Raw genomic sequence first — 576,716 nt, 5'->3', positions numbered from 1 at the left:
GGAACGTACTGGGGTGTACATAGACGGTGGTACGACACGTACAGGGGTGGGGGGGTGTACATTGACGGTGGTACGACACGTACAGGGGTGGGGGGGTGTACATTGACGGTGGTACGACACGTACTGGGGTGGGGGTACGACTGGAACGTACTGGGGTGTAGGTAGACGGGGCTGTGACATGTACTGGGGTGGGGGTGTGGCTCGAACGTACTGGGGTGTAGGTACACGGGGGGTACGACACGTACTGGGGTGGGGGTGCGACTGGAACGTACTGGGGTGTACATAGACGGTGGTACGACACGTACAGGGGTGGGGGGGTTTACATTGACGGTGGTACGACACGTACTGGGGTGGGGGTACGACTGGAACGTACTGGGGTGTACATAGACGGGTGGGGGTATACATATACGGGGGGTACGTGTCGGACGTACGGGGGCTGGGGGGAGTGTTGGGCGCGTATGCGGGCACATGTCTCCATGGTTGCTATTGGTGTTCGGTGCGGACGGTGTTTTTTCCATACGGTTGTAGGCTCGGACGCACGGGATGGATCGTGATTCCTCGGTCGGACTTGGATTTTTACGTTTGTAAGGTAAATCGTCCGAGGACGTGTCGGACACATTTTCCGACCCGAGGACGTGTGGGGAATGATTCCCGGTGCGGGTCGTATGGACTTTTTACCATGCGAATCGTGATTGCCAGTTCGTACGGCACTTGTACGATTCGTACGGTAAAAAGACCCGATACGAGTCGCACGGGGGAATTTTTTACCGGATCGTGATCGGCACCTTAGTATGTGTAACTTTCTGTAGAAATAAGTGTGGTGGTGTGTGTATAACTGTATATGCAAGTAAATGGATGTTTGATTCTTTATTAGCACGAGCGGCTATGTGTGTGAGTAACTCTATGGATGAGTGGCGTCGTGTAACAGGATGTATAGGTGTATGAGTACATATGATGAGTGAGTACATGTATGAGTGACTGTATAGGACTGTTGGTGAATGAGTGGATGTGTATGTGGATCTTAGAATTACTGAATAGGTTGTTGTAACTGGTATTGGTATGTCTATTGAAAATTTTAGTTTCTATTTTTGAATGTGAGTATCAAAGGTTATATTAGGGGGAGAGGAGGTCTGCCACTCTATCACAAGGATGATGTCATCAGTCATGTCATCAGTGATGTCATTTGAGATGTCATCAGTGATGTCATGAGTGATGTCACTGACCATGTCATGAGTGATGTAATATGTGACGTCATCAGCAGTGCATTGCGGGCGCGCGAGTTATAGTTAGCTGAACTAACTATAACGGGGGAATTTCAATGGTTTTGTACGAGTGAAAAGTCCAGCTAATTATAACGCCAATGAAACCTATGTTTTTTTCAGTGAATAAATATTATCATTAATTACATTTTTTATAGAATAAAGACATATAACACATTTGTCTAATTTTACATGTTTTCAAAGTTTATTTAATGTATATGTTTTACATTTTAAAAAATATATTACAATTTAAAAAGAAAAACTCATGTATGGCTATGTAAATCAATCCTTTTTTAATACCTTTTTATTATTACATATAAATGTAAATCATATTTAAATTGTATTGTTTTTTGTACATTGTCTACTTTTTCCCATGCTTTATCTTATTTAAACATTTCTTAAATTGTATTATACGGATCACTGACAGCATATCGACTACACAAATATCATGTTCCAAAAAATATCGGGGCATCAATATCGTGGTCACAAATATTTTTTTTTTAAATGTATAAAAAAGAATGCAAAATAAATTAAATAATACATATAATAAAAAAACATATTTAGAATTATTAGAAAATGTTAAACATTATAAGTAATAAATATTATGTTAAAATAAATTAAACGTACATTTATAAATTATAATATATAAATGTACTTAATATTAATAATAAATAATTATTCAATAAATTATAAAATGTTAGAAAATGTAAAAAATTATATATATATATATATATATATATATATATATATATATATATATATATATATACACCTGTAAAATAAAAAACATATATATATATGTAATATATTAAAATATATATTTTTTAAATTACATTTTACACTACATTAAGTGCAACAATAGGAAAAATGTTAGATGGCGGAGGGGATGAAATTGCTATTCCCACTCCAACGAGTGCAACAGCAGGGAAAGTGTTGGATAGCGGAGGGGAATAATTTAGTATTGCCACTCCAGCAAATACAACAGTAGGGAGAGTGTTGGGTGGCGGAGGGGAATAATTTACTATTCCCACTCCAGAGAGTGCAACAGTAGAAAAAGTGTTGGATAGAGGAGGGGTAAAAATTACTATTCCCACTCCAGGGATAGCAACAGAAGGGAAAGTGTTGGATAGCGTAGGGATAAAAATTACTATTCCCACTCCAGCAAGAGCAACAGTAGGGAAAGTGTTGGATAGCGTAGGGGAATCATTTACTATTCCCACTCCAGGGAGTGCAACAGTATGGAAATTGTTAGATAGCGTGGGGGAATAATTTACTATTCCCACTCCAGCAAGTGCAACAGTAGGGAAAATTTTGGATAGCGGAGGGGATAAAAATTACTATTCCCACTCCAGAGATTTCAACAGTAGTGAAAGCGTTGGATAGCCGAGGAGATAAAAATTACTATTCCCACTCCAGCAAGTGCAACAGTAGGGAAAGTGTTGGATAGCGGAGGGTAATAATTTACTATTCCCACTCCAGCAAGTGCAACAGTAGGGAAAGTGTTGAATAGCGGAAAGGAATAATGTATTATTCCCACTCCAGCAAGTGCAACAGTAGGGAAAGTGTTGGATAGCAAAGGGGATAAAACCAAATATAACAGCTATTGAACCTAAATCCCCAAACAAAATAAAAACAAAACAATTTCCAAAAATATTTATCAATTAATAAATGAATATTAATGATCAACTAATGATTAATTTATTTAAACTAAATTACTTTCCACCCTCTACCCCAATAAACACCAAAACATACACCTAAAAATTAACAACGAATCAATAATTAATTTTTTTAAAATTTCTACTCATCATTTACAACTATAAATCCCACAACTCACACACCACAATTATTCCAAAATTAGCATGTTTACTATTTAATTATTTAAATAGCATTAATTAACAAATAATTAATTAATTAAAAAATATTTACCTCCCACTATATTGCCCTATAAATGACACCACCAATTTCGTGAAACATGACACAATTAACATAATTAATTAACAATTGATTAGTTAATAACAATTAACAAACAAATTAAAAACAATTAATAATAAATGTTTTCACCCAATTAACACTATAAAATAACATTAAATAAATAGTATATTACAAATATATTAAAATATATTAAAATTAAATTACTTCCCACCCTTGTCCCCTATAAACCCACAAACCGCTCTTAAACACAATTACCATAATTACTAATTAACTATTAATAATTAACAGCCAATTAATAAATAATAAATTAATTACCAGAATTAACAATATAAATATTAATTAATATAAAATATCAATAATTAATTATAATTAAATTACTTCCCACGGGGGACGTGGCCAGGGTTCATGGCAGAGCGAACGTGACTCCACAGAGGGAGGCAGCTACCCCTTTGTGGTTCCTGCGGGAGAAGGTCTGAGCACCCCCGTTTGGAATACAGGGAGTAGAGAAGCAGCGAGCAGCCAGCGGGAGGTCCCCTGCGACTCCACGCTAATAGAAAATGGCAGATAGATCGGACTGCGTCCCCTCGAGGGTGAGGTGCTGACGAGCGGGGAGGTAGCTGCTGTTCTCTGGCCGCGGCCGAGGGTTTGAATCTGACCCTGGTGCCCCCGTCATCCTGAAGGCTGTGAATTAGCGGGGGACTCCTCGCCAGGCAGGAGGCCCTCAGAGAAACACCAGAAGCTGAGGAGGGCTCGGTGTACGCGGCGGGTGTCTCTGCGAGGGGGCCCACCTTCTGTGGCCTGAAAGAGCGAGCATCGGCTGAGGGGCCCACCAGACAATTTAAAATCACCGGATCGGTGGGGGCCAAGAGGAGAACTGAGCAAGGCCCACCTGGCACTCTAACCCACGAGGTGCCTGTCCCTGCAATGGCCGCCAAGAAGTGAAGGCTGCGTGGTGCTGCCCCCAACAGCTGAGGAACAAGAGGAAGGCGGCCCAATCTTCACAACAAGGCACTGTGAGTACCAGGCATACGCGGAGTGGGGCCCTGGGGCCACTGCTTGCGCTGGGCTGAGGATGGTGGCTGCCTGACCCTAACATGGCCGCCAGCAACTTAAGACATTGAGTGGGGAGGTCAGACATCAACATCAATGCAAGCTGCGGAACCCCTCAATTTTACTTAGAAAACGAAGCAAGGGCTAGCAGTGGGCACAGGCTAAGGTGAGAGCCCGCCTACAAGGCTCCTCCAGTGAAACCAAATGCTGCCCTCACCGAGGTAATACATTGACCCAGCCGCTGTGGTCAGGGCAGTTGGCCCCTGGGATATATTGGCATGGCCTGGCAGCGCAAAACGAAAGCCGTTGAGAGTCTGAGGAACACAAGGCCTGGCCCTGAGCGAAAACTGGAGGTGGCCAGGTGCTGGCTCGGAGCAGCTTCCACCTATGCCACCGCAAAAGAACCACAATAACAAAGTCTCCAACTACTTTCTTGCAGCAGGAGCAGGCCGTTCACAAAAGATACGGCGCAACCCACGGGCGCAATGGCTTTCACCAGGGAAGACCTGTTCGCCACTCTCCGAGAATTTAAAAAGGAGCTCTGAGGAGACATAAAATCCGACATGGACGCCTCCTTCGATGCATTTCGGACTGAAATGAGGGAGAGGATGACGTCCCTGCAGGTAGACATGGACTCAGTGGGCACCAGAACGATGGAGCTGGAGGTGAACATACAGGACCGCGTGCAGCCCCTGGAAGCAGAGCCCGCTAACATGAGGGGCAGTTGCGCACCACATTGCTTAAATGCGAGGACTTAGAGAACAGGTGATGGAGCGGGTAGTACAAAATTTTGTATAGCCCCCCATTCTGCATGTTTTTATTAATCCAAATAATCAATTAATTGTAAAATTATTAATTTGTTCGAAGTGATAACTTACCCAACTAAATTAACAAAAGAATTACACGTGGGAATTGCACTTGCATGGCTATATTAATTGTGAATTAACTAGTGTACGCATATTAATAGTAGAAAATTAGAATATTATATGTTATATGTTGCTTTAAGTGATGTATTTGTGATTTGTGCTTTATTCAGTGAGTATAAACCGCTCTGAGTGTTGCTTCAGCTAGATAAATACACACACATATGGGTATTAGTAAGGGGATAACATTTTATTAGTCATTTCTATCTTTTAATTGCGTTTTTTGTGTTTCTTTTGCTTAAGTTGACCATTTCGGCCTAAACAAGATGGCTGAACGAGACGTTAAACGTGACTGCCCTGACAACACGAGGTTTTGGGTGAAGTGCGCATGCGTCACCGCCAGCAACAGTGGCCTGGACCTGACCCCGGGAGAACATGTACACTCCAAGGTCGTTCCGGGAACTCATCCAAAAGAAAGGACAATGCTTGATTTAATAAGCCGGAACAAGCAAGTTTGACGACTTCATCATTCGACACCCTGAGAACTGTACCCCGCAAGTCAAAGTTGACCAATAAGAACTCTCTAAACCTGATCTTGTTACATTTTTGTTATTATTTTCATTATAAAAGTAGGTAGGGAATTAGGGTAGGAACACCGCTACGACACACATGCTACGACGTCGCGCTCTTCTTTGACGAACTCGATTTCCTGACATTATGCTGACAGAGAGGACGGTGACACTGCTGGACAGCTGTTATCCTGAATCTATCAGAGACTGAATTGCGGCCTAACTTGCTGAATAAACTCTCTTTGACTGACTGACTTAGAGGACGACTTTAGCCAGAATAGGTAAATATGATGCTCTGAAATGCTAATGATGATTTCTAACATTTCTTTCGATATTTCTTAGATAAAGAATAATTGATTAATTGACAAATGTGTTGTGTCGAATATTTGAAGAAAAAGATTAAGAGAAAAGTAATAGAGCAAAGGTAGACGAGTTAATCATCAATTACCAATCCAACTAAAGGATCTATCTCTGTATGGGAGGGATATCTTAGGTTTAATGTCAATGTGTTTAGGGTAAAGTAAAAGTATTCCTCTCATGTCAGCGTTGTATAACGTATTTTTCCCTCAGAAAACAGGTCAACCGAGTATAAGTACATTGGTGTTATGGGCCCCACCAATGAATGTATGTGAGTTAATTGGATGCCGAGGTAGTTGGTCTGTGCCAAAAAGGGGGAATTTGATGTTCAGCGCTGCATCAGTTTTCTGGTAGCAAGACAATTGTTTTTATTGTTTTGGTTTGGTGAATATTGCTTGTAAATAGCTTATTGAATATTGGTTATTGATATTGGTTTATGTACTAACACTCTCTTGTGAGTTGTGTTGAGTTTTATGTTGTTTGCACGACTTCTGGGATGTAGGAAGTCGGAAGTTTGGAACGGTTCCGTAGTAGAGCAGAGGTAAGCGCTGTTCTCGGGAAAGACGGAATTGTTGTTATCCTGTAGGTACACAGGAGAAAATGTGTGACGATTGAAGTTGCACGACGCATTGTCTGGGTTCGATTCGGTGACATCGCCATGTGTTGCCATTAGAGACATTTTTCTGTGTGAGAGAAGTGTGTATGATAGCGAAGGTTATCTGTGAAATTGTGGTCTTAGGTACCAGGGATCCAACTGGCATTCCGATAACACTTATCACTGGAAAGGTAATCGGTATTCACTGAGCTTGTTAGAAGGACAAAGGAGAGGTAAGCGCTGCTTTGTTAACGTATGTCATAATTCTGTAGTAGAACAGACTGTTCGCTGTTCTCGGGAAAGACAGGATTCTGTGTGAATGTACTACATTTTCTAGTGTGAAAGTGCGTGAACGAGGTACATTTGGGTTAATTGCGAAACTCTGGGTTTATTTCTCAGGAGCATTGGGTCTCCAACTATGGTGCCGATTAGGATCCTGGAAAAAATTTCCCCAACCGAATTGAATCTGGACTTTTTTCCATACAAATGGTAAAAGCGCCGTACAAACTGCCAAGTACGATTCGTATGGGAAAAAGTCCATACAAATCGCATTGGGAAAATTCCCCCACACGTCCTCGGGTCGGGAAAAGTCTCCGACACGTCCCCGGACATTTTTACGTACAAATGGGAAAACTGAAGTCCAAATGCGCAATTACGATCCGTCCCATCCGTCCGATTGTACAACTGTATGGAAAAAAGACCGTCCAGAGCGAACTCCCATAGCAACCATGGAGATGTCCAAACAAGTGCCCGGTACGCGCCGTACCCCCCCCCGCCCCCCGTATGTTTGCGCCGTACCCCCAGCCCCCCCGCGGATGGACGCGCCGTACCCCCCAGCCCCCGTATGTATGGGGCATACCCCTGTACCCCCCAGCCCCCCGTATGTACGGAGTGTACCCCCCAGCCCCTGTATGTACGGGGTGTACCCCTGTACCCCCCAGCTCCCCGTATGTACGGAGCGTACCCCCCAGCCCCCATATGTACGGGGCGTACCCCTGTACCCCCCAGCCCCCCATATGTACAGAGCATACCCCCCAGCCCCCCGTATGTACGGGGCGTACCCCTGTACCCCCCAGCCCCCCGTATGTACGGAGCGTACCCCCTGGGGGTCCGCACTGTACATACGGGGGGCTGGGGGGTACGCCCTGTACATACAGGGGCGGGGGGGGTACGGCACGTACCGGGCCCCCTAATCAGCTCGCATCGCCGCGTACTTAGCTTTTCCGGCACTTTTTGGGTGCCGTAAAAATATTCCCATCCGGACTGCAGTCGGTGCGAATTGTAATTGCTGGTACGTAAAAACATGCCTAACTCCGTCCGGACGTCACGTCCGCGGTGTCCCGGATCACATTTGTATGTATTTTTCTGTTGGTTGGTCTTTTTTCCGATTTGTACGGAAATGGTGTTTCCGTACGAATCGTAATTGCATATTTGTAAAGTTTTACAACCCGGTACGAGTCGGACGGAGAAAACGCTCCGACCCACGGTTTGTACCGGGTTTTTCCAGGATCGTAATCGGCCCCTATGTGTCTTAAATACTAGAGAAACAGTTAGCTAATGCTTGTTAGAAGGGTGAAGTAGAGGGATGTGCTACTTTATCAACGGAAGTAACGATTCCGTAGTAGGGCAGAGGTAAGCGCTGCTCTCGGGAAAAAAGGAATTCTCGTGAGAAAGGTCTATTGCTATTCTTTGGTTAGCGAAGCGGACAATGGAGACGTTTTTATGTTGTTACTAACAGAATTGTAGAAAAACTTACTGAGCAGATTTGTAAAGGAGGGGTAGACAGGAGCAGAAGCTGCCGCAGCGGCGGCTGACGTCAGAACGACCGCGCTGGGATTGGACAGTCGGTCAGAAACTTAAAACGCTCCGGATTGGTGCGTTAGTGTGCGCCGCGCTAGGAGTGGAGAAATACAGGGTGACGTAAAACGTTTCCTATTGGTGCGTTAGTGTGAATCGGGCTGGGATTTGAGGATTGTGACAGTGACGTAGACGCTCCGGATTGGTGCGTTAGTGTGAGTCGCGCTGCGATTGGACAGAGTAGTGGTACAGTTGTAGGGAGGAACTAGTGAGACACGAAAAGAAAGGAAAATGTATTACGATCCACCAGAAAAAGAGAAAAAGTCATGGTTTGGTAAAATTAAGAAGTGGTTTAAGAAGCACAAACCGGTCAAAACTAGGGAAGGACAGTTACTTCCTCCACCGAAAACCCCTGCATCCTTAATGATTGCGAAGTATGGCTATCACACCTGTATTTAGTTAGATAACTGGGTTAAGTATGCAGAGAAGGACGGAGCATTGGCTTTTCCAGAGCATGGTTCATTTAATTTGGCTGTTGTGAGAAATTTAAGAGAGAAAATGATGAATTTAGAACTGAGACCTAGACCGACTCAATTCAAGGCTTTGACGGAATGGGAAGACGAAATGCATGACCGAGAAAGACAGAGAAATGGTAGAGGATATAGGTACTTGTTTGGCAGATCGTACGGACATCAGACGCATGATGATCGAATGAGAAGGTGGCGGAATGCGAGTATGACTGAGGGTTTGTTTCCCATAAGAACTGCAGGAGAGAATGAAGGACGAAAATGTGTAGAAAAGAGGCATTATGTGGAAACGAAAGGGTATGGAGGGAATGAGTCCGAGGATGATGTTCATGATGATATGTTCTATAAGAATCCACCACCATACCGACCTGAACCAGAAATATTAACTCAGAGTGCCCCAGTGAAAGAAACAGTATGAATCATAAAATCGGAACCAGAGTTCCAAGATTTGGGGAGAAACAATCCTATTAGAGAGGTAGAAAAGAAGTCTGGAGGAAAATTGGATGGAGAAAATTCTGCAGAATTAGCCAAAACAACCCTAGAATTAACGGAGAAAATAGGAGAATTGACTAAGAATCTGGAAGCAGTAACTGTACCAGTAACAATAGGTCCAGTAATGCCTATTTTTGACAAGCAAAAAGACAGTGAACATTGTTTGACAGTCCCTTATAAAAGTAATAAACCGGTTGAACAACCAAGAGTGAGAATCCATGGCGACAGACTATGAGTACGAGTATTATTATTATTATTGACAGACTATGAGTATGAATGAACTGAATTTTTCAAACAACCCGTTTGTAGGTCAGAACTGTGCAGAGAAACGTATGACAATGATAGAGACCATGACAGAAAAACAAAAAGATTTTGGACAAGGTAATGTAGAGAAGCCAGTAGGGCCATCTACCGAGGAGTTGAGTGAATGGTTGAGAAGCTTGCAAAAGAAAAACAAAGAATCTAAGTCAATAGATGTAGCAAAATTACGAATGGTATTGGAAGAATTAATAGTAGGTACTATCCTGACAGAGAAGTTAAAAACGTACCAACATGAGGAATTGTTATTTCTGTGCAAAAGCGTAACATGGAGAGCGAAAAATCTTCATGAAAGATTAGAAGAAGTGGCAAATGAAATGGGTATTGATATTGAAAAGGTAAAAACCTTACAGAAACCCTATTGAGTAGATTTCACTGAAAAAGACATTGAAAACATGAATACCACAGGACGAAAAGGTCAGATTAGGGATATAATTATTTTATTGAGAAAATGGGCAGATGTGGACAAATGGAAGAGCAGATGGTATCGTAAGCGAGACGAAGTTTCAGACAAAATGTTTTCAGCCTATCCTATGAGAGAAAAGGAGAAGGTTGTGACAGAATACCCTATGAGAGAGATTCCAGGAGGAGGATATGTGCATGTCCCATGGACTAGACAGGATATTTTGTCATTTACAAATGACTTCCCTCGACTGCGTGAAAAGCCCGTCGAGTGGTATTGACAGGTGGACAGATTTGTGAAATTATCCAAAGTATTGTGGATTGATTTGAATAGCCTGTTTGATATAATTTTACCAGCAGATCTATGGACAGAATGTAAAATAGTAATAGATTGGCCAACACAGGAATACCCAAGGGATCCTAAGACAGGAGCTCCAGACCCTGAGGTAATGAAGAAATACGAACAGGTTATGGCATTTTTGAAGAACAAAGTACCCCCTAAGGAGACAGATTGGATGAAAATTGACAGAACACATCAAGAAAGCAAAGAATCAGTACATGCCTATTATGAGAGGTTAATTTTAGCCTTTAAACAATTCAGAGGAGATGAAAATTTGAGTGACAAGGATTTGAGTCATTTCGTATAAAGGTTTGTATATGGTCTTCGTCCAGAAATTAGTGAAATGATAAAACAGCATACGGTAGATTGGCAAAATAAGAAAATAGACGAAGTATTGAGACATGCTAAATATTTCAGAGATGAAATTGAAGCAAAACAGCGAAAGCTGAAAGAGAAGGCAATGTGGGCGCAGGTAAAAGTAGCAGAGAGACAGGAAGCACAATTAGTGGAACAAGCAGGGTCAAAAACAAGATTTAATCCTGGGAAAAATAAAGGGAATATTGAGGAAGCTAAAAAGAAATTTCCGTGTCATAATTGCGGTAGGATAGGGCATTGGAAATCCGAGTGTAAGAATCCACCAAATACTAATAATGAAAATTCATCCTTGAATCCACAGGTGCAGAATGAGGTGAGTGGTCACCAGCAACGACAGCAGCAGGGTGTAACACAACAGAATCTGGTGCCAAAACCACCTTTTCCACAGAACAAAAATTGCCAGAAGTATAGTAAGGAGAATGGATTCTACAACGAAGAACAGGTAAATAAGCCGCAATGCGCTAGCGCTGCTTCGCAGTATTGGCTGCAACGCGATGAAAGCGATTCAGAAGAAGGTTATTGACGATGCCGAAGGGAGGAAGAAGAGTGCGTACTTGGCGCAACTCTAGAAGTAGACCAGACAGGCCCATTTGTAGATGGAAAAGTTAATAATGAAAATATTACTTTCCTAGTTGATACTGGTGCTACACGATCGACTGTTAGATCAGCTGATGTTAAGAATCTTCCTCTCTCGGATGAAACCATCCAAGTAGTTGGTGTCTCCAACAGACACATTAAAATTTATCTTACAGAACCAGTGAAAGTCAGTATAGGGAAATTTTCTGAAATGCACAGATTCGTAGTGTGTGACACTAGTCCTGTGAACTTGTTAGGTAGGGATTTATTGTGCAAGATGAATTGCACTATGTTTTGTACTCCAGATGGAATAGCCTTTGAAACGCCAGATGATGATGTGTTGTATAAAATGACATTGGCAAACAGAGAGAAAGAGGTTACAGGAACATATGCTGTATTCAACCCTGACGAACTACCAAAAGAATTGAAACAATCAGTAAAAGCAGAAGTTTGGGACTTCACAGGAGAAGATGTAGGCTTGATGAGGAATGTAGATCCAGTAAAGATAACCGTAAAAGAAGGAGTATGTTATCCAAATGTCCCACAATATAAATTGCCCCCTGAAATAATTGAAGGAGTTACTCAAAATAAAACAAGGAATTTTGAGAGAAATAATGAGTAGCCCATGTAATTCACCAATAATGGGACTGAAAAAGCCTAGTGGGAAGTTCAGAATAGTGCAAGATCTGAGAAAGATAAACAAAATTGTTGTACCATGTTGTCCCATTGTACAGAATCCATCTGTGATTGTATATCAGATTCCTCATGACGCAGATTGGTACACAGTGATTGATTTGTGCCATGCATTCTTTTCCATCCCATTGCACCATGACAGTCAGCAGATTTTTGCATTTCATTTCGGCGAGCGTATTTTGGCGTGGTGCCGAATTCCACAGGGATATGCAGAAAGTCCCTCAATATTCAATCAGCTATTGAAAAAGTCTTTGGAGAGTCTAGAAATGCCTGAAAATTCAGTACTAGTCCAGTATATCGATGACCTACTTGTGGCATCGAAAACTCGTGAAGCTTATGAGGTAGACACGGTAGCTTTATTAAATCATTTGGCAGATGGAGGACTAAAAGTGTCACCATCAAAATTACAATTTTGTAAAAGAGAAGTCCAATATTTGGGACACAACATTGAGAAAGGACACAGGAAAATAACCTTAGATAGAATCAGGATCATAAAAAGAATGAGTCCACCAATGACCCAAAGAGAAGTGAGAATGTTTCTGGGAATGGTTGGATATTGTCGTCAATGGATAGGAAATTTTTCCTTGATTGCCAAACCTTTGGTACATCTGACAAGAAGTGATGTGAGAGATCCAATTGATTTGAACAAAGAGGAGTTGGCAGCATTTAAGAAATTGAGAGAAGGATTGTGTGAAGCGCCTCCATTAGGGATGCCTGACTATGACAAGGAGTTTGAGTTGTATTGCAGTGAGAGAAATGGATGTGCACTCTCTGTTCTAGTACAGAAGCATGGGAAACTGAGGAAACCAATTGCATATTTTTCATCCATGTTGGACCCAGTAGCTGTAGCCCTTCCTGGGTGTCTGAAAGCAGTAGCTGCTACATGTCGGAGTTTGGAACAGAGTGAAGGAATTGTGATGGGGTATCCTGTGAAAGTGTTTGTGCCTCATGATGTGGCGATTCTTTTAACAAGGAGTCGTACTCAGTATATGACGCTCAGCCGACTGACTAAGTATGAAAATGTCATTTTGGGCACAACAAATGTGAGTCTTGTGAGATGCGTGAATGTGAATCCTTCAACACTGTTGCCTGATGTAGAGCATGTGGAGGTAAGAGAGGAAGCAGATCATGATTGTTTAGATGTACTTGATTTTTGTACAAAACCAAGGCCTGACATAAAAGATGATCCTTTACCAGAAAGTGATTATGTCATGTTTGTTGATGGATCCTGTATGAGAACAGATGATGGAGTGCTAAGTGCAGCATATGCAGTATGTACAGTTGCAGCAGTGATGGAAGCATCCTATTTGAAAGGAGTAAGGTCGGCCCAAGTAGCTGAACTTGTTGCCCTGACCAGAGCATGTAAGATTGGGAAAAGTGTGAGAGTGACTGTGATAACTGATAGCCAGTATTGCTACGGGGTGGTCCATGATTTCGGCCAAATTTGTCTGCAAAGAGGTTTCCTGACCTCAAGTGGGACTCCCATGAAGAATGCTGAAGTGGTTGGAAAGTTGCTGGAGGCAATACAGTTGCCCATGCAATTGGCTGTGGTAAAATGTGCTGCTCATAGTCGCAGTGGTGATTATATTGCCACTGGAAATAAGTTTGCCAATGACATGGCACAATATTGTGCACAAAATCAGAATTCAATAAATCGGGCAAAGGAAAAGGAATTGATTTCTTGTTTCCCAATGTTTACTAACACTGTGGGAACATGGGATGAGGTAAGACAATTGCAGGAAGAAGCAGGAGAGGAAGAAGTAAAACAGTGGGTAAAAGCAGGATGCGCACCAAGAGAGAAAGATCATGTGTGGGTCTATCGAGACGGAAGACCAGTTATGCCTGATAGCATGATGTCTGCCATGGCACGGATGTATCATGGGCAGGAACATATAGGGAGAGACGCCATGATTAGGTCTTTTAAACAAACTTGGTATAATGCCAAGTTCAGGCTTGTGGCGGAGAGTATTTGTCAAAGATGTCTAATTTGTCGGCAATACAATCCAGGAAGAAAGACACTGGTGAGTCTAGGAACAATAGGTCGAGAGGGAGGGCCTTTCACCAGAATGCAAGTAGATTTCATTGAAATGCCTCCTTGTAACAGATTGAGGTATGTTTTGGTGATGGTGTGCCTATTCTCCAGGTGGGTAGAGGCGTTCCCAACAAGAAGAAATGATGGAATGACAGTGACAAAATTATTGTTGACGGAAGTTATACCTAGGTTTGGGTTCCCAGTAACAATTGAATCAGACAGAGGAGGACATTTTCATAATGAGATTATAAAGCTGATTTGTGAAGCACTGAATGTACGACAAAAGTTGCGTTGTGCCTACCGACCAGAGGCTTCTGGTGTAGTAGAACAAATGAATGGTACCATCAAAAACAGAATAGGGAAAATGTGTTTAGCCACAGGTATGAAATGGCCCGATGTCTTGCCTCTAGTACTCATGACTATTAGATCAATACCAGACAGAACTACTGGTTTGAGTCCTCATGAGATCCTCATGGGACGTGCAATGAGACATGTATTTATACCAGTCAACAAGCTGATGACAATAACTGATGACATGGTATTGGAATACTGTAAAAGCCTGGCTGACGCAGTTCATTCTGTGTTTCATCAGGTTGGAGCTGATGCCACCACTCTTGAAAAGAAGCCAGCTCATGATCTAAGCCCAGGGGACTGGGTAAGGATAAAAGTACACAGAAGAAGAAACTGTTTGGTTCCCAGGTGGGGAAAACTAAGGCAAGTCATCTTAACTACAACAACAGCTGTGAAGTGTGCTGGACTGAAGAACTGGATCCATGCAAGTCATACTTTGAGAATTCCAAATCCAGTGGATTGTAAAGAGAAAGAGTATTTTGATGAATCAGAATCCAGTACTGAGTCAGATGACAGAGAGCCAAAGGATAAAGAAGGAGAAAACTCTGAAAGGGGGGAGACAGAGCCACGGTTAATTTTGATCCCCAGAAGTAACTCCCTAAGGAAAAGATTGCAGATTTCTGAATCCAGTTCAGACTCAGAGACAGAACAAAGAGCCCATTCATCCAGGAAAGAACAAAGGAAGAACAAAGAAAAGGACAGTGGAGAGACAATAAAGGAAATCTGTGAGAAGGAAGTACCAGACGAAAGATTGAGAGAAATTCCACCTGAAACAACACCTTTAGATGGACAGGTGCCAGATACAGAGAGAGAGGGAAAGATTATTGCGGAAGACCCCCGAGGAGGTGTAGGGAACTCCAACATCCAGTTAAAAGCAGGGACAAGTAGTCAGCAGGAATATTGCGTGACGGAGATTCGAGGAGGGACAGAAGTAGGGAACACAAAAGAGGTGGAAAAAGAACTCGTTGAAGTTAAAAAGCAAGTTGAAACAGAATCTGAAGAAAGCGAAGATGAGATACCAGAAGGCCGAGTTCTGAGAAAGAGAGCTTGGAGAACTGAAAAGAATGATAAAGGGAGTAAATTGAAGAGAGCGGCCAAAGACGAGGTGTGGCCAAACAAAATAAAGAGACTGAGATATCGGCTGACACGTGTAAATTCGCCAAGACCTGAACAGGTGAATGAAGTAACGAAAAGTCAGGAAAAATCAAAAGAAGAAGAACAGACAGTAGTCAAAGAAAGTAAAAGAACAAGAAAACCTAACCAGAAGTATAAATCACTGGAATGGACATATGTGGCCCTGCCTGAAGTGAAGGAAGAGGCGGATAGCCAAGGAAATCCAGAGGTGGTTGTACCGGAAGTGGTTGAGGAAGACGAAGAATAGGAAATCCTGAGAGTTATCTTGTCTGATATTGGAGAAGAAGCAGATATTTAGGACAACCTGTATGTTGAAAATGAAGGGAATGTGAAAGATGATGAGATGCCAAACTGAATGAGACAAGAAAATTACTGAGGGAAAAACAATAAAATACTGAAAAAGACAAAAACTGGTAGAACCACGTAGGTGCTTAGAAGCCTAGGGTTAGAAACTAGTTGTGAAGTAGAAGAGGCTAATTCATAAGACACGGCTCATTTTAGAAAGATGGCAAACATAGAAAGTAAATAAATAAGAACAACAAGAGAGCGAGGAAAAGACAGACTTGTCCTCTTCCCCAAAACAATATGGTCAAACAAAATGGACAAGTTTCATGAGCGCTCGGACAAGCGGATCCGAGCGCCGCCCTAGGTACTTCAGACCTGTTCTCCCTTCAAACTGCAAACGGAGAATCATACGGCGTTCTAACTCCAGAGGATTCACTGCCTCTCTACTCATGTAACCTCGAACGAAGTTACTGTGAGTATTTCTTCACCACACTCACAGCACACTTTAGGGTGTGTGCTGATAATTACACTTGGCCTACATATATTTTTGACGGCCATACACTTAAATTTATTTTTATTTCAATTGGTCCTGACGAAAGCCTCTAGAACTATAACGAAGGCTGAAACTAGTTGACCTCAGTTTCTAAGGATACCAGGAAAATTACATTCCTAACGATATCCTCTTCTATCCTTTTACACTAGTCCTGGGACCCTTAAAATTAAAGTTTTTTCAAAAGGGCATCTCCCTGAGACTTTTTTAACTCTTATTTCACTTCACATAGCACCTCACTCACTGCTCATAACCCTGCTCCGCTGTATCTCAGGCGTTGTAGCACAACTGGATTGTGCTAGACAATCCAGTTGGGCCCCGATGATGAAGCATGCCACCTACTAGGTAGGTGGGTGAGGGGTTTCCTACACAGCAGTTGTGCTCTCTCTCCTTTCTAATTTGTTTCCCACAATGACAGCCAAAAAGATTTGCTTTAAGTCATGAAACTTGTCCATTTTGTTTGACCAAACATAGAAAGTAGCAAAAGTAGATGTACCTTTCTTAGAAGATGGTGCCAAATGTGTTGTTGTTGTACAGGATTATTAATGCTTCTTTCATTTAAAGTTACTGTAGATACATTAGAAGGACATAGTGATAACATAACTAATATAGGGAAAGTTCAAAAGGTAGTTCCAACTAGAATAGATAAAAACTATTTACATAAAGACAGGTCAATAACAGATTTTTCTAACAATGTGTTTTCAAAATTGTTGTATGAATATGTAAAAACTATGGACGGAAGGGATTGCTACGTTTGTATGCAATTACCTGCATCTGTATCTGAAGGAGTGACTTATCATCATCTTCCTGTAACATATGAAATAACATGTAGTGTACTAGCTAGTTTATTTTACCAAACAGGTATATTAGAGTATTATTTTTCAGATGTAGATACTATATTTTCACAAGTACCCGCAATTAACAAACTAAACAAGGTAAAACCTGCAAAGGTATTAGGTGAATTTTTCTTAGAGACAAATGAACTAACCTTAGAATATATATTTAGAAATAACTTGACTTGCAGTTTAAAGAAAGAGGAGAAGACATTTTTGGATATGGTTGAAGAAATGAGATTGAAAATGCAAAGGAAGGTTTCAGAAGCGGAAGTGGAGAAAACGGTTTGGGATGTAGAAACGGAGAAACATTTAAGAGGAGAATCGAGTCCAACAATGGCTTTAGATTGGCCTCAGAAAGGGAAATTGTGTATAAGAAGGAATCAGACGGGGTATGACAATTATTTTCTAGGGAATAGTGAGTGTGATGATACATACCGAATCATGAGAGGATGGGGATTTAAAGGTGGAAGAGATACAGTCTTTCCAGGACTGTATTTCATTTGTGGGAACAGGGCATATTATCGTTTGCCAGACCATTGGTATGGCACATGTTATGTTGGCCTGGTTTTTCCAAAGATTTTTCACATGGATAGAGGAGAAGATGGTGTACATAGTTTAGGTAGTTATTTAGCGCGTAGTAAGAGAGAATCTTGGGCTGAAATTGTAGGTGACATTTTTGGAGCACTGATACCCGCAGTGGGAATATCTCTGAATGCGAACAAAATTAGAAAACTTTCAACAGTAGTGGATCGCTTGTCAACAAGCACCGCTGGAGGATTCTTATTGGTAAATACTGAAATGGTTGCCATGCGTGCTATGGTAATGCAAAATCGACTTGCCCTTGATGTTTTATTGGCAAAAGAGGGTGGAGTCTGTGGAATGCTGAAAGTTCAACATTGCTGTACTTACATTCCTGATGAAAGTAAAGATTTGAAAATTTATATTAAGAATATTACAGAATTGCATGACGAAATTGTACCACTGGAGGTTGAAGGTGTTTAGGAGAAGATTGGTAAGAAAATATCAGCTATTAAAGACTTTGTAGTAAAACTAGGTAGTACATTTATAGGTAAGACTTTATTTCCATTAACTTGTGTGATTTCCTTAATACTAATAATTAGACTAGGTTGTATTTGTTGTAGAAAGAATAAAAACCATAAAAGAATAAAAAGAGAAAACTTAAGGAGAAAGGATAAGAAACAAGAAAGAGAATTTGATGAAATAGAACTGGAAGAGTTAAAGGATAGCATGTATACAACAGCAAAAAGAGAGGAAACTGAAATATGAATGAAACAAGAAATCAATTTGAAATTTACATAAAAGGGTTACAAAATGTTATATTAGTGTGGTGATATAATCACCAAAGGGGGGATTGATGGAGCGGGTAGTACAGCATTTTGTATCCCCCCCCATTCTGCATGTTTATATTAATCTGAATAATCAATTAATTGTAATATTATTAATTTGTTTGAAGTGATAACTTACCAACTATATTAACAAAAGAATTACACGTGGGAATTGCACTTGCATAGCTATATTAATTGTGAATTAACTAGTGTACGCATATTAATAGTAGAAAATTAGAATATTATATGTTGCTTTAAGTGATGTATTTGTGATTTGTGCTTTATTCAGTGAGTATAAACCGCTCTGAGTGTTGTTTCTGCTAGATAAATACACACACATATGGGTATTAGTATAACATTTTATTACTCATTTCTATTTTGTGTTTCTTTTGCTTAAGTTGACCATTTCGGCCTAAGCAAGATGGCTGAACGAGACGTTAAACGTGACTGCCCTGACAACACGAGGTTTTGGGTGAAGTGCGCATGCCTCACCAACAGTAGCAGTGGCCTGGACCTGACCCCGGGAGAACATGCACCCTCCAAGGTAATTCTGGGAACTTATCCAAAAGAAAGGACAATGCTTGATTTAAAAGCTGGAACAAGCAAGTTTGATGACTTCATCATTCGATACCCTGAGAACTGTACCCCGCAAGTCAAAGTTGACCAATAAGAACTCTCTAAACCCTGATCTTGTTATATTTTTGTTATTATTTTCATTATAAAAGTAGGTAGGGAATTAGGGTAGGAACACCGCTACGACACACATGCTACAACTATGCGCTCTTCTTTGACGAACTCGATTTCCTGACATTATTCTGACAGAGAGGACGGTGACACTGCTGGACAGCTGTTATCCTGAATTTATCAGAGACTGAATTGCGGCCTAACTTGCTGAATAAACTCTCTTTGACTGACTGACTTTGAGGACGACTTTAGCCAGAATAGGTAAATATGATGCTCTGAAATGCTAATGATGATTTCTAACATTTCTTTCGATATTTCTTAGATAAAGAATAATTGATTAATTGACAAATGTGCTGTGTCGATTATTTGAAGAAAAAGATTAAGAGAAAAGTAATAGAGCAAAGGTAGACGAGTTAATCATCAATTACCAATCCAACTAGATGATCTATCTCCATATGGGAGGGATATCTTAGGTTTAATGTCAATGTGTTTAGGGTAAAGTAAAGGTATTCCTCTCATGTCAGCATTGTGAAACGTATTTTTCCCTCAGAAAACAGGTCAACTGAGTGTAAGTACATTGGTGTTATGGGCCCCACCAATGAATGTATGAGAGTGAATTGGATGCCGAGGTAGTTGGTCTGTGCCAAAAAGGGGGAATTTGATGTTCAGCGCTGCATCACAGGTCCCATCGGGATAACATTCGGGTCCGACGCCGGGTCCAGATCTGGAGGCTTTCATGGTGGGCCTCTTTTCCTCGGTGGTGGGAGACGGTGGCCCAGACATCCAGCTGGAAATAGTGCATCGTGTGGGACCGAGGCTACCTGGAGAGGGTAGGAGACTGAGAGATGTTTTGGCGAAATTCAGCTCCTTTAAAACCAAAGAACTGGTCCTACAAAAAGCCAGAAACATGGATAAAGTATCAATCCAAAATGCCACGTGCCTGCTCTACCAAGATGTGGCTCAGGCCACGCTTACCCGTCGTCAGCAGTTCCGCCCGATTACCGACTGCCTGAGGGAAAAGAAGGTCAAGTACAGATGGACTTATCCGTTTGGTATGGCCTTCCAATGGGAAAACAAGCAGGTACACTGAGTTTGCAGAAGCAGCAGACAACCTGGGGATCGAAATTCCAGTACCTGATGGCGCATCAACTTCGTGAGCCACCGAAGGAGAAAAGCAGCGTGCACGAGGGATGGGCGGTCAGTGAAGAGTGGGCCGCAGGTCCAACACAACCCTGGAAGGAGCTTCGTGATTGGTGGACCCTGGGATCAAGCTTTCTCCTCTGAACAGGATGCACTACCCCCCTTCACACTTAGCGGGGGAGACCAGATTCTTTCAGTAAGAGAGCTGGATGGAGCGAAAGACTTGCATCCTACGCGTCAGTGAGACAGCTTTAGAATCGGCCATTGAAGGTGGCACCCATGGGGCAGACTGTTCCCCGGAGAACGCTCCGAGTGCTGACAATGGACAATGAGGTGACTCGCCTCTGAGGGGGTGAGGAGCAGAAGATGGGAAGATGGCTGGAGCGGAGGAATTGCACATTTCTGAATTCATGTGATGCGGTTGGAACTCACATTCTTGATCACTCCATCCAGGGGTGGTAAGACATGGGACACTCACTAGAGGGCTGGCCAGTATGGTAAATTATACGCATCACTAGATAGATAGAATGGGGTGGCGCTACTCTTCCACATGGGAGTCCCGTTTAAGGCACAGGACACAAAGGCTGACAAAGCGGGGAGATACGTAATGGTACGGGCTGAACTAAGGGGCCGGCAATGTACATTTGCAGCTCTCTGTGCACCAAACACGGGTCAATAGGACTTTATCCTTTCCTTCCTTATGGCCTTAGAGACATTTGCGCAAGTGGAAATACTGCGTTTTGGAGATTTTAACTTCATCTGTGATCAGGGTCTAGCCATGACTCACACACACAGGGCAGAGGAGGGGTATTTGGTAAGGCACTCAAGTCACAACTTCAGCGAATGGGACTGACTGACGGTGGCGGGACAGCAATTCTAATGTGCGGGACAACTCTTTCTTCTCCCACTCCCACAGATCATACTCCCACATCGATCATATATTCCTGAGTCAGGCTTTGCTCCCCTCACTGCTGCAAACAGATTTCCACCCGATATGTCTGTCGGACCATGCTCCCCTAGAGTTGACATTCACCTGGCTGAATCCACAGTCAAAACATGAGCGCTGGTACTTCGCCAACTTCATCTGCAGGGCTAGGCTATGACTTGATGACCTTAGGAACTCTATTAAAGATTTATTTGAGCAGAACGACCCGGAAGCTACTTCTTATGCTAATACCTGGGATGCACTGAAAGCGGTAGTCCGGGGTAAATGCATTGAGCTAGCCACGACCCTGAGAACACCGCAGTGAGAGGAGCACCTCATGCTCGAACGAGAATTACAATCTGCAGAGCAGGCAGATAAGACTAGCCACTCTGCCCAGGCATTGAGAAAAGTCACAGTTCTCAAGGGAAAATTACAGACAATATATTCTAATAGGGCAGAAAAAAACCATCTTACGCCTACAATCCAAGGGGTAAGAGGGTGGACACAAAGTGGGATCCCTGCTAGCGCGTCAGCTCAGGGCCAAGCAGGAAAGAGAGTACATAAAAATTATAGTAGATGACGCGGGCATCTCACACAAGACAGAAATGGGGAAGGCACAGGCCTTCGAGAAGTTCTATCGCACTCTGTATACTTCCGAACTCCCAAGGGAGCAGGATCAGCGGGAGTACTTGGCTCCCCTAGACCTCCCCCAGGTCCCGGCTAACACCAATGCAGAATTGGCGAATCCTATAACCTCGGAGGAAGGGCACAAAGCAATTGATGCGCTTAAGCTTCAGAAAGTACCAGGGCCAGATGGCTTTTCGGCACACTTCTATCTTACCTTTGCGCCGGAGCTGGTCCCTTTTTTAACAACTCTATTTAACATCATTGCCACGACGCAGCAGGTAACTCCTTCTGTGGGAGAAGCGATTGTGGCAGTGATTCCCAAGCCGGGGAAGGACCCCACAGTATGTTCCTCTTATTGCCCAATTGCCCTCCTAAATCTAGATGCCAAGATCTACTCCAAGATTCTGGCCACTCACCTCGAATCTGTGCTCCCTGGCCTTATTGACCCAGACCAGTCAGGCTTTATTAAGGGGCGACAGACTCATGATAATTTGCGGTGCATCATCCACATAATAGAAAAATATTCCAGCAGCTCTTCTCTCGTTAAATGCCGAAAAAGTGGTCCTTTTTATTGCAAGTGCTTCGGGGCTTTGGTTTTAATGAGACCTTTATAGGGATGATTCGTTCCAATTATCACTCTCTGGTCAATAGATCTGCTTTCCCCTCTTTCAGCTTAGCGCGCGGAACGTGACAAGGCTGCCCATTGTCCCCACTTCTCTTTGCTTTGAGTATAGAACCCCTGGCACATAAAGTTATGGGAAACACGGACATCCGGGGGATACGGTTTGGTACGGATGACCACAAGATAACACTTTTTGCCGACGATGTGCCTCTCCTGGTCACAGAGCCGCTGACCTCTCTCCCGGCTATCCAAAAGGAGCTTGGGTTGTTTGAAAAGGCAGCGAGGTTTAAGATCAACCTGGCCAAGGCCTCCTTACTTAATCTGTCCCTATCCACAGAAGAATGGCGACAATTGGAAGGAGCGTCACCCTTTAGTTGCACGATTAGGGAGATTACCTATCTGGGTGTTAAGCTCACTCTTAGTATATCAGACCTCTACAAGACCAACTTCCCTCCCCTTTTACGCCAGCTAAAAATGGATTTGGACAAATGGAGCGCTGCCTATATTTCCTGGCTAGGCAGGAGTAATGTCATAAAGATGAATGCAGTTCCCCGCTTGCCCTACCTTTTTCAGGGGTTGCTGATTCCTGTGGAAGAAGGGCTCTTCCGAGAATTGCGACAAATGCTTACTAAATTTATATGGTTGGGGAAGAGGGATTGCCTGTCACATCGCCTGCTCACACGCCCACGTAGGGAGGGAGCCTGGCACTCCCAGAGTTAAAAGGGTATTACAGAGCGGCGCAACTACGCGTAATTACAGAATGGTCAATGAGGGCTTCCGAGAAGGACTGGCTCCACATGGACAGACAGATAGTTGGCTGAACACTTTGGGACCTGTTGTGGAAGCCTAAACATGTCAGGCCGCCTAACGCTTACATCAGCACTCCCACCTCCACCACACTTTAGGTATGGGATAAGCTTACTAAGAGACTGCAACTCACCACCTTTCCCTCCCCCTACAAGCCCATACATTTTAATACTGCATCCCCCCACACTTCATGAGGGACCCTTCGAGGCCTGGCAGGAGGGGAGGGTGTCGCGTGATTTCCCATTTATATGACAAAGGCAAGGTTCTCCCCTTTCAAGAATGCAAGAAACAGTTTGGGCTAACTGCCAAGGAGGAGTACCATTATCTACAGCTTAAACATTGGGTACAGCAACCCCTGGTGTGGCTGGCCGCCACCAGGGACTTGCTCCCCATAGAGAAGCTTGCCCAATTGGGGACCACCTCTAAGGGCTGCATCTCCTTCCTGTATGCTCTCATACAGGCCCTGAGCCCCAGGTCGACTCTGCATCACAAACGCTTTTGGGATGCACTTTTGGACACCCCTTTAGCGGAAAAGCAGTGGAAGCACTTAAGCTGAGATGTAGTGAAATTTAACCGCTCAATGCACATTAGGGAGGCCAACTATAAGCTGATATATGATTGGTACCTTTATCCTCAAAAATTAGATAGGATCTTTCCCAGTACTTCAGAAAGATGCTGGAGGGGTTGCGGGCTGCTGGGAGACTTCTGCCACATTTGGTGGGATCGTCCCTCTGTACAGGCGTTCTGGAAGGAAATTTTATCCCAAATCAAACTCATCCTTGGTTACCCGATTCCTCTGTCCCTGGAACATACTCTACAGGGGGTGCGAGACTCAATCCTGAAACGCCAGACACAGAGCAATAGGGCTGTCATTTGGCTCTGCCTGGGGGCGGCAAAAATGCCAGTAGCCCCAGCATGGAAAAAACAAGAGGCACCATCTCTGACGCAGTGGCATGCGAGACTATGGAGGGCGCTGGTGTTGGAGCGCATGGCAGATATTGTGGACGACGCCAGAAAAGGCTTCATGTATATTTGGTCCCCGCTGGTGAGCTACATATCGGAGGGGCTCTCACTGACGGCTTGTGCCCCAAGACTGAGGGCCCTCAATCTATTCCATATTTAATTCTACAGCAGCGCAATACGCAATTTTCATTATGAGTTGCACCATGACATCACAGTTTTGTTAGGATTTTTATTTGTTTTCTCTCTTTTTTAGGTAGGATAAGTTTCCTTTTTTCTAGTTACTCCCCCCAGAGGGCGGAGGGGGCGATAGACAGATACGGGACACTTTATGCAACAAAATGTGATTGTATCAATTGAATGTGCTTTAAGCCATGGACCATGTGACCAAGCTGAAACCTAAATGTGAAATCTGTGACTTTGGGCTTATTCTGATAATGGTTGCATATGTATTGTATCCCTGTATTATTTGCTAAGAAAAATCCAAATAAATAAAATTTGACATAAATTATTCCCCACCCTATTCCCCTATAAACCCACAACCGGCTACGGAACTAAAATGCAAAATTTACTTTTAAAAAACGTATTAACTTCTAAAAATGTACCACATATATTAAAAAACAAATGCAATAGAACACATACATTTAAAATACATATTAAAATACATAACACTAACTAAAACAACAATATTTTTAACAACTATATTTTTGCAAACGTTATTAATGACTTCGATAGCGTTGAAAACGATATTACTTTCCTTAGACTCAGTATTCTTGACCACGATATTCTGACAGTCGATATTTTTGTATCACGGTATTTTGCCCTCGATATTAGGGTAAGTCGACATAAACAACTTGATATTCTGTCTGTTTACCGTATTATATACATTTTTTTGACATCATTTTAACATACGTTTTTTCATGTATATTTTAAGTAATTGTACATATTTTATACTATTATTTAATGTATATTTTTGCAATTATTTAACTATTTATTTTTGCAACATTTCTTTACATATTTTCCATGTTAAATATTGCTGACATTTTGTAATAAATGTATTCAACAATTTTACATTTTCCCATTCATTTCTATGGGTAGATAGTCTTTTTCTAATTCCATTTAGGAGGCATTTTCTTTTCCACTGCTACCTTCTATTTTGTAGTCCATGTGTGCCATTTTTAGACTCTTTTCCAGGAGCCAGGTTGCAGTAAGTTGCAACTGTTCATCAGAATAGATACATTCTTTTTTAAGGTATTTTTAAGGGTTTTGAGAGTAGGGGGAGTGTAGGGGGACGATTTATAGGTTAGTTATAGTGTTGTTTGTGGGTTTTTTGAACAGTTAGTTATATTGATAGTGGTGTTTTTCAATACTGTGTAGTTTGAAGTTTTTGTACAATGTTTTACATATTTATTATTATACTTATTTTATGATGATTAAGTGTAATGTGTACGTATTTTTGGAACTGTAATGTGTTTTATGGGAGGTTTTTCTTGTTTAATTTACAGATTTTTGTTAATGAATGTGTCCTGTGGGCACTGGGAGTTACCTTTAAGGAATCTCTTATGGTTTATAATAATCTAATATTTTTAACTGTGATTTTATTTTTTTGTGTTTCCAGGAGTATTTGATATTTTTCAAACACTTTTTCAGATTTGTATGGTTCCTAGATACTTGGATTGCTTTGGGAATGTTTCTTAGATTTGATTTAGTTTTGCATTTTTTTGGGTGGGTTTTTTGAAAATATTTTTAACGTTTTTGGTGGATTACTATTTATTGACTACTCGGACACAGAGGAAGATTTGCAGCTACACAACAGTAAGTTATATTTACTTGATTTAATTTGCTTGGGAAATGTTATATTTTATTGCTTGTGTAAATATTAAGAGGGTAATTAGGATGGCGGGTGGACTTTAGTCCGCCCGCCACCCTAGCGGTAATGGGACCGCCCGCCTGCCGTGCGGCGGTCCTGACACCCCCATCATCTTGTGACCGCCACTACAGCGGTTGCATCTGGGATTCTAACATTGCGGCAGGTGCTGCTGACTACAGCACCCACCGCAATGTTAAAATGGCATGTTGTGCATTGCCATGCACAATGTGGCAGGCACCGCAAGGTGCCTGCCACCTTGTACATGGCAATGTAGGTGGGTACCATAGGTACCCCCCAAGTGCAGACCCCCACCCCTCATCCCCCCGGGGGCCCGCAACAGGCCACCAAAGCAAATCCCCTCCAGCCTTTCCATGGCGGCATCGCCGCCATGGAAAGCCCTTTAAAACCATACATCCTAATGTGGATGGCGGTGCCTACTAGGCACCGCCACCATATTGTGCCCCAGCTCCACTGGGCCGGCAATCGGAACGATTGCCGACCGGTGGAAAAGCGGCAGATGCACTTTGCGTCCGCCACGATGCCCCCGCCATTATAATATGGCAGGTGGTAAATTGGATTACGATGGCGGGCGGATCACCACCGGCGGGCCGGTGGTGGCTATCCGCCTGCCATCCTAATCAACCCCTAAGTGTTTGCTATTTGAAATGTATGTTATGTTTTTACTTTACATGATGTGTTTAGTTTTTTCTTTGTGCTTTTTGGTTGGTGAAGTTCGCATTTTTTATGTGAATAATCGATATATTATTTTATTATATCAGTCTTATTGAATATTGAAGTTTTAGTTGATGTTTAGATTGGTGTAATAAAATATTATGTTTATTATTTACATCAAAATGATTTGTCATGTTGCCTTAGATTTTGAGCGTTTTTTAGGTTATTATTTATTTTGAAATTTGCTTTTGGCTATGAATTCTAAGTAATCTACTTCTTTGTTGCTTATGAAGATTTTGACTTTACATTCTAGCATGTCGTACATTCTTTTGTTTTTTTGCTAAGTTTAGGTACAATTTGGGTTACAGATTGCTCCATTTGTAGTTGTTGGTAGCTTTACCCTTTTTGTAATGCTTCTATAAATTTGTAGAGTGTAAGTTGGGTTCTGGCTAGTGTGGATTGGAAGGCAATGTGCCATTCTTCCACTCCACTCTTTCTTTAGCTTCCTGTGCCAATGTGCTGTCATAGACACTCTACCATGATATTTGGCACATACCATTAAAAAGGACTAGTTGGAGCTAGTTGGGCGGTAACTCAACACTGGAACTGAGTTACCGCCCGTGTGTAAAGCTACATGACGCAGGCACTAGCAACGGTCGTGCTTTGCTGAACAGGGAGGCGAAAGTAAACAGATTATAACGCCCCTGTGACTGGTTGGTGGCTGGTATGTGGGCCCATAGCTCCAACTAGTCCTTTTTAATGGTATGTGTCCAGGGAGGTGATCTTTGACCTCTTCTCGTCCTGATGAATTTGCCACAAAATAATTGGCAATGAAACATGTTGGCCGTCATTAACAAGGTATTCAACATGCTGTGTTTTTAAACAGCGGGATAGACTCCTAACAAGAATAAATACATATTTGAGAGTCTAACCCCTTCTCTGTCTTTGTTGGCACAGTTTTTGTGTTCTTGTCTTCACAATACACATTGTTTTGTTATGTGTGTTTTTTCTTTGCACTGGACACTGTACATTCTTCCTAAGAGAAAGTTACCAATGATGAAATAGACGTGGGCAAGCTGGTGAGAACCAACCAGTAGCTCCTCTGGTGGTGCGCACTTGAGGTACTTTCTCTTTCTTTACACATTTTTTCACCTCCTTTTTCCATTACTGAGGGTGTGTGTAGAGCTAATTAAGTTGTTTAATTAACCTGTGGACTGACTTCACACCCCCTTGTTTTCCCTTTCTTTGTTGACTAAATTTTTTTTAAAATACTTGTAGCATACTGGATGGGGTTATACTATATGATACAATGGGTACTGGAGGTTTTTGAAAAAGTATTCTTTCTTCCACTCATTCCAGATCAAATAAATTTGTGCTACTTGGTGCCAGTTCTTTTGTGTTGAAATTATAGTTGATTGGAGGGTGTTCTGGCACGTCTTCGCTCTGTAGCTCCTCTTTTCGATTCAAAAACCACAATGGGAATTCCAAAGAAAGTTCCTGCATGGCATGGACTGTCAAATCTATGCTGTGTAGGAACTGGGCATGCATGAGGACAGGGGGCACACCATGTGACCCACTGCAAGCATCCCCATGGCCCTGAGGCACCAGGAGTTTCATCACCGCCACAGTTTTCATGGCAGGCTCATCTTGGCGGTGAGGAAACTCGTAATATGCTTGGTGGTGCCACAGCAGCACCTCCAGCATATTGTGGGCCTCAGACTACTACAAGAGCTCCAGGGATCATGGATCCCTGGTGGTAGATGCGGTCCTATGATGGTTCGACTGCCAAACTTGTAGTAGGGTGGTCTTACCGCCAGTGCAGCGGTGGCCACACCACCACTGTGGCTTCGGCGGTACATCGGACTGCCATAGTTATAATGAAGCCCTTCGTTTTAATAATTTATCTGCTGTAGAGAATGTTAGAATTTGCTTATCATAGTTTAGGTTGTGATACAAAAGGAAAGATTCCGCATTATGTGCCATTTTTAAATGTTCAGGTATTTCTGTGCCTGGTATTGTCAGGAGGAGTATTGCTGATGGCTTTTTAGTTTATGCAATTAAATATTTTAAAGTAAGTATAGATGGTAGTTGTCTTGTGATGTGCTCGTAGACTTTAGGGAGTATGTGGCAAATTAAGTACGCTGTACAGACGAATAGGACAACAGCTGTTTTGCCAAAATTAATTCCTTTTTTCAGAGGAAAGAATCCCATCCAACATGGACCACAGTAGATGACAGCAACTGTCAAACCTTCAAACAACTCACATTCAATCACCTGAGCACTACTCCCCGAGTGACGTCGGAGAGTTCCATGCTCAGGCTTGACAGACAGATCTCTTTAACTCTAGTTTTCGCCCCTTTTGATTAACAAACAGTGGCCAAATGACCTTTCTTATTACATTTAGAACATGTCTTCTTAAGCACTGGACACTTCTTATCATTGACAAGATGACCAGTTGAATCAAAGCAGTAACATTTATGCACAGCTGCAGACATGGTTTGAGTCCATTCACTTCAGGTTTAACAGTGACCATCTTTGCTTTTTCTTTAATAACATTAACCACCTGATCTTTTTCTTTTTCAATGACTCTGATACACTCTCTTAGGGGTTTATTAGGATGGCGGGTGGACCTGAGTCTGCCCGCCATCCCCGCGGTGTCGGGACTGGCTGCTAGACATGCGGCCGTCCCGCACCGTGAATCAGGATGCGACCACAACCCTGGCAGTCATATTCTGCATTTCAACATTGCCACGGGTGCTGCTTACAGCAGCACCTGCTGCGATGCTGAAGTCGCCCATAGTGCATGTCACTGCACCACATGGCAGGCACCACATAGTGCCTGCCACTTGGTGCAGTGACATGTTGGGGGTACCATGGGTACCCCCCAAGTGCACTCTGCCTCCCCCAACACAAGGGGGCCCGCAACGGGCCCCCGTAGCAAAACTCAGCATGCCTCTCCATGGCGGCATGGCCGCTATGGAAAGGCCGGTTTTTGCATGTATGTAATCTGTTGGAAGGTACCTGCTAGGCACCGCCACCATTTTGGGTACACTGCACCGTCCACCAGGCATTCGGAACAATTGCTGGCGGTGGACGGTCTTTGCGTCCGCTCGGGAAGCAGTCAAGTTCCCACCGCCATCCTAATCTGGCGGTAGGGAAAATCTGTTTAATGGAGGTCCTTTCGCCATCCTAATCACCCCCTTAGTGTACTAGACATTTTGCTACAAGAACGTCTTCTAATGTTGGCTCATCCTTCAACCAGAGTTCCTTCTTTATCTTTTCTATGCAACAACCCACAATAAACTGATCCCTAAAACGTTTATCAGTTAAGTTGCCAATTTTACATGTAGAAGCAAGTTTGTGTAAACCTGTAACATAGTTTCAACAGACTCCTCAGTGCTCTGAAATCTCCTGACATATTGGTAGCATTCAGGAACAGAGCTTACTTTTGGTAAAAAATGAGTGTCAAGTTTTTTTAAGCATAACTCATATTCATTCAAATCTTCCAAGTCTGCTTGTGAAGGTTGATGAAGATGATCAAATATTTGTTCGCCTTCAGCCCACAAACAGTGTATCAGTAAAGACGCTTTCTTCTTTGCACTCAATGTTGCACAACAAACTCTGATGTACCTTTCAATAACCTTTTTCTATTTCTGCCACCTGATTAAAGGAGTACCTGGAGTTGCTCGAAAAAATTGGCAGATGAATTATATTCTGCATTTTGAAGACTAGTAAAGCACCAGCCAACTAGCTAAACACAAAGTAAGAAAGATCTTGTAATATTGTGAAAAGTGAAGGTAGTTGGAGAATGATTGACAAGAAGAGAAGGCAGTTTCTGTGTAGAATCCAAGTATAAGACTGTGATGTAATTCACAACAGAAACATGGTTAAGGGAAATACATGTGGAATTGAAACCATCAAGCACAAAAGAACACAAACCAGATAGGAGAATGGTCTGTCAGACCTTAAGCACTAAGCTGGGTAAAACAAGGTATGCATGCTATTAAAACAGTACACAGTAGAGTAAAGTAAGAAGAAAGTTAAGCATACTAGAGTGCATACCACTGATGCAGAACAGTTGACGTCAAACAGACTACAAATTCAACAGAATAAAGACTGATCAGGACATACAGTGGCCTAACAGGAAGAGGAGAACCTGTAATGTGTGCACGCCACTGAAACGGTGTGCAGAAGTGCAGAAAGAAAGGCCAGCTCACTAGTGTGTGCACCACTGAGACGGAACGCTGATGTCCAAACCAGAAGAGGAGATTCTGCACCAGTGTGTGCACCACTGAAACAGTGCGCAGAAGTGCAGAAAGTGAGATCAGCTCACAAGTTTGCGGACCACTGAGACTGCACGACGATGTCCAAACTGGAGGAGGAAGTTCTCCACCATTGTGCGCACCACTGAAATGGTGCGCGGAGGTAAACTGCTGCAATGAGGGGAAAGCACTGCTCGAGAAGGTGTGCCAGAAGGTACCCACAACAGAGGTATGTGCACTGAAGGGTTGAGGTATCGCAGTTACACTGTTGCCATAGTCACGCTGCAACTCTCAGTTCAATAATAGCAAAGCTGAGTTGCCTTAGTTCACTTGTGTGTGTAGGTAATACTGGAAATTCACACACAACATGGCTCACTTAATCGACGGTAAAGGCTGGGAGGAAATCCGACAACGCCATGACAGGGAGACCCAATGAGGTACATCACACTGAAGACACACACCAACAATTCACTTTGGGGAGGTCCGAGGGGGTGAATTCTGGTGCGTGCATGATCAGGTCATCGTTAGCTTATATCTTGTTCAGTTGCCAAAGCGATATAGGAACTGATTGGAAAATTCAGCATTAGAACATGGTTAGAAACACCCAGAGACAAGAAATGGAGTCTCAAGGATGATGTATGTTTCTTCGTAACAGCAAGGGAGAGTGTGAAAGTGGAATATTAGAAGCTATTTGCTATGCTCTGAAAAAATACCTACAGTTGATGGGACATACACCAGAAATAGAAGTTAACACTCCTACAGAGAGAAATCTCACTGACATCTTCAATGTCCAGATCCAGGTGTGGTCTCATGGGCAGCTGGGTTGGGATTCTCTCTCTCTCTCGTCATCCTGCCGACTAAGCCAGTGTGTCAAATTAAGTACACTGTACAGACAAGTGTTACAACAGCTGTTGTGCCAAAATAGATTCCTTCATTCAGAGGAGACAATCCGATACAACATGAGGCAGCAGTGGATGACAGCCACTGCCAAACCTTCAACCATGACGTCACGGAGTTCCATGCTCAGGCTTGACAGGCTATCACAGAGTTGCTAGGCAGAACAACCTAGCAACCTTGCTTGGTTACCATGGAGTATATATTTTAGGATTTTGGGTGTGGGCTCTTGAGAGCTAGTGCTTGCTACTCTTATATCCTGCAATACCTCCCTTACTTCTATTTCTGTCACCTACATGGGGTGGCTATGGTCTTTTATATTAATCACATCATTATTTAGTTGTTCCCTCCCATAGCATACATGAGAATAATATTTGGTACATTTCCAATTCACATTTTCTTTTGATGCGTTTCTTGGTTGTAGGTGTAACCCATGTGTGTTATTAATTGCTTTCCTTTCAGGGATGTTATGTATTTGATTATCTCTGTCATTGTTTCTGAAAGTAATGTAATAGTATGTATATATAAATAACATTTTTAAAAGTTTATGCTTGTTATTTTATAAAATGATGTAACTAGTTCAATTTTTTTTATACATACATATATGTTCCCTTCATATGTTTCACACTGTTTTTGCAGCTTTACCATTGGGTGTACCCTAATGTGGAGTGGGTGATTTATTTTCTGTTTGAAAGAAAAAAGTCACCAATTTCATAGAAAGGGGCCTATTACGATGGAGGTCATTAAGCCTCCGACCTTAGTTCAGAGGCTTTCCGTCCCTCATAGTTTTTTTTTTTTTTAAACCCTTTATTACAAGTCTTAAAAGTATACAAGTATGGGCCCACAACCTTCCGGCCGGCCGCTAGCAATGGTAGGAACATACGACATACATTTATGGAACACGTGGTATTACAGGAGGAGCATTTCTCAGTAGGTAACAGTGTCAAAAGCCACATCATCCAGGCCCCATTATGCGGTTTCATTTTAAATTAAGAACAACAAAAATTAAAACCACACCCACAAGGCAACCCACAATCAAAAATAGCAGCACGTGCTCCCCAAGAGGGGGGATCCCAACTATACACAGAAGTGTGAGGAGGGGGAAGAGAACAAAGCGAGGACTGGGGGAACCCGATGCCCGGCTGCGGGGGAATGAGTCAGCTAAGGAGATGGGGCTGGCGAGGCATCAGGCAGCAGCGGTGGTGCGCAGATACCCCCTCGGTAGGCGTTCCAGGGGCCCCATACTTTCACCCATGTCCCAGGCTTACCCCTCGCCACATACACCACCTTTTCGCGAAACATGCACCAGTCCATGTGTTCTTTCCAGGCCGAGACCGTCGGGGGCCTCTGGGATCCCCACGGTTGAGCAATATCCCGCTTGGCTATCATATATCCCAGAGTCACCCACCACGTCTGCGGCGCCGAGTAATCAGTCGGTTTCCACACGTTCAACAGGCATCTCCTCGCTTCAAGCAACAGCGCCACATGCGTAACCCGTCGCAGCACCTCATGTACACCACGCCAGAACCCCTCCACATCCGGGCACTCCCACAAAATATGCATAAAGGTCCCCAAAGCACCACACCCACGCCTACACAACCCATCTCCAGCATAGCCCATACGCAGAAGCTTTGGCCCCGTCATGTAGACCCGGTGGAGTATCTTGAGCTGGACGAAGCGAAGGCGAGCCGGTATGGCCACCTCCTTCGGGGAGGCCACCGCGGAGGTCCAGTCCTCGTCGTCCAACTCCAGCCCATCGGCAACCCAAGCCGCACGAAGGGCAGTCAACAGGCCCGAGCGGTCGTTTATGAGCTTTTTGTATATGAGTGAGATCGTGCTGTCCGGGACGTGCCCATCCAGCATTCTATCCTCCAGGGGGGAATATTCCGGAATGGAGGCAACGTCCGAGAAGACGGAGCCCAGCGCATGACGGACCTGCAAATACCGAAAGTATTCACTGCCCTGCAACTGAAATTCCGTCTGCAGCATATCGAACGTTTTAAATCCTCCCCTCGTCCAAAGATCCCCCACTTTACTGATACCTATGATGTCCCACTTCTCGAAGCCCTTAGAGGTCCACAGGGAACCTAACCGCTCGGACGCGTATAGTGGTGATGCCCGGGTCAAACGGTCCTTCCACCCCATAGCTGCATTGGCCGCGCGCCAGACTTGCACCATGACACGCGTGGGGCCCGTCAGACGAGCGTCGGGCGCGCTAGAGTAGAGCGCTCGATTGTAGTCGCCACCTGGCAGGAGCATCTTGTCCATTTCAAATGCCGGGTTTAAGGCGGGCCCGTAGAGGCCATGGTTAATGGCAGCGAGCTGGGAGGCCCAATAGTACCGTTTAATATCCGGGAGGGCAATCCCCCCGTCAAACCATGGGAGCGTCAGCTTGGCCAGAGCAATGCGCGGCCTCCCGTCCCAGAACAGGCGGCGTTGCAGACTCTCCAACTCACGGAAGTAGCGCGCCGGGACCAAGTCCATAGTGTTCTGCAAAGCGTACAAAAAACGCGGCAGAGACATCATCTTGAACAATGCCGCCCGGCCGAGCGGCGAAAGCGGCAGGCGCCGCCAGCGTGCGACATCTACCCGCAGACGCTGGAGGGGGGGAAGCAGATTCCGTTCATACCGGGCCTCCGGGTCCAGAGTAATGAAGACACCCAGGTACCGAAATCCCTGCGGGGCGATCTGGATCGGACAGCCCCGCGGGAGAATAGGGGCCTCCCCAGAGAGAACATACACACACGATTTAGCCCAGTTGATGACAAGACCGGAGTTACGACCAAACGAGTGTAAAACATCAACTAGCACTCTAAGTGATTTACGTGGGGAGGCTAGGTAGAGAAGGATGTCATCAGCGTATAGGGATACGCGGTCCTCATACTCGGGCGTCCAACGGAGACCACGGATGGAAGGCTCCCACCGCAGCCACTCCGCCAGGGGCTCCAAGGCAAGCGCAAAAAGAAGCGGCGACAAGGGACAGCCCTGTCGCGTGCCCCGGCCCAGCTCAAACGGGGCCGATACTCTTCCGTTCACGACCACCTGCGCCAATGGGCCCGCATACAACAATTTGACCCAACTGATGAATCCTGGGCCAAATCCGAACTTCGCAAGCATCGCCCAGATGTATGGCCACTCAAGCGTGTCAAACGCCATGGTGGCGTCTAAGGACGCCAAAATGGCCGGTTCCCGTATAAATGGGACGCGCGCAAGCACCCCATGCAAACGCTGCAGATTAAGGGCTGTATTGCGATGGGGAATAAAGCCAGACTGGTCCTGATGAACCAGATCTCCCACCACACCTACCAGCCGATTGGCGAGTACCTTAGCGAGAATTTTGGGCTCCGCATTCAGTAATGAGATAGGCCGGTAAGAAGTAACCGGATCCCGAGGTCTCCCCTCCTTGTGGATCACCACGATTGTAGCCAGACGCTGGTCAAGCGGGAGGGAGCCCAGCGAGTGGGCCGCGAGGAACATTGCGCGGAGGTGAGGCGCCAATGTATCCGGTCGCAGCTTATAGAGCTCGATAGGGATACCGTTCGGGCCCATGGCCTTGCCAGAGGCGACCGAGCGTATGGCGAGGGCGATTTCGTCGGAGGTGGGGGCGGCGTCCAGCGAGACCCTGTCCTCCCCGGACAGGGAAGGCAGCGCGATATCCCTGAGCAGGGCACGGGAATCCTCTTCCGAGCAAGAAGAGACCGGGGAATACACCTCGCGGAAATACTCCGCGAAACAGGAGACAATTTCTTCTGGCTCAGTTACACACACACCATTCGTTTTCTCAATCAGCGGGACCACACGATTCGCTCTCTCCTTTTTATCCAACCACGCTATCAATTTACCAGCCTTATCACCCACATCATACAGCCGCCCCTGTTGCTCTCTACTAAGGCCCCTGGCCGCCTCCGTAACGAGGGCCCTATAAGCCGCCTGCTTGAGCTGGAGGACATGTAGTGCAGCATCCGTCACCCCATCTTCTAGATTACCCTCCAGCTCAGCTATTTCAGCCTCCACCCGGGTCACCTCCTCCCGCTCGCACCTCCGGGCGTGGGAAATAAGGGATAGGGCCTCCCCTCTAAGTACTGCTTTGAAGGCCTCCCACAGGGAGATAGCTGAAGGCACTGACCCCACATTCTCCTCAAAATAGCGCTGGAGGGATTTAATCAAGTCAGCGCGAATGGTGGGGTCGGGCAGGTACCAGGAATTGATTGGGACCACCCTGCTCTCAGCCCTCGGAAAGACATCAAAATGCAACAATAGCGGGGAGTGGTCCGAGATACCCCGTGCCAAATGGCGCACCTCCCCCACCCTCCCAACATGGGCCGCCGGGACAAGGACATAATCAAGCCGTGAGAGACTACCATGGGCCCCCGAGAGGAAAGTGTATTGCAGCTGCGTGGGATGTTTTAAGCGCCAGCAGTCCACCAATCCTAGTGTATCCAAGAGGCCGGATAGCCACGCCTGTGCCCGGGGGAGGTCCCTAGGGGGGTGACGATCCACAGTCCCGGAAACCACCGCGTTGAAATCCCCCCCACCACCAGAAGCCCCCCCGGAAGGCCAAGGAGGAGGCGCCCCAGATCTGCAAAGGTGGTCGACTGCAACCCCGGTGGGACGTACACTGACACAAAGACAACCACTTTGCCCTCCATTCTCCCCACCAAGACAGTGTAACGTCCCCTGTCATCGTGGAGCACCTCATCAATTTCTAACGGGAGCGAGTTCTTTACCATGATACCCACACCCCTCGAGCCTGACGTGAAGCCCGAGTGGGCCACGAGGCGGTAGCCACGCCGATTCATGGCACAGAAGGAATTGCCAATAAGGTGTGTCTCCTGCAGGAAGACCACATCAGGCGAGAGTCGCTTCAGATACTGTAGGACCACACCTCGTTTGATCCTATCCCCCAGTCCATTGACGTTCCAAGACAACAAAGTTAATTCCCTACCCCCCATCATACACAGAAACCATCATTCGTCCCCCCGAGAGCACAGTAGAACCAACACAAAAAAAGGGTTGCCTTGTGATAATAACGAACAACACCCCATCCCCGCCCACCCACCCCAACAAAACTCCCCCCTCCCTGCACCCCTGCATGAGCCCAGACAGCCCCCCCAACGTGCAGTGTGCCTGTCGCCCCATAGATAGTTAAACTAACTAGACCCCCAGAGGAGGAGGGAGAACCCCCAAGAGACCCCACACAACCTCCATAGGAGGGGAACTTAAGCAATCCGACGTATAGTCAAAAGTGGTATCCTTTTTGTCCCGAGCGAGGCCTAATATTAATCCCTCAGTCTTGATCCGGCGAGCCCTCTCCCCCGGCCGCTCCCCCCCCGCCAACCCGATCCCGATCTCCAGACAGAGTATCCAGCCAGTCCCCGGCCGCTTCGGGACGATCAAAAAAGTGTGTGCGACCTTCCACCTCCACTCGCAGCTTAGCTGGGAAAAGCATGGCGTATTTGAGATTTAGGTCCCGAAGACGGCGCTTGACACCAAGGAAGCTCAATCTCTGCTTCTGGACCGCAGGGGTGAAATCAGGATAGAAATTAATGTCCATATTGTCAAGTCTAATCGGTCCCTGTAGTCTGGAGGATTGCAGGATAGCGTCTCTGTCCCGAAAATTAAAAATCCGGGCGATGAGAGGTCTCGGAGCGGCTCCGACCTTAGGCCTTCCCCCGGGAACCCTGTGGGCCCTCTCCACAGCAAAGAATTTACTCAGCCCCCGTGGCTGGAGATGGGTAACAATCAGGTCTTCCACGAAAAGGTCCGCCGCCGCTTCCTCACGTCCCTCAGGCACCCCGATGATACGGATGTTGTTCCGCCGGGCCCGACTCTCGGAGTCCTCCAGGCGACGATCCATCAGCGCACTCGCCCGAGCAAGCCGGCGCACCTCCGTTTGCAGGGCCGCCACATCTGTCGTAAGGCCCGATGCGGTGTGGGCCAAAGAATCGACTCGGTCGTTGGTCTTGGAGAGATCAGCCCTTATCAGGCCAACATCTACGAGGACCGAGTCGATCTTCTGCGCCAGTGTGTCAAAACGCTGGCCCACAGAGGCCTTCATCTCGGCGATGGCGCCCATGACATCCCGCAGAGTCAGATCCGTGGGCAGATCGGGGGCATCAGTAGGACCCTCAGGGGACCTGCGTGGCACCTCAGGAGATCCCTTCTGGAGGGTATAGCGATCCATGCTGTTGGACTGATGGGCTGCGCCACGCCGGGTCGATTTTACCTTTGCCCGATCGCCATCTTGTTTCGTGGCCATGGTCCCAGTCTCCCGATCGCACCAGCCACGTCGTGAAGGGCGGGCAAGCCGGTCCACGGGCTCCGGGGGGGTGCCACCCCAGATCTGCAGGGCGGATCACAGCCGGCGGGCAGGCAGGGCCCCCCAGCGAGGCCACACCAACACACGAAGCCCCGCGACCCAACCTCGCATAGACAGCAAGGAGGGTGCGAAAGCGAAAGTGAAAGTGCGGGTTACGCGAGTCACCAAGCCCCGTCCGCCGTTGTTATTCACTTCGTCACTGGATCGCCCCACAACGCAAATCCGGGGTTCGGCTAGGAGAAGGCCGCAAACCTCAATCAATGCTAAAGTCGGTGTCCGAGGTCCGATTTGGAAGCGGAAAACGGGCGCCACCTCAGCTCGGGCTCACCAACACAGTCCCCTCATCTGGGACAGGATATGTTCAGGATAGTCATAGGAGGTTGCGGAGGTCCTCGGGAGCCTCGCACCTACGCGGCCATCTTGGTTGCGCGCTAGGCTCCTCGCCGTCCCTCATAGTTGGTTTCAATTCTGACGAGCTGATTATGTATAAGCCGGTCAGAACTGAAACCAAATGATCTTACCGGCTCACTTCCGAAGGGCTCAAGGACCCTGTGCTCCAGTTGGAACCGGCTTGTAATCCCAAAGGCCAGGCATGTCAGAAGCGTGTTTTGGGGCCCCATCAGGGCCCCCTTGTGTAAGCTGCCTCTGGTTGGTGGCAGAGAGGGCACCTGTGGTTCCCCCTGTTGATCCCTGAACCCCGTGTTAGGCACCTGGAGGTGCCTGCCATTTGGTGTAGGGATTAACAACACCTTCCATTCCCAGATGGGAGCAAGAATTACGGCCCGTCTATGGCCGTAATGCATAGGGAAATGTCAGAATGCAACGGAACAGTGTTCGGTCGCATCCCAATTAGGAGGGTGGGACTATTAACTGGAGGTCAGTCGGTCCCGTTTACCAGTAATTTCTTGAGGCTGAGGTTGTTAGGTTTATTTTAATTTGCTAATGGGTTGAGTTTATATTTTTTAACTATTTATATATACTTTGTTATATCACTTTCCTGGTTTGTGATAGGGGTTTTTTGTGTGGTAGCTTATCACTTTTTGAAGTCGTAGTGTTTTCTATTAGGAGGTACATGTAAAGAGCTGGAAGTTCGAGAGTGTTTTGTTAATTATTTGCTGTTTTACTTTTTAAAGTTTTAGTTTAAATACAAGTTTTACTTACTTGGTTAGGCAGTTGTCAAGATGTATAATTGTTCTTTAGGTTTCTGGTCAGAGAATCTGGCAGAGTTTCCCCATCTTGGAGCATTTGTCCTGTTTAAAGTATTTACTTCATAGAATTAGTGTGCCTTTAATAGTGCCTCTTATCTTGTTGATTTATTTGTTTGTATGAATTTATTGGTTACAGGTGTTTATAGCTTGATTTCATTGATTTAGGTTGTTAACGGTTTGATTTTATTGATCTGTTTAGTTTTAGTTTGATTTTCTTTATCAGTTGTCCTTCTGTGGTACACTCTAATTTAGATTGTATTTATAATGCTTGATGTATAGTTTTATATAGTTTTAAAAATAATTAGTATTTAAGTTGTGGTTTGTACTCAATACAATGTTGTTTTGTTCTGTTGTTATGAATTTAGTCACATGTTTTATTGGGGTGAATTGTAAAAAAAATTGGTGACATAAATATATTTATTTTTAATTAAAACATGTGTATAACATCTTTTATGTTTATTTTAAATAATTGATTTTTGCAAAAAGTTATTTTTTATATGTATTAATGATATTGTCATTATTTTGGTGATTTTATTGTAGTCAATATTTTGTGAATCAATATTTTGACATATGTTTATTGAAAGGTAACAATATTTTTGTTTCTGATATTTGTGTTTGCGATATAAGTAAAAATCAATATTATTAACAACAATACTTGTTTTCTCTGTATTTGTGTTTTTATTAGTTAAGTATAGGAAGGTGATACTTTTGTTAACAATGTTTCTTTTCTGATATTTGTGGGTTTCAGTACTGTAGGGATCAATATTATGTCAGTGATCCTGTAGTCCATATGTGTTACTAAAAACATCCAATGGGGTGTTCCTCAGGATTAGACCAAAGTAAAAACCCATTCAGAATTGATCCTGATAGATATATGCCCCAGCAGATAGCATCACTGATTCAATTATTAGATCTTTTAAACATACTGTAAAGATGCTTTGAAGTGTCATGTAGCGGCCCCTAATGGAAGAGCCCGATGTAGATCACAAACCACATATCCCAATTCAAGGCCTCATGAATTGTGTGCAAAATGGCTGGGGCAATTCCTCATGTCAGCTAAGTCAGTAAAGTATTGCCCTCTATGCAATGCAATTTGGCCCGAGAGGTTGTCACATGAAGGAGTCTGCCGTACTCAAATAGGTCACCTAGTATGTTGAGAATGCAGTGGTGTCAATATGTCAAATTACTGTGTGTGAGGAGGGTGCAGACGTTAGGGAAACCTCGAAGAGAAATGGCTGGAGCGTAATCAGGGGTGCCATTGGTACGACACAGGGCTGGAGCATAGGACCACATGACAATGGAAAGCAGGTGGGGGAGGGCCCAAAGGTGATCGGGCCAGAAACAGGATCCTGTTTAGGATTGCTAGGTCGAAGTGAGAAAAAAGAAAGCATTTGCTTCCAAAGTTAGCTGTTACATGCAAGTATTGGAGTAATAATGTCTAATATTTGCTAGCCCCTTGCATTCATTTGTATCCCATTAGCCTCACGCTGTAGTACCTAAAAGAAATTTCCCAATACATAGTCTTCATCAATTGTTTCACTCTCCAAAAGTCTTCAATGGTATCTAAGCCAAAATTCAGGGCAACACTAATAAAGTCAGGGGTAAGTAAATAAAAGTCAAATTTACTGAACTTTCAATTTCTTCCCAGTTACACTGTGAATCCTGTAAAGGCCCCTAGTCTTGCACCACCATGAGCCAAGAATAATAATTTCTTAAATTATGTTATTACTGATATAGGCTAAGTGGAATTTCTTCTTTTTTAAATATGATTTTGATGGAAATTGATTTTTGTGCATGACACTGTAATCGAAGAGCGTGTTTGCAAAGGTCCCTAGTTATAAATGTGATGCATTAGAATTATTTTTTTTCATAAACACCCTCTTAAAACACTAGAAGTCTCCATGTAATTGTTGTTCAGGTTTAATTTGCTAAACACTTACATTTTCATAATGCCTCTGTCTGCTGATACCAAGTCAATTTTAGTGAGTTGAAGCCGAACCTCAATAAAGACACCTGCATTATGGTTTATCAGTGGTCCATTAGTACAATTAATGATAATAGAAAAGTGAAGAAAATGCAATAAAATTTGGTCTAATTCCAGCTTCATCATACATATTGGGGTACTTCAGCCTAAACTGTAACCGAGTTGTAAAAATCCATTTTGGAAAGACCCTATTTTACTGAATTGAGCGTATTCACAATACACAAGTTTTGCTCCTATACATTATGATGCTCCGACTATTGCCTAAAAATGAAGATAGGACTGCAGTCCAAATTTCTATTGTACTCTTTTGTGAGCAAATCGATTATGTTCCTGACTGGGCTAAAAATATGATTTTCTACTTTGAGCATAGGCTGCGAAAAGGTTTGCTGGGACTTGCATCCGAAAGTGTGTGAAGTATTTAGAATATTTTTTCATTAGTATACTAATACTAGAATGTGTATTAAAATAAAAAAGATGTTTATAACATTTTTTCAACATTGAAGCTATATTTCAACAAAGGATATACTGTGTCATCCAAGATCATGAAGACATTGCCCTCTTTCACACAGGGATATAAGAACCGAAGCACACTGCAGACCCAAATGCAGAATATTACACTAAAGAACTGCATATTGTTTCAGTGACTCTTACTGAGAGCACTGTAAAAAATATTTTGTTTTCATAGCAAAAAGATTTCAAAAAGATAAAAGTCCCTGGATATGGGTGATTCAAAATTGTGAAAGAATGAAGACATACATCTGTGACTTAAAATCGAAATTTCAAATTTTACTGTCAGAGGCTGCTAAAAGGTCTTACAAATGACCCTAAAATAATGAAACAAATTGCTAGTTGAAAGGTCCAACCATGTATTTCAAACTTTCTCAAGAGCAAATAGAGGAATTGTAATCCTTGTTAGAAAGAACATTATACTTTTAGCAGAAGCGGTCCGTGGAGGGAGTTTGGTGGGGCAGTGAGGTGGGGCAGGGGAAGGGCAGAGTGGGGAAATGTAAACACCGGAAAATGGATGAACGGAGGTAAGTACACATTTAAATAAATAAAACGAATTCCTTTGCGCGCGCTGTATCGCAAAATGCGATTCAGCACGCGTAGCGAAATTCGTTTTATTTATTTAAATGTGTACTTACCTCCGTTCATCCATATTCCGGTGTTTACATTTCCCCACTCTGCCCCTCCCCGCCTCACTGCCTCACTGAACTCCCTCCAAGGACCGCTACTGACTTTTAGGCAGATTAAGGACTTCTCATGGAAGAACAAACTATTCTTGTTAACTTTAGACCTTGATTTGCTACATTTTAATTCTTACTAAAGATTCATTAGGATAATAAACAATGATTTGTTAAACATGTTGTGTCAGGCATAGGAAATCTCACTTAAATCCTTGTGAAATATTTCAACACTTTCTGTTACTGTATGTTAATAACGTAACATTTTATGATGAAGACACCAACAATGTACTTGCAAAACTAGAGAATATTTAATGGGAAAAATACAGGTGATTTGCAAATGTAAATGTCACTAGATTGTATACATAAATGAGCCACTGCATAGAACTTAAATCAATGAACGATTTTCTTAAACAGAGAAGAACAAGTGTTACAAACCAAAAAGGGAAATTGGCAGACTTAGTGAATTTTTCCCTAACCCACAATTATTTTGTGTTTAATTTTGATTTCTCTCTACATTTACACAGGACTGCAGTCAGCTGACATATGCCTAATCATTTGCCAATGTAACAATGAGGTGATGGGTGGGATCAGGCATGGAGAAGAACTTCAAATGCTTAGAATTATTTTTATGTGGACTCACTTGATGGTTGGTATTCTAATTGTGTACTTACTAGAAATTGCCAACACTTCAAACCAAATTTTCAATACCCTCTTCGTTAGGAGTGCTAGGCAGGAAAGTATTGTTTTTCTAGGCATTATATTAACATGCAAAATTGGCACTGATCTAAAGTGACCCTCGAAAAGTGACCCAATTTTCTTTTCTCAGTCAGTCAGTCAAAGTTGGCTTTATTTCGATATAAAACATATCTTTTCTTACTTCATGCGTCTTCCTCTCAATCGAAAGCATTAACATTCTGCTTTGTATATGGAGAATTATTAAACAGCCATGTGTAATTGCAGGGAACAATAAAGGTTATATTTCTCACCTTCTTAAGGATGCACAACGAGCACAGCTGCTCACAATAGAATGCTTTCTTGTTGATAAAAACCCACAAGAATGATTAAAAAACCTTCAGCAAGATTAGAAGCATATAGATTACTTCTATGATATAACAACCAGCATCACCAAGTTACAACATGTGAATAAACCCTGGAGCTATTACGCTCAGACATTAAAGGCCAAACATTCAGAATTGGTACTCAGTGCCCTGAATTCCTCATGTTTTGCCTCGTTTGCTTACATTTTCACGGAACAAACCAGCAGTTTAACCAGTCAAAATCAGTATGGGAAAACAGAGGGGTGTGATCATTATCGTACATCTTGAAATTTCAAATACTAAGGAAATAAGGAGTGGTATTAGGAAAGTGCAAGCCTTATAAAACAAAAACCCAATTTAACACCACAACCCTATCAACGGGGCATCTATCCTGACACAGGGACCCTGAGGCACTAACATCAGACAATCACTCAGGGACACTAATACTAGGTCATGAGATACAGAGACACTGGTGTGGGGCATGGACACTAATATGGGGACAGGGATGCAGATACATCCATTCTGGCATGGGGACCCTGACTCACTTGGACATAGACACAGGAAATGGGAATATAGTTAGTGATACCATCACTGGGGATTCTGCTATGGGGACACTAACACTGACATGAAGACATTGAAAATCAGGCACTGAAACTAATAACTGGCTCTGCTTGGGATTAGGCCTGGGCCAAAATTCCGTTCCGTTCGCGGAAATTGCGATAATTTGGCATTTTCGCGTTCCGCGGAAAGCGCGAAAATGTCAAAATTTCCGCATTCCGCAGCTTAGCGATAATTTGTTTCTTGCTCGCGCTGTAAAAAAATACATTCTTGCGTTTGCGTGATCGCCTTACCTGAATCCCCGCGTTCGCTGACAAGTTTTCCCGACCCGGTCGCGTTCTCCACGAGATATTGGATTGTTGGTAGCCATTTTGCACTGTCTCGCAACAGTTTGCGCTCGCATTGTCGCGCGATTACGTCATTTGTTGCGCAAACACGTCATTCTTCTCGCGATCATGCACCGCATGAGTATGAGAAGATTTAGATCTAGAACACGTCATTCTACATCGCGAGCGAGAGGGTGAGGACGCGGGCACGTCTAATCGAACGCGAACAGGAGAAAGAGACCCCGAACACATCATATCCAACGCGACAGGGACGAAGAGAACGCGATCATGTCATTTTCGACACGCCGGCGGAAGTAATGTGGAGCTCGGGAACTCGAACATGTAAAATTTTCTTCTGCAAATGCTGATTTTGGATGAAAACAACTCCTTACATTGACATTTGGCTGTCCATTTTTGTGCAAGGAGTCCTTTTTTAAAAAGGTGGAGAGAGGGAGGAAGTGACACAGAATCTCCAACTTCCTGTTCCTGTCCAGCAGGCTCCTTCCAGTGCTTTGTCCATCTCCTGCTCATTCTGCCTTTGGATTTGGAGCTGGAAAGATCACTCTTTTTGTCTGCTGCAATTGGATTTGAGGATTTTTGGAATAGGATGTTTTACAAGTAAGTGGTTGTTGTGGCTGTTTGATTGTGGGCATTGCAGTTGTTGTACTTGTAACTACAATTTATTTTTGATAATTATCATCATTCCTTTTTAAAAAAAACAATTGTGGGTAGTAGTAGTAGGCCCGAGCTAGCCATGGGCATGGCCTCATGGGTGTGTGCATGATGAAGCAACTGTTCCTTTTGGTGTTTTTTGAATGTATTTCATTTTCAAGCACATTTAGGGCATGGATGGCATTGGATTGAGTTGGGGGAAGTGTGCTTTTTGGGGGTGGCCTTTCTGATGTTGTTGGGCCTGGCCATGTGGCTTGTGGCCATTTTGAAGCCTAGGCCTGCAAGCTTGCCTGGCCTTGTCTGCCAAAAGGCCTGCTTTCTCATCCACTAGGATCAGAGCAGGTAGCCACAGCTTTATTAATCAAGTGTTTTCTGTGTGGTCTGTTGAATTTAGACATCATTTAGGGCATGGATGGCAGTGGATTGAGTTGGGGAAGTGTGTTTTTTGGGGTGGCGTTTCTGATGTTGTTGTGCCTGGCCATGTGGATGGTGGCCATTTTGAAGCCTAGGCCTGCAAGCTTGCCTGGCCTTGTCCGCCAACAGGCCTGCTTTCATCCACTAGGATCAGAGCAGGTAGCCACAGCTTTAATAATTTAGTGTTTTCTGTGTGATCTGTTGCATTTAGACTTCATTTAGGGCATGGATGGCATTGGATTGAGTTGGGGAAGTGTGCTTTTTGGGGGTGGCCTTTCTGATGTTGTTGGGCCTGGCCATGTGGCTGGTGGCCATTTTGAAGCCTAGGCCTGCAAGCTTGCCTGGCCTTGTCCGCCAACAGGCCTGCTTTCATCCACTAGGATCAGAGCAGGTAGCCACAGCTTTAATAATTTAGTGTTTTCTGTGTGATCTGTTGAATTTAGACTTCATTTAGGGCATGGATGGCATTGGATTGAGTTGGGGAAGTGTGCTTTTTGGGGGTGGCCTTTCTGATGTTGGGCCTGGCCATGTGGCTGGTGGCCATTTTGAAGCCTAGGCCTGCAAGCTTGCCTGGCCTTGTCCGCCAACAGGCCTGCTTTCATCCACTAGGATCAGAGCAGGTAGCCACAGCTTTATTAATTTAGTGTTTTCTCTGTGGTCTGTTGAATTTAGACTTCATTTAGGGCATGGATGGCATTGGATTGAGTTGGGGAAGTGTGCTTTTTGGGGGTGGCCTTTCTGATGTTGGTTGTCTTAAAGACATGCTTTTGTTGTATGTGTCTGGTCACTGGTGTGTTGTTGGTGTGCAATGCATGCACCCTGCAGACCTTTTTGGGGCCTGTGAATGTTCGTATTTACATTTTGTTGCATTAAAAAGGCAGAGCAGTGTGCTTTAGCATGCATCCTTTACCTGGCTTTTATAGGCCTTTTGTCAGCTCCTGGTGTTCTGTTCTCCAGGCCCCCGGCTTGTTTGTGATTTGTGAGTGTCCATGTGGGTGGTGGCCTGTTTTGGTGTTTGGACTGGGAGTTATTAGTGTCCTGCTTTTGCCATAGGCCTGCATGGTTTTCCTATTGGCTATTTGGCTTACTGCTTCCATCCATCCACCCCCTTTGCCAGCAGCAGCTCCATGGATGCTGAGATGCTCAAATAATTTAATGGCAAATAGGGTCCACCCTACTTCCATTCCATGTGTATTTTGGTGGTTATTATTAACTTTCTTATCCTTACTGAGAGTGTAGTGTGTGGCTGTACAAAGTAGTATAACATAGCCCTAGTTCCAAAAAAAAAGTCATAAATGGCTAGACTATCTTTTGTTTGCACTAGTACAGTACTAAGTAACTGAACCACAACAACAAATGCAACATTTCACTGATGTTCTTCTCATGGCTTATTTGCTTTTAGGTGCACAAAAGACAGAGTAGGAGGTGTCATCAGCATCACCCGGCTACCCGTTGTACTGCCAGCCAGACAGAAGTCCTGCTGCGCATCACGTCCACGTGTGACCAGCTCTTGTTGTGCATCTGCATCCTGCCTGACATCTGAAGAATATGGCCCCAAAGAAAGGTACCAGGTCCAGTACCAAGAAAGTTGCCGGTGAGAAGAAGGAACAGAAAAAGGAAGTGCCATTAACCACGACTGGTGGTGTGCCGGCCAATGTTTTTTTTGGCACCCAAAAAGTTACGCCTGCAGCAGCGTTGTCCGGGAACCAAGCTGGGAGCAGCACAGCGGTCCAACCACACCAACCTAGGCACAAGGGCTTTAGTGTCGCAGAGGTAGCCAGTCTACTAACGAGCAGTGATGTTGAAGAAATGTCATTACCGCAAAGTAGTACACAATCAAGTTCAACGCAGGCGCAAACTCAGCAGATCAGTGTGCAGCCGCAACAAGAACAGCAGCAGCCGCCGCAACAAGAACAGCAGCAGCCGCCGCAACAAGAACAGCAGCGGATGCCGCAACAAGAACAGCAGCGGCCGCCGCAACAAAAACAGCAGCGGCCGCCGCAGCCCACCACAGTAGTTGTTGCTCCTGACGTAGGGGCATTTCAGGAAATCGAGCTTCCTGCAGACAAAGTGGAGCAAAGTGAAACCACTGTTTCAGAAGATCTATTGTCTTCCAGACCACCAGCAAGGAAAAGGAGGTTTAGTCCATCATCTTCTTCTTCAAGCCCCGCTTCTGATGATCGTGATGCCACTTGGCTCCCACCAGCTCAGTCTGAGAGTGATATACGCCACAAGACAATGCTTCTGAAAAGGAAGGTCCCAGAAAAACTTAGAGTTATGGAGGTAGATGTAGAAAAGGGGGGTGATGATGTTGATGAAGACGAGCCAGTCATCACGCACATTACTCCCGCCCCAAAGGGATTGGAGACCAACATTCTCACCCTATCCAGAAAGGCTGCTACTGAGAGGGATGTAGCACGGATATCACCAACACAGGTTACACCACAACTACCTCTAGCTGCCATATTTTCCAAGGCCCGGCAGGGACCTACATCCAGCTCAACCATCTCAGTAGGTAGTGGTAGTAAAAGTCACAGTCTAGGTGCACAGGGTCACATTTTAAGCACCCTCTCCAGTTAATCTGGTGTTGGAAGTGGCACATCCAGCAGTGCCAGAAAGTTCTCCTCCCCAGTTTGGGACTTCTTTTCTGTTAGTGCCAAGGAGGAGAACATTGCTATATGCTCAATTTGTCGGCAAGGTGTTCGGCGTGGTAAGCTTGGTACAAGGTACCGGAGGACAAGCAAGTCATCTAAGAATACACCACACTATCGTGTGGGATGATCACCTACTTAAGTTAAAAGAAAGTAGAAAAACTCAACCCATTGAAGTTGGTCAGAGAGCGATATTATTGCGGTGGCAGGTGAAGAAGAGGGAGGCATTTCTAGCCCTGTCCCAAGTAGTGCAGTGGTAACGCCCACATCCTCCTCAGTAACATCAGAGTGGCACCGCAGTAAGAGCCATACTCAGAGTCTGGGTGAGACACCAAGGCGACCGGCGGCGAGTACCTCAATGAGACAATCTGTGTCGTTGAGCCTTAGTGGGTTAATGAAAACAGCACCACTAAGGAAAGTAAGCCAGCCTACCATTGAGAGCATGTTTAGGTTGGAGGGGCAGTTCCAACGCAACCACCCAACGGCACGATTGTACAATGCGAAGCTGGCTAAAATGTTAGCGCTGGACCTTCTTCCTTTTTCATTTGTGGAAGGGGTGGGTTTCCTTGAATTTGTGTCTGCCATCTGCCCGAAATGGAAAGTTCCCAGCCGGTCCTATTTCGCAAGAATTGCTGTTCCGGCACTACATCATGATGTGCTGGAATTGGTTGGACAAGCTTTGCAGCAGAGTGCTGTGCACAATATCCACCTGACAACAGACATGTGGACCAGTTGCCAAGCCACAGATTACATGTGCATCACTGCACACTGGATCTCTTTTGTGGGGGTTAGAGATAAACTATCTGCACGAGGTGTTGTTGACACAGCTGCGATTTTTGAAGGTACTCGGAAACATGCAACTGTAGCCATGTTCGCCATAGAGAAATCTCATACGGCTGAAAACATTTTACACGAGTTTCGCAGCAAGGTTTTGGAATGGCTGCGGCCCAGAGGGCTTGCTATTGGTTTTGTTGCCACAGACAAGGGCAGTAATGTACTTAAGGCCATGGAATTTGGTTCCTCTTTCAGGGTTCCGTGTTTGGCGCACTGCATTAACATTATAGTTCAAGACTTCTGAAAAAAGAACCCATAGTCAGCAATTTACTGGCCTTTTACTGGAGTGACGGGGCTGGCCCGTGATTTGCTGGTCTCTTATCTAGGGGACAGACGTCAGGTAGTAGCCTTGCCACCGTTTCAGTCTAACATCAAGGTCGTCGGGCAGGGTGTCCCTCAAGGGTCTGCCATCAGCCCTATTTTGTTCAATCTTTATCTTCGGCCTCTGGTGAACCTGATTAAATCATTTGGCATTGCGGTCATTAATTACGCTGACGACACGCAGCTTATTTTTTCTATTGAGGGTAAGGATGCGGTGCCTCTGGAGATTTTCCATCGGTGCATGGCAGCAACCGCAGATTGGTTGAGGCAAAACTCCCTGCAATTTAATAGCTCCAAAACAGAGGTACTGCATTGCTCGATGGATCGTGTCTCTCGTCCGCTGCCACCTGATTTTTGGCCTACCTCCCTCCAGGATGCTCCCTTGGCAGCAGTCTCCGCCCGGAACTTGGGTGTAATGTTCGGGCCCAATCTTCAGCTTGATGTTTTTGTAAATAAGACTGTGGCCACTTGCATGGCGCTGCTCTGCATGTTATGGAAAATCCTTCCGTTGCTACCGGTCCATGCTCGGCCAGAGGTGGTGCGTGGCATCATACTGAGTAGGTTGGATTATTGCAACGCACTGCTGTTAGGAGCACCCGCCAACCTGGTGGGCAAACTGCAACGAGTGCAGAATATGGCTGCTAAGCTGGCCCTTTCTCGGCGCCGTTCTGATTCTTCCATTAGGACGCTGGTGGACCTTCATTGGTTGCCTCTCTCGCAGCGGATTGTGTTTAAAGCACTGTGCTTGGTGTTTAAAGCGCTTCACGGGCAAGGGCCTGTTCCGCTGCAGGAAACGTTCGCGTGGTATGTACCCGCACGCTCTCTTTGATCATTGTCAGCGTACTTAGTGGTGGTTCTGAAGGTTTTGAGGGCTCGGATGGGCGGACGGTCCTTTAGATTTGCGGCAGCCAAATGTTGGAATTCCTTACCCCTGTTGCTGAGAAGTATGGGGGATCTTCCCTCTTTTAGGAAAGGATTAAAAACTTATCTTTTTCCTAGGTTAGATTAAATCATCTGGTTACTGTATTATCGCGTGCTATTGGTAAAAAGTCAAAGCGCCAGGATACCCTTCGGGTGACAGTTTTGCGCTATATAAATACGCGATACATACATACATACATCTGCCGAAGAATATGCACTCATTTCAGCCATTCTTTTAAAGCTCGGAAGCAGCTGAGGATCATCCAACGTGAACATAGGATGCCAGTCAAGGCACTCATCCAGGAGGTGGCAACACGTTGGAACTCAACGTATTACATGCTTGATCGTCTGTATGAGCAGTACAGGTCACTCCGTGAATATGTCTGGAACAGAAGAGGGGATGCTACTGTTAAAGGCATGAACCTTGACATGGAGCAATGGAGCCTAATTAAATGCCTGACTGAGATTCTGTCTCCTTTTGAGGTCTTCACACGTGAAGTCAGCAAGGAGGACTGTACAATAGGCCAAGCTATCCCATTATTGCAAATGCTAGAGCATGAGCTGAATAATGTGTCTGAATCATACAAAGGTGTAGAGGACAGAAGGCAAGCCCATGACTTGGTGGAGAGCTTATCCCGGCGCTTAGCTGAAAATGTAAGGATACAAAATAAAATTTTGTCACAAGAACATTACATTTGTGCCACAATTCTGGATCCACGTGCAAAATTAGGACTACTGAAGACATTCCTTGCTTTTTCCGACATTGATGTTGCCCGCTACAAAAGTTGTACAGCTGAAGCAGCCAGTAAGTTGGAAAACGAAGGGCTGCTACTTAAAAGCCCGCAAGATCAACCCACAACAAGTACTGAAGCAGGCCATGCAGAATCAAATGCAACTTCGTCGGCTGAGGGCAGTGCGTTTGGCTCACAATCACAACACTCACCATCACTATCGACTACAGAAACAATAACTGGATCATTAGGCCGAGTACAATCATTCTCATTACAGGATTGGTATGTAAAGATGGGCCTTTGTAAGCACAGTGCTGATGCACAGAAAAAACAGCACAAAAGCTTACCAGCAGCAACCCTGAACATTGAGCGGATGGTCCAGGCCTATCTGGACGACCCAACAGAGGTGTACGTTGATCAAAACCCATTGCAGTATTGGTATAGGAAAAGGTCTGAATGGCCACAGCTCAGCAGGCTGGCGATAAGCTATCTGGCTTGCCCTGTCGCAAGTGTCTCTTGCGAACGTTTTTTCAGTGCTGCTGGTTCCATTGTAACATTGAGAAGGACCAGTCTATCTCCAAAAAACATGGAGAGGTTAACAATGATCAAAATTAATCAGCACTTCATACCACCGAATTACACAATACATGAATCAACGGAGGAAGATGAGGGCAGCGGCTCAGGTGACGGAAGTATTGTGTCAGATGATTACCTACTGCTGGCTGAACCCCCAGAGTTTGAGGATGAGCTGTACTTCCCTGACAATTAGGCTCGCACTTACTGTCTTCCTCCCTTTTTTCCCCCTTTGTTTATGTGTCTGTCGTTCCGGTTATAAACTTGTGAATCACAACAAATCCATTACCACCGTCTCTACTCTTCTAATTTAATATACAAGTTTCAGGTGTCTGCTATTTGACAGTACAGTCCTCCGAATCCAGCTCCTCCGCTCCATCATACTGAATCTCCTGCTCAATTCCATTTCCCTCATGAATGATGATTGGATGATGGTAACAACAAATTCAAACTTTCCTAGTCCTTCCAAAAGAAGTGGAGCATGAATCAGATGACTACTATAGCTATCCTCCTTTCAGAGCCGAGAGAGACTGGCCATTAACTGAAAATACGATGGAACAGGTAATGATTGATGCCATGCATTGGACGCAGAGTCGCAGACTGAATGATTTAGATTTTGTTGTGTTTGTTGTGCATGAATTTATGTAATTGTGCACTGCCACTAATCAACTTTCTACAGAACACACTAAACTTAACTCAAGGTGAATTCAATTTTCCCCTTCTCGCAAATAAGAAATTTGTACTTCTCTTGCAGCTTGGTGATACATTGCTTTTAATTCAATACAGGAAGGGGACTCACTCAATCTGCGCAATGAGTATGATTGACACAACAGCACCGTCCATCATGATGATGGCGAAATAGACGGCCCGTTAACTTAAGATGAGAAGGAACAGGTAATGATGACAATTAATGGCATGCATTGGACACCTGACTCTGAGCGATTGGTCTTTGTGTTTCTGTTGTTTGTTTGTTGTGCACAAAGTGATGTCAAAGTGTACTAGTAATCTATCTTTCTGTACACAATAAAGAATGACTCAGTATATTTATATTTTTGCTCTTGTTGTGTCATAAAAATTTTACTTATACTGCAGGCCGATCTTCACAGTCAGTCAGTAAAAGTATCAGAGATGATGATGAAGTCAGGAGGACGTTTCATGAGTGGCATAAAACGGAAAAGCCTAAAGGTAAACACGTTAACAACAACCACAGCAGACCCAAATGTCTGTGTAGAAGTTGAATAGAGTGTAGCGGTGGGATGACTGCAGTGCATTGATTTTACTAACTTAACCCCTTCGCTGCGGCGCAAATTCCGCCGCAGCGCTGGGGGGGTTTGGGGGGTTTGCGGCGCTGCCATACTCATGACGGAACCACACCGTCATGAGTCACGGGCGAGCTGTGCTCATGACGGCATGGTTCCGTCATGACTCCACCCACTTGCGCTGATCGCCCGCACCGGCGGGGAAACAGCGCCGCATGGGAGGAGCGGCCGCCAACGGCCGCAGCATGACAGAACCACTCCGTCATGAGCACACGGCGCCCGTGGCTCATGACGGAGTGGTTCCGTCAGAAGCATGCAAGGGGTTAAACTGTAAAATGCTATGTTTGGAATGGATAATGTGCTTTGCGTTTGTCCAACTCTTTGAGAGAAAAAAAAGGACTCTAAATTGTTAACGTAGGATGTGCTACTGCTAAGCAATGTGGGCCTGCTCTCTCCTGTTACTGTTGAAGGTCAATGCTGGAAACAGACTAGAGTAGAGATGATGCATACATGCCACCTCGGAAAGTGTTCTTGTTGCACTACACCATAACTTGTGCATTTGTTTCAACTTTGTTTCTCAATGTCCCCTTTGGTTTTCCCATCTACAATTACAGGCCGGGCCTTGCCCTATACTTTGGAAAACATTACAATGCATTCTTACCTTACCAATAAATCAAAAAAAAATTTCCAGCCGGGCAGTGGTGAGTGGCGAGGCGACACACCCAAGATTGATGGATGAGAGGAGCAAGAGGAATGCCGAGATACAAATCCAGTCCACATTTTTTACCAGGATAACACAGTAACAGTATCCACTTTAATCTTCTTTTAAATAATTTGATTAATATTTTGTATACAATCTTTACAACAGTGTGTTCTTGGAGTTGTTATTATCATCAATCATCATTAGGTTTGCTCTGTGTTTACGTTTCTTCCCTACCAATATTTAAAATTTCTATTTGCTATCTGTAAAAGTATTAAGGCCGGAACAACAGAACAAGAACTAGAAGTGTATGTAATCCGGGTCTCTCATCATCATGCATGCATTGCCTTTTTCTCCCTTAACATATGGATATGGTAGTCTTCAATGATTGTCGTTTGTTTGTCTATGTATGCATACTGTTTTTCTATGTCAAACCTTTCCCAAAAACCCCCTTCCCATCCATTCAACAAACCCTAACCCTCTTCCCCCGGGCTGTGTGACTTATTGTCGAGGTGTAACTAAATTAAATGTACACCAATACTTAATCACACACTTGCTGGGGCGGATGTGGTGAAAGCAACACTACTTCAATTTCAAGGCAGAGCGATGATCTTCTTCTGCTTGGCCACCCATGAGAAGGATATTTCAGAGGTTATTTTTTTTAACAAAGGAACATATACCTCAGCATGAATTGCCGGCATTGATTGGATTTGTTTGTTGTCATTCCTCATATACAGCACTAACTGTTAGGCTGTAGGCCTAGTCAAGTGACTCAACACAACTATAGTTTGTAACTCTGTCTAGTAGGCTATCCTAACTACCATTCTGTTTTTTTGTCAAATATTTGAGCATATTATTGTTGCTCGGTAAGTTCTGTACTGTACTTCATTCAACTACTCCTCTAACAGTCTCTCAAAGGCGATTGACTGCCTCCTTTAGTTTTTTTGCAAATGCTGCCGCCCTGCCAGTGTCTACTACTACTACTATGCTACCACCACCCCCACCACCACCCCAATCATGGCATGTATGAAAAAGGAAACCATCTTCACCATGCAGCCAGTGCTGTGTCACAGTTGGACATAAACATCAAGCACCGGTAAGAGAGAAGTTTGGGGAAGGCAGAATTAATAATGGACATGTTGTCAATGATTTCATTTTCACACACCAGTACAAAAAATGCATAGACTAGAGGACAGACCGAAAGTACTAGAAGGACCAGTCAATGAGTGAGGTGTGTCGCATCTATCTGTTTGTGTCTTATACAGTCAGCCAATTATTGAAATCAAACACAGGCTATGGGCGGCCATGCACCAGCAAGGAAACAGTGTGATGTAAAACAGTTACCCCACCTACAAAACATTAACAACATTGCATATAACATAGAAAAATATATTTAATTTACCCTAACAAAAATAAACTAAACCCACAAAAGCTGACCCACCGCCTCCCTAACCCCAACCAATGTCCATAGAAGTCCGTAACGCCCAAACAAGTGCCTACCCACCCACCCAAACAAGAATTAAAAAAGGGGCAGAACAGGATGACAGGGACTAAGTGGTGGGGCGGGACTCAAGGAGGACACGCATCTGGCGCATCTCGCCCTCTAAACGGGCGACGCGGCGTCTAAGGGTGCGGCAGTTGCAGCCACAGTGGGGGGGCACCAGAGATGGCACAGTGGCGGCGGGCAGCCGCCAGACGGTGGCGCCGTACCACTGGAGGGCGGTGGCTGGGGCCCGGGCCACTGGAGGAGGCTTCAACAATTGCAGCCGCAGTCTCCTCCTCCTCGGTGAAGACCACCAGCCGCCGGTATTCTCGCTGGATTGCCTCCAGCTTCCGGCGCCGTGCCTTGGCGGCCAACTCCTTCCGATTTTGTTTCGGAGTAGCTGTGTATCAAAAAGAAAAAAACAAGACAATTGTAAAATATACTCTTAGAAAAACAGTAGGACAAGGTAATTATTTATACACAAAGTGGCATGGTAGAGTAGCACTATAAAATAAAGCACAGTAGTACATAACATTTTAAATGTCGCCCGTCCTTCTTCCTTCCACCCGTCTTTCACTTTTTAGTTGAACAGTGCACCAGGTGCTCTTCTCCATAAAACTTTCAAAGCGGAGTTGAAATCAGATAGATGAGGCCAATGGTTACTCAATACTCCCGCTCCGATGCCAATTAAAGGGAATTCTAGTCTTCTAGTTCACTCTTCAAACGTCCCCAACAACTCATACTTACTTACGACATCGGATAGCGGGCGGACTTTGTCCGCCCGCCATCCTCATTCTAAAAAGGGTTGGGGTCCCGTGGGGACAATTAATTAGGATGATGCGCCCGGCACAGTGGCAGGCGCATCCTGTTTTTTTTTACATTCTGGTTGGCTTTGCTGAAAGCAATGCTAAAATGTTGTGCTGCTTTTCCAAGCACAACATGACGGGCCCCGCACGGAGCCTGTCACGTTTTGCTTTGAAAGGCGGGGGGGTACCGTAGCATAGGTAGGTACCCTCCATGGGGGCACCCAAGCATACTCTGCAATGTCTGCATGCCTTTCCGTGGCAGACGGCAATGCCGCCATGCAAAGGCATTCCAAAATGCAGATTATATGGCTGGCGGTGTGTTCAGAGAGACACCACCGGCATATTGAACCCTTTTCCGCCTGGTCGACATGTGGGGAGTCTGAATATTTTCTACAGGGATGGCGGGAGGTTTGCCCCTGCGGTGTCGGCAGTGAATTCCAGCCGGCCTGGCGGGGGCAATACGCCCACCATCCTAATGGGGGCCTAAGTCACAACTGTACAGTATACATATACATGCAGTGAGTGTACTGTCAAGTTCAACAATAGTTAAGGATTATGAATCTAACTTACCACCGCCTGCCACTGGCTCTGCCACTCCCCCTACCACTCCATCGTTGGTATCGGCAGCAACTGCCGCATCCTCGCCCTCCGCGTCACCTTGTTCGCTGGCCCCGGCAATGGTGGTCGGTAGTGCACCTAGAAAACATTACACATTTATTAGGCGTCATCTACACCTCCCCCCTATTGATCAGTAGCAAGGTTGGAAAATGAGTTAATACTAACATACATCACTAGTACAAATCAGGTAGTACTAGAGTAGACACTAATAGTTATATATGATCATTGTAGCCTTTGCTTAATTAGCCCTAGCCATGCTACCATTTTACCTTTGTGTCTTTTATTTTTGCACATGTGACGTTACCTTGCAGCTTCTTAAGACACCTTTGAGCCCACATGACCTGCCTCACACTGCTGCGTACAAGCGGTCAACAAACATTAACAAGCCACTTTTTTAGGAAGTACTGGTGTACTACTGTTACTGTTAGTCCATATTGCTTATCCATAAATGCTACACTTTTTGGCACGGCTGAGAAATGCTTGCAAGTTGCAATATACTAACGCACACTATTTCATTTTTCGCATTAGACGCAAGATTCCCTTCTACGAACCAGAGCTTCTGAATGATTCAACAACTACCAGTACTAGGTTCTTCTAAGGTGAGGGGTCCCTTCACTCACATCTTCATTTACAAATTTATATAAACTAAATTCCTAGGGGATGGTGGTGCTGCCTTCCACCACTGTTCAGTTATCATGATTTAATTCCCAACTGTATAAGTGTAACAATGTATATTGTTTTAATGTTATTGATTTTCCGGTTGGTGCTGCATTTATAAGAAAACAGTGTACAGACCTTCTCAAATTGAAAAAAACATTTTGAACTTACATAGACTTGGTGGCATTTGGTGTGGACTAACTTACACGAGTGAGCAAATTAAAGTAAGGGTATACATGTGAATTGCTTCCACGACTGAGAGGTTGGGTGTGTTATGTTCCGGGTTGTCTACTTGTTGGGTATCTGGGGGAAGGGTTCCGAGACCTAATAGTTATGACAAGACAGTACTATAGTCAAGCAGTGGAATTGTGGTGGGTGCGGAATTTCTGATTGAGGTGTGCAAGGAAGGTCCAACCTACCATCACCAACATCCTATTTTCTGGTGGAAATGTCTGTGTATGTGCAAGATCCCTACAACAGTAGTATGTTCTATAGGGTATCATAACAAAATAGTAATAAATCTGGTAGGGCTGTTGTTGCTGTGAATTTTCAAAGCCTCAAGATCAATAAGAGTAAAAGTAGTAGAAGACGACGACCCAACGGATTGGACTCAATGGCTCGAGCTACTGGTGAATATGAGTTTTATATTACAACCTTTCACAAAGAGTGGCACTGGCCACCTGGGCAAGACTAGCTACTACAGTACAGACAGACTGATAGTATGTAGTAGTAGTAGTACTAAGAGTCATCATAGCGGAGGCAGGGATAAGATCGAAGGATAATTGGTGGTAAAAAAATAGCATTTGGAAACAAACAATAGTTCGGGAAAAATATGGGGCAGTAAAAGTTATGGAATAAGAAATATTATTAAAAACAAGAAGACTTACTGGGGCCAGCAGAGGAGCCCTCAGCGGTGTCCTCCTGGTGGTGTTATTCTGAGTGTCCCGCCGACTGCCCAGTCCCTGTCGGTCTGCCCCTGGGTGCTGATGAACAGGAAAGATATAAGAAAGAGACAAACATTGATGGATGGTGTCAAACAAATACAATATTTTTCAACAACGGTCAAAAAACACTTATGTAAACAACAATTGCAATAACTAAATTGACCAATCTCATCTGGTCAACAAGTAATATCGGGGGATTCGCAGTTCGACTACTTAAGTTACTATTTATCAACAGTAATCCAGTCTTCCATTCTGATTCCAGAATACTAAGTTACAACTAAGCCTAAGTACAACGTACCACCCAACCTAGCCCACCTATTCCAGGCATGCCAATTGTACATTAAGTATGCATTTCCACTGTATTCCTGAACAATGCATATGGTCAAATCATGGAGGACACATGAACATGACTACATTTTTTGTATACACCAAATTTGGGTTTGATTGATTGATGCTGATTTGCTAGTGCTAAGTAACTGCTAAGCCTACCACCACTCATTGAACAAACTAGAAAAGGTTCTAATAAAGACTGCCGTCCTAGCAGCACGTCACGTAACTGAGTGAGGGGGCATCACGCATAGCACTAACAAATTAGAAGCTCATACAAAGTACCTAAACCTAAGTATCAATCCGCCCCTATCTATTAGTGACAGGACAAAGTAAGGAGTGGACTAGAGTCACTGTAGCATTACGTAACTTAATTTCTCTAAAATAAACTCGTAAAGAATCACGCTAAGCAAGCGCAAACGCAAAGCTGCAAACAAGTAAGATTAGTAGTAGCGCAGAAGAGCACCTGTGTCAAAAAAAATCCCAGACTTTTAAACGTAATTAACCTGGAATGGAAGCAGCATCATTCTAGCTGGTTGGATGAAAAAAAAGATATTCGCAATATATAACACAGAGCAGAAGAACAGACACAAAGTAGTAATAATTAAATAGGTACTCACCAAGCCCCGGGACCTCCACTCCCAGCAGGTCCAGCAGGTTCTGCTCACGGTCCAAGATGTCGGACCACCGGTGTGTCAGCTGCGCCTGGGTGCGCCGGACACCAGAGAAGCGTGACACTGCCCGGCGCACCTTCCCCCGCCGCTGCCGACACTCCCGGAGGCCGTACCCGGACCCAGGCCTGCCACCTGCTGCAAGGGTTGAGGGGAGGTGGCGCTGCACAAAGAAAATTAGTGCAGCCAACTCCACCTCCCCAAATAAGGCCCGTGCCTGCACCCCTTGTGGGCGCCGCCTTCCGCAAGGAAGGCGGTCGCGGCTCTGGCTGCGCAAGCGAACAGCCCTACCCTTGGACATGGTTCTGGGGACGGGGCGGGAAAGAAAAGGTAAAATAAGTAAAGGAGTAAAGGAAATAAATAGCAGGCAATAGAAAGAGAAAAAGTAGATAAAAAACAAAAAAAAAGTAGACAAAAACAAAAAATATAGAAGCAGGAAAATAGTTAGAGAAATAATAAGTAATAAAGATAAAAAAAAAGTGGCTATAAACAAAGGATTGAAAAGATTTTGGGAGGATTCAAAATCAGGCCCCAGAACCATGCAATAGAGTGAAAAACAAGATGGCGGTGCCCACTGCGACCACGTGCGCAAGTTCGCGCGATATTTTCTCCCCGAGCAAGCAAAAAGCAACGCGATCAAGTAAAAGCGGTCGCGAACAGGAAATATCGACCACGAACGGGCGCGAACATGCAGTGCGCGACCCGGAACAGGAAGTGAGCATAGCGAGAGGGCGGGACAAGTGAAAACAATATGGCCGCGCCCGTGAGCAACCGCATGGGTAAGTTGGCGACCCGCGATCATGCAAAAAATACCGCAAACAGGCAGAAAAAAAGTTCCGCGTCTTCACGATATTTCCGGCGTGTTTGCGTAGATTTTCAGCATTTTCGCGATAATTTGCGAAAGTTAATTTTGCAAATTCCGCCCACCCCTACTTGGGATACTGACATTGTGAGATACACAGAAACTAGACTCCGGTATTGGCAAGTTGACACAGGGATAAAGACCACTGAAACTTTCACAGTAACAATGACACAGAGAATAAAACACTGCCATTGGGATATACGGGGTACAGGGACAATGGGATACTGACCAAGGCACACAGAGACTACATAGGCACAGACACTTGGAGTCACAGTGCATTGAGAGACCATATGCAAAAGGACATGCAATAGTATGACACCTGCTGATGAAAACAATTTTCTAACCTCATCACTGGGAAATATGAGATGTTCACGTCCTCCACACTACCTACCCAGTGCTGAAGTGTGAACCTCTTTTCCTCTAACTAAAACCTGAAATATGCTGCGATGCTCACCCCAGAAGGATTTTCTGTCTTTTTTAAAATCTCGATGTGCAAGGGTAGAGCTTCCTTCGCAGCTTGCAATGTTCTTTGGGTATTTGTGACATGTAGCATGACATGCACACCAACATCGCAGATACTGAAAGTGAAACTAGTAGGTGCCTTTAGGCTGTGCCTGCTTTCACTGTGATCAGTACTTGAAGGCAGATCCCTTCCCCCTCCAGGCATGGATCACCACTGTGAGATACGGATGGAAAAAGGAGAATGAGGGTGAACCCTGAGCATAAATCCACCTATTGGACCAGCAGGTCTGTGGGAGGTGGGGTGAGTGGCCGCAGAGTATGTGAAATTGCTCCTCATCCACCATAAGCTATTAAAATTGTTCTTCACCCCTGGGGAGGAAAGTTTATGTGCTTACTCTCAATTTGACCAACCAAATGGGGCTGAAAGGCCACTAGATTACAGTTTTTTGTCTGTAATGGAGTGAAGGCTGTCTTGTACTGGGATTGTGCCATATCACCATCCTGCCCCCACAGTTTTTCTCACCTTAGATACTTATAACCTTATATTCCCTCCATGAGGAGGAGGGGTTGAAAGACCACTGGATGCCAAATATAGGGGCTCATTAGGATGGCAGATGGACTGGAGTCCGTCCGCCATCCTGTTGTAAACAGGGGCTGTCTGCCATGCATGTGGTGGTCCCGCACACCTGATCAGGAGGTGTCCGCCACCATGGTGGTCAGATCCTTCATTTTAACATTGCGGCAGGTGCTGCCCAAGTGCACCCTCCCCTCCCCCCCACACAAGAGGGGCCTGCAACGGGCCCCCATCACTAATCCCCACCAGTCTTTCCATGGCGGCATCAATGCCATGGAAAGGCCTGCACTGGCCAGCATCTTAATTTGGTAGACAGTGACTGCTAGGCACCGCCACCATTTTAGGCTATGTGGTCCGCCCACCAAGTAATCTGCGAGATTGCTTTTGGCGGTCCCGTGGTGGATGGACTTTGCGTTCCCCACGGTCCGTGCACGATTCTCTCGGCCATCGTAATGCGGCGAGGGAATATCGCGGTCCGATTGCGGAAGGACTGCCACCGCATGGCTGGTGGTGACAGTCCTTCCGCAATCGTAATCAGGCCCATAGTTTTTCTTTATAAATGGTGAGGAGGGAAGCCCATCCTGACATTGGGCCACACCTGTTACCTCTAATGCTGCAACAGTTTTTTGCACCCCCTGGAAGGACATACTGGGAAATTCACCTCAATCTGCCACACCCCGGCGGCTGGGACAGAATGTTTATTAGACATTAAGGCCTTTAGATTAATAAATAAATAATTAGATGGAGGCTCGAACACCTAGGCATGGGGCCTTGTACTACACTACTGAAGGCACCAACAGTCATTCTCTCCCCCTGCAGGACAGGTTAGGGGATTTACACCCATTCTACCTTACCAGTGGGGTTGAGGGTTGAAAACACGCTAGACGTTAGGGTTGTTTTTAAGCTTATAAAAAACATGGTGCGAGGTTAGGCTTTTCTATTCATCATTCACCTGATTTAGGGGATGAGAAGCAAATCACCAATGGTAAAAGTAATGGGGTCAACTTAAGTCAAGACATCTTGGACTCCAACCGGTGCCTAATTTTCGGAAATGTTTGGACTTAGTTGGCACTCCTGGATGCTGTCCACCCTGCCAGAATGAGTGAATTTAAATGGGAAAATCTTAATATGTCCTTATTTCATATTGGAGAAGTTTATTTCAAACAAATATGAGGAAAATCTATGATTTTAGATCATGTTTTATGTTTGCAGGGCATTCTTTGTAAGAATATGTAGTGAGGATTTACAGACGTCATACCACCCTTGCCTCCCCTTGGTGATTAGATTTCAGAAATGTACGGGGTAGGTAGGTTTCTCAGGGTGCTATTCCGGTTCCCAAATACTGCTGCTACACACATCTCCAGAATTAGTGAATATGAAAGGAAAATCCTTGATGTTTCCTTTCCTTTCAGTGCTCTTGGACATTTGCTGTTGCAGTTGATAGGCTCTGTCACACAAGTGGGGTGCCGTATTTATTGAGAGAAGTGTGGGAATGCTGGGGGGTAAGAATTTTGTGGTTCCTTACAGATCTTGGACTTGTCTTCACAGAAATGTAATTACCTAATGTAAAGGAAAAATCTTGACACTTCCAGGTTGCATTTTGGGGGCTTTTGTGTGGAACCATGCTATCCATTGTAACGCATGCCTCTAGAACGTGCCCATTACAACGTGAATGCCATTACCATGCATAATCTTTACCACACATGCTTTTCACAATGGATATGTCTTTGCCACAAATGCCTCTACAATGAATTTTGTTGTAAAAGCATGAATGGTAAAGGCATATGCATGCTACACCAGTAAATTGAAGTATTTTACAGGTAAATATAAACCCATTATATATATATATATATATTACCTACTGGCAGTCGCCAGTAGGTAGTTATAGTTAGGACCTATTTTCCATCGGAAATCCACAACATTCTTTTTTGAATAACGTTGGCGCCGATTGACGAATCTCCGCTAAATTTCCGAAACTTTTGTCCTGCTCCGGTCCGCTCCTATCCTGAAAATTTCACTGTGATTTGTCAAGCGGGGGCCGAAAAAAAAGGGGGTTCCAAAACGCGTTTTCCCCAAGCATTTTCCCTTAGGACCTGTTGACGCAGCTACAGCCCGAACTGCTGAACGGAGTTACACCAAATTCAGCAAAGAGGTAGTCCTCAGTTCAGACTCGTGCCTTTTGCTTAAATGGTGTAAATCCGTTCAGTAGTTCCTGAGAAAATTAGAGTTAAAAAGATAGATATATCTGGGCAGAGCCTAACCAAACATCTCATCGTGAGATCTGATTGGCTGTCAGTACTTCCTCCAAGAAGTGTTGGCAGCCATCTTGGGACCAATATACATGATAGCACCTCATTAAAAAGCATTGCAGTTAATATAGAAGGGTTTAAGACTTTAGTTACATTATAAATAAGGCTCCCTGTTTTCCGTTTTTACTGATTTTTTACAGATAAAAACAGACAGAAAAACATTTATTTTCTTGTCTGTATTTATTTTTAAATGTGGCTAAAAACGGAAATTGGGTGCTTTTTGTGTGATTTTAAATACACTTTGCCATGACTGCCAGGCCAATAACTATGTGGATTGATAGGTAAGGGGGTTAAAAAAGAAAGGAATTTTAGTAAAGAGACTTAAAAAGCACTAGATATGCACAAGGCTGGTACTGAAATGTGCATATTTTCGTATAAGTGCATTGATTTCTCTTCTGTGGGTGTTCATATCACTGAAACCTGGCAGGCAATCAAGAATGACTGCATATTTATAGGTTAAATACATGAGGAAATTTACCAGTTTCAACCTTACTTTTTTCATACAACACATAATAAATATGGATAAATACAGATAATGATGACAAAAAATAAATATGGATAAATACAGACGGAAATGTCATAAAAATAAATACCATAAAAACCGGAAGCCCTAATTATAAATCATTTGTTGATGGTACCATACTTATTTTTGAAATTGTGGTGTGTTCTAAGGTGATTTTACCATGTGAGAAAGCGTTCTACTGTGATATCATGAATCATGTTTGAGAGAAAACTATTTTCTCATGCTTTTCCCACAGAGGTTTGGAAGGTGATCTATAAGCTAAACTGAGAGCATATTTTCTGTAAATTCACATTATCTTTCTCAGTCATGTGAGAATGAAGTCTGACATTCTCAGTAAAACATGTACATCCAACAAGGGCAGAGACTGTCAGTTGATTCCTTTGTGTTCTACTGCAGCTTCCCAGAGTGTTTTAAAGAACAACTAGAGCGCTAACAGTCCTACTCATGACAAACGTATTGCACACCTGAAGCCAACTTGATTGGAATAAAGTGGTAACTCTTAAAACATTTAATTTAAAAAGGAACAAAATGAGGAGGTTCATTTTGCCATAGAAATTATGATTAGTGCTGAAGAAAGAAAAATTAGGGCACAGTTCGAGTGACTTCTCAAATCCTCTTCTATTTCATTAAAACATGCAGACTGAAACATGCACTTTTAATACCAGCAGCAGACTTCCGTGGTGAGCAGTAGCTTTACTATAGTGATCTAATGAGCAACTAGAGTGCTAACATTCAGAATTTATGGCAAATGTGTGACATATCTGAATACCTTTTTGATGGAATCAAAGTAAAAAACTGAAAGCATTTCCTGCTGGGGAGACTGCAGTAAATGAGGAAATTCGGAAACTTCATAACAAATCAATCTCCCAAGATGGCCACCAGAGACAAAAGAGCCCAAATGCAGCACAAATATCACCCAGATGTAGCCCACATGTAGCCCAATGACAGAAGTGTGCAAAACACTTATTTCTTGTGTATTTGCAGTTTTATATAGTGAAGACTTGTCAGGTATTGGAGTGCTTTACATGAGCATTAGTTACATCACACAATATCAAATTCATTTTGGTTGTAGACATGGGGAGATTAAGTGATTTGAGCAGAATCACAGAATGTTGAGCTGAAGCTGAAACTCCAACCTGGTTCCCCAGTTGCAAAGTCTGCAGCTCTGGAAGTAACACCACATCCTCTCCCCTAGGTGCAACAATTAATCAAGTGGTCAACTGGATAAAAAAACATAAAGATTACAAATAATTTAAAAGTTCTTTGTCTCTATTTGAAATCTCAGAAAATATGTCCTCATTTTAGTTTTTTAGAGCACTAACCATAATTTTGATGCAAATAAGACCCTCTCATATTACAGTTTTGATTACATCAAGATGACGTCAGGCATTCCACACTTTTGTAATAAATATAGAATGTTAGCAATCTAGTTGTTCATTGGGATACTGTTGAGAGGCAGGAGCCAGGGGCACGGACTCTGAAAATTGAAGGCAGGTAGGAGAGTGCAGAGGCAACAATTTGACCACACTGGGCAGGCAGGAAGGGCAGTGGCAGCACAACAGACTATGGAGGGCAGTGGAAAGGGGGGGCAAGGGCAACAAACCAACAATACAGGACTGGCAAGAGTGGCTGTGGAAATATAATAGTCCATTGTGGGCAGAAGGAAGAGGCAGTGGTAGTACAACCATACATGCCAACAGACCCGTTTCAGCCAGGAAACGTCCAATGTTTTTAAGCTCAAATGGGCTTTATTTGATCTGTCTCCTGTCTACAATCTCCTCTTTTTCAATGTAACTCAAAGGGGAAAATCAATACCCCAGTGTTTTTTCAAACTCTCCCTCTTACCAAGTTCAAAATGTTCACAAGTATGGTACATTGGATCAATGTAGGCAGGAGGAATTGGGGTAGGGACATGGACTCGGATAACATAGGACAGGAGGGACATGGAGAGGTGCACCAAACTGACCCTACAGGGCAGGCATTAGGGTTAGCAGCAGCACAATACACTACACAGGGCATGCGGGACGGGAGTGCAGCACAACAATCCATAGAAAGCAATAGGGAGGGGACAGACACAGAACAGAGGGGAAAGAGGCAATGGTAGCTAGCTGACCATAATGGACAGAAAGGAAAGAAAGCTGCAGCATAACAGACCATAAAGGGCAGGAGGGATGGATCAGGGGCATTACAATGGAACAGACAAGCCAGGAGGGAGGGAATAGGGGTCTGCACATGGGAACAGAGGGCTGGGGGCAAGGGGGCAGGGCAGGAGCAGCAAGATGACCATGGAGGTCAGGCAGGATGGGCACTAGAAACAAGACACACCATGGAGAGCAACAGTGAGACTATGATGGCATACACACAGACCATGGAGGGAAGGTGGGAGGGGGTCAGGTGCAGCTAGCTGACCACACAGGGAAGGTGGGAGGGGCTATGGCAGCACAGAAAACCATGCATGGCCAACGGGAGGGTTAGTGGCAGCACAATGGCTATGATGGGCAAGAAGGAGGGTGCAGGGGCATGCACAAAGGACCATGGAGGATAGAAGGGAGGGTCAGGACCTGGGCACAGATAAGAGAGTTCAGGGGAAGGGGCCTCACAACAGACCACGTGGGGCAGGCAGGAGGAGCAGTTGCAGCACAACAGACCAGGGAGGGCAGATGGGTGTGGCAGTAAAATGGAACATGGAGGACAGGAGGAAGGGTATAGGGGCATGGCATGTGGACAGGCAGGGTGGAGGTGGCAGGGACAGGTTACAGTCATCTGACAATGCTAGGCAGGTGGGAGGGAGTGGCAGCTCAACAGAACACTCAGAGTAGATAGGAGTGGCAGGTCCATGGAACATGGTGGGCAAAAAAGATGGAGCAGGGGCATGCACAAAGACATCGGAGGGAAGGAGAATAGGGGCAGCAAGCTAAGCACAGAGGCTAAGCAGGAGGTCAATGATGGGCCATAGAATTGGGCAATGGAGGGCAGGAGGAGTGGACTGTTACATCATGCTAAATGAAGGGCAGTGGCAGCACATCAGACCATGCATGGCAGGAGGGAGGAGGCAAGTCCATGGATTCAGACAACAGAGGATAGGGAGGAGGTGGATGGGGCAGCAAGCTAACTGTTCAGAGAAGGTGAGTATTAGGAACTTTATTGTTTTTAAAATCTGTGTGTGTGCGAACTACTTAAAATATGAACAAGTATGCAGCATAATCTCACTTTTATTCAGGAAGAAGAGGACGTTTGTGACTGTGACTCCGGGCTCACTTGGCAGAAACACCCCCTGACCCTCCACCTCCCATTGCAAAATGTAATGCCCGTGAAAAGGGTAGGTGGACGCAGTGTTATATAGAACATAGTCCTGAGAGCACGATTGAAAATGAAAACTAGATATAGTATATGGTATAAACTATGCACCAAAAAGTGTGATATAAGATGAACTGGGGCGTGAAATATAATATGCAATACATTGTGCGCAATGACAGATTCATTGGAGAGCACGAGATAGCACAGGCACTAGCGCGTGTATGCGATATGCGCCTTGGAGTGTAATATGCACAGGGCAGTGTTGTGTAACTTAACTAGTCTCTAAAGTTGTAATATAAAATATGTGCTGGGGAGTGTAATGTTGCATATTCACTGTGACAAAGATATGGATCCCAGATTGTAATATGTATGGCATAGTGCTGTGCGTTATAACACAGGCATGGAGGAAGGCACGTTAGATGGGGCAATATAACCCATGCGAAGGCAAGTGTGGCATGACATATTCACGGGGTGGTGTTACACTGCACATGGGCTAGAGTGTCATAGCATACGCACTAGCTAGTGGAATACAACACAGAGGTGTGTGGCACTCGGCGGGCACTGGTGGGTGTAACACAGCATTGGGCTAAGCCAGGAGCACGCTGTGACGCTCATGTGAGCATCGTCTCCTTTCAAGAGAGTAAAATAAAAAGTATTACACATCCGGCGGTGGATGTGTGTTTTATTAACCGTGAGGGGGGTTTCTTGCATAGTTCGGTCGAATTTTTGTCGAATCTCCTTTGAATGGCTTGGTGTGCGTGTGTATTAAATGTGCTCGTCAAGTTGGAGAGTACCCACCGGCAGGGGTTCCGGAATTAGGCACTGTAGGGCGTCAGACACGTCAGAGCTTCACTAGCGGTGTAAATACATTCCACGTGGATTCATTGTATGCATAGTCACCTTTTAATGAATATCACGCAAATTGTCATGGTGATAGGTACATACGGTTTGTCCAGCATGTCCTAGGTGTTTCTATAAATATATATTTTTAAAAAATAATAAAAAACAAAGGCCGGCCCCGGGTGATAGGGTCCCCGTGGCCATAAGTGGCCTGAGGAGGGGCCCAACGCATCCCCCCTCCTAAAGAATTAAAATAAAAAAAAGACCATGACCCGGGGATTGGGGTCCCCGGGGTCGATTAAGGCCTTGGGAGGGCCAAATTAATTTTTTTCAGCAGAAAAAATTAGGGAGCAGGCCCTGGGGGATGGGGTCCCCAGGGCCAATAAAATAGAAAAAGAAGGGAGGCCACACAGCCCTCCTTCTTAAAAAAATAAAATAAATAAAAGACCGGCATCGCGCCGGAGGCCACGCCCCCTCCTTGCAGCACTCTGCAAACGCGCACCCTGGCCAGTTGTAAGTTGGGAAATTAATTCCCCTTCAATACTGAGGGTCTCTGAGGGCCAACTAGCCCAACAGGTATCTCCAGTATGCGCCAGGGAGGTGCGTTGCAGACAGGTTTTCTGAGGCCACGCCCATTTTTTACACCTCTATGCAACGGAGCTCTGTTGCGCCTACTGGAGATACCTAGTGGGCTAGTTTGACCATAGGGACCCTTAGGATTCAAGGGGACTTAATCTCTCAATTTAGAACGACCACATGGCGCGTTTACACAGTGGTGAAGGGAGGGGACAGGGCCTGAGGTGATATGTGCAAACACGCCCTGTGGCGGGTTTTAAGTTGGGGAAATAATTCCCTTTGAATCCTGAGGGACCCTGGGGGCCAACTAGCCCACTAGTCCACCAGGTGCTTCCAGTAAGCGCCACTGCTCTGCGTTGCAGAGAGGGGGTGAAGGCCGTGCCCCTTTTTACACCTCTCTGCAATGGTGCTTACTGGACATACCTAGTGGGCTATTTTGCCCCTAGGGACCCTCAGGATTCAAGGGGACTTAATCTCCCAACTTAAAAAACGGCCACAGGGCGTGTTTACACACTGGGGAAGGGAGGGGACGGGTCCTGAGGTGAAGTGTGCAAACACGCCCTATGGCGCGTTTTAAGTTGGGGAAATAATTCCCCTTCAATCCTGAGGGCCCCTGGGGGCTAACTAGCCCACCAGGTGCTTCCAGTATTCGCCACTGAGCTGCGTTGCAGAGAGGTGGTCCAGGCAGTGCCACTTTTTACACCTCTCTGCAACGCAGCTCTGTGGCACTTACTGGAGGTACCTAGTGGGCTAGTTGGACCCTAGGGACCCTCAGGATTCAAATGAACTTAATCTCCAAACTAAAAACATCCACAGGGCGTGTTTACACAGTGGTGAAGGGAGGGGACGGTGCCTGAGTTAACGTGTGCAAACACGCCCTGTGGCGCGTTTTAAGTTGGGGAAATAATTCCCCTTCAATCCTGAGGGACCCTGGGAGCCAACTAGCCCACCAGGTGCTTCCAGTAAGTGCCACTACGCTGCGTTGCAGAGAGGTGGTCTAGGCCATACCCCTTTTTACATCTCTCTGCAACGCAGCTCTGTGGTGCTTACTGGAGGTACCTAGTGCTCTAGTTGGACCCTAGGGACCCTCAGGATTCATGGGGACTTAATCTCCCAACTTAAAACCGCCACAGGGCGTGTTTACACAGTGGGGAAGGGAGGGGCGGGGCCTGAGGTAAGGTGTGCAAACACGCCCTGTGGCGCGTTTTAAGAAGTAGGTTTAATCCCCTGCCCTATTATATACTAGGGGATTACAGAGGAGGTCATGCTAATCACAGGGGGACCCTAACGCATAGTGTTCCATAGTGTATGTAGGTGTTTTCACTGTATTCTGAGTGTCTTTTAACATAGCAATGGCTCTAGTTAGGAATTAGCATTTAACAAACCTTAGAAATTCACTGAAAGAAACATAGGTTTCAGGGGCGTTATAGTTAGCTGGACTTTTCACTCGTACAAAACCATTGAAATTCCCCCGTTATAGTTAGTTCAGCTAACTATAACTCGCGCGCCCGCAATGCACTGCTGATGACGTCACATATTACATCACTCATAACATGGTCAGTGACATCATTCATGACATCACTGATGACATCTCAAATGACATCACTGATGACATCACTGATGACATCATCCTTGTGATAGAGTGGCAGACCTCCTCTCCCCCTAATATAACCTTTGATACACACATTCAAAAATAGAAACTAAAATTTTCATAAAAATGGACATACCAATACCAGTTACAGCAACCTATTCAGTAATTCTAAGATCCACATACACATCCACTCATTCACCAACAGTCCTATACAGTCACTCATACATGTACTCACTCATCATATTTACTCATACACCTATACATCCTGTTACACAACGCCACTCATCCATAGAGTTACTCACACACATAGTCGCTCATGCTAATAAAGAATCAAACATCCATTTACTTGCATATACAGTTATACAGACACCACCACACTTACTTCTACGGAAACATACACATACTTAGTCTTTTAAACAATCACTTATAGAAACACATACTTATTCATACAGGAACTCTTCCAATCTCTCACTCTCACATATACTGACTTATATACACCAGTAGTCACATATACTAGTTTAAAACATATGTAGTTACTCATGAAGACACTATTGAGACAGTCATTCACTCACTAACACACCCTTGCACACACTCATCCACCCATACAGTCCTGCACACATGCTGTCTTCAACACATACAAACAGTGAGTCACTCATTCATGCACCTATGCACTACGTAATACCCCCCACCGAACCATACAGACACTCAGACACTCATACTGATACTCAAAAAAACAACTAATAACCTATATAGACACTCATGTAGCTACTCACCAACCCATGCAGCCACTTATACACAAAGTGAGAGACTGATACAGATATTTACATATTTAAACATTACTCACTAAGCCATGTATTCACTAAGAAACACTTAATCACTCAGTTATACATTACATTTTTCAAAAACAAATCATCCATTTAGACACTTATATACCCATTTATTCTTCCATCAACCTTGAGATATACATATATAAAACATATGTAATTTTCAGAAAAACACACATTCACTGGATGATGTCATCAGTGATGTCATCAGTGATGTCATTTGAGATGTCATCATCAGTGAATATACATATATATATATATATTCACTGAAAAAACCATAGGTTTCACACATGTTATAGTTAGCTGGACATTTTACTGATAAAAAACCAATGAAATTCCCCCGTTATAGTTACTGTAGGCAACTATAACTCACGCGACCGCAATCCTCTGCTGATGCTAATACTGTATTTAGACACTTATTTGCCCATGTCTTCTTCCATTAAATTTTAGCTATACATATATTACAAATATTCTTTTTTCATAAAGACACATATGTCATCAGCAGAGGATTACGGTCGCGTGAGTTATAGTTGCCTACAGTAACTATAACGGGGGAATTTCATTGGTTTTTATCAGTAAAATGTCCAGCTAACTATAACATGTGTGAAACCTATGGTTTTTTCAGTGAATTAGCAAGGTTTTTTAAATGCTAATTCCTAACTATAACGTGTGTGAAACCTATGGTTTTTTCAGTGAATTTGTACGGTTTTTTAAATGCTAATTTATTTATGTATTATTTTTTATATATTTATTTTACAATAAACTACGTATTAAAAATTATTATTATTATTTTTTTTGGTTTTCACCCTGCGAATTATTTTTTTTTTTTTGCAAAAAAAAAAATTTTTTTTGTTGTGTTTTTCAGGGTGCGCGCACTGTGCGCGCACCCCCGCGATTTAAAAAAAAAAACAATTTTTTTTTTTTTGCCTTCGGGGTCCTTCAGGGACCCCCTGACAAAGGCTAGGGGGTCAGGAACTCTCTACCCTGCCCCCTTTTCACGTTCGCCACCTTCCTTTTTCACTCTCGCACTGAAAACAAACAAAATGGCGGCCGACACTTCCTGATTTCGACCGATTCGAACGTTGACTAACATGTAACCACCAATCAGAATTACGCTCGCGCACGTTAGGGTGCTCGCACGGTGCTCGCACGGTGCGCGCACCCTGCGCGCATATATATATATATATGCTTTTAAATGCTATTTTCTCCGGAAATACTGAACAGATTTACACCAGACCTACAAAAGGCACTTCCTTGACCTAGGGACTACCTCTCTGCCAAATTTTGAGTAATTCTGTTCAGCCATTCGGGCTGTAGCTCGTTCTAAAGGTCCTATGGAAAAATGCATGGGAAAAACGCGTTTTGGGACCCCCCTTTTATCTCAGCCCCCGCTTGACGGATCCCCCCGAGACTTTCAGGGTAGGAGCGGAGCGTAGCGCCCCACCTATTTTGAGAAATTCGCGAGGATTCGTCGACCGGCGCCAAAGTTATTCAAAATAGAATGTTGAGGTTTTCCTATGGAAACGTGGTCCTAACTATAACTACCTACTGGCGACCGCCAGTAGGTAATATATATATATATATATATATATATATATATATATATATATATATATATATATATATATATATTCACTTAAAAAACCATAGGTTTTAGGGAAAGCTATGGTTAGTTGGACATTTCACTCATATAAAACCATAGAAATTCCTCTGTTATAGTTAGTTCAGCTAACTATAACTCGCGCCCCCGCAATGCACTGCTGATGACGTCACATATAACATCATTCATGACATGGTCAGTGACATCACTGATGACATCACTGATGACATCTCAAATGACATCACTGATGACATCATCCATGTGATAAATTGATGCATCTTCTCACACACTAATATAACCTTTGATACACCCAGTCTAAATTACAGACTGCCATTCTCAAAACCATAGACACTCCAACACCACACATGAATGAGTGGATGTGGATCTTACAATTACTGAATAGGTTGTTGTAACTGGTATTGGTATGTCCATTGTTTTGAAAATTTTAATTTCTATTTTTGAATGTGTGTATCAAAGGTTATATTAGGGGGAGAGGAGGTCTGCCACTCTATCACAAGGATGATGTCATCAGTGATGTCACCAGTGATGTCATGAGTGATGTCACTGACCATGTCATGAGTGATGTAATATGTGACGTCATCAGCAGTGCATTGCGGGCGCGCGAGTTATCTGAACTAACTATAACGGGGGAATTTCTATGGTTTTGTACCAGTGAAAAGTCCAGCTACCTATAACGCCCCTGAAACCTATGGTTTTTACAGTGAATATATATATAGATACATATATAAAAATACACAAATGTGTTTTATATTTCCTCTGAAATACTTACATTTTCATGGTAAACACATGCATGGTAAAGGCATATGCTTAGTAAAAAATGTACAGATAGGTACCAACATTATTTTGTATGTATATTTATATGTTTTGCACAAAGTGGTCTTTAAAAAACAACCTGCTCTAGCTGCTGGTGCCAACGTGTGGGGATAACTACACACCCCACAATAAATTATTTCACAAAGGAGAAATGACGCACTTCTAGGAGGTTTCTGACTGCCAATTTTTATTACAGTTGAACATTGAGTGCCTTACGCAGGATGGCTTCCTTAATTTTTAAATCTGGGACACAGATATCGGTTGGGGCTGCTTCGCTGCCTTTGGTGGCCCCACGCGGTGGCACCTATCTAGTTTAAAAAGAACTATTGATGGACAGAATGCAGAACAATGTCATACATTCACTCCAGTACAGAGATCTGGGTCTAAATCCAGCGTTTTTTTGCTCACCATTCCATTCCAGTTTAGACCCAGCCATATGCAAATCAGTCTTGACCCTGTGCCTCATGGGAACAGTCCAGCCCGAACTGCCAGGCCAGGTCCTCCCTGGACTGGAAACAAGCATCCTAGGACCGGTTACGGGGTTTCACCCCTCTTCAGCCAGGATAGCTTGATTCCAGTGGCATGGAGAGCACAGTACTCACGTCTGAGCATACCCGTCCCACTCGGGGTGACAAATACAAAAAGAACTATTGATGGACAGAATGCAGAACAATGTCATACATTCACCCCAGTACAGAGATCAGGACCTAAATCCATTGTTTTTTTGCTCACCATGCCATTCCAGTTTAGACCCAGCCATATGCAAATCAGTCTTGACCCTTTGCCTCATGGGAACTTTCCAGCCCAAACTGCCAGGCCAGGTCCTCCCTGGACTGGAAACAAGCATCCTAGGACCAGTTTGGGGTTTCACCCCTCTTCAGCCAGGATAGCTTGAATCCAGTGGCATGGAGAGCACGGAACCCATGTCTGGGCATACCCGTCCCATTCGGGGTGACAGATGCAGGACCTGGGCACCCATGCAGGGGCTGCACTCAATGGACCATGACTGATGCAGCAACAGACTGTTGTGGTCAGCAGTGCATTAGAGCCCAGCCACTTTCTGCCACCACGATTTGTAGAACTGAGTCCCACGGCTTACTGGTCCTCGGCCTTGGGGGTTTGTGTGGCTGGGACCTAGATCCTGGAGCTTGGCTGTGTTGTCAAGGATGCCTTCTTTGTGTGGAGGTTGAGATTCCCTCCCGCTCTGGCAGGAAAAGCACCCAGAGCTCCCCACCCTGCGGTACTGGCCCTATGGCCCCTCCTGTATATAGAGGTCTTCTGCTCTGCCGAGCTCTCTGCTCCCGGCACCTGGGCCTCGGACTCGCGTTTGGCTGCTGGAAGAAGCCTCGCTTGGTGACGGGGAGTCGGGGGATCCTCAGACTTGGTGACAGCATGCCTGGTTGTTCCGGGGCCCCTGCTGGATCTACTGGGTTCTATTAGCCCTACAATGTTTATGGGGTAGCTCCGCCTTCTGAGGATTTGGACCTGCTACTCAGCAGGGTGTGAGCCTGGGGGTGGGGGTATTGGGCCTGCACCCTAGCTGGAGAAAGCCTGTGGACTGCTGCTTTGCCCTGGTAGACTGGGGCTTGGAGTGGCAGTGTACGGGGTGCAGAGGGGCTTCCCGACTGTCCGGCGGCTCAGTGAAGGGCTGAGATATGGCAATAATCTTCCAGAGTGACCCCCTGCCGAGAAGTGGCAAGGTAAAAGCGATTAGTTGCTTTTCTAAACTTCAGGCCCGAGGCTGTGGAAGTGAATGGCCCGACAGAGTCTAAGGGCAACAAGCAGTGCTTTGCAGTTCTGGGCCTCTGTGCATGCTGCAGCAGAGAGCTCAACGTCTCACAGGACTTCAGGTGGAGTTGTTCAATTAGGGAGGGCCCTCGATGTGACCATGCTTTTGAGGCAAGTGTCCGTGGCTCCTTAAGGCTCCTGTGTGGCCTGGGCCTGTCCCCCTCTGCATTGCTCACCTGTGACCCCTGGAGTATTGGGCTAGGTGGTGTTTGCAGGCTTGCTGGGGCCTGCTGCATGTCCATTTGTTGTCATGGGGACGCTTTGAGGGACTCCCTTCTGGTGATGCTTGCTGCAATAGTGTCTAGCTTCCTGCCTACCTTTTGGGGATTTTGTTGTGGGCCTCGGCAGAATTACCTCTACTTAGTCCAAAACTGACCGCAACCTCCGAGATATGGTTATCAAGACACCCTGAGAGACCCCAAGTGAGACACCGAGGGCCCCTGAGCCCGGGACAGGGGGCGGCTGTGAGACCTCTGGAAGCTCCGTTATCCCTGAGTTCTTGGAATCCCAATTTTCCTCTCTGTGTAAGGTCCCCCAGGCGGTGAAGAAAGACCTCTCCTTAGACCTTAGGGAGGTGGGCAGAGACCTGGATGAGGTGGAAGAGTGGGTGACCATATTGGAGAACGGCACCACAGTAGAGATGAAGAAATCAAAAGCCTTCAACAGGAAGTAATTCACCTCCAAGAGCAGCAGATCAACCTGCAGGCGCATGCTGAAGACCTTAAAAACAGGTCCAGGAAGAAGAATATATGCATACAGGGGGTACCGACTGCCACGGGGGCATCTGATTTGGAGGGGTATGTCCAAGCATTGTTTCATTTGGATAATTTGGTTTTGGGCTCCCTGTGGAAGAAGAGGTTACCCTAGATAGGTGATACCAAAGGGGATGATGGGCGGAGCATTTGATCAAATCAAACACTCACCCCCAGTCAACTGATCTGGGTTTAATCCATCATCATTCTTTAGCTCACTCCACCACCCCAATTCAGACATGGCCATATGCAAATCAGTCTGACCATGTGCCTCATGGGAACAGTCCAGCCCGAACTGCCAAGCCCAGTCTTCCCTGGACTGGAAACAAGCATCCTAAGAACGGTTTCGGGGTCATAACCCTCATCAGCCAGGCTATCTTGAATCCAATGGACCCACATCTGGGCATACCCTGCCAACTTAGGGCGAACAAAGTGATACCAAAGGGGATGATGACATTGTTCTGCATTCTGTCCATCAATAGTTCTTTTTGCATTTGTCACCCCGAGTGGGACGGGTATGCTCAGACGTGAGTCCCATGCTGTCCATGCCACTGGAATGAAGCAGTTCCTAGGATGCTTGTTTTCATTCAAGGGAGAACCTGGCTTGGCAGTTCAGGCTGGATTATTCCCATTGGGCACAGGGTCAAGAGTGATTTGCATATGGCTGGGTTCAAAATGGAATGGCATGGTGAGCTAAAAAACGATGGATTTAGGCCCAGATCTCTGTACTGGGTTTAATGTATGACATTGTTCTGCATTCTGTCCATCAATTGTTGTTTTTGCACAGGTCCTGCATCTAGTCACCACTGCAGGTCACGGATCACCACCACCGCCGGTGGAGCCACTTGCAGGCTCACACTCCCCTCTAGCTAGGGGCTTCAGCTTGCAGGGCCCCAAGAAAGGCCATGATAAGGTGCTATGTAGATTGCATGGGCCGTATGTCGTAGCCCTCAGCCTCCGCATGGGTGCCCAACTCTCAGACACAGTCCTTACTGGGGCTCGTGATTTCCCACTACTGCCTGGACAAGTCATCTGTGGTCTCGGTCCGATGCAGGACCTAAAGCATCAGCGGGTGAGGCTCAGCAGTAATGCTGTAAAAGCTGCAAGGATGGAGTGACACACAGACATGTCGCCACAAGTTGCCATCTTGGTCAAGCCGCCTAATACTTATATTTAAAATGCATATGCGCTTACCATTCATGCCTGTACAATGAAATTTGTTGTAAAGGCATGCGTGGTAAAGGCATGTTTGTGGTGAAGGTTATGCACAGTAATGGTAATGCGTTGTAACGGCCGCAATTTAATGGCAATGGGTGGTAACAGGTGCATTGTAATGGCTGTTTACCCTTCTGTAGCAAGTGGGAAAAAACTGACTACAGATTCAGAGCTAGTTTCTCTTCAGACCCTACACCTGTTATGATGTCATTCTGTAATGAAATGTTTTGTATTGAACTTGAAATGTAAGGGACAGTTGGTGATGGGTCTTAGGAGGTGGATTAAAGATGGCTAGAGTTTCTTTGTTAACATAAAACTGGAAGGAAATCTCATGTACTAATATCTAGAGTCTTCAATTTAAAAACAGTTTCACTCTCACAGAAGTGAGGTATTGTGGGGAGGCAGAAGTGTGTGAACACAGAAGAGTAGAACATTTAGCATTACGTTAATTTCTCTCCATTTTGGCTTCTTTGGTTTCCAAAGTAAGTCAGTGTACAAGAAAGCACACATTTTATAAATGCCTTCTGTATCACATGATACTACGGGGAAACTTCAAATGCAGCATTGTGCAATTAAACACTATTCCTAAACCTATTACCTTGGGAACATTTAAATGCATTTAAATGCAAAGGGGGGCCGATTCACTGAACTAATCTGAGATACAATCCTAAACTTTCTTCTTTTGGTATTCACAGAAGGCATTTAGTAGTAGTAAAGTTAGGACTCCTAACTTTACTACTACTAAACTGAGATAAAATCCTAAACTTACTACTTTTGGTATTCACAGAAGACATTTAGTAGTAGTAAAGTTAGGACTCCTAACTTTACTACTACTAAACTGAGATAAAATTCTAAACTTACTACTTTTGGTAATCACAGAAGGCATTTAGTAGTAGTAAAGTTAGGAGTCCTAACTTTACTATCACTAAATGCCTTCTGTGAATACCAAAAGTAGTAAGTTTAGGAATTTATACTAGTTTAGTAGTAGTAAAGTTAAGAGTCCTAACTTTACTACTACTAAATGCCTTCTGTGAATACCAAAAGAAGTAAGTTTAGTACTATATCTCAGATTAGTTCTGTGAATCAGCCCCAGGATGCCTAAATCCTTTTTATTCATTTATTAGTTTTTACAATACACATTGAGGAGGGGTTGCTACACAATGGAAAAACATAATCTGCATCTCATTGGATGACTTTGTGTAGCAAGTGCTTTTGGATACCCAACAAGAGCTACGGGCCTCATTTTGAGTTTTGTGGTCCGACAGCGTTAGTACCGCGTTGGCCAGCACGCCATGGCGCTAGTGGTCTAAAGACAGCTTTATTACGAGTTGACCACGAGGCCGGCAGTGTGGAGGAGGGGCACTTGAAATGGTGGTGAGTACTTTTCCTAGATATATCAATGCCTGTGTGTGCATTTCGAGTGCATATGTGTCGGATGACACATATGAAAAATATATGTGGAAAAATATCATACACCCATTACCGGGGTTCAGCCCATATGTGGGCAGCACTGGCAATATGTATATGGTACAAAAAGGATTTACATGTAGATTGCCACAAACTGGGTAGTAATCATAGGTGTGAAGATCCGCTGTGAAGGGGGGACCTGGAGTTAGGGATCCATGTCGGAATCTGCCTTGAAGAACAAGAAAGGGTGAGTATACACCCTAATTACTTCATCTTTACTACCTTGAAACACGGTAGGCGAACTGCCGCAGTCCGCTCATGGAACAGGGAGATCATAATACGGTTATGGATATCGGTGCAACTCTCCTGTACTGCCTAATGGCGGCTGCTTTTCCCAGGTCACAAACCTTGCAGTTGCCGGTCTGCTGGTGGTCTTCACAAAGGCAATCTGCCCAACTCGTAATACGGCAGTCAGACTGCCAAGCTCTGCACACTTAGAACACTACCGATACGGCGGTCCATGGGAATGACAAACTCGTAAAAAGGACCTAAGGTGACCAAATGAGTCTGATGGACAAAATGGTACATTGCTTTTATAAATTGGTCTTCAGGGCTAAAAAATCTGTATAGAAAACATTTTCAAACAACAAATTTTTATCAAAAGAAGGGGGGGGGGGGTCCAAGGGAAATATATTTACCGACCCTTCGGTTTCCAATCCCTTTCTACCTTATATACAACAACATCATCAAGAAACCAAGGGTCAAAAACTTTGAGCTTTACAATTTGTAAATAAGCATCCTGAAAAATTGAGGAAGAAAAAGAGAGTGAACAATATCATTTATAGTGAATCCCATCAGCCACTAAAAGTAGCATACATCATCATTTGAGATTCATTCATTCATACAACTACCTCCAAGTCATGAGGGCTGCATGATATATGAACATAAACATAGACAAGAATTCAATTAAAATGTTCATATCTTTTGTCAAGAATCCACGTGATGTCGCTAACATATGTTTAAGTGGGGTTGATGGTGTAAGCAGTGCGAGTGAACCAAAAACGTGAGTGCAAATGTTAAAATCATCTAACTGGTCAGAACAGACATTTTATTAATAACTGACCAAGTGATGAAATTAAAAACAGTGCAAGAGCAGTTTGACAAAATAACTGCTAATGTCCTAAACAGGGTCAATTTGTAAAGCTCACCGTTTTTGACCCTTGGTTTCTTGATGATGTTGTAGTACAAAACATTTTCACCTATTTTCAATTTTTTTACTACTTATTTTCATTAGTTTTTTGTTTCATGGATTCATTTATTTAGGAAAACCTTGAGCAATCTGGAAACTGGGGTAACATTACCAATAGCATGTTTGTGTACGGCACTTTATTCCACTGTTATCCACCTCTAAGTCCTATAAGCAGACAATTTAAATAGCGAATGTAATGGTAGGCAATCTGGTGACCTTGGATTGAAATGCTGAATTGGTCGGCCTTAGTGGGACTCTAACATTCAACTTTCAGGACAGAGCAGATGGCAAGAGGGAACATTTACCTCATTGACCTATCTTTCTGGCTTAGGAACAGGCAGATTGTGCAAAATAAACTGTGGAAATTGAAATATCCATTCTCTCTATGCTGCACATCTTGGATATACCTTCCCTGATGTGTTCAAAAACCTTAGATACTGCATTTTAGCAACCTCCAAAAGAGGTAAAAGTGACAGGGAGAAACCATCAGGTAAGTAAATATCTTAACCTTGTAGTGCAAAAGCTGACTTAACCTGGTAGCGTAGAATCTGACTTACTCTTTAGTGCAGAATCTGACTTACAAGGACATTTTGCTCAGCTCAGATAGTGCCTGCACCAGACGGCAAGCAAGATGGCAATGAGGGGTGAGCTTACTTCATGATCCTCCTGCTGTACAAGTAATAGAATAGTTGGAATTCCACCCTTATCTATAAACACTCACTAACTGGACTGGTAGACCTGGCATCATTGGCATGAGTCTCTCTGTTTACGATGTTTTGATGGAATATTGCTTTGGGCACTGTGCTGATCAGTGCCACAGTGCAAGTGCTCCCTATGTTAAATTGATACATTGATTGGTGTTACCATGATTGGCTTGGTTGACTTACTGTTCAGACCCTAGTCTAGTGCACTGCGTGTGCCAAGGGCATGTAAGTTAACTGCTGCTGGTGGGCTTGCAGCACCGGTTGTGCCACCCACAGAAGCAGCTTGTAAAATGTGTCCCAGGCCGGCCATCGCAGAGCCTATGTGCAGTCCCTGACTGCCATGTCGACTTGGCAAGGAAACCTACTTGCCAGTCTCTAAAACTTTCACTTTGCCACATTTCAGACACCTCTATGGTAGGCCCTAGGGCTGGGTGCATTGTTGGTAAAAGGTAGGTCATGCCCTGATGTGTGTGGCATGACCTAATAGTGAATTACAGCCAATTTCGTTTTTCACTATTGAAGGGCTACCTGCCTTCCATAGGCCAGAATGGGCAGACTGATTATTAACTCCATTATAATCTTATCTGACTCAGGGAGCATGGTAGCGGTTCGAGTTTAGTATCCCTGAACTCAGAATTTAATAACAAATCCTTTAGGATGGATGGGTTTTAAATTCTGTGTTTGAATATAGCCCTTTTAGAAAGTGGCTATTTTCTTGTCCAACTATCCACCAGTCTCTGCTGGTTTGGTGTGTGTGTCAGGGGCTGGGTGGCTCCAGAGGTCTGAATGAGTCAGTGTGGGGTGAATGAGGCATTTACCTTTAGAGGGGGGGAAGAGTAGTCCCTGGTAGCCTGCCCTGCCTGACACAATGCTGGCTCCACCTCCTACCGGGTGACTGATGGCCCTGCCCCTGCCAGTGACAATACTGGCTCCGCCTCCTGCTGGGCGGCTGATGACCCTGCCCTGCTCAGTGAATAGGCCAGGTGCCTCGGCCTGGCAACACCCACAACAAACCTGGGATGGGGGGAATTTCCCTGCTTGGACAAAGGACACAAAGCAGAAAAGGGGTATAAAAGAAGGACCCCTGAACCAAAGAACTTAGATCACTTCTGACAAGGAAACCTCTACCAAGGACAAGAAGCCTGCTGATCCAAGGACTTGCCTTCCCCTTCTGCCAGGTGTGCTGTTTGCTGGGGGGACCCTGAAGCTGCTTCTTTATTTTTACCAAGGGACCTGGAGAGAAGAACTTAGTGTGTACTCTCAAGCTTGCAAGAAAATCTCCAAGGGCTGGAACAGTGCCAGCCTCCTGTTGAAGTCACAGGGCTAAAGGACTTCACCCTCTGCTGAATTGCTTGTGCACAGAAGGAATCTGCAACCTCGACGGACGCCGCCGAATCCAGCTCGACATCGTGAGTACGGCTCCAGTGTCCCGAGCCTTCGACGCCGACCGCCAGGCCCGATCGACGCCAGTAGCGACGCCAGGGAGCAGTGAGTTCGGCTCCAGCTCCCAGTGACCCCGTCTCGACGCCGCTGCTGATTGCATCGACGCTGCGCCCTTCTCAATGCCGTGAGCGCTGCTCTGGTCCGACACCTCTCGACGCCGCTGTGGATCGCCCCGACTCCGAGGCTCGATCAACGCCGACTTCTCGACGCCGTGGAACATCGTGGTTCTTCATTCTCAAGATACTGTGTTGTGGGGTCTGTTGCAACTCCAGGCTCAATGTAGCGCTCCTCACGGTCGACGCCGAACCTTGGGAATATCGTAAACTCGACGTCGTGTGACTCCTGTGGGGTCACATTGTTGCCAAGAACTGTGCGTTACGAAGAATACTTACTTTTGTTGCAAAAGAACTATTTCCTAAAGAGAAACTTCACCTGAACTATTATTTTTCCTTCCCAAGAGTATTTATTTAGATTGTGGTATATTTTTATCGCTACTTGGTCTTGTGCTAAGCCTTATATAAAATACTTATTTTTTATAATAACTCCTGTGTTGTGTCCGTTTGTAGTGTATTCACTTTATTACTGTATGTGGTCATAAATGCTTAACACACTGCCTCTGAGATAAGCCTGTCTGCTCTGCCAAGCTACCAAGGGGGTGAGCAGGGGTTATCTGAGTGTGTAATCCCCTTGCCCTGACTAGAGGAGGTGGGTCCCTATTTGTCAGAAGTGTATACCTTTGCCAACTAGAGACCGCCGGTTCTAACATGGACCCTTTCAGGGAACTTAACATTAGCCAGTTCATTCTTCTTGAGCAAAAATCTAAATAATGAGACTGTTAGGAAAGTTGAAACTACGTGTCTAATAATGCAAAGTGTTGATGACATGAAAACCAGGACTAAATGATGATCACTCTCATTACACATGGCCTCTTGGTGCTTCTCTCTACCCCCTGGCAGAGCCATGACGCATGACATGTTTGCAGGAAAGGAGAGAGAGATGCCATTGTGACTAGTCCCGTGTGAGAAAGAGAATTATTAGGTGGGGTGGATGGTAGTCCAACACAAGAAATATTGTCACTATTCGTGGTAGATCCAATAATGGTTTCAGTAAATTAAACCTGAGCTCGACCCCTGGTAGCTGTGGCACAGACCAGACAGACTTACCTTAAAAAATTATGTAAAGCATTAAGAAATACCCAAACAGTTAAAAAGTCAAAAACTTATCACAATATAACCTCACCATAATTTAAAAGAATGGAGAATATTTTAATGAAAAAAATGATGAAAAATCAACAAAAATCTAATGGGGTGAACCTAAGATATAAACTTTGAAATTCTTACATAAAAATAGACCCAAAAAGCGCAAATCCCCAATTGTGGGCTAGTGGTTGCACTAGACCAGGACAAGGGCAAGGTTTGAGGGTGAATGTGATGCGTGCGAGTCGGATATGAGGAGCAGGCTCGTCCCAGTCAAAAAGTTACCTTCTTACTTAGAACAATTTTAAGAAGGTAGCATCCTCAGTATGGCAAGGCTGCAGTCTAGATCTGAAGGCAGGCTTGTTGACGATGGATAGATAAAGAACGAGGTCTCGGTGAAGCTGTCAGTGAATGGGGCAAGAAAGTTCAGAGCCCAAATAATCCAGAGTTCACACCAAGGAAGTCATCGATGTTGTTCAGATGATGCTCTGGAAAGGGCCTAGAGAAGAATTTCTGCCTTTAGACTAAGACTCTTTTCTAGATGTCTTATTTCCCCAGCAGGGCAAGGTTGTAGGTTGTAGGTGGAGAGGGTTCACCCATGTCAGATGCTGCTTTACATCAGGCTCCTCTGAATCAGATTTGTTACTGAAGAGAAGAATACAGCAGGAGCTGCGCCAAAGTCAGGCCCACCAATAATAAACCCTCGGCGGTGCAGGTGGCAGGTTAATCCTTGTCAAAACACACAATATATAGGGTAGCAACAATTTGAAGCCAAATGATTACAGATAGGGCACAAAATAGTTTTGGACGAAAACCCTCACTCACCCAAGGGTGACATGCTTCATCATTGGGTTCCTCCAACACATGGGGACCGCAAGGTACCCTATGTGGGCTACAACTTAACCCCTAATGGGAAGGAGCTGGAGTGCAAAGCACGTGTCAGATCTCTCAACCCAAAGGTAAGGAGGGGCAGGGTGCAAAAAAATGAGTAGTGATTAAAAACTACCTACTCAGGGGCACCAATTTTTATTCTTCCTCCCAAAAAGTGGTAGTGTTTAAAAAGCAAGTGAAGAAGGGTTAAATATATATACCCTTGTTCTAATTAGGTCGACATGTTTCAGCCATAATGACAACTAAGTTCAGGGCTTTCTTCAGGACCTATAGACCTAAGTCACTCTGCTAACCAAAAGTGCAATTTTTTTAATTTTTTATAAAGTTTCCATTGCTAAAGCCACAATACTTGACCAATCTTGTCAATCCTCTTTGGTTGATAGTCAAAGGGCCAGAGGCACACCAGAGGACCCGGTCGGATTTTTAGGAACCGACAGAGGTGAGTGACTCTGATGACGGTTGAGTGGGATGACATTGACTATATATAGAGCCCTTTGACAATCAACCAAAGAGGATTGACAAGATTGGTCAAGTATTGTGGCTTTAGCAATGGAAACTTTATAAAAATCATTTTTTTTGCACTTTTGGTTAGCAGAGTGACTTAGGTCTATAGGTCCTGAAGAAAGCCCTGAACTTAGTTGTCATTATGGCTGAAACATGTCGACCTAATTAGAACAAGGGTATATATATTTAACCATTCTTCACTTGCTTTTTAAACACTACCACTTTTTGGGAGGAAGAATAAAAATTGGTGCCCCTGAGTAGGTAGTTTTTAATCACTACTTATTTTTTTGCACTCTGCCCCTCCTTACCTTTGAGTTGAGAGATCTGACACGTGCTTTGCACACCAGCTCCTTCCCATTAGGGGTTAAGTTGTAGCCCACATGGGGTACCTTGCTGTCCCCATGTGTTAGAGGAACCCAATGATGAAGCATGTCACCTTCGGGTGAGTGAGGGTTTTCGTCCAAAACTATTTTGTGCCCTATCTGTAATCATTTGGCTTCAAATTGTTGCTACCCTATATATTGTGTGTTTTGATGATTTTCTGGTAGAAGTATTTGTTGGCATTATTCTACCTCTGACCCTCATGTGTGAGATACAGGTTAATCCTTGTCTCATGACGGTTCTCAGGCAGAAAATCTGCATCACGTTTCCATGTCCTAGGTTTTAGGGTTAGTCAGGATAAGCACACTCTGACCCCAACCAAGAGTTCCAGGACCTCAGGAACAGCACTTGTCTGTCAGGACTCACTCCAACAGAAGCCACCAGTAGGGACCAAGGCAAATCCCTTGAAACTGGTCAAACGTAAGGGTGGGCGGAGCTCACAGAGTTGCACTACGCGGAATTCCACGGAGTTGAATAAAAACTCCATGGAATTCCACGAAGTTCCGCTCCACCTAGTTACACAGTTATATTAAGCCTTCATTAACATATAGGTGCCCTGGGTAGTCACAACAACATGTGTGTGTGCTGTTTCATTCTGACAGACTGCTGTGGAGTTTACATGCACTGCTGACCAGTGAGCTTCCTAGTCCTACCCCATCAGGGCCCCTTCTCCCCTTAGACAGAAATGCGGGCTCATCTGCTTAGAGTGGAGATTACGGAAGATGAAAGGAGGAGTGCAGAGCTCCGGAATGCAGCTCATTAAGTATGCCAGCGCATGCCACCCTAAACACTGGAAGCAGTATGATGGTGTGGATTAACAGGGGATATGTGCAGATGCTCAGAGCAACAGATGGCCCCCAGAAACAGTGAGGCACCAGCTGGGATTGATACTTTAAGAACAGAACAACTGGTGGTACTGAGGAACTTCTGAACACACCACCTGGGCTCAACACCTCCGGAGTAAAACAGGTGGGTAGTTGCTAATTTCACCATTTTAAAAATACTGTTAACAAATAATTACTTTTTTGTCACACAAACACACACGCATACACACCCACACGTTCACTGGCACACACACAGACTCATGCACAAGCACATACACACTTACACGCACAAGCATACACCGACCACCCCTGCAACTCTCCTCTCTCACAATTGTGCTCCTGCCTCCCTCTCCCTCACCCTCACCCTCACCCTCCCTCACCATTCGGGTCCAGCTCCAGCCCATGCAGCGTGCTGCTCAACGATGGGAATTGCAGCTGCAGGTTGTTGTTGTTGGCCATGAAGTGGGTCAACTCAGGTCAGGTGAGGTCCCCCTCATGGCTCAAGATGCTCCAGGGCGCTGCAGATGGTGGCTCTTGCCGGCGATGCAGGCCCGGTTAATGCCGTCTAGGCTCTGGCTTTCCTGCAACTGCACCAGGCCAATGCAGGCCAGCGCAGGGACCCAGTGGTGATCCGTTAATCCCAGGGCCGCTGGGGGAGCCACTCCATCTCAGCCATGATGTACTGCCGGGGCCCCGAGGACTTCGGCCCAGAAACTAAGCAGCGTCTCCCCATAAAAACCGGCCAGCTTCACGATTTCCAAAACTAAACTACTCAGGCCGGATATTCGGTCTGAGATCAATGTGCACTGTGCACCATAGAGACGGCGAGGCTGCTCTTTTAGGCAAGACTGACACTGGCCATGATAGTAGCTGAGAGCAGCAGATGTTGAGTCACGCTTCCATTACTGGTCAGTTCATGAATGGTGCTGTCTCTCATCGATTCTGTGATCATCATGACAGAAACTAAACCTCCTAAACCTCCCGGGCTCTGGTAAAACTCCACTACGAAGAGGAATGCAGAGTTTTTAATGAACTCCTCATTCCATGTGGAGTGCAGTGTTTAAAAAAATCTCCTTCACCGCCCACGGTTAGTTAAATGCGCTCCTCCAGGAAAATGTGCTTCTTACAACTTTTGTGTCTCTGTAGCTGAATAGGAAATCAGCCAACTTACACTTGGAGTCCACTTGTTTGTCCTGGGTACAAGTGGGAGCAGGTCCATCCCTTAGGGTTCTCCTTACAGGTCTTAAGAGCAGGTGCAGTCTTTCATCTGTCTTCGACAGGTCCATTTGAGTTCTTAAAAAGGTACACAGGGATGTCACATTGAAGGCCTGGCACTAGCATGTGTGTGTGGGTGGCTTCTAGCCCCTCAATAACCTATAGGGAATAAGTTCCCAGGGGTACCCAACCCACTTTTGAAGCGGTTCCTGTGTGCCCTACTGCAAACAATCCTGGAGTGCCCACACTACATAAAACTAACATGTCAGAGCCTTTATTCTCCTGTGCAGAGTTCCTGTGACCATTCTAGAGGCGTGGCCAGGAATTATGAGCAACTCCTCCCCTGTGGTAACTCAAAACAGGCTCTGAGGGCAACTCCTCTCCCATTGGGATAGGCGCTTGCCTGGCTAGTAAGACAAAAGGAAGGAAGACCAAGGAGTGAGCCACATCTGTGAGTGACAGAGAAGGCATCCTTTGAACTTAATTAAGTTCCTAGGCAGAGCCCAGATGGTCATCTTATCAAAGGAGGAAACACCTTACCACACCCAAGGCCTTTGTTTTAGTTCTGAGAGTCAGTTCACACCTAAATAAGCAATTCAGCTCTAGGTAATAGTTCAAAGCTCATGCAAATGGGCTTCTAAAGGCTATAAGCAGATTAAAGGAGACTTTTCAAAAGTACCTGTTGCAAAAAAATCGTTACAAATATGGCTTTACTAATAAATTGGATTTGTAGTAAATATTTTTAAAAGTCCAAGATTGAGCTTGCCAGATGGTTCTTAGGCAGAAATAACTTTATTCATTTTAATAATATATCCCAATGCTTTTCTCTGGAACAGCTAACCCTTCTACACTGAAAAATGTTTTAGGGCATTGTCATTGAAGGACATGTTTAACATTAAACTGTTACATACACTACGTTTAAATATCATGCACCCTGTCTTATGGGGATTTAAGGCCTAGGTAAGGTGACATTAATATTTTAAAGAAGGGTTTAGGCCTGTCAAAAGGGGTCATTTTGAAAGGTTGAATTTGCAGTTTAAACCTGCATAGCCAGGAGACTGGTGGTAGGCCTGAAGTTATGTTTTGCATTGTAATTTTCGTTGTGGCACAATATGTGCTGCAATACACTTTGAACCATATACTATAGGTGAGTTAAAAATGCCAATTAGGAGTATAGCCAATTTCAACAGACTTTAGTGGTCAGAGCACGTGCACTGGGGACTGGTTAGCACAGTCCAAGTCACAGAGGTAGAAAAACAAGATCAGTGGGAGTGATCATGCAAAAAGAGACATTTTCTTATATTACCTCAATATATAATTATTACCCAATCAAAGAGACATTTTTTTCAGCTGACTTTGAAAGAATTTGAACCTCCAACCTGCTGGTCACACACAGCTCTCTTCAAGGATTACTTATTGCAGTCACATATCTTGCAGATCTTTCCAGATAACATAAACTCTGGAGAAATGGAGGGTTCCCAAGAGACCTTTGTCTCTCATATGCTTGTGGAGGCATGCAGACTTTCTTTGACATTTTTTGCAGCTCTTGTAAAATCAACACAAAGCTTAGATGCCCTATTGAGAAGTGTTAGTACTGTTTATGAAAGTACACCAACAACATTGTGAAGAGTTGCTACTGTTCATCCAAAGTATACCAGCAATGTTGAGAAATGCTGTATCTTTTCTCAGAAAGGCATTGTGAGATTAAAATGGTGCTCAATGAGAGTGAAAGAGAAACATGTCAGATTGCATCATATAGCAGATCAATTGCCTACATTGATTCTTTCAGATCCTTAGACACAACACTTTCTGATAACACCCCCAATTAATGACTTAGGCCTTCTTGTCACAAGCCTTATCCACATTGAAATGACAACTTAGAGGGTTAGGGGAATGCTTTAAGATTCTATTTGTCACCTTGAGGTCCAGGTTTGCATGCCCACATGGCGGACTCATCTAAATCTTTCTTAGTTTAGTCGAGGCTATGTTACAGATATTATTCTGTCAGTAGCTCTGTATTTCTCCTGTTTTTGGTCTGAGTTAATCCTGAATTTCCAGCTTGGTTTCCAAACAATTTTCTCTGAGAAGCAGTTTCCGTTTTAGACTTAGATGTGACTTATTAATGGAGTATCCTGTGTATGACATGCTGATGTATGGAACCAAAGCTTTGTTAATCAGGGCTGTGGGTAAGCAGGTCCTCCTGAATAATGTTGATTATGAGGACCTAATTGGGGTAAGAAGCAGGAGCTCTTATGTAGAGATCTAGAAAATGCTCAGTCCCCATCAAGTGGTTATCCAAAAATACTTGGGCCTCTAGTTCTCTAAAGTACTTAAATTATGATATTTCCTGTACCCATTCCTCAACTCTAAATTACTACACAGGGGTTATTATAGGTTGCACACATTTCAAATATATTATTGGTACCCCCCAAGAATATGTGTGAAATGTATGCTATCCATAAACATTTCATACACAACTCTAAAACACATGTATGCTTGGCTTCAGGAACAATTCTACTGTAGCATAATGTAAGTGCCTTTCTTGCTCTCGTAACCTGCACCAAATTCTTCCTGCTCACCACTAACACACCTTTCCAATCATGCGTGCTGGCTACAATTCATAACTATGTTGTTACACTAGTGGCAGCTAGCCTCTGTACAAAGGTCAGGTAACATAATATATCATATCAGAGTTAATACATGTCAATCTAATAACACCCAAATAAAAAACAACACTTTTCAAATACTTTGTACTCTTCTCACTTATTCCATTTCACCCTTGACCACAAGGTGTGGAAGTCATTAATCTATCAACTATTTCCATACTGATTTAGGAAGGATAATATTTAATGAGGCAAGAGTCCAGAAAAGTCTTATCAGAGTCAGTAATCTTTAACTTTCATCATAACCATAATAGTTAGTAATAAACAATATTTCCAAATAAGATAACCTTCAAACGAAATTACATTAAGCAATAGTCCATAAACAATATAGACGCTATAAGAACTGTTTAATATATCTATATATATGATATTGTCCTAAAAGCCAATGTTAATAGATTCATTTTCAGTTGAAGATCACTTCAACACAATGGGATCTATTCACAAAAGCAATTTCAGAGTACAAAAAGTAGAACTACCTTACGTACTACAAAATATAATTCATACACCTCCAGCCAGAGATCTTCACCTCCGCCTCTCCTATCTTTTCTGTCTGGAGACTCCACCCCCACAAACGGAGGAGCTCTAAAACACAAGTATAGGATTTAGCTGTAAATGTGGGGCAGACAAGGAGGGATGATGGAATATGGAAAATAATTCCCACCAAATGTGTGCTGCTAAGTGAAATTAACAGAGAGATTAGGAAGGGACAGGTTAATACAAAACACACACTCACATGTGAGTAATACAATTGTAATTCACAAAATACCAATTTACCACAGTAGTACTACTACAAAAGAGGCTTAATGTCACTCCAGACTAACCATGGAGTAAGTCAAGTCCCAAACATGGCCAATCAATGGAACAGATACACTCATATAAAAATCAATAGTCATGGAATAATAAAAACATACAGCAATATACATAAACTATTAAATTAAATAACATCTTACACAAAACTTTATTTAAAATAGTGTATGTTGTATTATAATTTTTTCAACTAAACAGTTCTAAACATTATTTTGTAAACGTAATGACATTTTAATACAACACACTGTTAAATATTTTTTATCTAAATCATGAATAAAATACATAAATTGCATCCAAGATTGTGACACATCCAACAGAAACGATACCGTATGAGATGCAAAAGGACAAATGAACATGTTGCTGAATTTAAAAAACATTTAATAGAGTAAAAATTAATAAAATAAAATAATTTAAAATATATTACTTTGCTAAATGTTAGTACAGTGTGTGTTGTCCCTTTTTACTGTGGTAATTCTAGATGAATGAGAGAAGTGGAAGTGTTGTTTAATTATTTTAATTTTTTTTAACATTTTCTATTAATTAAAGAACACTCATTATTTTTCAAAGGGAGCTCTCCACCCTGGTGAGACAGAGCTCCACAAATACGGGGAGAGTTACTAATAGTAATTATTTACCCATAAATGCAGTAATAGGAGTCTCCACTCGCTCACTTGAGGGGGTGGAGACTCCTAAGTCTTCATTTAGATATACATTTCTATATGGAAAATATGAATTTATTCCATGAGGAGATTTACACCTAGGTGAAAGTGTAGATCTGCACGAGAAGATTGTTGTGATGTAACTTACCTTCGTTATGGTGTTCTTCTTGTACCTTCCCTCATGTGGCGCGTTCATCCTTTAATGTTCTTAGAATATGAGGCTGACGGCACTCGGTCTTTGGCAGTTGCTGCTGGCCAGAAGCCCCGCCTCCGGCCCGGAAACTCCGCCTCTGGGCCGGAAGCTCCGCCTCCGGGCTGGAATTTCCGGCCTGAGTGCAAACGTAAAGTTAGTAGTCGTAAATCCATTCTGTGAATATCAAAAGTAGTAAGTGCATTCTGTGAACACCAAAAGTAGTAAGTGCATTCTGTGAATACCAAAAGTAGTAAGTTTAGGATTTTGTCTTAAGTTAATTCTGTGAATCGGGCCCGTAGACTTGGATGTTAGTGCAGTTTCTAAAAACAGCGTAAAGAATATCAATGCCTCTAGTTCTTCATCTAGAACGAAGAACATAGAATGCTTAAGATGTGGCAGTCAATATCATTTGGCTGATTATAAGAAATGTTTTGCATTGGACCAAATGTGCAGAAAGTGTGGTCGTAAGGGACATTATGCGCGTATGTGCAAATCTTCGGATACCTCGGATAAGGCTAAGTATAAAGTCAATGTGGTTCAACAATGTCCTGTTATTCAACAGACAATTAACTGTGTGTTGGTTTTAGAAGAAAACACGGATTGTTTTGGTGGGGAAGTCACTCAAGATATTCGTAGAATAACTAGACCTACTGCTGAGTTTAATGTGTGTGGAGAGAATGTAACTCTCATGGTGGACTCGGGCTCTATGTTTACTATTATACCTGAGTCTCTCTTTCTCACACTTTGGACAGGTGTCACTCTGTTGGATAAGGATATCAATCCTGTTAGTTATCAGGGCGAATCGATAGACATTCTGGGCTACATCAAATTTGGTTTAAGGAGTACTCAAGGTAAAGTGTACGTAGCTAAAGAAGGTCCACCAATCATTTGTTGGATGCATCAGTATGATTTACACATTATCATCAACCCAAGGTCCCCAAATCAAATTATGGTTGTTGATGATGATATACAGGTTGATCACATTTTACAAGATGCGCATAAAGTGTTTGAAGACAGAATGGGGTGTGTACAAGGTTACCTCCACAAAATTATCCTTAAACCTGATGCTTGTCCGGTGCAACACAAATTGAGAAAGGTACCCTTATCTGTGAGGGAGAGACTTAAAGATCTTCTTCAAGATTTGTTGAACTCAGGGGTCATAGAACCTGTAGAAGCATCGTCATGGATTTCGCCTGTAGTTTTGACACTTAAATCCGATGGCCATTTGAGGTTTTGCATTGATTTAAGATCACTCAACAGAGATATAGTTTTGGACACTTTTCCGTTACCCAACATTAATGAATTGTTACAATCTGTTGGTGGTGGAAAGTATTTTTCTAAAATAGATTTGAGGAGTGCTTATCACCAGATCAGATTACATCCGGATTCCAAGTCACTTACAGCATTTATTACCACAGAGGGAACATTTCAATTCACTCGCATGCCGTTCGGTTTAGCGTCGGCGGCAAGTGTTTTTCAGAGAATGATGTCGAACATGTTCAAGGGATTGGTGGGAGTGGTCTATTTTCAAGATGACATATTAGTCTCAGGGAAAACAGTGAAAGAGCACAATGCTCTTCTGAGACAAGTTCTTTGGAAACTTGAACGTGCAGGATTAACGGTCAACAGAGACAAATGTAAGTTCTTAACTGAACAGGTTGAATACCTAGGCTATACCATATCGAGTAGAGGGTTAGCTCCAAAACGCAACTTATTGGAAGCAATGAAAGATGCACCGTGTCCCAAAGACAAAGATCAGCTCAGATCCTTTTTAGGCCTTGTGGAATATTATTCCAAATTTGTGAGAGCTTTTGCTGATATCTCAGAGCCTTTAAGTTGTCTTCTCCGCAAAGGTGCTAAATTTGTCTGGAATGTAGAATAACAAGAAGCTTTCTCAAACATTAAACTCAAGATTTGCGATGCAGGAATTTTAGCTCCCTTTAAGCCTGAGTGTAAATCTTTTCTCACGGTAGATGCAAGTCTTACAGGGATTGGTATTGTATTTTCTCAAAACCAACGTGCAGGGGAAAGAACAATTGCCTTTGCATCTAGAACTTTAACGCAAGCGGAAAGGAACTATTCCGTAATTGAGCATGAGGCACTCGCTGCAGCGTGGGATGTGGAGTATTTTAGGGTGTACCTTTGGGGTTCAAGATTCGTTTTGAGGACGAATAAGCCCATGATGAAAATTTTGTCTGCTGGAGGCTCTGGTAAAGCGTCTGCTCGCTTGACTAGGTTTGCTGCCAAGTTGCAAGAGTATTCGTATGAGATCGAATTCATTCAGAGATGGAGGAACTTGCAAGCGGACTGTTTGTCTCGCATGTCCTTAGATTGGGAAGTTGTGGACAGAGATCTCGTAAAGCAACCGGAATCTGAAGAAGCTGTTGCAGTTTTGAGTGAAGTATGCGAGTGCAGTCTGGGTGCGTTTTCTAAAGCTCAATGGGTACATGAAATGGTGTCTGATAAGACGTTGAGGGAAGTTTTTTCTTTAATCAGGAAAGGTGCTCCCCGTGAAAATATGGTTTCAGTTGCTGTCAGACCATTTTGGAAGCTTTTAGATGAACTGTCTGTAAATGGTTCAGATGTGGTTATGAGGGGCGACAGGTTTGTGCCTCCTGATGGACTTCGCTTGCATATTTTTAAACTGGCCCATTAAGGTCACCTTGGCCAAGGCATGACTATCAGAAGAATTAAAAAAGAATATTGGTGGCCAGGAATGGATGATCAGATTTGTAGGTGGGTAGAGAATTGTGCTTTATGCAAAGAGAGCAAAAAAAGACTCAAAGTTGGAAACCAGAAGAATATGGGGCATATTACTGATCCTGGGAAGGCTTGGTATACTATTTGTCTAGATTTTATTGGCCCTCTTTCTGAACTTTCGACAGACATGCGTTTTGCTGTGGTAATTATTGATGTCCATTCCAGATGGCTTTTAGTGACATTTTTGAGAGATGTCACTACTCAGTCTACTATTGAAGTGTTAGAAAAATTGTTTCTGGATGAAGGTGTACCCCATATGCTGTTAACCGACAATGGTACGCAGTTGACTTCTGGTGAAATGCGTTGTTTCTTGGAAAAGAGCGGCGTTAAACACTCTTTCACCTCTTTGTACAATCCCATGGGCAATGGTATGGTTGAGAGGGCAAACAGATTAGTAAAAGGCACCATTCAACTAGCTTTGGCCAATGGGCAATCCCTTAGACGTCTAATTGAAGAGATGCTCTGGGCGTATCGTGTCACTGTACATAGTGTTACTCAAGTTTCTCCTTTTCAAAGTATGAGGGGACGTGTACCAGGGTATTGGTTGGTTCCAGGATGGCTCAAGGATTGGGTGTTATCGGGAGGTGAACGTCCTGAGGAGTTTTTTGACTCCAAGTTCAAAATGGGTGATTGGGTAAAGTTGAAGTATGGTAGAGTTAAAGCTGGGATAAGCAAATTTTCAAGTCCATGTAAAGTGGTCAGTGTGGGGAAGCATTTTGTTGTTGTCGGAGGTGGACAAAAATGGAATTTACGGAGGGTGGCTCTTTACCAGAGGAGGGGATCTGTTGCCAAGCAATCTTGTCACGATGAGGGGTGCTCAGGTACTATGTTCATTCATGATAAGGATCCCAACGTTGACCAAGAGAGGATGGGGCGTGGAGCTGTTGCTGGACTGAGTGTAGCTCCTGGTGGTTTTGAGGATGTAGTTAATAGCTCTGATTTCAGGTGTAGTGTGAGAGTATGCAAACTTCCTTCGTATTTACAAGACTATGTCACAGTTTGATTTCTTCCTTTTAATGATTTTTTTTTTTTTTTACATCGATTTATTCTTCTCTTTTCTTTGTTTCTTCAGTGTTCATTAAGGAGGACGATATGATATGTTGTGATGTAACTTACCTTCGTTATGGTGTTATTCTTGTACCTTACCTCATGTGGAGTGTTCATCCTTCAATGTTCTTAGAATGTGAGGCTGACGGCACTCGGTCTTTGCCAGTTGCTGCTGGATCGTCGAGGTGGTCGGATGCCAGGCTGCGTTCTTCAATAAATCTTCTTTCTCTAACATCAGTCTTTAAAGGTTCCTTGCATAAAGCATCTCAACAATGGTCTAAACATGTCAGCTTAACTTTGAAAGCAGTGCCCCATATGTTTATTCCTACTTTTCAGTTAGGTAATATGCTAAGTGTTGTACATCCATTGATTCTACTTGACTTAATGCATTTCAAGATGCCCGTCTCTTTTTCAGCAGGTTTAAGGGACCAAATGGATCATTATATAAGTCACAAAAATAGTAAAGATTTGTGAGTATTATTATTAATTTTTTGTGAAGTGACCTGGATACCAATATGTGAGTTTGTAAAATTATGAATCAGAGTCAATATGACTTACCTAAGTAATATTCATTAAATGGTTGCAGATTGTGACTCGCTCTGATTGGATAGAATCACAGGGATGATGGCCTGCAAGGGTCAACCGACCACCATGTCTTTTATTACATTGAAATATAGACACATTCTTTTTAAGTTGCCCGATTCTCTTAAAGGAAATAAGGCTGCTTTTGAAAACACCCTTTATTTTTTTTAATGTTTATCAATTCCTAAAATGGGCTTCATACATAAGTAAAGCATATTGCGCAGCTGCAAATGCTCCTATTTTGCCTAAATCAGTGTGTTTGGGGTCGCAAACTGGTTATTATATCTGACCCATGTTATGAAGGTAGAGTGGGGGGTGAAGCAAAGAAAGATTATTACTGTATACATTTACCCTTTTAATTTCTGTACTGTAAAGAATTCAAATCAAGCAATTAAATTGAAGATTTTTTTTTATATTGGAAGTGCTTTAATGCATATTTTATAAGCTGAGTACAGGCTTATAGGAAGTATATATTTCCCACAAACATAGGATAGATGTTTGGCCAGATTAAGCATCAAAAATTGATAGTTTGGTGAACAAAATTCCTTTTTAATTTGAAACAGATGTTTGATACCTTTTTCTGTTGCCAACAAGTGGGGTTCTCTTTTGTGTGGCCGTTGGCAAATGTCTTCTCACTTTCGTTCCCTAAAACAGTCCTGACTATTAAGGAAAGGTTAACAAATCAGATGTCCTTAAGACTGTCCCTTGCGTTTATTAGTGTTTTTTTAATGCGTAATTTTATAACATTTCCATTGTCCAACAATTAGATTCGATATTTAATGTCAATTCAGAAATAAATGTAAAGCACCTTAGGTTTCAAAATGAAGACTGTCAAGAATTTAAAATGAAACCATGAAGGTTTATCAAAAGATTTAAAGGAATTACAGAAGGCAAAAAAACGATTTAAAACAGTAATTAGTTAATAGCGTGAGGCTCAGTGTAAAATGCAGGGAAGAAAAAGCAGAACCTTTCAGAAATTTGGGCACTTAATACCGGCTTGCGATCTCATGGAATCACAATGAATTCAAAGAAGCTAGCGGCCTACTCCACGCGAGGACTAGGTGGACACAACACAAAGAGCTATTTGGGCATGTCAGCCTCATGGGGGAAGGGAAATGGGATTGAGAGATGAAAATGAAGTCTTCCTCTCTAGTCTTCCTAGTAGTCTGATTTGACTTGCATGAGAGGCCCCCTCGTCACTAGCGTCACTTGGCCATAGATGGGTAAGCAGTCTGGTCAACTGCATGAGTAGAAAACACTAAGGGGCATATTATCAAGCCAGGTGATAAAATTATCGCCGCTAAAATGGCGATAATGGGCTTGATAATATGCTCTATGGAATTCCAATTGAAGCCCATGTTAGATGTGAAGGACATTTAACCTGAGCTTCAATTGGAATTCCATAGAGCATATTATCAAGCCCATTATCGCCGTTTAAGCGGCAGTTTTCTGCCGCTAAAGCGGCGATAATTTTATCGCCTGGCTTGATAATATGCCCCCAAATTAGGAATGTGAAGTACTAACTCACACCATGTGCTGTTTTCTCTGTATCAGTTCTAGAAATAGGGCTTAGCTCTCCATTTCCTATTACTCACTAAATCTTCATGGTGGATGTTGGTGGTGAGTTGTGGAAACCTGGGAAGAGAGGGGAGCGTGGTTTCAAACACGCTGCATGTTTGTGTGTTACCCTTAATATAGCAAAATGGCAGTCTATTGATGAGTCTTCATTTCTGACTTTCAGGTCGTCAGGATCCTGTTCAGCTGAAGAAGGATTTACTGGAGCAGATGACGGGGGTCACTGGAGGCAGGCGTTGGGAAGAAAATTGGAACCGGCCATTGTGGAAGAACTCATCTCTCAACTGCAGATAAGTTCTAGAATATTAGGTACTGAGTTAGCAGCGGTGCGGCTTTTAAAGTTGGCTACGCCCTAAAGTAGCTCCTGTTCTCTTAAGAGTGTGAAGTCTTGTGAGAGCGGGTTCACACCTTCTCGTGAGGAAGGAGAGAAGAACAATGCAACAACGCATGGATAAGGCAAAGAGGGAGGGCGAATTCTGTTTCTTTCTTGCCTCCTAACATATTTTTGTGTGCCCCTTGGTACTGCACGGCGGCGGTAGTAATTGGACGCACCTAAAACATTTTGTGATAATGGCATTGGCATACTAGAGAGACCTATTGGATTTGCTTATGTTTGCTTCTTTAGCAGCAACCAATGGGAGAAAATAGGCTGACAATAAATTCGAGCCTGCCCTGCCCCCTCAGGGCACAAGTCAGGGCAACAAACACAACCTTGCCAATTTTGGATACAGTGCAACCGCAGATGGCTGTAGGAAACTGACATATGGTATATACTGAAAGATATTTTTAAATAATACCGTAAAAACACACGTAAAACATATTTATGTTGAAAAAATAACAGCCACGACTTCGGACCTGTTAACCCAGTAAACTTAGAACTCATTTTTGTTTTTTTTAGTTTGTTAATAGAGTTAAAATGTAAATATTTTATTATAGCTTTATTGTGTAAAGTGAAAGATGAATGGTACAATCAATATTTGCTTTACTACGGTTAGAAATATAAGTAATTATGAGGGAAGTACAACATTTCACATTAACGTCACCACAATGCAGTATTTCAGCAGTATTTCCTCCTACAAACTGTTCGGGGCGAAACGTAAAACCTTTTTCTAATCTGCTGTTGTCAGGCACCTGACCTTTAAACATATCTGCCTAATACCAAGAGAAGGAAAACGCTTGTAAATGCTGTTCTGAACATTTTGAAGTTTGGACATGTTCGTTGCTTTTCTTTTGGAAATATATACCCGTGAACCAGTCACTCTCACTAACCTATCCCTAAACAGCTGGTGACCTATTGTACAGCAGACGAGGGGTCCACCATCATATTTTGTTTAGTCCGTCCCACACAAGAGCGTAAGTGGTGTCTGCGCCACAGATGAGCTGAATTACCAGCTAACGTACTGTAAGAGTAAAAGAGTTAGCAAAAAACCGTAATCGAAAGACTTTCAGTTGCTGGTATAGATAACAATGTCCTCTTTAGAAGCTGTGTTGTGAGATGAAAGTCATTGTGCTATCTGGAGGCCACACAAGTGAACGTCGGCTGCCTTACGCAAAGTTTCCGGGTCGGCCTAAGTTCAATAGAATGAAATAAAGCCAGAAACTATTAACTTTCAAGTGTTTTAAGATTCCCACTGTTCTTAGTCGAGCACCGACCTCTTCCCCTCATTTTGTTTTGTTTTCCCTGTTCAGTTGCGGACCTGACCGTTGTGAGCTCCCTCTTAAGTTGCGGACCCCAGCGTTACTGCTGGTATTGGGAGATTAAGGGGGGCGTGGGGGGGCAAGCCAACACCAGACCACTTTATTGTGTGTGAAAAAGGCCGCTTTATTGAAACAGGTGCATATCACAATTTAAACTCCTTGGCCACTGCCTTACAAAACTAACACCTCGCTATACAATAACTTCCTGACCCCTTGTGTCTTCCCCCCACCCCTACGATCCCCACATCATTTCCCCCATCCCCCAAAATACAACATAACATTCCATAACCAACATATAACCCAAACCTACACCATGTAGCCTTTCCCAACTCCCAAACTCCCCTGACCGTAACCCCTACCTGCCTTCTGTGCAACTGTAACTATCCAACCTTTAATCTAAACTTATCCAACCTGGATACCCTTTACCTGTCCCTGGACCCAAATTACCAAACCTATAACAACAAACTCTAGCCAATCCCGGCCAACTGTCAACCACCCCGCCACCCAGAAAAAATGGGGAAGTGTCGGCGGCTACGCCTCTTCTTCCCCTATTTCTGCCCCCCCCGCCGCCGCGCGTGAAAACTTAACGCCTGCAAACCCCCAACAGCCGTGCCAATACCTCCCGCAACTCCAAAAGATACAGGTCCATCCCCATCCGTGACAAGTGCACTCCATCGTCCCTGAACATTTCCTGCGCGTCATAGCGAATGTCCCTATGTGCCAAGCGGCCGATCCCCAAATGTCGGCAAAACCTCACCATCTCCGTGTTAAGCTTTCTCCGCGCCTTGTCCACTGCACCCGGGTTGACCGCCCCCCTCCAACTCCTCCGGGGGACAAATTCCGTCCACACAATAGATCAACCGGCCCATCTCTCCTTAATCAAAACCAAGTCCTTTTTCATTGCCCGCATCAGCGCCAAACCCGTCTCCCTAACCATGTCGTTCTCTCCCAAATGGAGCACCAACACATCTGGGCACCAACCTGCCCTCAAAATCCCGTTCAACACCGGTACCAACTCCTTCCAGCGCATACCTCCTCTACCCCTCCATCCCACAGAGAACAAATCTTTATTGAACCCCCGTGGACGCGCGCCTCACCGGGCGCCTCGTCCAATTCACGTCCTGGACCAGGAGATCCATCCTCCCCGCCTCGCTCAACAAACGGATGGCCTCCAAAACCCGGTAATCGCCGCCTGCCATCTCGTCAGGTAGGCTTTCCCTCTCCACAAACTCAAGGCCTTCACCTACAGAAACAAAAACTTTTTAGCTAGCGCTCCCAGCCACCAGGTCACCAAGCCTAAAATGGTGGCTGGGCGGGCGCGCAAACTCCCTAAATACCCCTTGGGCTACTTCCCTGGATTTGGGCTACATTTGGGCTATCCCCCAAATGTAGCCCAATTATTACAAAATGGCCGTTCGGCCACTCCCCCCCCTCCCCCCTCCCAATCTGCCCGGGAGGCAGACCTCCCTGTGCTCGGCTGCCCCCCAGGCTCCCATTCCTGTAGTACGGTTGATTCCCGTTTACTTGCCAGCGTTAAGATTTTGTTCTTTCCTGTTCCTGCATGAATACGGTTGGTTTCCTGGTACCCCGCAGTTGCTTGTCATCACTGGTCTCTCCAGGCAAGAACAGGGTAAATGGATCATCTATTGCTCCATTTATTAAGGCAATGTGTGACAAGATTTTACAGCATAATTAGCTCAATCTTTCCTCTGTGTTTGTGTCAGTTCCACTGGAGAATAATAAGAAGAGAATTCCAGAGGCCGTCCTCTTTGCTTTCTCTCTGTCCTGCCACCAGGGGTATACTGGGAACACAAGCAGCCCTGGCAAAATGTTCAAATCAGCCTCTTTTCATTCTTCCGCATGGTTTCTTTTTCTTTATATCAGTCCATTTTTGTCTCTCTATGTTCTCTCACCTCTCTCTCTTTCTCTCTACCCTTTCTCTTTCCATTCTCTCTCTCTTCTTTTATGCTTCCCTCTGTGTCTATTGCAATCAAGTGACAGAGGTGCCAGCAGTGTTCCTGTACTCATCAAACCAGCCTCCAAAGGCTCCAGCCCACTAGGGAAAAGCTCTATTGTAAAAAAGGCCAGTGCAGTCCAGCCACCCACCCCACGCCAAACTGCACCTCCTCTTTGACCCAGTGTCATTCTGTAAGCACCGAAAGAGGTTCCATCTGGAATAAGGAGGGAGCAGCGCCTGAAGTCTACTTGTTTTTTAATTGTCCTTATCCTGATACACAGGAGGAGGTGGTTACATGAACTGATGCCCTTTGGGAACTGACAGCCAATCTACATGCCCTTACAACCTGAAAGCAGAGGAAGGTTTCCAGGTCATCTTGAGGGAAGGTAGGGTTTTTTTTAAATTGGCTTCATAACAAGTGTTTTTAAGGATCTGTGGAAGAGCATCAACTTCAGAGTAAAGATTTTGAATTGTCTGTAGGACAGGCAGTATCATTAGAGAGGGTGCTTTTAGCGTGTTTAAAGAACAGTGCTCTGAAATATATGTAGAAAAGATTGCTCATCTGCAGTGCTTAATTTGTGCCGGTGCTTTCCGGTGCTTAGCACCAGCACTTATTTCTCGGGACCGGGTCTATTGACATACCTGAGAGTGCTGAGTCACATGGTGGTGGCAAGGTGTATCACACAATATAAGCACTTCACAACTGTCTCCAGGAGAAGAGCCAGACGATTTCACGTGGTAAATCCATACCTTCAGCCAGTGTTGTGGTGGGCCACTGATTGGGCTGGATTTGGTCCTGTGCACTGCAGTATAGCCTTTTTAAGATTCAATGCCACCCATGTTATCATGATGCACACACGCACGAGCATGCAGCGTGTCCTCGTGTAGCAGCAGCAGGCCTCGGAATCAGATTGAAAGGCAGTAAGTAAAAGTAATGCTGCTTATCCTCGGGCAGATAAAATAACTGTCACGTAGGCTTACGTTGCTATTTTATGCTCGAAAATATCGTCGGAAGTGAGTAAAATTATCGATGGCTATGCAATGCGCGGCTCCTCCAGCACACACAGATCGGCCTGGTTATCTGCGTCAAGTAATGACATAATTCATTGAACGGCTGGGGTGGGGTTGAGAGTATCTGTCCTGGACTAGTAGAGCATTCTAAAGGCAAAGATTTAGGTGTACTGGCAGAGTGTTTTTAGGGGTCCATTGCACAGCCTTCAGCAGCAGCTGCCTGCTTGTGTGCAACCGAAACAAGCCCTAGAAGCCATAACTATTGTTCTTTTTCGCAGTTTAGCGCTATATACCAGGCGTAACTGTCTGGTTTGAGGGGTTTCAAATCTAAAATGTAGAACAATGAAACTCAACATGCTAGCCAACAAGGCTTACTTTTTAAAATAATATAACAGCGAGCTAGTTTGTAAAAATACTTCATAATCTCCGAGATGCAAATATGTGGTACAACATTCTAGAGTGAGGAGAGCGGCTGTGGCAAAGCAAGGTACCACGTTTGTAAGATGCAGCGTGGGGTTACCAAAACTGGAATGACCGGGGCTAGGGTCATGGTTGATAGATATCTATGGTCCGACTCCATGGTGCTCCGCTTTTGTGCCCGAAATCACGAAATATATCAATCCTATCTATGAAAGACTATAAGCATTTTTTGTTGAAGCACCGACCTCTGTTTGATCAAATTAGATGTAGATGAGGAGCTTGACCGTTTATATCCCGCACATTGGAAACTAAATCGCCACTCTGCCTGTTAATGATAGGTGCTGCTATTACCCCGCTCAGTCGTACTCCTATTATTAGGGTTCTAGAGCATTTAAAGGTTAAGTCAGTCTGCCATGCCCAGACGTGAATTGGACTCCATTGAATATCAGATTCCTGCATATGCACACAGACTTTTTGGCTAGAATAATGCTATGGTGCTACCCCTTCTAATGAAAGTGACCTACATCCTTAATATTTTTATTGGCAGATGGCCCTCCCCTGCCACAATCCCAGGATCAGGTAGTCAAAAGATACTTTATTTCGAATTTAGTATATAAATTCATAAAAAGTCACATACATACAAGGTAAAAATACACCGCCCAAATTTAAAACAAGAAAGTTCCTTTGACAAATTTAACAATCCATATCCGCTCTTGATTTCAACATAGATTTTAAAAAACGGACAATAAAATATATACAATCCATATGCAATAGTTGTAAGAACATTAAAGCAGGTTTAACTTGGGTATTAGTTCATTTTCTTTAGGACTGGTATCAGATAGGTTTTCCTTGGAACTAAGTAAAATTTACAAAAAAACATAAAATGTTCTAGGTTTTGTGGTGAGTGACCATCACAGCCACATACCGGTAACATCTGCCCCAAATAACCCACTTTGGGTCTGGCCACTAGGAGATGGTATGTATTGCATCTAAACCTAGTTAATAAAAAAATGTCGTGGGATGTAAGAGTAGACATTAAGGGCCATATGTAGGTAGGGACCCATTTACCACTTCATAAATACCGAATTTTACCGATTCGGTATTTATGAAGTGGTAAATGATATGTAGGTAATGAGTCGGTATTATTTACCGATTCGGTAAAAGTCGGTAATTACCGAATCGGTATTTACCGATTCGGTAATGAGGCATACCTTCCCATTGATGGGAAGGTATGCCTCATTACCGAATCGGTAAATACCGATTCGGTAATTAGGGGAACACATGCAAGGGTGGCAGGGTGTCACATTGACACCCTGTTGCACCCCTGAGACGGCCATGTGTGCACATGTGGCACACATACATGCCCTAAGGGCATGTATGTCTGCCACATTGCACACGTCTAAGCGCTTTAAAACGCTTAAACACATCCATTCATTATTTACCACCAACTAATAGTTGGTGGTAAATACCGACTCCAAAACACACACACACACTCCCCCTACATCTCATTTCTGTATTCGGAATTTACCGAATCGGTAAAATTACCGATTCGGTAATTTTACCGATTCGGTAAATTACCGAATGCAGAAATGAGCCCCCTACATCTCAAAAGCCAAAATACCGGTCGGTAACGGTATAATTACCGAAAATCGGCCATTACCGACCGGTATTCGGCTACCTACATGAGGCCCTAAATAAGGCTCAGCAGTAGGGGTAGTTATTAAGGTGAGATATGACCGGACACTGGGTTTAGTAAGCCCAATCCCTTCTCTTTCTTGCGTCCTATAGTTCAAAAAGAGGGTTTTAACCAGTGGGATATCCTTTTTAAGGATCTCTTCAGGCTTGGTAAATAGGGAACCCCTACCAATTAGTTCCAATCCCCTTTTGATGTGGGTGAACCAAGGGATTCGTGCCTTGTTCTCTAAAGCCAGGCAATCCCTAAGTATATCTTGTGTCAAGGGTATGTCCGGGTTAAGCCAGCACTGTAGCCAAAAAGTCATGGGGCTCATCGCTATCCGGTCGGCTATGTAAGGTACTCCCAGTTCTTCATGAGCCACCAAGTTTGGAGTACTCTGCGGAACACATAGAAGTCTTTTTAAAAACTTATTTTCCTCGACCTGCAAAGATTTTGTCACACCACGTCCCCACAGCTCGCTACCGTAAGATGCTATGGCAATACTCTTTGCTCTATAGACCTGAAGCATAGCCCCAGTCGGTTTCTTCCCTATTCTTGAAGCAAAATTAAAGATTGCAGCGTTTGCCCGAGCCATCTCCCCCCTTTTTTTATGTATCACGGCATCCCACTTAAGTTTATCGTCAAATAAAACTCCTAAATAAGAGAACACCTTGGTGCTGGGGATTAAATCTCCCCCTGTTTTGAATAAAAATGTCCTACTGGAGCGTTTGCCCAAGCTCATAGTATAAGACTTTGTACTATTAATTCTTAAATCTAGCTTAGACATAAATCCATAAAAAGAATTTAGCAAGGTCTGAAGCCCAATTTCAGTTCTAGCTAATAGTACGGCATCATCCGCGTATAGCAGAACGGGAATACCCCGTCCAGCTATACGCGGGAAATCTGCACCAGTCTCTAACAGGGTCCTCTCAAGATCATTAATGTAAAAATTAAATAAAAATGGAGCCATGATGCATCCCTGCCTAACACCTTTCTTGATAGAAAAGTCATTCGTGACTTTCAAATCTTTACCATACCTAACGTTTGCTCGGGTTGAAGAATGTAAGTCCCGTAGGAAGTTAATCAACCCCGCATCTACCCCACTCACCTCCATGGCCTGCCAAAGCTTTGACCTGTTGACACAATCAAAAGCTGATGAGAGGTCCATGAAGGCGAGATGAATTGAGCCAGATTGCACCACGGTGTATTTGTTGAGCAATAGGTACAGGTTAAGGCACTGTGTGATGGTGGAACGCCCTGCATGGAAACCGTACTGACAATCTGTTAAAATTTTATTATCAACTGCCCATTCCTTCAGCCTATTTAAAATAGCCCGCCCCATTACCTTCACGACCGAATCAATAAGTGGTATTGGTCTATAGCAGCTAGTGTCGTTTCTATTTCCTTTCTTGAAGACCGGCACTATAGTTGACAGTGCCCAGCTGTTCAAACAACCTTCTGTGGCAGCCGCGTTAAAAGCCGAACAGAGAATGGGTGCCCAAAATTGGGGGTCTGACTTAAAAAGATCTGGGGGAATCCCATCGGGTCCCGGGGCTTTATTGCTTGTCAGACCCTTAATTCCATCTAATATCTCCAGTTCAGTGAAGGTTATTGCTGGAACATCTCTACGACTCACTATGCTGATATTAACTTCGACCGGGCTATCGAACATTGCTTTAAAATGATGGACCCAATCATCTTCGCCAATGTGAGCCACCAAACCATCGCCTCCCGCCTGGTGGAATAAGGGACCGTTAATAACTTTCCAGAACCTAGCACTATCTTTTAGGGTGCTGCTGTCAACTAGTTCTTCCCAGGCTTCTTCTTTTAAAGAAGCCTTACGGAAGGCTAAGGCATCCCTGTACGACCTTCTCAAGGTACGTACTGCCAATGAATCTCTGTTTTTTTTGCCAGTGCTTCTCTTAGCAGTTTGGCCGCTTTTGAACATTTATTATCAAACCATTTGGGGCCCTGGTTAACAGTATGTCCTGAATTTGTTAACAATAGTTCGGTTATTTTCACGGTTAAATTGGAAAAAGCGTCCAAGACGCATTTTGCACTTGATCCCGCGGTTGTACAGGTGACTATTTCTCCCAAACAATGGGTCTTTACATTTTCATTAAAAACACTGGGTGATATTTGGGTCCACCTTAGCCTCCTTTTCCCATCAGTAGATCTTAAAACTCCTGAGGCTGGTTTATTACAGATGGGATCGGACAGTATACCTCCAAGATAAACCGACAGCGGATTATGGACGCTAAATTCATTTGTTAAAATAGAAAAGTCCCCTAAAAGGGGTACTAAGGATGATGAAATAAAAATATAATCAATAAAAGTACCATTCCCTTTTCCTATGAAAGTAGGGATAGGCAATGTGGACGAACTCATATAGGACATGACTGACCACATATCATTTTCGCACAGGAAATCATTAAGTTCCTCCCCATGCAATGTGTGTTCAAAGTGTAAACCCGATATCAACGGGCATCCTAAATTTGCTAAACAAGTGGTAGAAGGATTACCACATGGGTGGATATTAAAATCCCCTGTAATTATCAGATTGTGCAAGTTATTGGCCATATGTTTTTTTATAAATGTAGCCAAGGACTTAATATTTCCTTCTTCTGCCAGAATAGATGGGGAGTTATAAAAATGTATTATCCCCCATTCAACTTGCCCCTTCCTTAGTATAATTGCTAGGATTCCAGAGTATGTATGAGAGATCAAATGCACATCGCATTTGATATCTAGAGAGACGTATGTTACAAGGCCTCCCTTAGGCCTGCCACTGGCCGATGGGGAGGCCGGAGCAAAAAAAGCCCTGTAACCATCTAAGTAATGGTTATTATCCATGTCCCACGTTTCCTGAAGACTTATGATCATATACTGATTGACAAACGCAATCCAGCGTGGGTCACTACTTTTCCTGGCCAGCCCTGCAATGTTCCAAGATAGTATGTTATTTCTAGGGGTCAGTGGACTATCCATAGCACTATCTTTACTGAGATCCTGTATGGGGATTTGAGAACTTATTTCACTTGATACCTGGGGGGTTAGTCAGTCACACTCATCCATATCTGATAGTGGCAAAAATCTGTTCCTTAGTTCCAAACCTAAAGGGAGAAGAGGATTAACCGTATTCCTCGGGGGTTGAAAACGAGTAGGTGGTCGGTGACAAGAGTTCTGTCTCATAGTGTCCCTTGGATGTATATGATCTGTACTGCTGGTATCAATTCTATGCAACCAAGGTTTTTGGGAGTAAAAGTAACCAAGGGGCAGAATGACTATGTTAGAGCCAGAGCCCGGATAACCCTTATTAAACTCCTGTAAAATTTTCGTAGCAGTGTGTGGGTTATCAAAATTCCCAACAATACAGTCACCATTATATGATTTGGTCCTTTTTCCGATCCATTTAGTTCTACGGGCCATTATTATGAATCTATTAACATCTTGTCCCCTGTATAAATTATTGGTGAACCATTGATTCAATTTATTTTTAAGTTGACCAAAGTCCTCTGTAACCCCGTCCTTCAATTGGGGGACATTACTCTGAATTACAGTATAAGGTGTGGACTCCAATGGGAGATCAATCGAATGGGTTTCCTGAAGGTGTTGATCAAAGGAAATCCGTTCCCGATTGATCATTGGTCTATCATTAGTACTATTGGGCTTTTTAGATTCCTGTGGCCCCTGGGTGAGTGTTGTTTCAATTAATGGGAGGGGCTGAACGACTATATTAGCCGGGGCCTCTCTTCTCATTGTTGTATCATCATTATGTGCCTTAGAAATGCCACTTAGCGACATATCTACTGTATTGTGTTGTGAAGTGACTAATCTGGTGTCAGATTTCCACCCACTTTTCCCTTCTATAAGTGCTAATCTGTCTTCTATGCTTGTAAGCTTTTTCATGATCGGATCCAATAGCTTTGTTAATAAAATTTCAAACTTATCTAGATTGCACTCATGTACCTGACCCTCACCTAAAGCACTCTTAAATACCTGTCTCGCCCTGGTGCTATTAACACTATCGGTGGTATCTGGATTTTGGACATTAACTTTTATCCCAACCTCACTTTCTTGTGCACCTACTAGCTTACAATCACTTTTTCCCTTCTTTCTGGGATATGTGACCTTGGCTGTTTTATTTGTACCCTGTTTCCCCCTGGTAATCATCCCTTGGTCTGAAGTACTGGGTATTTTAAGCCCAGCGGTGCAGGGGAACACACCCTATGACTTCGGGGTTCTTCCTGTTTCAGACCTACAGAAACACAGAGTCTTCTGGGTGAAGTCAAAGATCAGTTTATTGGCTGCAGACCAATTACAGGCGTCCTAGAAGTACAACAGCGTGTATGTTCTCAGGAGACTGCTGAAAATCACAGAAACGGGCTTCTCCTTAAATACAGAATTTCCTGCCTCAGGCATACATTCTTTAGTTTATGATATGGCCATTACTTGTATACATTTCAAACGAAAAGGCAGAGTCATGATGACCATCCCACATTCCAGTTAAGCCAGCCCGCAATTATTTACACAGCAAAGCTCAGATCCCACATCAGATATCGATAGGCCCCAATAAACATGAGCATCTCCTGTTTTGGGAAACAAGCCATAAAGCAGGAACAGTCAGGTGTGAAAGAGATTAGCTGGAGGCTTGTGTAGGATGAAAAGACTTTATGGTGTGTCAAGCCCTGATGCTAATCACAGGTGGCCAGAGGACGGGGAACTCGTGAGACCAGTTTGACCTGGGGCAGCGGAGCCAAGCTGCCCAGGTCACAGAAAAGTCAAAGAAAGCCACATGTGCTCTGAAAGGCCCGTATTCGCTTTATGCTATATAGCCTATGTGAGGGCAACCATAAGATGGCCACCGATACAAAATGGAACCCACGCAGTGATGTAAAATAGCGTATACACAGTGCATTCATAGCTAAAACGTTACACAAAGCACTTGTACATACCGCATTAACCATTCGCGGTTCACTATTACCGAGATAGACAGGGGTAGGGCCCTGCCTCCTACGCGGTCCCAAATTCTAAAGTACGACAGACCCTCCTTTTGCCCTTACATAGGCAATAACTATACTCATTTCAATCCGAGTCTAGGTCAATATTCACGAAGTCATGGAGATGTTGCTGTAGCATCATCCTATTACTCAGCTCGTCCCTCGATACAGGTTTCCTTATACATAATGTAGCACAGAGGCCACATATCGCAGGAGCACACTGTATGCACAGACAGAACAGGAAAAGGATGGCTAAGATCATTCCAATGACCATCAAAACTTTCCAACCCCAGGCAGATATCAGTTCCCAGAACCACCCCACCAGTGACCAATCTCCTTTATCCACGTGTATGGACTCAGATATTTTATGCAGTTTGGAGATGGCTTGATAAACTGTTGGAGCGTTGTCTGGTATGAAAATGCAACAACTGGATTGGATAACCTTACATACCCCACCACGGTCTGCAAGTATGACGTCTAGAACCATGCGGTTCTGCAAAGTCATGAGGCGATCCGCTTGGAGCTCAGCTGTCAAATTACCAAGGGCACCAGCCGTAACATTAACAGTGGATTCAACCACATGAGTCAGTTGTCTCAGGTTCCTACTATTAACCATAGGTCCCCAAAACGGCAGGAAACCCAAAAAGAAATCTCCCGCTTCCTGACCGGCAGTATCTTCCTTACTAATCACGCCTCTCACAACTCTGGTCTTGTGGTAGTCAGAGGCGGCAGTAAATGTTGGCGGTAGCAGATTTGCAGTATAACATGTGCCCGAGAAATCAGGGGGCAACCATGTATATGCTCGGTCATTGCAGATAAAATATGTACCCTTGGCAGCCAAAAACGCAGGGGAAAACTGTGAGGGAAAAGTGTACGTTTCAGTACAGTCACTTCTTCCCAGTTGAGCTCTAGGATTCTGACCATTACCTTGCAAACAGAACCGACCTATGTGGGGTACGACCCAGATTGGAGATGAGATTTTTCGCTGTCTTTCACCTAGACTAATACTATACCCCGTCGCGTTCCACCCTACATAAGCTCTCAGCTCTTCTTTGGGAATGAATGAGTATGCATCGATATCTCTACTCATATCGGCAACTCCTTTCATTAAAGCTTTGTTATTGGTGCTAGGTCTGATGGAACGCGGTTGTCGCGGGGAGTACACATCTAGTGCATAGAGAAACATGGTCTGGAATGCCCATGACGATCCATTGTAACTATACGGCAGCACCAGATAGGGAATACCCTTATTAATGGTATGTGGCATTAAACCACACACCCAACAATTTGTTGTATTCATGATTAGTTGGTGCTGGTGCAGGAGCTGAATAAACGAGTTATTCACAAACTCTGATCGTCTAACTTGTTCATGTTCAGGCAGAGGGTGAAAAGAGTGTGAGGAGATAGTAGGAGGAGGTATAGGCTGTACAGTGGGGGCAATGGGCTCTTGGGAGGAGAAGAATACAAATCCTACAGTAAACACTATCATACTACATAATACAAACAGGCATAAAAACACAAAACGTTTGCTTTTCGTTATTTTACATATTCTTGCTTTAAAGTTCATTTCCTCAGTGAGTCTCTCCATCTTACAAAACTCCATCCTCTAATCGTGCCGCTCGCGGCGGGTGAGTTTCTTCTGCTAAGGAGTACGCCTGTCAGTCCAGGGAACGCCCTAGACCAACCAGAACCGCCGACCTAACGTCTTCGGCCTGTACCCCAAAGTCTTGGCACCGCGACCCTGCGGCTGAACCCGGATGGTGGTTCGAAAAACAAAAATCAAGAAAGTCCTTCAGATGGGAGAGCTCTGGTTATCAAAAAATAAAAAGGTAAAAGAAAAAGAATATTTATTTGTCCATAGGCCTTGGTCTCAGATTGTAGTGGAGACGGCCAGGTACTGTTTGACCTTGAAACAAGAGTTCAGGCTCGGTAGTGTCCAATCGAATTGACGGTGGCACAGCTTCCTGCAAAATATCGTCACTTTCCTGCGCTGAAGTTGTGCCTTTTATGCGTGCATCACTGAACGGCACAAAACAAGGCACAATGTCTGTTTCAGAGTCAGCGATACCCTCCTGGACCACCGGTCATACGGCAGAGGCAAAGGGATCCTTTTGATGTGGGCGCCGTGGATCCAGTTCCTTTTCCCCTTTACTCGAACAGCTGATCTTGTAGACAGTAGTACGAGGTGAGGGCCAATCCAGCGGAGCTCATCGTTGGTTTTCCGCTGGAAGTTTTTCACAAGGATCCACGTGCCTGGTTCGATAGGGTGTCCAGGAGCTTCAGAAGCCGGAGGAAGAGTATCATGCACCTGTTGGTGTAAAACCCGCAGTTTAGCTGTCAATTCGTGCAAGTAATCAAACAGTACTGGATGCTCGATTTCACTGAATTTCGTCGGCCTTGGCACACCCCATACATTGGCCGGGCGGCCAAAAACGACCTCGTAGGGACTAAGTCCCACTCGTGAGTGCACGGTCATTCTGGTGGACAGGAGTGCTAGAGGCAGAGCGTCAGGCCATTTAAGACCTGAGCTCGCTTGGATCTTGGCCAGTTTGAGTTTTAGTGCGCCGTTGTAGCGCTCTACTAATCCAGCTGATTGGGGGTGATTTGCAGCGTGAAATTTCTGCCTTATACCTAGTCCCTCACACACATTCTTCATCACTTGGCCCACAAACTCACTCCCATTATCACTCCACACCATTCTTGGCATTCCAAACCTAGGGAAAAATTATTTCACAAGGGCATTGGCTGTGGATAGAGCAGTGTTATCCTTTAGGGGATAGGCCTCTATCCATTTTGAGAAAGCGCAAACAACCACTAATACATATTTCAGGTTGTTGCACCTTTCCATGTGGATAAAATCCAGCTGCAAAACTTCAAATGGATATGATGGAGGCGCAAAATGACCAGCTGGAGTTGGGGTTCCCCTACCAGGGTTGTACTTCAAGCATACCATACAATTCTTGACCACATTCTCTGCACACTTAGGAATTCCAGCATTCTGCCATACTGGAGCCAACAACTTACAGATTCTTTTCGTACTGATGTGTGCCATTCCATGTGCCATAGTAACCACTGGAAGCACATATGCATCGGGTAACAACCATCGCCTATGTTCTGACAAATCAATCCAACAACCATTCTCATCCAACTTACCCATACTTTCTCTCCACTTGCTCAACTCTTTCTCTGTGGCTTCAGCTTGAAGGGACTTTACACTTTCTATTGTGTTTTTACACATTCCAACATCACCAACCCATCTGGCAGGGCCTGCAACATACATTCGAGTCTTTAACTTCTTTTGCTGTTTCTTTCGCGACTTCATCAGCAAACGCATTACCACGACCAACATCATCAGTGATTTTCTTGTGCGCACTGCATTTCATAATCGCAACTTGCAACGGTAGGGTCAGTGACTCAAGGAGATCATTCACCAACTTGCCATTCTGAATCTTAGCTCCATGCGAAGTCAGGAACCCACGTTCTTTCCACAATCGCCCAAAATTATGAGCCACGCCAAAGGCGTACTGGCTGTCTGTATATATGTTCACTTTCATTCCTTCAGACAACACGCATGCTCTCATAAGGGCAATCAATTCTGCTGCTTGAGCCGAATTCTGTGGCACACGCGCAGTTTCAACAATCATGTGCAAAGTCGTAATAGCATATGCAGCAGTCGTATCACCATTCGGAAGCTTGAAACACGAACCATCCACCCATAAAGTACCATCACACTCAGTTAGGGGAGTATCTTTAAGATCTACTCTCCTTTTCGTCTCTTCTTCTGTTCTGAACAGACAATCATGTTGTTCAATCTCATCTAGATCTGCTGGAATTGGTAATAGTGTAGCTGGATTCAATGTGTTGCATCTCTTTATGTGTATATGATTTGCTAACAGTGTCAGCTCATACCCAGATAATCGCGCACTAGTTAAGTGTTGTGTCTTGGTCCTGTTTAACAATGTGTCCACAGCATGTGGAACCATAACAATCAATGTATTATCCATTACTAGTCCAGCAGACTGCCGAATAGACATAGCTGCGGCGGCTGTGGCTCTCAGACAACTTGGCAATGCCCTCGCTACAGGGTCCAAGGTTGATGAAAAGTACGCGCATGGACGCGGTCTGTCGCCAAAAGGCTGTGTTAACACTGATAATGCGCAACCATCTTTCTGGTGAACATACAATGTAAAAGGCTTGCTGTAGTGTGCATCACCCCCCACCCCCCACTTCTCCACTGACACTGAGGTCGGTATCAACAGCCCGCGGCTGTCCTCCTTTAGAGCGACCTCCCTCATTGAGGTCTCCGCCACTTTAGCCAAAATGAAAAGCGGCTCTCCTCTTGACCCAGCCCCGGCCAGACTACTAAAAGCTGCTGCCCCCAGTATAGCTTCCACCATCAGGGATCTCATCAACATCTCCCTGCGCCAAGGCACTGTGCCGCCCAACTGGAAAAGTGCGGTTGTCAAAGCGCTGCTAAAGAAACCCCATCTGAATTCTGATGATATGTCTAATTATAGACCCATATCACTCCTTCCCTGCATCAGCAAGATGGCGGAGAAGCTAGTTAATTCCCAACTCTCCCAATTCCTCGAGACCAACAAAATCCTGCGCCCATCCCAAACTGGCTTTAGGCCCGGCCAGGGCACGGACACAGCCCTCCTCTCCGTCATTGAGGAATCAAGGCGCATTCTGGATTCAGGAGGATCAGTGGCAGTGATCCTCCTGGACCTCAGTGCTGCCTTTGACACGGTGGATCACCGTGTCCTTCTACATCGCCTGGCCAGAGCAGGAATTGTGGGCTCAGCACACGCCTGGATTAACTCCTTCCTATCAGGCCGTTCATTTCAGGTGTGGGACGGCAACTCTCGCTCAGACCCCCTCCCTCTGACTCGTGGAGTCCCGCAGGGGTCCTCGCTTAGTCCCACCCTGTTTAATGTTTACATGGCCCCCCTGGAAGATGTCGTGACCCCTTATGGGATCAAAATTGTCAACTATGCTGACGACACCCAACTTGTCGTCTCCCTCACCCAGCTGGACAAACACCCAGACAGCCTGCGGAACTGCCTCCAAGACATCTACTCCTGGATGTGCGAATCTTCCCTAAAATTGAACGGTTCTAAAACCGAAATTATGCTCCTGGGCAACAAATGGTCATCAATTCCCGCTTCGGTGTGGCCGGATACCTTTGGGGAGATACCCACTCCAAAGTCAGAAGTCAAAACGCTAAGCGTTTGGCTGGAACCTAGCCTCACCATGAAGACCCAGGCAACTAAGACCGCTGGATCATGCTTTGGCCTCCTGCGGTCAACCCGGAAAATTCTTCCTCTCCTTCCTCCAATATCCAGGAAATTGCTGGTTCAAGGGCTTATCCTAGCCAGACTCGACTATTGCAACGCCGTCTACCTCGGTGCACCGGAGTTTACCTTAGCCAAACTCCAACGGGCACAGAACGCCGCGGCAAGGATTATAACGGACCTCCCCCCCAGAGCCTCTGCCAAATCAGCCCTCAAGGCCCTGCACTGGCTCCCTGTCCGCCAACGAGTTGAGTTTAAGGCAATGTGCACCAGTCACAAACTCATTAATGGTGTCGGCCCTGCCGCCCTGAAAGACCTTGTCGCCCCCTACAAAGCCCCTAGGACACTGCGCTCGGACGACGAGCATTTGGCCATCGTCCCTAAATTTAAGAAGGCTCGGACCGGTGGCCGTCGCTTTTCGGTCAAAGCTTCCTTAGGCTGGAACGCACTGCCCCGTCACTTGCGTTTGGAACCCTGCCACGCCCTCTTCCGGAAAAAACTAAAAACTTTCTTATTTCCCAAATAATCCTCAGGTCCTCCCTCCTCTTGAGATTTCACAGCTCTATAGCGCGGGGATGCCTCCGGGTCACCAGGCGCTCTATAAATTTATAAATAAATAAATAAATAAGTAGTCAGGGGTACCCAACATAGGAGCTGAACATAACGCATTACGCAATTCCAAAAAACTCTTCTGACACTCTTCAGACCATGGGATAGGATTCGGTGTGTCTTTGCATGTCAATGCTAACAAAGGTTTTGCCAACAAGGAAAAATTAGGAATCCAATGCCTACAGTATGAAGTAATGCCCAAGAAAGCACGCACTTCTCTCTGTGTTCTTGGCACACTCAACTGTGCAATGGCTTGAATTCTTTCTGGGGTCAGTTTCCTTCCCTCCTTCGATAAGAGATGACCTAAGTAGGTCACTTCTTGTCGACAATATTGCAATTTTGAGAGAGACACTTTGTGATGGAAGGCAGACAAATGATGCAACAATGACAATGTAGCTTCTTTGCAAATCTTTTCAGTATCCGCGGCGATCAGTAAATCGTCGACGTACTGAATGAGGATAACGCCACTGGGTAAAACCAGTGCATCAAGCTGCGCTTTTAAAGCTTGGCTGTATATTGATGGACTTTCACAGTAGCCCTGAGGAGCGCGTTTAAAGCGGAAGCTTCGACCTCCTAAACTAAAGCCAAAAATGTCTCTGCTCTCCTCTGCAATTGGGATGCTAAAGAAAGCATTCTTTAGATCGATCACTGAGAACCATGCAGCGGAGGCTGGAATCATGGTTAACAAGGCAGTTATATCAGGGACAACTGGAAACTGTGGCACAACAATCTTATTAACCTCTCTAAGATCAATCACAAATCTGTAAACAGGTGGCTGTGAAGGGTCCATTCGTTTTAAGACAGGTAAAACAGGACTATTGCAAACGTTGCCTCTTGTCTCTTCAATTACACCCTTTTCAATCAAATCGCTGACAATTTCTAACAACGCTTTCTGACCTTCATTAGAGATCTTATACTGGGGAATGCGTGGCAATCTAACATTGGCTTTTAAAGTGACCACATATGGCGGTATTTCCAAAAGACCCACATCATTGGGACCAGTAGCCCAGAGGACATCCGGAAGGGATGACAATTCAGGTGGCATTGCATTTTTAGACAAATACATCGGGGAAATCACTTTCTTGCCTAATGTAAGTTGTACTCCTGAGGGAGAACAATATAGCATCGCATGCAATCTTTTTAGCAAATCTAAGCCTAGCAAATTTTCACCACAACCTGTTGTTAGAATGAGGGGTGCTTTTAGCTCACAAGGTCCAACAGAAAGTGACATAGGACTAGAAATCGGGTTCTTAACTGGGGCGCCAGAAAATCCTACTGAGACATTCATTTCGCCAGACAAAGGCGCGCCAGGGAGTTTTGAATGCATGATTGAACTCTTTGCAGCACCAGTATCCAGCAGAAAGGGCTCCGTTACATTTGCTGTAGTTACTTTAACATAAGGTCTGCTCTGATCCACTGGCACTGAAACAACTCCCTCTCTCTGTCTACGGCTGTCCTAGTAATCATCATCTTCTACATTGTCGTCTTCTGCATAATAATCATTATTATTGTACTGAGCTGTATTACCAGTCGCGTTTGCTTGCTGATCAAAGCGATTTATGGTATTTTGAGGCAGAAGAGGACGCGCGTTCTGGAGAACATTTCCACGCCCTCTGCCTCTAGGAGCTTGTTGACCACCTCTACCTCTTGCGCCATACGCATTACTGTTACGCTGCATTAATTTAGGGCAACTATATTTAAAATGACCTTCCTCTTTGCAATATGAACATTGGTTGGGACCTACAGGGATTTGTGGTTGATAATACCCATTCATTTGCTGACTATTCTGAAATTGTTGGGGTTGCTGATAGATACCTTGTGTTTGCCTATAATTATTCTGTCCTCCACGTGGCGGATAGGCCTGCTGTAAAAGGACCTTTGTCTTTAGTTCTTTCGTTTTCTTATCTGTTCTATCCTTCTCATCTTTGTCTCTATTCTCATAATACTGTGCAGTAGCCAGTATTTGCGCTGAAGAGGAAACAGCCCAAGAACTTTCTGAGTCTTTTAATTTTTTACACAACTCGGGAAGTAGATTCTGCACAAATTTATCAACAAATAACCGTTGGCCACCTTCAGTGCTCATGTCTTGACCACTGTGGTCGATAAACGTTTCTTCAAACCTGGTGAAGAAATCAGACACTGTCTCATCTTTCTTCTGCTTGCATGCGGATAGTTTGTCCCAATTTACGCGCATCGCAGGCATTATAGTTTTCATGTAGGTAATAATTCGACCAGGGAGTTCTGCCACTAAAGGCTCAGGTTTTGCACCACCAACTTGTCTAGCGTCTGCAGCAACGATATTAGCCCATGTGTCACCCAATTCTACAGCGTGATCTATATTACGAATGGATCCCCATAAAGGCTGCGGGACCACATTCCCAAACAGCATATCTATGTCAGCCAGATTCATTACACAAGATTCTGCAGTTTGCGACAACTCCTTATAATATCCTACAGGGTTTTTACGGGGATCAGGCAATGTCTGTTTAAGTGCTAACACTTCAGATCGCTTCCATGGAACATGTACCCAAACACGCTGAAAATGTGCTGGCATAGCAGCAATACCATGAGCGTCATCAGCCGCAACAGCTTCCTTCCATACCGGAGGGACTTCTCTCATAGGGTATTGTCGCGCTTTTCCCTTTCTCCCCACAGGGAAATCTTGTGTAAACAATGATTGCTGACAATCGCCATTTCTGAGGGACAGTAAAGTCGCAACTGCCTTATCTACCTTGGGGCCCACAATTACACCTGTTTCGAAATCAAATCGCACTCGACACAATTCCTGTGGGTTTGGGTTTGCACCCTTATCCTCCAATTCCTCACAGAGGAATTCACACATTTTATCAAAGACATACCTCTGTTTTGGGGCATCCCATTGGTGAAAAACGTTAACAACTGATTCCACATCATAGAGTGAAGGGAAACCAATCCACCTACGTGCCAGATGATCTAACACCTCTTTCTCGTCAGAACCAGGCAGCTGACTGCGCAATTGCTTACGCTGTAAGGCAGGAGCCGCACTAGATGACCCAAAGAGAGGCGACATTAGACTAGTAACTACATTAGATAATCGTTGTCGTGCTGAAGGAGAAGTTGAGGCGAAAACAGGGGGATAGACAGAGGGAAGAAAAACAGATTCAGATACAGGTACCGGGGTAGTGCAGGAAGGAGTGCCAGAGGAGGTTCCATGATGGAATATCGTTAACATAAATATCGTCAGAAATAAATATCGTCACTAAAATATCGCTTACATTAATATCGTCATCCTATACTTAAACAAGGATTCACACAAATATCGATTTTTTTTATCGACAACCCTAATATCGTTCACACTAATATCGACAACATAAATATCGACTACTACATGATCGACTTTATTTTAAATAACATGACCTTAGACATATATATCGACTACACTAACATCGACGACCTATCTGCTTATAGAAATATACAAAAAATATCGTCTTTTTATTACCAACTCGATATGCACTATTCTTTTATTTTACACACTTTTTTAAAACTATTTAACTTTACAAAACTATTCACACATATAATTATTTAACGGTTTTCTAATTCTAAATAACGTTCTCGACCAATGATTTTGAATTTTCACTAATTGAACCAATCAAAAGCTACCATTAATTAACTCACTAATATAAAAACAATTATACACTTAACGTAATTTACCATTTTTGGGCCAAACTTGGAGAAAAACAGTTACCTTGCTGAGAGAAGAAAATACAAACCTACGACTACAACTACAAAACGTCATACTACACTTGAAGTAAGTAAAATCCCATTGCTTTTTTCATTCGAACTTAGCATAAAGTAGATAAACTCCCTAAATTAAAAAGTGTTCTTCTTTAGAGTGAAAAAAGAACATGTTGAACTTATCAACAACGACCAGAAACTTACATGTAAAAACATTTATTAACTACCTTATCCATGTCTACTTAGATAGCTGACAAAAATTATTTAAACTTGCTAAGTAAATGTACAATTTACTTCATATATTAACAACTACTATCATCCAAATACTATAAGTAACACAATGATTAGAAAAAAAAAATGAATGCTGCACTAGGTTGCTGTCCAGTAGCACAGGCGCAAAGGAGGATAGTTCAGTTAATCCATGAATGTATAGGCAGCATACGTGGCAACTGCTTCCAACAAAAAATCGTTTGCAGGGCCACTAAAAGTCTCAGCCATCCAATTAATTAAAGAAAAGGAACATACGTGTTCTTCAACCATCGGAGCCTCTAGCACAATCAGAGGGCAACCGGAATGTTCCTCTAAATAGCTCATAGCCAAGAAGTCGTAGGCAGCCGTTGATATGTCCCAATTACCCAGGATACCATGCGCCGCACCACAAGCCATAATCCGGACACCAGAACAGGCCAACTCGTGAGACACTAAGGGCCTCATCAGTCGATCGAAATCCGGCACCGGAGACACCGTGTTGGTCAAGCACAAATCCAGAGGCCATTCAAAGGGACAATCCAGGCAGTGAAATACAGGTTGCACGCAGGTGAAGTAGGAATACCTGAAGGATAATCCATATGCCAGGCTTAAAGTCGCCAATGGCAGAGTACCATAAAAGTCAAGCATCCTATCACGAAGAAGATGCAGACGTGACAGGTGTTCGTGTGGCACAGAAACAGCAGCCATTCCGTAGTATGAAAAGTAAAAGCAGCACACCTGCCACCAGCGCCAGAAGCAGCGGAACACCTCCAAAGATGCTCGAGAAAATCGAATGAAAAAATGCCGGAATCACACCAAAAATAGTTTGGAAAGAGGTCACGAGGCCTGAGCCTACAAGTTTAAAAAAATGAGCCAGGCCGGTCGTGGACGAGGCATTGAAAATAGTTAGGATCAAAGCTCCGAAATGTAGGGGGAGGTCAGTATTCAAAACCGCCTGTACCTCAGTGCGCGTATTAGCAACGTGAAGGACAAATGTTTCACGAGAGGAAGTCAATGACACCTCTTTTTGGAACAATACAGCTCTTATTCTGCTCAACTTGTTGAACTCTGCTTTCAAGGTTGGAATCGAAGGCCAGATGGAAACATCCAGCCGCCCGTGCGGGGGTGAAAAGAGAACATTATTGCAGGAGACAACCCTCTCCGATACAGTTACTATATATGGGATTCCCACTAACATCCCGCAGCAAGCTTCATTATTCAAAATTAAATAACTACTGTTTGCAAGCAGCGTCAAAGAAGGCGTAATCACAGGCACTGGGACACCTCGTAGGACGCAGGCCAAAATCGGGGCTTGTACATTGCATGCACCGTGTAATTGAATGTGCCTACATACCAAGGAATGATCTGGTGTCGTGGTACATTCCTCACCCTCCAGATAAACCTCAGTTCCGTCCCTAGTACATCTATACGTAAAGGGGAGGGACCAAACCTCATGTATGAAAGCGGTGCCCAGCTGTTCATATCTACCCAGAGCATAATGTTTCATACAAGACGTAAACTTAAGAAGTGCGAACGGTAGAGTTATCAACCCGTATATAAGCCACGTGACTGAATTGATTTCCGCCACAGAGAAAGGTAACGGTTCTAATTTTTCAATATGTAATAATGAATATTTAGCATCTTTCATGGGCATAAATAGCTGCTTATCAGTAATGTTAAAAGGAATGAATAACGATGTAGTGCTCAAATAGTCCCAAGGGACCCTCCCTGCCTTTAACGTCTGCAATGTCCATGCAAACTGCATAACAGAACGCAACTGGTTTTGACCATTATATAACACAGACATATCATCATGCACAATATCAACAACTGACGAAACAATATTATCTAATGTATAAATTCTGGAAGAGAGAGTGCTAATGCTGTTATCTATAACGGCTAAAACCTTTTCCATGTTTGCTTGGTCAATAGCTCTCAATCTTGAAGCCGCCTCAATTTGCGAAAATTTCCACACTTCGTTGTAAATAGCATACACCCACCTTTTGGTTCTGCCACCCACAGGACCTTTAACAAAAGAATTCAAATCTATTTTGTCATGTAACTTCGATAAATGAACTTTGACAGATGCTAAGGTGGAATGTCGCAGCCAGGATTGACATAACTTTCCCACAGAATATGTAGTTACAGTATGTGACGACTCAAACCGAGGGTCTACGCGTTCCAGAGGACTAAATACCCTTTTGATCCAAAATAAATTGTAAACTCAGGGAAAGTTCTGGATAGTAAACCATAATAAATTACTATTCTAACTCCAATCCAACATAAGTCAGGGAAAGTGCTGGATAGTAAACCATAATAAATTACTATTCTAACTCCAAACATAACATAACTCAGGGAAAGTGCTGGATAGTAAACCATAATAAATGACTAATCTAACTCCAATCCAACATAAGTCATGGAAAGTTCTGGATAGTAAACCATAATAAATTACTATTCTAACTCCAATCCAACATAAGTCAGGGAAAGTGCTGGATAGTAAACCATAATAAATTACTATTCTAACTCCAAACATAACATAAGTCAGTGAAAGTGCTGGATAGTAAACCATAATAAATTACTATTCTAACTCCAATCCAACATAAGTCAGGGAAAGTGCTGGATAGTAAACCATAATAAATTACTATTCTAACTCCAATCCAACATAAGACAGGGAAAGTGCTGGATAGTAAACCATAATAAATTACTATTCTAACTCCAAACATAACATAAGTCAGGGAAAGTGCTGGATAGTAAACCATAATACATTACTATTCTAACTCCAATCCAACATAAGTCAGGGAAAGTGCTGGATAGTAAACCATAATAAATTACTATTCTAACTCCAATCCAACATAAGTCAGGGAAAGTGCTGGATAGTAAACCATAATAAATTACTATTCTAACTCCAAACATAACATAAGTCAGGGAAAGTGCTGGATAGTAAACCATAACATAAGTCAGGGAGAGTGCTGGATAGTAAACCATAATAAATGACTATTCTAACTCCAATCCAACATAAGTCATGGCAACTGCTGGATAGTCAACCATAATAAATTACTATTCTAACTCCAAACATAACATAACTCAGGGAAAGTGCTAGATAGTAAACCATAACAAATTACTATTCTAACTCCAATCCAACATAAGTCAGGGAAAGTGCTGGATAGTAAACCATAATAAATTACTATTCTAACTCCAAACATAACATAACTCAGGGAAAGTGCTGGATAGTAAACCATAATAAATTACTATTCTAACTCCAATCCAACATAAGTCAGGGAAAGTGCTGGATAGTAAACCATAATAAATTACTATTCTAACTCCAATCCAACATAAGTCAGGGAAAGTGCTGGATAGTAAACCATAATAAATTACTATTCTAACTCCAAACATAACATAACTCAGGGAAAGTGCTGGATAGTAAACTATAATAAATTACTATTCTAACTCCAATCCAACATAAGTCAGGAAATGTGCAGGTTAGTAAACAAAATAAATTTTTCTATCTAAATTATTTTTTAGACCCTATTCCCCTATAATACCAAAATAACGCTTCTTCAATATTAATTTAATATTTTTTATTAATATTAAAAAATAAATTTCGTGTAAAAATTTTAATTTCGATGTTAAATTTTGATTTCATGATACATTTCTAATTTATTAATATTTTATGCAATTTTTAAAGACTACATTTTTAAATTACTACCCACCCTAATCCCCTATATTACCAAAAACCCGCTCCTAAAATTTTTATTTGAAATTTTTAAATTTTATTACAAATTTAAATTCGTAAACAATTAGAAATTTAAATTTAAATTTTTAATTTCTGAATTATTTTCAAATTTGTTTATATTTTATAATAATTTACTATTCTAACTCCAATCCAACATAAGTCAGGAAATGTGCAGGTTAGTAAACAATATAAATTTTTCTATCTAAATTATTTTTTAGACCCTATTCCCCTATAATACCAAAATAACGCTTCTTCAATATCAATGTAATATTTTTTATTAATATTAAAATATAAATTTCGTGTAAAATTTTAAATTTCGAGGTTAAAATTTGATTTCGTTATAAATTTCTAATTTATTAATATTTTATACAATTTTTAAACACTACGGGCCTCATGTAGGTAGCGAAATACCGGTCGGTAACGGCCCAATTTCGGTAAATATTCCGTTACCGACCGGTATTCAGACAAGTGAGATGTAGGAGACCAAAAACCACTTTTCGGTAAATATGAGGCGGTAAATACTGATTCATATTTACCGAATACATAATTAACGAATCGGCAAATATGAAGTGGTAAATATGAAGTGGTAAAAAGTTAAAATGACATGTAGGAGCACTCGGTAATTAAGAAATCCAAGAAAATCGGTAAATAAGAGTCGGTAATTAACACGGATTGAAAGCAGGTGGTAACCAACAACAGTGCAGCTAAGCAATCCCAAAATGCAACAGCGTGGACACCCTGGCAGCTATGTACGTCATTGCAATGCGCCTACGTCTAGAGGCAGCAGGACTGAGGGTTTGGTGACGGAAGGAACGCATCCACAGACAGCGCATCACACTATTCCAGCTGACTGATGCAGAGATACATGAGAGGTACAGGCTACACCCCGAAACCATCATGGACTCAATCAGGGACCCGCACCCACTCCTGGACCAGCCAATGAGAAGGGCGCACGCCATACCCCCACATGTGCAGGTGCTCTGCAGCCCACATCTGCTGGCATCCGGCATTTCTCAGGTGGTGACAGCTGCGGTGGGTGGTGTATCCCAGAGTTGCCTGTCCCGTTCCTTCAGGAATTACTTCCCCCATTATATTGGCTGCATTGATGGGACACACATCCCACTCTGTCCACCAGCTGACACAGAGCACATCTACAGGATCAGGAAGTCCACCCACTCCATCAATGTGCATACCGAATGGAATGATATTGTGAATGGTCCCGTGGGTGGCAGAACCAAAAGGTGCGCGTATGCTATTTACAACGAGGTCTGAAAGTTGTCGCACAGTGAGGCGGCTTCCAGACTGAGAGCTATTGACCAAGCAAACATGGAGAAGGCCTAAGCCGTTATAGATATTAGCTCTAGCACTCTCACTTCTAGGATTCATACATGAGACAATAGGCACATGCAAGTACACGGCGCATGCAATGTACAAGCCCCGATTCTTGCGTGCGTCCTACGAGGTATCCCAGTGCCTGTGATTACACCTTCTTTCACTGTGCTTGCAAACGGTATTCATTTAATAATGATTAATGAAGTTTGCTGCGGGATGTGAGTGGTAATCCCGTACATAACTGTCTCGCATGAAGTTGTCTGCTGCAATACTGTTCTTTTTCCACCCCCGCATGGGCGGCGGGATGTTTCCATCTGGCCTTCGATTCCAACCTTGAAAGCAGAGTCCAACAAGTTGAGCAGAATAGAGCGCCATTGTCCCACAAAGAGGTGCCTTTGACTTCCTCTCGTTAAAATATTTGTCCTTCACGTTGCTACTACGCGCACTGAGGAACAGGCGCCTCTGAATACTGACCTCCCCCTGCATTTCGGCTCTTTGATCCAAAGTATTTTCAATGCCTCGTCCACGACCGGCCTGGCTCAATTTTTTCTAACATGTGGGGCTCGGGTCTCGTGACCTCTTTCCAAACAATTTGTGGTGTAATTCCGGCATTTGTTCATTCACTGTTCTCGAGCATCTTTGGAGGTGTTCCGCTGCTTCTGGCGCTGGTGGCAGGTGTGCTGCTTTTACTCTTCATACTACGGAATGGCTGCTCCTTCTGTGCCACACGAGCACCTGTCCCGTCTGCATCTTCTTCGTGATAGGATGCTTGACTTCTATGGTACTTTGCCATTGGCGACTTTGAGCCTGGCTTATGGATTATCCTTCAGGTATTCCTACTTCACCTGCGTACAACCTGTATTACACTGCCTGGATTGTCCCTTTGAATGGCCTCTGGATTTGTGCTTGACCAACATGGTGTCTCCGGTGCCGGATTTCGATCGACTGATGAGGCCCTTAGTGTCTCACGAGTTGTCCTGTTCTGGTGTCCGGATCATGGCGTGTGGAGCGGCGCATGGTATCCTGGGTAATTGGGACATCTCAGCGGCAGCCTACGACTTCTTGTCCATGAGCTATTTGGAGGAACATTCCGGGTGCCCTCTGATTGTGCTAGAGGCTCCGTTGGTTGGAGAACACGTATGTTCCTTTTCTTTACTCAATTGGATGGCTGAGACTTTTAGTGGCCCTGAAAACGATTGCTTGTTGGAAGCCGTGGCCACATATGCTGCCTATACATTCATGGATTAACTGGATTGTCGTCCATTGCGCCTGTGCTACTGGACAGCACCCTGGCGCAACATTTATTTATTTTAGTTCTCGGTTTTCTCTTCCTGATGGTCTGCTTGAGTTTTTTACTATACTTGCATTGTGTTTTTGGAATTGTATGCTGCAATTAATTGGACTGTAGGACTTTGGCGCTGCATTGGTTACGCCCTGTTCTGCTCTGACGAAACTGAACTCTGCGTTCTCTCTTTTCTTGCCTATTACATATTGCTTCGCTCAAGGGGGCGTGTAGTGAGTTCTCCCTGAATACGTACATGCATTGTTCAGTTGGCATTACCACGTTGAATGTTTTGTAGCCATATTTGTGTCTTTGCACACGACACTGCGTTTACATGTTCTTTCTTGAATAAACTGCTGACTCGAGACTTCCTTCAGACGAGTGCATTCTGTTGTTCCCATCCCAAGCTCTGCGCAGCGACCTTGGTCTGTACATGCTGTGACACACAGTCTGGAATTTTACACAATGCATGTTTTCCACTCTAGGTTGTTCGACCCACGATTTCGCCATGGCACACGCGCAGCTGCACATACCTGACAGTTGGTGCTTTTCATATCTCAGACGTCATGTTTATTATTCAGACCGAAGACGAGCCTTCCTGCGAGGAGACTCCTGATGCTCCTGTGATATGATTTCACTAAGCTGATCTTTGAGGTATGGGGTCCCCTATTCAAGCCTGAGAGACCTTCTATAATGACATGATTGTGATATTGGCTACTTAGTTAAGGGAAGGTGGTAGTGTCCTCGGTATTTTCCGATTCGCTAAATACCACCTCGGTATTTACCGATTCGGTGGATACCACCTCGGTATTTACCGATTCGGTGGATACCACCTCGGTATTTACCGATTCGGTGACTTCCGATTCGTATTTACCGAATGTTACCGAATCGGTAACTGTTACCGAATTTTTACCTACATATAACTTACCGGTTCTAATTTACCGATTCGGTACGGCTCGGTATTTATGAACCGGTAAAATTTATTTACCTACATGAGGCCCTCCATCTTTAAATTACTACCCACCCTAATCCCCTATAATACCAAAAACCCGCTCCTAAAATTTTTATTTGAAATTATAAAATTTAATTACAAATTTAATTTCGTGAAGAATTCAAAATTTCAATTTAAAATTTGGATTTCTTAAATATTTTCTAATTTGTTTATATTTTATAAATTTTTTAAAAACCAAATTTTAAATTACTACCCACCCTTATCCCCTATAATACCAATAACCCGCTACTAAAATTTTAACAATTCTTTTGTAGAAAATATTTTTTAACACATATTATTACTAGTAGGAGTTTTGTAAGTTTTTTAAAAACATAATACATATTTTTTTATAAATTTTATAACAACTTATATTTTTCTGTCGATATTATATGAAACGACATTTTCTTCAACGATATTCTGTTCATCGATATTTTTTTATGACGATATTTTTGTCATTCTCACGAAACAATATTTTTTAAAAAGATATTTTCTATAACGATATTTTTCACAGTCGATATTCTTACCACGATATTAATGCTAGTCGATATTTTCCCGTCGATATTCTATCTTTATACCCCAGAGGAGACCGCTGGAGTGCTAGGCAAAGTCGCAGAAAGCGCGGGGGTAACAGGTAGCAAAACTGGCGGTCCTTGAGAGGGCTGCACTGCAGGGATAGGAACCAGCTGAGGAGGAGCTGGCAGCTGCGGGAAGGCTTGCGGCATATTTACTAGAGGCTGCGCATTTACAAGCTGTGGAGGTGCGGTGGCATTTTGCGCATATGGGGGTGGCGAACTTAACAAATGGGACATTAGGGAATGTTTTTCTTTCTCTTTTGTCTCATCTTGCACAAGGGGTGACAAAACAGGGTAACATTTATCAATCCCTAGTTTGCGCTGTCTATGTAACTGTTCCTTCATTTGTTCCTCCTCATTATCTTTAAATTGCACAGCTGCTTGCATCACTGACATACCTCTCTCTCTCTTATCTCTTTTCGCTAGCTTAATTTCCTTCTGTTTGGCTTCCTTTCGCCATAGGCGGAAAGAATCAAACATCGCCGGCCGGGCTTTCTTTTTAAACAATTTAACTTCCAAATTATCTAAGATATCTGTATCGAAACTACCATTTTGGGGCCATTTTAGAACACCGTCCTTTCTGGTGTATCGGATCCATATATCATTATATGCAATGGGGCCCACGCCATGTTTTACATCAAGCTCATAAGTTGGAGTTCCAATTGGAGGAACCGGACATGAATCCTCCAACTGGAAATCCCTTCCACAACCCAAACAAAACAATCTACAAAATACACTAGAACCAGGCATCTTCGCTCACTAGTCTAGTTTCAAACGTCAAAGGATTATCGAATACGATAGTCTCGTGAATACACGAGTCCTCTGGCTTTGGGACTTGCAAGCACTAAATCGAAATGATCCCGAAGGATACCAAATTCAAACTGGGAGACGCTCCACTTATACTTAACTGAATATTGATGATCGATGGCGTCACCAGAAGACTCTCTCGATTGTTTCGCTCTACCAAAATCGTCAAGGGTCCAAAACAGGGCGATTAATCAGGGCAGCAGTCCTTCGTAGCCGTCGGGACGCGGAGAACCTCGCAGAAAAGACTTTCGGACCACGTCGACATGCAGGGGTCGATGAAGTGGCGGCCTTCCTCCAGAATTTCCACACGAAGCTCCTCACGAACCTCTGGCTTGGACCGGTACCGCTGAAATCGCGCCGAGTTGGGCGCCAACTGAAGTACTGGGTATTTTAAGCCCAGCGGTGCAGGGGAACACACCCTATGACTTCGGGGTTCTTCCTGTTTCAGACCTACAGAAACACAGAGTCTTCTGGGTGAAGTCAAAGATCAGTTTATTGGCTGCAGACCAATTACAGGCGTCCTAGAAGTACAACAGCGTGTATGTTCTAAGGAGACTGCTGAAAATCACAGAAACGGGCTTCTCCTTAAATACAGAATTTCCTGCCTCAGGCATACATTCTTTAGTTTATGATATGGCCATTACTTGTATACATTTCAAACGAAAAGGCAGAGTCATGATGACCATCCCACATTCCAGTTAAGCCAGCACGCAATTATTTACACAGCAAAGCTCAGATCCCACATCAGATATCGATAGGCCCCAATAAACATGAGCATCTCCTGTTTTGGGAAACAAGCCATAAAGCAGGAACAGTCAGGTGTGAAAGAGATTAGCTGGAGGCTTGTGTAGGATGAAAAGACTTTATGGTGTGTCAAGCCCTGATGCTAATCACAGGTGGCCAGAGGACGGGGAACTCGTGAGACCAGTTTGACCTGGGGCAGCGGAGCCAAGCTGCCCAGGTCACAGAAAAGTCAAAGAAAGCCACATGTGCTCTGAAAGGCCCGTATTCGCTTTATGCTATATAGCCTATGTGAGGGCAACCATAAGATGGCCACCGATACAAAATGGAACCCACGCAGTGATGTAAAATAGCGTATACACAGTGCATTCATAGCTAAAATGTTACACAAAGCACTTGTACATACCGCATTAACCATTCGCGGTTCACTATTACCGAGATAGACAGGGGTAGGGCCCTGCCTCCTACGCGGTCCCAAATTCTAAAGTACGACAGGTCCACAGCCATAGGTTCCTCAACAGTTGGAATAGTCATCTCCTCAGAGAGCTGGGAAGTTGATATGTTAATGGGAGAACCTTCAGTGACACCTGATTCTGGTAATGAGAGAAATTCTGGTGTTACTGATAGCCTATTCCTAGAGTTTTGGGGATCTAGGGAAAGTCTGCGTTCAGTGTCCAGTATCTCTTGGGTCAATACGGAGTTGGCCCTCGTTAAAAAAGCATCCAGGGTGCCCACCACCCTATTACCCAAATTACCCTTGACCTTATTCATTATCGACAGATTAAGGGAGTTGTTTCGATGAGCAGGGCTTTCTAAGTGCACAAACACTCAAGGATGTAGGCCAAGGGTTACAGCAAATCTAGTAACAGTACCTTAGTTCTTGTTAGTCCACCTCGCTGATCCTTATAGAGGAAGACACAAGCCAAATAACGTGGCCCAGCCCAGCCCACTCCGGGCTATGACGGGCAAGGACAGGCCCGCCCTTGGCCCGGGCTTCGCCCGGGCACAGCCCGGGCGCGTCCCGCACAGCGGAGCGCCTATGGGGCTTTTATCCGAGCCAGGCGCAGCCGGATGACATCAGCGGCGTGCGCCCAGCACCAAGAATTCTGGGGATTTTGGTCCTGGCCGTTCCCCTCACGGCGTCGTCAGAGCTATTGGCCAGCTGGATTGACCCCCGCGTTGGCCGTTCCCTTCACGGCAGGCAACGAAAGCAGGATAGCAGGTAAGTTCCTCTGGTAGTGCGTCCCGCGCAGCGGAGCGCCTGTGGGGCTTTTATCCGAGCTAGGCGCAGCCGGATGACATCAGCGGCGTGCGCCCAGCACCAAGAATTCTGGGGATTGTGGTCCTGGCCGTTCCCCTCACGGCGTCGTCGGAGCTATTCGCCAGCTGGATTGACCCCCGCGTTGGCCGTTCCCTTCACGGCAGGCAACGAAAGCAGGATAGCAGGTAAGTTCCTCTGGTAGTGCGTCCCGTGCAGCGGAGCGCCTGTGGGGCTTTTATCCGAGCCAGGCGCAGCCGGATGACATCAGCGGCATGCGCCCAACACCAAGAATTCTGGGGATTGTGGTCCTGGCCGTTCCCCTCACGGCGTCGTCGGAGCTATTGGCCAGCTGGATTGACCCCCGCGTTGGCCGTTCCCTTCACGGCAGGCAACGAAAGCAGGATAGCAGGTAAGTTCCTCTGGTAGTCATTATCTGTGTTTTTACACTGTTCAGGATTTAGTTTGTATCTCAAGGGTGTCCAAAATAGGTCCCAGAAGGCCGGAGCTGGGTTACAGTTTTAGGATATCAAAATAAGATACATTTGAATGCAAAGATGTTAAAAGGAACTCATTCAGATAATCACTGGTAATTCTTAGAATATGGGATGGCGCCAGTCCTTCTAGACATCCTTTGGACACTGCTACTGTACCTGCGTATGGGCATGAACACTTAGACATACAGTCGTCAGCATGCCCGGACATTCTAATCATGCCCTCAGCACCACTGCAGAGTCTACTCGAGAAATATTATCTCAGATAACAAATACTGCACTGTTAGAGTGCAAAAGTTGCTTCTCATATCTCTTATCGATCAAGCTGCTCCAGTCGTGATTAAAAACCCTTGAAAATAAGTGACTACACCAAGTCTAATATCCACCATTTTCAATTGTTGATTTGAAGAATAGAAGGTTACGCTTGTGTTTTTCTATAGTGAGAGAACCAGTGACCAGGGTTGAGTGATGTGCAGTGGCACAGCAAGGGTACCATGTGCCCTCCGGTAAAGAAGGACATTGGTCACCAAACCACTGGTTAGGTAGTAAAAAGAAACCGCCACGCTATTAATTGGGGTGCAGCGGACCCTTGCTAACCCTGGGGCCAGGATGCCACTGCACTGTGTTTTAAATGGAAATATAGAAGTGCAGGTACTCACTCGAGTGAACTTGTTTGTTCCTCAGAAGTGGCAGTTCTCTCCCAATGCAATTGCTGTAGTGCTGAGAGGTGCAGGTACTCTCCCTTTCAAATTAAAGAAGTGCAGGTACTCAATCGCAGACAGTACCTGCCCATTTAAAGCACGGCCACTGCACCTACTGGAATCGTGATAGCTGTACCAGTTTGAAGTTGTGTGGAGGGTATAAGATAAGTAGAGGGCATGCATGAACAGAAACAATTTGAGGTAGTATTGTTAAACCTACTATGTGGGATGATGGTTTGTGGTTCTGGAGTTGGTTTCTGTGAAAATGGTGCAAAGCAGAACACCATACTGTAGGGGTGAAGGTTTTTATAAAGTGGCCGATGGCTGTCATAAACCCCACACTTGCGGCTTCTTAGCATGTGCCTGCATTCACCTTATACTCTACTGAAGGATTTCGCTACAATCAAGACTGACTACAAATACAGGATCCTATTTTTTTGGGAGAGGGGCTACGATCTGGAGTAATCTGGAAAAAAACGTGCATAATTTTTTATTCAGTTTGCACATGGGGCAACCCAGATGTGTTTCTCCTCCCTCAACATCCACATAGAGTTGTGGTGGTAGATGTATTCCCAACACCAAAACATTCGGTGTGACTTCATGGAGTGGCAGCCATACAACACTGCTGGTGCCTCTAAGACCCATTATGGTGTGTTATGGGACAGCTGATTTGTGAGCCCTGCTCTCTGTGCTGCCCACTGCTGAGGACGCATGACACATACATCCTGTGCTAAATGGAATAAATATGTTAGTGTATATGTTTAAATCCATTTGAGTCCGTTCACAAAACAATATTCCCACTTTAGCTAATTCAAATTTCAATTAGACTCTGTTAAAAATGACAACACAGAGCACTTTTGTGCATATCCCAATAGTGTCCTTTCCTCAAAATCAGCACATAGAGACTGGAATATTTCACAGGTCCCTTTTCAAGGCATTTGTCATTTTAGCCACTTAATTCCAAAACTGCGCTTTAAATTGACTTTTTCAGAATGTACGTGGGGCGGGGGAACCTCCTATCAAAACCTTACTTGAGGCAGGGTCCCTTGCTGAAATTCAGTTTGGGTATTACATCTGGCTTTCACCAGTGCCCATTGAGGATGTGGGTGGAGCCAATAGAGTAAGTTGGTGCGGCCAGTGGAGGAAATGGATGGAGCTGGGGAAAGTGGGTGCGGCCTCCCACAAAAATTTGAGCACCTGTACTTAATATTTTACAAATTAAGCACTGCTCATCTGTGTATATTTTTGCGTTCCTCTGATCTTACATTCCTGAACCTTTACAAATTCTTCTTACACTAACCAGTAGCAGCAATCAGTCATGCACCTAAACCATAGCAGTGTAAGTCTATTATCCAAACACTCTAATGTCTGACTTGAAGTTTTTTGAGACACATCATCTTTTTGTTTCAACCAGTTAGTGACAGCCGAAGGTGAGTTGTCTAATTTTTATCTAAAAATGATCTAGAAATTGAGGTTCAAGTACTTGTTGTGTATAGCGATGATTCAAAAACTGTTTCCAAGTTATTCTGAACTGGATTTTTTTTTACGGGCTCAGCATGTCATATTATGTGCTCACCATGCAAGTTGCTGCTGTAGCACTGTATGTGCTTTCCAATCTTCTGTAGTTCTAAAGAGTTTGCTCTATGCAGCTTTACAAGAATGTACATATGTTTTATCCATGTCAAGTATGGTACGGCTAAGCTGTTCTGTTTTAAGTGTTTATATTTTGTGGATTTCAGTGGGGTTTTATCAGTGTTCTTCCAGCCTTTGGAAATCAGTGATCCAAAGGGTTTATTTAGCTGCCTAACCCACAGGCAAAAACAAAGTATTCCAGTGTTTACAGAACATGTTTTATTTTGCAGTGATTATTATAAAGAACATATGTAATTTAAAGGATAAGTAAAAAAAACCTTATAGCGCTACGTAGCGGGCTATTCTGGCCATTAAAGGCCCGTTCCAGCATTAAAGGCCCGAGCCAAAGACGAGGGCCTTTAACAAGGGAGCAGGACTTTAATGGCCGGTATAGCCCAGCTACGAAGGGCTATAAGGCTATTAGAACATTCTGCCACATGAGGGCAGAATGTTCTAACAAATTAAACAAAAGCCTCTCGGAGCCCGAGGGGATTGAAATCCCCTAGGGCTCCAAGAGGCCTTTGTTCAAACAACATTGGAATGTTGCTTTGTGGGCTTTAACAGGACTGTAGAAGCACGGAGAACTTCATTGTATTCAATGGAGTGCTCCACATTCCAATGTTCTAATACAGGGTGTTTGGTGGCTTCCCATTAACAGTGTGACCAAAAGCCTTATGCTACACAGTTTTAAGCATAGAAAGTGTAGATTGCACTCTCACACACACTCACATCTCACTACACTCTAACATCTCATTACCTCTCACTCATCTCATTACCTCTCAAACTCACTCTCTCTGGCTTACATGCCTATTGATGGGTTAAAAAGCAAGAGTGCTGTATTCAAAAGCTATAATAAGAAAATCCCTGGACAGAGTTATGGGTCATTTACTCACTCTTTACTAAATAATATGATATTAGAGGAGTGGTTCACACTGCCAAGCCATAAGGCCTGATTACACGTTTGGCAGTCTGACCGCCCGAAACCGCCTCCGTGGCTGCCAGTAGCCCACAGCGCTGGTGATCTTTAGACTGCCATATTACGAATTGACCGCGGGGCCCATGTTGTGAGGGTCTTGCGTCAGTGGGCAATGGCTTTCCGTATCTATCAATTCCTGTATTTACATTTTGATTTCAAATGCGCAGAATGTACAAATATGCATCATACATGTGGAAAAATACCACCTACACAATGCTGGAGTCTGGCCCATATGTGACCAGTCCAGCAATGGGTACATGTTTAAAAAAAAGACTCACCTTTAGATCGCTGCAGACAGGGTCATATTCTGTGAGGTGAAGATGCTGATGTGAAGGGGGGAACTAGACAAAGAGATCCATGTCGATCTCTCCCTGGAAGAACAGGAGAGGGATGAGTATGCACCCCAAATCCTTTGTTACCACTGATTCGAAGCTGGCGGTCAGACTGCTGTGGGCGGCTCGTCAGAAAGCCAACTCGTAAAACAGACAGTGGCGGTGGAGCTCCTCAGTATCACCCTACAACACCTGATTTTCCCTGACCGTTCCACCGGCGGTGTGCTGCCCATCTCATAATAAAGCGGTTGGACCACTGAGCTTACCATGGTGAGAACGCCACCGCTGGAACAGCAGTTCACGAACTGCCAAACACATAATAAGGCCCCTAGTACTCAATGAAAGCTTTCAAATTAAGTATTTCACCAGATTAGTTTGTTACCCCCCATTCTAAGGCACCAGAAACTTGATGCTTAAAGCATGCTAACTACTTCTTTCCTGCACTCTTGTCTGGCTAAAATAACATGGTGCTGCTGTTATGTGGACATTCATAGCTGGAAAGTGTTCCAATGGCAAATGTCTCACTTTAAGTCAATCCTGACCTTTAACAGACATCACATTGTATTCTCTGACATAAAATGTTGCTGTTAACATTGTTACTATGGGCTCAAAACCCCCAGCAGTAAAGTGCAGTTGGGTAAATAGCCAGGATTAGCTGAAGGTATCACACATAGCAATGGACACCTTGCAGGTATTAATTTTGCTGGTGTGTAGAAACTCTTGTGTCACCTTTTTACCACTATCCCATGTGAAGGTGACAGCAATCGTTTTACAGGTACCCTTTACAGGTCGTTTTACAGGTACACTTCACTACATTTTGCATTGAATGTTTGAAGCCTGAAAGTTTTGTCAGTTGACATGCTGTTAACACTAACTTGTTAGAAAAGGGACTGATGTATTCAAGGGTTTTACCCAATCTCTGTTTGTAAATATGATATTACATATAGGCCAATATTCTAAAAATCTGGCCATCAGTTAAAAAATTAAACACTGCCAAAATTTCAACAATAATCTCGATATTCCCAATTTCACTACATCGACAAAATAATTCAATCAGATCTAAAACACACTTATCAAACCTGCACCTTTAATCCATGCACACAAAATTGGAGGAAACAAAAGGAAGATTAAACAATTTTTTAATGAAATCCCTAAGCAACAAAAGTATATAAGACACATATCAGGCCAGTCATTCTTGCTACTACCTTGGATAACAAAGTTATATTGTTTTGGCTCCTTTGGGAAAAAAATTAAAAAAATTATAAAAAGGATGCATTCTCTTCACTTTCCTTTCTTTGAATGGCATTTTAGTTTGTGGTTGTGCAGGTATTTATCAGTGTTTATGTGTTTATTCTGATGAGGGTTGTTTCCCTTTCTTTTTGGTTTTTTCAGTCATTTTAGGTTTAAACCTCAAATACGATAGCCCACCTATAATCTGCTGTTACTGTCTGTGTGACCTTATCTATTTCAGCTCTCCTGCAAATACATTTTTATTTATTTATTTTTTGGTGTTGTTTAAAAGCTACATTTATAACTTCTGTCAAGCAGTCAGTACATCCAAATCTGCCCTTTTTGGATTCACCTTCTGATCTACCAATTCCATGGAGGGAGAAAATGACTTGACACTTTTCAGACATATTTGGAAGCAACAAGGTTTTGTCTAGAGAGAAGGAACTTCTTAGTACAGTACTCTTTGCATTTCAAAGGAAGAGCAGTGTTAGAAATGGGGGTCTCTAGTTGGCAGAGGTATGGACATTTGTCCAAGTATGGTCCAGGAAAGGGAGTTACACACTTTGGACAACCCCTGCTCACCCTTTGTAGCTTGGCACGAGCAGACAGGCGTATCCCAAAGGCAATGTGTAAAGTATTTGTACTTCAAACACACAGTTATACAGTGAAAACACAAATAGGCACCACAGCAGTTTAGAAAAATAAAGTATCTTTATATAAACTAAACAAGACCAAAACGACAAAAATCCAACATACATGTACCACGATATTACTTTTAGAACAGTTATTTCAAAAATAGCACTTGTAGAAACAAATAGCTTTACCTGCGGCTATTACTGTGGTGTGACATGCATAAATCCAAAGTATGATGCTGAATGTGAGGCACGTGGCGTCAAGCAAAACCTTCAAACAACAGTACCCTGGAAATTAAGTCTATGGATGATTCATGACGTTGTGAGGTGAGGCATCTGTGCCAAGGCAGATCTGTTTCCCTGGTGGCCACTGAGGAGGTGAGGCATCGAGTCCGTGAGGAGGCGAGGTGTTGAATCCAGGACAGTGGAAGTTAGTCAGCAGTGAGGCGTCAGTTCTGGTGAAGCGATGCAGCGTCCAAGAGTTCCTGAAGTCACCCGCGATGGTTATCGACTCTGCAATAACAGAATGCAGACACTGGCCACATTGGTGCGAGCGTTGGCATCGGGAAGGCCGATAACTGCAGGCGGCAGCAGGCTTCGAATGGCGTCCAAGCTGCGGTGCAGGCAGGCACGCACGTTATGAGCCGTGGCCTTGGTGCAGGTCGCGGTGTCACTGGTGGCATTGCTGATGGCTTCAGAGTTATTTTTCTTGCTTTGCAGCACCAACCACTCAATTATCAGAGTCCAGGAACTGGAAGTGGCACCCTTTTGTAAGCAGGTGTTCACAGAGGAGTCCAGGTGCTGGTCAGTAGGTTGCAGGTGAAATCTTTGTGTACCTGAGACTTTAGAAATGGAGGCCAGCACACAAAGGCCCTTGGATATTGGTCTTCAAGCAGGTCCAAAGAAAAGTTCCAGTCTTTGTCATCTCCTTTGCAGAAGCACACAGCAAAGGGGTAGTACTCCTCTTTAAAGCTCTCCAGCTCTTCTCCTTGGCAGAGGTTCCTTTTGAGACCAGAAGTGATCTAATTCTCTGGAATTTAAGGTCCAACACTTATACCCTATTCTCTCTTTGATCTCTTTGTGGCAAGGGTCTCTGAGTGCAGCTTTACAACAGGAGGTGGAGACAGCATTGTGCAGAGGAGACAATGCCTATTCAGGTGCTAGTGAAAACTCTTACCACCACTCCAAATGCAGTCAGGGTCTATTCAGCCCACCTGTGAGTCACACAGGAAAGGCAGGACACACCTCAACAGTGAAAAACAAAATACATTGTATTTCACTATCAGGACATGTAACACGCACCAGTACCGGGTCTGGTGGCTCAGTGGACTAACTGCAGGGGCCTGTGTTCGACTGTGTGTTCGACCTCATAGTCACAGGTTCAAATCCCGGTGGGTCCACTCAGCCTTTCATCTGTCTGAGTTCGATAAAATGAGTGCCATTGAGTTGGGTAACAATAAACATCTGTTATTCAGCGCCAAGAGAGCTACGGTTGAATGTGTGCTTTACAAATACACATTATGTTATGTTTACATGACCTACCTTTACATACAGTGCACCCTGCCCATGGGGGTACCATGGGCCTACCTGAGGGGTACCTTACAGGTAAGAAAAGGGAAGGTCAGGGCCTGGCAAGTGAGTGCACTTGCCAGGTCGACATGGCAGTTAAAAACTGCAGGTGCAGACACTACAGTGGTAGGTCTGAGACACATTTACAGGGCTACTCATGTAGGTGGCACAATCAGTGCTGCAGGCCCACTGGTAGCATTTGATTTAGAGCCCCTGGGAACACGCAGTGCATTGGACTAGGAACTTACCAGTAAATCAAATATTCCAATCAGGGATAACCAATCATAATAACAATTTCCCTAGGAAGAACTTGCACTTTGACACTGATCAGCAGTGGCAAAGTGCCCAAAGTATCCAAGCCAGCCAAAACGAGATCCAACATACCAACAAACATACAGGACTTAGCAGCAAAAAGTCAGGGGTAACCACGCCAAGTATGCCAAGTCTAACAAGCAGTTCTCAAAATTTTTCTAAATTTGGTTTTAAATGAATATATGGGTAAATACTCTGAGGTAGTCAAAAAGCTAGGAATCAATTTTGGCATACAATCTAGCTTGGTTGAAATTCACCACACGTTTATCAAAAGGGGACAGAGACTATTGAAGAAGAAGTTGACACATATTTCAATTTTGAGCAGACTAACTGTCAGTTTGGAAATTTCACTGATCAATTGGTGTGTGATCAGTTTATTTGCCAGTATACTGATAAAGTAATTCCCCCCCCAAAAAAAATTTAAATGGGAAATTCTCCTATCAAGGAGACAATCAGAGCTGCCTAAAGCATTGAGGCATCTCCAGGATCAGTCAGAGTTAGATGATAAACATAATTAGTTAATACATTCGATACTTAAAAGGGAAGATGAAGGTTAGAAAGATCCTCAAACGGGGTGTAAGGTCATTTTTCACAGAAACAAATGTGTGTTCCTTATAAGGAAATACCAGCCGTGTAAAAGCTGGTAGAGGTTGCCTGGCCAAAAATGTGACTTGTAGAGTGTGCAATAAGGTTGGTCACTTTGTCAATGCATGTCAGAGTAACCGGAGTAGTGTGGTGTATGTTGCTGAGGAAAGTGTGTATGGAAACACATTGCCTAACAACCTGAGATTGTGTTGATTCTTATGTGGACATCATGGTTGGAGACAACACCTTAAGGTTACCTGTCTATTCTGGAGCAGGAATAAAAATGAAATTGTAGGAGTTATTTCAAGAAACATCGCCCAACAGACCATTAGACCCTGCGGTCATTCACCAGTATCGTGACAGATGGGAAATGTAATCAGATTCTTTGAGGATAACATTGTTTTCCCAGTGAGAAACAATTTGCAGAAGCCTTTGTAGCTATCAAGGGCTTCCATATCTTAGTTTGGTTCTATCAAGGCTTGTTCCACATGGTTCTGAGACCAGGAACGAGACATCAAATCTAACAGCAACAACCTAACTGAAAATATAATTGGTAGATTTACATCTGCTTTTGCTGATGGTCTGTGAACCATCAAGGGTTAAAACACAAATGCAAATTAAATAAAGGTGTGGTATAGGTGAAACAAGTTAAGTAACGTACCATTTTGTATTAGAGATGATCTTGATAAAGAATTGATGCAACTTTGTGAGAAAGAGATCATTGAGCCAATTGAGCCTTCTCTGTGGTTTTCACCTTTATTGGTGGCACATATATATATGGAGTAACTGAGGGTTTGTATCAACCTACAGAGTCTTAGTGAGGCAATTTGGGCCAGTTCACATCCTTTGCCCCAGATCACAAAATTGTTGGCAATGATAGTTGGATCAAAGTGGTTCACAAATCTAGACTTAGCTGCTGCTTGTAATCTGGTCATGTTCGAACTTCAATCGAGACATCTAACAGCTTTTATTTTACACATTAATACTTTCCAGTATTTTAGCATGCTGTTCGGAATACCCTTGGCTGCTTCAATTTTTCAGAAGATAATGTTTCAGATGTTCAGAAGGGACCATGCTGACTCACCTGCTTGTATTGTGTGTGTGACGACTTATACATAGATCTGAATTCAATAAACACTTTTATTTTGAGCTTACCTTTTCCTGTATCTTTGAGCCTATTACAAAGATTACCAAAGAAATGGAAAGTTTGATACTGTGAAAGGAATGCCAAAAGCATGACTGTCAGGAATACAGCATAAGTGGAAGTAAAAAATCAAAGGGAGAGCGGATAAAAGATGTAAATAAAGGCAGAGAAGAGAAGGATAAAAAAATCCAGTAGAACTGAAAAGATCAGCAAGAGATGGAGGAAGAGAATTGTGAGGTTGAAAAAAGGTCAGGAGAAAGGACATATTTTGGCTTTTAAAAAAAATATTAATAACAGTTTGCAAATGTTCAATCACACACACTGCACAGATATTGCAAGAGTGCAAGCTTTTCTTAATACAACAAACAAGTACGTGTAACTGCGAAGTGGTCCCCATTCAAGTGTAACCCCTTTCATTATAACCTGAAGTCAGTTGCACTCTGGGACTTCCAATTTGCCTTTTAGCACTTAAAGTAAAAATTGTAGCAAACAAAGATTTGCTGGTTAAAACATGAGGTTTGTCCAGAGGTGTCTTACATTACATGGAGTCACTTGGCAGGGTTGGGTGCAGTATGGACAAAGAAAGTACAAGCATCCCTAGGTCACACATTAGGGTGGTTATTTGACCAGTTTTATACCAGCATGACCATCCTCACCCGGTACAAACATTAGGAAAACCACCTAAATCCCATATTGTTTTTCCCTTATCTGTACAGTATAGAATTTGGAAAGTTACTGTCAGAACTGAGTTTATGACTGGCATGAAGAACAGACATGCATTGTGTTGTATATGATTAGCGTGAACTTAGCAGAAAGGCACAGCGACACTGTGCAGGTTTCAAGACAAATATGCAGTCAATGTGTGATTCATTTATTTTTTATTTATTTTTAAACTTGGCCCTAGAGGGTTTCACAGCACTTTACAAATGGTTGTGCAAGAAGAAACAGGTAGAACAACCAACAAACATATATGCTGACAGTGTGCAGTGTAAATCAGGAAAAGGACAATAAGTAACAAATAAGGACATGGCAGGAGAGTAATAACCAGACACTACATTATTTCAGTGCCTGTAAATAAGCCCATGGTCCTAGGGTAGAAATGTGTTAATCAGAATCACTTTGACTTCTTTAATGAATAATGTAGTTGAAGGGTGCAATTTGATTTCAGGGGCCAAGGAATTCAAGATTCTCGGGACATTCCTGAGAAAGCTCGTTGTAGGTTTTTTCCCCAGAAATTACTGAGGTTTCAGAAATAGGGTGCTGGAGCTTCTAGAGGATCTGAAGCCACCAGACAGCTCCAGGTTTTCAGCTAGGTACTTTGGTGTGTTGAAGTGTAGGGCTTTATGGGTCATGCAGACAATTTTCAGGTGTATCATTGACTCATATGGAAGCTATCTTAGCGAATTCAGATTGGGAGTGATGTGGTTGCTTCTTTTGGATCTAGTGATAAGTCTTGCAGCTGAGCTAAGGGATGCTCTTAGTGGAGCCAACTCAGATCCAGGCAGACCACAGAGGGTTGCACTATCATAGTCCAACCTGGGGATCACTAAAGCTTGTAGTCATTAAGTAGTCGTCAAGTGGGAGGAAGGGCTTTATTTTTCTAATTTTGTTCATTTGAAATTTTATTCCTTTGGTGGCTAAACTGATATCTTCCTGCATGTTAAGATTCTTGTCAAGTGTTATTCCCAGAGATCTCATGGTATCTATAAAGTGTGGAAGGAATTTAAGGGCTGTTAGATGCTTCATTCATTCTTCGAAATCGAGGGATTGTCTTGGTGGGGCAATTAGGAAGAATTTGGTTTTGAGCGCATTTAGTTTGAGGTGGTTTCAGGTCAGGCAGTTCTGAGTTTTTTCCAAAGATATGTTGAGGGATCAGATATCTTCGGGTGAAGAGATTTTTAGGTAGTGTTGGGTGTCATCTGTATTCATGTGGTATTGGATGTTAGATCATTTCAGTATTTCAGTTAAAAGCTCAATTAATAGGTTAAAGACAGTAGGTGAAAGAGTGGACCCCTGTGGGAACCTTAATGTGACTGGAGTGTTATTGGCAGCTCATCGGAACCGGGGCATCACCTCAAATGTGCAGTGCATCCTTGACTCCAGACTTCACATCAAAAGCCCTATTCCACGGGATCCTTGATGATGAAACAAGACCTCGCACCGCAGCCTTGCCGCTATTTGGAACCGACGCATCACTTCGGATGTGCGGCATATCTTTGACGCGGATCCTCGCAACGCTCCGTAAACCAGGATTTAATATACTTTGTTTAGTGGGCCAAACTGGGTCAATGTAGCTGATCAGCGCCCCATCACAGTCGGCCTGACACATGTGACATTATGGTGGTCCACCACGACCAGATATCCATAGTTGGAGCTTTAAGCCTTTTGGCACTATTTTTACTAAAATTCAATATCTCTGATTCCACTGATGGGATTATTGCCGTTTTGGTCTTGGTGTTTTATTTATTGAAATTACTCAATTTTTTCTAAGTTTGTTGTCGAATCCCTTTGTTATGTGTTTTCACTGTGTTACTGTTTGATGTGTTGCACAAATAATTTACACATTGCGTAGGGTTGAGCACAAGTTAATTTCGGGTTTGCTTATGGCCTCACCATAACTAACGTTGTTGCTGCTTGAGAAGGGTTTCACCCCCTTACCAGTAGCCCAATATTTTACATCCCCTGCAGCATACCTGCAATACCTTACCACCATATATTCAGACCTTCACACCCACCAACCAGACTTTGTTACCCACAAAACTCATCAACACCAAACCAGACCTTTTCACTCTCCAACTGAGCCTTTCCCCCCACTTGCCAAATTTCCAGCCCTCATCAATTGCTAGTCACTGTGCACTCCCCAGCCAAGCTCGGCATCTATCAGCCAGACCTCTACTTCAACCAGCCAGGCCTTTCGATCTCTAGGCCAAATTACACGACACGGTATTCAGACCTCATCACATACTCGCAGACCTCAAAACTCTTCAACCAGACCTCACCATCCACTGCCTAGACCTCATCACCCAACAACTTCACTGTGAGAAACTTGGTTGTTGGTAGGCCTGGGCCGTAAAATCCGTTCCGCTCGCGGAATTTGCGGAATTTGGGTGATTTCGCGTTCCGCGGAGAACGCGAAATTGACCAAAAATCTGCGTTCCGCGAGTTCGCGAAATTTTTGGCTTGTTCGCGTTCTCAATATGCGTGTTCGCGAGATATTTCACCCCGAGCACGCACACAGCGATCGCGAACAGGAAAAAAGTATCGCGAACAAGCAATTCCGCGTGTTCGCGGAATTTCTGCGTGTTCGCGGAGATTTTTTACCGTTTCGCGGAGATTTGCGTAACGCGATTATGCAAATTTCGCCCACCCCTAGTTGTTGGTTCAGTCGTGTAAAAGCCCTGTTCAAGCAACAGGCACAATCCCTGTCAGGGTGAGGCACCAAAGTCACTAAAGTAACCTGTGCTTAACCCTCTGGTAGTTTGGCCCCAAATCAGCCAGGCATAACTTAGAGGCAATGTGTAAAGTATTTATGCAGCACACAAACAGTAATAAAGTGAAGATACAACACAAGAAAAATCCCTCACCAACTTAGAAAAATAGAGTAAATCCTAAAAAAATGATTTGACACCAAAATGACAAAAGTCCCATCCAGGGAAATGCTGATCAAAGCACCAACGTCTAGTCGCCCGTAACAGGGCCAAAGTTGAAAGTTACATCAAGTAACTAAAGTATATTTCAAATGCAAAAATGATATATGGATTCAGTACTGAAGTAGCTTTCAATGTATGTATATCTCTATGCTGCATAAGAAATTAATACATACTTTTTTTGTGGATTGACAAATGAATTCTACAACATAAGAATACAAAGGGCTTGATAAATTTCGAATACATTTTAAAACAGAGCAAAAACATTTTCACATTGTGGTACTTTGAAATTTGGGACCGCGTAGGAGTCAGGGCCCTACCCCTGCCTTTTCCGGTATTAGCAAACCGCGAATGGCCAATGCAGTATGTACAAGTGCTTTGCATAACGTCTTATCGATAAATGCACTGTGTATATGATATTATGCATTGACTTCGTGGGTTCCATCTTGGAGCGGTGGCCATCTTATGGTTGCCCTCACATAGGCTACACATTACGTACAAGCACAGGCCTTCAGATTACATGTGCTTTCTATTTGACTTCTCTGTGACCTGTGCAGCTCGGCTCCACCGTCCCCGGTCAGTCCGGTCCCACAAGCTCCCCGTCCTACGGCCACCTGTGATTAGCATCAGGGTTTGACACACCATAAAGCCTTTTCATGTCACACAAGCCTCCGGCTAATCTCTTTCACACCTGACTCTATGGCTTGTTTTACAAACAGGAGGTGCCCGTGTTTATTGGGGTCTGTTGATATCTGATGTGGGATCTGAGCCTCGCTGGGTAAATAATAGTGGGCTGGCTGAACTGGAATGTGGGATGGTCATCATGACTCTGCCTTTTCGGTTGTAATGAATACATATGAATGACCATATCGTAAAACGAGGAATGTTTGCCTGAAGCATGTTATTTTGTATATAAGGAGAAGGCTGTTTCTGTAAGTTTAAGCAGTCTCCTGAGAACATACATTGTGTTGTACTTCTCGGACACCTGTAATTGGTCTGCAGCCAATAAATCGATCTTTGACTTCACCCAGAAGACTCTGTGTTTCTATAGGTCTGAAACAGGAAGAACCCGAAGTCTTAGGGTGTGTTCCCCTGCACCGCTGGGCTTTAAAAACCCAGTACTTCAGTTGGCGCCCAACTTAGGGCGATTTAAGCGGTACCAGTCCAAGCCAGAGGTTCGTGAGGAGCTTCGTGTGGAAATTCTGGAGGAAGGCCGCCACTTCATCGACCCCTGCATGTCGACGTGGTCCGAAAGACTTTTCTGCGAGGTTCTCCGCGTCCCGATGGCTACGAAGGACTGCTGCCCTGATTAATCGCCCTGTTTTGGACCCTTGACGATTTGGTAGAGCGAAACAATCGAGAGAGTCTTCTGGTGACGCCATCGATCATCGATATTCAGTTAAGTATAAGTGGAGCGTCTCCCAGTTTGTTTGGTATCCTTCGGGAATTTGGTATCCTTCGGGATCGCTTTGATTTGGAACTTGCAAGTGCCAAAGCCAAGGGACTCGTGTATTCACGAGACTATCGTATTCGATAATACTTTGAAGTTTGAAACTAGACTAGTGAGCGAAGATGCCTGGTTCTAGTGTATTTGGAAGATTGTTTTGTTTGGGTTGTAGAAGGGATTCCCAGTTAGAGGATTCGTGTCCTGTTCCTCCAATTGGAACTCCAACTTATGAGCTTTATGTAAAACATGGCGTGGGCCCCATTGCATATAATGAAGTATGGATCCGATACACCAGAAAGGATGGTGTTTTAAAATGGCCCCAAAATGGTAGTTTCGATACAGATATCTTAGATAATTTGGAAGTTAGATTGTTTAAAAAGAAAGCCCGGCCGGCGATGTTTGATTCTTTCCGCCTATGGCGAAAGGAAGCCAAACAGAAGGAAATTAAGCTAGCGAAAAGGAATAAGAGAGAAAAAGGTATGTCAGTGATGCAAGCAGCTGTGCAATTTAAAGATAATGAGGAGGAACAAATGAATGAGCAGCTACATAGACAGCGCAAACTAGGGATGGATAAATGTTACCCTGTTTTGTCACCCCTTGTACAAGATGAGACAAAAGAGAAAGAGAAAGATTCCCTAATGTCCCATTTGCTAAGTTCGCCACCCCCGTATGTGCAAAATGCCACAGCGCCTCCACAGCTCGTAAATGTGCAGCCTCCAGTTAATATGCCGCAACCACAGCCGCCAGCTCCTCCTCAGCTGGCTCCTATCCCTACAGTGCAGCCCTCTCAAGGGCCGCCAGTTTTGTTACCTGTTGCCCCTGCGCTTCCTGCGACTTTGCCTAGTACATCAGCTGCCTCCCCTGGCGCTCTTCCTTACACTACCCAGGTACCTGTATCTGCACCCGCCTTTCTTCCCTCTGTCTATCCCCCCGTTTTCGCCTCAACTTCTCCTTCAGCACGACAACGACTAGCTAATGTAGTTACTAGTTTAATGTCGCCTCTCTTTGGGTCATCTAGTATGACCCCTGGTTTACAACGTAAGCAGTTGCGTAGTCAGCTGACTAATCCTGAAGAGAAAGAGGTATTAGATCATATGGCGCGTAGGTGGATTGCTTTCCCTTCACTCTATGATGTGGAATCAGTTGTTAACGTTTTTCACCAATGGGACGCCCCAAAACAGAGGTATGTGTTTGACAAAATGTGTGAAAGCCTCTGTGAGGAACTGGAGGATCATGGTTCAAACACAATCCCGCAGGAGTTGTGTCGAGTGCGGTTTGATTTTGGAACAGGTACAATTGTGGGTCCCGATGTAGATAGAGCAGTTGCGACTTTACTGTCCTTCAGAAATGGCGATTGTCAACAATCATTGTTCGAACAGAAATTCTCTGTGGGGAAAAAGGTAAAAGCGCGCCAATATCCGATGCGTGAGGTTCCTCCAGTGTGGAGACCTGCTGATCCAAATGCTGTTCCACCTGTCTTAGCACATTTTCAGCGTGTTTGGGTACATGTCCCACGGAAGCGTTCTGAGGTGTTAGCGCTTAAGCAGACATTGCCTGACCCCCGTAAAAACCCTGCAGGATATTATAAGGAGTTATCACAAACTGCAGACTCATGTGTCATGAATCTGGCTGACATAGATATGTTGTTCGGGAATGTGGTTCCACAGCCTTTATGGGGATCCATTCGTAATACGGATCATGCTGCAGAACTAGGGGGCACATGGGCTAATATCATTGCTGCAGACACTAGACAAGTTGGTGGCGCGAAGCCTGACCCTTTGGTAGCAGAACTCCCTGGTAGAATTATTACATACATGAAAACTTTAATGCCCGCGATGCGCGTAAATTGGGATAAACTATCCGCATGCAAGCAGAAGAAAGATGAGACAGTGTCCGATTTCTTCACTAGGTTTGAAGAAACGTTTATCGACCACAGTGGTCAAGACATGAGTACTGATAAATTTGTGCAGAATCTACTTCCCGAGTTGTGTTAGAAATTAAAAGATTCAGGGCCTCATGTAGGTAGCGAAATACCGGTCGGTAACGGCCGATTTTCGGTAAATATGCCGTTACCGACCGGTATTCAGACAAGTGAGATGTAGGAGTCCAAAAACCACTTTTCGGTAAATATGAGGCGGTAAATACCGATTCATAGTTACCGAATTCTAAAATACCGATTCATATTTACCGAATACATAATTAACGAATCGGTAAATATGAAGTGGTAAATATGAAGTGGTAAAAATTTAAAATGACATGTAGGAGCAGTCGGTAATTAAGAAATCCAGGAAAATCGGTAAATAAGAGTCGGTAATTAACACGGATTGAAAGCAGGTGGTAACCATCAACAATGCACATAAGCAATCCCAAAATGCAACAGCGTGGACAACATGGCCGCCATGTACATCATTGCAAGGCGCCTACGTCTACAGGCAGCAGGACTGAGGGTGTGGCGACGGGAGGAACAAATCTACAGACAGCGCATCACACTATTACAGCTGACTGATGCAGAGATACATGAGAGGTACAGGCTACACCCCGAAACCATCATGGACCTGATAAGGGACCTGCACCCACTCCTGGACCAGCCAACAAGAAGGGCGCACGCCATACCACCACATGTGCAGGTGCTCTGCAGCCTACATCTACTGGCATCCGGCAGTTATCAGGTGGTGATAGCTGCGGTGGGTGGTGTATCCCAGAGTTGCCTGTCCCGTTTCTTCAGGAAGTTCCTGGATGCCATGATGCAGAGAATGCACCACTACATAAGCTTCCCAAACACACAGGCTGCACTGCAGAAAACAAAAACAGACTTTTATCACATGGCACAGTTCCCCCATGTCATCGGCTGTATTGATGGTACACACATCCCAATCTGTCCACCAGCTGATACAGAGCACATCTACAGGAACAGGAAGTCCACCCACTCCATCAATGTGCAGGTGATCTGTGATGCAGGGAACATCATCACAGATATTGTTGCAAAGTTTCCTGGGAGCACCCACGACTCTTACATCTTCCAGAATAGTGGGATCTACACACGACTGAGTGCCGGCGAATTCGGAGAGGGATACCTGCTGGGTAAGTAACAGTGACGCCCCTTGAAACCTGCAAATCAGAGTGTATAGAGGCATGTAACTGATGGTTCCCTTTTACTCATCCAGGCGACAGTGCATATGCATGCCGTTCATTCATCCTCACTCCCTACCTACACCCAGCAACCCAGAGTGAGAGACGATACAACGTGGCCCACAAAACAACACGCAATGTGGTGGAGCGCACGTTTGGACTACTGAAGAGCAGGTTCCGCTGCCTCCACAAGAGCGGAGGCGCACGCCAGTACAAACCCATCACCTGCTGCAAGATTATTGCCACTTGTGCAATGCTGCACAACCTTGCCACGAAAAAAGGTACAGATGTGGAACTAACATATTTTGAGGACAACGAGGATGAGTCAGGCCAGCCAGAGGGCAGCGCAGCTAGAGTGCCAACTGCAATCGATGGGAGAGAGAGACGGGCAGAGATCACATGCAACTATTTCTGAGTAAGTGAGGGGACACAGCGAGTTGTGAGAAGTCATGACGTAGTTTAATGTGGCACCACGCCATGAACACATGAACAGGCCAATCTGGCAATATACCATCTATACAAGGAGTATGTCCAGGGTTACGTCACCCAATGGGAAGTGGCTAAGCAGGGCCACATCAATGTTTGCGCATACGCGCTGCAGTGGTGGATTGCACGGCCTGTGCATCCTCACTAGAGCCAACCCCAAGCCGCCTGCTGCTCCTGCGTGCTTCGGGGACGGGGGGTGTGATGCTGCTGCTGGTGTCGATGCTCTCCGCAGCATCCCCTGCAGCAGTTGTCGACGCCTGACTAGTCAATAGCACCCCTAGTGCACTTGTCACCTGCACCATCCCCCGAGACAGGTCGCTGCAGCACTGTGTTAGGCCCTCCTGCATCGTCACAGAGCGCCGGCAAAGTAGGGAAGTCGCAGTTGCCAGACGGTTGAGTGCCCTGCTGGTAGTGTCCCTTCTCTGGCGTTCCCGGCGCCGTGCTTCGATGTCAGCATCTAATTTGCTGCACAACTGCTGGATTGACTGGGACATGTCCCGAATGCCCGCAGCCATGCCGCCAATGTTTGTGTCCATGTTGACTAAGCTTGTCTTCATCACCCGCATGTGCCTCTGGACTGACATAACTGCCTTTGATTGCAGGCGCTGTTGCTTCAACATTTGGCCCTCGAGCTCCAAGAAGACACCATGGCCGTCAGTGGGTGCTGGTGGACTCTGGACACGCGACCTGCGGCGCCCTCTTGCTCCCGTCTGTGCTGCCTGTGAGGTGTGGGGCACAGTGGGATGGCTCCCTTCCTGGTGCCCGGTGCGGTCTTCTGGGCCCATGCTGTCGTCTGACGAGGTGTCGAAGGCTCGTAGCCTGGCTGCTGGACGCCTCCTCATTCTCACACCTGCAAGCGGAGATGTGGCCGGTGATTCGAACATGAGTGGCGATGCTGGCTGTGGTTGTGGTGATGCTGGCTCTCGGTGAGGTGATGCTGGCTCTGTGTGCGGCGAGGCTGGCTGTGTTGGTGGTGCGGCTGCCAGTGGGCCTGCTCCCTGGTCTGAACTCGTGCTGGCTAGAGGTGATTTTTGTGGCCGGTGTGCCGTCTCCCCTGCAGCATGCCCTGTACTGCATGATGTCACATCTGTGGACAGAAAAACAACATTGGCTCAGTGTCCCCGAAGGGCTGCATTGCAAGCGTCACAATAAATCATTTCACATTCCAATCTGTCCTCTGTCTCCTTGTGCCTCGAGTGCGTGACATGCCTTGTTGCCCTGTAACATTTACGTCATGGTTAGTGTTGCCCTGACTACATCTCCCGGAATGCATTGCCTGTCTGCACTGACACGTGTGGACTGCAGTGTGATTCTCGTTTCACAATGGGGGATGTGGGATAGGGGTAGGGGAGGCTACATTGCTGTGCTTTCGTCTTACCTTGGTGTGTTGCGGCTCTGGCAGAGCTGTCGGCGTCCCCAAGACCCACGACGCTCTCTTGCTCGATTGTGGCCGCCACCAGCTCCTCCAGTTCGGTGAGGGCAGGTGCCCTGTTGGTTCCACCTCCGGTCTGGCTGGCCTCCTTCTGGATGTCGCCCATCTTCCTCTTGGTCACAATCCTCAGGTCATACCAGCGCTTTTTGAGGACCTCAATGTCCCTGTGGGTCACTCCCACAGCATTGACCTGCGCCTGGATGGCCAGCCATATGTTGCGCTTTTCGGCCTCAGGCACTTGCAGGGATTGCCTCCCAAACAGCTTCTGGTGCTGCTTCACCACCTCCTCCACCAGCACCTGGAGTTCCTTGGGGCTGAATTTGAGCTTCCTCCTCCTTTCCCCTCCGTCTTTCTGTGTTCTCTGGCTGGACATGCTGTTCGTTTCCCGCTCGCACATGCAACTGCTCCCTGCCTCTCCTCTGCACTCCAAGCCTCTCCAGGGTCGGCTAATTATGTACACCTGCCTGGGTGTGGCCACGTCGGCTAATTGTGTACACCTGCCTGGGTGTGGGCAGTTCCTGGTTGGGTGGGCTGTCGTTGCACAGGATTAGCTGTTTCGTCAAGTCATGTGATGTTATTTACCGAATCCGTACATACCGATTCGGTATTTTCCGATTCGGTAGATACCACCTCGGTATTTTCCGAATCGGTAGATACCACCTCGGTATTTTCCGATTCGGTAATTATCACCTCGGTATTTACCGAATCGGTGAATTCCGATTCGTATTTACCGAATGTTACCGAATCGGTAACTGTTACCGAATTTTTACCTACATATAACTTACCGATTCTAATTTACCGATTCGGTACGGCTCGGTATTTAAGAACCGGTAAAATTTATTTACCTACATGAGGCCCTCAGAGAGTTCTTGGGCTGTTTCCTCTTCAGCGCAAATACTGGCTACTGCACAGTATTACGAAAATAGAGATAAAGACGAGAAGGATAGAACAGACAAGAAAACAAAAGAATTGAAAACGAAAGTCCTTTTACAGCAGGCTTATCCGCCACGTGGAGGACAGAATAATTATAGGCCAACCCAAGGTATCTATCAGCAGCCCCAACAGTTTCAGAATAACCAGCAAATGAATGGGTATTATCAACCACGTATCCCTGTAGGTCCCAATCAATGTTCATATTGCAGAGAGGAAGGTCATTTTAAGTATAGTTGTCCTAAATTAATGCAGCGTACTAGTAATGCGTATGGCGCAAGAGGTAGAGGTGGCCAGCAAGCTCCTAGAGGCAGAGGGCATGGAAATGTTCCCCAGAACGCGCGTCCTCTTCCGCCTCAAAATACGATAAATAGCTTTGATCAACAAGCCAACGCTACTGGCAATACAGCTCAGTACTATAATAATGATTATTATGCAGAAGACGACAATGTGGAAGGTAATGATTACTAGGACAGCCATAGACAGAGAGAGGGAGTTGTTTCAGTACCAGTGGATCAGAGTGGACCGTATGTTAAGGTGACCACAGCGGGTGTAACAGAGCCCTTTTTGCTGGACACTGGTGCTGCAAAGAGTTCAATTATGCATTCAAAACTCCCTGGCGCGCCTTTGTCTGGCGAAATGAATGTTTCAGTAGGTTTTTCTGGCGCCCCAGTTAGGAACCCGATTTCTAGTCCTATGCCACTTTCTGTTGGACCTTGCGATTTAAAAGCACCCCTCATCCTAACGACAGGTTGTGGTGAAAATCTGTTAGGATTGGATTTGTTGAAAATATTGCATGCAACACTATATTGTTCTCCTTCAGGAGTACAACTTACATTGGGTAAGGAAGTGATTTCCCCGATGTATTTGTCAAAGAATACAATGCCACCTGAATTGTCATCCCTTCCGGATGCCCTTTGGGCCGCTGGTCCCAATGATGTGGGTCTCTTGGAAATACCGCCATATGTGGTCACTTTAAAAGTCAATGTCAGATTGCCACGTATTCCCCAGTACAAGATCTCCAATGAAGGTCAGAGAGCGTTGTTAGCAATTGTCAGTGATTTGATTCAAAAGGGTGTAATTGAAGAGACAAGAGGCAACGTTTGCAATAGTCCTGTTTTACCTGTCTTAAAACGTACGGACCCTTCACAGCCACCTGTTTACAGATTTGTGATTGATCTTAGAGAGGTTAATAAGATTGTTGTGCCACAGTTTCCAGTTGTCCCTGATATAACTGCCTTATTAACTATGATTCCAGCCTCCGCTGCATGGTTCTCAGTGATCGATTTAAAGAATGCTTTCTTTAGCATCCCAATTGCAGAGGAGAGCAGGGACATTTTTGGCTTCAGTTTAGGAGGTCGAAGCTTCCGCTTTAAACGCTCTCCACAGGGCTACTGTGAAAGTCCATCAATATACAGTCAGGCTTTAAAAGCGCACCTTGATGCACTTGTTTTACCTAGTGGCGCTGTTCTTATTCAGTACGTTGACGATTTACTAATCGCCGCGGATACTGAAAGGATTTGTAAAGAAGCTACATTATCATTATTGCGCCATTTTTCTGCCTCTCATCATAAAGTGTCTCTCTCAAAACTACAATATTGTCGACAAGAAGTGACCTACTTAGGTCATCTCTAATCGAAGGAGGGAAGGAAACTGACCCCAGAAAGAATTCAAGCCATTGCACAATTAAGTGTGCCAAGAACACAGAGAGAAGTGCGTGCTTTCCTGGGCATTACTTCATACTGTAGGCACTGGATACCAAATTTTTCTTTGCTGGCAAAACCTTTGTTAGCATTAACCTGTAAAAATACACCGAATCCTGTCCCATTGTCTGAAGAGTGTCAGAAAAGTTTTTTTGAATTGCGTAGCGCATTATGTTCAGCTCATGTGTTGGGTACCCCTGACTACAGCAAGCCTTTTACATTGTATGTTCATGAAAAGGACGATTGCGCATTATCAGTGCTAACACAGCCTTTTGGCGACAGACCGCGTCCATGCGCGTATTTTTCGTCAACCTTGGACCCGGTAGCGAGGGCATTGCCAAGTTGTTTAAGAGCTACAGCAGCAGCAGCTATGTCCATTCGACAGTCTGCTGGATTGGTAATGGATAACACATTGATTGTAATGGTTCCACATGCTGTGGACACATTGTTAAACAGGACCAAGACACAGCACTTAACTAGTGCTCGATTGTCAGGGTATGAATTGACACTATTGGCAAACCATATACACATAAAGAGATGCAACACGTTGAATCCAGCTACATTATTGCCGATTCCAGCAGACCTAGATGAGATTGAGCAACATGATTGTCTGTTCAGAACAGAAGAAGAGACGAAAGGGAGAATAGATCTTAAAGATACTCCCCTGACTGAGTGTGATGGTAGCTTATGGGTGGATGGTTCGTGCTTCAAGCTTCCGAATGGTGATACGACTGCTGCATATGCTATCACGACTTTGCACACGATTGTTGAAACTGCACGTGTGCCACATAATTCAGCTCAAGCAGCAGAATTAATTGCCCTTACAAGAGCATGCGTGTTGTCTGAAGGAATGAAAGTGAACATATATACTGATAGCCAATACGCCTTTGGCGTGGCGCATAGTTTTGGGCGATTGTGGAAAGAACGTGGGTTCCTGACTTCGCATGGAGCTAAAATCCAGAATGGCAAGTTGGTGAATGATCTCCTTGAGTCACTGACCCTACCGTTACAAGTTGCGATTATGAAATGCAGTGCGCACAAGAAAGTCACTGATGATGTTGGTCGTGTTAATGCATTTGCTGACGAAATCGCGAAAGAAACGGCAAAAGATGTGAAGACTCAAATGTATGTTGCAGGCCCCGCAAGATGGGTTGGTGATGTTGGAATGTGTGAAAACATGTTAGAGAACGTGAAGTCCCTTCAAGCTGAAGCCACAGAGAAAGAGTTGAGCAAGTGGAGAGAAAGTACGGGTAAATTGGATGAGAATGGTTGTTGGGTTGATTTGTCAGAACATCGGCGATGGTTGTTACCTGATGCATATGTGCTTCCAGTGGTTACTATGGCACATGGAATGGCACATATCAGTGTGAAAGGAATCTGTAAGTTGTTGGCCCCAGTATGGCAGAACACTGGAATTCCCAAGTGTGCAGAGAATGTGGTCAAGAATTGTATGGTATGCTTGAAATACAACCCTGGTAGAGGAACCCCAACTCCAGCTGGTCATTTTGCGCCTCCATCATATCCATTTGAGGTTTTGCAGCTAGATTTTATCCACATGGAAAGGTGCAACAACTTGAAATATGTACTGGTTGTTGTTTGCGCTTTTTCAAAATGGATAGAAGCATATCCCCTGAAAGACAACACTGCTTTATCCACAGCCAAAGCCCTTGTGAAAGAATTTTTCCCTAGGTTTGGAATGCCAAGAATGGTGTGGAGTGATAATGGGAGTGAATTTGTGGGTCGAGTGATGAAGAATGTGTGTGAGGGATTAGGTATAAAGCAGAAATTTCACGCTGCAAATCACCCCCAATCAGCTGGATTAGTAGAGTGCTACAACGGCACCCTGAAGCTCAAACTGGCCAAAATCCAGGCGAGCTCCGGTCTTAAATGGCCTGACGCTCTGCCTTTAGCACTCCTATCCACCAGAATGACTGTGCATTCACGAGTGGGACAGTCCATACAAAGTGATTTTTGGCCGCCTGGCCAATGTATGAGGTGTACCAAGACCAACAAAATTCAGCGAAATCGAACACCCAGTACTGCTTGACTATCTGTATGAATTGACGGCTAAATTGCGTGTTTTACACCAACAGGTGCATGATACTCTCCCCCAGGCCTCTGAAGCTCCAGGACACCCTATCGACACTGGCACGTGGGTCCTCGTGAAAAACTTTCAGCGAAAGAACAACGATGAGCCCCGTTGGATCGGCCCTCACCTCGTACTTCTATCGACAAGATCAGCGGTTCGAGTAAAAGGGAAAAAGAATTGGATTCACGGCGCCCACTGCAAACGGATCCCTTTGCCCCTACCATATGACCGGTGGGTCCAGGAGTGTATCGCTGATTCTGAAACGGACACTGTACCACATTTTGTACCATTTAGTGATGCACGCGTGAGAGGCACAACTTCAGAACAAGAGAGTGACGATATTTTGCAAGAAGCTGTGCCACCGTCAATTCGATTGGACACCCCAGAGCCTGAACTCTTGTTTCAAGACCAGACAGTACCTGGCAGAAACCGCTACAACTTGAGACCAAGGCCTATGGACAAATAAAGATTCCCTTCCCTTACTATTTTTTGATATTTTAGCTCTCCCATCTGAAGAACTTTTTGATTTTTATTTTTCGAACCACCATCCGGGTTCAGCCGCAGGGTCGCGGTGCCAAGACTTTGGGGTACAGGCCGAAGACGTTAGGTCAACGGTTCTGGTTGGTCTAGGGCGTTCCCTGGACTGACAGGCGTACTCCTTAGCAGAAGATACTAACCCGCCGCGAGCGGCACGATTAGAGGATGGAGTTTTTCAAGATGGAGAGACCCACTGAGGAAATGAACTTTAAAATGAAAATATGTAGAATAATGAAGAGCAAATGTTTTGTATTATTATGTCTGTTTATACTATGTAGTATGATGGTGTTTACTGTAGGTTATGTATTCTTCTCCTCTCAAGTACCATTTGCACCCACTGCACAGCCTATACCTCCTCCTACTGCCTCCTTGCACTCTTTTCACCCACTGCCTGAACATGAACAAGCTAGACGATCCGAGTTCGTAAACAACTCATTTATCCAACTCCTGCACCAGCACCAGCTAGTTATGAATACAACCAATTGCTGGGTGTGTGGTTTAATGCCACATACCATTAATAAGGGTATTCCTTATCTAGTGCTGCCGTTTAGTTATAATGGATCGTCATGGGCATTCCAGACCATGTTTCTCTTTGCATTAGATGCCTACTCCCCGCGACAACTGCGTTCCATCAGACCTAGCACAAACAATAAAGCCTTAATGAGAGGAGTTGCCGATATGAGCAGAGATATCGACACATACTCATCTATTCCCAAGGATGAATTGCGAGCTTATGTAGGTTGGAACGCGACGGGGTATAGCATTAGTCTGGGTGAAAGGCAGCGAAAAATTTCATCCCCAATTTGGGTCGTATCCCACATAGGTCGGTTCTGTTTACAAGGTAATGGTCAGAATCCAAGAGCTCAACTGGGGAGAAGTGACTGTACTGAAACGTACACTTTTCCATCACAGTTTTCCCCTGCGTTTTTGGCTGCCAAGGGTACATATTTTGTTTGCAATGACCGAGCATATACATGGTTGCCCCCTGATTTCTCGGGCACATGTTATATTGCAAACTTGCTACCGCCAACATTTACTGCTGCCTCTGATTATCACAAGACCAGAGTTGTAAGAGGCGTGGTTAGTAAGGAGGATACTGCCGGTCAGGAAGCGGGAGACTTCTTTCTGGGTTTCCTGCCGTTTTGGGGACCTATGGTCAATAGTAGGAACCTGAGACAACTGACTCGTGTGGTTGAATCCACTGTTAATGTAACGGCTGGTGCCCTTGGTAATTTGACAGCTGAGCTCCAAGCGGATCGCCTCATGACTTTGCAGAACCGTATGGTTCTAGACGTCATACTTGCAGACCGCGGTGGGGTATGTAAGGTTATCCAATCTAGTTGTTGCATTTTCATACCAGATAACGCTCCAACAGTTTATCAAGCCATCTCCAAACTGCATAAAATATCTGAATCTATACACGTGGATAAAGGAGATTGGTCACTGATGGGGTGGTTCTGGGAACTGATATCTGCCTGGGGTTGGAAGATTCTGATGGTCATTGGAATGATCTTAGCCATTCTTTTCCTGTTCAGTCTGTGTATACAGTGTGCTCCTGCAATATGTGGCCTCTGTGCTACATTATGTGTAAGGAAACCTGTATCGAGGGACGAGCTGAGTAATGGGATGATGCTACAGCAACATCTCCATGACTTCATGAATATAGACCTAGACTCGGATTGAAATGAGTATAGTTATTGCCTATGTAAGGGCAAAAGGAGGGTCTGTGGTACTTTGAAATTTGGGACCGCGTAGGAGTCAGGGCCCTACCCCTGCCTATTCCGGTATTAGCAAACCGCGAATGGCCAATGCAGTATGTACCAGTGCTTTGCATAACGTCTTATCGATAAATGCACTGTGTATATGATATTATGCATTGACTTTGTGGGTTCCATCTTGGAGCGGTGGCCATCTTATGGTTGCCCTCACATAGGCTACACATTACGTACAAGCACAGGCCTTCAGATTACATGTGCTTTCTATTTGACTTCTCTGTGACCTGTGCAGCACGGCTCCACCGCCCCCGGTCAGTCCGGTCCCACGAGCTCCCCGTCCAACGGCCACCTGTGATTAGCATCAGGGTTTGACACACCATAAAGCCTTTTCATGTCACACAAGCCTCCGGCTAATCTCTTTCACACCTGACTCTTCCTGCTTTATGGCTTGTTTTACAAACAGGAGGTGCCCGTGTTTATTGGGGTCTGTTGATTTCTGATGTGGGATCTGAGCCTCGCTGGGTAAATAATAGTGGGCTGGCTGAACTGGAATGTGGGATGGTCATCATGACTCTGCCTTTTCGTTTGTAATGAATACATATGAATGACCATATCGTAAAACGAGGAATGTGTGCCTGAAGCATGTTATTTTGTATATAAGGAGAAGGCCGTTTCTGTAAGTTTAAGCAGTCTCCTGAGAACATACATTGTGTTGTACTTCTCGGACACCTGTAATTGGTCTGCAGCCAATAAATTGATCTTTGACTTCACCCAGAAGACTCTGTGTTTCTGTAGGTCTGAAACAGGAAGAACCCGAAGTCTTAGGGTGTGTTCCCCTGCACCGCTGGGCTTTAAAAACCCAGTACTTCAACATTTGAATCTGAAATATCTCAAGTAATTTCAAGTTTTTTTTTGCCATTGTGAAAATGTCCAAAATATGCTGCCTTTCACTTTAGGCATCATTCTGTACAACATCACAGTAAATTGTACATACACTGATTCATATATCATTTTTACATCAAAGATTCACATGCATTTCACCATATGCAATGGATTACTCATCAATTAATTTCTACATTTTCATAATGAGTCATGACTTGGGCCTGATTTTGTGTTTTCCAGATGGGTTACCTCAACATATATGTAATGGAACATTCCACATTGCCAAGGGATGAGCACAAGTTAATTCAGGGTTTGTTTATGGCCTCACTGTGACTAAAATTGATTGTCATTGCTGCTTGAGAAGGGTTTCACCCCCTTACCAGTAGCCCATTTTCTTACATCCCCCGCACCACGCCTGCAATACCGTAACACCATATATTCAGAACTTCACACCCACCAACCAGACTTTGTTATCCACAAAACAAAACTCGTCAACACCAAACCAGACCTTTTCACTCTCCAACCAAGCCTTTCCCCCCTTCAGCCAGCCTTTGCCTGCACCAGCAGACTTCGCTTTCCCCATCAGACATTGCTTTCAGCAGTCAGGCTTCAAGACTAACCAGCCAGGCATCAGCAGTTGTCATTCTGATGTCTGAATCTATCAGCTTCATCTTGGCCCAACATTCAAACCATATATCCTCCCATCCATCACTCAGACAATGCCAGCTAGACCTCAGTACACAGTAGCTAGTCCTCAGGATACAGCAACCAGGCCTCAGGACACACTTATCTGAACCCATTGACCTGGTCTTGGCACCCACTAGCCCTGAATTTACTCCCACTTGCCAACTTTTGTGAGTTAATTTCCAGCCCTCATCAATTGCTAGTCACTGTGCACTCCCCAGCCAAGCTCAGCATCTATCAGCCAGACCTCTACTTCAACCAGCCAGGCCTTTCGATCTCTAGGCCAAATTACAAGACACAGTACTCAGACTTCATCACATACTAGCAGACTTCAACACTCTTCAACCAGACCTCACCATCCACTGCCTAGACCTCATCACCCAACAACTTCACTGTGAGAAACTTGGTTGTTGGTTCAGTCGTGTGAAAACCCTGTTCAAGCAACAGGCACAATCCCTGTCAGGGTGAGGCACCAAAGTCACTAAACTAACCTGTGCTTAACCCTCAGGTAGTTTGGCCCAAAATCAGCCAGGCATAACTTAGAGGCAATGTGTAAAGTATTTATGCAGCACACAAACATTAAATAAGTGAAGATACAACACAAGAAAAATCCTTCACCAAATGAGAAAAATAGAGTAAATCCTAAAAAAATTATTTGACACCAGAATGACAAAAATCCAATCAGGGGAAACGCTGATCAAAGCACCAGCGTCTAGTCGCCCGTAACAGGGCCAAAGTTGAAAGTTACATCAAGTAACTAAAGTATATTTCAAATGCAAAAATGATATATGGATTCAGTACTGAAGTAGCTTTCAATGTATGTATATACCTATCCTATATAAAAAATTAATAAATATGTTTTTTTGTGGATTGACAAATGACTTCTACAACATAAGAATACATAGGGCTTGATACATTTCTAATACATTTTAAAACAGAGCAAAAACATTTTCACATTTGACTCTGAAATATCTCAAGTAATTTAAAGTTTTTTTTTTGCCATTGTGAAAATGTCCAAAATATGCTACCTTTCACTTTAGGCAACATTTTGTACAACATCACAGTAAAATGTACATACACTGATTCATATATCATTTTTACATCAAATATTCACATGCAATTCACCATATGCAATGGATTACTCATCGATTAATTTCTACATTTTCCTTATGAGTCATGAGTTGGGCCTGATTTTGTGTTTGTCCAGATGGGATACTTCAACATATATGTAATGGAACATTCCATTCGCAGAAGTCCCTTTAAGTGTACTATTTTACTCCATCTTTGATTTAACAAAGAACTTTGAAAAATGGTGTTGGTTTTGTGTTACTCTGTCACCAATGTTTACAAATTCCTATCTGTGTTTTAACCCCTTCCCCGCTCATGACGGAACCGTTCCGTCATGAGCCACGGTTGCCGTGTGCTCATGACGGAACGGTTCCGTCATGACACTCCCGTTGGCGGCCGCTCCGCCTACGCGGCGCTGTTTCCCCGCCTGTGCGAGGGGACAACGCAAATGGGCGGAGTCATGACGGAACCGTTCCGTCATGAGCACAGCTCAACTGTGGCTCATGACGGAACGGCTCCGTCATGAGCACAGGCCCACCGCGCTGCCCCCCTGCCCCCCCCAGCGCTGCAGCGGAATGTCCGCAGCAGCGAAGGGGTTAAAAACAATCGTATGCCTATCTCAATCATTTTCCAAAAAAACAGACTGGCTTATATGCACATTTGTTTTTTTATTTATTTATTTAATTATTTTTAAAAACTCTTTTTATTAACATTGCTCAAAAGACCATGGTTTACATGAATCACTTGTGTTTTTACATGGTGAGGTTTAAATATTACAGCAGTAGTGTTTACAAGAGATAGGAGACATTACATTGTTAATGGCTCTCCTGGAGTAATTTTGTAGCACAACATATTAACGAAGAAGTGTCTTAGCCCAGTTCCTTCCATCCATCCACCACTCCACCCGTTGCAATTGGTGTGCATCACTCTCCCACCAGTGCCGCTCTGTGTCGCCGCCATGGTGCCCATACTTTCTCCCCTTTTTTAACACAACCCCTTCTCTTATGCACTGTTTCTTCAACCCGCTGGCACCAGTCAAGATCCCGTTCCCACTCCTCTAATAACGGAGGCGAAGACACCCACCCCCCTCTGGCAATGTTCCTTTTTGCGATCCCAGCTGCGAGTGCCAACCATATTTCTATGTATCTGAGCTAATCAGATTACCCTTTAATCATCAAAAGAAGCCATTTTGCATCCATTGGAACCATCACTCCTGCCACCCTAGATCTAAAGTCTGTGACTTTCCACCAGTATCTGGTAATTTCTGGACATTGCCATAGAATATGTATGAAAGTTCCCTCCTGCTGGCAGCCCCTGATGCATAATGATGTTAGAGCCCTGCCCAAGGTATATAGGTGTGTACGGGGGTAATATGTACGATGTAGTATCTTAAGATGTACTAGTCTAAATCTGGAGAGAATAGCGATCTCTCTTGGGCTCTGTATCGCCTCCTGCCATTCCTCATCATCTATGCTCCCCAGGTCGTTAACCCACATCTCGCGCAGGGTCAGCAGGGGGTCTGGTATGTTGTGTATCAGCTTGCGGTATATCGTAGATGTCATTTTCTCAGGAATGGGATCAAGTAACAACTTATCCTCTAATGGGGAGTGATTCGGGACATGGGTACCACATTGGATGTGGCTCCGTAGTGCATGCATTAGTCTCAGGTAATGGTATCTCTGTGTCAGAATTAAATTATATTCCTGCTGTAGCTCCTCAAAAGTGAGGGGAGTGTCCCCCTTCCATAAGTCACCCAGGTACTACATGCCTATCAATTTCCACCCTCTGAAGCCCGTTAAGGCAGCTACGTGTTTTAGTGGATTGCCCACCCATAGTGGGGTTCGACTGGTTAGTTTCCCAGTTCAACCTAGTAATCCATTGGCCTCCTTCCAGCACTCTACCACCACCGCAGTGTGTGCCGGCCACTCAAAATGTTTTTTCCGGGAGTATAGGAGCGGCTCACAGTTCCCTCCCGGCATGACAGTTCTGTCTACTCTGTAGGCTGGCTCATTGGTGTCTGTGTACACCCAGTCATTTATGACCAGTAGTTGCGCGGCACAGTAGTTTAGTTTGATGTCTGGAACCACCAGATCTCCATCGTAAACTCCTTTTTGCAGTTTATGGAGCGTGATTCTAGGACAACCACCCTGCCACAACAGCGGAGGCGTGGTAGCGCTATCATTTTAAAGAGTTTTATCAAGGAGGGGTTGGGCCCTAAATTACACCCGGACTAGATAAAATAAAAGTCTGCATTATTCAGATGCTTTGACCAGCGCACACCCGAATGCTCTTTCTCGTGCAGGCTCCAAAAATCAGGTCTGACTAATTGAACTGTTACTGATACGCAAGGATTCTGCTGGTTACGCATTCAAGAAGGTCACCTTATTGTGAAACCTTTCAAAACGACAACTGTAATCCCCCACAGAGCCCATGATGTAAAGAAACTGACATTTACAGAGGATACATGTTCCCTCACGGGATTCATTCTTTCACAAGCGTGAAGGTGCTTGGCCTAGTCCAGGTCCTGAGGAAGAACCCTTAAAGAAAATTGGAGTTCTGAAAAGTTTTGACCCCTTTCAGCTAGTCATAACTTTAATCTGCAACTACGGAATCATATAGTATGCAAACAGGGCAATCTGCCTGTTGCCATTATTGCACAGGACTAGCTGTTGTTGGCAGGTGTAGTGTTTGAAAATATAAATTGTCTGTGCCGCCACACCTCATTATACAATCGAAGGACTGGTTACCTTCACTTGTCTGTAATATTTTGTTATTTTTTGTAATTCATTGTGCTTTTCCATATTTGTTGTTGATGTTGTGTATATCAATTTAAATGTGTTGTTTCCTTGGTCATAATATGTTAAAAACCGAATGTTCATGTTTAAATTGAATTAATTCATGAAAGTGTAATAAACACACTAAACCACTTTAGCAGCTTAGGTGGTTATTGTATGAATCTTCTCCATTTAAATAATAATCACCCTGACATCTTGTTGTTTGCAATCATTTTAAAGAGGGCAGCCCTGCCCATAAGAGATAGCGGGAGGGTACGCACATCTGTCACAAGTCGGTCCATCTGCGGTTCAAGGTTTTCTTTTAGAAACGCCTTTTGGTCTAGCGTAACATGGATGCCTAGGTACTTAAAACTCTCCGTCACGACTGGGACCACACACCTCATTGGAACCCTGGGTGGGGGACCCGACAGCGGGAAGATCACTGACTTGGACCAATTGATTGTGTATCCCGAGTAGCTTCCAAACAGCTCAAAAATGTGGACCACTCTTGCCAGTGAGTAGTATGGTTGTGCAAGATACAAGACTATGGGCCTCATGTAGGTGGCATACACTTTACCGATTCTAAAATACCGAATCATACCGATTCTGTATTTAAGAATCGGTAAAGTGTATGTAGGTAAAAATTCGGTAATTGTTACCGAATCGGAGTGAGTCGGTAATTACCGAATCGGTATTTACCGATTCGGTAATGAGGCATACCTTCCCATTGAGGGGAAGGTATGCCTCATTACCGAATCGGTAAATACCGATTCGGTAATGGGGGAGCAGATGCAAGGGTGGCAGGGTGTCACATTGACACCCTGTTGCACCCCTGATTCGGCCATGTGTGCACATGTGGCACACATACATGCCCTAAGGGCATGTATGTCTGCCACATGTGCACACTTCTAAGCGCTTTTAAATGCTTTTACTCATCTATACGTTATTTACCACCAACTATTAGTTGGTGGTAAATACCGACTCGAAGCAACACCCACACAGTCCCCCTACATCTGAATTTCTGTATTCGGAATTTACCGATTCGGTAAAATGACCGAATCGGTAATTTTACCGATTCGGTAAATTCCGAATACAGAAATTCACCCCCTACATACCAAAAGCCAAAATACCGGTCGGTAACGGTATAATTACCGAAAATCGTCCGTTACCGACCGGTATTTGGCTACCTACATGAGGCCCTATATCATCTGCATACAGCGAAATCCGCTCCTCCTGACATCGATATACCCCAGATCATTGGATCTCTCCTAATCCAATGTGCCAGTGGCTCCAGTGCAAGGGCAAAAAGTACCGGGAACAAGGAGCAACCCGGCCTGGTGCCTCTTCGCAGTTGGAAGGGTCCGGATAGCGCACCGTTGACCCAGACCTGGTGTCAGACCTCCAAAAGGTGCCTTGACAATAATGGGCACATTGTAAGACGAAAGTCATGGCCCAAGAGGAAGACTAATGACAAGGACCAATGGTTGGACTAAGCTGAACCGAAAACGGCATTCAAAGATGGCCGCCACCTTCTAATCAGCAGCGGTCTAGTTTATTTTCCCACAGGTGTTCTGAGGCTGTTTGAGTCAAACGCGCACTTCACTGAACTTTCAACTGAGTATACACGTTCAGGAAAGTCTCCACAGAATTTTAGCACCAGAGAAATATTTAGTCGGGAATTCGTCCGGATATCGACCGCTAGTCCCGTCGGGAGTAGTTTAGGTCAGCGCATAGATTTTCCAGCTTCGTACCTGGTGTTTCTCCCTCAGCAATCCTCGTCAAAGGGAGAAGGTGACCTGGCGGCTGGCAGTTCACTCGAAGTTATCCTGAGGAAAGAAAGAAGAGAACAAATAAGCTAAGTGAAAATACAGTTGAATAAAGAATGAATATTTCTTAGAGCATGACGCAAATAGAAAGACTTGTACTAAGTTAAAGGCTTAGACGGATACTTACCCACAAGGCGTATACGACCATTGTCCCTGCATAAATAAAGAGAAGGGTTTATAGAACTTGAGACAAATTGATAGACGTTGTATAAGGTTAAAGATTTAAAACAGATACTTACCAGTAACAGAGTTACACGGCAATAAACCGTACAAAGAAAGTAAGAGAAGAGTTACCTTAAAAACCTGACAGCTTAGAAAAGGACATAGACATATGTAGTCAATAAATTGAAAGAGAAATTGGAAACGGTTACTTAGAAGAATAGAAGCACCACTCAAGAAGTAAGTGAAGTAAAAGCCATTAAAATAATACTTACCAAAGGTGAGGTAGGAGGTTGAAGGGGCTAAAGGTATTATCTTGTTTGATAGGTGAATTTGTCTGGTGTTTTTTAACAAAGAAACAAGAGCAAGCAACACAACGAAGCTAGAGGAGAGGCACAGTACTTGGAACTTTGGGTAGGCATAGAATATAGGAGAGAAGGGAATGTGTGAATAGTGTAGAACAGGTGATTAACCAATCTTGTTTAATATTTAGATTCTCTCAGAGAATATACAGTCTGCAGCTCGGAAGAAGAAGCAGGCGAAGGAGAGAAGACGAGTTTCAGAACCAGTCTCTTCTTGGTTTATTATTTTATCCACTCCCCCTTCCCCCCAGAGGGTAGTCTTGGAGTCTAGATATTTCACTGGACCTCCGGAGTATGTTTGAGGGGGAGTCGGGAACCAGCATCTCTGTTCCTGTGTAAGACTCTTGGTAAGATTTTTCTCTGCACCTTGACAGAGTGAAGTGCCCACCTTTTAAAAACTTGCACCCGGACAGAGATGGCTGAAGGAATAAACTTGCAGACCTTAGGAACGGTTTTAGAGACTACACAGAAGGAGTTGGTGGGAGTAAGAGAGGAAAATCAGAGTCTTAGAGAAGAGGTAGTAAACTCAAGGAAAGAAACGGCGGAATTAGCTCAGAGACTAAGGCAACCATTTAGTACAAGACAAGAAACATTAGATCCCCCTATTGAAGGCCCAAGTAGAATAACAACACAACTAATCCATTCCTTGTCCCCAGTTATACCGTTAGCCCCCCCCAGAGCGATTTAGTGGAGACCCACAAAAGGCGCAGATATTCATCACTCAGTGCTCTTTACACTTCATGTGTCACCCTTCAATTTTCCCAGATGCGCAGTCAAGGGTGGCCTTTGTGTTGTCATATTTAAGTGGTGATGCAGCGTCTTGGTCCATGCCTCTGGTTTCCCGTGATGACCCTCTACTGCATAGTTACGAAGCATTCAAGCAAGAATTTCTTCTGATTTTTGACAGGCGAAGAATCTCTCAAGCGGTTGATAAAGAATTACTTGATTTAAGGAAAGGAAACCGAGACCTTGTGGCATATTTAGCACAGTTTAACAAACTGGTAGTGGAAACTGACTGACCCGAGAGTAAAAGAGCTGCAGTTTTTTACAGAGGGTTGAGAGACGAACTCAAAGATGTGCTGGCGCAGATACCAAATCGACCCACAGAAATCTCGGAGCTGGTAGATCTGGTCTTAGAAATAGACTTCTGTCAAGGTGAGAGAAAAGGAGAAAAAAGAAGAGATTTTAAACCAATAATTCCCAGATTTGATAGGGTTCGGTCAGAAAGCACCAGAATTACAGATGGACAGATTGGTTCGGAACCCATGCAAATAGGAACGATAAGAGGTCCTTTGACAAAAGAGGAAAAGGAGAAGAGGAGAATGGGCAATTTATGCATGTACTGTGGCTCCAGTTCACATTTCGTTAGAGGATGTCCAAAGAAACCAAAGACATCCTTTAAGCCGAAGGAAAACTTGCAGCACCACCTGTAGCGGGAGTTGGACTGGTGGATGCTAATCAAAAATCAACTCCACAGGAACATCAAGTAGCGAATACCCTGCAGTCATCTGCCCCGCACTTGGTTTTATCTATGGTAATTAAGTTTCGACAGATAACATTGACAGAGGTTTCGATAATGATAGATTCTGGAGCCACCGGAAACTTTTGTGATTTAAAATTTGCAGCCAAGGTGGGTTTGCGAGCAATACTGAAACCTAAGAGTGAACCAGTCCGGGCGGTGGACGGAACGAATCCCTCCTCCGGACCCATAGTGAGCCATACAGAGCAGGTGCAACTCGTGTCTAGTGACGGACACGAAGAAGTAATTCAATTCAACTTAATTGACGCACCCCAGTTTCAGCTAATCTTAGGTCTGCCCTGGCTTATAGAACACAACCCAACAATCAATTGGAGCTCCAGGACAATAGTAATGGATTCGGAGTATTGCAAGAAGAACTGTTTTGAAGCGAAGAAAAAAACCAATGGATGTAATCCTGCTCATTCGTTGTGTATGACGGGAGTATCTGTGTCTGTCATCAATTCCCAAGAGGTTCCGCAAGAATATCAAGATTTTGAAGATGTTTTCAATGAAACAGAGGCAGAAATATTGCCACCCCATCGGGTGTATGATTGTAAGATAGATCTTGAACCGGGCTCTGATCTGCCTTGCAGTTGAGTTTATGCTCTAACAGAAAAAGAACATCATCAATTAAAGGAATACTTAGACAAATACCTAGCAAATGGTTTTATCCGGCCATCACAATCTCCAGTATCTTCGCCTCTATTTTTCGTGCCGAAGAAGGAAGGCAATTTGAGGAACTGTATTGATTATCGTGCGATCAATAAGATCACCAAGAAAAATCGTTACCCGCTTCCACTCATTTCTGTTCTATTGGATCAGGTGAAAGGAGCACAGATATATACAAAACTCGATCTCAGAGGAGCCTACCACCTTGTTCAAATGCGCGAAGGAGATGAGTGGAAGACAGCTTTCAGAACGAGATTTGGGCTATTCGAATACCAAGTCATGCCGTATGGTCTGTGCAATGCCCCGGCTGCCTTCCAACATTTTATTAATGACATACTCCATGAATATATAGATCAATGCGCGATTGTGTACATTGATGATATTCTGATTTATTCCTCCGACAAAGATAGGCCTCGAGGGGAAGTCAGAGGAGTCTTACAGAAGCTCAGAGAAAACAAGCTGTTTGTGAAACTAGAATAATATGCATTTAATATCTCTCAGGTGGAGTTCTTAGGTTTTGTCCTTTCTCCAACTGGGATAAATATGGATGAATGAAAAATCAAGGCTGTGGTTGAGTGGAAGTCCCCTGAAAGTGTTAAGGAGATCCAGAGTTTTATAGGGTTCGCAAATTTCTACAGAAGGTTTATCAGCGAATTCTCGTGGAAAATACTTCCCCTTACATGATTACTCAGGAAAGGAGTCCACTTTGAATGGACAGAAGAAACTGAAGAAGCCTTTAAATCTCTGAAGAAAGACTTCACCACTGCTCCAATACTCTTACATGCAGATCCTTCGGAACCATTTTACGTTGAAACTGATGCCTCTGATCTAGCAGTCGGAGGAGTGTTGTCCCAGCGACACAAGGTAACTGGTCAGTTGCATCCAATCGCCTACAGGTCAAGAAAACTGACACCTGCTGAAGTGAAATACACTATTACGGAGAAAGAGTTATTGGCCATTAAAGACGCCTTTAAAGAATGGCGACACTATCTCATGGTGAGGAACTTTGATTTTCGATCATGATCGTATCGACCAGCCATTTTGTGCTCCGCCGCCATTTTGTGTTGCCATCACTCAGGCAGCATGACGATCGAAGTCTTTTTCTGCTTTTCCTGCAATAGTGTATTAAAATAACCTTGTGCCTCTGTTTACAAAAGCTGGTGTTTGAGACTGGGCGAGTACACTAATCCCTGTCTGGTTTTCCTAATCCCTGTCTCAACTATCTGTTGGTTCACACTATTCTCTTCTGATTTTATCTTACCTTATCCTTATCTACCTTCGCTGTCCTCTGCGCGTATTCTCTTGTTTCACAACTATCTTCCAAAACACACAAACGTATCTCGTCACCTGCAAGACGGCTACAAGTCAGTTAATGAATTAGTTCGTGGGGAGGAGTGACAAACACAGTTAGAGGAGAGGCTTCTTCGAGTTACTCGATACTCTATTTTCAAACCTTTCCTATTGGTTCTGTTCTGTTTTCCAACTTTCCTTATTGGCTCCTTTTATATGTTTTAGGTGTGTTCTTAGTTAATGTATATGTCACATATATACTACATAAGATTGTGCGCCACGGAGTGAAGTGGCAGTCTCCTGAGAACATACCGTGTGTACTTCTAGGACAACTGTACTAGCTGCAGCTAATAAATCTAATCTTTTACGCCGACAGAGTGTCCCCGTGTCTCTGTGTAGCTACGCAGGAGAACCCAGGAGATTAAGGCGTACCCTACACCGCCAGGTCTAAAAGGTTCTGGTTCTTCAACTGGCGGCCAACGTGTGGCGGCTTCAGTGGTACCGGTTCTGCCCGAAGGTCGTGAGGAACCCTGCAAGAAAATTCTGGAGGAATCGCGAGCCACGTCAAGCGACCCCTGTATGTCGAAAGTGGTCCGAAGGTCTTTTTCAGCGCGGTTACTCCTTCCTGACAGCTACTAATGACTGCTGCCCTGACTGCCGCCCTGCCTTGGCCCTTCCTTTGGTGATGTATGGTAAGGCGAGACGATAGACGGGCCTCTGTTGGCATAAGAAGACGTCCTTAGTTAAGGATTTTGTGGGTTGCGCCCACAATTTTGATTCTTTGTTCCTTAGTTTCTTTGGTCCTTAGATTCGACTATTGCAATTGCCGAAGCCGAGGGTAAGTGCATTTGTGCTGCGTAAACTGAGTTTTACCCCCTTGAAGTTTGTGAACAGTCAGGTGAAATCACGAGATGCCTGGTCTGACTAAGTTTGGAAAACTTTGTTGCTTTGGTTGTAATAGGGACTCCCGGCTTGAGGACTCTTGTCCGATTCCTTCGGTTAGAACTCCCACATATGAGCTCTATTCTAAACATGGTGTTGGCCCCATTACCTTTAACAAGGCATGGACCCGATACACGAAGAAAGATGGTGTTTTAAAATGGCCAGAAAATGGTAGTTTCGATTCTGATGTGCTAGATAATTTGGAAGCAGTTCTATTCAAAAGAAAAGCCCAGCCGGCAATGTTTTACTCTTTCCGCCTTTGGCGTAAGGAAGCCAAACAGAGAGAAATTAAGCAAGCCAAACGAGATAGGAAAGCACAGGGTATGACAATTATACAGGCTGTCCAACAATTGAAAGATGATGAAACTAATAATGCGATGGAAATTTCAGAAAGACAGCATCGTATGGCGATAGACAAATGTTATCCGGTGTTGCCTGTTTCCCCTTCCGATAACAAGAAAGATTTGGAAGAAGATCCCCTAATGTCCCATTTATTGAGGTTGCCTACTCCCTATGCACAAGGTACTAATGCACCCCAGTTGTTACAGCCTGTTCAGCCGCCAGCAGTACCTCTGCCTGTTCCTGCTCTTCCGCCTTTGCCCCTTTTAGTATCTCCGCCTCTACCAGTTTTTCCTTTAACTTCAACTTCTTTGCCCTCATCTCCTGATCTTCGATCTCCTTTGCCTTCTGCTCCTCCTGCAATTACCGGTTCTCCTTCCGCTAGTTCGCCTAATATCTTGTCCCCTATTCTTATGTCTAATTCTCCGTCTGTGCGTAAGCGTCTCACGGACACCGTCACTGGTATTCTATCTCCTTTCTTTGAAGCTTTAAATGTGTCTCCGCCTTTTGCTCGAAGACAATCTCATAGTCAGTTCCCAGATTCTGAAGAACGAGAAAGGTTGGACTCTTTCACACGTAAATGGATCAGGAGGGGTCCACAGTATAGTGTGTCTGATATTATGTCTACCTTCTCACAATGGAATGCGCCTACGCAAAGATATATTTTTAATGTAATGTGTGATACTCTCATTAAAGAATGGGAGGATGTGAATTCGAGTTCGATTCCACAGGATCTGTTAGATGTTCAGACTGATTCCGACAAAGGACTTGTTGTGGGTTCTAAGGATGAGAAAGCTGTAAGGACACTTATTACCTTTAGATCCTTGTTGTCCTCTCAGACTTTCCTTGATTCCGATCCGTCGGTTAGACTGACACTGAAAAATTATCCTATGAGAGAGGTTCCTCCAGTTTGGAAGGAGGAAGTTGCGGCTCAAGGTAATAATCCAGCTATTCCTGCTCATTTCCAACGTATATGGGTACATGTCCCTTGGAAACGATCCGAAGTTTTAGCTCTTAAACAGACTCAACCGGATCCTCGTAAGAACCCTGCAGGTTATTATAAAGAATTATCACAGACGGTTGATGCTTGCATCATGAATCTAGCTGATATCGATATGTTGATGGGGAATGTCGTTCCGCAAGCATTATGGGCTAAGATTCGTAGAGAAGATCATGCTCAAGCATTAGGTGGTAATTGGGCTGCTATAATTGCCGCGGATGCAGCTCAAGTGGGTGGTGCTAAGCCTGACGTTTTAATTTCAGAACTCCCTGGTAGGGTTATTAAATTAATGAAAACGATGATGCCTGCCTTGAGAGTTAACTGGGATAAATTAGCAGCATGCAAACAAAAGAAAGATGAGAGTGTCTCTGATTTCTTTACCCGTTTCGAGGAGACATTTATTGATCACAGTGGTCAAGATATGGCTACAGAGGGTGGACAGCGATTATTTGTGGGCAAATTTGTATTTAATTTGCTTCCCCAGTTGTCACTAGGCCTGGGCGGTAAATTCCGTTCCGCTCGCTAAATTTGCGCAATTTGCGGAATTTCGCGTTCCGCGGAGAACGCAAAATTGCCCAAAAGTCTGCTTTCCGCGATTTCGCGAAATTTTTTGCTTGTTCGCGTTCTCAAAATGCGTGTTCGCGAGATATTTCTCCCCGAGCACGCAAACAGCAATTGTGAACAGGAAAAAAGCATCGCGATCAAGCAATTCCGCGTGTTCGCGGAATTTCTGCGTGTTCGCGGAGATTTTTTACCGTTTCGCGGGGATTTGCGTAATGCGATTACGCAAATTCCGCCCACCCCTAGTTGTCACACAAATTGAAAGATTCTGAAAGTTCATGGGCTGTTTCTTCTTCTGCCCAGATATTGGCTACTGCACAATATTATGAAAATAGAGATAAAATAGAAAGAGAAAAGCAAGAGAAAAAGACGAAAGAATTGAAAACAAAGGTTCTCTTGCAACAAGCTTATCCTCCCCGCTATGTTCAGTCTCAGTTTCAACAGCCTCCGCAGTTTCAGAGGTTGTATCAAAAACCTGAGCCATATATTCCGCAACCTTTGTTAGGACCTAATCAATGTGCCTATTGTAGAGAAGAAGGTCATTTTAAGAGTAGTTGTCCTGTTTTATTGCAGCGCAATGGAGCATTATCTGCTCCACGAGGTCGTGGTCGCCTCCAGTCAGCAAACAGAGGTAGAGGTCGAGGTATGTCGACTCAAGAACAGCGTTCCCTTCCTCTTTCTAATTCCGTGAATTATTTTGATCAGCAAAATGTTAGGTCTACACAGTATTACAATGAGGATTGTTATGTTGAAAGCGAGAATGAAGGTCTTCATGCTAACTAGGACAGCCATGGACAAAGTAAGGGAGTTGTGTCGATTCCAGTAGATCAGAATGGACCCTATGTTAATGTCACTACAATGGGTTTTTCAGAGCCATTTCTCCTAGATACTGGTGCGATGAGAAGTTCTATCATTCATTCTAAACTCCCTGGGGCACCTTTGTCTGGCTTAACTAATGTTTCTGTAGGATTTTTTGGCGCCCCTGTTCGTAATCCGGTTTCTTGCCCTTTGCCTATTTCAGTTTGAAGCTCCACTTCTTTTGACGAACGGGTGCGGTGAAAATCTGTTGGGTTTAGACTTATTGAAAAGAATGCATGCTATGATATATTGTTCTCCTTCTGGTGCACATCTTACTTTAGGACAGAAACTGACTTCTCCAATGTATTTGTCTAAAGATCAGTTTCCACCTGAATTGCTTTCTCTTCCGGCAACGCTTTGGGCCACGGGTCCGAATGATGTGGGTTGTCTGGAGATTCCATCTTATGTTGTCACTCTTAAGCCTAATGTGAATTGCCACGTATTCCGCAGTATAGAATTTCCACTGAAGGTGAAAAAGTGCTTTTGGAAATCATTCATGATTTGATTCAGAAGGGTGTGGTTGAGGAAACGAGAGGTAACATATGCAATAGTCCTATTCTTCCTGTTCTTAAACGCACTGATCCTTCTCAGCCTCCTGTATATCGCTTCGTAATTGATCTTCGGGAGGTAAACAAAATTGTTGTACCACAATTTCCTGTAGTCCCAGATATCACTGCTTTGTTGACGATGAAACCTTCCACAGCGACTTTGTTCTCTGTTATCGATCTAAAGAATGCCTTCTTTAGTATTCCCATTGCTGAAGAGAGTAGGGATATTTTTGGCTTCTCTCTTGGAGGCCGAAGCTTCCGGTTTAAGCGCGCACCTCAGTGCTATTGTGAAAGTCCCTCTATTTACAGTCAAGCTTTAAAATGTCATCTTGATGCTTTTCATTTGCCGTCTGGTGCTGCTCTTATTCAATACATGGATGACTTGTTAATTGCTGCTGATTCAGAAGATATTTTCAAAGATGTGACTGTTGCATTGTTACATCATCTGTTTAATCTGAATCATAAGGTTTCACCTTCTAAACTACAATATGTCCGTCGAGAGGTTACCTACTTGGGTCATCTCCTATCAAAGGAGGGACGACGATTAACCCCGGAACGAATGCTTTCTGGGTATCACTTCTTATTGTAGGCAGTGGATTCCGAGCTTTTCTCTGTTGGCTAAACCTCTGTTGGCACTCACTTTGAAAGATACGCCTCAGCCCCTTCCATGGACTGACGAATGTCAGAAGAGTTTCACTGACTTGCGTACTACACTGTGTTCTGCTCCTGTATTGGGTACTCCCGATTACAGTAAGCCTTTCACGCTCTACGTTTATGAAAGAGAAGGTTGTGCGTTGTCAGTTTTAACGCAGCGATTTGGAGATAAACAGCGGCCATGTGCATATTTTTCGGCTACGTTAGATCCAGTAGCTAAAGCATTACCTAGTTGTCTTAAAGCAGCAGCAGCAATTTCTATTCGACAGTCTGCTGGAGTGGTGCTAGATAATACTCTCATTTCATGGTACCGCATGCAGTAGATACCTTATTAAACCGAACAAAAACACAACATCCTACGAGTGCTCGTTTGTCTGGATATGAGTTGACAATTTTGGCTAGTCACGTGCACATCAAACGATGTAACACTTTAAATTCAGCTACTTTGTTGCCTCTTCCAGTAGACAAAGATGACCAAGAACAACATGATTGTTTCCTACGTACAGAGGAAGAGACAAAAGGAAGAATTGACTTGAAAGATACACCGCTAGAAAATCCGGATGGAATTCTATGGGTGGATGGTTCTTGTTTCAAGCTTCCTAATGGAGATACAGTTTCAGCCTATGCTGTTACTACTTTACATACAATTGTGGAAACAGCACGTATCAGACACAATTCAGCTCAAGCAGCAGAACTGATAGCTTTGACGAGAGCATGTGTGTTGTCAAAAGGAAAAAGAGTGAATGTGTATACTGACAGTCAATACGCCTTTGGTGTGGCGTTCAATTTTGGGCGTCTTTGGAAAGAGAGGGGATTCCTTACTTCACATGGCACTAAAATACAACATGGTCAATTAGTGACTGATCTTCTTGAGTCACTTTCTTTACCTGCCCAAATAGCAATTTTGAAGTGTAGTGCGCACAAATAGATTACAGATGATGTTGGTCGAGGGAATGCATTTGCAGATGAAGCAGCGAAAAAGACAGCGAGAGATGCGACAAGTCGAATGTATGTTGCGGGTCCTGCGAATTGGGTTAGAGAGAGAGGAATGTATGAGGATACAGTAGAAAGTGTAAGATCGATTCAGAAAGAGGCTACAGAGAAAGAATTGAGCAAGTGGAAAGAAAGTACAGGAATGTTGGATGAGATGGGATGTTGGGTGGAATTGTCTGAGCACCAACGTTACCAGACACTTATGTGCTGCCAGTAGTCACTATGGTGCATGGTCCAGCCCACTTAAGTGCGAAAGGTATATGCAAGCTTCTGGCTCCAGTGTGGCAGAATGAAGGAATCCCAAAGTGTGCAGACAATGTGGTGAAACATTGTATTGTTTTTTTGATGTACAATCCGGGAAAGGGAACCCCAACTCCAGCAGGTCACTTTGCTCCTCCGACATATCCGTTTGAGGTGTTGCAGATCGATTATATTCACATGGAGCGATGCAACAACCTCAAATATGTTCTGGTGGTAGTATGCACCTTTTCTAGATGGATAGAAGCATACCCTCTAAAAGACAATACAGCCTTATCCACAGCTAAAGTTCTACTAAAAGATTTGATTTGCCGCACATTGTCTGGAGTGACAATGGGAGCGAATTTGTGGGCCAAGTCATGCAAAAAGTTTGTGCGGGTCTTGGTATCAAGCAAAAGTTCCATGCGGCAAATCATTCACAGTCAGCGGGTTTAGTAGAATGTTACAATGGAACTTTAAAACTAAAACTAGCGAAAGTCCAGGTTAGTACAGGACTTAATTGGCCCGATGCTTTACCATTGGCTCGTCTGTCCACCAGAACTGCAGTACACTCTCGGTTGGGACTTAGCCCTTACGAAGTGGTTTTTGGATGCCCAGCTAATGTATGGGGAGTCCCTCGCCCTAAGAAATACTCAGACTTACCATATCCAATGTTAATTGACTACTTGCATGACCTTACGACTAAATTGTGTGTTCTCCATCAACAGGTTCAGAGTGCTTTGCCGGAGGTTTCCACAGACCCAGGACATTCCATTCGGCCAGGTGACTGGGTCTGCACAAAGATCTTCCAAAGGCCGAAAAATTTGGAACCCAGGTGGAGAGAGCCCCGAATGGTTTTGCTCACCACGAGAACAGCAGTGAAAGCCGAGGGAAAGAAAAATTGGATTCACGGTGTGCATTGCAAGAAAGTGCCTTTGCCTCTTTCGTTCGATCAGTGGGTACGTAAAGGCATTAGAGACTCTGAGAGTGAAAAAGTTCCACGATTTGTACCTTTCAGTGATGCACGCCTGAATGGAACATTGTCTGAGAAAGAGGACGACGACATTCTTCAGGAAGCAATACCACCACATCGTCGCTTGAATACGACCAATCCGCGAACATTGTTCCAAGACCAAACTATACCTGATAAAGAACACTATAACCTGAGGCCTAGACTAAAGAACACTTAAGATTTCTCTCTCCTATGTAGTATTCTGTCCCGGTTGCAGGGTCACGGTAGGAGTCTTGGTTGCGACCTGAGTAGTGGCAATAGGCTTGCAGGACTTGCAGTGTCATAGGACGACAGACAATCGTGATTAAGTGATTGAGGAAGATTGCCGTGAGCATCCACTTAGAAAGATGGAGACTACATTAGGCAAAAGAGAAAGTAAAGATAAAATAAATCATTGTAAAGAAATGTATAGTTGTTGTGGTATTGCTTTATGTAATATTATATTACTATGTATTCTTTTGGCATGTATAAATTGGATTGTTATTGCTCTGCAGCGAAAAGTTGTCTCTCCTTCTACCTCTTCGTCTTCTTCTACTGTCTCTCCACATCTATTTCATACACTTCCTCAACATGAAATCACTAGAAGAACTGAATATTACAATAACTCATTTGTCCAGTTATTACATCAACACCAATTAGTGATCAATACAACTGACTGTTGGGTGTGTGGACTTATGCCACATACCGTAGAAAAAGGAATGCCATATTTAGTTCTTGCGTTCTCCTATGAAGGTTCTGCTTGGGCTTATTTTGTTATCTTCTCCAATGCTTATCAAAGCAAATTCAGATGATCCGTTAGTTCACATATTGGTGATCCAGATTTTAGTCATAGTTCATTGATAAAGGGAATGGTAGCTATGGCTAAAATCATGGAAAATAGTAAGATCTCCGTTGACGAAAGAAAAGCGTACACTAACTGGAACGTCACCCATTATGTCACTAGCCTTAGTGATAAAGGTAAAAAAGGAAAATCTTCACCGATTTGGACTATACCACATCAGGGCAATTTCTGTCTACAGATAAATGGTCAGTCTGCTGACACCGTACAAAGAAATAGCTGTTCCCACACATACGTCTACTCCTCTCAGAATTCATCGCCTTTAGTACCATCTCAGGGTACATATTTCATCTGTTATAATAGAGCTTACACGTGGTTGCCAACTGGTTTTTCTGGTACCTGCTATATAGCTTTCCTTCTTCCCCCTACATACACCGCTTCTACAAATCATCATCGAAACAGATATAGCAGAGGGATTATTAATTCCAAGGACACAGTAGGACAAGAGGGAGGAGATTTCCTCAAAGTATTTCTTCCTTTTTGGGGTCCAATGGCCAACAGCAGAAATATAAGGCAACTGGTTCGTGTCGTAGAAACCACCATAGACATCACTGTAGGAGCCTTAAGTAATATCACGGCAGAACTACAGGCAGATCGTCTTATGACTTTACAAAACTGAGTTGCCTTAGACTTTGTTTTTGCAGACCGTGGTGGAGTGTGTAAATTGATCGGGTCAAGTTGCTGTATTTTCATACCTAATGACGCTCCGACAGTATACCAAGCTATCTCTAAATTACATATAATCTCTGAGTCGATTCACCAGGACGAAGGAGATTGGTCATTATTGGAGTGGTTTTGGGGACTACTGTCCAAATGGGGTTGGACGATATTGACGTTCCTTGGAGTAGTTTTAGCCATCGTATTCTCTTGTTGCCTTTGTATGCACTGTGGCCCCGCCATCTGCGACCTTTGTGCTACTATGTGCATTCCTAAACCAAAGTCACAAAGAGCAGAGAATATCAGAATGATGCTACAGCAACAGCTCGAGGACCTCATGGCCATTGACATTGACTCAGATTAATGTGAGTCTGTGTATCTTGCCTGAGTTCTGGCAAAAGGAGGGTCTGAGGAACATCGATTTTCGATCATGATCGTATCAACCAGCCATTTTGTGCTCCGCCGCCATTTTGTGTTGCCCTCACTCAGGCAGCATGATGATCGAAGTATTTTTCTGCTTTTCCTGCAATAGTGTATTAAAATAACCTTGTGCCTCTGTTTACAAAAGCTGGTGTTTGAGACTGGCCGAGTACACTAATCCCTGTCTGGTTTTCCTAATCCCTGTCTCAACTATCTGTTGGTTCACACTATTCCCTTCTGATTTTATCTTATTGTCTGGCCTTCGCTGTCCTCTGCTCATATTCTATTGTTTCACAACTATCTTCCAAAACACACAAACGTATCTCGTCACCTGCAAGACAGCTACAAGTCAGTTAATGAATTAGTTCGTGGGGAGGGGTGACAAACACTGTTAGAGGAGAGGCTTCTTCGAGTTACTCGATACTCTATTTTCAAACCTTTCCTATTGGTTCTGTTCTGTTTTCCAACTTTCCTTATTGGCTCCTTTTATATGTTTTAGGTGTTTTCTTAGTTAATGTATATGTCACATATATACTATATAAGATTGTGCGCCACGGAGTGAAGTGGCAGTCTCCTGAGAACATACCGTGTGTACTTCTAGGACAACTGTACTAGCTGCAGCTAATAAATCTAATCTTTTACGCCGACAGAGTGTCCCCGTGTCTCTGTGTAGCTAAGCAGGAGAACCCAGGAGATTAAGGCGTACACTGCGCCGCCAGGTCCAAAAGGTTCTGGTTCTTCAACGGGGGCTCAACACATCTAGTAACAGTTTTCACTGATCACCGAAACTTAAAATTCCTGAAATCAGCTAGAACACTAACCCCAAGACAACTTCGATGGTCGTTATACTTTGCTGATTTTGACTTTGTAATCACTTACAGACCTGGGGCTCAAAATGGGAAGGCTGACGCCTTTTCCAGATTAGGATCTAGTAATCAGAAGAGTCAAACAGAAAATCAAACTATAATTCCAAGTACGAAAATCATCAGCACCACCACCTCAATTGACCTGAAGGAACAAATAACCAAAATCACGAGTCCAGAAGAAATGCAAGATTGGGTCAAAGGAGAAGCAGGGAGAGAAATTCAACATCAGCTATCTTACTATAAGGGGGCCTTGTACTTGCCCACCGAAGAGATACAAAATCAAGCTCTGTTCGAGTGTCACAATACTCTTTTAGCAGGACACAAGGGAGAAGCCAAGACAGAAGAATTGATTAAAAGACATTATTGGTGGCCTCACATGACCAGAGACATTGAAAGGTACGTTAAGACCTGTGAAACCTGCGCTCAGGGAAAATCAGAACTGCAGGCTCCTAAGGGATTGTTAGAACCTTTGCCTACACCACCCTTTCCATGGCACACGGTCACGCTAGACCTAATAGTAGATTTACCTGTTAGTCAAGGTTTCAACACAATTCTAGTGGTAGTAGACACATTTTCTAAAATGGCACATTTCATGGCTCTAAAAGGGGTTCCCACTGCTAAACAGCTAGCTAGACACTTCAGTACACAGATAGTGAGGATTCACAGAATCTCAAAGGTTGTTATTTCAGACAGGGGTACACAATTCGTGTCTCATTTTTGGAAGGCCATCCTGGAAGGTCTGGGAATCGAAGCCAGATATTCAACCAGCTACCACCCCGAGACAGATGGACAGACGGAGAGGGTGAACCAAGAGTTAGAGCAGTATCTAAGGTTATTCCTTTTGAAACAAGATGGCGAGTGGTCAGATTATTTATGGGCAGCCGAGTTTGCACACAATAACGCCAAAAATGTCTTCACAGGCTATTCCCCATTTTACATGAACTATTGCCGACACCCAAATTCTACAATAAGACAAACTGATATTTCGGTCCCAGCAGTAAAAGATTTAGAATCTTATCTAAAACTAGTCCACCAAACTGCTATTCAAAACTTAGAACAGGCCAAAAGGAAATATAAGACTTATGCAGATAAAAGGAGACGAGAGGGCCCTCTCTTAGAGAAAGGAGATAGTGTTTGGTTAAGTACAAAGAACCTTAGGTTAAAAGGTAACAGAAAATTTCAACTCAGATTTATAGGACCTTATCTTATTGAAGAAAAGATGTCTCAAGTTACTTATCGGTTAAGGCTACCACCCAAGTTGAAATTTCATCCAGTCTTTCATGTGTCCTTGTTGAAAAAAGCACCACCTGAACTGCGGAAAAACCTGGCTCCAAAACCCATACACTTAGAATCTGGAGTTGAGTTTGAAGTAAAAGAAATTCTCGATTCAAAGGTGACTAAAGGAAAGTTGTACTACTTGGTGGATTGGAAGGGCTATGGGCCAGAGGAGCAATCTTGGGAATTGGAGTCAGATGTTCATGCTCCAAGATTGGTGAAATCTTTTCATCAAAAATTCCCTATGAAGCCACGATTGAGAGGACCTCCTTTGTTTGGGGGTACTGTCAGACCTCCAAAAGGTGCCTTGACAATAATGGGCACATTGCAAGACGAAAGTCATGGCCCAAGAGGAAGACTAATGACAAGGACCAATGGTTGGACTAAGCTGAATCGAAAACGGCATTCAAAGATGGCCGCCGCCTTCTAATCAGCGGCGGTCTAGTTTATTTTCCCACAGGTGTTCTGAGGCTGTTTGAAGCGCGTGCGCTGAGTCAAACGCGCACTTCACTGAAGTTTCAACCGAGTATCCACGTTCAGGAGAGGCTCCACAGAATTTTAGTACCAGAGAAATATTTCGTCGGGAATTCATCCGGATATCGACCGCTAGTGAGGAACTTCGATTTCTGATCGCGATCGAATCGACCCGCCATTTTGTGCTCCACCGCCATTTTGTGTTGCCATCACTCAGGCAGCATGGCGAACAAAGTCTATTCTGCTTTTTCTGCAGCTTCGTGTTAAAATAGCCCTTCTGCCTCTATTTACAAAGCTGGTGTTAGGACTGGTCAAGTACACTAATCCCTGTCTGGTTTTCCTAATCCCCGTCTCAACTATCTGTTGGTTCACACTATTCTTTTCTGACTTTATCTTATCGTCTGGCCTTCACTGTCCTCTGCTAGCATTCTCTCATTTCACAACTGTCCTCCAACACACCCAAACGTATCTCGCCACCTGCAAGTTTATTACGAATCCGTTAATGAATTAGTTTGAGGGAGGGGTGACAAACACAGTTGGAGGAGAGGTTTCTTCGAGTCATCTGACACTTTTGTTTTCAAATCTCTCCTATTGGTTCTGTCCTGTTTTCCAACTTTCCTTATTGGCTCTTTCTTGTATGTGCTGGGTGAATACTTGGTTAATGTATATGTTACCTATATGGTATAAAAGTTTGTGCACCACAGAGTGAAGTGGCAGTCTCCTGAGAACCTACCTTATGTACTTCTGGGATAACTGTGCTAGCTGCAGCTAATAAATCTGATCTTCTAACGCCGAACAGAGTGTCCTGTGTCTCTGTGTAACTGAGCAGGAGAACCCAGGACATCAAGGCGTAACCTGCGCCGCCAGGCCCAAAAGGTTCTGGTTCTTCACTAGTCCCGTCGGGAGTACACTACTTTTGGGTGTAAAGGATATGTTGACGCTCATACAGAAGTTGCACTAAAGTTTTCCTAAAGAATAATACATTTGGTGCATCCAAAAGATAAGGGAAGAGAACACCCTACTTCCCAAACTCAATCTAGGGATTGAACAATTTTTTAACAACGTTCTTGGAGCACACAAACACTTCTACATTCAATTTTACAAATTATAAATTGAAAAGAAAAAAACACAATCGGTTGGGCTCTTGTTATTCTCTTCCTTTTAATAAGTCCCAAATCTTTCAAAAGTGAGGTCGATTCAATTGTTGGGCTTGAAGCTGCTATGTAAATATTTTAACCGCCAAACTTCAATGTCTATTTGTTCATCTCCGTTTTTTTCATTTTCAGCATTATCTTGCGTTTTCTTGAATCGTCACCTGCCACTATATAATTATGCTTCCTCCCAAGTCCTTGAACTTTCAAATCTTCTCAACCCGAGTACAGGCGAAGATTTGGATGACCTGACGATATTAAAAGGAAGAGAATAACAAGAGCCCAACCGATTGTTGTTTTTTCTTTGCAATTTATAATTCGTAAAATTGAATGTAGAAGTGTTTGTGTGCTCCAAGAACGTTGTTAAAAAATTGTTCAATCCCATCGGGAGTAGTTTAGGTCAGCGCATAGATTTTCCAGCTTCGTACCTGGTGTTTCTCCCTCAGCAATCCTCGTCAAAGGGAGAAGGTGACCTTGGCGGCTTGCAGTTCACTCGAGGTTATCCTGAGGAAAGAAAGAAGAGAACAAATAAGCTAAGTGAAAATACAGTTACATAAAGAATGAATATTTCTTAGAGCATGACGCAAATAGAAAGACTTGTACTAAGTTAAAGGCTTAGACGGATACTTACCCACAAGGCGTATACGACCATTGTCCCTGCAAAAATAAAGAGAAGGGTTTATAGAACTTGAGACAAATTGATAGACGTTGTATAAGGTTAAAGATTTAAAACAGATACTTACCAGTAACAGAGTTACACGGCAATAAACCCTACAAAGAAAGTAAGAGAAGAGTTACCTTAAAAACCTGACAGCTTAGAAAAGGACATAGACATATGTAGTCAATAAATTAAAAGAGAAATTGGAAAAGGTTACTTAGAAGAATAGAAGCACCACTCAAGAAGTAAGTGAAGTAAAAGCCATTAAAATAATACTTACCAAAGGTGAGGTAGGAAGTTGAAGGGGCTAAAGGTATTATCTTGTTTGATAGGTGAATTCGTCTGGTGTTTTTTAACAAAGAAACAAGAGCAAGCAACACAACAAAGCTAGAGGAGAGGCACAGTACTTGGAACTTTGGGTAGGCATAGAATATAGGAGAGAAGGGAATGTGTGAATAGTGTAGAACAGGTGATTAACCAATCTTGTTTAATATTTAGATTCTCTCAGATAATATACAGTCTGCAGCTCGGAAGAAGAAGCAGGCGAAGGAGAGAAGACGAGTTTCAGGACCAGTCTCTTCTTGGTTTATTATTTTATCCACTCCTCCTTCCCCCCAGAGGGTAGTCTTGGAGTCTAGATATTTCACTGGACCTCCGGAGTATGTTTGAGGGGGAGTCGGGAACCAGCATCTCTGTTCCTGTGTAAGACTCTTGGTAAGATTTTTCTCTGCACCTTGACACCTGGGCATCTAACGCCATCAATGCCGTCTGTTGGGCCGCGGGATCTCTCATCATATGGAGCACCCCGTAGAGTCTCCGCAGATTATGTCGGGTGCTTCTGTTAGGCATAAAACTCGATTGATCCAAGTGGACCAATTCTGAAATGACTGACACCAGCCTGGAAGCGAAGGCCTTGGCTAATACCTTCGCCTCCACATTGATCATGGAGATAGGACGATATGAGCTGCATTGATCCGGGGGTTTTCCTGCTTTGTGCATGACCTCGATTGTGGCCGCTCGTTGATGCAGTGGGAGTTGCCCCTTCTCTCATGCCTCTATGAGCATATTTTGTAGCAATGGTACTATTATGGAGGACTGACCTTTGAATAATTCAGCCGGGAGCCCATTGGGACCTGCTGCTTTTCCTGATTTCAGGGAACTCGGAGCGCCACTCAGCTCCTCCTCAGTGAGGTCGACTTCTAGTGCTTTAAGAGTTTCCCCTGATACTGCGGGCAAAGCGAAGCCACCTAGCAGTTCTTTGCAATTGTTTTCAGATCTAGTGCATAATGGTGCATAACCCCTTCAAAGTGCGTAGCAAAGGCTTCTGCTATTTCTGTATTTGTTGTTTTCATTGACCCAGTCATGTCTCGCACACCCCGTCATCCACGATCTTTCTATATCCAGCCTCTCCAGCCACACTAGGAGCTTTTATGCCTTGTCTCCTACATCAAGCAAGTGGTGTTGCGTCACCAGAGCATATGCCCGTGCTTCGCTATCCACCAATGCGCGCAGGTCTCGCTGTTTCAGCGTTAGCCTATGACACAAGTCCACGCTAGTTTCAATTGCAGTATACCCTTCCATCTGAGTGATTTCTTGCTCAAGCAGCCTGATTTGCATAGTTTCTTCTTTCTTCTTGGCCCCAATCAGCACCTGTGCCCGTCCCCTCAATACGGTCTTGTAGGCCTCCCATAGAGTAATATGTGAGTCCACTGTCCCCCTATTTTCTTGAAAGTAAAACTCCAAACTCTCTCAGATTTTGTCTCTGAGCGTTGGGTCTCTCGGGTGCCAAGGGTCAATTCTCTGGAATGCTGCACAGTCCAGGAGTGGCCCTTTAATGGTAACACACACCGATGAGTGATCCAAAATGCCCCTAGCCATATGCTTAGGATTTGTGAATTCTCCCACTCTGAGTCATGTCGTGCTGAATAGTATGAGTACTGCCGCGTCAGTGGATTATGTGCCCGCCACAGGTCTACAATGCCCATGCCCGTGATTAAGCCTGCCATAACCCGTTCCTCCTTCCAGCCCATATGGGAGCCAGACCTCTCCAGTTCTGGATTCATAACAGAGTTCGTGTCCCCACCAATCAAAAGAGTACCCAAGGGCAGTCCGTCAGGAACTAACTTATCTTCAGGAAGACCACTGCATGGAGTTCCAAGAGTATATAAATCGAGCACAGTACGATCAAGCACCCCTCCCATTTACCGGCTGCTGCAACGCAGCAGCCTGCATCATCTGTCCAAGTACCTGTTATCACTAGGGGCCGTGTGTTGCGGGCCAGGATTCCCACCCTGAGAGCCCAAGTCGAATATTCGGAGTGGGCCACCATCTTGTATCCTAAACGATCCAATGCCTTGCATCTACTCCCTCTTAGGTGTGAATCCTAGATTAATATTGCATCGGGGGAGTGCCTCTTAGCATGCTGAAGGACAAGTGTACATTTAATTTTGTTCCCCAGTCCAAATTACGTTCCATGTCCATACCTGCAGACCAGCTAGATCTCCCATGACGTTGAGTGAAAAAAGAAAAATGCGTGTGTACAAGTCCCCTCCTCTCCCATGTTTTCCTCGTATCAACCTCCTGCAATTTCTGACTATAGTGGTCTTGAGCGCGTACCCCAAGCCCCCCCAGAGGAACTTAACATTGTACCCAACTCCCCCCTCCGTGCAGCCCTGCTAGGTGAGTAACTAACCTCCCACCTCCTAAACACGCAGAGTTCCTGTCACCCTAACTGTGTACTAACAAACATTAGTGAGGGTCCATGAGCCAGCCTCCAGCATGAAGTAACATATATTTATGCTGTTGAATACATTCTAGATTAACTCAGAGGAAACTTTACTCTTAGGATGACCTGTGTGGCGCTTATATTGGAACATAAAGGGTCTCACACTGTGGGTGCCCATTTAACGTCACACTTCAAGTGGGCTCCTCCACTTATATCACCACTATTGGACCCCACCATAACCTCCCCGGATGTCTCTGGGAAGGAATCGTTCAGTTCCGATGACTGGAGAACATGTCTCAAGTCACTTATCTGTTCTCTGCCATTGTTCCTGACTACCGGATGTCTGCTGTGCCATGGTATGTCCAGTTTTAAACAATGTTCGACTTTTACCTCCTTTGTGACCCACTGTGCACCATCCTTCCAGCCAGTCGCTCGCCTCCGCTGGCAAGTCGAAGAAGTATGACTTTCCTTCAGCAATTACTTTGAGTTTAGCAGGGAAGAGCATCATATATTTCACATTGTGTTCATGGAGGGCCTTTTTTACAGTATCAAAAGTACACCTCTGGTGTTGGACGTGAAGTGTGAAATCCGGTAAAAAACAGATAGTAGCATTCTTGTGCTGGAGATCATCATGTAAACGAGCCTCATGTAAGATAGCGGCTCTGTCTCTGAAGTTTGGAATGTGGGCTATAATCATGCGTGCGGGTGGTCCTGGGCGAGGCCTGCCCCCCAGACCCCTGTGGGAATGCTCTATGGAGAAAAAAGTGGAAAGGCGTTTGGGCTTCAAGTAATTCAGGATTAAATATTCCAAGAAGAGGTCCATTGATGGTCCTTCCATTCGCTGCCTGCACGCCTACTACACAAATGTTGTTTCGTCAAGCCCTACCTTCATGGTCTTCAAGCCGGGCGAATATCTCGGATTGATGCTTCGTAAGCATAGAGACTTGGTCTTCAAGGTGTTCAGTTTTGGACTGCAGCCCTCCAATTCCGGCCTCTGCCATGGACACTTTTTCGGACATTTTCCAGAGATCTGTTCGCAAGAGGTTTACCTCCTCGGTGATGGAGTCCATTTTTGTTTCCAGGGTCCCACATAGTTCCCTGATTGCCTTCATGATGTCTTTCAGGGAGGGGTCTGGGGTCTGGTCTTCTTGCTCCTCCTGCGGATACCCTTTTGTCGCACCATCGTTGCGAACCATGGCCACTGTATATTTGTCAATGTGGTTGGCATGACCTGGCCCCAACATCTTGTTGCGACCCATGGCTCCTGGTCTGCAAGCTAGAAACAATGTCTCAGGTTCTAGGAGATGCTCCAGCACCAGCTGGTATATGGGACCCCAACACCAACCTTTCGGATGTATGTCACACGTGTCCCCTCACGGGTACTGCCACAGGCCCTTCTCAGTCCCTCTCTCCCATTCGTAGATGCCACTGGGAGGATGTGCCACCCCCAACTGTTTCGTCCAGTTGCCCACAGAGCAAGTGGCACTTATTTACTGCCTTCAATGTGGGCCCCCACTGAGTGGATTCACCTGGTCTGATCCCTCACTTCGCCGTGGTTTGCTCCTCTTGCAGTGCATAGGCACCTCAATTCAGGGAAGCACCGCTACAACCTCCACAGGGGGAGAGGAGTGGGTAGGGGCCCGCCTCTCCTGGCTCCCGGTCTGGCTGCCGGTTATGCTACTGAACGTGTTGGCTGTGCTTTTAATTCAGGTACCAAGACTCTTGCCCATAGTCCAACTGCCAGGTCCAAGGCCCTGATGGCTCGTGCCTCAGCCTGACCTGATCAAAGACAGTCCTCCTCTCGAGATGCAAATCTCCGAGATGCAAATATGTGGTACAACATTCTAGAGTGAGGAGAGCGGCTGGGGCAAAGGAAGGTACCACATTTGTAAGATGCAGCGTGGGGTTACCAAAACTGGAATGACAGGGGCTAGGGTCAGGGTTGATAGAGATATATGGTCCAACTCCATGGATCTCCGCTTTTGTGACCGAAATCACGCAATATATCAATCCTATCTATGAAAGTCTAGAAGCATTTTGTTGAAGCGCCGACCTCTGTTTGATCAAATTAGATGTAGATGGGGAGCTTGACCGTTTATATCCCGCACATTGGAAACTAAATCGCCACTCTGGCTGTTAATGATAGGTGCTGCTATTACCCCGCACAGTCGTACTCCTATTATTACGGCTCTAGAGCATTTAAAGGTTAAGTCAGTCTGCCATGCCCAGTCGTGATTTGGACTCCATTGAATCACAGATTCCTGTTGCAGGCGCATATGCACATGGACTATTTGGCTAGAATAATGCTATGATACTGCCCCTTCTAATGAAAGTGACCTATATCCTTAATGTTTTTATTGGCAGATGGCCCTCCCCTGCCCCAATCCCATGATCAGGTAGTCATTATATGTGTTTTTACGCTGTTCAGGATTTAGTTTGTATCTCAAGGGTGTCCAAAATAGGTCCCAGAAGGCCGGAGCTGGGTTACAGTTTTAGGATATCAAAATATGGGGCCATGATGCCACTGCATAGTGTTTTAAATGGAAATATAGAAGTGCAGGTACTCACTCGAGTGAACTTGTTTGTTCCTCAGAAGTGGCAGTTCTCTCCCATTAAAAGCAATTGCTGTAGTGCTGAGAGGTGCAGGTACTCTCCCTTTCAAATTAAAGAAGTGCAGGTACTCAATCGCAGACAGTACCTGCCCATTTAAAGCACAGCCACTGCACCTACTGGAATCGTGATAGCTGTACCAGTTTGAAGTTGTGTGGAGGGTATAAGATAAGTAGAGGGCATGCATAAACAGAAACAATTTGTGGTAGTATTGTAAAACCTACGATGTGGGATGATGGTTTGTGGTTCTGGCGTTTGTTTCTGTGAAAATGGTGCAAAGCAGAACACCATAGTGTAGGGGTGAAGGTTTTTATAAAGTGGCCGGTGGCTGTCATAAACCCCACACTTGCGGCTTCGTGGCATGTGCCTGCATTCACCTTCTACTCTACTGAAGGATTTCGCTACAATCAAGACTGACCACAAATACAGGATCCTATTTATTTGGGAGAGGGGCTACGATCTGGAGTAATCTGGAAAAAAACGTGCATAGATTTTATTCAATTTGCACATGGGGCAACCCAGATGTGTTTCTCCTTCCTCAACACCCACAAAGAGCTGTGGTGGTAGATGTATTCCCAACACCAAGACATTCGGTGTGACTTCATGGAGTGGCAGCCATACAGCACTTCTGGTGCCTCTAAAACCCATTATGGTGTGTTATGGGACAACTGATTTGTGAGCCCTGCTCTCTGTGCTGCCCACTGCTGAGGACGCATGACACATACATCCGGTGCTAAATGGAACAAATATGTTAGTGTATATGTTTAAATCCATATGAGTCAGTTCACAAAACAATATTCCCACTTTAGCTAATTCAAATTTCAATTAGACTCTGCTAAAAATGACAACACAGAGCACTTTTGTGCATATCCCAATATTGTCCTTTCCTCAAAATCGGCACGTAAAGACTGGAATATTTCACAGGTCCCTTTTCAAGGCATTAGTCATTTTAGCCACTTAATTCCAAAATTGTGCCTTAAATGGACTTTTTCAGAATGTATGTGGGGCGGTGGAACCAGGGCTGGCCTGGGCCCCAAAACCGGCCCTGGCAAAGTTCTCAGCCGCCACCCTCCCCCCCCTCGCGGGGAGTTGGGGGTGCCGCCGAGCTCTTTGCCAGGGCCAGTTTTCGGCCGATTTTGTTACAGGGCCGAAAACGGCCCTGTAACAAAAACGGCCCACAGGGGCCCAAAACTGGCCCCCACCCGTGCAGCACACCGGGGGATTGCCCGGTGCCAGCTACGGCCAGTCCGGCCCTGGGTGGAACCTCCTATCAAAACCTTACTTGAGGCAGGCTCCCTTGCTGAAATTCAGTTTGGGTATTACATCTGGCTTTCAGCAGTGCCCGTTGAGGATGTGGGTGGAGCCAATAGAGTAAGTCGGTGCGGCCAGTGGAGGAAGTGGGTGGAGCTGGGGAAAGTGAGCGTGGCCTCCTACAAAAATTTGAGCACCTGTACCTAATATTTTACAAATTAAGCACTGTATGAAACACATATATGAGCTTGGTAATTTGGTGTAAACGCACAATTACATCTTGTGAACTGTACCGGAGAGTGAAACCTGCAATCTTAATTACAACAAAATGCATTCAACCAAACAAACAAGACAAGAGAAATTATACTGATATATCTAGGTTTGTGGGCCAGATGTATTATGGATTTTTGCATGTGCAAATGGGTTTTTAGACCCGTTTGAGCACGCAAAAATCCTGTGGGCCATGAAATAACCCTATTTTGTGAGTCAAAAATAATTTGCAATTCGCAAAATAGTGTTTAGAGACTATTGGGAAGGGGCATTCCCTTCCTAATAGCGACCCCCACAGCTATGTAAGAATGTTTTGCAACTGCTATTGCGGTCGCAAAACACTCGCAGAGAAGGGTGGTATACTGAATGCACTGCCTGCCCTTAAAAAATGAAAATGAAAAGTTACATTTTCCTTTTCTTAAATGCATCCGGTTGTCCTTTAAGGAAAATGGGCTGCATTAATATTTAAAAAACTGCTTTATTTAAAAGCAGTCCCTGACATGGAGGTCTGCTGACCCCAGCAGGCCACCATCCCTGGGAGTGTGCGCCATTCCCAATGGGGTCACAAATTGCGACAGCCTCATTAATAGTCATGAGGCATGCAATTTGGGACCCCATTGGGAATCACTGACAGTGTCTCAGACACTGTTGTACATTGGAAATTGCGACTCGCAAATTGCAACTCGTAATTTGATGCAATTTGCTAGTTGCAATTTCCGATGGTCGTATATCTGGCCCTATATGTTTAACAGAGGTGCAAGACACATTAGCAACAGCTAAATAAAAATGAAAAAGTACATTTAGGTTTAGTGACACATTCCAAAGTATAACTTACCTGTCTCCATTCCACCAGGGATTCCTGTCAAGGCTTCAGGATGTAGGATCTGCAAGATTTTCTACTCCCAGGGATTAGGTTGCAAGGGGGGCTGGGAGAGCCAACTTTCCTAATTTCCTCTTGTGTGCGCATGTTGTTTGCTATGGCATTAATTCTGTCAACTATTCTGAACCACATTTGCCTTTTCTGAGATATGATTGTATTTAGAACTGGGCTCCGAACCATTGTGGCTCTACTTTAATAATTTCATATACAACGACTGACAGTTCTCTCTCTGTAAAATGAGGATTGCTCCTCCCTGCCATTATAATGTAATTACATTAAATGTATTTGTAAATGCACAAGTCAAAAAAATTACCCACAATAGTCAGACAAAATGTCTCCAGGAAGATGTTGTGCTGTGCTGGAATGGCAAAGGATCATGGTCTGAAATGGAGTGTGTTTTATAGGGTGGTATGCAGGTGCAAACAATTAGGCAAAATACATTAGCTATAAAATGCTAGCATCCATCCAATAGAGTAATGCTACATTGTTGATCATGTCCTGCGACGGAATCTCTCCATCAGGAAACCGCCGCTAGGACAGCACCAGCCCAACTCTGAAATCTAATTAGGGTCAACACAACCCCGCTGCCCTGGTGGCGACAGAGAACTATTCACCAGCAGAGGAGTCCGACAAGTCAGCAGCGGTAAGCTGTGTACGTGACAGTAAACACTGTTGACGCAGACAGAGATTCAGCCTGCATACATCTAAATAGGGCATTTGGGATTCCGTCAGCATGACAGAGTACTTGGAAACTCTGCCACAGAGTGACGAAACCAGTCCTGCCAAGATCTATATCAGGCTCTTAGGGCCACATGCATCAACGAGAAACCTGCTCGCAAATGGGCAGATTAGCAGAATCCGCCCCTTTGCGACCGGTATTTTTGCATTTGGGATGCATCATCCCAAATGCAAAAATCGCTATTTAAGGAATCTCTAAATAGCGATTCCTTAAATTGCGATTGCATTTAAGGAATCCCAAATTGAGATTCCTTAAATGCAATGCATGAAAGTTTAAAAATTAGCGATTTCGCTAATAGGGGGAGCAAATTACCATGAAGTTGAACTTCATGGTAATTTGCAAAAACTTTGAAAAATGCACTAAAGTGCATTTTTCAAAGTTCCATTTTACACACACACATGCCCTTGGGGCATGTGTGTGTGCAAGATGTATTCATATGCAGATTTCAGGGGTGCAACAGGGTGTCCTTTTTGATGCCCTGGCACCCTTGAAATAGCATGAGCAATTTGCGATTCTCTAATTGAAATTAGCAAATTGAGAAAGACCTCCCATTCATTCCTATGGGCCTCTAGGCCCATAGGAATCAATGGGGAGGTATTCCTTAATTGCTACTCGCAATTTGCGAGTAGCAATTAAGGAATGTTTAGAAATCGCTATTTTGTAAGCGATTTCTACATGCATAGCCTTTTGCTATTCCTTATTAGCGAATCCTTATTTTTCGCTATTAAGGAATCACAAATGGCATTGTTGATGCATGTGCCAATTAGTGTCTTACTGGAAGTCGAAAATATCCAGCGGCAGAAAGCTGCAGGCTGAAGCTGACAAGGGCTCCATGAGGCTTGATACCCCTTTTGCAAAGAGCAGCTGAACAGGATTTGTTGCTGCAGAGAAGAGCCTAGAAGGAGCTAACGCAAAGTGAGACTGACCAGAGATGCACCTTGGGCAGATCGACAAGCGGGTAGGTTTTAGTCACCTCTCAGTTCTCACACCACTTTTTAGGCAAAAATGTTCTAAGTCCCAACATTTTGGCTATCTTGGCACCTTTAGCACCACCGACAAGGGTCCAGGACTAAAGGCACCACTTGCAGGATCAGGACTCACTCAAGCTGGGTCCAGGTAGGGGTTCAAGATGATTGGAGCCATTTCTGTCCCTGAGGCACCAGCTCAAACAAATGAGCAGGACATCAGTGCAGACCTCAACGCACGACAGACTGAAAGTAGGACAGCCGAGCAAGGCTTTAGCGCATGCAAGCAAGACCTTATATCAAGCGAGCTAGACCTCGGGACAAACTATCTTTGTCTCCGGACCATATAACCTGGCCTCAGGACCAAACATACTCTAAAACCCCCAATCTGGTTCTTAGCATATACAAACTGGATTTTAAAGCCCATGAGCTAGCCAGACCTGGAAACTTACAAGCTGGACCTATAGACACACCTGCTAAACCTTGAAAATAACTAGTTAAACCTTGCAAATATCCTTCTAAATCAATTCTACCCTGTCCTGCTGGTGCACGGATAAAAACCGTAGGGAGTGCACTCAAGTAGAACGAATATCTTCGAGGAAAAATGGTAGGAGCGCCAAATTAGCGAGGCCAACTAACAGGTGCAGAGTGGTCCGATTGGGTCCCACTCTGGGAAGGGAAAATTGGGGAGCCATATTTGTTTTTACTGCCGCTGCCCTTCTCCTCTCTGCATAATTACTGATTGTGGCTGAAGTAGGCTGACATATTTCCCTAAAATGTATGCTGTGGTGGATGGATGCAAACTGAAAGGCACAAGCAGAACAATTATTTCTTTCGCAAAATGTCATGGCTGTTTCAAACAAATGTCATGAAATTATTCTCTTAGCTCACAAAGTGGTTATGCATACATAAGTCCTGCAAGATACCAATGAGAGACTGGTTAAGCAGAAAATCTCTCATTGTTAGGCATTTTCTCTTCCCTGGGTGAAAACTATGCAATATCATGTAATGTGAAACTTTATGAAATCTCACATGATGTGAAATTTTGGATTTTTGAAATTTTGCGGGTGTAATTTCAGCTTTGCTCAGGCCCTGGGTATCCCTTGGCCTCCCATGAGGAGTGGACGAATAGTGTGAAGCAGTGTGGAGCCATTGTGTGAAGGAGACAATACACCCGGAAGCGCCATACTGATGTCCTTCATTTGCCAACTTATACCTTACATCAGATTCAGATCCAATGCGCATTTCTACTTTGTAAAGATTGGCCAAGCAACTTCCATTTCAACATGTAGCATGTGAAATGCATTCGGCTTCACCGGCTGAACATCCAGCAATTGTGACAGCTGAAGTAGTTTTTAATGTTGTGTACAGCTTTTGACATGGCACGGAAAAGTGAGAACCAAATCGTTTCACGCTGCCCTTCAGTTTCCAGATGGTCAACGACACTCAAAAACATCAGAAGTGTGGACAAAATCTGAGCCTGTTATGTAGGAGCAGATGGCGCGTGGCCTTGTGTCCATTCTATGTCTGGTACACTTTATTTTTTATGGTCTTACATTGTGTAATTTAGTTCACACTTTTTCCTGTCTTCAAAGAATGTCTTCAAAACTTTGAAGCAGCGTAAATCGCACTGGACATCCTTGCTGCACGAATAAAGAACGAAGAGAATGCAGTGTTTAAAATATATGTTCTACTACAAGTGCTTGACAGTGTTTCAGTGCTCATTTCACAGTAAAGTGTCTAATGCACAGGCTTTTAGCACTGTGCTGATAAATTAATTTAACATTTATTTAAAATGAATATTCCCATGGCTCATGCTTACATGGAAACTCATTATCAGAAAATATCAGTCATTGTGTCCATATGCTGTCAGCACAAAAACAATTCACCTTTCATGCATAGCAACTGTTCTACATAAACGTGTGTGTGTACATAGAATAAACGCTGGCCCAAAGCTCGCTGCTGTATTGCTGCATTGCAATTTAATTGAGCTGTAAAAATTGAAACTTTTCAGCTTTGTTTATGTGTGTCTTTATGTATAAGAAAGGACTTTTATACTTGTTATAGTTCGAATACCTTTGTGAACAGCAGAAAAAGTAATTTTAAAAGTTTCTCATTAGCCTGGAGAAACAGGAGGTCAGACTCCTGAAAACCTGCATTTTCATGCTATATTCTTTTATTCGGCTTATCGTAAAATGCATACAACTGAGTTCTAGCGGTCTGATTCCTCGGGCAATAATATGCCAAGTCTGCAAATCTCTCAAGTCCTGGGAAGCCCGCATTGCGGGGTTAAAATAGAAAAGCATTATTTTTCTAAAACAGTCTTCTCTCCTCATTTCACAGGTCGGCAGACAAGGTGCTGGCTTAGGGTGGGTTTGTGTAGGTTGCTCGGTGTGTCGGACTTCAGGGTTTTGCACATAGTGAGAGCATTGCATTAGCTGAAATGTGTGGCTGCAGGGATGTGTTTGGGTGTGCCATAGTACAGCTGCAGGATGAAGGGGTCATGTCAGGAGGCAGAAAAAATCTCGCTGCTGAACCTAAGGCAGCAGAGGATGTTGGCTTAGCACTAGAAGTCACTATTTAAACTGCAGGCTGAGACAATGGTAGCTGCTTTGTTCACCCAGAACAAATTTTAGCAGTTCCATCTGTGTGGCATTGGGTGTATGTCAGATTACCCTATAAAATATAATCTGACACAAATATTGTGTCTTACATATTGTTTCCAAGTATATTGCCCCATTGGGTGCAGATCTTGTGTTATTAACTTCAATGAGGTTGTATTTTTTGTAAACCATTGTTAGGATACAATATGTTTGTCAGACCACATTTAATCTGAAAAATTAATTCAGCAAGCATACCTTGGAGTTTGATTTGATAAGGGTGATGGTAAAGATGATGACCAAGACATGGAGTGTATGCCTCCTACCCATTGCATGTGAACCCTCAGAAAGGCTTTCATAAAACAATACATACAGTTTACAGGAATTATCTCTCTGAAGCTGCACCAAACACAAAGCTAACAAATGTAACAGAAGTAGAACAAACAGGCGATAAAATTATCGCCGCTTTAGCGGCCGAAAACTGCCGCTAAAACGGCGATAATGGGCTTGATAATATGCTCTATGGAATTCCAATTGAAGCCCATGTTAGACGTCCTTCACATCTAACATGGGCTTCAATTCGAATTCCATAAAGCATATTGTCAAGCCCATTATCGCCGTTTTAGCTGCAGTTTTCTGCCGCTAAAGCGGCGATAATTTTATCGCTTGGCTTGATAATATGCCCCTACGTTTCTTATGAATACTAGGTTTGGATGTTCTCGTGGATCTCAAAGTGCAAGTGCAGCACATTAATCTAAGTTAGCCCCTCCCATATGACCACTGCAATGAGAACAAGGTATGCCTATCGCTCCTGCTCACCATACTGAATGCCAACATTTGACCACCTTCTCAACCCTGTGAAAATTCGATCTGCAGACTGAACCTCTCAACATCTTTCCACCTACCACAGAGTTGTGGTACATGAGAATCCCAGGGCATTTCTAGGATTCTCATTTCAGTTTGACCATATGAGGTAGCAGCATCAAAACTTTTGACAACATGATATGGAGTGACTATTCCACTGAACCACTAAAACTCAGCAGCAATTTATCGTTGCCCCATGTTAACACATGGAAAGTTCAAATAATCCAATTGGAATGTGGAATAGAGCACTCCTAGATTATACCCAATAACTGATTTTAATCGTAGTTTAACATGATGAGTGGTGCAGGGTTGGTATGGTAACCCTTCTGAACTCAAGGGTGTGTATTGATTAGAGAAGCGGTATTTCCCGTGGGAATAACGTCCCCAACCTTGCACTCGTAAAGTAAATTTCAATCAAGATTCTGCGTGATACTTTTCAATATATTCTTTTCTTCATTCGAACTGTTTTCAAAAGGATAATTTCATTCTCAATATTTCCGTTGTTTACATGATTTCATACTATTAATATCATAGTATCGGTGTGAGCCCAATGCATTTCGGGCATTGCCCTTCTTCAGGGAACTTTTTCTGAAAGTACAAGGATAAAAAAATGTCTAAGCACCTTTAACATATGGTCAACATGTCAAATATTAGTGATGAAACATGACTTAACAATGCGAGAACAGAAATCTCCCTGTGCTACCAACATCAGTAATGTCTATATCTGTGCGCAAACAACATGATAATGACTGTTTGTACGTTACTAGTTGTTAATAAAGTTGATTCTAGGGCGTTTAATTATAAAAAGTACTATGTTTAAAGATATGTGCTCAAAACGAACTTATAAACAGTCTAAAAAAGTGATGTTACATTCTTGAAGAAAATGTGATGTTCCGATGTTGAGAAAATAATCACATGCTATTTCTCTAACATATTGACCAATACTCGCGTGCTATTTTTTCTAACATTTCTAATGGTAATCAGCTGGTGTACTCAATGAGACATTGACATGTTGAACGATACTCGCATGCTATTTCTTGACATTTCAAATGGTAATCTGCCAGTATACTCGGTGAAACATTAACCTGTGTTTTTGACATACACCCATACTAAGAAAAAGGTAGAATACCTGATTAATGGTCATCCTCCCGATGTTACGATAACATTCGTGTTTTGCCAAAAAAGGTGCTCACGGTAATGCTGTGATTTGTTCTTCCTACAAACAAACCGTAATATGAGTTACAATGGCGCGTTATAACTACGCTGTGTTTCGTTACCGGCTATTGAAAGCTGGAGTCGCTTACCTTGAGTTTTCTCACGTTGTGCGTGTGTCTGGAGTAAACGCCGAGTGTGTGTACGCGGGTATTCATAGAATCGTTTATGAACACTGACGTGTGAGTCAGGTGGTCATAGATAGTGAAGAAATTCAGATGTGGAAAAAGGTGTTGAGGAAAAAATACTGGCTAATCGTGGTATTACCCACCCGTATATGTGACTATGATTGTACCGAAGAATGATAATGAATGGTGCCGCTAAATGTTATGAAAACGAAAGTTGTGAAAACGGAAAATTTCATTAATATGAAATTAAAACAGTGCCTTTGTATTTGCGAATATAACGTAAATGCTGCCTCTGGAAATTATATGTTGGTTTGTGCGATGAGGTGACAAGGAGTGTGGGAGCAAGACATACATTACATCCTATGGGATTAATACATGATTAACAGACAGTAAATAAACAATCAAAACTTTCGTGGCCTGTAGAATCTAAAACGTGAATATTTTTTTTGTTGTAACGTAAATGGTTGGTTACTGATCTGTTCCATGCCAGATCATAAGAAGCATCCAAATTCCAAACGTTCGTTCGTTCCTTTTGGCTAAAGTGTTGATAAATGATTTATCCAAAATGTTTCTCTCCGTAGTAAGTGTTGTTGGTTGTCTTTGCCTGGTAAAATTGGTACTTTTTCAAGGATGCAAACACGTAACTGACTCGGATTATGATGGAACTGATTAAAATGTGCCGCCACTGTTGATTTGATGTTGTTAAGTCGGATATTGCTTTTATGTTCAAATATTCTTGTTTTCAATTTCCTTTGAGTTTGTCCCACATATGCAACGCCACACGGGCATTTTAACATGTAGATTAAGTTGCTGCTGTCGCAGGTCCCTGTTACTTTGAGTTTGATAGTAGTTCCTTTTGTAGGATGTAATATCTCATTACCTTTAATTATTGCGTTACAATTTCCGCAGTTGTGGCATGGCAATGTTCCACTGTACGTTTTTTGAATGTAGACGTGTCCTCTTTTTCCTTTAGTAATTCTTTGATATTTTTAGTGCGTTGATACGCAAATCTGGGGTTTGATGAAAAGATTCTCTTGAAGTCGTCTTCCAGTGTTAATAATGACCAATGTTTGAGAATGGACTTTTTGATTTTGTGACTTCTGCTGGAATATTTGGACACAAAGACAGATCTCTGTTCATCACTTGTAGGTTTGGATGTTAGTAGTTCTTTTCTTCCCAATTTCTGGACTCTTTTTGTGGCATCCCTTAGTGTGGAATCTGGATATCGTCTGGATTTAAATTTGCTGAGGGTGAGTGCTTTTTGTTGATCGTAGATTTCATCTGTAGACGCTATTCTTTTAATTCGGAGTAATTGTGAAAATGGTAAATGCCTTTTCAGAGATGGTTGGTGAAAGCTGTGGAAGTGTAAGAGATTGTTTCTGTCTGTTGGTTTACTGTAAATACTGGTTTGTAATGTGCCTTTGTCGTTGGTTACAAGAACGTCCCAAAAAGTTATTTCTTCTTTGCTGATGTTGGATGTAAATGAAATTCTGTTATTGACTTGATTCAACTTTTGGATAGCAGTGTTTAGTGCGCTTTCTGATCCTTTCCATAGGATAAAAATATCGTCTATGTATTGTTTGTATAATATCAGATTTTGCTGCCATTCCGGTTCTTGTAATATGTGATCAAGTTCGAATCTGTGCATGAAGAGATTGGCATAGCTAGGCGTGGCACAATTTCCCATTGATGTACCTGATGATTGTACGAAAAACTGGTTATTCCATTGAAAATAACTGTGAAATAAGGTGAAGTGTAATAACTCCATCAGGAACACTTTTAGGTTGTCATCTTTGTTGCTATGTACCAGAAAGCTTTCTACAGCCATCATTCCCAGATCATGTGGAATGGAGGTGTATAACGATTTGACATCAATTGTACACATGGTCATATCTTCAAAGAATTGAGTTTTGTGGTTTTCCAAGATATTTATGAAATGTGTCGTGTCTTTTATGTACGTAGTCATATTACTGACAATAGACTGTAGATGCTTATCAATGAACTTGCCAATAGGTTCATGTATTGAATTGATTGTTGATGCTATTGGTCGAAATGGTGGTAAAGTGGCATGCTTATGAATTTTGGGAATCATATAAATGTACGGAATTGCTGGATTTATTTTGATTAAATATTCTTTTTCTTTGTTACCGATTATTCCATTATCAACTGCCGTATTAATGATTCGTGTCAAAATTTTCACAAATTCCTTGGTAGGATCCGAGTTCAATTGCATGTATGTTTCTGTATCGTTGACATGTTCATTTACATTAAATGTATCGAAGTCCGTGTCCATGATTATGAGAGCTCCACCTTTATCGGCTTGTCGTATGGTGATAAGTTTGTTGGAACCGAGTTGATTTAATGCTTGTTTCTCTTTTTGCGTCATGTTAGTATTCTTGGGTCTGGGTTGTTTGAATATGTGATCCATGTCTTTGAGTACTACTTTTTCGAAAGCGTCCAGAACTTTGTGGCTCACTGGTGGTATGTATTTACTTTTGTTTCTCAATCCCATTAGAGTGTCTTGTTTGGTTCTTCTTTTGTTTCTATGATGTTGGAAAAAAAGTGTCGAAGTCGCAAAGCTCGTAGAAATTTGAATACACATATTTGAGTTTCCAAGATGTTAGAGTGGTAGATAGGAACGAACGAAGTGCCTTTTTGTAATGTGTTTTTTTGAAACTCCGTTATATGTTGTTTTGAAATATTGATAACTAGGGTTTCTGGCTTCTCGTGTTCTTGGCAACCTGGTCTATGGTTGTCTTTCTTTTTGTTCCCAGTCCTCCTGGATCATCTGGTTGTCTTAGGCTTGGTTCTAAAAAAGAAGAAGTGGTGGGGATTCGTGTTTGTGATTGAGAGCTTCCTGACGTAGAAGCGTGTGATTGTTCTGTTTTACTATTGTTACCAGGGGTAGGTCCACGCCTTCTGGGATTAAGGATATCTCTCAAATCAACCCTCTGCAAAAACAATACAAGGTTCACTAAAAAGTGGTTTGCTATACTGAACAAATGTTCATTAGACTTAATCCTATTAATAATCGAGGAATTGGCAAAATTAATTGATGAGTTAAATAAAGAAGTCAACCAACTAAAGCAAGAACTAAGCACCAACCTAACAAAAGACGAATGGGATGAAGCTCTTAAAGGTATCAACCAACAATTGGACAATTACACAAAAGAATTAAATGATCGAAAAATCAGAAAGTTCAAAAGAGACACAACCGATTACAGATTGGGAGAAGTTTACAACTGGGCCGATATATACGCCCGACGCAGACAACAGAAAACAACATCAGAGAGATCATCTGAAGAAACATCGTCTGACGACTCACAATATAGAAGGCGTGGACCTACCCCTGGTAACAATAGAAGAACAGAACAATCAAACGCTTCTACATCAATCACAAACACCAATCCCCACCACTTCTTCTTTTTTAGAACCAAGCCGAAGACAACCAGATGATCCAGGAGGACTGGGAACAAAAACAAAGACAACCATAGACCAGGTTGCCAAGAACGCGAGAAGCCAGAAACCCTAGTTATCAATATTTCAAAACAACATAAAACTGAGTTTCAAAAAAACACATTACAAAAAGGCACTTCGTTCGTTCCTACCTACCACTCTAACATCTTGGAAACTCAAATATGTGTATTCAAATTTCTACGAGCTTTGCGACTTCGACACTTTTTTTCCAACGTCATAGAAACAAAAGAAGAAACCAAACAAGACACTCTAATGGGATTGAGAAACAAAAGTAAATACATACCACCAGTGAGCCACAAAGTTCTGGACGCTTTCGAAAAAGTAGTACTCAAAGACATGGATCACATATTCAAACAACCCAGACCCAAGAATACTAACATGACGCAAAAAGAGAAACAAGCATTAAATCAACTCGCTTCCAACAAACTTATCACAATACGACAAGCCGATAAAGGTGGAGCTCTCATAATCATGGACACTGACTTCTATACATCGAATGTAAATGAACATGTCAACGATACAGAAACATACATGCAATTGAACTCGGATCCTACCAAGGAATTTGTGAAAATTTTGACACGAATCATTAATACGGCAGTTGATAATGGAATAATCGGTAACAAAGAAAAGAATATTTAATCAAAACAAATCCAGCAATTCCGTACATTTATATGATTCCCAAAATTCATAAGCATGCCACTTTACCACCATTTCGACCAATAGCATCAACAATCAATTCAATACATGAACCTATTGGCAAGTTCATTGATAAGCATCTACAGTCTATTGTCAGTAATATGACTACGTACATAAAAGACACAACACATTTCATAAATATCTTGGAAAACCACAAAACTCAATTCTATGAAGATATGACCATGTGTACAATTGATGTCAAATCATTATACACCTCCATTCCACATGATCTGGGAATGATGGCTGTAGAAAGCTTTCTGGTACATAGGAACAAAGATGACGACCTAAAAGTGTTCCTGATGGAGTTATTACACTTCACCTTATTTCACAGTTATTTTCAATGGAATAACCAGTTTTTCGTACAATCATCAGGTACATCAATGGGAAATTGTGCCGCGCCTAGCTATGCCAATCTCTTCATGCACAGATTCGAACTTGATCACATATTACAAGAACCGGAATGGCAGCAAAATCTGATATTATACAAACGATACATAGACGATATTTTTATCCTATGGAAAGGATCAGAAAGCGCACTAAACACTGCTATCCAAAAGTTGAATCAAGTCAATAACAGAATTTAATTTACATCCAACATCAGCAAACAAGAAATATCTTTTTTGGACATTCTTGTAACCAACGACAAAGGCACATTACAAACCAGTATTTACAGTAAACCAACAGACAGAAACAATCTCTTACACTTCCACAGCTTTCACCAACCATCTCTGAAAAGGCATTTACCATTTTCACAATTACTCCGAATTAAAAGAATAGCATCTACAGATGAAATCTACGATCAACAAAAAACACTCACCCTCAGCAAATTTAAATCCAGAGGATATCCAGAATCCACACTAATGGATGCCACAAAAAGAGTCCAGAAATTGGGAAGAAAAGAACTACTAACATCCAAACCTACAAGTGATGAACAGAGATCTGTCTTTGTGTCCAAATATTCCAGCAGAAGTCACAAAATCAAAAAGTCCATTCTCAAACATTGGTCATTATTAACACTGGAAGACGACTTCAAGGGAATCTTTTCATCAAACCCCAGATTTGCGTATCAACGCACTAAAAATATCAAAGAATTACTAAAGGAAAAAGAAGACACGTCTACATTCAAAAAAACGTACAGTGGGACATTGCCATGCCACAACTGCGGAAATTGTAACGCAATATTTAAAGGTAATGAGATATTACATCCTACAAAAGGCACTACTATCAAACTCAAAGTAACAGGGACCTGCGACAGCAGCAACATAATCTACATGTTAAAATGCCCATGTGGCGTTGCATATGTGGGACAAACTCAAAGGAAATTGAACACAAGAATATTTGAACATAAAAGCAATATCCGACTTAGCAACATCAAATCAACAGTGGCGGCACATTTTAATCAGTTCCATCATAATCCGAGTCAGTTACATTTTTGCATCCTTGAAAAAGTACCGATTTTACCAGGCAAAGACAACCAACAACACTTACTACGGACATTTCTTTAAACATAGTACTTTTTATAATTAAACGCCCTAGAATCAACTTTATTAACAACTAGTAACGTACAAACAGTCATTATCATGTTGTATGCGCACAGATATAGACATTACTGATGTTGGTAGCACAGGGGGATTTCTGTTCTCGCATTGTTAAGTCATGTTTCATCACTAATATTTGACATGTTGACCATATGTTAAAGGTGCTTAGACATTTTTTTATCCTTGTACTTTCAGAAAAAGTTCCCTGAAGAAGGGCAATGCCCGAAATGCATTGGGCTCACACCGATACTATGATATTAATAGTATGAAATCATGTAAACAACGGAAATATTGAGAATGAAATTATCCTTTTGAAAACAGTTCGAATAAAGAAAAGATATTGAAAAGTATCACGCAGAATCTTGATTGAAATTTACTTTACGAGTGCAAGGTTGGGGACGTTATTCCCACGGGAAATACCGCTTCTCTAATCAACACATGGAAAGTGTCATGGAGAAAATCAGTGTACTTGTGGCCAATTGTACTCCTGAGGCCAAAAACAGAGGTGCAGTACGTTAATAAGCAGTGACACACCCATTCAACATTCATGCCTTAGTGACTCATAACATCATCTTTAGATATATGGCCACAGTCAAAATTGTGGATAAATATTCCAGTAAACATGGCGTATTCCTATTTAAACATTAAGGGTCCTATTACGATGTTGGGCTGACACAACTGTCTTGGAAACAGGACCGAACGAACTCCAGACGGAGGTCCCGACTGCCTGATTAGGATGCGACCGAACACTGTTGGGTAACATTCTGATATTTCCCTATGGGACCATGTATTACAGTCATAAACCGGCTGTAGTACATGCTACCATAGGAAAACAGGAGGTGGTGTTAAACCCTTCACCCCATGGCAGGCACCTCAAGGTGCCTGCTTCAGGTAGAAGGGATTAAGAAGGGGGCACAATAGGTGCCCCTCGGCCACCAACTGGAGGCCCCCAAGAAAAGGGAGCCCTGCTAGGGGCCCCCCATATTCGCCCTCCGACAGGCTTCCCATGTCAGAATGCCCGGCATAGAAAGCCTGCCGGAGACCGAGTATCGTAATCCCAAGGGCAGAAAGGCAACCCTTTAGGATTACTGGCCGGCCTCCGACTGGCTGATGGGATGCTTGAGCCCGTTGGAAGCCAGCTGGAATGACAGGCCAGTTTCAATTCCGACCTGCTGATTCATAATCAGCCGGTCAGAGCTGAAACCGATGATGGTGCTCAGAACGCCTCCAACCAAAGTTTGGAGGCTTTCCGACCGCCATCATAAAAGCCCTCTGATGAACTCAAGGCCGAAATGGCAGAAATTAATGCGCACAGAAGGCTGCACCTCAGTTGCAGCAGGAAGTAGTTCTTTCAGCGAGAAATGGCACAGGATTAAAATCATAGAACACTGGGACATCTCTCCTTAGTGGCAGCCAACAGGACAAGTTGTAACAGCTGAGTTTACCAAAGTTATAAAGGGGCTAAGTGCCCACATGCTAAACCTGGACATCAAGGTGTTCTCCTCTTGGAGGGACATGTTTTATCATTGACTGACATTCTGATTGTGACAAACTTGCTGTGAAGCACTCCTACTAGAATTCATTACTGTGCGTGCAGGCCTGCTAACGTGAGCAATGCACAACTGTAGCAGTTTAAGGCTACATTTACACAAACAGCTCATTAAATATCTGTTGTGTATGTCAACCCTTTGTGATGCCACAAAGAAAGTGAGCTTAGCATCTCTATCACTGTTTGATAATGGTATTGATATATGTTCTCAATACAAGCCAGCCCAGAATGAAGGCAGAACATGACAAGCATAGGGGGTTGTATATCAAACTGCTTTAGAAAAAGCTGCTTTCAATCTTTTGTGTGAATCCATGAATAAAACGAATGAAATAAACCACTGAAAATCTACTGACATTTTTTATCGAGCTAATGCTTAGAGGGGACAATGGCTGCCCTTTAGTCTATTGGCAGGGGGTTTCTGATGAATACACAGTTACAAGCACTTTAAACTAAGTTTAAAAAAATAATCTAAGAATACATCTGTCCTTGTACAAATATCAAGTGGTCTGATGAGAACAGAACATATGGTACACAGTTTTGGAGGCAAATAGCATTACATAAAGTGAATGTGATTGCTTATAAGATGTTACAGAAGTCCAAAAGGGTTAATGTGTAACCTACTAGAAATTATATATGTTCTTATTTGTGAAAATGTTTCAGCATTTTTGGGTACATATGTAGTTGCACTACTAAATAAAAATATTTTCACGTACTGTAGTAAAAAGAAAATACCAGTTCTTTGATTATGCACTCATAAAGTAATAACCTCTAAATGGTGTTTAGCTTTAGGCAGTGGCAGCTGCTAAGGAACAGGGGTGGTGGGATGGAGTGGGTGGGGGGTGTTGAAAGAAAATCACTTACCTTGTTACGGCCCCCGCCTCTCCTCCGTCCTCTTCTCTTTCTCCTGACTCCCGGAAGCATGAAGCTCACATGCCCCCCAAAGCCAATCATGACGCTGCTGTCATAAGCATGACATTAACGTCATGACTGGTATGTGCAGACTGTTTTGCCACTGAGGCAGTTCCTGGGAGCCTTGGGACACTTCTCCACCGAGCTGTGCATCATAGCCGGGTGGACAAATGCTAAGTGCGCATGACAGTTTGGCCAGCTCAAGACAGCTGGCCAAATTGTCATGCACACTTAGTAGCACCCATACCACTCCTCTTGTGAACGAGCCCAGCCCCGCCCCAACCTGGCTCCGTGCAGAAAAATAAAATGATAATAATAATGTGTTATCATTATTTTATTTTTCCTTGTTACACTGCTCTGAGAGCAGTGGGGCGATGCTCCTCCTCCTTAGCGGAGGAGCTGTCGTTGACTCTGGGGGAAAGATCTGTTCTTGGGCGGTAGCTTTTCCACTAGAGGACTGGCTCAGGAGTCCATGCGGAGGAGAGTAATTCAATGGGGGATACGGCTCAGTGGCGGTGCCTCCATATGAGCGGAGGAGCGTTGTCCCCCACACTGCTGCTAGAAAGCTTGAAAAATAGAATGGTGATAAAAATTATTTTATTAACATTTTACTTTTCCCGCTTTCTGCCGAACTTAGTATAGGGGCGGGGCCAGTGCCACATTGTTGCCAAGTGATTGGCAGCAAACAGGAGTGGCCCTTCAGTGTGAATTGTGCATGTAGATTTGGCCGGCTACTATGCTACAGCGAAACCGAGATGCATAATTCAAACTCTCCAACCCATCTGTCTTACACAGCTGGGTTGGAAAGCAGACACAGGGCTCCAGTGCCTTTTAGAGCACAGGGGTAATCTGCTCCAGACAATCCAGACACTGCTCTGAGCAGCATCTGGATTGGATAAGGTGCAGTTTGCCTTCCTACCTCACCTCATCCTCGGAAGCGCCGGAGAAACGGACTGGAGAGAGTGAGGACATACGGCAAGGTAAGTGAAACTTTTATGTGTTTTGCCTTCCTGACTCACTGTGTGATTGATTGTGTGTGTTTGTGTGGGTGTGTTTATGATTGTGACTGTATGCATGTGTGTGTTTGTGAGCTTGTTTGTGTGCCCCACCATTTTTTAATGTCGCCAACCACCACTGAAACAGCCGTTTCTGGGAAGCTTCTCCTCTACAGTAGCTTTTTCCCAAAGTAGCCGATGGGGTCTTTTACATACTGCAGGAATACATTGGAAAAATCTGGTCTTTAAGTTTAAAATATTTCTAAGATCAACATGCTGTTCGAAAATGTATTCAACATACTATAGCAGTGATTTTCGATTATTTAATGGCTTCCTTCTCCTAGTTTAACGCTTTTAATTTTGTGTTGTTTACTTTATTATGGAAAGAAGAAATAACAAACATTAAGCAGCTCATGCTTAACTTACTAAAACCTTTAATAATTGGTCATCATAGATGTATGTCTTTAGTATTTGGGGTGGCAACTTTAAACTCCTGTCTTATCACCCTGGCCAGTCCCCCAGTAACAAGCTAGGCAGACAGTGCTTAGCTGGTAGGCAGTGTTATCAACTACTAGCTCTCTGGTTCTCTATCACTCAAATCTACATGCATATTGATGGTGCTTGGGAACTGTCTTGGTCATGTATGTGCAAGCATGACAATGGCAATCAGTTTGATTATGGACATGTAAATGAAAATGGTGTGGGTGTTTTTTTATTTAAAAACAACAGGAGAGAACCAATACAGTGCTTAGCCAATCTATCTGCACCTTCTGAAGGGGTGTTAAAAGGACTCTCCACCACTGGGATTCCAAGTTGCTTTTGAATGGTGAGATGTTTGGGAAGATGAGTGAACCCTGGATCAATTCTCACTCCCTCCTTATTGGAATGTAGTGGGTGTATTGTTCTCAGAAAATTCTATTCATGTTTTATTAGAAACATTGAGCAAACAGCATGTAATATAACAGAACACTGCAGTGGAACAGTCTAAGAAATATACTATATGAAATTCACAAAAAGTAAAAGTAAAAGTTGAAGCAAAGATGGGCAGTGTGAAATTAGATGATATAAGGAATAAAGAGGATGTAGAGGGAAAATTAGAAGAGAGAAGAATGGAAAGACTAAATAGAGAAAGTCAATATATAGTCTTATAAGTATATTAGATGAAGAATTAGTAAATACAGTAGAGATAATAGCAAATATGCATTATGCAATAGTAGGGGTAGACAGACTGTAATTATACACTTCAAAGTACAAATTGTAGATTTAGGTGGGGGGGTGATCCCCCTTAGCTGTACGTGTCAGGTAGTTAGTGAGCGGCAAATAAAGCTGGTTTCTCTTGACAGATAACGGCATTGAGTCAAGCTTATAACAGTCTAGTCTATGATGATAACAAACTAGGTTCCACCAACAAAGAGGAGTAATATTTTCTGTAGATTTCCAATTGGAGGTAAGAACAGAAATAGCTTTGAAATTCAAGAGATCAACAAATTTCCCAAGCATTATTTGTGAACCACAAACCTTACGTAAGCTGCCCAGAAAGAGTAGGTCATGTGAGAAAGGTAAGTGAATCTAGGTGATGGCTTAAATGCAGTTCCAGAGCAAAAGCCAGAAGGTGAATCACACTTGACAGGAAAAGAACATGTGAAAATCCATACCCGAGTGATTGTGGCAGCACCAGCAAATATCTTGTTGAGCAAGTTTGAGCTTACAAAGACAAGCAGGGGTGTAGAAAGTCTATTGTAAAGAAATATAATGCTTGAGTGAGACTGGCCGTGGGGGCAGTGAAATATAATTTGCTTTTTAAACCATCCCACATTGAGGTTGACCAGATGAAACCCAGATCGGATTCCCACATTGATTCTGTAAGTGATTTAACCCTATCTGGATCAGGTGTTCTCAAGAATTTGTCTATACAGGCCACTTTAGGGTGGATAGATGTTGCAATCATGGGAGGAGATGATCTGCAATGAGAGGTATCAGAAGAGAAATGTTGTGTGACAGTAGTTTGAACCAAAGTTGAAAGTTTGTAAAACTGGGAATGCATATGAGGTGGAAGATTATATGTAGATGATAACTCAGAGAACGGAGTAGGGGAATCTGAATTATATAGTTGTGAGATGAGAAGTATAGCTTTATTCATCCATGCCTTCCAGTGTAAAGTCCTACCCTGCCTTTTAAGTAGATTATTATGCCAAATGGCGCTGTTAAGGAATTGATTAATGGGAGTAAGGGGTGAAACAAAAAGGGACTTTTATAATGTGCCTTCATTGGAGACAGTGCTAGGTAGCCAAAATTTGGGGTGCAGAGACAGAATATCAAGTATAAAATATCGGCTTGCACAAATATTGTGGCAAAAATATTGTGGGTCAAGAATATTGGCATACAAAATATTGTGGACAAGAATATCGATTTTGGGAAAGTCATATGGATGCCAAAAATATCAGTGTTTAATATCGTTTGCAAAAATATAGATGTTAAAAATATCAATTTTTTATTAATGTTATGTATTTTAGTATGTATTTTATATGTGTGTGACGGATGTATGATGTTACAACGCATGCTTTTACAACGCATGCTGTTACAAAGAATTTTTTACAACGCAAATGCTGTGACAACGCAAGTCTTTACAACGCAAGTCTTTACATCGACTTGCAGTAGATGGCGTGCTAACATTAAAAAAGGGTAATTTACTATTCTAACTTCAGTCCACGTTGCAGTAGGGAAGGTGTTTGGATAGTAAACTACACTATTTTTAATGTTAGCACGCCATCTAGTGCAAGTCGATGTAAAGACTTGCGTTGTAATGGCATGCGTTGTCACAGCATTTGCGTTGTTACAGTTTCGTTGTAATGGCAGTGCGTTGTAAAAGTTGCGTTGTAATGGTTGTTCCCCGTGTGTGACACGTGTATTTATTGTATTAGAATAGTTTGTATTTTTATTATATGTATTAAAATGTTAGTAGTTATTAAAAAAAAATTGTTTGAATTTTGCGTTTTTGGTGCCGTAGCGGGCTGTGCGTTTGTAGGGGAATAGGATGGGAAGTAATTTATTTATATAAAATGTATTTATTATTTTTAGTAGTTCTTATTATCTTTTTTAATTTTGCTTTTTTAGGGTATAGAGTGGGAAGTAATTTAATTATAGTAATTATAGTTCAGACTATCCAACACTGTAAGTTAGTTGATGCTTGGAGAATGCAACCCCACCTTGAGGGAATATACTTATTTCTCCCCGGTACATCAGACTCAATCATGGATAGATTATTTCTTCATTTGGCATTACATCTCCCAATCCTCAAAAGCTGCAGACATGGGCTCCATTTTAATATACGACAATGCCCCATTTCCATTCAATTAGGTGTTCTGCAGAAACCCAACCTCCCTAAATGTAGGCGTTTTAATAATTCACTCCTCTCAGATCCTATATTCACTTCGTCTTTTACCCCTTTCTGTAATGAGTATTTCTCCTTTAATCAAACAGACTGCTTGCCTTTTTCTATTATTTGGGATACGTTTAAGGTGGCTGCTCATGTTTTTTATTGGTTACATTTTAAAATAAGTAAGAACTCACACAAGCATGCCACAGAACTTTTAGCAGAGATAAAGCGATTGGAGTACTCCTATTGTTCTTCCAGGTCAAAGGAATGTCTGTCTGAGCTTGTTGAAGCTAAATTTCAATGTAATAAGGAATCAACAGACAATGCTTCACTTTATTTACTTAAGTCTGGTGCAAAGGTCTAGGGGGCCAAAATGAAGTGGGTAAACTATTGGCAAATTACCTTAGGGTCAAACAGAACAAACTTACTATTGAATCTATTATGGACGCAAAACAAACACTAAAGTTTAAAGACTCTGATATCTTAGATGAATTCCTACGATTTTACAAATCGCTATATACACCGGAGGATTCTCAATCTGACAGTCCCATTTCTCAATATCTTTCTACTATTCAAATAGTATCTCAAATCTCAAGGATCTCAAATTGATCTTACATTATTAGATTTAGATATATCACAAACAGAAATTCACACGGCATTACATACACCTAAAAAAGACAAAGCTCCGGGACCAGACGGCTTTACAGTTGAATTTTTTATACGCTTCTCACAATTATTTCCCCAAAACTTTCTTACTCTTCTCTTTTTTACACTTGGCCAATCCTTCTGGTTCCTTTCTAGAAGCCTTAATTTGTCTTATCATGAAAGAAGAGAAAGATCCGTGGTTTTGTAAAAATTACAGACCCATCTCTAGTTAATATTGACTATAAGATTTTCTCTAAAGCCTTGGCCCTAAGATTGGAGGAGCATCTTCCTAAATTATTGGGCAGAGAACAATCTGGTTTTGTTAAGGGTCATGTTATCTCTGATAATACTCGCATGTTTTTTGATATTCTGTCAAAATCCTCTCACACTTCTGAACCTATGGCTGCAATTGCCCTAGACGCGGAAAAAGCATTTGACCGGGTTTACTGGCCTTTCCTTTATCAAACACTTAAATGGTTTGGTTTTGGTCCAAAAATAATAGCCTTGATTCATATTCTATATTCCCAACCACTTCTAGCAGTCTTTGTAAATTTCCATACCTCTCCTTAATTTAGTATGGGCAGAGGTGTTTGTCAGGGTTGCCCTCTCTCCCCATTCCTTTTTAAATTAGCCTTAGAACCCTTCTTATCTAGAATACGCCAAAATCAACACAAACTTGGATTTGACTTTAATAATCAGTAAATGAAACTAGTGGCTTATGCCGATGATACTTTATTATCTCTATCACAACCTCAGACCTCTCTTCCCATTTTTTACAAGAAATAACTTCCTATGCTTCAGTTTCTGTGTACAGATTGAATAATGATAAGGAAGAGATCTTACCTTTAAGCAAATTTACTTTTAAAATGGATTTTACAATATCGAACTTTACATGGAGCCCTCAACATATAAAATATTTAGGTCTATACTCCACCTCATCAATTAAAACATCGTTCTCTGTGTATGGACAAATGTGTACAGAGAATCTCTACTTTAACAAATAAATAGCATCCTTTATATCTATCCTGGTGGGGCCGCTTAGACACCATTAAAATGATGTTAGTTCCCATTATACTTTATACTGTTTCTAACATTCCATTACCTATCCCTCAAAGATTTTTTAAAAAAAGATGAATTCTGTATTAACTCTGTTCCTGTGGAACAAGAAAGCTTATATGTCGATTTCAAGGTTAACACGTCCAAAATTGGAAGGTGAGGTGAATTTCCTAACTTTCTTAACTGTCACAAGGCGTTTTTGCTTTGCCAATCCTCTTTGTGGCTCTCACACTCTATTTTGGATTGAACACTATGGTTTTAGTTACAACTTTCTTACCTTTCCCCCTTTTCCTTTAAGGAGTACTTATCTTTTACATGCAAACTGCAAATGTTGTCTGCTCCCATCCTTAAGCATTCATGTAAAATTCTGGAATCTCTGTCATCACCTGTACCTACAAATCTTGACACTTTTATTAACTCCATGATTTGGAATAATAAATTTCTATTGAACGCGGTAAATCCTTCTATTGGAAATCCTGGAGACATAAAGGTTTAATTTGGATTTTTAAATTATTTGAACAGTATGAGATTATAACTTTTTCAAAAGCTAGTCATCTCTTCTGTCTCCTTCCCTCTTTCCAAACCAAGTATAGACTCCTTCAGCATGCTCTTATCACTGCATACGCCTAATTTTTCTCTCATACACCTCCTTCTATTAACCGTTTGCATACTATTCTTCTCACGCACTCCAAGGCCTCCACATTGTACGATCATTTACTTGTATCTCATTTAGACAGAGTGTCACGAACCACCGTGGCCTCCGTGGAACACTGACGACCCGCGCAGCTTCAGCGCGACGTTCGCGGTAACTACAAACTTCAATTCCCAGGTTTCCCGGGAACCGGACGCCAGCGCTGACGTCATGACGTTCGTCAAGGAATCCTGAAAGGCTTCCGGGTTCCCGAGGAGCGGCGCTGCTAATTCCGAGTTCGAGGACGGCAGGAAGAAGACGGCAAGAACCGGTAGGGGTGCGGTTGCACCAACAGAGATCTTGTGGTCTTCCTGTTTTCGTGTTTGAGTATATCTGGTAGTGCCTGTAACTTGGAGGCTCGTAAGATTCACGCGGCCTGACAGTTGCGCTACACCTCCGTTGTCAAAGGGAGTCCCTACTCCCTCCTATGTTTCGAACCTTCCCCTGAGACACAAGGGGAGTCGAGGTACTTTTGGAGAATAACTTAGGAAGCGACTCGCAGGCCTGTTGGACGAGCCGTATCCGGCTCTTGCAGGCTTGCTTTACGCTTCTCCTTTCATCGGACCTGAATGGTCCCAACCGCAGTGGCGGAACATTCTTTGGTTGTAAATAGAGTGTGGTCCTTGGAGTTTCAGGCTGTATGACTTCAATACCGTCTGAATCCCGAAGCTTGGCACAGTGACACGATAGGGTTGCCATTACGTTACCTTGTGGGATTAAGCACCGGTTGGTGTAATTGATTGCATTAAAACCTGAACGGCCGAGGAAGGCCTGATAACATTTGGATCAGCTCCTGGTCTAGTTGATGGCGCCAGCGTACTTCCCTCAAGAGAGGGGGAAACTCTAATGCTATTTCTGCTTCTCGCCTTGTGTGTCAGGGTCTGATAGAGCTCCGTGGAAGTTAGCTCCTTACCCCAGTTACCTGTTGCTGTGATACTTCTAGGTACGCTCTGTTTGTGACTGTCTTCCGTAACCACTCCAGTGTCCCGTGGTATAAACCTTGCAGTAATTGTGCTCTCCCCTATACAGGGCAAGACAAAGACCGTGGCTTCTCACAAGTTGCTCCCTCGCTTAAAGGAACCTCTCTATGTTATTTTTCTTTACAGGTACTAGGGGGGGCACAGAACTTATTAGTTTGCGGGACATTAACAGCAAGGAGTCACTAAGAGATTGGCTGTAGGTTATTGATCCTTGTGTGTTTTCTTTTCACAGATCTCCCTCCCTGCTGTTCCCTTCCTTTCCTTCCCTCGCCTGATCACTCGATAGAGTCTGTGTTGTAAATCAGGCCTTTTGAGCTATCAGGAGGTGGACCCCATAGAGCATCGTACGTCTCCGAGGATCTGCGGACCTGACAGAATTAGCAGCCCAAGATTGACACATCCTCCTGGACGTACGGTGCCATGACCACCTTAGAAGACGTGATGGCCGCTTCGGCCATTGTGCAGAACGAGTTAAGCGCATCTAGGGCAGAAACCGCGGCTCTTCAGGCACAAGTAGATCGGATACAGCGCAATCCTTTTAGCGTAGGAACTCCTTCTGGTCCAGCACTTCCTTCCGTGGTCGTTGAAGTCCCTACCCCGATTCCGTTAGCCTCCCCAGAGAGATACAATGGGGACCCAGGCAAGGTACAGATATTTCTTACACAAGTCATGCTGCACTTCTCGTGCAGGCCAAAGGCGTTTGGTACCAACCAGTCCCGGGTGGCCTTTTTAATATCTTACCTCGTAGGAGATGCAGCACAATGGGCAGTGCCACTAGTTAAACGGGACGATCCATTGATGTATGACTGGGATGCGTTTCTAGCAGCTTTCGAAAGAACTTTCAATCGCCGAGCGGCTACCCTCTCCGCGGATAGGGAACTGTTGAGCCTAAGGCAAGGCAATCGGGATCTGATTGCCTATCTCAATGATTTCCGACGCTTAGTTACTGAGACTGATTGGCCTGAAGACAAACAAGCGGCCATCTTTCACCAGGGGCTAAAGGAAGAAATGAAGGATGTGGTGGCCCAAATCGACCCCCAACCTCACTCCTGTGAAGACCTTATTCAGTTAGTCTTACGACTAGATCATAGGCTGAGCGAACGTAAAGGGGAACACAAGAAAAGAGACAGACCTGCCTATCGGGCAGAAACGGGCCGCCCCTCATACAGTACCCTCGGATCTAAGCCAGAACCTATGGAAATAGGAGCTGTACGTGCTCCCTTAACATCGGAGGAGCGTGATTATAGGCGAAAGAAAGGACTGTGCCTCTACTGCGGAAGGAAAGGACACTTCCTCAAAGAATGTACTCTTCGGTCCAAATCCCAGAGAGAAGATTATCGAAAATCGGCGGCTGCCATCACTGGACCACCGTCGGAAAACTACCAAGCTTGAAGAAGATGGAAGGGACACCTTCAAGCCAGGCCGTCATCCCTTCTCTTGACTACATTCCTGCTAACAACCACAACCACCTCTATATAGACATTCGCTTGGAAATACAAGACAGATGGCATTTGGTACAAGCCATGGTAGATTCAGGAGCAACCGGCTGTTTCATGGATCAACATCAGGCCGCCAAGATGGGGATCGCCTTACAGGAAAAGAACTCACCCGAAGCAGTGTTTGCCGTTGATGGGAGACCGTTAACTGCATGACCCATCAGTCGCCATACCGGAGACCTCAAGATGAGGACAGGAACTGCTCATATAGAACGCCTGGATTTCAATATCATCCAAGCCCCCCAATACAGGGTGATACTCGGCCTACCCTGGCTAAGAACTCACAATCCTATAGTAAATTGGGTGACAAAGACCCTTCGGTTCACTTCTGAATATTGCGAAAAGCATTGCAATCACCTTCAAGACAATCCAGCGACGTCTTTGGCCCACTGCCACCACATAGCCACAGCCGAAGAACATGAGGTGAGTCTCCCGGAGGAATACCAGGAATATGCAGGAGTATTCGACGAGAAAGAGGCTGAGATCCTCCCCCCGCATCGATCATACGACTGCCAGATTGACCTTGAACCTGGTGCCATAGTCCCCTCCGGTCGGGTGTATGCTCTTACCGAGCCAGTCACACAGCATCTTCGGGAGTACTTGGATAAGTACTTAAAGCTGGGATTCATCCGCGACTCAAAGTCGCCCGCGGCCTCTCCTCTATTCTTCATTCCGAAGGCCAACGGCGAGCTCCGCGCGTGTGTGGACTATCGCTCATTGAACGCAGTACCTATAAAAAACAGATACCCGTTGCCCCTTATCAATGTGCTGCTGGAACAAGTTAAGGAGGCAGTGATCTACACGCGTTTGGACTTAAAGGGGGCATATCATTTGGTCCGCATGCGCAGTGGAGATGAGTGGAAGACGGCGTTTAAGACACGATTCGGCCTATATGAATATCTGGTTATGCCCTTCGGGTTGTGCAACGCTCCCGCTGCATTTCAATACTTCTTAAACGATGTATTGAAGGAATATCTGGATAAATTCGTTGTCGTATATATAGATGACATTTTGATCTATTTATCGAGCCGAGAGACACATACACAACATGTGGAGACCATTTTGAAAACCCTCCAGAATCACAGCTTATACTGCAAGATCAGCAAGTGCGAGTTTAATGTAACATCGGTTGGATTCCTGGGAGTGATGTTGACACCAGAAGGACAGGAAATGTCGGACAGAAAGGTGAAGGCTGTACTTGAATGGCCCCGACCATTGAACATCCGGGATGTCCAATGCTTTCTCGGGTTCGCCAACTTTTATCGTCGCTTCATTGAACACTTTTCAGACTTGGCGGCCCCTTTGACACACTTACTACGAAAGAAGACAACCTTCCTGTGGACCGACTCAGCCCAAGAATGGTTTAATGCCCTAAAACATGCATTCGCGTCGGCCCCAGTCCTTATGCATGCAGATCCTGAGAAACCATATACCGTGGAAGCGGACGCTTCTGACACTGCTGTGGGAGCAGTGCTCTCCCAAAGACATAAAGAAACAGGGCAGCTGCATCCGGTTGCCTTCATGTCCAGGAAGCTGAACAGTGCAGAGAGCAATTACACAATTGCTGAAAAAGAGCTGCTTGCCATTAAGGAAGCCTTCACGGATTGGAGACACCATCTACAAGGGGCCCGACACATCGTGACGGTATACACAGATCACCGGAATCTCCAATTCATGACGGCTGCAAGACACCTCACCCCACGTCAGCTGCGATGGACTCTGTTTTTTGCCGGCTTCAATTTTGTGGTGACCTACAGACCAGGGAAGGACAATAAGAAGGCTGATGCATTGACTCGGCAAACCACTGCAATTTCCTCTACAATCGACCCCAAAAGAGCCATTATACCACCAAGTAATTTGGTAGGGGTTACCTATACCGATGCATTTCTGCGGAGTGTGGCCAAGAACATCCAGGCTAGAAAGTGGCTAGACTGGCTAAAAGAGAACCCGGATTGGAAGGTAAAAGAAGGATTACCTATTCGGGGTAGACAGTTACTGCTACCCATCGTAGCTCTTCGCAAACGTGTGTTTGAGTGGTGTCACTCCCTTCCTAGTGCAGGGCATAACGGGGTGTCCAAAACCATTGACAGAATCTCCAGGCAATTCTGGTGGCCTTCCATGCGAACTGACATCACAAAGTGGATAAGGGAATGCGAGGTCTGTAGCCAAATGAAAACCAGCCACATGAAGCAAGCCGGAATGTTACGCCCTCTTCCTACTCCTGCACTACCATGGGACAGCATTTCCATAGATTTTATCGTAGGAATGCCAGCCGATAAGGGACATACAGTGATTATGGTGGTGGTGGACTATTTGACTAAGATGGCACATTTTGTCGCCTGCAAAACGATACCCTCGGCTAGTACGCTAGCTCACTTACTATTGATACACGTAGTGAGGATACATGGATTGCCAAAACGGATAGTGTCCGACAGGGGGTCCCAGTTCACCGTGAACTTTTGGAGAACATGGTGTTCGGCACTGGGTATAGTTCCTAATATCTCGACCAGCTTCCACCCCCAGACGGATGGGCAAACAGAGAGGGTCAATCAGACCCTAAAACAGTACCTCCGCTGCTATGTAAACGTCACAACTGAAGAGTGGGTGGACAAACTATGGGTGGCAGAAGCGGCATACAATAGTGCGGTACACAGCTCCACAAAAAAATCCCCGTTTTTTTGCACCTACGGTTTCCATCCCAGATTCACCCCCCTGGTGTTGCCTGTAGGGACAACACCCGTACCCGAAGTACAGGATAGGATCTTCAGGATACAGAAAACACTGAGGGAAGTTCAAAGAGAACTAGGGGCAGCGAAAATAAAATACAAGGCATATGCGGACAAACATAGACGACTAGGTCCGGTGTACAAAAAGGGGGATTATGTCTGGTTGTCTACTAGACACATCAGATTCAAACGCTACAGTGTGTTTAACCCTAAGTATATTGGACCCTATAGAGTGATTAAATTGGTCAACCCGGTTGTGGTTAAGTTAGCACTACCCTCTTCTCTCCGTATCCATCCAGCTTTTCATGTGTCCTTACTGAAGCCTTCCCACACAGCCACTAAGAAAGGGGCGGTTCCAGAATTGGTCAATGATGAACCCGAACATGAGGTACGGGGCATTCTGGACTCCAAAATACACAGGGGTAAGCTGTGGTATTTAATTGCATGGAAGGGGTATGGCTCAGAAGAAGACTCCTGGGAACCAGCGTCAGGAGTGCACGCACCAAGGTATACAAATCTTTTTCATAAAAAGTTCCCTACGAAACCTTGCCTCTGTCAGTGTTCTTCGGGGGAGGGATGTACTGTCACGAACCACCGTGGCCTCCGTGGAACACTGACGACCCGCGCAGCTTCAGCGCGACGTTCGCGGTAACTACAAACTTCAATTCCCAGGTTTCCCGGGAACCGGACGCCAGCGCTGACGTCATGACGCTCGTCAAGGAATCCTGAAAGGCTTCCGGGTTCCCGAGGAGCGGCGCTGCTAATTCCGAGTTCGAGGACGGCAGGAAGAAGACGGCAAGAACCGGTAGGGGTGCGGTTGCACCGACAGAGATCTTGTGGTCTTCCTGTTTTCGTGTTTGAGTATATCTGGTAGTTCCGGTAATTTGGAGGCTCGTAAGGTTCACGCGGCCTGACAGTTGCGCTACACCTCCGTTGTCAAAGGGAGTCCCTACTCCCTCCTATGTTTCGAACCTTCCCCTGAGACACAAGGGGAGTCGAGGTACTTTTGGAGAATAACTTAGGAAGCGACTCGCAGGCCTGTTGGACGAGCCGTATCCGGCTCTTGCAGGCTTGCTTTACGCTTCTCCTTTCATCGGACCTGAATGGTCCCAACCGCAGTGGCGGAACATTCTTTGGTTGTAAATAGAGTGTGGTCCTTGGAGTTTCAGGCTGTATGACTTCAATACCGTCTGAATCCCAAAGCTTGGCACAGTGACACGATAGGGTTGCCATTACGTTACCTTGTGGGATTAAGCACCGGTTGGTGTAATTGATTGCATTAAAACCTGAACGGCCGAGGAAGGCCTGATAACATTTGGATCAGCTCCTGGTCTAGTTGATGGCACCAGCGTACTTCCCTCAAGAGAGGGGGAAACTCTAATGCTATTTCTGCTTCTCGCCTTGTGTGTCAGGGTCTGATAGAGCTCCTTACCCCAGTTACCTGTTGCTGTGATACTTCTAGGTACGCTCTGTTTGTGACTGTCTTCCGTAACCACTCCAGTGTCACGTGGTATAAACCTTGCAGTAATTGTGCTCTCCGCTATACAGGGCAAGACAAAGACCGTGGCTTCTCACAAGTTGCTCCCTCGCTTAAAGGAACCTCTCTATGTTATTTTTCTTTACAGGTACAAGGGGGGGGGGCACAGAACTTATTAGTTTGCGGGACATTAACAGCAAGGAGTCACTAAGAGATTGGCTGTAGGTTATTGATCCTTGTGTGTTTTCTTTTCACAGATCTCCCTCCCTGCTGTTCCCTTCCTTTCCTTCCCTCGCCTGATCACTCGATAGAGTCTGTGTTGTAAATCAGGCCTTTTGAGCTATCAGGAGGTGGACCCCATAGAGCATCGTACGTCTCCGAGGATCTGCGGACCTGATACAGAGAGAAAACTAAGGTGGAAATGTCCTGGGAACTGAACTTAGAAGTGGATTGGTATTCCCTACTCTGGAATAAGATATGGACCAAAATTAGTAAATCCTCTAGAGCAGCAAATACAATACAAACATTATTTTTCATTTACAATAGACTTCTTTCTCCTATGGCCTTACACAAAATGAATGTTGATCTTCCTGATACCTGTTGGACTTGTTTCTCTGACATGCAGATATAAATATTTGGGGGCATATTCTCAAGGACCTATCACCGAGTTAGTGGCACTTTATCTCAGCCAAAGTGGTGATAAATGTGTCTCCCTATTCACAAGCTGGTGCTAACAGCCCATACCACCAGTTTTCCCACAATAGCAGCCACAAAACACCTCGCCACAGATGACCTCGGCAACTAACGCCAATGATAGGCAGAGTAGGCGTTCCTGTGGAAAAATCTGCGACAACACCACATTGCAACATTCACAACAACCAGCCAGATCGGTGATAAGATCACAAAACAGGCAATAAGGCGCATTAGCAGCAGGGATTTAACACCTGCTCTGACCTGGTGTAAAGATGAACGACAACCTGCACCATGAAAATGGAGCCCAGCCCAGAGCCACATCTGAAGAACAACAGATGCCATCGAGCAACTGTTCATGCAGCTCGGTGCCCCAAGAGGGCCACCACACCCAGGACCCCCCCCCCGGGCCCTACCCCGGGCCCCCCCGGACAAAGGTAATGCACATCAACTTTACGAAATCATGAACAAAACAATTCGCCTGATTTTGCACAATCACAACAATTAACATCCATGTGTGGCCAGAAAAAGGAGAATCATTCATTCATCTATGATTCTCCAAATCAAATAGTAGATCCAAAGTTAACTCAAAAGAACTATGTGGAAGAGTCATGGCGGGTCTTCCATGAACAATCTGTAAGTCACAGCCTGCAAGACAGAATTCAAGATGAGAAGGTGTGTCATGCGCTCATCAAAGGACAGAGAGAGAGAGAGAAAAGGGGGAGAGAGAGAGCGGGAGAGAGAGAGTGAAAGGAAGAGAGGGAGAGAGAGAGAGAGAGAGAAAGGTCCATTGTCACACTACATAAGGGGGAAGGACATCAGTTCCTCCGACCTTGGTCTGGCCTGCGGCTGGCACCCCTGAGAGAGATACCATTGCAGATGCTGATGACTCCCACACCAGGCACAGCATCAATGAAAGACCAACGTATCCACACCCCACACACAGACGTCCTTGCTTGAGGTACTTCTGCATGGGATTCCCTTGACACTTACCTACACAAAAACCCATACTTCCAAATGTTGCACACACATACGACTCATTGCTCCAAGCTGTGGTATGTCATCCACTTAACTACCGCAGGTCAGAAGAGTGCCGGTAATACCTGAGCCACAAACGCAATGGCAGGACTTCCCGGGCACATGCACAACGCCTGTCACATGGGACTGTACCGTGACCGAATGCTGCATTTGTTGGGGGCACTGCCACTGGCAGTGTTGTGCATCAGTTACCATCTGAGCTTCTGTCTTGCGTACGTCACCTGCGTCCATCCCTGGTTTCACTGTCGATCATGTAAATTCGAGTGGCCCATGGATGTCTGCCTATCCAACACAACGGAAGCTGAACTGGATTATGACTTGTGTGTGCGCACCCTGTTGGCCCACGTCCAGGAGTGGAACTGTGATAGCCATGCTTGGGATGCCTTGATATCTGGCATATGTGCTGGCAGTTGGGCATGGGAGATTGCACAAATCCTCATGTGCAGTGACCACATCGAGGCGCTCCCCTATTGGACTGTTTTGCGGATTGGTGAAATGGCGTGGATGGAGCACACCTGTCTGGACCAGTTAATGGATTGGTTTGCACTTGTGTTCGTTGAACTCGACAACGATGTACTCTTGGAACTGATTGCACATGAAGCTGCGCTCGCATTCATAGACGAGTGACTATGTTCCTGCGGCCACAACTGATTGTAACCCAGAGCACAGGTCCCAACGCTGTGTTGCATCTTGGAGAAGTGGCCACAAATCCCACCACAACACCGGACATGGCTGCATTCGCCTGGACCCAGAATGCATGTGCGTGCACCTATGCGTGCTGACACACACATGTGCAAGGTGAGGCAGTCCCATGGGTGGAGCTGCACAGCAACGTTCCTAAATCTGACATACTGCTGAAGAGACAATACACATATGGCAATGTAGTACTACATGTGACCTTGTCGGACACCTCCACCTGCTCACTGTCAGCACTGCAGACAGTCAGCGCAGTCCGGTTGTACAGCACTATGCAGATCCCATAGGCTGTGAATCGTGTCCCCTGACACAGAGCAATGAGCATGCGCCAAACATCACATGACCCATGTAGCAAGGCAAGGTGAGCTGAGACCATTGCCATCTGTAATGATTGCTGTTCATTTCTGCCTCCCCATTTCTTGCACCTCTACATGTCCCTATGCTGTCGGTTAGTGTCGGAAGCATTGGTCTGCATGTTGTGGCCCTTGTCTTGCATGCACTGACATGCACATGCCAATAAAGACTACGCAACTTCACTAGTGTTCAACTGTGATGAGTGTTGATTAGAATGACAAATCGTGTGCCTCAATGTGCATTGTCCATACGCAGGGAGGGACTGACTGATGCATGTCACTTAGGGGTGAGTCCCCATTGCCAGCTCCACCTCTGTGAGTCAGACATTGCAGGTGGGATAGTTGTTGGTAGACCTGTGCACTTACGTGTCTTCTGCAATGTGACTATGGTGTCCGACGTCTTGCCATGTGGATCAATGTGATCCATCAAAACAGGCAGTGTCCACACAGTTGAGTGTGAGTAGGTATGCGAAGAGATGTTCTGTTGTCACATGTGATGGGGGACACTACTTCAGGCCTGCTGCCGAATGTGACATTTTTACACACAGCCCTATATAATACTTGGACGTGGGGCTCCTTGGGTGGTTGCAAGATTGTTGGTCATTAGCAATGAGGCCACAGCTAGTTCACACCTTCATAGTCATCTAATTGGCTATGTGGGTCAGGGTCAGACATGCGCATTGGTCATTCCCCAGGGTGTACATTTTTGTGCAATCAATCACCCTACATTCGTCTATACTTTTATACTTGATCCTAGACATGACACATCTGTGTGTTTTGGAATGTTTTATTCACATTCTGTGGAATGTCGGAGCGGGAGCAGTACATGGCTTGCAAACCCCACATTACATGGTGCCCAGTGTAGGATCAACCAGAGTCCTTAGTTGAATGATTAGTCAATCGGAAGAGGAAGCGTTCACTCTGCAGCCTGATTGCTGTGTCTTTGCTAACCAGAGCAGATATGGCAGTCCATATCGGGGTCAAGGTGTGTGTTGCAGAGTGTTTTGCAGGACAGTGGAATGTGTTGTTCCAGGGAATGATGCAGTGGGCTGAACCAAACAGGAATAGGCCATATGGCGGGGTTGAATGCTACAACCACGTTCCGCACACAGAGTCATTACCATCCACATCTTAGTCCTCTGATATGTCTTCTGTGTCAGGTGTGTCAAGTTTGTGTGTGGTGGTGTCATGGCTGCATCACTGTGTGCCACTGACACATCAGGGGGCGGAGGTGTAATGGATGCATCACTGTGTGCCCCTGACAAATCAGGGGGCGAAGGTGTAATGGATGCATCACTGTGTGCCACTGACACATCAGGGGGCGAAGATGTGTGTGTTGAAGTTCCTGCAGCAGTCATCTGGGACAGAATCTGTGGCAGCAATGCCATGATGAGGATCTGCAGGGCATGAAATATAAGAGCTACATCTCGCTGGTGTTCAGCCGTGACAGCCATCCTTCCAGCCTGCATCCACTCCATGTTCTCCATTGTCCTCCGCAGCTGTGCCAACTCCATGCTGTCATCTCTGGGGCCTGTCTGACTAGACAGTTCTTGTATCCGAGTAATGGCTCCAGCGAGGTGAGCCTAGGATTGTTGTAGAGCATAGAACGGACTATGGGTGTCTGTAATGGACTGTTAGTGGTCCCTGATGGGACTTAGACACCCATTTATGGCATCCAGTTTGGCTGCCATGATTTCGAACCCCAGCCGCACATGTTCAGCCAGCTCCTTCTGGCAGCCTAACACACGGCGTTGGAACGCCATGTGTTCTTCGGTGAGGTGCTGGGAGCCAGCCGTGATGGTGGGTGCTCCCTGCTGTGTGGTCTGTGCAGGGGGTGGGGTCACCTCGATGCAGCTGGGATGCACCGCTCCTGGGGGTGGGGTGGCGGAGGCTGTCCATGAGCTGTTGGAGGGTGTCTGAGCAAATGTCCAGGTTGTCCTCTTCATCATCACTGAAAAGATGTCTGGTCTGCTCTGCAGGAGGTGTTGATTGTCCCTCTGCAATGTAAAGGGGAGATGCAGGTTAACAGTGTGTCACATGTATGTTGAAGCATTGTAGATGTTTACATACAGACTGCATGACATTGTACATTGTGACTGTTTGGGAGGAGATGGCTATTTAATGTGAGACAGTGGACATTTGGACTACATGACGGATGTGAGGTTCTACTCGTACATTTTCATCTCGCTGTGTCCTGCTATGCCAGATGTGATTGGCCAGTATCTACGCACAAGCGGCACCAGTTGTGTCCTTTGTTCTGCAGTGAAAGTGTTGCACCTTGTACCACATTGTCGTCAATGTTGATGTGCTGTGATTGCTAAGTGTGTGTGCTGCATTGTGGGAGAGTCACCCCTGCAGCTCTGAGTTAGCGCCCCTTATCCCTTTGAGGAGGTGTGCCTTTGACTTGTGTGCTTTTACGGTGCAGAGATGTTGGCGACTTGGGTCATTTTCTGCTCTTGGGTGGTTTTTGTACTCTTGTGCATTGTTTGTCTGCAGATGTGTTGTTGACGTCAGGGATTGTATTTGCACATGGATGTGCCAGAGTGTGACCTGCTCCTTTGAGGATGTGATCCACACTGGGCCACCTCAGTGTTGTGGCTTGCACCATGTCATGTATTTTGACTGCAGCCATGCTATTGGTCATGCAGTGTCATTTGCATTGTCAGTGTAGCTCACAAAGCCGCTGCTTGGCTGGATTCAGCACAAGTGCATGGCTAGGTTGTAAGATTGGTGATAGGGAGGGGGGCTCCTTTGTTCACATAGTGAACGGGGGCCTACTTGATGTTTCTATGTGTGCTGCAGTGTGCCAGGGTATCAGGGACATGTTCCACACTCATTGTGGGTGTGCAGTGTGCTACACATGATTGTGCATGTGTGCCATTGTGCCCATCTCCCCCCGTCCCCCCAGTCCCTGGTCGTTACTCACCCTGTTGCTGTTGGGTCAGCGTACAGAAAATTAATTACAAAGCTGTTCCTTTACAAAGGGGATGAGACAATCCATGTACTGAGCACAGGATTTTAGTTGTCGGATATTGTGGCCCTCACACAACCATCAGGATGTCGTGAATCACGTACCCTTCAGGATGTATCGTGTCATCATCGGGCTGCTCCTGCGTCGAGTCGGCTGGTGCAATACCCGACGGGCTCTTTTTAGGGAGCTCTCTTGTGGAGATCTTTTTATCCGGTACAGCCGTTGGGTGAGGTGGGAGTGTGGGGCTAGTTTTTTATATATAATGTAGATGAAAGACAATAATTAAAATAGGGTTCGGAGTGCTTATCTCAAACTATTTATCTAGGAAGCCTCCTTGCCTAATTAAAACTGTGAGGTGAAGTGTTGGTAACTTAGAATAATGAGCTAGGTTATGTACACTGCCTCATTGGGGTCGACATGTTTCTCGCTCAAGTAGAGAAGTTCTCTGGCGATTCTTCAGGACCAAGAGTTGTTCTATCTACATGTGAATTTACACTAATAATCCTAAATAACAGTGAGCATTCTCAATATGTAATTTTACCTGCAGCTCGGTCTACCTGCGAGATTGGAAGGAAAAGACCAAGATGATTATAGAACGCGTTTCATCAATCACTGTGTATAAACATGGTGTGCCTCGTGAGTTTATTGAGTGCTACTGTAGTAATAGTGCACCCTATACGTGATAGTGAAAACATTAAAATTGCAGTGAATAGGAGCCTCGTGAAGTGATCACACTGACCAGTGGTGGTTGTTAACACTTGAAACAACTAAAGGAACTGTATTGATGGACTTACCCTAAGATTTGCATAGAATAATCCTCTGCAGTTCCTGGTAGGTTTAAGCAAGGAGTTCCTTGCTTTCTGTAAGTCATATAGTGGAAAAAGCTAGTTGTTCAGAAATGGTTATTCCATAATACTCCAGGGTAAATGTAACCCCTTCTCTTATTTATACAATCACACTTGAGAAAACACTTTAGAAAACCGTTTGTCATATGAAGTGCTGTATTCAAAATTATATCTAACCCCTAGTCTCTGTCACATATAGTCTTGTCAATATGACTGATACTTATAAGCGGTCACTGATGTTCGAGGTCGCTATGTAGTCTGGAGCCTCCATATTTTTAGAGATATTTTTAAGAACATTTCAACCGACTATTTAGCAAGATTTACTTGGAGCTGATGTACTGGTTTCATTCATTTAGATACGTAACTGTCATGCAGGTCATACTCTCGTGTAAGTGTATATCTCCTCTCGTTACTAGCCTTAGAGATATGATCTTCTACAAAGCCAACCAATTAATTTGTAGCCTGTTAGAATATGCCACAGCGGAGTAACCACCCACACGCCCCACACACCAGCAACACGGAGCCCAAGGTCCCCGCAACGAGCATCCCCAAGACCTCTCGTGCATCACCTTTGTAATGTGTTCTAAAGGCGCTCACCACAAATATCCAGAGCCCCATGCCGCCGGCGCATGGAACGCGCAGGCGACCCCCCCACCGTAGCGCGCTCAGACAGGATTGACCTGTATACTCAGGCGTCGGTTCAATTGTAGAGAAGACAGGATTAGATATAAAATACTTACAGACACGCCGAGTCCGTGTCTCTAGTTCACCTACCCCTCTCTACCAGGTCTGGGCGGTGAGATTCCCGGCACCTTGCAGTGTATAAAAGGTGTTCCGCTTTCATTAGCGGAAGTGGGTGTCGGGACACCGCTAGTCCGTTGCCGGTTAAGTTATGGTTCAGTGTGGTCGCCATGTTGGATGGGGGCAAATCTAGTACGCGGTGAATGCAAAGTATATTGATCCTTAACATATGTTAGTTCAAAAGGCCTTTATTTTCAACTGCTCGATAGTACTATTCAAACAAGTAAATTCACCATTCAAATGTTGATAATTATGGTGTTCTGAAGGACGTTATGCTCAATTTGGTGATGTCATGATCAGTTATATAGAGGTATAGACATGTGGTGGGCAATGATTTGAGGTTGCAGTATACCAAAATTAGGTCAATTGTATCGGATTTGTTCATTGCTCCAGGATGTTTTAAAGGGGAGACTACGGTTAGGGACTCGTAAAGTAATTGCCCAAACCTTAAGTTTTATCAAAATGGCTTGGTACAAATAATTACTTAATATCTGGTGAGTGAAATTCAGGGTGGTTTAAGGGAGGACCAAGGGATGGCATCGTTGAGTCCCGTGACATGGGTTCCCAATCTGTACACCCACCTCTGTTCTTTAACTAGTAAGGCTTCTTTAGTGATATTGGAGAATGACTCCAAAATAAGCCATCTAAACGATTCGGGGAGGTGTCCCATTTCTTGAAAATGTGTACACATTCTGGTGTTAATTTTTTTGCAGCGAAAATTGCTGCGATGTTCCATCATGCGTGTCTTGACTGGGCGGGTTGTCATGCCTATATATTGTAGTTTGCAGGGGCATGTAATTAAATATACGCAATTGGTTGTATTGCAATTGGTGTGACGGCGCAACTCCCATTTAAAGTTGTTCGGGAAATGGACAGTCTTGTGGATTGCGGTGAGGGGACATGCTGTGCATGATCCACATGGGAGGTGCCCTGTGACAGGTGGTAGATCCCATAGTTGTCTTTGGATTTGTTGCCCTTGTAGGCGGGGGCGCGTATGAATCAGAGTGTGCTTAAGGTTTTTTGTGCGTTTGAATGAGAACCTAGGGACCTCAAGATTCATTGTGCCTGTATTTAAAATACCCCAGTGTTTCTTTATTATCTTAGTGATCTGATTAGACACTGGTGTGAACGAGCTGACACATGTGAGGGCCTCCGTGGGGGTTTGTATTTTTGGTTCCAATAAAGCCTCTCGATGATTGTTACGGGCTCTTTTATTAGCTAAAGCTATCTGTTTAGCTGGGTACTCGCGTGCTCTAAGGTGGTTGGCTAGTCTTTCAGCCTCCGCCCTATAGTCTGTCAGGTTGCTGCAGTTTCGTCTCACCCTAAGGAATTGTCCTATAGGTAAGTTATCTCTCAAACTCCGTGGGTGATGACTGGAGTAGAGTAGCAGGCTGTTGCGATCCGTTGGTTTTTTGTATAGACTTGTTGATAGTGTACCTCTATGTAGATTTACATTTAGGTCTAGAAAAGGTATAGTTTCAGCGGAAACTGTATGGGAAAATTTAAGATGTGGATCGAGAGTATTTATCCAGTTGCAGAATTCGATACAGGCTGACATCTCTCCTTTCCATAAGATTAAGATGTTGTCTATAAATCTTTTCCAAAGGTATATATCGACATCAAATGGATTTGAGTCATGGAAAATGTAGCGAGTCTCAAAATCAGACATATATAGACACGCTAGACTTGGCGCAAATGTACTGCCCATACAAGTTCCTTGTGTTTGTTGGTAGATCTGACCTTTAAACTCAAAGAAGTTTTCTGTAAGGGCTAAGGTTGCGCAATCCATGATAAAACTAATGGGCGTGTTATGTTCCCAATGTTCGTGGTTTAGGACATTTTCTACCACATCAAGGGTGGCCCTCTGAGGTATATTGGTGTACAGGGCTTGTACATCTAGGGTCACTAGGAGTGTGATCTCATCCGTAGGTTGGAGCCCGATGAGGAGTCTCAGTAAATCTGCAGTGTCTTGGATGTAAGACGTTGTCTTTTTTACGAGTGGTTGAAGGAAGTAGTCACAAAATTGTGACAAGGGTTCGAGAACAGAATCAATGCCCGATACAATAGGCCTACCAGGAACAGGTGTAGTCCCTTTGTGTATTTTTGGAAGGGTGTAAAAATAAGGGGTGCGTGGGTCTTTCTTAACCAAAAAGTTGGCCTCTTTTTTACTTATCCAGCCTTGGCTCTCAGCCGAGAAGACCAAGGCTGTGATCATGGTGAGTAGTCGTTTGGTTGGGTTGGTAGGGACAGGAGTATAGTAGGTTCTGTCACACAGTTGTCGTCTACATTCCAATTCATAATCCACAGTATCCATTATTACCGTGGCCCCACCTTTATCTGCTTGTTTTATAGTGATCGATGTGTCATTAGCCAAGTTGTTAATCGCTTCGTTTTCTGCTTTAGACATGTTGTTGTACTGTCTAGGTTTTGTCATATTGGTTAGGTCTTTAAGCACCGCTTGTTCGAAAGTAATAACTTCTGGTGGGATCATAGATACATTAGGAGTAAATGTGGATTTCGTGTGTAGCCCACTATCTGTCCTTTGTACTGTTTCTGCATCTTGAAAGAAAGATTTCAACCTAACTTTGCCGAAGAATTGTTGGATTTCGCATTGTTGCTTGAATAGGTCAATCTTAGGTGTTGGTACAAACCCCAACCCTCTCTGTAGTACATCATGTTCTACTTTGGTAAGGGTTTTCTGTTGGGTCAGGTCATATTGAGCTGTGTCCGGACTCCCAACTCCTTGCACCGTCTCCACACTGATGGCTGTGGCCACCATCTCTTCCAGTTCATCCAGCTCCGTCTGTGGCGCAGGACTCCCACCTCCAGTCGCTGTTGCTGCCTTCATGTTGGCAGCAACTTTCTGCTTGGTTTGGCTTCTCACATCATGCCAGCGCCTCTTGACCTCCACCATTGGCCTCCTCGACACTCCGACTGAATTCACCTTGTCCAGGATGGCCTGCCATATTTCTGTTTGTGTTACCAATGGCACATTTGCGGTGCCGAACAGTTGTTGGCAGTGTCCTATCACCTCCATAACGATGATCCTGTTTTCTTGCGGACTGAACCGCGTCTTCCTCTTCCTCTTCTCCTTGGCCTTCCCTGAGCCCGGGGTTCCTTGCTGGTCATCTGTGGGGTTCGCGTTGTCCTCTGCATTCGGTCCTTGTGCATCCATGGTGCTACGCAGCTTATTTTCTTTTGCCCTTTTTTTGTTCTTCTTTTATAGTGCATTTTTCCGCATTACGCGTTTGAATTGCAGGCATGTTGCTGGTTAGCACTGATTTTTGTATTGCGATTGGCCACATCGCAACTTTTTTCGCATTTGTGTTTCATGTTTTTTCAGCATCACGTTCGATTTAACAAGGTCATTTGGCGCGTTATCGTGAGACTATCACATGGTGCCGCCGGGTTGAGAATACAACGTTGACACGGTGTTATTTTCCCGCGATAAACTGTGATGTGCAAAGTTGTGTTAAGCAAATTTTGCAATAGTTATCACACGTTCTTGAGAATATCCCCCTTACTCTTTACATGTCCTTACATATATCATTTTTGAGAAAAAAATTGGAATCGGATTAGCTTAATTTTTTGTTCTACATTTCCCTTTTCCTTTGATCACACATTTCTAGGAAGTTTATCTAAGGATTGGATTACTTGCCCTTCCAATATTAAAATCCTAGATCTATGATTAGCAGCTGCTTTTCAGCAGATCACCAAAAACTGGAAAGACTTGACTAAATTATCTTTTCAAGCCTGATTGAATGCGGTATGTCATAACCATTGGTTAGATACAGCACATACTTACCCTATCTCTCTCGCTATGAAACATTTACATTTATGGTTACCTGTTACCAATTTTCTTGATGCTAAAGCTAAATGTTCTTTTGCCCGCACTCCTATTCAACAAGAAGTTTATAAACCTTTATGACTTCACTGTTTTCGATATTATAATTAAGGCTCCCTGTTTTCCGTTTTTACAGATTTTTACAGATAAATGCAGACAGAAAACCACTTATTTTCCTGTCTGTATTTATTTTTAAATGTTGATAAAAACAGAAATTGGGTTGTTTTTGAATGATTCTAAGTGCTGTCAATCATGACTGCCAGGCCAAAAGATGTGCAGATTGACAGGCAAGGGGTTTAAAAAAAGATAGAGATTTAAACAGCAGTAGATTTGCACAACCTTGAAACAAAAATTTACATATTTTGTTACAAGTGCACATTTTACCTGCTGAGTGTATATATATAATTGAAACCTGTCAGGCGTTCAGAACGAGTGCACATAAACTGGTTAAATAAATGCAGAAATATACACATTTCAGCATCATTTTTTTCACAAAACCTAAAATAAAAATAAATATGGATAAATACAGGGACAATTATCAAAAAATAAATACAGACGGAAATTACAAAACTATAAATACCATAAAACCAATTATAATTGTTAAAATGTGACTATCATTGCTATTTTGTTTCCTTGCATTGTATTATCATTTTGACCGTTTATGTTTCCTCTTTTTAAACCTTGTACAACTAATATTTTTACCTAGATATTTCTTTTGAATTCCCTTCTCATATGTCTATGATTGCTTACTATTGTATTGTATTTTTATCCATATCTTCATTTGACTAGATAAACTTATTTTTTTAACTTTAAAAAAATCTCAGAAATAGCCTCACATCCCATGAAGTCCCATCTCGTGCCAAAAGCACCACAGAATATCAGTGTGTGACCACTCCTTGTAGAAGACTAGAAGACTACTACTTATAAATGAGTGTCCCCAGTGTTGCCAAGGTAGTAGCAGTAATGACAGGGATGACCTCAATCATTACAGGGGTAGCCTCAGTCTACAAGAGATATCATGCAAGGGATAATGAGCCAATTAATAAGCCACTGATTGGCATCATTATTCATGCAGTGGAAAACATCATGCCAGGGATGCCTAAGTGTAGGCCAAATAAATACACACAACACACTCAAATACCCACAATAACACCACAATAACATCTCATCAAACACTTGTAAATGCACATGTATACACCCACATGCACACACACATGCGTATTTAGAACACAGAGACACACACGTACCCTGCACCCATATTTAACACACATAGGATGGCCCCAGATTTAGCTTCCCTTCCCTTATTTGGCATCCTCACAAATATAGACAATCAGTCCTGCCCTTCACAAACATGTGTGTGACTCTCCTGCTGACAGCACATACACAGCTCTTTTATCTGGATCACCTCCCATAATCACATCACACACCAATGATCTCCTCAATGCATTCACTCAAATAACGCTTACAATTGGCCTGGGTCAACTCAGAGCACAGAAGCAGATTCACGGAGCACACTAGCACAAGCACCCTCAGCCCGGCTGCTCACCATCACTCTCAGCACTGTCAATAGTCTTTGTCGCGGCTCCACTCATTCTATATCCATACATATTGCTGTGTTGTTGGCATTAGTAAAATGAAGAATTTCAAAGAACCCTACACAAACTTCTTCAGCAGCTCAGTGCCCAGTTCTTTATCCTTGGAACTCTTTCTTCACCTTCCCCTCAGCCTCACGTCATAAACAAATTCAGCAGCTCGCACCCTGCTCTCAGACAGTAGTGTGACTACACAGGGCAAAGCCAATTTCAGAGGCGTGTTATGCAAAATGCCAAGTAACCCAAGGTAAATAATAATTGATTATAGCATGAAATACCAATATCACCTGTTCTGAGCATCTACTTTTATTTCCAAATGTTTGCCCAAGTGGTCTTACTTATGGGGTTCGGTGTTCGCCCAGCAGTGAAGGATTGCAATATGGGACAAGGCCTAATGAGGCCGAGAGGGAGATTAAACCAAAACATGAAATGCTTACAGGCAAGGGTTTCCTTGTGCAGTAAATTAAAAAAAAGTTTTCCGAGAAGCAAGAAAGCTCAGAAAAGCCTTGAAGAAAACCATCGACCGTTTACATTTCTTTTTCAATATGAATGAAAGACCTTGTACAATTCATACTGAAGGGGATTGTTTGGTAGTGAGTTCTTAATAAATACCATGAAGGTCAACAAACACAATAAAATAAAAAGGCATTCGAAGGGACGAAGGGACGAATTATTCAAAATCCTTAACTGTGAAGGTCAAACGGCCCTACTACAGCACAAAGTGAAAATTCTGAGAGGACGGGGTTTATTACGAGCATCCATAAATGGTCCCTTTCTCTTTGTCCCACCCGGCTTAGCTTACAACTATCATAATACTTGTGAATTGGGGGTCAAACTAGGCTTTCGGGTTGGACAGACACAACGCCTTCGGAGTCGTCATCGCTGTGATTGTTAGGGAGGCTCTCGGAAAGCGTGCAGATTTCCTCGCTGGCCAAGCGCAGGAGTAGCGACCATTTCGTTTTGCATCTGCTTCTCAGATGGCACGACAATAGTTATGCAGCCTTCTTTTCTAGGTCCTTCATCGTGGCTCTGCTTGTGCTGGATCTGCGCGTTCGCTGAAGGACCCTAGTTAGATGCTCGGCTGCCTGATTCATGCCTGATTCATGCAGCCCATTCTGGCGCATTGCTAGACCACCTGGCACCTGCACTATTAGGAATCCCCAGCCATGCACCAGTTCTGTGCGGCACCACATGTGGTATGCACAAGTTCATCTCAGTCCTACTTCTGTAGCTCAGCGTGGGGTCCTGCTGGCCTTCCCATTATTTTCCTGCTGCAATCTCCTTTTAAAGCCGTCTGCAGCAGTCAACATTTGGTTTGTCCTTTCCAGTCTATGAAGAACTATGAAGAATCAATTGTTAATTCTGTGGATGCGCCATGGTATCTGATAGCGCTGAATCCTGTTCACTGCTGGAGGACTCCGGTGGTTCTTTGAAAGCATTGTGAAGGGAGGGCTCACCTCTGTAGTGTTCGGCTGGACACGTTCCAGTGTTCCGCCTGCTTGTAACCTACACTATTCACCCACCCATCACAGGCGTCACTGGTCAGGTGACCCTGTTAATAAAAGGGGCCAGGCGCACGTGTCCAGTTCCAGTATCGCACTACCCTGTCTGTGTGGTTCTTTCAATCAGCATGTGGACCTGAGGCCCACAATACCACAATGGCGACGAGGCGGGTCTGACCCCTCGCGCCTGCAGAAAGGAGACCCTACTGTTCCTCTACAAGAACGATTAGCCTGCATGTACCCTATCCCACACGCCATGCTATTGGCGATGTCCGTCGTGGATTAAGGGGCGGCTAGCTCTGCCGGAGTACATCCGCTTTTGCCTGCATGGAGGAGGGGATCGGGGCTTCTGATGCCGGTTCAGCCTACCCTGTGGTAGCGGGCACATCGCCCCATATCGATGATGACTCGTACCCTACCTACCACTAATGCCCGCCTCCTGCCAAGTTTGGGTGGAAAATATGGCACAGTGAAGAGAACGTGCCTACTACGAAATGCCCCTGCTGGTAACGTTTTCGTAAGCATCCCTCGCCTCCTCTGCTGCCGTCTTCTGCAAAGAGCCCAGTGCCCGACTGCCATATCCAGCGGACAGAACAATGAGGCAGTGAAGACGTCATGCAGCCCTGGTGCCACCGAGTTGGCAAGGTACGGACATAGGTACACAGCAGCACGGAAGAGGGTCCCTGTGCCTCCCGTCGCACCAGCGCCACGCCAGAGTCACCCTGGTCTCAGAACCCGAGTGGAAAGGCGCTCCTCAGCAGACAACGGCACCCTCTTAGAGGTAACCCACAGCAGGGACAGCCCCCACCCCTCCCCGGTGTCAGAAGCGGCTCATACTTGGTGTGAGGCCAGCGAGTTTTTGTCAGCATGAAGATGAGAGATGCAGCCCTGCAGATAGTCCAGCGCAGTTCGTCCTCACAGCCGGTGGGCCTGAGTTGGAAAGCCCGTCCCTGCCCCTGCCAGGAGCACTACTGCATGCCCGTGCTGATGCCTCCAGGGGCCTGCCCCATCTGACGCCTGCAGCAAGTGCCTGAAGCGGTCCCTAGCATTGCGGTGCTGCACCACACCCAGAAACGCCAGTGATTCAATGGGGCAGCCTAACAGGGGATAACTTTGCAAAGAGAACCGACCTACACGTCCTCCTCACATCCTAACCAGCAAAGTTGTGATGAATAGCCAGAAAAAGGGGCTGAGTACACCAAACGCCCCTCCCCCCCCAGTGGCCACCTGCTCACACGGGCAGAAGACAGACTGTTGGACTCCCAAGACATTTGGTAGGGCCTGCAGTGCCCAGCAACCTTGTAACTCCTGCAGCCTCTGCCCCATTCCCGGTAAAGTGTAGACACGGGGCTGCCTAGTGAGTAGCACCAATTTGGACAGCAGCGACCTTGCCAACAGAGTGCTGGAGCTCACCTGGAGGACACTCCAGCACCTGAGAAAGTCCCGTTTCGGCTCTCTTACTGCCGCCAGCCCGCTCCACTATCCGGACAGCTGAAGCCTGCAAGAAAAGAAGTAACAGTGCCACCTAGTGGCCATCAAGAGGTAATGGCCGAGAAAGTCGACTGCACCTTTAAACTGCCAGCAGTGGCAGAATTAGCAAGATGAGCAATTAATTATGCCAGGAGGATGCCTAAGGCCCACACACACACTAGCATATGGTTCAGCAACCTGTATCCCAGCACAAACTGAACAAGGGTGTTCCCAGGTCCCATACTGCAGCAAAATACAGTCAATCCCTGCAAGGGCCCTGCTCCATGGGCAACCAGCCAGCAGGATAAACATGACCCCAGTACCAAAGAAACAGCTGCACGGACTTAAACAGCGTGCCACAGACCCATCACAACAGTCACTCATGGCAAGCGTAGGCCAACCAGAAACGCAAGCACCAGCAGTATCCAGCATGACAAGGTGCACATGGAGGAAGGCCTCACCAGTTCGCCATCCCTGGACTCTGTCGGCATAAGTGAAGAGCACTGCTTGCCCACCTCTGCGAAATACGATTACAGAGAGACTGACCATGTAAGGACGGCATCCCATGTTTTTCTGCCCATCAGTTACTGCCGGGGAGGGTGAGAAACCAATAACCCCACTGTTAGACTTGGCATCTTTTAGCGTGTTTCCCCTGAGTTTTTGCTTTCTGACCTCCCGGGTTTGACTCTGTTTTTGCCGGTGTAATGATTTTGCGCACTTTTCTCACTGCTGATCAGTGGTAAAGTGCAAGTGCTCCTGTGGTAAAATGTGTTATGGATTGGTGTTTCGATGATTTATGTGTCAGTCCCTAGTAAAGTGCACTGCGAGTGCTAGGGCCCATAAATCAAATGCTGTTGGTGGGCTGCAGCACTGGATTGTGCCAACCACGCAAACAGCCCGTAAAGTTTAACTCTGGCCTGCCATTGCAAAGCCGGTGTGCAGCCTGGGGCTGCCATGCCGACTTGACAAGTGCACACACTTGCCAGTCCCTAAACCTTCCCTTTTCTACATGTTAGTCACCCCTAAGGTAGGCCCAAGGTACCCCTGTGGGCAGGGTGCATTGTATGTGAAGGTAGGACATTCCCTGATGTGTGTGGCATGTCCTGATAGTGAATTACAGCCTACTTTGTTTTTCACTAATGCAAGGCTACCTGTTTCCCATAGGCCAGAACGGGCAGTTTGATTATAACATCCTATAATCCTAACTGACCCAGGGAACATGGTAGAAATTCGAGTTTAGTATGCCTGAACTCGAATGATAAAATACATCTTTTAGTGAAGATGGTTTTAATATTCTGTGTTTGAAAATACCACTTTTAGAAAGTAGATATTTTCTTACCTAACCATCCAGCCTGCCTCTGCTAGCTTGTGTATTGTCTGTCTGGTTTGTGAGTGACAGGGGCTGGGGAAAACTCCGGGAGACAGGGTGAGTCAGCACAGGGCTGAATAGACCTATCAGCATGTAGATGGCTGGGAGGAGTAGCACCTGGGTCTGAATAGGGCTGTGCCTGCCTTCCACAATGCTGGCTCCACCTCCTGTGGTACGTCTGAGGACCCTGGCCCACACTGATAAAGAAAGAAGGTGCACACTGGCAGAATGCACCCAGAACTGGTTTGAACTAGGTACAGGACCCTCTGCCTTCAGAGGACAAAGGATTTGCTAGTATAAATATTGGGGCCCAAGCCCCAAGACTTTAGAACTCTTTTGGGATCAAGAAGACTGCCAAGAAGAAGAGCCAGAGAAGCTGTGAGGAGGAACTACCACTTTGCTGTGCGCTTTGCTGTGTTGGCCTGCAGTGGCTGTTTCTGTCTTGGGCAATGAAAGGACTGGACTGAACTTTCTGCAATCTACTTTTGTGAGTTTCTCCAAGGGCTTGAGGTAGAGCCTGCCCCCTGTTCAAGAAGTCTCAGGAACAACAAAGACTTCAAGCTTGACGCTGTCTACGACGCCACTGCCGACTCCGTGTCCTGAAGGCACCACAGAGGGCACCGCCGCAACGCTGCACCGTGACCCTGGTCTCACAGAAGATGTCTGCTGATGCCGCCACCGAGCCGCTGCCTGCACCGCGACCTGTGGGCACCGCACTCCGCATCGCCTCCCTTCATGACGACGCCTTGGTATCTCCGACGACGTCGCTCCATGTCGGACTCGACGCCGCTGCCTGCACCGTGGTTTGGGGGCACCGCTCGTGGAGTTACATGACGCACCGCCTTCATTCCACACCGCAGCCTTGGCCTACCGACGCCAGTGCCATCGACTCCAGTTCGTCAGCTATCGACAGCGCTTCAGCAACAACAACGCCGCTGCTTGCACCGTGACCTGCCAGCACCATGACGAGCACCGCCTTCATCTCATACCGCGATCCTGGTCTCACCGACGCCGCCCTATGACGCCGTCACCGAGCCACATGACGCCTGCCGATGCCAGCGCTCCTGACTTCAACAAAGAGGAATTCGATCTGCAACACGTGTGACTTCGAGGGCCCCGACGACTCCTGCACCGACCTCCGGAACCGAGATGACCACCTAGAATTGTATTATTTAACCAAAACGATTTTACTTACCTGTTTACAGGAAATGTCCCAGAGTAGTATCCAGGTATACTACTCTGCGTAAGAAAGTTAATCTAAGAAGTAACTTACCTGGTATTTTACTGAAAAGCCTATTCAAGCCTATGTACTGTATTTACAAAGTATTGCATTTCTCTGCAACCATACTGGAAGTCAAAACAAAGTGCATATACAATTACAATTCAAACTGTTTACAAACTGCAGAACTAATGTAAAGTATTTATTGCGTTCCTGTGCCAGGCTTGCTTGATTCTAGAAAATAAAATAACTAAAAGAATATTTTTATGCAAAAACAATTGGTCTGAAGTTCAGTCTTTGAGTGTGTGAATTCATTTGCTGACTGATTGTGTACAACAAATGCTTAACACTGTCCTCTGATACTGCCTTACTGCTCGACCACACTACCACAAATAGAGAGTGAGGTGCTATCTAACTTTACCTCTGCCTACCTTTGGGGTTCCACTGGACTCTGTGCACACTATACCTAGCTTTGGTATAGTATATACAGAGCCAGCTTCCTACATGTGGGTCATCTGAATGAGATCAGCAGAGTTAGTTGAATTTCCAGGTCTGCAACCGGAGTTCGCATCTGCCTGACATCTAGCACCCAAGAGTTGAGGTTTACATCATCTGGAGACTGACCTGGAAGAAAGAGGCTTTGCCCTGAAGCACCTAGAATAAAAACCCCATTAGAAGAAGGAAGACCAATTTTGCAAGAGGTGCTGCCTACCAGGGCAAGCAAGAAGCATATAACCCTGGAGCTGTGGGTCCATCCATCCATAGAGACCTGAACGAAAGCAACTGGTGTCTCTCTTACCTGTTGGGGCCTGAGCTATGGCACTGACTTTAAGTGTGCTTGAAGCAGACAGGTCCACTGTAATTCTGAAGCGACAGGACATTGGCACTCCTGAAGTGTGCCTGAGTCTACTATGTCTGTGTGGTCAAGAACATTATTCCAAAAAGTTGATCAAGCTGCTGTGCCACTATAGACCGAGCACCGGACCCCCCAATGAGTCCTGACAGCGGCTATGAATTCTGACCCTGCTCAACTCCGTGCATGAAATAGGGCCTGTGACCATTCAGGAGTGTCACTGAGTCCAAAGCGTTCTGACGGTCATGCGCAGGCAGCAGCCCATAGCTGCTTCATCAAAGACTGGATCTACAGAACCTTTGCACTTGCATGGTTCTACCAGGAGAGGGGGGGATAGACCAGATATGTGCCAGGTGCCCAACCATGGCCTGCATATTACTTAAGACTCACATTGGTGACATTGATATTCCAACTAAAAACTATAAAGCTAAGTACACAAACTCTCCGTGACAAAGGGGTTGCACTGAACTTGTGGTTGAAACCCCACATTATCCTTGCAGAGTAATGTGGGAGGTGAGGTAGGAGTGGGGCCTTAAATATTGGTAACAATACTCCAGTTGGGTGGCGCGTAGTAACACATTTTTTAGTGCATTAGAGTGCTTTATTTCTTAAAACCTAAAACATAACCACTGGATTGAACAATCAGTTTTTGTGCTACTGTGTGGTTGTTGAGTTCTTAGCTTGAAATCCCAGAGAGGCCTTTGGACACTCACCATTGCTACCAGTGAGGGTCAAGTGCTGAAGGTTTTGTATTTGGCCCAGTTTGTGGAGCCATATTAGGAAGGACCTCAGGCATCAGAGGAAGATGAGCCCAGTCCCCACGGCTGTGGGACAGTAGCCCCTGCTTGCTCAATACCCCACGTGAATGGGGATTTAAGTACAGTGCTCTTTTATATTGTGCTTAGTAAAAAATAAGCTTTCTTATTAGGGTAGTTAAGTATTCACATAATTTCAGTTGCCCTGTGTATGAAGGCGAAACGTGCATCCCTAACTAACAAGCATGGGATCCATTACTACAGTAAATGGAAGCAAAACATATTTTTCTTCATAATAGGCTGAACTCTCACCTTCCAAACTCACGCACACAGAATTGACCACTGATCCCACCTATAAAGTTTTTGCCATAATTATTAAAGCTATGAATCACAGAGTTAAACTATGTTCCACCTCCTCCCTTGTAACTACTAGAAAGGCATCCTTTAACAGTAACTCTATCGCACAAAAATATTTTCAGTTTCCATCATGGACCTCTTGAGTATCGGAAGTGTGTACAAATGAGTATTTACACACTTCAGCATGCATACTTTTTTTTTTTACATTTGTGATTTTCTTATCGTTCAATTTGCCAAATGTCCAATAGAAAAATATAACCCCAGAGCATGATAGAGTTAAAGGTTGTTATAGAGTTCACCTGAAACGTTAGCCAATAAAACACCTATTTAACACATATAGGTGCCGATTCCGATCCTGTAAAACCTGGGTACGAACCGTCGTACGGAGCATTTTCTCCGTCTGACTCGTACCCGGGAAAACCACCTTACAAACCCGCAAGTACGATTCGTACAGAAATACCATTTCCGTACGATTCGTACAAAACACCGACCGGCTAAAATATACCCACAATTCCGATCCGGGACACCGCGTACGTGACGTCCGGACGGAGTCAGGCAGCGTTTTACGAACTAGCAAGTACGATTCGTGCCTACGTCACTCCGCACGTAGCATTTATTACGGGAGCCAAAAACTGCCGGGAAATTGAGGGGGAAGGAGCACCTGTATGCGACGGACAGCCATGGACCCCATCCTACGTGTCATCCCGGCCCTCATAGCCTACGAGCTGGTACACAGGAACCGACGCAGACGCCGCAGAAGGTCAGAACAACACCCAGGGGCAAAGGTGGGGGCAGGGGCAGGAAACATAACCCCCACCCAAGGCAAAATGTATACATGCCCTGTACATACCGTACCTCCAGGGACTGGTCACTCTGGGGGGGGCGTGTCCACCAAGGCCTGCGTCCCGCCACAACAGAAGTGGACGTGGACGTGTCCCGTCACCACAACAATTGTGGTACGCACCGTACCCATGCCTTAAGAGCATGGGTACGGGTCGTACCACGCCTACCCCCATGTCACCCCAACATTGGGGGTACGGCCCGTACCCAGGCCTGAACAGCTTGGGTAGGGGTCGTACCACGCCTACCCCTACGTCACCCCAACAATGGTGGTACGGCCCGTGCCCACGTTCTGTAGGCCTGGGTACGGGCCATACCCCTACGGCACCCCAACAATGGTGGTACGGCCCGTACCCAGGCCTGAAGAGCATGGGTATGGGTCGCACCAAGCGTACCCCTACGTCACCCCAAGAATGGTGGTACGAGGGGTGGGTGCAGAGGACTCCCAGCAGTGCCCAGACATATGAGGGGTGGGTGCAGAGGACTCCCAGCAGTGCCCAGACATATGAGGGGTGGGTGCCTATCACTCCCAGCAGTGCCCAGACATATGAGGGGTGGGTGCCTATCACTCCCGGCAGTGCCCAGACATATGAGGGGTGGGTGCCTATCACTCCCAGCAGTGCCCAGACATATGAGGGGTGGGTGCCTATCACTCCCAGCAGTGCCCAGACATATGAGGGGTGTGTGCCTATCACTCCCAGCAGTGCCCAGACATATGAGGGGTGGGTGCAGAGGACTCCCAGCAGTGCCCAGACTTATGAGGGGTGTGTGCCTATCACTCCCAGCAGTGCCCAGACATATGAGGGGTGGGTGCCTATCACTCCCAGCAGTGCCCAGACATATGAGGGGTGGGTGCCTATCACTCCCAGCAGTGCCCAGACATATGAGGGGTGGGGGCAGAGGACCCCCAGCAGTGCCCAGACATATGAGGGGTGGGTGCCTATCACTCCCAGCAGTGCCCAGACATATGAGGGGTGGGTGCAGAGGACCCCAAGCAGTGCCCAGACATATGAGGGGTGTGTGCCTATCACTCCCAGCAGGGCCCAGACATATGAGGGGTGGGTGCAGAGGACTCCCAGCAGTGCCCAGACATATGAGGGGTGTGTGCCTATCACTCCCAGCAGTGCCCAGACATATGAGGGGTGGGTGCCTATCACTCCCAGCAGTGCCCAGACATATGAGGGGTGGGTGCAGAGGACCCCCAGCAGTACCCAGACATATGAGGGGTGGGTGCCTTTCACTCCCAGCAGTGCCCAGACATATGAGAGGTGGGTGCAGAGGACTCCCAGCAGTGCCCAGACATATGAGGGGTGGGTGCCTATCACTCCCAGCAGTGCCCAGATATGTGAGGGGTGTGTGCCTATCACTCCCAGCAGTGCCCAGACAAATGAGAGGTGGGTGCAGAGGCCTCCCAGCAGTGGACAGAGACATGGGGGTGTGTACATCATCCTCCCATTAGCAAAACTCCATGGGTGCATGAAGGCATCCACAATGTGCGACTATGTTGATAGTGCCATGACAACACATTACTGACAGCAGTGTCCCACTCCCATGAGGATGGATGTCCTTCCCCCACTGCATGAAACACCACATGTGGGTGTGATGACAAATTACACATGCATACCCACCCCTGGCGGTGGCAGCACAATACACACACTGAGATCATGCAACAAGACTGTATCCTCATGTGAAACCCCACTAATCTAAGAGAGCCTAAGGGAACACACACTGTCACTCACGTTCCAGGACTGATAGGAATGTACAGGTGCTGGGGCAGCCAACAAGTTGTTGCCTCCCATGGAAGGAAAAGGGTGGAGTACCCACTGATACAATGCCCACAATTGTCAGTCAGGTGCCCAAATACCCTGCAGAACAAGTAACACATGTGTGCTAGGCTGGGAGTACACACATGCATAGTGCGTAAAAGGGACCATGTCCACATGAAGCCATGGCAACATACTCCATACACAAGTACAGTGACTACCAAGGATGGCACAGACGATGCAGGCGGAGACATTGCTGAGCAGGCATGGGCAAAGTTGAAGGGATCCCTCACACAGCAAGGAAATGTAGACACAGGTCAGCACAACAATTGGAAAACACCCTGCAGGGAAGAAGTCAGGTGCCACAGAGGAAGGAACACTCCTTGGGACAATGTCACCATACAGTAAGAGCTTACATGACCAAAGATTATTTGCAGAGACCTTGTGATGGCACGCAGATACCAGGGTCCTCCCCATGAGCAGCACACTACAACATTTCCCAGACACCTAACACATTATCACCACCCCAACTCAGGGAGCAGCAGCACCAACAGCAATACCAGAAAAGCATTCGTGTGCAAATGAAAAACAAAATGCTTTATTCAGCATAAAAAAAGATTGAATTTGAAATGTACACTATATACAAGGCCCATAGGCCTGTCCATATGCGAATTCTGGGGGGGGGCACATTAGGACGCGTCTCCCCTAGCTTGCCTGCACAGTTCAGAGTTCCTTTCCATCCACCGGGGGGGCATCATGTGGGGGGGAAGGACCAGGCACCGCAGGGACAGGAGGGGCAAGGGTAGGTGTTGTGGGTGCAGGGACGGACGACTCCAGCACAGGGGGTGGGGCAGCGCCAAAGGTGGTGGTTAGGATGGCGCTGCACACGGTTGCATGGTCTGCCAGTGTCTCCCCTGCACCCGAAGGAACCACAGGCCCCAAGGAGGGAGGGGTCGGAGGGATGGGTTGCAGCGCTACTGGGGGAGGGTGTAGACAGGGGGGGACTCAACTCCCCTGCCTGGGGACTTCCTCGACCGCTTGCGTGGTGGTGTCACACTGGGGCTGAGGGACAGACTGGCCATGAAGGACTCTTGGTCCGACTGTTGGGCAGGGGAGCTAAGGGGAGTGGTTTTGGAGGAAGTGGGTCGTGAGGACTGCAGACTCCCACTGTTGCTGCATGGCTGCCGTTTGCCCCCCGACCCAGTGGGTGTGCCTACTTCCCCCTGTGTGTGCGTGACTGGAGGTGTGCGCTTGGCCTTCCCTGTTGGTGTGCTGCCTGTGTCTGGTGGGGTGCGTGCATGGGGATGTCTGGGTGTGCTTGGGACAGGCAATGGAGTGGGAAGTGTGGATGGGGCAGGGGTGGGGGGGGACGGAGCGCTGCAGGAGACCCACTGCTGCCGTCAGTGACGAGTCCATGGACCTCAGCAACATCCGTTGGTCAGACATCGCTGATGACATGCCCTCCATGTACGACACCATCTGTGTCAGCAGTCTGGTGTGGCCATGGAGGACATTAAGCAGCGATGTCTGACTAACCTGCAACTGCCGCAGGATGTCCACAGACTCGGCATTGACGGCAGCAGGGGAGACAGGGGCAGGGGTTGCGGTGCCAGGCACGAAGGAGAAATGTGGTTGCCTAGCACGGACAGAAGGGACCGAGCAAGTGGGAGGGCGGTGATGGGAATGGAGGGGGCGGCGAGAGATGTACTGCTGCTTTCAGCTGTAGGAGCAGCCTCCGCCCCCTCTGGGAGCTCAGCCTCGGACCCATCAGCGTCATAGTCGGTGTTGGGACTGGACAGGTCCTCCGCCTGACTCCCCACGCCCTCCGTGCCACTTGCTGCGCCAGACTCCCCAGCACTGGTGGCACCGGTGCTGGATCCCTCCTCCACGTCCGTGCCGGTGTCTCCCTCGGTGTCCCCCGACGATGCTGTGGGCAAGGTGAAGAGACAGGAAATAATTAGACACCTGTATACATACGACACATGAGTCCAAACTACATAGGTCACAGTGCATAGCATGAAAAGCATCATGAGTAACATCTACAATACTACGCACATACACAGTTGGTTGACCCACCATGCCACTTTGATACAATGGAGAGCATGACACAACAGCAAAGAACTTGATATCGAATTATACAGAGAAGCTAGTGTCTGTGGACAGTCGAGCACAGCATCTGGACCACACACAGTTGCCAAAAATGGATGAGCAGGAACCATGTCTTTTAACTTTTGACACATGCTGCAAAGCACAAACATTAAACTCTGCACAACATGACTGGGTCAATACTTGTTGAGTGTCTGTTCTGACTATCATCACACACAGGCTAGACCTGGCAAGGAGACATAAGCTTTGGACATGTAGGCCTTGCCCGCACAAACCCCCCCTACCTGAGACAATGTGATTGAGACAGAGGAAGGACTTACACCTCTTAATCAGGGATCACAAAAATGGGCTCCATTAAATCCTAATTGCACTCTAACTACCCCTCGTGGGGCGGACCACACATAATATTGACAAACAACCATCATCAGATAGTTGTACACAGACACACAGGCACTGGCCAGTGTGAGGATGCACAAGCCACATTGGGTCACCCTGAACAGTGTACACATGTAGCACACTTTACGTAAATACAAATGTGGCCAGGGTACAATGCCACAGAGGCCAACCTATGCTGAAGACACTGAGAATGTCCACAGTGTTGGATGACACACATGATTCCTAGGAAAAGGTGTCTCAGGGGACTGTAGTGGCCACACTGCTCCATGGTCTTGGATAGATCTGACTGCAACAGGAGCAACCGTCCCCACACTATCCCCCTCATGCACATCATGTCTGAGGCCACAACATCTGTCATGCATGCTGCAAGGCAGTTCATTTTAAGCCTCACACTCCTATGTTGAGACTCTGCATCAGTGCCAACAATCATGGACCCCCAAATGACTGAACTGGACAGGGCACAAGCAAGGTCCCAACACATGTCACAGACCACCCCCACACATGATGCTGCAAGCATTGGGCACTTGGATTAACTGCCAGCCTAGATTACCTTGTGCAAGAGTGACTACACACAGACCACGGAACACATGTCAAGGAGGGGAAGGGAGGAAGAACAGGACCGGTGGACTTTGGGGAACAGGATATGCACTACACATATAAACCCTGGCAGTGTATCCAGGCGACTGAGCACCTCCAAAAGCTGGTGACACACAACAAACACACATGTACCTACCCCCTTCCTGCTGCTGCTTCTCCTGTAACCGCCTATCCACGTCAGGGAAGACCACCGCCAAGACACGCTTCATTTGGTGGGTCAGGCGCCGGCGCCCGCTGTGTTTGCGTGGAGGTGAGTCCTCCAGCAGGACCCGGGCAATCCTCCTGGTCCAGCACCGGATATCCTGCCAGCGTTTCCTCACCTGGGCCAGGCGCCGACTGCGACCCTCCACCGACCTCACGGCCCTGACGACCCGCTTCCAAATCTCCCCCTTGGCGTAGGCGGCTACCTGTGAGGATGACAAGGTGAGACAACATCAAAACACCTGCTCCATGTCACAGAGACACATATTAGAACAATTGGGCTTGTTTGAACAGGGCATAGTATGCAGCAAACTCATTGCACCTTTGTCATAGGGACATTATCCTCTGGGGAAGGCCAAATGCACTACGCGGCGTTTAAAGTACACAGGTGGCGTGAGGGGTGCGACAGAATCAATGATCATGGCTCACACTGTGCATCACAAGCAACACCAGGATAATGGACAGCACCTCAAAGCAGTCACATGCCCCAGGCCACTGACTCAACCTCAGCGGAGTACACAGACACACAGGCACAGGACAATCACCTGCCATTGGCAACTGCGGGTACAAACATCACTCTGCACATGTGCCACTTGACTGGGGGGAGTCACAGGTGTGGGCCTAGCTCAGCACGTCAGACACACAGCTAGGGGTGGGCGGAATTTGCGAAATCCACTTTCGCAAATTATCGCGAAAATTTTAAAAATTAGCGCAAACACACAGAAATATCGCGAAGATGCAGAAGTTTTTTTCCCGCATGTTCGCAAGATTTTCTGCATGGTTGCGGCTCGCCAACTTACCTATGTGGTTGCTCGCGGGCGCGGCCATCTTGTTTTCAGTTGTCTCGCGGTGCATGATCGCGATAAGAAAGACGTGATCGCGCGACGCATGACGTCACTGCAGACGCGAGACAGCGCAAATGGCTAAAAACAATACAACATCTCATGGAGAACGCGACCGGATCTAGAAAACTTGTCGGCGAACGCAGGGATTCAGGTAAGGCGATCGCGCGCGCTCGAGAATGTATTATTTTACAGCGCGAGCAAGATACAAATTATCGCCAAGCTGCGGAATGCGGAAATTTTGAAATTTTCGCGCTCTCCGCGGAACGTGAAAATGTCAAATTATCGTAATTTCAGCTAACGGAACGAAATTTTCGCCCAGGCCTACACACAGCACGGCTCCCTGCTCACATCAGATGGGTAGGGCATATGCATCCTCCATGCAGCTGGGGTGCAACACACCACATAGACACTCACCCACATGACAGGGAACTTACACACACACCAATGTCCAGGGGCCGTACACATCATTTGGACACTATCACCACAGGTACACTCAACTCACACACATCTGTGGGTACAGTCACCTGTCACACTGGGGGGACCACAGAATCACATCAGGACTATGGAAACAACATTCCCAAGGGGATTAGCCAGGCTGAATGTGGCATGCACCATGCAGTGATCGTCACAGTAAGCACAATGCAAGTGAGGAGTGCAGATATGAACCACATCAGGCTCTGCATGGGAGACATAAGGCATTCCCCCCCCGGGACCCACCATGAACAACATTGCATGTCTGTCACGCCTGGACACAATGCCAGAAGTGACAGACACAAAAAAGGGGCACAGTCACAGCTAGTGGAGTCAGCACTCACCTGCTCCCCTGGTCTCCCATACAGGCAGGGGTACTGTGGGAGTATGACATCCAGAAACGCCTCATTCTCCTCTTGGGTGAAAGGCTGGGCCCTCTCCACAGACCTGGACATGGTGCCAGAGGAATCACGAGCAGCAGCAGTGGTGTGGAACGAAAGGTTGTGCAGGCAAGTGCTCTCTCATGGGTCATGGCTGCCTTATATCTCCCTTACTGGGCTGTTTCATTTACAGGAGTACAGAGTGATAGGTCAATCTCATTTGCATCCTACGTTTCCTCCAATCCCTTTAAACCTACCCCAGTGAGGGCCTTTGTATGGTTCAAAATTTGAGCATGATGTCAATTCAACAACCACTTTGCAACATAGTATATTGTCTCCAACCGACTTTTGCTGGCCACCTGATGCAAAATCTTGAACTGGAAACTCGGGCTCGTACCCGCGTATGTACGGCCCGTATCTCTATGGCGTACGCCTGCGCCAACACTACCCTAGTGCTATGGGCCGTACCCGAGTGTGTAGGGCCCGTAGCACTATGGTAGTGTTGCCGTAGGCGTACGCCATAGAGATACGGGCCGTACATACGCGGGTACGAGCCCTATCTCTATGGCGTACGCCTACGCAAACACTACCATAGTGCTACGGGCCCTACACACGCGGGTACGGCCCGTAGCACTAGGGTAGTGTTGCTGTAGGCGTACGCCATAGAGATACGGGCCCTACACACACACGTGTACGGCCCGTATCACAATGGCGTATGCCTACGCCAACACTACCCTAGTGCTACGGGCCGTACCCGCGTGTGTAGGGCCCGTAGCACTATGGTAGTGTTGCCGTAGGCATACGCCATAGAGATACGGGCCGTACATACACGGGTACGCGCCCTATCTCTATGGCGTATGCCTACGCCAACACTTCCCTAGTGCTACGGGCCGTACCCGCATGTGTAGGGCCCGTAGCACTATGGTAGTGTTGCCGTAGGCGTACGCCATAGAGATAGGGCTCATACCCGCGTATGTGTGGCCCGTATCTCTATGGCGTACGCCTACGCCAACACTACCCTAGTGCTACAGGCCGTACCCAGGGCCGGACTGGCTACTGGGCATTTTGGCATGCTGCCGAGCTGGGGGCCAATTTCGTTGATGGGGACCTGCGTGTGCTGAACGAAATTCGTTTTGCTTTGTTTATTTCGAAGCACACGCAGGTCTCCATCAACAAAATTAGCCCCCACCGCAGTGACATCAGCCCCCAGCTCGGCAGCATGTCAAAACGCCCGGTAGCCAGTCCAGCCCTGGCCGTACCCGCGTGTTTAGGGCCTGTAGCAGTATGGTAGTGTTGCCGTAGGCGTACGCCATAGTGCTACGGGCCGTACATACGCAGGTACGAGCCGTATCTCTATGGCGTACGCCTATGCCAACACTACCATGGGGATAGGACCAGTGTGTACACTTACGTGTGTACGGTCCTTGCACACACGCGTACTCCTACCCAAACTCCATATTGTGATACGACCGTACACACGCCCTCAGAGCATGTGTACGGTGCGTTTCACAGCTTACACTGGTGATAGGAGGTGCACAGGAAAGGAATGGAGGTGTATGACTTGCACAAGGATGGACATCAAGTCATTGTCAGTGCAGTGCATCATGTGTATGGCCTAGGTGTGTCAGGCAGTGAGCTGGCACATGTCTCCTCCTGTTTTAACCCAATAGTTGTGTGATGACCTGTGTACACATGTCATGTGTGATGGGGCACCATGTGGCACACTTCCCCTTCACAACTTTTACATGTGCGCATGTATTTCAAACTTGTCAAGCACTGCATCACTGGCATGGCACAGTCCCCAACACCCGCAAATGTCCCCTGATGCCAGGTACATGGATGATGACACCTGACATCTCACTACCAGCGTGCCACGATGTGACTATGTCATGTGTGTGTCATGTGTTCCCATGATCTTGCTGTTGGTGTTCCGTCAATGGCATCTGCTGTAGCTGCATCCAACATGTGTCTGTGTGTAGATGCCCATGTCACACTATTACGCACACCAGGACACATGTGGAATAACACGTGACGTGTGTCTGTATGCATCTAACAGGGACTTGCGAGCGTAGGACATATCTGCGTAGTCTCAATGTCTGTGTGATCATATTTGGCATGTACCCCTTCATGGCAAGGTGTGTGGTCTGTCCTTTTTCCATGACATGTGACCTGTGCGTCTAGCTTGCCAGCAGCTGTCTGTATGAGATGACATCCTTCAAATGCACATATGTGGATGTATGTCACTCCTGTAATGTGTCTGGCTGTTCACTCACACTGGCCCACAGCTACTTTCATGGCATGTCATGTAGACCTTGACAATCCATGTTTGTAGCTGGCTCTTGGTAGGAGTATCACCTGGCTGGCATACGTGTGCAGGATGTATTGCACAGACCAGACTCTGTATGTGGCATATGTGTATTAGCTGTTGAACATGTGCTCAGTTCATTGACATTGGTGTATTAATGTACTCAATCTTCGTCATTCCTTCCAATTTTCTGCAGGGCACCGCCTCTCCCCCGACCAATGCCAGACTTGGCTGCCATGAGGGAAAGTGACTGCATACGCCGCTACCGATTCCCCCAACAGTTAATTGTGGACCTGACAAACAGGCTGGCACCACAATCCAACCGCGAGACAGTTATCCGACTGCGCTAACCCCAAGATGAAGGTGATGGCAGCCCTACATTTCTTTGCCACCGGTACGTTTCAATTCACCATAGTTAATGTGGGTGGCATGTCTCAGACCATGTTCAGTCATGTCCTGCATGATGTTTTAGAAGCCATGTTGGAGCACCTGGATGAATTCATCGATTTTCCAACTTGTGAGCAGTTGACAGGTATCAAGGGTGAGTTCTATGCCCTGGGAGGGATGCCCCATGTAATTGGGTCCATTGATGGGACACATGTGGCTTTGGTACCACCAAGGGCACAGGAGGTAGCCTTCCGTAACCTTAAACATTACCACTCCATTAATGCCCTTGTGGTGTGTCTTGCTAACATGGTGATTTACCATGTCTGTGCACGTTTTCCAGGGTCCGCACACGATGCCTACATCATGAGGCGTAGCAGGGTGCCAGAAATGATGCTGCAGCTGCACAACGAACGAGCATGTCTTGTTGGTGAGTAGACTCTGTTTGTCCAGTATTCTGCGGTATCTTAGTATGTGACAGCATCTCCTGACCCACTTCTTTACATGATGTTTCCATGTAGGGGACTCTGGCTATCCCAACATGCCATGGCTGGTGACGCCTCTCCGCAACCCGAGAACAGCTGCAGATCACCGTTACAACAACGCCCATGGGCAGACCAGGTGAGTGATTGAGAGGACGTTTGGCCTCCTGAAGAGCCGATTCCGGTCCCTCCCATATGCACCGGTGAAGGTCTGCAAAATCTTCCTCGTGTGCTGCATGCTGCACAACATGGCAGTGGAGAAAGCTGTGCCACTCATCCTGGATCCCGATGAGCAGGAACATCCACCCATGGAGGATGACGGCCTTGGTCACGAGGCAAGTGCGGAGGAGGAGGAGGAGGAAGACATCCGGAGCCAGCTTATACGCAACTTCTTCTCATAATGGTGAGTCCCTGGGTCTGAGTGTGCATGCTTTGAGCCTTGTGTGGCATGTGTTGCAATGTGTGTGTCCAGCTGACTGTATGCTAAGTGACTTTGAGGTGTGTGCTGATGTGTCACTCGAGTGCTGATGTCATTCCACACATTTTAGCTGACACACTCAATTGACAACTGGCATGGTGTCAACCTTATTCATGTAGAGTAGGGGTGGGCGGAATTTGCGAAAGTGACTTTCGCAAATTATCGCGAAAATGTTAAAAATCTCCGCAAACACGCGGAAATATCGCGAATATGCGGACGTTTTTTTCCCGCCTGTTCGCGGTATTTTCTGTGTGGTCGCGGCTCACCAACTTACACATGCGGTTGCTTGCGGGCGCGGCCATCTTGTTTTCACTCTTCTCGCGGTGCATGATCGCGAGAAGAAAAACGTGATCGCGCGACCAATGACATTACTGCGGGCGCGAACTGTCGCGAGACAGTGCAAATGGCTACCAACAATCCAACATCTCGTGGAGAACGCGACCGGATCGGGAAAACTTGTCGGCGAACGCGGGGATTCAGGTAAGGAGATTGCCCGCGCGCGAGAATGTATTATTTTACAGCGCGAGCAAGAAACAAATTATCGCTAAGCTACGGAATGCGGAAATTTTGACATTTTCGCGCTCTCCGCGGAACGCGAAAATGTCAAATTATCGCAATTTCCGCGAGCGGAACGGAAATGTATCCCAGGCCTAATGTAGAGTACATGACCATGCATGCAGATTACTATGTTTTTCCTGACTTCTTGTGTGGCTCTCATCCCCAGGTAGTTGTGCATGCTGTCTGCTCGTGGCATCGTTGTGCTCCTGCTATTCCTTATGAGTAATGCAACGTGTGCTGAATCAGCGTTACATGCACGGACATGGTGAAAATTCTCCTTTGGGTAAAGATTGCAGCAAGGCTTTTTGGGTGTGGTAGTTGTTTGTGATGTGTGGGCACTGCTCCTGTTCAGGTTATGTTACTATGCATACATGTCGAATCACCATGGGGCACATGACATGTGGCATGACTCACATGAATTGATAGTCACACTTCGTGACAGTCATCTGTTATGGGATTGTGGTTTGTGATGAAGGCATCAATGTGTGTACAACTTCCCTCTGAAACATACGGGAGGCTACGGGTGGACATATTGCGGGACATCCCCATATGATGCTCAATGGGGAATTGCAGCCTCTCCGTGTGCAGCAGGGGATGTTTGGCTCAACCCCTTCACTTGTGTGCCAGTACAATGGATTTACAGCATCTGTGGTGCAAAGGGAGTGTCCGGTGTAGGTCCCACATGTTAATCCAATAGACCTGTGAGTCTGTTAATGTTGATGCTTTTGCATAGGTGTGAGCCTGAGTAATAAAGGTGTTCCTCAGCCTCCAAGGTGCATCATCTCTGTCAATGCAGGTCTCTTGCCACTGTGCATGCGGCATCTCTGGCATGGTTGTCAAGGATTGTGCATATGAGTCTATGTGTAGATTAGCAACCTGCATGCTGTTCTTCATGTATTTGATTCTCTATTGTGCATGATGTCCATGGCTGTGTATGTGTTTTGGCATGTTAGTCCCCACCACGGGCTGTCAACACCTTCTGGGGTGTGTTTCCTGTGCACAGCTCGGCCTTCAGTTTCATGAGCCGGTGTCAGTCATCTTTGGTGATTGTGCATCCTTTGTCTCTGGGTGTGCCACTGAAAAGCGGTAACTCCTTCCTTGACATACACCTGTTGCAGTAGTCCTTTCTGACATCCTAGTCTTTGTGTGGATATTGTGGCATAATTCCCAGGACATGCCGCCTGCTGTTGCAGCCACTGCAGCAAGGGCACACGTAGTTTCCAGATTTGGCAACACACACACATCAAAGGTGCTTCTCCCTTCCTCCCTCAACACATTCATTTGGCTGTCTTCGGCTTGTCTGTGCCACAGTTGCGGCCACGCGGTACCAAAGGCTGGACCGTCTGCACATGCAACATGCACATTGCACGACCCTCAGGTCCTTGCATGACCCACATCACACTACAGTGTGATGTTGCAGCCAACCTCCAAGCAAGGTCCATCCACACATCTCCCTCCTGCTCTCAGGCATGCACTGAGCGCACACACAACACCTTTGCATGATGAGTGTGCAACTCCGACTGCCTACACAGTGCTGCCACGCCTTCCAGGACCTGTCACACCCACCAGGTCATGTCCCTCCTACTCCCCACCGGATCTGTACCCATGCAAGGCCATGGGAGTGGGACTCAAGGCTTCTGCATGTAGTATGCTTTCGTCGTGAGTCACATGGCACAGGTATCATCTTTCAGCGTGTCAATCTACAATGTGTCCAGGACCCCCCTATCCACCATCACATGCGCACACGACCTCATCATCAACTCGTATGCCATTGACAGCCAGGCACTCCTCACCCTCACCAAGGACCCAGACATTTCCAGTTCCGATATTCAAGATTGCAGGGGATCCATAGATGAATGGCAGAACAGCAGCCACCTGAGGCTGGACTTGTGCAGGACTGAGGTCAACATCTGAGGATTGTCCCCTTACAGCTAGCTCAACTGCTTGTGTCCCACCCACAGAAGCCCCGCACAGGCACCCAGTGTCCACGCACACAACATGTTGTGCATCATGGATTGCTTGCTCTAATTTGCCATGGTAATCACCAGCATCTGTACCTCACACTGCAACACCCTCAGCATTATGCACATGATCCCCAGATAGATCCACTCCAAGGTAAGACGGACCATCCCCCAGGTCCACGACAACATCCGTGTCAAATACTGCCCTGCCCTCTACGGAGCAGCCACATCCATAATCCAGGGACACTTGTCCACATCCAGGCTGCATCTGCACACCTCAGCGTCAACATCCCGCGCACCAGCCACATCACCGTAGAGCAGAGATAGCTGCAATGGATCACTGTGTGCTGCAGGATGACCTTCAGACTCCTCACCCACACTCAGGAGGCAGGCCACAAGCCTGACCCAAAACCAACCTTATACCACTGTCATCCGAGACCCCGTAGTGCCATCTCCGTGCATCCAACCTTGACCTGGCCACCATTCTTCTGATCCACCGTACTCCTGCATGCAGGACATAGTTCTCCCACCTGGGAGCACATACCTGGGACTCCCTCCCCGGGAACCTCCACATGAGGCATGACCTCTACGCCTTAATGTTACTCTTCCAAATAGGTGTATCCTCACAGTTTCCCTAGCACCCCCTCAGCAGCTTGAGGCCATCACAGGTGAGTATTGTGCTCCATGTCTGCATTGAATGATACATTGTGACCCATGTGTGTCCTGTACCAGACTCCGATCCCAGGGTATGGATGTGTGGAGTTGGTTCAACACTCAGGCATAGTTTGACATTTACACACACATATGTTGGTGAATAATGCCAAATGACAGCAACATCTCATGACAAAATTAAGTATTTATTTTTGGTTGGGTAAGTCTTTTGGTGGATGAAGTAAGGTGCTCTACTGGGTGCATTGAATCCAAAGTTCACAGGGGGAGATGGCATCCTTGTCAGTTGGGGTCATCAGAGTCCAGACCACAGAGTTGGTCATCATTGGTCAGACTGTGACCAGCAAGTCCATGTGGCAGAGAATGTCATTTAGTGAGGTGGTGCTGTTGCGCCAGAGGGCCAGGTGCCATGCCAGGTGACCTGGGAGATGTGGATGGTCCGCTGACTCTCACGGTCTTTTCCGTGGACGACCCACCTTCCTCCGGGGACCCTCAGATGCAGCCCTTGACGATGTCTGTGATGCTCCGTCGGACGAATTCTCCTCCTCCTCCTCCTCCTCCTCCCTCCCTGTGGCTGGTGCTGGTCTTCGCCTGGTGTCACAGGGTGGGTTGCCCATGTTGTCGGCAATCCGACGGAGTGAATGGCTCATGTCCGTTTGCACCGCCAGGAGCTCAGCCAGTCTTGCCTCCATCCGTCCTTGGTGTTGTTTTTGACTGGCATGTTGCTCAGCCTGCAGGTTCTTCATCTCGTCGAGGGTCCCCTTGATGTCTGTGAGGCTCGACACAACCTGGCTGATGCCCCTGGTGTCACGCCGGTATGTGTCCAGGATGTGGCGCATGTGTGCCATACCGGTTCCCTCAGCTGGCTGGTCAGGTTCTCGCCTCCGCCTGCCTCCACTCCCACCACCCCTGCCCACACGAGCCTGGCCTGCCGTTGTGGGCACATCGGGGCTACGGGACCCCTGAGGGATGATATTAGCGTGGTCGTCTGCCTCCTCCTGGGTGCCCGGAGAACCTTGTCCCTCCTGGTCAGACTGGCTGTGTTGTTCGGTGCGAGCAGGGCTCCTGGGTGTCTCCTGGGATGTGGCAGGAATGGGGGTGGGGGTTGGCACAGATGTACCTGACGCATGTGCTGCAGGGGCTTGGGCACCAGAGGGGCCAGGTTGGTCGGGGTCATCCACGGAGTGGTGAGAGTCGTCGCTGCCGGTGGGATCATCTTCACGCTGAGCCTGGGACTGTGATTGTTCCCCCCCATTGTTGGGGGGAGGTCGATGACGTTGCCCTGTGTGTGAGAGAGAGACAATGTTAATGCTGTTTCATGCCACATCCATGTTTCATACATGTTCAAGTAGTCACAGTTCCTCCAGGTGGTTGGATGTGCCTAGCATTCCTCTCAATGTACACTTGGGGATGGGTATGTTGCGGGGAACAGATTGGTATGTGCTCCTGAGTGTTTGCCAGGCGATTTTTGGCTGGGATGCTTATTTGGCTATGGATTGGTCTTGTTGTGTCACATGTGCATTGTGAGAGTGGGTAAATCTGTTGCCTGCCCCGGGGGTGTGTGCTTGTGTGAGGGGGGGTGTGACCAGGCCTGCTGTTGTGTGTAGTGTGATTTATCATTGGGTCTCCCAGGTGATGTGTCTGTCCCCTCATGGTGCATGGTGGCATGATAGTGTGTGTGAGTTCCTGTGCTGGGTATGTGAGCTAGTGGAGTTGTTGTTTGAGTGTACAGTGGTCACAGGAGGGCCTTGTGCTGCCTACAGCAGGGCCAAGTGTCAGCTACCTTGTCATTACTTTGCCAGTCCGTGTGCATTGGGCGTGGTGCATGGGTATGTACCTAGGCCATATGGGCTGTGGGCATTGGTGTCTGGTTCTGAGTTGCACAATGTGTTGTGTGAGGCCCACCCTCCCATCATCCCGGACATCCAGTCTTGGGTTTGTGGTTGGTGTGGCCTGGGACATGGCATTGCCTTTATTTGTGAATGGGGCATGGAGACGTTAGTGGCATGAGCGTGGTTTTTAGGGTGTGGTTGTGAGCGGTGAGGGCTTGAGGGTAGGTGAGCGCATTTGTTGTAGTTGGGGTGCGGATGCCATTTCCCCCATGTTACGTGAGTTGTTTGTGTACTCACCAGGCTCTGCGACTCCTTTGACTCCGTGTACTCCCACCGGCGGAAGCGTGGCCATCACCTTCTCCTCCCAGGGATGGTAATGTACGGGTCTGCGGGGCAGCCCGCCTCCAGTGATGTTACTCTGGGCGTATTCCTCGTTCATTTTCCTCTTGACTGCCCTGCGCAGATCGTACCACCTGGCTTGACATTCATGCCTGGTCCTTCGGATGGGCGCAACAGCATTCACCTTATCGACGATCCTCTGCCACAGGCTGGTTTTTTGGGCTATGCTGGTTTGTCTGACCAATGTTCCAAACAGCTGTGGCTCGACTCTGATGACTTCGTTGACAAGGAGCTCCAGCTCCGCCGTTGTGAACATTGGATTCTTGTCAGTGGGCATGGTGTGGGGTGTGGGTGTGGATGGTTGTGGGTGTGTGGGTGTGAATGTGACGGTGTGTGTGTGAATTGCGAAGAGGGGGTGTTTGTGAAGGAGGTTGTCTGAAGGTGTGTAAGTGAAGGTGTAGTTAAGGTGTGAGTAAGGTGCAGTTGTTTGTCTGTGGTGTCTGTGAGCAGTGGGTCTGTTGCAATGGCTCATGGGTTGTGTGTGTGTGTCCTTTTTATTGGTCCATTTGTGGGTGTGGCTGTGTTTGAATTTGTGGAGGTGTGTTATAAGAGGTGGTTGTGATTTGGTCCTCTGTTTGCCTGTTTGGATGTGGCAGGTCAGTCATAGAGATGTATTTTGTCATGTTGATGTGTTTTGGGGTGTTGTGCGAGTTGAATTGACCCTCCTTGTGCTGTTTTACAGTGTCCTGGTCCTGTACGAGTCTTTTTTGCGTAGGTACGGTCCGTACATATGCGATGCTGGGTGAGAGTGCTGTGCTATGGTGTTGGGGTATGGTGCGTACAGGTGCGGGGCTGTGCTACGGTGTTGGGGTGCAGAACGTACAGGTGCGGGCTGTGCTACGGTGTTGGGTTACAGTGCTTACAGGTACGGGGCTGGGCTACGGTGTTGGGGTGCGGCGTGTACAGGTGCGGGCTGTGCTACGGTGTTTGGGTGCGTTACAACAAACAAATGATGGACGGAATGCTGACAATGCAGACATTCTCCCCCAGTCAAGAGATCTGGGTTAAATCCATCGTTCTTTTGCCCACTACACCACCCCAGTTTAGACATGGTCATATGCAAATCAGTCTTGACCCTGTGCCTCATGGGAACAGTCCAGCCCGAACTGCCAAGCCATGTTTTCCCTGGACCGGAATCAAGCATCCTAGGACCGGTTTCTGGCTATCAGCCGTCATCAGCCAGGATAGCTTGACTCCAGTGGCGTAGTGAGCACGGGTCCCACGTCTGGGAATACCCATCCCACTTAGGGCGAAAAGCGCTACAACAAACAAATGATGGACGGAATGCTGACAATGCATACATTCTCCCCCAGTCAAGAGATCTGGGTTAAATCCATCGTTCTTTTGCCCACTACACCACCCCAGTTTAGACATGGCCATATGCAAATCAGTCTTGACCCTGTGCCTCATGGGAACAGTCCAGCCTGAACTGCCAAGCCATGTCTTCCCTTGACCGGAATCAAGCATCCTAGGACCGGTTTCTGGCTATCAGCCGTCATCAGCCAGGATAGCTTGACTCCAGAGGCGTAGTGAGCACGGGTCCCACGTCTGGAAATACCCATCCCACTTAGGGTGAAAAGCGTTACAACAAACAAATGATGGACGGAATGCTGACAATGCATACATTCTCCCCCAGTCAAGAGATCTGGGTTAAATCCATCGTTCTTTTGCCCACTACACCACCCCAGTTTAGACATGGCCATATGCAAATCAGTCTTGACCCTGTGCCTCATGGGAACAGTCCAGCCCGAACTGCCAAGCCATGTCTTCCCTGGACCGGAATCAAGCATCCTAGGACCGGTTTCTGGCTATCAGCCGTCATCAGCCGGCATGGTGAGCAAAAAAACGATGGATTTAGGGCCAGATCTCTGTACTGGGGTGAATGTATGACATTGTTCTGCATTCTGTCCATCAATTGTTGTTTTTGCATTTGTCACCCCGAGTGGGAAGGGTATGCCCAGACGTGGGTCCCTTGCTCTTCATGCCACTGGAAATCAAGCAAGCCTGGCTGAAGACGGCTGAAATGCCAGAAACCGGTGCGGAACGTACAGGTGCGGGCTGTGCAACGGTGTTGGGATGAGGCGCGTACAGGTGCGGGCTGTGCTACGGTGTTGGGGTACGGTGCGTACAGATACGGGGCTGGGCTACGGTGTTGGGGTACGGCGCGTACAGGTGCGGACTGTGCTACGGTGTTGGGGTACGGCGCGTACAGGTGCGGGGCTGTGCTACGGTGTTGGGGTGCGGCATGTACAGGTGTGGGCTGTGCTACGGTGTTGGGGTACGGCGAGTACAGGTGCGGGGCTGTGCTACGGTGTTGGGGTGTGGTGCGTACAGGTGCGGGCTGTGCTACGGTGTTGGGGTACGGTGCGGAGGGGGGGTACGGTGTTGACATACGGGGGTACGGTGCTGACATGTGCGGGGTGAGGGGGGCTGTACAACTCGTATTCGGGCACAAGTTTACCCGTGTACATGTAGGCTACAGCGTTCGCTCTGTACGGGGCCTTTTACATGCGGTTGTGTATTCGGACGGCCGGTACGGATCGTACTTGCGCGCTCGGACTTCTGTTTTACGATTTGCGCGTAAAAATGTCGGGCTCCTTATCGGACACTTTTCCCGATGCTAATCGGACGTAAAAATTTACGGCTCCCTCTCGGACCATTTACCCGACGCAATTCGTATGTATTTTTCACTTACGAATCGTACTTCGCAGTTTGTCGGGTACTTGCACGATTCGTACGTAAAAAATTACGGATACGAGTCGGACGGTAAATTTGTTTAACGGATCGGAATCAGCACCATAAAGTTAAAGAGAGCGTTTCTGCTCCAGATGCTGCAATAATTGTGCACCGAAGAGAAACTGTGGAGAAATCATCTGTCTCAAGAATATTTGGGTTAAAGATGTAGGTTTTTTGTGTCATTAGAGTATACTTTTATATATAGTAAAAATTACACATGGGGCATCATCACATGTCTGACAGTATTCTATTCTTCCACAGGACATTGCTTGTTACATTTAACAGTGGAATAATATGTAATATCAGACAAATGATGCATCGAGCCAGGTCAGGTCCTATCAAGTTGAAAATTGTTTTGATCAACAACACTGATCAGGATCTCAGATTTTTCTGTTCTAAGTGTGAATTGTATAGAATGTTCTTTTATGTATGAGTATCTGATACCTAGAGATGGAGTCTTTCCCAGTGTGAACTTTACAACAAAATGGAAGAAACTAAAATAAAATACTAAAAGCATGGACCTCTGCATCAAGAAATCCACTAAGGTATCTTGTCCCTACAAGGGACAAGGCTCTGAAATGGACCACCTCACTCCTCTCCGGCAGAACCCAGAGCGTCCGCCTCCCCCCATTCCGATCCGAAGCCTCCAAGATCATCTGCTGTACCCAGGGATCCTCCCTAAGCCTGACACTGTTCAACATTTACATGGCCCGCTCGCACATGTCGCCCGACAGCACAACCTCAACATAATATCCTACGCCGACGACACTCAACTGATCCTTTCCCTCACCAAGGACCCCATCACCACCAAAGCCAACCTCCACGAAGGTATGAAGGCCGTCGCCGACTGGATGAGGTCCAGCCGGGTGAAGCTGAACTCGGACAAGACAGAGGTCCTCATCCTCGGCTCCAACCCTTCAGCCTGGGATGACTCCTGGTGGCTGACGGCACTGAGGGCAGCCCGACACCCACCGACCACGGACGCAAACTGGGAATCATCCTTGACTCAACGCTCTCAATGACCAAGCAAGTCAACGCCGTCTCCTCCTCCTGCTTTAACACACTCCGCATGCTCTGCAAGATCTACAGGTGGATCCCAACCGATACAAGAAGAACAGTCACCCAGGCCCTCGTCAGCAGCAGACTCGACTACGGAAACACCCTTTACGCGGGAGCCCCGACTAAGCTCATCAAACGACAGCAACGCATCCAAAACGCCTCAGCACGACTGATCCTCAGCGTACCATGAAACAGCCATCACCCCCCACCTGAGAAACCTGCTCTGGCTCCCCGTCAACAAAAGGATATCCTTCAAGCTCTTCATCCACGCACACAAGGCACTCCACAAGACCGGCCCAGCCTACCTCAACAGACGACTCTCCTTCTACATCCCCAACCGCCAGCTCCGCTCCGCTGACCTCGCACTTGCCACTGTCCCTCGCATCTGAAGAACAACCACCAGGGCTAGATCCTTCTCCCACCTCACCACCAAGACATGGAACACCCTCCCACTGAGCCTATGACAGACCCAAGACCTGCTGACCTTCAGGCGGCTACTCAAGACTTGGCTGTTCGATCAGTAGCACGCCCCAAGTGCCTTGGGACCCTCGTGGGTATGTAGTGCACTTTACAAATGACTGATTGATTGATTGATTGATTGATTGATGCTGCTCCTTCAGGGAAACCTCAGGGCTCAATGAGTCCTTTGGCCTAAGAATTCATGAAAGGTGCTTCTTATCCCCTAGTCTAACTGAACTGTTGCATGCATGCCAACATAATTTACACTAGTAAATCAATACAGCATGTGTTCAAGTAATTCTCTTTGCATTAAAGTTTATCTTTCTTACTTGTAGTCTATTCACAAACTGTATTTTACAATACAGTTAGTAGTCCTCCAAAAGTACTACTTACGTACTACAAAATACTGCTCACAAAGTTACTTGAGAAGTTATACGCCTTTTACTCCCCCTCTTCCTTGCTCTCACCTACTTTTTATGTGCAGAGATCTCTGCCCCCTCTATGGGATTACCATACATGTAGGTACACGTTTTAGAATTAAATGTGAGCGGGAGAGGAAGGAGAGACTTGGACATGGGGAACACCTTTGACTAAAGAGGAGGGGTTTTGAGAGGAGTGAGTAGGGTTTAAGGGAGAATGAGGTAGAGATTTAAGGAGGGTTAGACAGCCCCACATAACAGAGTAACCCACTGGTATTCCCAAACTGCACTTCTATAGTTACTACATCCATCAAATTCCGAAACAGTTTTAAATGTACTGGAGTAATTACAGCACCACACATGGCCAACCCCTGGTACTGCAACACCCTCAGATCGAAAATAATGGTGGTAAGGACTTAAGAAAACACATAGGAAATAACGTTAGAATACATTAACTATTTTTGATTTAAAAAATATATATATATTAATGTTAAGAACATCTGTTATACATTGTAAATAAGTATTATTTTGTTTTCAAATAGGTTAATTGCCTTTTTCTTTTTAAAAATAAAACTTTTTTTACATTTTATACATACATTTAAATACGTTTTATTAAGTAATAAATAAATATCAACATTTTATTTTGAGTAACCTTAATTAAAAAAAATATTTCAAAACATAATTTCTGTCTAATATATTTACATTTATCAAAAATATAATTTAAAATGTAAATATTATTGCAATACCATTTAAAAAATATTGTATATTTAAAAACTTCTATCATAATATTTAACATTTGGCATGCACATTTAAAAAAACTTTAATGAACTTTAATTCATTTCCCTATGTTTTGCAAAACAGAAATATCTGCCACGATTGCAGACATCTCTACCAAGTTTCCTAACACAATATACAGTTGTATGGTCACTCCTATTCGTAACTTTACAGTAGTATTTGCCACTTTGAACTGACTGCACCCTCTATTACAGGACATGTAAGTCTATTAATTTGACATAAATTTACACTCATAAATGGCGAAGAGCCAAAAGTAGTAAAGTTTGACAAAAGTGTAAGAGTAATATAACATATGAAGATTTGCTCTTGTCCAAAGGTATATTTGTGAGTAGCCCGCTAAATTTGCTGGTTAGATTATGAAGGAGAAACACTGATTTGTTGTTTTTATTGTTTCTTCAATAAATGTTGCTCCGTCACACTTGAGGTTGTAGGCTCTACACATTTGTGACTAGAAAACCTGTATCTAATTTAGCTAGCAGAATCAGTTTATTTTGGATACTGTTTGTTCCTCTTTAAAAACACAGTAACGGGGGCGTGGCCAAGATGGCGGGGTGAGCGGACGCTTCCTCCCGTAGCTCCTCCGGCCCGGCCAAGCTAAAGCCTTTTTGTTATGCTTTTCTCCCCCCGCTGAGGCTCAGCGCGGGAGAGGAGCGTGGCGGAACATCAGGGGCACACATTGGTGCTGTTTTGGTCCGGATCGCCCCGGGGGAACCCCCCCAAAAGTTCGTCTGAGATCAGGGGACGACGGCGGTGAGCCCGAGGGGCGGAGCGTATTGGAGAGCTGTCCGGGCGCCTCGGTTGGGCCTGGTGCTGAAAGCTGCGGTCTGGAGGGGATCTGGCCCGCCGCTCGACGGTGACTGAGGGAGCCTGGCGGGAAGGGGCCCGACGGTGTGGAGGGCTTGGGACGGGTGCCCCGGCACTCGGACTGGTGACGGCGACACCTGGCACTGCGGAGGCCCTGACCCCTAGCCGAGGTACGGCGGACTCCTTGTTGGGGCCGGATCATCTGGCCCCCTGTGCGTGACTAACGGGGGCCGGTGGTGGAACTTATTTCACGGCGGGGCACCTCGGAGGCCCCGGGGGTGTCGCCGGGCCTAGTCGGTGTGGCTTGCTCCGCCCGGCCGCCATTTTGTCCCCGAAGGAGCAGTGGTGGCGACCTCCGCTGAGCCCTGGATGCTGGCTGCACACGACCTCCCGATATTGCTGTCTTGACTACCGGAGGGATGAGCTGTTGGGACCCCCTCGCTGCGGCCCCCTTGGTTGTCTCACGCTAGCTCTTGCGGCTGACGGTGACCGGGCTCGGCCGCCATTTTGTCACCTGTGACGCAGCGACCTCACTTGTGGGGGATCCCCCGGCCCGAGTGCTTGCCGGCGGCTGAGCATCTCTGGGGCGCCTGGATCGGGGCCCGACTGCGGAGCTGACGATGGCTGGGAAAGGAGGCCCGAAGAAAGGGGACCGTACTCTGCCGGACATGCTTGGCAGGGCCCAGCACTTGCGGGACAGGACACAGCCCTCGCCGGGGCCCTCCCGGGCTCCGGCGGATGTGACTGGAGGGGAGCCACCCGTCACGAGGGCCTTCATGGAGGAACTGTTTAGCTCCCTCAGGGAGGACTTCCAGACACTGAAGCGGGAGGTGGCCAGCGAGGTCCGAGAAGTGCGCAGAGAGGTGGAGGGCCTAGGTGAGCGTGTGGAGGCGGTGGAGACGGAGGGCCAACAGCGAGCGGAGGAGATAGTCCACCTCCAGCAGGACGTTCTTCGCCTCCGGGAACAGTGTGTGGAGCTCCAGGCCCACTCTGAGGACCTCGAGAACAGATCTCGGAGGAACAACATCCGAGTGCGTGGCGTGCCGACTGCGGATGAGGGGTCCGATCTGGGGGGCTATCTGCGGGCCCTGTTCCGAGAAATCCTGGGGGAGGCCGCGGACTTTCCCATCAGCATCGACAGGGCGCATAGGGTTGGCCGCCAGCGCCAGCCATCGGCACCCCCACCGGACATTCTGGCCTTCCTGCCCGACTTTCCACTAAAGGAGCGTATCATGGCTGAAGCCCGCAGGAAACAGCCCCTGACCTTTCGGGATCGGCCGGTGGCGCTGTACCAGGACCTCTCTGCCATCACTCTACAGAAACGCAGGTCCTTTAGGATTGCCACTGACTTTTTGCGCGAGCATGAGACGCCGTACTCTTGGGGTCACCCCTTCCGCTTGATTTTTCGGTGGAACGGGGTATTGCATCAGCTACGCTCCTTGCAAGACATTTGTGGTGTCCTGGGGCTCACGGCAGCGGAGGAAGAGGGAGCTACGCCGTCGTGGAGGTCCTCGGAGGGACGGAATCGGCGGAGGTCATCGAGGCGGCGCTCAGCGACCAGTGCAGGGCGCCCGGACTCCCCTACCATTAGGGCGGACATGGCAGACGCCCTGAGGGCGGCGGCCGGGGACTCGATCGGCTCCTCTAGCGTGGCCTTGACGGCCTAACATACACTCCGGGGGGAGATGTCTTTAGCTTCTTAACATGCTTGGCACGGGGCGGGGGGGTTGGGGGGGAGCGGGCGGAGGTGAGTGGCTGGACGTCCACTTTGCTATTTTCTACGGACTTGCCCGTTTTGGGGCTTGACTGAGACTATGGGGTGTTTGAGTTTGGGGATGGCTAGTTGCCAAGGTTGTGTTTTGGGTGGGGGAGGGGGTTGTTTTGGGGTTGGGAAGGTCCCGTCCGATGTTGTCTTTGCCCGCTTTGTCTTGGCTTGTCCCGCGCTGCGGCCCCGCGCGCCCCACCCGCTGATTCCCTACCCATTGCATGGCGCTCCCGATCCCTGCGAGGAATGCCGGGCCTAAAGGTAGTGACCCTTAATGTTCAGGGTCTGAATAACCCGGTGAAGCGCAGGGCGATCCTGTCGTTGCTGGAGGGGACGCAGGCGGACATTTGCCTTTTGCAGGAGACACACTTATTGCCCCGAGACTGCCACAGGATGCGCTCTGCTAAGTTCCCCACCCAGTTCTTTTCCTCGGCAGCGAACAAGACGGCAGGGGTAGCCATTCTCCTAGCGAGCTCCTTTCGGGGGGAGGTGTTGCATAAGTGTGCTGAACAGAAGGGGAGGCTCCTTGCGTATCGCATGAGCCTGGGAGGCATAGCATTTACGGTTGGCTCCGTTTATAGCCCAAACGAGCACCAGGAGCGCTTCCTAGACTCCGCGCTGGTGGATGTCACTGCTTCCCCGGACCGACACGTTATCTTGGGCGGAGACCTCAACATTGTCTTTGACTCTGGGATGGACAGATCGGCGCAGCGCTTCCCGCAGACGGGGGAACTGTCCCAGGCTGGGAAGGCCCGAATTGCGGACATGGACTTGCATGATCTCTGGCGCTCCCTGCACCCCACGGATAGGGACTACTCTTTCTTCTCGCACGCACACCGCACTTACTCACGGCTGGACTACCTCCTGGTGAGTGGACCGATGCGTGCCGCTGCCACGGCGGCGGACATCGGGGTCCTGACCCTGTCTGACCACTCTCCAGTTATCGGCGTTTTCCAGTGGCCGGCGGCCTCCCCCTCTCGGGGGGTGTGGCGCCTCCGGGACACACTTCTACACAAAAAATCGGTGGTGCAACGCATCGGGGAGGTCATACAGGACTATCTCACTCACAATAGCAACACTGACACCTCGCAGGCGACACAGTGGGCGGCATTGAAGGCCGTCCTACGGGGGGAATTCATCTCTATCTCTGCAGCCGAGAATAAGGAGCGACAACTGAAGAGGGATGAGTTGACGGCTCAAGTTCGGGAGCTTGAGCAGGTCCACCGCCGTACGGGAGCGCCGAGGGTCTGGAGGCAGTTGAAGGCAGCGAGGAAGCTCCTCTCGGCTCTGGATCTTGATAGGGCGGAGTACGCCGCCTTACGTTTGAAACATGCCTACTACACTGGGGGGGACAGATGTGGCAAGCTCCTAGCACACCGGCTCCGGGTCGCGCAACAGCGCAGCGTCGTGAAAGAATTGGTGGGCGCGGACGGGGGGGTTGTCTCCGGGGACGCGGAAGTAGCGGAGTCTTTCCGCGGCTTCTACGAGGCGCTGTATGCTGAGGAGCCCTCCCCGCCACGGGAGACCGATAGCTATTTGGAGTCGGTGACCCTCCCGGTACTGGACCCGGCTCAGGCTGACCACCTGGAGCGGGACATCCATGTGGAGGAAGTGATTTCAGCTATTGCGCGGCTGAAACATGGCAAGGCCCCGGGCCCGGACGGGTTCACGTCGCTATTCTACAAGACTTTTTGCACGGCCGTGGCCCCTGTCCTTACGCGGCTGTTTAACTCTTTCTCCGCACCGGGAGCCATCCCTCCGGATCTCCTGAGGGCGACGGTCGCGGTAATCCCGAAGCCTGGGAAGGACCGGGCCCTTTGCGGCTCATACCGGCCCATCTCTCTCCTAAATGTCGACCTCAAGTTGTACACGGGGATTCTCGCAGCCAGGCTGGGTCCACACCTCCCCGACCTGGTGGAGGCGGACCAGGCTGGTTTTGTGCCCGGTAGACAGACGGTTGACAACACCAAGAGGGTGACACATGTTCTGGAGAAGGCCTCAAGGATCTCGGGGGAGCGGATGTTGTTGTCCGTTGATGCAGAGAAGGCCTTCGACAGAGTTCACTGGCCGTATCTTGAGCGGGTCCTTAAGAAACTGGGAATCGGCGATAAGTTCCGCACCATGGTATTTAATTGCTATAAGCATCCTTCAGCGTCGGTGCGGGTAAACGGGTGTAGCTCTGGTAGCTTTGCCATCGAGCGCGGCACGCGGCAGGGCTGCCCTCTCTCGCCGCTCCTGTTTGCCCTCTACATGGAGCCGTTTGCTCAGAGGATTCGTGACAATCCGGATGCTGTCGGGGTCCGGATGGGCCAGTACGTCCACACCGTCAGTCTCTATGCGGACGATGTCCTGCTGACTTTGGACGACCCTAGGAGGTCGCTGCCTACTTGCCTCCGAGAGTTGGACGCCTTCGCGGGGGTGGCCGGCTTCAAAATGAATATGAGCAAGTCGATGGCACTGGACGTGTCCCTGGCTGCGGAAACCAGGAGGGATCTTCAACGGCTCTTCCCCATGCAGTGGTCCTCGTCCACGGTGCCGTATCTGGGGATTCTGCTGGCGCCTACACTGTCGGAGATGGTTACGGCCAATTATGCCTCCCTCAGCAGGAAGATCAAGGACGAGCTTGGCCGCTGGAACAAGGGCCTGCTGTCCTGGCTGGGGCGAATCGCGGCGGTCAAAATGACGGTGCTGCCCCAGATACTATATCTTTTCCGGGCCCTTCCACTCCAACCCCCGGTGGGCTGGATACGACAAATGCAGGCTGACATCTCCCGCTTTGTCTGGCAGGGCCGCAGGCCACGCATGAAGAGGGTCCTCTCCACGCTTGCTCCGGAAGCGGGGGGTCTCGGCATTCCGGACCTCCGTAAGTACTTTCAGGCGGCACAGCTCCGCTATCTGGTGGAGTGGAGCAGGTGGGAGTCCGACAAACATTGGCTCTTCCAAGACCAGGCAGTGGCGGGCCGCACCTTACAAGAGGTTCCATTCCTGCGCCGCGCGCACCGCCCCGCTAATCTTTACGCTTCCTTTGTTACGCGGGTCCCCCTGCGTGTGTGGGACGCGGTCTGTGAGGCCCGGGGCCTTACCACCTTCCCTTCGCCGCTCACGCCCATTGCGGGCAACCCGGACTTCTCCCCTGGGATGGAGCCGGGGGTTTTCTCCCACTGGGTGCAGGCGGGCTGCAGGGCACTCTTCCAGATCTATGGCCCGGAAGGAGTGGTTCCTTTTCAGCAACTCCGCCAGGAGTTCGGCCTGACGGAGCTGGACAGATTGCGCTACATGCAAGTTCGGCATTGGGCCCTCCAGCCTCAGGTGCGTGCCGCCGCTGCCCGTCCAATTACACCGTATGAGCGGTGGTTGGCTACTCGGACCTCCGACGCTAAACTGATCACTGATCTGTACAAACACCTACAACCCCCGCCGTTTCACTACTACAATCCGGGGAGGGAGCGTTGGCACAGGGAATTGGGTAGGACACTCAGCCACAAGGAATGGGACAAAATTGCGTATCGGGCGCGGCACTCTGCATACCACACGGGCCTTACGGAAACCTTCACTAAAGTGTCCACATACTGGTACTACACCCCGGAGAGACTGTATGAAATGCATAGACACACTGACAAGGGGTGCTGGCGGAGCTGCGGGCAGGAAGGTACCCTTACACACATCCTATGGGATTGCCCAGTGCTGACCGCCTACTGGAAGGAAGTTCTGGACGAGGTGGATGAGCACTTTGGCATAGAGCTGCCGCGCCTCCCGGCGTATGTCCTGCTGGGCCTCCCCAATGACCTAATGTACCCACTGAAGTCCCGCAGGGGTAGGCAGATTGCGATAGCGCTGGGGTCTGCGGTTCAGAACATTCTGATCCACTGGCGCACATCCACCGCCCCCTCCATCACCGGTTGGTTGCACAGACTCTGGCATGTGCTGGGGATGGAGAAGCTGTCGCTTACGGTTGCGGGGGAGATAGACCAATTTGAGGAGCTATGGCAACCCTTTCTAGCGCTGCTGTCCACTGAATTCCGGGAGCTCACCTGCCCGAGGTATCTTAGGCTTCTCAGGCTGCGGCCGCCGGTGACCCCGGCGGACTAGCTTACATGTGAGATGGGGACCCCCGGCGGGGGGGGGGGGGGCTGTGCGGGGCTTCCTGGTTAGGGCTGCTTTGCTGCGGGACCATAGGACGGGGGGAGGGGGGAGTGTTGTTGTTTTTGTACTGGGAGGATGGGGGATGGGAGGGGGGGGACTGTGTTCTGTTGAGGGGTTGATTGGGGGGGGTTTTATTGCTCTGCTTTTGGGTGTCGGATACGCGCGTGGGATTCCACAGCTTGTAATTCTAGCGTTCATTTACTGTGTTCTTCCCTCTGAGCCAACGCTTCACCTATTGCCAACCCTCTGGAGATGCATCCCTTCTTCTTTGACTGTATTCCACGTATCCTGCCTCCTGTCCCCCTCCCCCATGGTTTGTTTTGTCTCAATAAAAACGTTTTAAACATAAAAACACAGTAACAGCACCATAACAAGATTATTAATTTAACGATAAGTTGTATAAAGTAACCCCTGCTGTATGTTATGAGATAGTGCAAGTCACTGAGAAGTTTTGTGACCATATAGAGAAACAAGACCGACGACCAAGTTTCTTTATAAGGTCATACAACTCCAAAGTGAATTGCAATACCCTTACAGGGTAAGTAGGCTTAAAGTGCATGGCGGGTGTACTTTCTTCCCTATAATGCATGATCACACTATCGCCCTTCACACAAACCACTTAGGTCCTTGGCGTGGTGCTTCTTCTGTTGAAAGAGGTAAGATGTCTGTAAACATGAAGAATACAATGAGAAACTCTAGTGAAAAATTAAAAATTAGATATTTGATGAAAATGGGAATCAAAATCAGTTTAGTTCGAGTTAGAATATTTTTATAAAACGCTGTCATTCAGAATGTGTAGAAACATACGCAGAGATCATATCTTTCCCGTATTTACCTAAAGTGGGGGAAAATTAACATGTTGTACTAATTATATAATTTATGCTTAACACTGTTCAACTAGAAAAACAGAGTTGAAGAAGAAAAAGCCAGGTTTTGTTTTTGTTTTTTATACTGCAAGATGAATGTTGCTGTGTGGCCCGTATTTCCCCTTGTGGCATTGTGACAATAGGAACCCAACTGTGATACAGTATTACAGCAGAGTGGCCATGAAGTTCTTTTAGTATAGGTGGCTAATTGTATCGCAGGTCACCTGTAATGAGGGCATTTGAGATTTACTTTTATTCAGGAATTGCAAGCTCCCATATATTTGAAAGGCTTATTGTGTTTTTTGCATTATCTATTTCGATTAAAATACTGAGGGGATACAGCTAGGGCTCAAATTCAAAATCACAGGACCATAACACAGTCAAACGTGGGCAACATTGCTCTATGATTTAAGGTAGCTCACTTTAATTGAGATTATCTTTTTGATGCTTCCACAATTGTCAATATTTTAATAATTGAAATCTATATGTGAACTCAAAAAAGGTCGATACATACTACATGATGAGTTCCGCCATCTTGGGTCTCACCAAGGAAGTTTAGCGGTATAGTTGCGCCGCAGATCGCATGCCCCGCCGCAGGGTCACGTGTTGCGTGCATCGTCACTCGCACGCATCACGTGATTCCATAGCGGAAGAGTAAATACGGGGAGCGCGATATTCAGGCGGTCTGCACGGCACCAGGAGAGACTGAATCAGGAGGCAGCGCACCACTCTTGACGAAGTAAGAGGGGGATTAGGCCAATTATGGAGGGGGGCTGATTACATCCATGCCGGAGTCATTCGAGGATATTATCTTTGCACTCGAATGTGCGGAATATATAGAGGCCTCATTCAGGAGAGTGAAGTACTGCCCCTGCACTCTCTATATATATGGGTGAGTGAGGGGGATAGAGATACATGTATATATGGACCCATTATAGTCATCGAGGTCCCAACGGGATTTGGAAAAAGGGTAATGGCACAAAACAAGATATGAGGCTTGCCATATATATGTAATCAAGAGAATTTTAAAACACGGGTGAAATATCGTGTGTTGGTATATGCTAACCGATATGAATCAGAAGTCGAGGAATTGAATACACTTTGTCTCCCCCCCGCAGTGTTTGACTACAGAGGGTCGCTCTCTTCTCCAGTGCCTTTTTAAGCGAATTACCTAATAAACTCTGGTAAGCTATGGTGACATCGGGGTATCGCATGATCCCAGATATAATTAAGATCTTTTGTCTAAGATGAGGGTAGTAAAACCTGAACACCCTTGGAATACATGTGGAGGTGATGAGAGATATTTTATCACATGTATTTCGGCATGTTTCTCCTTGTGTGTGATGCACAAAAATTGTATATATAAGGAATTTTATTTGACTGGGTATTGACCACAAAAATGAGTGTGCACCGAAGATACCACTGCAAGGGCCAATGTTTGCCTGTTATACTATGATGGTAGAGTTAATACCACATAGACTAGAATTCTGGCTACACCAAATGGGTGATTGGCAATTTCTGTTGTTTGTCTGAGAGCACACGTGATTATGTCTTTGTTTTATGTGGATAGTTATATCCGTATTCTTTCTTTCAGTTCCTACTCTCTGAAGGAGTAAGTTATAAGAGGAACTCCAGACTCACAGGTGGAGTATAACCCACAACAGTGGGAATAACAGGGGTTTAACAAAAGGGCATGTGGATCAAATTGTCCTGAGGAATGCCGGAGATTTAGTTTTTTGAACCGGCAGAAACATGTAGACTGCTATGCAGAATGGAGGGGTGGAGAGCACCTAATGAACTCACTCCGCCACCATCCATTTGGGTATATAGTCTTTCACACATATATATACCTTTTTATTCTGACAGGGGAATCCAGGAATAAAAGTATTAGAGAGATATCCCCGGGTCAGTTTTAAGACTCATTTTTTCTGCACTTAAGGATCCAGCCTTCTTTTGTTTTTGTTTGTATCATTGTTGTACTGTCTACCCCTCCCTATTGCTCCGCCTCTAGCGTTGGTTTGCGCAGAGGCGTCAGTAGCAGCCCGATGATGAAGCATGCCACAACTTGTTGTGGGTGAGGGCAGTTTTCTAAAAACATGTGTGCTTTCTTTAAAACAATCGGCAATTGCTAGTGGATTGTAGCCGTTTTTTCACCCTACCTCCTGTTTTGTGTGGTATACATAATTATTGAGGAGGTTGAGGTAGGGTTTGTACCTTCTCCCCCTTCCCTTTATTGTGAGTAATAACTCATATTTATGCTCCATATTGGCTCATTTTGTGCATGGTTGATTTAATCAATAATATAGCTATCACATTTCTTAAGAATAAACTTTGTAATGCACCTCTTTGGCAAATTTCCTTATTGAGCCAACGTTTCTTGTCTTAACATGCACTGTACTTGCGTTGGATTTTTTATTATCCTTGAGTGCTATTAAAATTTCCCTTGTTTATGTTTGACTGCCTCTCAAATTTCACATTTAATTCCTCGATCTTGGATTAAAAGCAAAAACGAATACATTACTGGGAATTCTTTCTACCAAAAAGCGAAAGATTTCAGCCACATTGACATTCTCGCTGATGTGATGGTTGGCGTCGGGGTCACATAATCCTTACACCTTTGTCACTTGAAAATGTATTTTTCTATATTTTAAAAAATGTTATGAGAGTGGTTTTAAATATTCTGAATTGTTTGGTGGAGGGTCCGATGTGCACTTCAGTTCTGTGAAAGATGTGAGTTACAATTCAGTTCTTCTGCGTGTTTTGCCTTTCATCATAATGAAGTACAGGATGGTGTGCACATTTCTGAAGAGTCAGTGTTCTGCCACGCGGGCCTATTTTGAGTGTCACAAGTTAGAGACATATATTTCCTCAGGCACTGCCACAGTGCACCTCATACACTTTTTTTACGTCATTTTTTTATAAAGGTTTTTTACATATTGGTACAAAGTTTATATAAGTAGGCTATAACAGTGAAAGTCAGTAATACCTTTCAGTCCAGTTTAAGGCATAGGGGCTGATTTCGATGGCGGCTGGTCGGACTGCCGCCTGCTATTGCGGCAGCCAGGAGACCACTCAACCAGCAAGCGGTAGTCCAACCACTGCATTTTGATATGACTGCTGTGCTGGATGTTGGAAAGTGCTCTGTATCACGGAGGCTTGTGCTGCGGCCAAGGAAAAGGGCTGCAGCACAAGCCTCTGTGATATGGAGCTCCTCCTGCATGTCCATGGACATATGCCATATACCGTGTCATGCATGCCCGGAGGCGGAGTTTCCGGGCCGGAGGTGGGGCTTCCGGGCCGGAGGCGGGGCTTCCGGGCCAGAGGCGGAGCTTCCAGCCTGGAGGTGGAGATTTTGGCCATGGCTAAATCTCCGCCACTGGCCGGAATCCCCACCTCCGGGCCGGACGCTCTGCCTCCGGCCCAGAAGCCCCGCCTCCAGCCCGGAAACTCCGCCTCCGGCCCGGAAACTCCGCCTCCGGGCCGGAAGCTCCGCCTCCGGGCCGGAATTTCCGGCCCGAGTGCAGACGTAAAGTTAGTAGTCGTAAATCCATTCTGTGAATACCAAAAGTAGTAAGTGCATTCTGTGAATACCAAAAGTAGTAAGTTTAGGATTTTGTCTTAAGTTAATTCTGTGAATCGGGCCCTAGGTATTAAAGGTTCGGGGGTGACTTTTCATTTTCTTCCCAAGGCTCTGTCCAATTTAATCAAGACATTTTCTTTTCCTTTCGGATGCTATCAATTCGCTTTATTAACCTTACACTTTGATTTTTTGAGTGAGTTTTCTGCTTAGTTGGGATTTAAAAGAGTTCTGATTTCTGATCTTGTCCTTGTATCTGAACCTTCATGGCATTTCTACATTTCTCTGTATTGCTTATATTAAGATTTTTGTAAGAAAATGTTTACATTTTATTTGATCTAGAACATAATTATTCAGTGGTCCCAGTTACTATTTGATTTTGCTCTGCTAAATTGATGAGTCTAATGATGTGGGGGTGGGGACTCTTGCCTCAAGAACAAGTATAGTAGTTATGAACCACACCAAGAAAGCCCGCTGGTTCTCCCATGAACTCCAAGATTACAAAATGTCCTGCAGACTACTCAAAAAGATATTGAGGAACTCCAAAACCCTGATAGACCTCAACAACTTCAAAACAGCTACCGCCACTCACCACAAACTCATCAGCCACGCCAGGAAGAAAGCCCTCCAGGGCAGAATCTCCACCAATGCACACAACAGCAAAGACCTCTTTAGCATTGTCAAAGAGTTCACCCAGCCTAACAGTGAGTCTACAGACATCCCACCCTCCCAGGACCTCTGCGAAAGACTCAGCGCCTTCTTCCATCACAAAATCAAGACCATCTACGACAACTTCGATGACAAAAACCCCCAAGAGTACCTCCCTCCCACCGCTCCAAGCACCATGCAACCTACACTAAACAACTGGACCGACCTCAGCATCGAAGACACCCTGAAGATAATGAAGACCATCCACTCCAGGACCCCCATGGACCCCTGCCCCACCACGTCTACCACAGAGCTGCAGACATCATCACCACAGTGCTTCAACAAACCCTCAACCAATCCCTCGAGACCGCCTCTTTTGCCGACGACTGGAAACACGCGAAGATCAACCCTGTACTAAAAAAACCTTCAACTGACCCCTCCGACCTCAAAAACTTCAGACCAAGCTCTCTGCTCCCTTATCCAATCAAAGTCATCGAAAAATCCATCAACAGCCAACTCACCACCTGCAGAGAAGAAAACAACATCCTCACCCCATCCCAATCAGGCTATACGAAGAACCACAGCACCAAAACCACTCTCCTGGTTGCAACAGACGACATCCGCTCCCTACTTGGCAGGGGAGAGACGGTGGCCCTCATCTTCCTGGACCTCTCCCAAGCCTTCCACACCGTTTCCCACCACACCCTAGCCTGCAGACTCCGTGAAGCGGGTATCCAGAACAAGGCCCTCGACTGGCCCTCGATTGGTTCCACTCCTTTCTCTCCGGCAGAACTCAATTAGTTAGACTCCCACCATTTCATTCAGACCCGACTACAACCACCTGCGGAGTTCTACAAGGGTCCTCCCTCCACACGACACTGTTCAACATCTACATGGCCCCACTCGTATCCATCGTCAGATCACATGGACTTACTGGACTCAATATCAATATCATACGCAGTCGACTCATCCTCTCCCTCTCCAACAAGCCCAACATCACCAGATGCAACTTCCAAGATGGAATCGGAGCCGTCGCCAGATGGATGAAGAGCAGCTGCCTACAACTCAACACAGACAAAACCGAAGTGCTCATCATGGGCCCACACCCTTGGGTCCTCCCTGCCCCCACGGACCACGCACGCAACCTCAGAATAATCCTTGACTCTAGACTCAAAATGAACCGCCAGGTAAACGCCATCACCTCCTCCTGCTACCACACCCTCTGCCTACTCCGAAAGACTGGATCCCCCACGAACACAGAAAAACCATCACACACGCCGTCATTAGTAGCAGACTGGACTACGGCAACACACTCTACTCTGGGATCAACAAGAATCTCACCCGCAAACTCTAGAATGTCCAGAATGCCACCGCCAGACTGGTCCTCAGCCTACCACGCCACTGCCACATCAGCCAACACATACGGACTCTACACTGGCTCCCCATTGAGAAGAGAATCACCTTCAAACTACTCATCCACGCACACAAGGCCCTCCACTACACCCGCCCCACCCGCCTTAACTACCGCCTCACTTTCCACGCTCCACAACTTTCACTCCACTCTGCCCAGCTTGCCCTCGCAACAATACCTCAGATCAGGAAGGCCAGAGCAGGAGGACACTCCTTCTCCCTCCTCGCGACCAGGGCATGGAACTACCTTCCGCTCCACGTCCTACAGACCACATCACTCCTAAAGTCCATGAAGGACCTCAAGACCTGGCTCTTCAATGAAACTCAGTGACCCTCCAGACTGCTGCCCCCCTTTCCCCCAGCACCTTGAGACCCCACCGGGTGAGTAGTTTGCGCTATACAAGTCGATTGATTGAACCACAAGAGGTACATTTTGGGGTGTTCAAATTATTGAGGTTTAATGAAATAGTGAGGTTTGGGCTCCCTCAGTAGCGACAATGTTATAGCACACAATAATTAACTATATTGAAAAAAAGAAAAACTTTATTGTTTACATGGTGAACAATCAATGGGTAAAAGGGAACTAGGAGGCTGGATTGCTATTCTAGAGGCTATAAAGACATATTTATAATTAGGTTATTGAGTACATCAATGATGCTGTGGTCACGGGGTTGGTGGTGGTAAGATATCTTTGGTAGAGTGTATTTGGTAGGGGTCTGGAGGAGCACACCTCATGTTTAGGAGCTAGACAAGGAATGCCAGAGCCAAAAACTAAATTTAAGGCATTTGGAGAACAGGGGAGGAATGAGGGATGATTTGTTCAAGATGGCAGGGCATTGTCTCTAGTGGGTGCTACAGTGGATATCCAAAGTGTATCTCACTTGCTACTGATACAGCATTTGTGACAGCCGCCAGCCTCCTCCCTGTGTGGGTTCATGATTTCAGCCCTCACCCAGGGCATGACTTCTTGGCTCCACTTATCTGGCAGACTTCCATATAATGGCGAGGGCTAGCTTGGACATTATTAGCATCTAGAAAGCGCAATGCAGTTTTTGCTTTTTTTCAGCTGCTGAAAAGAGCCAGAGTGCAGGCCTCCCAAGATTCTATCCTTGGAAGCTCTGTTAACTTGGCTATCTTTCACAGGACATCCCTTCTTCGCACATGAAGCACCCGACATCGGTGGGCATTCGTCTCCCGAGCCCTGGTCACCCTAAAGTGACCCAGACTCTGTCGCCTTTGCTTTCAGGTTCCTCCCATCATGACTTAACCCTTGGATTCCTGCGGACACTTTCTTCCTTCCCGGCTGCAGCTCTTCTTTTAAGCCCTCCATTGAAAACGACGGCGGTTTCTGACACCACTCCAGACCTATGCACCTGGCTCCTCTGGGATAGGTAACTCAGGTACTCTGGTATCCATGGGTGGGATGGCTCTCCAACCTCCTCAGTTCCAAAGGGTTTCCTTGAAGTCCACAGTGAAGGGTCCTTAAACTTTAAAACTGTAACCGTGACTTCCCCATAGAATTGGAAGGAGTCAGCGGTCGTGTTAGCACACTGCACCCGTCCTCCACAGGGTCCCTTTCAACTCGCCTTGGGTGGTTCCTTGGGGTCCCAGCGATTCTACGTGTTCTAGACACTGTCTCAAATCCAGTCATGGTTCTTATACCATTATTTTAGTATATGGTTCGGTCTTCCCCTGGAGACCACTGTGTATTGTGCTACTTACAACTGTTTCTCTGATAAAGTATTGTGTGCTTTGTGTTGTATCCTCGTGTAAAGGATACTAGGGAGTTTTATATAAATAAATACATATTTTTATAACTACTGTGTGGGTGTCCTTCCATTTGATTAATACTTAAGGTGATATTCTGGTAAAACAAGCTGCCTTACATTCCTTCACGATTAGGCCTGAAGGGTGCTCTCCACAGCTACTACTAGGATAGCTTTCTGAAGGTCATCTTTGACCTCATACATCATATGCGTCATTTGGACTGGTTCAAGGTGCCCACTTTAATCAGTGGACAGCATATACCAGGCCAATTTCTCCCATTGGTGTGCAGTGGTTGGGATTCAAGCTTGCAATTGTTTTACCAGATAAATCTTTGTATTGATTAACTGAAAACCACTAAAGTACTAGGTACATATGATACCAGCTTTGAATAAGTAAGTGCTACTGTACTTGGGGTTGGGTAGTCAAGGATCTAGCACACCCTTTCTCCAACCCAAGAGAGTTTAGTTTCCCACTAGGTTAGGTAGGTGCATTCACCACACCACACTTAGTATGCCTTCTAAAGGAGAAGCCACCAGTGGCTTTCTGCCTTTTAGGTACAATGGGGCAGATTTACAAGCCCCTTGCGTCACTTTTGCTCCACTGTTGGGTCACTTTTGTGATGCAGCAGCGGCGTAAAAGTTGCGGCCCATTTACAACGTCGCGCATCTAGGGAGATGCGTCACATTGTAAAGCCCTGCATCACATTATACCTGCGTCAGGTATAATGTATGCAGGGTGGGCATTCCCACGCAAAAAGCCATGCAGAACTGACGCAGTGAAATTTACATTTCATGGCGTCACTCTATGCCTTCGCTGCGTCAAAATCCCTACGCCTGCTTAGACCAGGCATAAGGAATGATGCTGGGCTTTTTAAATGGGGCTCACCTCTCTTTTGTGACACATTGCTGGAGTTGCATCGCTTTCATGAGCAACTCCAGCAATGCATCACTTTTTGGTCAACAGATGCGTCAGAATTTCTGACGCATTTGTCAATCCTTGCACCATGGTGCACCGTATTGTAAATACGGCGCATCCATGGTGAGGCAAGGGTTTTGCACGGTGGCGCAGGGAAAGTGACGCATTTCTACAGATGCGTCATTTTCTTGTAAATCTGACCAAATGAGTTTATATTCCATGAATTGAAAGCCATTTTTCTAGAAAGCTGAAGACAGGGAGAAATACCAACACTCAACACCTCATTGAGGTGTTACTTTTAGATACCCTTAGGAAGACTGGGTCAGATGAACAGGAAAGAGTGGGTGGGACAGGGAATGAAGACAGGCCAGGAGGTGACACCTTCTATGAACTAGATTCAAACCCTGGCCAGGAGGATCAAGGTGATTCCCACCTGGACAACTCTGGCTTTCAGGGAAATGGTGGAGAAAGCCAAAAATGCCCTCTCTTCGCCCCTTCTGGAAGAGTGCAGAGTTTACCAAGGAGATCTAGATCTCCCTCTGCAGAGTCGCATCACTCAGAACAGTCTGTAGGGACCTCTGTATCTAGCAAGAGGGACCATTCCTTGGACAGGGAGTATCAACTGCTTGAACTTGAGAAAGCTAGATTTAGGATCAGGCAAGAGCAGTTGACCCTAGACAAGGAATACCTAGAGGTCCAGAGAGCTAGAAAGAAATTGGGACTAGAGTCCCATGGTGGCAGCAACAGTGTCCCTAAAGTTAAGGAACATTCTTTTGACAATAGGAACCTGAGAAAGATTGTCCTTCCCTGCCTTGTTGGGGATGACATCCATAAATGGATAACTGCTTTAGCCAGGGCCTGTAAAGTTCAGAGTGTCCCTCAAGAGCAGTGGGCAGCTATCTTGTGGGTCTCCTTTGCTGACAAAGGTAGAGATAAGCTCCTCACTGTTAGAGAAGACAATTACTCAGTGCTGAAGAGTGCTCTCATTGATGGGTTTGGCTTAACCACTGAACAGTATAGGATTAAGTTCAGAGACACCAGAAGGCACAGAATCAGGACTGGGTAGACTTTGTGGATAGTGCTATTAAGGCTCTGGAAGGCTGGTTGCTTGGCAGCAAAGTGAATGATTTCAAGGGATTGTACAATTTGATTATGAGGGAAAGAAGGCAGATAAGTGGGTCAGAACCAGGGTGAAGCAGAAAAACCAGAACTCTGGCGGTAACCAGAAGAAGCAAGATTCTAAAACTACAGATAAGGGTGGGGACAAGGGTAAAGATCAACAGTCTTCATCAGGGCCCCAAAAACCTGCATCTGGGGGGAAGTCACAATCCAAAAAGGGAAAAGGCAAAAGGGAAACCTTGGTGTTAGTTGTGTAAAGAAAAAAACCCATTGGACAAAATATGACAGTTGTCCAAAGGCCAAGGATTCAACTCCGACCACCACTGCCCCAAAGGCAACTGCTCCCCCTAGTACAGTTGCAGGTGGTAGTACAGGGAACAATGGATTAGTAGGGTTAACTTTGGGCTCTGAGGTGGGTTCTGGCCTAGTCAAAACTCCAGCTCAGGCTGTGCTTGTCTGTGATGGTGGCATAGATGTTGCCACCTTATTTGTGAGTCCAGTAGCCTGGGGAAAACAGACAACAGCCTTTAATTAATTCTAAGGAGGCCATGGCATATAGGGACACAGGTGCAAGCGTCACTATGGTGACACAAGATCTTGTGGACCCTGAACAGATCATACTTGGTGAGATGTACCAAGTAACCAATGGTCACAATGTCAGGACAGACCCTTCCTTGGCAGTTGTTAATTTCAGCCTGCGAGGGGTAACTGGCCCAAAGAAGGTTGTGTTTATCTCAGAACTCCCTGTGGAATGCTTGTTGGGCAATGATTTAGGGACTTCAGCCTGGGATGAAGTGGAACTAAGGACACATGCAGCAATGTTGGGAATCTCTGCAGATGTGTTTGCTGTGACTAGGTCACAGGCCAAACAGATGTCTACTGAACAGGACCTGGATTCTGAAATAATGGACCAGGTGCCTTCCAAGAGAAGGAGCAGGAGGGGCAAGGCTGTGTCTTCTCCCCAGGCTCAGAAAGAGGATCAGTCTCTTGAGGGAGATGACCCCAGTCCCTGTGAAGGAACTGTCCCAGATGAACTGGAACCTGATCAGGTTGAGTTCTAGGGGAAAGGGGGTCCTTCCAGGGCAGATCTGAGTCAGGGGCAGCAAACCTGTCACTCTCTTGAACAACTCAGATAGCAAGCTGCTGCTGAGGCTGCTGGGAGTATCAGTGGGTCCCACAGGATCTATTGGGATAGGGGACTCCTTTACTCAGAGTGTAGAGACCCCAAGCCTGGTGTCACCAGGAGGTTGGTCATACCTCTGAAGTTTAGGGGCTTCCTACTCACCCTGGGACATGATATTCCCTTGGCAGGTCATGTAGGCAAACGTAAGACTTTGGACAGGCTTGTTCCTCACTTTCACTGGCCTCACATGTCAGAGGACACTAAGGAGTTTTGTCACTCCTGTACCACCTGTCAAGCCATGGGTAAGTCAGGTGGTACCACACAGGCCCCCCTAATACCACTACCTGTGGTGGGGGTTCCCTTTGAGAGGGCTTGGATTGACATAATTGGTCCCATGAACCCTCCAACTGCATCTGGGCACAGTTATATTCTAGTGGTGGTGGACCATGCCACTAGGTATCCAGAGGCTATACCCCTTAGAACCACCACAGCTCCTGTGGTGGTCCGGGCCCTCCTTGAATTTTTTTCCAGAGTGGGTTTAACTAAGGAGGTCTTAACTGATAGAGGTACAAACGTCATGTCTAGTTACATCACTGCAATGTGGAAGGAGTGTGGAGTGAATTACAAATTCACCACACCCTATCATCTACAATACAATGGGTTGGTTGAAAGGTTCAACAAAACCCTAAAGGCCATGATCATGGGCCTCCCAGAACAGCTTAGGCAAAAACGGGATGTCCTGTTGCCCTGCCTTCTCTTTGCCTACAAAGAGGTCCCACAAAAGGGGGTTGGCTACATACCTTTTGAACTTACGTTTGGGCATCCAGTTAGGGGTCCCTTGTGGTTGGTTAAGGAGGGATGGGAGTTACCTCTCAAACCTCCCAAAGAAGACATAGTGGACTATGTACTTGGTCTCCGCTTCCGGATGCCTGAGTACATAAAGAAGGCCAGCAAAAACCTTGAGGCAAGTCAAGAATTGCAAAAAGCTTGGCATTTCCAAAAGGCTTTACAGACTGTTTATCAGCCAGGACAGAATGTATGGGTGTTGGAGCCTGTGGCCCCAGCAGTTCTCCTGGACAAGTGGAGTGGACCCCATATTATTATTGAGCAAAAAGGAGAGGTCACCTACTTGGTGGACCTTAGAACTCCTAGGAGCCCCCACAGGGTGCTCCATGTACACAGGCTCAAACCCTATGTGGACAGGGCAGACATGGGCTTGTTCATGCCTACTGATGAGGGACAGGAGGAAGAGAGTGACCCACTCCCTGTTCTCCTCTCACAGAACCCTGATGATGGCTCAGTTGATGGTGTGGCCTTGGCAGGCAGCATCACTGAGGAACAGCAGATTGATTGCAGGAAGGTCCTCAATCAATACAGGGATATGTTCTCTTTGACTCCTAGTCAGACCATCTGGTGTATCCATGAAGTAGACACAGTGAGAGCTTACCTTTTAAAAATAAGATTTACAGGCAGCCTGAACATGTCAGAGATTGCATCAGGACTGAGGTCCACAATATGCTGGAATTGGGAAAATTGAACCCTCAGATAGCCCATGGGCTAGTCCAGTGATCCTGGAACACCTGGGAATCACCATGCCAATGCATCTGGACTTTCAAGATAGTTCCACTTAGAAAAGGAAGACTCAACTGGGCAAGGTTAGTCTCATCTCCTTACGTTTGGGGGGGTTGTGTAGGAAAGTAGGATCTGCTTCTTATGGCTACCCCCACTTTTTGCCTGATATTACACTGTTTTGACTAGTCTGACTGGGATCCTGCTAATCAAGACCCCAGTCTATCTTTTTTCTCCTTAAAATGTTATGCCATGTAATTTGGTACACTCCAGATTGGATACTGGGGTACCCTTAAAAGTCCCTAGTATATGGTACACAGATACCCAGGGCATAGGTACCCTAGAGGCCTCCCATGGGCTGAAGCATGTATTATGTCACCCATGCGAGGCAACGGAAAATGGAACTACAGGTCTGCCATTGCAGCCTGTGTAAGTTGGTGCTTGCGCCACTTACTTTAGATATAGGTTCACTATATCGATAGGTCACTACACTTAAAACTTATGTCACCCCTATAGCAGGCCTTTACAATCCTGAAGACAGAGTGCTGGGTTTTATGTAGGAGAGTGATCCTGCATGAGCAGAGACCCTCTGTAGCCTTCAGAGACCATTCTCCCGGGTTGTCTATGACTCAGCCAGACATGTAAGGTAGAGGTGCATTATAACCTTGCGGTAAATGCTATCTCGAAAACGGCTGAAACAAAACAAGTCGTGTTTGGTATCAAACACCTTGGATTCATTCCTCCACACTGGTAACCAGTGTGGGAGGTATGATTCCACCCTTCCAAACCACGCTTCATGGGGTCACTGGTCTTTCCGGTGCCAGCCTTCTTGACCCGACCAGAGACACATTACTGTCCTCCTACTGCTGAGCTACTACTTGCCAAGCTCAAGCAGAGGAAGGCAGCAAAATAGGCATCCTGTCACAGGGAGGTGTGACCACCTCCCAGACAAGATTTAGTGTATTGGGCCTTGGTGGGTGCACTTCCAAAGTACCTGAAAGTCTGCACCTGGGGCACATGTGGTGTTCCTGTGCATTGTCCAGCTCAAACCAGTTCTGGGAGCCATTGGCTCCTGCTCTGGCGCGAAACTGGACAAAGGACATGGGAGTAACCTTCCCTCTGTCCTGACCCTCCCGTAGGAGGGTCCCCTGAACCTGTCCAACCCTCTCCTGTGGGTACATAAGGGCTTACCTGACTGTAGGACCTTAGATTTGACATGGGTAAGATTCTGAAACAAGAAACCACTGACCTTTGACCGTCTGGACATTGTGGACTTCGCTGGACTTCGACTGGGTCCAACTTTGTCACCCTCTCCGTCCAAAGAATTGTCTGTGCCCTTGCACCATACAGGCTCCGTGCAGGATCTCTGGAGCACTAAGGACAACTGAAGAATCTCCCTTGGGGTGAAGGAGATCCTCCCCTGCATTCAGGCACCGTAACGCAACTGACCGGCCTGCTGATCCTGAGCTCCTTCAGACTCCAAGGGCTCCAGCGACACAGGAGGTGGCTTCCAAAGTTCCTTGAGGTTGAACTGCCCTATCACCAAGTTTGAGGCCAGCATCCCTTGTGGAGACCGCATAACCCAAACCCCTGTGTAACGCGTACTTTTGCAAGTGCATATGCTTGATGGCAATTCCCGAGATTGTGCATTGAACTTCGTGTAGTCCTGACCTGAGCAATATTTCCACCAAAGAACTCCGGCCTCCTCACACCGAGTGCTCTCTTTGGCTGGTATTCTGTGATCTTGCTCAAGGTCCCCCCATGACTCCTGGTCATTCGACCTGCGACCTGATTTCTATTGGACTTTCCTGGTTGCCAGAGATGTGCCCTGACTCCCCATTGCTTGGTGAGTCCTCTGGACCTTGCTGGTCCACACCGTAACCTGCTTGACCTTCTCAGTGGGTTGCTGTTGCCAAGGCTTGTTGGTGCTCCAGCCGGACACTAACTCCTCAGCACTCGACATCCTTTGTGGGAAAGCTTGCATCCAACTCCTGGTCATCCTCAATATCTCCTGGACCTCCTGGCCACAGAGTCAAGCATCCTTTCTTCTCACCTGAAGCATCCAACATCGGTGGGCATTCGTCTACCGAGTCCCTGGTCACCCTGAAGTGACCCAGACTCTATCCCCTCTTCTTTCAGGTTCCTCCCATTATGAATCCACCCTTGGATTCCTGCAGACACTTTCTTCCTTCCCGGCAGTAGCTCTTCTTTGAAGCCCTCTATTGAAAACGACAGCGGTTTCCGATACCACTCCAGACCTGTCTCCTCTGGGATAGGTAACTCGGGTACTCTGGTATCCACGAGTGAGGTGGCTCTCCAACCTCCTCAGTTCCAAAGGGTTTCCTTGCAGTCCACCAAGAAGGGTCCTTAAACTTTAAAACTGTAATCGCGACTTCCCCATAGAATTAGACGGAGTCCACGGTCGGGTTAGCACACAGCACCAGTCCTCCATGGTGTCCCTTTCTACTGACCTTGGGTGCTTCCTTGGGGCACCAACTATTCTACGTGTTCTAGACACTGTCTCGACTCCAGTCATGGTTCTTATACTACCATTTTAGTATATGGTTTGGTCTCCCCCTGGAGCCCATTGTTTATTGTGTGCTTTGTGTTGTATCCTCGTGTAGAGGCTACTAGGGAGTGTTATATAAATAAATACATATTTTTATACCTACTGTGTGGTTCTCCTTTAATTTGATTAATACTAAAGATGATATTATGGTGAAACAAGCTACTTTACATTCATTCAAGATTAAGCCTGAAGTCTGCTCTCCACAGCTACCACTAGGATAGCTTTCTAGAGGTTATCTTTGACCTCATACATCATAAGGATCATTCGGACTGGTGAAAGGTGCCTACTTTACTTAGTGGATAGCATATTCCAGGCCAACTTCTTACAAGGGTATTGAAGGCCTTTAGCCCATTCTTTTTCATGGAGTACTGTAAGGAACTTGACTTCCTAGGTATCTCAGAGTGATTGTATTGCTGTCTGCACGTAAATCAAGATGGCATATGCTGCTGGCTAACAAGTCAGAGGACATTCCCCAAAGTTTATATGACTCTACGACTGAGTGTAGCTCTAGTTTCTTGTCTGTGATCGCCCATCCGTTCTAGAGTATATGCGGTATAGAAACTGTCCCTCATGTAGGCCAAACTGTTCAATGAATGATGTTAGATTTGGGGGTTTCTAGTTGGCACAGGTAGGTACTTGTGACAAATAGGGACCCTTGCCTCTAGTCAGGGTAAGGGGGGCATACTCCTAAAATAACCCCTGCTCACCCCCTTGGTAGCTTGGCACGAGCAGACAGGCTTATCTCAGAGGCAGTGTGTAAGGAATTTGTGAACACATACAGTAATCCAGTGACAACCCTACAGATGGACACCACACAGTTGTATATTAAAAATAAGTATTCTTTATATCGATTTAATACAAGACCATAACGACAAAAATCCACAATACTGTTACTTAAAAATGGTAGAATTGGCTTAGTTCTGTTTAGATCTTAAATGCGACACTTTGAGTCAATGTACCTTAAGATGCGACATGCAGGGCAACAAGAGTGTTGCAGGGAAGGTGATGCGGTAGGTTCCTACACGCAAAGGCGGTGATGCGTTGAAGATCTGGTGCAAAGAAACAAAGATGGTGTCCTCTTGTTTATGCGACATGCTTCTCCGATGTTGCGAGATGTCTCGGCTCGATGCGTCAGCTGCAGCGGCGACACCCTTGTCCAGTGATGCGACGACAGCGGCTGCGATGGCGGCATGCTTCTCCGTGGATCCGAGGTGCTTCTTGTGATGCAGTGCAATGCAACAGCTCCAGCGGCGACACCCTTATTCAGTGATGTGACAGCAGCGGCTGCGACGGCAACACTCTTCTTCGGTGTTGTGGGATGCTTCTCGTGATGTGGTGCAATGCGACAGCTACAGCGGCGACATCATTGTTCAGTGATGCGACAGCAGCGGCTGCGACAATGACACGCTTCTTCTTCTTGAGTCCCGCTTCCAGCTCCCTGTGACACGCAGTCCCTCAGAAGGCCTAAATACATCTACCAGCACTTCCAAAGAACTCTTGGGGAGCCCATGGTTGAAGTCTGTTGTCCCTGAGACTTCAGCAGGAGGCAAGCTCTTCTCTCAAGACCTTGGAGATCCTTTACAAGTTGAATAAAGTGCACACAAAGTCCTTTCTCCTTTCTTTGGCAGTCAGGCAACCACTGCAGACCAATCCCCCAGGTTCAGGGATAGTCTCTCCTCAGAGAGGCCTTTGCCTAGTCCAAACCAGTTCTGGTCAGTCCTGGAGCACTTTGTTGACACGACTCCTTCTTTCCTTTCACAGTGCAGGGCAGAGACATCAGACGCACCACAGGAGGTGGAGCCAGCATTGTGGAGGGAAAGCACAGCCCTGTTCATGTCCCAGGTGCAACTCCCCCCACCCATATACATGGAATTCCCCAGCCCCCTGGAATTCCCCAGCCCCTGTCACTCAAACTCCAGACAAGGAATACACAACCTAGCAGAGGCAGGTTTGGATGGTTAGACAAGAAAATACCTACTTTCTAAAAGTTGGATTTTCCAACACAGAATGTTAAAACCAACTTCACTAAAAGATGTATTTTATCATTCTGAGTTCAGGCATACTAAACTCAAATTTCTACCATGTTCCCTAAATCAGTTAGGATTATATGATGTAATAATCAAACTGCCCATTCTGGCCTATGGGGAACAGGTAGCCTTGCAATAGTGAGAAACGAAAATGGCTGTAATTCACTATTAGGACATGCCACATACACCAGGGCATGTCCTATCTTATACTTACAATGCCCCCTGCCCTTAGGCCTACCATAGGGGTGCCTGATATGAAGAAAAGGGAAGGTTTAGGGACTGGCAAGTGGGTGCACTTACCCAGTCCGCATGGCAGTACCAGACTGCCAACAGGCTCTGCAATGGCAAGCCTTAGACACACTTTAACAGGCTGCTTCTGTTGGTGGCACAACTAGTGCTGCAAGCCCACCAGCAGCATTTAGATTACCAGCCCTGGGCACTCCTGGTGCACTGTACTAGGGTCTGACAAGTAAATCAAACCAGCCAATCACTCTAATCGCCCTTATAGTCTGTGGATACCCTGTAACGGTATTGTGGGGGCATATAGAACTATGTATTTGGTGGGGTGTAGGCCTTTTTCTAAGCATTGTAGTGTGCCTTTAAGGAGAAGGGTGCATCTCAGCGGAGCCCATGCCCCAGGAGCACTTAATCATAGAGATCTTGATGACTGCAGGCTTTATTCCGAGTTGACAATTTTTCAAGCTCTTATCCAAAGAACCAAAGGAAAATCCCCCAACTCCCTGCGGACACCAATTAGTTTAGGATTAGCTAGTGCTACCCCATGGCACCCTACATGCCAAATCAGGTCTCCTGAATGGAGTCTAGTCCATGAAATGTCTTTAATATAAGGGACAGTGATAAATGAACATATTAGCATAAAAGAGACAGGAGCATGACCATTTTTGAAAAGGTAATCCGACCTGTGACCGACAATGGTAGACCCCTCCAGAAGCAGGTTTGTGTCTTTACGTCTTTCAGGGCCTGACCACCCTAGCAAGGTTACCTATGATTGGTCTTGGTTGACAAGGTAGATTTGAATTGCTAAATAACCAAAGGAAGTATCTTTCCAGCAGAGGGGGCCACATTCCAGTTTGAAGGGGTCAACAGAAAGAGGCAGGATTTTTGGCAACTTGTAACACCCTGAACGTCTCAGGATCGTTTAACAGACACGACAATGAGGACGCAACCACTTGTGAAGGGTTAGTTCTTTTAATGAAGGCAAATAAAATACAAAGAACAAACAAAAGTTATAGTCACTGGAATCCTCCAGGCTAAGTACGTTACCAGCCCACAGCACGGATGGTCCTAACCGTCCTCTGCATATACGCCGATCCCGGCGTATGCCAACAGAGGGCAGAAATGAAATGGCCGACAATGCCAATCGGTAGGCTGTGAGGGGCACGAAGAGTGTTGGGGAGAATCGAGGAGTCAGGGAAACACCCAGCCGGGGTCTCTACCTGAAGGGAGCAGCCGCTCAACCTCTTCCTCAGACTGCACCGGGACACGGAGTCACCTCCTGGTGATGCGTCACCGATACCCCAATCACAAGCAAGAAGACTGAACCGAGAGCAGCCGCTCGATCGATCCTGTGGACTTCCGAGTCTGTAACGCGGCAAACACCTCCTGGTGTGCGTTACAGCTGGCAGTCCCTGTGTCTCTGGTCGGGCTGGGAGTTACGACTCCAACCAGGAAAAGCGCCACTGCGCTTGGACTCAGCCGAGTCAAAAAGCGAAGCTCAATGGTTGACCGGTAGAGCTTCCGGGTCCTTCACAGGTGACGATGGGGCAAGACACGGCCCAGGGAGTAACGACTCGACCTAACTCCGTTCTTGCCTTACTGGAGCACCACTCCGGAACACTGCTCTTCACGAAGCAGGTACGTCGGTGTAAACACAATATCCGACAGCCTTGTACCTCCCGGTTCCTCCCTTTATAGGGCGTGTTTTCCTTGAGTTATGTAACAGCTCTCCTGTTTACATAAGGGCGTGTTTTCCCTTGAGTTATGTAACAGCTCTCCTGTTTACATAAGGGCGTGTTTTCCCTTGAGTTATGTAACAGCTCTCCTGTTTACATAAGGGCGTGTTTTCCTTGAGTTATGTAACAGCTCTCCTGTTTACATAACCTCTCAACCGCTAAGCATCCTGGGAGATGTAGTCCGTTTACGCTGGTTACCGTTTTCCTCCCCTCGCATGACAGGAATTCTTGACACAACTGATGTGGAAACCTAGGAGCGTAATGAAGTTAGCAAAAAGCCTGTGCATGTTGGAGTGGTTGTTATGCATGTCTCCTAGGTATAGTATAATGTAACTGGCGTATAGAGATTTGATGTGAAATGTTTTCTACAGTGGGTTTCCCCAGGTTATGCACTTTGTTCTCGCTTGCACCATGGGTGGCTACATAGCCAAGGCAAAGAAGAGGGGGGACCCCTGGCTTGTCCCTGGGTAGATAGGAAAGAGATTAGAAATAAAATGGCCCAGTCAGATTCCAGCCAGCAGGGTAGTGCAGAGAAGTTTTACCAGCTTATTAGACTGAGACCCAAAATCATTGATGGTCACTCCCTGGAATAGGTAGTCCAATTCAAAGGTGTCAAAGGCCCTTTCTAGGTCCATGACAAAACAGGCCGTATTAGGCCCATGGTGAAGGCTGTCTCCATAACCATGAATACATCTCTCACATGCTGAGAGGTGCTTTAACCCAGATGAGATGTGGGATTGTGATGAGATGGGAGAGTTTGTGAAGAATGCAGAATACTAGGATCTTGCTAAGTATCTTATAGTCAGTGTTAAGAATAGATATGGAGAAAAAGGAGGCCAGATCCTGAGGTCATATTCAGGTTTCATGCTTGAAACCAGTAATACCTTTCAGAGGGTGGAAGTTAGACTGCCTCCTGACATTCTATTTGCATATGCTGTCATGTCCCTTAGGTTAGTTCCATCATCTATATACCGCATACATACATTACGTCCCATCCACATGATATAACGGTCTTACACAGGTGACCTTTTACCCAGTAACTGTCTTCTGTCTCACAGACATCAGGCTCTTGGTACCATATCTTAATCCCTGTACCTGACTACACAAAACATGTCCCTAGGCACAGTAGATGTATTCTGTACAAGGGTCACCACTTTTTTCATTCATGGCTAACAGCCAGCTGCATATTGTCATGTTTGTTTAGAAAAGGATTAGCGAATGTTTTCAAAACATATCGATTCTAGAAAAACCCTGCAGTGACCACTTTAGTATAAAAGACTTTCACTGCCCCTTACTAAGGCAGAGGAAGAAGTCCTTCCAGGCTGGACCGAGGCTCTGCAGGCTGATCCTTGGACAGACAGAGACCTGACATCCTTTGTGAGGTGCCATCCTCAACGCAGAGACTGGGTCCTTCATTCAGAACCATCAGGTAAGGGGTTAGCACTTCCCCGGGGAATTCTTGGCTCCATTAGGTTCCATTAAGACATATCCTAGCACTTACACATAGATGCTCCACCTACACCTCTAGACTAGGCACGGTTAGGCAGGATATGCATCGTAGGAGTACGTCAATGCTATTGTTGCCAGAAAATACCTACCACACTGTATAGTACAGAGGAGTGATAGGGGCACTTAAGAGCTAGCAGGTCTAATGGCTGACATCCTGTGGGGGTGTCCAGAGTCTGCCTGCACACCAAACCCTCAGTTTAGGTAATCCAAAATGTGCAGGTCCTGGGGGCTCCTAGGAACGACACAGCAATACCTCTCCTAGTTTGGGAGCCAAAAGGGATGAATATGATTTATAGAATTCTGGGAGAAGTCAAGCTGTGCCAGGAGTCTCTCTGTGAGATAGGGCCATTATAGGTAATTTAATGTCTTGGACCGTTATGTGAGCCTCTATTTCATCCTGTAAAATTGTCGGGAACTTAGGCAGTGGTAAGCCAATCAGGATGCGAGGTGGGTCTCTGCTAGAGTCTCGAATGGAAGTGATATGTTGCGACAATTTTTTATTGTTGATAATCCAGGTCACCAATCAGCCAGTCTGATCCTTTGCAGAGTGGTTGAGTAGGACATGTAATTAGTACATCTCAGCCATTCAAACAGAGAAGATTCCTTCTCCCAGAGTTTACCTAGAGAGTTCTCAGTGTCCACACAGGTGTCTTCAATGACCTTCAGGTCTCCTTCTATGACTCTGTGAGCTCCTACAATGATATGCATACTAAGCCCTTGTGTGACCACTTTTAAAGCTTCCCACTCAACTAAAGGGAAGAGGTCGTACCTTTATTTTACATAGAATACATTTGGATTCTATCTTTCTTGGTAGCTTGAAGCCCTGGGTCTTTGAGGGTGGCTGGCTGGAGACACCAAGTGGGTACATTTGAGACTGTCCTACCCCAGTGTGGTTGGAGGAGCAGTGGTGGGTTGTGATCAGAAAGTTCCTTTTCCAGGTAATCAAGGGAGGTCATCAAGGTATTCAGTGCCTCTGAACTGACAATCCTGTTCATACTCACATAGAGGTAGTGTGCTGCTGAATAAAATGAGTAGAGTCTGAGCTGGAATGAGATGGTGGCATACGTTGTTCAGTGGCCAGTGGGTAAGCCAAACTGAAAGCACCCAAACATTAGAAGCTGTGGGTGCAGAGGAGAATGAGGGGTGGAAACTGTCATAGTTTGTATAGAGGACACAAAATTAACCCTAAATATCCATGGGATATGGGCCCCATGTGCTAATTGCCTGCAGACCTATTGGCGAAAATGTGATTGGTTGACATTAGAGTCATACATTCTGCCAAGGACTAACGGAAGTGACCATAAAAGAGGATAAATCTACCCTCAGTGTCTAGGATTTGCAAATGGACTACAAACAGTAGTTCCTCTTTAAGCCAGAAAAGTGCCCCTCTGTCATAAGTAGAGTAATTTATAGTAAAGACTTTGCCTCTTCATCTCTTCTGAAGACAAGACCCCTAAACCTAAGTTATGTGGCATTCTTGGATTAGAGCTATTTGGATCCCTCACTTCTTAAGATAAGAATGGATCTCATAATGCTTGGTTTGGATGCACATTCCTTTAATGTTCCATGTTAGAATGGAATAATGTGGCACGGTGTGTGCGTGCATGGGTAAAGGAGAGAGATAACAACCTTGTGATCATAGAGGGGTACCATGGACCATGGGTGGAGGAACAAAAGACCTAAAGATGTGTGAGTAAGTACCAGCCTACATTCAAATCTAGAATATTAACTATGGCCAAAGAGTTGAGAAGTGGTAATTCCAAGGGTGCGGGGCACCTTGACTGGGTGACACGAACCTAGCGCGACCGCCATTTTGGTAGTAGCGAGGGGAGCGGTCTAGTGACTGGCTTCCCCACGCTATATTTAGATCGAATGGCGCGAGCGCGCATCGTTACTTCTCCTGAGGCTTGAGCCGGGAGATAGACGTGTTCCATGTGATACGGTATACTTTTAATAATTACTTGTTCATTTGCACTGATATTGGCTTTGTTTTGCACTGCTCCTCCTGTGACATTTTAGGGAAGTATTTTAAGGTTTTATTAACTTGGTAGATGAATTGGTCTTTTAAATCTTTTCTATCTACTAAAACCCCTGGAATTTGGAGGCTTACCTTGACTGGGTGACACGAACCTAGCGCGACCGCCATTTTGGTAGTAGCGAAGGGAGCGGTCTAGTGGCTGGCTTCCCCACGCTATATTTAGATCGAATGGCGCGTGCGCGCAGCGGGCGTGCCGGCGGCGCGCCAAAGGCCCGCTAAAGGCAAACCCGTCTGCGCCCATCCGCGCCTGGCCCGTGCCGAGTGCCACTACCCCTGCACCACCAAACGTAGGTATACCTTTCCGTATTGCTTATTCAAGATCAGTACTACTGGGACTAAATGGGGGCGAAAGAGACTCTAACTGTGACTGTCTGTCTTTTAACTCAGGGCAATTTCTCCAGCTGGCGAAATGCTCTTTTTGTAAAACTTTACTACCGGAAATATTATACCTAGCACCCTACAAGCTGAGGGAGTCTGGGCCCGGGGGCCATAAAGCCTCGGCCTGTAAATGCATACTGATAAACGCTAGATCTTTGGTCAAACATAGCACTGAATGTGCACAACTAATTGAGGATAATGACATACAATTGACTTTTATCACAGAGTCTTGGACTGACGATTCCTCAGGGCCCGATTTGTTAAAAGCAACTCCTCCAGGTTTTATTTCCCAGTCTTTGAACAGGGGCGGCGGAAAAAAAGGGGGAGGGCTAGCACTGATATATCCTAGCTCATTTAAAGCAGTACTCCACCCTATACCTAATGCAGGTTGCAAGGCACTGGCCTTCAATTTTAATATATCCTTTCATCATACCTTTAAAGGTATTTTAATATATAGACCTCTGAGTAACAAACAGGCATTTATTACCGCTATTGGACATTTGCTGGAAGACAGCATTTGTCAGAAGTTCTATACTATTTTGGGAGACTTTAATTACCACCTGGAGGCGTTTTTGAATCCAGACACAGCCACTCTTATAGATATTATGAACAGTGTTGACCTCATACAACAGGTCACTGGTCCAACGCACTTGGCTGGACATACGTTAGATGGCATTTTTACAAATCATTCAGGCCTCCAGGGGTTAGGAGTTATGCCCATGGTCCGTACAGATCATTCGGCCATCCTGTTTGAACTAACCAGTAAGGTACAGCCCCCAGGGGGGGGCAAAGGTTAAGAAACGGATTGATATCCGATCCTGGAATAGAATGGACAATGGAGCTTTCCAGGAACTCCTTATTGCTACATCTACTCACTCAAGTCTAGGAGCAGAGGAGGGGGTGATCTCGTATACTAAGTGGGTAGAAAATGCTTGTAATAAGTTAGCCCCAGTTAGGAGCATTGTACCCAAGAGATTGACTCCGTCTGCCCCCTGGTTTTCAGAGGAACTGTAACATGGAAAACTCATGTGTAAACGTCTAGATCGTTTATGGAGGAGAGAGTACAAGGAAGTAGATAAGCTGGCTTATAGAAAGGGATTAGCAAACTACAAGAAACTTTTGTTTGCTACTAAACAAAAATTCTTTGTCAATAAAATCGAGCTGGCAAAAGAATCAGTTAAAGTATTATTCAAAACTGTTCTTGATCTCTCCTCCCTGCGTCCGGTTCTATTACAGCCCAGTCAGGAACTCTGCGAAAAGATCGCCACATTTTTTCTGAATAAAGTTGAAGTGATCTTTTCGGCTTTAAATGGACCTACGGCAATAGGAAGCGACCGGGATGAGGATGATTTGGGGCGTAGTAACGCCTCTATTGTAGTCCTCGAGAAATTCGAGTACCTGCCTTTAGATCAAGTACGCTGTCTTCTGGAAACAGCTAGATCTGGATCACCTTATGACCCCTGTCCGGTGGCCATTGCTAAACTAGAAGTAGAACCACTTACACCAGTTTTTAATTCCATGATTGATACCGGGTGTTTTCCTAGGCTTTGGAAAAGGGCGTCAATTTCACCCCTTCTAAAAAAGCCCAATCTAGACCCGGTCGACCCCTCAAATTTTCGCCCAATATCTAGGCTCCCTCTATCAGCTAAAATGATAGAAAAGGCATTAAATACACAATTGGGGGCTTTTCTTCATAGAACGCAGGCATTGGATGCAACCCAATATGGCTTCAGAAGTGGCCATAGCACGGAGTCAGCCCTTCTGAAGACCATGGACGAGATCAGGAAGGTTGTTGATCTGGGTGGAAGGGCCGCCCTGATATTATTAGATCTGTCCGCTGCCTTTGACACGGTCCACCATGAGCTTTTTGTGGATCGGTTAAGGTCATGCGGACTTCAGGGCAAGGCCTTGAATCTTATAAAATCCTTCCTTACTGATAGATCTCAAGTGGTCTCTATGGGTGAGCACTGTTCAAGGCCATTTGTGTTGCCCTGTGGGGTTCCACAGGAATCTTCATTGAGCCCGACCCTGTTTAATGTCAATGTTTCATCCCTGGCCCCTATTATTAAGACCTTCGGCTTTGATCTTACATCCTATGCCGATGATACCCAACTTGTGGTATCTCTTTGGCCAGGATTGGAGGGGGGCATGGAAAACTGCTTTCATGAATGCATGATGGCAGTGAGTGGCTGGATGGCAGAAAACTGCTTGAAGCTAAATTCTGATAAAACAGAGGTGATAATTTTCGGAAATATCCCCAACTTTTGGAATGCAAATTGGTGGCCTGTTACTATGGGGAAACTCCCTGCCCCGGTTCAGAAACTAAAAAAAATTGGGAGTAATTAATTCTGTTTCTTCTTCTACAGCCTTTGTCATGAGGATGGTGAAAAAGATTCTGCCGTTCTTGCCAGCAGGGAGTCAGAAAACAGTGGTCACTGCCTTTGTGCTGTCAAAGCTTGACTACTGTAATGGCCTCTACTTAAATATTCAGGAGCGTTTCTTGAATAAATTGCAAAGGCTTCAAAATGCAGCCACCAGACTACTTACCGGGGTCCCTAAATTTGCAGCTATTTCCAAGGAAATTCAAAAGTTACACTGGCTCCCGGTTAGGAAGAGGGTACTCTTTAAATCTTTGAGCACCGTTTTTAAAGCACTTCATGGGGTTGGTCCAGAATATTTACAGAATCAATTTAAGTGGTATACACCCACAAGAAATTTACGCTCTTCAGGTGCTAAAATGGTGACTGTCCCGAAGATAAAAAACAAAAGGTCTCCTGGGGAGGCCGAAGATTTGTATTCGGAGCAGCTAAGGCGTGGAATGATCTTCTGGCTCACCTTAGAAATGCCCCGGATCTGTTGTCTTTTAGAAGGGCGCTGAAGACTTGGTTGTTTAACCATTAGAATTTCTCCACTGCCATTTAATAGTCTGACTCTTCTTGGTAACGGCCAGTAGGAAAGGTAACTAGCACCAGGACACCCCAGGGTAACCGTTGTTCTATAAGAATTAATTAACATAAAATAACATAACTCCAGATAGATTATGAAGGACCAGTTTTCTGGGTCCTCAAGCAGACCCACAATTCATAGGTTACTACATCTCTTGCACCCTTTGTGTATTTAGCTCTGCCTTTATGGAACTGGACATGCTCCTTGAGCTACCATATTTGCTGTTGAAGATTGGATGACTGGGATTATTATTCTTGGGGGATCTTTTTGGACTGGTTGACATGGTCAGAGTATGCTGATATCTATGGCAAAAGCATTGACTTTTGCTTAGAGCGAAGTCTTCAAGGTTGTGATTGCTTTCAGGCTGACATCCAGCATGTTTGCCTTAGTGAGGGACTGATCCAGGGGATGGCCTCATCATGAGGCTCCGGAAGCTGGGTCCTCGACTTAGAAACCTTGATTTGGTCCATGGTAAAATCAGCCAGTATGTGTGGAAGGTGTTGCATTAGAGCTGCTGGGAGGCCTGGGACCTGCTTGCCATGTGCAGCACATTAGTGGTTGGAACCGGGTGGAAGCAAGTGCAGACCAGGCCTATGGAGAGGGTCTGGTGCATGTTCACTGATTTATTCGGTGTCTACTGCAGTTGATGTGCCTGCCTTGGGGTTTTTCCCACTCCCCAAGTGTGGCAACCCTACAGACAGCTCTCTAATGTCCTGTCTAGTATAGGCCACTGAGAGCTCTGTGGGCTTCAAGGCGCTGCTTGCCTCTACCTTTCCTCACTGCGGGTACTCACCTCTGATGTTAGGCCTTCCTGGTGTGGGGACCTCTGGTCCCAAAGCAGTCCACAGTATTAAGAGCCCCCTCAGTGGTATGTGGTGAGGAGGCCCCAATGGGCCCACGTGACAATCCACTGTTGTTTTCTAATTGTCCTTTACTGCACCGGCCCTTCACAGCCTGGGGGTGGGGCACAGTCTCCATTCCTGTAGTGGGGTATTTTTTAAGTGTTAATTGTCTTCCTGAAAGGTTATGGCATGAGACCGCTGTGGCATCGCAGGTTTCTGTCTGGGGTGCAACACCCCGCTTGTCTGCTCCTGCATCTCACTCAAGCCAGCCTCACACAATTGCTGTCAATCCCTGCGCAGGACCGGCGTTCAGTGTAGGAAAGCGGTAGTGCCCATATTTAAGGGATTGGCCACTGAGAAAGTGCCTTAGGCTCCTCTCACCTACCGATGGATAAGGAGGAGTAATATATGCTGAGGATAAAAAAGATAGTGGTAAATCCACACTGGGAGCTTGCTCGCTATGAATCCACCTTATTGGGGTCCTTGGCGATACTCCTTACACCCACAGTGCACCTCATCTATAGTGGCTTTATTCAACAGTGTAGTGTATGAAGAAGTATTTTTTGGTGGAAGCCTTATAGAATTTGCAGGGCTAGAGGAAGGGTGGCAGAACAATATCTGCCAGCCTTGGTTACCCCACTTCATTCCCTATGCTACTCCATTTAAAAGTTGACGGTTAACAGTGCTTCCAATGTTGACTGGTAGACTCCATGGTACTGCATCACCACACATCCACAACTGCATTGTAGAATAGTACCTATCATAGTATGCAGCAGCAGCATGCATCAACCCCTGTCTCACCAGAAGCTATGTCAGGCTGAACAGCCTGCAGACCAGAAATAACTTTGCCTCCACCAACTGCTGTGTCATATCATGGGCTTGCCCTTCTATTTTCATCCCTGCTTAAACTGCTAACCAATTGGCGGTCACTATCTTATCTTAGTAAACACACCAGAGGAATTTGTTTTTGATGGAAGGTTTTTCCTGTAGCCCTTTTAATCTGCTAGTTGCTGTCTCAACTGAGAGGTGCATTGTTGTAGTGTGGGGGCTTTCGTTTTCATGCTTGGATGGATATATCTTTTCAGGATAATTGAAGGATAAGGTGAGAGTTGTCGGAGCTGATTAGAATGATGTCCACTTTGCCATCATGCTCGAGATGTCCTCGATATGTGCCCTCAATATGTTAATGAAACATAGTACCAACATGGATAGATTTTTTATTATTTATTATAAATACGTTATTTATTTCAATAACAATATTATAGTGTGCATTTGTTTTTAACATTTTATTTCATAATACGTTTAAAGCATGTAAAATATATATTATTAAATACTTTGTTAAACTTTTAAAACCGTATACAAAAATTAAAGAAAAACACACATTTTTATTCGATCAAATTATTCATAAATTTATATATTTTACTTAAACACAGAGTCAAACATACTTTCTTTAATTTAAAATTACAACAAATACAAAACTAATTTAAAAATAAAATATTATAAATGAAATGTCCCAATATGTTTGTAAACTAACCTTCTTAATAATATAATAAACTATGCTTTAATATTACATGGGGATCTGTATCGTGGTATTTTAGTATGTCATGTGTTATATATCGTGCTTTTATGGTTGTATGTCCCAAACGAATAAAGCTTATTTTGAATTTGAATAAACTATGCACCTAATCCTGCCCAAAACAGAAACCTATTTTCTTACTTATTATAATTTGTATACCCTTAGTAAAACAAACACAATATTTATTAAAATATGTTCTCAGTTTTAAAATCATGAAAATAAGGTAATACACATTTACATTTATTTACTGTCTTCAGAATTATTTTTATATTTATAAATATACCAATAAATTAAAACACTACAAAACCAAGCCCCCAATAAACCCCACACACCTAGTACATATTTTATCAAACAATAATTTAACACATAAAACAAATACTGTAATAAAAAAAGTAGTTTCATATAACACACTATTTTTTAAATCTACCCTCATAAAACCAATAATCCAAAAGACTAATTTGTCAAAAAAAATTCATTCATATAACCGTAACATATATTTATATATGAATAAAACTACAAAAACAATCAACTTTCATAATACCTAAAAATATATTACATGCATCAATAATTTAATATGCTAAATTTTTAAACTTCTATAATATTTACAAATATAATAAATATACTTTCGATTCATGTTAAGTCACATCATTTTTTCTGCTGATAATTTTGATCATGATTTTATGGTGAAATGCTATTTTTGAGTCCATTTTTAGGTATCATATATTGTGCACCTAAATCGTACTGAGGTTCACTATAAAATATATTTGCATACATCAGATTAAAAACAATTTACAGAAACAGGAATTAGGAATGTTCATGAATCTCATTATGCCAAAAATGCACACATACTTGGTGAAAATCTCTGAACATGTAAGTTCTTGTTAAATAGAGAGGAAGGGAATATAAAGTCTTGAGGGTGCTCACCATTGTTTCCTGCAGAATTTCTGACCCATGGAAGCACTGACATCAACAGTGTGTCAGTGTTTGTGTTTGTCAGACTCCTTCTCATGTTTCCACAGTAACCTCATGCAAAGACTGGAGGTCCCAACCTCCCCTGGTCAATGTATCATAGTCAACTTGGTCAAAGTAACAACAGTAAACCAGGGGAAAAAGGGAAAACAGGGAAGGAAGAAAGATTCCCACCTCCTACCCCACTCTAGGACAGGACCAGACAGCCAGGAGAAATCTCTGTCGGACAAAGGCAGAAAGTGTAAGTAGGCAAGAAAATACTATATCTAAAAAGATAATAAAGGGAAATATGTGTGACTCTAAGATACCTGAAAAATGTCCTTGTTCCACTTAATATTGACAGGTTGTTCTAATGGGGTGTGATTTGCTGTCTGCAGAAAGTGAAAGGAAGGTCGTAAATAAAGAGTGCAGTAAAGGAATGAAAGACAAAATAAAAGGAGAGCACACTCAAACCCTCCTAAGAACTAATATTAATGACCCAAGTTGATAGGACTCCTAACTCAAGAACTAATATCCTAATATCAATCTAACATAGTGTAGATGTGAATGAGAAAATAGAGCTATGCTAAATTCCACCTTAACGTCAGGTAGAATTAACAGGATTTGAGGTTCTGGACTTTTAAGAGTCCAGAGGTGTCAGGGAAACAACACCCGAAGACCCCTGAGTTCCTTCCTGTCTCGGTGCACAAATAAACAGAGACACGGGCTTCTCGATGGTGGCGTCAAAGACCAAGGTTTATTTACTGCAGGGACACAGAAATCATAGGAACCACACAGAGGCAGAATCTACGAGACTGTTCAAATTGCATTAAGTGGGTTGTTCCTTAACTACACGAAAAATGTCTTTAGGCAACATTACACGAATATTTCTCATGCCCAACCCGGTATCCCAAACAAACAGTAAATAGACATCAAACAATAACTAGTCGTAGGTTTTCGGTATTCGATCAGGTCCCCTTGTCAGTTTTCCATTCTTTGCCCGATCCTCCCCATCATAAAAATCGTAACCTCCCCATTGTAAAAGCCCAGAAGGAGAGGAGCAGAGCCAGGTGCAAAGGATTGAAAGGTAGGATAAGAGGTGTTTATGGATCATAAACGGGCATGGCTACCGTCTTCGGCCTTTCAGTCAGGACAATGGACACGAGAACCAGTATAGCAGGACTGGCCTCAGGCAAGGGAGGCAGCTTGATTCTGCCTAGTCATGCAGCGTCAGCCTTTCTCGGGGCTCGAGCTTACGTATCCTTAACAAGGTGATTCTGCCGGGGTCATCGCCCGTTCATTGACTATGTGAGGGCAAGAAACAAAATGGATGCCGTAACTAAAATGGATGCCATGACTTAACAACAGAATGCCCTATTTCTCAGTGAATTCATGCTAGTTGCGCAGCGAAAACACTGTCATGCATATAATGGATCATTTACGGTTCATTGGTACCAAAATCGTGTCAGTACTACGATACCGAATACACGGGTTCGGATCGCTACAGAACCTCAGACCGTCCTTTTGCCCTTACATAGGCAATAACTTACTCTATGTCAGAGTCCATTTCTATGTTCATCAGGTCACTGATATGTTGCTGAAGCATTACTCTATCCCGTGGCGTATCTCTAAAAACAGGTGGTCCTCTTACGCATGTCGAAACACAAAGGCTACATAAGGCAGGACCACACTGAACAATGAGACAGCACGAAAATAAAAATACCAATGCAACACCAGTGACTATCAGAACCTTCCATCCCCACGTAGATAACAGACTCCAGAACCATCCCATTAATGACCAGTCACCTTCCTCTACATGAATAGAGTCAGAGATTTTGTGTAACTTAGAAATGGCCTTATATACCGTTGGCGCATTATCTGGGATAAAAACACAGCAACTCGACTGGATCATCTTACATACCCCACCTCGATCTGCAAGTAACACATCGAGGACCATACGGTTCTGTAACGTCATGAGGCGATCCGCTTGAAGCTCAGCTGTCAGGTTACTAAGGGCACCCGCAGTTTCGGTGATAGTGGATTCAACTACCCGTGTTAGTTGACGTAAGTTTCTACTGTTGGCCATAGGCCCCCAGAATGGAAGGAAACCTTTGAAGAAGTCTCCTGCCTCTTGGCCAGCAGTATCTTCCTTATTAAAAACACCTCTCACAACTCTAGTTTTGTGATAATCCGGTGCAGCAATGTATGTCTGAGGCAGCAGTTGAGCGATATAACATGAGCCTGAAAAGTCAGCAGGCAGCCATGTATATGCTCTGTCTTGGCAAACAAAATAGGTGCCCTTAGCAGCTAAAAATGCAGGGGAAGACTGTGACGGGAAAACGTATGTTTCGGTACAGTCGCTCTTCCCTAGTCGAGCTTTCGGATTCCTCCCATTTCCTTGCAAACAGACCTGACCTTGGTGGGGTACGACCCAGATCGGAGTCGAGCTTTTACGTTTGTTCTCACCCAAAGTAATGCCATATTCCGTAACATTCCAACCCATGTAAACTCGCAATTCATCCTTGGGAATAAACGGAGTGTTATTGACGTCTCTAACCATGTCAGTGATTCCTTTTACCAAGGCCCTATTAGCGGAGTTATACCTAGTGGAACGCGGAGGTCGTGGAGGATAGGTCTCTAGGGCATAAGCGAACATGGTCTGAAATGCCCAGAATGATCCATTATAACTAAAGGGCAGAACCAGATAAGGGATACCCTTGTCCATGGTATGTGGTATCAAGCCACACACCCAGCAGTTTGTTGTGTTAACCACTAGTTGATGTTGGTGCAAGAGCTGAATGAAAGTGTTATTTCTAAACTCGGAGCGTCGAGCTTGCTCGTGGGCAGGAAAAGGATGGAAAGAATGAAGAGAAACAACAGTCGGAGAAACGGGAACATGGGGAGATACTGTAGATGTAACAGGTGTAAAGATCAACTGAATACCAAAAATAATTCCGCCTACCAAAGTTATTAAAACAATCAGAAGTGTCAGAGCACATTGCATTAGAAAACATTTGCTATACAATATGTCATATAGTTTTGTCTTGTGCACATTTATGACGTTAACCCGTCGCAGTTCAGGAAGCTCCATCTTCTACAACCGTTCGCAACGGATGGTTTGTACCTGTTAAAAAATTGCCTCTGTCTACCCTGGGAGTTCCCGAAGTAAACAGAAGAAACCGACCTTGTGTCTGGTTCCCTGCAAATTAAAACAAGGCACATGTTACGACCCTACGGTAACCCAGACGGCAAGGTAAAAAAACAAAAAGATAAAAATTTAGAGCAAACTTCCTGACTGAATGGAATGTGATAAGATCAAAACAGTTTTCAAACAGAAAGGTAATTATGCAATGTCATTAGTTCATGGCATGAGAACGTAGATTATATCTGTACTTCCCGGGTCTTGTCTGATCTTGGAATAGCTGGTCTACAGGTGCAGAAATGTTCGACTCCACAGGTGACAAATGTTCACTTTGTACAACACTCTGTCCAAAGTTCAAAGGAGCGGTTCCTGCTGAGGTGTCAGAGTTCTGCGTTTCAGTTCGTGGGTCCGTTATGTACTCTGCATCACTGAGAGTGATGAGCCTAGGAACAGGTTCTGTCTCGGATACACCAAATCCCTGTCTAACCCAGTTGTCATAGGGGAGTGGGAGAGGGACACGCTTCGTATGGCTAGCGTGCACCCAATTCTTCCTTCCAGCTAGGCGTACAGCAGTTCTCGTTGTTAGGAGCACTTGGAACGGGCCCACGAATCTTGGCTGGAGGTTCCGGGTTCGCTCAAAATTCCGCACCACCACTTGGTCACCTGGTTTCAACGTGTGGCCTGGACTCTCTGGCAGTTTAGGCAAGGATTCGAATACCTGTTGATGAATAAGGCTTAATTTAGCAGTCAGATCAAAAAGGTAATCAATCAACATTGGATATTCGATCTGTTTGAATTCCTTTGGCCTAGGGACTCCCCAAACATTAGCAGGACGACCGAACACAATCTCATATGGGCTAAGCCCTACTCGAGAGTGTACAGTCGCTCTGGTGGACAGTAGAGCTAAAGGCAGTGCATCTGGCCAAGATAGACCAGTGGAAGCTTGAATTTTAGCAAGTTTCAGCTTCAAGGTACCATTGTACCCTTCAACCAAACCTGCTGATTGTGGGTGATTCGCACTGTGGAATTTCTGGACGATACCCAGACCTGCACACACACTCTTCATAACTTTCCCTACGAACTCACTTCCATTGTCCGACCAAACAATCCGTGGCATACCATACCTGGGGAAGTATTCTTTGAGGAGGATTTTGGCAGTGGACATAGCAGTGTTATCTTTTAATGGATATGCCTCAATCCATCTTGAAAAGGCACAGACTACCACTAGGACATATTTAAGATTGTTACACCTGTCCATGTGGATAAAATCCAACTGAATCACTTCAAAGGGACAAGAAGGGGGAGCAAAATGACCAGTTGGGGTTGGGGTTCCCTTGCCAGGATTATGCATCAGGCATATCATGCAATTTTTCACCACTCTTTCCGCACACTTAGTAATTCCATCATTCTTCCATACTGGAGCTAACATTTTACAGATCCCTTTCGAACTGATGTGCGCCGCTCCATGCGCCATCGTGACTACTGCGAGCACATATGCATCAGGTAACATCCAACGCTGCTGTTCAGACAAATCAACCCAACATCCACTTGAATCCATTTTACCCGTTTTCTCCTTCCATTCATTTTTCTCATTTTCAGTTGCTTCATTCTGGATTGCCTTCACACTTTCAATCGTATTCCCACACATTCCTGATTCAGCAATCCATCTTGCAGACGTTGCAACGTACATTCGGCTCGTCATGTTCTTGGCCGTTTCTTTGGCGACCTCATCAGCGAACGCATTCCCATGGCCAACATCATCTGTAATCTTTCGATGTGCACTGCACTTCACAATCGCAATTTCATTCGGTAGGGTCAGAGATTCCAATAGATCGCTGACTAACTGTCCATGTTGGATCTTAGTCCCATGGGATGTGAGAAAACCTCTTTCTTTCCACAGACGTCCAAAACTATGTGCTACGCCGAAGGCGTATTGGCTATCAGTAAACACATTCACTCTCTTTCCCTCAGCTAAAACACACGCTCTTGTTAGTGCAATTAATTCTGCAGCCTGAGCAGAATTCTGACTCACTCTTGCGGTCTCCACAATCGTACTCAAAGTCGAAACTGCATACGCGGCCGTCACATCACCATTCTGTAGTTTAAAGCATGACCCATCGACGTACAAAGTGCCATCTGGATCTAGTAACGGAGTGTTTTTTAAATCAATCCTACCTTTTGTCTCTTCCTCAGTTCTGAAACAACAATCATGGGGCTCTGAATCACTCGACTCCTGGGTAGTCGGCAACAGCGTTGCTGGATTCAATATGTTGCATCGCTTGATCTGAATATGACTTGCCAAAAGCGTCAGCTCATAGCCTGATAGTCTAGCACTGGTGAGGTGCTGAGTTTTCGTTCGATTCATGAGTGTGTCCACAGCATGTGGAACCATGACTACTAACATGTTGTTCATGACTAGTCCAGCAGACTGTCGAATAGACACTGCAGCTGCTGCTGTAGCTCTCAAACAACTTGGCAATGCTCTGGCTACCGGGTCTAATGTGGATGAGAAATATGCACAAGGCCGTTGTTTGTCACCAAATTATTGCGTTAATACACTCAACGCACAACCTTCTCTTTCATGGACATATAAAGTAAACGGCTTACTGTAGTCAGGAGTACCCAACACAGGAGCTGAACACAGCGCATCACGTAAGTCGGAGAAGCTCTGTTGACATTCATCAGACCATGGCAAAGGGCTCGGAACACCTTTTCCAGTCAGGGCCACCAATGGTTTCGCCATGAGAGAAAAATTTGGGATCCATTGCCTGCAGTATGACGTAATACCCAAAAACGCACGCACTTCTCTCTGTGTGCTTGGTACAGTCATCTGCGAAATTGCTTTGATTCTCTCTGGGGTCAACCTTCTTCCCTCCTTTGACAAAAGATGACCTAAGTAGGTCACTTCTTGGCAACAATATTGCAGTTTAGAAGGGGAAACCTTGTGATGTAAGTCTGACAAATGACGTAATAAAGAAATTGTAGCTATTTCGCAAGTTTCCTTGTCATCAGCAGCCAGTAAAAGATCATCTACATATTGAATCAGAGCAACACCAGGAGGAAGTACAAGAGCATCTAATTGACTCTTCAATGCTTGGCTGTAAATTGAAGGGCTCTCACAATAACCTTGTGGAGCGCGTTTGAATCTGAAACTGCGACCTCCTAAGGAGAAACCAAAAATGTCTCTACTTTCCTCGGCTATCGGAATGCTGAAGAAGGCATTCTTCAAGTCGATCACTGTAAACCATGAGGCTGACGCAGGAATCAACATCAATAATGCAGTGATATCTGGTACCACAGGAAACTGCGGAATCACTATTTTGTTAACCTCTCTGAGGTCAATCACAAATCTGTAGATTGGAGGTTTTAGACGGGTCAGTGCGTTTTAAAATCGGCAGAACAGGGCTATTGCAGACATTTCCTCTCGTTTCCTCTATCACATCTTTCTGTATTAAGTCTTTCACAATCAGCAAGAGTGCACGTTCACCTTCATTCGAAATCCGATACTGTGGGATTCGTGGGAATCTAACATTCGCTTTCAGACTTACCACATAAGGGGGAATTTCCAAGAGGCCTACATCGTTAGGACCAGTCGCCCAAAGAGTATCAGGGAGAGAACGCAGCTCCGGTGGGAGCTTATCCATCGACATGTACATTGGAGAAATGACTCTCTTGCCTAATGTGAGCTGTACTCCCGAAGGAGAACAGTACAGTGTCGCATGCAGGCGTTTCAACAGATCTAAACCAAGCAGATTCTCATTACAACTGGTTGTTAGGATAAGGGGTGCTTCTAGTTCGCATGGCCCAACAGAAATTGATAAAGGACTAGAAACAGGATTGTGAACAGGGGCGCCTGAGAAACCTACTGAAGTGTTCGTTAAGCCAGACAAAGGTGCGCCAGGGAGTTTCGCATGCATAATTGAACTTTTTGCCGCACCAGTATCCAACAGAAACGGTTCGACCACGCCTGATGTAACTACTGCGACATAAGGTCCACTCTGATCAACTGGAACTGATACTACTCCCTCTCTTTGCCTGTGGCTGTCCTAGTACTCGCTTCTCTGAATCTCTTCATTACGATCATAGTAATCTTCAACATGATACTGTGGAGATCTACCTAGTTGCGCAGGTTGTACATCTCGCTGATCGAAATAATTTGATGGGCGATCGGCCTGTGGAGTCATTGTACCACGTCCTCTACCTCTAGGAGCTTGCATAAACCCAACATTACCTCTCTGAGCTGGGACACCACTAGTCTCAACGTGCAGTACCGGACACTCATTCTTATAATGGCCCTCCTTTTTACAATAGGCACACTGATTCCATGCTAACTGTTGTCGGGAAAAACCATAATTAAATCTTTGGGACGTCCCTTGCTGGAATTGTGGCTGTTGCTGAAACTGGGGTCGCTGCTGTGATTCTGACTGATTCGAGCGAGGCGGATACGCCTGTTGCAATAGTACTTTAGTCTTCAAATCTTTTGTCTTCTTTTCTGACTTTTCCTTCTCTTCTTTCTCTCTATTCTCGTAATACTGAGCAGTTGCAAGTATCTGTGCTGTCGTCGACACTGCCCATGCACTTTCAGAATCCTTTAACTTGTTACTAAGCTCAGGTAGTAAGTTAAACACAAACTTGTCGACAAACAACCTCTGGCCTCCCTCAGTACTCATATCTTGCCCACTGTGGTCTACGAAGGTCTCTTCAAATCTAGTGAAAAAGTCAGAGACGCTTTCGTCCTTCTTTTGCTTGCATGCCGATAGTTTATCCCAATTGACCCGTAATGCTGGCATCAGCGTTTTCATCAAATTAATTATTCTACCAGGTAAAGCAGCAATCAAAGGCTCAGGTTTAGCACCACCAACTTGTTGCGCATCTGCTGCTACAATAGCTGGCCAATCACCTCCTAGGGCGACTGGGTGGTTCTCTTGCCGAATCTTGGCCCATATAGGCTGTGGCACTACATTGCCAAATAGCATTTCAATGTCTGCCAAATTCATGACACACGCTTGAACTGTCTGTGTTAACTGTTTATAATAACCAGCAGGGTTTTTACGTGGGTCCGGCAGCGCTTGTTTTACTGCTAATACTTCGGCCCGCTTCCAAGGGATGTGTATCCACACTCTCTGGAATTGTGCCGGAGCAGCTGCAATACCATTAGCCCCATCAGCTTGAACTGCATCACGCCATATCGGTGGAACTTCCCTCATCGGATATTGACCTCGTCTTTTCCTAGTAATCGGTGAACGATCAGGGTCCCTTGGCGCTCGAAGAGGGGAATCATCCCTAGAAGCTAAAATCAGTTCTATCGCTTCCCTTACTTCTGAACCTATCACCATTCCTGCGGCAAATTTCTGCTGAACATTTATCAGATCAGAGGGGATGGAATCTAAGTCATCATCTTCCCATTCCTCACGCACAAGAGAACACATCACGTCAAAAACATAACGTTGAGTTGGTTCATTCCATTGCATAAAGGTATCTAACACTCTTCGTGCATCATACTTCGCAGCTTTCGACATCCACCTAAGAGCTGTCGAATCTAACATTTCTCGTTCCTGGGGACCAGGAAGCTGGCTACGTCTCTGTATAGAGTCAGAAACGGGGGTCCCAATTAAAGACCTGTAGAGAGGAGTTAAGATATTAGTTACAGAGTCGGTTATTTTCCGACGAACGGAAAGCGGAGTCAGAATATTTACAGGGTTCGGGAACAGGGCAGCTGGAGCAGATGAAATAGTAAGGGTGGGAGTAGTAGGTAAAGCAGTTTGCGAAACGACAGGCAAAGGCGGAACAGGCGACCCAGGAAGAGGGGGTGCAGAGGGAACATTAACCACGGGAAGGACAGGAGCTGGAATCAAAGGAAGTGGAGCACCTATTCCAGGCTGACCAGCAGCTGGCTGTACAACATGTAGTAACTGTGGTGCTGTAATACCCTGTGCATACGGTGGAGGTGAATTCAACAGGTATGACAACAGAGGATCCTTTTCATGGTCCTCTATCGGCTTAGTAGAACAAGATGGCAATACAGGGTAACATTTATCAATTGCCAAATTATATTTTCTATTCGCCATCTCCATTGCTTTCTCAGTCTCGTTGACATGCAGCTGCCTAGCAGACTCCATTAAAGTCAACCCTTTCTCTTTCTGTTCTTTTTTCGTCTTCCTAATTTCTCTCTGTTTGGCTTCTTTACGCCACACGCGAAAAGAATCAAACATTGCCGGCCGGGCTTTCTTTTTAAACAACTTCATTTCTAGATTGTCTAGAATTTCAACTTCAAAGCTACCATGCGGTGGCCAACTAAGGACACCATATTTTCTGGTAACGGACCCATACTTCATTATAAGCAATAGGACCTACACCATGTTTACAATAGAGCTCATATGTAGGAGTTCCAATCGGAGGAACCGAACACGAATCCTCCAACCGGGAATCCCCGTTGCAACGTAACCAGGACAGGAAACAAATACTACTGTTAGTCATGACAAACAAAGACAAATTCCAACCAAAATGCGCAGGGAACTTAGGCCTACCAAAATGAACCAATACCAAAACAAAGATTATCTAAACAAGAGCAACCAATGATAATCTACGAATTAAACCAGAACAACCAAACTGAGCGTAACCCACTTAATACTTAACTGAAATGTGGAAGACGTCACCAAGGAGAACCCGTCTACGTCTCGCCGTACTAAGGTCTGCACCTCGGGTCCAAGACAGGGCGACAGTCAGGGCAGCGGTCCTCTGTAGCCGTCTGGGAACGGGAACCCTCGTGGAAGAGATCGTCGGGCCACTTTTACGACATGCAGGGATCGATGAAGCGGGGTACCTCCCTCCGGAATCTTCACACGAAGCTCCTCGAACTTTTCAGGCTTTGGACCGGTACCGGATGACGTCGCCCCACTTGGGCGCCAATTTGAGGTTCTGGACTTTTAAGAGTCCAGAGGTGTCAGGGAAACAACACCCGAAGACCCCTGAGTTCCTTCCTGTCTCGGTGCACAAATAAACAGAGACACGGGCTTCTCGATGGTGGCGTCAAAGACCAAGGTTTATTTACTGCAGGGACACAGAAATTATGGAACCACACAGAGGCAGAATCTACGAGACTGTTCAAATTGCATTAAGTGGGTTGTTCCTTAAATACACGAAAAATGTCTTTAGGCAACATTATACGAATATTTCTCATGCCCAACCCGGTATCCCAAACAAACAGTAAATAGACATCAAACAATAACTAGTCGTAGGTTTTCGGTATTCGATCAGGTCCCCTTGTCAGTTTTCCATTCTTTGCCCGATCCTCCCCATCATAAAAATCGTAACCTCCCCATTGTAAAAGCCCAGAAGGAGAGGAGCAGAGCCAGGTGCAAAGGATTGAAAGGTAGGATAAGAGGTGTTTATGGATCATAAACGGGCATGGCTACCGTCTTCGGCCTTTCAGTCAGGACAATGGACACGAGAACCAGTATAGCAGGACTGGCCTCAGGCAAGGGAGGCAGCTTGATTCTGCCTAGTCATGCAGCGTCAGCCTTTCTCGGGGCTCGAGCTTACGTATCCTTAACAAGGTGATTCTGCCGGGGTCATCGCCCGTTCATTGACTATGTGAGGGCAAGAAACAAAATGGATGCCGTAACTAAAATGGATGCCATGACTTAACAACAGAATGCCCTATTTCTCAGTGAATTCATGCTAGTTGCGCAGCGAAAACACTGTCATGCATATAATGGATCATTTACGGTTCATTGGTACCAAAATCGTGTCAGTACTACGATACCGAATACACGGGTTCGGATCGCTACAGAACCTCAGAATTCCTTATACTTTCAGGAATAATCTTCATAAGAAATAATTAGGGAACAAAACAGGAAATACCAGATCCCAAGGACCAGGGTCCCAATCAGATAAGTATTACAGTATTATAACATAATTTACATGTTCAGCGCTAACAGCGCTGTTACCATAAAGAAGTAATTCCAGCTTTCATTTTGCCTTCTCTTTTTATGTATTGCAGAGGACTAATCTGCAGTGCAGCTACAAGGAAGCCGAACCAGGAAGCCACTGGGAGATTGAGGGAGAGACCAGGATGCTGCAAGTAGGAGGCGCAACGAGGAGAGGAGCAAGAATGCAGGCAACCCGACAAAGGATCCGAAGACGCTGGAGGAACATGCACCGGAAGTTCAGGTAAGTGACCGAGAAGAGCATTAGCTGATCCCGGAGCTGGAGCGCGAAGCATTTCAACACTGAGTCAGAGCAGCCTTATGCTCCTCTGCTGGTGCCCGATCATGTGCGGCAGTAGGACCGGCATTCATGACAGTTTGTCGTGCCTGCTGCGATATGCAAGCGGGACCAGCATTTATGACAGTACCGCCCCCACGGCCCCTCCTACCGGCTTAGGTTTCTCATGATAACGTCTATGAAAAAACATCTATGAAACAACAAGTGAGGGGCTGCACATGACTTGCTGGTTCCCAAGTGCGATCCTCAACAACATAGCCTTTCCAGTGTATGAGATATTGCAACCTGCGTCTCACCCTTCTTGAGTCAGTGATAGCCTTGACCTCATATTCAGGTTCATTTTCAAAGATCACTAGAGCTGGATTAGTAGGTATGAATGTGCCAGCCACTACAGGCTTCAGTAAGGAGACATGGAAAACCGGGTGTATTTTCAGTGTAGTAAGGACCAAAAAACCAAGGTCTCAATTTACAGGATCCCCTCAAGGCAAGGTTTCTGTTAGATAACCATACTTCGTCTTCTATGGCATATGTAGGTTCCCCATGTCGATGGAGATCTGCTTTTTCCTTATAGACTTATTTAGCTTTTTCTAAGTTTTCTGTATGTCATGCAATTTCTTCACAAAGTCAAGAGCAGCAGGAGCATGGTGAGAGAGAGGAAAAGGTGATAGCATGGACCGGGGGTGAAAGCCATAGTTGCATTAGAAAGTAGTGTAATTAATAGAGGAGTGACGTGTTATTATAAGAAAATTCAGCTACCCATATGAATGTGTCCCAATCTGCTGTGGAATGTAGAAGCTGAAATCTTAAGTATTGTTCCAAATACTGACTTACTCTTTCGGTCTGACCATCCATCTAAGGATGATGGCCAGAGGAAAACCTTATATCAATCTGTAGTAAGGTCCCCATCGCTTTCCAACAGTTAGAAATAAATTGAGAACCCCGATCTGATACCATAGAGGGGATAAGTATAACACCACTTATAAGCTTGTTGTTGTAGGTTATGGGTAGGAATCACTAATCCCCCTTGAATGAACAACAAGTTTTGGATCTTAGTGACATTATGAGTTTGAACTAACTCTTCTATTTCTGCAGACCCAGGAGCCTCCTCAACTGCCTTTAGGAACTCCTCTTCAGAGCAAACAGCACCCATTATACGTTCCCTAGCTATTATAGGTTGGGGTTCACACAGAGATTCCTCAAGTTCTTCTTTCCTGCCTGGAATTGAATAATTAAATCGTAGTCACCAAAGAAGTGTGTCCAGAGCAGTTGTCTCATTGACAAGGCTCCAGCTGATTGCAGGAACTGCAAATTCTGGTGGTCAGTAAGGGAAAGATCGTTCACACCACATGCTACACAACTCCTGCCATTACAACGCGTTCACTACAACGACTGCATTGTAACAACGTATGCCATTACAATGCAAGTCGGAACAACGACTTGCTCTAGGGGGTCAGATGGTGTTGGATTTAAAATCCAACACCTTCCCTACTGTTGCACAGACTGGAGTTGGAAAAGTAAATTATACTATTCCAACATTCAGCGCCCCCCAGAGCAAGTTGTTGTACCAACTTGCGTTGAAATAGCATGCGTTGTTACAATTAGGGGTGGGCGACAATTTCCGTTCCGCTCCCGGAAATTGCGACAATTCGACATTTCCGCGTTCCGACCGGAACGCGGAAATGCCGAATTGTCGCAATTTCCGGGAGGGAACGGAAATTGTTGCCTGGCCAAGCACTTACAGATATAAATAAAGCAGGGGCCCGAGTGGAAGCTCAAATTCAGTAACGCTTTATCAGCACAAAACATTCGGGAGCTTGGTCGAGGCTGGGCAGGTGTGCTTTTCTCCCCATATCTACCGTCAAAAATTAGCTGTGGTCCTTACATGTCGCGCAATCCCCGTGTAGTTCCTGACACCAGGAGGTTCTGTCTCCTCGCCTGCTGCTCTGATCGGTCTCTGGCCCGCGGCGTCTCTGGCCCACGGCATGTGAACTGCATGGAAGCCCCGCCCCACACACCAGCGGTGGGCAACGTCTTCCGCCCTTTCCCCCACTACGATGGACAGCTGACTCGAGGGACCCCAGGGACGTCGGCGCCGTGGCTGGCAACGTACACAAACTGTAGCGGGTGGCAGCGGCAGGCCGGAAGCACCAATTTCCGCGATCACGGAAATATCGCGTGATCGCGGAAATTGCTTGCATTCTCGCGAGAATTGGCAGAAGTGCCTTCCGCCAATTCCGCCCACCCCTAGTTACAATGCAGTCGTTGTAATTACCATGTTGTAATGGAATGTATTAAAAAAGCATGCAACGTGCCATATTCAACAGTTGTTTGTCCCCCACAGTGTAATTTTGCTCAGCAGATGTCAATTTTTGTGAATAGTATGTGACTGGGTGAAAACACCCTGTACTTGGGTCTGTTTGAGAACGAGCTCCACCCACTGCCATTTGTGAGGCATCTGCCTCAACTACAATGGGACGAGAGGGATCTGGATGTCGCAATACAGGTGCTTGAGTAATAGCTTCCCTCATCTTGCAAAAAGCCTCTTCAGCATCTGGGGTCCATAAAAACGTAGCTCCCTTCTTCAATAGTTTGGTAATGAGGGAAGCTAAGTCAGAGAAATTTTCAATAAAGCGTCTATAGAAGTTGGCAAAGCCAAGAAAACTCTGCATCTCTTTTTTATTCTTGGGAGATTGCCAACCTGTTTTGGCCTCCACTTTCTGAGGGTACATACTGATTTCGTGTGGAGATAAGATGAACCCAAGAAAATACACTTGAGAGGTATGGATTTGGCATTTGTCCAATCTGCAGTGCAGATGGATGTCCTGCAATCGCTTTAGTACACTCCTAACATGTTTTTCATGCTCCTAAATTAAAGATGAATAAATCAGGGCATCATCAATGTATGCGATAGCAAAACTCCAACATGTCCTTAAGTACCTCGTTATTAAAAAACTAAAAGGGGGATGGGGTATTGCACAAACCAAATGGCATTACAAGATATTCGCAGAGGCCAAACTTGCTAAAAAAGGCTGTCTTCCACTCATCCCCGTCCTTGATTCTTACTAGATGGTAAGCTGTACGTAAATCTAACTTAGTGAAAATGTTAACGTTCTTTATTTGGTCAAGGAGGGAGGATATCAGTGGCAAAGGGTACCAGTTCTTTATTGTTTCATCATTAAGGGCTCAGTAATCGATAAACACCTAAGACCCCCCTCCTGTTTCGGTATAAAGAAGAGAGTTGAGGAGGGGGGGTGATCGAGAAGGTCGAATAAAACCAATCGTAATCATCTCATTCAAATAGTCACATAGATATAAATTCTCTTTTACTGTTAATGCATAATTCTGCTACAGGGTATGTAGGCTTCAGCCTTGAAATCAGTCCTACAGTCATAGGATCTGTGAGGTGGAAGAGTTGTGGCCTATTCCTTGTCAAAAACCTCCTTCAGATCTTGATAACAATAGGGTAATTCTGGGGTTTCTTGGTTTGTGATTACCGCTACATCCTTTTGGTTGTTCTGTTCATTAATACAGTAATGTTTACAGTTATCTGAACTAAAAGTTAATGACAACTCTTTCCAATTAATGGGAGGCTTGTGGTGGCATAGCCGTGGATGACCTAGTATAGCAGGAAACTGGGGAAACAGAATGAGATCGAAAGAGATAATTTCATGGTGTGTTTCTTGAATCACATGCATTAATTCAATGGTGGCGTGTGTAATAGAGCCTAACTCAAGGTTACTGCCATCTATGGTTTTAACTTCCTCCCAAGAGTTCTTGGTGACAAAAGAATTGTTCTTACTTTTAGCCCAGCACAAATTCATAAAATTGCCTGTGACACCTAAATCCACCATTATTTGAACGTCCATAGTCTGTCATCCCCATTCCATCTGGGATGAATGGAAAAACTGATGAGAGGAAGAAGAGACAGCATCTTTTTGAACCAACTGTTGTGAGACAATTAAGCCCGACCAACCAGAAATCTTTGTCTCTTCAGACTTCAGGCTTGTTAGTTTTCTGGATTGTTTCTTTTCTTTGGTTTCACAGGGTATTCTGTAAGAAAATGAGACTGTTTTCCACAGTTCAAACATATTTTCTTATCACGCCTTCTCTGTCTTTCCTCTTCACTAAGGGAACACCATATGCTTCCTATCTGCATAGGTTCTTGTTCTTCTATTGCCTTCCCCAAGTCTTGTTTTCTCTCTTCGTAGATTATAGCATGGCCTTCTAAATACCCCTTCTCTCTTTTCCTTTCGTTAGTTCTTTTGATCTAATTTTACCACCAAATCCATAAGGGCATTACATGACTCAGAGGGATCAACCACTTGTGCTAATAGATCTTTCAGTTAATCTTTCAACCATCTATAAAACAAGGCACTACGTTTTTCCTCCGACCATCCGACTTCGCTTACTAATCTGTTGAATGTTGAAGTCATTAAATCCTTTGCTCCCTGTTTCAGATTTAGAAGTTTTGTATCCATTGGTTGCATGAAAGAGTGCCTAACAAACAGTTTTCTTAACTCTTACTTGAATGCTGTGTAATTATGAAATAGTGGGTCATTCCTTTCTACGAGAGGTATTGACCAATTTGCAACTGTTCCTCCTAAATAGGAAATGACAAATGCCACTTTAGCTTGATCATTTGGACAACAGGAAGCCTTACACATAAAATGGAGTTGGCACTGGCTGATAAAGGTAGCAAATTTAGCAGGATCCCCCATGAACCTCTCTGGAGGGGCCAAATGAATAGATGGAGGTGTAGTCACTTGTTTGACAGGGACATTTGGGCTGGGGGACTGGGATGGAAGTGGAAACTGAACTCCTGCCCCTCCTGCCATGTTCCCTAAGCTACACTCAGGTATCATACCCGCTGGATTGAATCTACTCGTGAAGCCAAAGCTTGGGTTTCTTTCTGAAGATTACCAAGCATGTAGGCTAAATCTGTAAGTGCCACCTGACTAATTTCCATGGTGTTCTGTCAGATTCCAACTCACGTTTCCACTGGAACGTCATGCAAAGACGGGAGGCACCAACCTCCTCTGGTCACGTATCATACCCAACTGAGTCAAGGTAACAACAGTAAACCAGGGAAATAAGGGAAAATAGGGAAGGAAGAAAGTGTGCAATGATGTACCCCACTCTAGGAGAGGACCAGACAACCAGACGAAATCTCTGTCGAAGAAAGAAAGAAAGTGTCAGTATGCAAGAAAATACTAAATCTAAAAAGATAATAAAGGGAAAAATGTGTGAGTCTAAGATACCTGAAAAATGTCCTTCTTCCACTTAATATTGACAGGTTGTTCGAGTGAGGTGTGATTTGCTGTCTGCAGAAAGTGAAAGGAAGGTCGTAAATAAAGAGTGCAGTAAAGGAATGCAAGACAAAATAAAAGGAGAGCACACTAAAACCCTCCTAAGAACTAATATTAATGACCCAAGTTGATAGGACTCCTAACTCAAGAACTAATATCCCAATATCAATCTAATGCAGTGTATATGTGAATGAGAAAATAGGGCTATGCTAAATTCCACCTTAACCAGTGATGGCTCCCCCATTGGGGTGTGGGGGCGTTGCCCCACTGCTTTATCGCAGTGCAAGAAGGCAGTAACATAAAATGGTAAAACTACAATTTTATGTTTCTGCTTCTCGCACTGTGAGAAAGTAGAAGTGCCTGGTTGTGGGAGGGCAGATGGGCGGTCCCGCTCGAGGGCACGGGAGAGTGGCTAGCCCAATGCTTTGGGCCCTGACTGCTTTGGTCGCGATGGGGCCGGCCAAAGCAGTCATGCTCACTCTCCCAAGGGCCTCCGATTAGGCTCCCGGATGGGGGGTTGTGCTCCTGCAACGCACCAATCACAATGCTGCCATTGCAGTGTTGTGATTGGCGGAGGGTAGGGAGGCTGCCTGTGGGAGGCAGCTTCCTGTCTGAGGAGAGCTGTGGCAGCAGGAAAACGCGGGACCCGGCCAGGAAAGATAAGTTTTATTTTATTTCATTACAGGGCCGCTTCTCCCGCTCGAACATATGCGACTCTCCCTCCCCCCTCCCCGTCATGCCGACCGCTACTGCATGCATAGTCCTCTAGTCTTCTGCTGAACATGAGACACTACAGGGTGTTATCAGTGAGTCCGATATCCTGAGCAGCATGAGGGCAGCTGCGAAGATAAGAGACTGTAAAACGGGAATGGCATCATGGCAAATTCCAGACTTATGCTGACTGGGTAAGTGCCCTCTAAGTTTTGCGCTACGGCGGAAAGTGAGCACATTGTCTATAATAATAACTGCCATCAGTATGCACACTGTCACACACCTTCTGTGCACCCTACTGCAGGTTGCGCGGTACCAACCCTGGGAAGTTAGCTTGGTGGATTATGTGCACAGGGCAAGAGTTTGAAAGTTCTGTACCATGGTTGATAGCGCAAACTATGCTAGGATGGGGCTTGTAATGTGCATAGTTCTGTACAAGATCTGTACAGTGCACTGCGCGCGAAGGAAAATATGTTGTGAGAGACCTGCTTGCATCTTTAAAAAGTTGTTATTCTGCCACTCTGTGCTGCATGCGTGATTACTTTTTGCACTTAGGCAGTGAGCTCAACATACCATCTCCTGCCCATCGTGTTGAACTGCATTAGTTTCCCTTGCCTCTCTAGTCCCGTTAGAACTATTCCTCAGAATGACCATGTGTTTGCTGCCTGAGAATGCCCCCTTCACACACTATCCTTTCCTCCCATCTCTCTATTACCACTCATTATCTCAAATGTTCTCAGTTGGGCTTGTTTGTTTGCTCACCCGCGATATAACACTCTTCCCCCAACCTTTACACCCTCCCATTTCAAAACTCACCAGCCGCCACTGACCTTAACATCAGGTAGAATTAACAGGAATTCCTTATACTTTCAGGAATAATCTTCATAAGAAATAAATAGGGAACAAAACAGGAAAAACCAGATCCCCAAGAACCAGGGTCCCAATCAGATACGTATTACAGTATTATCACATAATTTACATGTTCAGCGCTAACAGCGCTGTTACCATAAAGAAGTAATTCCAGATTTCTTTTTGCCTTCTCTTTTTATGTACTGCAGAGGACTAATCTGCGGTGCAGCTAAGTGGAAGCCGGACCAGGAAGCCACTTGGAGATTGAGGGAGAGACCAGGATGCTGCGAGTAGGAGGCGCAACGAGGAGAGGAGCAAGAATGCCGGCAACCCGACAAAGGATCCGAAGACGCTGGAGGAATATGCACCGGAAGTTCAGTTAAGTGACTCAGAAGAGCATTAGCCAATCCCGAAACTGGAACATGAAGCGTTTCAACAAGGGGTCAGAGGAGCTGTATGCTCCTCTGCCAGTGCCCACGCATGTGCGGCAGCGGGACCGGCATTCATGATAGTTTGCCGGTGCCCGCTGTGTTATGCATGCTGGACCGGCATTCATGACAGCGTTGCAGCAAAATGTCCATAAATTGGCTTCATCCAGTCACAACAGGAAATAGGGAGGAAAAATGCATACTGTACGTCCTCAAAATATCAACACATTTAAACCCAAAGGGCATGGAACACAAAAAGAAAAACGAAAAAAAGTCTATTCTATAATATATAGCCCTAGGCTTTAATGCTAGATACAGGTTTTCTGGAGAGGAAGCCTCACCCACATAATGTGGTATTTGTCATCAAAGGCTCAGACCTCCTACCCTGGTAAAATGGTGCTATCAGGGCAGAGACATCCACACAGTGTGAGGGAGTTCTGAATAAGCTATGGTTGATGGATAGAGCAGGGATTGAGATTTAAAAATATCTTAGGGTAAACCTGCCGGATTTCCCTTTCCCTAGGTATAGTTAAAAACTAAAGACAAGGTTCTATGACCCCAACTATACGAACAACTACAGAAGACGGTTCACGAACTTCTCTGATACAGGATCTTCTGACTCGGATAACGACAACTTTCAAGGTATGGAGGGACCTCCATCTAACCCCAGACCCTATAGAGGCAGACAGACACAGTATTCTAATCATGGCCGGGGTTTTTTATCGAGAGGCCAATACAGAGGAAGGAATGTCCGATGGCAACAGGACAGAGGGGGACAACATCAGATGAGCCCTCAACCTCAACAGATGTATGTAAGGACACAAAACCAACAGTACTGGTGGTAGACAATATAACTACTACAAATGGACCTAGGGAAGATGACACACTACCCATTTACAATCTATCGACAATTGACTTAAATGCAGAGGAAGTCTCAGTACTTAGTCATGGTCTGTCCTTTGTACCCAGTACCCAACTTGACAAATTTAAACTTCACGAGGATCTGTTTGCCTTCTTTAGAAAGGTAAGACTGAAAAAGTTCTTTATGGACAGACCTCCTGATGAACAGGATGCGAATCTGTCACAGTGTAAACCCCCTTCGACTTTTACACCCACGTTAGACATGGTAGGCCCGGAGGTAAATATCTTTGAACAAAATGTCCCTAAAGATATTTCTCGAATTATCAAACATCCGATTAAACCACGATTCAATTTATCTAGGAATGACAAAATAGCTCTGGATAGAATTAAGTCTAACAATGAAATTGTGGTAAAACCCTGTGATAAGGGTGGAGGTATTGCAGTTTTAAACAAAACTGATTATAACAAAAAAATGCTGGCCATGTTGTCAGTAACTGAACATTACAGAACAGCATAACCGAGAGAACTTACTAGGTTAAATTCACAAATTGCAGAGATAACTCATAGTGCCTAGGTGGATGACCTCATCTGTGAGGATGAGTGTAAATTTCTGAATAAAATATGCCCCATAACACCGGCCTTATATGGTCTCCCAAAAACACACAAGAGCGAGGAGGATCCCCCTATGCTTCCGATTATTTCGACTATTGGCTCGAGCACAGAGCCATTGTCGAAATATGTGGACTCCTTTTTGTGTCCACTTACTCAGAATTACACCTCGTTCATACGTGATACGGGTGATATCATCAATAAAGTCGAAGGGGTGCCATTCAATCCAGATTCGGAAATTCTAGTAACGCTTGACATTGAGGCGTTATATACTAACATTCCTCAATGTCAAGCGTTACAGGCAGTAGCATCCTTGTTGTCTTGATCTTTAGGTAGCAGACCGGACAACTTTATATTACTGTGCCTTGAGCTAATGTTACTGAATAATTTCTTTGAGTTTGATGGATCCCTGTACAAACAGATCAAGGGCACCAGCATGGGTGCTTCTTGTGCGCCGAGTGTGGCAAACACATACATGGGTGAGTGGGAGTTGAAAAACATTTTTAATGAAGCGGCACCTTTTTTTGAAAATGTTTTTTTGTGGAAACGCTTTATTGATTACTTTTTTTTATTTGGAGAGGCAACGTGGAGAATCTTCACGAATACATACTCTGGCTTAATGCAAGAGATAAGAACTTGAAATTTTCTGCCAATTATAGCGCAAGTCAAGTGGAATTCCTGGACATCAAGATTGATGGCTCTAGTGGCCACATACAGGTTAGCCTGTTTAGGAAACCAACGGCAAAAAACACCATATTAAAATACTGCAGTTTCCACCCAAGCTGTCAAAAGGATTCTATCCCCTTTGGAGAATTCCTTTGTGTTCGTCGCAACTGCACGAACATGGTGGACTTTCACAAACAGGGTGATGCATTGAAGAAAAGGCTAATATGTCGAGGATATCCACATCGGCTCGTGCGACATGCCTACAAGAGGGCAAAATATTATAATCGCGATGCACTCTTAGAAGGCACGAAACGTGTACCTCGTGATCAAATCACTTGTGTTATTAATCATTCAGCACTTAATTTTAAGATCAAGAATGTGATCAATAAAAATTGGAGGATCTTAAACACGAATGAAGATGAGACCCAACTCCAACTACCGTTAGTGGCATATCGAAGAAATCGAAATCAAAGCGATCTTCTAGTCCATACTCGTAACAATACGGGTAAAACTATACACCAAACAACAATCACAGGCTTACCCATGATTTTGGGGAATCACAGATGTGGCTCTTGCCATGCATGTGATGCAGCAGTAGTCACAACATCGTTTATGTACAAAGACGTTAAGATTATCTTGAAAAACCTCACGAATGGCAGAAGCAGCAATATTATTTATATACTCTTCTGCCCATGTGGACTTGCATACGTGGGGGAAACAGGACGTGAATTCCGTCTTAGATTTAGCAAACATAAGTCCGCCATAAGAACTAAGAAGACTACTGCGCCCATGGTACAGCACTTTCTGGATAAACAGCATTCAGAAATAGAAATAAAATGGTGCATAATAGAAAAGATACAGAATAAAGTGGGTCAACCCATGGAATTAACACGTAAAAGACGTGAAACTTTCTGGATTTTCCACTTAGACTGTATACGCAATGGGCTAAATGAAGATATATCCTGGCACATCACATAATTACAAACTGACTGTGTTTGATGTGAACTATTCAGGAAAGAATAAGATATGTCTTGCGGCGCTTGAGTATTGGAACACATGATGAGAGAGAAGAAAAAGAGGGATTTTTGGTACCCAAAATGGGGGTAACTATGGGGGTATACCGTAATACAGGACATTTTTACCTTGTAGATATACCCTCTGGTTCATGAGACTCTTGTACAGAGGACTCATACATAGTATATTTGTGGACATATGAAGATTGGAAGATGTAGAGGAATAGGAGGTATATAAGGGCTTTGTGCCCTTTTGTTGGTGTATTGAGTTGATCCAACCTTTTGGTTATTATGGGATAAGTTTCCAACTCTCCACATAAGTTTATGAACTGATTACATTTTGATAACTGAAATTCTTGCTTTTTGGACTAGAAGTGTGTTATGTATTTGATTTCGGGTTCACGCTCTATTTGGATTTGGCCGTCTTTGTGGATTGGGGTGTAAGTCGGTTTTTTCTTTTTTCTTTCATGTTATCACTTGGTATAATAGATTGCCCAATGCAACATGCTTTGACATGCTAACTAGTCTAAATAGAAGTGTAAGTGACTGACTGGGATACCGATGTTGTACTGGAGCACGTATTTAGCTATATATTCAAACATGGTGACCATTTGGAAATAAGGAAGGTCCTTCTTCTATTCTCTTACCATTAGATGTCAGAACGAGGCAAACACGGCATCTAGAAACGTAGTCCTATTTCTATGGAAACTACTCTCATTGATAGACTATGCAAGGTTTTGCGCCACTCGTAATTGAAAAACAGGGGTATTTAAAGCCGCGCATGAACCACCAGCAACTTCAGGTAATTGACCTAGAGAAACGAAAACGTTGGTGTGCGGAGGGGACTAAACGCCTGGACAAAAAAGTGAGTATGTTGTTAGACTCTTGACCCATGGGATATAGATAGCAAACAGGGTCTATTAGGATGGGTATGGCTCGGGAGTTGAGAAATATTGCTTTAATTAATTTCGTGTTAATAATTCGGAAGTTGTTGTTTGGTCTCCCTCCTGTCGCTTATTGAACTGTAAACGAAGGTTTTAAATACACATCGAGACGCTCTCCGATCTCTGAATAAAGAGACCATTTTCCATATATAGCCTTTGGCTGTCTCATTAAGAAGTTTCTCTGCACATTCATCCATATGATTAGAGTGAGTTGTTCATGAATCTGTTTTTTTATTGATTGAATAAATAAAGGGACCAACCATATGGGTGCGGGCATATCGTTTGAAGGTATCACGGTAAATAATAGAGAACATAAGTACACGGTATCCTCATTATTTTAGGATACTTTGGGATTGCTAGCACCATGGCATTTGCAACAATAAAGAATATCGATGCAGCAATGTTTAGTTCACATAATGACTTTCCCTTTGTTTCCTGCGAAGGAAGTTATAAGTATCTTAATTAGTTTATTCCTTTAGTTGAAGAATACTGTGTAGCGGTTGTCACTGACACGGTTAGATTTAGACAGGTAGTGGTCATCGATGACTTTGTGCTGATCGCTATCTATTGATAGCCATGTAACTATACCAAGTAAAGTATACCTTGGTCCCTTGATTGGTTAACAAATAGGTTCACATTAGATATGGAGATGGGTATTATAATGCATTATTATTGTTCTTTCCTAAAGGGAACAGAGAGTGCAACTAAACTACGATATGGCGTCGAAGTAGAGCGAGAGTTGATGGTTAAGAACTTTCAAAGGGAAGTTGGCAACGTATATCTCTCTCTGATTCGTTTGGGAGCAATGTGGACCTCGTCTGATTGGTAACTAGGACCAAAAAGAGAAAAGAGAATAAAACAGTACAATCTTGGAATAGAGTTCTTTCCCGGTAAGAACATATGGGAATTTAAGATATGTATACTATGCATGTGCGCTTTTACCACACCACGTTATTCTCTAAATCCTTGATTTTATTATTTGAACAGACAGAGGCTTTCGAGGCCGAACACAGTGAAGTGCACCACCGTAAAACGTATGACAACTTTAACAAACACAGACGGATAAACTCTGGAAATATTACTTAACTAGTGATCGAGTGAGTAATGTTGTAAAATCTTTAGAAACAGGGTTAGAAAATTTAAAAGACTATAAAGCTATAGGACAAGGACCTCTATTTTCTTTTCTAGTCTTGTTTTCCTTCCTCTCTCTTTTCCCTTCTCCTTCTTCCTCTTGTCCCTCTGGTCCTCTCTTCTTCTTTTCTTCTGACTCAATTGAAGACTTGGCAACAATGAATGGCAGATGCGTTTAATCCTTTGGTAAGGGTTGGGGCCCTTACGCTAGGTCATATATATAGCGGAAAGAAGCATAGAATGAATTGATTAAAATATTCCCTGTTACCCATACTAGTCTCTCAGATTGTGAGAACCTTTGAGATGTTGGGAGGGAACTTGACTGGCACAATCCACTGTATATCCATGTTTGGCCCTTTTAAGTACTGGATTATGTTTTGAAATAATTATAGACTCACAATGCTGCCGACTTTTTGTATGTATTTATTTAGGTCCCTTGATTTCTATGGTACGGATGAAATTGACTACTGTATAGGTCCTGATGAAGGTGGTCTAATTTGCATTTCTACACCACCGAAACGCGCGTCGACCGTATACTGACCGTATACTGAGCCGCCTGCCCTCTAAATAGAAAATCTCTTTGGTCGTAGAGGTGTTATTCATCATAATAAAATCTAATCCTATGTTCAGTTGTTCTTTGTATGATTTTGTGGGAGAGTATGAATGTGTTGGAATAAATGCAGTATGTTTGTGTAGCTTTTTTAACCTTATATAGGGACGGTTTTCTATCTTTGAAAGGAATTACGGATTTGAAACTATTTGTATTTATTGTATGTGTTTATGTTCTGGGATATAAATTGTTATTGTTAGTTTGATATCTATTCAAAAAAAAGAAAAAAGGAAAAAATGACATATACGTTAAGAAAAATGAAATGAAATTTATTCAAAGAAATTGTAATAATAAAATAATGATACAAATGATATTTTGTTGTCACTATTGTGAGTGAATTGGGAATTTAAATTGGTGAGAACAAAGTCATATTGGGAGTTATAAAAAGGCTATGAGGGAACTTATTTAACTCTATGACCTTCTCCTACACTCTTCCGCCAACATGGTCCTACCCATTATCTAGCCTAAACAAGGTGTCTGGTATTCATCAGAAGAAACTAAGGAAAGGATCCCTAATCATCTAAAAGTCACACCTTCATACATGTAAAATTGAAATATTCTACCTTCATAAGGGAAATACCAGCCCTATTCTGGGCATGTCCTAACACCATAGACAGCACATAGGGGGTCACACTTCCATCAAGGAACGGGCTCTGCGAGATCATCAATAATATTTCCATAGGTCTGTCAAAATGGCTTTGGCATATGGATGTTACATGCGGCATTCATAAAACTAAGCTTATACAACTACCATTATCTATGACCAATGTGAAAAAATATTTCTCAGTGATGCTCCCATGTAAAGGACTTTGGCTTCTGACTGGAGAAAAGTGAAGTCAATTGCCTTCAGCTCTTCTGTCAATGTTCTATTCTTGTCATGAATGCAGCAACGTTTACTATGCAAACCTATCCTCAATATATGATGTTTAAAGTGGCTCCTGAATTATTTACTGTCTCAATGTGAATCAATTCAGTCTAAGGGCTTTCTAGTGGACTGTCACTTACAAGGGTGAGATGGACTGAAAGGTATAATATAGAGATACAATTACCTTCACTGGTTGGGCTAAAATCTATGACCCAACTTAGATCAAGATTTTCCCTTTCCCAATTAGTTTTGGCTCTTTCTTATTCATTCTTTTAGGACAATTATGTTGCCCAAAATATAGCATTGTAAGTTGCCAGGACAGATGTGGATTCTCATTCTCAGGGCACCTATCTAAATTAATTTCATCCTTACAGGGTGATCTGATCTTTCATAGGGCATTATGCAGAAAAACAAGTTTATTTGAGCTTGAAGGTAAGACCTGCTTTTGTTCTTCAGTGGCTAACCGTTCAATCTCCTATAGTGAATGTTACCAATCTAACTTCTCAGTGGAGCTATTCGAAATAGAGGCTGATCTATAAGTGGAATGGGGCATCAGAATGAGGGCCTCATTCAGATTATCTGTTGTCTCTTCAGACTCATTTCCATGACACTGCTCTTCAGTGGGATTCACTGTCGGTCTTGCTTCTGCCCAAGATTGCTAATATTGCCTTTAAATGTTAAAGCTATAGGGGAGTGCATTCTCTTTGCACAGCTGTCTAAGAGCTTGCACTTGGATGCCGAATCTGTAACCATTTTTAGAAATGCAATTCAGGGGTACTAGTGTCTGTACATGCACACCTTTTAGTTACCTGATACCTGCCATGTAAGAATCACTCCGCAGTATCAAAGAAGGAATTACACATGCTTCCTACAAACCAGAAGGCTCATTGGCCTGTGGCAGAGGTTCTTTCTTCTAAGCCTCCTTTAATTTCCATGCGAGCCTCATTGAGATTCGATGATGAAAGCGCAGGGTTTCAACACATATACATTGAAGTGGGGAAACCAGGAGTTGAACAGATGCAACATCTGTAGATTTTTGGCAAAATATACATCACAAACTAACTCTAAATTAATCACTAAGCCAAAATGAGGTCAGAGATCTTGAGAGTAGAGCAGAACCATCACACCAAGCGGAGGTTACAAATTCAGAGCTTTATGAAGGCCACAGCTGTCTGTCTGCTGTGCAGAAGCCGTAACCAGAGAGAGAAGTTTGAAAATAAAATGTTCAACTACCATGAGAAGGTGCCTTTCAGTGCCTTCTGTGGGGTGCTCTTGGTGTACTTACTCTGCTTGCTGGTGATTGAATGTTCTAAGAGGGATACATTCCACTTGATGAATATGGATAGATTATGCATTTTTATGTATTTTTCCGATGTGTGTGACTGCATAACTCCAATAGTTCTGTATAAAAAATGTAAATTAAAATGTGAACTTTTCACCTTGCGGTAAATGTTTACCCCATCACTATGTTGTACTTGTGGTTCTACCCAAATTCCTTTCTATAGATCATCAAAATTGGATCTACCGGACACAGTTGACTCAGAGACCATCACAGAGCTTGCAGCTGGTCGAAACGGACAGAGAGGACTCTATCCTACGAGTTGAATGCTTCTGTGTGCCCAGCCTACTGAGCTAGCAGCGCTTTCTAAACAAGAGGCATGGGGCTCAGAACAGCCGGATATATTGATCATAGCGAACCTTGGAATTTTCTAGGTTTGCATTAAGATCACAAGCTTGGTTTCTTCAAGAGTGATAGAAGGTCAGAGTAAAGCAAGGATTCAAGTAGAAGAACGGATACATCTTCTACTTTTATCTAACATGAAAGGATAGCTCATTTACTCTTTTTCTTACACTATCTTTTACAAAGGTGCAACCCAGCAGACATTAGGCCATGCAAATGTCCAATTCCAGAAATAAAAAAAAAATACATCTGGCAGTACATCATTAGGACAGGGCATTTATTAATGGGTTATAATAGCAATTTGGCTTGCAAATGTCCTCTTGTTTAAGCTTACTATGGAATCCCAGCAACTTTGCTTTAAAAATGTATTACCTCATCTAGACACTGGCGGATGGTCCTCATGTCCACCAGTGTGGCAGAGGTCATGATCGCTACCACTGCACACTCTAGTACTATCTACCCTTTTTAGAGCTCCTCATCTGCCAGGCAGGGCTTTCTATGTAGTGATATTAGTTGTGGGGGCTTCTTTTATGCACAGAACTTGTTCCAAGCGGGTCATGTCAGAACCACCCATTTGGCAAACATTTATGCTCTGAGAAATGTCCACAACCCCCTAAGTGGGAACAACAAATAAAAAGCCATGGCACACAAGGAGTTATCTCCCTTTGACCATTCTGCATTTTCCATGCCATTGTCTGCCATTCCTTGCATGGAGGACATCAGCAGGGAAAATGATTGATGGGGTCATACTCTCAGTAGGGCAGGATGTACATCACTGTCATCCAGAAGAGCTATCAAAGGCTCCATTTTTGTACATCTGGTGCTTTCTCTGATGCTAAATAAAGCAAGGAAGATAAGCCAAACTCTAAATGAGACTTTTAATTAAGCATGGGCGGTGAATTCTGCTCCGCTCGCGGAGTTTGCAGAGTTTTTGGCACTCCCCGTTATGCGGAGCTCATGGAGTTCTGAAATACTCCACTCCGCAGAGCAGAGTTTGTTTCTTTGCTTGCATTTGTCAACATCAAGTAAGGCGAGTGAGGAAAATCCACCTCCCGGCAAGATTTTTCCATGTTCACATTCGCCAATGTCAAGTTCGGCAAGCGCAAGCGTGGAAAATCAATCTCCCTGCGAGATTTCTCAATGCAGGCAGTCAGATTTCTCATTGCGAGTGGTCGTGTATGCTCACGACTGCTCGCGTTGAGTAACTTAATCTACTCGAGTGGCAGAAAGGAAGCAGCACCTGCTTGCACTGTGCATGGTGCCGTACGCAATGATTGCACAGTGCGGACAAACACTCGGCACTGCAAATAACTGAGAATGGCATTTATATAATGCACTCCGCCGCTGAGTTTTTTTTTGCAAACTCCCCCAGGCTAACTTTTTATTTGAATCAAGACAATATTTAGGTATTTTAGACTCTAATATTTTTTTTAAAAAATTATGTGGCAGAAAGTAATTGTCTTTTGTTCTGTTTTTAAATGGTTATGCTATCTTTAGCCTAATAGCTTTTGATGTCATATGGGCTACAGGCAGCAGCGGCTGCTACTGAACAAAGGTGGTGAGGCAGGTGGGGACGGTGGGTGAGAAATATTAAAAAATAAAAAAACAGTTACCTATGCCACCGACCGCCAGCCGCCGCCTCTTCTTCCTCCATCCTTCTTCCCAGAAAGCACAAAGCCTCCCAGAATCCCCTGCCCAATCACAACGCTGCCTTAGAAGCATTGTGATTGGTCTGAGAGCCGTGGTTCAGTGCTCAGACAGGGGCGGGCAGGCTGTGCATGTTCTCCAGGCAAGCTGTAATACGGCCTGCCTGACGCAGAGTGCAACATACAACAGTTTCAAAAATGATCAATCTCATTTCCTCATAAAATGCATAAAAAGCAAAAAAAGAGAAATGAAAGAGAGCAAGAGATAGAGGAACCCAACCTAGACAGAAGGTTCTTCAAAAGGTTCATAAACTACTCCCAGTAAAAGCTGGACCAAAGATTTTCCTCCTTCCTGATAGCTTGATGCTCTCTAGCCATGGCCACTGCAAATTCACATTCATGTATTTGGTGAAACGTCGCCCACCATTCCATCACTTTCAGTGGTAAAGGACTTAACCAAGCCCTTTTGCTACATAAACGAGCAGTGACATTTATAATAGAAACTAATGACCTAAAGCTGAAGTCAAGACCTGGCTTATACCCCAACATAATTTTCTTTGTAGACAGTTGAAAGTCTGACCCCAAGCTAGATGCTATCAGCTAAAGCAGGCTGTTCCAGAAATCCTGAAGCTCCGGGTAACCAGTGAGCATATGTACCATATCAGTCACAAAAAAGCAACAACATTTCAGAGAGTATGCCTTATCCAGGTGTCGGGTAATGACTATCTTGCGATACAGTCAGGCCTATAGTACAGCTTACAACCTGTCCTAAATAGCTGCAGCTTAAGACCTCTGAGAGCGCTGACTGATCTACACCTTCCAAAGTCTCTTGTATCTCTGCAGCTAAAATTTCATTTACAAGCAACCTGCTCCATTCGTATGCGAGGCAAACTTCTGATATGGCAAACTTATAGACATTTTACCGGAAGCCTGATAGAAACAAGTTAAAAGATCTGATGTTTTGTGTTCAATAATTAACTTACAGCCATGCAAAATTAGGGGCATATCAACAAGAGCTTTATCTCTGCTTTTTTGGCTTTAAAAGCCAAAAAAGCAGAGATAAAATTAGCGCCCTATCAACAACAGGGTGCTAACACGCAAATTTGCATGTTAGCACCCTTTTACTCTACGCTTCCCCTTGCATCTCTAATGAAATGCAAAGGGGGCGTTCCAGAGTAAAATAATAGGAGAACTGTCGCTAAGCGACATTTCTCCTATTATCAAGAATGTCGCTAACCCTGTTAGAGACAAAAAAAGCAGCGCTAACCGCGGTTAACGCTGCTTTTTTACGTCTGCTAAATTTCAGACTTAGCCATGATATCCTATGGAAGGAGGATATCATGGCTAAGTTTGCCTGTCCCTATCAACAAGGTAAAGTGTGATTATCGCTGGGTTTCCAGCGATAATCTCACGTTAGCCTGTTAGCGTGAGGATGTTTATCGCTATTGAGATAAGCGTTGCTAATAGCACGCTATCTCAGCGATAAAAATTCACGCTAGCCGGCGATAATTATCCTCACGCTAAGGGGCATATCAACAACACCCGGCGATAATTATCGCTCTGCGCTCTTAGCGTGAGGATAATTATCGCCGGCTAGCGTGAATTTTTATCGCTGAGATAGCGTGCTATTAGCAACGCTTATCTCAATAGCGATAAAAATCCTCACGCTAACAGGCTAACGTGAGATTATCGCTGGAAACCCAGCGATAATCACACGTTACCTTGTTGATAGGGACAGGCAAACTTAGCCATGATATCCTCCTTCCGTAGGATATCATGGCTAAGTCTGAAATTTAGCAGACGTAAAAAAGCAGCGTTAACCGCGGTTAGCGCTGCTTTTTTTGTCTCTAACAGGGTTAGCGACATTCTTGATAATAGGAGAAATGTCGCTTAGCGACAGTTCTCCTATTATTTTACTCTGGAACGCCCCCTTTGCATTTCATTAGAGATGCAAGGGGAAGCGTAGAGTAAAAGGGTGCTAACATGCAAATTTGCGTGTTAGCACCCTGTTGTTGATAGGGCGCTAGTTTTATCTCTGCTTTTTTGGCTTTTAAAGCCAAAAAAGCAGAGATAAAGCTCTTGTTGATATGCCCCTAAGAGCGCAGAGCGATAATTATCGCCGAGTGTTGTTGATATGCCCCTTGGTGTCTAGAGAATACCTAGTTTGAGAGCCACGTGCAAGTGGGTAATCCAGAGAAGACAGAAAATGTTCCGGCCCAAACAGCAAATTCCGAATACGACCAGAAAGAGCTGCCCAGAAGTACAACTTAAAGACTGGATGGTAAATTCCCTTTGATTATATGAGAGTTTTAAAAAACAAATAGCGAGCCTGGCCCTCCTGTAACCCCATATAAAGCTACTGATTACAACCTCCAAGCGCTTAAAAAACAAAATCCGCAACACAAAGTGGTACAGATCAAAATAAATACAGAAACGTAGGCAATATCTCAATGATGTTGCACCGGTCCACTATGCTGAGAGGAAGCCAGTGTGATAGCCGGGCTTAGCAGTTACACCCCGTAAAAGAGGCTCATAGCTAAGTGAGATAATATTCTCCACTCAACAACTCAACCTGATTTCTAAATAAATAGCCATGGCAGTTACTCCTATTACTGGGGCATCCAATTGAAAATTAAGAATTATGTGTTTTTAATAAATTCAGCTTGTACCCACAGAAGACTCTGAATTGATCCACCTCCTTTGATATATATGCTGGGGCCGCTAGGGGATTAGTACAAAAGACTGCAATATCCTCAGTGTAGGCAGTTATTTTAAGCTCAGTACCATTTAGCTTGACCTGCTGAATAACTTCATTCAGTAATAAATGTCTCAGTTATGGCTCTATATAAAGAGCGAAAAAGTAGGGGAGAGAGCAGGCACCCCTGACGTGTGCCAGCTATTTATCCAAAATAGATGGGAGGAAATTTCCCAGCACAACCTTAGGCCTAGGATTCCTATGTAAAGTCTGAACCAATGACCTAAGCAGCTCCCCAGACCAAATGCTCCAATACTCGCCCACAGGTATTCCCAGAAGACACAGTCAAATCACTTCTTGGCGTCAAACATGATCATGTTAATCCGATCTTTAGTCTTTACCGCAACTTCAAATGCTGCTATTACAGTATTAGTATGACTGGTAGTATCTCTACCAGGCATGAATACATGTTGTTGATCTGACACTAGAGTATGCAGTTAGGGGGCCAAATGCGTTAGCAGTATTTTAGAAAAAACTTTGGCATCAACGTTTTTCAGTGAAATAGGATGATAAAAGCCACTGTCTTCAGGGGATATATGCTTCTTGTGAAAGTCTACGGTATTAGTTACTACCCAGCAGGCAGGAACATCACCTCCGCCACTTATATATGTACCCAAGTTGAAAAATTTTAGTTGTAAAATGCCCATAAATACTTTTAAAAGTCAAGCTGGATTGCATCCTCTCCCGCGGTTTTCCCGGTAGTAGGTAAAGCCCTAATAGCCGCTTTGATCTCCCCCAGGACAATATCCCCCCTGAAGCACAGATAACTGCTGGGGGTTAAGCCATGACAAGCTACAGCCCTGTAAGTACTCTAAGATATCAGAATAGTCAGACCTATCCGGCTTGCTATAAACCTCCTAACAGAAAGAAGTAAACTGGTCATCTATGGCTTGATGGAGGGTATATGCTGAATAGAGCTTCTGGACTTCTTATCAGGAATCTGATATGCAAGAATGTGCCTCACTTTCTCACCGTTTTGAGCATTTTGCTGTTATGCTAACTAGCAGCAATCTTTGCTCTTAACCATTGATCAAGCACAAGCCGGTGCTCAATTAACCTAATATGTATAGGCTATTCCCCCGGGTCGCTGGATAATATTGCCTGTGCATGCTTCAGTTCTAGCTCCAAGCTCTCCTGCTGAAAATGGCCCACATCATCCTACGTGCCTCTATTTTTATTTAGAACAAACTGCGGCGTCAAGCCCTTATGTATGCTTTCATACTGACCCATTGTAGTATCTTGTTATAGTGCTGTTCTTGCCATTTACTGCTCCACCAGTGGAACACTGTGGAGATGATGTAACATAGACTGTTCATCTATGAAATCCACAGTTGGAGAAGGGCTGAGCGCCTTGTTGGCTGCTCCTGGTGGGGCTGATTTACAACTAATCTACTGCTGAATACTACTGAATCTACATCTTGTAACCAACTTGAATAAATCTGCTTAAAACTACATTCTGGATGTGGACTTGATTACTACACCCATACAACTGCCTCTGAGGCTGATACTTTATTAAATAGTAAGAATTCTCTAAGCAAACCCCCAAAGTGTGTGCGATATTAAATTAGTCATAGGATTACGAGGAAATAAAAATAGGTGTCATTTTTCCCTCCCTGCCAGTTCATCCTCAAATGTCAACATTATGAGACTATGATCTGATATAACGTTAGGGCACACCTCCATACAAGCATCCTCCAGTATCTACCCCCAGTAAAGATCATATCAATGTGTGAATATTGCTTGTGTGGAGAAGAATAATAGGTATATCCTGGTTTGAAAGGATGCATTGTTCTCTACGCGTCAACAAATACATGCAGTTGCAAAAGTTCAAATATGGAGGCTCGAGTTTTAGAAATCGTTGTATGTGCAGAACGGTTTGTAGAATCTATACCATAGTCTACTATACAGTTAAAATCACCCATTTCGATCAAATCATCTGATCTATCCAACAACTCCAGGCTTAATGAGTCAAACAGATCAGGCTTGTCTACATCCAGACCATAAACTATGCAGGAAGTATACTTTTGACCATAAATGACAAATTGAGCTAAAGCCCATCTCCCCCTGGAATTGGCTAGAATTTTGATATGTTTATGTCCAGATTCTTTGATTTCATTATCAACACCCCACATATTGACACTGCCTGGGATGTACACATAAGAGTGTCATACCCCAGCTCACTTAACACTAGCCGGTCTTTATATGACAAGTGAGTTTCGGTTATTCCTAGTATATGTGATTTATACATCTTTAGTTCTTCCAGAACTAATTGCAGCTTCCTAGGTCGATTCAGCCCAGCAACATTCCAGCACATACATTTCAACCTGAACATTGTTCCAATCTGAACTGTACTAAATCCTCCGTTACTCTAGTTCCACAATACCAGCAACTCTCAATGTTTACTTCAAGTTTAAAAGCTATATAGCAGTCATTCTGATTTCTAGAATCCCGCCACCCAACTCCTCATGCCAAACCAATTAAAATGAGTGTAAACAGCCCCTCCACCATCACCCCTGAGGCCCTACCTCGGACCCTCTGTTTATGTTAGAAGCATGTATCTACCCCCTTGCTGCCAGCGTGTGTCACAGCCTTGTGAGACCACTTTCCCCCAGGCTACCTTGCCAACATCCACCAGCCTAAATCTAAAACAAAAGTATCTCACCCCCACCCCCCTTATGCCAATAGATATTCAATTGTGAGAAACATGTGAAAGGGGGGAGAGGAAAAAAAGGAAATATTTTGAACTGCAGCATGTGCTAAAAAGAAATTGCATACTGTCAGACATAACCTAGGTTTAGTGACCATTATGCTAATGAATAATTACATAGCCAAAAAGAGCCAGCGACATATATCAACCAGCAGCGACCCACTCAAGAATGCAAAGATGCTCCTTGCCAATAGCTAAGACCCTGCACTGCATCAGATTTTAATGGAAAACTGTGTTCAGCCATCTTTGATAACTTTAGGCCGAGCAGGTTCTTGTAGAAAGACCTGCACACCAATTGCCTTCAAGGGATCAATCATTTGACTCAATTTCCTGCGCTTGTCCATTGTAGCTTTGCAAAGGTTTGATCAAACAGAAATAGACAGGAAGTCTACTGTTACAGGCATTGCCGGGCGAGGTTTAAAGAATATTGCCTACCTAAGAAGAAAATGTCCTATAAATCTCAGTATTGAGCAAGGATGTAATGACTTTGATTGAGTTATCTGATTCAGAGATATAGGGAGCTAATGGACCACTATATTTGTGAGTCCATAACCCAGTCTGCAAGCTCCGGGAATGCCTGCTCGACTATTTTAACAAGAAGCATTCTTGTCTTCCAAAGACCCTCAAATTATTTAAGCGTTCACGATTTCCAAGTCTTCATCCTCACTTTGGACAAACAGCAGTTGACTCTCATGAGCTCTTATTAACTTTACAGTCGCTTAGCTAACTTCTTCAGCCCCAGCAACCCGAAATGAGCAGCGCCACCTCACTGGTTACCTCAGATAGAGACTGATTTAGTACCACACTGTCTGCCCAAACTTGTCTATAGTGTTCCTGTGCTTCAGTTCTTTCTACTTGCAAAAACTCTAAGATTGTAGACAGAGATGACTCTTTTAGACCAGTCATATCTACCAGATTAAAAGTATTAGTCTTAGCTGCTACTGATGTGGAGCACCCAGAGGGAATGCTACCAGAAGAACCAAGGGCTCCCCTGACGATTACTAGATTCAGAACTGAGGGTAGCATTAGGATTAGGGTGGTAGTCTGATACTAAATGTCTACACTCCCGCAATACAGGCAGGCTAAAATGGCTGGGCAGACAGGCATTAGATAGCCAAGATATCAGAATGTTGACTTTCCCCTTAGAGGTGACCCACGTACACAGTGGGCTACTTTTAATGCCCCCTTTTAAGTGTGCTGTAGCTGATCTGTTAGATCGATTGCTCCCCTGGAGCTCAGGAGCTTTCTTAGGATCGCCTCGGCCTCTTGGAGCCCTCTGTTGACCTTGTTTCTAGTAAGGAGAGCCAGTCGCCTGAGTGAAAAAGTCAACAGAGCCATCTTTAAACGGCAGAAGTATATTAATTGCTCCCTGGCCAGCTTCAGAATAAGCAAGAGACTCTGCATCCACTGTTGCTGAGGTACCTCTTGATCTCTCAGGATCCCCTAAGTTATTCCATAGATTGAGCATCCCCAAGGAGGCACCCACCACTACCAGGGAGCCCCCTGCCACAGCACCCCCTGACCCAGCCACACACTGTCCGTTACTTGAGTCTGCCTACTTCAGGCTTGGCATTCTGCTGTTTTCCTGCTTACCCTCAGAGGCAATCCCACCAGACTCCCGGTCTCATAGGAAAACAAAGGATGCATGTATAAAGACTGACCTGGAGTAATCATAGCAACATTGTTGCCTGCACCCACAAAGTCTGGAGCAGACTGGCTGAGAGAGTAACCTTGTTGTGGGGCCTCCTCGATTGAAGAAGAAATTGTGACATTTTTGCCAGTGCTTGCACCAGCAGGGGCGGAGTTTCCTGAAGACACAGAGGCAGCCAAGTTAGCTCCTGCAGCTTCGTCCATATTTGACACTGCATCCATTAGTATATCCACAATTGATGTGTCCAGGCCGGTATGCTCCTCTTTGCATGCCTGAAGGAGGCCCGCTGCACTGCCCGATTGTAGAAGCCTCAGGAGAGGACAACTGACCCGAGAGCCTGGACCCTTCTCTGCAGCACTTACTTGGCCATTCAATTTTCCTGGAACCGTGAACGGAGCCTCGCCAATGGCGGCTGCTGCTGTACGGCCCCCTGGCCTCCAGGAAGAGCACTTGTCTTTGTTGGCCATTACAAGGGTGTAGCTCACCAAACAGAGAGCGGAATTATGACCGCAAGACGTCCACCTCGCAAGCCACAAAAGCAGCCCGCCACCACATCAGGTCAAAAAAGTGTGCATGACGCCTTTTAAACACAGCTCTTTACTGCAATAACTTTGAGTGAGAGGAAGATCGCAACAAAGTAAGACATAACAGACTGGCATGTCAGCATGGGATTAGTTCTGGGAGAGCGCTCACCGTGGTGGACTCAGCCCACCATCTTCTTTCCTGTGAACTTATTTTCAGACTTCCAACAGAAAGAAAGTGAGGAATGGCATGCTTCCATAAGATTGGTAATACGTATTTTCCAACTTCTGTGCAGAAGGGCGAGTCAGCGTAAAGAGTGCCAGCTCTTTTTTCTGTTTATGACCAGCCAGATACATGTTTAAAGCAGTTTTCAACCGAATGTACATTGTAACCAGTGTCTTGCTGATCCTTCCTTCCCCACAGGGCCTTTACAAGCAATGCTTGATATATTTCAATATTACATGAATAGCTCTACCCTTATGTACTTCAGAACTTGAGTAAAGAGCAGAACTGAATTTAAGTTTAGTAAATAACTTTTGTTAAGTTCGGGGAATATAAAGAAAATATTCTGAGATGCATTTTTAACAAAATATAGGTGCTTTGAATAGTTCCTCACAGACATTAGTGGACGTGCACAAGTGAGAGATGTAACTGTACAGATTTAATTTGTAAAATCTGGAATTCTTGGTATGTCTAACCCTATAACGGGTAAACAATTAAGAACGGCACTTAAACAAATGTTGATGGACTGTTGAAATGCAATTTGAGAGTAGTTTGGAAAGTTTTTATGTAATATCCAATGTTTCTGGTAGATATGCTACTATTTTATAGAAACATTGACATGGTTAACATTGCCCTTGAATTAACTATCAAGGTTGAATTTATATCACAGCCAAGAAATCATTTACAGCAAGGTACAATATTCACTTAATTGGATCAGCTCGCTTTTCGTTTGATTAAAATACAAGCAGGTGATGAATGGGAGACTATTTTGAGACATAAATTAGCCTATTTAAATATAAATTGGTGCTATTCAGACTGCGCAGTGCTCCAGTGCAATTCTGGGTGTTCTGGATGAAGTGTTTGAAATCCTGCTTCATGCTTGCTTTATATTACACTTGAAAGCCACCTTGATTTGTTTTTAAGTTATGTACGCAGCACAATTTGCAAGAGATGAATCCTTTCACTGCTGGGGTGTTTGTGCAACCCTGTGCCAGGGCATTTCTGTTAAAGAATCAGCTTTGTTGTACACGCACATGTGATTCTTTGGTCTCTTTGATCACCAGTACACAATCTATGTTTTTTCTGAGAACATGCGTCAGTCTCCTTGCAGATATAATCAAAAATGTGGAGATTTCGATTTCTTAAAAATCCATAATATTTTGTTGCATTCCTCAAATGGACAAACATTAATTACGGAATGGTAATCAAGAAATTGTTGCCTTGAATGTCAGGCGTCCAGCAATACTATTTATTGTAAGGCAAGTCCAGATGGTCATACTTACAAATGGCTTGATTGTAAGTACATAGTAACTGGCAACCACCAGCCTCATGAGTATCCTCCTCTCTCCTCTGTCCCTGAACTGCAACCGCCCTGGAATATGGCATAAGAGTCCACACTCCAGCCTGGCTCAAGACACGGAGACAGACAAGCATGAATATAGCAGGACATAGCGCACATCTCCCCCATTTACAATAAAATAATAGTAAAGCATTGCACAGTGAATGAATTCTAGCAATAAATAACTACAAAAAATAAATAAAAATTGAATATTATAAACAGGATAAAGGGACATTGCCATGCCCAATAATAAGGCAAAACTAAACTACAACTGTAATACACAGTAAACTATATGAAGAGCATATTGGAAAGCTTTTAACAATGAATTACATCATAAAAAATCCTTGAATTATATTCGAACAAAATACGTACATTTCTCTCGAATACTACCACCTTCTCCAACTACAGTTTCAGTTTTGGCAGTCTAATAGCATTCAACTTCCCTCTCTGGAACATGCAGATATGGAACTTTTACCACTGTGGAAACATTCCACAACTCTCCAATTTTCAGCCGTACCACACTCCTGTTCACATTCACTTCATCTACTTGACAGGGTGCACCATACTTCACCTTGCCTTTCACTGTCTTGACACTTGGTAACCTGATACAATACCAATCTCCTTTCTTGACATGAATACATTTTGTTTTTCTGCACTCATCTTACCTCATTTTTGTTTTAAATTGGCTTTGCTAATTTTTTCCATGCATGTTACCAACATGTTGCTTGATATCAAAACCTGCTCTAAATTGTGATAACTTACTTAATCATGCTTGTTTGAATTAGAACTGAGAAGACCTTCCTCTTGAAAGGGTGAGATTCCAGTTACACAATGGGAGTGTTGCTATAAGACCATATCATGGCTCTTACAGTATCAACAATATCCACCCCCTAAATGGTTGCTCCTCTGACACATTCATTCACTCATCTTTTGGCCCTTTCTACTTGACCATTACTGTTTGGGTGGAAAAAGGTACATCTTTGGTGCTTGAAGCCTGCATCTTTCCAAAATCTCACCATGTCATCCGATACAAATTGCACCCCATTGTCTGAAATCACCTCTAATGGGAAACCCTCTCTCAAATCTATATCCCTAAAGAAAGTGATTACAGTTTTTGTATTAGCATTGTTCACAAACTTGACCTCAATCCATTTAGACAAATGGTCAATCAATACAATGGCAAAACGCTGATTACACGGAAATGTCCCAAACGGACCCAGGAAATACAGACTTACTCTTCTCCATGTTTCTCTGGACTGCCAACTTCCACCATGAAGGGAGTTACACTCCTAAGTCCCTTGTCATTGTGTAAACATATTGCACATTTCTTGACCACATTCTCAATGTCCCCGTCCATAGTTGGTCACCAATAGTTTTCCCTCAACTTTTCTTTTTAGTGAGTCATTCCTAAATGTTCTCCATGATTAAGTTGCATCAATCTCTCTCTAACATTGCATTGTGTAATCGATTTGTCCTCTCAGAACAAAAGACCTGTTTCAAGTTATAATTCAGACTGTAACTTACTGTAAGGTTGTAAAGCAATGGGTAATTTTTTTTCTCTGGGCCACCCTTTCAACATGTTTTCCACCTTTCTCCTCCTCACTAATCCATCCATCCATTTGCCTTATTAAGACTCCTCAGGTTGTTATACATCCCCAACTCATCATTTTTTTCTGAGCCACTACGATTGAAGACAACCACAAGGAAGAGTCCACTGGGTCTTTGACACCATCATGATATAATTGTGAAACAAGATCATACAGTTTGCCTCTAATGCCCAGAGGAATGCATTTAAGTTTAAGTTTGACTGGTATGCAATTTTCTTTTAGTTTAATAATGTGTTCAAATCCACTCAACTTGCCTAGTTTGTTCTCAAAAAATGTCCTCATGTTCCTCCAATACTGACCCCAAATCATTCCTAATACTAGGTCTACTACACTCATCCACTGCAAATATCTGATTGGTTCATCCAGGTTTTGGGATAATCCTCAAGCACCCTTGGTGATGCCAACCCAGGATGTCAGTACAATGTTGAGAAACAGAGGGGCATATTTGCAAGAACTGGAGCACTGCTGTTTTGCCACAGCGGTGTGCCCCCAAAAAATACTCCCGGTGTATGACAGATTCCAATGCCATGTCTGGTTCATATTTACAATATGGCGTGCTATGGCATTAGGAAGAAGACGGCGTCATAAAAACTGACGCTGTTTTGTGCCCCATGTCATTATAAAATGTAATGCTGAACAGTGACGTTCAACCAATTAACATGTAGAAATTAGACATTAGCCACATCACTTTTTTTGCATCTAGCAGTACATTTTGTTTTAAGAAAAAGTGCTATGTGAAAAAAATGGCACACTTACCTGAAAACAGAAATGGAGCAACCATCAGTGAGCAGAGCTCAGGACAACAACCCCAGTATGAGCCAGGATGACCAGACAGATTCCCAGGGGAAGAGGAGGTGCACTTTTAGTGAGGAGGAGAATGAGATCTTGATCACAGAGGTGATGGAGCACCAATAATAGCTCTTCGTCAACTCCAAAATATAATTGGGGAGGAATAAGGCCATATGGCAGGCCCTTGTGTTCAAGGTGAACAGTGTTGCCAAAGTCAAGAGGACAGTGAGTGAATGCAAACAGCGCTGGTATGATTGCAAGTGCAGAACAAAGGAGAAACTAGTGACCAATTGCAAGGAAGCCATGCAGATTGGAGCTGCTAGTCCAGCGCCCCAGGAGCAACTGGATCCCTTGGAGGGGCAGTGTGGGTATCTAGGTCATGTTGTTCAGTGCACACAGCTATATCCCAGTGCTCTGTGGCACTGTCTGGAGGCCAAAGGGTAGTATGCTGGCTCATCTATGGTTAAAAATACATATATGGATGTCACAGGGTAGCGCAGCAAGCCTTCTATCTGTGCTGTCCTACATTAAAAGAAAAGGGTAGGAATGCGACGCATCAGCAAAATACTGTGCATTCCTGTCCTTTATGCCGGCGCACCAGCAGCAGCTGACCACCAATGCAGGCACCCTTGCACCATGGTACAAGGGTACTTGCGTTATTGCTAGCCAGCCTATTGTGCACCAGCATAGATGGAAGCCTAGGGAAGTGTTGTATTGTTGTAAATACAGAGCATCCCTGCACTTTCCTAATGACACAGCTTGGCACAGCAAGATGGTTTGTGGTGCTGCGCTGAACTGTATGGGGCTTATTTACAAGCCCCTTTTGCCACCAGTATGTCAATCTTTATAGGAAAAAAGTGACGTACCAGTGGCGCAGGGGGCTTGTACATAAGCCTATATGCTTTGGAAATATGCCCCTCTGCCTCATCTAGGCCAATGCATACTAATGTTTCCTGCAAATCCATGGCATGTAATGGGTTTGTCAGAAGAGAAACAACCCACCTGAGGTGTGGGGGATATGTGGGCCATGGGAAGTATCTACACATAGGGACATTTCAAGAGCCCTGTCCATAGTAACCTAGATTAAACTACATTGCAACCAGCTGGCCTGGCATGCAGGTTCAGAGCACACAGGTTACAGCTGCTATGGAAGGGACCACCTCAACTCCACTCATTTACTAAATCTGACTGGGTGTGTGGGTGAATGCAAGTGATGTACGCCAGAGGACCATGTGGCATATTTAAAATGAAATGGTGCAGCACATTGCCTCAAACAATTCAGCTGCTCCGAACTACGTCATATAAAAAATGCAGGCATGCGTCATATGAACAGGAATACGGGGCACCCCTGTGCTCACCCAGGTGCCAGCCAAAAAGAACAGCTGCAGGATTGTTCATTTGCAAGAGGGACTTTACTCAGAGCCCATTCCACCAGGTCTAATGATGCCACAACTTTGTTGGCACGTGGGGTACCTGTCCTCGACATATGTCAGGACACGACATGGACATCATTACACTCATTCACAAAGTACTACTGCCTTTCCAACAGGCTGGACATTTTGCCCATTCTGTCTTGCAAGGCTTTTTGATCTATGCCCACTCCACAGACGCCCCACCTTTTGGAGGTCAATTTTCCTTCTATCCTTTTCAAAACAGTCGTATATCTCTGATTCCTTTTTTCTAGCTGTCAAAACTCTTTGATGGAAAATACATTCCAGACACATTTCTTTTTATATTTTGCAGCTTTTTTTACACACACTTACTCACAAATATCATATTTGCACTGTGGAGGCTGGTCTCTTTGTGACCAGATAGTCTCAACCTAGAGTGGCTTGGTTTGGCAGGAAATGTGTATTTCCCTAAGGCAGAAGTTAGAAGCAAAGAAATCTGAAAGAGGAAGAAGATGTGTCTCTGCATCTTTGTCCCAACAATGATTCCCCATCTTAGCCTCACCAGCCTATACTGAAAAAGTGTTGGTGACATTTTAGGAATTACTCTGACATGAGCACTGGAGGTGCTTGCAATCATTCTTCCATTTGCACATATTCCACTGCTCATGACTTCTATGTAATGAATACTACACTTTAGCCTACATTTACTGTGTCTTTGCATTGCCCTTGTTGGCCTTGCATGGCTTTGTAAAGAAATATAACACAATGCAGCTGCCTTCACTGTGTTATGTTAATTTTCAACTTGGCAGCATGCCAAGGGCGGAGAATGACGTTCAAAAGCATCCACCCATGGATTTTAGTGCACTCCCAGATTTACTAAAGCTAGTAAACATGCGAATGGCCCAAAATGCCATGCCTTCCCCAGTGAGGTGTAATGCTGAGAAATATCTTTATTTCTCCTCGTTATTTCCACCTTCCACTTGTGCTGCATTCTGCAGCACACATAGAAAGAGAAAAATACCTCTAACTATTGTTTTCTGCAGGAAGATGTCCAATAACAAAAACAATTGTTCCTGTAACACAGAAGTGCCTGCATTGGCGCTAGGCAGCAGACAGTGAGCCAATGCAAAGAGAGAGCAGAAATGAAGAATCTTTGTTATTATGAAGCATTTCTGCTCTATCCCTTTCACGCATGCAGCACAGTAACTCTGCTTGCTACCCTTTGTTGCCTCAAAGGCTGGTTAATGTGCCCCTTAATGTTCATTGGCATCCTCTATCTTTAAAAAACATTAACTTGAAGGGACATGTTTGCCATGAATCACTAGACTCGGAAATTAAAGAATTAATTTACATTCTTGCCAATTTTGTAAACTCTATGACATGTTTACATGATTGAGAGACTGGTTTGTGTATGAGTACCTGTTCCTAATTATCTTTATGACCTGCAGAAGAGAAACATATTAATGATGAAGTTGGAAAATAGTCTCGATTATGAAAATAATTTACTCTTAAATGCATTGACATCCTACTCTGAAACACTAAATTAACTTATGATCAAAAGAATTTTAGATTTAGAATGTAGACCGTGGGAGGATATGCTGAATTTGAGTCCTTAATCAACTATAAAGAAAAATAAATATGCTAAGAGAACTGTGAAATAGAAAAAGAATGAAGTTGCATTTCAAATCAGCAGTACTTTCAGTTGAAGGTCTAGCGTAAACTGGCGCGAATGGGACAAAATATACTGTAATTGCTATTTTTTTTATGGAGGAGTAGAATAAACATGATTAGATTTCTTCAATTATAAAATAGATCTGTTTAGTAGTTGTTTTTTCTCCTTTTGGAGAACCAAGCTTTTCTCAAAGCACATCTCACACTTGCGCACCCTCATTTAATTACATCACTAGTCAACTGTAATATGTTATCACCGATAACTAGTGTCATATTTTTTCTTATTACATGAGCCTCCTGACACCAGATTGCACTTGATGCTAGAAAATAATTTTTAGTTCTTTATACGGAGAGTATACTTTCCACACTATAGAAATGTGGCACCCATGAGTTCGTGCACGGGTGCAGTGGTGCGGTCCTGGCTCTAGGGTCCTGTGAGCAAACCTGAGCGCCGGCGAGTGGCTACGTGGGAATGACTGGTCTTTTGGGCCTTTTCTGCTGGAGAGGTGGCTCTGTCCCCCTGCGTGCCCTGTGACGGATGGTACTCTGCTTGCCAGCGTGGGAAGCAAACAGGTATGGTTTGGTCTCCGTGGCTGGTGTTGGGTCTAGCTGGTCTCCCTCCCTTGGCCAGAGTTCTGACCATATATTCTCTTGAAACTGGACACATTCCTCGTGACAACCTGCGACCCTCGCTGGGCGGTGACCATGGTTCCTTGTACCTTCACAACAGTCCACCCTTCTGGCTCATAGGGTGTCCTAAACCTCAAGCCAGGGTGTCTGTCCTTGACCACAATGCAGTCACCCACCTTCAGCTGTGGCTCTCTTGCCCTGCGGCCTTCACTCGCTTTCTGATTAGACTTAGTCTTTCTTGCTTGGATGGCCGCATTGTCCCGTTATAGGGGCTTATACGTTGGACTTCAAGGGACCAGGGACTCAGTGTGTCTGGAGAGGTAGTCCGCTGGGTTGTGTGCCCCGGGACGGAAGACAACTTTGAAATTGTATGCCTGTAGCTGCAAGGCCCATCTCTCTATTCTCGGAGGTGCCAGTCTTGATGACCCTGAAAAGAACGGGAGCAGTGGCTTGTGGTCAGTTACCAGGTGAAAAATGCTGGCATGCCCATTTTATTGCCAGCACCTCCCTTTCGATTTGGGCGTACCTTGTCTCAGTGTCCGATAGTACCCTGCTGGCGTAAGCCACTGGCCTCCAGGTGTGTTGAGCATGTTCCTGAAGGATGACCGCTCCAAGACCTACTGGGCTAGCATTGACGATCAGCTCAGTGTAGTGCCCCGGGTGAAATTAGGCCATCACCGTCTTATCCATTATCGCGGCCTTGATGTTGTTTAATGCAGTGTTGGTCCATTCCCACTTGTGGTCACTGAGGGTGAGGGTGCAAAGTGGTTCCGACTAGGAGGCTAGATTCGGAATGAATCTGCCACAGTATGTAGCCATGCAAAGAAAACTGCAGACCTCCGTGGGGGTCTTTGGAGTGCTGGCTGCTCGTATGGCCGTGGCCTTCTTGGAGTCCACCTGTAGACCTTCCCTGGTGAATACGTACCCAAGATGTCAACCGACTCCTGGTAGAACAAACATTTTGCTTTGTGAAGGGTCAGCCCGCAGTCTTTAAGTTGCCGGAGGGTGGCCCGGAGGTGAGTATGATGTTCTTCCGGGGTATTCGAGAACACCAGGATGTCGTCCCTCAGGTTGATACACTCTGCAGACAGTGCTTCCCTGATGGCATTCTGGAAGACTTCGGCTGCCGATGACACCCCGAAACTCAGTCTCTTGTACCTCCTGAGGCCAACGTGAGTTGAGAGTGTGGTGATGTACCTGCTCTCGGGTTCTAGCTCAAACTGGTGGTATCCCACGTTTAGGTCCAGTTTAGAAAATCATTTGGCTCAGTTCAAATCTGCCATGATGTCGTCCATGGTGGGCGTGAGGTTGCGTTCCCTCTTGACCACTCGGTTCGGGAGCCTCATGTCCATGCAGAGCCAGATAGCTCCGGCTTGCTTTGGCTTGGGAGCTACGACCAGCGGGGACACCCACGGGGTTGGGACAGACACCTTCTCGATGACATCGAGGTCTTCCAGCTTCTTCAACTCTTCTTTAACTTGAGGGTGGAGATTGAACGGCACTCTCTGGTGCCTCAAGGCAGTAGGCCTCACCGTGGTGTCTATGTGGAGCTTGGACATTTTCTCCTTTAGCTTGCAGAGTCCAATAAACAATGCCAGGAACTCCCTCAGGATGTCTTCGGTGTGGGAGTTGTGGGCCTGGTTCGCAAAGAAGGCCAGGCCTAGGTCTTCCTCCATGTGGCTGCTGAGTAGCGTGCCTTTTCTCCCTTCTGTGACTTGCTTTCCGCTGGTGATTTTGGCCTCAATGACTCCTCAGAGGGGGAGCGGGTTCTGTCCCTCCATATGTGTAGATACGGGCCTTGGTGGGTGCAAGCAGGGGCCGTGGCGACAGATGTCATACTGCTCCGAGTCCATAACTTTGACCGATGCACCCGTGTCGATAAGCACCCGGACAGCGGTTCCTTCAACCAGGACGGAACACATTGGTGGCTGCCTCCAACCAAGCTGCTGACCAAGGACATGACAAACACTTCGTCATCATCATCTTCAAGGGCGAGGCAGCGCTCCCGTGGCGGATCGTCTTCTTGTGACTGCGGGTCTTCGAGTGAAACTTGGTGCAGGCGTTGCGAAATGCCCCATGGCATTGGAGGGGCCGGCTGCTTCGACACACTCTGGTGAAGTGGTTCACCTTCCCACAGCAGGAGCACGCCTCCCCTTTCACTCCACACACTGCCTTTGCCGGATGTTCCTCTCTGCAGTTGCCGCATGGCCCTCCGGTCATCATCCTTGGTGCCTGGCGAGCCATAGTGGGGCCCTGTTGGATCGCCTCAACCCTTTCTTCTTTGACGGACCCATATCTTGGTGCATGTGGTGCCACAATGGTCTTGTGTAGTGCAGCCTCCATTTCACCAGCTCGGACGTCCAACAGTTTTAAAGACCTGGCCTGGTTGTCGAAGGATTAACTTCCGCAACAGTGTCGAGCAGCACCCCTGGATGACTTGGCCGTGTATCTCTTTCCTTTGGTCCAGGAAGGCGCGCGTGCTAGCCAGCCGGAGCAGCCACATGTAGAAAATGTCCACAGATTCTGCGTCCGACTGCGAAGCCTGTCTAAACTTGAAAGTCGGGGTTAAGTTGAGGGTCAAAATGCCTGTTGAGCGCGGCGACCGCCGCCTCATAGTCGTCGTCGTTGCCTGTGTTGGGTAGAGTTTCAAAAAGATCGTAAATCTCTGCGCCTCTGTAATAGATGAGCAGCGACCTTTTCACGGTACCATCAGTCTCTGTAGTGCCCTTGAAATAGTGGTTCAGCCACCCGATCCACGCCTTCTACCGTGGGGTCACCGTGGCGGGGTCTGCTGTTTCGCTAAAGGGTGGCAGTGGGGAGACAACTGTGTGGTTGTGTCCTGGAGATGGTGCTTTGGCACCCCTGTTTGGATTGTCCACTTCGGCCTGCTGACCGGCAGCGTCTGCTAAGGCCTGGTTGCTCCTGGCGCCGGTGCGTTCGTGCATGGGTGAGGTGGCACGGACCCGGCGTTAGGGTCCTGTGAGCAAACCTGAGCGCCAGCACGTGTGAATGACTGGTCTTCTGGGCCTTTTCTCCTGGGGAGGTGCCCTGTGGCAGATGGTACTCTGCTTGCCAGCGTGGGAAGCACACAGGTATGGTTTGGTCTCCGTGGCTGGTGTTGGGCCCAGCTGGTCTCCCTCCCAAGTGTGTAGAAAGCCTTGCAAGGCTATAATAGCTGCCTGGGGCCTGCTGGCTTGACAGTGCTCCTTTGCCTTTCCTGTGTTATTGGGCCACTGTACCGCTTTGGAGCTGGCAGATGGGGGCAGATGGGGAAGGCACCGGCCATGTGGTGACCCCCACCCTCTTCCCAGTGCAGGAGGTCTGCAGTACAGCTACGTGCCACAGCTGGGGTAATTTAATGGGCCTATCACTCACCGGTGATGTCTTCTTTGGCCGTGCACACCGCCGGCTTGAGCACGCTCCCGCTGCTCTGGGGAGGCGTACGGGTGCAGTGCTCGCCAGCAGGAGTCGGGGTGCCGAGCGATATGTGGGCCCAGCAGCGGCAGCAGTGCAGCGCGTAGGGGTCAGGCCTGAGCTGCAGACGGCAGCACACGTGGGCGCAGTCAGGATCCTCGTTGAGACGATGACGGAACGTTGCGGGTGGGCTACGCGTGCTCCCTGGTGGGTGAAGTCTTGGAGGAAGTGGCTCTCTACAACCACCACAACAACTGTTTCTTTCCCGTTTCACATTCAAGTTTTTGAACTTGAACACCTGTAAATCTCCACCATGCACTTAGACACCAGCACTGTGATTTATCGTTTTGGAATATTGTGTTGTTGCATGGTCCTGTCCGATATAGTTATAGGCTGATGTATTTAATATATATATGTATGTGCTTCAGAGTCTACACATTTCTGATACCTTACCCTCCCAAAATAAATAACTTCTGGTCCAATAAAAAGACAGTCTAAAGGAACAATTGTCTTGGTGGAAGTGCACTATTTTCCATGTTCTGAATATAGAGGATACCTATTTTTGCTTTTAAAAAAAAATTATTTGAAGTTTAACTACCTGTCTTCAGTATGGGAAGGAAATATATTTGTCTCTGTGACAACAGACATACCGCTAGATTTCTATTTTCTCACCATGTTAAATTGCGGGCATTTTCCATGGCTTGGTTCATTTAGACACTGGCTGAGCCAAAAGGTTTGACCAAGTGCCTACTGGATGTACTAACCACAGGAAGGATTATAAAGAGCTAATTCAGCATCACTGACTGGAAGTAACCAGCAGGAAGTAGCATGAAGGGCCAACCAAAGAAACCCACACCCACACAAAATCCTGCTTATGTGATGGGATGTATAAAGCCAAACCCAATCCAGGGCCACTCAAAAGGAGCAACCGAGCAGGAAGAAAAAGAAAATCCTTACCACAGGAAGTCCCACTTACAGGTGATCCCTCTTACAGGAAGGACTATAAAGACACAGATTCAAATTAGCCTTAGTTTCTCAAAACAACAGAGCAGGAATCAACAATATATCCCAGAGGCCCTACCCAATAAAAAAATGCACATTTTTCTATCCCTCATCCCCTTATCATGCTATGCTTGAGCTTCTTCAGCAATGGGCAAAAGAGACCAAGGGCATCTCGTCTTAGGCCCTGGTAAGGGGCTGTGCCCCTCAGCCTCACCAGACGCATCACTAATCTATGACTTCACACCAAGACCAACATGTGTCAATAATCTCCACTCCAACATGCTGTGCTAACCTTCACTCCCCCTAGGAAGCAACACACACACACACACTGCACATGCACATCTTCTTACTCTGACCTTATCAAAATTCTTATCATAACCACTAGGTTTCTTCCTCCTTGCATTCTAATTCTCGCCTGCTACTGCACATTCAAAGTGCCAAAAGGATGTGGTCTGGGGGCTGGTCCTCTTCTTCTTAGGTCTGAACGCCTGGAAAAATGTGCCTTTTTCAATGAGGTTGAACCAGCATTATTTTTCTTTAAAGGAAAGATTTTAAAGATATCTTTTCTTGCTGAGTGGGTCTGTTTCTTGCTTGTTGTCCAACACACCCAAATTCACATTCCAACAGGCAAGTGGGCCAATCAGACCATGCAATCATGACTTTTGGTATCAATTATATTTCAACCACTTCACAGAGAACAGAAAGCAGCTAAGCTCCTCACAAAATCATTAAAGATTTTCTCCACCAGCATGCTACATAAATTACTCTTGTGCTGCCCACTGCCTCTAAGCTCAAGTTGAATGTTAAAACTCTTCTGTGACTTAAAATATGCTAATCTGATAATAACTAACACACATACATGACTCAGACTCAAGTAACAAAAAGCAGTTCCCAAAAAGTTAACATGACATATGAAAAAAACTCTGTTCCTCCGACAACATCAAATGTAAACCAAATTCAAGTTCACTCAGCATCCACATTCACACATGCTGAAAACAGCAGATTATCAACAATATCTGTTTCAGAAAACAAAATTGTCCCTTCTGAAACCATAAGTTACAACTTTGTGTCCTCTCGCACATTAGTGTAGATAATTCCATGTTGACAGAAGTAACAGAATCCTTCCTCACCATACTGAAAATAGTTTTTCACATAGTCTAATTGGACATTGGTCTCCAATTGTTCAATAAGCTCTATTAGAGCTCCAGCTGCTCCTCCTATTAGTCCACATTACCTTCATGAAATGTTGCATTGTTTACAGAGAATTTCATAATAAAATCATTCATAAATGGCCTCAAGGTTCATACCCCAGGCAGCATCTACAGCTGCCAGGGTAGCAAGATCGAAATATTGTAATTCAAGTGATGCAAGAAGGAGAAATCTGGACAACAAGCCTTCCACTATTATGCCCAAGAATTTGGAACAAGACTCCATTTCATATCAAACGTTCATGTTTCCTCTTCTTTAACCAGCAAAGGGGGAACCTTCTCTTCAACCAATGTTTCCTCACATCTCAATATCTCCCCGTTAAGTACACCTCTCCAAAAACTACTAGAATACTATTTTCTCATGTAATATGGCCACCTAAGTAGTTAACCATCCTTTTTCGTGCACTCAGTTGCTTTCTAGCTAGGTTCAAACTGTAGGAATGAAATGCTTACACAAACATAAATACATACATTGTTCGAGCCATCAACAGCCAAACTGCCTTCTTCTCCACAGTCCTCTGCCTCTCTGTACGTAGTATTTCTATAGCGCAAACTTAGCCACAAGGCAGCAGAGTGCCATACATCATCAAAGACAAGCCTATAGTTAACAAGTAAAAGGAGAGGATTTTGAATTGTGGACGGTTAACACATTCTGATGTAGTTTTCTCTAAAGAAACTTACTATGTTTCTGTGTACATACAAATATAGAGGTCAAGACGAGGGATGTAGAAAGAGTTCACAGCAAGTTAAATGATGTTCTAGCATGACTCCCAGAAATAATGAAAATGGTCCTTACTGCAGGAACACATTTGCAACAGTAGTCCAATCACAAATTTCTTGGCACCAGTGTTATACCATCCATGTTCCTCCCCAAGTTGAAAGGTACAGAAAATTCCTCTTCATGGGTTTAAGAATAACTTGAATCTTTTCCCCGCCACACTAACCTAGGGGAGCAGGCTGGCAAAACCAAAGATTCATCCTTATGACTCATTAAAAACATGTCTTGCGACAAGCTCAACAATAAGGAAGAATGTATCTACTTTTGCAGTATTAATATCATAGTAAGTACTAGAGCAGACAACTAGATTGCGCCTAAATATATGCCATCCTTTCAATTACACTACGTCTTGCATTAAGAACAATTGTTATGTTGATTTGTGTAGCTCGTGAGGGAATCCAGACGCTTGGGAAAGCTGTGTAAGTGTGTGGTCCTAATGTGCTTTTATGAAGAGCCAGGTCTTCAGCTTCTTGCAGAACTCAGGAAGTGAGGTGTTGAGATAGTTTGTTTCATGTCTTGGGTGCAATGTAGGAGAATGAGCGACCACCAGTTTTGCTCTGTGGATCTGCGGAGTGTGTGCAAGTGAGAGTGAGGTAGAGCGTAGGTTTCTGGTATGTTGGTGAAAGTGTATGTGGTTGAACAGGCATTCTGGTCCTGTCTTGGATAGGGCTTTATATGTGTGCGTGAGAAGTTTGAATTGGCTATGCTTGTGAAAGGAGAGCCAGTGAAGCTTCCTGAGATGTAGTGTAATGTAAGTGCTGCATGGGAAGTCGTGTATAGAGTCTGTGTAAGAGTTGTTTGGAGATTCCAGAGTAGGGAGTGTTGCCATAGTCTAGCCTTCTGGTGATGAATGCTTTCATGATGGTCCTTTTGGTGTTCTGAGGCACCCATTTGAAGTTTTTTCACAGCATTCATAGGACATAGAAGCAGGAGGTACCCACTGCATTGACTTGAGCCATCATGTTGAGCTTGACATCTACGATGATCCCTAGATTTCTTGTGTGTTCTGTGGGAGTTGGTCCCAGCTTTGACAGCTAGGTGGAATCCAATGGGGAGATCTTGTTGCAGAAGACCAGTACTTCCATATTTTTGGAGTTGAGCTTCAAGCAGTTTGCTCGCATCCAGTTTGCTACCATGGCCATTCAGTTGGTGAGGATGATTCTGGTGGTGTTTGTCTTGTCCATCAGGGAGAGGATGAGTTGAGTGTCATCGGCGTATGAGATGACAGTGATGTCTTGTTATTGGATGATGTTGGCGAGTGGCGTCATGTATATGTTGAAAAGGGTGTGGCTGAGGGACAATACCTGTGTGACATCGCATATCAGTTTCTTGAGCTCTGATGTGAAGGGTGACAGCCTGACCCTTTAGGCTCTTTTGATGCAGAAGGAATAGATCCATTTGAGAACAGATTCTTGTATGCCAGTTTCATGGACTCTTCTGATAAGAGTGTTATGGGAGACAGCATCAAAGGCTGTGGTGAGGTCTAGCAGGATGTGGGCTACTGTTTCTCCTTGGTCTAGGATGTTTCAAATGAAGTCAGTGGCTGCAATGAGTGGTGTTTTGGTGCTGTGGTTCTTTCTGAATCCTGGTTGTGTGTTGTCTAGAAGATGGTGAAGTTCGTTGTAGGTTCTGAGTTGCTTGTTAATGGCCTTCTCAATCATTTTTGCTGAATTGTGGAGTAGGGAAATAGGTCATAAGTTGCCTAGTTGATTAAAATTGGCTGTGGGCTTCTTGAGGAGGGTGTTGATTTCTGCAAGTTTCCATTCATCTGGGAAAGTGGTGGACATGATGGAGGTGTTGATGATATGGTTAAGGTTGGTGCTGATTGGTGATGTTCCCAGTATATAAATGCAGTTGGAGCAAGGGTCCATTGAGGCCCCTGGATGGATGGTCTGCATGATTGCTGTTGTGTTGTTTCGGGTGAGGGTTGTTCATTTGGTCAAGTGGTAGTCTTGGTTGGTGGTGGGTAGGTTAGCAATGAGTTCTCTGGGGTTGGGTTGATGTGTGAAGTTGCTGTAGATGTTTGTGATTTTGCTGTGGAAGAAGTTGGATTGGGTGTTGCAGAGTTGTTGGGAGCCAGCAACATTGTTGACAGTGGCTGATGGTGAGGTGAAATCGTTGACGATCAAGATCTCTTGCAGCTGTTGGAGCTTCCTTCAATGTGGTCCACTGATGCTTTTTTCATGGTGTCTCTAATTTGCTGGTGATAGTGTCTGAGTGTACCCTTGGTGGTGTTGTGGCTGGCTCTCCATCTTATTTCTAGCTGTTTACAGGGTTGTTTGGTGTCTTAGAGGTCTTCTGTGCACCAGCTGGCCTGCTTGTTTACTTTACTATACTTGTTTGGTTTGATGGGTGAGAGGGAGTCTATACAGTTCTTTATCCAGTTGTTGAGGTTGTTGATGTCCTTGTCGAGATTGTCTATGGGGCTAGGCTGATCAGTGCTGAGGGTGCTGGGCTGGTCTGTTTCTGTGATTTCGTCCCAGCTGCAACTTGGAGTGCTGGATCTGGTAGAGGTGTTGAATTGAAGTGTGTTGATTTGGAAGTGGATGATGTGGTGGTCATTCCATGTGAGCTGTGTGGTGCAGTTGTATGTGTTGCTGTCGCTGGGGCTGAAGATAGGGTCTAGTATGTGTCCTGCGGTGTGTGTTGGTTCTATGACGAGCTGGGTGGGTCTGATGTTGCTCAAGCATTCGAAGAGTGCTGTGGAGCAGATGTCATTTCTGTCTTCCAGGTGAAAATCGAGGTTAACCAGGAGAATGCTGGCTCTGAGGTCAATGATGAGTGGAGCGACAAAGCCATTGATGATGTTGGTAAACCTTCTTGTGGCCCAGGTGGTCGACAGGCAAGGGTTCCATTCTGGGCTAATTTTTCTGAGACTGCAGCATGAAGTGCAGCTGTTCTATGGATGCGGTGGTGTTCTCTGTGGATGTTGTACATTTGATGGAATCCTTGTAGATGATAGTGAGTCCTCCTCCTTGCTTGTGAAGGCAGTCCTGTCAAGCAATCTGGGATTGCCGTAGTAATGTTGGAAGCTGATGAGGGGTTGAGCCAGGTCTCTGTGATGAAGAGGATTTTGGGTGTCTTGCTGCTCAGAATGTCTTATATTTTAGTTGTGTGTTTGCTGAGTGATCATGTGTTGAGAAGTATGCATGCTAAGGGTGGGCGTCAAATTCCGTTCCACGCGCGGAATTGCGATATTTTGACATTTTCGCGTTCCGCGGAGAGCACGAAAATGCAAAAATTTCCGCTCATTGCGGAGATGTTTTTCACGTTCGCGCTATGAAAATGTGTTCTGGCGTGCGCAACGCCTTACCGGGATTCCTGCGTTCGCTGACGAGTTTTCCAATCCATTTCGCGTGCGCCACGAGATGTTGATAGCCGGTCACGCTATCCCATGAGAGTTCGCGATCACGTCATTCTCCTCGCCATCAGACACCGCAAGCGTCTGCGATCGCGAACACGTAATTTTCCACCGCGAGAGAGAGCGTGAGGTCGCAAACACGTCAATCTCTACCGCGACAAAGACCATGAGATCGCAAACACGTCATTTTGGACGCGCCATCGACATCCGGCGGAAGTGTGGTGAAGGTCGCGATCTAGCTGCATAAAACCTTCTCTAAATGATGATTTGGATGGAAAAAACTCCTCTGATTGACATTTGGCTGTCCTTTTTTGTGCAAGGAGTCCTTTTTAAAAAAAAACTTTTGGGGGGAGAGGGAGGAAGTGCCACAGAGTCTCCAACTTCCTGTTCCTGTCCATCAGGCTCCTCCCAGTGCTTTGTCCATCTCCTGTTCATTCTGCCTTTGGATTTCAGCTGGAAGGATTACTCTTTGTGTCTGCTGCATCATTATCATTGGATTTGAGGAATTTTGAATTTGATATTTTACAAGTAAGTTGGTGTTGTGTCTGTTTGATTGGGGCCATTGCAGTTGATGCAACTACAATTTTGGTACTTATCATTCTTTTTTTAAAAATTGTTGGGGGTAGCCAGTAGGCCCAGAGCTAGTCATGGGTGGGTGCATGATGAAGCAACTGTTCCTTTAGTGTGTGTTGAATGTTTTTCAAACATCATTTAGGGCATGGATGGCATTGGATTGAGTTGGAAAATGTGTTTTTTGAGGGTTATTTTTGTTTTTGGGGGTGTGTTAAAGAAATGCCTTTGTTGTGTGTGCCTGGTGTGTTGGTGTGCACCCTGCAGACCTTGTTTTGGCCTGTGGATTTTCGTTTTTGCATTTTATTTCATTAAAGGCACAGCAGTGTGGTTTAGCATGCATCTTTTGCCTGGCTTCTTTATAGGCCTTTTGGCAGTTCATTGTTTGCCAGGTCTCCAGCTTTTTGCTTGTGATTTGCGAGTGTCCATGTGGCTGTGGGCCTTTTCTGGTGGGAGTTATTAGGCCTGCATTGTCTGTCTTCTGTTTCTTGTAGTTGGGTGGACCTGGCCATGTGGCTGGCGGCAATTTTGAAGCCTAGGACTGCAAGCTTGTGTGGCCTTGTCTGCCCACGGGCCTGCCTTCATCCAGTAGGCTCAGAGCAGGTAGCCACAAGTGCATTAAACATGTGTTTATCTGTGTGTTCTGTTGAATGTAAACATCATTTAGGGCATGGATGGCATTGGATTGAGTTGGAAAATGTGTTTTTTGCAGGGTATTTCTGTTTTTGGGGGTGTGTTAAAGAAATGCCTTTGTTGTGTGTGCCTGGTGTGTTGGTGTGCACCCTGCAGACCAGGTTTTGCCCTGTAGATTTTCGTTTTTGCATTTTATTGCATTAAAAAGGCACAGCAGTGTGGTTTAGCATGCATCTTTTGCCTGGCTTCTTTTATAGGCCTTTTAGCAGTTCATTGTTTCCCAGGCCTCCTGCTTGTTGCTTGTGAGTGTCCATGTGGCTTGTGGCCTTTTCTGGTGGGAGGTAATATGGGCCTGCATGGTTTTCCTATTGGCTTACTGCTTCCATCCATCCCCTTTGCCAGCAGCAGCTCCCTTCCATTACATTTGTATTTTTGTGGTTGTTGTTATTCTTTCCTATCCTTCCTGAGAGTGTAGTGTGTGCATACTGTACACAGTAAGTAGTATACCATAGCCCTTGTTGCCAAAGTCTCACAAATGGCTACACTATATCTTTTATTTTTTTGTTTGTACTAGTAGTAATTGAACCACAACAACAAATGCAACAATTCACTGATGTTCTTCTCCTGGCTTATTTGCTTTTAGGTGCACAAAAAGACACAGGAGGAGGTAACTATCAACATCATCCGTTGTACTGCCAGACAGAAGTCCTGCTGCGCACCACATCGCGTCCAACTGTGACCACAGATATCTCTGCAACTTGTGCACCTGCGTCCTGTCTGACCTCTGAAGAAAATGGGCCCAAAGAAAGGTACCAGGACCTCCAGTACCAAGAAAGTTACCGGTGAGAAGAAGGAACAGAAAAAGCAAGAGGCACTAACCACGACTGGTGTGCCGGCAAATGTGTTTTTTGGGACCAAAAAACACATGCCTGCAGCATCGTTGTACGGCGGGAACCAAGCTGGGAGCAGCACATCCGCACCAGCGGGCCAACTCCACCAACCTAGGCCCAAGCCCATGAGTGTCGCAGAGGTAGCCAGTCTACTAACGAGCAGCGATGTTGAAATGTCAGTATCGCAAAGTAGTACGCAATCAACGCATGCGGACACTCAGCAGATAAGTCTGCAGCAGCAGGCGCAGCCGCAAGAACAGCAGCAGCAGGCGCAGCCACAAGAACAGCAGCAGCAGGCGCAGCCGCAAGAACAACAGCAGCCTCAAGAACAGCAGCAGCCGCAAGAACAGCCACAACAACAGCCCGCAATAGTAGTTGTTCCTCCTGAAGTAGGGGCATTTCAGGAAATCGAGCTTCCTGCAGACAAAGAGGGGCAAGCCACTGTTTCCGAAGATCCATTATCTTCCAGACCCCCAGCAAGGAAAAGGAGGGTTATTCCATCATCTTCTTCTTCAAGCCCTGCTTCTGATGATCTTGATGCCACTTGGAAGCCACCAGCTCAGTCTGAGAGTGATGCACGCCACAAGACAAGGCTAGTGAAAATGAAGGTTCCAGAAAGCCTTAGAGTTATGGAGGTAGATGTACAAGAGGGGGATGATGATGATGACGAGCCAATCATCACGGACATCACTCCCGGCCCAAAGGATATGGATACCAACATTATTACCCTATCCAAAATGGCTGCAAGGGAAGTAGCACGGATACCACCAACACAGGTAACACCACCACAACCTCCAGCTTCCATATTTTCATTTGCAAAGGAAAGGCAGGGACCTACATCCAGCTCAACCACCACCTCAGTAGGTAGTGGTAGAAGTCGCAGTGTAGCTGCTCAGAGTCACATTCCAAGCACACCCTCCAGTTCATCTGGTATTGAAAGTGGCACATCCAGCAGCACCAGAAAGTTCTCCTCCCCAGTTTGGGACTTCTTTTCGGTTAGCAGTAAGGAGGAGAACATTGCTATATGCTCAATTTGTCGACATGCTCTTAGGCGGGCTAAGCTTGGTACAAACTATGGTACCGGAGGCCAAACAAGTCATCTCAAAATACACCACACTATTGTGTGGGAGGCTCACCTACTTCGCTTAGAACAAAGTAAAACTCAACCCATTGTTGTTGGGCATGAAGAATCAGGGGACGATATTATCGCGGTGGAAGGTGAACAAGAGGGTGTTACAGTCTGTTGTAACAATTATGCCCGGACTCATCTGGAGGAATCATGTCGCAAAGATAAGGAATCATGTTGCAAAGATGACACAAGTAATGGTTAGTTAAAGTATCATGGCACAATGTGTTTTTTCCTGTATGTTTTGAAAGTTCATTGCCAATGCTTGTTGATTATATTTAAGTCATTGCCAATGCTTGATGATTATGTTTAAGGCAGTTTCGTGTAGTGAGACTCCATGCCAATGCTTGTTGATTATAAAGCAGTCTCGTGTAATGAAACTCCCCACATGTTCGTGTATTGGAGGCATGAGGCTTTATTCTGCTCGTGCTGTTGAAAACGTGGGTCACGTTTTATCATTTCTGTTTGTGCATATTGAAAACGCACGTTGAAGAACATGTTTTATTTCTGGCAGTTGTAATCACGTTCCCTGCAAGCGGACTTGCGTTAGCTCCAACACGTGGTTCACTGGTTCCTCCGCGTGTCAACCCCACCCTCCAGCAACTCTATTTAAACCCCAAACATCCCTGCAAATGCGCTTATGCTCGTTTCTCTCCCAACACTTACCTGAAGGCAGAAAATCCTCGTCCACGATCCTGCATCGGCTCTTGAGTTTCAGTGAAGGTTCCGGTCCGGTCTCCAAAATCTTCCCTCATTGTCACGGAAACGACTCAAGCTTCTTTTCAGAGTTTCCGGAGTTACAAGGACAGGCTTCCTACGTTGGGGGAAAAGAAAGCAAACAGAGAAAGCATTCAGGAAACAGTGAGTAACCGGCTGGCTACTTACAAAAGACAAACTGTAAGTTTCTTGAACGTTTTTATCCCAGTTTATAATAATGAATCCTTAGTCAACTTATTTCAAAAGATATACTTGGCCAAGTGTATAGGACTTTAGTGATTCAACAAGCATAGAACAATTCAAATATAAAAGGACTTTACCTATCTGATTTCAAGTGGGATCCTTCTCAGGCGTAGCACGTCCTCCTTATCCAAGGCACTAAAGACACAAAAAGAAAAGACAAAAGAGACATAATTGGATTCATAATTTGTTGGGTGTCTTCGGATTGTTTAGTTGTGAGTATTTACAAGAAAAATTAATCATTGTTCAACAAAACCTTTTCAAGATCAGCAGAACCAGATAATTAGGTCTGATGTTTTATCCTTTATCATTGCAGATGTGCGTTCCACATTGAGTTCAGGTGTAGACCAAACCTGAGCTAAACAAAGGTACAAATGTAAGATGTTGGTATAACACATAATTGTTGCAAACCTTGTATCCTTAATTCTAAATATCGTTTTGTTCTTTGTTTTCCATTAGAACTGTGTTCAAATGAAGACAGACAGGAGCACGTAGAAGCAAGCTGAGATTGGAAGTGTCTTTTTGTTTATTATTTTGTCCCTATTCCCCCTTCACTTAAGGATTTCACTTGGGTAAACTGTGTTAGATATTCAGTTGAGTCCAGGGGAAATTCTTGGGGGAAGCCGAGAGTAATCTACACATCCTGCCTTTCAGGTGAGTGATGCTTAACAGAAGCGTAAGCCTTCACAACAATTAGGTTCTCCTTGAGAGATATGGATTCTGATACAGAAGGTATTGATGTTCAAGCGATGGCACATGCGCTGGCTGATGATGTTTTACGAAATCAATACTTAGCAGAGACGTTACAAAAAATGCAAATTGAAATTGATACATTGAAACATGAAAATACTGTATTAAGGCAGGAAGTCCTTTGTTACAAACCAAGAGATTCCTTATGGGGAAATCCTGTTTTGTCACAACACTTGGACCCATCAGTGTTTGGTAGTAAGCCTAAAGTCTTTAAATTAGTTACGAGTCCTGATTCCAATTCTTCACCGGTACAAGTAACGGTGGCTGTTCCTAATGTTGTTCCTTTGGCAGCCCCAGAACGCTTTTTGGGTGATTCTGGTAAGTTTACTGTATTTCTTAGTCAATGCCAATTACATTTTACATGTAAACCACAGCTGTTTCCCACTGATGCGACTAAGGTAGCCTTTGTGCTTTCCTATTTGGGAGGCACAGCAGCAAATTGGTCTATACCTTATATCGATCGAGATGATCCCATTCTACATAATTGGCCGTTGTTTAAAAACACCATGACTAAATTGTTCGCAAAGCATACATATGTACAAGCCAGTGACAATGAGTTACTAAATTTAAAACAAGGTAAACAAGATTTGTTAACTTATGTAACCCTGTTTAATAGACTTTTGACAGAAACTCAGTGGCCAGAGGAAAAGCGCACATCTTTGTTTTATAGAGGTTTGCGTGATGAGTTAAAAGATGCCTTGGCACATATTGTGGATCTTCCAGAAGAATACTCAGATTTTGTAGAGTTGGTGGTCAAATTAGACCATAGGTTAGGTAAAAGAAAGGGTGATAAAACCCGACTTGAACCAAGATTCTTGGTATCAAAAAATGATAGAAAGGAAAGTGATACTAAGGTATCTGAGTCTGAACCTATGCAGATTGGGACTATTAAAGGACCCTTATCTGCAGAGGAAAAGGATAGAAGGAGAAAATTAAACCTTTGTTTATATTGTGCAAAATCTGGACATTTTGCGAAAGAATGTCCTATAAAACCTAAAGGGGCAAAGAAGGTTAATTCCGTAATCACAAGCACCACAGAGCAGGAAAACTAAGAAACTCGTCAAGGAGGGGGGTCTCTTGCACGAGTAAAGAATCTTTCTTGACCTCCAATGTTTCCACTAATGTGGTACCAAGAATACCTCGACACTTCCTGATACATGTAGTTTTGATTATTAGTACCCATGTGCGGCATTCCGTTCCAGTCTTATTAGATTGCGGTGCCACTGGGAATTTCATGGATATCAAGATGGCAGAAAAGTTACAGATACCGACTGAGTGGAAAACTCAACCTGAGTCAGTGTGTGCAGTAGATGGGTCAGCCTTATCTTCTGGAATGATCACCAAGAGAACGACTCCATTGATTATGGTATGTCAGAATGGACATACGGAAAGAATAGGCTTTGATTTAATCGATACACCTACGTTTGGGTTAATTCTAGGAGTACCATGGTTAACTCAGCATAACCCTAGAATTAATTGGGCTTTAAGAACGGTAACTCTAGATTCCACTTTTTGTCGAGAGTCTTGTTATCAAGAAGCACTCACTGAATCCATGACAATTTTACATTGTGCAGCTACACAAACACAGGTTGTTAGTCTACCAGTTGAATATCAAGAGTTTAAAGATGTTTTCGACCCAGTAAAGGCTGGCTCTTTCGCGCCACACAGGTCATACGATTGTCGAATCGATCTAATACCCGGAGCTTCCTTACCTAACACAAGAGTTTACGCTCTCACAGAAGAGGAAACTAAATATTTAAGGACTTATCTTGATGAGTTATTGGCATCAGGGTTTATAAGGCACTCTACCTCTTCTGTATCCTCGCCATTATTTTTCTTTCCTAAACCTGATGGAAGTCTCCGCGCTTGTATCGACTACCGCGGATTAAACAAGGCCACAATAAAGAACAAATATCCTTTGCCTTTAATACCTGTTCTTTTAGACCAATTACGTCATTCTACAATATACACAAAATTAGATTTGAGAGGTGCATATCACCTTGTTAGAGTGAAAGAAAATGACGAATGGAAAACAGCGTTTAAAACTAAATTTGGCTTATTTGAATATACAGTGATGCCTTTTGGGCTATGTAATGCACCTGCAGCATTTCAATTTTTTATCAATGAGGTGTTGCATGAATTTCTTGATGTTTGTGTAATTGTGTATATCGCTGATATACTTATCTATTCAAAAACAAGAGAAGAACATGTGCAGCAAGTTAGAGCAGTATTACAGAAATTGTTGACAAACCATCTTTTTGCTAAACTTGAAAAATGTGTTTTCAATACAGACACTGTGGATTTTCTTGGGTATGGTTTGTCTCCAGCAGGAATAATGATGGATGTAAAAAAGGTAAATGCTATTAGAGAGTGGCCAGAGCCTACAACTGTTAAGGAAGTACCAAAGGTTTTGGGTTTTGCCAATTTTTATAGGCGTTTTATTCCTTGTTTTGCTGAAACTGTTGTACCTCTGACCAAATTGTTACATAAAGGACAAAAGTTTGTATGGTCAGAATGCGCAGCACAGGCGTTCAAAACACTCAAAGAAAAATTCACCTCTGCACCACCCAGATCCAGATCTTCCATTTTTTGTAGAGGCTGATGCTTCACAGGTGGCGGTGGGAGCAGTGCTATCTCAAAGAGACATCCAGGATGGTCAGCTACATCCTGTAGCGTACTATTCTAAAAAATTGCTGCCTGCTGAGCAAAATTATACTGTGGCTGAGAGAGAGCTTTTGGGAATCAAATTGGCTTTTACTGAATGGAGACGCCACTTGATGGGCACAAAATTCCCTGTCACTATATTTAGTGATCACAAACATTTACAGTTTTTTAGTTCTGTAAGAGCATTGACACCCAGACAGATGCGTTGGTTAACTTTTTTTAGTGCCTTTGATTTTGTTATTACATATCGACCAGGTGTACAGAAAATTCAGTCAGATGTCCTATCTAGGTATGGGTACACAGCTGATTTGAAAAAAGAAGGAACTGGCCCCCCCATAATTCCTCCACAAAAAATTCTGGCTCCAATTGTACAACAAGATTTTTTAAAACAAATCAGGGAGGAACATTTAAACATAACGACTCAGGAGTGGTTAAAAAACCCTCACAATACTATACAAGATGGTTTATTGTACCATCATTCTTTTTTATATGTGCCAACTAAGTGTCTACAAGAAATTTTTTTGACCTGGTATCATGATTCACTTTTAGCAGGGCATCCAGGATCACAAAAAACCTTGGAAAATAGCAAAAAAACATTTTTGGTGGTCTTCCATGATCGCAGACGTTAAAAGGTATGTCAAGTCCTGTCCAATTTGTGCAAGAAATAAATCTGTACATAAAGCACCCATGGGATTATTACAACCATTGCCAACTCCTCCGAGTCCTTGGCATACGATTAGTTTGGACTTCATAGTTAATTTACCTAAGGCAAACATGTATACCACTATTTTGGTGGTAGTGGACTATTTGTCAAAGATGGCACATTTTATTCCTTTGGTGAAACTCCCTACTGCAGCACAGTTGACGGATGTTTTCATTAAAGAAATAGTGAGGTTACATGGTTTGCCAACCAAGATCCTTTCAGACAGGGGGAGCCAATTTACCTCAAAATTTTGGACCAACTTAGGAAAAAGTCTAAAGATGGATATAGCTCTTTCAACCGCCTTTCACCCAGAAACTGACGGCCAAACTGAAAGAGTAAATCAAACGTTATTGCAAACTCTACGTTGTTTGATGGCAGAATTCCCCACTGACTGGGATAAGGTGTTACCTGTTGCAGAATTTATTTATAATAATAATGTGCACTCTGCAATAAAATGTACTCCGTTTTATTTTTTACAAGGGTACCTTCCACAAGCGTTACCTATTTCTGTGATCCCCTCTTTAACACCAGGGGTCACGGAGCGACTTTCTACACTACTAAATATACAAGCAAAAGCTATGAAACATTTAAACCAATACAAAGACTCTATGAAGAAACAAGCAGATAAGCATAGAATAGCTCCTCCATTATATCAGGTAGGAGATAGTGTTTGGCTTTCAACAAAAAATTTAAAGTTGTCAGGACCTAGAAAAATGATGCCAAGATACATAGGTCCATTTGTGATTGAAAAGATAATTAATCCAGTAACCGTTAAGTTGGACTTACCCCAAGAATATCCTGTACACCCTGTTTTTCATGTATCCCTATTGAAGCCCTATGATCCACAAACCAGACCAGAACCTCCACCCCCTCCTATTCATGTTGACGGACACCTAGAATATGAAGTTCAAAAGGTTTTGGATGCAAAGAGAATGCGAGGTAAATTGTACTATTTGATAGCGTGGAAAGGTTTTGACGTTACTGAAAATTCATGGGAACCAGCATCATATGTTCATGCTCCACGACTTTTGAGACAATTTCATTTACGTTTCCCCCTCAAGCCTTGTCCGGTGGGGCGGCCTTTGAGGGGAGCGACTGTTACAGTCTGTTGTAACAATTATGCCCGGACTCATCTGGAGGAATCATGTCGCAAAGATAAGGAATCATGTTGCAAAGATAACACAAGTAATGGTTAGTTAAAGTATCATGGCACAATGTGTTTTTTCCTGTATGTTTGGAAAGTTCATTGCCAATGCTTGTTGATTATATTTAAGTCATTGCAAATGCTTGATGATTATGTTTAAGGCAGTTTTGTGTAGTGAAACTCCATGCCAATGCTTGTTGATTATAAAGCAGTCTCGTGTAATGAAACTCCCCACATGTTCGTGTATTGGAGGCATGAGGCTTTATTCTGCTCGTGCTGTTGAAAACGTGGGTCACGTTTTATCATTTCTGTTTGTGCATATTGAAAACGCACGTTGAAGAACATGTTTTATTTCTGGCAGTTGTAATCACGTTCCCTGCAAGCGGACTTGCGTTAGCTCCAACACGTGGTTCACTGGTTCCTCCGCGTGTCAACCCCACCCTCCAGCAACTCTATTTAAACCCCAAACATCCCTGCAAATGCGCTTATGCTCGTTTCTCTCCCAACACTTACCTGAAGGCAGAAAATCCTCGTCCACGATCCTGCATCGGCTCTCGAGTTTCAGCGAAGGTTCCGGTCCGGTCTCCAAAATCTTCCCTCATTGTCACGGAAACGACTCAAGCTTCTCTTCAGAGTTTCCGGAGTTACAAGGACAGGCTTCCTACGTTGGGGGAAAAGAAAGCAAACAGAGAAAGCATTCAGGAAACAGTGAGTAACCGGCTGGCTACTTACAAAAGATAAACTGTAAGTTTCTTGAACGTTTTTATCCCAGTTTATAATAATGAATCCTTAGTCAACTCATTTCAAAAGATATACTTGGCCAAGTGTATAGGACTTTAGTGATTCAACAAGCATAGAACAATTCAAATATAAAAGGACTTTGCCTATCTGATTTCAAGTGGGATCCTTCTCAGGCGTAGCACGTCCTCCTTATCCAAGGCACTAAAGACACAAAAAGAAAAGACAAAAGAGACATAATTGGATTCATAATTTGTTGAGTGTCTTCGGATTGTTTAGTTGTGAGTATTTACAAGCAAAATTAATCATTGTTCAACAAAACCTTTGCAAGATCAGCAGAACCAGATAATTAAGTCTGGTGAGTGAAGGTTAACAGAGGGAGACAATTCTAGCCCGGTCCCCAGTAGTTGTAGTAGTACAGCCCACATCCTCCTCAGCAACATCTCAGTGGCACCGCAGTAAGAGTCTGAGTCAGGCTGAGACACCAAGGTGACCAAGTGGTCCTGCAATGATTATGAAACAAAGTGCGTCATTGAGCCTAACTGGGTTAAAGAAAACTGCACCACAAAGTAAAATAATCCAGACTACCATTGGCAGCATGCTTAGGTTCGAGGGCCAGTACCAACGCAACCACCCAACGGCACGGTTGCCCAATGCGAAGCTAGCAAAAATATTAGTGCTGGACCTTCTCCCTTTTTCATTTGTGAAAGGGGTGGGTTTCCTTGAATTTGTGTCAACCATCTGCCCTAAATGGAAGGTTCCCAGCCGGTCCTATTTCGCAAGAGTTGCTGTTCCAGCACTACATCATGATGTGCTGGAATTGGTTGGACAAGCTTTGCAGCAGAGTGCTGTTCACAATATCCACCTAACAACAGACATGTGGGCCAGTTGCCAAGCCACTGATTACATGTGCATCACTGCACACTGGGTCTCATTTGTGGGGGTTAGAGATAAGCTACCTGAAGGTGCTGTTGACGCAGCTGAGATTTTTAAAGCTACTCAGAAACATGCAACTGTATCCATGTTCGCCATGGAGAAATCTCATACTGCTGTAAACATATTGGAAGAGTTTCAGAGCAAGGTTTTTGAATGGCTGCGCCCAAGAGGGCTTAAGATTGGTTTTGTTTCCACGGATAATGGCAGTAATGTACTTAAGGCCATGGAGCTTGGTTCCTATTTCAGGGTTCCGTGTTTGGCGCACTGCATTAACATTATTGTTCAAGACTTTCTGAAAAAAGAAGCCAACGTTAGCAAGTTATTGACCATCTGCAGAAGAATATGCACTCATTTCAGCCATTCTTTTAAAGCTCGGAAGCACCTGAGGATCATTCAACGTGACTATAGAAAGCCAGTCAAAACACTCGTCCAGGAGGTGGCAACACGTTGGAACTCAACTTATTAAATGCTTGACCATCTGTTTGAGCAGTACAGGCCAATCAGTGAATATGTCATGCGAAGAGGGGATGCTACTGTGAAAGGCATGAGCCTTCAGATGGACCAATGGTGCCTAGTTAAATGCCTGGCTGAGATGCTTCTTCCTTTCAAGGTCTTCACACGTGAAGTCAGCAAGGAGGACTGTACAATGGGCCAAGCTATCCCATTGTTGCAAATGCTAGAGCATCAGCTGAAGGAGGTGTCTGAAGCATACAAAGATGTAGAGGGAAAAAAAGAAGCATATGAGTTGGTGGAGAGCTTAGCTCGTCGCTTAGCTGACAATACAAGGGTGCAAAATAAGATTTTGTCACAAAAACATTACATTTGTGCCACAATTCTGGATCCACGGACAAAATGGGCACTGAAGACATCAATTCCTTTTTCAGAAATGGATGTTGCCCGGTACAAAACGTGGATAGCTGAGTCAGCTAATAATTTGGAAAATGAACGGCTGCTAATTAAAAGCCTGCTAGATAAACCCACAACAAGTACTGCAGCAGGGCATCCGGCGTCAAGTTCAACTTGGGAGCCTGAGGGCAGTGCGTTTGGCTCAGAACACTCACCAACACTATCTACAACAGCAAGAACAGTATCTTCAGGCCCAGTAAAATCGTTACAGGATTGGTATTTAGAGCAAGGCATTGGTAAGTCCAGCGCTGATGCAACAAGAAAAGAGCCCGAAAAAAGTTTTACACCCCTAAACATTGAGCAGATGGTCCAGGCCTATCTGGACAACCAACAGAGGTGTACATTGATCAAAACCCATTGAGGTATTGGTATGGGAAAAGAGCCTAATGGCCAGTGCTCAGCAGGCTGACGATAAACTATCTGGCTTGCCCTGTCGCAAGTGTCTCTTTGGAACGTGTTTTCAGTGCTGCTGGTTCCATTGTAACAGTGAGAAGGACCAGTCTCTCACCCAAAAACGTGGAGGGGTTAACAATGATCAAAATGAATCAGCACTTTATACCACCGAATTACACAATACATGAATCAAGGGTGGAAGATGAGGACAGCGGCACAGGTGATGGAACTGGTGTGTTAGATGATGATTACCTACTTCTGGTTGAACCCCCAGAGTTTGAGGACGAGGTATACTTCCCTGACAATTAGGCTTGCACTTCCAGTTCTTACTGTCTTCCTCACTTATTTTCTTTTATTGGTGTATCTGTCTTTCTGGTTAAAAACTTTGAATCACAACAAATCCATCACCACCGTCTTCTAATTGTTTTATTGCCATATACAAGTTTTGGCTGGCTGCATATCACAGTACACTCCTGATTGATGATGACTACTATAGCTATCCTCCTTTGTGATCCGAGAGAGACTGCCCATTAACTGAAGATGAGAAGGAACAGGTACTGAATGATGCCATGCATTGGACGCTGACTGAGTGATTTTGTTGTTGTTTGTTTTGCATGAAGTTACTTCATAGTGTACTTTATGTAATAATCTACACACTAAAAGTAACTCAAGTCCCTTTTCCCTTCTTGTATTTTTAATACCAAATTTGTACTTCTACTGCAGGCAGATACATTGCATTTTGAATATAGGAAGGGGACTCACTCGGCACACCCAGACTGAGTTGAACAACATCATCATGATGACCACAGTGACATAGTATCTTCACAGTCACTCAGTACACGGATCGGAGATGATTGATGGAATAAGTCAGGCCATTTTATGAGTGGCATATAAGGTAAACAAGTAAACAACAACCACAACAGATCTAAATGTCTGTGTAGCGGTGGAGTCAAGTGTAGCTGTGGTATGACTGCGGTAAATTGTAAAATTCTATGTTGCTGGATATGTGCTTTGGCCAGCTCTTTCAAAAAATGAATGCTAAATGGAGGATGTGCAAAGGGTGCCGTCACCGTGGGCCTGCTCTGTCCTGTTGGTGTTGTAGATTAATGCTGGAAACAGACTAGAGTAGAGATGATGCATCCATGCCGCCTCGGAAAGTGTTCTTGTTGCACTACACCATTAACTTGTCCATTTTTTTCAACATGGTTTCAATCACAATATCCCTTTTGTTTTTGCATCTACAATTACAGGCCGGACCTTACCCTGTGCTATACTTGGGAAAACAACAATGCACACTTACCTTACCAATGAATCTACATCTGCCAGGCAGGCAGTGGCGTCACCCAAGATTGATGGGCGGAGCATCCATGGAAAGGAGGACCAAGAGGATTGCCGAGATTCAACTCACCATTTGATCAGGATAACACAGTAACAGTATCAACTTTCTACATCTTTTAGATAATTTGATTCATTTTTTTGTCTACAATCATTACAACAGTGTGTTCTTGTTGTTATTACTATTATTATCATTAGGTTTGCTCTCTGTCTATAATTCATCCCTACAGATGTTTTAAAATTTTCTTTGGTGTCTGTAAAGGTAAGCCCGGTAACATTGAACACAAACTGTATGTAATCCGGGTCTCTCCTTATCATCAATCATCATGCATGCATTATTTCCTTTTTCGCCCTTAACATATTGATATGGATATGGTAATCTACAAAGATTCTGTCGTTTGATGTTTGTCCATGCATATGGTTTTTCTTTCTCAAAACTTTCCCCAAAACCCCCTTCCCAACCATTCAACAAACCCTAACCCTCTTCCCCCGGGCTATGTGACTTATTGAGGTATGACTACATTAGATATACACCAATAATTTATCACACGCTTGATGGGGCAGATGTGGCAAAAGCAACAGTACTTCAATTTCAAGGCAGGGCGGGGATCTTCTTCTGCTTGCCCACCCATGAGCAGTATATTTGTGAGGTAATTTTTTTACCAAAGGAACCGGCTAATACATCAGCATTAATTCCCGGCATTGATTGGATTAATGGATTTAATTCGTTGTCATCCTCCTACACAGCACTAACAGTTACACTTGTGTCCAGTGTGCTGTAGGCCTACTCAAGTGACTCGACACAACTAGAGTTTATAACTCTGTGTACTACTAGGCTATCTCCACCACCATTATGTTTTGTTGTATTTGGGCATATTATTGTTTGGCAGTAAGTTCTGTACTGTACTTCATTCTACTACTTCTCGAAGAGTCTCTCTCAGGCTACTGACTGTCTCATTTTCTTTTTTGGCAAATGCTGCTGCCAGTGTCTACTACTACTACTACTACCACCACCACAACCATGGCATGTTAGGAAAGAAAATCATCATCACCATGTAGCCATCGCTGTGCCTAAGTTAAACATCAAGCAAAGGTAAGAGAAGTTTGGGGGAGGCAAAATTATTAACGGACATGTTTTCATTAATTCAATTTCACACACCCCTTTGAGTCCAGTTGCAGAGTGCCTAGAGTAGAAGAGACTGACAGTACTAGTAGGACAAGTCACTCAGTGAGGGGTGCCGCATCTATCCATTTCTGTCTTACAAAGTCATCCAATTATTAAAAACAAACACTGGCTGTGGGCGCCCCTGCATCAGCAAGGAAAGAAGGATACAGTGTGATGTAAAACAGTAACCCCACCCAGAAAACATTAACAACATCGTATGTAAACTTAAGTAGAAATATATTATTTAATACCCTAACAAAAATAAACTATGTAAAAAAAAATCCCAAACCTGACCCACCCCTCTCCCTAACCCCAACCAATGTCTGTAAAGAAAATGTCCAATTGTCCAAAAGAGAAAACCCAACGCCCGGATCCCACCCACCCCAAGAATAAATAAAAAAGGGGCAATAAGAACAGGGTCTAAGTTTGGCGGGCTTTTTTCAGGAGGACACAAACTTGCTCCTCCAGGTGGGCAACACGGCGCTTCAATGCATGGCAGTTGCATCCATAGGGGAGGGCAGCACTGATGGGGGGGCAGCGGTGGGCGGCTGTCAGACGGTGGCGCCGTACCACTGGAGGGCGGTGGCTGGGACCCGGGGCATTGGAGGAGGCTGCAGCTGCTGCCGCCTCCCCCTCCTCCTCTTCCAGGACCACCAGCCGACGATATTCGGTTTGTATGGCCTCCAGTTTCTGGCGCCGGGCCTTGGCTGCCAACTCCTTCCGGTCAGGTTTCCCCTTGGAAGGAGTAGCTATATATGAAGAAGAAAAAACAAGACTATTGTAAAATATACTCTTAGCAAAGATGTAAGACAAATATTTCTACACATAGTGTCACGGTAGCACAAGCAAGCACATAACATTTGTGGTATGTACTATCTATCCTCCCACTTTCTTGGACTTTAACATTTGTGGGAGTTTCAGGCATTCAACCAACCATGCATCTGATTCCTATCAGTCACCAGTATGCATGCTGCATGCATCCCAACTAAGTGATTAATTTATCCAATAGAAACCTCACAGAAATAGAGATTAGAGTATTGAGTAAAGGGTTCAGTTTCATTCCATCTACAGGGATTAATAAATACCAATTGGAAAAAGGTTTACGAGCCTTTTTTAGGAAAATCAGACTCAAAAGGTTCTTTGAGGATCGCCCTGTTAGGGTTAACAATAATGTTTCTGGCTTCAAACCTAGGTCCTGTTTCACCCCTACCCTGGCTATGGTAAGCAAAAATCATGAGATTTTTGAAAAGGCAGTTGAAAGTGGTATACAACTCATTCTATCGGAGAATCCCAGACAATTTGATAATAATATGAGTAGAGAAGAAAAGCAGTCTCTTAAATCTTTAAAAGATGATTTGAGGGTAACAATAAAGCCTGCCGATAAAGGTGGAGGAGTAGTGGTGTTCAATACTTCTGATTATGAACAGAAGATGCTGGAAATGCTTGCTGTAACAGAACACTACGAACCTATTTCCAGAAACCAACTAGCCAATTTGACTAGGGACTGCCATAATCTTTTGACTGAAGCTAAAGAAAATCAATGGATCTGCGAAGAAGAATTTACATTTTTGAATAATGAGGAACCGAGGATTCCCGCCCTGTATGGTCTCCCTAAAATTCACAAAAATTGTGACAATCCACCTATGAGGCCAATTGTCAGCAGCATCAATTCACTCACTGAGCCTTTGAGCAAGTATGTCGATCATGTCCTGCGTCCTATAGTGATGGATCTTAAATCATATGTGAGGGATTCTTCACATATGATCTCTCTCCTTGAGGGTAAGGTGTTTGTGGGGAGACTCAATGTCTAGTCACTCTGGACATTGAGTCTACACAAATATCCCTCAAAATGAAACAGTAGAGGTGGTTTGTAGAGCTATTGAGGGGATTGACCTAGAAGGAGTGGAGAAGAACTTGATAGTTGACTGTGCCAGGATGGTACTTATGAACAATATTTTTCTATTTAAAGATCAGCTCTTTAAACAAAAGAAAGGTACGAGCATGGGGGCGACTTGTGCGCCGAGCCTAGCTTGCCTTTATGTTGGAGAATTCGAGAACAAACATATTTTTAATGAACTTGCCCCCTTTTATGAAAATGTGGTTGGTTGGCACCACTATATAGACGATATCTTTTTTATTTGGGATGGCGCGCTCGATCGTTTGGATGAATTCCTACTTTGGCTTAATTTGGGGGATCCCAATTTAAGGTTTACATCTCAGTTTAGCAGATCTAAGGTAGATTTTTTAGATATCTCCTTTAAAGATGTTGATGGTTTGTTGGCGGTGGAACTTTTCACGAAACCAATGGCAAAAAATTCTCTGTTGCACTATTCCAGCTTTCATCCGAAATCTCAACGTGACAACATACCTTTCAGTCAGTTTCTCCGTTTACGGAGAAATTGTTCTGATATCAACGATTTCTACAAACATGCTGAGACCATGAAAAAGAAATTTAAAGAAAGAGGCTATCCGAAAAAACTCATTACCCATTCGTTCAAGCGTGCTAGATTCTATAATAGAGAAGCTATGTTTAATAAGACAGTGAAAAATAAAGAGGAATCTGAGAAAGTGGTCTTTGTTAGCAACTTTTCCCACATCAGCAATCAAATTAAAAACGTAATTTACAGCAATTGGCATATCATCAATAATGAGGAAGAGAGAAAATTAGAAAAAACAATTTTTGCTTTTAAAAGAAATAAGAATTTGAGGAATGAGCTAGTCCATACATACAGAGAGAGCCTGGGCAAAATACAAAGCACGTTGGATAGAGCCCCTGCATTGGGAAATGTAAAATGTGGTACATGCAATGTTTGTTCTCTATGTGTCGAATCGGACACATTGGAACATAACGGATGCAGGGTTTCTTCGAGATCTTTGAATAATTGTAGGAGCAGAAATATTGTGTATTTTCTCCGCTGTCCTTGTGGGAAAGGCTATGTTGGTGAAACTGGCAGGGAGCTCAGAATTAGACCTCAAGAACACCGTTCTGCCATTCGAACCAGGAAAGCCAATGGCCCTCTAGTAACCCACTATATTGAAATGGGTCATAATGACTCTGATATACAGTGGTTTATACTGGAGAAGATCTGGTTCGGGCCTCGTGGAGGCAACATGGAACATAAAAGGAAACTGAGAGAGCAATGGTATATCTCGCTCTTTAACACAGTTCGCAATGGCCTTAATTCTAAGGAGGTATGGGATCACTTGATCAGATGATAATATTATTCTTCCTGGTGTTAGTCAACATTAGAGGTATTAAAAGGTTTTCTGGTTAGGAGTGACAGGTTTGGTTTGGTGATATCAGGTTCTCGTGTGCAGTCTGCACACTCTATCATAATATGAGGTACCTTTTTATCACGTATTCAATTGGATTTGGTTTTCGTCTCCTAGACATTTCCCTCTAAAACCTATTAGGCTTATTAGGTTTTTGTTTTCAGTTTGCACACTTTATCATCATATTAGGTATCTTTTGTTTGACGTATTCCACTGGATTTGATTTTTTTTCTCCAACATACCTCCATTTATAACTAGATAGTTGTAGTGTTTTCTACAATAAAGATCATTATGTTCTTACAAAGACACTGCTGGTTGTATTGTCGTAGGTGTATTGGCAATTTATTTATTTCCCCTTTGCTTTTGGTACTTATAAAATGGCCGCCGCGAGAGTCCGACACCTTAACCTGTTTCAGGCTAATCTTAGGGGAGCCTAAGATGGCCGCCATAGTTTTATCTCCTTGTGACCTAGGGTTTGTTTTTAGTGCAGCATTAACTTTAGGACTATCGGCTCCTTGATCGTAAATGCTTTAATTACCACTTTGCCGGTAGTATTTGCGCAGTTGCATCTTTTGCGATTTTGATACGTACAATATTTCTGACGCGTCAGTCCAGCATTATTACTGGGTTGTGGCGAACTACAGGGAAGTTCAAGATGGCCGCCATAATCGCACTCCCACGTGACTTGAGCGTACACGTTTCACAGCTGTTGTGTGTTGAATGCTTTGCCTATTAACAGTATGGTATATAGGGCAGGGTAATTCTGGTTGGTTGTCGAGACGCTTCTATCCAGTGACCGGTACGAGGTTTTCACGCTCATGGAGCGGGGTAAGTTGAACATAGACCCTGGTTCGTTTTAGCCCGCTTTTCAGCCTCTGCGAGTCTGTTTCCATGGTTCCCGAGTGGTTTTCACGGGAAGGTAGCCTTAGCATTAGTTTTGGATATTGAGCGGCTATGACAATAACTACAGTGATGCAGTATAGATTATTTTTATGCATCATTGTTTCAAAAGAATACGTTTTTTAGCTTTACAAATTGATGGTTTGTGTTTCCCCTTTTGAACTCACTACCATGATTAGAGCTCCGCATTAATACTCGTCAGCAAGGTGGTGATGGTGTAACAAGGGGTTCTCTTCCTCCTTCTTTATTAATCTTTTTATAATTACTTTTACTGATATCCATTATGGAGTAGTAGAGTTTCCATTTTAGATATTGAAAGAAGCAGATATCGTTATACTGGCACAAAGCGGTAGAATAATTGACAGCTATTATACGAATCTCTGATATTGGATTCTCCATCTTTCTTAGAAACTAAAGAATCCCGTGATTAATGTGAGACCAAGATATTTCGAGCATTTTGAGGGACTGAAGTAATCTGACCCTAGCAGTGCGTCACCTGAAAAAGAATACAGCAACGTTTTATATTATATAGGCAAATCACATCTTCGAAGTATCCAAGTTATAAGTGAGTTTATGGCCAGAAACTATTACCATAGGGTAGGCGTGTGTATATTGGATAACTCATATATGGACCTTTTTTTCAGATTTTTTATATATCTCTTTATCCTGACCCTAACCAAACACAAAACTACAGGACGGCAGGTAATTAGAACATTGAGATTGTCATAAGATACTACCTAAAGGTTGGATAGTGAGATTGTTTTCTAACTATTAATGTCCCAATCTTTTTAGAACCAGTGGCCAATTCCTATATGACCCTACCAAAAGAATTGTATTCCTAGAAATAAGAAGGCAAGGATCCTTTCAGTATCCACTCTTTTGGATGTACCATTCAACTTATAAGGTACAAACACTGATCAAGTGCAGTTCAGTCTCGAATATACTATAACAAGAAGTGTGAAAGTAGGGTGTGGTGATAACGGGTGTCCAATTTAACCGTTTGGTAAGAATGGGTTGTATGTATAATCACCAGAAGAATTACACTGTGCTATTTTTAACTGTTTATGTTGTAGGATGGATCCCAGGGCGGGAACCAATGGATTTGGATAGATATGTCCTTATAAAGATCAATAATGTTTGAATTTTGGGTCTGATTAAAATTTTCTTTTTCTGATATATATAGTTGTATACACAATGTATAAATGTCAATGTTTTTAATATTGATTTTTTATTATTTAATTTAGACTGAATGTACACTCCTCGGGAGATTATAATATTTGTCCTGAAGAAGGTGGTCCTTTATCTCTAGACTTCCACCGAAACACGTCGACGCAAGTCATAGAAGGCAGACTATAGATTGGAGTGACATCTGTTTTCCTAATAATTAAATATCTGTATCATTGCTTAGGAGAATAGTTGATCCGGATCTCATGTCTCCCTGTTTACTTGGATAAGAAAACATCTTTCTTACGTGTTTTCTCCCCATGTCTTTGACCGTTTTTTATTGTTTGTCTATTGTGCAATATCCATTGAACGTAATATCAAGATGTGTTTTTAACTTTTTTAACTTTGCTACATAATTTTTGTAATTGTGTCAAAATTTAGGGTTATTTTAATAAAATACATGGATTCTATCTACACAAATATTTGACTGGGTCCAGACTTTGGTGTCTTGTTCTGGTGACTGATTGGTTGTATATGTGTATGAGTGTGTGAAGTTCTTATATGTGCCAAAAAGGGGAATCTTTCTCTGGACTGCATCCCAACTAATCCTTCTCTGCCAGTCATAAATCTTAAATCTCGCCCGTCCTTCTTCCTTCCACTCTTCTTTTCCTTTTTGTTCAACCCATCCATCAAGGTCATCTGATCTGACTTTTAGTCTTCTCCATAAAACTTTCACAGCTGAGTTGAAATCACAGATAGAAGAGGCCATTGGTTACTCAACAACACTTCCACCACTAATGCTTTTACTAATGCTAAGTAAAGGGTGTCTTCAACCGTTCACAACAACCTCTTACTTAGTAAGTGAACTGTACAGTATTATACAGTACACCCTTTCAGTGAGTGTAATGTCAATAAGTAAAGATTAGGAATCTAACTTACCACCACCAGCCACTGCTGCTGGCTCACCCCCTGCAGCTCCTCCTGCAACTGCCACCTCCTCCTCTCCTCTGTCAGCAGCCGCGCTGGTGGTTGATAGTGCGCCTTGAAAAAACATTACACATTTTGTAGGTGTCATATCCACCTCCCCCTATTTTTTTCACTAGCAAGATTGAAAAATGAGTTAATAGTAATACATACATATACAACATACATCACTAGTACAAATCAGGTAGTAGTTGAGTAGACACTAGAAGTTATATGGTCCCTAGAGTCATTCTAGTCTTTTCTTAGTTAGCCCGAGCCATGCTACCATTTTACCTTTGTGTCTTTTATTTTGGCACACGCATCGTTACCTCGCAGCTTGTTGTATAAAAAGTGACGCCTTTGAGCCCACATGAGCTCATACTGCTACTGTCTAAGCGCTGCGTGCAAGGTCAATCAAAACAAGCCACTTTGTTATAGAGTTCTGGTGTTAGTCCATATTGCTTATCCAAAATGCTCAACTTTTTGGCACGACTGAGAAATGCTTGCAATATACTAACGCGCACCATTTTTCTCTTAACAGACAGAAGATTCCATTCTACGAACCAGAGCTTTGCAGAGCTTATGATGTAACCAGTACTAGCTTCTTCTAAGGTGAGGGGTCCACAGAATTCGCTCAGATCTTCATTTATAATTGTATATAAACTATATTCCTATTCCTACAAAGAGGATGGTGGTGCTTCCACCACTGTTCACTTATTATTAATCATGATTTCGCTTTTCTTTTTCTTCATTCTATGGACTTGTAGTTGTTGTAAGTGTAACTAAGTGCAACAATGTTTATAGTTTTAATCTTATGCATTTTGTTGTTGATGCGGCATATAAGAACAACTTACATAGCTTGTCAGTTGCAAATAAAAATTTTGAACTTACATAGACTCGATGGTATTTGGTGTGGATGGACTTACACGAGTGAGCGAGCGAAAGGAAGGGTGTGCAAACTGTGCATGTGCATTGCTTTCACGACAATGAGAGGTCGGGAGTGTTATGTTCTGGGTTGTCTACTCATTGGATATCTTGGGGGGGGTTCGGAGAGCTAATAGTAATAAAACACTATTATAACTAGTCGGCCAGGGGATTGTGGTGGGTTCTGTTCTGATTGAGGTGTGAGTGTGAGGAAGGTCCAACCTCCCATCACCAACATCCTATTTTCTTGTGCAAAGTTCTGCATGTGGAAAATCCATATAACAGTAGTAGTATGTCCTATCCTATCAAAATAGTAAAATCTGGTTGGGCATTTTGTTGGTGGGAATTGTCGAAAAACATCAAGATTAATAAAGCCTCAAAGATTAAGAAGAATAGAAGGAGTACAAGAGGACAACCCAAAGGACTGGACTCATCAATGGCTAGAGCTACTGGTGAATCTGAGTTTTATTTAAAACCTTTTAAATAAAGAGTGGCCAACTGGGCATGCTTAGCTACAGACAGACTAATAGTAGTAGTACAGAGAGTCATAGCAGAGGCAGGTAGAGGCAGGAATAACAAGCATCTAGAAACAGATAGATCGAAGGGTAATTGTAGGTAAAAAATAGCATTAGGAAACGGAAACAAGAGTTCGGGGAAAAAAATACGGTGCAGTAAAAGTTAGTGAATAAGAATTAATATTAAAAACAGGAAGACTTACTGGGTCCAGCAGGAGAGCCCTCGTTCCGGTCCTCCTGTCCAACTGGAACTGCTCCCGCCGACTTTGCCCCCGTCTTCTTGCCCCTGGGTGCTGATCATGAAAGATATAAGAAAGGAAGAGACAAATGGTGTGAAACAAATGAAATATTTTTATAAGACTGTCAAAAAAACATTTGTGTCAACAACAATAACAATAAAATTGACCTATCTAATCTGGTCGACAAGTAGTATCTGGGGATTCGTGGACCGACTAGTTATTATTTATCTACACTAATCCAGTGTTCCATTCTGATTCCAGAATACTAACTAAGCCTAAGTAGTACGTACCACCTGACCAAGCCCACCTATTCCAGGCGTGCCAATTGTACATTAAGTACGCATTTCCACTTCTTTTAGTCCTCAAAAATGCATAAATGGAGGAAATATGCCTGTATTTTTGCATACTCAAAATTGTTGGTTGGTTGATGCAGTTGTTTTGCTAGTGCTAAGCCTATTAGCACTCACTGAACAAACTACAAACGGTTCTACTAAGGACTGGGGTAAGCACTAGCAGCACTCAGCAGCACGTGACTTAATAGAGGGGGCGTCGCAGCCCACTAAAAAATTACAAAATACAAAATAAGTAACTAAACCTAAGTATCAATCCACCCCTATCTCTTAGTGACAGAACAAAGGAAGGACTAGAGTCACTCTAGCATTACCTAGCTTAAGTTTTGTAAAATAAACTCTTACATAATCACGCAAAACGAGTGCAAACGCAAAGTTGCAAATAACAAGATTAGTAGTGCAGAGCACCAGTGTCATAACAACCACAGAAGACTTTTAAACGTGAATTACCTGTAATGTATGTAAGCAGCAGCATTCTAGCTGGTCGGGAAAAAAAAATATTCATAATATATAACACAGAGCAGAGGAACAGACACAAAGTAGTAATAATTAAATAGCTACTCACCAAGACCCGGGACCTCCACTCCTAGCAGGTCCAGCAGGTCCTGCTCCCGGTCCAGGATATCGGACCACCGGTGCGTCAGCTGGTTCTGGCTGCGCCGGGCACCCGAGCAGCGAAACACTGCCTGGCGCACCATTCCCCACCATTGCCGACGCTCCTGGAGTCCATACCCGGACCCAGGCCTGTCGCCTGCTGTCAGAGTTAAGGGGAGGTGGCGCTACACAAAAAAAACCAGTGCAGCCAACTCCACCTCCCCAAATAAGGCCCGTGCCTGCACCCCTTGTGGGCACCGCCTTCCGCAAGGAAGGCGGTCGCGGCTCAAGCTGCGATGCCCCCTGTGGCCCTTTGCCATGGTTCTGGGGTAGGCGGGGGGCGGAAAAGAAAAGGTAAAAATTAATAAAGTAAGTAAAAGAAATGAAAAAAGCAGGTAATAGAAAAAGAGTGAAAAAGTAGTTAAAAAACACAAAAAAAATAGACAAAAACAAAAAATATAGAGTCAGGAAAATAGAGAGAGAGATAATAAATAAAAAAGATCAAAAAAAGTTTTCAGAAAAAAAGGATTGAAAAGATAGAGGGAGGATTGAAAAGCAGGCCCCAGAACCATAGCATAGAGTGAAAAACAAGATGGCCGCGCCCATTGCGACTGCATGTGCAAGTTTGCGAGATATTTTCCCCCTGAGCACGCAAAAAGCATCGCAAACCCGCAATACGCGTTCCCGAACAGGAAATACCTAACGCAAACAAGCGCGAGCATGCAATGCGCGACCCAGAACAGGAAATAGCATCGCGAGCGGGCGGGACAAGTGAAAACAAGATGACTGCGCCCATTAGCGACCGCATGGGCAAGTTGGCGACACATTTCCAACCTGATCACGCAAAAAACATCGCAAACGGGCAGGACAAAAACTTCTTCGTGATATTTCCACGCGTTCGCGATAATTTTTTGCGTTTTCGCGAACATTTGCGTAATACGATTACGCAATTTCCGCCCACCCTTAATGCATGCGAGTGAGTGTTGATGTGTGGGTTTGCTGTGGTGTATGGTGTAGAGTCAGTGTAGGTGTTGTTGGTCCATGTGTGGTGCGTGTGTTGGGAGGGTGTGTTGAGGGTGTTGTTAGTATTTGAGTGTGGGTGAGGTGGGTGGCTGCTGAAGAACCAGCAGTGGGTGTTACAGGGGCATTGTCCCATGCACGTCTCCTTCCCTGTCCACCTCAATATGAACACATATCAGCAGAAACTGGTAATATAACACTGGTATCTTGTAGAAGGCATTCTGTTAATGTATGGATTTCTTCCATTTCAAATCATGGAATACCATCCTGTTCATATATGTGTTTACTGTAAATTATGTTCATGTATTATGTCATGTTCTTAAACTGTGGCTCTATCATGCCATAAGTAATAGAATAATGTGTAGTTATTCTGTGCAAACCTTGGGCCTGAAAGACAGTTGGGCCACACCCAGGACCACACCCAGTAATCCCTGGGCCTGAGAGACAGTTGGAAGCCACACCCAGTTTGCCACAAACCCTGGGCCTGAAAGACAGTTGGGCCACACCCAGGACTACACCCAGCACCTGCTTAGGAACCTATTTAAACCACTCCTCTTTACTATTCAGTGCATGGCCTCGCTTCAACACACTTACCTGGCTCCAGCTTTTCCGATCGGCATCTCCTGCTTGACAGCCTTGCATCAGCAATTTCCTGGCTTCCTGGTTCCAGGCTGAGTCTCCGGTTCGACGTCTTCTTCCGTGTCGTGTTCCCTGAAAAGAAGCGCAGAGAGAAAACATGCTTTAAGGTATTTTTTGGAAGACAACTATCCCACGGTGAGTCTGCTTACATTAGAACTTGGAACATTGTTTTTAGAACTTGGAACATTGCTCTTTAAACTGCGCATATTATTAGAACTATATTTCTTGGACAGAAGGAAAACACTTCATCTCGAGTGTTACGGCGAGTTTTCCCATAGTACTCAGAAACTATTGACATTTATAAAACAAAGAAGATTGTGCCTTTTTAAAAGTGTGAAAATAGTTATCGCAAAGCAAAGTTAGCCTTAAGAATCACAACAGCACAGATGTGGTTTTGACTACTATTATTTTGTATGCAGTATTTTGCTCCTTTATGGCAGAAGGTTGTTTTGGCAGCATTTGAACTTCTGTGCACTTAAGGCATCTGATCCTAAGCTGGGCATATAAGGATTCAGGTACCTATGCTGATGAACATAACTAAATGCTATCATGATTGTTAAACTTATTTGACAGTATGTTAATGATTGTATTGTTTATTGCAGATTGCATAAATCGACAAGTAGATTGTTAGATCAACCCAAAATGCTGTTGAAACCTACGTAGTCTGTAGGTAAGAATTAGTGGAGACTTTTGGTTACAAGTTTATGATAACTGTAAGAAGATACTGCCTCACAGATATACACATTGTTTATCTTCTGTGTTTTGTACTTAGGAAACTAGTAGAAAACTCAAGCCACTATCCAGTTACATTCCTGTTTATTGTATCCTGTGAATACTCAAGCCCCCTGAAGTCCTGGTCCCCCTAAAAGAAGACCGCTGGAATCTTCTTGTTTCTCTTCTCTTGTCATCCCAACCCCTTTCCCCCCCGAGACTACCGGACTGATCCTAAGTTATATCTTGGTATCACGCTGCTAGTTTCTAGAGGGATTGGGGACCTGTCCTCACATCGTCATCAAGGTGAAACAATCTGGAGCACAGGTGAGTGCCTCATAACAGTGAGCACTGGTGAAAGTTCCTACCCTGGTGTGAGGCGTGCTGTGGAAGCAGTTAGGGGAACAGTGACCAGGGTCTATCAACCTAAGGAGTGCTGCAGAGTATCGCTGGGTGGAGATCGGACCGCGGTTCCTTGTGTGGGCATGGTCCAGGTGTGGACAGGCACAGAAAGGCTTGCTTTTGGCAAACCTTTGACGCACCAGTGGCATGCGTGCTGCACACATCTGCTGCACATCTGTGTTGCAGCTGTCATTAAAAAGGTCCTGGCGGGGGGAGGAGTCCACGGTGCCATGGTGTAATTTCCTGTGCTGATGAGTGATAGGAAATAGAGTCCACTTGCTTGGCTTCTTCTATTTAAGATAGCTTTGGTGAGAAAACCAGTTATGTCACTTCCTGTCCAGATGGATGATGGGGAATTCAGTGATCTCACTTCCTGTGCAGGTGGATGCTGGGAGATCCAGTGATGTCACTTCCTGTGCTGATAGGTGGTAGTAACTTAAGTTCTCTTGCTTGGCTTCTTCTTTTAATGACAGTTTTGGTGAGAAATCCAGTTATGTCACTTTTTGTCCAGATGGATGATGGGCAATTCAGCGATCTCACTTCCTGTGCAGGTGGATGCTGAGAGAGCCAGTGGTGCCACTTTCTGTGCTTTTTGGGTGGTGGGTAAAACAATCGCAAATCAGTCTCACTCAATATATGGGCTAGTCAATACCTTTTACCTACAATACCTACAATGAAGTTATCATCCCACTCCCACCGGTTCTTCACTGGAGTCCCCTTTGTTGTATCTTGATGGACCTGAGAAATGGCTAGCCAAGAGCATGAGGGAGGACACCAGGGAATGGGTCACAAAACTAATATGACTGGTGCTAGTTCTTGTCCTTTTTCATGAAAATCATTTATCATTGTCTACAGTGGTAAAATAAGGCTGTTCTAGGTCTTCAACAACTTACAACACCAGCTAGCCCAAAGATGTTCCTGAGACTATGCTTTTTAAATGGTGCTCCCTGTTCAAACTTTATGTGCCTAAGGGTGTCTGGTAGATTTCACCCTCACGCATGCCATTATGGAAAAAGCCAGGACATCTGCCACTCTGAGTTCACAGCAACGCATTTTTGTGCATTCGTTTCTTTGTCTTTTTGTGGAATTTCGGGGTGAGGATACTAACAGTTAATGCTACAGGCTAATGCTACAGGTGACATGAGTTCCAAAGCACCGACAGCCAATTATCCAAGGATGTGACATTATGCCATTCTAAAACCTTTTTTTACAGGCAGTTTTTGAAGACTGGCAAACAGTGCTAGGGCATTTGAGGGGATCCTCACTTTGAAAAGTTTAGGGCAGATAATTACTATTCCCTTTTGAGAATTCTGATCTTTTTCTGGGAGTGCGATGGGTGAGGGCTACATTTCCAGGTACATATAAAGAGCAGTCACCACAGTTAAAATTGACTATAATGAAACAATCACAACAGTTTCTAAGGAGGGCCTTGCAGACAGTGATTTCAAGAGTGTAAGAAAATGGGTTATTAGCTATGAAGGTTGCAAGTCCTTCATAATTAATACATTCACATGTATCTTTTTATAGGTTACCAAGGACCCCCTTGTACCACTTCACTATCTGAGGGTAGCAAAGCAGAGCAGTCCATGGCCACACAGGGGAGGTGGGGTAGGCTTTAATCTTAAGTTGCTGGTATGCAACAACAACACTCAATAAATCACTGTCCAGTTATTGTTTAGTCTTTTCCCTAGTTTTTGACTACTACTATGGTCATAGGACCAACCACAAGGGCCAGGAGTGTTTTAAAATGAACGAAACCTCTCATTGAAATCAGTGATTTTAGAAACATTCCTGGGACCCTTGCACCAGAGTGCAAGGGTGTCTGCGTGCAGGGGAGGATTGTTTATGTATAGGAAGGTGTCCCTTCCTGCACATAAACAATCCTAAAAGGCAATTCTGTCACTTTAATGTGTGCTGGTCCATGCAGCACACATTAAAGTGACAAAATTGCATTTTTTTAAAGGTCTGTTTGTGTACAGGAAGGGACACCCTCCTGTACATAAAAAACCATGGCATTTTGCTTTACCATGTGTGCTGCACAAGGCAGCACACATGGAAAAAGCAAAAATTAGGAGAAATAAGGCAATTTGCATTGTTTTGCCAACTTAAGACCAGGGTTTTCCTGGTCTTAATGTTGGCACTACCTCCTATGTACGCCACCCTTGTCCATAGGGGGCAACGTCAAATAAAATGGGTGTTGCGGTGGAACGCCCACCACAGCACCCACTGCATGCCCCTTTCACGCTGAGCATAGTGTTAAAGGGTGCCTTTTGTACAAGGCAGTGTTAAGCCACATTAAGTGGCTTATCGCTGCCTTGTACATAGCCTCTATCGCCACCACAACGTCTGTAAAAGTGGCGTTGTGGTGGCGATAGGGTCTTGTATATATGCCCCACTGTCTCTACCTCCGAACTGACTCTGAAAAAAATAACTGCTAAAGAACAGGAAGTAAATGAAAGATATTGCAAATTGCCCATGCATTTTTAGTAGCAAACTCATCTTTAAAGGTTCAAGTCAGACTACAACAGGCAAAGATCCCAGAGTCATTTGCTGGACACTATTGGAAAGGTAAATGGGAACTATTTTGTAATTTAGTAATTTAGTTTTTCAAATAATGTCTCAATCTCCAAGATAGTTTCTACTTCCTAACTAAACACATAAACAAAGTTCATCATAAATGGAATAAACCGAAAGCACTTAGAGGGCAGTGTAAGAAAGGTGTAGACCGAGACTTCGGTCTCCATCCTGGGACTTCATTCCGATGCAACCTAAATAGGAATAAGGAAAATAGGAAAGGTTACAAGCGAGAAAGCCCAGAACGAGAAACTAAAGAAAAAACAAACACAGAGGAAGGACTTCCCTACCAGGAGACAAAGGCATACACAAACAGCGAGGGAGGACAAAAGGAAGAGGTGTGGCCTGAAGAGGAGGAGAATGAAGAGTGTATGAGAGACGCAGAGAGAAAGCAGGAAGTGAGCAGAATATATCATTAGAGCAAGAGCACACACTCCAGGAATGCAACACGATACCCAGAAGGCTGTCACCAATGCCGCAGTACTTTCTGAGAAATATTCCACCTGGAGAAGCCCTTGGCCCGCCATGCTCCTGGAGGGGTGCTGGAGCAGTAATCAATTTCAATAAACTCAGTTTACAATCTCGCACGGGGCTGATCCCCGTTGTTGTTTTTCTAATCGGTCAATGGACCTTGGCCCCTGTATTTGAGAAGATCAAGTGCAAATCATCAAATAAATCTAGGATGTTTTGAATGAAGTCAGTGGCTGCAATGAGTGGTGTTTTGGTGCTGTGGTTCTCTCTGAATCCTGGTTGTGTGTTGTCTAGAAGATGGTGAAGTTCATGGTAGGTTGTGAGTTGATTGTTAATGGCCTTCTCAATCATTTTTGCTGAATTGTGGAGTAGGGATTTAGGTCATAAGTTGCCTAGTTGATTCAAATTGGCTGTGGGCTTTTTGAAGAGGGCGTTGATTTCTGCAAGTTTCCATTCATCCGGGAAAGTGGTGGACATGATGGAGGTGCTGATGATATGGGTAAGGTTGGTGCTGATTGGTGATGTTCCCACATTGAAAACACAGTTGGAGCAAGGGTCCATTGAGGCCCCTGGTTGGATGGTCTGCATGATTGCTGTTGTGTTGTTTTGGGTGAGGGCTGTTCATTTGGTCAGGTGGTAGTCTTGGTTGGTGGTGGATAGGTTAGCAATGAGTTCTCTGGGGTTGGATTGGTGTGTGAAGTTGCTGTAGATGTTTGCGATTTTACTGTGGAAGAAGTTGGATAGGGTGTCGCAGAGTTGGTGTTAAAAACCTAAACTTTATGGGCTACTAATGACCCACTATTGAGATCTGATGATATCTGGAGATAGATAAATCAATTCGGTCACAATCATAGATATAGCAGACACCCAATCACTGCATGATCCCTCTAAACCTTTTGTAGCCCGTGTGTCGTCATCCTGAGACACATGTAGTTAAAAGCTAAAAGTCAAAAGAGAGCAGTGGAACTCTGGTAGCTGGGTCTTTTTACTCCATAAATGCTTCAACACAGCAATAAAGACGTAGCGTCCCAACCATGACCCCAAGTGTCTGTATGTCTATGCCAGAAAATTACAAAGGACTGGATATTCATAATCGGACCTTATAGTCTGTGAATTCATACCAGATGCCTCAGGAAAGTACAGCAAACCACATTCCATTAAGGTATACTGCTGTGCATGGCAAAAGGCACATTACAACAGTGCAAAAGACCACCGAGGACAGCACAGGCCATAGCAGATTGAAAAACTGTTGGAGATTGAATTGGTAAAGACACTGAAATATAGGCTAATACAGAACCATTAAATATAGTGAGGACTTGACTGTGCATCATTTTTTGTCGTGTTAAACTATAAAGTTGTAAGTCAGGCAATGAAACCAGACATATAAAATAGACCTGCACTCTACTGCTGGGTGCATTCTCAGGGTCAGATGAGCACCATTATTTGATTGTATTATTTGTATTTGATCTTGATTAGCAACACTGGGGGATATGGATAAGGAAATGGTGAAGCGTTTCGTTAGCCACCTTGGCTTAACGACACGCTCCGCCACTTCTTAAACGCATGGCTGTAACATATTTACAAGAATGTTGTGCAGCCTTGCGTTTCCCACTGTGATGGCACTAAGTTTAGCAACTTAGCACCAACGCAGACACCCTTGCACCAATGTGTCCCTTCCTGTACATAAACAATCCTAAAAAGCAATTCTATCACTTTCATGTGTGCTGCTTCATGCAGCACACATGAAAGTGACAAAATGGCATTTTTTTAAAGGTTTGTTCATGTACAGGAAGGGACACCTTCCTGTACATAAACACACCATGGCATTTTGCTATTTCCATGTGTGCTGCACAATGCAGCACACATGGAAAAAGCTAAAACAAGGAGAAATAATGCATTTCTCCTCTTTTCTCAAAATTAAGACCAGGGTTTTCCTGATCTTAATTTTGGCGCTGCCTCCTATGTACGCCACCCTTGTACATAGGGGGCAGCGTCAAATACAATGGGTTTTGCGCGGAACGCCCACCACAACACCCACTGCACGCCCCGTTCACGCTGACCATGGCGTGAAAGGGTGTCTTTCGTATAAGGCAGCGTTAAGCCACATTAAGTGGCTTATCGCTGCCTTGTACATAAGGCGCAGCCTCTATCGCCACCACAGCGTCCGTAAAAGTGACATTGTGGTTGCAATAGGGTCTTGTATATATGCCCCACTGTCTCTACCTCCGAACTGACGATGAAAAAAATAACTGCTAAAGAACAGGAAGTAAATAAAAGGAATTGCAAATTGCCCATGCATTTTTAATAGCAAACTAATCTATAAAGTTTCAAGTAAGATTAAAACAGTCAAAGATCCCAGAGTTATTTGCTGGACACCATTGTAAAGGTAAATCGGAATCATTTCGTAATTTATTAATTTTGTTTTTCAAATAATGTATCGATCTCCAAGGTTGTTTCTACCTCCTAACTAAACACCAAAGCAAAGTTCATCATAAATATAATAAGCCAAAATCACTTTGAGGGCATTGTAAGAAAGGTGGAGACCGAGACTTCGGTCTCCATGCTGGGACTTCATTCCAACGCAAACTAAATAGGAATAAGGAAAATATGGAAGGTTACAAACGAAAAGGGCCAGAACGTGAATCTAAAGAAAAAGCCAACACAGAGGAAGGACTTTCTATTTTCCTACCAGGAGACAAAGGCATACACAAACAGTGAGGGAGAACAAAAGGAAGAGGTGGTCGCCTGAAGAGGAGGAGGACGAAGAGTGTATGAGAGACGCAGAGAGAAAGTAGGAAGGGAGCAGAATACATCATTAGAGCAAGAGAAGACACTCCAAGAATGCAACAGGATACCCAGGGGGCTGTCACCAACGTCGCAGTACTTTCTGAGGAATATTCCACCTGGAGAAGTCCTTGGCCCGCCGCGGTCCTGGAGGGGTGCTGGAGCGGAAATCAATTTAAATAAACTCAGTTTACCATCTCACACAGGGCTGATCCCCATTGTTGTTTGTCAAATAGGTCAATGGACCTTGGCCCCTGTATTTGAGAAAATCAAGTGCAAATCATAAAATAAATGTTTATCACAATTCCTATATTAAATTCAATCAATAATGAAAGTTAATTAAAGTTTTAAGCGTTTTATTATTGAAAGTTTAGTAATTCATCTTTATTCAAAATCATACGTTTTATTCGTATTAGTTTCAATGGTCAATCATTTACAGAAATTGATCAAAGAAATGGTTAATTCAAATTAAAATAAAATGCATTAAGCGTGTTCCATAAAAGAAGAAACTCTTATTCTAATAATGGGGTGAAAAGGTGCAAGTAAGAACCCATTATGAGTTTAAGTTCAAAAGAGAGTGAGAGCAAGCATAAAGCTCAAATTATTCAAAAAGTCAATAATCGATCACAGCATAACTTCCCTTAAGGAAAGGTACATGAAACTCAGTAGAGTCTTAAAGCAATAAGGTGTAAGGCAGGATAAATGTGCAGTAGCAGTAGGAACCGCAATCAGCACCAAGGTCTGGGTAATGGCAAAAAGGAACGGTGTAAAAGTGTGTACGAATTTAAGCAAATAATGTTAACCTACTCTATAAGCAGTCACAAATGATGTTGCAGTTCATGTTATATATTCTTCTCCTCGCCTTCAATCATTTTTCAAGACTCTTCATGGGCACTAGATCACTCTTCTACTCACAGTAATACAATGGTTCACGAACAGCAATCTCCAAGTGTGCAAATATGTTGTGGTAGTCTAAACTGCCCATGAGGACTCTTTACATTCAAGATTATTCTCCCATGAGTGACACTGCATCTCTAAAATTCTAATAAAAGCAAATTGTGTGTTTGCTAACAATGGGCTATATAGAAATCAAAACATCTGCTGTAACGAGAGACAACATCTTTGCATGACATAATCTCTTGCAAATAAAACAGGTATGTTAAAAGAGATCAAGTTCAGTTTATGTGCTGCATTCAATGTGTGTTTTTTCTTTATAATTCTACTATGATATACCCAAGTGAGCATGCCCCCACCGATGTCAGCACACATGGACCATTGTGCAGTTGTGTCTGAGTTGTGTGCAAGAATGTGTATGTGCAGTAAGGTCCCCCTTCATACATATAGACAATCTGAAAATCAACTCAGACACCGTTGCACAATGGTGTACGTGTGCTGTCATCGGGGCATGCTCACCTGATCACATCACCTATCGCATTCACAGTGCATTCTCATTTTGTCGGCAAAGAGATGCGGCACCTGTGCAGACAATTGTATGTGCATGGTGTTGAGGCAAGGGAAACATTTTGCCAGCCTGCCGCATCTCCAGGCAATGTGCCCATTTCCATGTTCATTAGATGCAGCCCTGTGTACACCAAGTGAGAAAGCATGGAGTGAGTCTGCCTACCATGAACACATGCATTGTCACAACATAGTGATCGTGCAGCCTACTATCTAAAAGGTGCATATCCCAAAATGCACACATTCAACACATTTGAGTCAAAATGCCCTATCATACCATAAGCAGGGGGGACATGCCTTCAACAGTACTGTGCGTGGACTACGCATATCAGGAATGAGTCACCATTACGTTTTACTACGTGTCTTGTCTGTATCCCATACACACAGAAGTAAAAGAGTCCCTGTAAAGAAGTATGATAGGTCAAGTATGACACCAATCAAGAATAGCAATTTAGCAACAAAAATTCTCTAAGAGACAAATGGCACCAACATCCCTAAGCTTAAAAAGCACTCCAATACTCTCAAGTGCACACATGTGCCATACCTAAAACTGTACCATACATTAGTCCTGGTGTGGCTTGCCCATCACACATTGATGTGCATGTAAACAAGTATTTTGGGAAAGTCAACAGTGTCAGTGAACAAATATACAGTCAGGACTGTTATCATCTGCACACAAACACTGGCAACAAACAATCCTAAATAGTACAGCATGTATCATCTATGTCGGCATCTGCATGCAATCTTCATAAACACACATAACCCTGCCAATCGTACATGATGTGATGTGGGTGCGGGGTGATAGGGCCTGAGCAGCACAAATGAGTATTTTTGAATATACAGCCCTGAAATCCAGGCCCACTTACAAACTACATGTGGTGTCAACGTTGAGTGTAATGGGTGTTGTAACTGTCTGTTCAGCTGGCAACAACAATGGAAAGTCATGCTGCACCAGTCTCACAAGGGTTAAGCCAACAGGAGGGCATCAAGCAATGCATGCATGGAAAAACATGCATGACGCCATGCACACATGAGAAATCACAAGACCCAAAGCTATTTGTAAGTACATGTGCACTGCATTGAGCAGCACACATGGAAAACGCCAAATTGATGCAAAATGATGCATTTCTCCTTGCTGTGCCACACTAAGAACAGTTCATACCTGGTCTTAATTTTTGCACGTCCTCCTGTGTATGCCACCCTTGTACATAGGGGGCAGTGTAAAAATTAATTGGTGTTGCGGTGGAACTGCCACCGCAACACCCACTGCCCACCCCTTTCATGCTAAGCATAACGTGAAATGGGGCATTATGTACAAGGCAAGTTAAGACATGTTTATAAGGCGCAGCCCCAATTGCCATCACAACATCAATATAGGTGACTTTGTTGTGGCAATAGGGCCATGTACATATGCACCTATGTATGTACATTGCCATGCTATCTGCGTGTACACCAATCCAATGCATGATCATACAATATACACACATACAAATGCATCTTGTCTTTACGTTGCAGAGGAATAAAGCAACACCTCCTGTACAGCAGCCTGTCCCACTCTTCAGTGATGAACAGGAAGACCTAGCAACCATCGACCAGGACACACTCCAACATCTGCTCGACTCAATTAGTACCTCATCTCCGGAAGTAGAGCCATGCATGCAGTGTTGCAGAAAACTACAGCCCCTGCACAAACAACCCAGCAGCAAGCACCGACCACCACAGCTGTCTCCCAGGACCTTGATGACCCACTTCTGGCATTTCAACGTTGTGCGGTAGAGGTCCACCAGGAGATGGCTGGTCAGGTGCGGGTGGGGTTTGACAGCCTTGCTGCCAAATAAGATGGGTTATGTGGGTGTCTCAGTCCCATTTGGGACCACCTACAGACCATCACAGACACCCTCAGTCCACTCCATGCTCTCCAGCATTCCATGGCTGACATTGGTGGAGTACTGACTCAGAGACAAGAACAACTGTCCAGTCTGAGTGGCTCCAGCGATGTCAGCAAGTAGTTGCGTCACATGCGAATGAGCATGGAGAACATGGATCGGATGCAAGCGTTTCTAATGGCAGCCACGGTTGAATACCAACAACACATTGCTGGAATCTTTCATACCCTGCAGCTGCACGTAACAGCAGTGCTGCATCAAGGTTTGGCACAGATGAATGCTACTGCTGCTTCAACATCCACATCTCCACCCCTAATGTGTCAGTGCTACCAAGTGCCACTGACAATCTACCACCACGCACACTGGAGGCACATGACACATCAGAGGGCAAAGATGTTGATGGTTCTGCAATATTGCTAAGAAGAAAGCGGTAGAATTCATCAATGCCAAATGGTCAGTTTTGCCTTGGATCTGTGCTTAGCATCATGCCACGGAACATCATCTTCCAGTGTCCTCTGCTACACACTGTGACACTCACCTTGGACCTCAATATGGACTGCCATCATTTGTGTTCTACCCAAAAACACTGCAATCAACCTGCTGACTGAACTCTGCCCCTTCCTCTGGACATGTTCCACACAAAGGAATCTGTCAGGCCCTCCATTGTGCATCCATGAAATGTGGTGGTTGTTTGAACAAGTACTGTGGCAGTCTTCACCAAAGCCAATGCACATGCTAATTAAAACCTAAAATGTACACAGATGTGTGCTATCATGACCATTCAGGTATAGAAGTCTCCAATAATGTTTGAGCAGTGAATCCATCAAAATGTACACTGAGTGACACATGATAAATGTTCATGTTAAACTGTGTCACAGTAGTGAAATGACTAGGCATGTGAGATCTAGCCGTGCCCTCAGTGATCAAATATGACCTACTAGCAATATCCCAATTTTGCCCGCCGTACATGATGGCAATAGGCATGTATGGAAATAGGCCCAAGTTTATTGCATGCCACAAGTAGTGTCGTGATTAGTTTGTGGCATTTCTACTGAGGGTCTCCATAGTTACCTGTGCCTGCCTGTGTCCGCCTTGTCTCCCTCCCGCCGACGCTCTCTACAAACTTGCGGCCGCTGTGTGGAGGGGGACTTCAACCCCCAGGCTCTCTAGCACCGGAAGCCGGCATTTCATCATCCGCGCCTGGAGGCACTTCAAATATCAGCACGACCCCGTTGGAGCGGGCGCCGTGATTAGTTTGTGGCTTTTCTACTGAGGGTCTCCATACTTACCTGTGCCTGCCTGTGTCCGCCTTGTCTCCCTCCCGCCGCCGCTCTCTACAAACTCGCGGCCGCTGTGTGGAGGGGGACTTCAACCCCCAGGCTCCCTAGCACTGGAGCCGGAAGCCGGCATTTCATCATCCGCGCCTGGAGGCGCTTCAAATATCAGCACGGCCCCCGCGTCGTGGGACAGCGCGCGGGCAGCGCCGGGCTAAGCCCGGGCAAAGGGCGGACCGTCTGTGGCCGTCAGTGCCAGAAGGAGCCAGGGCAGGGCCACCCCCCTAACATTTGCCACCTGCCCTATGGAATCCGTTTAACGGCTCTTGCAAGGGTAGGTGCTTCATTGTATAAGTCACGTGTATACTTTGATACACGAGGGAACTGCTTCGCCACCTATGACACTCTCAATTTGGGGATTTGCACATCTATTCATTCATTCTGGACTCAGCTACCCCGATTCGCAAATATATTCCCGGACTATTTTTATTTTTATTATTCGTCTGATTTAGTCTAGTGGGGTGTTAATAATTGGACAATTTCATTTTTTCTTGTATTCGTGATTGCTTGTTAGCACGTGTCACTTTATTCCGGGCTCATTTTTCCCTGCATTTGCACTTGAGATCTTGGAGGCTTGTTGTTTCCTAGTACTGTATTTTCTGCTAGCACGTGTCACTTTATCCTGGGCCCATTTTTCCCTGCATTTGCACTTGAGATCTTGGAGGCTTGTTGTTTCCTAGTACTGTATTTTCTGCTAGCACGTGACATTTTATCTGATGGTTTTTACTGTTCTGTATTTTAGCTTTTTGAGATTGCCTAATATTTTATATTTAATTTTATACACAATAATTACAGTGTGGGAGATTATTTTACTCTATCCTGAATTTGTATTGTATAAAGCGGACTGTGTTTTCTTTCTTGTATTGTTCTTTGTACTCACATAGTCCGCATAGCTGGTTGTATGGACCTTTGACTCTCAGGACCTGCCCTCATTTTGCTGGGGTTGCGAGGACCAGCAGCTGTATTTTTATTTAGAGCTGGTGCCTCTTCCCGCAGAGCTCTTTTCCACCCGTCTGCAGTTGATTTAATAATTTAACATCATGTCTATAAGGGGCAGTAGAAATAAATTAGCTGGTGGCGGAGTACAGGGGACAGGCCCGTTAGATAGCTTTATTATAAGGGCAAATGAAGCCATAGATCAAGGCATTAGTCTTCTGGAGCGTAGAGTCTCCCAAGATCTAGCTTTGGCAAAACGATCATCCCTGGGTCCTTTTGCGTTAGCCAAAACTCCAGTACAGGCTAAAGATATTGGCCCCACAGTAGAAGTGTATAGTATGCCGAACGAGGTTGATTTGTCAGCATCACATCTCTTAACAGACTCACAATCGAGTTTGGCACTAGAAAGGTCTCCGGAATTACTTATCAGCACCACACCAGTTGAGACAAGCACGAGGCGCTTAAGGGGAAGGAGAGAGGGTGCCATACGGAAACAAACAAAACAGATAACTGTGCCAAAGGTTAAAAAGCCTTGTATGTTGAAGAGAAAGCAAGGGAAAGAATTAAATTATCATGGAAATAATGGCAGAGGGAATACACATTTAGATGTGACAAATGTAGTCTTAGATGTTGAAAGTGTAAAGGTCTCAGATACTTTGGGTGGAATATGTGATAAATGTAACAAATGCAATAATTGTGAAACAAATAATCAATTGTTGGCAAGAATCGGGGACCTTTTTAAAATGTATCTGTCCCCATAGAGACCAGACTCATACATATAGAAAAACAACTGGCTGAATTGAGTGTTCTTTCTAAAGATTCTCTTAAGCATGGGGCATTAAAGACCGGGGGAACTAAACCTATCGATTCTAATCCGTCAGTGATAATTCCGAATGTAAAGTTAAACACCATGCAGGCCCTAGATAAGCAAATGGCCGATAAATCGGTAATTTCTACTGTGCCTAACAGTTAGGAAAATATTATATCTAAGGCCCCCACCACATTTCCCAAAAGGGACCGGGACATGGGAGTGAAAGAGGGCAGACTTAAATTTAACCTGCCCCCAGAAGCCAGTCCCTATGTGGTGGTCATGACAGGGGTCCCAGAAATGGTGGATCATATAGATGAATCCAGTTGGTCATTAAAGAACACAGTCCAACATTGGCTTAACACTAATCATCCGCTACCTCCCCACCGGTCAAGTAGGATTCTAATGGTGCGTAGAGTGCCTTGGGTGGGACAAGAGGAGAAAAAAAACCATGGCGATTGTGTAATAATCAATTTTGAGGACCCAAACACAGTAGATTATATATGCTCATGGAGAAATCAAGGGCGTAACGAACGTATTGAAACAAAAAGACTTGCCTTTTTTTACCCCTCTATGAGCTGTTTCGGGTCGGGTCATGACGAAAATTGGAGCAGAATAGGCCATTGGGATTGGAGAGGAGATCGGGGAGAGCGGGGAGTGTGCCACCGCAGTGATAGAGACTCTTTGGGAAATTATAGAGGGATCCCGATTTCTAATAGGTATAGTTGCCTGGAGTCTGTAGATTGACCCATAGCTTTTATTGGTTCCCCAATCAGAGAGTGGGAGGGGCCGAGAATGAACAATGGTAGAGTCAACCAGATGGTTAATAGCCATCCAAAATCAACTCTGGAGAATAGGGATACAGGTGCAGATGTAGTTGCAGCATTTACTACACAGTGTCCACTAGTAATAGGGACGAATAATGTGGAGACTGTTGTAATGGAAATTCCTGGGGGCGGTGAAGGGACTGTAAAGCCCAGACATAGGCTCTTAAATAAGGAGATTGAAAATGGGAAAAGCCAAAAACCTTGTTTAAATAAGTCGACTAAAACTGATCTTAGTATCCTTAGCTGGAATGTTGCAGGGCTGGAGTCCAGATTATCGGATCCCGATTGGTTAAGGATACTACTGGATAAAGACATAATAATGTTCCAGGAGACTTGGGCTATTACAGACCTTCAGATAGAGGGCTTCCATTGTAATAGTGTAATTGCAACTAAGCCCGATTTTGGCCGCCCTAAGGGCGGGTTACTGATTGTATTAGGACAACGGCAGGCGGAAGCATAAAGATAATGCCAACTAACAACCACAATATTCAGGTTATTGAATATAAAAGGAAGGCTCCCATTTATGTGATTAATTTTTATAATAATGATTTTTATTCAATTCCAAATAAAATTTTTATAGAACTTTTTACATTTTTATCTGACATTATTGAACCATCAGATAATAGCAGGGGTAATAGGATCATCCTAGCAGGGGATTTTAATGCAAAGATTCCTAAATCTGAACTAAATGAAGGAAATATGCAAACTGACCATGTGGTAAAACGTGGCATAGAACTGGATTGCTTTATCCATGAGCATGTTTTAACTAACGTAATGGATATAAACCATATCTCTACAATTAATAATGTTCCGACATTTAGAGGTAGAGACCACTCTTCAACCATTGATTATATTTTTATGTCACCTGAGTTAATTGATCGCCTTTTAATGGCTAGGGATTTAGAAACCGCTTTTGGGGATCACAATGCACTAGTGGTAAAAGTCAAATTGGGTCCCTCTCCAGTATTTGCAAGCTTTTTAGGTGCTAGAGATATTATCCCCGTTACAAACAATCTGAGGTTGAAATGGAGGGGGGTTGATAGTGGAAGGGTAGTTGAGCATGTTATAAATAAGCATCAACATCTGATTGATTCATGCACATTCTCAGATGGGAACAATCAGAGGGTAATTAAAGATTTTACTAGCTTATGTATAGTCATAAAATCACTCCTATCTGTCCCTAACCAAAGGATAGGTAAGGATCCCCGGTGGTTTGACAGAAATTTCTCAGTTGCTAACAGGGCCTTACGTAAGGCACTGAGTGCAAAAACGAGATCCCAATCGGAGGTTAGGGCGGCAAGAAAGAAATATAAATCTACGATAGAGGTACGTAAGGCAGCGATTCTGAAAGAGCATTGGGAGGAGCTATCTGATGCCGCAACAGGAAAGAATGCATTTACTTTCTGGCCTGTAGTGAAAAAGATGCGTAACATGGGAAACCAACTATCTACAATTAGCTGTATTATCCCGAGTGACCTGTGGGAAGATAATTTATCAAAAGTATATGCCATACCCCCAAAAGTTAATGATGAGTACACATCTGGTCAATTATGCTCTATACAGATTAGTCTAGGTGAGGTGACTGTGGCTATTAAACAAAGTCTTGGCAATAAGGCCCCTGGGCCAGATGGTTTCCCAATAGACATAATTAAATGGAAACCGGAATTTTGGGCACCCATTTTAATGAATGTTTTTACTAGCCTACCTCTAGTACCTATGCCTGACACATGGTCCACAAGTATAATAGTGCCAATAGATAAGAAAGGGGAGAGAACAGATCCAGTAAATTATAGACCTATTTCACTTTTAGATAATACTCTGAAAATTCTGGGACGAGTCTTATACAATAGAGTAAATACATGGGCAGAGGAATCAGGTATTTTGGACCCGTGCCAAATGGGTTTTCGAAGTAGGGTTGGGACGATAGAGCAGTGCCTAAATTTAAATTTAGTAATTGGCAAATATAACATCGCCAGGTCATCACCAATTTATCTAGCTTTTATGGACCTATCGTCCGCATTTGATTTTGTTAATAGGTCTAAACTGTGGTCTATTCTTTTAAATTACAGTCTAGATGTGCCCCTTGTACATTTTTTGGCCTATTTGCATACTGATACAAAAGCCCAAGTAAGGATTGGGATGGCGGGGGAAACCTCTGGGGCCATAAGAGTGGAAAGAGGAGTTAGGCAGGGGTGCGTTCTAGCACCCCTGTTGTTTATTATTTACATTAACGGGTTAAGTAACTCCCTAAAATCGGCAACTACAGATGTTCCAAAAATAAGGGGGGGCCATTACCAACATTGCTTTACGCAGATGATGCGGTCCTTATGGGTCTTACCCCGAATGCCCTGCGTATTCTGGTTAAAAGTTTTGTACAGTATATGGATAACTTAGATCTTAAAGTGAATTTAAAAAAATCTTTTATTATTTCTTGTGGGCCAGGGAAAAGACAGCTTAGTGCTATTTCGGTGGGAACTGACAAGTTATATTCTACAAATACTTTTCCCTATTTAGGAATGGTTTTTGCTGCGAACGGCTCGTGGAGTGGACATCTGGCCCACGCCACGAGCAAGTTCTCAAAAGCCATTAATTCTATTCTCAGTCTCCCACGGCCTAAGAAAATAGGAGCTACTAAAGCTATTTTAAATTTTTTTAAATTGCAGTGTGTACCGGTAGCAACATATGGGGCTGAGAAATGGGGTTTGGTTAAGACACCTAGTATCCAAACCGAGGAAAATCGTTTTTGCAGGAAACTCCTTGGAGCCCCTATTGCTACATCAGAGTATATCTGTCATTGCGAATTAAATTTGCATTACATAACAGATTTTATAGCAACAAGACCGGCCCTGTTCTGGCTGGCAATTTGGAGGAATACAGCGGCCTCTTTAACCCATGAAATTATAAGAGACTGTCTAAACTGCGAGAAAGGGATGAGAATCCCGTGGCTTGCTGGTGTTTTTAAGAAATTATGCAGTGTTGGTAAAGGCCACTTATTTATTGATCCTACTAAGATTGAGCCCACAGATAAAAATGAAACTAAGTTTGCACTGTATGCACTTTATAGTAATATGAGACTGGAAGCGGAATTAACTAAATCAACTGTCCAGGCTTATGTGAACAAAGACCTGTATAGACAACCAATTCCTTTGTATCTCACGCTACCAATGATAAATTGGGAAAGATCATTACTGCTCCGTCTAAGGGCAGGTACTGTTAGATTTTTATTATGTTTTCCATTAGGTTATTTTTCATCGAAATCTGAAAGTATGTTATGCCCATGTGATGGAGTGAGTTTACAAAATGATTTACATTTTTTCTTTTTTTGTAAATTTTCTCTAAAATATATTAAATGGTTTTTACTCCCATATTTTAAGAAACAAAGACCACTTTCCCTGGAGCAGTCTTATGCGATGTTGCTCACCCTGCATACTGATGAATTGATTTTTCGTGTTAGCACTTTCTTGAGAGTTGTAACTCATGTACGTAAAACAATGGAAAACCCTTGAAATAATCTTGTTGCCAAATAATATGTAACCCTGCAATGTGTGTTGTTTAAATACATATTTAGAAATATAATTACTTTTTGGGCTTGTATATATGTGATTGCTTTTATGAATTTGAAAAATCCGAATAAAGATGAAATTGAAATTGAAATTGAAATTGAAGTAGTGTCTCCATTTAGAATTGATAACAAGTCTCACTAGGCAGATCTACTCACACTCTATGGGGTGGACAAGATTGTTGTGATGGGGTCTTGCATGTCACATTTCAAGATAGAGCACTCCACATGCACATAGATGACGATTCGTTATAGCACATATCACCCATCTGCTATTGAAATCACAATGTCTGTTTCAGTGAAGCTGTGTTGGACATAGGGACTTAGCCTTAAGTGCAATTCCACAGTCAGACACTTACCGTGGCTTAACAATGCATTGGAAACAAGGAACACTCTCATGCTGTGCTCACTGTGAAAGGAGAGGGCAATGTGTTCAGGGATGTGTAGTGCACTGCAGTTAGCACATAGTCAGATGCTGTATCACCATTTCTAGTGTGGCATCACTATGAGGCAATGACAAAAGTAACAGTGTGGAAAAGTGGGGTTGACACTAGCAGTACAGGGAGCAATGCTACATTTCCCCTCCTGTTTTCTGCAGAACTGTGTTCTGCCTTGTTACCACATTTTGCATGGGCAGGAGGGTAAGCCACCAACCACAGGAACAACCAATGCCCATAATGATGACACACTTGCACTACGCAGCAAATGTGCCTATGTCTGTGCATGTTAGATGGACTCAGCGCCAGGCTCTTATGATATCAAGGGTGTGGATGTAATCTGTGGAACACAGTGTAGACATCCATCATCATGATGGACAAGAGTTGCAATGTCAATATCTGTTCAAGGCCATGTTCCAACATTGTATTGCAAATGTGCATCAATGTGCATTCTAACTTTTGAGTCACACATGAGATGTTCAACTTTACAAAAGAGTGTCCCTAGCCTAGGCCATGACGCCAACTTGCCGCACTGTAATGCATGCAAGTTCACTGTGCTCAAATTAAAAGGGTCATGACACTATCCGTCCAGCTAAGTAACATGTCATGACCACATATACACATTGAAATGATTGCCCTGAGATTGAAGAAGTTGGAATCAAGGTAAAAAGCAAAACTCCACCAAACCACTTTAGACATAAGTACCAACTGAATTCCAAAACAGTATGAATTTATTAACATTTAGCCAAATAAACAAACCTAAACTGACACTAAGCACTACTACAACTAACCTGAACTAAACTAACTTTGACAAAGAGAACAATAACCTTAACTATCTAACACTACTAATACTAAACACACAACATATCTGAGACATCAACCCTCTCCCACCCTTAAAGGACATCAGAAGACAGGACAAATACGTCTTAGCTAAACATAATCTAACTACACAGATATCATAAACAAGTATATATTTTTGTGTTTATTGAAATATTTTTTGGGAAGAACAAAGACATCAACCTCCCACCCAAAGGAAAAGGAAACCTATCCACAAATGCTACAAGATAATAAATATACAACTATCCTAAAATCTAACACTACCTATTACTACACTACAACTACACTACCTAACAATTAAAAAACAAACCTATCACTAACTACTTAGTATAAATTACACTGGGGGAATGTAGAAAAGTATGGTGGGTCTCCATTGGCCAGTTCAAAATGGGAGACCCGGGGCAACATTTATGTCCTGCATATGGGTGGTACGCAGAGACATTTCAAGTTCTAAACGTGCCAACCTGACATTCATGTCCATTATGGCATGGTGGTGCCGCATGGTAAACTGGACCACCTGATCAGATCCTGCTGCTGCCAATGTAGCTTTTCCTTGGGTCTGTGAGGGGGCACTAGAATGTGTTCCGGGTACTGAGGTGGCAGCTTGTCTCTGTGTTCCTCCAGGCGGGATGTGAAGATCCCTGCCCATTTTGGGATTCACGCCTATCACCAGCAGTGCCCGGTGTGGCCTGTGTCACACTCTGGCTGTGTTCTTGGCCTACATTGGGCACCGATTTCCACCTACCAGCTGCTTGGTCAGCTTGATACCTCCTTGACATGTTGTGGTATCCCTTTGCGGATGTGGAGATAACAGTCCTTCCTGACCTTGAATGCATGGGCCTCCTCTGAACAGTATGTCAAATCTCTCCATTTAACACAGAAACACAAAGTCAGTGGAACATGGAAGCCTACACTCTAACAAAAGATTGTGAAGTTTGAAAATAACATGTACAATGCAATGTAGAATCAATTATCAGCTACAACATGCTGGCAACACTGACATGACAGTGCATGGCATGTGACTGGTAGAGTAACAACCCCATGACACTGTTAGGGGCATATGTTGAAGCCACAATTGCCACCATAACGTCAGTTTCAATGACATTATTGTGGAGAAAGGGATTGCACCTTCTGTACAAGGCAGCATTAAGACACGTAACATGGCTTAGCGCTGCCTTGTACATCAGGCACACGTTCACACTATAGTTTGTGTGAAAGGTGCGTCCAGTGGGTGTTGTGTGGGTCGTTCCAGTGCAACACTCATTGTATTTGACGCTGCCCCCTATGTACAAGGGTGGCCTACATATGAGGCAGCACCAGACATAAGACCATGATAATCCTGGTCCAAAATAGTCAAAAGAAGGATAACCAATGCATTTCTCCTCGTAGTTGATTCTTCAATGTGTGCAGCCTTGTGCAGTACACATGCAATATTCAAAATGCCAATTTTTGTATATGTACATGAAGGTTTGCCTTCCTGTACATGAACAACAGGGATATATGTACTAGGAAGTGGCGGAGTGTGTCGTTAGCCTCCTTGGCTCAACGACATTCTCCGCCACTTTTGAAATGCAAGGCTGCACCGTATTCACAAGACTATGGTGCAGCCTTGCCTTTCATCCTGCTATGATGCTAGGTTTAACTACTTAGCGCCAATGCAGATATCCTTGCACCAGACTGCACGGGTGTCTGTGTGCATGTGACGATTGGTCATGGGTAGGAAGGTGACCCTTCATGCACTTGAACAATCCTGGAGAAGCCCTACTGTCCCTTTCACTGGTGCTGCATCAAGCATCACACATGGCAAAACGACATTCAGTGTATGAACACTTACTTGTACATAAGGCGCAGCCCCTCTCGCCACCACTACCTCAAAATAGGTGCCGTATTGGTGGTGATCGGGACCAACGTGCTGAAATTTCAAAACACAGGACTGTACACCGCTAAATGTTACAAGACATTCCCAAAAGTAACACCCCCCCCGTAGTGAGAATAGTCATTGAGATTTAATGGGGAATGTGTTGTAATGAATTGAGTTGTAAAGCTCAGCGTTGCAAAAGGTAATGTGTATTAAAACATGTGGATTAAAAGCATGCCTGGAAAATGCATATTCTGCAAGAGTGGCTTGCACATTTGACCTTGAGTCAAATGAGGGGAATGAGTCCAAGGGGACAGCTTTACAACACCATTGCAGTGACAAAACATGCTGATTACATACATAGACCCATCTTTGCTAGTTGGTGGGTGAACGTGCCAGTGGAAGCTTTGTTTTTAAGCTATGCCAAGGAAAACTTTTAAAGCTGTTATGCAGCATACATACAATAGTACTGTGCAGACCTGTATATGACACCGCACAACCAGGAAAACACTATCCACTTGCACATAATCTGGCACACTTGTACAGACATCTCAGACAAGGATGAACACGCATTCCGTGTTGGATCCTTCTCATCACCAACACCCCTCACATGTCCCCTCTCCTGTCTGTACGCTCTGGAATCAGCATGCATGTGCTGTATAGACAGAACACATTGATATTTCTTGCATGGGTATCACTGACTGCGGATGTGCAAACATACATCAGGAAGACATCTGCATTCCTCCATCTTCACTTACTAATTTGTACACCCTTCACATTTCCACCAAAGCCCATCACACTGGAGTCAAGGTACATGTGATACACACACATACCACCTGGTACAAAGGACATGATTTGATCCTCACATTCATCACATCTCTCATTGACAACATTTAATGGGTGTACCCACCAGTGGCGTGTGGGTCCCTGAAGGCATTGATGTCCCCCTGTCTTCCAGCTGTGAGACATAAAACAAAAGGTGTATTGGTAACCAAAAAAATTATTCACACGTTTGTCCTAGTCATCATCCAATTGATTACCTTTAATGTAAATGCTCTGTAACTGTACTTTTGCAGTTCATGTGGCATACATGATTGTGTTGAGATTGCCTCTCATTCCAACAAGACATGATAATGCTGAGTGAGGGCAAAAAAGACAATCATGCTTGCACATTCACACATTTTGAAAAGACGACTTATGTGACACATTCCCAAGGCCCTTTTTGCCCAAGCGTTATCATGTACTCGATGCTCTTTTGACAATAACATTGATGGAGATTGCACAAGGGTGTGTCAAAACTATTGATGGTGTATATCACTCTTGAGAAGTCATATACTAAATATTTTAAGCTTCATATCTCATATAATGTTACTCTAGACAGAGGTACAAGGACAGCATACATAGAAGTCTGCGCCAACATGGGATGTTAGTGAATAGCTGTTCCTATCGCCGCAAAACTCTGAGAAAAGCATTATTCCTCATTTTTTATGATCTTTACATGTGTGCAGCCTTGTGCAGCACACGTGAAATGTACATAATGCATTGGACTGTTTATGTCATGTAAGGTCACACTTCATGTACATGAACAATCTTTTCCAGGCATGCAGACACACTTGCACTATGGTGCAAGGGTTCCTGGGTTGGCACTACACTGCAACTTTTTTGTACCAGCGCTGGTGAAAACGCAAGCCTGCACCATATGCTTGTAAACGTGGTGAAGGTTGCGTCTCTGCAGTGGGAAAGTTAGGCCAGAAGGCATGATGTAGAACGCTTCACTCCGCAAAATACTTGTACATATACCCCATTGTGTTACAGACAGCATTTTTTATTAGTAACAAAAGTGTTCATTCAACTATTTTGAGGTTGTACTTATCACCTTGTTGGCCAATGAGGACTCCAAGGTGGTCCAACATGTCACCCTCACAGCCAACGCAATCCTGCCATCGATGTTTCCACTGTCAGACAGTCCTGTCCACACCGAAGTCCCGCAGCATCTGGCATCACACATTCTCCCACCTCCCCTTACTCACACGTACCACATAGCCCTGCAGGATCCGACCCCCACTTTCGATCTTCAATGGCAGGTAGTGCTTCACCACCCGGAGGAAGCCCCTCAATGCCTCCTCTGACATCCTGCCCTCCCTACCCACACCCACCATCTCCCAGCACACACCTACACCCACTCCTAACAAATTAAAACCCCAATATATACCTCCAATAATGATTAATAATGTAAAATACCCCTTCGACAAACATTCGATAAAATATAGTACTAGACACAAAAAACAAGTAAGGACAACTACATAAGAGTTCACAGGGACACTAGGGACAGTTCACAGGACAGAACCACACTCTCAAAACCAAATTCAGCAGCACACAACACCAAAGACCTCCAACACTCTCTACAATCACAAGAAGTGGGCTCAAAAGTGAAAGTGAAAGTGCACAGTACTCCTCTAGACAACAGGATGCATGCTGACATCACTTCCAGTGTGTTTGTGTCTCGTTTTTTAACTTTGCGATCATTTTCTGCATGCAAATTGGATTTTGCAGTAATATTTCGTGTTTTCACATATATTCAGCTATATTTTCCTATTGCGGTTATTAATAAATGATCACGTTAGCTTTAATGCAGCAAAATATTTGGACGCTAACTGCAAGTTTTACCTCAGATAAACTCTATTTGCTGTAATTTCATCTCTGACCCCAAAACACACCCTAAATTTCATCTCTGACCCCAAAACTCACCCTAAATTTCATCTTTGACCATAAAACACATACTCACCCACAAACGTACAATTCAACAATAATAACCGCACATCGTTGAAATTTCACTTGTCAGATGTATGTACTCATGCAGGGTATGGACACATTCACACAAGGTCTTTGTGTTGTGATGTTTTATTGGAAGAACTATGCTCATGTGCATTTTGCACAGTCTAAACAAAGAAAGGATTGTCATATTTTTACGTGATCATGTGAAGAAACTTGTGGATGATTCTGTCCCTTTGTGCTGTTCCTGCAGCCATGGCTGGTGGGTGAGCAGCATCAGCCTCTTCTTCTTCGTCATCCTCAGGATTGTCCGGTTGATATGTAACTTCTATCCATGGTACATTGGTGCGGACACATATGTTGTGCAGCACACAACATGACACGATGATCTTGCAGACTATTTCAGGGCTATACAGCAGTCTGACGCCTGAGATGTCGAGGCACCTGAAATGTCACTTGAGTACACCAAATGTTCTCTCCACAATAGACCTGGTGCGTCCAAGTGCAACATTGTAATGTCTCTGTGCCTGGGTGTTTGTGGCTCTGAGGGGTGTCATCAGCCATGGAGATAGTGCATATCCTTGATCACCTGTAACATGAAATGGAGAGATGTGTCCATAAGTATATGTGCATGCTTTGTTTGCAGTGTTCCAATTTGTGCGTGTGTGATATCTGCTACTTAGGTAAATTCGCTTTGCCATGTGTAGCTTCAGACAATTGTCCAGCATCAATGCAAATTGCATTGCCTCCCAGCTGCTCATCCAGCCCCCCTACCCTATGTAATGGTGGCGGCTGCATATTAGCACCGCTGGTGCAACAAAGGCACACAAAAAGCAAGCACGTCTGCATCCGTCCGTGACCCAAACACAATCAGTGCCCGGGACCCTGAATCTCATTACGTCTATCTCTACAACTCATCCGCCATCATCGCACTCAACCCCAGAAGGAAGTACAACTGACAACAGGCCACAATGAACACCACCCATGGCCAGTTATGCTGCCTCCACTGCCGCTTGACCTTCACCAACGCCATGGCCCCCAACACTGCCAACGCACTAAGATGCATCCTCATCACCATGCACTCCCTGCACAGACACACCGTGGACATCTGGTACATTCGGGACACACTATCATCCAACATCGCCTTCTTTTTGGACAGCTGGACCACCAACTCCTCTGCCCCTGATATCGCCCTCACAATCCCAGACGGAGACAAGATCCGGAGGGAGGGTTACCCCCAACACCCGGCAGGAGTCCTCACCATTCTGAATGAAAAAGTCCCTCTGCCTCTCTAACTCAAGCAACACATTTGCTGCCATGAAAGACATGCACTTCCAGGTCCAGCCCAGCCCGACTCCATACTCTGCGGCACACTTACCTACAGACTCCCCGGACACATGAACTGCTTTGCCAACACCATCAACAACCTCTTCGCACTCCACGCCATCACCTCCATGGACTACCTACTCATCAGAGACCTGGACTTCCACCTCAACAATCCCAAAGACACCAACTCCACGCCGATCCACAAGGCAGGACACACCCTCAACCCCTTCTTTGCAGGTTGAATCAGCATACACTTCAGCCACACCACATAGCACCCATGGACCGACCATCACTGCATACACTTCCTTGGCAGCAAAACCAAGGCGACCACACCCGCTCATCACCCCACGCAAAGGAGATGGAGCTGAGTCACTTATGAGTAGATGTAATCAACCCCCAACTGCAACTCCCCCAACAGTGCAGCAGACACTAAACACCCTGCCAGGGTAGCCCACACATGGATCTCCAAATGCACAGACAACCTCACCCCGACACACAACTCTGACAGACAGCACAGCAGCAAATCCACATATTTCACCACCAAACTCAAATATTCCAAACAGACTTGCAGACCCCTGGAGAAAAACAGGAGAAACTTCAAGGCACACGTTAACTTCTGGACATGCAAGAACACCATGTCCAAAAACCACCAACGCATCGGTAGCACTGATAGGAGCTTCATCCACAACATAATAGTTGCATATGAAGTACTGGGTATTTTAAGCCCAGCGGTGCAGGGGAACACACCCTATGACTTCGGGGTTCTTCCTGTTTCAGACCTACAGAAACACAGAGTCTTCTGGGTGAAGTCAAAGATCAGTTTATTGGCTGCAGACCAATTACAGGTGTCCTAGAAGTACAACAGCGTGTATGTTCTCAGGAGACTGCTGAAAATCACAGAAACGAGCTTCTTCTTAAATACAGAATATCCTGCTTCAGGCATACATTCCTAGGTTTATGGCATGGTCATTTAGATGTATACATTTCAAACGAAAAGGCAGAGTCATGATGACCATCCCACATTCCAGTTAAGCCAGCCCGCAATTATTTACCCAGCAAGGCTCAGATCCCACATCAGATATTGATAGGCCCCAATAAACATGAGCATCTCCAGTTTGGAAAACAAGCCATAAAGCAGGAACAGTCAGGTGAGAAAGAGATTAGCTGGAGGCTCGTGTTTAATGTAGAGGCTTTATGGTGTGTCAAGCCCTGATGCTAATCACAGGTGGCTAGAGGACGGGGAACTCGTGAGACCAGTTTGACCTGGGGCAGCGGAGCCAAGCTGCCCAGGTCACAGAAAAGTCAAGGAAAGGCACATGTGCTCTAAAAGGCCCGTATTCGCTTCATGCTATGTAGCCTATGTGAGGGCAACCATAAGATGGCCACCGCTCTAAAATGGAACCCACGTAGTGATGCATAATAGCGTATACACAGTGCATTCATAGCTAAAACGTTACACAAAGCACTTGTACATACCGCATTAACCATTCGCGGTTCACTAATACCGGGATAGACAGGGGTAGGGCCCTGCCTCCTACGCGGTCCCAAATTCTAAAGTACGACAGACCCTCCTTTTGCCCTTACATAGGCAATAACTATACTCATTTCAATCCGAGTCTAGGTCAATATTCATGAAGTCATGGAGATGTTGCTGTAGCATCATCCTATTACTTAGCTCGTCCCTCGATACAGGTTTCCTTACACATAATGTAGCACAGAGGCCACATATCGCAGGAGCACACTGTACGCACAGACAGAACAGGAAAAGGATGGCTAAGATCATTCCAATGACCATCAGAACTTTCCAACCCCAGGCAGATATCAGTTCCCAGAACCACCCCACCAGTGACCAATCTCCTTTGTCCACGTGTATGGACTCAGATATTTTATGTAGTTTGGAGATGGCTTGATAAACTGTTGGAGCATTGTCTGGTATGAAAATGCAACAACTGGATTGGATAACCTTACATACCCCACCGCGGTCTGCAAGTATGACGTCTAGAACCATGCGGTTCTGCAAAGTCATGAGGCGATCCGCTTGGAGCTCAGCTGTCAAATTACTTAGGGCACCAGCCGTAACATTAACAGTGGATTCAACCACACGAGTCAGCTGTCTCAGGTTCCTACTATTAACCATAGGTCCCCAAAACGGCAGGAAACCCAAAAAGAAATCTCCCGCTTCCTGACCGGCAGTATCCTCCTTACTAATCACACCTCTCACAACTCTGGTCTTGTGATAGTCAGAGGCGGCAGTAAATGTTGGCGGTAGCAGATTTGCAATATAACATGTGCCCGAGAAGTCAGGGGGCAACCATGTATATGCTCGGTCATTGCAGATAAAATATGTACCCTTGGCAGCCAAAAACGCAGGGGAAAACTGTGACGGAAAAGTGTACGTTTCAGTACAGTCACTTCTTCCCAGTTGAGCTCTAGGATTCTGATCATTACCTTGCAAACAGAACCGACCTATGTGGGGTACGACCCAGATTGGGGATGAGATTTTTCGCTGTCTTTCACCCAGACTAATACTATACCCCGTCGCGTTCCACCCTACATAAGCTCTCAACTCTTCTTTGGGAATGGATGAGTATGCATCGATATCTCTGCTCATATCGGCAACTCCTTTCATTAAAGCTTTATTATTGGTGCTAGGTCTGATGGAACGCGGTTGGCGCGGGGAGTACGCATCTAGTGCATAGAGAAACATGGTCTGGAATGCCCATGACGATCCATTGTAACTATACGGCAGCACTAGATAGGGAATACCCTTATTAATGGTATGTGGCATTAAACCACACACCCAGCAATTGGTTGTATTCATAACTAGTTGGTGCTGGTGCAGGAGCTGAATAAACGAGTTATTCACAAACTCTGATCGTCTAGCTTGTTCGTGTTCAGGCAGAGGGTGAAAAGAGTGTGAGGAGATAGTAGGAGGAGGTATAGGCTGTACAGTGGGTGCAATGGGCTCTTGAGAGGAGAAGAATACAAATCCTACAGTAAACACTACCATACTAAATAATATGAACAGGCATAAAAATACAAAACGTTTGCTCTTCATTATTTTACACATTCTTGCTTTAAAGTTCATTTCCTCAGCGGGTCTCTCCATCTTAAAAAACTTCATCTTCTAATTGTGCCGCTCGCGGCGGGTGAGTATCTTCTGCTAAGGAGTACGCCTGTCAGTCCAGGGAACGCCCTAGACCAACCAGAACCGTCGACCTAACGTCTTCGGCCTGTACCCCAAAGTCTTGGCACCGCGACCCTGCGGCTGAACCCGGATGGTGGTTCGAAAAACAAAAATCAAGAAAGTCCTTCAGATGGGAGAGCTCTGGTTATCAAAAAATAAAAAGGTAAAAGGAAAAGAATATTTATTTGTCCATAGGCCTTGGTCTTAGATTGTAATGGAGACGGCCAGGTACTGTTTGATCTTGGAACAAAAGTTCAGGCTCTGTGGTGTCCAATCGAATTGACGGTGGCACAGCTTCTTGCAAGATATCGTCACTTTCCTGTGCTGAAGTTGTGCCTTTTATGTGTGCATCACTGAACGGCACAAAACGAGGTACAGTGTCTGTTTCAGAGTCTGCGATACCCTCCTGGACCCACTGGTCATACGGCAGAGGCAAAGGGATCCTCTTCACGTGGGCGCCGTGGATCCAGTTCTTTTTCCCCTTTACTCGAACAGCTGATCTTGTGGATAGGAGCACAAGATGAGGGCCGATCCAACGAGGCTCATCGTTGCTCTTGCGCTGAAAATTTTTCACCAAGACCCACGTGCCAGGGTCGATAGGGTGTCCTGGAGCCTCAGAGGCTTGGGGAAGAGTATCGTGCACCTGTTGGTGTAAAACACATAATTTAGCCGTCAATTCATACAAGTAATCAAGCAGTACTGGATGCTCGATTTCACTGAATTTCGTCGGTCTTGGCACACCCCATACATTAGCCGGGCGGCCAAAAACGACCTCGTAGGGACTAAGTCCCACTCGTGAATGCACGGTCATTCTGGTGGACAGGAGTGCTAGAGGCAGAGCGTCAGGCCATTTAAGACCTGAGCTCGCTTGGATTTTGGCCAGTTTGAGTTTTAGAGCGCCATTGTAGCGCTCTACTAATCCAGCTGATTGGGGGTGATTTGCAGCGTGAAATTTCTGCTTTATACCTAGTCCCTCACACACATTCTTCATCACTTGGCCCACAAACTCACTCCCATTATCACTCCACACCATTCTTGGCATTCCAAACCTAGGGAAAAATTCCTTCACAAGGGCTTTGGCTGTGGACAGAGCAGTGTTATCTTTTAGAGGATAGGCCTCTATCCATTTTGAGAAAGCGCAAACAACCAACAATACATATTTCAGGTTGTTGCATCTTTCCATGTGGATAAAATCCAACTGCAAAACTTCAAATGGATATGATGGAGGCGCAAAATGACCAGCTGGAGTTGGGGTTCCCCTACCAGGGTTGTACTTCAAGCATACCATACAATTCTTGACCACATTCTCTGCACACTTAGGAATTCCAGCATTCTGCCATACTGGAGCCAACAACTTACAGATTCCTTTCGTACTGATGTGTGCCATTCCATGTGCCATAGTAACCACTGGAAGCACATATGCATCAGGTAACAACCATCGCCTATGTTCTGACAAATCAATCCAACAACCATTCTCATTCAACTTACCCATACTTTCTCTCCACTTGCTCAACTCTTTCTCTGTGGCTTCAGCTTGAAGGGACTTTACACTCTCTATTGTGTTTTCACACATTCCAACATCACCAACCCATCTGGCAGGGCCTGCAACATACATTCGAGTCTTTACATCTTTTGCTGTTTCTTTCGCGACTTCATCAGCAAACGCATTACCACGACCAACATCATCAGTGATTTTCTTGTGCGCACTGCATTTCATAATCGCAACTTGTGATGGTAGGGTCAGCGACTCAAGGAGATCATTCACCAACTTGCCATTCTGAATCTTAGCTCCATGCGAAGTCAGGAACCCACGTTCCTTCCACAATCGCCCAAAACTATGAGCCACGCCAAAGGCGTACTGGCTATCCGTATATATGTTCACTTTCATTCCTTCAGACAACACGCATGCTCTCGTAAGGGCAATCAATTCTGCTGCTTGAGCCGAATTTTGTGGCACACGTGCAGTTTCCACAATCGTGTGCAAAGTAGTGATAGCATATGCAGCAGTCGTATCACCATTCGGAAGCTTAAAACACGAACCATCCACCCATAAAGTACCATCACACTCAGTCAGGGGAGTATGTTTAAGATCTACTCTTCCTTTCGTCTCTTCTTCTGTTCTGAACAGACAATCATGTTGCTCAATCTCATCTAGGTCTGCTGGAATTGGTAATAGTGTAGCTGGATTCAATGTGTTGCATCTCTTTATGTGTATATGGTTTGCTAACAGTGTCAGCTCATAACCAGATAATCGCCGTTAGTTAAGTGTTGTGTCTTGGTCCTGTTTAACAATGTGTCCACAGCATGTGGAACCATAACAATCAGTGTATTATCCATTACTAGGCCTGCAGACTGTCGAATAGACATGGCTGCAGCGGCTGTAGCTCTCAGACAACTTGGCAATGCCCTCGCTACCGGGTCCAAGGTTGACAAAAAATACGCGCATGGACGCGGTCTGTCGCCAAAAGGCTGTGTTAACACTGATAATGCGCAACCATCTTTCTCATGAACATACAATGTAAAAGGCTTGCTGTAGTCAGGGGTACCCAACACAGGAGCTGAACACAATGCATTACGCAATTCCACAAAACTCTTCTGACACTCTTCAGACCATGGAATAGGATTCGGTGTGTCTTTGCATGTTAATGCTAACAAAGGTTTTGCCAACAAGTAAAAATTTGGAATCCAATGCCTACAGTATGAAGTAATGCCCAAGAAAGCACGCACTTCTCTCTGTGTTCTTGGCACACTCAACTGTGCAATGGCTTGAATTCTTTCTGGGGTCAGTTTCCTTCCCTCCTTCGATAAGAGATGACCTAAGTAGGTCACTTCTTGTCGACAATATTGCAGCTTTGAGAGAGACACTTTGTGATGGAAGGCAGACAAATGACGCAACAATGACAAGGTAGCGTTTTTGCACATCTTTTCAGTATCCGCGGCAATTAGTAAATCGTCGACATACTGAATAAGGATAGCGCCCCTAGGTAAAACAAGTGCATCAAGCTGCGCTTTTAAAGCCTGACTGTATATTGATGGACTCTCACAGTAGCCCTGGGGAGCGCGTTTAAAGCGGAAGCTTCGGCCTCCTAAACTGAAGCCAAAAATGTCTCTGCTCTCCTCTGCAATTGGGATGCTAAAGAAGGCATTCTTTAGATCGATCACTGAGAACCATGCAGCGGAGGCTGGAATCATAGTTAACAAGGCAGTTATATCAGGGACAACTGGAAACTGTGGTACAACAATCTTATTAACCTCTCTAAGGTCAATCACAAATCTGTAAACAGATGGCTGTGAAGGGTCCGTTCGTTTTAAGACAGGTAAAATAGGACTATTGCAAACGTTGCCTCTTGTCTCTTCAATTACACCCTTTTTAATCAAATCACTGACAATTGCTAACAATGCTTTCTGACCTTCATTGGAGATCTTATACTGGGGAATACGGGGCAATCTGACATTGGCTTTTAAAGTGACCACATATGGCGGTATTTCCAAAAGACCCACATCATTGGGACCAGTAGCCCACAGGACATCCGGAAGGGATGACAATTCAGGTGGCATTGCATTTTTAGACAAATGCATTGGGGAAATCACTTTCTTGCCTAATGTAAGTTGTGCTCCTGAGGGAGAACAATATAGCGTTGCATGCAATCTTTTCAGCAAATCTAAGCCTAGCAAATTTTCACCACAACCTGTTGTTAGGATGAGGGGTGCTTTTAGCTCACAAGGTCCAACAGAAAGTGACATAGGAGTAGAAATCGGGTTCCTAACTGGGGCGCCAGAAAAACCTACGGAGACATTTATTTCGCCAGACAAAGGCGCGCCAGGGAGTTTTGAATGCATGATTGAACTCTTTGCAGCACCAGTATCCAGCAGAAAGGGCTCCGTTACATTTGCTGTAATTACTTTAACAGAAGGTCCGCTCTGATCCACTGGCACTGAAACAACTCCCTCTCTCTGTCTACGGCTGTCCTAGTAATCATTATCTTCTACATTGTCATCTTCTGCATAATAAACATTATTGTAGTACTGAGCTGTATTACCAGTCGCGTTGGCTTGCTGATCAAAGCTATTTATGGTATTTTGAGGCGGAAGAGGACGCGCGTTCTGGGGAGCATTTCCACGCCCTCTACCCCTAGGAGCTTGCTGACCACCTCTACCTCTTGCGCCATACGCATTACTGTTACGCTGCATTAATTTAGGGCAACTATATTTAAAATGACCTTCCTCTTTGCAATATGAACATTGGTTGGGACCTACAGGGATTCGTGGTTGATAATACCCATTCATTTGCTGATTATTCTGAAATTGTTGGGGCTGCTGATAGATTCCTTGTGGTTGCCTATAATTACTCTGTCCTCCACGTGGTGGATAAGCCTGCTGCAAGAGGACCTTTGTCTTTAGTTCTTTCGTTTTCTTATCTGTTCTATCCTTCTCATCTTTGTCTCTATTCTCATAATACTGTGCAGTAGCCAGTATTTGCGCTGAAGAGGAAACAGCCCAAGAACTTTCTGAGTCTTTTCATTTTTTACACAACTCGGGAAGTAAATTCTGCACAAATTTATCAACAAATAACCGTTGGCCACCTTCAGTGCTCATGTCTTGACCACTGTGGTCGATAAACGTTTCTTCAAACCTGGTGAAGAAATCAGACACTGTCTCATCGGATGTATGACGTTACAACGCACACTTTTACAACGCATGCACTTACAACGCATTTTTTACAACGCATAATCCATTACAACGCACTACACTTACAACGCATGACACTACAACGCATTTTTAAAAACTACCATTACAACGCATACCATTACAACGCATAATATTTAATTGCATTTAAGGTAAGTATTAGATAGTATAGGGGTAAAAAATACTTTTCTAACTCCAGGGGGTGCAACAGTAGGGTAAGTGTTGGATAGTATAGGGGTAAAAATTACTATTCTAACTCCAGGGGGTGCAACAGTAGGGTAAGTGTTGGATAGTATAGGGGTAAAAATTACTATTCTAACTCCAGGGGGTGCAACAGTAGGGTAAGTGTTGGATAGTATAGGGGTAAAAATTACTATTCTAACTCCAGGGGGTGCAACAGTAGGGTAAGTGTTGGATAGTATAGGGGTAAAAATTACTATTCTAACTCCAGGGGGTGCAACAGTAGGGTAAGTGTTGGATAGTATAGGGGTAAAAATTGCTATTCTAACTCCAGGGGGTGCAACAGTAGGGTAAGTGTTGGATAGTATAGGGGTAAAAATTGCTATTCTAACTCCAGGGGGTGCAACAGTAGGGTAAGTGTTGGATAGTATAGGGGTAAAAATTGCTATTCTAACTCCAGGGGGTGCAACAGTAGGGTAAGTGTTGGATAGTATAGGGGTAAAAATTACTATTCTAACTCCAGGGGGTGCAACAGTAGGGTAAGTGTTGGATAGTATAGGGGTAAAAATTACTATTCTAACTCCAGGGGGTGCAACAGTAGGGTAAGTGTTGGATAGTATAGGGGTAGAAATTACTATTCTAACTCCAGGGGGTGCAACAGTAGGGTAAGTGTTGGATAGTATAGGGGTAAAAATTACTATTCTAACTCCAGGGGGTGCAACATTAGGGTAAGTGTTGGATAGTGTAGTGTAATATTATGCGTTGTAATGGTAGGCGTTGTAATGGTATGCGTTGTAAAGGTATTTTTTAAAAATGCGTTGTAGTGTCATGCGTTGTAAGTGTAGTGCGTTGTAATGGCTTATGCGTTGTAAAAAATGCGTTGTAAGTGTAGTGCGTTGTAACAGTTGCGTTGTAAAGGTTGTTCCCCGTCTCATCTTTCTTCTGCTTACATGCGGATAGTTTATCCCAATTTACGCGCATCGCAGGCATTATAGTTTTCATGTAGGTAATAATTCTACCAGGGAGTTCTGCTACCAAAGGGTCAGGCTTCGCTCCACCAACTTGTCTAGCGTCTGCAGCAACGATATTAGCCCATGTACCCCCTAGCTCTGCAGCATGATCCGTATTACGGATGGATCCCCATAAAGGCTGTGGAACAACATTCCCGAATAACATATCTATGTCAGCCAAATTCATAACACACGATTCTGCAGTTTGGGATAACTCCTTATAATATCCTGTAGGGTTCTTACGGGGGTCAGGCAATGTCTGCTTGAGCGCTAACACCTCAGATCGCTTCCATGGGACATGCACCCAAACACGTTGAAAATGTGCTAAGAGAGGTGGATTAGCATTTGGATCAGCAGGTCTCCAAACTGGGGGCACCTCACGCATTGGATATTGGCGCGCTTTTACCTTTTTCCCCACATTGAGTTCCTGTTCGAACAATGATTGCTGGCAATCACCATTTCTGAGGGACAGTAAAGTCGCAACTGCTTTATCTACATTGGGGCCCACAATTATACCTGTTTCAAAATCAAATCGCACTCGACACAATTCCTGTGGGTTTGGGTTTGCACCATTATCCTCCAATTCCTCACAGAGGAATTCACACATTTTATCAAAGACATACCTCTGTTTTGGGGCATCCCATTGGTGAAAAACGTTAACAACTGATTCCACATCATAGAGTGAAGGGAAACCAATCCACCTACGCGCCAGATGATCTAACACCTCTTTCTCGTCGGGACCAGGCAGCTGACTTCGCAATTGCTTACGCTGTAAGGCAGGAGTCGCACTAGATGACCCAAAGAGAGGCGACATTAGACTAGTAACTACATTAGTTAGTCGTTGTCGTGCTGAAGGAGAAGTTGATGCGAAAACGGGGGGATAGACAGAGGGAAGAAAAACAGATTCAGATACAGGTACCTGGGTAGTGTAAGAAGGAGCGCCAGGGGAAGCCGCTGGCGTGCTAGGCAAAGTCGCAGGAAGCGCGGGGGTAACAGGTAGCAAAACTGGCGGCCCTTGAGAGGGCTGCACTGCAGGGATAGGAGCCGGCTGAGGAGGAGCTAGCGCCTGTGGGAAGGCTTGCGGCATATTTACTGGAGGTTGCGCATTTACAAGCTGTGGAGGTGCGGTGGCATTTTGCGCATATGGGGGTGGCGAACTTAACAAATGGGACATTAGGGAATCTTTCTCTTTCTCTTTTGTCTCATCTTGCACAAGGGGTGACAAAACAGGGTAACATTTATCAATCCCTAGTTTGCGCTGTCTGTGCAATTGCTCATTCATTTGTTCCTCCTCATTATCTTTAAATTGCACAGCTGCTTGCATCACTGACATACCTCTTTCTCTCTTATTTCTTTTCGCTAGCTTAATTTCCTTCTGTTTGGCTTCCTTTCGCCATAGGCGGAAAGAATCAAACATCGCCGGCCGGGCTTTCTTTTTAAACAATTTCACTTCCAAATTATCTAAGATATCTGTATCGAAACTACCATTTTGGGGCCATATTAAAACACCGTCCTTTCTGGTGTATCAGATCCATACTTCATTATATGCAACGGGGCCCACGCCATGTTTTACATAAAGCTCATAAGTTGGAGTTCCAATTGGAGGAACTGGACATGAATCCTCCAACTGGAAATCCCTTCCACAACTCAAACAAAACAATCTTCCAAATACACTAGCACCAGGCATCTTTGCTCTACTAGTCTAGTTCCAAACTTCAAAGGATTATCGATTACGATAGTCTCGTGAATACACGAGTCCTCTGGCTTTGGGGTTTGCAAACTCCAAATAAACCAAAATTATCCCGAAGGATACAAAACAAATTGGGAGACGCTCCACTTATACTCAACTGAATATCGATGATCAATGGCGTCACCAGAAGACTCTCTCGATTGTTTCGCTCTACCAAAATCGTCAAGGGTCCAAAACAGGGCGATTAATCAGGGCAGCAGTCCTTCGTAGCCGTCGGGACGCGGAGAACCTCGCAGAAAAGACTTTCGGACCACGTCGACATGCAGGGGTCGATGAAGTGGCGGCCTTCCTCCAGAATTTCCACACGAAGCTCCTCACGAACCTCTGGCTTGGACCGGTACCACTGAAATCGCGCCAAGTTGGGCGCCAACTGAAGTACTGGGTATTTTAAGCCCAGCGGTGCAGGGGAACACACCCTATGACTTCGGGGTTCTTCCTGTTTCAGACCTACAGAAACACAGAGTCTTCTGGGTGAAGTCAAAGATCATTTTATTGGCTGCAGAACAATTACAGGTATCCTAGAAGTACAACAGTGTGTATGTTCTCAGGAGACTGCTGAAAATCACAGAAACAAGCTTCTTCTTAAATACAGAATATCCTGCTTCAGGCATACATTCCTAGGTTTATGGCATGGTCATTTAGATGTATACATTTCAAACGAAAAGGCAGAGTCATGATGACCATCCCACATTCCAGTTAAGCCAGCCCGCAATTATTTACCCAGCAAGGCTCAGATCCCACATCAGATATCGATAGGCCCCAATAAACATGAGCATCTCCTGTTTGGAAAACAAGCCATAAAGCAGGAACAGTCAGGTGAGAAAGAGATTAGCTGGAGGCTCGTGTTTAATGTAGAGGCTTTATGGTGTGTCAAGCCCTGATGCTAATCACAGGTGGCTAGAGGACGGGGAACTCGTGAGACCAGTTTGACCTGGGGCAGCGGAGCCAAGCTGCCCAGGTCACAGAAAAGTCAAGGAAAGGCACATGTGCTCTAAAAGGCAAGTATTCGCTTCATGCTATGTAGCCTATGTGAGAGCAACCATAAGATGGCCACCGCTCTAAAATGGAACCCACGTAGTGATGTATAATAGCGTATACACAGTGCATTCATAGCTAAAACGTTACACAAAGCACTTGTACATACCGCATTAACCATTCGCGGTTCACTAATACCGGGATAGACAGGGGTAGGGCCCTGCCTCCTACGCGGTCCCAAATTCTAAAGTACGACACATACTCCATCAACTCCAAAGACCTCTTCAACGTCATCCATGAATTCACCAAGATGACCAGATAAGCCACGGATAACGCCATCCTGGACATGTCTCTATCTGGATTTCAAACCAAGCACAGCACTGTGACTGCCCTACTTGCTGCCACAGACGACATCTACACCCTCCTCAGCCAAGGCCACAATGCAGCCCTGATTCTACTTGACCTGTCAGCAGCATTCCACGCTGTCTCCCACTGCATACTAGCGGGCAGACTACATGACGCAGGCAAACAAGGAACCATCCTTGACTGTATCCGATCATTCATCACCGGCAGAAGCCAAGGGACCAGACTGCCACCCTTCCTCTCTGAACCCCCAAATATTCACATGCGAAGTGCCCCAGGGATCATTGCTACACCCAACACTCTTCAACATCTACCTAGCCCCCCTCACCGCAATCGTCCAACAGCACAGACTCAGCATAGTATACTACGCAAAGGACACCCAGCTCATCCTCTCCCTCACCAAGGAGCCCACCACCACCAGACTCAACTTCCAGGAAGGAATGCAGGTAGTTGCAGACTGGATGAGCAACATCTGCATGCGTTGCAGAGAGGTGGCCCGGGCCCTCCCCTTTTTACACCGCTCTGCAGCGCAGCTCTGTGGCGCTTACTGGAGGTACCTGGTTGGCTAGTTGGACCCCAGGGACCATCAGGATTCAAGGGGACTTAATCTCCCAACTTAAAACGGCCACAGGGCGTGTTTGCACACATGTCACCTCAGTTCCCCCCTCCCTCGACCACTGTGCAAACGCGCCCCGTAGAGCGTTTTAAAAGGTAGTTTTAATCCCCTTGCCCTATTAGGTACTAGGGCCTTACAGAGGAGGTCATGCTAATCACAGTAGTACCCCAACGCATAGTGTTCCCTAGTGTATGTAGGTATTTTCACTGTATTCTAAGTGTCTTTTAGCATAGCACTGGCTCTCGGCCTGGTTAGTCAGAGTCAGTTACCACCAGTACCCATCTGAAAAAGTTGTGGGCACAGGATGATTTTGCAACAAGGCCTCTTTCTGCTCCTCTGTTGGTTCTTTCTGCACATGTCTTGCTTTTTCTGGCACTTTTCTTCGTCTTTGTGGACGTCTGTTGCTTCTTTCTGCATTTCTTTTGCTTCTTTCTGTGCGTTATGTCTTCTTTCGTCACATGTCCTACCTCTGTAGGCATAGTTAGAAACTAGCATTTAAAAAACCTTTGAAATTCACTTAAAAAAACAAATGTTTCAGGCACGTTATAGTTAGAAATTAGCATTTAAAAAAACCTTTAAAATTCACTGAAAAAACCATAGGTTTCAGGCACGTTATAGTTAGAAATTAGCATTTAAAAAACCTTAGAAATTCACTGAAAAAAACATAGGTTTTAGGGAAAGTTATAGTCAGTTGGACATTTCACTTGTACAAAACCAGAGAAATTACCCCGTTATAGTTAGTTCAGCTAACTATAACTCGTGCCCCCGCAATGCGCTGCTGATGACGTCACATATCACATCACTCATGACATGGTCAGTGACATCACTGATGACATCACTGATGACATCTCAAATGACATCACTGATGACATCATCCATGTGATAATTAGATGCATCTTCTCACACCCTAATATAACCTTTGTTGTTGTAGTAACTTTATTCGATATAAAAAGATATCATAAAAGTATAGTACAATGCATAAAAACAATTTAAAACCTACTACAACAATAGCTTCATTCTTTGTACAGATAAGACAGTATAAAAGATATATATATATATGTGTATATATTTACAACATTTTCCCACTCCTCCATTGCATGGTGTGAATAAGCAATAGTGTTCGTGCAGGGTCAGGAAGGTGGATGATTACACTTGTGGTTGATACGCCTTAAGGAGCTTGCGTCTTATCTTCCAGGCCCAGCCCAGGTATTTGGCAGTCCCACAGATAACACTGGGGACTGATGTTTCATAGGTCAGGATACGCAGCGCCATCCTGGACGACCTAGTGCCCAGATTAATGCAAACCGGTTTCAGCCATCTTGATCTTGGCTGCCTGTATGCCTGACAAGCAAACATAAAATGGCCAATGGACTCTGTGGGCGAGGCACAGCCTCGGTAGCCTTTGGGGGTCTCAGTTAACTTACTCCAGCCAGACTGAAACTCATGAAGTGGGAGGGTCCCATATCTAATTTTTAGGTATAGTAACCTGTCTCCAGGAGATTCAATCAGGTCCATAAGGGGTTCCATACTGGGAACAGGTTTCACGTCTAGAAAATTCCCAGTTAGGACACCCCTCTGGTTTCTTAGAGTATTGGTCATGACCCATTCCCAATAGATCTTTTTTATCGTTGATTTGGGTGGGGGAGACTGACTCTCCCAGGCCTCTTCCAGGCCTATCATCTGCAACTGTTTTTTCAGATTCCGCACCCAAGGAATCTTGTACTCTGCTCCAAGTTTTAAAAGCTCGTCCAGGGCAGAAGCATAATGATGAAGTGCAGGGGACCTAGCCACATTGCTGATGTTATGTCTACCCAAATCACTGCGAAGCGGAACTAGCGGGTAGACAGAGGAAGCGAGACTAGGTCCCTAAAGAACTTATTCTCGGATTTAAGCAGCTCTGTTAGATTGTTGAATCCCCACAATTCCGCCCCGTAGAGGGCCGCTGACATGGCCTTCCCCTCATAGACCTTGACTGCCGCAGCTATTGGCCTGCTATATGAGAGCCTCTGATGTTTCACTATTGCCCCTGAGGCTTTTTTATGGACAAGGAGCATTTTGGACAAGTGGGGAGCCCATTTAAGCTTATTATTGACCCTCACTCCCAGATAATCAAAAGCCTCCACTAGCTCTAGTGTAGTGTTGTTTAACTTGATGTTGTTCCTAAAGCTTTTTGAGGGTGACAGCGTCATCAGCTTGGTTTTTGTTGTGTTTATTTTCAAGCCCCTGATGTCACAAAACTGGGAGAAACAGGACAGCAATCTTTGTAAGCCCATAGGGCTTTTTGAAATCAACAGAGTGTCATCAGCAAAGAGCAGGGTAGGTGTTTTTTCCCCGCACAGGGTTGGGGCATCGGCCATGTCGTCTCTCAAATGGTCTGCCACCCCATTTATGAAAAGAGAGAACAGGGTCGGGGCTAACACGCAACCCTGGTGGACCCCTTTCTCAACAGCTATCCTCTCTGTGAGCTGTCCCTGATGTCCCCACCTGACTTTTGCGAAATTGCCTTCGTGAAGGCGTTTGAGGAGGTCCAGGATTAGAGGAGGGATGCCCAGATCACAGAGCACCTGCCACAGTTTTAATCGTGGGACCAGGTCGAAGGCCGTTTTTAAATCAATGAACGCCAAATAATGGCTGCCTTTTTCAATAATAACAGATTTCCAATGTATTGTACAGAATCTGAAGAACTGGTCAATGGTTCCTACTCCCTCCCTAAATCCTGCTTGAAAATGGCTCAAAATGCCCTCCTCATCTACCCAAGCCTTGATCCTGGTCAGGAGGACTCTCCCAACAACTTTTTGTATCACGTCGATTAAACTAATCGGTCTGTAGTTGGCAGGGTCCTCCCTATCCCCTTTCTTATAGATGGCCACCACCTCCGCCCCTTTCCACGAATCCGGGACTGGGTATCCTGAAGCTAATTTATTTAGAGTCCGGAGGATGAACTCTGCCCAAAGATCTTTTTCATGGAGGAGAAGGTCACCAGGGAGACCGTCAGGGCCAGCAGCCTTCCCCGGAGCGATCATATTGATCGCAGAGAGAACCTCTATTAGCCCAAACTGGGCCCCTGTCTCCAAGGATACAGGATACTCTGCCGCCGGGGTCTGCTCTTCTAAAACCACACTATCCCTGTATGAGTAGAGATCAGAGAAATGTAGGTGCCATTGGCTCCCCGTAATATGGTTCGGGATTGGGTCCGCCCTATCGCTATTGTTAATAAGATTCCAAAAGGGGGTTGAGTCTTTCAATAAGGCTGCAGCCTTTAGATCCTGCCAGTGGGTTTCATCCCACAATCGCTTCGCCTTCCTTATAGCTTTATAGTAGATTTTCCGGGCATTGGCAATGGATGGCTGTTCCTTGGATTTTATAGCTTGAGATAAAATCTGTCTCTTCTCCCTGCAATCAGGTGAAAACCATGGATTCTCTGTCTTTGGGAGGGGGGGTTGCTTATGAACCCCCTTATCGTGCAACTCAAAGAAGTTCCCGACCCTTACCATGGTCTGTTGATATGCTTCTAGAAAATCATTAGAAGAAAGGGCCTGTGACAAACAAACCATAGGCGTGTCCAATGCTACAGTACCTTCTATCACTATCCTTTTGATTTTACTCAGGTCCATCTCTCGCTTGACTACCCTAGGCCACTTTAGGCGCCCTTTACAGTTAGTCGGGAGAACCTCTCTTGCCCCAGGCCTCTGCCTATTTGAGGGCTCAATAGAAGTAGTGACCGGCCTGCGCCTGAGTTGCATGGACAGCGGGTTGTGGTCGCTCTCACACCGAGGGATAACTTCCATGTCGATAAGATCCGGCCACAACTCGGTGTCCAACAGGATGTAATCAATGCATGAGGGGGCACCAGTTCTTATGAAGGTAGGGGCTTCCAGACCATCTGAGCGAGTTCGCCCATTTGTCGCCCTAAGATTGAACTCCAGGGTTAACGCATTGAGTTGGACAGCTCTCTTAGTCCATTTCTTTATTGGTGGGAGAGTGAGTTGGGGTATACCTTGCTTAGAATCAACATCTCCAATGCCCAGGATGTCATCGCTGCTCAGGGGCTCAAAAGTACAATTGAGATCCCCGGCAACGATGACATCCGCCTGAGTGGTAATGGCTGTGAGTTCTGACTCAAGAGCTGATACGGTAGGGCTTACTTGTGCACCGGGGGTCCCTCTAGCATAGATATTAAATATTTCAAGGGGAGGTTGATGGACATCCCCATTAATGGATATATGCAGGAGGTCAGAAGATGTGCTTATATGGCTCTTGACTGTCCAGTTCAAGCTAATATTGACCCAGATTAAAAGACCCTCCGACGGTCGTCCTCGTATGGACCTAATTGCGGGGATGGAAAAGGTAATGAACCCTGATCTGTGTAGGGGGACCAGGCTCCAAGTTTCCTGAAAGAGGATTACATCGAATTCATCGATGAAATCACTCCAAACAGGATCTATAAGATTCCTATTTAACCCCGCGATGTTCCACGATAAAAACTTGATAGCTCCCGGGGGAATGATCATTGTAGGAGTCCCCCCATCCACCACCCTGCTATTTTGACATCCTTCATCAACTATCATGGTCTCGACGATTTCGCCCAGACCATTTAAAGACATGTTGGGAGGAGAAGTGATGTTCAGAGCTAGCCCTTCATTTGCATGGGATACATGCAAATATGAAGGGGGCATTGTTCGAGAATTAGATAGTCAGTCCACTTGTCGTAGACCAGAGTCCTCTCCCTCCCTCGAGCAAGTCCAAGCAGGAAACCTGCGGATCTGAATTGAAGAATTAGCAGGGGGTGATGACCTATACTCAAGTAGTAATACATTTTCTGCTAGAGCAGGATCCCCAAGTACAATCTCTACACAATCAGTAATAGCATCCGCCCGTGATAACCTTCTTACCCATGTTATATCCTCTCTAATAATCGATCTGCACCCTCTAACATGTCTCAGCCAGTGGGTAGCTTTATTATGTAATGAATCACTGTTTTCAGAACCGCACCGTGATCGTAATTTTGGTACATAGGTCATGAAAACAGAGGACTTGGCCTGGACAGGGTGAGACATGGGCAAATTAGCCGGCATATGAGATGGTAGATTGTTATTACTCCATGTAAGAGGCAGGAGAGAACTGGAGGGGCGCCTGTTAAGAGAATTTATAATTGGGGTCCCTGCTAGCTCTGGGCGTCTTGCCATGTCTGCATATGACTTGGCGGGACCATTTATTCTGGTATTATTATCCTCGCTGTGAGCTCCTTCATATACAAATCCAACATTGGTTTTTGGGGGGATTAGCTTGGGTGGAACGGACTTCTTCGTAGAAGGGGCAACCCCAGAAAATGATGAGACAACAGGGAGTGTCAGAGGGGGTACTTGGCTTGCAACAAGGCTCTCCACCCTCTTGTTGAGGTCCTCCACCAAGTCCTCTAATCTCTTGATTCTATCTAGAAGCACCACCAGAGTATCAGCACCAGACCCATTAGGGGTCACAAGATCCACATTAAGCTTTTCAGCAGAATTAGTAGGGTAAGATGGATCAGAGTCGAGGGGGGCAAACCTGTTAGAACATGGGATAGGGAGAGGGCACAATCAAGAATGGCTGGGCCAGCTTCTATAACATTCATAGTGTCCGTAGCCTGTGCAGGGGTAACTTGAGGATCAGGGATTGTTTTGATTGGGGCGGTGAGAATACGTTGTTGTTTATTCACATGCTGGCTAGAAAACATAAATGGAATTGCATTCTTATGATTTGTAGTAGTATTAGCTATCTTACTCCCCGCCTGCCCACCACACAGTGAATCCTCACATTCATTGACAATCTCCTCCATTCTAGTCAAAACACAGTTCATGGTAGCATGAGTAGTTTTCTTTGCTTTTTTACCCTTTTTACTGCTGCCCATCTGACCTCCCTCTACAGCCTTCCTTTTACCCATAACGGGAGTCCAACACCCAGAGAGATGGACACAAGATGGATCGCAACACACAAAATGTGACAAGAGCTGAGTAGTCGATAGTTAACAATGTATCGAGCCCACAGGGAAATACATGTAATTTCTTTCGCCGGGACACAGTACCTTAGCTCCTGAGCAGCTAATAAACGTCGGTGACCGCTTGTTAAGGGAGTGGCCCGGCCCGGCCTCTTCTGGCCCCTGACGGCCACAGACGGCCCGCCCTTTGCCCGGGCTTCGCCGGGCGCCGCCCGCGCGCGTCCGCGACGCGGAGTGAGTAGCTGGTGTTTATGTGCCTCCGGGCGCGCTCAGGCGGGAAGTGGGCAGTGCAGGACGCCGCTGTGCAGGCTGGGAGCTGTAGTCTCCCCCCACGGCGGCCGTGCGAAGCAACAAGCAGCGGCGGCGGGGGAGAACAGACAGCGTCAGGGCCCCAGCAGTAATGATACCAGCCCCAAGGAGTCAGTGGTTGAGTGGTGAGTGATTGAATCTCCCGCTCCACCGAGGGAGCAGCTGGTGTTTATGCGCCTCCGGGCGCGCTCAGGCGGGAAGTGGGCGGTGCAGGACGCCGCTGTGCAGGCTGGAAGCTGTAGTCTCCCCCCACGGCGGCCGTGCGAAGCAACAAGCAGCGGCAGCGGGGGAGAACAGACAGCGTCAGGGCCCCAGCAGTAATGATACCAGCCCCAAGGAGTCAGTGGTTGAGTGGTGAGTGATTGAGTCTCCCGCTCCACCGAGGGAGCAGCTGGTGTTTATGCGCCTCCGGGCGCGCTCAGGCGGGAAGTGGGCGGTGCAGGACACCACTGTGCAGGCTGGGAGCTGTAGTCTCCCCCCACGGCGGCCGTGCGAAGCAACAAGCATCGGCGGCGGGGGAGAACAGACAGCGTCAGGGCCCCAGCAGTAATGATACCAGCCCCAAGGAGTCAGTGGTTGAGTGGTGAGTGATTGAGTCTCCCGCTCCTCCGAGGGAGCAGCTGGTGTTTATGCGCCTCCGGGCGCACTCAGGCGGGAAGTGGGCAGTGCAGGACGCCGCTGTGCAGGCTGGGAGCTGTAGTCTCCCCCCACGGCGGCCGTGCGAAGCAACAAGCAGCGGCGGCGGTGGAGAACAGACAGCGTCAGGGCCCCAGCAGTAATGATACCAGCCCCAAGGAGTCAGTGGTTGAGTGGTGAGTGATTGAGTCTCCCCTTTGATACACCCACTCTAAATTACAGACTGCCATTTTCAAAACCATAGACACTCCAACACCAATAACTACATACCCACTCACTGATTCTTAGGTTTACACACACATCCACTCACTCACCCATACAGTCACTCATACTTATGGTCACTCAGTACAGGACTATGATATGCACCCCTTCCCCATATATAGACACTCATCTATAGAGGTACTCACTAGATTTTCGCAAACTCGCAAAAATATTGCGTAGACGCAGAAGTGCTTGTCCCACCTGTTCGCGATGTTTTTTGCATGATCGGGTTGGAAATGTGTCGCCAACTTGCCCATGCAGTCGCTAATGGGCGCAGCCTACTTGTTTTCTCTTGTCCCGCCCGCTCGTGATGCTATTTCCTGTTCCGGGTCGCGCAATGCATGCTCGCGCCCGTTCGCGATAAGTATTTCCTGTTCAGGAACGCATATTACGTGTTCGCAATGCTTTCTGCATGCTCGGGGGGAAAATATAGCGCGAACTTGCCCGTGCGGTCGCAATGGGCACGGCCATCTTGGTTTTCACTCTATTGCTATGGTTCTGGGGCCTGCTTTTCAATCCTCCCTCTATCCTTTCAATCCTTTGCTTCTGAAAACTTTTTTTGATCTTTTTTATTTATTATCTCTCTCTCTATTTTCCTGATTCTATATTTTTTGTTTCTGTCTACTTTGTCACTCTTTTTCTATTACCCGCATTTTTCATTTCTTTTACTTACTTTTTTAATTTTTACCTTTTCTTTTCCCCCTACCCCAGAACCATGGCAAAGGGCCACAGCAGGGCTCATCATCGCAGCCAGAGCCACGACCACCTTCCTTGCAGAAGGCGGAGCCCACAAGGGCTGCAGGCACGGGCCTTATTTGGGGAGGTGGATTTGGCCGCACTGTTTTTTTTTGTGCAGCGCCACCTCCCCTTAACCCTGGAAGCAGGCGGCAGGCCTGGGTCCAGGTACGGGCTCCGGGAGCGTCGGCAGCAGTGGGGAAAGGTGTGCCAGGCAGTGTTTCGCTGCTCTGGTGTCTGGCGCAGCCAGAACCAGTTGACGCACCTGTGGTCTGATATCCTGGACCGGGAGCAGGACCTGCTGGACCTGGTAGGAGCGGAGGTCCCAGGTCTTGGTGAGTAGCTATTTAATTATTACTACTTTATGTCTGTTCTTCTGCTCTGTGTTATATATTGCGAATATATTTTTTTTCCGACCAGCTAGAATGCTGCTGCTTACATTACAGGTACATTACGTTTAAAAGTCTTCTGTGATTGTTATGACACAGGTGCTCTGCGCTACTAATCTTGTTATTTGCAACTTTGCATTTGCACTATTTTTGCGTGATTATGTAAGAGTTTATTTTAGAAAACTTAAGTTAGGTAATGCTAGAGTGACTCTAGTCCTTCCTTTGTCCTGTCACTAAGAGATAGGGGTGGATTGATACTTAGGTTTAGTTACTTATTATGAGTTTGTAATTTTTTAGTGGTCTGCGTAACGCCCCCTCTGTTACATCACGTGCTGCTAAGTGCTGCTAGTGCTTACCCCAGTCCTTAGTAGAACCTTCTGTAGTTTGTTCAGTGAGTGGTAATAGGCTTAGCACTAGCAGAACATCAGCCTCAGCCAACCAACAATTTGGTGTATGCAAAAATGTAGGCAAGGGTCCTCCATTTATGCATTTTTGAGGACTAAAAGAAGTGGAAATGCGTACTTAATGTACAATTGGTACGCCTGGAATAGGTGGGCTAAGTCAGGTGGTACGTACTACTTAGGCTTAGTTAGTAGTGTGGAATCAGAATGGAACACTGGGTTAGTGTTGATAAATAATAACTAGTCGGTCCGTGAATCCCCCGATACTACTTGACGACCAGATTAGATAGGTCAATTTTATTGCAATTGTTGTTTACATAAATGCTTTTTTGACAGTCTTTTAAAAATATTTTACTTGTTTCACACCAATCATCAATGTTTGTTTCTTTCTTTCTTATATCTTTCATGATCATCACCCAGGGGCAAGAAGACGGTGTCAGAGTCGACGGGAGCAGTTCAACACCTAGGACAGGAGGATCAGAACGAGGGATCTTCTGCTGGCCCCAGTAAGTCTTCCTGTTTTTAATATTAATACTTCTTATTCACTAACTTTTACTGCACCGTATTTCTTCCAAACTATTGTTTCCGTTTCCTAATGATATTTTTTACCAACAATTATCCTTCAATCTAGATCTGTTTCTAAATTCTTGTTATCCCTGCCTCTAACTGCCTCTGCTATGACTCTCTGTACTACTACTATTAGTCTGTCTGTAGCTAAGCTTGCCCACTTGGCCACTCTTTATTTAAAAGGTTTTAAATAAAACTCAGATTCACCAGTAGCTCTAGCAATTGAGTCCAGTCCTTTGGGTTGTCCTCTTGTACTCCTTCTAGTCTTCTTAATCTTGAGGCTTTATTAATCTTGATGTTTTTCGACAATTCCCAGCAACAAAATGCCCAACCAGATTTTACTACTTTGATAGGATAGGACATACTACTACTGTTGTAGGGATTTTGCACATACAGAACTTTGCACAAGAAAATAGGATGTTAGTGATGGAAGGTTGGACCTTCCTCACACCTCAATCAGAACAGAACCCACCACAATCCCCTGCCCGACTAGTTAAAGTAGTGTTTCATTACTATTAGCTCGCCGAACCCCCCCGGCCCCCAAGATACCCAATGAGTAGACAACCCGGAACATAACACTCCCGACCTCTCAGTCGTGGAAGCAATGCACATGCACACCCTTCCTTTCCCTCGCTCACTCGTGTAAGCCCATCCACACCAAATACCACTGAGTCTATGTAAGTTCAAAAGTTTTATTTGCAACTGACAATCTCTGTACGTTGTTCTATAATGCAGCACCAACAGCAAAATGCATAAGATTAAAACTATAAACATTGTTACACTTAGTTACACTTACAACAACTACAAGTCCATAGAACGAAGAAAAAAAATGCGAAATCATGATAACTGAACAGTGGTGGAAGTACCACCATCCCCTTGGTAGGAATATAGTTTGTATAAAATTATAAATGAAGATGTCTGAGCGACTTCTGTGGACCCCTCACCTTAGAAGAACCTAGTACTGGTTACATCATAAGCTCTGCAAAACTCTGGTTCGTAGAAGGGAATCTTCCGTCTGTTATGAGAAAAATGGTGCGCGTTAGCATATTGCTAGCATTTCTCAGTCATGCCAAAAAGTGTAGCATTTTTATGGATAAGCAATATGGACTAACACCAGAACTCCATAACAAAGTGGCTTGTTTTGTTTGACCTTGCACGCAGCGCTTAGACAGTAGCAGTATGAGCTCATGTGGGCTCAAAGGCGTCTTAACGACGCGTGTGCAAAAATAAAAGACACAAAGGTAAAATGGTTGCATGGCTCGGGCTTACTAAGCAAAAACTGGAATGACCCTAGGGACCATATAACTACTAGTGTCTACTCTACTACTACCTGATTTGTACTAGTGATGTATGTTGTACATGTATGTATTAGTATTAACTCATTTTTCAATCTTGCTAGTGAAAGATAGGGGGAGGTGTTTATGACACCTAAAAAATGTTTAACTTTTTTCAAGGCGCACCACCAACCACCAGTGCCGGGGCCAGAGGCGAAGGCGACGCGGCTGCTGACGGAGGAGAGGATGCGGCAGTTGTAGGAGGAGCTGCAGGGGGTGAGCCAGCAGCAGTGGCGGGCGGTGGAAAGTTAGATTCATAATCCTTACTTATTGACATTACACTCACTGCAAGGGTGTACAGTATACTACTGTACAGTTGAGACTTACTAAGTAAGAAGTTGTTTTAAACTGTTGAAGACACCCTTACTTAGCATTAGTAAAAGCATTAGCGGTGCGAGTGTTGAGTAACCAATGGCCTCTTCTATCTGATTTCAACTCAGCTGTGAAAGTTCTATGGAGAAGACTAAATGTCAGATCAGATGACCTTGATGGATGGGTTGAACGAAAAGGGAAAGAAGAGTGGAAGGAAAAAGGACGGGCGAGATTTAATATTTATGACTGGCAGAGAAGGATACGTGGGATGCATGCATGCATAGGTGGCTGATAGGAATCATGGTTGGTTGAATGCCTGAAACTCCCACATATGTTAAAGTCCAAGAAAGTGGGAGGATAGATATATACCACAAATGTTATGTACTGTGCTTGCTAGTGCTACCGTGCCACTATGTGAAGAATTAATTTGTCTCACTGCTTTGCTAAGAGTATATTTTACAATAGTCTTGTTTTTTCTTCTTGATATGTAGCTACTCCTTCCAAGGGGAAACCTGACAGGAAGGAGTTGGCAGCCAAGGCCCGGCGCCGTAAGCTGGAGGCCATACAGCATAAATACCATCGGCTGGTGGTTCTGGAAGAGGAGGAGAAGGAGGAGGCGGCAGCAGCTGCAGCCTCCTCCAGTGTCCTGGACCTCAGCCACCACCCTCCATTGGTATGGCGCCACCGTCTGGCAGCCGCCTGCCGCCGCCCCTCCATCACTGTCATTTAAGTGACTAAATCAATGCACCGCAGTCATACCACCACTACACTTGACTCCACCGCTACAAAGATATTTAGGTCTGCTGTGGTTGTTGTTTACTTGTTTACCTTTTATGCCACTCATGAAACGCCCTGGCTTATTCCATCAATCATCTCTGATCCTTGTACTGAGTGACTGTGAAAATACTATGTCACTGTGGTCATCATGATGGTGTTGTTCAACTCAGTCTGCAGTGTACCGAGTGAGTTCAGATTCCTGTTAGAAGGTGACCTCAGAGGAGCCCGGAGGGGGCCCTGATTATCCTGAGACCAACCCTCGAGGTATCGTAGCCGGGCACTGGTGGGAGACTCCTCAGGGGAGGAATCTCGTATCTAGGATCGTACACTCGGCACCACACGACAAAGAGACACCACACCGGGAGTTCTTAAGAACAAATCTTTATCAGATCAGGATCTTTATGATCAGCAAGACCAATATATACAAGTGGAGCGCGGGCTCACAGAGTCTTGGAGGGGGGGTAGGAGGTAGCGGGACAGTCTTTGGGAATATGGATCAAATGCAGGAGTGTACCCGGCGCACAGCTCACAATCCTCGAGCTGGGGGATACGCTTGTCGTCGTGGGGTCCGGCGGGACCAAGAGAGTCTGTGGGAGCCGCAAGTCACTCAGCAGGGCTCAGGTACAAGTTCGGAGGTCTTACGATCTTCAGGGAGCCGCAAGTCACTCAGCAGGGCTCAAGCACGAGTTCGGAGGTCTTACGATCTTCAGGGAGCCGCGAGTCACTCAGCAGGGCTCAAGCAGAAGTCCGGAGGTCTTATGAGTTTCAGGGAGCCACGAGTCACTCAGCAGGGCTCAGGTGTTTCCAAAGGCGAATCTGCCGGACAGTCCCAGAGCATCCCTTGTTATAGGGCGACTCCTCTTTGATGTCCGGAGTCTGTGCAGGCAGGGGTCTTGTCACCTGGGGGCTGCTTGTCGGGGTTTCCTGCCATTGTCGTTTGATCCTTTCAGGGCCGGGTCGGGAGGAGTCCCAGACACCCAGCAGGCGTGGAGCCAGCCCTCGGGGAGGCCGGCGGGCCGATCGAAACCCACCTTCCCAGGGAAGCTCAGAGGTGCGATGGAAACTGCTCCTCCCTCTCTCATCCCAATGGGAGCGCGATGTCCCCCAGCCGGAGTGGCGCCTCTAGGCCAGGGTCGCGCTGGGGTCGGGCGGCCATCATGGTGCATGAAGTGGGCATGCGGGCCCGGTGTGGCCGCAAGGAGGAAGGCCACGGACGGGGAAGTCCGGGTCGGGTGTGTGTGTTCTGGTGGGAAGGATCGGCTAGGCCGTGGGCTCGGGGGCTTGTGTGAGGTGCAGGGGTCAGGTATGGCTATGTTACGAGGGCCGGGTCTAACACGCGTCCCCCCCAGCTGAAAGCCGGAGAGAACTACCCATCCTCTTGGGGGTTCTCTTCGCTGAGGCAGAAGAACCGGGAGAGGCCATCGGCGTTGGCGTGGTCAGCACCAGGGCGATGTTCCACGGTGAAATCCATCCCCTGGAGGGAGATTGACCACCGCAGTAGTTTGGGGTTTTCTCCTTGCATCTGCATGAGCCATCGCAAGGGGTGATGGTCGGTTTGGACCTTGAAGTGGGTGCCGAACAGGTAAGGGCGTAACTTCTTGAGGGCCCAGACTACGGCAAACGCCTCGCGCTCGATGGTGCTCCATCTCTGTTCTCTGGGCAACAGCCTTCGGCTGAGGAAGGCTACGGGCTGGTCTAGGCCTTGGTCATTCACCTGGGACAGGACGGCCCCAATTCCATGCTCGGAGGCGTCCGTTTGGACCACAAATTCCTTGGAGTAGTCGGGGGCCTGGAGGACGGGGGCAGTGCACATGGCCGCTTTCAGGGCAACGAACGCCTCTTGGCAGGCAGGGGTCCACTGCACTTTCTTGGGCTGTTTCTTGGATGTGAGCCCCGTGAGGGGACCGACCAGGCTGCCGTAATTCCGGATGAACCTCCGGTAGTAGCCCGTGAGGCCCAGAAAGGCTCGGACCTCCGTTTGGGTATTGGGGGGTTCCCAGGCTAGGATGGCGTCGATTTTGGGCTGTAGAGGGGCGACCTGGCCGCTTCCGACCTGGTGCCCCAGGTAGGTTACCGAATCTTGCCCAATCTGGCACTTGCTGGCTTTCACGGTGAGGCCTGCCTGGCGCAGGGCGGTTAGCACCCTCCGGAGGTGCTGGAGGTGCTCACTCCATTCAGAACTAAAAACTGCGATATCGTCTAGATAGGCAGCGCTGAATTTTTCCAGCCCGGCCAGGACTCTATTTACCAGTCGCTGGAAGGTGGCCGGGGCATTTTTCATCCCGAAGGGCATCACGCGAAAGCGATAGTGCCCATCCGGGGTGGAGAAGGCGGACCGCTCCTTGGCTCCTTCTGTGAGCGCAATTTGCCAGTACCCGCAGGTGAGATCGAATGTGCTGAGGAACCGAGCAGCCCCGAGTCGGTCAATGAGCTCGTCGGCTCGGGGAATGGGGTGGGCATCGGCTCGGGTGACTTCATTAAGTCCCCGGTAGTCCACGCAGAAGCGGAGTTCTGGGGCGACACCGGGGGCAGCTGCTTTCGGGACCAGGACCACGGGGCTGGCCCAGGGACTGTCTGAGGGTTCGATCACTCCTAAGGTCAACATCTTCGAGACCTCGGCTTGAATGCAAGACCTGACCCGATCAGGGACTCGGTAGGCTCGGTGTATCACCGGCGGGCTGTCTCCGGTATCCACGTCATGGACACACCAGTCGGTGACTTTGGGGACCAGGGAGAAGAGGTCGGAAAACTGCCCTAGGAGCTGGCGGCAATCCTCACGTTGCTGGGAAGTGAGGGATGGGGAGAGGTTCACTCCCTCTACAGAGCCGTCCTTCTCTTTGGTGCACAGGAGATCAGGGAGAGGATCCGACTCCTCCTCGGACCCGTCATCAGTGGCCAGCAGGAGGCTCAGCTCCGCCCGCACAAAGTGGGGCTTGAGGCGGTTCACGTGGAGGACCCGGAGGGGGTCCCGTGGTGACTGGACGTCCACCAAGTACGTGACCTGGCTCTTCCGCTCAACCACTTTGAAGGGCCCGGTCCATTTATCCTGGAGGGCGCAGGGTTTCACGGGGGCCATAACCCATACCTGCTGGCCCGGCTGAAACTCGACCAGAGTGGCATTCTGGTCGTACCAGCGCTTCATCTCTTGCTGGCTCGCCTCCAGGTTGGCCTCGGCCATCTCTTGGAACTTCCTAGTCTGGTTTCGGAGGGTCAGGACATATCAGAACACATCTCGGGGGTGGCCTCGGGGCGCCGCCTCCCACCCTTCCTTGACCAGGCTGAGGGGCCCCCGGACGGGGTGCCCGTAGAGTAACGCAAAGGGGCTGAACCCCAAGGATTTCTGGGGAACTTCTCGGTAGGCGAACAGGAGGCAGGGGAGCAGGACGTCCCACTTACGCCGGAGGGGCTCTTCCAGGCCCGCGATCATCCCCTTTAGAGTCCGGTTAAACCGCTCTACCAGGCCGTTTCCCTGGGGGTGGTACGGGGTGGTGAATTTATAGGACACTCCGCATTGTTGCCACAAGGACGTCATGTATCTGGAGATGAAGTTTGTACCGCGATCGCTCACGACCTCGCGGGGGAAACCCATACGGGAGAAGATTCCCATCAACGCCCGGCCCACCAAGGGGGCTGTGACGGTGCGCAGGGGGATGGCTTCAGGGTATCGAGTGGCATGATCCACCAGGACGAGGATAAAGCGGTGCCCTTGGGAGGTTGGGGGGTCCAGAGGCCCCACGATGTCGATCCCGACCCGCTCATAAGGGGTACTGACGACAGGGAAGGGTTGGAGGGGAGCCTTCCGCTTTCCTCCGCTCTTCCCACTGGCCTGGCACGTGGGACAGGACTTGCAGTGGGCTTCTACATCTGCTTTCATTCTGGGCCAGTAGAAGTGAGTCACGAGGTGACTGTAGGTTTTGTCCTGGCCCAAGTGGCCTGCGAGGGGAACGTCGTGGGCCAAGCCCAGGAGGAGGTCTAGGAAGCGTAGGGGTACCACCAGCATCCGGGCGGATCCTAGCTCCACCGACTTCTGCTCGCTGTACAAAAGATCATTCTCCCAATACACCCGGTGCGTTCCAGTTTGGTTCGCCCGCGGCCTGGGCCTCTGCCTGTTGCCGGGGCCCGACCAGGGAAGGACAGGTAGCCTGCTCTCCGCAGAACTCCTCTCGGGAGGGGCCCCCCTCGTGGCGCCACTGGGCCAATTCGGGCAGAGCGCCTAACTCGGTGACCTGTGCGGAGTCGGAAGGTGGGAGTTCGTCACTGGCGACCGACCCTTCTTGTGGGGGGATGTGGGGACCCTCGGCGGGGACCATCCTATCTTCCGTGGTCTGGGCGTCATCGACTTCCCCCAGGGGGGTCAGTCGGGCCGCCATGGATCGGGTGGTGGCGCACATCCACTCGGGGAGACCCATCATCCCTAGGTGGGTCTTGCGCTCGACTTGTTTCCAGGGGGAACTTTCCAGGTCGTTTCCCAGGAGACAGTTGACTGGCTGGGATGTTCTCACTGCGACTTTCAGTTTACCGACCACCCCCCCCCCATTCAAAAGGCACCAGGGCTACTTTACACAGACTTTCCGTGTTGTCAGCGGAAATGACCGGGCAAAAGACATTGGGGAGGACCTGGTCTTCGTTGACCAAATGACTGAGGACACCGGTGATGCTGGCCCCGGTGTCACGGAGGGCTTCTACTTGTTGGCCATTGATCGTCACAAGCTGCCCATATTTCTGCGTGTTGGAGGGCAGGAGGCTTCCAGGGACCATTTCTCTATCTCATAAGGATACTAGGGCCATGGCTGCGGGTTCCCACTCTAAGGTCTCCTCAACCTCCTCCCCCAGTGCTACATTGGCTATCTGTCTAGCGGGGGGTGCTGCCTGGGTGGTGTGTGGGGCCATGGGGCATTCAGGGTCGTTGGCGTAATGCCCGGGCTTCTGACAACAGAAACAAGTGATGGTCACCCGGTGCCCCCGTCTCAGGGGGGGGCCGGATACAGCTGGTGGGGGTGCCGGGAAAGGTGGAGGTTGGGTCTTCGGGGGACTGGACTGGGACTCTCTCTGCCCTCCCTGGTTTCCCCCCCCTCTCTGGCGGGGTGGTCCCTGACTGGCTCGGGGGTACTCTCCTACAGGGCCCCAGGAGACCCGGGTGTTGGTCCAGCGATCCGCTTCGACAGCCAGCTTTCTTGGATCCGTGAGCTTGCTGTCGAGCAGATGCTGGCGCAGTTCCACAAAGCAGTTCGCAGCCAGGTGTTCCCACAACATAAGGTCTGTTAGTTCTTCCAGGGTGGTTACCTTGCTGCCCTTGATCCACCCATCGAATGCGCGGCTGAAGAAGTTCACATACTCCACCCAGGTGGTGCCCGGGAGCTTCCTGCAGTCCTGGAACCGCTGGCGGTACATCTCCGGGGTGAGGCCATACCTTGTGAGGAGGGCCTCTTTCATGTGGTCGTAGGAGGTCTGCATGGAGGTTGGTAGGTCGAGCAGGGTGTCTCTCCCTTCACTCAGGAATCGTCCCCACAACCCGGCCCCCCAATCCTTTTGCGGGACCCGATGGGAGGTCATGGCGACCTCGTAGGCCCTGAACCACTGTTGAATGTCATCGTTTTTGTAATATTCTTTGACCACATCCTTGGGGATGTGGACCTTCTGCTCCGCCGGGGAGGCCGCCTCTCGGTTCCCCGGGGGCCGCGTTTCTTCGCTTTTTGCTTTTAGCTCCATTTCCTTCAAGCTGCGTTCGTGCTCCAGTTGAAGTCTCCTTCCTTCATGTTCCCGTTGGAGTTTCTTCTCTTCTAGTTCTCCTTGCACCCGCATCTGTTCCACTGCTAGCTTTTTCTCGGCTAATTTCAACTCGCCCTCAATTTTGAGTTTGGCTAATTCGAGTTCGTGATGGCGACTTCTTTCTCTGTCTGCGAGTTCCTCCGGGGATAGGCCCCCGTCTGGTACGAAGCTTCGCACCTGGTTGCTGCTGCGTTCTCCTTGGGAGGGTTACGCTTTGTCGTGGGGCTCCACCGCTCCTTCTGGGCGGGGGGCTCCAGAATCCACCCAAGCTTTTAGTGCCTTCTGCATATCTTCTTTGGTGTTGAGACCAGTGGTAGCGATTTTGAGTTCTTTGCAGAATTGCTTCAATTCTCTGTGTGTGTACTCCTCCAGTTGTTCCGTCTGGAACACGGTACTGGCGTCATTTTCTGTGATAACCATGGCGTTTCCTTCTGCCATCTTTGTCGGTAGTGCGTCAGCCGTTCACGGTACGATCTCTAGATTATGGGCCCGAATCCCGTCGCTTGCCACCAATGTTAGAAGGTGACCTCAGAGGAGCCTGGAGGGGGCCCTGATTATCCTGAGACCAACCCTCGAGGTATCGTAGCCGGGCACTGGCGGGAGACTCCTCAGGGGAGGAATCTCGTATCTAGGATCGTACACTCGGCACCACACGACAAAGAGACACCACACCGGGAGTTCTTAAGAACAAATCTTTATCAGATCAGAGTTGGAGGATCTTTATGATCAGCAAGGCCAATATATACAAGTGGAGCGCGGGCTCACAGAGTCTTGGAGGGGGGGTAGGAGGTAGCGGGACAGTCTTTGGGGATATGGATCAAATGCAGGAGCGTACCCGGCGCACAGCTCACAATCCTCGAGCTGGGGGATACGCTTGTCGTCGTGGGGTCCGGAGGGACCAAGAGAGTCTGTGGGAGCCGCGAGTCACTCAGCAGGGCTCAGGTACAAGTTTGGAGGTCTTACGATCTTCAGGGAGCCGCGAGTCACTCATCAGGGCTCAAGCACGAGTCCGGAGGTCTTACGAGTTTCAGGGAGCCGCGAGTCACTGTCACCTGGGGGGCGCTTGTCGGGGTTTCCTGCCATTGTCGTTTGATCCTTTCAGGGCCGGGTCGGGAGGAGTCCCAGACACCCAGCAGGCGTGGAGCCAGCCCTCGGGGACGCCGGTGGGCCGATCGAAACCCACCTTCCCAGGGAAGCTCAGAGGTGCGATGGAAACTGCTCCTCCCTCTCTCATCCCAATGGGAGCGCGATGTCCCCCAGCTGGAGTGGCGCCTCTAGGCCAGGGTCGCGCGGCCATCATGGTGCATGAAGTGGGCATGCGGGGCCGGTGTGGCCGAAAGGAGGAAGGCCACGGACGGGGAAGTCTGGGTCGGGTGTGTGTGTTCTGGTGGGAAGGATCGGCTAGGCCGTGGGCTCGGGGGCTTGTGTGAGGTGCAGGGGTCAGGTATGGCTATGTTACGAGGGCCGGGTCTAACAATTCCATATTCAAAAATGCAATGGATCGACCTGCAGTAGATGCACAATTTTGTTATTAAACAACAAGAGTGGAAATATTGACTTGAGTCACTTTTAGTGTGTAGAGTAAATACTAGTACAATTTGACTTCACTTCATGCACAACAAACAACAAAAACACAAACACCAATCACTCAGAGTCGGTGTCCAATGCATGCCATTCATTACCTGTTCCTTCTCATCTTAATTGAAGGGGCCGTCTCTCTCGCCATCATCATCATGGTGTTGTCCTACTCAGTGTGCAGTGTACAGATTGAATCCCCTTCCTATATTTAAAATGCAATGTATCGGCCTGCAGTAGAAGTACAAATTTGTTATTAAAAATACAATAAGGGAAAAAGTGACTTGAGTTACTTTTAGTGTGTAGATTATTACATAAAGTACACAATGAAGTAATTTCATGCACAACAAACAACAACAAAATCACCTAGTCAGCGTCCAATGCATGGCATCATTCATTACCTGTTCCTTCTCCTCTTCAGTTAATGGGCAATCTCTCTCGGATCAGAATGGAGGATAGCTATAGTAGTCATCATCAATCATGTTCCACTTCTTTTGGAGGGACTAGGAAAGATTTTCTTTTGTCTTCTATTTTGCATCATCCAATCATCATCTGTCTTCTTGAGGGCAATGGATTTAGGGAGATTCAGGAGGATGGAGGAGCAGGATTGGGAGGAGTGTACTGTGAAATGCAGACAGCTGAAACTCATATATGGCAATAGATCGAGTAGAAGACGGTGGTGATGGATTTGTTGTGATTCGAAGTTTCTAACCAGAAAGACAGACACACAAATAAAAGAAAAGAAGGGATGAAGACAGTAAGAAGTGCAAGCCTAATTGTAAGGGAAGTATAGCTCGTCCTCAAACTCTGGGAGTTCAACCAGAAGTAGGTAATCATCATCTAACACACCACTCCCGTCACCTGAGCCACTGTCCTCATCTTCCTCTCTAGATTCATGTATTGTGTTATTCGGTGGTATAAAGTGCTGATTCATTTTGATCATGGTTAACCTCTCCACGTTTTTGGGCGAGAGACTGGTCCTTCTCACTGTTACAATGGAACCAGCAGCACTGAAAACACGTTCAGAAGAGACACTTGCGACAGGGCAAGCCAGATAGTTTATCGCCAGCCTTCTGAGCAGTGGCCATTGGCCCCTTTTCCCATACCAATACCGCGATGGGTTTTGATCAATGTACACCTCTGTTGGGTCGTCCAGATAGGCCTATACCATCCGCTCAATGTTCAGGGGTGCTAAACTTTTTTTGGGCTCTTTTCTCGTTGCATCAGCACTGGACTTACCAATGCCTTGCTGTAAATACCAATCGTGTAACGATTTTACTGGGCCTAATGATCCAGTTCTTGCTGTTGTCGATAGTGTTGGTGAGTGTTCTGAGCCAAACGCACTGCCCTCAGACTCTGAAGTTGAACTTGACGCCGGATGCCCTGCTGCAGTACTTGTTGTGGGTTTATCTAGCGGGCTTTTAATTAGCAGCCGTTCATTTTCCAACTTACTCGCTGACTCAGCTATACAAGTTTTGTACCGGGAAACATCCATTTCTGAAAAAGGAATTATTGTCTTCAGTGCCCATTTTGTCAGTGGATCCAGAATTGTGGCACAAATGTAATGTTTTTGTGACAAAATCTTATTTTGCACCCTTGTATTGTCAGCTAAGCGACGGGTTAAGCTCTCCACCAACTCATATGCTTCTTTTTTTCCTCTACACCTTTGTATGCTTCAGACACCTACTTCAGCTGATGCTCTAGCATTTGGAACAATGGGATAGCTTGGCCCATAGTACAGTCCTCCTTGCTGACTTCACGTGTGAAGACCTTGAAAGGAAGAAGCATCTCAGTCAGGCATTTAACTAGGCACCATTGGTCCATCTGAAGGGTCATGCCTTTCACAGTAGCATCCCCTCTTCGCATGACATATTCATTGATTGGCCTGTACTGTTCAAACTGATGGTCAAGCATGTAATAAGTTGAGTTCCAATGTGTTGCCACCTCCTGGATGAGTGCTTTGACTAGCATTCTATAGTCACGTTGAATGATCCTCAGCTGCTTCCGAGCTTTAAAAGAATGGCTGAAATTAGTGCATATTCTTCGGCAGGTGGTCAGTAAGTTGCTGACTATGGCTTCTTTTTCAGAAAGTCTTGAACTATAATTTTAATGCAGTGCCCCAAACACGGAACCCTGAAATAGGAACCAAGCTCCATGGCCTTAAGTACATTACTGCAATTACCTGTGGAAACAAAACCAATCTTTTTTTTTTTTTTTTTTTTTGAAACCGTTTATTACAGAATCCAAAAGATGTACAAAGATGGGCATACAACCTTCAGGCCTGCCGCTAGCAAACAGGAAGAGCATATAATACAAGCAGTAAAACACACGCTGCGGCAGAAGAGAGGTCACAGGAGTCGAAAGAAGCGTCGGCAGCCACACCATCCGGACCCCACACAACGGTTTCATTTTTATATAAGAAACGAAAAAACAAATCCACAAGGCAACCAACAATTGAAGCAGCAGCATGCGCTCCCCTGGGGGGGACCCTAACGATCCACAGGAATAGCAGGGGGGGGATAGGTCGGGACGGAGACAAAGTGAACTCAATGCCCAGAACCAGGGAGACAAGCAGGCTAAGGAGACGGGGCCGGTGACAGATCAGGCGTCAGCGGCGGGGTACAGATTCCCCCACGGTAGGTGTTCCAGGGGCCCCACACTTTCACCCATTTCCCAGGCTTACCTCTCGCAACATACACTACCTTTTCCCGAAACATACACCAATCCATGTTGTCCTTCCACGCCGAGACAGTTGGCAACCTCTGGGAACCCCACAATTGCGCAATATCACGCTTGGCCACCATATATCCCAGAGTCACCCACCACGTCTGCTGCACTGAGTAGTCGGTTGGCTCCCACACATTTAGGAGACATCTCCTCGCCTCGGGCAGCAGCGGCACATGCGTGACTGCCTACAAAACCGCATGCACACCACGCCAGAATCGCGCCACCTCCGGGCATTCCCACAAAATATGGAGAAAGGTCCCCAAAGCACCACACCCACGCTTACACAACCCGTCCACGGCATAGCCCATACGCATCAGACCCGGCCCCGTAACATAGACCCTATGGAGTATCTTGAGCTGGACGAAGCGAAGGCGCGCCGGTATGGCCACCTCTTTCGGGGAGGCCACCGCAGACACCCAGTCCTCGTCATCCAGCTCCAGTCCATCAGCCCCCCACGCCTCACAAAGGCTAGTCAGCAGTCCCGAGCGATCATTGATGAGCTTTTTGTAAATTAATGAAATCGTGCCGTCCGGTACATGCCCATCTAGCACTCTATCTTCCAGAGGGGAGTACTCCGGGATGGAGGCAACCTCCGGGAATACGGAGCACAGCGCGTGACGGACCTGCATATATCGAAAGTACTCCCTGTCCTGCAACTGGAATTCCGTCTGCAGCACCTCGAACGTCTTAAATCCCCCCCTCGTCCAGAGATCGCCCACCTTGCTGATGCCTATCATGTCCCACTTCTCAAAGCCCTTCGAGGTCCACAGGGAGCCCAGCCGCTCCGATGCATACAGTGGCGTCGCCCGGGTCAATCGGTCCTTCCACCCCATCGCCAAATTAGCCGCGTGCCACACCCGTACCGCGACCCGCGTAGGGCCCGTCAGACGCGCGTCAAGCGATCTAGAATACAGCGCCCGATTATAGTCGCCACCCGGCAGTAATAGTTTATCCATTTCAAAGGCCGGGTTAAGAGCGGGCCCATAAAGGCCGTGGTTTATTGCAGCCAGCTGGGAGGCCCAGTAATACCGTTTGATGTCTGGGAGGGCGACCCCCCCGTCATACCACGGGAGCGTCAGCTTCGCAAGGGCGATACGCGGCCTACCCTCCCAGAACAGGCGTCGCTGCAGACTCTCCACCTCGCGAAAGTAGCGCGCCGGGACAACGTCCATCGTATTCTGTAAAGCGTACAGGAAACGTGGCAGCGACATCATCTTAAACAATGCCGCACGGCCGAGCGGTGAGAGCGGCAAGCGCCTCCAACGCGCCACGTCATCCTTCAGGCGCTGGAGGGGGGGGGGCAAGTTCCGTCTATAGCGGGCCTCCGCGTCCAGGGTAATGAAAACACCCAGGTACTTAAATCCCTGCGGAGCGATCTGGATAGGACAACCCCGCGGAAGGATAGGAGCCTCCCCGGAAAGGACATACACACAAGATTTAGCCCAATTGATGACTAAGCCGAAGTTGCGGCCAAATGAGTGCAAAACATCAACCAGTACAATCAGTGATTTACGCGGGGAAGCCAGGTATAAAAGAATATCATCAGCGTAAAGGGATACGCGATCCTCATACTCGGGGGTCCATCGGAGACCACGGATAGAAGGATGCCACCGCAGCCACTCCGCCAGGGGCTCCAAGGCGAGCGCGAAGAGGAGCGGTGATAACGGGCAGCCCTGCCGCGTGCCCCTACCCAGCTCAAACGGAGCCGACACTCTACCGTTCACCGCCACCTGCGCCAGCGGGCCGGAATACAACAATTTCACCCAACCGATGAATCCCGGGCCGAAACCAAACTTCGCCAGTGTCGCCCAAATATAGGGCCACTCAAGCGTGTCAAACGCCATAGTGGCATCCAGGGACGCCAAAATGGACGGCTCTCGTATGAACGGGACCCGCGCGAGCACCCCATGCAAACGCCGCAGGTTGAGCGCAGTGTTGCGAGGAGGGATAAAGCCGGACTGATCCTGGTGAATCAGATCGCACACCACGCCAACCAGCCGATTAGCCAACACCTTGGCGAGAATTTTGGGTTCCGCATTCAGCAGCGAAATGGGCCTGTAGGACGTGACCCGATCCCGCGGCCTCCCCTCCTTATGAATAACCACGATAGTGGCCAGACGCTGGTCCAGCGGGAGGGAACCCGCCGAGCGGGCCGCGAGGAACAAAGCACGGAGATGCGGCACCAGCGTATCCGGTCGTAGTTTATACAGTTCGATGGGAAGGCCATTAGGACCCATGGCCTTGCCGGAGGCGACCGAGCGTATGGCGAGGGCAATCTCCTCAGATGTTGGGGTCGCGTCCAACAACACTTTATCCTCCTCCGAAAGGGAAGGCAACGCAATGTCTTTAAGTAAGGCATGGGAGTCCTCTTCCGAGCGGGAAGATACCGGGGAGTACACCCCACGGAAATATTCTGCAAAGCAATCGACAATTTCTCCTGGGTCAGTGACACACACACCATCCAATCGCTCAATCGACGGGACAACTCGACTCGCTCTCTCCTTTTTATCCAGCCACGCAATCAGTTTACCAGCCTTATCACCCACATCATACAGTCTCCCCTGTTGCTCCCTACTGAGGCCCCTGGCTGCCTCCGTGACGAGGGCCTTGTAGTCCACCTGCTTGAGTCGGAGAGCATGCAATTTGTCCTCCATCACCCCACACTCCAAATCACCCTCCAACTCAGTTATCTCAGTTTCAATACAGGTCACCTCCTCCCGCTCGCGCCTCCGGGAATGGGAAATAAGGGACAGGGCCTCCCCCCGGAGTACCGTCTTGAACGCCTCCCACAGAGAGACCGCCGAGGACACAGACCCCACATTATCTTCAAAATATCGCTTAAGGGATTTAACCAACTCTGTGCGAATGGTGGGGTCACGCAGGTACCAGGGATTAATCGGGACCATCCTCCCCTCCCCCCTCGGGACAATGTCGAAGTGCAACAGGAGCGGGGAGTGGTCTGAAATACCCCGCGCCAAATGGCGCACCTCCCCGACCCTCCCGGCATGCGCCGCTGGCATTAGGACATAATCTAGCCTCGAAAGACTGCCATGGGCCCCGGAATGAAAGGTGTACTGTATCTGCGTAGGGTGTTTCAAACGCCAGCAATCCACCAGCCCCAAGGTATCCAAGAGGCCGGACAACCACGCTTGGGCACGGGGGAGATCCCTAGGGGGGTGACGATCCTCAGTCCCGGAAACCACGGCATTAAAATCCCCCCCAACCACTAGAATCCCCTCCGGAAGGCCAAGGAGGAGGCGCCCCAGATCCGCAAAAGTAGTCGTTTGCAACCCTGGCGGGACATAAAAAGAAACGAAAACAATCACCCTGCCCTCCAATCTACCCACCAGAACCGTGTACCGTCCCCTGTCATCATGGAGCACCTCATCAACTTCCAACGGGAGCGAGGTCTTAGCCATAATGCCCACACCCCTTGAACCAGACGTGAAGCCCGAGTGGGCCACCAGGCGGTAGCCCCGTCTATTCATAGCACAAAAGGAGTTTCCAATGAGGTGTGTTTCCTGCAGAAAGACTATATCAGGTGAAATTCGTTTTAGGAACTGCAGGACCACCCCCGTTTTATCCTGTCCCCCAGTCCATTAACATTCCAGGACAAAAGACTCAGTCCCCTACTCCCCATCATAGCCGAAAGCGATCAATCGCCCCCCAGAGAGCACTTTAGGAATAGCACAACAATACTTTTGCCTTGTGGTACAAATGAACAACACCCCACCCCAACCCAACCGCCCCAACAAAACTCCCCCCTCCCTGCACCCCTGCATGAGCCCAGACAGCCCCCCAACTTGCAGTGTGCCTGTCGCGCCTATGTAATTTAAACTACTAAGACCCCCCTAGAGGAGGAAAGAGCACCCCCTCGAGACCCCGCACCACCTCCGATGGAGGGGAGACAAAACACGACTGACAAAAGACCCTAAGCTTGGCCGAAAGTGGCAGCCTCCGGAGCGAGCCCCCGCATCAGTACCTCAGACCCCGTCCGGTGGGCACTCTCCTCCCGCTGCCCCCCCGCCATCCCGACCATGACCCCCAGACAAAGTGTCCAGCCAGTCCCCGGCCATTTCAGAACGGTCAAAAAAGTGAGTGCGACCATCCACCTCCACCCGCAGCCTGGCCGGGAAGAGCATGGCGTATTTTAAGTTCATGCCTCGAAGCCGCCGCTTGACGCCCAGGAAACTCAGTCTCTGCTTCTGGACCGCTTGGGTGAAGTCGGGATAAAAGTTCACCTCCATGTTCTCCAGCTTGATCGGCCCTTGCAGTCTGGAAGCTTGCAAAATCGCATCCCTGTCCCGAAAGTTAAAAATACGGGCAATAAGAGGCCTCGGAGGGGCTCCGACCTTCGGTCTGCCCCCGGGAACTCTATGGGCCCTCTCCACCGCAAAGAATTTACTCAGTCCTCGAGGCTGGAGATGGGTAGTGATCAGGTCCTCCACAAAAAGATCCGCCACCGACTCCTCCCGTCCCTCGGGTACTCCGATGATACGGATATTATTCCTCCGGGCCCGGCTCTCGGAGTCCTCCAGGCACCGATCCATAAGTGCACTTGCCTGACGGAGCCGGTGCACCTCCGTTTGAAGGGCCGCCACCTCAGTCGTGAGGCCCGACGCGGTGTGGGCCAAAGAGTCGACCCGGTCGTTAGTTTTAGAGAGATCAGCTCTCACAAGGTTGACATCAATGAGGACCGCGTTTATTTTGTGTGCTAAAGTGTCAAACTGCTGGCCCACTGAGGCCTTCATCTCAGCAATGGCGCCCATGACGTCTTGCAGAGACAGATCCGTAGGTAAATCCGGGGCATCCGGGGGGCACTCAGAGGACTTGTGCGATCCGCCGGGAGACCCCTTCGGGAGGGTGTAGCGGTCAATGATGTTGGCCTGATGTGCGGTGCCACGCCGGGTCGACTTGGCCTTCAACCGATCCCCATCCTGCTTCGTGGCCATCGTCGCGCGTCTCGCACCCGCACCAGCCACGCAGTGGAGAGCAAGCAATCAAGGCCGCGCGCCCCGGGGGCCACCCCAGGACGGCAGAGCGGGCCACAGCAGGCAGGCAGGCAGGGTCTCCCAGCGAGGCCACCCCAACACAAAGAGCGCCGTGATCCCACTTGCGATAACGGCAAGGGGACTCAAAAGTGAAAGTGAAAGTGTGGGGTACGCGGCTCGCCAGGCCCAGCCCGCCGTTGTTGTTCACTTTGCCACTGCGTCGCCCCCAAACGCGAATCCGGGGTCAGGAGAGAAGTAGGCCGCAAACTTCAGTCGGTGCTCACTCCGGCACCTGAGGTCCGATTTGAAAACGGGAAACGGGTACCACCTCGGCTCAGGCTCACCGACACAGTCCCCTCAACCGATGCAGGATGAAGACAGGATAAACGTAGGAGGTTGCGGAGGTCCTCGGGAGCCTCGCACCTACGCGTCAATCTTGGTTGCGCGCTAGGCTCCTCCTCAACAAAACCAATCTTAAGCCCTCTTGGGCGCAGCCATTCAAAAACCTTGCTGTGAAACACTTCCAATATGTTTAAAGCAGTATGAGATTTCTCCATGGCGAACATGAATACAGTTGCATGTTTCCGAGTAGCTTTAAAAATCTCAGCTGTGTCAACAGCACCTACTTCAGGTAGCGTATCTCTAACCCCCACAAAAGAGACCCAGTATGCAGTGATGCACATGTAATCAGTGGCTTGGCAACTGGTCCACATGTCTGTTGTCAGGTGGATATTGTGAACAGCACTCTATTGCAAAGCTTGTCCAACCAATTCCAGCACATCATGATGTAGTGCTGGAATAGCAACTCTTGCGAAATGGGACCGGCTGGGAACTTCCATTTAGGGCAGATGGTTGACACAAATTCAAGGAAACCCACCCCTTCCACAAATGAAAAAAGGGAGAAGGTCCAGCGCTAAAATTTTAGCCAGCTTCGCATTGTACAACCGTGCCGTTGGGTGGTTGCATTGGTACTGCCCCTCAAACCTAAGCATGCTGTCAATGGTAGGCTGTATTATTTTCCTTTGTGGTGCAGTTGTTTTCTTTGCCCCAGTTAGGCTCAACAACGCACTTTGTTTCATTGCAGTACTACTCGGTCGCCTTGGTGTCTCAGCCTGACTCTTACTGCGGTGCCACTGAGATGTTGCTGAGGATGTGGGCGGTACCACTACACTACTGGGGACAGGGCTAGAAATGACTCCCTCTTGTTCAACTTCCACCACGATAATATTGTCCCCTGATTCTTCATGCCCAACAACAATGGGTTGAGTTTTACTTTGTTCTAAGCGAAGTAGGTGAGCCTCCCACACGATAGTGTGGTGTATTTTGAGATGACTTGTTTGGCCTCCAGTACCATAGTTTGTACCAAGCTTACCCCGCCTAACAGCATGTCGACAAATTGAGCATATAGCAATGTTCTCCTCCTTACTGCTAACTGAAAAGAAGTCCCAAACTGGGGAGGAGAACTTTCTGGTGCTGCTGGATGTGCCACTTTCAATACCAAATGAACTGGAGGGTGTGCTTGGAATGTGACTCTGTGCAGCTACACTGTGACTTCTACCACTACCTACTGAGGTGGTGCTTGAGCTAGATGTAGGTCCCTGCCTTTCCTTTGCAAATGAAAATATGGAAGCTGGAGGTCATGGTGGTGTTACCTGAGTTGGTGGTATCCATGCTTCATCCCTTGCAGCCATTTTGGATAGGGTAATAATGTTGGTGTCCATCTCCTTTGGGCCGGGAGTGATGTCCGTGATGACTGGCTCATCATCATCATCATCCCCCTTTTGTACATCTACCTCCATAACTCTAAGGCTTTCTGGAACCTTACTTTTCACTAGCCTTGTCTTGTGGCGTGCATCACTCTCAGACTGAGCTGGTGGCTTCCAAGTGGCATCAAGATCATCAGAAGCGGGGCTTGAAGAAGAAGATGATGGACTAACCCTCCTTTTCCTTGATGGGGGTCTGGAAGACAATGGATCTTCTGAAACAATGGTTTGCTCCACTTTGTCTGCAGGAAGCTCGATCTCCTGAAATGCCCCTACTTCAGGAGGAACAACTACTATTGTGGGCTGTTGTTGTGGCTGTTGTTGTGGCTGCTGCTGTTCTTGTGGCGGCTGCTGTTCTTGAGACAGCTGCTGTTCTTGCGGCTGCTGCTGTTCTTGTGGCTGCGCCTGCTGCTGCACACTTATCTGCTGAGTTTCCGCCTGCGTTGATTGTGTACTACTTTGCGATAATGACATTTCAACATCGCTGCTCGTTAGTAGACTGGCTACCTCTGCGACACTCATGGGCTTGGGCCTAGGTTGGTGGGGTTGGACAGCTGGTGCGGAGGTGCTGCTCTCAGCTTGGTTCCCGGGCAACGGTGCTGCAGGCGTAATTTTTTCGGTCCCAAAAATCACATTTGCAGGCCCACCAGTCGTGGTTAGTTCCTCTTCCTGTTTTTGTTCCTTCTTCTTCTCACCGGCAACTTTCTTGGTACTGGAGGACCTGGTACCTTTCTTTAGGGCCATCTTTTTCAGATGTCAGACAGGACGCAGGTGCACGTGTTGCAGAGATGTCTGTGGTCACCCGTGATGTGGTGCGCAGCAGGACTTCTGTCTGGCAGTAAAACGGATGATGTCGATAGTTACCTCCTCCTCTGTCTTTTTGTGCACCTAAAAGCAAATAAGCCAGGAGAAGAACATCAATGAAATGTTGCATTTGTTGTTGTGGTTCAATTACTACTAGTACAAACAAACAAATAAAAAATATAGTGTAGCCATTTGTGAGACTTTGACAACAAGGGCTATGGTATAATACTTACTGTGTACAGTGTACACACTACACTCTCAGGAAGGATAGGAAAGAATAAGAACAACAACCAAAATACAAATATAAAGGAAGGGAGCTGCTGCTGGCAAAGGGGATGGATGGAAGCAGTAAGCCAATAGGAAAACCATGCAGGCCTATATGGCAAAAGCAGCACACTAATAACTCCCACCAGAAAAGGCCACCAGCCACATGGACACTCACAAATCACAAGCAACAGGCAGGAGTCCTGGGAAACAATGAACTGACAAAAGGCCTATAAAAGAAGCTAGGCAAAAGATGCATGCTAAACCACACTGCTTTGCCTTTTTAATGCAATAAAATGCAAAAACGAAAATCCACAGGGCAAAACAAGGTCTGCAGGGTGCACACCAACACACCAGGCACACACAACAAACGCATTTCTTTAACACACACCCACAAACAGAAATACCCCCCAATAACACATTTTCCAACTCAAACCAATGCCATCAATGCCCTAAATGATGTTTAAATTCAACAGAACACTTGTTTAATGCACCTGTGGCTACCTGCTCTGAGCCTACTGGATGAAAGCAGGCCCGTGGGCAGACAAGGCCACACAAGCTTGCAGGCCTTGGCTTCAAAATGGCCACCAGCCACATGGCCAGTCCCACCCAACTACAAGAAACAGAGGACAGACAATGCAGGCCTATTGCAAAAAGCACACTGCCTGCCTTCAAAATTGCCACCAGCCTCATGGCCAGGCCCACAACAAGAAGCCTAGGCCACAAAGGAATACCATGCAGGCCTACATATGGCAAAAGCAGCACACGAATAACTCCCACCAGAAAAGGCCACCAGCCACATGGACACTCACAAATCACAAGCAACAAGCAGCTGGGAAACAATGAACTGACAAAAGGCCTATAAAAGAAGCTAGGCAAAAGATGCATGCTAAACCACACTGCTTTGCCTTTTTAATGCAATAAAATGCAAAAACGAAAATCCACAGGGAAAAACAAGGTCTGCAGGGTGCACACCAACACACCAGGCACACACAACAAAGGCATTTCTTTAACACACACCCACAAACAGAAATACCCCCAAAAAACACATTTTCCAACTCAAACCAATGCCATCAATGCCCTAAATGATGTTTAAATTCAACAGAACACTTGTTTAATGCACCTGTGGCTACCTGCTCTGAGCCTACTGGATGAAAGCAGGCCCGTGGGCAGACAAGGCCACACAAGCTTGCAGGCCTAGGCTTCAAAATGGCCACCAGCCACATGGTCAGTCCCACCCAACTACAAGAAACAGAAGACAGACAATGCAGGCCTATTGCAAAAAGCACACTGCCTGCCTTCAAAATGGCTGCCAGCCTCATGGCCAGGCCCACAACAAGAAGCCTAGTCCACAAAGGAATACCATGCAGGCCTATGTATGACAAAAGCAGCACACTAATAACATCCACCAGAAAAGGCCACCAGCCACATGTACACTCACAAATCACAAGCAACAAGCAGGAGGCCTGGGAAACAATGAACTGACAAAAGGCCTATAAAAGAAGCCAGGCAAAAGATGCATGCTAAACCACACTGCTTTGCCTTTAATTAAATAAAATGCAAAAACGAAAATCCACAGGGCAAAACAAGGTCTGCAGGGTGCACACCAACGCACCAGGCACACACAACAAAGGCATTTCTTTAACACACACCCAAAAACAGAAATACCCCCCAAAAAACTAATTTATCAACTCAATCCAATGCCATCCATGCCCTAAAGATGTTAAAATTCAACAGAACACACAGAACATTTGTTTAATGCACCTGTGGCTACCTGCTCTGAGCCTACTGGATGACAGCAGGTCAGTGGGCAGACAAGGCCACACAAGCTTGCAGGCCTAGGCTTCAAAATGGCCACCAGCCACATGGCCAGGCCCACCCAACTACAAGAAACAGAAGACAGACAATACAGGCCTATTGCAAAAAACACACTGCCTGCCTTCAAAATGGCCGCCAGCCTCATGGCCAGGCCCACAACAAGAAGCCTAGTCCACAAAGGAATACCATGCAGGCCTATATATGGCAAAAGCAGCACACTAATAACATCCACCAGAAAAGGCCACCAGCCACATGGACACTCACAAATCACAAGCAACAAGCAGGAGGCCTGGGAAACAATGAACTGACAAAAGGCCTATAAAAGAAGCCAGGCAAAAGATGCATGCTAAACCACACTGCTTTGCCTTTTTAATGCAATAAAATGCAAAAACGAAAATCCACAGGGCAAAACAAGGTCTGCAGGGTGCACCCCAACACACCAGGCACACACAACAAAGGCATTTCTTTAACACACATCCAAAAAAAGAAATACCCCCCAAAAACACATTTTCCAACTCAATCCAATGCCATCCATGCCCTAAATGATGTTTGAAAACCATTCAACACACACCAAAGGAACAGTTGCTTCATCATGCACCCACCCATGACTAGCTCTGGGCCTACTGGCTAACCCTAACAATTTTTAAAAAAAGAATGATAAGTACCAAAATTGTAGTTGCAGCAACTGCAATGCCCCCAATCAAACAGACACAACACCAATTTACTTGTAAAATATCAAATTCAAAAGTCCTCAAATCCAATGATAATGATGCAGCAGACACAAAGAGTGATCCTTCCAGCTCAAAATCCAAAGGCAGAATGAATAGGAGATGGACAAAGCACTGGGAGGAGCCTGCTGGACAGGAACAGGAAGTTGGAGACTCTGTGGCATTTCCTCCCTCTCCCCCAAAAGTTTTTTTCATCCAAATCATCATTTACAGAAGATTTTATGCTGCTAGAGATAATATTATTCTCCAGATTGAAAATTTGGCGTGTTCGCGATCGCGAGCTTCACCACACTTCCGCCGGATGTCAATGGCATGTCTAAAATGGCGTGTTCGCGATCTTATGCTCTCTGTCGCGGTGGAGATTGATGTGTTCGCAACCTCACTTTCTCTCTCGCGGTGTAAAATGACGTGTTCGTGATCTCAGACTCTCGCGGTGTCTGATGGCGAGGCGAATGACGTGATCGCGATCTCTTGCGGGATAGCGTGACCGGCTATCAACATCTCGTGGAGCACACGAACGGATTGGAAAGCTCATCGGCGAACGCGGGGATCCCGGTAAGGCGAGAACACATTTTTAAAGCGCGAACATGAACATTTTTTGGGCATTTTCACGCTCTCCGCGGAACGCAAAAATGTCAAAATATCAGAAATTCCGCGAGCGGAACGGAATTAGATGCCCACCCTTAGTACTCACACACCTAGTCAGTCATACAAATAATTAATCACACCGCCATTTACTCACCTATACAGTTATACACACACCAGCTCAATTACTCATACATATACTAGCACATTCTTACGCTCTTATACAATCACTGATACAAGCACACATTCATCCATACAGCCACTCTCACAATCACACACTCTCACTTATAGCCATTTATATACTCCAACACACATATGTACTGCCTTTCACATATGTAGTTGCTCACACATGTACCACTGAGATATACATTCACTCACCAACACACTTATACACACACTCACCCACCCATACAGTCCATCACAGATGCACTCTTGAAACCATGAACCCAGTGAATCACCCACTCACACATCTATGCACAGAGTCACACACACCCCACCCACACAAACACCCAGGCACCCATACAAATACTCAAACAACCAATCAATAACCCATATAGACACTCATGTAGCCTTTCGCAAACCCATGCAGCCGCTTACATACCAGCAGATAGACGGATGCAGACATTCACACAGTTTAGTCACTAACCCATGCATTTAACCACTAACTTATAGAGTCAGTCACGCACCTACTAAATCATCCATTCAGACACTTATACACCCACTCATTCTTCAATACGCCTTTCCCTATATATATTAAACATATTTAAACTTTACAGAAACACACAGTCACTGGATTATGTCATCAGTGATGTCATCAGTGATGTCACTGACCATGTCATGAGTGATGTAATATGTGACGTCATCAGCAGTGCATTATGGGGGCGCGAGTTATAGTTAGCTGAACTAGCTATAACAGGGGAATTTCTCTGGTTTTGTACGAGTGAAATGTCCAATTAACTATAACTTTCCCTAAAACCTATGGTTTTTTCAGTGAATATATATTTAGGCACCACAGTATGTGCAAAGCTGCATGTAGGAGCTACCTCGGGTTGCTGAACATTATATTTCAATAGAGCAGAAAATTGTTTTCAATAGATTGATTTATTGGATGAATCAACATATACATTCCTGATTGTTTGCCCTATACATTCTGAGGAGAAATATAGGATATAAATGAGAATATTGTTCCATTTTTCTGCACATCCTGTTGGGAAGCGGGAGATAGATGGAAAGACTGACATGTTGAATAGATAGATAGACAGATAGACAGACAGACAGACAGTCAGACAGACGGACGGACGGACAGACAGACAGACAGACAGACAGACAGACAGACAGGTAGGTTTTCATTTGAAACTGTATTCTACATAGGATACATTGGATATGTCTCAAACTCCAATACTCGGATAGCTTTACCTCCAAACCGGGATCATCATAAAAAGCGCGTTTCTTTGTGTTGCCTGTGTTATGTTTTGAAGCCCGCTGGGCAGTGTCAGGGGCTAGCTGGTGACGTGAGGTCTCACTTTCCTCCTGCTGAGCGTTCGAACGCGCTTGTCTTTAATCCCTGCTGGTTCATGTCACAATGCACCTTGTGCATTCCTGGTTCTCTGATAAGGCACAGCGGAGTTCAGAAAGCCACCTACAGCTCAGACAAAGAATTATTTTTTTAAACTTTTTGCAATCGCAAGGACACGACTTTAACAATGACAGTTAAACCTCGTTCAGCATTTGCGTCAGTTTGCTATTGCTTCATCCCGATTTTAGGCGTCTTCAAATACTCGTTAGGTTACAAAAGACATCCTCCTGCGTCAGTTGGTCACGAGAAATTGCATTTTATGGCGTAAATGACATTGGACTTCAAGTATATCCCGCAGAGGTGTTACTGGAGTCACATCGTAGCCCTTTTGAACCTTTTTTCATGGCATGCTGAAGGCAGAATCTGCTCCTTGTAAAAGTCAGAATTTTATTTTTTGTATCCATATCCCTACATTATCAGTGAATTTCTGATTTTTCTGGTATTAAAATAGAATTCCAGGAGTAGTTCTTTGAAGCTGTGATTGTCCCAGATACTCAAGAGCACTCATATGTTTCTCATTTTAGTATTTATTGACAGAATGCGTAAATGTTCCGTTGAAGTCACTGTCACCTTATTCCTTTTTTTGTTTCTTCACCTGAAATATATGTTACCTCATGGAGGCCCCCTCCTCTACACCATAAACAGTTTTGATGCGATATGCGTTTACTCTTACAATGAAAGTTTCTTTAATATTTTCGTTAATAAGAATGCATAGATGTTTTCAGGGTAGGAAAGAACCTTCAGAAAGTTAGCTTCATGCGACCCTGATGGTGTTCATCAGTATTTGCAGGATCACCTACCTTGGAACAACTATGAACCAGCCCCTGTGAGTAAATGTAATTAAAATACAAGCATTTGCAATGACTCGCATTTGCGAGAGTTGAAGCTATTGGCATTGTCAATGATAATGCCTTTTATTTATGTGTTTTCCAAACCAACACATATATAAAAAGCATTGTCATTTCTAATGCCAATAGCTCAAACTCTCGCTAATGCGAGACCACTTCCATAGTGGTCGCGCCCCTTTCTTTAGACGCTGCTACCAGAACACTTGCTAATCTTCTTGGCCCTTGGGTCCAACAACCTTAAAACCTATAAAATACCTATGCAAAGTTAAAAACATAGTTTTTCAAATAAATACAGTTCTGCTTTATACACAAAGAAGATCCGCACCCACTATCTATTTTTTTTTCAAACGGTGTCTAATCTAATCAAAAGTTATTTGTTTACGGATGCTGGTTTCAAATATTATTTAGTAAACATGATTTACTTCCAGATTATTGATTGTATCTTTGCCTTTGACCATTTGTAGTGCTCCACTGCCATTTGGCTAGGTTCACACTATACAAATGCAACATGCATATGTTCTACATGCATACATCTATGTCCAAGAATGTTGTGGAAGTTGGAGGCTTGAGGTCAGCATTCACGGAAGGTGGCTGCTCTTACTTGAGGCTTTACTTACATAATGGTCCACGCCCCACAATGATAGGGAACTAATACTCTAATCACTTGAGTTGTCTCAGTGGTGCCATATTGCCTATAGCTTCCAATAGTGCTTCAGATATTAGTGTGTAATGCAACCAACCTTTCCTTTACAAAATTAATTTAGCCTTTCTACTACCATATGCTAATTGTGTACTAGAGGCTACACTAGGTGGTATATTAACAAGAATGTGTGATAACTACCGCAAGAGTAGCTTAAAGCAACTCTCAACATCGCAGCCCATCGCGGGAAAATAACCCTGTGACAACGTGGAATTCACAACAAGACGGTACCATGCGATAGTCTGCCTAAACAGCAGACAATGTAAGCGATACAACCACCTTGATGGAGATAAAAATACAAACCACAACACAAGAAAACCTGCGATGGGCCAAAGCGCCATCAGGAAATCAGCGATAAGCAGCACCAGGCCTGCAACACACACCTGGCACCCAAAAACAAACTGACCAACACCCAGGGACCATGGAGGCAGCCGGAGCAGGCGCAGAGGACGAGCGCAACACCACAATCACCCCAGATGACCAGTCTGGGACCACGGGGACAGGGAAGGGCAAGGTCAAGAAGAAGAGGAAGACAAAGTTCAGTCCACAGGCGAACAGGATCATAGTCACGGAGGGGGTGGAACACCATCAACAACTGTTCGTCACTTCCAACGTTTAATTGGGCACCAAAACTGGAATATGGCGGGACATCGTGTACAAGGTGAATGCCGTCGGAGAGCACAAGAGGACAATGGACAAGGTCAAGAGGTGATGGAATGACATCAAGCGGAACACCAAGGAGAAACTCGCAGCCAACCAGAAGGCAGCAATGCCGACTGGAGGTGGGGGCCCAGCGCCACATCTCGTGCTGGATGACATGTAGGAGCTGGTGTCGACACTCATCAGTGTGGATACTGTGGCCGGAGTCAGGGGACTGGACACTGCTCGACAGGACACAACACAACCGCAACCAGGTGAGTGACTACCAGGTACTGGGGGGATGGGTGGAGATGGCCACGATGGCACACATGCACAATCAAGCAGAGCACGGTGCACACCCTCAATGACTCTGGATCATCACCCAGATCTATAGACTGTCACAATGTACAATGCCACACTGTCTGAATGTTAACATGTACCATGAAGCTACATACATGTGGACACATTTCAACACACCATCTCCCCTTCACATTGCAGGGCCACCGTCAACACCCCCTGCAGGGCAGTCCCAGCCACTCTTCACTGATGACGAGGAGGACAACCCCAGCATCGACGCACAAGCCCTCCTAGATATCATTGACATCATCCGCGACTCACCTCCAGGATCAGGGCTGAGCAGCTGCTTCGAGGAGACTCCACCCACCACCCAAACCACCCAGCAGGAGGCACCCACGACCCCAGCAGTCTCCCAAGACCCCCTGGAACAACACACAGCCTTCCAACGATGTGTGCTGGAGGCCTAGAGGGAGACAGCTGAGCAGGTGCGGGTAGGGTTCGACCTCATGGCTAAAAAACTGGATGCCATCCATTGGTGTCTAGGCCCACTCCATGGTCTCCAACGAGCCCTGACTGACATCACTGGAGTCCTGACGTGGAGAGAAGAACACCTGTCTGCTCAGAGGGGCACCAACGATACCAGCCGTGAGCTGGCACACATGCGGAGGCTCATGGAGGACATGGTGCGGATGGAGGCGGAAAGGATGGCAGCCACCGCTGTACATCAGCGAAATGTAGCTGGGATTTACCATGCCCTGCAGATCATCATCATGGCATTGCTGCCACAAGGCATGACACAAATGAATGCTGCTGCCCCTACACCATCCACATCTCTGCCCCCTGGTGTGCCATTGCCTCACAGTGCAGCAGACGTCTCCACTCCGGCACCTGATGTGTCAGTGGCACACAGTGCCTCAGCCGGTACTGCAACACCCACAGGTGAGCAGAGCAAACATCCGGGGTGAGGACGTGGACGGGTTTGTGATCAGGAGACACTAGCATTCATTTCTGCCACCTGGCCTGTTTCTGCTTGGTGCCGCACATGGCCTCATGACCGTCCACCTACCCCGATACACTCCGATGCACTCACCTTGGACAGCGACATGGACTACCATATTCTGTTTGATGACTAATGACACGGCGACCAGACTGCGGACTGTACCCTTCCTCTTCCACAGGACTTGTCATCCTCGGATGGACTCTGGCTGGTCCTCCACAGGTCCATATTGTGTAGTGTGCTCAGCATTGCCCTGTACCTCTCCAGCTGCGGAACTGCACTGGATGTGCAATAAACACCCAGTGACGCAGTGCTGTGCCATGTCTATCATCATTCATGTATGAATGTGTGGATGAATGTAGGGACAGTGATTTCCCTTGCATCAATGATGCTCATCCTGTGGGATGCCAGTCAGAGCGTTCTACATTGCATATTGTGTACCGGGTCCCGTGAACACCACAACAGGGACGCACGCATCAGACATGAACTGAACCACGCCCAGAGCCCACAAGTCATTTTTGGAGGCCCTGCGCTGGTCCAGCGTATGGCAGGCCAGACCACTCCACTTACGCTCTGAGGGGGGCCCTAATTGCTACCCGTCGCAGGCGTACACACTGGTGGTGTGCAGGTTACTGTTCTAGTTGTCCGCATGTCACAGCCACTCCCTGAGGGCAGATTTGCACGCACACCACACCCATACGGCACAGGCATCACAGGCCATGTGACTCCGCCAATATAAGGGGCCGATGATGTCACATTCCCCTCTGCTGGTGGTGACTGGATGATGGATGCTCCACAGTTCTCAATCATGAAGGGCACCTGAGTTGTTGTGCACAGGGTTAGTGGCACCCAGGGCCTTGCGGCCGTCATGGGTCTACCACTACGTGGCGCTGACCTGCGTTGCACATGGTTAGTGGCACCCGAGGCCTTGTGACCGTCATGGGCCTACCACCACGTGGTGCTGACTGACGTTGCACAAGGTTAATGGCACCCGGAACTTTGTGGCTGGCACAGGCACCCCGCAACAGGGCTGTGACTTTGGGTACACTGAGTCAGTGGCACCTTAAGCTGCTGAGCGGGTGTGCAGCCTGTGATGATGCCCCGTACCGGCGGTCTGGACAGCTCAGGTTTTGTGTGCCCTGCTGGACCGCAGTGTAGGCCAGAGCCAGTGGGCAGCGTGGGCCTACTGCAGCGAAGAGTTAGTGGCACCCATTGGGCTGAGTGGGTGTGCAGCCTGCGATGATGCCGGCTGCACTGGTATGTCCTATGCCATGGAGTAATCAAGACCCAGCACCAAACGTGAGATCTGGTGGCCTGCGGAGCGGGGCTGCATGGTGTTGAGGGTGCCATGACCGCACGCCCCGGGCTTGTGGCTTGCAGCGGCACGTGGTGGGACCTCCTGTCTACATGCCGGTGGCGGAAGGTGAGCTTTGAGGCCTGGGTGTGCATGGGTGGGCATGCTCCGATGGGCGGCAGGAGGGGCTGGGGTGCCTCTGCGTGGGTGTGCATGGGCAGGCAGGCAATGTTGTCTTGTGCAATTGTGTGTACTGTGGCAATTATGTATCTGGACTCTTTTTCAGATGACGGCTCTGTCTCAGATGTGTGACCTGGTGTACTGCTATACATACTGGCAAGTGGTTGGAGACACACCGGTGGCTGCAGGTGAGCAGTATGGACTCGGTGCGCAGGGGCGGCACTCTCTCTCTCTCCACTTCTCTTCTTCTCTCTCTCTCTCTCCCCCTCTCTTGTTCTCTCTCTCTCTTCCTCTCTTCTTCTCTCTCTCCCTCCCTCTCTTCCTCTCTCTCTCCTTCGCTCTCTCTCTGACCTTTGATGTGCGCAGGACACACCTTCTCATTTGATTTTTGTCTTGCAGGCTGTGACCTACGGATTGTCCCGAGGGGAGCCGCCATGTGTCTTCATTTCATTTGTGTTCATGTGAATAAAGTTTCATTTGTTGCTTCGAAAGTGAATGTGTGATACTAAGTTTTTGTGACGACACATGCATGTCACCAGTTGTGATTGTGCGACATCAAGCGGATTATTTTGGACGTGTTTAGGTGTAGGTGATGTGGCATGTCTTTTGTCGGGGGGTGCCGGTGAGGGGGGGTCCTGGGGGTGGTGGCGGCAGGTGTTGTTGCCCTTTCGGCCCTCCGGGCTGCATGTTGTTGCCCAGGTGCATCTGTTGCCCTTCCGATGTGGCTGTGGGCTGTGCTTCTTTTTGTGGTGCAGGCTGTGGTCCGACTTTGCGCCAGGTCAGAGCAGGTGTTATTTTCCGGCTGCTAACGCGCCTTATCACCTGTTTTGTGTTCTTATCGCAGTTGTGGATGGTCATTGTGATTGTTGTGGAGTGGTGTTGTCGCGGCTTTTGGCACAGTAACGCCTACTCTGCATCTCATTAGCGATAGTTGGGGGGTCATCGGTGGCGATGTTTTTTGAGGATGCTATCATAGGAAAACTGGTGTTATCAGCTGTTTACACCAGCTTGTGATTGGGGCAATAAGTTTATCGCTATTTTGGCTGTGATAAAGTGCCGTTAACTGCTGGCTGTGCTGCACCTGTTGGCCTCTGGGACCTTCCAACCAACAACTGCCAGAGTCTCACAGCCAGCCCTATCCAAGTTCCTCACACCTGTCTCGGATGCCATCATTAGCTTGGTAGCCCAGTACCTTCACTTCCCACAGACTGTACAGGAACAGCTGGAGACCAAGCAATTGTTTTACGCCATAGCTGGGTTCCCGCACGTGTTGGGCACCAATCAACTGCACACATGTACTCCTCGTGCCCCCTGCCGCCACCACACACAATTACCGCAACAGGAAGCTAACGCATTCCATCAATGTGCAGACAATAGTGGAACACCTGGGACTCTTCACCAATGTTGTCGCCAACTACCCAGGCAGTGTGCATGATTCCTTCATCTTCCGACAGTCCATCATCAACCAGTGCCTTGAGGCTGGCACCTATGGGACTGCATTGCTCGTTGGTAAGTACCAAATGAACACACCACACACCTCAATTCCACAATCATGCAACTCACAACTCTGGGAATGCACACGTTACAAACTCACATACAACATGTCAAACAACATGCCCACGTACCACACACGGCAGCACAACTTACCGTGGTAACCGGGCTAGCCCTGTACACAAGCCATCAATGGCATGGCACCTCAGCCACACAATAGCAGAATGTGGGGAGAAGTGGGAACGAGGCATGTGCGAAGGAGGCAAGTGACACATGAATGAGAATGTACACAATGCCAAGTGTGGCATAGATGTGCTGGCCAGACTGGAGGATGCAGACCACAGACATGCCCATGTCGACATATACTGCTGGTGTTCGGAGTATAGTGAACAATGACGCAACCATGTTACCCCAGGAAGTGGGGAGGATTGTAGAAATGTAGCTTGTTACATCCCCCCCTGTAAGCTTGAGCGAAGTGGGCTGGCCGACGTATGCCAGACCAGCGTAGGGGTGTGAATAAAAAGCTGTTGCTCTGGGCATGGTTCTCTTCTGGAATGGCCAATGTGTCTGTCCGGGCGGCGCCTCCCAGCCTGCTACGATGCCGACGCCGTGAGCAGCGGTGCCTGCATTCATGTGCTCCTGCTGCACCACAGGCCACAAGTCCCCAGACCCGTCTTGGCTGCCCCTGTGCAACCAGGCCACAATGCTCACCTGCCAACACCGGCGTGTGTCAAAGAGGGGCCAGCACGTGCCTGTGCAAGCTCCAAGCCCAAGGCCCACGACCTTGTCAGCCTCCTCAGACCATCACAGCCTCCGCGACACAGGCATCAAGTACTCCTTTCTTGTTGACATACTCCACCGGCCTACACTGCGGTCAAGTAGGTCACACATTTGGAACTGAGTCTTGATTACACAATGGCAGAGTACATATTGTATGGCAGAGTTTATATCACTGTACTCCCTTCGATGTTGTGCCACCAACTCTGTGCATAGCATTCGAGCGACACCTGTCTGTTGTCCCTTGCTGACTACTGCCTTCGGCCTACACTGCGGTCGAGTAGGTCAAACATTTGGAACTGAGTATTAATTTCTTCATGGCAGAGTTAATATCATTGTACGCAAGGAGAGGAGTGAGAGGAAGACGCGGTTCAGTCCGGAGGAAAAAAGGATCATTGTTACGGAGGTGATCGAACACTACCAACAACTGCTCTGGTGCCACTAACTCTGTGCATCGTAAGCCAACGACACGTGGCTGTGGGCTCTTGCTGACTACTGCCTTCGGCCTACACTGTGGTCCAACAGGCCTCACACTAATCCAAACCATTTCGGACCAGGCAGGACACGGCATTGTCGCAGGCTGCACACACGCTCAGCTCTGGTGCTTCTACCTACATCAACCACAAATCATCGCCACATGCCATTCCAATGTTGTGTGTGAGAGTTCCAAGAGGAGCTGGCTGGACAGCGGTTGGCACTTGCTGACCGCTGCCTCCAGCCTACATTGAGGTCCAGTAGGTCACACATTTGGAACTGAGTCTTGATTTCATGATGTCCGAGGTCATATGTTCATGGCAGCATTTATTTCACTGTACTCCCTTCGATCTGGTGCCAGCAACTCTGTGCATAGCATCCAAACGACACGTGTCTGTTGGCCCCTGCTGACCGCTGCCTCCAGCCTACACTGTGGCCAAGTAGGTCAAATTTTTGGATCAGAGCCTTGATTTATTTATGGCAGACTTTATATCATTGTACAGGCCCCATCGCAGACTGCATCCCCTTCCAGCTCTGGTGCCACTAAATCTATGCCCCGAAATTCATGGACACTCTCTGGTTGAACTTTGGTGGCATCTGAGTATATGGCCTGGGGGTTTTCTACATCATCATGTAGCTGATACTGACTTGGTGTTAAGAACGAGTTTGTAGCATTCATTTCCTCCATATTGCTTGTTTCTGCTTGGTTCTGCCCTCTGCATCATGCCCTGGAAGAACACCTTCCACTGTCCCCCAGAACACTCCGCGACATTCACCTTCGACATCGATGAGGACCGGCTCAACTCCCGTGGCCCTACCTCAGTGCACCGCAAGTCACCGTCCCGTGATGGTGTGCCTGTTCCGGCCGCAGTGCCTTCGGGGCCACTAACTCTGTGCTGCTCAAGTCAGAGACCCTCGCTGTTTGAACTTTGAACTTCTGATTGTCTGATCACTGTTGTAGTTGTTGCCAGCACCAACCACTCCCTGAGGGCTGGCTTACACTCACCCCACACCCATCCAGCACAGGTGTCTCTGGACATGTGACCCTGGCAATTAAAGGGTCCGGGTGCGCGTGCCCGTAGCCAGTTCCACAAACTATCTAGGTGTGTCCATGTGGTCATTATGTATTTATGAGGGCGCTGAGCCCTACCACATAACACTGTGCTGTGTACAGCGGACACAACCATATCAACTCAGGCTGTGGGGTAGACCTGGGACATGTAGTTGTGTCGTACCACCCTGTAAGAATAAGCAGAGTGGAGTGACGTACGACAGTCCGCATAGGTGTGTGGTTAATCAACCAGTGACTCTAGGCATGGTTAAGTCTTGGCCTTCTCAAGGAAGTAGCCAATGCGTGTGTCTCTGTTGTAGTGTCGGCGCCACCCGTTCCGCAATGGACAATGTTCTACTGTAGCATGCCCCTGGAGTGCGGGCTCGGCAGATTTGGTAAATGAGGGCGTGCAAGCCCACTCGGGGTCCGGGGTCATACATGCCAACTGTTGTGTGTATCGCTGTTACCGCAGCATAAGCCAAAGGTCTACCCTCAACCGCATTGCGAGTTCAGCCAGCCATGAAGTCTACATCTGTGTCCGCCCCATTCTTACCATAGGACTACACACATGTGGCCGCACACCTTCAACACACAACATCACAGTGTCGATGTCAGGCATTTGGACATGCGCAGACAGGCATGACAATGGTGTGCCCTAGGAGTGCAAGTGATGCAACCGCACTGTGCTCAATAGTAAATAGGCTCGGGGGAGAGAGGAGCAACATTGAGGCTACGTAATACACAGTGATGCCGCTCATTTGCTACAAGCAGTACATGTCAAAGAGGAATAACTAAGTCTCACATGTCACACACCAGTGAACCAGTGAGCCTGCCAACACATCATGCAGAACCAACTATTGACTCATGTCTCTCTGCACTGTCACAGGTGACCAAGGATATGCACTCTGCCCTTAGATGATGACACCCATTCGAGCTCCGAACACACAGGTTCAGAAGCAGTACAATGCAGCCCAAAAACGCACCAGGGACATCGTGGAACACACATTTGGCGTGTTGAAGTCACATTTCAGGTGCCTGGACATCACAGGTGGAAGACTCCTGTACAGCCCAGACATCGTGTGCAAGATGATCGTTGCATGTTGTGTGTTGCACAACATATGTGCACGCACAAATGCACCATGGCTACAAGTGCCAGATGCACCGGACAATGATGAGGAAGATGAGGCAGGTGGACCACACCCCACTGCTGCTGCAGCAGGAATAACGCGTAGGAACACCATCATTGACAATTTCTTCACATGAGCTCGTCACATTGTCACAGTCCTTAGAAATCATGGGACAGTACAAAATGACAACAGGCGCAGCATGTGCAAATAAATGCATTCCAACACACATTTCCTGAGTGCATCTCTCTCGTCTGTACAAGCACATCACTCTGACAAGTGTTAGTGCAACATGTAGTGCTAACAAACTCGTAAATTGAGAATAGGTGTTGGGTGTGTCACCTCTGTACAGAGAGGCTGTTTGCGGTGTCACATATTCGAAATGCCATTTCTGTGTGTCAAAGATAGTATGAAATCCCACTCATTAGCGTTTCACATGTGTCCCAAATCATTATATATAGGCTGTCATTTGTGACCTACAATTGACAACAGGGCTTCTTTTGGGGTCAGATATGTGCCACCATGGTGTAGGGATGCACCCTGTGACGCAAGTCTCACAACATGAACAACATGGACGTAAGGGGGAATCACTGCCCCTACATTCGTCCATGCTTTCATACTTGATTAATCATGGACATGACACATCTATGTGTATTAGAATGTATTATTCACGTTCAGTGTAATGTTGAAGCTGTCTTAGTACTGGGCCAAGCAGACAACACTTCACAATGTTGCCCCGTGGACGGCCAGACAGAGTCCTTCAGGGATTGTCAAGTTAATCGGAAGGGAAAGAGTCCAGTCTGCAGGCTGATTGCTGTGTCCTTGTTTTGCACAGAATATATGTCAGTCCATGTCGAGGTGCAAGGTTAGTGTCGCAGAGTGTATCGGGGGAGAGTGAAAGGTGTTAATCCAGGGCATGATGCAGAGGGCAGAACCAAGCAGAAAGAAGCCATATGGCGGAGATGAATGCAACTTCGGCCTTTGACGTTTCATGTGCCTCACATGTGGGTGGTGGTGTTTGGTCTTCAGCACTGTGTGACACTGACACATCAGGGGCCGGAGATGTGGATGTAGTATTACCAGCAGCATTCCTCTGCACAATGTGTTGTGGCATCACTTCCATGATGAGGATCTGCAGGGCATGGAAGATCCCATCTACAACTGTCTCATGTGCAGCTGTGGTAGCCATTCTTTGCGCCTGCATCCGCTCCATGTTCTCCATGACCCTCCTCATGTTTCCCAAATCACGGATGCTATCGCTGGAGCCAGTCTGACTGGACAGTTGTTGTCTCCGAGTCATGACTCCAGCGACGCCAGCCATGGATTGTTGGAGGACATGGGGTGGACTGTGGGTGTCTGTAGGAAGTGTAAGTTGTCCCTGATGGAACTTAGACACCCACATATGGCATCTAGTTTGGCTACCATGAGTTCGAACCCCACCCGCACCTGTTCAGCCAGCCCCCTCTAACAGTCTAACACACGGCATTGGAACGCCATATGTTTTTCGGTGAGGTGCTGGGAGCCAGACGTGGTGGTGGGTGCTTCCTGCTGTGTGGTCTATGCTGGGGGTGGGCTCACCTCGAATGTGGTGGGCTGACCTGCTACTGGAGGTGGGGTGCGGAGGGTGTCCATGAACTTCTGGAGTTCGTCAAGGTCGATGTCCTGGGGGTCGTTTCCATCATCACTGACGTGATCTATGGTCTGCTCTGCAGGAGGTGTTGATTGTCCCTCTGCCATCTAAAGGGGAGATGAAGTTTCAGAGTGGGTTCCATGTATGTTGACGCATTGGCGAAGTTTACATACAGAGGGCCCGATTTACAGAACTAACTTACGACAAAATCCTAAACGTACTACCATTTTCGTATTCACAGAAGGCACTTAATCATTTTGGTATTCACAGAAGACTCTTACTCATTTCGGTATTCACAGAAGTTAGGAGTCCTAACTTTAGGACACCTAAATGCCTTCTGTGAATACCGAAAGTCTTAAAATTAGGATTTTTCTCAGTATAGGAGTCCTAAAGTTAGGACTCTAACTTTACTACTACTAAACTGAGAAAAATCCTAATTTTAAGGCTTTCGGTATTCACAGAAGGCATTTAGGAGTTCTAAAGTTAGGAGACCTAACTTTACTACTACTAAATTGAGAAAAATCCTAATTTTAAGACTTTCGGTATTCACAAGGCATTTAGGAGTCCTAAAGTTAGGATTCCTAACTATACTACTACTAAACTGAGAAAAATCCTAATTTTAAGGCTTTCGGTATTCACAGAAGGCATTTAGGAGTCCTAAAGTTAGGACTCCTAACTTCTGTGAATACCGAAATGAGTAAATGCCTTCTGTGAATACCAAAATGAGTAAGTGCCTTCTGTGAATACCAAAATGGTAGTAAATTTAGGATTTTGTCTTAAGTTAATTCTGTGAATCGGGCCCAGAGTGCATGACAATGTACATTGTGACTATGGGGAGATGCCTATTCAATGCGGGCCAGTGGACATTTGTACTACATCAGGAATGTGAGGTTGTACTCGTACCTTGCCATCTCACAGTTTCCTGGTATGCCAGATGTGATTGGCCATTTTGTATACACATGCGGCACAAGTTGTGTCCTGTGTTCTGTTGTGAAAGTGTTGCAGTTTGTACCACATTGTTGTCAATGTTGAGGTGCTCTTATTCTTATGTGTGTGAGGTGCATTGTGGGTGAGTCGCCCCTGCAGCTCTGATTTGGCGGCCCTTTCTCCCTTTCAGGTGGTGTGCCTATGAATTCTGTGCTTCTACAGTGCTGAGATGTAGCGGACTTGGGTGAATTGTGCTCTTGGTCGAGTTGTGACTCTTGGGCACGGTTTGTCTGCAGATGTGTTGTGGACGTCAGGGGTTGTTTGTGCACGTGGATGTGTCAGAGTGTGACCTGCTCCTTTACGGATGTGGCCCACACTCAGCCACCTCAGTGTCGTGGCGTGCATGATGTCATGATGATTGGCCTGCAGCCATGCTAATTGTCATGTAATGTCACTTGCATTGTCAGTGTGGCTCACAAATAAGCATCTTTGCTGGGTTTCGCACATGTGCATATGTTGGTTGGTGGTGAGATTGGTGATGTGTGGGGTGGGGCCTACATGGTGTTTGTATGTGTGCTGCATTGTGCCACGGGGATCAGGGACATATTTCAGAGTCATTGTGGGTGTGCAGTGTGCCATTGTTCCCATCTCCCCCCGTCCCCCCAGTCCCTGGTAGGTACTCCCCTGTTGAGGGGTCAGGTCATGTTGGGCAGTGTCCGAATCCCCAAACCTGGCACCATATTCCAACTGATGACTGTGGCCACCATTTTCTCCATGTCATCCAGCTCCTGGTGTGCCACTGGGCCCCCACCTCCAATGAGCGTTGCTGCTTTCAGGTTGGCATCGAGTTTCTTCTTGGTTTTGCCCTTCACATCATTCCAGCGCCTCTTGACCACTTCCATTGTCCTCCTCAACACTGCAGCTGCATTCATATGGTCCAAGATGGTCTGCCATATTTGCGTCTTTGTTGCCAATGACACGATGGCGGTGCCAACAGTTGTTGGTAGTGTTCTATCACCTCTGTGACGATGATCCTGTTTTCCTACGGATTGAACCGCGTCTTCCTCTTTTCCTTGGCCTTCCCCGACCCCTAGGTTCCTTGCTGGTCATCTGTGGGGCTTATGGCGTTCGCATTGCCCTCTGTCCGGGTGCATCCATGGTGCTACGCGGTTTATTTTCTTTTGCTTTTTTTTTGTTCTGCTTTTATAGTGCATTTTCCTGCATTACGCGTGGGAATTGCAAGCCTTCCGCTGGTTATCGCAGATTTTTGTATCGCAATTGGCCACGTCGCAACTTTTTTCGCGTTCGTGTTTCGCCTTTTTTCGGCATTGCGTTGATTGTAATGCGGTAATTTGGCGCGTTATTGTGAGACTGTCGCATAGTGCCACCGCATTGAGAATACAACGTTAACACGGTGTTATTTTATCGCGATAGACTGTGATATGCAAAGTTTTGGAATTGCTTGGCGGCGCCAAAAAGCTGGAAGGTCGTACCGGGGCTGTAACGCCCGATCAAGAAGATACGCCGGACAGGTAGAGGAGAGTTTACCGGCTGTTTACTCCGAGAGCGATAAGAGCGATAAGAGGAGCCGCTTGTAAAATTTGCCCTCAGTTATTTGTTATTTGGTTCTTTGTCCTGTTGCTCTGTTGCCTTTCGCGCTTGGAGCGCGAGGAGATTCCTGTTGGCTGGTCCCCTCCGCTGCTGCTTACTGTGATATTTTGCGGCTGCTGTGCGGGGGGACTACAGCCCCCAGAAGCCATTGCAGGACATCTCCGCTCACTCACGCCCACTTCCACGCCCGGAGGCGCACAAAATACCGGCGCCTCCCTTGCGCCGCGGGCGGCGCCGGGTTAATTGAACAGTGGACTTTGTTATCTTCAGGACTCTAGGTTCGTTAAATATATTTGTAGTTATATTTGTTCTGGCTGTTCATTGTTCTGGTTGTTTTATTGTACTGATCTGTACTGACCTACTGCAAATTTTGTTGTATCTCCTGGCCCACCTGAGGTTTGTCGCCTACTATGGGGATAGGGAAAGTGAAAGAGAAAAAAAGCGCGACTAGTAGCACTGAAGGGTCTATTTCAAGGACCATGGACCAGTTTTTTACAAGGGCTGCGGTCGTGCTGGAACGAGAGATAGCGCTAACCGAGAAGAGACTGTCGTTAGATCCCACTACTAGGGATGCTGTTACCCCAGAGCAGTTGGTCATCGATTCACCCCGCGATGATACCAGGCAGGTTATTAGCAGAGATTTGGAGGCTACTGATGTATCTGACGCTTGTTCTTCAGTAGCTCCTATGATCTCGAATTCATTACCGGGGGACAGCTCCATAAAAGCTACTGTTTTACCTTCCAAATGCGGGAAAAGGAAGAGAGGGGGTGGGGCTCATAAGGGCAGGTGTCCCAAAATAGTTAAAACCAGTAAATCTGGAGGGGCCTCAGTCATAGCGCCTCATTTGGTAATTGAGAATACTCTGTCCAATCCTGAAGTTTTGGGGAAACAGTCTACTGAGCTGCCTAAGCGCTGGCTTTTGAAAGCACAGTATACTGATATCTTCTTTGACCAGATAGAGCATTTGATGAAGTCGTTAATGCTCCCCCTATTCGAAAGAATTAAACTAATTCTTGAAAATTTGGGGAAATTGGGAAAAATAGTTATGGCGAATACTATTGCATTAGAAAAGGTTGTGGGTTGCACTATAGTCCCTAATTGTGTAGCAGAAGGAGGACGAGCGTCGGAGTTGCATGGTTTTCTTGCTGTCAGCTCCAATAATATCCCACCCCCAAATCCCATGCATCCAAGACATCATGATAGTAGGGACACTACAGGGGTAATCAAGAATAGTCACCACAATAGTACGAGAGTTGATGTGCCAGGGTGGGAGGGTAGGAAGGAGTCTGAACATGCCAAACTGGCAGTAGAGGTTATCCATAAGGAGAAGGAGGTTGTAGGAACTGTTGTCAGGAAAAGGAAACATCCCTGTATCGATCTCCCCCCCCGATTCAGTGCCGTACACTGTGATATTGGCAGGGGTACCAGAGATCGAAGAGGAGAAACTGGAAAATCACAGGGAGCTGAAAAATAAAGTCATTTTTTGGCTTAGTAACAATAGACCACTCCCTGGCCACATTAATGGTAAAATACTTCATGTAAGGAGGGTGAGCTGGTTGGGCAGTAGATGTAAGGACAAGGTAGGGGATTGTATTATTGTAAATTTTAGAGATCCCAGAGCAGTAAGGTTTATTTATGAAGGGAGGGTCTCTAGAGGAGGGGGTGGGATCCAAATGCTTACTCTAAGTCACTTTTATCCTTGATCAACTTCAGGTACCCCTCTGCTTACATGGAATAGGTTTGAAACACCCTATAGACATTCTAATCTTGCTTTTAGGGTAGAGAGTCACCTCCCTCAGGCACACCATTTTGATACCTTATTTAATCACCCTATTTCTACCTATAACCAATTTTCTCCCTTGTATACCCTAGAGGTAAATGATTGACATGGGGATGGAAAGGATCTGGATAGGTTATCGCTATATGGGTGCCAGTTTCAAACCTCTGGGGTAAATGGTTGTAGTTCAGTATCACCGCCTCATGACTCCCTCTCTCTCCAGTTCTCTCCTCCTATCTTCAATAATGTCGTGATGGGGAGTACTGCCTCTTGTAATATGGTGGATAGTCAGGCGGCTACTTCTAGCCCTGTTACTCCTTCTGCGAAGGTAGCGTCATGGAATATTGCGGGGCTGGAATCCAAATTACATCTACCAGACTGCGCTAGTTTTATTGATAAGACTGATATCTGGTCCTTTCAGGAAACTTGGGCAATAGCTCCACTTTTTCGCTCAGGCTACTTGAACTTTTTTAAACCAGCAGCTAAGGGTACTAGGGGTAGACCTGTGGGCAGTTTGTCGATCTGGGTACGCCAACGAGAGGGTGTGTCAGTGGTGGAGATTCCAATAGATAGCCCAGACATTATGGCGATTAGGGTCTGCTCCACTAAGGGGCTTAACATCATTATTATTAATATTTATTTAAGGGGGCTCCCAGGTGGTAGATTTTCTCCAACAGCCCTTATATTAGAGGATTTCTTAGGAACCATAACTAAAAAAGCTAACAGGGTTGTTGTTGGGGACTTCAACACCTGTTTTGAGCCTCTTGGAGTGGATGATGGGAAGCTTACAGATGCTGAAGACTCTATGTGGGGCATACCTCAGTTGAAGCTGATACCCATCAAAAAATGGACGCAAGCAGCTTTGTTTATTAAGGGCTTGTGTCTCGAAAAGGGTATGCGGGCTGTTAATGGTAGATCGAAGTCTGATAGATCTGGGGTAGTGACCTTTGACAATGGAAGATCTGGGTCCCGTATTGATTATATACTGGTTAATGTGGAGTTGTGGTCGATGATTGATGATATGGTGGTTGTATGTAGACCAGAAAGCGACCATAACCCCCTAGTTTTGTCCATGCTTGATAACAGTTTTATTGCTATTGTTATGGATGATGTCCCTACTGTTCAGGCAAAAGTATTCTTAACTAATAATGAAAGAAGGGTACGCTGGCCTAAAATAGTTATTAATGAGGGATTTATGTCCATGATTAGGATTTTGCTTATTAATACATTAGACAAACTCAATTGTTCTGAGTCCCAGGTTGAGATTAATGGAAAATTTCCCGGTATTCATATTGGGTTATTCTCGGAGCTTAAATCCTTCTTTGTTAAGAGTTTACCCCATAACTCCAAAAACAAAGAGTTGAGATCCCGATCCTGGTACGACAATGGTTGTAGACAGGCTCAAAGAGCCTTGCTTGTTGCCATTAAATCTAGATTACCAGATGTTATTCGTAGCTGTAGGGCTATTTATAAACGTGCCCAATTATCAGCTAAAAGTAATTGGGACGAGGATCGCTGGAAGGGGTTACTACAGGCATGCGATGGGCGGAATATGACTGAATTTTGGTATCTCCTTAAGTGGGGTAACCACCCACAAGATATGGTATCTACCACCCACGTGGAGCCACAGCAGTGGGTTTCGTATTTTGAAAACCAGTTCAAACTTAAGAGTAATACTACAGCTGCGACACCGTCTCTTATGTGTGAGGAACCCTTGTATTTGTCCCCTGTGAAGTGAAGTCTATTTTAAAGGCCATCCCGTGTGGCAAAGCACCGGGCACGATTGTATCCCTGCAGACCTATTTAAAGATGAGCAAGACCTATGGGTCCCATATTTGACCATGCTAGCCAATGCCCTTGCTAATGGAGCTTCAGTTCCTGATTCTTGGTTAGGGGCAGAGATATTGCCAATCTATAAGAAGGGCGATCGCTCTGCCCCGGCCAATGATCGTCCAATTAGCCTTATAGAGGCGGTACAAAAGATTGTTGCCCGCCTACTTTTGGGTCGTATACAGGGCTGGATGGCCGATTTTTATATATTAACACCACTCCAGGCGGGTTTTTGGTCGCATATTGGAACCCTAGACCAAGCGTTCAGGGTTATGCTCCTGTATTGGAAAGAGTTTATCCTTGGTGGTGGCATGCTTTTTGCGACGTTTGTGGACCTAAGGTATTGTATTGTCATTTATATAGCGCGGTTGCTGCCCAAGGGCGTCCAAGCGCTGAAGCATCAGACAGAACTGAATATGACGGATGGGTTTAAGGTTCGGTAGACCTCGCAAACAGATAGGTTTTCAATTGTTTGCGGAAGGAGAGTAGGTTTGAATTAGTCCGGAGGTGTAAGGGGAGTGAGTTCCACATCTTAGAGGCGTTTAGGGAGAACATCCTGCCTCCGGACCTAGCTCTCCTGATTCTGGGTACCACAGCCAGGAAGGCCTCCGTAGATCTAAGGTTTCTGTTGGGGTGGTATTGATCTTGTTCCAAGGATTAAGTTGTGGGATGTTTTATTGGGGATGGGCATGCCCAAAGAGCTGGTGGCTCTTCTTATTAAATTGCATGAACATACGTATGCTAAAGTTCGATGGGGTAAACCCGGGGAGGTGACGGATAGGTTTGAGGTTTCTAAAGGGGTTAGACAAGGGTGTGTTTTGGCTCCCACCCTGTTTTCCCTGTTCATTAACGGGGTTATGAACTACTTTACTAACTTCCCCACTGATGCACATTCCCTTGCTGGCAAGAAAGTCCCCTTGCTAATGTTCGCGGACGATACGCTCTTAATTTCTAAGACGAGACAGGGGTTACAGCTTGCTCTGTCTCGCTTTGAGCTTTTCTGCCGCGACCATGAGCTGGGAGTTAACGTAGGGAAGACCAAATTTATGGTCCTTCGTGGTCCAAGATCAGTTAAATCAAGGGTTAAAATGGGTGGGGTTATTCTTGACCAGTCAGCTGTTTTTACTTATTTGGGAGTCACAATTAGTGAAAATTTGAGTTGGAAACCCCAGATAGATGTCCTTACCCTTAAGCACGCCCAACTTGGCGGAGCTCTGTTGAAGGAACATAGAAATTCGCTAACAAAACCATTGGCTCCACTGATTAAAATCTATGGTTCCAAAATTCTTCCAGCCATTATGTATGGGGCGGAGTTGTGGAGTTTTAGTGATATGTCCAAACTTAAGGTTGCTCAGAACAAATTCCTTAGGTCAGCAATAGGGTTACCACAGTTAACTCCTCGTATTCCCCTATTGTATGACCTAGGCTGTAACCCGGTGGAGGCCATGGTACGGTATAGACCACTTGCGTTTTGGCGGCGCCTGTGGACGACACCGGAACTGTCTATGTATGCCGAGGCCCTCTTGGAAGTAAAAGGGCTACGGGGTTCGTCGGGGATTCCTTGGTTATCAGCTATAAAAGCTTCCCTGATTGATATGGGGTTAGGGTCCTTATGGGTTGATCCTGTTACTGCTGTATTCCCCTCAAAGAAGCTTTTTAAAGAAATCTATTGGTGTAAGATTAAGGAAAAGAGATTAGCAGCTGCTCTGGGTGGCCCCATGACAGTATTATTCCTTGTCATCAAGGATGTCCCCACTTATGATGAATATTGGGACATCATAACAAAGCCATCTGGTTGCAAATTGTATCATCAGTTAAGAGTTGGCTCCCTCCCTCTTCGTGGGGTAACGAGTTCATGGAATCTATGTGGCAGTGATAAATGTCCCTTTTGTGTGGAGGAGGTAGAAACTGCTGATCACTTCCTTTTTTGTTTTCCAATGTACACTCAACCTAGATGTGTATGGCTAAAGCCTGTATGCCGTTCACTGGGAACAAGATCAGCACAGGTTGCCAGTCGAATCCTAAAATCTGACACCACTAAGTATATTGTCATAGGGGTATCTAAATTTGTTAGTTGGGCTTGGTCAATTCGGACCCGAAATTTGAGTCTATTATTCAGTAGCACACATAATGTTGCAGGTGGTTTAGCATATTGTTCATTATTATTGCTCATTATATTATGAAATTTGTTATTTTTTTATTTTTTTTAGCGGCTATTGATTGCATCAGTTGTGAGTCTTTGTATTGTATTTAATAACTTTTTATTTTGTTTTTAGTATGTAGTTATTTATGGATTTTATGGACTATACTAGGACAATTTATTATGGATTGTGTTTTATATGTATACCATGTCTTTTATGATGTAAATCGAAATAAAGACCTTTTGACTGACTGACTGGCAAAGTTGTGTTAAGCTAATTTTGCGGAAATTATCACAGGTTCTTGAGAATATCCCCCTCAGTGTTCCTTATTTTTGACAGAGGTAATGAGTCCCTGTTCCATAACCTAGATATATAGCATGCAGTTATGTCTGAGAGAAATTGACGAGTGTTTGGTCAACTTTGGATATTCAATTAGGAGCAAGCATACTAGAGTAGGACGAGTGTCTTGGTAGTAGTACTGGTCGCTTAAAGAGATCATTTACACCCAAGTAATGTGAACGGCTGAGTTGCAAATATGATTCATTGAAATTCCAAAAAGAGAAACTATAAAATATCAAGTGTGGGATTCTCACAAATATTTCACAAATGTTCACACAGTACTTTTAGATAATAGTGTAGTCACAATGCATTATAGCTGGGACAAATTCATTATATTGGAAATGATTCAATTTCTGGTACAGTACCAGAGTATCTTAACCAAAATATTTCCTGGCAGAAATATTGAGTTCTAAATCTAAATATTGTTTACAACAATTGGAGTTTCTAATTGAAAATCTAAAGCTAATAGGACAATATTTTTGCAAACAATATCTAGGATATGATATGCCCGCCATTCTATATATTTTGCTAACATATATACTGACAAACAACCAGTTGCCAGATTTGCCATAAAGACAAACAGAGAACTGTAGAATAGGCATGTACGTTTGTGCATTTGTGCTTGTATTAAAGGTGAAGATGTTGAATGAGGTCAAGCAAACTCGTTAACGAAATTTACTATACTGTCATCAATTAAAAGTAGATAACATGCTAGAATGCTTTAAACCCATTTTAATTTTGGACTGAGTTTTATTAAGAAAATTAGAAATTTTTTACATTATTAAAGTTTGTTTTCAAAGTAAAGTTTGCAGACAAAGATGAGCAGATATGTTAATTCACCAGCCAGAATGTCGAAACCCTCCAATAGGTTACTTATGGAGAAACAAGCGGCCAGTTCTTTATAAAACGATTTTCCATTGAACCATAAGTGTAAAACATGAATGTACTTCAAGTCTTTTATTATTCCATATATTTTGATGAGTGTATCAGATGATAGGCTGACCTGAGAGGTGTGCAGAAACCACAAAAATAGCCCTCGTACCATGCTGGGCTTTAGCCTCAAGCATCAAAAGAATGAATGTCCTCCAGGCCTGACAGGGAGTTTAAAGAATAGGTAATGAAGGATAATTTGGTCTTCCGTTGCTGCATACTTCCCATACAGATTAATATGAAGACATTTAAGACTGTACATCACTTTCATTTTACAAATGACTAATGTACACTCTTTTTTATTTACAAAAGGTTCTGACAAGGTTACTGACAGATATACCGAAAACTAAGCGGTTTATACCTTTCTGATTTTTTAGGTTTTCTGGGTTTAACTTGGAAATGTTGGACAGTGTTCTAACCTGCTGGAAACTTTCCAGGGACTCTTGCTCTTCTGCACTAAGTGGCCTAACATTTACCCTTCATTAATTAAATGGATTCCCTACAGCCTAATTGTCTGCGGTCTTGTCCGAACAATGACATCAATCATACATTAGAACCAGGTGAGTTGCTTAAGGTTGACCTTTAATTCTGTGATATGAGGGTCCATCTGTAATAATTTCTGAAATATGAAGCAAAGGCTGAACTGTTTCGGGATGGAATCGATGAGAATCTGGTTCCTTCCTCTTGTTAAACATAAGAAGAGACCTAGAAAAAACTTCAGACAAGTCATATCCTGTGAAGTTCCTCACAATGTTGGGTTTTCTACAGTACATATTTGCTAGTAAATAAGGCTTTTATTCTTGGATACATGGAAATGTTCTCATGTACAAAAATATGCATTAAAATATTGATAAATTTATACTCAAAAAGGCACTTGTCAATAGAAAAACATAAAACTATGTGTGAAATAAGGGCCATATGTACTATTTACTGGTTGCAAAAATCCACTCACAATTTGCTCCAGTAATTTACTAATTAAACTATATACCAATATATAATTTCATAAAATTCTGAATCAAAGTTAGTCGTAATCCAACCTACTGCATGAATATTAATGAGGTAAGTCACAAATTGGGACACATTCAAGTCAAAGGCCATCACAGTAATGGTGGCATGCTGGGTTCTACAGACCATCAAGTCTGTGATGGCATTTAAATAATGTAAACTTTACATTTTATAAAATATGGTCCATATTTCTTTGAACTATTTGCCATTTTCTGAGTGCTCAGGAACAATATAAGAGATAACAGGAAAGCCACAAGTAGTACGGCGCGAGTCATGGTAGGTTTTTAGCAGTTTTTTTCTAATTCACAGTGGCGGTCGCCACTGTGTAGTTTAGTTAGGCTGGAGATCTCTAGGAAGAACTTTTTTTGTTTTGCTAATAACTATGGCACCGTTTGATGAATATTCACAAAACATCCAAAACATAACCCATTTTCCAACATCTACTTCTTCCTGAAAATGTTTGGGGTCATCCATCAATAGGGGGCAAAAAGGGGTGTCCCAAAATGCTGTTTTCTCATGTTAATTCCTGTAAAAGTGCTTTTCCTTAGCTGGTATAAATCTGTACCACCGTTTCCAAGACAACATTTAAGAAGGAGCTCAGTGTGGTCATAGAGCGGTTTAAAAGATAATAATATCATGGGTAGATCCAGTTCGAGTTCTGTGGGATATTTTTCTTTGATGGGGTCCCCTGTGCAAAGAAACGTTTCTCCTTTCTGTTGTTTCGGCCATATGGAACCGGTACTAATCCCGCGGGATGGAGCAAATTGATTGGCTGTCTCCAACGGGTAGAGAAATGTTGTGCCCACCATTATAGGACTCACAGACTTAGCCTCCATGCCCTGGGTTTGTTTTAAAAAAAACAGTATTAGATGGCCTAGTATAGATACCCTGACCCCCTACCACTTGTCGGTGACTCCAACGGTACTCTTGTAGGACTCGTGCGGTATCACATAAGGTACTGTAGAACTCCAGCGAAGTCACAGTGCAAGATTCATTACTATGGACTGAGGGACTGTGCAAGCTCTGTTGATGGTTGCTCACTCCCACTTTATCATGGAAGCAAAGCTTGTGCTATGGTATACCAGGTGTACAGTGGAAAAAAAATATATGTTGGTTTGGGGTCCAGTAGGGTTTGGCTGCCCGTGGGGTATTGATAGGAGGGAGGGGTAGAGATAGCAGGATTGTGGTACAGGCGCAGTGGTACCACAGGGGACCATGAAGTGTGGAGGCAGAGTCACTCGACCTGGACATTGAGAGGGACAGGTGCAGCCAGGGAGAGAAGTGGCAGCACTGGGGCAGTTACAACATAACGGATGGATGGGAGGGAGTGGCAGTGCCATGCCACATTTACAGCAAGGGGGGAAAGGGTCAGTCTGAGACGGCAATAGAAGTAAAGGTGCAGTGGTAGCACCAGCAAACAAGAAGGGAGAATGCTGGGACGTGTCACATGAACAGCAAGAGGGGGTAGGCAGGGAGTAGGCAGGGCTACGCACAGGGGCAGCCAAGGAAGGGCAGTGGCAGCACATGTGCCTGGGCAGCACAGGTAACCAGGCAGGGATGTGGCAGGGGCAAGCCACACAGACAGGGAGGATGCAGGGGCAGCCATGAAGTGTAGTGGCAGGACAGTGCCAGTAGCAGCATAAGAACCAGGGGTAAAGAATAGACGAGGAATCAAAGGGGTATACCATTTGGATAGCAAGGGGGAGAGGTACATGGGCAGTTGGAGAGGGCAAGGAGGTACATTCAGGAGGTGAGCTTTGCTTAATCTCCCATGGGCAACCAAACCCTTGTTGCTCATGTGCTTCACCCAGGTGTAGCATGGGGCTGACTGCAGGTCCTGACCTCGGGCAGGCCCTTTGTCTAACCACCCACTGCACACGGTGAACTAAGTGAAGGGCTACAAAGAATTACATTTGCATTTAGAACTAGCACAGACAACTGAAAAGCCAAAATTCAGGAGAGGTACAATGAAGCCAACAAGGGTGCAAACAGAAGCTTAGGAGTAGACAGGTAAAGATTCATCAATGGTCTTGCCACTGAAGCCGAGGAAACTTGAAAGAACCTTGTGACATAATGAGGGAACTCTCTTGCAGATACAGGAAGCCAGAAAGACCTGTTAAAGACAAAGCTGGAAAGATAATTATAAGTAACAAAGGTCAACAACAAAGATGGGTGGAGCACTTTGAAGAACAGCTGAATCACCCCATGCCACAGTCTCCACCAGACTTGCAGTCAGCTCACAATGACTTGCCAATCAATTGCAGCAGACCTGCCATGGAAGAAATACGGCAAGCAATCAAAACACTGAATAATTGGAAGGCAGCAAGACCTGACAAAATTCCTGCAGAGGCACTGTGGGTAGGGATGAAACATCAGTAGATATGCTCTTCCCCATGTTTGTAAGGATTTGGCCAGAGGAACAAGTGTCATCATACTGAGGAGGGGTATCTCATCAAGAGCCTCAAGAAAGGTGACCTGAGTAACTGTGCAAACTACATAGGGATAACTCTTCCATCAACCCCTGGCAAAGTGTTCAACAGAGTCATTCTGAACAGAATGAAGGAACAAGTCAATGCTCAGTTGTGGGACCAGCAAGCTGGCTTCCGCAAAGATAGATCTTGCACAGATCAGATTGCAACACTGTGTATCATCATTGAGAGGTTGATGGAACTCCCCTATTGATGTCAATTTCATTGACTGCGAGAAGGCATACAACAGCCTAGACAGAGAAACCCTTTGGAAACTCCTCTGCCACAACGGTGTGCCAGATAAACTCACAGAAATCATCTGGAACTCTTATGAGGGAATGACCTGCAAGATTGTCAATGGAGGACAACTAACAAGCCTTCCAAGTGAGTACTAAAGTTCACCATTGTTGCTTGCTTTCACCTTTTCTTTTCCTGCTGACCATGAAGACACCCAGCAGGGAGAAGAAACAAGATCCAGCTGACATATTAGACACAGCTTGATGACCTTGACTTTGCAGACAACCTAGCCCTACTTCCCATACACATCAGCAGATGCAAGAGGATACTGATAATGTGGCAGCCACACCAGCACAATTTGGTCTCAACATCCACAGGGGAAAAATCCAGATCATGTAACTTAAAACACAACCAGCATAGCTGAAATCACTCTTGCAGGCAATGCTCTGGAAGATGTTGAGACAAGCAGGGTGGCACTGACATCAAGGTAAGAATTGGCAAAACAAGGGTTCCCTTCATTCAGCTAAAGAAGATCTGGAGACTCAAAGATCTAGCACGGCAAACCAAGATCAGGCTTTTCAACACCAATGTAAAATTGGTCCTTATGTATGGAGCAGAAGCTTGAAGGACAACCACCACCAACAAAGTCCAGACCTTCATCAACATTGTCTGAGGAAAATCCTCCAAATCAGCTGTCCAAATACCATCAGCAACAATGACCCATGACAACAGACTTCCCAACTCCCTGCCTCTGCAGACATCATGAAAAGACACTGGGGTTGGATAAGTCAAACCCTCTGCAACCTTGCATGAAACATCACCAGGCAAGCTCTGTTCTGGAACCCTCAAGGGGAAAGGAAAAGAGGTAGGCCAAGAAACACCTGGTGCTGAGGTTTTGAGGCTTACTGCAAGGAGATGGGCTACACCTGGAGTCAGATTGAAAGACAAGCCCAAGACAGAGATGGTTGGAGATTCTTAGTTGATAGCCTATACCCAAGGAGGGAGAGTAAGCATAAGAAAGTAAAGTAAGTATATAGAGCTGACTTCTTACTATAGGTGTGTATTGAATATGGATGTGCTACTGAAGTTGGACATCTGAACATATATGAAGTGTCCTGTAACTGCAAGAAAATTATGTGGGATAACATGTTAATTGTGAAAATATGCAAAATGTGTTGTCAGAGTACGTAAAAAAACTACACAAAATTATTTAATTTGAAAAGTGTTAACTTCCTGTGGTGATTGTGATGAGTGCAGTAGGTGGGAGAAGATTAACAAGCATTGGAAGTGCAATAGGCCTTGCATTTGCTTGAGTTAGAGTTATTGGCATTGTAAATGGCAACGTGTTTTACCCATGTGTTATGGAGTGTATGTATGTGGTGTGTAGTGGAATTATGCTGGTTAAATTCGAATGAGTTTTGGAAATGTGTGGCGCGGAATTGTGTGTTGTGTAGGGGATTTGTGTATTGGAAATATGTGGTATAGTGTTCAGAGGAATTATGTGGCTAGTAATTATGTGGTGCTGAGTGTATTGGAAGTGTGTGGAGTGGAACTGTGTGTTATGCAGCGTAATTATGAGGAAGAGTAGTCTGTGTTGTAGAGTGTTATGTAGAGTAATTAAATCATGTTGTGGGTTATTGATTTTTGGGTGCTTTGACCACTAGGGATGGAAGAGCTATACCATTGATACACACTAGAATATGCAGTCTGATTTACAGTTCTCACCTTATTATAGTTTATGCAAGAAGGGTTGGAGAAGTAAGGAGGTGTGAAAAAGGACTCAAGGATTTCTACTAATGTAGTGAATGGCAATGCATAGCAGTAAAGGTCGCTCGCTATCCGGGCCTGCAAATGTGTTTTGTCACTTACCACAAATATTCAGTCAATTGCCCTTAATTAGAGGCTGGGAAGAATACCACCAAGACGGCACCCAAACATTCATTTTTTTTCTCTAAAAAATTGTATACCAGTTTAGAAATGGACAAAAAGACATACAATATTATGGTCACCTTACCCTCTGTTCTGATAATTAATATCACGCAAACACAAAATTGTATACGTTGTAGTTGTGTAAATGAAATTTTACCAAAACACAGTATAAAAAGATTTACATTTAGGACATCTAATTAGCGTGGTGCAATGAACAATAAACCGTGTGCGTTCAAAATATAAAGAAAAACGGGCAACATAATTAACTTGACATGGTGGTGTAAAAAGTACATAAAAGTTGGCGGATTTAAAAAATGAAAGTTATTATAGACGTGTGCATTACAAATGTCACGGTGAAATTAAAGGTGACCTTACTTTACCCTCTGTGCTCCCCAAAAATATAGCACATAGTATGGGTTGTGCTTGAAAAACCGAGTTAAATAATATCACCTATTTTGTCTCCTACAGGAAGTAAGATGAGGAAGGGTTGTAGAAAGCAGACAGCACATCGTGCCTGCTTCAACAGAGAGCGCACAACATTGTATGCAATGTACTTCATTAAATTAAATTAAAAGTCACAGAAAAACAGTATACAAACATTACAATAGCAAAACCTAATTTGTTCTTAAAAGACAGAAATAGACTGAGACTTGACTTAAAAAGAAATGTGGATTGTATTCAGAAATACATTGAGAGCTAAGTAATAAATACTTTGGCAAACACTTTGGAGCAGCTGCTTTAATGAGCTGCACAGCACATACCTTTAACACAGTGACCCGAAATGAAAGTTTTGCACGGTTTACATTCCTTCAAGTGGCCTTGCTGGAAGCAAAGCAAGCAGAGACAGGAAGTGGTGGTGTGAGTAGGGCAGCGAGTGATGTGACCTGGTCTGCAGTGATGGGCAGAAAGTAGTGGTGTGAGAAGGGCAGCGTGAGACGTGAGCTGGTCTGCAGCGACGGGCAGAAATCGGCAGGAAGTGGTGGTGTGGGGAGGGCAGTGCGGGACGTGAGCTGGCCTGCAGCAACGGGCAAATAGTGGTGGTGTGGGAAGGGCAGCGCAAGAGGTGAGCTGCTTTGCAGTGGTGGTCAGAAAGCAACCATTTAAAAAATAGTTCTTCAAAAAGCACAGATAAAAAATTAAACCATATGGAGACTGTAATTGGTTGGTGCTCTTCTGCCTTGAATGGAAGTGAGCTATCGGCGACCAGAACAAATCAGGATGCAGCAATTAAAATGGGCACTGGAGCAAACCTATCACAAGCACAGGAGGGAATAACATTGTTTTAAGTGATTACAAAAGGTTGTGCAGACAGCACATGCGCGCTGTAGGCTCAACCTAAAAATGAAATCACTTCAACAAATAGGTGACTGAAACCTAATAATCAAAGAGATTATCAGATAAACACAGGATTGAAAGTGTGCGTTGTAGAAAGTCAGCATAGTTTGGAGTTGCCTTTCAGCCAGCTCTAATAAATCCAGAGAAAGAAATTTGATTTAAACCCACATAGATCCTCTTAAAGACACTCTTCAGAAAGCATGCACAGAGTACACTGCTGGTATGGCTACTAAATTGGTGAGATTCTGGTTTAGAAAGTGAATTGAACAGTGAATTTGCACCGTGTTTGCACACTCAGTATGAGTAACAAATAAAATAAACACATATATAGAAATATGAACAGTGGTTTTAGACTGAGAAAAGTATATCAGGTAGTCGTACTAGTTCATGAAATCATGTGAAATGAAGTCTGAAAGTAGGCCCAAAGAGCATCCACAATTATGTAATGAGCACACAGCTGTAATGCTTTAACTTCTTATGGAATCCAGGATGATTATAGCAGGTGAGAGAAAGAAATATAGTCTAAATGGGAAGTCACTCACGGCTGCTTCCAAATACAAATATGTGAAATGTTATCATCAAAACTGACCATATGAGCAAAAAGTTGATGTTGAGAAATTGTGCACTGTCCAAAGTTAGCATGGTTCGGAGTTGAGTGTGAGTCAGGTGTAAATTATTCCATCTAGAGAGAATTTCTCTGTTGTCATGTGAAAGACATTTCAGCTGAACTCGTGGAACACAGGTTTATAAAGTGGAGGGAACAGTTAACTTGCACCTTAATTGTCCAGTCAACGTGAGTGGGGTATGGAACTACTACATTGGATGAAGTATTGATGGTGGTTTAAGAATAGAATGTGTGACAGTCCATTACTATCTCATAAAATCATGCAAACTGAAGTCTGAAGGTAGGGCAGAAAACTATAGAAAATTATGTAATGGTTACACAGCTGTATTTCTTTAACTCCTTATAGCTGGTGTGATGGTTACAATAGGTGAGAGAAGAGAATGTATTCTAAAAGTGTAGTTGTTCACCTATGTTTCTCAAAACAGATATCTGAACACTTATAAACAAACAGTGCGCTGTACAGAGTTAGCATTTTTTGGAGTTGGTTGTGAGGCAGCTCTAAAATATTCCACCTACAGAGTTCTTTACCTTCCTCTCTTATGTCCTGAGCAAGAAGTTTCAGCTGAATGCACATGAAAGTCTTTGGATACACCCTTCAGAAAGAAGGAGACATGTGTGCTACTACCACGCCTACTGGAGTGGTGAGAATCATGTTTACAAAGTGGAGTGAATAGTTAAATTTCACCTTACTTATGCAGTCAACCTGAGTAACATCTGAAGAACTACAAACAGTGGCATTATTCTGAGCAAAGTATGTGGAATAGTCTGTTACTAACTGAAGAAATCATGTGTACTGAAGTCTGATGATAGGTTCGATACTATACAAAATTATGCAATGTGTACACAGCTGTTAGTCTTCAACATCTTAGAGCTTGTGTGATTACTTTAGGTGAGAGAAGAGACTGCTGTATAAAAGTCAGGTGTCACGCCCCTTCTTCCAAACACATATATCTAAAATATCATAATCAAAAAGACCAGAGGAGCACAGAGTTAATGGTGGGAAAGCGTGCGCTGCATACATTTTGCATGGAGTGGGGTTGGGTGTCAGGCAGCTGCAAAGAAACTGCATCAGAAGACAACTTTTGTTTCCTCTTTTATATCTGAGAAAGAAATCTGAGTTGAAGCCATTTGTAGCCCCTTAGAGACCGCCTCCGTAAACCATATAAAAAGTGGATTGCTGCTACAGCTGCTGAAGTGGTAAGATTTGGGTTTAGAAACTGAGGAGAACAGTTAATTTGCATCTTGCTTGTCCATTCTATGTGAATAAGGTATACAGTTGATTTATCTGAGGCAGTAGAAAGCGTGGTTTTAGTCTGAGGGATGTGTTACTATCTCATGAAATAATTTGAACGAAACAATGATAGTAGGCATGAGAAGTATACAAAATTTTGATATGTTGCAATGTGCACACAAATCTAGTGCTTTTATGGCTTGTGGTTTGTGTGATGATTACAGTAGTTGAGATAAGAGAATGTAGTCTGAAAACGAAATCAGTCTCCCCTGCTTTCAAACACAAACATCTGAAACCTCATAATCAAACAAACCAAATGAGCACAGAGTTGAAGATGGGAAAGTGTTTGTTTTATAAACTTAGCATAGTTTGGTGTTGTGTGTGAGGCAGGTGTATAAAATTCAATCTACATAATTTTGTTTAGATTTCTCTGTTACACCATGAGATCAACATTTTAGATGAACCCATGTGGAAGTGTTTACAAACATCATTGAAAAAATCTGCAAAAAGTCAAATGCTACTTCAAGCACTCAAGTAGTGAGACACACATTTACAAAATGGAAATGACAGTTAATTTGCACTTCCGCCTGTGGTTAGGCAAGTATGGTATGCAAGTGCTGCATTTAATTAATTAACAAAAGGGGTTTGAAACCGAGAAACTTATAGGAGATAGTCTATTATCATCTCAAGAAATCATGTGAACTGAAGTCTGAAAGGAGAACCAAAACTACAGAAAATGTTGTAATGTGTACACAGCTGCATTGCTTCAACTTCTTATGGTTTGCATGACGGTTACAGTAGGTGAGAGAAAAGAGTGTAGTCTGAAATGGAAGTCGGTCACCCCTGTTTCCAAACACAGTTATCTGAAACCTTATAATCAAATAGACGAGATGAGGACAGAGTTGAAAGTAGGAAAGAGTACATTGTATAAATTCAGCATAGTTTGGGGTTGGGTGTCAGACAGCTGCAAAATGCTGCATCTGAAGACATCTTTAGCTTCCTCTCTTACATCCTGAGAAAGAGATCTGAGTAGAACTCATGTAGAATCCATTGAAGACACCATTTAGAAAACATGTGAAAAGTGGGCTTCTGCTACAGCTATTGAAGTGGTGAGATGCAGGTTTAGACAGTGAAGTGAACAGTTAATTTGCACTTAATGTGTCCACTCACCATGAGTAAGGAATACAACCACTAAATCTGAAAAAGTAGAGACAGGTGTTTTATTCCAAGAAGAGTATGAGATACTTTGTTACTAGTGAGTGAAATCATGTAAATTGGAGCTCGAAATGTAGTCAGAAAACTGTAGAAAAGTATTTAAAGTGTAAAGAATTATAGAGCACTAACTTCTTGTGGATTGTATAATAACTGTAGTAGGTGAGAGAGGAGAATTTGCTCTAAAAATGAAGTCACAATTTCCTTGCTCTAAGGAAGGTTTCTGAAACCCGAAAATGATAATGAGTATATCAGCAAAGGGTTAAAGGTGGGAAAGAACGCGTTGTACAAGGTTAGCATGGTTTGGAGTTGGGGGGGAGGCAGGTCTAAAACATATTCAATTTATTGAGTTTTTTACCTTCTTCTCTCATGTCCTTAGAAAGAAATTTGAGCTGAAACCCTTGGGGGGTGTCTATGTAAAACCCTTCAGAAAGAGTGTGACACAAGGGCTGCTGCTCCGGATAGTCAAGGTGTGAGACACACATTTATAAACTGCAGCGAACAGTTAGTTTACAACCTACTTGTCCACCCAAAGCGAGTAAGATATACAACTTCAACATTCCAAGAACAAGAAACTGTGGTTTACATCTGAGAAAAGTATGTTAGGATAGTCTGTTACTATCTCATGAGATCATGCGAACTGAAGTCTAAAAATAAGCCTCAAACTATAGAACATTATTTAATGTATTTTTAATGTTCTTGTGGATTTTGTGATGATTGCAGTAACTGAGGGAAGAGGATGCAGACTGAAAATGAAGTTGCCCACTCCTGCTTCCAAACAGAGGTGTTTACAAGCTTATAAGGAAACAGAGTAGATGAGCACATGGCTGAAGGTGGGAAAATGCATATTGTATCTAAAGATACTTTATTGTCCTCTATCACATCCTGAGAAAAAAACTTGGAACTGAACCCATGTGCTATTCTTGGGAAACAGTGTGAATAGTGGTCTGTCTATTGACCTAAATAAGAGGAGACCCTTGCCTTTGAAATGCGGAGTAAACACTTGCTTTGCAGTTTTCTCATCTACATAAGTATGGTATCCAAGTCCTGCATCTGATGCAGAAACAGTAGTTTAGGTCCAACAAAAGTATGTGGAAACATGCATTTCTAGCCCAGGAGAACTAAGGATTGAAAGAAGGAGTAAAAGCTAATAAAATAATTTGATGTGTGGATGCCTGTGGAGCATTAAGGTCTTGTGGTGTATGCGATGACTGCTGTAGGTGAGACATGAGAGTGCAGGAGTTATTCCTCCCTGCTTATTAACATAGGCATCTAAAAGCTCTTAATTAAACAGAGCACACTTTGGACTTGATGGGAGACAGCTTCCAAATATTGCATCTTTACTTCAATGCATTACATGCCGAGAAAGAAATAGGAACTGAATCCACAAGGAATCCCTTGAAAACATCCTTTATAAACTATGTGAAAACTAGTCTGCTTTTAATGCTACTGATGTGGTGAGAATTGTCTTTACAAATTAGACGGAACAGTGGTTTTGCAGTTTACTTGTCTACTCAACATGAGTAAAGTGTACAAGTACTACAAGTAAAGAAACAAACTGTAGTTTAAATAAGAAAAATGTTTGTGGCATACTACCTTAGGAAATTAAGAAATATGCAAACTAAACTCTGAAAGTAGCCCCAAAAACTTAAAGAAATTAGATAGCTGTAAAGATTTAAGTTTGGAAACACACAAAAGGTGATGGGAGGCTACTTGCAATAAGTATATCCACCGGCAATAGCTCATGGTAGTACTGCAACCCTTCCTTCTTGTGCTCGCTATGTCACCTCAGTTTGGACCCAGCTTTATTCAAATCAGTCTTGACCCTGCTCCTCATGGCAACAATCCCACCCAAACTGCCAAGCCAGGTCCTCCCTGGACTGGAAACAAGCATCCTAGGACCGGTTCTGGGGTTTCACCCTTCTTCAGCCAGGATAGCTTGACTCCAGTGGCATGGAGAGCACGAGACCCACGTCTGGGCATACCTGGCGCACTTAGGGCAAGAAAGCAAAAGAAACACAATTGATGGCGGGATGCAGAACAAATCAAAACATTCACACCCAGTCAAGAGATCTGTGTTAAATCCATCATTCCTTTGCTCACCATGCCACCCCAGTTTAGACCTGGCCATATGCAAATCAGTCTTGACCCTGCTCCTCATGGGAACAATCCCACCCGAACTGCCAAGACAGGTCCTCCCTGAATCAGAACACAAGCAGTCCAGGACTGGTTTCACCCTAGTTATGGGCTTACCAGTCGGGACAGCTTGGTTATATTGACAGGCATGTGGGCAGGCTGCAGCAGTAAAGTCCCGACCGGCCCCAGCTTTCCCCAAAGTTCAAGAATGACAAACATTGTTTTTCTTCATTTTGTTGTCAGTATTAGGCACGTCTGGCTTTTTATCTGTGGCATGCAGTAACTGAGGGAAGAAGATGCAGACTGAAAATGAAGTTGCCCACTCCTGCTTCCAAACAGAGGTGTTTACAAACTTATAAGGAAACAGAGTAGATGAGCACATGGCTGAAGGTGGGAAAATGCACATTCTATGAAGTTTGTATAGTTTGGACTTGGGTGTCAGGCAGCTACAACATATTGTATCTAAAGATACTTTATTGTCCTCTATCACATCCCGAGAAAAAACCTTGGAACTGAACCCATGTGCTATTCTTGGGAAACAGTGTGAATAGTGGTCTGTCGATTGACCTAAATAAGAGGAGACCCTTGCCTTTGAAATGCGGAGTAAACACTTGCTTTGCAGTTTTCTCATCTACATAAGTATGGTATACAAGTCCTGCATCTGATGCAGAAACAGTTGTTTAGGTCCAACAAAAGTATGTGGAAACATGCATTTCTAGCCCAGGAGAACATGCAAACTAAGGATTGAAAGAAGAAGTAAAAGCTAATAAAATAATTTGATGTGTGAATGCCTGTGGAGCATTAAGGTCTTGTGGTGTATGCGATGACTGCTGTAGGTGAGACATGAGAGTGCAGGAGTTATTCCTCCCTGCTTATTAACATAGGCATCTAAAAGCTCTTAATTAAACAGAGCACACTTTGGACTTGATGGGAGACAGCTTCCAAATATTGCATCTTTACTTCAATGCATTACATCCCGAGAAAGAAATAGGAACTGAATCCACAAGGAATCCCTTGAAAACATCCTTTATAAACTATGTGAAAACTAGTCTGCTTTTAATGCTACTGATGTGGTGAGAATTGTCTTTACAAATTAGACGGAACAGTGGTTTTGCAGTTTACTTGTCTACTCAACATGAGTAAAGTGTACAAGTACTACAAGTAAAGAAACAAACTGTAGTTTAAATAAGAAAAATGTTTGTGGCATACTACCTTAGGAAATTAAGAAATATGCAAACTAAACTCTGAAAGTAGCCCCAAAAACTTAAAGAAATTAGATAGCTGTAAAGATTGGAAACACACAAAAGGTGATGGGAGGCTACTTGCAATAAGTATATCCACCGGCAATAGCTCATGGTAGTACTGCAACCCTTCCTTCTTGTGCTCGCTATGTCACCTCAGTTTGGACCCAGCTATATTCAAATCAGTCTTGACCCTGCTCCTCATGGCAACAATCCCGCCCAAACTGCCAAGCCAGGTCCTCCCTGGACTGGAAACAAGCATCCTAGGACCGGTTCTGGGGTTTCACCCTTCTTCAGCCAGGATAGCTTGATTCCAGTGGCATGGAGAGCACGAGACCCACGTCTGGGCATACCTGGCGCACTTAGGGGGAGAAAGCAAAAGAAACACAATTGATGGCGGGATGCAGAACAAATCAAAACATTCACACCCAGTCAAGAGATCTGGGTTAAATCCATCATTCTTTTGCTCACCATGCCACCCCAGTTTAGACCTGGCCATATGCAAATCAGTCTTGACCCTGCTCCTCATGGGAACAATCCCACCCGAACTGCCAAGACAGGTCCTCCCTGAATCAGAACACAAGCAGTCCAGGACTGGTTTCACCCTAGTTATGGGCTTACCAGTCGGGACAGCTTGGTTATATTGACAGGCATGTGGGCAGGCTGCAGCAGTAAAGTCCTGACCGGCCCCATCTTTCCCCAAAGTTCAAGAATGACAAACATTGTTTTTCTTCATTTTGTTGTCAGTATTAGGCACGTCTGGCTTTTTATCTGTGGCATGAGAAACCACTCAGGGTGGGAGCACGGTCTAAGGACATAAAACAATCTTCTGAAGTATATTCAACATTTAACTGTAATGCTTATCACAAATTTTGAAACAAAACTGTTTCACAGCCTGCACGATAGTGATGAATGATTCAAATTAACCAAATCATGTAGCTAGGTTGAAGGAGATCACATTCTTGGTGACTAACTAAGCACAGTGAAACAGCATTTGTTGAGGGTCAGGATGTGCTGATTCAGTCATCTTATTTGCTGTATCAGTTTTTTCATAACTCTGGGATTGCGTCCTCGAGTCCTGTAGTGGTGTTCTATAATTTTCTTCTAATGTTGCGGCCAACCAATCAGATTGTGTCACTACAATCATTTTGTCTCCAGATCTGCCCTACTGAAATGGTCGACTGGAGAAAAAGCATTTGTGGCCAATCAGAATAAAGGGTTTCTGAACTTTGGTTCTATTGATGTTCTGCGGTGGTAGATATTTGTAACATTAAACCCACTCGTTCCCACCCGTGCACCTTTTTAAGTTGTAATTTCGTAGAATACAGTTGATGGATTTACATCAAACAAAAAAGCATCCTTTCTGAGAAATGTTCTAACTTTGCATCAAATTTTGTGTATTTCATTTCAGCAATTTTTTCTGTGTCAAGGAACAATCTTTCCCATAGGAATGTAAATAGGAATCCACACTTTCTTTAAATGTCTCCTATGCAGACCTCTATAAGATTGATTCTAATGTGTGAAGTTCATTTCAAATAACACTCCAACCTCTAAGATGTAAAAGCAAATTAACTTCTGATACGGTTATATTCACTCCATATCCAGTTCTCCTTTTTTTCAGAGCGGATACTTTTATCTGATTGTATTATCAGTAATCAGATATGTGTCACTCTTTCTTTCATTTGTCTCATATGCTGAATGTGTTACAAACTTCACCATTATTTGTACATTCATACGAAGTTCACTCATTCTTCATCATCGATGCAGAACTATAATACAACATTAGCAAACTATCAATACTTACAAATTCATGTTCAACAATGCCACTCAATCAGATTCAATAAAATCATTCTTCCCTAAAAATAGTGTGCTCATTGTCTCACATCACACATGTTTTGTCTGAGTTCCTAGCTCTATAACATTCATATATTTCTATCTGGTTCATATTCATTCATATCACTAGTAGTCTCTCAATATTTATAAATACATGTTCAGCGATACTCTTCAGTTAGGAATTCTATCCTCACTCCTTCCTCCGTAGAAATCAGTGCATGCAAACGGATTAACCCAAAAAATTGCCATCTTATTATAATTCTTTATAAAAATGCCTACTGCTGCATGATATGGGCATTGCACTATTTGAATACATGATTCAGCAACATACTTCTGTTTTTGAAAGGTGTAACACAGGCCCCTTCAGTCCCTGTAGTACAGTTGGGCCCTCAACCCTTCAAGTGGGCCCCACTCGGTCTCAAGCAAATGAACATCTGTGAGAGGGGTCCCCTCATCACGTTCTGCAGAGGGGCCCAGCCATTTTGCATTCCACTGTTATGAAGTGCTTTTGGGCAGCACATTGAAAATAGAGAGACGCCAGAAGCAACATTGGTTCTTCTTTGGTAGTTTTGCTTAGCTCAAACAAGTGTCTCATGTATCAAACTCTTAGAACTCCACCCATGTGATACCTGCTCAGTGTGTGCCAGACTATTCTGATGCCATGCTGCACCTGTTTATTGCGGGAGGACAACTTGCACTGTTAATGCTTATGTGCTACCATGCCCTTTATAGGGCTGGCATTTGAGATTTCTCCAGCTGTTCCTACACACTATTGTTGTTGAAAAAGTTCATGCATAATATACATAAATAGAAGGAATTTTGGTCAAAGGCTTTCTTCCACTGGTCTCTTAATTTTTCATTTATAGTTTAATTCCACCCATCACAGCATACCGCATGGGGCAAATGGTCCCACTTTGTCCATTGGCTCCCTCTACTTTGAATTATTGTACAAAGCTTGTGCATATTGCTCACATCAACCTAAAAAATTGCTAATTTCTCTTTAGTGATAAAGCTGGGCAAACTGTGGTCTTCTATTTTTTTTATTATAATATAAATACTCTACCTGTGTATCTTGTAGGGGTGGGCAAAGTTTGCTGAGTTCCACTCCATGGAATTCCGCGTCGCAAAAAAAACCCTCTGTGAAACTCTGCCTAACTTCGCGTGAGCAGGTGGAATTGTGCCCAGCTGCTGATTTATGCTTCGATTAGCGCATATCAATGCATGTGCGAAAGGCATCACGTATTGCTTGCGTGTGAGGCCATTTCGTTTTTCCTTTTCTGTGCATGGTGTTGGGGCTACTTCTGAATCCTATCTATTTCTTTCCCATCCTCATTTTATTTAACTTTTCCTCCCCTGTTTTACATTTATTTCTTTATTATGCATATTTCTGTTGGTGTATTTTACATTTTGGTCTTTTTTTTACTTTCTATAACTTTTTTGTCCCTTTATTACTTTTCCCCTAACTTCCACAAACGTCCTAATTTTATTTCTCCCTCGCTATTCTATTCCTTCTCTTATTCCTGTCTTTTTTATTTTCTCTCACCCAGTGCCAGGCCAGAGCGTGGGAGAGGCAGCACCACTGTAGAGGGTGCAGTGAGCCACACACCCTGTGGGCGCCGGTGCTGCTAAAGGGTGCAGTCTTGTGCCATTTTTGGTGAGAGGGAGGTGGCTGCACTTGTTAATTTTGTGCAGCACCACCTCCCCTCCATGCTATCAGCAGGCAGCAGGCCCATGAGTGGGGATGGTCTGTGGCAGTAGCCACTACTGTGGGGGAGGGTGCGCTATTGCGGTTGCTAACGCACTGGTGTTCATGCACCCAGCAGCAGCTGATGCACCACTGGGCTGACATCCTGGACTGGGGGAGGGACCTGCTTAAAGTGCTGGGCGTCCAGGTTGCAGGGCTTGGTGAGAACTAGTAATTAATTATTATTAGTTTGTTGTGTCCTACCCTATAATGCAAATTTGTTTTCCAAATAGCATGCTGCCCACAATCAAAGGTAAGTTAAGTTAATGTAACGTAACATTACGAATATTATGTGATCCAATTTGAGAAAGCCAGGTGCTCAGTGCTACCTAATTCTACTTGTTACTGTAGGCACTCGCTTGGTCTGCTTACGTAAGAAGTTATGCTGAGTCTTGCTGACTGCTATGTCATCCTGTCACTAAAATAGTAGCACTGTGATAGGGTAATAATATATTATTGGTGAGTTAGTGTTCTCTCTGTCTTTCTTTTTATGTAGATTTCCAATTCCAGTTCCAAGTAATCTTCCAGTGATAGTATGCAATATATGCATCTATGCTTTGAAATGGGAAACTGACTGAGTTGGGCCATCAAAGGGGGTTAAATTTGTGAAGCAAAGATAAAATATTTCTAAATAGTGTTTAGGAAATTTGGAATAGGTCAACTGGATAATAGGCATTCTGTTTTAGAAAAGTATAATGTCAATAATGTTCCAGTGTTTGCCTGTCAAATTATTCTCTAGGAGATTAACTATGCCACTAATCTATTTTCGTTTTCTTCTTTATTTCTTCAGCACTCAAGGACAACAAGAGGTGGTGGATTTTCCACGGCTGCCACCAGCACCGCAGCAGACAGCTCCACTGGCCCCAGTACGTTCTGGTTATATTATTTATTTCTCTAACTCTTACATTTCTCCATTAGATACATTTTTCCTCCTTTCTGTTATACTGTGACTTTTCAAAAAAAAATACTAGTGCAATTTATTGTTTAATCTTGTTATTTATCCCTCCCTGCATTATCCTTCTTTCTAAATGTCTTGTTTCTTTAGCTGACTTCATCCTGTGTTTGTACAAATCTGTAACTTAAGCTTTCTTCTGCTTGGTTATCCTGACCCTCTCCCCAAACGTTATACCATGTGGACTGGTACTGTAAGACTAAGAAACTAGATGAGGTAGTCTACTGAGAAGATTGCAGATGATTTTGCAGATCCAAGCAAGCTCTTCTACTCTTTTTTGTTGAGAAGACTTTCTATTTCTTGCTCATTCTCAAATGATGAGAGAGTGGCCATGGTTATGGTGACCCCCCCCACCATTTCGGAGTTTTATGTATTATTATAATTATTGAGAATCCCAGCAGTTTAATGAGAGTACAGCATGGTAGGAGTGAGGATGGTCCCATTTAAATTTCCAACCAAAACCATATGTAATTTATTCATTGACCAATGTATTCTACCCCTTCATTGCGCTTTCAATGACTCACAGTCATCATATCTCTGTCCCTCCCTTATGGTTTGCTTCACTACTGGTGTTTCTAGCATAGTAAACCAGCAAAATGCCCAAAGTGATATTCTAGATGGGAGAGGAGATGCTGCGAACTGAACTGTAGTAATGTGTTGCTGTTGTATTTTGTTTAATAAATTTAAAAGGGGAGGCGTATCTGGCATCTAAAATGCATGATATTTTTTCTAGTCGCATCAACCACCAGTGACGGGCCAAGCCCAAGTGCGCCAGCAGCAGCTACTGTAGGGGGAGTCTCTACGGCAGCAGTGACAGTTGAAGGTAAAATGCTTGGTTATTGACAATTACATGTATATCCCCTGTATTTTCTAAGTGAGGCAAATCCCACCCATCATCATTCATCCATCTATGACCTCCCTCCCTGCCCAGGGCACTTTGAAATTGTGAGTGTCAAATCTCGCAAAAATTGGGCCATGACCCATTACCTTACCCAACTGCAGCATGGTTGAATCCGACACTGCAGTGGGACTTTTGATGAACAAAATAAAAGATCGGGTTTTTACAGGAACAGTTGTTTAAAAGACAAAGTAAGCAGTTAATGTTTGATTCCATCAGAACATGGCAGAAAACAGCAAGACAGAGATGATTGAAGATAGAAAAAGATGCACAAAAGGGGAGAATGCAGATCTTGACTCAGAAAGTTGCAGCATATGATAAAGAAAAACAGGAGACAGGAGTTGAATGTGCAGATAGGAGGTTTTGGTCACAAATTGATAAGTCTTATTTGGTCCAAGAAGAAAATGTACTTTTGTGGAAGAATTGCTAGATACTCGACCCCCACCTCCATATGCCTCACAGAGGATATGACCCGCGGTTCCCTTACAGTCACCGCAGCCTGTTACATCTGCTCCAACTGTTCCTGTATCTCCAGTTTTTGCATTGATGGTATTGGCCACGGCACCCCCTGCTTCTTCTTTGTGTTCACCATCTTTGGCAACTGTGACTATTAGCACACCTGCTGTTTCGACTCCTGTATCCTCCTCTGCTCTCTCTCATCCTGAACAAGCGCCCGCAACAATTGTACCTGTTACTTCTGTCACTTCCTCTTCCATGGATTTTCATCCCCCAACATCTTTGAGTAGTGAAATGCCAGCACGTGGATTTGAGGATAGAGATTGGGCAAAATTTAAGGAGTGCATAGGCCAGTTAATGCGATCTGGGGTGGGAGATGAAGAAAAACAAGTAATAGCTAATCAGGCTGCGCAGTGGGCTTGTAGTGTTATTTATAGTGTGGAAGATGCCTGGGAAGCTATGCGAGATTTTGAGCCTTTTAGACAGCAACATGCCCTCAAGCATATGTCCGCTACATTGATTGGTCTTTGGCAGCAACACTTTTGGACCGATGCGCCTCAAATTTTATTTTATATTAGAGATCATGTGTATGTTAGTTATTTGGAGCCAGGCCACGTTTTTGGAAATCTTACGACTTTAATTGCTTATAGGGTTAGGTTGTATGAGAACAGTCCCAAGTTGGTATCTCAGTTTCCGATGCGGGAGGTTTATCCTATCTATCACCCAGAAATACCTGAATTGACGGATCAGACCGAGTGTAGCAGCCCGTTTTCAGGAACAATGGGTTTATACTCAGTGGAAGAGGAGTGAGGTTCTATCCCTTAAGACTCATTTGCCTGATCCTAGAAAAAATCCTACTGCCTCTTATACAGAATTAACCGAAGCTGCCTCATCCACTTTAATGACTCTTGCTGATATTGAAATGTTCTTTGGTCTTCTTGTTCCGGTTGATATTTGGAGACAGGTTTATACTCAAGATCATGTCGCGGAGTTGGGTGGTACATGGGATGTAATTAGAGGATGGGATCAGGAAAGAAAGCCAGGTGATAAGCCCCGAGCCGAGATACTTTCTTTGTTAGATCGCAGTATTACATATATACACTCTATTATTCCGCAGAAGAAGGTAAGTTGGGATAAGTTGATAGCTTGTTGACAGAGGAAGGATGAAAGTGTGTCTGATTTATTTACTCAATTTGAAGATATGTTTTTGGACTATAGTGGGCAGGATATGTCTATTGAAGGAGGAGTTTTGTTGATTGTTACAGATTTGTTTCTAACCTGCTTCCTGAAATTGCGACTCTTTTGCAGGCATCTGAGAGCACTTGGTCTTCCTCTTCCCCCTCTGTTATTTTGAATGTGGCTCAATACTATGAGCACCGTGATCAGGAAGAGAAAGAAAGGACAGATAAAAAGCATAAAGATTGGAATACAAAAGTGTTGTAACAGCAAACATTTAGGGGGAATGGTAGAGGACGCAGTGGTCTTTCTAGACAACTTTCACGTACTAGCAGACAGCCGACCACAACATCTTTGGGGCCGAATTAGTGTGCATATTGTAAGTAGGAGGGCCATTGGCATGGCGAGTGTCCTGTGCTTTTGCAGAAGGTTGTGGTTCCTAGAGGGCGAGGTTCTCATGGACGGAGTCGTGGGACCGATAGAGCTCAAAATGCTGCAGTCTCACAGGGTTGTTCTGATAACAATTACTTTGATGACCCTTGTGATGGACAGTATTATCAAGACAATTATGATACAGATGAGGTGACAGGGATGTCTTATAGCTAGGATAGCCAGGGACAGAGTGAGGGACCAGTTCCGATACCTGTAGATCAGCGTGGTCCTTATGTCACCGCAGATTTGCATGGCTTGACTAAGTAATTTTTGGTGGACACAGGTGCAACAAAGTGTTCTGTTTTTCGATCTTTGGTCTCTGGGGTGGCTCTGTCTGGTCAAAATAATGTTTGGGTAGGTTTTTCAGGTGTACCGGTTGTAAGCCCCATTTCACGCCCCCTTACATTGACTGTTGGTCCTTTTACTGTGGATTCACCATTTTTGTTGACATCCAATTTTGGTGAAAATTTGATGGTTTTGAATTTGTTTAAAAAATGGTATGCTATTATTTATTGTTACCCGGCAGGTGTTTACATGACAATGGGTCCAAGTGTGCGTACTAAACAGTGCCTGTCTCTCCTTCTTCCCACTGAATTTGCTGACGTACCATCCACTCTATAGATGACAGGTGATACAGATCTGGGACTGCTGCATATACCACCGGTTTCAATCCAGGTTAAAGATAATGCTATTTTTCCTCGTATTCCTCAGTATAAAATACCCCAGGCGGGAGAACGGGCCCTTCTAAAAATTATTATGGATTTGATATGCAAAGGAGTAGTTAAAGAGATGTCTTCCAATATTTGTAATAGTCCCATTCTTCCAATTCTTAAACGGACACCTTCAGGTGCCTGTGATGATCATGAGGATTTTTACCGTTTTGTGATTGATTTGTGCGAAGTTAACAAAATGGTGGTTCCTCAGTTTCCAGTAGTTCCTGATAATACCACACTTCTGACAATGATTCCTTCTACTGCTAAATTATTTTCTGTTAATAGTCTGAAAAATGTATTCTTTAGTATTCCTTTTCATCCAGATAGCAGATATCTGTTTGGGCTCACTCTAGCTGGTAGGAGCTTTAGGTTCTGTCGAGCTCCTCAAGGCTATACAGAGAGTCCAAGTATTTATAGCTAAGCATTGAAAGGTCAGTTGGATTATTTGTCGCTTCCCTCAGGTAATGTATTGGTGCAGTATGTTGACGACTTACTCATCGCATCTGACACAGAACAAGGTTGTAGAGACAGTACAGTTAAACTGCTGTTGCATTTAGCTCAGCGTGGACATAAAGTTTCTCTTTCTAAATTTCAGTATTGTCGACAGGAGGTTACCTACTTAGGTCACCTACTGTTGAAGGAGGGTAGGAGTTTGACCCCGGAGCGCATCAGTACCATTAGTAAAATACCCATTCCACAACCCCAAAAGGATGGGCATGGTTTTATAGGTATCACTTCCTACTGTTGCCAGTAGATAACTAACTACTCTCTACTAATTAAGCCTTTGCTTGCATTAACAATGAAAGAAGTGCATGAGCCTTTGCCTTGGACGTCTGAATGTCAACAGTCTTTTGAGCAAATGAAAACTTTGCTTTGTTCGGCACCAGTACTCGGCACACCTAACTATAGGAAACCGTTTGTGCTGCACGTCCATGAGATGGCTTGTTGTGCGCTTTCTGTTCTAACACAAAAATGTTGAGATAAGCAACAGCAGTTTGCCTATTTCTCTGCTGTGCTTGATCCCGTCGCCAGGGCCCTCCAGAGTTGACTAAGAGCAGTTGCGGCTGTGGCCACTTCAATCAGACAATCGGCTGGACTTGTGCATAATACTGACCTCACAGTTATGGTACCCCATGCTGTGGAGACACTCTTGAATAAGACAAAGACACAGCACCTCACCAGTGCACATCTTACTGCCTATGAATTGACATTGTTTGTTAAACACATTACGATTAACAGATGTGCTACTCTGAATCCAGCCACATTACTACCCCTCCCTTCTGATAATGATGAAGTTGATAATCATGATTGCATCTTCCGGATGGAAGGAGAGACGAAAGGATGGGTAGACCTGACTGACGTTCCTTATCTGACCCACAAGGGGAACTATATGTTGACGGCTCTTGTTTCAAATTACCAGATGGCACTACAACTGCAGCTTATGCTATTACCACACTGTGTACAGTAGTAGAGACATCACGGGTCCCTTATCAGTCGGCTCAAGCTACTGAGCTTGCTGCCCTTATTCAAGCTTGTGAATTGAATGAGGGACAGGTTGTGACAATCTATACTGACATCCAGTATGCCTTTGGGTCGTGCATCATTTTGGGTGACTCTGGGCTGAGAGAGGGTTCCTTACTTCCCATGGCACAAAAATTCAACATGGACACCTCATGTTGCGGCTCTTGTCTGCTTTGACAGTCCCTAAGAAATTGGCATAAGTAAAGTGTAGTGCTCACAGGAAGGTATCCGATGATGGAGGTAGGGGAAATGCTTTGCTGATCAGACATCTAAGGAGACGGCCCAGACAAAGATGAAAAGAATATTTGTAGCAGGTCAAACTAGGTGGGTTCCTGAGGTTTTCATGTTTGAAGACACTCTTGAAAGTTTAAAGGAGATACAAAGTGAAGCCACGATAGATGAATTAGCGATGTGACAGAAAAGTACAGCACGGCAGAATGAGGAAGGATGTTGGATTGATAAATCAGGAAAACAGAGATGGATGTTACCAGATGCATATGTTCTTCCTGTGGTCAATATGGCCCATGGTCCAAGTCATGTTAGTGCCAAAGGCATTTGTAAATTGTTAGACCCTGTATGGCAGAATGCTAACATTTTTATGACAGCTGCACACCTAGTGAAGTACTGCATGGTATGCATAATGCTGGGAAATGTACCCCCACACCCCCTGGCAACTTTACACCACTGACTTTTCCTATTGAAGTCCTTCAAATGGACTATATAGAGTTGGAGCGATGCAATCATTTTAAGTATGTTTTGGTGGTTGTATGTGCATTCAGAAAATGGGTTGAGGCTTATCCCACTAAAGATAATACATCCATTCCAACTGCAAAGGTACTCCTGAAGGAGTTCTTTCCTCCTTTCAACTTGCCCCAATTGATCTGGAGTGACAACGGATGTCATTTTAATGCAAAAGCGATTCAATTGATCTTGGAGGGTCTTCATGTGAAGCAGAAATTTCATGCTGCCAATCATCCACAGTCAGAGGGTTTGGTTGAGAAGTACAATGATGCTCTCAAACTGAAATTGGCAAAATTTCAGAAGACAACAGGGTTACAGAGGTCTGATGCTTTGCCATTAGCACTTTTGTCAACAAGAACGATAGTTCTTTCTAGAACAGGATTGTCGATGTATGAGGTCATATTCAGATACCTGGCAAATGTCTGGGGCGTCCCACGTCCTCGTTGGTTCTCTGATATTGAGTACTCTGTGTTGTTAGATTATCTTGGCCAGTTAACAGAAAGTTTACGTTCTATTCACCAACAGGTGCAGGAGTCCCTGCCATCTTCACCAGAGGGACCTGGCCATGCTATTTAGCCTGGTGATTATATCCTGCTCTGGAATTTTCTGCAAAAAATAAGTTTGGAGCCATGTTGGAAGGGGCCGGAGCAGGTCCTATTGTTGACCCGTACAGCTGTGAAGGTTGCTGGCCGAAAGAACGGGGTGAATGCCACACATTGCCGGAGAGTTCCTTTACCCTTACCCTACAATCAGTGGGTCAAGGACGGCATCGGGGACTCCAAGACTGAACAGGTGCCTCGGTTTGTCCCTTTCAGTGATGCCCAACTGACGTGGACACAGACGGATAAGGAAAATGAAGATGTGCTGAGTGCAGCTGTTCCTCCGGAAATACGAGCTATCAAAGAGCTGTTGTTTATTGATCCTACAGTGCCTGGGGCTACCAGGTACAATTTGCACCCTCGGCTGAGGGAAATTGCATCTAAGGAGAGAAGAGATTAGGGATGGACTGTGTAAGATAGGTTGTTCCGAATTGTGGTACCAACGGAACTAGCTAAAACTAGCGTAGAATGTTTGCTTACTTTAGATTAGTTGTTTCAACATTAGATAGGAAAGACTGAAGTATACTGTGACGGTATACCATCTTGATCGATGTAGGATATGAGCTTAGGACAGAATAAGCTCCACCGCTGGGGTTCAAGAGCGCTGACATATTGATGAACAATAAGAGCCAGTACCAGTGAGGCTCTGCCGACACTGGGAACCTGTATATTTCTCTTGATTTTTGCCCCTTATTTCATCATTTGTTATGCATCCCTTTGGTAGAATGGTTGCTGAGGAAGAGCACCCAGTGATTCTTGTTGCCCAGCACAAAATGCTGTGGACCCGTAAACAAAAGTTAACATGTGTCTCTCTTGTGATTTTGCTGTTAATAATACTATGTGGTGTATCATGGGTTTTGAAAAATAATCAAAGTGTATCTTTACGTAGTAAAGGTAAGGTTATCTCCCCAACAAGACACAGAAGAACAGACCGAGCAATGTATTCTTAGAGGTTGTTTGGAGAAGGGACGGCTCATTACCCCACTCGATCTGTCCCTGGCCTATGGACTGCTTACCCTTTATCACTTGTAAATTATATGTATACTCGGCCATCTGATTTTGAAGATGTAAGAGGAGTGTTTGGGCTTGGTTACTCATGGCCATGCCTTTATTATAGAAAACCATTGGGGGAGGGTTATCCCGGTTGAGATAATAATACTTACTGTGATCATTTTTATATGGATAAACAGAATATAACATTGATGGGTTGGCATTACAAGGAATTAAGAGTTCCCCGAGAAGCTGGTTATTATCCAGCTTGTTGTCCAATTATCAACAGTACTGATATTCATTGTACATAAATCGTTCAGGACTTGTATTGCATAAGACCATATTCCCTTTGGTGAATTCAGAAGACCCAAGTACCTTTGGGAGGATTTCCTGATATTCTGCAGTGGATTATGATAGACCAATTTATGCACACCCAGGGTTTTTCTTTTGTCCAATGGGACTTACTCTAATGTTCATAATGGTATGGACGATGTGGCACTTGGGATGGTACTGCCTTTGGGTGTAACTTGTAAACATGCAAAGCCTAAAGTAAGATGAATTAAAAGAACTCTGACCACAGAATTCTGCAGCATATTATCAAGAAACGGCGTTAAAATTATCGGCGCTTTAGCGGCAGAAAACTGCCGCTAAAGCGACGATAATGGGCTTGATAATATGCCCTTGAGAATTCCCATAGAAGCCCATGTTCTGGTGTCAACATGGGCTTCTAGTGGAATTCTCTGCAGCATATTATCAAGCCCATTATAGCTGCTTTAGCGGCAGTTTTCTGCCGCTAAAGCGGCAATAATTTTAATGCAGTGCTTGATAATATGCCTCTCTGTGAGGGAGTGACTGATATAGAGGTCAATAATCATAATAATTGCATCACCTTTGAATACATCCTTTCCTCTATTTTCACTTTGGGTGGTACTTCTATGGCTGAGATGAGAAAGCCAGAGAGTATTTTGGGTGCAAGCTCCAAATTTTATCGAACACTATCATGGCTACTTTTCGCGACATCAATACTCATTTGGAGAATATGCAAATATATTCTGAACAAACCAGATATGCGTTTGATATCATTTTAGCCAAGAGTGGTGGTGTATGAACAGTAGTGTGAAATCAGTGTGTCATCAGGATAACAAATATGGAGAAGAATATCACCCAACACATTTTGGACATTCTTGATAATGTCAAGGGATTGGAAAGTGGGAATTGGAGTTGGTCTCCCTTTGGCAGCTGGGGTTGGATTCTAGGAAAGGTGATTTACTTGATTGTGATATTGGTGTTTTGTTGTGCTCTTATTAAATGCCTTCTTTTCTGTTGTTCTCATTGCACCACCCTTCTCACTCCTAAGAGGAAAATATCGATTCATGACACCAATGCTGCAATTATGGTACAGAAAGAGACAGATGATCTAATGCAGTTAGATGAGGGCATTTTCGAGACATCTTACCGTCTCCCTTCCCGACACAGAGAATATGGAATGTTCAGAAGGCCTGATTTTATATGTTTCATGTTCCTATTAGAATAGTTTTTTAGCTCATGCTAAAAGGAGGGTCACTTAGAATAGAAATGATTATGTTTATGCATTATCTTATGTAAGTTAGCATTTGCGGCATCATTTTCTATTTAGGCGCCATTTTGAATCACAATCAAAACTAATGCTTTGCTGTTCCTGAGAAAAGGCCTCCACTGGGTTTCATTTCTCCAAGGCTGTGTTTTGCTTCACTAATGAAAAGACTGTTCTTATTAGCGCTTACCTTTCTTGCTAGATCAAGGCCTTCTCCCACTAGTCTAGTGCCGTCCCGACTGAAACAACCTTGGACTTAGCTACTTTGTGTGAGATATGAGAACCAAAACTTATTTTTTTTGTATTTCACTGTTTAACTGCACCTGCCTGTAAAATTCCACTATGGGAGTGTTCTAGCCCAGTTACGAGATATACATAATGAATCTTTATGATTGTCGATTTCAGTCCCTCTGCAGCACTCCTAGCGACTGGGCAGGCCGGGCTCCACTCTGAGTGTACTTTGAATAAACAGTTATTGGTTTGTATTCTCTACTGTCTGACTGACTCTTCATTTTGTATGGAAGGCTGAGAGGTGGTCAATAGTGACCCGGGTGACCCTAAACGGGTGACTTCCTTCAGTGCTGTGGAGTTCGTAATGACAAACTCCCAGACCAAATACTCTTTATGGCTTTACTACACATACAATGTCTAAGAATGGACTTAGACACTGTAGGGGTACAGCGCTCATGCACCTCTACCCTCACCAGTGGTATAATGCATCCACCTAGAGGAGTGTTTTACCCATACTATAGCCAGTGGGTTGCAGGCATGGCACACAGGTATGTGTGCCATGTCAACTCTTCTCTTTTCTCTGCATCAAAACATGCAGCCTGCAATGGCAGTGTGTGTGTGTTAAGGTACATGACCTCTAACGGTGGCACAATATGTGCTGCAGCCCTTACAGGCCTTCCCTGGTCACAGTGCACTTTGTACTCATGTTACCTTTTACAAGTGACTTACATGTGGCCAGGGAGGTGCCAATTGGGGGTACAAAGGTACAGTTTTGGGAAAGAGCACAGGCCCTGGGAACCCGATTGGCAGGGACCCGAGGACATGAAGTCAAAGTGCATCAGAAATCTGGCAAAAGGTTGGGGTGTTACTGCAACAGAAACCCACTTTCCTACACCTCCTCACCAGGATGGGCAGGATCCTCGAAGATGGAACTTTAAAGGCCTGCAGCCTTTATTAGCTACCTCCAGCCTTTTGCTGCCATCAGCAACTGGCTCTGACCGGTTCTCACCACCATTTTGGTCCCAAGAACTGGTGGAAAAGCTAACTAGCAGGGGAGGTGTGCCCACCTTTTTCCACCCCACCCCTCAGATGGGGTGGCGAGGTCAAGCACACATCTTAGTTGCCACCATCTTGAAGATGGGGGGAACCCTTCAATCAAAAAGAGGCGTATGCCCCCTCACACTGGAGGGTGTCACACTAGGGGGTGTAAACACCCCATGGAATGGACCCATTGGTCCTAACCTGCACACCCCTGTAACAAACCTAAATCTAGTATTTAGGGGCACCCCTGAACCTTGCCTCTTCAGATTCAGTATGACAAGTTGAAGAAGTACCAAAGAACTGTGCTGCAGAAGAGGAGGACGACGGCATCTGCTTTGACCCCAACTCTATGGCCTGTCTACTGTGAGTGGAACCCGGCGTGTCTTGCAGGCAGCAGCCTCCAAAAATCCTGGAGACCTGCCCTACCTTCACATAGAACTCCAATCTCCCATGGACATTGGATTCATCTAACACCAACCCAAGCCAAGGACTCCTGCTCCGGCAGGATCCCTGAGTCCTCACCACCCTGCACCCGACGCCTACAGCCCTAGTCCGAGTAGCCCAATACCCCAGCGTGGTCCCCTCTAGCGATCCTGACCTTAGTGCCAGCAACATTTCCATTCCAACGATGTTGTTCTACTGCCATTGCCTTTCTCCTAGCCAAACAGCAGACCACGCAGTACTGAGGTGCTCGCAACTCTCCAATGGAGTCACCCTGGCTGAAAGTCCTCACCTACTGTGATACTAATTCTTAATTGTATGCCTCTCTTCAGTCAGTTACTTCAAGGCCTAAAGATATCTGGCAGCCACTGCAGGACTATTTTTTGTCCTTGGATCTTTCTGCAGATGATGAAGCAGCAGATTAACCGCGTGCTACCTATTCAATGCTGTATAAGGCAATCCTGCAACTTACTCTGTGATGCCTTGCTGATACGTGCCTACTTTTGAACTGTACCTTGCCTCTATAATTTATTTGTCCTTTTACTTTTGTTGAGCTTGATTTTTTTCTTTCCCGGTCATTTTGCTGTGCCACATGTGTATTATTGTTTCTATTTTGCTCTGGCTTCAATGTCTGTACATATATAAAACGATAAGTTAAAAAATAAATGGATAAATATGCCCCTTGGTCTGGGAGGGAGAGAATCGATCACAGTTCATGCCCATGTGATACATGTTCTCTGCTTCTTATTGAAACTTTAGAAAGTCCTTCCCTCTTTATAAAAGGAAACGATTGCCATTATCAGTGCTTACTACAGTCAGGGGTTGGCTTCTTTCTACATCTCACTTACTGTGATCTTCCTAATCGAGTATCAGTCTGGTTATTCTGTCAAGGTCACATATTTACTGGTGTTTTCGTTTCCTCAATAAAGGCACAAAAACCCATTTTCCTGCAAGTCCTTGCCGGACCTTGTGAGTAAGCATTATCCAGCGGCCCTCAGAATCACTCAAGGCTGGGTCGTGCAGTGACCCCTCAGTGTCACAACATTTTCGTTCTGCCAGATTTATGGCGCTCCTATTTTCTGCTTTGCTTTTCTTTTTCACCCGCTCCATACTGATCTCTTTTAAAATGCACATCTGCATTCTGTAAATCTAAGTACAGGACAGGGTCACATTTTACTATAATATGTTTCATTATGTTATCTTCTTCATTGTCCTTTTCTGTCAGTTACCTGCCGGGGTTGTGATTTATGCCACGTGAACTTCTCTAGACTGAGGACCTTGTTTTATCTGCAGCTGTATATCCTCTCATGACCTTTTGAGATACTTTTGTTTAGTCTAAGCCGAATTGCATCACCTCCATACAAATTACTATCCAAAAAAGATCTAGTCAAGACTAGCTCTGCATAGCAAGCACATAAATATATCAGGTTTCGCATGTTCAATTGAAAGTAAAGTTAAAAATACAGGGGCAGATTTATGAGCCTCTTGCGCCACTTTTGCGTCACTTTTCCCATGTTAAAAGTGACGCAAACGTGGCACAAGGGGCTCATAAATCTGCCCCACAGTTTGATGTGTTTCACTTTGAATATTTTGCTTCTCAAGTTGATATGCTGTATTACTACCGGACATTCTAACCGATAAGAAGTAAGAAAAGTCCATCACAGACTTAGCATTATAATCTAGGCTTACTTGTTACATAAATACTTATGACTTGTATGCATAAAGTTGTGTGTCTTAAATCTAACAAATTGAAATTATTTCCTCTAACTGCAAACACAGGAACAACAAGCATTGGCAATGCCACTAGGTCTGACTTTAAATGAATTGTGTATGGGAATGTGAAGCAGGAACGATAAATAGCATGGGTAGGAATAAGTATTTGCATGGAAGCAAAGAACTGTAAATAATATCTGTGAAAGTTAAAAGGTCAGGTAACAGTTGCACTATTAAACCAGAGCTAAAAATCCATGTAGGTTAATGACTGTGCTCCTCCCATCTGGGCTGCTGCCGGAGAAAAAAGCAACATAAATTATCTAGCTTTCTAAGACACTTTATTAGCAATCCAGTGTTAATGTGTGTACCACTGAAAGTTCAAACTCAGCTGGATAAATAAACAAAATGAACACAACTGTGTGGAGGGCAAGCACTTTTCTTGTAGATCCTTACAGATTCCAGATCCATGCACATCATATCACCCCGGATTTCCCTGTATGTCTAGCTTTCACAATTATTTGCCTTTGGTAGGTTTCTAAAGTTGGATGCCAAACCGAGGCCTAAAATCAATTCCCGAAGCTATCCACATTGCAAAAAGGGTCAGTTGAGAATGGAAAAATGTTGCATTTTGGTACCTTGCCTGACGTTGGCGCTAGGCCCACTCACACAAATGGGATACTGTTTTTTCATGGCAAATGCAGTACATTTTTGGATCCCCACTGATTCCGGAAATTTCTCTCACAGAAATAAAAGAAAATATGTGTTTTCTGTTTCAGTTTGAGGTTAGAAGGGCATTTTGGGTAAGAAAATTAGGGAGATCCACAGAAGCTAGACCACCCTGCACACTCCTATGTGTGTAGTTTTAATAATGTCTGGGTTTAGTAGATTTCCCTGGATGGCGGCCCAGGCCCAAGTTTCACAGCTACCCACATTGTAAAAAAGGGGTTAATTCCCTGACTGAAATGTGGGGCCATATTATCAAGAACGGCGCAAACATTATTGCCGCTTTAGCGGCAGGAAACTGCCGCTAAAGCGGCGATAAGGGGCTTGATAATATGCCCTGGAGTATTCCAATTGAAGCCCAGGTTTGATGTCCTTTGACACCAGAACCTGGGCTTCTATTGGAATTCTCTAGGGCATATTATCAAGCCCCTTATCGCCGCTTTAACTGCAGTTTCCTGCAGCTAAAGTGGCCATAATGTTTGCGCCGTTCTTGATAATATGGCCCGTGGTGTCTTCAGGTCTTGTTTTAGCACGTTTTATGACATGGGTCTTGTTCCCAGCCTCACAATTGATGTATCGTTTTTATCGGAAACATGTGGAAATACAGAATAGTAGCACATTTGGCATTATCAATTGGAATTCCCAAATTTACAGGTGTACAAATAATCAATGTTTCTCAAATTAGTGTCTTGTGCTCTTTTTAGAAATACATAGATTTCCTTCATATTCATTTTTAATTCGTGAGATTTTACAATATGAATTACTACATGATCGGTACATAATGAAAAATCTCTATAAGCTGCTGCTCAGTTGTTGGATAGGAGTTCTGCATGTTTTTTTAAATCCTAAAAACTCTATAAATCCTTGCAACCAGAAGAATATCATGGATGCAACTGAATGTTGCTTTTGTAAATCAGCCATGGCGACAAAAAAATACAGGTTAAAATGTAATTACCCATTATTATATTTTGTATTTATTTCAATTCTTTAGGTCTCACCTAGGCAGCGCTGTCTCAAAGAGACGTAGGGGCAGATTTATGAGCCCCTTGCGCCACTTTTGCGTCACTTTTCCCATGTTAAAAGTGACGCAAAAGTGGCGCAAGGGGCTCATAAATCTGCCCCGTAATATCTAGGATATGGGCTTCAAAAAAACACCTATCGTTTTCATTAGTTACTCTCACTCTCCTTTGGAAATGCTGGCTTATCATTGGTGAATACACTTAGTAGTCCCTCTGTTTGTACTGCCCTTCAGACTGCCCCTGCTACATGTACTTACAGGACCGATTACAAAAAAGGTGAAAATCTGAACCAAGAGCCTTACTATCTCGCATGTGTGCAAATGTCATTATTTTAGGAACTCTCCATGGTTTCCCATAGTACTCTTGTAAACCTGTCTCAGTTTTCAGGAGTTTTCCTGTAAAAAGTTTGTAAATTCCTACTTGTGTGCATGTAAAGATTTCTCTGCATGCACAATTGAATAAAGTGTGAAATTCCATATGTAAAAAAAACCTTCATATTGTGTCCAACTGCACTTTTTTCCTTCCGTTTTTTCCACTGCAGAAACATATTTTGCCTGTGGTGATTCCCTTCTCCTACATGCTGCTAATTTTGGATGTCTTACCATCCATTCCCTTCATGGAAGTGAATTGAATTGCACCCCTGACATAATGTCTGATTGTTTCTAGGCTGGGAATGTGTGAAGTGGGGGTGAGAGTAGACAAAAACCCACACACAAGTATGTTTGTGAGTTTGCAAATGTTCTGGTAATTCCCGCACTGACAAAGCATGAGTATTTTTCTATGATTGGATATCCATTTTTGTGAATACGAAGACTAAACTGCCATTACACTAATTAAAATAGCCATTTGCTGACTTTTCCCTTGGCATGTTTGCTGTCTGTCTTCATTATTTATATGGTCTAGTGTCACCCTACTTGCACACTTGGTTAGGTGTCTAATTTAATTTGTGTACAATTTAATGTCTTTGTTCTTACAAACATAATTTGGTGTATTTTTCATGTGTGCATGGTTTGGTGTCTTTCATTATAAATGCATGATTTGGTGGCTGCCTCGATTTCTGCATGCGTTGATGTCTTCTGTTGTACATGCAGGGTTGGTGTCTTCCTTCATTTGTGCATGGTTTGGTATCTTTATTCTTGCATGCATGGTTAGATGTATTTGTTCATGTGCATGTGTTTTTCTTCATCTTGTGTGCTGGTTTTGGTGTCTATCTTCATTATATAGTGTTCGTAGTCCCTCTTCTTGTATGTAGGGATTACTTCATGCAAGCAGGGTTTGACTCCTTAATTCATGCTTGCATGATTAAATATCTTCCTTAGTGTGTGTAATACATAGCTTGGAGTCTGTCTTTGTATGTGCAGGGTTTTGTTGTTGCCTTCTTGTGTACTGGGTTTGACGTCGGTCTCCTTTGTGTGCAGTTTTGGTGCCTGGGTTCTAATGCTATATTTTGGCACCTCTTCAGATGTGCATGCTGTGCTGTTTGTCTTATTGCCTGTACATGATGTTATTCATGTATGCACTACGTGTTGTCTTTTTCATTGCACTACATGGTTGGTGTTTTTCTTCATGTGTGCATTGCTTGGTGACCTTTGTATGTGCACAATTTAGTGCCTATGTGGATTTGCACATGGTATGGTACCTTCCTCCTTGTGTACCTGATTTGGGGCCATATGTATCAAGCCTTTTTCCCGTTTGCAAACGGGCAGATTCTCAGAATCAGCCCGTTTGCAAATTGGAAAAAGCCTTTTTGGATGTATCATCCCAAAAGGCCATTGCAAAATAGAGAATTGCAAAATTTGCGATTCTCTATTTTGCTAATGCAATTAAGGAATTGCAAATTGGGAGTCCTTAAATGCAATTCTGGAAGCACCAGAAATGTGCTATTTGGCCTTAAGGAATTGCAAATTACCACCAATTTAAAGTAGGTGGTAATTTGCAATTTTCTTTAAAAAAGCACTTTTTTGATTTTTTTTATAAAGTGTCACATGTCGCACATACATGCCCTTAGGGCATGTATGTGCGCAAAATGTGCACACATGCATATTTCAAGGGTGCAACAGGGTGTCCTTTTGGCAACCTTGAAATTGCATTCTCAATTTGCGATTCTCTAATTGGTAATCGCAAATTGAGAATGTCTTCCCATTCATTCCTATGGTCCCCCTAGCCAATAGGAATGAATGTGAAGATATTCCTTATTTGCGAATCTCAATTTGCAATTCACAAATAAAGAATATGTAGGATTCTCAAAATTTTTAGCAAATCCTACATACATTGCATTTTGCGATTCTCTAATTCGATTCGCTAAAAATCGCAATTTGAGAATCACAAAACTCTTTTTTGATACACATGGCCCTTGGTGTCTTTCTTCATTCGTACATGATTTGCTGTCTTTCACCATGTGTGCAGGTTTTGGTGCCTGCTCGAATTTGTGCATGGTTTGCATCTCCCTTTTTAGTTGTATGGTGTCTTTCTTCATTTGTGCATGACTTGCCATCTTTCTTCTTACATGCATGGTTTGGTGTCTTTCTTCATTTGTGCATGGTTTGGTCTTAACCTTCTTATGTGCATGCATTGTATCTTTCCTCATTTTTAAATGTTTTGGTGTTGTCCATATAGTGTGCACAGTTTGGCATCTGTCTGCATTGTATAGGGTTTGCAGTTTACCTTCTAATATGTAGGAGTGATCTCTTTCTTCATTCATATAGGGCTTTCCTTCTTGTGTGCATGTTTCAGTATCTATGTTACTTTGCACAGTGCATAACCTTGTGTTTGTCTCCTCAAGAGAACACTGTTTCTCCAGACATGCTGTATCTACTGTATGGGCATTCAACAGAGCAAACACAAGGAGATGATAGATGGAGAGCTGAAACTTTTCAGACACTCACCCCCAGTCACAGATCTGGGTTAAATTCAGCACAGCCATTGCTTATGATAGGTTCGTTCATGTGCAAATCCAAATTCTATTGTTTTCATCGGCAGATAACTTATATTTGTCCCGCCTGTTGCAGTTTTGGTCACGCCCTGGAGACTGCCTCTGTTACATGGATTATTTCACCATCAGCCATTTACTTTAGTGTTCGGCACAACATTTTCTTTTGCCTCGGCTTGTTTTTGAAATTTCCTGCTCATGTTTCCTGCTCATAGCTCCAAGCGCCACCCGCATCCCGCTTTCAATTCACCCATTGTCTGTTTTGCCTTTAGCCTCTCCCTCCCCTCATCAAGCTGGCAAGTTGAAAATTCCCTGCTCCCCTCCCATTGTCACTGTGAAGCGTGTCTGTGCCTCATGCAAGCTGAACAATGGAGGAGGCCACATTGTGGCATGCAATCCCTTCTGCTTCCCTTCCATTGTCCATGTTGTTCCAATGAAGCAAGTCCCTGCCTCAGGCAAACTGAACAGAGGTGACATTGCGGCCTGCAATCTCTGCCTCTGCAGTGAATGCTAAGGTTTTATTGCAGTAGCTGCCGGAGTGAGAGGCTCGCGGATAAGGTTTGCTGCTGCCTTTTGGTGAAGTCAGTTGCGGGAGCAGTTGTATGGACTTGGAACACTGGTCGGACAATCCTCTGTTTGTAACTGGGATTTCCTGGTAGTCATTGTATTTTCTGTTTCATTCGCCATGCGCTGTATGTTTGCGAAGGGGGATCATCGATATGCCCCCCAATTGGGGCCGGAGGGACACCATTGTTTTTTTTGGTTGCACAGAGAGCAAGCCAAGTCTAACTAACAGCATTTTCATTCCACCAACACACTGCATTTGCATTTCTGCAATCAGCCTGTTTAGTGTTTTTTTTTGTTTTGTTTCCATGGGAAGAGCACGTCTATGGTACGAGTCCATGACTTCTCTTGTAGACTTTTTTACGGATTTCTTTTATCTCTAATTCTAGCACATCCCTGTCACATCACAACTGATCCCATGGCAGAACAAATTTCTTATAGCTGACTGTGAGTGGGAGGGTCTAGTAATGTGCAATATTACCTAGGATTGGAGCACTGGTGGAGTCTTTGCCAATGCTAATGCACCAGATAGAATTCCCAAGTACTTATTGGCTTTAAGCTCCACACGTGCCTCGCTACGAGCTGCCCTGCAACAGTCGGTGGTTACCTCCCAGTATGGAGTGAGCTCAGGATTTAGCTGAAGGTGCACCTGAGGTGAGTCGGTCATGGACGAGTGTTGTGCAATACTTAGTAATTGAGACAAAGAGGGACCCCCTGCAAAGTACGATAAATCCTAGGGCAGGGAAATTACAACTGGAGACAGTAAACACCTAGGCCATTAACTGGTCTAACAAGAACCTATTACAATTCATTGATATATGAAATGACTCAGTGTACTGAACATTTAGATTAAAATATACATTTTATTCTTAAGGATTCATGATAAAAACAATATGTTCCAAAATTTTGCGTCATATTACATTTAACAATATATTAACAAATATATACTGCATACAAAACAATAGGTATGATGCATCAATTTCAAACATATAACATACAAACATATAAAAGTGAATTAATTGTTGCTTGTTGAAAAAATGTGGCTATAATATAGGCACTTTTGACTCAGTGTACTTAGTTTTATTGTATTGATGTTATATATTGTGTCCATTTATGTTTGTTCAGGTTGTTGTGGCTGTCCTGAAGAAGGCGTTTATACGCCGAAACGCGCGTAGACAAAATAATAAGAACTTGTCCTAAGATTTAGCCACATTTTTTCAACAAGCAACAATGAATTCACTTTTATAAGGGCAAGAGAAATCAAGCTATATTTCCAAATTCTACAAATGTTTCTACAGTGATGTAGTAAGCAAAGTTCCTGTTGTGCTGTCGGTGAGCAAAAATGGGGAAAACATTTTCACTAGGTTGATTGAGCCTACTGCTTCATGTCTCTTTGTTTAACCAGCTATCAGAAATCTCAGCTGTGGCGGGTCATCCAGGCTTTCATCCTCCTCAGGCGGAAAATTTGGTTGGGTATTCTGCCAATGTTATCCATAATCCAGTTTGTGGGTATGCACGGTAGAAGGCCTACCCTGCCATCATTCATTGTAATGTGGCCAGGTTCAAATGCGTTTGTTGAGACACCCCCCTCGTAACATTCTTGACAGTACTGCAATTGCATCTCTGAGTTTCCTGTTTATAATGCTCTAGTTCGAAGCATATACCCAACTCTGTAGCGACTCAGCAGGACTGTGCCGTAGATGAGCATTGGCGTCCTGGAGAACCACTACTTAAAAGGTAGCCTGTAGTAATTGATTCAAGTAGTTTGGAAGCTTTCAGCAGGGATCACATAACTGTCTCATTGGATGTGATGAAGTGAAGTCTTTGAATTTGCATCTCATTAGACGCATTCCGAGGGCGCCTGTTCCATGCACTTCACCCTCCTGCTTGTCTTCTTTTGCTCCTGCATGGTTTGTTCACTGATTGTGTAATTGTACATATTATAAACCATTGTTTCATTATATTTATGAGTTTACATTTATTTTTTTCCATCAGCATTTTTTTGTACAGTACGCACTGAGACTCGAATCTGGTTCCCAGGCCTAAAGTCAGCATCTCTGTTTTTTAGCCACATCCCTCAGGGTCTCCTGTTTCTATCAGGCGCATTAGGCCACGCCCAGTGGCCTAGCAAAGTGCCAGCTTGAAGGATGCCGCACTTGCATTTTTTAATTAAAATCATCCTTTTACCTGCTTCCTGCCCCAAGGGACCCCGAAGCCTGCAGCTTCCAGCCCCACCTCTGAGAGTAGCAATGTCTAGATTGTAAATTTAATGACGTTTTCCTTCTCTCTAGTTGGTGCTGAGCACCGAGGAATAGGACCTTTGTGTGACTTTCCATGGCCTGCTCAAGTTTGTCACTTCATCTACTCATAGTCACGTTGGATATATGTCAGCATCTGGAGTTTCAATCAACCCTTATACAGCGCACAGCTGCGTCATAAGAGGCATCCCGGCGCTAACTGCAAATGAGGCTGATCTGCTAGAAGAATAGTAGGATCTAGGATTTATCAAAAAGAACGGTTTTTAATTCTTTTTAGGTCGAGCCTAAGCAGCCCTTTAGTCATGTCCTTAACTTTTTCGTGTAAAAACACTAATTGATTTCTGAATAATAAGTGTTAAAGCATTAAGGTAACCATGTTATTCCTGCTTACAGTTCACACACTTTACTTCTTCTTGCATTCTCTAGGAGTGTTTGCTTTTTCCAGGACGTTGTTAAAAATTTTTTTTTATCAGGCAGCATTTTACTCTTGTCTCCCCTACCCCCCATAACCTATTTCCCATCTTCTGGTTTTCCAGCCGTGCAAGGTCATATGAATGGCAATAACGTAATGCAAATATGATCACTCCACTGCAAATAAAGAAACAAAAGTATAAAACATTTTCAAATTCAACACCAAGACCTCTAACTTTTACAAATGTGAGATCGATCACGTTACCAGAGCTCTTTCACAAATGTGAGACCGATTGCATTACAAATGGTTATTTTATTTCAATTATTAGTTTCTTTGGCCAAACATTTAGGCCTCTACACAAATGACCCGTTGCTGAATTCAGAATTTTTTCCGCTTTTCTGAAATGGATAGCTCTCTGGATCAGTCATGGGCTTAAGTTTACACCTGTTTCTACCACAAGCTGCAAGTAGGTTAAATCTAAAAAATTTGGAAAAATGGAGTAGCTTTTAGAAAATGCAAAAATAGGGGTAAAAAATTGATCGTTTGAAGTAGCTCTGCTTGTTTCTGAAAGGTGGGAAGATGGTGCTCCCAGCACAGCAACCCTTTAACACCCAAAACGTAGCTATGTTTTGCTGATTTTGTTTGGTGTCCTTCAGGAGAATCTACACACCCTTGATACAGTTCCCGGATGTTGGAGCTTCAACTGGTTTGTCCTATTTAGGATAGGGATGTGGCCAATGGCAGTTTATATGCACCTCCCCCACCCCGCACCCCTCGGGCCAGACAGGGGGTTTGCCTTCAATTTGCTCATGAGCTGAGGAAGGGAGTCCACAACTCACCACTGAATTCAAAATGGTGCCATAACAAAAAAAAGGATTATGCAGCCTACCCTTGTATCGAGCCATACCCAGGTCCCAGAAGGGGCAATAGTGTCTTTCTGATAAGAGATTCATCCCATTTGGAGAAAGTGCCCCATATCTACCAGGGGTGGCTATGAATCTACCTGACAACAAGGATTATGCCTTTGGGGCAAAAGAAAGTGGTGCAGGTGTTGCACTCTGGCATTGGCCACACCCCCGCTGCCAAAAAAATGAACTAACCAGTCTTTCTGCCCCTTCCCAAGGACAGACAGGAATGGATCAAAGCGAAGTAAAAGGGAGTCTCCTTTCAAGATCTCCTATTGACCTTGGTTTGATCAGTTCCTGTCATGGGTACTAGTCCCAGCCACATAAGTGGTGCAGCATTTTTAATGGAACAAGTGAGGTAACGCTGGGTGGTCGAAAATTCATAGATTCCAGAAGATTCTATAACAAAAATGTATGGAAAATGTGTGATTTTAGGCAAAGTTTGAGGATTGCTGGACGTTGTGGGTAAGAAAACCTAATGGGATTCATGCAAGGCACACCACCCTGGAATTCTCTGGTTGTCTAGTTTTCAAAAGAACACGGTTTGTAGCTTTGCAAGAGTGGTGCCACAGCACGGTCCCAAATACTGCATCTACTCTTATTGCTAATCTCTCAATGTAGTACTTTAGGGCCTTTTGAGTCTTGTGGTCCACCCACACAAGTGGAGAAACTCAGGGTGGTAGGAAATATGTGTCGCCCTGCAGACTCCAGAACCTTCCTTCACATAAATGTGAGCAAAGAATTTCGGGGCATTTGCAAGGGCTGGCGATATAATTATTGCCGCTTTAGCGTCCGTTTTCGGGCGATAAGCGGCGATAATTATATCGCAATATCATCAAGGACACGCTAGAGCGTGTTTCTTTGATGTAGAGCCCGTTTTTTCACAGCCTCGCCTCGCTAATGAGATGCAAAGAAGGCGTGGCTGTGAAAACAACATATGAAAATATCGCGAAGGCAGCTTCGCAATATTAACAAGGAGGTGCAGCGATAAAAAAAATCGCGCTACCTCGGCTTTAATGCTGGAATTTAACGTCTGTTAAATTCCAGACTAAGTCATACTAACAATGGTAGGGGGATTATATGCTGATATGACCACAGTGTCGTATCAGCAATGTTATCGCTGTTTTCCATGGAACATCGCTGGAAAACCAGCGATGTTCCATGGCAAACACCGCTATCGCTGAAATATTATCGCCATAGTGCTATGTATTGTTAATATAGCGTTATCATGGCGATAATTTTCAGCGATAGCCGGCGATAATATTTCTACCGCTATGTGGGGCCAGCGATAATTATCGCTGGTCCTTGTTAATATGCCCCTTCTTTTTTAAGAAAGTTTGACATTTGCAATTTCTTCTGAGTATAATTACCTAGCGAGAGCCATGCAAGTTACTCACCCTTATACTGCCTTGTTTGTATAGTTTTCAAAAATGTGCAGATTTGCTAGATTTCCCTAGATGCCTGGTGATTTAGAGCCCAAAATCCACAGCTACCCACTTTGAAAAAAACAGGTCAGTTTTGAATGGAAAAATGTGATGGATCCATGTTGCATTTGGACTGCTTACCCACACAAGTGAGGCACCGTTTTTATTGGGAGACCTAGGGAAATGCTTGATGGGGAAGTTTGTGGCTCACCACACATTCCAAATATTTCTATCACAGAAAGGTGGGGGAAATGTATTTTTCAGACAACGTTTGAGGTTTGCAAGGGATTCAGGGTAAGATCCATACAAGTCACCCCACCCTGGATCATCCGAGGTGTCTAGCTTTCAAAATATGTGCAGGTTTGCTAGGTCCAAAATTACCAGCTACCCACTTTGCCCAAAAAGGGTCAGTTTTTAGTGTGAAAATATTGTGTTGTGTGAGTGGGTGTGTGATGGGTTCTGTGGCTGATGTTATCAGTGATGTCATCAGTGATGTCATTTGAGATGTTATCAGTGGTGCCATGAGTGATGTCACTCAATCAGGCGTTTGTTGAGCGTGACTACTTACCCGTAAGGGTCTCAAGGCACTGGGGGTGGGTGGGGTGCAGGTCCCAGTCCATAAAGGAGGGGGTCTGTCGAAGAGCCAGGTTTTGAGTTTTCTTGCAAAGATGGGGAGCGATGTTGTCTGTCTGAGGTGAAGCAGAAGGGCTTTCCTGGCTCTGGCTGTGAGGAAAGAGAAGGAGCGGCCTCCCGATCTGGTCTTTCTGGTGAGGGGGACCATGGCATAGGAGAGCTGGGCTGATCGTAGGATCCTTTGGGGTGTGTGGAATTTGAGTCGGCTGTTCAGGTATGCTGGTCCGGTGTCGTGGAGGGCCTTGTGTGCGTGGGTGAGCATCTTGAAGGTGACTCTAGCCTCGATGGGGAGCTAGTGGAGTATGCACAGGTGCTGGGAGATGTGGCAGTGTCTTGGCAGGTTGAGGACCAGTCTTGAAGCGGTGTTTTGGATGTTCTGTAGCTTGCTGGTGAGGTTTTTGTTTATTCCGGCGTAGAGTGCGTTGCTGTAGTCAACTCTGCTGGTGACCAGGGCGTGAGTGACTGTCTTTCTGTGTTCGAGGGGGATCCATTTGAAGGTCTGAGGCGCAGGGTGTGGAAGCAGGTGGACGAGAGGGAGTTGATCTGGCGGTCCATTTTGAGCTCGGAGTCCAGGATGATTCCCAGGTTGCGTGCGTGGTCCGTGGGGGTGGGCTGGCTTCCGAGGGTGGGCTGGCCACCAGGTGTCGTTCCAGGCATCGGGGTTTCGGCCCATGATGAGTACTTCTGTATTTTTGGTGTTTAGTTGTAGGCAGCTGTTTTTCATCCATTTGGCAACGGCTTCCATGCCTTCTCAAAAGTTGTAAAGTGGTAAGGCTGTCAACCCAGCCGAAAATGTTAGTAAAAAAATTCACACACAAACTCACAGAGACAAACATGCATTCACATACCCACACACATCTATACACCCAGTCACAGACCTGCTCATGCACCCACTCACTAACCCTCAGACAATTATGCACCCACTCACATGCTAACTGAGAGAGTCATGTACCCACTCAGACACTCATGCACTTGCAGTGGAGACGGAGGTTCATGTACACACATTGCTATGTTAGCATAAGCGCCTTAGAAGTTGAAACGCCATCTTGCCACTTTTGCTGCTTTTGCACATGACACTGCTGATAGATGTTATTATATGAAAAATGCTTACTTGCCTTTTCTTCACATGGGAACGGTCTGTTGTTCACATCCCTAGACATGCACCGCGACCTTGGTCTGAACATTGTGTGCAGACACCGTCAGGGCTAACAAACAATGTATGCTTTTGAATTCAGGTTGATCGGCCCACTCTCTAGCCATAACACGCACACAGCTGCAACTATCTGAAATTCAAGCGCCTTTAATATTGCAGTTTGCATGCATGAGACACACACTTTGGAGAAGACTTTTTCCAGACACATAGCAAAACTGATCCTGTGATGTGATTCACCTAAGCTGATATTTACGGTATGGGGTTCCCCATTCAAACCTAGAGATCTTCTATTAGTCTAATAATACTAGCTTACTATTGAAGGGAGGGTCCATTTGTAACATTATTTCTCCCTTCATTTTCTATGGTATTGTAACAATGCTGATGGTTTTAGTTTTAATCATTTGCCTGCTTATGTTAGCCAAAGTACTGCATCTTAGGACACGTAGTTTATAAAATAAACATATTAAACTTTACTGTGTCTCTGAATACTCTTGTTGTGGACTGATATGAGAATAATAACAAACAGGTATTTCTGATTCCCACCATTTCTGAGAGTACTCTAAGTCGCATGATCTGGGTTGTCTAATCATTGGTAGCTTCGAGCTGATACGGAGAGTGAATCAGACACTGATGCTAGTCGGATAGGGGTTCTGGGTACTGAGGTGAGTTTTTGGTACACCGCAATTCACTGAGGTCCTGGTTTCCTGCGTATAGTTCTGTGCATGAGCAGAATCCCTGCAACACACTCACTCACAGACCCACTCAGAAACTCATGCACCCAGTCACAAACCCACTCAGATGGTCTTGTGACCACTCACAGACCCACTCAAATACCTATGTACCACTCACATACCCACTGAGAGACTCACACACCTACTCAAACATCTACTCAGGCATTCATCTATTGACTCACTGACTCCCTGGTCAACTGAGAAACTCATGCACCCACTCACAGACCCACTGAGACACTCATGTAACCACTCCCAGACCCACTGAGAGACTAATGCACCCACTCACAGACCTACTCAGACACTTATGAACTCACTCATTGACCCACTGAGAGACTCACGCATCCAGTCACAAACCCATATAGACACTCACACACCCACTCACAGACCCACTGAGAGACACATACGCACACACAGACCCACTCAGAAATTCATGCACCCACTCACAGACCCACTGAGGGACTCATACACCCACTCACAGTCCCACTCAGACACTTATGAACTCACTCACAGACCTGCTCAGAGACTCACACACCCACTCACAGACCAGCTCAGACCCTTATGCACCCATTCACAGACCCAGTCAGCTATATTTGTAGACACTCACAGACTGACTCACACACTCACGCACCCACTCACAGACACACTCAGGCATTCATCTATTTGCTCACAGACCCACTCACAAGCTCATGTACCCAGTCACAGACCAACTGAGACACTCACATACCCACTTACAGACCCAGTGAGAGACTCATGCACCTGCTCACAAACCTACTCAAACACTCATGCACTCACTCACAGACCCCCAAAGAGACTCACACACCCACTCGCAGACCCACTCAGGCACTCATGCACCCACTCACAGACCCATTGAGAGACTTATGTACCCACTCACAGACCAACTCAGAAACTCATGCACTCACTCACAGACCCACTCAGAGTCTCATGCACCACTCACAGACTCACTCAGATGGTCACGCACCCGCTCACCGACCCTCAACCAATTATGTACCCACTAACATTCTCACTGAGAGACTCATGCACCTACTCACAGACCCACTCAGACACTCACACACTCACTCACAGACCCACCCAGAGAGTCACTGTTAGAAATGGCGGTCTCTAGTTGACAATGGTTTGTAGCTTTGTCCAAGTAGGGACCCTTCTTCCTAGTCAGGGTAAGGGGGAAACACTTCTAAAATAACCGCTGCTCACCTCCTTGGTAGCTTGGCATGAACAGACAGGCTTATCTCAGAGGCAGTGTGTAAAGCATTTGTGAACTCATACAGTAATACAGTGAAAACACTACAAATGGACACCACCAGTTTAGAAATATAAGTAATCTTTATCTAAACCAAACAAAACCAAAACAACACAAATCTACAATTCAGTAATCAAAATGTGACTTTCAAAAATGTAGAACCAGTTCTGTCCATAGCAAACTATTGATGCAACACTTTCAACACACAGTACCTTGGATGTGTCCCAGTCACAAACAAAAACAGCTACAGGGAAGGTGATGCGTCGGTTCCTTTCGCCCAGGGAAGGTGAAGCGTTGGTTCCTTACTCCAGGGGAGGTGATGTATCGATTCCTTATTGCCCCACAGGGAAGGTGATGGGAGGTGATGCGTTGGTTACCCTTGAAAGGCTGCTTGCGTGGGTGGCAATATCAGTGCTGCAAACCCGCTAGCAGCATTTTATTTTAGAGGCCCTGGGCACACACAGTGCACTGTACTAGGGACTTACTAGTAAATCAAATGACCATTCATGGAAACACCAATCCTTAACATCAATTTACAAAGGGAGCACTTGCACTTTGGCACTGAATAGCAGTGGCAAAGTGCCCAAAGCATCTAGACCAGCAAAATGAAGTTCAACACTCAGTAAAATAACAGGAGGCAAAGGCAAAAAAACAGGGGAAACCTATGCCAATGATGCCAGGTCTAACAGTCACAAAATTACTTTCAAACCTACTCAGACACTCACACACCAACTCACAGACCCATTCAAACACTCATGTACCCACTCACAGATGCACTCAGAGACTCATGCACCCATTCACAGGTCCAGTCAGAGGCTCACACACCCACTCTCAGTCCCACTGACACACTCACACACCCACTCAGAAAGTAATGTATGTACTGACAGATCCACTCAGAAACTCATGCACCCGCTTTCAGATATACTCAGACACTAATGCACCCACTCACAGATCTGCTCAGAGACACATGCACCCACTCACACACCCACTCAGACACTCATGCCCCTACTTAGAGGCTTACTTAGAAACTCATGCATCCACTCATAGATCCACTCAGACACTCTTTCAAGTACTTAGAGACCATGGCCACAATTGCTGCAAACGCTCAAATCGACAGTAACAGCGTTAAACTACCACTCAGACAAACTAGACATTCAACTGAACCTCCTGAACACATTAGCCCTATTCACAGCAGGAATTGGCAGCAAGCTTGATGAATTGAATAACTTAATAATAAGGACCCAATCAGCCTCAAACTTGGTCCAGTCAGTCTGCAGCTCTTCACCTATTATAAATAGTCTATCAACCCTCCCAACATTTCTTAAAAACGTTCTGGTTGAAGTTAAGCATCTTTTAAGAGGGCCAGGTATAAAAAAGAAGAACATCGAGTCTGTGGATCAAGAGTCTTCTAAGCACATGGATTCAGCAACAGCCACAATATGTACGTATGATCTGGCTCCTGGGAGCTCCGTGTGGTAGGAAGCCGCACGTCTATCGATAATGTAGTATCAATCATAACACCCAAGGCTGTAGCCTCAACACTTCTCGACAAGATCCTTGAAACCAAGCTAGAAAGCCCGCAGGCTAGAAGCAATCAAATTTTGCTAGATGATCCTAAGCTGGTTCCAAAGCCATCTATGCCAGACATACAGTTCGCTAGAATTAATGCATAGTCATCCAGCCCGCTCAGCAAGAGAGAAAAGAAAAGGCAACATAAGCAAAGAAACAAATTAGCCTCAAATAACGGAGCTGACTCTTTTAAATGGTATCCCTTGTTTATAACATCAAATACTGAAGTAGTTCCAAGGCCCAGCCCAGGAAGGACAGGGCAGTTGCAATCTCCAATAAGAGCCCCCCTTGAAAGATCTAAAACTACCAAGAAGGTTCCAAACAATGATTTGGAGAGGCCCAGAACTCAGCACATGCAAGTTCTAACTACTTCCAATGAAAACATCTGGACACAGGAGGAGTGCACCCCTCAAGACGCACAACACATTTATGTCATGAATCCTACGTCATGTGGCCCGGAGATCTTTGACGCACTTTATTCGCCTCAATCTACTCTTTCCTTAAGCCAGCAGAGTCAGAAAACCAAACCCCTGCTATGAGGCAAATGCTAATGCAACGGCAGGACCCCCCAATGGAACTGATAAATTAAGTGGTCACCAGCAATTTGAAATAAAAACGGTAATTGAAATACCTTCTGCTCCACTCTCCTCTATTCATCATCTGTCTCGGAGCCCTCACACTAATAAAGGAGCCAATCCACAAAAGGTATCCTTTAAAAATGTGCAATGGCCACCAGGAGACCTCCAGCTTAATCAATCTGATTCCCAAGCAAACCACATGCCCAGCCCTGGATCTTTAACTGGATTGCAAGCACAAAAATCAAATTAAACTGACCACACAAACTGCAGCAGAAATCCGATTGAGATTCTAAAAACACCAAGATACTATTAATGCCTGAGTACCGTTCTGAAGGCCAGCATTATATTCTCAATAGGAGTAACATCAGCAAACTATTAAAAACAATTTCAGAGTTCGATGCATTGGTATCCAGTGACATCGAGTTTATTCAATTTCTCCCTCCTAGAGGCTCACATGTCTCAGAGGTAACACTGGTAACATTTAACTCTATTACTTAGGTTCATGCCCTTTTAGCCAGCGCAGAATCTTTTCGATCATGGGGTATTAAAATACGGTCATACCTCAAACCAGGTTATCCAGCTGTGCTGGCAAACTCACCAATTAAGCTACAGAGAGTCAGCAGTATTGTGGTTGAAGATAGAAAAAGGCTGTATTCAATTTTAAGAAACGCACAAGGCCAGATAGTCTTTAAAGTAACCCCTCGGTCCACGAGCGTCAGTGCAAACATCGAGCAAGATTGGGGTTGGCTCTCAGCAACCTTGTCTAACAAAAGGTTAGAGTGACCAGAAGATCAGTTAACAAGTCTTCAACCCTGAAACAAAATTTCAAATAACAAAGAGTGTCAATCACATCTTCTAAATTCAGAACACTTGCAGTCGCGGCCTCCAACACTCTGGTGTTCCTGGAATATCAGTGGACTCCGAAATAAAGTAACTACACCAGAAATATTTAAGTTTATTTCTGGTCTCAATTTTCTTGCCTTCCAGGAAACATGGGCCACCCAAAACTACCCTTTGAATGGCTACTTGGTACTTTGGAAGCCTGCTGTAAGAGATCAGAAATTTGGCCGGCCAAAGGGGGTCTGTCGATTTATAACTACATTTTCAGGAGACTTGGCTCCTTGGAATTAAAATTAACTCATGGAGAGAGCAGCGGCCTCTGCTACTTCTTAATGCCCATATCAATCCTAATGCCTGTACAAAAAGGTCTCAGTTGAAACGCCTATCTACTGTCTTGTGTGACCTGGCAGGGGACTTTCAGCCTTCAGATTGCCTTCTTACGGGGGACTTTACCACCAATCTCTTTCAAGGGTCACCGGAGGACTCAAAAAATTTGCTTCCTCTTTCCCTACCAGCATTGAAGGTACAGGTAAAACCCATATCTCAAAAATATTGTAGCCTTGGGGAACATTGGGTTCTACAACTTTATACCGCAGGTTTCATTGTTCTGAATGGGATATTTCCTCAGGATATCCCCCAAACTGGTTGTGGGCAAATGGCAGAAAGTGCTCATATCATGACTTTACAATTTGCAATTTAGAATTGCTCCCATAGATAGAAAACTATAGTATTATAGAACGCCCGGAAAGCGATCATCTCCCGCAAGTCATCACCATCACTCCGACATTAGTATACCATGACCTAGCTTCTACTACACACAGGAGTTTAGTCTGAGAATTTAAAACGCTTAAGATGGAGTGAAGAGGCTAGTATAAAGATCATGGAAAGTGTGAACAACTTACTATTCGTCTTAATCTGTGGTCCTCTATTCCAATAGAAGACTGAGCTAATTTATGTACTCAGCTTTTAAATCAATTCCAACGTCTGATGCAGCATTGTGTGAGGAATAGTGGCAAGCAGGCCTTTTTCTCACTTGTAAAATGGCGCAAAATAAAACCAGAAATACTGCTCTAAAGAGTCACCCTGAATCTAAAGTCTTACAGTCTAACTATAAAATCGCACAAACTAATACTAGATAGGTATGTTGAATTGAAAAACAACAGCATTTACAACACCTCTGGATCATGCTTCACTTTGCAAGTAAAAGTCGGAACTCTAGAAACTTCTGGGGACTAGTTAACAGACAAACTAATAGAAATCTTTGCCTATGCTCCACAAACATCTCAGAGCAGGAATGGGTAATATTTTTGGCAGGCCACTTCCAGGCGGAGGAGATAAAGCCTTGCATATTGACCAACATGTATAGGGAGCGGCCAGTTAATCTGAAAAGAACACAGAAACATCTAAGTGAAGATCTCTCCATTTCATCTACAAAGCTTGGCATAATATTAACTAAAGCTAGATTCGACAAAGCACCGGGGCCAAATGGCCTACCACAGGCCTTGTTCAAAAAGAACATTCCAATCTGGACTAAGCAGTTAGTTAACCTATTTGAATACAGTATACGAAGCTCAACCATATCCGACTCTTGGCGCGGTGTATTAATTCAGCTGATACATAAGACTGGCTCCAGGTTAGCCCCATGCAACTATAGGCTGATTGCTCTAATGCTGTGGTACTCATAGTACGGCCCGCGGGCCGCCGGCAGCCCAGCGGGCCTTCCTTGGTGGCCCGCGGACCTTGCAGATAATGTACCCATGACCCCCCCAGAGAGAGAGAGAGTGGAGCGAGAGAGTGGAGAGAAGGAGAGGAGAGAGAGAGTGGAGAGAGAGAGTGGAAGGAGTGGAGGGAGTGGAGTGAGTAGAGAGAGAGACTGAGTGACTAAGATACTGACTGACTGAGAGAGACACTTACTTACAGAGAGAGACTGACTGACTGACTGAAAGTGAGACACTGACTGACAGAGAGAGAGACTGACAGACAGAGAGAGAGGCTGACAGACTGAGACTGACTGCCTGAGAGAAACTGACTTACGAGACTGACTGACAGCGCGAGAGAGAAACTGACTGGCGGAGAGAGAGACTGACTGGCAGAGAAATAGACTGACTCACAGAGAGAGAGACAGACTTAGAGAGAGATGACTGATAGAGACTGACTGACTGACAGAGAAAGAGAGACTGACTGACTTAGAGAGAGACTGACTAAGAGAGAGAGAGACTGACTGACTGAGACAGAGATGACGGAAGAGACTGAATGACTGACAGAGAAAGAGAGACTAACTGACTGACTTAGAGAGAGACTGACTGACTGCGCGAGAGAGAAACTGACTGGCAGAGAGAGAGAGAGACTGACTGGCAGAGAAAGAGACTGACTCACAGAGAGAGAGAGACTGACTGACTTAGAGAGAGATGACTGATAGAGACTGACTGACTGACAGAGAGAGACTGACTGACTTAACGAGAGACTGACTGAGAGAGAGAGACTGACTGACAGAGACTGACTGACTGACAGAGAAAGAGAGACTAACTGACTGACTTAGAGAGAGACTGACTGACTAGGAGAGAGAGAGATAGACAGACTGATAGAGAGAGACTGACTGACTGTGAGAGAGACTGACTGACTGACTGACTGACTGATACTGACTGAGAGAGAGACTGACTGACTGAGACTGACAGAGAGAGACTGACTGACTGAGAGGGAGACTGACTGACTAATTGAGAAACTGACTGGCTAGCTGAGAGACTGAATGACTAACTGAGAGACTGACTGAGAGAGAGACTGTCTGAGAGACAGACTGACAGAGAGAGAGAGACTGACTGACTTAGAGAGAGACTGACTGACAGAGAGAGGCTGACTGACTGAGAGATACTGACTGACTGAGAGAGAGACTGATGGACTGAGAGAGAGAGACTGACTGAAAGAGACTGACTGACTGAGAGAGAGAGAGAGAGAGAGAGAGACTGACTGAGAGAGACTGACTGACTGAGACAGAGACTGACTGACTGAGAGAGACTCACTGACTGAGAGAGGCTGACTGACTATGAGAGACTAACTGACTGACTGAGAGAGACTGACTGACTTACTGAGAGAGAGAGGCTGTGATGGAATTGGGGTCAAAGTGTGTATGAAGTTATGGAATGCGTCTTAAGATTGCTATTGTCTGCTAATAAAAATGTATTATCAAAATGTGCTCTTTGTAGTTACATCTGCTTTTGAAATGCAGCATTGACGCATTGTCTAATGTTTTGAAACTGGTTTGATTTTCTTTTTACTCTAGCCCTGCCCCCACTGACCCCGCCCCCCACTGATCCCACCCCTACCGGTGCGGCTCTCGGCCACAAACCACACTGTAATTTTGGCCCCCGACTGAAAAGTTTGTGAGTACCCATGCTCTAATGGATACTGAGCCTAAGTTTTTCGCCAGTTTGCTGCTTGAAGATCTGAAAAACTGGGCCGATTCAAAGGACCCGATACCAAAAAATCAAACGGGCTTTGGGGCTAACTTTGGCACACTGACTGAACTTCTAGCCTTATCCATCCTCATTGATAAAGCAAACACTTCTTCTACGGCGCACTTTTGCTACTTTGTGATTTTCAAAGCTGCTTTCGATCATGTGCTAAGGGAGGCTCTATGGGCTAAACTAACGAAATGGGGAATTCCGTCCAATTTACTGACCCCAATCATCCATCTTCATGCTAACACCTGGATTCAAGAAAAGATAGGCTCTGATTCACACCTATCCAGAAAAAATTGACATCCAGGGGGGTTAAATAGGGATGTGTGTTAGCCCCACTGCTTGTTAACCTATTTCTATCTGACCTTTCTGCAGAGTTAGATGCAATAAATAGCCACACTCCGAAGATCGGTGGTACCCAGTTCAGCAATCTCCTTTATGCCGATGATCTCGCTCTCTTCAGTCTTACGAGAGTTAGACTACAGTGCCTGCTGAATTCATTAGATAGGTACTCCACCATGAACAGCTTGGAGGTTAATCCAAAGAAATCTTAAGGCGTTATATTTGGCAGGAAGTGCTATAGAGGTGGCAGCTGGCCGTACAACAACCTTCACATTTTGATGGGTAAAACCTATAAATATCTGGGGTTCTACATCGATTCAAAAGGCTCCTAAATTAAAACATTGCAGTCAAATTGCCATGAAAGCCCTGGCACTTCAAGTCAGTCTCTCCAAACTTGCTAAAAAAGTAACTGGACCTTGCTCAGTGTCAACACTGGAGGTAATGCCGGCCAAGATAGGTTGATCTATTTGGGCAAGCTGACTATTGAACTCAACCAACATGTGACTAAAATCAACAAAAAGGTGCTGCAGCTACCAATAACCTTGCCCACTGCCCAGATTTGCCTGGAGTTTGGTCTTGTAAATTATTCTTTACCCAGTGTGGGGGCCTTTCTTAACCTGTGCCACAAGTTGAGGCAGACTAGCGCTGGCTCACTCGAGTCCCTGTTATGGACTGACATCAGTATCAGTAACATCGGTTGGTCACACAATTGTTTTTTTAATGAATGCCTGCTAAACGTATCAGCAAGTGAACTGTGGGCTATCATCCCAAGTAAAAACACCTTTAAAGTAAGCACCAAGAAGTGAATTCAAGTGTGCTCCAGTTTGTCCGACAGAGAGATTTTAGCTAAATGAAAGCACTCATGGGCAGTAATTAAATCTTATCAGTTGGCCTCAATTTTGCCTCACCTTGCTTGCACATACTCTATACATTTAAAACAGAGATTTTTGGTGCTTTGGCTGGGTGTGTGGCATTGTTTAAAACATATTCCTACCTGGCGCGTACCTCAGACAAGGTGGTGTGTAGGGGACACAATTGTTTTTTTAATGAATGCCTGCTAAACGTATCAGCAAGTGAACTGTGGGCTATCATCCCAAGTAAAAACACCTTTAAAGTAAGCACCAAGAAGTGAATTCAAGTGTGCTCCAGTTTGTCCGACAGAGAGATTTTAGCTAAATGAATGCACTCATGGGCAGTAATTAAATCTTATCAGTTGGCCTCACTTTTGCCTCACCTTGCTTGCACATACTCTATACATTTAAAACAGAGATTTTTGGTGCTTTGGCTGGGTGTGTGGCATTTTTTAAAACATATTCCTACCTGGCGCGTACCTCAGACAAGGTGGTGTGTAGGGGATGTGGACAATCAAAGGAATCTCAGGTTCATGTGGTATGGCTCTGCCTAGCACTATTGGACTTACGTAGATCAAAACTGGGGGCTGAGTGGAACAAACTTGGAGTCCGGACCTGCAAGCAGGGTATCATTGCAGGCTTGAATCCAGAGAACACGGCTCTAAACATTAGCTTGATGATCTTTATACATCAGGCATATCGCAAGTTTAAGCCATCTATTAGTATCAATAAAGTCACTGGAAAATAAGGTAACCGCCACAGGTGATCACAACAATCGGATCTTAAAAATAAATAAAAAATAAGCAGCTACTGCTTCTATTCGTAAAGCTAGCACCCTCCAATTAAAGTTCATTACAAGGAACCAGGCTAAAAAGACCCAATAGTTAAACCTAGATTGATCTCTGCTACTGACTAGCACCATTTCTTCTGCAGAGTGGAATCCCCTACGGTGGCAACATACTGTTCATTTTTTATTTGCTTAGAGGTTTTCTTACCACTTCGCAGTTGTACAACTTTCTGGTCATGACAGACTGTGAACATTTAAGTACTTTAGGATAACTTTGCTCCAGGTCTCATAATATGACTACCTCACTTTATAAGGGACTTTTCTCCAAGTGTATATTTTAATAAATAAATGTTATACTTTTTGCCTGGGATAGGAGCAATGAAGCGTAAATTATTCAATTGTTGTTTCTTGATTACTGTAATGACCTTACATATCAAACAATAGGCCATCAGTGGTTGCCTTCACTGAGCTCCATCTTAATTACAATAACACTCTGAATAGGATGTTTTTTTTAAACTTCTACGGTATGCTAGGTGTTGGAGATCATGTTCTGCTTATTTGCACATGGGTCTTATTAATTTTTAAATTCAATCTGCTCTTGCACGGTGATCATTATCCTTTTAAAAGGTTGTAAGGTGCAGGTCGTAGTTCTTGTTTTTTTCTTATTTTATATTTGTAAGGTTAGTCTAGAAAACACATATAAGAGAAAGACCATGTATTGAGTAAGAGTATTTGTACAAGGATTGTCCTTTTAGTTTAACTACTCTCAGACAATTATGGCTAACTCGACTAGTAATTCGAATTTTATATAAAGTTCTAACCATGCAGCCATGTATAATTTTAAGTGTAACTATCTATGGTTGTTATTTTATGTATTGTATGCAGCTTTTAAGATTCTGGAGATCAAATAAAGATTACTCCTACTGTGCATGGCGCACAGACTCCACTTAGAGAACCACTCATATTCTCACGCACCCACTCAGACGCACTCACACACCCACTCAGAAAGTGGCATATACACTCACAGATCCACTGACAGACTTATCCACTTATACACACATATTTAGACACTCACAAAACTAGTTACAGAGCCATTGCCACATTTATAAAGTCAGACTGAGAGTTCTAAATGTTAAATGCGGTAGTGTGAATTGAATTCCTGCTTTTGCTTTGTGGCTCCGCAACTTAGTCGTGACTAAGAAAATATGTTATTGAAAACAAGGTTTTATAATTAAAATTACTTAGTGTTTGGGACTAGAGTGGCTCTTAGAGGAGCCTCTGTGTTTATTGTGTGTAAATGATAACTACTCATAAAACACAAAAAACACATAAAAGTTTTTAATGAAAATCCTGTTGCCTTTCTCAGAGAAATGTACTCTATCATTTTGATATCCATCCTCCATGTCAAAGTGCATGTTGCTGTTGTAGAAGGAGCCCATGTAGTGGTCTCTAAAGAATGCAGAAACAGTTTTATTAACATGTTTCCTGACTTTGTCTGTTTGTGAACAGAATTTGTCAGGCTACTTCCATTTCTACCTTTGACAAATGTTGGACAACACCAAGGCAGTGTGAAGGAAAAGTGCCATTAACTAGCCAAATGTCTCCTTCAATGCGATTTCCAACCCTACCCCAGTAAGTGTGCCTAGGTCATTGCCACTGCAGTACAAAATTAAGAGGTCTGGATGTTGACAATCTGCAATGCTCTCAACTAAAGGCAGCAATTGCTACCACTTAACCCTTTCTGTCCAATCCAAGTAATGTCCACATTAGGCAAACTCAAGTCCCTAAGGCCACTTTTTCTAGCAGCCTTGCTCGCCCAAAATCATAGCTGTGACCCACAATCCACACTCTAACCATTTTGAAGGAAGTAGCACTAACGCTACATGTTAGTGTTTAACTATTGCATTTCAGATAACTGGGCAAGTAATCCGGTTGAATGTTTACCAACACCATGATTAATACACTCACTCCAAAAATTCCCCCTTCTTTTAAGATAGTCACATTGTAAAGGAAAACGTAAAACAATAAAGTGAACTTTTTTTCACATTGAGGCACTATAATTCCCACAATGCCCCAAGAAGGGTTTTAGGTAACCAATTAGAGTCACATGTCACTTAAAAGCTTTTTTATTGGTTGAAACACACACTGTCACTCATACACGTCGTTTGGCATTTCAACCTGGAGAATCCTTGAAAATTAAACGTTTGGAAAATCACTTCCCTGTGAGTGCGACTTTATTTCTTCCCTAAAAAGGATTGTGTTGAATTAGTTCATGGCGTGGCTCTGCCTAGAAGTACGCACCAGTTTCTGATGCGCCAATGCTGTCAGCGCGTGTGAGCCAAAGAGGAGGAAAAAAATAAAATATACATATATAAATATATATTCAAACAGGATTTCCTTCCTCAATCTCCCAACGTCGATGAAGAAGGTGCAAACTCCTCTTGTATTTGGCGTGAAATATTTTATTGCTCACTTACAAAGTCATATATATATATATATATGACTTACTGGTGGTTGCCAGTAGGTAGTTATATTTAGGACCTAGTTTCCATAGGAAAAGCGTTTTTTCTTTCCCCTATAACTTTGGCGCCGGTTGACTAATCTTCGCAAAATTATCAAAACTAGTGACCCACTCTAGTCAGCTCCTGTCTTAAAAATTTCGGGGTGATTCGTCAAGCAGGGGCTGAGAAAAAAGGGGGTACCAAAACTTGTTTTCCCCATGTTACTTTCCATAGGAGACTTTAGACAAAGCTACAGCCCGAACTGCTCAACGGAATTACACCACATTTGGCAAAAAGGTAGGTCTTGGTTCAGAAAGAGACCTTTTTGTAAAATAGTGTAAATCCGTTAAGTAGTTCCTGAGAAATTGGAAAAAGAAAAGGTTTCAATATCTATGGCCGCGGTGGGTTCCCGAACCCCCCTGACCACTCCAAACCACAAAGTGTTGCCAGCCATCTTGTGACTCGGTAGAAAAAAAGGTTAAAAAACAATAAAAGGGGGCAGGGTAGAAACACCCTGGTCCCCTAGGCCTGAACAAGGACCCCCGGGGCCCAAAAAGCATTTTATTTTATAATTTCGGTGGAAAGCGCGATGGGGTCGCAAACATTTGTTTTTAAAAAGAAGCGTGGGCTCCCGGGCTTCATTTTCAAAAAAACCCTGGGTGGGCCAGGCCCCGGGGGCACTGTCAATTTATTAGTGGGGGCCCGTGGGGGCCCCCTCAGCCACCTCCCCACGGCATGTTTTTTAATCTGTGGGGGGGCCTCTCAAGCCCCTGGGACCGCCACCCCGGGGCTTTTTTTAAATAGGCGCGGGGCACACGGCCCCCCCCTGCCCCAGGCTCCTCAACCTCCCCGGGGCTTTTTAATTAAAAATGTTTAAAATATGTGTGGGGGGGCCGGGGACCACCACCTCTCCGGGGATCTTGATCATTGCAATTTAGGTGACCAATAGAAATAGAAAAACTGGGAAGCAATGTCATTTGTTTCTTATGTGTATTTGTGTGGAGAAAGAGAGGGAAACCTTGCCATTACTGGTTTTATGTTGCTGAGTCGGGTATATTATATTGATTGTGTCTAAAAGAACATCCTCTCATAGTTTGTGAGATTTTCAATCCAACACATTTATTTGCAAGATGAGTTTTACATTTTTGAGGTTTATTTAAAAAAAAATATTTCTAATTCTAAAACTTTGTTGTTTGAAATATATTATTAAATGTAGAGATGTATATTGGAGTTTGTTTCATTGAAGTTAAATGTTGTTTAAAAAAAGAGTCTGTAGAGTAATATGTGTATTTTTTAAAGATTATTACTGATGTTATTAATTAAGCTTGTTTTTTAAGTCTGTACAAAGATATAGTTGAATAATGCCACATAATTTTAGATGATTGGTTGAAGATGCAGTACAAATGCGTAGTTTGAAAGATGTTCATTTAAGGTGTAGTTTATTAGCCTTCATTTTTTGTTATCTCTACAAAGGTATAGTTGAATGATACTGCATAATTATAGATACTTTGGTAATGATACAGCACAACTGTGTTGTTTGAAAGATGATCATATAAGGTGTTAATAATTAGGTTTCTGTTATTAGTTTGTACAGAAGATAAAGGTAAATGATGCCGTATATTTTAAGATAGAATGGTGAAATAAGGTGCTGTAAATGTGGCTTCTTTTTGTAGTGTGAGCAAAGGTAGAGTTGAATTAATTTTAGATACAAAGGTGAAGATGTATAATAAAAGTGTGGTTTTAAAAATGTTCATAAAAGGTGTTGTTAATTACCCTTCTTTCTTAAGTCTGTTGAGAGGTATAGTTTAATGATGTTGCATATTTGTAGATTGAATGGTCAAGATGTAGCTCAAATGTAAATACCACATATTACCCTTTCTGGCATGTTGTACTTATCTACTTAACTAGATAGTATTTAATGACTCATCTATGTGTTCAGATTGATTTTATACAGTTGTATGTGTGCTTAGTGAACTATTGAGAGGTGCCTGACCGATTACAGGAGTGCTAAGGTAGTGAATATGTGATTTTAAAACTACTTGAGTAATGATTGACTCGTTCCATATTCTGCAATTACCCAGTTAGTAAAAAAGCACTACCCATGCACTAATGCAATGACCCAGGCACTAACTCATGCACTGTCACAATCCCGTGAGCAATACCTATGAAGTCCAGCAATCTCCCTGTCACCACCTATGCACTCCTCCAATCACCCAGCCAGCCCAATGTCCTTATCCAATCACACTGCCAAAAGCCAAGCACTTATAAATTCACCATGCACTCTCTTTGCAGCACTCTAATAATCCAGTCACTACCCATGTACTCATGTAATGACCCAGGGTCTAAATCATGCAGTGCTACAATCCCCAGAACACTACGCATTCAGGCCAGCAATCACCCTGCCATTCTCTGTGCATTCTTCCAATCACCCACCCAGCATCATGTACTTATCCAATCACTGCACCAAAACCCAAGCACTTATAAAGTTGCAATGCACTCTCCTTGCAGTAGTCTAATCATCCAGTCACTACCCATGTACTCATGCAATGACCCAGGCACTAACTCATGCAGTGCTACAATCCCCTGAGCAATACCTATGCAGTCCAGCAATGCCCCCGTCACTCTCCGTGCACTCTTCCAGTCACCCAACCAGCACCATGTCCTTATCCAATCACTGCGCCAACACCCAAGCACTTATAAATTTGCAATGCACTCTCCTTGCAGTAGTCTAATCATCCAGTCACTACCCATGTACTCATGCAATGACCCAGGCACTAACTCATACAGTACTACAATCACTCGAGCACTACCTATGCAGTCTACCCATTGCCCTGTCACTACCTATGCACTCCTCTAATCCCGAAGGCAGACCCATGTCATTATCCAATTACTCCATCAAAACACAAGCACTTATATACTCACCATGCACTCTCCTTGCAGTACTCTAATCATCCAGTCACTACCCATGTACACATGCAATAACCCAGGCACTAACATATGCACTGCTACAATCCTCTGAGCACTACCAATGCAGTCTTCTAACCACCTACACACTACTGATTTACTAATTCAATTACCCAGGTTGTACCCATGTAGTCCAGCAATCCCCCTGTCACTCCCTGTGCAGTCTTCCAGTCACCCAGACAGCACCATGTCCTTATCCAATCACTCCGCCAAAACCCAAGCACTTATACATTCACCATGCAATCTCCTTGCAGTATTCTAATCATGCTGTCACTACCCATGTACTCATGCAATGACCCAGGCACTTACACATGCACTGGTACAATCCCCTGAGCAGTACCTATGCATTCCAGTAATCTCCATGTCACTACCTATGCACTCCTCCGATCACCCAGGCAGCCAATGTCCTTATCCAATCACTTTGCCAAAACACAAGCACTTATAAATTCACCATGCACTCTCCTTGCAGCATTCTAATAATCCAGTTACTACCCATGTACTCATGCAATGACCCAGGCACTAACATACGCACTGCTACAATCCTCTGAGCACTACCTATGCAGTTCTCTAACCCCCTACACACTATTGATTTACTCCTTCAATTACCCAGGTAGTACCCATGCAGTCCAGCAATAACCCTGTCACTCTCCGTGCAGTCTTCCAGTTACCCAGACAGTACCATGTCCTTATCCAATCACTCTGCCAAAACCCAAGCACTTACAAACTCACCATGCACTCTCTTTGCAGCACTATAATCATCCAGTTACTACCCATGTACTCTTGCAATGACCCAGGCACTAACTCATGCAGTGCTACAATCCCCTGAGCACTACCCATGCAGTCCAGCAATTCTCCTGTCACTACCTATGCACTCCTCCAATCACCCAGCCAGCCCCATGTCCTTATCCAATCACTCCGTCAAAACACAAGCACTTATAAATTCACCATGAACTCTCCTTGCAGTACTCTAATCATCCAGTCATTACACATGTACTCATGCAATAACCCAGGCACTAACATATGCACTGCTACAATCCTCTGAGCACTACCAATGCAGTCTTCTAACCGCCTACACACTACTGATTTACTCCTTCAATTACCCAGGTAGTACCCATGTAGTCCAGCAATCCCCCTGTCACTCCGTGTGCAGTCTTCCAGTCACCCAGACAGCACCATGTCCTTATCCAATCACTCCGCCAAAACCCAAGCACTTATACATTCACCATGCAATCTCCTTGCAGTATTCTAATCATGCTGTCACTACCCATGTACTCATGCAATGACCCAGGCACTTACACATGCACTGGTACAATTCCCTGAGCAGTACCTATGCATTCCAGTAATCTCCATGTCACTACCTATGCACTCCTCCGATCACCCAGGCAGCCAATGTCCTTATCCAATCACTTTGCCAAAACACAAGCACTTATAAATTCACCATGCACTCTCCTTGCAGCATTCTAATAATCCAGTTACTACCCATGTACTCATGCAATGACCGAGGCACTAACAGACGCACTGCTACAATCCTCTGAGCACTACCAATGCAGTCTTCTAACCACCTACACACTACTGATTTACTCCTTCAATTACCCAGGTAGTACCCATGTAGTCCAGCAATCCCCCTGTCACTCCCCGTGCAGTCTTCCAGTTACCCAGACAGTACCATGTCCTTATCCAATCACTCTGCCAAAACCCAAGCACTTACAAATTCACCATGCACTCTCTTTGCAGCACTGTAATCATCCAGTTACTACCCATGTACTCATGCAATGACCCAGGCACTAACTCATGCAGTGCTACAATCCCCTGAGCACTACCCATGCAGTCCAGCAATTCTCCTGTCACTACCGATGCACTCCTCCAATCACCCAGCCAGCCCCATGTCCTTATCCAATCACTCCGTCAAAACACAAGCACTTATAAATTCACCATGCACTCTCCTTGCAGTACTCTAATCATCCTGTCACTACCCATGTACTCATGCAACAAACCAGGCAGTAAGATATGCACTGCTACAATCCCCTGAGCACCACCTATGCAGTCCTCTAACCATCTACTCACTACTGATTTACTCCTTCAATTACCTAGGTAATACCCATGCAGTCCAGCAATCCCCCTGTCACTTCCTGTGCAGTCTTCCAGTCACCCAGCCAGCACCATGTCCGTATCCAATCACTCCGTCAAAACCCAAGCACTTATAAATGTATCATGCACTCTCCTTGTAGCACTCTAATCATCCAGTCACTACCCATGTACTCATGCAATGACCCAGGCAGTAACTCATGCAATGCTACAATCTCCAGAGCACTACCTTTGTAGTCCAGTAATCTCTCTGTCACTACCTATGCACTCCTCCAATCACCTAGCCAGTCACATGTCCTTATCCAATCACTCTGCCAAAAACCCAAGCATTTATAAATTCATCATGCCTCTCCTTGCAGCACTCTAATCATCCAGTCACTACAAATGTACTCATGCAGTCACCCAGGCACTAACACATGCACTGCTACAATCCCCTGAGCAGTACCTATGCAGTCCAGTAATCTCCCTATCACTACCTATGCACTCTGATCACCCAGGCAGCCTATGTCCTTATCCAATCAGTCCGTAAAAACACGAGCAATTATAAATTCACCATGCACTCTCCTTGCAGCACTCTAATTATCCATTCACTACCTATGTACTCATGAAATGACCCATGTAGTAACTCATACAGTGGTCCAATCCCCAGGGCACTACCCATGCAGTCCAGCAATCCCCCTGTCACTCTCTGTACACTCTTCCAATTACCCAGTCAGCACCATGTACTTATCCAATCACTGCACCAAAACCCAAGCACTTATAAATTCACCATGCACTCTCCTTACAGTAGTCTAATCATCAAGTCACTACCCATGTAGTCATGCAATGACACAGGCACTAACTCATGCAGTGCTAAAATCCCCAGAACACTTCCCATGCAGTCCAGCAATCCCTCTGTCACTCCCCGTACCCTCTTCCAGTCACACAGCCAGCACCATGTCCTTATCCAATCACTGTACCAAAACCCAAGCACTTATAAATTCACCATGCACTCTCCTTGCAGCACTCTAATCATCCAGTCACTACCCATGTAGTAATGCAATGACACAGGCACTAACTCATGCAGTGCTAAAATCCCCAGAGCACTACCCATGCAGTCCAGCAATCCCCCTCTCACTCCCATTGCACTCTTTCAATCACCCAGCCAGCACCATATTCTTATCCAATTACTCAGCCAAAACCCAAGCACTTATAAACTCACCATGCACTCTCTTTGCAGCACTGCAATCACCAGTCACTATCCATGTACTTATGCAATGACCCATGCACTAACACATGCACTGGTACAATCACCTGAGCACTACCTTTGTAGTCTAGTAATCTCCATGTCACTACGTATGCACTTCTCCAATCACCCAGCCAGCCCCATGTCCTTATTCAATCACTCCGCCAAAACCCATGCACTTATAAATTCATCATGCCTCTCCTTGCAGCACTCTAATTATCCAGTCACTAGCCATGTACTCATACAATCACCTAGGCACTAACAAATGCACTGGTACAATCCCCTGAGCAGTACCTATGCAGTTCAGTAATCTCCCTATCACTAACTATGCACTCCTCCGATCACCCAGGCAGTCTAAGTACTTATTCAATCACTCTGTGAAAACACAAGCACTTATAAATTCAGCATGACTCTCCTTGCAGCTCTCCAACCATCCAGTCACTACCCATGTACTCATGCAATGACCCAGGCACTAACTCATGCAGTGCTACAATCCCCAGGGCAGTACCCATGCAGTCCAGGAATCCCTCTGTCACTCCCCGTACACTCTTCCAGTCACCCAGCCAGCACCATGTCCTTATCCAATCACTGTACCAAAACCCTAGCACTTATAAATTCACCATGCACTCTCCTTGCAGCACTCTAATCATCCAGTCACTACCCATGTACTAATGCAATGACCCAGGCTCTAACTCATGCAGTGCTACAATCCCCTGAGCAATACCTATGCAGTCCAGCAATGCCCCCGTCACTCTCCGTGCTCTCTTCCAGTCACCCAACCAGCACCATGTCCTTATCCAATCACTGCGCCAAAACCCAAGCGCTTAAAAATTCACCATGCACTCTCTTTGCAGCACTGTAATCATTCAGTCACTACCCACGTACTCAGGCAACGACCCAGGCACTAACACATGCACTGCTACAATCCCCTGAGCTCTACCTATACAGTCCTCTAACCACCTACACACTACTGATTTACTCCTTCAATTAGCGAGGTAGTACCCATGCAGTCCAGCAATGCCCCTGTCACTCCCTGTGCAGTCTTCCAGTCACCCAGCCTGTAGAATGTCCTTATGAATGAATGAATGAAATGGTATTTGTAGAGCGCATGGCTACCCGGGAGTGTCCCAGCGCTATAGACTGATCAGGAAAGGGAAGCGGACTATGGAAATAGCAGAGTCTTTAGTTGTTTGCGAAATGTTATGTGATTGGAATTTGTGCATAGTTGAAGTGGGAGGGAGTTCCAGAGCTTGGGGGCATTATAGGAATAGAGCCGACCGCCGCTTCTGGACCTTTTTATTCAGGGTACCTTGGCGAAATGCAATTCGTCAGATCTAAGTTCCCTATTGGCTTTGTAGGGGCTGATCTGGGATGAGTTAATGGGAGGGCCTGTCCCCAGCCGAGTTTTATGCGCAATACAAAGAGTCTTGAACTTGATATTTTCCAGCACGTGGAGCCAGTGAAGGGAGCGGATTGAGGGTTTAGCCGATTGTCTGTTAGAGGTCCCTGTTAATAAACTGGCTGCGCCGTTCTGGACTAACTGAAGTTTGGAGATAACAGATGAGGGGGAGCCTAGATAAAGAGCGTTCCCGTAGTCCAGCCTTGAAAGTATGAGGGATTGTATCATAACCTTTTTTGCTGGGGCAGGAAGAAGGGGGATAATTTTTCGAGCCATTCTGAGCAGGCCAAAACAAGTGGCTGCTGTCTTCCTGGCCTGAGTCTTGAAGTTCAGGTCCTGGTCCAGCCAGATACCCAGATTCTTGATCGGTTTTGGGGGAGGGAGGAGGGCCCATGCTGGGTGGCCACATAAGGTGGGGCTGGAAGCAACGTGGGCTACCTAGTACCATAATCTCAGTTTTTCCACCGTTTAGTTTGAGCTGGGATAAGTCCATCCATTTAGAGATTTCTTCTAGACAAGAACGGAGCCTGTTAGAGTTGGAGTCCGAGTGGTTGAGAGCGACCACTAGTTGTGTGTCGTCCGCATAGGTCTTTATGCGGATTCCCAAGGGGGCTACGATGGCATCCAGGGGGGCCATGTACACATTGAAAAGTGTCGGGCTAAGCGTGGAGCCCTGTGGGACCCCGCTGGCTAAGGTGGCCGGTTTGGATAGAACATTCTCCTCAAAGACCTGGAAGGTTCTTCCTTCTAAGAAGGAACGTAGCCATTGAAGAACAGTGCCAGTGACACCGACATTTCTCAAGCGCTGGATTAGGGTCGAGTGGTTCACGGTGTCGAATGCTGCGCTTAGGTCGAGGAGTATAATGGCTGTGGAGCCTCCTGAGTCGAGGATTTTTTTGCATTCCTCTGTGACTGCTAACAAGGCGGTTTCAGTGCTCTGGTGGGCACGGAAACCTGTTTGAGAGGAGTGAAGCAGATTATGTGTTTAGAGAAAGTCTGATAGAATATGATTAACAAACTTTTCTGTCACTTTACTAATTACAGTAAGGAGGGATATTGGACGGTAGTTACCTAGTTTGGTAGGATCTAGGCTTGGTTTTTTAAGTAGGGCCTTGACCATAGCTTTTTTCCAGTTCGGGGGGACCGTTCCAGTATTGGGTGAAGTATTGATCAGGTGTAGTAAGTTAGGAGCTAGGGTAGGGAGTGCCTGTTTCAAAATATTCAGAGGCACAGGGTCCCTAGGAGATCCACTCTTTACGGAAGCCAGCAAGGGTAGCAGAGTTTCCAGAAACAAAGGGGGGAAGGATTCGAGAGTGGGCATAGTGTTAGGTGGATCTGGATTAATTAGAAGCTCTGGGTCGTCATTCCTCTGAGGAAGGGAATCGATGATAGTTTTAACTTTGTCAGTGAAAAATTGCGCTAGTTTAGTGCAATGTTGACCAGTGGGGTCGGGAGTTGTACGGGGGGGGGTTAATTTGAGTAATTTGTTGATTATGGTGAAGGTTTCCCTGGGGGAGTTCTGAGCATCTAGAATCCTGTCTTCGTAGTAGGATGCCTGGGCTATTTTAGTCTCAGCTTTGTACTTGCGGATAGCAGATCTGTATTCAAGTTTTTTTGAAGGGAGGAATTCTTTCCTCCATTGTCTTTCCTTGATTTTACATTGCTGTTTAAGGATACAGAGGTTGGGGGTGAACCAGGGGGCATTGTGGGACCCTTCTGACTTTTTTATTTTAGTTTTAGGGAGGACTGAATCCAGTGATTGGTCTATCCAGTTAAGAAAATCTTCATATGCTATAATAGGGCAGAGATTGGATCTAGGTTTAGTTTGTTCTAGAACTTGGATCCATTCCTCTAAGGGAAGCTTAGACCAGGGACGACCGAGCGTCCTGGAAGGTTGAGGGGGGTTTGGTATGTTGCGGGGACCAGGAGAGGTTGATCAGCGAATTGTCTGTCCAAGGAAGGGGGGAAGGGATCAGACCCTTGAAGGTCTTCTAAACTAGAAAACACTTGGTCTAGGAGGTGGCCTTTCGCATGGGTAGCTTGTGTGATTCTTTGAGTTAGTTGAAGCATTGCGAGATCCTTAGTAAGCTCAGTTGCATTTACTGCTAATTTAACATCAAAGTGGAGATTAAAGTCTCCGAGTAGGGTGAGATTGAGTGCAGAGCTTGCTCGATTAGATGTAGCCTCCAGAATAGATTGGTGAAAGGAGCCTAGTGGACAAGAGGGCGATAGATGAGGATGCCAGTAAAAGATATGAGGGGAGAGAATTCTATGATAAAGTGGGCATTATCACAGTCAGAGACTGGGTTACCAAGCAGGCGGCAGGTGTATTTATCTTTATAAATAACTGCTATCCCGCCATCTCTGCCTATTAAGCGGTCTACTCTTTGGATTGTGAAGCCTTGGGGAAGAGTTTGAATGATGTCTGGTTCTGAGCTAGTATTCACCCAAGTTTCAGTCAAGAATAGTACATCTGGATCTAAGTCTTTGAGGAGCATCCAAATCTCCATAGTGTGTTTAGGGAGGGATCTACAGTTTAGTAAGAGTATTCTGAAATGGTCAGAGAGTGTTGAGGATTTCGAACAAGCGGTGGTGAATTTGAACTGGCAGTGGGGGCAATGTCCCTGGAACTTTTCAGGTGCGATGGAATGGACACAGGAGGTGTCAAGGGTTCTGTTGAACTGTCTGAGCTGGGAGAGAGAGTAGTGGTAATCATGAGGAGAGGGAGATGCAGGGATTCTGGCCCCGGGGCCCTGTCGGGAGCAGACGGGCGCAGACGGGCTTGCCTTAGGCGCGCCTTCGGCGCCCCAGCAGCACGCCCGCTGCGCAGTCGCGTCATTACGCGCCTTTGAAGCGGAGGAGAGAGACGCCTCGGTCCAGCAACTAGAATGCTGACCTGGCAATCACAATAAGCGGAAGAGAGAAAATCCCCAGCGCGCTTCAGAGCATTGAACACAGCTCTGCCCCCCCTAATACACAAAGGTATATACAACAGTATGTTTAAAAACACAATTTTAAAAGGCTTGGTTAAAAATAGAAAGTTTGTACAGGACCGGGAGACTCATGCGGGTGTTCCGCCTCCGATCGCAATCAATCTAAAAAGGTCACGTCATCACGCGCCTTTGAAGCGGAGGAGGGAGACGCCTCGGTCCAGCAACTAGAATGCTGACCTGGCGCTCACAATAAGCGGAAGAGAGAAAATCCCCAGCGCACTTCAGAGCATTGAACACAGCTCTGCCCCCCCCAATAAACAGAGGTATATACAACAGTATGTTTAATATCACAATTTTAAAAGGCTTGGTTAAAAATGGAAAGTTTGTACAGGACCGGGAGACTCACGCGGGTGGTCCACCTCCGATCGCAATCAATCTAAAAAGGTCTCGTCATCAGGCGCCTTTGAAGCGGAGGAGGGAGACGCCTCGGTCCAGCAACTAGAATGCTGACCTGGCAATCACAATAAGCGGAAGAGAGAAAATCCCCAGCGCGCTTCAGAGCATTGAACACAGCTCTGCCCCCCCAATACACAGAGGTATATACAACAGTATGTTTAAAATCACAATTTTAAAAGGCTTGGTTAAAAATTGAAAGTTTGTACAGGACCGGGATACTCATGCGGGTGGTCCGCCCCCGATCGCAATCAATCTAAAAAGGTCGTGTCATCACGCGCCTTTGAAGCGGAGGAGGGAGACGCTTCGGTCCAGGAACTAGAATGCTGACCTGGCGCTCACAATAAGCAGAAGAGATAAAATCCCCAGCTTGCTTCAGAGCATTGAACACAGCTCTGCCCCCCCAATACATAGAGGTATACAACAGTATGATTAAAATCACAATTTTAAAAGGTTTGGTTAAAAATAGAAAGTTTGTACAGGACCGGGAGACTCATGTGGGTGGTCCGCCTCCGATCGCAATCAATCTAAAAATGTCGTGTCATCACGCGCCTTTGAAGCGGATGAGGGAGACGCCTCGGTCCAGCAACTAGAATGCTGACCTGGCGCTCACAATAAGCGGAAGAGAGAAAATCCCCAGCGCGCTTCAGAGCATTGAACACAGCTCTGCCCCCCCAATAAACAGAGGTATATACAACAGTATGTTTAAAATCACAATTTTAAAAGGCTTGGTTAAAAATAGAAAGTTTGTACAGGACCGGGAGACTCACGCAGGTGGTCCGCATCCGATCGCAATCAATCTAAAAAGGTCACGTCATCACGCGTCTTTGAAGCGGAGGAGGGAGACGCCTCGGTCCAGCAACTAGAATGCTGACCTGGCGCTCACAATAAGCGGAAGAGAGAAAATCCCCAGCGTGCTTCAGAGCATTGAACACAGCTCTGCCCCCCAATACACAGAGGTATATACAACAGTATGATTAAAATCACAATTTTAAAAGGCTTGGTTAAAAATAGAAAGCTTGTACAGGACCGGGAGACTCACGCGGGTGGTCCGCCTCCGATCGCAATCAATCTAAAAAGGTCGTGTCATCACGCGCCTTTGAAGTGGAGGAGGGAGACGTCTCGGTCCAGCAACTAGAATGCTGACCTGGCGCTCACAATAAGCAGAAGAGAGAAAATCCCCAGCGCGCTTCAGAGCATTGAACACAGCTCTGCCCCCCCAATACATAGAGGTATACAACAGTATGATTAAAATCACAATTTTAAAAGGTTTGGTTAAAAATAGAAAGTTTGTACAGGACCGGGAGACTCATGTGGGTGGTCAGCCTCTGATCGCAATCAATCTAAAAAGGTCGCGTCATCACGCGCCTTTGAAGCGGAGGAGGGAGACGCCTCGGTCCAGCAACTAGAATGCTGACCTGGCGCTCAAAATAAGCGGAAGAGAGAAAATCCCCAGCGCGCTTCAGAGCATTGAACACAGCTCTGCCCCCCAATAAACAGAGGTATATACAACAGTATGTTTAAAATCACAATTTTAAAAGGCTTGGTTAAAAATAGAAAGTTTGTACAGGACCGGGAGACTCACGCGGGTGGTCCGCCTCCGATCGCAATCAATCTAAAAAGGTCACGTCATCACGCACCTTTGAAGCGGAGGAGGGAGACGCCTCGGTCCAGCAACTAGAATGCTGACCTGGCGCTCAAAATAAGCGGAAGAGAGAAAATCCCCAGCGTGCTTCAGAGCATTGAATACAGCTCTGCCCCCCAATACACAGAGGTATATACAACAGTATGATTAAAATCACAATTTTAAAAGGCTTGGTTAAAAATAGAAAGTTTGTACAGGACCGGGAGACTCACGCGGGTGGTCCGCCTCCGATCGCAATCAATCTAAAAAGGTCACGTCATCACGCACCTTTGAAGCGGAGGAGGGAGACGCCTCGGTCCAGCAACTAGAATGCTGACCTGGCGCTCAAAATAAGCGGAAGAGAAAAAATCCCCAGCGCGCTTCAGAGCATTGAACACAGCTCTGCCCCCCCAATACACAGAGGTATATACAACAGTATGTTTAAAATAACAATTTTAAAAGGCTTGGTTAAAAATAGAAAGTTTGTACAGGACCGGGAGACTCACGCGGGTGGTCCACCTCCGATCGCAATCAATCTAAAAAGGTCTCGTCATCAGGCGCCTTTGAAGCGGAGGAGGGAGACGCCTCGGTCCAGCAACTAGAATGCTGACCTGGCAATCACAATAAGCGGAAGAGAGAAAATCCCCAGCGCGCTTCAGAGCATTGAACACAGCTCTGCCCCCCCAATACACAGAGGTATATACAACAGTATGTTTAAAATCACAATTTTAAAAGGCTTGGTTAAAAATTGAAAGTTTGTACAGGACCGGGATACTCATGCGGGTGGTCCGCCCCCGATCGCAATCAATCTAAAAAGGTCGTGTCATCACGCGCCTTTGAAGCGGAGGAGGGAGACGCTTCGGTGCAGGAACTAGAATGCTGACCTGGCGCTCACAATAAGCAGAAGAGATAAAATCCCCAGCTTGCTTCAGAGCATTGAACACAGCTCTGCCCCCCCAATACATAGAGGTATACAACAGTATGATTAAAATCACAATTTTAAAAGGTTTGGTTAAAAATAGAAAGTTTGTACAGGACCGGGAGACTCATGTGGGTGGTCCGCCTCCCATCGCAATCAATCTAAAAATGTTGTGTCATCACGCGCCTTTGAAGCGGATGAGGGAGAAGCCTCGGTCCAGCAACTAGAATGCTGACCTGGCGCTCACAATAAGCGGAAGAGAGAAAATCCCCAGCGCGCTTCAGAGCATTGAACACAGCTCTGCCCCCCCAATAAACAGAGGTATATACAACAGTATGTTTAAAATCACAATTTTAAAAGGCTTGGTTAAAAATAGAAAGTTTGTACAGGACCGGGAGACTCACGCAGGTGGTCCGCATCCGATCGCAATCAATCTAAAAAGGTCACGTCATCACGCGTCTTTGAAGCGGAGGAGGGAGACACCTCGGTCCAGCAACTAGAATGCTGACCTGGCGCTCACAATAAGCGGAAGAGAGAAAATCCCCAGCGTGCTTCAGAGCATTGAACACAGCTCTGCCCCCCAATACACAGAGGTATATACAACAGTATGATTAAAATCACAATTTTAAAAGGCTTGGTTAAAAATAGAAAGCTTGTACAGGACCGGGAGACTCACGCGGGTGGTCCGCCTCCGATCGCAATCAATCTAAAAAGGTCGTGTCATCACGCGCCTTTGAAGTGGAGGAGGGAGACGTCTCGGTCCAGCAACTAGAATGCTGACCTGGCGCTCACAATAAGCAGAAGAGAGAAAATCCCCAGCGCGCTTCAGAGCATTGAACACAGCTCTGCCCCCCCAATACATAGAGGTATACAACAGTATGATTAAAATCACAATTTTAAAAGGTTTGGTTAAAAATAGAAAGTTTGTACAGGACCGGGAGACTCATGTGGGTGGTCAGCCTCTGATCGCAATCAATCTAAAAAGGTCGCGTCATCACGCGCCTTTGAAGCGGAGGAGGGAGACGCCTCGGTCCAGCAACTAGAATGCTGACCTGGCGCTCAAAATAAGCGGAAGAGAGAAAATCCCCAGCGCGCTTCAGAGCATTGAACACAGCTCTGCCCCCCAATAAACAGAGGTATATACAACAGTATGTTTAAAATCACAATTTTAAAAGGCTTGGTTAAAAATAGAAAGTTTGTACAGGACCGGGAGACTCACGCGGGTGGTCCGCCTCCGATCGCAATCAATCTAAAAAGGTCACGTCATCACGCGGTTGTATGACATAATTTCGAAAGACAAAAATTCGACCTACAAAAATATCGCAACAAAAATATCGTGGTCAAGAATATCGACATCCTATCTACAACATGGTAAGTACAAAAATATCGATAATTTAATATCGATGTCAAAAATATCGTAATTCAAAAATATCGGGTTTTTTTTAGTTTAAAAATATATGTAAAATAAACCAAATAATACTTATAAATCAAAGAAACATAATTAAATATATTGTATAATATGTAAAATTTATAATAAATATATATAATTAAATGAAACTTTAATTAAACATATATATAATATATAATATATACACTTACTTAATAATTACTTTTAATAATAATTTCTATAACATATAAATTATTAAATATTTATTTAAATTACCAATACATCTATACACATAAAACAATAACATTAATAAATATTAAATAATTACATATAGCAAATAATAATCAATAATTTTAATTTGAATAATTTTTATTATTAATTATATATTACAATAGCTAAAATATTACAAAACATATTTAATATCAGACACAATAAAACTACTAGTCCAACTTCAACAAAAACAACAGTAAGGAAAATGTTGGATAGCGTAGGGGTAAAAATATCTATTCCAACTCCCGAGAGTGCAACAGTAGGGAAAACATTGGATAGCGTAGGAGTAAAAATTACTATTCCAACTCCAAAGAGTGCAACAGTAGGGAAAGTGTTGGATAGCGTAGGGGTAAAAATTACTATTCCAACTCCAGAGAGTGCAATAGTAGGGAAAATGTTGGATAGCGTAATGGTAAAAATTACTATTCCCACTCCAGAGAGTGCAATAGTAGGGAAAGTGTTGGATAGCGTAAGGGTAAAAATTACTATTCCCACTCCAGACAGTGCAACAGTAGGGAAAACGTTGGATAGCGTAGGGGTACAAATAACTATTCCAACTCCAAAGAGTGCAACAGTAGGGAAAACGTTGGATAGCATAGGGGTAAAAATTACTATTCCAACTCCAGAGAGTGCAATAGTAGGGAAAGTGTTGGATAGCGTAAGCGTAAAATTTACTATTCCCACTCCAGAGAGTGCAATAGTAGGGAAAGTGTTGGATAGCGTAAGGGTAACATTTACTATTCCCACTCCAGAGAGTGCAACAGTATAGAAAACGTTGGATAGCGTAGGGGTAAAAATAACTATTCCAACTCCAAAGAGTGCAACAGTAGGGAAAACATTGGATAGCGTAGGGGTAAAAATTACTATTCCAACTCCAGAGAGTGCAATAGTAGGGAAAGTGTTGGATAGCGTAAGGGTCAAATTTACTATTCCCACTCCAGAGAATGCAATAGTAGGGAAAGTGTTGGATAGCGTAAGGGTAAAAATTACTATTCCAACTCCAGAGAGTGCAACAGTAGGGAAAACGTTGGATAGCGTAGGGGTAAAAATTACTATTCCCACTCCAGAGAGTGCAATAGTAGGGAAAGTGTTGGATAGCGTAAGGGTAAAAATTACTATTCCCACTCCAGACAGTGCAACAGTAGAGAAAAGGTTGGATAGCGTAGGGGTAAAAATTACTATTCCAACTCCAAAGAGTGCAACAGTAGGGAAAGCGCTGGATAGCGTAGGGGTAAAAATTACTATTCCAACTCCAGAGAGTGCAACAGTAGGGAAAGCGCTGGATAGCGTAGGGGTAAAAATTACTATTCCCACTCCAGATAGTAAAACAGTTGGGAAAGCACTAGATAGCATAGTGATTCTATTAACATTATAACCAATTTAATAATTTCTTATAAAAAAATTGCATGTTAACAATGTTTAAAAAAAAAAAATATTATTAAATACCAATTATGTAAAATAAATATTTAAATAAATAAATTTTAATTACATCCCACACTATTCCCCCTTTAACACACAACACACTACACATAAAAATTCACATAATTAATTTAATTATGAATTAATCACTTAATAAAATTAAATCACCAATTAATTACTAATTAACAATTAATAATTAACTATAACAATAAAGAAATATTATTAATAAACTAATTATAATTTATATAATTAACAAAATAATAAAGTAATTTTACAATTAATAATTAATTAAAAATTAATTAATCTATTAATCACATTAATTACCAATTATTAATTGATTACAAATTAATTAATCATAAATACCAATGAAACACTACATATTAATTCATTAATTATAATTACATTACTTCCCACCCTATTCCCCTATAAACCCACAACCCACTACACATTAAAATTCACATAATTAATTTAATTATCAATTAATCACTTAATAAAATTAAATCACCAATTAATTACTAATTAACAATTAATTAATTAACAATAAATAAATATTAATAATAAACTAATTATAATGTATATAATTAACCAATTAATAAAATAATTGTACAATTAATAATTAATTAACAATTAATTAATCAATTAATTACCAATTATTAATTAATTACCAATTAATTAATCATAAATGCCAATTAAACAATACATATTAATTCATTAATTATAATTAAATTACTTCCCACCCTATTCCCCTATAAACCCACAACCCGCTCTGATACTAAAACGCTAAATTAAATGTAAAATAATTATAAATCTCTAAACATTTATTTTTAAATGTATTAAAATACATTACAATAATCTTTCACATACAAATAAAATACATATTAAATGACATTACACTAAATAAATATCGATATTATTGACATCGAAATTTTTACTTACGATATTACTTACATCGATATTAATTACTTCGATATTATTTACTTCGATATTACTTACCTTGAGATCGATATTCTGTCCATCGATATTCTTGACTTCGATATTCTGTACCTACGATATTAAAAACACGATATTATTGTAGGTCGAAATTTAAAACTCGATATTTTGGCTAACCACCCATCACGCACCTTTGAAGCGGAGGAGGGAGACGCCTCGGTCCAGCAACTAGAATGCTGACCTGGCGCTCAAAATAAGCGGAAGAGAGAAAATCCCCAGCGTGCTTCAGAGCATTGAATACAGCTCTGCCCCCCAATACACAGAGGTATATACAACAGTATGATTAAAATCACAATTTTAAAAGGCTTGGTTAAAAATAGAAAGTTTGTACAGGACCGGGAGACTCACGCGGGTGGTCCGCCTCCGATCGCAATCAATCTAAAAAGGTCGCGTCATCACGCGCCTTTGAAGCGGAGGAGGGAGACGTCTCGGTCCAGCAACTAGAATGCTGACCTGGTGCTCACAATAAGCGGAAGAGAGAAAATCCCCAGCGCGCTTCAGAGCATTGAACACAGCTCTGCCCCCCCCAATAAACAGAGGTATATACAACAGTATGTTTAATATCACAATTTTAAAAGGCTTGGTTAAAAATGGAAAGTTTGTACAGGACCGGGAGACTCACGCTGGTGGTCCACCTCCGATCGCAATCAATCTAAAAAGGTCTCGTCATCAGGCGCCTTTGAAGCGGAGGAGGGAGACGCCTCGGTCCAGCAACTAGAATGCTGACCTGGCAATCACAATAAGCGGAAGAGAGAAAATCCCCAGCGCGCTTCAGAGCATTGAACACAGCTCTGCCCCCCCAATACACAGAGGTATATACAACAGTATGTTTAAAATCACAATTTTAAAAGGCTTGGTTAAAAATTGAAAGTTTGTACAGGACCGGGATACTCATGCGGGTGGTCCGCCCCCGATCGCAATCAATCTAAAAAGGTCGTGTCATCACGCGCCTTTGAAGCGGAGGAGGGAGACGCTTCGGTGCAGGAACTAGAATGCTGACCTGGCGCTCACAATAAGCAGAAGAGATAAAATCCCCAGCTTGCTTCAGAGCATTGAACACAGCTCTGCCCCCCCAATACATAGAGGTATACAACAGTATGATTAAAATCACAATTTTAAAAGGTTTGGTTAAAAATAGAAAGTTTGTACAGGACCGGGAGACTCATGTGGGTGGTCCGCCTCCCATCGCAATCAATCTAAAAATGTTGTGTCATCACGCGCCTTTGAAGCGGATGAGGGAGAAGCCTCGGTCCAGCAACTAGAATGCTGACCTGGCGCTCACAATAAGCGGAAGAGAGAAAATCCCCAGCGCGCTTCAGAGCATTGAACACAGCTCTGCCCCCCCAATAAACAGAGGTATATACAACAGTATGTTTAAAATCACAATTTTAAAAGGCTTGGTTAAAAATAGAAAGTTTGTACAGGACCGGGAGACTCACGCAGGTGGTCCGCATCCGATCGCAATCAATCTAAAAAGGTCACGTCATCACGCGTCTTTGAAGCGGAGGAGGGAGACACCTCGGTCCAGCAACTAGAATGCTGACCTGGCGCTCACAATAAGCGGAAGAGAGAAAATCCCCAGCGTGCTTCAGAGCATTGAACACAGCTCTGCCCCCCAATACACAGAGGTATATACAACAGTATGATTAAAATCACAATTTTAAAAGGCTTGGTTAAAAATAGAAAGCTTGTACAGGACCGGGAGACTCACGCGGGTGGTCCGCCTCCGATCGCAATCAATCTAAAAAGGTCGTGTCATCACGCGCCTTTGAAGTGGAGGAGGGAGACGTCTCGGTCCAGCAACTAGAATGCTGACCTGGCGCTCACAATAAGCAGAAGAGAGAAAATCCCCAGCGCGCTTCAGAGCATTGAACACAGCTCTGCCCCCCCAATACATAGAGGTATACAACAGTATGATTAAAATCACAATTTTAAAAGGTTTGGTTAAAAATAGAAAGTTTGTACAGGACCGGGAGACTCATGTGGGTGGTCAGCCTCTGATCGCAATCAATCTAAAAAGGTCGCGTCATCACGCGCCTTTGAAGCGGAGGAGGGAGACGCCTCGGTCCAGCAACTAGAATGCTGACCTGGCGCTCAAAATACGCGGAAGAGAGAAAATCCCCAGCGCGCTTCAGAGCATTGAACACAGCTCTGCCCCCCAATAAACAGAGGTATATACAACAGTATGTTTAAAATCACAATTTTAAAAGGCTTGGTTAAAAATAGAAAGTTTGTACAGGACCGGGAGACTCACGCGGGTGGTCCGCCTCCGATCGCAATCAATCTAAAAAGGTCACGTCATCACGCACCTTTGAAGCGGAGGAGGGAGACGCCTCGGTCCAGCAACTAGAATGCTGACCTGGCGCTCAAAATAAGCGGAAGAGAGAAAATCCCCAGCGTGCTTCAGAGCATTGAATACAGCTCTGCCCCCCAATACACAGAGGTATATACAACAGTATGATTAAAATCACAATTTTAAAAGGCTTGGTTAAAAATAGAAAGTTTGTACAGGACCGGGAGACTCACGCGGGTGGTCCGCCTCCGATCGCAATCAATCTAAAAAGGTCACGTCATCACGCGCCTTTGAAGCGGAGGAGGGAGACGTCTCGGTCCAGCAACTAGAATGCTGACCTGGTGCTCACAATAAGCGGAAGAGAAAAAATCCCCAGCGCGCTTCAGAGCATTGAACACAGCTCTGCCCCCCCAATACACAGAGGTATATACAACAGTATGTTTAAAATAACAATTTTAAAAGGCTTGGTTAAAAATAGAAAGTTTGTACAGGACCGGGAGACTCACACGGGTGGTCCGCCTCCGATCGCAATCAATCTAAAAAGGTTGCGTTATCACGTGCCATTGAAGCGGAGGAGGGAGACGCCTCGGTCCAGCAACTAGAATGCTGACCTGGCGCTCACAGTAAGCGGAAGAGAGAAAATCCCCAGCGCGCTTCAGAGCATTGAACACAGCTCTGCCCCTCCAATACACAGAGGTATATACAACAGCATGTTTAAAATCACAATTTTAAAAGGCTTGGTTAAAAATAGAAAGTTTGTACAGGACCGGGAGACTCACGCGGGTGGTCCACCTCCGATCGCAATCAATCTAAAAAGGTCGCGTCATCACGCGCCTTTGAAGCAGAGGAGGGAGACGTCTCGGTCCAGCAACTAGAATGCTGACCTGGTGCTCACAATAGGCGGAAGAGAAAAAATCCCCAGCGCGCTTCAGAGCATTGAACACAGCTCTGCCCCCCCAATAAACAGAGGTATATACAACAGTATGTTTAAAATCACAATTTTAAAAGGCTTGGTTAAAAATAGAAAGTTTGTACAGGACTGGGAGACTCACGCGGGTGGTCCGCCTCCGATCGCAATCAATCTAAAAAGGTCACGTCATCACGCTCCTTTGAAGCGGAGAAGGGAGACGCCTCGGTCCAGCAACTAGAATGCTGACCTGGCGCTCACAATAAGCGGAAGAGAGAAAATCCTCAGCGTGCTTCAGAGCATTGAACACAGCTCTGCCCCCCAATACACAGAGGTATGTACAACAGTATGATTAAAATCACAATTTTAAAAGGCTTGGTTAAAAATAGAAAGTTTGTACAGGACCGGGAGACTCACGCGGGTGGTCCGCCTCCGATCGCAATCAATCTAAAAAGGTCGGGTCATCAGGCGCCTTTGAAGCGGAGGAGGGAGACGCCTCGGTCCAGCAACTAGAATGCTGACCTGGCGCTCACAATAAGCGGAAGAGAGAAAATCCCCAGCGCGCTTCAGAGCATTGAACACAGCTCTGCCCCCCTAATACACAGAGGTATATACAACAGTATGATTAAAATCACAATTTTAAAAGGCTTGGTTAAAAATAGAAAGTTTGTACAGGACCGGGAGACTCACGTGGGTGGTCCGCCTCTGATCGCAATCAATCTAAAAAGGTTGCGTCATCACGCGCCTTTGAAGTGGAGGAGGGAGACGTCTCGGTCCAGCAACTAGAATGCTGACCTGGCGCTCACAATAAGCGGAAGAGATAAAATCCCCAGCGCGCTTCAGAGCATTCAATACAGCTCTGTCCCTCCAATACACAGAGGTATATACAACAGTATGTTTAAAATCACAATTTTAAAAGGCTTGGTTAAAAATAGAAAGTTTGTACAGGACCGGGAGACTCACGCGGGTGGTCCGCCTCCGATCACAATCAATCTAAAAAGGTCGCGTCATCACGCGCCTTTGAAGCGGAGGAGGGAGACGCCTCGGTCCAGCAACTAGAATGCTGACCTGGCGCTCACAATAAGTAGAAGAGAGAAAATTCCCAGCGCGCTTCAGAGCATTGAACACAGCTCTGCCCCCCCCCAATACACAGAGGTATATACAACAGTATGTTTAAAATCACAATTTTAAAAGGCTTGGTTAAAAATAGAAAGTTTGTACAGGACCGGGAGACTCACGCGGGTGGTCCGCCTCCAATCGCAATCAATCTTATCCAATGACTGCTCCAAAACCCAAGCACTTATAAATTCACTATGCAATCTCTTTGCAGCACTCTAATCATCCAGTCACTACCCATGTACTCAAGAAATTAATAAAATTCAGCGGAAAATAACAAGCTTCATCTGGGCATCCACAGGTGTCCGTTTATCATGTAGAAAACTATGGTGTAGCCTCAAAAAGGGGGGGCTTGCTTTGCCAGATCTTAAATTGTATTGTATGGCTTTTCAAATTAAAAATATTCGCATGCTGCTGGGGGAACCTTTGATCAACACATGGGGGTCTAAATTGGGGGAAATGGTTAAGGACTGAAGCTCGAAGGCTTTTTTGTATAAATTTGGAGCTCAAAAATTCTTCAAAAAAGTTAGGTTAAAAGTTTTAAAATCAGCACTAAAACTATGGCTAACAGTGAGACGACTTTTAAAGATTGGTTAGTTCTCAGATTTTCCCCCCATTTGGGAATCCCCGGGAACACCAGACTGTTTGGAAGATGCATTGAGTTTACAAGCTGAAATAAATTGCTGGGGGGATCTTCTGTCCGCAGAAGGCTTGATCTCATGGAATGATTTGAATAACAGGTCAGGGAACAAGCTATCTAAGTTTAAATATTTTCAGCTCACTTCATGGTCTTCAACTATTACAGAGGAGCTGGGGGGAAATTGGGACTTTGAAACTGTGGTATAGGATACAAATCGAGGTGCCAAAGAGGTGGCGAAATGGTACGGTCAATTCCTGGAGGCTGAAGAGGATAGAATGAAGGCTTTATCAAATGTCTGGGTAAGCACTTTGCAAGAAGACTGTTTACAATCTCTGTGGACTGAATCTCTAAAAAAATTATATGCTTTTGTTTCACCTGCCAACCTCAAACATCATCATTTTTTTGTTATTCATAGGATCTATTGGACTCCTGAGAGATTAGCCAAGTTTGTATTGCAACCTGTTCCCAGCTGTAAGAGGTGTACGCTCTTAAGAGCCAGTGATGTTCATCTTTTCTTTACCTGTCCAGGAATCCAAGGTTTTTGGAGGAACGTTGAAAACATTTTAAGGGCCATCTTCATTAAGAACATTGCCCTGACAGAAACGCTGGTGTTGCTAGGGGTAAACAATGCATCTCGACAGATATTAAATACCACGCAAAGGGGATTACTATTTTATTTTCTCCTTTTGGCGAGAAGAGAGATTTGTAAAAGATGGTTAGATTTGGAGCCCCCACACCCAATAGCATGGTTAAATTCGATAAAATCGACATGCGAACTAGACACTAAAGGTAACTCTAGTCCCCCAAATGAGTTGTGGAAGGATTATCTGACATGGTCAAAATAGGCAGCTTCAAAAGTAGGTGGGGCTGGCTATGATTTTGGAAACAAGGTCCAATGATTACATCATGCCATGGGTTCAGTGGAGGTTTGACCCAGTTTCAGTTCCCCTCCTTCAAGATGGTGGCCTGGAGTCTCAATCTGCATGGACCATTGACGGATCGAGGGTGCACCGACACGGTTCAGAATGCAGCAGTCGTGGTGAAATGAGGACTGAAAAAAATAAAAAAAATACCCATGTACTCATGCAATTACCCAGGCAGTAATTCATGCACTGCTACAATCCCCTGATCACTACCTATGTAGTCCTCTTACCACCTAAACACTACTCATTCACTCCTCCAATTACCCAGGTAGTACCCATGTAGTGCAGCAAACCCAATGTGATTTCAAAAGAAAACATGTCATTTGTTTTTATGTAGAACGTGTTTCTTTAGTAATAGCATTGTATATTTCTATATAGTTATATTAATAATATCACATTTATTTAACTTTTTTCCAGATATTCTTCATTATTATTAAGAAAGACTTACCATGACAAAAAAAACAAAAGAGAAAAGAAGGAAAAAAAGAATGCTATTTCAAGAAAAGACAACAGAAACAATTAGAAGAACTACACCATGTGGGAAAAAAGAAAAAGTCTTGCGGTAAGGGAACAAAATAATTTATAAAAATACTTTCAAGGTCTAGACACATTTTGCTCAATGTAGAACGTAGAAAGAATACCTCAAGAACAAAGAAGAATGAAATGAAAAAAGGACAAATTAATGGAAAATCACGTTCTGAAAAAACAATCTATGGTAAAAGAAGAAAGAATCAATTTGATGAAATAAGGAGAAGAATGTTTCACAATAGAGTAGTTCAACATTTATTAAAAGATAGCAAGAAATATAAAAAAAGATCAGTATTTTATAAAAAGAAGAAACAGATTGAAACTATTGTTCAATAGGCATTCGAATTAAAAGGGAAATTATTCATTTTAGTTTTAAACAGAATGCGTTGGTGAATGGAAGCACACTTCAAGTTCAGAGCCTTTTTTTAATGAAGAGAGCTATTTTCAAACAATACATTAGTTCATGCAGTTGATAACAGTGGTCGTGCTCATGAAGTGAAGAATGGTTGTGCAATTGAAAAAGAAAAGATGGTTTCTAGAAATGTAGAAGAAGTGATAGCTGATGAAGTTCTAGGGACACGTACTAAAGCCCCAGTGTATACTTGGGATTGTAGTAGCATTTATTGTATACGACAGGAGTCTATTGATATTTTATGAAATTTCTTACGAGCGTACAGTAAAAACAGTGTTAAACAAAAGATTAAGTTGCTTTAAGGACTAGATCCTTGCAAAGTGAGAAAAATACTGGTTTGCAAGGCCATTCTCTGGCTTGTCTTTCTAGACAAGTGTGTAAAAGTGTTTTTGATCATTTGAGAATGTTAGCAGTACATCACTCTCAAATGCGGACGTTAGTAAGAAGGTTGTACTGCGCAAGAAGTCCAGCAATAATTTTAGGTGATTTAAACAGTGCTCTTTTGCATGGGTCAGTAGCAGATGTAAAAAAAGTTTGTGATGAAATAGAGTTTTGTTACTATGGTCCTGAACAAGAGTGTAGAGAAAGTGAGACATTGATAGAAGTAGGTGTTGAAGAAGACGTGGAAGATATTAGTACTGAGAAGTATGAAGAAGAAATTACAATTTTAAGGTAATTTATTGTGAAAGACCAAATTATGTTTGTATTTGTTGTTGATGAACGCACTATAAAAATCAAACTAGAAATATTGATCTGTATTTAAAAAGTGAAAAAGAAAACAATGATAAGTGGAAGGAATTTGTAACTTATTTGTTGGTAGATGATTGCTTTGATTATGGTAGTGATCAACGTATTTGTAAATATTGTTATAGCAAATTAAAGGATAACAAAATGCCAGCTAGAGCTGTACATATTAACCTAGAGTTGGTAGGTATTCCTCCAGAGCTGGTAGATTTAATACTTACGAGTCAATTTTGATTCAATCTGTGCACCCGTTTCAGGCTATTGTTCGTATGGAGCCTAAAACAGGTAAGTTGCCTCCCACAGATATACAAAGAGGATTACAAGGAAGAGTTGTGTATTTACCTTTAGATTTAATTAAAAATATTGAAACAATTGGTGTAGAGAAAGAGGAAACTGAACCTGTAGTTATTCTAGTTAATGGTGTTTATACGAAGAGTCGGAAAATATGGCAAGAATTAGTAGATGTGAGCAAAGTGCAAAAGGCTATGTTACATCTCATAAAAAACAATGATTACTACAAAAATGTGTATGTGGAAGAAGAAGAAATAGGTTTAGGAGATGATAGCGAAATTTCAGGTGGCCAAATGGAAAAAGTGGACATGTACAAAAGTGAAGAAATGTATGAACATTATTGTGTACATCCTTTACATACAAAGGAAGTGATTGGAAATACTATTGAATTATTCCAAATGAAGAAAGCGAAGGGGACTCCCATGAGTGTTTGGGAAAAAAGTATAGAAGCTCTTTGTTTTCCACAGCTCTTCCCCACTGGAAAAGGTGGACGATATGACGAACGACCAGTACAGATTCCTGCTTCAGAATATCAGACAACAAGATTGTACTCCGAAGATCCAAGATTTCGACAATGTATCCCATATATATTTCATCCTTTGTTTGAAAGTGACTTGTCTGGACTTTCATATGCAGTCAACCACATATTAAAAACAGGAGTTCATCTTCAAAATGTTTCTGCAAAGGAACTCATGGACAAAGTACACCAGAGAGATGATCATTTAGAATCTCAATGGATTCATTTGATGGCGTGTCAACGTGGTTCCCATGAGTATTGGTATCATCGTCATGGAGAACTTAAATGTATGTTAAGGAACCTAGGAACCCCTACGTGGTTTGTTACGCTAAGCTGTGCTGAATACGCATGGACCGATTTACTTGAATTTCTTCGAGAAGCAAATTCAAATATTAAAAACATTGAAAAAGCTGCAATAAAAACAATCCTCCTCTTGGAGAAGTTATTGATTTCTTTTGGAGAAAGGAGTATCAAGCTAGAGGTGCTCCTCATATACATATGCTTTTATGGATCAAGGATGTACCCAAATTTGGAACTGAATCGAATGAGACTGTTTTATCTTTCATTGAAGACTATGTTACATGTGCTATACCAAAAACGTGAGAAGGAAACACCATAAGACAACAAGTTTTATGGTTTCAAACTCATCGATGTGGCAAATACTGTCGACAGAAATACAAGTCAAAGGAAACGTTTTATACCAAATGTCGTTTTGGATTTCTACGTCCAGTAATATCCAAAGGAAGAGTCAACAGCTTCATGTCAGCAGTGAGGCATAATATGACTAGAAAATCTCCAGAAAATACTCACAATTTAAAACGAAATGAAAAATCAAAGTATATTAATGATTTTAATCCAGTGATTTTGTTGATGTGGAATGCTAATATGGATATCCAGTATGTTGCAGATAATTCCATTGCTGTTGCTCGGTATGTCACATCATACATAACAAAATCTGAAAAGATGGAGTTGAAAGAAATGTGGGAAGAAATTTCCCAAGAGAAAACTCTAGGGGGCCATAATATCAAGGAACGGCGATAACATTCACACCAGAACCTGGGCTTCTATGGGAATTCACAAGGGCATATTATCAAGCCCATTATCGTCGCTTTAGCGGCTGTTTCCTGCTGCTAAAGCGGCGATAATGTTATCACCGTTCCTTGATAATATGGCCCTTAGTAAGAAATTGTACAGCTTTAGTTTGAAGATGCTGTCCCACCAAGAGATTAGATCCTATGAATGTTCGGATCGGTTGTCCTCTGCAAGTTTATAATCAAAGTCAAAAGGAATCATTTGGGTTAGTCTAGGTCTTGCTGCAACACGAAATCGAGTACTTAAATCTATACAAGAAATCAAATATTTAGAATTAAATGAACCGGAAAGCACAGATATTGTTAAAACAAACAAGTTGGATACGTACTATCCAAATAGAAGTCCCCAACTTGAAAACATATGTCTCTATGAAGTACTGCAATATTACAGCTTTAAGAGACATATTACAGAGAACATAAATGAAGAAAAATATGCAGTGATTGGTTCAGAAGTATGTTTGGTGAAATATTGTAAAGGAAATTTGATTAATCACAGGCAACTGAGTTGCGATACACCTGATAAAAGGGAATTTTACTATTTAGCACTTCGGCAACTCTTCAAGCCTTGGCGTACTGAGATGGAATTACTAGGAGATTTTCAGTGCTATGAAGATTCTTTTAAATCATATAAAGATAGCATTGAATGCACAGTTTTTCCAAATTATCTCCAAATGTTGAATGAAGAAATTGAACAGGAAGCTAGGATTGCAGTTGAGATTGCTAGAGACATTTCTCAAGATAGTCAAAGTTCTGCTCCACTGAGGAAAGATCCACTAGGACAAACAATTCTTGAAAATGAAGCATTAATAACCATGAATGAAGTGGAAACAGCAATGCATCAAGCTCAACACGATATTATGGACTTAGGAAATTTGGAAGAGCAACTAAATATTGAACTGAAAGAAATATATCAGCAAGTTACACAACAGATCGACCATGGTTTACTTCATGAAAAAATGAATGCAACTGCACATCTTTTAAACCTAATCAAATTTTGTATATCAGTGGTCAAGCTGGTACAGGAAAAAGATTCTTTAAAAAAGTTTTGACAAGTTATTTACAGCAAACCAATGAATCACATTTATCTTGTGTTTTAACCGCTCCAACTTGGTTAGCAGCACACAACATTAAAGGGGTTACATTACATCGTGTACTAATGCTACCTGTTAAACATGAAAACAAGTTGGAAAATGTGATAGTTTTTGGCAATCTACTGCAACTTACTCCTGTAAAAGGGCAACCAGTTTTTAAAACACTTGTGCATGAAGACACCAGGAAATCTTTGGGAAGTATTGGAAATGTCAACATTTGGTCATATTTTTAATACACAGAACTTAGTAAAAATATGCACAGGCAAGAGATGAAGATTATGGAAGCATTCTCCAAGATATAAGAATTGGTGTATTGACAGAACATGGTAAAGAAGCTTTGCAAAGTCGGCTAGTTACAAACTTGTTTCCAAATGAAAATGTTGCTCGGGAAATATTATGCAAAACAATTGGAGAAAATAAATCTATAATCTGCCTAATGTCAACACTGCGAGAGTGTTCTACATTCAATGAAGAACTTTTAAAGCTGGACATACAACAAATGATAAAAATGTAAGCCATTGATAAAATAGAGCACGAAGGAATTATTTTTTTTTTGACAGAAAAATTAAAAACAAAATTGGATTTATTGAAAAAATCTATATCTAAGACTGCTGGTTTAGAAAATAATGTATATGTATGTGGAAATTGTCGGGTAATTTTACGGCGTAATTTGGATGTGGAAAAAGGATTAGTAAATGGAGCAAAGGGAAAAGTTGTTGATTTTGATAATTATCAAAATAGAGATGGAATTGAATTTTTGAAGATTACATTTGATCATATTGAAGAAGTAAAACAGATTGGAAGTTTTTTGCTTGTTAAAGATGTATATGTTTGTAGAAAACAATTTCCTCTTTCTTTAGCATATGCAGTGAACATTCATAAATCTCAAGGTTTAAGTCTAGACAGTGCTTTGGTAAACATTGGAAGTACTGTGTTTAAAGAGGAAATGGCCTATGTTGCATTGTCCAGAGTCAGAACTTTATCTGGATTGTATTTGATTGATTTTGATAAGAGAAAGATTAGTGCAGATGCAAATTGTGTAAAAGAGTATAATCGGTTAAGAAGACTGTATGCTCCCAACATAGATGGATATCCTGTATATGAAAAGCGTGTAGTAGGTCGAAAACGTACATATGAGAAACTCTGTAGTGAGGTTGGAAAGAAGAAAAAAATTCGAGAGAATGTTGAGATTCCAAACAAAAAGAAGAAGGACACTGTTGAAGAGATTGTAGGATATCAGTTAGAAAATAGGTATCAACTGCTATGCTAATGTAGTTGTGAACGTCGTATTTTTTCTTGAAAATCTCTAACAACAAATTATGAAGAATCGAGAAAAAAGATTTTGTTCCTTGTTGCATTCTTTTTTTGGAAACTTGAGAACTGATAAAACTAAAATCCAAAAGCAGAGTTCTCTGGGAGCTACAATGTCTCACTGTACAGGGAGCAGGGCCCCTGCCTTCACACCACAGGAGCTGCAGATGCTGATGGACATGGTCCTTCCCCTTTAAAAGCAGCTGTATGGCACACCAGAGGAGCAGGTGAGAACAATTCAGACAGAATACATATTTTAAATGTCAGCAAACCATGCACATAGAGCAGATTGTTGCAATGAGACACACATCTGAATCTGTAGCTAATTGTTTAAAAGTGTGTTTGGAAATGTGATGGACAAGTTCACTGCTGTATGTGTGTCAGTACTGCCCTGGACTTCAGATCACTGTCCTTATGTCATGTGAATATCTCATCATAAACCAGGAACTTCCTACGGTGTAATGGTTAGGCATGTATACATCAGTTTGCCATAATGATGCCTTGTTCCCTGTCACATTTCAAAATACATTCGCTTGTAAAGTCATAGCTAATCTAACTCTAACGGTGAATGTGAAATGTCATTTGCATATGTGGTGAAGTTGTTACTGTATGCAGTCACAGCAACTTCACACACAATGCAATATCAGCGTTACGGCAGTCATGTCACAAGCCCTCACAATGCAAATCACAGTGCTGGATAATGGTCATGTCAGATGTAGGAAGGTGACTAGGTGTATGGATTATAATTTCCATTCAGTCCATGTGTAGATCAGGTTTAACAATTTGTTATTGACACAGTGTAATCATTGGTAAATTACCATACTAGTTAGGTGTATCTCCAAAATGCTTCTTTTCCCTTCCGAAGATGACATAGATGTGCTGAGGTTAGCAGTTATGAGATGTCATACCACCTGTGTTGTTTTCCCATCCAGAGTGCAGTGAGAGGTGTTGCAAGGTCACTTAGGGCAAGGTCAGGTTTGAGTGTGGTGTCAACAGGAAATGAAAATGTGTCATGAAATCTGCTAAGATCACAAGTTTGACAACAGGTGCTGTGTTGAGAATTGTAGTTTGCTAACTTGTATATTGTTTAAGCTAGCTATTCCTGGTTTATGTGACGAAGAACCTGGATATGTACATTTTGCATGTGCACTAAGTGTCCTATACCATGTAATCCTTACAGGTCAATGCCCAACTGAAGGTTTTCCTGTGGAGGACCATCGCCCGGCAGATACGTTCCCTGGGGCTTACACGTTGGCGCAGTGGCCACTGCCGGAAAGGGTGGCAGGACCTGAGAAGCTGCGTGAAGAAGATCGCTGAAGTCCAGCTGGGCCTGGCACCTCCAGGCAGGGGGGCCTGTGCGTCACCCTGACCCCCCTAATGCATCGCATCCTGAGAGTGGCCTATCCCAACCTCGATGGGCAGTTGAGAGCCAGACAGCAGCCAGGAGGGGGTGAGTAGGCACCTTGATGAACGTTGTACAATACCATGCATGTTCATGTATTGCAGCCAGTGTCATGACTTTAAGTTGTGCAACATTTGAGACCCATGTATTGTGTAACATGTAGCATATACAATACTAATTGTTGTTGCATGGTTAGGTCCCTTGATCAGGGCCATGTAAGACTAAAAGAGCCTGGGTATTGCCAGTAGTGCTATTCCATTGTATAATGGTCACTTGAAAACACAATGTGCAAGAAAAAGAGTAATACGTATTTCTGGGATGCTCAACATAGTTCGTACCAAGTATCATTGCTTGCCCTGGTCTCTGTACTGAGACAACAACACTTATGCGGTATTTGATGCTTGTGAACTTGACTGACATGTCATCAATACATCCAGGTAGCAGGCACTGTGTAAATGAAGGCCTTGGTAAGTGGAGATTGATCTGTGTTAATCATTTTACAAACAGCACTGGTGCTATCTATCCAATGTAGCAGCTGGAAATTATCAGACTTATGTGTACTGATGTCACATGTCAGACTAGACCTTACCATAAGTGAGTGACAGAATACATCCTATGTACATTTGAGCAGATTCCATGTTTTGGACTATGTACAGGTGACAACAGATGTCTGTGAGTACCTAACACAGTAGGTGTTAGGTGGTAAGGGGGTTAAGTCCATGGAATTGGAAGTTACACATTCCCAATGGTATAGACGGTTGTTACAAGAAGTCTTGATCTTTGTGGGAAAATAAAACTTTGGTTTAGCACTGAAAATCAAATATCTGGAGATGTGGGTTCTACATCCTGATGGTGACTTATCAAACTATGCTAACTGAAGCAGGGCACTTGCTGTTCCACAAGCTTTGGGTTATGGAGAGCTCACTATATGCTGTATTTTAAGGGTGCAGTGTTCTTCCATTTATTAGTAGAAGGTCTATTCTCCCTTGGATCACATGAGTGTGGCATACTACGAGAGCATAGGGAGTGAGAGACAAAATATCAGCTGGTACATAGATGTGGTTTAGATGCTGAAAAGGATAAAAATGATGTTGCATCAAACTTTGTTCCTGACACCATTATGTGAGAGTGCGCACAGGTCTATTAGTTTTCAGTAATGTACTATTGACTCTATATGACCTAATGTTGTCTTCCAATTACAAATTATGATGTTAGCCAATGAGGGTAGAGTTGTTAATACACCTATGTGTGAAGTACATATCAACATCTCAACTTATTTCTTTTCAAATCTGTTTTTCAGCATCATACCAGGGCAGTGAGGGAGACAGTGCAATAACTGTTGGGGAAGCAGCTGGCCACAATGGTTCTTGTGCTGCCAGTGAGTAAGAGGGAACCAGTGGCACAAAGGGTGATGAAAGCACCACTGAGGAACTGACTGATGTGACAGCTGGAACATCTTCATCAGAGACCAGTTCCAGTGTGCACTCCCAGGTGCTGGAGGGTGTTCCTGGACCTGTGTCCACTACATCTGAGTCCACCACCTATCATCTCCACCCTCACAGCTGCTCTGCAGCCCGCTGTCTATGGCCGTTCCCCTAAGAGGGGAGGAGTCTCCTTTGTGCCAGGCACCTCACTCCCTGACTCTGTCTCCCCTGCTGCCCTGAGTGTGGAGGCCATTGACCTCCTGGGAAGATCTTTCTGTGTGGGTCAGACAGCAGTGCTGAATGTCCTCAATGTGCATACCAATCAGCAGATCCAGATGGTATCTTTCCTGGAGGGCATTCACTCTGACATATCTTCCCAACATAGATCGATTCAGGCTCTAGCCTCTAAACAGACGGCTGCATTATCCCAAATTCAGATTTCTGCCCTCTCTCCTGCATGTACCCGATCCACAGCCCTATTCTCATATCTGACCAAAGTACATGCAAACCTGACCATGCATCCACAGAAACATCCATACACAGCACATAAACACACACGCACTCAGCAGACACAAAATGCTTTCTACATCCACTGACATGCAGGCAGACACAATACCCAATGCATCACATGGCTCACAAACAGGCAGACAGCACACATCACACGCAGATCACACCAGCTCACACAGACATGCTGCATACATCACTATCCTATGCCTACTTAACCCCTACCCTTGCCTCTCCTTATACCGAATTGGCCTAGAAACTCCACCGCATTGTCATTGCCCTCTTCCCTTCCCAGACTAACCAACCCCCTCTCAAATCTTAAAGGAATACCCTTGAGCCCTTGCCATACCTTTCCACATCCACCCCCAAAACACCTAGCTGGACCCCTACTGAGACCCAAAAGCAACATCAAGGAAGTCGGAAAAGGAAACCTCCCTCTCCTACCAATGCCCCACTCACTCGTAAACCCAGAAAATCTTCTTCCCCATCTTACCCCAGTACCTCCACAGGGAAGAATTCATAATGCAAAAAGAGCCCCCCTCCATATTCTTTTTACCATCCTTCAGGGTTATAAAATACCAAAAATGGTGAAGTACAAACTGCCCTCCCACTGACCCACCTGACCATCCCAATCCTGAGACTTGCCCTCCCAAGGACCAGCCCAGCCTTCATAGTTTTTTTTAGTTTGGTTCCTCGCGTGCCCCTAGCTGCCCCTTCCAGGGGAGGTCTCCCTTAGCAGCATTACTTAAGGCACGTTTTGGTGGGACACACTTTGCTGGCCCACAACAAGGACATTTGGACTGGCCATCGCCCTTTGATTTCATACTTGAACTCTGGAGGCTGAATAAAGCATTTTTGTTTTAGTTTTTGGTGTTCCTGTTGTGAGAAGTTGGCCTGATATATACTGTCCACTAGTTATAGTGGGCACCTTGTATCAGTCGAAACAACCCATTATTGGTTATAGGTTAAAGACAACCTTTATTGAAAGCTATCCTAGTGGTAGCTAAGGAGAGCAGCCTTCAGGCTAAGTCTTGAAGGAATGTAAAGCAGCTTGTTTTACCAGTCTATAATCTCTTGAGTCACTAAATGAAAGATATCCACACCAGGTATATATATAAAATATATGCATTTATTACTAAACACACCCTCCTAGTCTCTTTATGAGATTAGAGGTCAAAACACATAAGTTACACTTCAATAATCACAGTAAAATAGCACAAATACACGTCAGGCCCTAGGGGCGAGCCAAACCATATACTAAAATAGTGGTATAAGAGCCACGACTTAAATAGACACAAGGCCTAGAGCCTGTAGAATTGCTGGGACCCCAAGGATCCACCCAAGGTAGTGACCCAGGGGACCCGCCTGGGCCGTGTGCAGCGTGTGAACACAGCCGTTAGCTTCTATGGGGAAAGTCGCGGTTAGATATTTAAAGATTAGGGACACTTAGAAATGAGTCAGGACCAAACCCTTTTGAGCTTAGGAAGTTCTAGGGCTAGCACCCACGGGAGCACCGAAGTACTCGTGTTACCTCACCTAGGGAAGCCGGGTGCAAAGGTGTCTTTTTCTGTCGGGTTGCGACGTTGATTTCAATGGGAGCTGGCGAAGAAGTGCTGCTGCCGTGAAGATGCGAAGTGTCCAAAGAGATCCAAGTCACGTATCAAGACTTTCCGCCTTACACAACCATTTGAAGCTATCGTACAGATTTTTATTAAGAAATCTGATAGCCATCATTATATTGGACCTCCTCATCTTTAATATTGAATCACTGGCTCTCTAGACACATTTATACCTTCTGCGACCGACGAAGATTAATTCTGATATTTTGGATGTCCTGATGTGGGATTTGCTGTCTATTTCTTATTTACCAATCATCAAATAAAAAGCTTATACTTGACTTGCTGTCATTTTGAGCCCTGAAGAAGTTCCGTTAAAATTTGTCTTTAAAGGAATGAAACGCGTTGGCTGTTGTTGTGTTTTTATCAGCTATGAAATAAAAGTCAAACAAAGAAACAGTAAAACACTTTGGACTCTCTATTTTATGTTCAGTGAGCCTGACAGAGGATGTTTGTGCTATCAGAAGCTCATGTTTGTTATTAAGTGTGTGTCAGGTTTGTCAAGGAGTGTTTGCAGGTCAAGTGATGTGGAGTGTGTGCATATGTCCAGGTATGATATGCCACATGCAAACAGTGGCACGTCCATAAGCGATAGTACTTGTGGGTTGTGGGAGAGTGTGTCAGATCTTTGCATCTTGACTGTTGTGGGGCACTGGTAGGTGATGCAGCTGCAAAGTCAGCTGTCTGTTTTTCAAGATGTTGCTGCACTCAATGGAGTTTTGAAGAGAGCTTTCTATGCATCCAATTACCATTATGGTAATCCTAGGCACTATCAAGTCAAATGAAAATTTTTCTCATCTACATTTGTCAGTGCTTGCTCCTTCGATGCACCTTCAAGCCCCCTCATGTGGTACATTACAAGGTATACCTTTTCAGTGTGTCACTGCACAGTGACACCCTCCTTCACGGTGCAGTTTAGGAGATCAGTCTTTGCTACCAGCAGTGGTGATGAGGGTATTGGGTTCAGGGACGATGTAGTGTCCCAGTGTATTGGTTTCTGTGAGACATACTTTTAGGTGTGCATTAGTGTTATGTTGCCATGACATGTGGCACTTAGAGCAGTGGTGAGCTCACCATACATATTTCTGTACATATACCTCTGGGGCCGATTAACAGAACTAATCTGAGACAAAATCCTTAACTTACTACTTTTGGTATTCACAGAAGGCATTTAGTAGTAGTAAAGTTAGGATTTTGTCTTAAGTTTGACATAAGACAGACTTAAGACAGACCCAGGACAGACTTAAGACAGACTTAAGACAAAATCCCAACTTTACTACTACTAAATAATGCCTTCTGTGAATACCAAAAGTAGTAAGTTTAGGAATTTGTCTCAGATTAGTTCTGGGAATCGGGCCCTATGTGCCTATGCCCATTTCTACTCCTACCTCTATGTTGGGTCTGTCACTGTATTTCCAGTTCACACTGTGGATACCCAATGCTAACATTCCCTCGTGCCCCTGCAGAACATTCGACAGGACACTTTAACATTACTGCACTTTTGCTTTGTGGTCACTTCAATGTGTAGGCAGAGGTCTTCAAATTAGGGGAGCGGACATCCCTGGGAAGGTCTTAAGTGATATCAGGAGAGGCGCCAGTCCCTGACCAAGAGAAGCATCATGTTTTGTTTTAAGTGTTAGAACCATGAGTGGCAGTGAGCCAGCCTTGTAATGGAAAGTCAATGACAAATTATGGAATCTCAATTAATAGAAATGCAAGCCACAAATACAAAAATACATGTTGATATTCCAGTCATGCACCAGATCGCCCCGCTGCCAAGGTCACATTCATATTAAGGGTGGGCAGAATTTGCATAACATATAACCATTTCCAGCGTTCAAAGGGGGCAGAAAGGAGTTTGTGAAGGCTTGAAACAATGTTTATTGGCGTCCCCACACTTCAAGGCAAAGCATGCATTAAAATGCCCACTTCCCACCCCTTAAGAGAGATTTCCTACAGTGGATTTCTCCACTCCACTGGCGGAGCAACCTACTCTAGTAAATTCATTTATATGTGCCAGAATCTATTTGTGAATTCCTGTCCAGCATCACAAAGGTAAATTCTGTTTAAAACTTATGTTAAGAAACAAATGTACCTTTGTGAACTTGGACAAAAGTTTACTTAACTATTCTACTCCACCCCTTTTAAAGAGAAGTCTTTTGCTCAGGTTGCTGCCAAAACCTGAACTTGGTTACTGCAGGAAGCCATTCAATTATTGATATATGGGTTGTCAATGCTTGACATCCTGGGCTCTATAATGTGTGCCCATTTACTGTATGCTGTTAGCATACGGCCTCAGACAGGGGGCAGACAAAATGTACCATGCTTGTTGACAAAGAAGACGAAAGCCTTGAATGACATTATTCAGCATTTCCCACACCAAGTTAATTTCACTTCAAAAACATAGAATTGATTTGAAAGAGCGTTTTTCAAATTCAGTAAATGCATCTGAAGTATCCAATTTTTCAAGGACAAAGCATACGCAGAAGAAAATATATGAAAATTGTAGCACCATATTTGAGATGCAGAGAGGGATAACACAATGTTCCAAACAGCGGTTACAATATATCCTTCAAATGATAGAAATGCTTTAAATACATTTGTTTTTAATTTTTAGCAGATAATGTGTGAAATAACATTGCTTAATCCTTTATTTGTGGTCTTCTCTCTGCCAATGGCATACTGTGCTCTGATCAAAATCCCGTTAGTGATAAAAATTTCTTATTTTAATAGGTATGAATTTATGTATACTTACTCTGGCCAAACCTTATTGGTGGAAATGAAAGATGTTAGCAGCTTAGTTTGTGAAGGAAGTTATGAACATAATTGTCACATTTTCATCCTCAATGCCGTCTGTGCCTATATGTTTTAACAGTGGCATAATGCAAAACAATATGGCCTCGTGCGTCTCCCATATCTCACAGATATTCATTGCTCTTGGACTAAATGGGGGTCGCTAAATAATTGGGTCCCCTCTGCGCAGCAGGGGCCTATATTACACGTTTTTAACGTATTATGCTATTTATAGCCACAAGTTTTGCCTGAGGCTATGGCATGGCAAATGCAGTTATGTAGATGAAATACAACAACATGGATGCTATATAGAGGAAGCGATCATAAACAGAAATGCAACTTGGACCACAAGTGGGCACGTGGAAACGGCATAGGCACTGGCTGGTTGCTTTTAGAAGCATATTTGTACGTGATAGTGACATAAGTACTTGCAGGATATTTTCAGGATATTGTAGATGTGACAGTGGCATTGGATTTGCCAGGATGTGCTCAGAAATATTTAGTGAAGGTGGCAGTTGGATATGTGCAGGCTGTGGGATTTCTAGAAGACATTGTGGAGGCAGCAATGAGATAAATGGAGGGTAATATGGATTTTGCAGGGGAAAAGTGCTGTGAAGGTCCTTTCAGTAGGATAGGGTGAATGGGACAATGGGGCACGTGCTGGTTGGGTACTACTAGCAAGATATGGTTACAGCTGGACATTTAGGGGCACGTTTACTACACAAAACTAAAGTTGTGTGCTGCATTGTGTGAAAGGTAGAAAGCAGGACAGCAACATATCTACAAAGATATGGTGCTGCTGGTCTCTTGCGAAGCAATAATGTACTTTCTGGCAGCCTACTGCCATGCACACACATTTGCACCATAGCTTAAAGATGTCTGCTTTACTCCAGAATAGATTTCTTAGTAAAAGATAACACCTCCAATAAAAATACCATGCTAGAACTTACTTTTAATCTTGTCCTGCTTTTTAATTATGCTGTATCATACAGCACACAAGTTCAGTTAAGAAAAGGTTTGGGGGAAAACTAGGAGATGTAATTTTTTTGGTGCAAAGCCATGTCTACAAATGTTAGTAGATAGGGAAGTGTCTCAAAACCCATGGCTAGTTGCATGTGAATGCCCATGTACCACCCAATAGGGCATAATTACATTAATTTAAAAAGAAATTCCAGTGCAAAAAATGTTTCACAAATCAACACTTTATACAGTTTGCATACATTTTAGTGACTTTACAGTGGCACAAAATGTTGAACAATGTGGCCTCCACTTTCAGGCCAACGAAAACACTTTGCTGGTAATTTCCAAAGATCACTTTGGGTGCATTATTCAGTGATAATGATATCTTGAACATATCAGAGCATGGTTTTCATTTCAAGATCACCTTCCTGGTGTTTCCTCGATCGATCTTTGGATGACTTGACAGATAGACCAAGATTCACAGTTGTTGCCATTAATTATATTCAAACTAATAATTGCACGCTGGATGTGCACCAACATGCTTTTCAAGTCAATCAATTATCACACAACAGATCCTCTAAAATAACTCACCCACCCGGTCACACCCACAAGGCAAAACTCCAGCTAACCTATCCATTGTGGTGCAATACATACAAAGAAGTGTTGGTGTGTAGCCAGATATGTGAGCATGCAGAACAAACGCATCAAGACCTATTCAGGTGGCTGTTGGAGAGTGGCATGTCTGGTGGAGTATGTCCCTTAAGGTGGCCCATCATCTGACTTTGGAGCCATGGCCACAAGGAATGGTTCCAAGGTCAATGTTCTTCTGGGTCTGCATAGGCCACTTGCCAGCATAGAACATGCAACCAGTTTGGCCCTTGCATATTGAGGGCAGCTTTCCATTTCCAGGGTTCTGGTACATTGAGCGATCGCCAATGAATAACAATCTGGCGTTTAGTCAAGCTGAGTTCAGGACTCTGAAATTGAGGAGTAGAGCCTTGGTTCTTGGATCTGGGAAGAAGCTCTACTATGCAGATATTTGGTGAGAGCAAATCTCTTTTTTTCTGTTCACTCTGTAAGGCAACCAGCGACTTTCACCCAACAGCGGCCTATATTTGGGAAGGATAATACCATATGATCAAATGTAGAACCAGCGTGACTGCATCTGGGGCATGTCAATGGGGTCTGGTGGTATATAACCCGCTGGAGTGCAGGTGTTAAGTAAGTCTTGTAGACATAATTGAATTGTATGAGTTTAAGGTGAGAATTAAATGAAATGTGTCGTACCTGTTGCAAAACAAGGTTCCATTTAGTCAGTGAGATTCTCAGTTAGATCGATCTTCCACTTTTCCTGTGGTGCAGTCAGGGACTTGTACTTAATTGTGTGTATAGCTTTGTGATCATGTGTGATGAAGTGTTTGCCATTTCCCTTCACCCATAAGTCCGTCTGTGGTTCCATTCCATCACCCCCATGTGTGTGCTATGGTTGCGGTCAATGCTGCATGGGTCAAAAATTGCCCAGGTGCAAGGTTTTATGTCTGTATTATTTCAGCAAAAGGAGTGAGGCGACAGAGTCATATAAATCGCTAAGCGATTGTAGCCCTGAAGGGGTCTAGCAGAGACTATATATTCTCCTGGTCAGTTGAGAGAAGCATGGGAGCTCCCGAAGGAAGACCTCTCTGCTGTATGGAATCATGCCCAGTTGCCAGCATAGGTATCAGTGTCAAATGTAGCGAACATCCCTCAGCAGACTGGACATAACCAGGGCCACACACCTGTTATTGAACATGTATTCCCAGATGTCCACTGGTGTAAATTCTCTTTTAATTTACGTTTGCTCAAATGAAGCACCAGGACTTAACCACCCTGCCACACTCTGGAGCTGTGCTGCCAAATAATATATCTCAAAGTCGGGGGCTCTGAGTCTTCCACCCTCAATAGGGAGGTAGGGGGTGTCCAAAGCCACTCTTATCCTATTTGTGCCCACATCAATTTAAGAGCAGTGAGGACAGGTTTAGAAAATTGAAACTCCAACATGTCAAAGGCCATATCTATGGATACTATGGCCGCTCTAATAGAGTCAGTGCTAACACTAAGAATGGGGACAGCACTGCAGCCAGCAAAAACCCACATTGATCCTCATATATGAGGAGTGGTAGAAACCCCATCATTCTTTTGAACACTATTTTCCCTAGTTAATGAGTGCTAGGCTGTAATATGAGCCAACCTCATTGACAGACACAGGCAGATGAGCTGTAATGAATGTCTCACAATAGAGCTGCCTGATGTGTGGATTCAGCTGTTCTTGGTACATTTAGTCAAATTCCAGTGGTATTCAGTCATAGCCTGGGCTTTTCCGCCATGGAGCTGACTCAGGGCCAATGCAGTCCCATCAGCTTGTAAGGGTAATTCCTGGTCAGGCGACTACTTAGCAGTAAATTGAGTAAGGGATGCCTATTGTATGTACAGGAGCATCTGTTTGGCAGCAGTGGGTATGTGTGTCATAGACAGGTTGCAGTAATAAGAGTTAAAGACATTGCTGATGTCAATTGGTGTGGACTATCTGTCCATCATTCTGCCTTACAGCTGATATTACTGCATATGGGGGAGTAGTTTTCAACCAGGTACACCAGCAGGTGTTCTGTTTTGTCCCCTTCGGATTTACAGTGAGCTATTTATTCCCTATAGCTGTAAAGACACAGTCGCTCATGCAGCTCTCTGTTGATACGCTGCTACATCAGTTTAAGTGAAATGTCTGAGTGGATGGGCACCTCCCACTCTGTTGTTGTCATGGTGCATTCACGTTCTTTTAGCTGTGTATTCAAAACTCTGCACACTACTATTTTAGACTTCAGGCGTATTCCCCTGATGTATACCTTCAAGTTGTCTCATAATATTGCGGGATCAGGCACAGACCCAACATTTGCCTCAAAGAAAAGAATAATGTCCTCCTGAAGTGCACCTTTGAGCAATGTGTCCTCAAGCATTGCATATGCAACATTCACATGGGTATTTTGGTGGGGTAGGTGCCCCACTGCAAGGTGACTAAAAGTGTGTAGCGATCTGATGATGTCTTTGCTAAGTACTCTATCCCTATTATGTGTGGTATCAAACTGGGCACGGCAAGGAAAAGGGCTATGTGAGTGTGGAGATGCATGCAGCCGGGAGTCATATGAATACTCTTGCTGCAGTGGGGTCTGTGCTGTCCAGCAATCTATTACATCCCAATAATTTATCAAAAGCAAGAAGCCCTCGACTGGGGCATCATGCACCAGGGGTGTGATCTGTCTAGATCAATGTTTAAGATGGTGCTGAAGTCTCCACCAAGAATATATGCATCTAGTGGATGTTTTGATCAGGAATCCTCTCCAGATATATAGACATGCCTGAGTTAAGGACATTTACACAAAGCATGTGCAGGGCTTGGCTGCGCAGCCTACAATATCTGCCGAATTAATGCTCTACATGATCTACCTTGCACTCTGTGACATGCACTCTCTGAAATGGTATGAGAACCCGGGATGCACCCTCATTAACACACCCTACCAAATTTGAAGAAAGCAGTCTTGTGGATTTGTTTTCTCCACTGTTGTTGAAGCGTGTGCCTACTTGTGCTGTCAGGTCAGTCTCCTGTTATAGTGCAATGTGAACCCTACTTCTTTTCAAATTTGTGTGTATCATGTGACTCTAGGAGGGGTTTCCCTGCCTGCAGCTGTTCCAAATCATAAAAGTGAAGTAGGGGCCTTTACAACCAATTAGAGAGACACCAGGACAGTACCTGTGGCTCCTCAGAGGATCAACATAAAGAGGCAGGCCTCAGGGAACAACACTACAGAGATCTCTGTTTCTCCCATAGTTGAAAGTATGCAGTGTAGGCAGTTCTTGTTTAGCGCTGCATAAATGTGAATGACCAGTAGCTGAGTAAACAAATACCAAACTACCACCAATTTAAACTTCCATTGCAGGGTAGAGCTAAATCTTCCCGAAGCCCAATAGTACAAACAGGAATAGGTTGCCCTGCATCTAAACAAAACAAACAACATTAACCCCTTCCCCGCTCCTGACGGAACCACTCCGTCATGAGCCACGGTTGCCGTGTGCTCATGACGGAGCGGTTCCGTCATGCCGCGACCGTTGGCGGCCGCTCCGCCCACGCGGCGCTGTTTCCCCGTCTGTGCGGGGGGACAATGCAACTGGGCGGAGTCATGACTGAACCACTCCGTCATGAGCACAGCTCAACCGTGGCTCATGACGGAGTGGCTCCGTCATGAGCACAGCACCACCACGCTGCCCCCCCACACCCCCCAGCACTGGGGCGGAATTCCCGCCGCAGCGAAGGGGTTAACAAGGGAATCACCTTTTGAGAGTGACCAAAACAAAAAACCACAAAGGCAATCGGATGAGCGGGGGAGAAAGGGGACGGGGAGCCAGCCAGAACTGCAGAAAGGTCGATGGACTACTCCCCGGCTTCCACTGAATCCAGAAGAGCAGTAGGGTGGTAGCATAGGCTGAGATGCAGGTGCTGCAGAGACCACAGTGCCAAGCAACCCAGCTCAGGGCCAGGGGACCATCTCTGCTACATGTCGTAGATCATCCACCATGCATGGAATGATGTATGGGTGTTCATCATCAGAAGGTCTGAAAACAGCACTGGGGTCACTCTGCCATCCATGGATGTGTCGCTTTCCTCCCAACCAATTTTGGAAGTAGATGCCTACATCATGGTAGCAACAATTGCCAATCATAGTCATGACCTTCCGCCGCCTGCCCCGGGATGAGGGCGTTTCAATTGGTGTAAAAAAAATTCTAAGAACTCTCTTGATGTCACAAAGATGTAAATATGTGAATACATAATCATATAGAATAGTGTTCTTCACTAAAGAGCAAAACCAACCAATCAATGTTTACATCAAAATCAAAGAGGAAGTGAGAAGAGCTGGCTGTCTCAGGAGTATCCTCTCTCCAAATACTGAAAAAATCTAAATAACATGTATGCAACCTGAACCATATGAATTATGGTTATTTAAAAGGACATGAACCTTCACCCATATTGGCGTCATAAATTCATCCTTGGGTTGCTGCTTACCCGGATTCCATTTCTGGTAGTTCAAATGAGTTGCTTTACCTCGGAACTCTTGATGTTGATATTTAAATGTTTTGTGTGCTGGAGATATACTGGATAGACAATGAGATCCATAAAATGAGACTTAAAATTACCTAGAGATAAACCTAGATTAGCTGCTATGGATTGCTTGACTTGTGCATATTATTTTCCTCACCTACATTGATTTAGATTTATATGATATTTTCCGTTCTGAAGTTTGCTTCTTGAAGTTGTATTTTTGTTTTTGTTTTATCAACCTGCTTCTTTCAGCTCAATTCTGATTTCTTAGGCATAAATATATTATGGGAATCCACTGGGAAGGTGTCTGAAAGAAAATTAAAGTGAATGTAGAAAGAATTGAATAAAGATGTTATTTATAATTCAGGAAATCATAAACCGGGTCAAAGTGTACAGTGTATATATGGATATTTTTATCTGCTGGTAATACCTGCTGCTCTGTCTTCCTTTTTAGAGAAATTGGATTGAAAAATACTCTATGATGCTACAATATTTCAGTTTTCTCAGGGACGATGAATCCCTGATGCCAAATCGTATAGTAGAGCTTGGATGGTACACCATGGAAGTATTGGAGTGCATCCAACCACATTACCACCCCTCCTCACTTACTTGGGAAACAGTGTGCGGTAGCCCACGCTAAGGGTACGAATCATGAGTGAGGCACCAGTGCTGGATGGAGCCCTTAACTGGAATCCCTGAACTGAGCACGGCCAGCAGGGTCAAGGAGGCTGATGCGGAGGAATACGGCAGTCTGCTGGTGTGAAGATACCTGCATGTAAAGGGGTAGGGCTTGTTTGTGGGCGCAGAGACGTTTCTATGGCCAGCGAAGGAAGGCCTTCTTGTGCCCATGCTTTGATGTCCCGGCAGCAGCGGGCCCAGCCTCCTGTTAGGGAAGGCCCACACAAAGAGTGCGAGAGAGTAAAGAGGCCTGCAGCATCAGGGAAGATGCTAGGGCCTAGGAATACTACAACAGCGCCATCTAGAAGTCGCGGAAGGCACTGCGGCCTGCAGAGGGACAAAAAAAGAATTGAACAAAAAGGGACAGATTGTAGTCAAATGGATCACAGCATAGGGACGGCTGCTGAGGTCAAAGATTAATGGAAACAGTGCACCAGCATACAGTGAAGTGGCTGCCCCACTAAGACCTGTTGTCATGCTATATTTAGAGGAAAGGAAGCATTCCCTCTCAGTGAATGAGCTGAATGGACCTCATGGGGAAGAGATGCAGGGGCATATGTAGACCCTGTGGTGGCACCTAGTTGCCATGGGTGCTTACTGCAGCAGTCAGGTACCACAGTAAAGAGGAGAAAAAATCAGCAGTGAGAGGAGGGGGCTGCGGCCCTGAACTGCAGTGGTGTTGGCACCAGTGGGGCAACAACTTGCAAGGAGGCCCAACAAGTGTGTGTCATATGCTGCCCATGTGAGTGAGACTATGGATCCCAATGCAGGGAACCCCAAGAATCTTAATGTTGTCAGCCAAGGAAGCTGCCAAGAGTTCACTGATGGCAAGAACCGACAAGCAGCAAAGCCTGAAGGCAGCAAGTCCACGAAGTTCAGAAGAATGCGCGCTGCATGTGCACCCCCATGGCGAAAGGTCGCCACCGCAAGAGGAGGAACCAGGTGCACAAAGCATGAGCAGAGGTCACCTAAAGTGAAGGACAGAGGGCGCAAAATCAGCAGTGTGCCGAAGACTGCGCCAGAGAAGCTGACAGTATGAGTAGGAGCCCGGGAGTGAGAGCCCTGCGAGGAAGAGGACCAATGTCGTCACAGGATGTGACTGACCCTGTGAAGCCTGCCTGAGTGGAGGCAGAAGAGAGTTCTATGGCGGCGTAGCCTTAGGGCGGAGGGAACGCAGCTTCAAGTGAAGACAGAGAGAAGACCTGTGAGAGGTGACAAAGAGACCTGTGAGAGGTCAACAAAGAGATCGGTAAGAGGTCGACAGAGAGGAGACCTGTGAGAGGTTGACCAGAGACCTGTGAGAAGTCGACAAAGAGACCTGTGAGAGGTTGATAAGGAGAAGTCCAGTGAGAGGTTGTGAAAAGAAGGAAGTCAAAAAAAGAGGTCTGGTCACTAGATGAGGAGAAGGCTCAGTCCTAAGAGTAGGACGCGGCCTGGTCAAAAGAAAGAAGAGTAAGGCACAATGGCACCAAACTGCGTTATGAAGAGAAAGAAGATGAAAGTGTAGAAACGACATGAGGCCACGAGTTTAAATCACAAGGAAGAAAAACCAAGATTAAAAAAAAAAGTGTGGCACAAAGCCCCAGGACTAGAGCACGAAGGAAAGGAAGAAGAGAACGATGTGTGGTAGTCATCTGGTACACCACAAAGTACAAAATAAGAACTGTGAGTGTTATCGAAATCATGTGCACCCCCAAGAACATCTAGAGTGGAGCACTGTACCTATGAAACACCCAGAGGTCAATGAGGCATTTTTGGCACTCTGAGAGGGTAGCCGCCAGAAATCTTCGGTTAGACCAAGTGAACCTGAAGCCTGCTGAAGGGAGCATACTGGACCATTTGTACAATCCACCTTTGGGGTTTCAGGTGAGACTTGGTGGCGGTCTTGTTCAGACGTCCTGAATGACCTCAGTCATGGGGCCTAATAGAGGATATGAGCAATCCACACCAGACTGTGGCAATCCAGGGGCAAGGGCCTCAGCGATTGCTGGCAAGAGTGGAATCCCCTTACGAGAGATCCGTATGCAGCAGCTCCCCAGCGGGTACCAGGAAGTACAAAGGTCTCGGTTGGAGTCTGGATACCTCAAAGACTGCCCTGCAAATGCCGGTGCACCAGAGTCAGGATGGCAGGAGTACCCCAGCCTGGAAATAACTACCCTTGAGGCAGAGCGAGTGACTTGAAGGTGGGACTCGTAGCGATTCCTCCATGGGCCTATAGAATGGCATCAGAGAGACACGGCGCAGTCCACAGAGTCCTGTGGAATCCCAGTGAAGATGACCTCAGGAGACGACAATGACCATGAGAGGCGACTCCCGGTAAGAAAGGGGAATCCTGGTGAGAGAAGGAAGCCAGAAGTTGTTCCACTATCGGCCAGCTGTAAGCCCAGCGGCATCCGAGATAGAATCTTTGACAGTCGCTGGTACATCATCTGTCTTTGGAGGATTGCTAGTCATGGAGCCAGGGCACCATCGAAGACTTATCAGCAACAGACTTCACTATTGCTCTAAATGCACCCTCACAGCAAATATTGCACATAGAATTTCACACACTGGAGAGCGAGAAATCCTGATTTCATTTACACTTCCATTCATGCCCAAGGTGGTCTGGGTAAAGCGGTGGAGGCGTGCCGGGATGCTTGGTGCTCCCAGCAGCATCTTTCCACGTGTCCTGTCCTGCCAGCAACTTGAATGGACTCAGTGGAGTTGCTGTTTTTGTCATTTTGTTCTCTCCCACAGGTTGAACTTGTTGTCCCATTTTTTAAAGATTGGGAGTGATGTAATGACTGGCTGGTCATGTTCTAGTGTTTAGAAGTCATGTGCTTCCACCAGCCACTCCCTGAAGGCTGACTTCTACCATCGCTCCACACCCACCCATCACAGGTGTCACAGGTCATGTGACCCTGCCAATAAAAGGGGCCAGGCGCACGTGTCCTGGGCCAGGTCCAGATAGTAACTCCCTGACTCTGTGTCTTCATTATAATTACATGGGGACCCTTAAAGAAATGTCAACTGATCATGATCATACAAAATGATGAATTAGAGCGAGGGAATGTCCGCTTAAAAGCAGTTTCACTCATGTGCTCAAAAACACTTTGACACTCAGTCCTGTATTAACAATTATAATGTCCCAGCTGATTTTAAACCCTTTATACCTTTTACCTAACGATCTTACACTGCACCCAAATTACTCTAGCAATTTTTGAGTATGTATATGTACTATCATTTTCCTTCCTTTCACTAGTTTAATTCCTGTAAGAAGTTGTATTAGTAAACAGTATTTTTCCTTCTCTTTTGAAAGTGATAAAACATTATTGCACCCTCAGCTAGCTGCTAATTGAAGAGTTGTCTTCTGCGTATTTTAGAGCAGTCTCTGCAGGAGGCCTTAGATAGCCTTGAGGTACATGTGCATATTTGAGAAAACAGAAACACAAATAAATAAATAGACAAATAAATCAATACATAGATAAACAAATACGATCATTTCTATCGAGCAGTCTTTTATGCCATTTTTAGTTTGCTTGATCTTCCCTTATGTCTTTAATATGACATTTTAAACTGGTCCATATTGACTTGAATTCGAACATAGATCGAAAGTATGTAGATACGAAAACTACTATCACACTTGCAAAGTGTCGTTCATATACTTTATGCTCGAAATGGTTCGTGTACAGTGTGACAACAATTAACACATTTGTTACTGCATGGCTGTGCTGGAAGCAGCATGATGTTTCAGATGTTACTTTTTTTAATTTGGCATTTTCAGGCGAGGCACGAAATGACCCAGTTTCCTGCAACATCATTTTATCTACCAGCACTGCTTGATTTCAGTATAATTTTATTGTCAGCTACAAACTTCACATACGCCCAACGGGAGTTTACTCTCTTTGTACAGACTTTGGTTGTTTCACATGTCATGATCTAATAACACATATTTAATTAAATACATTTTCACTCCCCGGGTGAATATGTACCCACAAAATATGTAAAAACAAATGGTCTGCACAGTTGACAATTTCCTAATACTTTCTGGCTCTCACTCTGTTTCCCAAATTTCATCTCTAAGGTACCGACTCTGAAATAAAAAGACATGGTTGAGAGTGACCTGCAGCCCTGGGGCGACTGTTGCTTTGCTGTCATTTGCCCCAGACCATTTGCAATTACGTGTTTCTGCTAGAGCTATGAACATACTGCGGGCAAGACCACTGGGTTAGCTCCCATAATGGACTAAAAATACAGCTAGTGAAAAACAAGTTCTATGTATTTACCAGCTAAACATATACCATTTGAAATAAAGGTTACTGGGAGTGGTGAAAGTACCAATGGGCAGATATTATATTACAACTACTGTGCAAGAGTTAAGTCAGAAGAAAATATTCATAGCAATAATGTTAGTGAGCACAGTGCCAGAGTGTCACATTGCAAAATATTGATGTCTTGTGTTTTATTAATTTCAAATACATCTCTGTCTTTATCTATTTTGAGAAGTACATTTCATTATTCTGAGCAATATTTATTAATAGAATGGGAATTGTCAGCGACAGAATATTTCTCAGCAGAAGTGTTTGTTGCCTTGAGATCAAGGATAAATGAATTTTACCACCGAGTTGTACGGTAGAGACAATATTAATGCCAGCAGTGCCTACAAAATACCAATAATTATATTATTCCTCATGTTACCATACAAAGGCCCATGAGTTTAAAATGAACTGACGCCAGTAGCAAACCAGGGGACTTCAAACCCAAGGATCACTTGCGGCAGGAGCCGCCACCACGACCTTTGCCCTCACACTCGCACCCGGAGGCACTTAATAGGGGCAGCAGAGTCACGCAGCGCGGGACGCCAGTTGCAAACCAGGGGACTTCCAACCCCATGATCAGTTGCGTCAGCAGCCGCCTCCGCGACCTTTGAGCTCCCGCACATGCCCGGAGGCACCTAAGAGGGGCAGCAGACTCCCCCAGTGCAGGATCGGCATGGGCATGCCCGGGTCAAGGGCGAGCCCCTCTGTGCCCTTCCGCGGGTGTAAGAGCCTGGGCTGGGCCCAGTCTCTTGGTTTCATCTTGCGGAACAGAATGGTGTTCATATCACCGGCAAAGGATGCCAGCTGAGAACCATTGAGAACTAGCGGGGACGGGAGCGGAGTAAGTTTGATTTCTTCCATCTTCCTTTAGTCCTTGACTATTTTTAACTCTAACAGTCCAAGTAGCAGTATGGGCAAACGAAAGGTGGGGGGTATGAAGCCACCGACCGAGCAAGTCAACACCCCCAAACGGACTACTATAGACAATTTCTTGGCCCATGCAGATGGGGCCTTATCTAAAGAAATTGGCCCGGCAGAATGGCGTATGTCTCTCACCATTATTGGCCAAATTAGAGAGGCCCAATGTGTAACATCTACTAATGTGATGCCTAGTTTAGGCAGCGAATATGATAATGAGAATGTAGGATGTCCAAACGAAGTTCCTGGTCAAACATCGACATTAACTGTCCCAGACCAGGTCCCTATTCCTGCTGCCCTGGGATCAGTAATTTTACGAGCAACTAAAATATTGAACATCGCCCGTCAACCTGCAGCCAAACGGAAAAGGAAGACACAGCAAGTAATCCCTGCTGCCTTTAGACCTGATCTGGCTGGGGGGGTGGGGGGGGCGGTGAACAAGGAACTAACTCTATGGACACCATGGACAGATATGGGCACCATTCTGGGATAAACTAACACTTGTTATTAGCACCTTATTAAGCCCCCTTAAAGAAAGACTGAACAAGGTGGAGGAGGGACTGAAAAAGGCTTCTGATCTGGGTAAAAACAACCCTGAATAATAGACACTGGTCTGAGTAGCGACATAGGTGTCATACCTCCTCACACCAAGTCTTTGAGTAACCCCAGTCAAGAGGGGATGTTAGGCGGTAAAATACAAGAGTCTATTAGTAAACCTACCAGGACACATTGTTTCCAAACGTTGTGGGTATGCTCTATGACCTGCACATCTATTTTCATCATTGATTTTACAATTTATCTCACCCATGTCCATGAAACCACAATGTTTGAGGGTGCTCTCATAGTGTCACAATACCCACCCACCAGGGTATAAATCCGCTAGGGCTGAAACCAGCCTAGAACAATGTCCAATGAAAACACTGAAGCACACCGAATGGTTGTAAATCTCATCCACATAAAATGATCTGTGGATCAACCAGTCAAAATGAATGTCCTTTCGAAGAATTTCACAACAAATGTAGAATTGGGTCGCATTGATTAGTTTAATCCATTCCAATACAGATAGAAATCAGCAGCAGCCGACATACATTTCGGCCCCCTGGGCTTTCTCAAGGCTTCAATTCAATCTATTGAGTTCAATTACGATAAGTTGTAAGTGTTTCAATAAGCAAGGTGAAATATAGACTTGACTCACAGTCATATCAATCCCTGTGGTGAATTACGTTGTTTGCATCATGAAATGTTGAAGAAGCTTATGTCTCCCACAAGTGTTGGACCCTGATAAGTCCTCTCTTGTTTTGAGGAGCAATCCGTGTTCCTCGTAACCGGCAACCAGGACACATGTTCTGAGTAAAAATCAAAGAAGCATAAATACACACAATATCAATATGCCCGTACAAGAGCTAGTCACCATCCATTTGCCAGCAGCCATCTGCCCATATGTGGCAGTATTAGTTAACGTTCCCCCAATAAAGTCAGTAGTTAGGGAAACCATGGAATGTCAGAAAAATAAGGTGGTCCACTGGCTTAGCTCCAAACATCTATTCTCCTCGAGTAGAGCTCATGAAATCCTGTTTACAAGGAGAGTGGGGTGAATTGTGCCACTGGAAAAAATCTTTGTGGTGACTGTGTTATAATTAACTTCAGAAGCCGAAGAACCACCACTGTTATTCATAAAATGACAGGGGTACCAACCATAGATACACAAGCCATGGGTATACTTCCACTAGGGTTTTTTTACAGTCACCTTAAGGGCTTAGAGCAATGCTCCAGGGGCCTACCAAATTTACAGAGACAGAGGGATATCACAAGTTGTACCCACCACATGATCTGGATTTTGCATTGCCCAACAGATATGAGACGCTGAAACAGACTAAACGATAATGACTGACTTAGCTCTGAACAATGTCACGCTGGGGACCCCAGGAGTTATCAGAGAGGGGATTTCACAATGATTCCTATAGTCAACAGATAAGCCAGCTATCGCTCAGTGACCGCTCATACACCACACAGGCACCCGCTATCTGTGGGCTAGTTGAAGCTATGGCTGTTGAGGCATCTGGCAAAGACACCATTAGAGTTAATATTATACCCACAAGCGTAACAGATACTGAGCCTGTTGGACAGCCGCCGATGGAAGGGTTTTGGTTAGTAACCTGGAACTTGAATTGGTTACTAAATCAGGTTAGGAACATTGATTGGGTTAATACCATATCTAGCTACGACATTATATGCCTACAAGAAACTTGGTGTATAAGCCGTGCACACGTAGAAGGATACTCTTCACATGTTTTAGCAGCCATAGCGTCACAAGCAGGGCGAGCAAAAAGGGGACTAATGATACTTATCTCCACTGAAATTTCTATTAAGGTAAAAAATGTTGCATCAGTGGGACCCCACACACAGATTTTGTGGCTCAGTAAAAAAGAAGGGAAAGATCTGATAGTTGTAAACTTTTACAAATCATTTTTGATTCCACATGCACTAATATGGTAACAGCTCTTGATCGTGCTATCGAAACCTTCTTAGCCTCAATTTCCACTGAATATGTATTACTATGGGCAGGAAACTTTAATATACAGGCATGTGATGTGCCTAACAATCAGGCATGCAGTCACATTTACATGGATGGAGAGGGAAATGACCATTTCTGCCATAATGAGTATGGAAAAGCCCTAAATTGGATGATCTCCAAATACAATTTCTACCCACTCAGTGGGGCCATGGCCCCAATGGGGACTTACTGCCAACCTTTACAGGGAGAAATATGCACTCCATCATTGATCATATATAGTGTCTGTGTCGGCTATCTGCAGGTGTGGAAACCCTAGCGTTTTTCCTTCCATATTTAGTGACCACAATTTACTCACCCTATCTTTTTTTTCTGGGTCCAAAGGAGCAAAGTATCTGACATAATTAATTATAGCATCCCTTTTAGGACTAACGGTGTTAGAATCAAGTGGACAGGTGTCGATTTTGACTATGCAGCAAATAATAGTGTCTAACCACCGAGAAATAGTCTATTGTCTTCAGGATGAAATCACTCCAAATATTGTGATTGTAAATTTTCACTGCATCACAATATCCATTAAATCACTTTTAACCACGCAGACAGGTACACCAGGAAATATTAAAAAGGGATGGTTTGATGGTACCTGCACTAAAGCAATTCAAGTGTTAGATTATGCACTGCCTAAATCACCACAAGATATATCAATCATTAAATCCCTTTGAAGCAAAAATAAATTAGCCATAGTTGCCCGAAAAAGAAACTACAGACTGAAGTGTGGGAAAATCTGGCTATTTCTGTAAAAACTAGTAATAACAAACTTTTCTGGGATACAGTAAATGCCCCCTTCCTGAAGAATGATGATATCCCAGAGTTTTGTTCCCTTATTCCCTCAGATAAATGTGTGACACACTTTACCAGGATCTTTAGCAACAATGGGGAGATATTAGGGGAGTTTGATATGAAGCGCTGTGAAGGGAGGCCTCCTCCCCTGGATATTACTAATGAAGAAGTACTTCAGGCCATTCAGGATAGTGCTGGGGGACGTCCACCAGGCCTGGATGGCGTCCCAGTTGACGTTTTTAAATCTGCACCTAA

The sequence above is a fragment of the Triturus cristatus genome, chromosome 2_1 (genome assembly GCF_964204655.1).
Source record: "Triturus cristatus chromosome 2_1, aTriCri1.1, whole genome shotgun sequence".
Taxonomy (NCBI): Eukaryota; Metazoa; Chordata; class Amphibia; order Caudata; family Salamandridae; genus Triturus; species Triturus cristatus.
This window is presented reverse-complemented; position numbering follows the sequence as displayed.